This window comes from Amphiura filiformis, chromosome 12 (assembly GCF_039555335.1).
Source record: "Amphiura filiformis chromosome 12, Afil_fr2py, whole genome shotgun sequence".
Lineage (NCBI taxonomy): Eukaryota > Metazoa > Echinodermata > Ophiuroidea > Amphilepidida > Amphiuridae > Amphiura > Amphiura filiformis.
In genome coordinates this window covers 29,346,744-29,788,228 of record NC_092639.1, presented here as the reverse complement: position 1 = coordinate 29,788,228, position 441,485 = coordinate 29,346,744, and the positions used below count along the sequence as shown (strand labels likewise).

General features: G+C 37.2%; 11 protein-coding genes and 1 long non-coding RNA gene across 17 annotated transcripts; 6 read left to right on the top strand and 6 right to left on the bottom strand.

Moving 5' to 3' along the window:
• Positions 1 to 45,051: 45,051 nt before the first annotated feature.
• LOC140166041 (uncharacterized) lies at positions 45,052 to 290,634 on the bottom strand. Of its 2 annotated transcripts, none has more exons than XR_011860803.1 (5): positions 290,617 to 290,634; positions 52,086 to 52,204; positions 48,164 to 48,346; positions 47,420 to 47,710; positions 45,052 to 45,779 (listed from the first exon to the last, which is right to left on the bottom strand). XR_011860803.1 is itself a non-coding variant. In XM_072189415.1 (5 exons), the coding sequence occupies exons 1-4, from the start codon at positions 56,304 to 56,306 to the stop codon at positions 47,426 to 47,428; spliced, it is 729 nt and encodes a 242-aa protein (XP_072045516.1). In that variant the 5' UTR covers positions 56,307 to 56,412; the 3' UTR covers positions 45,052 to 45,779; positions 47,420 to 47,425. The 2 variants fall into 2 exon arrangements, 1 of the variants encoding a protein (XP_072045516.1); XM_072189415.1 differs by lacking the exon at positions 290,617 to 290,634 and adding an exon at positions 56,165 to 56,412.
• On the top strand, positions 97,324 to 157,858 carry LOC140166039 (centrosomal protein of 290 kDa-like). Its single transcript, XM_072189414.1, has 49 exons — positions 97,324 to 97,489; positions 98,465 to 98,618; positions 99,604 to 99,659; positions 102,101 to 102,244; positions 102,794 to 102,847; positions 104,151 to 104,303; positions 105,169 to 105,351; positions 106,003 to 106,215; positions 108,172 to 108,295; positions 108,921 to 109,093; positions 110,103 to 110,440; positions 111,486 to 111,648; positions 112,689 to 112,916; positions 114,271 to 114,435; positions 115,893 to 116,042; positions 116,727 to 116,945; positions 117,825 to 117,974; positions 119,913 to 119,993; positions 121,085 to 121,258; positions 121,894 to 122,008; positions 123,633 to 123,829; positions 124,683 to 124,841; positions 125,355 to 125,487; positions 126,110 to 126,312; positions 128,559 to 128,672; positions 129,768 to 129,962; positions 131,195 to 131,383; positions 132,233 to 132,367; positions 133,510 to 133,731; positions 134,137 to 134,202; positions 136,292 to 136,399; positions 136,892 to 137,091; positions 138,636 to 138,723; positions 139,828 to 139,953; positions 140,635 to 140,772; positions 142,092 to 142,199; positions 143,418 to 143,516; positions 145,067 to 145,207; positions 146,763 to 146,905; positions 147,171 to 147,312; positions 147,703 to 147,840; positions 148,315 to 148,563; positions 149,813 to 149,980; positions 150,690 to 150,896; positions 152,986 to 153,123; positions 154,549 to 154,718; positions 155,949 to 156,051; positions 156,912 to 157,034; positions 157,333 to 157,858. Exons 1-49 carry the CDS (start codon positions 97,397 to 97,399, stop codon positions 157,492 to 157,494), a joined length of 7,494 nt encoding a protein of 2,497 aa, XP_072045515.1. The 5' UTR covers positions 97,324 to 97,396; the 3' UTR covers positions 157,495 to 157,858.
• On the top strand, positions 174,232 to 208,174 carry LOC140166038 (sialidase-3-like). Of its 2 annotated transcripts, none has more exons than XM_072189413.1 (11): positions 174,232 to 174,310; positions 180,586 to 181,421; positions 183,418 to 183,573; positions 185,483 to 185,537; positions 191,160 to 191,330; positions 193,585 to 193,723; positions 195,880 to 195,973; positions 196,788 to 196,865; positions 197,702 to 197,847; positions 199,125 to 199,316; positions 203,520 to 208,174. In XM_072189413.1, the coding sequence occupies exons 2-11, from the start codon at positions 181,229 to 181,231 to the stop codon at positions 203,862 to 203,864; spliced, it is 1,569 nt and encodes a 522-aa protein (XP_072045514.1). In that variant the 5' UTR covers positions 174,232 to 174,310; positions 180,586 to 181,228; the 3' UTR covers positions 203,865 to 208,174. The 2 variants fall into 2 exon arrangements, with proteins under 2 accessions (XP_072045514.1, XP_072045513.1); XM_072189412.1 differs by having other exon boundaries at positions 183,415 to 183,573.
• LOC140166037 (uncharacterized) lies at positions 219,769 to 224,607 on the bottom strand. Its single transcript, XM_072189411.1, has 2 exons — positions 224,541 to 224,607; positions 219,769 to 224,057 (listed from the first exon to the last, which is right to left on the bottom strand). Exon 2 carries the CDS (start codon positions 223,732 to 223,734, stop codon positions 222,424 to 222,426), a length of 1,311 nt encoding a protein of 436 aa, XP_072045512.1. The 5' UTR covers positions 223,735 to 224,057; positions 224,541 to 224,607; the 3' UTR covers positions 219,769 to 222,423.
• LOC140165355 (uncharacterized) lies at positions 264,057 to 285,590 on the top strand. The gene is made up of 5 exons (XM_072188680.1): positions 264,057 to 264,224; positions 270,265 to 270,411; positions 279,878 to 280,013; positions 283,200 to 283,315; positions 284,600 to 285,590. The coding sequence occupies exons 1-5, from the start codon at positions 264,077 to 264,079 to the stop codon at positions 284,653 to 284,655; spliced, it is 603 nt and encodes a 200-aa protein (XP_072044781.1). The 5' UTR covers positions 264,057 to 264,076; the 3' UTR covers positions 284,656 to 285,590.
• A 2,325-nt stretch (positions 290,635 to 292,959) lies between the features above and the next one.
• On the top strand, positions 292,960 to 302,079 carry LOC140166035 (uncharacterized). The gene is given in 5 exon segments (XM_072189410.1): positions 292,960 to 293,124; positions 295,483 to 295,881; positions 300,239 to 301,068; positions 301,071 to 301,240; positions 301,243 to 302,079. Coding segments are annotated over 4 exon segments (1,890 nt in total). The 5' UTR covers positions 292,960 to 293,124; positions 295,483 to 295,579; the 3' UTR covers positions 301,831 to 302,079.
• A 9,074-nt stretch (positions 302,080 to 311,153) lies between these two features.
• On the top strand, positions 311,154 to 313,509 carry LOC140165354 (uncharacterized). The gene has a single exon (XM_072188679.1). The coding sequence runs from the start codon at positions 311,176 to 311,178 to the stop codon at positions 313,039 to 313,041; it is 1,866 nt and encodes a 621-aa protein (XP_072044780.1). The 5' UTR covers positions 311,154 to 311,175; the 3' UTR covers positions 313,042 to 313,509.
• Positions 313,510 to 333,320: 19,811 nt separating this feature from the next.
• Positions 333,321 to 335,132, bottom strand: LOC140166747 (uncharacterized). Its single transcript, XM_072190242.1, has one exon. It carries the CDS (start codon positions 335,130 to 335,132, stop codon positions 333,321 to 333,323), a length of 1,812 nt encoding a protein of 603 aa, XP_072046343.1.
• A 2,450-nt stretch (positions 335,133 to 337,582) lies between these two features.
• Positions 337,583 to 356,134, bottom strand: LOC140166033 (calcium-responsive transcription factor-like). 4 transcript variants are annotated; one of them, XM_072189406.1, is made up of 12 exons: positions 356,058 to 356,134; positions 354,133 to 354,526; positions 353,344 to 353,497; positions 352,807 to 353,021; positions 348,537 to 348,726; positions 347,377 to 347,485; positions 346,443 to 346,589; positions 345,570 to 345,863; positions 344,156 to 344,309; positions 342,767 to 342,950; positions 340,777 to 340,919; positions 337,583 to 339,170 (listed from the first exon to the last, which is right to left on the bottom strand). In XM_072189406.1, exons 2-12 carry the CDS (start codon positions 354,253 to 354,255, stop codon positions 338,583 to 338,585), a joined length of 2,301 nt encoding a protein of 766 aa, XP_072045507.1. In that variant the 5' UTR covers positions 354,256 to 354,526; positions 356,058 to 356,134; the 3' UTR covers positions 337,583 to 338,582. The 4 variants fall into 4 exon arrangements, with proteins under 4 accessions (XP_072045507.1, XP_072045510.1, XP_072045508.1 ...); XM_072189409.1 differs by having other exon boundaries at positions 352,807 to 353,018; XM_072189407.1 differs by lacking the exon at positions 356,058 to 356,134 and adding an exon at positions 356,010 to 356,046.
• A 3,680-nt stretch (positions 356,135 to 359,814) lies between these two features.
• LOC140165353 (uncharacterized) lies at positions 359,815 to 364,182 on the bottom strand. The gene is made up of 4 exons (XR_011860689.1): positions 363,556 to 364,182; positions 361,925 to 362,047; positions 360,987 to 361,114; positions 359,815 to 359,948 (listed from the first exon to the last, which is right to left on the bottom strand). It is a non-coding gene; the product is annotated as an uncharacterized lncRNA (long non-coding RNA).
• Positions 364,183 to 369,262: 5,080 nt separating this feature from the next.
• LOC140166032 (large ribosomal subunit protein uL1-like) lies at positions 369,263 to 374,156 on the bottom strand. The gene is made up of 5 exons (XM_072189405.1): positions 374,030 to 374,156; positions 372,312 to 372,467; positions 371,343 to 371,491; positions 370,732 to 370,904; positions 369,263 to 369,656 (listed from the first exon to the last, which is right to left on the bottom strand). Exons 1-5 carry the CDS (start codon positions 374,032 to 374,034, stop codon positions 369,486 to 369,488), a joined length of 654 nt encoding a protein of 217 aa, XP_072045506.1. The 5' UTR covers positions 374,035 to 374,156; the 3' UTR covers positions 369,263 to 369,485.
• Positions 374,157 to 374,552: 396 nt separating this feature from the next.
• LOC140166031 (ubiquitin carboxyl-terminal hydrolase 47-like) lies at positions 374,553 to 414,180 on the top strand. The gene is given in 27 exon segments (XM_072189404.1): positions 374,553 to 374,708; positions 377,356 to 377,562; positions 380,539 to 380,655; positions 382,249 to 382,420; positions 385,253 to 385,349; positions 386,555 to 386,700; positions 387,400 to 387,629; positions 387,926 to 387,979; positions 388,864 to 389,079; positions 389,827 to 390,077; positions 390,630 to 390,817; positions 392,076 to 392,188; positions 393,448 to 393,552; positions 394,202 to 394,409; positions 397,390 to 397,505; positions 399,978 to 400,097; positions 400,798 to 400,924; positions 401,765 to 402,685; positions 404,161 to 404,252; positions 406,231 to 406,395; positions 407,123 to 407,238; positions 407,917 to 408,035; positions 409,107 to 409,237; positions 411,039 to 411,096; positions 411,099 to 411,216; positions 412,549 to 412,620; positions 413,540 to 414,180. Coding segments are annotated over 27 exon segments (4,404 nt in total). The 5' UTR covers positions 374,553 to 374,669; the 3' UTR covers positions 413,646 to 414,180.
• The last annotated feature ends 27,305 nt before the right edge of the window (positions 414,181 to 441,485 follow it).

Here is a 441,485-nt window from a genome sequence, read left to right as displayed (position 1 = left end):
TTATGTTGCTCATTTTCAAGAATGCTGGTTAACAAAAAGCAGGCATTTGTCTCATTTCGTGAACAAAGGTCTACATACCATTGTTTCCTTCCGTTTCCTTTATAATCGGTTACCCAACTGAAGCTATAATACCAGCTTTATTGCGATATCGCACATGTAAAACAGACACATGTGCACAACCAGAGAAGATCCGATTTAATCAGTTGAGCTGTTTCAATGAGTGTTATCTTGGTTTAATAGCTTTTAATGGGGTTTAAGTCCTGCAAAGGTCGAGATGAATTCTACTGTAGACATGACTGCATCATGTCCATGATTATGAAAACCATTTTGTCTGTCTGTTTGTTTGTTTACCTAGGTTAGTCCGTATTTTCTCTTAAAAGAGACGCACGCTTGAGGTCCTTGGGAAAATCCACGGTCCAAACCTAGACAAATTAGCGTGTTATTATACGGGATTATAATCTTCTGTCCCTCCTATCTCCAGGTGAATTTTGTATGACCTACCCCCCCCATCGCGGGTTGCCATTTTCATTACACCCTTCAGACTTATGTTCGGGTTTGTTTTTAATTTGACATGTAGGCGTATACCTAAATGTATAGCTATGCTATATATTATTATGTAATATCATGTGCATGTAGGCCTATGGGGTGGGGTGGGTGCAGAGGTGTGTGAGGTGTGTATTGGGGGTGTATGTAGGGAAACTTTGGGGTGGTACTCAACACCCTTTAACCATGACTTCCAATGCAAGGCTTATTGTTGCCACAAATGTTTTTTTTTCCCTTAAGGTTATTTAATAGGTCTTTATAAACTTCCATGTTTAACCTGGTATTGTTTTGGCTGCTTCATTAGGGCCTATGACTTTCGGTGGGTTTACAAAAGCAGTTTCAAACAAACACAAACAAAAGGCACCATACCCAGTCACCTTCGTGACAATTGAAACACTACGTCAAGTATTAACATCCAAGTTATTCTGTTTTTAGGTAAGCAATTTTAAATAATTGCTTGAACAGGTTTTTGTTAAAAAACAAAAACCTGTTTAAGTTAACAATGATAATGAATGGTTCTTATAAGGCACAATCTCTGATAAGGAACTCAAAGCGCGTAAAGCACGAAATTTACAAAGATCCTCATCATGCTATAAACATGATCAGTTAGTGGCGTAGCTGCCGGGGGGGGCAGGGGGGAAATTTTCCCTGGCAAAATTTGCCTATTTGGGCCCCGCCCCCCCAGTGCAAGGAAAAAAAAAGAGGAAAAGGAGGAGAAAGAAGAAAAAAGAGGAGAGAGAGAGGAAAGAGAGGGAGAAGAGGGGCAGAGAGATGGAGAATCCATACGATATGCAATACCATACGATTATATTCAATAAGCCTGGCAAAATTGTCTATTTGGGCCCCCGCCCTCTCCCCCCCCAAGTGCAGGGAAATTTGGTGGATTTGGGCCCCCGCCCCATACAGACTTGCCCCCCTTGGAAAAAATCCCAGCTACGCCGCTGTGATCACACTGCAAAAACAAGTGTTTATATTTAAACACCATATTGTGTTTATCAGAGCAACACTTAATAAACACATAATTCATGTTAATGGTCTAACATTAATGTTCATAAATTAACACTTGGTGTTATATTACAAACACTAATGTTTGTAATATAACACCAAGTGTTAATTTATGAACATTAGTGTTAGAACCATTAACATTAGTGTTAGACCATTAACATGAATTATGTGTTTATTAAGTGTTGCTCTGATAAACACAATATGGTGTTTAAATATAAACACTTGTTTTTGCAGTGCAGTTGGAGCGCTATTAGGCCTGGGAATTTCGTTGCTATATTGAAGTTCTGGCAACACTGTACCCATGCCGGTATTCCTATTAAACCCAGGGATATCGATCCACAATGCTAGTATTAGCCTTAGATTTCACGCGTTGATTTTGAAAAATTTTCAACAGGAAATAAAAAATGGTGAAATCAAAACGGAAATTCTGACAAAACTATGATATATCGCTCACGGTGATGTGCGTTAGAAAGTTGGGAAAAATCCTTCATTAGCGAACTATATTACTTTGAAAAGCTAAAAGGTTGATCCAAAAAAGGCTCGCGGGCAGAGTTTAAGCCTATCAAAATCGAAAATCTTACACGAAATGACTGAAATTCACGAATAAGTTTAACACTAGGATTTGAAAAAAATACAGTATCAAGCACTACAATTTGACCTGACATTTTTTCTGAAAAAATGAAAATGATTGCTTTTTATTTGGCCGAGAAAATTAATTTTACATTGAAAAGGTGTAACTCAAAATTTAGCTCATTTCAACACCAAATTCGATCGTTTGTATTGCCTCATTAAATGACTGAGTGAGCCTTGCAGAACAAAAGAATCGGTTGTCCAGGTTGCTAGGCCTAACTGTAAAATGGGACGCCTTAAAGACACCTTAATAAAATAATGAAGCCGGAGGTCGACGGGCACCAATTTACTAGACTCTTAGTGGTGTACATTTTGTTTTGTAGTGGTCACTTGTCGCAAGTTGTCGGGTATTAGTATTATAGCCGAGTAAAATCTGGTGGGGAAAATGGGACATTAGGTGGACCAATTTGCCCCACTTCCCCCTACATTTACTTATTAACTCACTTCTTCTATTTAACAGATCCTTTCCTTTGATACGTTTTTCACACAAAATTGTAAACTTCTCCTCCAAACACAAATTACAAATACCCGACTTTCTCTTGAAAGTATTTGATTTCTTAACAATTTCCCAATTGATTACATAATCTACCTCATTCACTTTCAATTTCCATACATACTTTAGATAATTCAGTTTCTTTTCTGTATTTATCTGACCTGAATGACTTTGAGTGGTTGTTATACCTTTCTTTAAAAGTATTACCTGTAAGGCCTATAGGTCCTACACTCTTTTGTTACATTTTGAGATTTCACAGTAGCCTTGTAAACAACTGATTTGCTCAAGCATTTCCCTTATAAGGGGCAACTGTCCTTTTCCCCGCAGTTACACATTTTTCTGCCTCCGCAGGAGGTAGTTTGCTTTGAAATTGACACCTAAAATGTCGCACATTGCGCGGCATGTAGGCCGATTGTACAAATTTATATTCTGACAAGTACTCTAATTTCCGCCCAATATTGAGACCCCAATATATATCCCCCACCTCTCTGCGCCATACATAAATTCGCCTATTGCCATTTCCGAATGTTCAAAAAGGTAATCACGCTTCCTCAGCATGTGCAATAAATTAGCATTAAAATTAATCTTATTCTATAGGGATTCTAGAAACACCTTTGGCGCCAATGGCGTGGGTCTATCAAGTTAATGAATTATGCATTAGAATATTTTCAAACTCATGTGTTGTATAATTGAAGACCGAATTAAAAAAGACTAGCTTGCGTATGCCGTCCTGTAAACCAGACCAAAAATGCCATACTGCGCAGGTCAGCAACCAATCACGGCGCGCCTTTGTCATGACGTCAGACGCAAACTATAGTCTTTTTTTAAATTCGGTCTTTAATTATAGGTTGTAGCCTCAGCGCTCATCAGCAGCTTTATCGTATCGTAGAAGACAAGTTGGAAAACCGTTATGCTGTGGCAATGGGAATACACATCAAACAAGGTTTAATTTCATGATTACATGAAACCTGATTATCAATGCAAAAACTTTGGCTGGAGAAGTTGAAGCTGACGTTCATGGCGACACTTTGGATGTGATAATTTGACATCATGGATTGTTTTGTGCAAAATTGGAGGTATTTTTGTGCCGCGGCGAGTCAGCAGACCGACTGGCATGCATGACAATCATGATCATGATGCATTTGAACTGCAATGTATGGTATGATACGCCTAGCCGCGCCTATGGCCGGCTTCATTGCTGTTCAAATACATGTAGGCCTACTAAAGTATTGCAATTTTATTGCGTTGATATAATTCGGAATAATTCGTTTTAAAGTATTTGCTTCCCCAATTCCCATGCGTGGTTGGTCATGTATCAGTTTTTTTACTGTTGCAATATTTTTGCATGCATACCCATGACCGTTTCAAGACTTTGACTGAGAAATTTGCTTTTTGTTTGTTAAGATAAAAATAAAAATAAAATGCAAGAATGCAGTTTAATTCGCTTGTCGAATGAAAACACAGTTATCCATGCGGCTGAAATCGCCTTCCGTAGTGAAGTCGTGATAGTTTCACTATTTTCCCGGTGGCTGGAATCGCCTTCCGTAGTGAAGTCACGTGATAGTTTCGCGGGCAGGACCATGAAGCAATTCCTGGAGAGGGCAATCCCTCATTTGCATGTGCCGCATTCTTATTTAAATTAGCCACTATGTTATGGGGAGCACTTTACACCACCAGGTTGGGCAAGTCATGAATAATTTAGCGTTGTGAAGCCAAATGAACTTATTATTTCCCAGGCTTGAAAAAAAAATTGTAGGCAGAGGTGGGAATCGATCTCGGTACCTCCCGGTTAAAAAGCACAGTGCAAGACTACTAAGCCAGCTATTGTGAGCCAGCTGTTGTGAGACGTGTAACATTAAATCAGTAATAAAAGAAGTAGATTCTTATTTTGGGCTCAAATTGTAGAAAAGAGGAAATATTTTTCCCTGCTCTAAAGAAAATAAAATTGAGATCTTTAAACAAAATGTTACGGCTCTATTAAAAAAAATAAAGATTGATATCAAAATAACTTGTCTATTTTATATTTATTTATTTCACGAGGCGGCATTATCACAGACGAACACTGTAAAGGCTAAAAACTAGATCATAACCACTAGCTGCCGTCGTAGGTCAGTGGTAGAGCATCAGACTGATGATGCCAAGATTGTTGGTTCGAGTCCTCCTGTCAGCAATGTTTATTTTTGTGAATGCAATGCTACGATACCATTTGTTCAAATTTTTCTTATTTATTTATTTATTTATTTGTTTGTTTATTTGTTTATTTTTTTAATGTAAATAATTATGTATTTATTTTGTTTAATCACTCACTCACACTCTTTACAAAAAAGGGCTCTTGGTCGATCAGTTCATTTATTCATTGTTTGATGGTTTGATACGTCTGTTGATCGAAATTGAATATCATATAATTTATTCATATTCATTGTTTGTGAATTGATTGATTGATTGATTAATTAACTGATTGATTGATTTGTTGAGCCGGTGCAAGTGAGTGCGTGAAATGTTAGAGGCGAGTTACCTGAACAAGCCTTAATAATTATAATTAATAAATAAATAAATAAATAAATAAATAAATAAATAAATAAATAAATAAATAGCTTCCCCCTCTCAGCCTGCCAAAAATATTGTGACCACCCCCCTGTTGGACATTCAAATTATTGGGATTCCAAATAATGATTAAATACATCAGATTTGTAGATGTAGGCCTACAGTAAGAAAACTTTAAAAAAAAAACTAAACCGATATTTTACTCATTATTGACCATGGTAGGCGAAACCGTCAATAGTGATTAAAGAATTTTTGTTCAAAATAAAATTTCCATATCATAAGCGTTTCCGGACGTTTACTGTTACGTATCCTCCCCCCGGGGTACTCACGTACAAGGTTTCCCACGAAAAATCCTTAGACATGGGTCTACTGAAGAAAAAATCCTTAGACATGGGTATCCCTTTTAGATTTTCCGTGCTATGTGTGAAAAGGAAAAACATGCGGGAAAACATGTTGCTTTTATTATTTTCAAGCTCAAATCCTTAGATATGGGTCCTTACTTTCCTGACAATCCTTAGATATGGGTACATATTTTCGGTAAAATCGTGACCCTTAGAAATGGTTATGGGTACGGAAGCTCGGGCCGCACATCCCCGTCGAAAAATAATCCAAGTACCCCCCGGTTATCCTAAGCCTTTTATGAAATCGCACACCTCCACCACCCCCCATTTTACCCTCCCCAGGACTCAAAACTATTGCACAGCCCCTGATAATCTCCAAAATTATTCAATTGTTTTTTTCGATGGGCCTAAACTCTTATAGGCCCCTAATAGGCCTACACATATTTAATACAGCAAGCTGCATTCAAATTATACATGTACGATACAAGTGGTATTCCAGAAACTCTGCACATCAGTGACATCACTTAATTAATATTACTTCCGGTAGTGAACAGCAAGCTTCAAAGCTTGAAAGTGCGCCCGCTTTACTACCTGAGAGCAATCCGGCGGTGGCGTTTCAATTTATTACGTGTTTAGAAATCCACAAGATCAAATAGAACGGTGAGCAATGATTATTTACTTGTTTTTAAAAATAAACTTCTTAGGCCAGTAATAAACTACGTTTACGGCCGACAACTATAGTTTGAATGATATTTATTATCACACGAGGAAATAAAACAAACGAATATGGCGCTTCACGTGACGGTAGGTCAGGTCAGTGGTCAAAGGTTTTTATCACTAAATCGCTGGCTGGATATCGTATCAAATTCAAGTGATAAACTACCGTCGTATTATTGACACCAATTCCTAATTTCGACATTACTATTGCGAAAGGTTATTCCAATATCAAATTAGTAGACTTTCTGTAAAAACAAATCACTGGTGCCTGATGGGAAATACTAGTACGCCATCACCGGATTGCTCCCTGCTCTGCTAGCTGGCGCTCTTTCAAGCTTGCTACTCGCATTCAACAGGCAGAGTTCGCAAAACTAACGGCGTCGTTATTTGCCAACCCTAATTAACATGATCAAGGGATCGAAATTAATTATTCATAACCGATCGATAACTGGCCTCATTTTCTAAGTAGCAAGCCAGCGGGATATGTCATAGGTTTGCGTTGATAATAGAACAACCGTGAATCTAGTGTCACCCCCTTGGCAGGACTTCAGCACGGGTTGTCGCTATTTGGATTCATTCTTTGTCGGTCAAGCATTCAGAGCGGGCGTAACATTTTTTCTCTCTCTATTTATCATGTTTATTGGACAACGAAGAGGCCGTATTAAATCAGCAAGCGTATACAATACAGCTTTCTTCACATGGAATAAACTGTGACGGCGAAAGATAATCGAGATGTTGTCTGCATAAATTTGTGTAAATTACTCGATTCAAGTAGGCCTATATTGAGGAGGCCAGGCGTTACGAGACCTTTTTATGCTGGAACATAATGGCAACGACCGATGACTAACAACAGGTGATAAATCGGTGAGATATTTGCTTTCATCAATAAATTTGTTAAACTTTGCCGGTAATCAGTTTTATTAGCAGTGAATAATTGGGTTCTAGCCCACCTTTAGAAATTAGCCATGGAGAATAGATCCAGATAACTACTTTAGTATTCTAAAATACAGGTTGCATTTCAATCTAACGTTATAATCTTGCTGTATTTCAGCTCGGAGGCCATGGGTAGAAAACCTGGGTTAATTTTCTTATAACAATACAAATAGGCCTACGTAATCTAATCATGACTTCAGGGACGCGACCTCTATGGTCATCATGTTATGCACCATGTTCATTGAAGCATGATTGAAGTGACATAGAATTGAATAGATGCGTGTATGTCACATCAGAAAGTAATACAATAGAAATTAGAACCTCATGAATGCGTAACCAATCTTTACACGCTACGTAATAAACTCGTAGCCGATGGAGCATGAACAGTGATCACTCTTATAATGTGTTATCAAAATTATTGGTACTCATGAATACTAAAGATTGATGAATCATGCGGGTGGCCATTTCTATAACATATCATGATGGGTTGTCACAGTTATACGTATGGATGTTTATGAATCCCATACTGGTGAGGTTAAAAAATCATGTTCAAAAATTCTGTTCGGAATTGAAAAATTTCTCTGAGGATATAGGCCTAAGGGCTATTTTATTTAGCGAATTTTATTATCAATTTCAAACAGTTTAGCGCAAAAAATTTTATTGTGGAAGCCATGCGTGTTTCCGTCTTGGCGAATAACAAAACTAAATAAAAATGTAATTTGATATTCTTTGGCATCAACTAGAATTTGTTTTCATCACAGATTTGGCAGGTTAAAGGTTGTCTGAAAGTGCAAGTGGTATAAATTAATAAAGGAGTTGGAGTGTAGAATATATATGAGGTTCATAATATACATACATGTATATGACATACAGTATTCAGTGTAGGCTATAAAGTTGCAGACAGGATTTGCTTCCCTTTTCTTCTGTCTTTTAATTGCAGGTCGTATGGATTCTACGAGACGGGGGATAGAAGGAAGGACGATAGAAGAAAGAACGGGAACTTCTATATGGGGAGAATTATAGTATGTAGGCCTACAACAAGCTAACTAAATTTAGTACAGGCAAAGATAACAAAGGATCTACTACATCTTCATTAAAATACAGTGTTTTCCTCAAATTGAGTATTATTGCATCTCGAATATTAACATATTATACAGTGCTTCGGGCTAGTAAAAATAGCATCAGCAATTATGGAACTGAATTCTAACATGGCTATGGATGGGTATTGGCAGTGAGCAATAGACGAAGATCAGCTCATAGCTTGATGGAAAGGTCAACACTTTAATATCAAGTTGGTATCAGTGGAAGGAGCTTATACAATTCTTTGGCAATCTATCCAGGTTAAACAATTCAGGAAGCGTAGTAAGGATATAGTTGGAGGGAATGGAAGAATAATTTTGGTGCCATCAATGGATCATTCAATTAATAAAATTCCATACATTAAGCCCTCGACTAACCAATTATGTTATTGCATGAATTATCTTTGATATATTGGTACAAACAAGGGTCATTCCACATCGAACAACTTGACTTTGGCGAGTTGGACAAATAGCGACAAGCGTTATGTCAGAAAACAATGGGATTGGAATATTACTCATCAAATCAGACGTTATGCGCAAATATTGATGCCTTGCCATTTGTGTATTTTGGATCTGTGTATCCATAAAGGGTGAAGTACTAGTAACCTCTCTCCTTACTTCTTTATCGCATCGTCATTTTTAATAATAGCGTGCAAGTGGCTTCTTGGTGACGGGCCCACGGATGTTTCTTCTGCTTTTATCGAAAAACCCGGTGGTTTTCTTTTTAACTCTATGGCATATGTTCATGTACATTGATTTTATGATGATATTGCTATAATTTTGTTTCAATATTACCTGCTTTATATAGTTTTGGTGTGCTTATCATGCTTTCTGTAGTTTGATGTTATTTTGATATGTAAATTTGAATTTGAATTATCATGTTTGATGTACTTATAATTTGTTGTATAATTTGGTATTTAGGGCATGCCTTGCAAGCGCTTAGCGACTTCTGTTTTAGCGCTTCATAAATGTTTCTTTATTATTACTATATATTATTGACGGGGTTCAGATGAATAACACAAAAAAGATGAATTATGTTTACCTTTTGGGAAATTTAACAAATTGGAGGCAAATATTTTCTTACCTGTATCTACCAAACGAAGACCAGATCTCTTCATGGTCATTAAGTTAAACAATTTTATAGTATTACAGGTCTTTCTTAATGGTATCTATCAAAAAAGGGCTATTATATATAGACTTAGGTATTCACTTAGAGGCAGCATAAAAGTCATAGTAACATATTACATATATATAGTTAATGGCTAAATGTAGTAGAGCGATTTTACACAACAAATGGAAGGTAAATAGTTTGCTTAGTTGGATCTATCAAATTAAGTCCAGAATTCATCCTTATTATCAAGTTATGGTATTTTATGCTCTTATTGTACCTATCAAACAAAGAACAGAAATCTTCACCGCAAGTTGGTAAGACAGAGTTGTGGTTTTAAATTGTGTCTATTAAATGAAGACAAATTAAATTTTTTGCATAATGCATATTGCATGGCTTCTTGCTTTTTTGATCTCGAAATTACTGTTGCATTTATGTTGTGCAATATGTACTATGTGCATTGTTTGCTATTTTGCGTGGTTTATAATGTATATTTCACAGTTAATTGCATCTTGATTAATCATGTCCATTTAGGCTTACGCTGTGCAATATTTTGATTGTCTTTTTAAACTGGCTTTAATATATTTGCTCGAACTCTTTGTATGTTCTAAATATTGTAAACTCAAATATTCTTCTCATTTTTTACAAATGTATGTGGATTTAATACCATGTTTTGTAAAGCGCCTTGAGTTCTTTTGATGTAATTGCGCTATATAAGAAATAAATATTATTTATTAATCAAATTACGGTATGATCTTCTACGGTGTATTTACGTCAGAATGTTAAATAGGGTCACCTAGTTGACCCCAGAGACAAAAGGAAATTCACCTTAGTGGGCAGGAAACATGTATGGGTATTTGTCAAAAGATGGCATATAGGGCCTACATTTGAACATCACATGTAGGCCTTGAGGGATGAAAAAATCAAATAATTCCAATAATGAACTAGGCTAATAATCATGGGGCATATTTTCTTTGTTTGGCATTGGGTTTTCTCATACGTAAATCTACCCAAAAGATAAGACGAATTAGCCAATAACAAATTATTCAGATATTCTTTTGTTGGGTTATTCCAATCTAGACAAATATAACAATGGCTATGAGAAGTCGACAGTGACATATGTAGGGCCTACATGTGAACATCACATGTAGGCTCTGAGGGATGAAAATTCCAATAATTCCAATAATGAAGTAATTATCATGGGGTTTGTTTGCTTTGTTTGGCATTGGGTTTTCGCATACGTAAATCTACCCAAAAGATAGGAAGAATTAGCCAATAAACAAATTATTCAGGCATTCATTTCCAACAGTACGAATGCTCATGTCGGTTGATCCAGTGTCATGTCGTCAACCTAGTTAAAGCCTAAATCTTTTATCACCTAGTAGTATTTATTGCACTTACCTGTCAGACTTTTGGGTATTCCAAATATAACATGGCTAATGCATTGGTTGAATGAACCGTCAATCATTTTCTTCACCGCAAAGCACGGCGGAGGAGTAGATGGCATGAAAAGCATAAACTGCAAACAGAGGGGGGGGGGGAGTCTGGCAAGTTCCTTGACTTGTCCAGGAACTTGGTTGGCAGTTTTTTGGATCATTTTTCTAAAATGATCAATTTAATGTACATAATTATACATATATTACATTAATAAATTCTATTTAGTCTTTCCAATCTTCGGGGTATTTGCCTACTAGAAGATTTGGCGTTGGTTTCTACTGATGCCCACCATGTAATCTAAATATGAATATAATATGAAAATGAGAAAGGGGTCAGCCATTTAATTTCTTTTGATATATGTAAGTCCGCGGCTTTTTATATTGTCATCGTTAGATGCAGTCTTTATATTCTATCCATTGTTAGATGGAGTCTTTATATTTTCTCTATCGTTAGATAGTGCATTCCCGGTTAAGGGAACTTTTGGTTTATAGGCGCAACTGGCTTTCGAAGTAATTGTTTGGGAGGCTCGGTCGGGTAATTACCGAAAGAAAAAAAGTTGACCATAAATCAATAAATATTAGCTGGCTGATTCAATGAATTTTCTCAAAGCATTGCACGAATAAATTATGCGTTCTTTCTGAATGACTGACAAGAGGTCCAAAATTGGTGTGAGGGTTTCTTTATTTCAGTGTCGTGGATAATGCAGTTTAATTCGCTTGTCGAATGAAAACACAGTTATCCATGCGGCTGAAATCGCCTTCCGTAGTGAAGTCGTGATAGTTTCACTATTTTCCCGGTGGCTGGAATCGCCTTCCGTAGTGAAGTCACGTGATAGTTTCGCGGGCAGGACTTCAGCACGGGTTGTCGCTATTTGGATTCATTCTTTGTCGGTCAAGCATTCAGAGCGGGCGTAACATTTTTCCCACCCACCACTCCCTTTATGTCAGGGTTGATCGGATGAAAATTGATCAAAATAGTGGACTGGGCGTCATAAATAAGTATCGCAAGAAAAAAAAAAATCACATAAAGGTTTCATCGTTAAGTCAAAATGTAATTAAGAATGAAATGAAATCAGAATATGTTGGATGTCACGGGTCTTTGTGTTGCATGATAGTGTGACTATATGGATGTACGTGTGTGAGTAGTTCACTTCTGCTTCAGTTTCTATCTCAGCAACATGTTCTATTCTGTTGCGCAGCTGTAATATTATTCTCAGTGAAGTAGTGTGGTGAAGTTTGCTTCTGCCTCAGAAGCACTAGTAAAATTAATTTTAAATTGTACCATTTTGAGTCTGGAAGGAGAAAGGAAAACATAATTGGTTGAGAGCCCTCGGGTTAGAATATACTGATGTTCTTTCCGTGCGTAATAATATGACTAAGGTGTGAGAGTGCGCAAATAGATCATTTCAGGTTCAGTTCTAATTCAGCAACACGTTTTTATGCTGTGGCGCAGTTATAAATGTTCAAATATCGTTGTAAAATAGTGGTTAAGTTGCTTCTTCTTCAGAAGCATTAGTAAAATTGTTAAAATGTATGCCATTTCAGTCTTGGGCGGTATTTTGGTTGAGGAATGTTGTGTATAGCGGGAAGGAAGGAATCAACACCAGGTTGGCATGGGGTAGCTAGACAGGGGCCAAGTACTATGCCCTCAGATTTTTTCTTGTTCAACAAAATATAAAAAGGAAATATTGTAATCAAGTTTTTATGAGGTTGCGCAGCCGGCTAGTTATCGCGTTGAATTCTAGGGTAGGCTGTCCTATTGTATTTAGAGTAGGCATCATAACCGAGTGATGTATACGATATCATAAGCTTTCAAAGCATGACAATGTGTGTCAAGGAATCTGGGACAGTTTTTTGGATCATTTTTCTAAAATGATCAATTTAATGTACATAATTATACATATATTACATTAATAAATTCTATTTAGTCTTTCCAATCTTCGGGGTATTTGCCTACTAGAAGATTTGGCGTTGGTTTCTACTGATGCCCACCATGTAATCTAAATATGAATATAATATGAAAATGAGAAAGGGGTCAGCCATTTAATTTCTTTTGATATATGTAAGTCCGCGGCTTTTTATATTGTCATCGTTAGATGCAGTCTTTATATTCTATCCATTGTTAGATGGAGTCTTTATATTTTCTCTATCGTTAGATAGTGCATTCCCGGTTAAGGGAACTTTTGGTTTATAGGCGCAACTGGCTTTCGAAGTAATTGTTTGGGAGGCTCGGTCGGGTAATTACCGCGAGCGAAAAAGTTGACCATAAATCAATAAATATTAGCTGGCTGATTCCAATGAATTTTCTCAAAGCATTGCACGAATAAATTATGCGTTCTTTCTGAATGACTGACAAGAGGTCCAAAATTGGTGTGAGGGTTTCTTTATTTCAGTGTCGTGGATAATCATCTTTCCCCACACAATACTTATTTCTTACAAACAAGGTGTTGATATTGGCCCTTTCGATGCAAGACAAAGCACAAATGAAGGAAACAAAACAAAACAATAATGCTTTTGATTTTTTATTCAATTACACATACAAAAGAGTAATGGCCTATAAAAAGACCCCCCTAAATATAATAATATTAATATTATTTTAGTCCTGAATACAAAATATAATAAACAAGCATAAAAAAATCCGATACGAAAATTTGTTACTCTGAAACGTTACAATCGTAATTTTCAGTCAAAAAATCCACGAGAAATGACTCTTGATACAACTTGGGCATATAGGCCTATTTAAAAAAACAGAAACGGCTGCCTGCATCTGGAACTCTTCATATCTGAAAGTTTGAAGGTCTATTTCATACATAAGAATTATCTGCAAGATTGCAAGATGGCTTTAGGTGACCGTGGCCCTATTGGCTAATGCACAAATTTAGATTTTATTTCTATTTAAATAATATGTTAAAGCTTATGCCCTGTAGATTACATTCGGTTCTTGAGATATGGCCTGTCAAAATGGCGCGAAACCAAAACAAAAAATTGGCAACAACTTTCTTTTTATTTTCTATATTTTGACAAGTCCAGTTGCCAGATGATTTTCTAATTACATGCATGAATTATGCAAAGTAAAGATTTCAGATACGATTAGGCCCTAAAAGAGCTATAGTACTGAGGCATGGTACATGGGTAGAACACACACTGTACTACAAAATTACGGTTGCGTTTTGGCAAATTTCAATTTGCATAATTAATTAGGGCCACTTATTAGAAAAGTTGATTAGGGCCCTAATTAATTATGCAAATGAAAATTTGCATGGAAAAAGGCATCCATGGGTTTTATATCTTATTTTGTAGCCGATCTGAACATTTTACTTTGTACAATTCTTGCATATATAATTAGAAAATAAGGCCTACCTGACAACATTACATAACAAAAATAAAAGAAATTTGTTGCCAACTTCTTGGTTTCGCGCCATTTTGACAGGCCATATATTTTGGTAACCGAATATCCGATTAAAATAAAATTTTCAGTCTTGTAATCAGGAGAGAATGGACTCACATATTTCAATCAGACAAAAATCTATATCCAATAGCGTTACCTTAAAGCTAGCATTATAAGTGTCTCCTTAACTAATAACAAAAGGTGCACACTGGTATCTTGGAGGCATTGTCTTTTTTAAAGATATTTCTTGTCTAAGGTGTTTTGCTTTCATTGCTTTTGTTAATGCGCGCATTATGGGATGTTATATTAACGCTGCGCATCATGCTGCGCATGTTTGGCATGCAACAGTAGCTGACCTTCATGACCTTAATGTCGGCATGGCAACAGGCCAGCATGCCGTGTTAAAAAGAAGTAGTTTTAAACATGCTTAGCTATAAATCAGTCACCTGAAGATTGCAGGGTATGAAACACAGTGTTGTGTAAACCATATCAATAATTGTATTACAGCTCTACCCATCTGGGTTTCGAGCACCTTCAAACTGTTAGTGATACTTTTTACATATGTTTATAGTTAAAAAGGAATACTTTTTCTGCCTCCGCAGGAAGGTAGTTTGCTTTGAAATTTACACCTAAAATGCCGCACATTGCGCGGCATGTAGGCCGATTGTACAAATTTATATTCTGACAAGTACTCTAATTTCCGCCCAATATCGAGAGCCCAATATATATCCCCCACCTCTTTGCGCCATACATAAATTCGCCTATCGCCATTTCCGAATGTTCAAAAAGGTAATCACGCTTCCTCAGCATGTGCAATAAATTAGCATTAAAATTAATCCTATTCTATAGGGATTCTAGAAACACCTAGCACGTGGCGCCAATGGTGCGGGTCTATCAAGCTCATGAATTATGCATTAGAATTTTTTTAAACTCATATATTCTATAATTGGAGACCGAATTAAAAAGACTAGCTTGCGTATGCCGTCCTGTCAACCAGACCAATAATACCATACTTCGCAGGTCAGCAACCAATCTCGGCGCGCCTTTGTCCTGACGTCAGACGCAAACTAGTATTTTTTTAATTCGGTATTTAATTATGGATTGTTGCCTCATCACATCAGCAATATCGTAAAAATCAAGTCGGACAACCGTTATGCTGTGTGTGGCAATGGGAATACACATTAAACAAGGTTTAATTTCATGATTACATGAAACCTTATTATCAATGGAAAAACTTTGGCTGGAGAAGTTGAAGCTGACGTTCATGGCGACACTTTGGATGTGATAATTTGACATCATGGATTGTTTTGTGCAAAATTGGAGGTATTTTTGCGGCGAGTCAGCAGACCGACTGACATGCAGGCTAGCATGCTAGGCTCGACTAGGCCGCATCATCGTGTCTACATCATAATAATAGTTCATACCTGCTGGACAGCAGGAAGAATGTTTATAACTTACATTTCAATACAATCATGTTACTTTTATCTTGAACTTGGAAGAAACTGATTTCAATAACAATTTCAATATTGCAAACTCATGACCATCAGTGACCATACATTACACTAAACAGTGAGATCCGTGCCAGTTTATGACTAGAAAGTAGAATGGATTATTTATTTCTGTTCATCTTGATATCAACATTTAAATGGTAAGTTCATGAGTTTGACCTCAATTAAAATACAAAACAGAACCCGTGTCAAATCTACATTGTATGTCGCACAATTATGTGTAGTGCATGACTGAGTGCATGATGCTAGCATAGGCCTTCAAAACGTTTTGAAGGCCTATGCTAGCATCATGACTAGTCTAGGGCTAGGCCCGGGGCTAGCAAACTGATTTCAATAACAATTTCAATATTGCAAACTCAGACCATATACCATCAGTGACCATACATGACACTAAACAGTGAGATCCGTGCCGGTTTATGACTAGAAAGTAGAATGGATTATTTATTTCTGTTCATCATAAATTGTTTAATTTTAACCTACAAAATCTTAAATCATCTTGCACCTCCTTATTTGAGTCATATTTTCAGTCATGTAAACAATAGCTATCATTTTCGTCAAAGCCAAAGTAATGTAACTATTCCCCTGCCAAGAACAGAGTACAAAAAGCGCAGTCTGTCATATAGAGGTGCTGTAAGCTGGAATGAACTAGAAAATAATATCCAAAAATCTCCAACATTGTATACTTTCAAAAATAATCTTAAAAAATCATAAAGCCATGCCTGTAAGCATGGTAGGCCTAAGTATGTAACCATAAGTATCATTTTGGCTTTTGACAATTAATAATTTTCAGTTTGTAATACATTTTGTATGTGTATTAAAGGGGCATTTCGTGATCCACAGCCTCATCCCCCCACTTTTCCCAAAATAAGTTGAGTAACCAAACTGGCCGCGTAGGAGACTAACTCTGAGGCCGCACTCGCTGTCCTGATCCAAATAGTGCGAGATGTTTCGAGTGATAGAGGTGAAGTTTATGATGTTGTTTCTTTGCAAATTCCCAATGTTTTTCGCGTCCAAATGTATTGGGAACTTTCATAATGATTGCATATTATCATTTTAGAAGAAAAAAAGAAAAATCTAAAAATTTAAAAAGATCGTACATTAAGGCTTTAATGTTTATGTACCAAATATTTCTTGCAGATTAATTCGTTTAGCAAAAATATCACCAAATTTGAATTTCGTTCTGATGCACCAGAACGAAATTACAACGCATTGTCTATGGAGCAGTGTAATACATAAATCATGCATAGCCTAACTCGCAAACGCAAAATCGGAATCAACTGAAATTTTGGAAATAAGCTTTTTTCGTGGATATCTACTGAAACATGTCATAAAAAGAGGATGCTAGGATCACGAAATCCTCCTTTAAGTCTAGATAATATAAGCTTTTGTAATTGTTTGTTATTTTGTACATGTATGTTTGTTTATGCACGGCCCCAAGGAAGAACAACTTTTGTTGAATACCCAATAGCGGTACCTTAAAGCTAGCATTATAAGTATCTCCTTAACTAATAACAAAAGGTGTCCAATGGTATCTTGGAGGCATTGTCTTTTTTAAAGACATTTCTTGTTACATGATGTATCTAGCTCTAAATTTACCGGTATACGCCAATATGTGAAACGGAAGATTTTGGGGGTTCGGCAGGTTTTTTCAAGCGTAAGTCGCACGTACGCCACTATGTGAAGCGGAGCATATCGGACTTTCACTGGACTTGTGTTTTTGTATCTTACGCCACATCATCCGTCATGTCATGTGAAACGGAAGTTTTGAGGTTTTCGACTCGTTTCTGAAGTATAGGCCTACGCTACATTATTGACTTACGTTGTGCCTAAATGTAATCAAATCCGACTTTTGCCGTTTCACAGAGTGGCGTATGTCGATCGTGCGTCAGTTTGTGAAACGGAAGATATTGGATTCTTACGGGATTTTAGACATAGGTCAATTAATTAATTTAACAAATTAATGTTATTTATTATTAATTAAGTATGGTTGAGCTTTCTTACTTGATGTACGTGACGAACTTGATATTTAAAGCCGTTGGGCCAATTTTCATAAAAATGACCAAAATCACTGTGTTTTGACCGACGTTTTGATAACGCATTTCTGAAGCTCGTGAATAATGACTGAACTTATGTTGTACTAATCACAATTAGTCAGTTAATTCTCGCTATTCGCAATAAGGGCGCCGCCAGCGGTTTGCGATGTAATCGTGATGTAGGCTATCATGGGAAAAGGTCGATATCCAAGTCCGCGCAATACGAATATTACCATGCTATTACATAGGAACACGTGACAATATTTAGTTTGTCAAAATAAAGGTGTTACACGCGAATCGATACTCAATAATACTTAGGCCTAATAATGTGATTTGAAATGTGCACAATTAATTTTTCTCTATCGATTTGCGTGTAATACCGTTATATTGACAAACTAAAAATATTGTCACGTGTTCCTATGTAATAGCATGGTAATATTCGTATTGCGCGGACTTGATGTCGACCTTTTCCCATGATACATCACGATTTTCCCATGATACATCACGATTACATCGCAAACCGCTGGCGGCGCCCTTATTGCGAATAGCGAGAATTGACTGCTAACATAACACAGCAATGAATTTATTGGAAACATTATTGTGGAATATGCAATTTTCAATAAATAATAGGCTTAAACAACGCAAACACGTATGGTATAATCAATTTAAAGACAACGAGACAATGCAAAAATATACCAATTTAAAGTACAAAACTTTAACAATGTGGTAATACAGTGTCTCGAAAAAAAATCCCTTGTGAAATCGAGTTTGAAAAAAAAACACGCTCGTGCACATTTTTAAAGAAAACCTATTATAAAAATTATGCTGTTTGTGTTATAAACATCCATAATGGGCTATTCCAGTTAAAATCCATACATACCCTATGGAAGGCATCACATTAACCTTCCACACAGGGAATGTGTATTTCAAATAGGGTTACATGAATGGGTGACTCCATTTGAAATCTACACCCCCTGTGTGGGAGATTAAGGCCATATCTTCCATAGGTGGTGTGTGGATTTCAACTGGAATATTAGCCAAATGGGCCTGGATGAAACCAAACTGTAACCATCTGTCATTTTCAACATCTCATCCGATTGGTTTGATCAGGAGAATGGATAAACCGATGTGACACGATGTGTAACGGTACGCTGGGGGGGTTCAAATAAGCTTGCGACCCCACGATGAATCCCCCACTTGCCATTGTTATTGTTTGTTTTCAAACTTTTGACCCCTAAATGACAACTCATATCGAAGATGACATTGTCTATAGACGAATCCAACGAGCCAAGTCATGGTCAGGATTTGGTCGGCCATTACTGGGTCCCGGCAGCACCAAACTGGTGCTGCCACTGCCCAATTGGGTGGATTAAACCGGCTTTAAATTCGATGTTAGATTCTTTTGTGTTGTAAACTGTCATCATTCTTTTGTCTACGTGTAACCCACACGGGTGATAGAATGCAGTTTAAAATACCCTCCAAGGCCGCCTCATTTCACATTTTAGGTGAGATGGAGCCGACGGGGACCCAGCTATGGCTGCCATTGAGGTGAAAGAATGCGTGAAATTGGATTCGTCTATACATCGGCTAGTCCTAAGGTCCGCTATAGTCCTTTCAGCAGTAATTAGGGTTCACTACTCTAAAATAAGTTTTTGCTATATAGTCCTACACTGTCACACAGTCTCGCGTGAGGTTCCGGCTCTGGGTTATGGATTGATCAGGCATATATATTGCGTATGAAAAATGCCAAAGTCCTGTAACCCCCCCCCACCCCTCAAGTTTACTCCAAAATTCGCTTCTAAATACTCGGTGCCAAAAAACCCATGCATGATGCAGTCATGTCACCACAACCTTTGCTATTCACCACGACCTTTGCAGGACTTAAACCCCATTAAAAGCTATTAAACCAAGATAACAGTCATTGAAAACAGCTCAACTGATTAAATCATATCTTCTCTGGTTAAATCCACACAACATATGTTTCTGCTTTACCTGTGCAATGGAGCAATGAGCTGGTATTATAGTTTCAGTTGGGTGAACGATTATAAAGCGAACGCTAGAGAACAATTCTATGTGGGCTTTTGTTTACGAAATGAGACAATACTCTGCTTATTGTTAACCAGCGTTCTTGAAAATGAGAAGCATGGTGGTTTGCAGACTTAACACGGTTTGGAAATAATTTCTTCATATTTTTTGGTGTTATCTTTCGTTTACATATCCTTCCTAAAACACAAAAGTGCGACTATTTCCAAACACCTAAATTAGCTAAATATTTAGGACATGTTACAAAACTATATTTTCTAGAATTTCAGAGAATACTTTAAATATTGGCCGGTTATTTTTCACACAGTGACGTTAACTAGGCAATGTCCTATTACCTATAACATACACTAAAACACCAAAGTGCGACTATTTCCAAACACCTAAATTAGCTAAAAATGTAGGACATGTTACAAAACTATATTTTCTAGAAATTCAGAGAATACTTTAAATATTGGCAGGTTATTATTTTCACACAGCGACGTTAACTAGGCAAATGCCTATACTTCTAACATACACTACTTGTGGAGGTCACGCGTCAATTGTGAGAGCTCTGTGTATTGTGTATAAGAAAACGGACAGTAACTGCAGTATGGCAGCAGATAGAGACCTATGCCTATCATACTCGTATTATTGAACGCGAAAATCAAAATCAAGTAACCGCAGGGACGTAGCAAGAGCCTTAGGGTCCATGGACAAGGAGCAGTACTGGGCCCTTTTTAAACATGTCCTTTATCAGCCCTATCCCTATAACCCATACTTTTGTTTGGGCTCGGTTTCGGAAGTTGTGAATTGTTGACCCATTTGTTTTTTTGCCCAAGCGCTCAAGAATCTAAAAAGCAAAACATTTTCAACGCGTGTTTATATATTATTAACTTATGTAGCAGCGTAAACAGACAGATTTGGACCAGGGACAACACCCTGTTCTTCACCATCTACCAGCAGTGCTCACAAAATTATAATTGTCTAAATGTTGACCCTTTTGTAGCTGCGCTGCTCAGGGCCCCTGAACCCTCAGGGCCCCTGTCCACCTGCTTGCTACGCTCTGCTCAAATACATTTTACATAAAACGCAGGACAAATTGCTTGATAACGATTTTGTGTGACACATTATTTTGAAACATACTGTAAATGGATGATTTCATCATCGTACTTTTTTACCATGATTTATGATTATTTTGTCAGCCACCTGCATACAAAACGATTTTATTCATAAAAAAATACAATGGGACTCTAAACTCGTGGTTTATTCGTATGCTATACACCGCGCGTCGGGGTATGTTTTTCCATATTGATGTTTCTACGAAGCACAAAATTATAAGGATTTAACAGAAATAGGCTATACGGATATTTTTTCGCTATAAAGTACACTAACTTTACCCTGCACATATCGGCTGCAGACAACAAGTTTCATTTTTTTAATTCGAAAATTTCAGAATTGTAAATTTTCATGACCATTTTTTGTAATCAGCATGAAAAATGTATTAAATGAAGTGCAAACAAGCCTAGTATTGGTTCAGTTGTTCTTAAGATAGAGACTTGATATTTTGAAAAAAATATCTCAAAACTTGGGACTTTTTAGGAAAAGCCTAGCACGCAGAGAGTTAATGATGCACACAAAAGCTAAATTGCACGTAACGCATTATACCAAAATCCATTACCTGGTCCGCAATACGTGTATAAATATAAAGATATTTTGGTGGGAGAATTTATATGATCATTCGTTACAGAAATTCACAGCCATTCAGCGTCTGTTTAGGCCTACATATCAAAAGTATAGGAAACTCCATACTACATATCGTTGCTGAAGTCTTCTATACAATCACGGTAAGTCTCTTTTAATTAACTGAATGATTTTGAGTATGAACTTGTTGAATTCTAACATTTAATTCTTAAGGGTCAATTAGGCCACACAAAAAAAAAAGGTTTGTCTCAAAGCTCACGAGTAGTTTGAAAACAAATGCGAAATGCGATTATTATTTTATTTATTTTTATATTCCCGATTTTTTTTTTTTTGGTATTTTGAGAAAAAAAAGTCTGATTTTCGCCCAATTTTTCTGGAAAAAACTATAAAAAAATTTAAATTTCTGCATTTCTTTTTTGTCAAATCGTGTGATTTTACAAATGCGCGCGAGAGCTTTGAGACAAACCTTTTTTTTTTTTTTGGCCTTATAATGGTTAGACGTTTCGCACGTGTGAAGTCTTATTATTATTCGATTCTTCTGCTGTGTGCGTGGTTGGTTTCTTAATTCTTAATGCATCTTTATTAATAAGGCTATAATAAATTAATAGTGTATCATATATTAGGCTCCTTTTTCTAATATAGCTTTAAAAACAGCGTGAGCGTAAATGACTATGAATTTGGGACACCGAACTGAGATTTTTACTTTTTCAGAAATTAATGAATTTATCGAAAAACTTTTCGGAGAACTATCCCTTATTGGTCCGACCCCTTAAGATCTACGCATTGTCACATTATAAACTTTATTTAAAGGTTATATAATGGATTTTTCAAGGCTTGATTCCAGAGGGGCGTAAGTTAATAATAGAAACAGCCATGCAGAAAAAAATGAACTCAAGCGTACTTACTGTCGTTTCATCTTTTCTGTTTCGGGAGGTCTATTGTTCAGAAATGAAAATGCAAGGGATTAAGTAGGATGGTGTGTAAGTTGACTTCATTGTTACGTTTGGGGCATCATGCTTCTCATTTGAAGAGGTAATAATAGGTGCTGTCAATCACACTTATGTCTGTCAATAAGGTTGGATAAGTCAATTATATGCAACACTGGTGTCTCAAGTGGGCAATCTTACTCATGTCAGACATTTCATGATTTAACTAGGCAGGATAGGCCTACATCAGGTCCGAACGCAAATTTGGTGTCATTATGGTCCATATTACTATGACATTTAAAAAAAGGACCCCTGCCTCTTCTCCTCTCGCTTTCTTCTCTTTCTAGTCTGTCTGCCTCTCCCCCTCCCCAACTCTCACCTGTGCCATATTTTGAATTATATTGGATGTTGTATTTCCTTTACCCTTCTCCCCCTCTCACTGTTTTAGCAGTAGGCCTATGATCAACGTGGAAAAATCAACTCGCCTCTCTCCTCTCGTCTCCTCGCCTCGCCTCGCCTCGCCTCTCCTCTCCTCTCCTCTCTCTCCTCTCCTCTCCTCTCCTCTCCTCTCCTCTCCTCTCCTCTCCTCCAGATCATCTCCTCGTCTCCAGATCATCTCCTCGTCTCATCATCCCCACTCTCTCAAATAATATACATTTAAAATAGATTTGAGTCTAGCAATTTTGCCTGAAGCAATTATCAGATTACCAATTCCAATGAAAGAAATCCTATTAGTTTCACTTCAATGTACTTCTCTGGTGTTGCATATGTGACCCGGCAGCACAAACGAGCCGTAAACTCCCTAAATTGTATTCTGAGTTATGGTGTAAAATGTGTACGAAGGTCGTATTCATCGGTCACTTAAGCTAGCGCGACATCTGGCTTATTTTGATAGTCACAACACCAATCAATAATCCTATTATTGAAGTGGATAATAAGCTTCTACCTTAGATGGCTATAGAACTTTTAATAGCTCTGGTCTTTGTTTGCTTTTGCTAAATCCTTTTCAAGTGGTGGGCTATTTGTATAGGTATGCATAACCAACAATTAACAATGAGAGAACCTTCTTAAACCTCGTTGACTTGGGGATGATTTGAAATGACCGCCAATTATGACTGTTTGATATTTATTGCCAGCAATGTGGAAAAAGAGACACACATAGAAACGAAAAAAGCTATAATTTTGTTGAAGGAGCAAAGTTTAACTAACCATAACTCCGCTTCTGGATATCGTTTGAAGTCAAATGATATACCATTTTAAGTTTATGATGTTTATTTTTAAACACGAAATAAAACAAAATTGACCGGGGAGGAATTTACGGCTCATTCGCCGTGGACGGTCACATATTACCTCATGATATTACCAAGTTTTAAGGTGTATTTGGGACGAAAATAATTCCCCGTATAATCGCTACATAATCATTAAAATAATTTTCTTTTGCACAAAACCAAAATATTTTACTCACTTGACGGTTTCGCCTATCATGGTCGATAGGCATCATCAGAATGATGTTGGATGATCCTTACTTCCGGTAGGACGTATCCCGACTGTAGAGGGTGTATTTACAGCCAGGAGAGGATCATACACGTGACTAAGGTAGTGGGCCCCTCGTCTCTATTCATGACATTGGGTCCTCGTCTCCTGATCCATATTGATTCTTTGACATATCTGGCATTTGCATCACACTCCTTGCTAAGAATTTTGGCATTGTTCATAATATGACCGATTTTTGCGCGATTGCACGAACAAGTATACGTAATTCTTGGCAACACTGATTACTATTGATTAATTTATATTAATCATGTTAATGGGCTATTTTCACGATCTACTCCCGCCTAGGCTGGAGTACCGGTACCTATACACCCAACGTAAGTCAATTGAAGCCGTACAATTTATCGCGAATTTACGACCGTAAAATTTAGACACTTCTTTTGTCTAGATTAGCATCAACCCTCTCATCTCACTTTTTTCATGTCAGAAATTAACTCCCGAAACCGAAACAGAAGTTATCTTCGTTCAACTTTTCTGTAGTCAACAAAAGACTAGAATAAAAGGATTGTTCACACGTACCATGCTAACACTTCAAAATAACAATGAGATCCGAAACCGAAACCGGAAACCGAAACCGAAACAGAAAAGATAAAACGAGGGTTAGTGTATCAATCTACATGCCCCTGGGCTACATGCACAATGACCACGAACCTATGAAACCGTGGCACGTGAGTCATCCTATGTTGCAGTGATAGGGATGGGGCAACCATGATAGGGGCTGCCGCTAACTATCGTATTTTCTAAATTTTCAATTTTTAAAATATTATCCGTAGATGATATCTGAAATAAATGAATGCTGCTATAGGCTATAATAGGCCTAGTAGGCCTACCCTGATTATGCAATATATACAACAATAACTACAACAACAATAACAAAACCAACAACCAATATCTAATTTATAAAAAATATTCATGACGACATAGGCCTATTATAGGCCGCGCCTATTTAGACTAGTAGGCCTATTCCTGAATTATATAATAATAAAAAAAAAAAACGACAAAAACAATCAATCACTGCAGTCAGAAAGAAAGAAACGAACAAGAAAGAAGAAAGAAGACAGAAAAAGAGAAAAGTAAGAAAAAAATAGAAAATAATAGAACTGGACCATACTGGGACTCGAACCCGTACTAGTCGTCGTCCAGCTCAAAACTATAAAATTACATAGTCGAGAAGAGTATGGGTCACGCGCGCTAATCGACTGCGCCACGGAGGAATTTAGGAAAATCGATGGTCTCAAACTGACTATTAATAAGTATTATATGCAATAGTGCAAACAGGCTGTTATGATAAACAAGCGCATTGCCCCCGCAAAGTCGGACGCATCGATGACGAAAAAACTCGTTTTTTGGAAAAGTAGCTTCAATTTGGAATGAAAATCAAATGGTAGCGTAATCGACAGACAGTTGAGAAATAATGTTGATAGTTAGATGTCAAAATTAATGTTCCCCAATCAAGATATCGATAATGTAACAAAACAGTTTTTTCTCAAGCAAGATTCTCGAAAATGTTCCCCCAAAACGGGCTCTTAACATTTAATCGGTACTGTCTGTATTTGGTTCTTCCCAATGGCAACATTATTTCTTTGATCGATTTGTAGTACAATAAAAAAAGAAGAAAACAATCACTCGGCGTGGTTTTATACGGGGCGCACATTTTAAAAAAAAAACGTCATGGAACGCGTTTTTGATCTTGTGAACATGGTGCGTAAAAAGGCTTTAAACGAAGGATTTTCAAATTTATTCTACTCACTGCGATATTTGATTACTGAGAAAACTCTGTTTTAGAGAACAACTTTATACGCCTTTTATACGTTTTTCATACGTTTCTTTGTGTAACCTTAATATTGTTATTGAATGCAGTATTTAGCCCTATAACATTTTGGATTTGCTACAAGCACGTGCAACCAAGTTATATCAGATCAAGGCATCGAGATGATCAAGGCATATAGGCCTAACCAGTTATTGATTTTTTTCTCCTGGTAATTGGTCAATGCATTGTGATAAGCAAACACCTAATTGATTGGCTTGAGCAAACCTTTTTAACCAGGCTTACGTGGCCCTAAAGACTTTTTATTCGACGTAGAATATTCGATGTAACCTATCTCCGTTTAGAGGCTGTGCATATGACGTATCATACCGTAAATATGGCGGACTACTCAAATGCATTCAACAAAAGCATGATTGTCATCTATTGCGACAGTTCCTCTCACACATATAACAAATGCACTACGATCAAATAGGTTGATAACAATTAACATTTGATTGAATTAAGGTTATTAATTATTTTAAACTGTTGTGATTTGGTAGTTCACAGCATCTTACGAATGGTAGTGAGCTTTGGCAAAAACTGCATTGCTCAATTCATAGCGAGCATGTAGAAGAATTAAAATATCACATATATACTTTTATAGGTGCTGCGGTTCTTGAGTTACGTTATAAAGAGGGTTGAAACAACAACACTTTTGTAAAACGTACATAACTAGTTAACAACAATAAATTAAGCAAGTTTGCGAAGTATACGATTTGTAGAATGAACTTTTACAAAACATAAAGGTGTTAATTTTCAATAATATATTGTTCTACATAATGAAAATCGATTTTTAGGTTGCTTCGACCAACAATACCTCGTCTACCCTTAAGGTGAAGGACATCGGTTCAAATCCTTTGTTTGGAGCCAATCAATAATATCACGCACAAATCTATTCCCATTCTAAATTTTATTTCCAGTAATGTTTAAGTTCTAACGAATGTTTGATGAAGGAAAAAACAGCAAAACGCACGCAAATCTAGAAATTAAATATCGACTCTTAGTAATTTTTTCGATCTTATTTTTTTCTTTCAGATCTAACACTTGAAATATAATATAATATTTTATTTGTGTGTTAAAAACCGTCAATACCGTGGTGATGGCTCGCATTGTGGATGTATTGCTGGTGTGTAACTTGCTGTTCTTCTTTGTTTACAACGCCGAGTCTAAGCCTATTACAGGTAAGGGAGGCTGTCACTTTCCTCGAAAAGAAAAGAAGATTTTTCGAAAGAAGAAAGTCTTAAACTCGCTCTTTAAATTAAATTGTAACACATCTAACTAGGGCGAAGTTTTATTCCCCTTCTGGATTTCCGCTAGACGAATCCAATTTCACGCATTCCTGCTCCTCAATGGCTGTCATTAGCCGCGACGGGTACCCAACTATCCCACCTAAAATGTGGGATAATGCGGCCTTGAAGGGTATTATAAACTGCATTCTATCACCCGCGTTACACGTAGACAAATGAATGATGACAGTTTACAACACAAAACAATCTAACATCGAATTTTAAGCGGGTTTATCCACCCAATTGGGTACTCACAACACCTGTTTGGTGCATGCGGGTACCCTAATAGCAAGGGGGTGACACTAAATTCACGGTTGTTCTATTAGCAACGCAAAACCTATGAAAAATTCCGCTGGTTTACTAGCTAGAAAGTGAGGCCAGTTATCGATCCGTTATGAATAATTCATGTTCGACCCCTTGGATCATGTTAATTGATATTGGCAAATAACAACGTTGTTAGTTTTGCGAACTTTGCCTGTTCAATGAGAGTATAGCGCGCCCCCAATACATCTGGGCACAAACCAGGCGAAAACGATCCAGTTTAATGAAATGGCGGGCGGATATTCCCATCAGGCACCAGTGATATGTTTTTTAAATTAAAGTCTACTAATTTGATATGAAATGACATTTTGCAATAGCAAAGTCAAAATTAGGACTTGAGGTCAATAATATGAAGGAAATACGTGACAGAGGCAATGTGTGAAACACAAGTAGTATTTGAAGTTAAAATAACCTTTGATACCCGACCTGACCTTCCATAGTTTTCCATCATGGCGCCTTATTCGTCTTTATGTATTTCTATATGCTCTCAAGTAAAATAAAATACCAAACTGCACTAAGCAGACAGAATGTTACTTGGCTCCCAGCATGAATTATTGATTTTATACGGAGGTAAAGAAATACACAGTTGCCTGCAAGCCGTGCACCATACTCCAAATACTTCGGTAAATTTGAATAATGGTCACATGTTAACATATCATGTGTTCGGGAAATCACGTGGCAACATTTTAAAATTTCAGACTTGTTTACTAGTGAAATTGTCATTTGTACTATTGATTATTTATCTTTGTTAATTAATATATCTTTTAAATGCTGATAAATCGTGGTTGGCTGCCCATATTATATGTTAAATTCAATGTTTTATGACTATAATTCTACCACGCAGAGGGGGTCACACAGCATAATTTCACACTACACGATTTAGCTAGATTTGGAGCTCTGCACTTCAAATTCACGTCAATTTCACAGTTTTTTAATATAATACTTAGTTTTTTGTTATAACAAACTGGAACACGAAATATACTAGCTATTAGGCCTACCTATACAGAAAGGGGATTTATACACATTCACTCAGCAATTTGACATGCCTGGCGCATCAAGACATTCTCTGTCTGGATAACATGACTGTCGCCCTCAATACGTCTGGGCGCAAATTTAAATAACAATACGCTATTTACATATGAATGCGGCTTCATGCTAATTTCTAGCGCCGCTTCCTGGCCTATTCCGTGCTAATAGTAATATGGCCGACCAAATCCTGACCATGACTTGGCTCATTGGATTCGTCTATAAAACTAACGACATAGATGAACTCCTGGATGGGGCAGCTTTAATTAGCATGAGGCCGCATTGATATGTAAATAGCGTATTGTTATTTAAATTTGTGCCCAGACGTATTGAGGGCGACAGTCATGTTATCCAGACGGAGAATGGCTGCATATGCCAGGCATGTCAATTTGCTGAGTGAAGGCTGATAATCACCTTTCTGTATACTAAGCTAGTATATTTCGTGTACCAGTTGGTTATAACAAAAAATTAGTATCATATTAAATATATTAAATGTATAAACTTTGAAATTTACATGAATTTGAACAGCAGAGCTCCGAAATCTAGCTAAGTCAGGTGATGTGAAATTCTGCTGCGTGACCCCCTCTGCGTGGTAGAATTATATTCATAAAACATTGAATTTAACAGATATCATGGGCAGCCAACCACGATTTATCAGCATTTAAAATATATGTTAATTAACAAAGATAAATAATAAAGAGTACAAATGGCAATTAACTAGTAAACAAGCCTGAAATCTTAAAATGTTGCCACGTGATTTTGACCACATGATATGTCAACATATGACCACTATTCAGATTTACCGTAAATATTTGGAGTATTGTTGCCTTTGTTGTACGGCTTGCACATACACTGTGCATTTCTTTACCTCCGTATAAAATCAATAATTCATGCTGGGAGCCAAGTAACATTCTGTCTGCTCAGTGCATATTGGTATTTTATTTTACTTGAGAGCATAATAGAAATACATAAGACGAATAGGGCGCCATGATGGAAGGTCAGGTCGGGTATCAAAGGTTATTACATGGTTATTATTACTTAAATACTACTTGTATTTCACACCTTGCCTCTGTCACATATTTCCTTCATATTATTGACAGCAAGTCCTAATTTTGACTTTGCTATTGCAAAATGTCATTTCATATTAAATTAGTAGACTTTCTTTGAAAAAACATATCACTGGTGCCTGATGGGAATACCCGTCCGCCATTTCATTAAACTGGATCGTTTTCGCCTGGTTTGTGCCCAGATGTATTGGGGCGCGCTATACTCTCATTGAACAGGCAAAGTTCGCAAAACTAACAACGTTTTTATTTGCCAAACTCAATTAACATGATCCAAGGGGTCGAACATGAATTATTCATAACGAGCTATAACGGATCGATAACTGGCCTCACTTTCTAGCTAGTAAACCAGCTGAATTTTTCATAGATTTTGCGTTGCTAATAGAACAACCGTGAATTTAGTGTCACCCCCTTGCTAACGATATCTATGTATGATCACAGAGAACCTATTCTTGAGAGGGCACTCTATTCACGTGGTTTCTTTTCCAACGCTAAAAGATCACGAATTTTGGTGGTTTGCAAATGAAAAGTGTCCGCAACTCAAGGCAAGTAGTTATTGATGTATTGATCAAATATTGGTTTTCCCTCATTTTTGACTGTAACTCCACAACTGTTGTCTGTGCTGAAATAAAATTTCCAGTACAATAGTTGTAGTCCTTGCCCCTATAATATACATATCTTACTTGTCATCAATGCACTATAATTTTTGAGAAAAATGCAAAAATAGGCACAAAATTGGGCAGGGGTGTAGTACCCCCTTAATAATTTATTTTATTCAAAAAGAAAAACGTCAAGTGTTCAAACTTTAAAGCTCTTTTTCTCGAAACAGCAATTTTAATTTCAAGTTAGATCATTTTACCAAATCAGGGCCGAATTAGGCTGTTTAGCTTAATCATGTGAAGTGACCTCTTGAAATGATATCACACTGATCAGACTGATCTTTATGTTATTACAGTGAGGCCCACATACAATGTTCAACACAAATTGAACGATGTTATAACTTGGAGGGCTAACAAACCAACACCGCCAAATTCGACTGACGTGTGTACAACGTGGGATGCTATGAGGAAATTGAACACTCGTTGTCTGATCATGCATGTGTTTCGGATAGCGGTTACTTATCAGCTCTCGTTCCGCTTGGGTTTATTGAAGACACTCTAGTCATCAATATGTCGTTTCCAGTCCCTGGCTGAACTATTGGGTTCAGCTATTAATTGTTTTAATAAATCTTTTACCATGTTTACCCCATGCAGCTGATTGGGGTGGTTACGGGTCGTTAAAACCACTAACCGCGAAATGAGGATATCGAACTAGTTTGCCCCGCAGGGTTACAAAAAACTGCTAACCGCGAAATATGGATATCCAACTAGTTTGCCCTCGAAGCTTTAAAAACCACTCATCGCGAAATATGGATATCCAACTAGTTTGCCCTGCAGGGCTACAAAAAACCACAAACCGCGAAATATGGATATCCAACTAGTTTGCCCCGCAGGGCTATAAAGAACTGCTAACCGCGAAATATGGATATCCAACTAGTTTTGCCCCGCAGGCTACAAAGAACCATTAACCGCGAAATATGGATATCCAACTAGTTCGCCTCGCATGGCTACAAAGAACCACTTAACGCGCAATATTTTTACCTCAAAAAAAGAATTAATATCTACCAAAAAACGTTTCAAAACGTAAAAGGGGCCAAAGTTAAAAAATTCTTTCCTGTGTGGCTTTTCACCCATTTTTATACTTGGTCCCATTTATGAAAGTTTCTAAAGACCCATACGAAGTTATCTTTAGGCTACTTGTTTGTTTTCTTAGTTGTCAGTGTTCATTAGGTAGAGTAAATTAATTAATGTTCGTGCTTGATTGAAGATGTTAAAACTTGGAGGGCTAACAAACCAACACCGCCAAATTCGACTGACGTGTGTACAACGTGGGATGCTATGAGGAAATTGAACACTCGTTGTCTGATCATGCATGTGTTTCGGATAGCGGTTACTTATCAGCTCTCGTTCCGCTTGGGTTTATTGAAGACACTCTAGTCATCAATATGTCGTTTCCAGTCCCTGGCTGAACTATTGGGTTCAGCTATTAATTGTTTTAATAAATCTTTTACCATGTTTACCCCATGCAGCTGATTGGGGTGGTTACGGGTCGTTAAAACCACTAACCGCGAAATGAGGATATCGAACTAGTTTGCCCCGCAGGGTTACAAAAAACTGCTAACCGCGAAATATGGATATCCAACTAGTTTGCCCTCGAAGCTTTAAAAACCACTCATCGCGAAATATGGATATCCAACTAGTTTGCCCTGCAGGGCTACAAAAAACCACAAACCGCGAAATATGGATATCCAACTAGTTTGCCCCGCAGGGCTATAAAGAACTGCTAACCGCGAAATATGGATATCCAACTAGTTTGCCCCGCAGGGCTACAAAGAACCATTAACCGCGAAATATGGATATCCAACTAGTTCGCCTCGCATGGCTACAAAGAACCACTTAACGCGCAATATTTTTACCTCAAAAAAAGAATTAATATCTACCAAAAAACGTTTCAAAACGTAAAAAGGGGCCAAGTTTAAAAATTCTTTCCTGTGTGGCTTTTCACCCTTTTTTAAACTTGGTCCCATTTATGAAAGTTTCTAAAGACCCATACGAAGTTATCTTTAGGCTACTTGTTTGTTTTCTTAGTTGTCAGTGTTCATTAGGTAGAGTAAATTAATTAATGTTCGTGCTTGATTGAAGTTTTTCCGTAAAGACGTTATAATGTTTTTTGATTTAAGCAAAAGTAGCAAATACTCACTTTGTTAAATTCTTCATCGTCTTGTGCGATTCTGCGCCTTATGTACAGATGTAGGGCCTATATGTAGCAGGTTGACAGACAGTCAATTTGCTATATATAATACTCTACTACTCTTTATGAACACGCAATATAATGAAACATAAACCTTCAAATGTTTTTAATAATACATAGCCTACGTCATATTGCACCGCTTTCGAACAGTCTTAAACCTAATTGTTGCATGTAGAAATTAGGACTCATTCTGCATGTTATTACGGTACTACCTTACTGAATGGGACCAAGTTTAAAAAAAGGGTGAAAAGCCACACAGGAAAGAATTTTTAAACTTGGCCCCTTTTTACGTTTTGAAACGTTTTTTGGTAGATTCCATGTCACGGAAATAATGTTAACCAGAAGCTATACCAGACAGGGTAGGCCACGTGCCGAACGTACATTTTAAAGTATTTTTGCATAAAATTATACAGTATCTTTAAAGCTATACATAGGCCTATATATACCGGCAAATCTTTTGCATCTATCAGGGAATTGTCATGATTTAACTTTGTTGTGTAATAGGCCTATTATATATATGTTGTATGCAATTCTTCATGTCCACCTATATAAGCCTGAAAAAAACATGATTTTAACTTTCGTTATACTGCATTATGTATTAATTTGGCCAAACTTTGTTGACACCCCCCCTTTAGTAACCAAAAATGTTTTGACCATCCCGATCAAAGTATTTTTGAAACTGCATAGGCTACACGGAATCCGAAATTTATTTATTATTATTTATTAATGTTCATTAGCCTAATACGAATCGGATTCGTACACAGTCTAAAATAGCATACAATCAAGGCTGCTAAAATAGAGGTTGTGCATATGACGTATCATACCGTAAATATGCCGGACTTTTCAAATGCATTCAATAAATGATTGCAATCTACCGCGACAGTTCGTCTCATCTTCTCTGGTCTCACACACATAACAAAAATGCACTACTATCAAATAGGTTGATGACAACATTTGTGATGCGATCAAGCAAAATAAGTCGGAACTCGAAAATATTAAATTTTCAGTTTCTTGTAGGATAGTAAAATTCATTTACAAAACTGCATTTTGCAGAAAACCCCATTGAAATTGAACAACCAGTTCCAAAGATATAAGCAATTAAATAGTTTCCAAAACAACAGGAAACAAGAGGAAATACTACCTTTGTTTGGTTATATCTCAAAATCAATATTTCCGATTTTCGACTGATTTTGCTTGATCGCATCACATTTTATTGACTGGACTGCACTGCGCCATGATTACGGCGAAGGACATCGGTTCAAATCCTTTGTTTGGAGCCAATTGATAAAAGCTTATTACTGAGAGCGCATACACGTGCAGTCGCTGATAGGCGGCTTGACGGTCGAGTGGGCCTATTATCATGATCCTTTTCTGGGGTCTATGGTTGAATAGGCTGGTTTCACATCAACGATGTCATGAAATTCCTATTGTTCCTACGTAAGAAAATTAGCCAATGGACGTGATGAATAAAGATCATATTTTTAGATCATTGTGGCTCTATAGAAATGAAATGTCAGTAGTATGGTGCTTGTATATATATACTTTAAAAAACAATAATCATGCTGACAGGCTGTTGCCAATAAGTCTGTATTAGTGTAGATTGATAATCATTTACACTCGAGAACACAAGTACGAACAACCACACAAAATGGCGCCACGATACAACGTCAGGTCAGGTGTCAAGGTTTTTATTCCCAAATACAGCTTGTATTTGTATACCCGGTACATGTCATGACTGTCACTTATTCCTTCGTATTATTGATATGAAATCCTAATTTCGACATTATTATAGGAAAAAGTCATTCCCTTATCAAATTAGAAGACTTTCTTGGAAAAACAAATCACTGCTGCCTGATGGGATCATAGAAGTTGACCCCATTTCCTTTCATCGTGACCGCGAGAGAGGGCGTTTTTACTCTCTTCAACAGGTCCGATTCGCTAAACTTACGACACCTTTATGTGGTGACCTCAATCACATGCGCCGAATAAGAGTTGGTGTGAATTATTCATAACCGATCGATCGATAACTTGCCTCAATTTGTTGACAGGAAGCCAACCAAATTTGCCATAGGTTTGCGTGGCTAAAACAAAAACCGTGAATTTAGTGCCACCCCCTGACATGCAGTATGTTCGCAAAGTACACGTTACATTTTACAATCATAACAAAATAACGAAGCTCCATTATGCGAGAAAACGTAAACGTAGACAAAAATCTGGCAATTGGTACTGTGCAAATATTACAGCAGCTTATATGACAATAATATTTTCGTTTCAACTTCCGCTAATGATCAAAAGTCCAAAAGTAATTCTAGCTTGTATAATGGGTCATGACTTAGAACGGCATCGTAACCATAACTGCATCGTATAATCTTGCGCCGTTTCAGACTATACGTGACGAAAATTTCATCTAATACTAAAGGTCATGACGTGTCAGAAGTGAAACTAAAACAGAGCGGCCCACTGGAGTGGGTAGGCCCTGCGTCCAAAACGTACTGAACAAACATCTTCCGATTGACGACAAAATGGCGTCATAATTGCCCCCGGGAATTGCCCCAAACCTCGGAGTCCCACTTCACGTCTTTAGCGTCCCGTAATAAACTTTTTAGGCTGCTTTTGAGAAACACGCCATCTCGCGATGACCTCATGGCATGTGAACCAATCAAAATCCAGCTACTATCCAACCTGAAAAAGGACGTGCGCTTGATGTAAAAAGGGATAAAGTCAATACGTGATTCTGAGAATGTGTACGCATGGTGGTGATCGTATTAAAGTATATTGTAAAACGCCGTCGCAAATTCGACGTTGCCAACATTATAGGCTATCAGCAGTTTTGCGTCTGCCTGCATTATAACAATGCATAGCAACGATTATGGGACTGGCTCAACAAATCAGATACCGGTACCATAGGATTTAATAAAGTTCAAAGTTCATACAAAGTAAAATCGTTCGACGATTGTCATGGATAAGAATTTACGCACTGGAAACATACATAGGCCTATCATAGCTGAATAGCTCTCAATAAAAATTCCCTTTAAAAGGGAAAGCCAGCCTCAATGTAGAAGAGGTCTTGTAATTAGTTTTGGTCAATGTGAAAGGCATTTTTAGGATCACGCTTACATCTACATGACAGTCCACCAAACCATCAACGATGAGAACATGCACACTGAAACAGCAGAAAACATTAATTCCTAATCTCATGTCAACTCTTTTAATTCATTACATGTACTCCAAATTGTTCTGGTCTGTTTGTTTTGTTGTTGTTGTTGTTGTCGTTGGTTTTTTTTGTCTTTTCAGCTTTTTACCCACGATATCTCAATTTCCAATTTTGTAATACCAGAACTTACGAACTCAATATCTTCGCTTAGGAATGTCCGATTTCACTGCTTTCGATATATACACTGCCGGTTTGAGTTAACTTACATGTACATTTTATTTTAAAATAACTTAATTAATTCGCAATGTATAGTTTAAGCCTACTATATTATAATAGATAGTGGCCAGCACATTTATAAAGGACTGGTTACTCACTACAATCTTCACTCTTAAACTGTGTTTTTCTGAATGTGCTGATCATGTTGATTGCTAGTCGGAAACTCCTGCAGAGCTATGGACATGGCATCTTACATACTCCATTCTATAACAGTCTGCCTAGTGCCTTGTGTGTTTTCTCTTCAATCATTTTGTTGAATGTAATTTTATGAATCAAATAGTTATGTGTCATTTTATTTATAATAAAGAAGTTATTAAATTAATAAAGTAAGACAATTTATTTATCTATAAGTGCATGTCAAATGGGGTACATTGTTCAATACTATATGCATAAATTATGCCCATATTATAGCTAGGCCCTAAAAACTTTATTTTGCATCGGATTTTTCCGTTGAAAAGACAAAACTGATGTTTATGATAGCAACCATTTCATCAATAACATTTTGAGTCATTTTTATCCATAAAACGACACAGGATATGATAGATAACTACTTTCACATCTATATGGTCCATATTATCACATATTGTTGAGAATCTTTGATATTATCCTGGGATATGATGAAGATTTTGATTCTATAGATCTGTTATCAACATGATATCACGCTGTTCAGTGGTCAAGGAGTAAGGACCCCCCGTCAAGGACACTGATATGACATCATAGGTGATGTCAGATTTTCTTCTGCTGACCATATGATGCTATATATATTAACTATTATTGTTACATTTAGGCCTTTAAACTTTTAAAGTCATAATTAATTAGTTCAAACATAACTTTGGTAATACTCACTCGTTTTCGTTCGTTGAAACGGCAAAACATACTTACTTTTCCTAACAAATCGAATTAAAATATTTTTAAAAAATTTAACCACAAAAAGTAAAAAAAAAATCATTCCAATACCACTAAAATATAATCTCTTGAGTAAACTGACCCCAAACCTGAAACAGGTACCAGCCCCGAATGGGCTGGCGAAAATGATGACATGATAATCGATAATTAGCATGATCAAACTCAGAACTGCAAAAGTCAGATATCTGATAGTATGATTCAGCAGCAGGATGTCATGACTTAATTTATTCTTTATGATTACGATTTAAAAATAACAACGAAATAATAATTATAATTAAACGATGATAATATTATATACTATAATGTATAGGATTTTGTTTTAAATTAAAGAAATTATAAACATTTTTTTATCATAGGCCTAATTTAACATGTTAAATATAGGCCTAGGCCTATCATTTCGCAACATCTTATAGGCCACACAAACAGCATGAACATGATGAATTATAAACTTGTCAAATAACTTAAAAACACTCAGTTGAAAACGTTTGTCATTTTGTCTTTAATATTTATACAATATTGCTTCTCGTATCATTTGTTTTTGTGTAATTATTTTAACAAAACAATAGCCTACCAATCCAATTTAGCAGAAAAATGTTATATTAAAATGCGCTTTGCGATATTTGTAGGCCCTAAATTCAATTAAAACGCCATATAGGCCTAACTGCACGCGGTTGGTATAGGCTGAGAGAGAAACTTTTTCAGCCTACAATGAAATTATTATTATTATTATTTTATTTTGTTTTTGGTTAAAAAAGCAGGACAATAAATCTGAAGTGTTTTCCAATTTATACAAATACATTTTTGTAGTAGGCCCTAACCCAGCGAACACAAAACATTAATTTTTAAAACGTTGGAAGCAGGTTGTATTTTGGGTTTTGGTTTTGGTAAAAACCTTTTAATAACATTAAAGGAGTATTTCGTGATCATAGCACTGATGATCCTCTTTTTATGACAATTTTCAGTATAGATATCCACGAAAAAAGCTTATTCCCAAAATTTCAGTTGATTCCAATTTTGCGTTTGCGAGTTATGCATAATTATACTGCTCCATAGACTGTGTTGTAATTTCGTTCTGGTATACCAGAATGAAATTCATATCTTTGCTAAACGAATTAATCTGCAAGAATTTTTTTGTACATAAACATTATGTAAAAGTCTCAACTTTTTTTTGAAAAAAGTGGGGGAGATGATGCTGTGGATCACGAAATGTCGGATTATATCAAAGTCATTAAAACGTTTTAAAATGTTTTGTTATGAAAACACACAACAACAATATTTTTAAAATGTTTTCAAAATGTTATTTTAATAAAAATTTCCAAACATTTCTTTTGTGAAATATTTTGTCAACACTTAAATAACATAATGTTAGAATATTTTTGAATGTTATGAAAAACGTTTTATATATCGTCTGTATACCCTTTATATAACCCGACATTTAAACATTTTCTGACAACCTTTTCTAACCGTTTGCGAATGATCTCGAAAATGTTTTGTGTTTGCTGAGAAGGTTGCTTCATTTTAGTAATACGTTTTATTTATTTTCATATATTTAGTGTAGCAACATTGAATAGTATTGTTATTATTTTATATTGTTTTATTAAATTTTGAACTATATATGTTCAAAATCTCACCTTCTCTGGTTCAACTATGGTCTTTCAGACTTTCACATTAAAATGTAGATTATGTGGTATCTTTATACTATAGGCTATATAAATAAATGGCCACTGATTTAACATAAAAGTGGGAATATTTTAACTTTATAACATTAAGTTTTAAAGTTTTAATATTTATTTAATATTATTATTATTGTTATTATTATTAATTTTAAACTAAAAAGTGCCAATTTTTTGCGCTTCGCGCAAATTATTTCCGGTTTTGTACTATATTTCACCAGTTTAGCTTCAATATAGCAATTTTTTGCGCCCTTCGCGCGCATTTGTACCATAAACTTATTTTGTCGGCAAAAGGTGCTGCATTCACTAGACTTTAAGAAATTTTCTCCAACCCCAAAAAGAAATCTATGCTACTGTTAGTGATGTATATTTTTGGTTTCTTTTTTAGGACATGAAGGGGGGTCAAAAAAATTTTAGACCATAAAAAGGGGGGATAACAAAAATCCACCCTTTTTTAGGGGGATCATTTTTTTTGACGTCCGAGGTTCCAACTTTTCCTCCCCCACCAAAGTATTTATGAACACTCCCTAGACTGGCACAAGTCTCTGGCACAAGACTCTCTTGTTTTAGAAAAGATTAATTTCCGGCTTACGCGACACCACCCGGATTTAGAAAATTCCCGGGAAAAAATGGCCTATTGGCATTTCAACTCAAAACTTGTCATATTATCTTTCCGATTTAAAAGCACCTATCCTAAAGAATATGATCCCGAATCACACATAAATTCGCCCAGTCCCATTTCCCAAATATGAAAGTGAAAAAAAAAGTGAATTTCAGTTTGGCAGAGGTGGGACTCGAACATACGCCGCAGCTGCATACAGTATCGCTAAGTCCAGCGCGCTAATCCATTGGACCACATGAGTTGCTGGTAGCCATATTGAATTTTAAACATATAGCTTATAGGCAACTCCAACATTTCTGGGTATAGAATAGAAATACAACAATACGTGTATTCCCGGCGTGTATTGTGCTAAGCACAATAGATAATATCAACTTTGACTGCATCGTGCATCATGGTATTGATATATCGGTCCGTACAATGTAGGCCTATAGGGAATCTGCCATTTTCTTGTAGGCCTATAGTCCCCGGAGTATAGACGTTGGGTTTTCCCCCAGTTTATTCAAGATTTTTACATAGAACCCCCAAGATGTTTTTTAGAAAATAGAAGATTAGATTACCATAAAAACGACACAGTAATCTTTATCGGGGCTCTAGGCCTATGTAAAAATTACATTAGATTTTTCATCATTTTTTGAGCGTTTATTTTCAGTAAATTCAAAAAATATTTTGACGTATATAAAATTGAAATAAAATTCTCCCCCTGCTAAACAACACCAACTGTAGGCCTACCACAATTCAGTATCACGAATCGTTCTACATGTTGTGCAGTTAATATTCATATATTCCTTTATAAATAGAATGCTGCAGTTTTTACACAAAAAATATTTCAGCGAAAACCCGCCCACTCGGCTATTTTATAATGATAATCACACTTCCTTGGAACATGCAATAATTAGCATTAAAACCAAGTTGTTTTTATGCATTTTAAAAACACTTTGGCTGGACGGCGAAGGCCGCTGTGATCCCGAATCCCGCTCCAGAAGATATGCAAATGCATGGAGTACAAAAGAATTACTTTGATCAATACCAGTTAAACAGGCAATTGGTATTGTACTCCATGCATTTGCATGTCTTCTGGAGCGTGTCTGGAGGATGATTTGAACGAATGACCTTCCGTGCAAGCACCCTATAATTATGATAGGGTCACGCATAAATTCAGCGCACACTTTAAATTTTCGTCTTGGGTAAAGACTATGCTGCAGGGATCGTTTTAAACGTAAATACCTAAATAAATCATGTAAGTGGCCATATTTTTGGGAATTTGTTGTGACGCACCATGATCTTTGCGAAGGTTGCATTCATAGAACACCTCAATGAAATATGATATGTCCCATATATATGTTTACTTTAAAGTCGAAACTAATTTATAGGCAGAAAAAAATTAAAATTTACTGGCCAAAAATGTGATATTTTTGGCATTTTTCTAGTAACATTTTTATGGAAACAAAAATTACAAAAACCTCGGTAAATCTGTCAATTTACAACCAATTCTACCACACGAAAGAAAAAACTGTCCGTGTTATTTTGCTCACACAATAGTTCTTGTTCAAAAAAGCAAAACAGCAGAATGCGTGTTATCTCTAATTTTAAAAGAAATGTTCGGGACTTTTTATCACGATTATTGTAACACGACAAAAGAAGTACAGTACATACATCCGACACGTAGCATACATCCTTTTGGTCTGATAACATACCAACATAGCACCCGGCTATATGGCCACATAAATTTTTTAATCCGTTTCGCATCCCAGTTGGAAAAGTGAGGAGGGAGGGGGCTGTTGATTTTTGTTTTTGTTTTTTTGCTGAATTGACCAAATAAAGCAGTTTTCATGTAAAATTGACATTGCTAGCAGTTTTCGGGCATTTCAGCATATGCCATGAAAACGACGAAACCATCATTAATGAGGGGTAAGATCCCTTAGAGTTCCACAAAAACACTAGCAAGTGATTCATGCTGACTAATAATCTTGTTTATACGCATTAACATTTCACTCATGTATTGAAACCTTTTAATGTAATATGAAAATTGAAAAATGAAAAAAATATAGACTGATCCCAGAAAGTGAGGAAGGAGGTGGGCGTACAACAAATGATTTTTTTTTATTTGGCTTAGCATGGACTAACCGGTGTATGTCTATTATTCTTAACCGTAACTGCGGGGTCAACAGTACATCCGATTTATAGTGATCTACAATCAGTCGCCAAGCTGTGAGTTATTGATTAGCAATCAATCAAGTAAAAGCACTTTCCTACAATAACAAAAGCTTCTAGTCCTGTCTCGCAGTTGAAATCGCAATAATCTTAAGCGACCAGTAAGTATAAACTCAGCGTCATGGGTTGTTCCTGGGATATTATATATAGAGGGAGACATTCCAAACCCAGAAAGATTATCGCTGTAGGACCTATGCTACGAAACACTTGTGACTTGAAGACTTTGATTGCGGCAGCTGCCCTAAACTGAGACTCCTAATTATCATTGTATTTAACATTTAGTCATTTAAACTATATGTTTGTGGGGTATCTGGGGGTGCGGGGTGAAGGCCGGGGGTGAAGATGGCCAAACACCATGACCAAAGCAGTAGCAACGGCCCTGCTAAGGGTGGATGCAGAGGATGTTTAAAGGCATTCCCATAACCCAATGGGGTTTCTGACCTTGGTATGTTTGGCTTTTGTACACATGTGGTACAGTTGCCCATACCTTGCACTGGGGTTGTGTGCAAATATCTGGTGTTTTCATCCTTTTATTTAACATTCAAAACATTGAGACTTATGAATAAAATTAATGCAGTGGGACAATATGAATGTTTCATGTAAGAAATTCAAATATAAGTAATAAGTCTCAACTATTAGCTCGTTGGCTGCAGTTTTAAAATTACCATTTTACTGGGGTGGACGTGAATGGCGGTGAAAGCGTAGGGGGATTCCAGTGTGTGATAGTTCCGTAAGTTCGTGTCATACTGCAGTTACTGTCCGTTTTCCTATACACAATACACAGTGCTCTCACCATTGACGCGTGACCTCTACAAACAGTGTATGTTATAGGTATATGGGCATTGCCTAGTTAACATCACTGTGTGAAAAATAACCGGCCAATATTTAAAGTATTCTCCAAACTTCTAGCAAATATATTTCTCTAACATGACGTAAAATTACAGCTAGGTTAGATGTTCAGAAGGGGTCGCACTTTCGTAGAATATGAGTGAGGGCAAAGCATAGCTAGCTCATAGCTAGCCAACTCCCCGTGTTAATTGAATGGAGATTTGACCGAAAATATTGAGCTATATTGGTAACGGACCGCTCCGTTCTGAAGGATGCCACAAAAAAACGGTACAAGCTACATTTAAAGTATTCTATGAAATTCTAGAAAATATAGTTTTGTAACATGTCCTAAATTTTTAGCTAATTTAGGTGTTTGGAGAGGGTCGCACTTTTGTGGTTTAGGAAGGATATGTAAACGACAGATAACACCAAAAATATGAAGAAATTATTTCCAAACCGTGTTAAGTCAACAATCATTATGTTGCTCATTTTCAAGAATGCTGGTTAACAAAAACCAGGCCATTGTCTCATTTCGTGAACAAAGGTCCACATACCATTGTTTCCTATCGTTTCCTTTATAATCGGTTACCCAACTGAAGCTATAATACCAGCTTTATTGCGATATCGCACATGTAAAACAGACACATGTGCACAACCAGAGAAGATCCGATTTAATCAGTTGAGCTGTTTCAATGAGTGTTATCTTGGTTTAATAGCTTTTAATGGGGTTTAAGTCCTGCAAAGGTCGAGATGAATTTTACTGTAGACATGACTGCATCATGTTTAGGTAATTTGTACGTCATTGATTTGTCTTCATAGTTGTATATATTTTCCTTTTTTTTTCATTTCCTTTCTTTCCTTCTTCATTTATCTTTCTTTTTTTACTTTCTTTCCTTCTCAGACGATGCCGGGCAGGTTGCACAGCAAGAGGAACGCAACTTCCGCAACAATGCCAAACAGCAAAGTGCACAAGAAGTTCCACAGCAGGTGGAACGTAACCTTTGGGGAATGGATCAATTTGTATTTGGGACACTTCCAGCAATGCCAACGCTGAGTAGTGGATAGAGAAAGCGATCACATTCTCAAGAAGATCGTACCTTTGGGCAGAATAATTGATTTTATCAATGCATAAAATTGGTGATGGTTTTTGCGATATATTCAAGTAGGGTGGCCGGATTAACATGACTTTGTGCTGAATATTATACAATTTGTCACACAAATATCGTTGTGATTTGGACGTAATGCACTAAAATGCAGAATAAGCGCTATAGGGGACGAAAAAAAAGCCTGTTCTGGAAGGACCTTTCAAGTATATTAAATAGGGTCGGTCGGTCGGGATGGATTTTTTACTGGATGAGGCAATATGACCCTAAAAATATCACAGAAAGCTTGAAAAATCTGAACAAAATTTGATTTGTGCAAACATAATTATTTTGAAATTGTTTTAAAAATATTTTTGTCAAAATCAATCCACTTCCACCAAAAAAAAACTGCTGTTTTTAGTTTCATTCATCAGGTAAAAAAAAGTCTCCAAAACGCAAAATCTGTGTTGGTCGGGCCCGTGAAACATGGACTCGCTTTTAATTTTTTTAAACAACAATGAAAATATCTTACGTCGATGTCTTAGGAACACTTTAAAACTTCATCAAATCATGATCAAATTGTTTGCTGTTTTAAAATAAACCACGTTAAATTCAGTAAAAAATATGCCAACAGTTTGTGTCTGTCTGTTTGTTTGTTGTATTTCTTTTTTAACCTGGGTTACTCTTTCAGGGGTTATAATTCTCTGTTCTTCCGCGAGGCCCAGAGAATACACCCCCCCCCCCATCGCAATACATGTGGGGAGTCCCGACCCATCACCATCTACTCAACATGTCCTCAAGTAGCCTTCCAGTAAGCCCAGCATCCAGTCATCACTTACTGGCGCATCAGATCCGTACACGTGGGGTGGGTACGGAAAAATTAGGTTTTTTAAATGCTTTTTGAACAAAAATGTCAACACTTTTCCATGTTTTCACAATATCAAACCCTTGGAAAAAAGATTCGCTTTTTCAAAATCCGCACCCCTCCCCCTCTTCACAAATAAAATCATGCGTATCAGCCCGGGCGCACCGTTATCCAGGGACAGCATAGAAGTTAGGGTTGGGCGAAAAAAACTTTTATTGCAACAAAATCTGTATTACCAAATATAAGTATACGTCTATAATATCACTGATTATAATCTGTGGTTGAGCAGAGGGAATTATGCACTGCAAATCCCTAACTGTAACAATTTTTAAACACGTTAGGCGTTTAGCCAAATTATTATTATCCATGCGCGTTTTTTTTTTTGGGAGGGGGGGCTTTGGGGCGAGACCCCGGGATCAAAGTAGGGGTGGCCAAAAGAAGAAGGGCGGCAAAAAGAAGGGCGCGGGAAGAAGAAGGCGCGGCAAAAAGAATTAATAAAGAAAAAAGTGCGGAAAATTTTTGAAAAAGTATAAAAAACTGAAAAATGGTACTCTACATTGATTTTAGGGCGCTAACGCCTAAAATCCTTTTCTTTTTTTTTTTTGCTCTTCACTTTTTCAAACCACCAAAATTGGGTCAACCTTTTCGGGCTGCTGAGGAAGGGGCGGCAAAATTTAATTTTCTTCAGCCCCCCGGGGTAGGAGCGGCCACGGTACGCCACTGTTATCTACATGTACCTTTAAAAAAAAAAAATCATATTTTGAAACATATTCCCTTTTACATCACAAATCCAAAATCAAATCAACATTGTCCCTACCACAAATACACCAAATGCTACCGTTTAGCTATAACAGATTATAACAACATGTTTAGATATCAAACATCATGTATATAATAATTTAAACATCTTGTGTTTAGATTATATACAGGTTGATGTTTGATATTTAAACATAAAATAAATGTAATACAAACACAAGCTATAAACATGGTGTTTAGGATGGGGTTAAGTGTTTAGGATGCGTGTAGTATAACACAGACTGCGTACTAGGTTCCGTTTACAAAGTAATAGGGTGAAGATTCGCTGTTTTAATTTAATTGATGATAAGCACACACTCAAACAAGTGAAATATGCAATTTTAATAATTAACATGATTTATAGATATGATTTCAAACGTCAATCACGTGTTCAATGGGAGCCGGCGCCATATACCATTAGCTTTCGTTTGATATAAAAAAATTCTGATTGGATGAAGGGAACACTTGGGGTTTTGACAAAAACCAATCACAGAATCCTATTTTCCACTAGATCTCACACAGCTCTTATGATGCTATGCACTCAACCGTGTAGTATAACACGGACTGCGTACTAGGATATCTATGTGCTCGGGTGTATCGAGGTGGAAACTGTTGCATTTTTAAGAGAATCGTTTTTGTAGTGAAACCTATTCATATGAAAAGTTTGCCGTTTACAGCAATCAATGGTTATATTACGCAAGCAAATAAAACCCGCCTCGCGCCGACTTCAAATCAATACAAATAGCGGCAACTTTTAAATTTGGGTATTTTCTTCAAAAACACTACTGTGTTGTTAATATTGAACGATATTAGACAAATGGAGAATCAAAACTGCGCGTAAATAAATCCTCCTTCATTCTATAATGTTGAAATATTATGAAAACATTTAGTTCTGAAGCTATTATAGGCGTGTTTATAACAGTTGCGTTACTTTTTGTGCAGTCTTTATGTGAATGTTTAACTGTGTAAATAATAGCGAACAGTTTCTTGATAGCAAATCATTCCAGTCGCCATTTGCGATTGAGCTGGTCCAATTCTTGAGCACTGACTGCATGCTGCAAATAAAGCAAATAAGAGGAAAAAGAGATTTTATGACATTAGAGAATTTTGAACTTCCCAGCAAACACGGAAAACGTTTTAATGTTTGGTTATACGGTAAACACGTTTTATTAACAATCAGAAAACAATTCTGAAAACGTGATGCAAAACATTCTTACAAAATGTTATTTAAGTGTTGACAAAATAATTTGCAAAAATGTTTTTATCTGCACCATGGGCATCTTTTCAGCAATAAAATAGGGATGGCCAAATGTTGGCTAAAGACAAGACAAACTGGAACAAAAAATAAACTAATCATTTATCAAACTCGATACTTGTTTTATACCACAATCAGTGACAATGCGATCGGGTGTTTGGAAAACAGTGCCGAAAAACAAACGGATCCGTGTCCTTGTTTTTGAAAAACGCGGCCCAAATACCCAAGAATACGCGCTATGACGCATGACGTAGGACGCACGAACTTATTTTTGCTGCGGATCGTACTAATTATAGTAGATTCCGCCTGATATGAGGTTGACCAACAACTACCAGCATGCAGCATTATTATCATACTGAGAGATTAGGATCGGAATAGAAGCACAGGCCGGATAACCAGGAAGGAGCCGATGAGGAAGAAAAAAATGGAGACGGCAAAGAGTAAAGTGTCCTTTATATGAGGACGAAAATTTGGTTTTGCCCCATCACACTAAAACATTTTCACGCTTGGTTTATACACACAAAGTCAGTGGGTTGCTAACAGGCTGTTACTGTTATCTCAAGGACAATATTGTTCAAGGTTGCGCCGCAGGCTTACAAAGAGACAATAGCAATCAAGCTTAAACTTTAAATTAGCACCCGATAGAGGGCAGGGCCTGAAGAATGAGGGAAATTATGGGGTAAATATTTAACGGAATAAACTGCATAATCATATTATTTAGATTTATTCTGTTAAAAATCTTATTTTAATTATCTCAAGGACAATATTGTTCAAGGTTGCGCCGCAGGCTTACAAAGAGACAATATTGTTCAAGGTTGCGCCGCAGGCTTACAAAGAAACAATAGCAATCAAGCTTAAACTTTAAATTAGCACCCGATAGCGGGCAGGGCCTGAAGAATGAGGGAAATTATGGGGTAAATATTTAACCGAATAAACTGCATAATCATATTATTTAGATTTATTCTGTTAAAAATCTTATTTTAAGTTATCAAATTACTAGTTTTTATATTCTATGGTGTCAAATATTTATTCACAACGTTGTAAATACGCATTAAATACGATTAATAACAACAGGGGCGCTTTTTTTTATTTACTACCCAGAGTACAAGGGTATACTCTCACATGATACTTAATATGTGATCCTAATACAGTATCTCATATTAGTTTTCATGTTCTCCTACCCACTATGGGTGATTTTACTGACTTGAGGCAGGTATCCGGACTATAACTTGATTAGATAATTCTTAACCTTTTAACAAACACTATGGACCACAATGGCCTCATCCTAATACCATAGTTCAATAGCCTCAATTAAATAATCATAGAGCAAAATTTGACCTCAAGTTGCAGAGTATGAGTTTTTGGGGTTAAAGAACTGTGCACTATAGATGAGAATGTTGTGGATCCTAGTGAAACATTCGATTTGAGCTTGACTCTCACCTCAGTTTAATTGTTAGCATTGATAAAATGCTGCTCTGTCCCAGCACCTGCTGCCGTGTTATAATACCTCTTCCAAAAAGCAGCCTGCCCAGATAAAGTGGAAGGTATGACCGCGGGTTTGTTAGAGATTAGAAGTCTAGCAGCCAGGGCGGAATAGAGCGGCTTTCGAAGATCGCTCCATTGGATCCGTTGCCAATTGATGTTAAACTCACGCTGGATAGCTTCGAATTTACGGGTGAGGCCTGGATGAGAAGATGTGTCCTGTGTGTCTCTAAATCCAATTTCATCAACCTGAAAATTTGTATAAAAAAATTTATATTAAAACAATCTGCATTTCCAAAAACTAAGCCAATCACTGAGGCTAAGTACTCCCCATTTGATTTGTAATGAGTACTGCGGGTTTAATAGTACGTTCAAAACGTCAGATGCTAAGGCCGGGCAGTGTTTCTAAACACGAACACGTATTTCTCTTGTTCAAAATTTATTAACCTGACCAAGATTAAATTGACCTGTCCAAGATTATCTTGACCTGTCCAAATTAATTGATATAAATCGACAGTTGATCAGACTTTGCACAAAAGAGATACAGTGGATAATGGAACAAAACAAGAGGGCTAGACGTATATTCTCTGACAGAAGTCTATCATACGTAATTTTTCAAACATTCCAAAATATCAGTTTTAAGCAAAATTGAGGGGCTGTCTGGTGTGAAACTGCTGATTCTGTAATGTGCAGTAGGCCTACCTGCCATATTCCACCGTGGTACCCATCGCGGTATGTATTGGAATGGCGTCCGTCGTTAGATTCTGCCCGTGCAATACGCCGCAGGAAGTCATGATCATCAGAAAATATGCTACTGAGGCTCTGTGTCACCGCATTCGTGGCAGCATCAGCTACATCAGAACCGGAAGCTCTCGGTTGTACGATCTGGAGAAGAACAATGTATTATAAGATCTGAGATAGAGTTGTAGTATTGAGTAAGACTCTTAATTACAAAATGTGCATCACTAACTAACTTTCTCGTTGGAACATCCTTGTATTAAAGCAGTGGTTGGCTTAATTTTTAGTCATTCTCCGACAGACAAAAGTAACCTGTTTCAACCGTTAAATCGTTGTATTTATATCGTTGTATTAATATCATGCAACATGTGCATTTGGGGGAGAGGTCTGGTCAATTTCTATTTTTACAAGTCATGGGGTGTATGACAAAATGGTATCGGGGCGCGGACGGGGGATGGAATTAAGCGGAGAATGTTCGCGCTATTTTTTCTGACCAGCCTAGCGATGTCAATTTTAAGGTTAGCGCGGACCTGATTAGCTCTTATGAAAGCCCTATTTCTTGGCTATATACGACCACAATCTCAGAACTATAGGTCTTACAATAGCAACACGGTAAAAAAAAAAAAAAAATGTGCAAAGTGGCGAACTTGTCCCAAGCTGGGGTAGGTTTGCCCATATGGTGGGGTAAGTTCACCCTAACAAAAAAGTTAACATGTTGGATAACAATGATATTCGACGCAAATATTTAGTAAGAGTATAATATATGAGTCATTCTCTTCTGGGGAGTTAGGCCTACTAAATTTCCCGGGCTAAATTTATTGGTGGTTTCATTGTCAGGGTATAACGTAGGGGTCCAAAGTCAGAGCTAACAACGCGTACGGCGCAAAGTTCATTCATAAATTTCCACTCGGCAACAGCAGATCGCCTCATCAGCAGCCAATCAGAGACAAGTGCGTTTCAATACAGCAAATACGCGATGTTCGCTTAAAATATACGCTCTCGTCAAAGGTTAAAGGTGGGTAACCCTATTGGTTTTGAATATGGATTGTCTTTAAAATTACATAATAATATCAAATATCGCCCCCTTTATGCTGCTTTGTGAAAAAACGAGAGCATTTTCAGCGCAAATGTAAATAAATAGCCAAATTTGCAATCCAATACCTTGGTATAAGTGAATTGCATTCTGGGCAGGCAAGCAACAACAATTCCCGTTCGTATGACGAATGCTGACATGCTGTACAATGTCCGGCCCGTATTGAACGGAAAATATTTGTTTTTTTCGTACCGTTTCAGACAAAAAGGAAACAAAATATATTTCCCTTTGCAATATGTACATTTCAAATGAATATAAAAAAGTTTGGGTTAAAAATGGAGAGGAAAAAAAACTTCCGACACCAGGTTTTGAAGCGGGTACCTCTCGGGTAAAAGCATCACGCGCTAATCAATTAAGCAATCTGGCCCAATACGATTATCGTTGAATTTGTATAATTAAATACGGCGCACCGTCTCCTCAGCAGTTAGTGTGGTTCGCTTTTTTCACAGAATGTGTATGACGCGAAACCAAAGTAGCTGTTGAGGAGACTGATGATTCGCAATTAATTCCCTGCAAGAACTCCGAAGTAATTTTAGTATTTACAAATTGGTAGCCTGTAAAATCCGCTGTGCTTCATGATTTCTCCGGAAATACATCGACTTGGAGCGTCAAATTTCAGGATAGTAATGAGAAAAATAGTATCTATCATGTGATACCAAAACCTCATCAACAATGAAAAATATCAGGGGGATGATGCTGTCGATCGAGTCACGGACCTTTAACTGCAAAATATTATATCTATGGAATTTTCGGCGCTTTGGTGTGTTGGCGCGAAAGTTAAACTTTGATTTCCTTGCGATTACATTTGATTGATAATAAGTATATTAGATGCCGTGTATAATTGACAACTCAGAGTGACTGATACATTTTAATAAAATGTGTGATGTTGTGGACAAAGTCCATGGGCAAAGTGCCTGCTCAATATCCAATGATCATAGTCGAATTTTTTACTCGGGGTTTCGCGGTCAATAAACTAAAGTCAGAATTGTTCAATAAGTGAGCCCTCATATCTATGGCGAGATATTTTGTTGCATTCGATGATATACGTAAATTGTACTTTTATTGTGACTATTATAAATCTTAGGCACAACATCTTTTTTGGTCCTATAGCGCTATCGGTGCCCGAAGAGGTACCGATGGCACTTTATCGTACCCTGAACATTTGTACAGTGCATTCGTTTTTTATTTAAATGAAAAACAATAACACTATGCAATTGTTAATTATTATGCTTGATACAATTATTTATTACATCTCCAGGGAATGATGATAACAGTCATCGGTACCTAACCGGGCACCGATAGTTCTATAAGACCAAAATGGATGTGGTGCCTTATTTGTGATAAACATCTCTTTATTTCACTGAATGCGCTCATCATAATTATTAAGGTAATACACTATTTTAAAGTGTTGCGATTTGGTAGTTCACAACATCTTGCGAATGGTAGTGAGCTTTGGCAAAAATTGCATTACTCATTTCCTTGCGAGCGTATAGAAGAATTCAAATATCACAGAAATACTTTTGTAGGTCATGTGGTTCTTGAGTTATGTTGTAATGAGGGCTGAAACAACAACAACTCATTAACAACAAAGAATTAAGCAAGTTTTCAAAGTATATGATTTGTAGAATGAACTTTTGCAAAACATCAAAGTGTTATTTTTTCAATAATATATTGATTTAGACAATAAGAATCGATTTTTCGGCTGCTTCGACAAACAATACCGCATCTACCCTTAATAACACATTATTTTATTTTTAATCTTAAAAATCGATTATGGCATAGTATACGAAGAACCTGGTTGCAACCGTTCGGATCGTATATGCATCCCAGCAAACACAAAAACGTTTTTAAAACGTTTTAAATAAGTTATATTTTGGCTTTTGGTTTAGCTATAAACGTTTTAATAACATTAAAATGTCGGGTTATATAAAGGTCATGAAAACGTTTTAAATCGTTTTGTATGAAAACACACTACAACAATATTTCTAAAATGTTTTCAAAAATGTTATTGCTAAACATTTTTTGCCAAATATTTTGTCAACACTTAAATAACATTATGTTAAAATATTTGCCCCCCAGCAAACACAGAAATATTCTTAAAATGTTTTCTTCAAAACGTTTTAATAACATTTAAATGTCGGGTTATATAAAGGTCATAAAAACGTTTTAAGACGTTATGGGCAAACATTTTTCGCAAAATATTTTTTCAACCAACAAAAAAACATTTTGTTTAGATTGGTTTGTATCAGGTTTTCCCAAATGTTTTTGAATGTTATTAAAACGTTTTATACCCTTTATATAACCCTGGGCTGTTTGCTGGGCAGTAGATTATCAAAAAATGTTTTTCAATGTTATAAATAAAATAATAATAAATAAATTTCGGTGTTTTATATAGCGCCTTTTCCGGATCTAAGAGGGATCAAAGCGCTGTAATTTCGCTGCTATGGTGGATCATCACAATCAGATCGCATCAACTAGGCTGGTTGCAGCCGAACTTGGCGCAAACCTATCCGCACTTAGATTGTAACATCCACCAATTATCTATGCAGCTCCCCAAATTCCATTGGGTGAAGGAAGTTTTTGATAGCCAAACAACTAATCACCGATTTTTTGAAAGCAGGAGGAAACCGGAGATCCCGGAGAAAACCTGCGAGAGCGTTTTATACCCTTAATATACCCTTTATATAACCCGACATTTAAACGTTTTCTGACAACATTTTATAACCTTTTGCGAATGATGTCGAAAAAGTGTTGTGTTTGCTGGGGTGTTATGATTAAAAATAAAATGCTTACCGGACATGTGTGATGAGTTTCATCAGAATTATCTCCACAATCGTTATCATTGTCGCACAGCCATGTCCTAGTGATGCACCTACCACTAGGACATCTGAATTCGGAAGAGGTACAGCCACCTGACATGCAATCATAAGAAAGATGTTAAAATTATATTTAGTGATAAGTTAATATTAATATCTGTAGTCATTGTAGTGTACCCGAACACGCCAAAAGAGAGAGAGAGAGAGAGGATGGTCATCTGGGGATGATTCAATGTCCAGGGGCTTCACTTGACCACTAACAAAATGCCCTAAATTTCTTGGGGATAAATAAGACAGTTTCACACCGTGGATATCCCAAAGTTTGTGCTCGAGCACCAGAGTGCTTAAGAAATAGCTCTCCGTGTGGACAGGACGGTGTGTATTCACGCGTGTTAAACCAGGTGGATGTTATCTTTAATGCCAACGCACTGCAGTTTATTGTTCTATTGTGTTCGATTTGAGCGCTGACATATTGGAAAATGTTGCCAATCAATATTCATGAGAGTGTACATTCAACCAGGAGGGTGAAAGTGCATATAGGAACAATGCCAAAAACTACGTCACGCCGGTCACGCTATTGTTCGACTTAAACTACATCATTCGCCATTTTGTAAATATTAACGCATGATCGTTGCTTTGAAGTTTCCACCGGATAGTCTGTGGATAGCGCAAGAGCATGCTTTGACCATGCGCAAAAAAATGAATATCATGAAGATGTTTAAGATTGATTCTTAGATGTTTCAATAATTACCGTCATATTGCATAGATTCATCAAAGAATGGTTTGAAGTACTAACCTTATTTAGTAATTTTAAAAATCAGGAGAATTTTACAAAATCAATGTTTTTACCTGTCGGTATTACAACTCGTGAAACACATTAGTGATGTGCCTGGGTGACCTAATCTACTAACCTTTAACCATTTCTCCATTCAATTAACACGGGGAGTTGGCTAGCTCATAGCTAGCTAACTCCCCGTGTTAATTGAATGGAGATTTGACCGAAAATATTGAGCTATATTGGTAACGGACCGCTCCGTTCTGAAGGATGCCACAAAAAACGGTACAAACTACATTTAAACTATTCTATTTAATTCTAGAAAATATAGTTTTGTAACATGTCCTAAATTTTTAGCTAATTTAGGTGTTTGGAAATAGTCGCACTTTTGTGTTTTAGGAAGGATATGTAAACGACAGATAACACCAAAAATATGAAGAAATTATTTCCAAACCGTGTTAAGTCAACAATCATTATGTTGCTCATTTTCAAGAATGCTGGTTAACAAAAAGCAGGCCATTGTCTCATTTCGTGAACAAAGGTACACATACCATTGTTTCCTTGCGTTTCCTTTATAATCAGTTACCCAACTGAAGCTGTATTATAGCACCTCATTGCGATACCGCACATATACAACAGACACATGTGCACAACCAGAGAAGATCCGATTTAATCAGTTGAGCTGTTTCAATGAGTGTTATCTTGGTTTAATAGCTTTTAATGGGGTTTAAGTCCTGCAAAGGTCGAGATGAATTCTACTGTAGACATGACTGCATCATGTTCTATAATAACGATTATTATATTCTTTATTCATTCCTTTCTTTTCCTTTCTCTGCACTTATTCATTTTATGCCTACATTTTAGGGGCCTATCTCTCCCTCTCTCTCTCTCTCTCTCTCTCTCTCTCTCTCTCTCTCTCTCTCCTCTCCCTCTTCCTTTTTCTTTTTGTCTTCCTCCCCTCCCCTCCAATCACGATTACCCATCCGCTTCTTTTCTTTTCACCCCTCGACACCTCTATCGCTCCCTCACTTTCCCCTGGCTTTTAAATTGGATATTCGTGATATTGGGAAACCCATTTGACGTTATTGAATAGGCCTATATAACCATGATAACAACATAATACTGCGAAATAGTTAATTATAGAAACAGATAGACCTATACACCACTGTACACCTGGCAGCCACACCGCGTTGTTACGGGTAATCGATCAGTAACTCAGTTGAATTTATTCAAATGAGGCGCCTAAATTAAGGTGGGTGGTAAATAATTGTATATCGACGGTAACGTGTGCTTTTGTGTGCTGGCGAAGACTCAGGCACACTTGTGTGCTGTATGAGAGCAAAGGGTACCGCTCACTCAAGTGGGCGCTTTCACATGAAATTCTTTTGATCACTTATTGACAGTAGCCTGCCTGATAAAGCGTTAATACGCTGTCAGGTTAGTTACCGATTTAATGGCGGAACCCTTTTGTCCTGAACAAAAGGTACCTCTCGATGAATGGCTTGTCGGTAAATCAAATTGGCACAAAGCTGCAAAGGAACAATGCGTTACGTAATCTATTGCCCCTCCACGAATATGATAGCTCCATGTTTATTAATATTGCAATCATAATGGCTTTGTAATTTGTTTTTGTCGTTGCTATGCAACCGATCACATTGCGTTTTGTGTGGTGGAAAGGAAAATAAGTGTATTAGAGTCACTTCATGTTACGTTTGGCAATCATCGAGAATTCATGCGTATTTAAAAAACACACCCTCCATACCCAGTGAATGTGTTAAGGCTACACGACCTATTGTTGGTAGCAGCAGCAAAAAAATCGGTTTTCATTATCTAATTCAATGTATTATTGAAAAATAACACTTTGATGTTTTGCAAATTTACATTCTACAAATCATATCCTTTGAAACGTGCTTAATTTATTGTTGTTAATGAGTTATGTACGTTTTACAAAAGTGTTGTTGTTTCAGCCCTCTTTATAACATAACTCAAGAACCACACGACCTACAAAAGTATATCTGTGATATTTAAAATTCTTCTACACACTCGCTATGAAATGATCAATGCAATTTTTGCCAAAGCTCACTACCATTCTCAAGATGCTGTGATGCTGCGCGTATTATGTTCTTGTCTGCGTCAGGTTGGGCATTTTACATTGGAATTAGACTTCTCCGTAGTCCACTTGCCCATTTATATGCATACTCTTAAAACTCTGATTTAATTAATTTGTGCACAATTGATAGATTTTCACATTTGATCTTTTTAGTCACCGTACTCCCTCTGTTGGCTTCCAAAGTGGACTATTCACTTTCGATTGCGGTTAACAAGTTTAACACGGTTGCGATTGGTCGCCGAGATCTCGTTATGGTTTTTAAAAATCCTCCGGACATGTGGCATTATCATTGATAACTACATTGTACATGTTGTAGTGAGAAACTATGCGGCGCTTTGTGTACTAGGTGCATGAGCGCGTCTTGTACGTACAGGCTTTGTGTTTGCGGTTAAATTGGATTGATAAACAAGTATGATTGATAGTGTGTGTTAGGGACTAAGTCCCCGGTCAAAGTCCTGTTAAAAATGCAATGTACATAGTCGATTTTTAACTCGGGCTTTCGCGATTATTAAACTGGTAGATTCTAAAATCAGAACTGTTCAGTATTGAAGTGCCATTATAATATGTTGCATTCAATAGGCCTACGTATAGTTTACTATTACTGTCACTAATATAATTATATAAACCTTTTCATAACCATTTACTAGTATTTTGATGTAATAAAATTAATATCAGTATAATTTCGACTTCAACTGAATGCGTTCATAATGATTAAATAACATATTTTTATTTATCAAAAATCGACTATGGCATAGTCTACTTTGGAATGAGATACATAAGAGAAGAATTCAATTCCATCGAGGATATTCTTTATAAATAAAACTGAATGATCTCTCGGTTGGTATAGAACATGACCACCCACATAAATTAGTTGTCTCCCATGTTTGTTTTTGAGTCCCATTACAATGTTAAAAAACCCATACTTTATGTTTTTGAGTTTCAATCTGGATACTTATTCTTGCAAGTAAAGCAATAACCCAAACTTGCTCAGGTACCAGTCTTTTTCAAGAGGTTGCGATTTCCAAACGTACGTATCGCACGCACGTAGATCTATTCAAAGTGATTTTGAATAGATAAACGTGCGTACGCGTACGTTACGTACGTTTGGAAATCGCAAACTCTCTATAAAAAAAAATGAACACCCTTATTTTACTACGCTCTGAACACTTACCACCACCACTATTACTACTACTACTACTACTGGATCCGGAAGAAGATGAACTGCCACCTCCTGAAACGGCACATGTTTCAACGTTATCTATAAAAGCTGAAAAGTGCAGTACTCCAACAGCAATGGCAAGGAACAGATGCATCTTGTGCTAAAGACAGAAGACAAACGCTATTCAGAATAGCATATGTGTAGCTATGTATGGGTGATCTTCGTTGGTCTTCACTCCAGGCCGGACAGCAAATTATTGAAATCAGACTCAGACTTGCCACAGAATAAGTACGCTTTACAAAGCGGTAGTTGGCATCGTAAAAACCATAGCAATGTTGACAAAACTCTTTACAAAGATGTAGTTGGCATCATTAAAAAATATAATAGCCAACTGCGTGTTTTGGCAAAACTCCTCAGTGGCAGTTGAGATTGGATCAAGAAGTTCCCTTTCTATTGACCCAGAGGCTGACAGTAATAAAATTGTTTACTTGATTGTTGGAGTGCGCTCTTTTCCTTGATCTTTATCATCTAACCTGTTTCTCTCTTTAATTATTTCCATGTAGGCCAACTTGCTTATATCATGTGTATACACTTTTTAGCCTGGTTGATAAACAATTTCATGTAAACTCATCCCAAAAAGAAAGTATCCAGTTTGATTTTGGTTCATAAGTCAAAGATGGGGTCTTAAATCAAGACCTACCAAAGGTATGTTACAGATAAATTTATTCCACACAGTTTGATACCTCATTTGTCCAAATCGATGCAGAATTGATGACACAGTGACCTTTTAAATGCAACGACCTCAATTTTAAAAGTTGCAGTAATTCCTATTGATGTGGTTTTCCTGCTCCTCAAGATTCGTCATAAAGGTACACAATAACAGAGACGAACTAAGACTCTTTGACTTCACTTCATGTGTTTTATTGAATGCAGATACTCTTTTACTCCTTCCTTAATGTTTGCCCTTCACTCTTCACAGGCAATATCTGGTATGTCCTCCTGCTGCATCAATGACTGTCAGACATCTTCGGCGCATGCTCTCAGTGAGACGTGAGTCTGACGCGCCCTTGATCTGCCCATAATTGAGTAGCAGAACCAAATCTATAGGAATTACTGCAACTTTTAAAATTGAAGTAATTGCATTCAAATGGTCACTGTGTCATCAATTCTGCATTGATTTGAACAAATGAGGTATCAAACTGTGCGTAAAAAAATTATCTGTAACATACTTTTAGTAGGTTTTGATTTAAGGCCACATCTGTGACTTATGGAATAAAATCAAACTGGATACTTTCTTTTTGGGATGAGTTTACATACTAAACCCAATTTTACTCACTAGTTTGACCATGGAGGTATATAAATAAATGGAGAATGATCTAGCCAAGCATCTTTTGTACTACGTTGGTTATGACCAATTATTGTTGAATAGCATGTATGTAGTTACTCCATTTCCGGAGGTTCTGCGCCCGAGCGCAAAACCTCCAAAACCGGAGGTTCTGCGTATAACGTGCGCAGAAACTCCGTTTTTGGAGGTTTTGCGCATGGACGACAGTGACTATAATTAAAGACAGAGATAAATGCAATTTATCGCGTCTGATGTCACTGTCAATTACGATCCTTGATTGGTTTACACAGGTTAATCAGCGCGTAAAGGAAGGCCGATCTATCTGGTGCTGATCGGAGAAAAGGAATAGCAGCAAATGGCGAAAAATTTCGTACTTTTACAAGGCAAAAGCAGCTTTTCTAGGCATTGTGGACATGGTGCATTCACCAAAGAAAGTTTCCTACTATAAAGACCTAACTTTTGAGATGGTTTGCATGTCGAAAGGTGCAAAATTAACAATACGGCGCCCGGTTATAAATCCGCGTTCAGCAAGTCATCATCACGACACTTTGTAAACAAACCGTGCTCGAGTTTGATTGACAGGTGACGTCAGACGCGATAAATTGTCTTTATCTTTGTCTTTAATTATATTATTATAGTTAATAAACCACCGCGCGTGCGCAAAACCTCCAAAATCGGAGTTTTTGCGCCCGTCGCAAAACCTCCGATATTGGAGTTTTTGCGTATCAAAACTAACATTATAATAGGCCTAAATGTTTAAACATGCTTAACTTCATTACTTTTAGTATACGCAAAACCTCCAAAATCGGAGTTTTTGCGCCCGTCGCAAAACCTCCGATATTGGAGTTTTTGCGTATCAAAACTAACATTATAATAAATGTTTAAACATGCTTAACTTCATTACTTTTAGTATACGCAAAACCTCCAAAATCGGAGTTTTTGCGCCGGTCGCTAAAACCTCCGATATTGGAGTTTTGCGTATCAAAACTAATATTATAATAAATGTTTAAACATGCTTAACTTCATTACTTTTAGTATACGCAAAACCTCCAGAATCGGAGTTTTTGCGCCCGTCGCAAAACCTCCGATATTGGAGTTTTTGCGTATCAAAACTAATATTATAATAAATGTTTAAACATGCTTAACTTCATTACTTTTAGTATACGCAAAACCTCCAAAGGTCGCAAAACCTCCGATATTGGAGTATTTGCGTATCAAAACTAACATTATAATAAATGTTTAAACATGCTTAACTTCATTACTTTTAGTATACGCAAAACCTCCAAAATCGGAGTTTTTGCGCCCGTCGCAAAACCTCCGATATTGGAGTTTTTGCGTATCAAAACTAATGTTATAAAAATTGTTTAAACATGCTTAATCTTAATATACGCAAAAACTCCAAAATCGGAGTTTTTGCGCCCGTCGCAAAACCTCCGATATTGGAGTTTTTGGGTATCAAAACTAATGTTATAAAAATTGTTTAAACATGCTTAATCTTAATTACTTTTAGTATACGCAAAAACTCCAAAATCGGAGTTTTTGCGCCCGTCGCAAAACCTCCGATATTGGAGTTTTTGCGTATCAAAACTAATGTTATAAAAATTGTTTAAGGGATCTAGAATGAGCGTTTATGGCGTTTCGACAGTATTTTTTGTGGGACATGAGAGCACCTCAGACCTATCGAATTGCATTCTGAATACGCAGAATGTCTTTCTGATATCAAATAATTTTCATTTTTTGAAAATCACAATATAATATAAATTTTATGACAAATTATAAAAATTTGATATTTTTCAAATTTTTGATATATGACAGTCCTCGAAGTAATTATATAAATCTAATGATATATTCTTAAAGTGTATGTAGCAGGAGGAAAAGCCGACGGTCAATTGAAAATTTTGACCTTTCATATTGAAGATATGGATTTTTTCCCAAAAAGACCTAATTTTTTTGGTATTTTGGGAAAAAAATTCCATATCTTCAATACGAAAGGTCAAAATTTTCAATTGATCGTCGGCTTTTCATCCCACCTACATACACTTTAAATATAAATCATCAGATTTATAAAGTTTACTTCAAGTACTGTTAAATATCAAAATATCAATTTTAATGATTTGCCATAAAATGTGTATTAAATTGCGAAATTCAAAAATCAAAATTATTTGATATCAGAATGACATTCTTCGTATTCAGAATGCAATTCGATATGTCTGATGTGCTCTAATGTCCCAAAATAAATACTGTCAGTCCAAACGTTGTGACAGACCTGGTATTGAATATATCGGACCCCTTGAAACGTCGATAATGTATTCAAGTCATTGCAATTGGGAGATCATTTGTCGGTACGTGTGATCCGCCGACAATAAACACCGCTAATAAGTTTCCTATTCACCTTGGCTTATCTTATAGGAGAGTAAGACGCTCTATATGGGATTAGCTTTTAAGACGCTCTTTATGGCAACAATTATTCCTACTTTACCCAAAGTTATTTAGGATAAGCCAAAGTTTATCGATGTTCTTTTGAATTAGTTATTCATGCAACACTTTTAAGTTTCATGAAAGTTTTGGCAAATATAAAAAGAAAGGGGAAATATTGTTAAGATGTCACCAAAAAATAATGATGAAATAAATGGTAATAAAATATATTTCAAATTGAATTGAGTGCAGTTGTTGATATTGGAGGATTTGCGTATCCACATAGCATAGGCCTTAATTATATATTTAAACTTCCGAAATGTAATACGTTTTTTCAGTACAGGTGTCTCCTATAGATGTTTTGATCGAATGGGTTGCATTTGTTACACAAAGACAATGATTAATTTTGACTTCTAAATTAGTCTTGTACTTCTGAATTTTGACTTCTCACATCAGAAATTTTATTCTTTTTAGTATGTGCAAAAACTCTAAAATCGGAGTTTTGGCGTTAAGATTTCACCAAAAATAAAGGGTATAACATATTTCAAGTTGAATTAAGTGCAGTTGTTAATGTTGGAGGATTTGCGTATCCACACGAATAGCATAATTATAACCATAAAACTCCGATAGTTACTACATACATGATTTGCGCATCAAAACTAATGTTATGATAATTGTTTAAACATGCTAAGTCTTCATAACTTTTAGTATACGCAAAAACTCCAAAATCGGAGTTTTTGCGCCCGTCGCAAAACCTCCGATATTGGAGTTTTTGCGTATCAAAACTAATATTATAATAAATGTTTAAACATGCTTAACTTCATTACTTTTAGTATACGCAAAACCTCCAAAATCGGAGTTTTTGCGCCCGTCGCAAAAACCTCCGATATTGGAGTTTTTGCGTATCAAAACTAATATTATAATAAATGTTTAAACATGCTTAACTTCATTACTTTTAGTATACGCAAAACCTCCAAAGGTCGCAAAACCTCCGATATTGGAGTTTTTGCGTATCAAAACTAACATTATAATAAATGTTTAAACATGCTTAACTTCATTACTTTTAGTATACGCAAAACCTCCAAAATCGGATTTTTTGCGCCCGTCGCAAAACCTCCGATATTGGAGTTTTTGCGTATCAAAACTAATGTTATAAAAATTGTTTAAACATGCTTAATCTTAATATACGCAAAAACTCCAAAATCGGAGTTTTTGCGCCCGTCGCAAAACCTCCGATATTGGAGTTTTTGGGTATCAAAACTAATGTTATAAAAATTGTTTAAACATGCTTAATCTTAATTACTTTTAGTATACGCAAAACTCCAAAATCGGAGTTTTTGCGCCCGTCGCAAAACCTCCGATATTGGAGTTTTGCGTATCAAAACTAATGTTATAAAAATTGTTTAAGGGATCTAGAATGAGCGTTTATGGCGTTTCGACAGTATTTTTTGTGGGACATGAGAGCACCTCAGACCTATCGAATTGCATTCTGAATACGCAGAATGTCTTTCTGATATCAAATAATTTTCATTTTTTGAAAATCACAATATAATATAAATTTTATGACAAATTATAAAAATTTGATATTTTTCAAATTTTGATATATGACAGTCCTCGAAGTAAATTATATAAATCTAATGATATATTCTTAAAGTGTATGTAGCAGGGAGGAAAAGCCGACGGTCAATTGAAATTTTGACCTTTCATATTGAAGATATGGATTTTTTTCCCAAAAAGACCTAATTTTTTTGGGTGTTTTGGGAAAAAAATTCCATATCTTCAATACGAAAGGTCAAAATTTTCAATTGATCGTCGGCTTTTCATCCCACCTACATACACTTTAAATATAAATCATCAGATTTATAAAGTTTACTTCAAGTACTGTTAAATATCAAAAATATCAATTTTTAATGATTTGCCATAAAATGTGTATTAAATTGCGAAATTCAAAAAATCAAAATTATTTGATATCAGAATGACATTCTTCGTATTCAGAATGCAATTCGATATGTCTGATGTGCTCTAATGTCCCAAAATAAATACTGTCAGTCCAAACGTTGTGACAGACCTGGTATTGAATATATCGGACCCCTTGAAACGTCGATAATGTATTCAAGTCATTGCAATTGGGAGATCATTTGTCGGTACGTGTGATCCGCCGACAATAAACACCGCTAATAAGTTTCCTATTCACCTTGGCTTATCTTATAGGAGAGTAAGACGCTCTATATGGGATTAGCTTTTAAGACGCTCTTTATGGCAACAATTATTCCTACTTTACCCAAAGTTATTTAGGATAAGCCAAAGTTTATCGATGTTCTTTTGAATTAGTTATTCATGCAACACTTTTAAGTTTCATGAAAGTTTTGGCAAATATAAAAAGAAAGGGGAAATATTGTTAAGATTTCACCAAAAAATAATGATGAAATAAATGGTAATAAAATATATTTCAAATTGAATTGAGTGCAGTTGTTGATATTGGAGGATTTGCGTATCCACATAGCATAGGCCTTAATTATATATTTAAACTTCCGAAATGTGATACGTTTTTTCAGTACAGGTGTCTCCTATAGATGTTTTGATCGAATGGGTTGCATTTGTTACACAAAGACAATGATTAATTTTGACTTCTAAATTAGTCTTGTACTTCTGAATTTTGACTTCTCACATCAGAAATTTTATTCTTTTTAGTATGTGCAAAAACTCTAAAATCGGAGTTTTGGCGTTAAGATTTCACCAAAAAATAAAGGGTATAACATATTTCAAGTTGAATTAAGTGCAGTTGTTAATGTTGGAGGATTTGCGTATCCACACGAATAGCATAATTATAACCATAAAACTCCGATAGTAACTACATACATGATTTGCGCATCAAAACTAATGTTATGATAATTGTTTAAACATGCTAAGTCTTCATAACTTTTAGTATACGCAAAAACTCCAAAATCGGAGTTTTTGTGCCCGTCGCAAATCCTCCAATATTGGAGTTATTGCGCATCAAAACTAATATTATAATAAATGTTTAAACATGCTTAACTTCATTACTTTTAGTATACGCAAAAACTACAAAATCGGAGTTTTTGCGCCGGTCGCAAAACCTCCGATATTGGAGTTTTTGCGCATCAAAACTAATGTTATCAAATCGTTTAAACATGCTTAATCTTAATTACTTTTAGTATACGCAAAACTACAAAATGGGAGTTTTTGCGCCCGTCACAAAACCTCCGATATTGGAGTTTTTGCGTATCAAAACTAATGTTATAAAAATTGTTTAAACATGCTTAACTTCATTACTTTTAGTAATAGTATACGCAAAAACTCCAAAATCGGAAAACCTCCATTTTTTTTAATTGAATATATCGGACCCCTTGAAACGTCGAAAATGTATTCAAGTCATTACAATTGAGAAATCGTTTGTCGGTATATGTGATGCAACCTCATTGAAACCTCAATAATATATTCAAGTCATTGCAATTGGCACATCATTTGTCGGTACGTGTGATCTGCCGACAATAAACACCGCTAATAAGTTTTCTATTCACCTTGGCTTATCTATAGGAGAGTAAGACGCTCTTTATGGGATTAGCTTATAAGACGCTCTTTATGGCAACAATTATTCCTACTTTACCCAAGGTTATTTAGGATAAGCCAAAGTTTATCGACGTTCTTTTGAATTAGTTATTCTTGCAGTACTTTTAAGTTTCATGAAAGTTTTGGCAAATATAAAAAAGGAAGGGGAAATATTGTTAAGATTTCTCCAAAAAAACAAAAAGATGAAATAAAGGGTACTAAAACATATTTCAAGTTGAATTAAGTGCAGTTGTTGATATTGGAGGATTTGCGTATCCACACGAATAGCATAGGCCTTAATTATATATTTAAACTTCCGAAATGTAATACGTTTTTCAGTACAGGTGTCTCCTATAGATGTTTTGATCGAATGGGTTGTTACACAAAGGCAGTGATTAATTTTGACTTCTAAATTTAAAAAAAAATGATATTTAAAATTTGATTGATATTTTATTTTATTGCCAATTCGTGGCCCGTAAGCCAAATTACATACAATAAACATGATAAATTACAATATAAAAATACACGTAAGAACAATTATAATTAAATTAGTCTTGCACTTCTGAATTCTGTCTTTTTTTTTAGTATATGCAAAAACTCCAAAATCGGGGTTTTGGCGTTAAGATTTCACCAAAAAATAAAGGGTAATAAAATATTTCAAGTTGAATTAAGTGCAGTTGTTGATGTTGGAGGATTTGCGTATCCACACGGTACGAATAGCATAATTATATATTTAACTTCCGAAATGTAATACTTTTTCAGTATAGCTGTCTCCTAGATGTTTTGATCGAATGGGTTGTTACACAAAGACAATGATTAATTTTGACTTCTAAATTATTCTTGCGCTTCTGAATTCTGACTTCCAACATCAGAAATGTTATTCTTTTTAGTATACACAAAAACTCCAAAATCGGAGTTTTGGCGTCGGTCGCAAAAACTCCGATATTGGCGTTTTTGCGCATCAAAACTAATGTTATGAAATTGTTTAAACATGCTTAATCTTAATTACTTTTAGTATACGCAAAAACTCCAAAATCGGAGTTTTTGCGCCCGTCGCAAAACCTCCAATATTGGAGTTTTTGCGCCCGTTTTGCGCATCAAAACTAATGTTATAAAATTATTTTTTTGGTGAAATCTTAACAATATTTCCCCTTTCTTTTTATATTTGCCAAAACTTTCATGAAACTTCAAAGTGCTGCATGAATAACTAATTCAAAAGAACGTCGATAAACTTTGGCTTATCCTAAATAACCTTGGGTAAAGTAGGAATAATTGTTGCCATAAAGAGCGTCTTATAAGCTAATCCCATAAAGAGCGTCTTACTCTCCTATAAGATAAGCCAAGGTGAATAGGAAACTTATTAGCGGTGTTTATTGTCGGCAGATCACACGTATATTGACAAATGATGTCCCAATTGCAATGACTTGAATATATTATTGAGGTTTCAATGAGGTTGCATCACATACCGACAAAGGATTTCTCAATTGTAATGACTTGAATACATTATCGACGTTTCAAGGGGTCCGATATATTCAATTAAAAAAAATGGAGGTTTTCCGATTTTGGAGTTTTTGCGTACATACTAAAAGTAATTAAGATTAAGCATGTTTAAAAATTTTTATAACATTAGTTTTGATGCGCAAAAACTCCAATATCGGAGGTTTTGCGACCGGCGCAAAAACTCCGATTTTGGATAGTAAAAGTAATTAAGATTAAGCATGTTTAAACAATTTTATAACATTAGTTTTGATGCGCAAAAACTCCAATATCGGAGGTTATGCGACTGGCGCAAAAACTCCGATTTTGGAGTTTTTGCGTATACTAAAAGTAATGAAGTTAAGCATGTTTAAACAATTTTTATAACATTAGTTTTGATGCGCAAAAACTCCAATATCGGAGGTTTTGCGACGGGCGCAAAAACTCCGATTTTGGAGTTTTTGCGTATACTAAAAGTAATGAAGTTAAGCATGTTTAAACAATTTTTATAACATTAGTTTTGATGCGCAAAAACTCCAATATCGGAGGTTTTGCGACGGGCGCAAAAACTCCGATTTTGGAGTTTTTGCGTATACTAAAAGTAATGAAGTTAAGCATGTTTAAACATTTATTATAATATTAGTTTTGATGCGCAAAAACTCCAATATCGGAGGTTTTGCGACGGGCGCAAAAACTCAGATTTTGGAGTTTTGCGTATACTAAAAGTAATGAAGTTAAGCATGTTTAAACATTTATTATAATATTAGGGTTTGATGCGCAAAAACTCCAATATCGGAGGTTTTGCGACGGGCGCAAAAACTCCGATTTTGGAGGTTTTGCGTATACTAAAAGTAATGAAGTTAAGCATGTTTAAACATTTATTATAATATTAGGGTTTGATGCGCAAAAACTCCAATATCGGAGGTTTTGCGACGGGCGCAAAAACTCCGATTTTGGAGGTTTTGCGTATACTAAAAGTAATGAAGTTAAGCATGTTTAAACATTTATTATAATATTAGTTTTGATACGCAAAAACTCCAATATCGGAGGTTTTGCGACGGGCGCAGAAACTCCGATTTTGGAGGTTTTGCGCACGCTACGGTGGTGGTTTATTAACTATAGTAATAGTCACTGTCGTCCATGCGCAAAACCTCCAAAAACGGAGTTTCTGCGCACGTACGCAGAACCTCCGGTTTTGGAGGTTTTGCGCTCGGGCGCAGAACCTCCGGAAATGGAGTAACTTCATACCTCGTTCAAATTGGCCCAACATAATTTTTTCACAATCGGAAGGTAAAAACGTTTTGCTTTCATTTGCACTATATTTGAACTCCCTCAGACCCCCTTAAAAGCTTAATATATGAACATGAAAACTAAGTATATTTGTCAAGTTGCGGCACAACTAGTGTTGAAAACAGTTTCATAACTTGAGAACAGAACATCCAAATTTCATCGGGTTTTCGCACAATCATACATTGAAACTATAAGCTATCAAAACTGGCGACTTTGAACAGCTAATATTGACTAGCTGACGTCATTATACAGTCTCTTTTACAAGACTTCCGGTACGGGTCAATGTAGGGTCAATTCGTATGAGGAAATTTTGGGAGTGACGATCAATGAACCATGGTAGAGTCTCATAACCATCGTGGAGATCAATAGCTTGGCTGAAGTGGCTAGTCATTCAAGTTTGGTGACTCATTGAATAGAGGTAATCGGATAATCTCCACTTAAGAGATTAGAATTCTGGCGATCATTCTCCATATATTTATATACCTCCATGGTTTGACGGTTTCGCTTTTCATGGACGAAAACCATCATCAGCATATTGATTGATGATCACTTCTTCCGGTTGGACGAATTCCGACCACAGAGGGTGTAGAACTGTCACTCAGTAGAGGATCATATGACTTAGATGGTGGGCCCGTCGTCCCTGTTCAAGACGTTGGGTCTCTTCTCCGAATCCATATGGACTCCTTGATGCGTCTTATGTTTGCGTTACACTCCTTGCCAAGGATTTTTGAATAGTTCCGGTCTATGACATGATTTTTCTGTACTGCGTGGTCTGCTATGGCTGATTTAGATTGTTCTGTTTCTGACTGTTTACGTGTTTGTCGCGTGTAATTTTGCTTAGACTTTTCCACCCTTGTGGTTTCTTTTTTATGTTCATTGAGACGAGTTGCACATTTTCTTCAGGTCTCACCGACATATGTTTGATTACAATTAGTGCATGGTATTTCATACACACAATCCGTGCTGTTAATAGGATTTATTTTGTCCTTTGGGTGGACCAGAAGTTTTCTGAGACTAGTGTTAGGCTTCATATAGCTGTTGCGATACCGTGTTTTCTGAAAATTCTATTGGCCTTCTCCGCAAGTCCTTCTCCCACATATGGGATAACCACAAGACCTTTAGTTTGGATGTCATTGTCCTTGGATGTCATTGTGATCATCAATCAATATTCTGATGATGCTTAATTTCGTCCATGAAAAGCGAAACCGTCAAACTAGTGAGTAAAATTTGGTTTAGTATACATGAAATTGTTTATCTATTTATCTACAAACCTGATGAATCTGTTCAGTGACTTTTTAGCCTGGCTTGAGCATTTTATGAGGAAGGTGCGGGATTGGATATATATAGCATGAATTAATGTATATAGTCTGTAAATTAACGTTTATTGCAACACTATTGCTAAAGACACGTATTTTTTTGACAAATTGGATGATCTAAGTGAGAGGGGCGCAATTAGCGCAATTAGCGCTAATTAGCGCGATGTAGCGTTTGAGCGCTAATAACGCTAATTAGCGGTACCTAGTACTCTGTCGCTAATTTGCTAAATTAAAGATGACCCAATCAGAACGGCGCAATTAGCGCGATGTAGCGTTTTAGCGTTAACGGCGCTAATTAGCGGTACATATAGCACTCTGTCGCTAATTTGCTAAATTGAAGATGACTCAGTGAGAGGGCGCAATTAGCGCGATGTAGCGTTTTAGCGCTAATGACGCTAATTAGTGGTATATACCTAGCATATAGTGAGAGGAGCACAATTAGCGCGATGTAGCATTTTTGCGCTAATAAGCAGTAGCGGGCTAAGCAGTTTTGCACTAGCGTTACTAACATTTTTACATTTATTGTAATTAGGGAGTATAAATGCGCTATAGTATTAGGCCTAACGCTAATTAGAGCTAAATTAATGACTGCAGTTTTAAATTAGCGTTAACATAATTAGCGCGGTTCTTGGGCATCTTCAATTTATCGAATTAGCGACAGAGTGCAGCATTATAAGGGCTATTTAACGGTACATTAGCACTAATAGCGCAAAAGTGTTAAGAGTGCTAGGAACCGGTACTTAGCGTTATAAGCGCTAAAACGCTACATCACGCTATTTATTCACTCTAATAATTAGCGTTATTAGCACTTAACCGCTACATTACATTACAAAAGCCTTAATTAGCGCATATAGCGGGTATATAGGGCGATTGCACGAAAGGTCGGCAGTTCAAATCGTCCTCCAGAAGACATGCAAATGCATGGAGTACAAAAGAATCAATACCACTTTAACAGGTGATTGGTGTTGATTTTCCTGTCTTCTGGAGGACGATTTGAACTAATGACCTTCCGTGCAACCGCCCTATTAGCCAGTATTAGCGCTGGTGCTGAAATCTCGGCGCTAATTTGCTAACGAACCAATCCCGCACCTTCTACAATTTTATTTGAGCCTGGTCCCATGAGTACCCTGCACGGAGTGACCGTAGTTAAACAAATAAAGCGGTAGGCATATAGTTGGCATCGTTAAACAATACCACATAGTGATGTTGAAACTCAGCGGTATATTGTTGGCATCATAAAAAACTTTAGAAGTTAAAGGTCATAATATTGCTCGGACAACATCATATCATTAGCAAGCTAATATTGAAAACAATAAAAATGACTCCTTTTTTGGGAAAGTAAGACGTTTAAAATTGATATTCCGCAAAAACCAAGAACCTTCGAACGAGACAGATTTGACCTAGAAAAAAGTTGACGTCATGAAATGAGATGTGCCTGCTTTGAGAGAAGGGGCTGTAAACGCTTTCAATGCATGCACAGAACGTATACTGTTGTCCTCAGAAAAAAAGTATAATCAAGTGTTACAAATTCAATGGTTTTTAAACATATGGATAAAATCAGCCGCTTCTTTTTTTATATATTAGTAAATTGTTATATTACAATATCAAGTTTTTGAGAAATATTTGGACTAAACAATAAAACATATTTTAGACCAATTTTATCGTGCAGCTTAGAATTTGAGCGTGATGTATATCCATATTGTATTTATTATGCAAGTAAACAATTTCAATTGCCTTTTGTTCGAACCTTCCCGATTTCTCGTGTACAAAGTCGCATATTATACACATGACTGAATGTCAAAAGAGCTCATATCCAGGGCTCATGTGTATGTAACATGACTCTTCATTTACTGTGACGTCACCAGTCTCCTGCCATGGAAATCAATTTTGCTTCGAACGGGGGAAGGACCGTACATTTGTGTACGAGGTAGCATTTTACAAACACAATTTCTCTTCTTTCAGGAGAAATACGAATAAAAAAATTGCAACAAGTGTCAACTTGTAATGTAATAATTATAACTTGTTTTTGCAATAGATATGCCCTTTAACTATGTTTATTGTGTTAACAGGGTAGTTGGTTTCGCTGATGCAAATTTGAAATAATTCCAGTTTTGTTTTTACAAAGCGGTAGTTGGCATCATAAAAACTTTAGAAGTTAACTATGTTAATTGTGTCAACAGGGTGGTTGGTTTCGCTGATGCAAATTTGAAATATTTCCAATTTTGTTTTTACAAAGCAGTATAGTTGGCATCATAAAAAACTTTAGAAGTTAATATGTTTATTGAGTCAACAGGGTGGTTGGTTTCGCTGACATAAATTTGAAATAATTCCAGTTTTGTTGCATTAACGATTATTGTCAACATTACGATATGGTTTAGAGTTGAGGTTAGGGGTTATATAAGGTTTACGATTAGACAAGGTTTAGGGTAGGGTTTAGGATTAAACTAGGTTTAAAGATAGGTCAGGATAACGCGTCGGCAGAATGTAACACTGACGTAAGTGCATTTTGCATAATTTTACAGAAGACGCAATTTTCTGTTTTACCAAAATCATTTATATTCAGGTTTCTATAAATTCATTAGCTGTAATGACTCATTTTACGATCTACGCATGCTCATTACCCTCTTTAACGTTACCAACTCAAGAAAAGTCGATTATTTCTTGTCGGTTTTGTTCTCAATACACAGACTGGAAGTTCAATACACAGAAAGAAGCTTACCATATTCTTTCAAGACATATTTTCAACTGCAAGTCCAACAATATGTTTTTACAAATGCTAAAAATAACGAAATATATTCAGGGAATTGAGATATAGGCCTAATCAGAAATTTAATGTAGGAATATACACAACCGTAAGCTCAACTTTCCTGATTCGTTTCAATACAACCCAGGATCTGTGATGCAACTATGTCCTTAAGAAATAGGCCTGTTGTCACATGAGTTTTCAATTCAATAGATACATTGAGACACTCGACGTCCAACAATAGGATTTTGCCTGATTACATTGAAAGACGACTCTTAGCTGAATCGTTTATCTATTAGCGATTATTTTTAGCCAGTGATTGATCGCCGAGCACTGATAAAGTCAGCTTAAGGGGTATAATCCACGCGTCTAGTACGCACTCGTTTCTAACTGAAATTTCTGTGAAATCTTGTCCGCGCAGTTCTTGGCGCCACGCGCGCGTCAAACTAAAAACTGCGTGGAGTGTGCGCTAGGCGCTGGTAAGAAGTTCAGCTACGCGAGAGTACCATGTTTTATCGCCATTTACCGGTACCAGTGATTTTTGTAAAAGAAAGAAAGATAAACAAAGAAGGAAAGAAATAATTAAAGAAAGAAATCAAGAAAGGAAAAGTTCAGGAGTGAAAGAAACTAATAAAAGGAAGAAAGAAAGAAAAGAGAAAGAATAAAAGGAAGATAAAAAAAAGAAAGACAAAGTGAAATAAAAGAAAATTTAAGAATAAAGGAAACTGAAAAAATTAATGTAATCAATAAAATAAATAACAACGACAGAAAGAAGTGAGAAAGAATAATAAGAAGACAGGAACCGAAAACAAAACAAAGACAGAAGAAGGAAAGGTAAGAAAGAAGGAAGACAGAATTAAATAATGAGGGAAAATAAAGATAAAATAATAACCAAGATAACAAAATATATAGAACTAGGCCTAATTAGACTAGGGCGAGCCCATTTCAGAAATCCAAAAAATGTATTATTTCATGGAAAAGAAAATTATGATGTAATTAAATGGTATTAGCGTTACACATCTCTCATTTGGTTACCTATAAAGTGTAACTTCGTAATGTAATGTAACACAATTTAACTCAATTTTGGTCACGGCTGGGCAAGTGGAAATCAAAAATACGTAAAAATAATATAGGCTATAGGTATATATAATTATTATAAAACTAGGTGTATATGTTTTTTCTTATGCATACTGTCCATTTAAACAGGCACAGTAGGCCTACTCAAAAATATATAACAGGGGTGATATCAAACGGCCTTTTTATTTGTCTTATATTAACTAGTATTATATAACTTATTTATTATAAAGTAGTTTCTTATTTTACTGATTATTAATATAATGAAATTATTTCAATAGTATTTTAAGGTAAAATTCTGTAATTTGAAATATATATCACATGAAGTCAATTTTATTTTTTTAAATAAAATGGCTATTTTCACATCTGACTTACTTCGCGTGCAACTGACTTTATAACTTAATGATAAAACGAGAATGATAAGTAGATCGAACCAAGTTGTCCCAGCAAACAAAAAAAAAAAAAACACGTTAAAACATTTGGGTTTTGATTTAAGTAAATTAAATGTCGGGTTATATAAAGGTTATGAAAACGTTTTAATACGTTTTGTATGAAAACACACTACAATAATATTTCTAAATTATTGTTTTCAAAGTGTTATTGTAAAAAATATGTTTTGCAAATAGTTTTTGCCAAATATTTAGTCAACACTAAAATAACATTATGTTAGAATGTTTGCAGTATAACGTTTTTGAGTGTTTTGAAAACGTTTTATACCCTTTGTTAAATAACCCGACATTTAAATGTTTGCAACCTTTGCGAATGATGTCGAAAATGTTTTGTGTTTGCTGGGTACATACCCAAAATGAGATAAACATGGTAAATTAAAGGCCTATTCAGTGATAGCCTGCAAAAAATTGTCATTGTTTATAAATCGCATAGGAGTGAAGAATAAGTCATTAAAGTTGTCATAGGTAGGCTATGCAAAACAACGAGAAAAAACGGCAGCATTGACAAAGTTCAAATTCAATTCAAATTGAAATTACAGATTTATGTAAAATATCTCATTTTGTTTGTTGGCGCATGGCTTAACCACTTTTGGTTTTCGCTTTATAAAGAACTTTTGAATCAAGAGAGTTAATAAAACCGAAGAAAATCACCCCACTGTCATGTTGCAGGTGTTTGCGATATCACCTGCATACGCGGACAATTTAGCGCGTATGAGCTGCGACAAGTTTTTTGCGAGTGACGCGCTATGATATCGGACTGGTATTTTGAACCAAAAAATATGCCATTTCTGCTCAAATTGCGAAAAAAGTAACTCCGTGACCCCTATTTTTTATTAGCTTTATTGAAATATCCTATCAGTGCGCATATTATATCAAAAAATAAGCAAAATTGTTCGGGTAGATTTTTTGTTATAATCGAAAACATGTCTAAAATTGCCATTTTCCCATAGACGCCTGTACTAATTTTTCCTAAAAACAGCATTTTTAAAATGGTTATTTCTCGAAAACTAACTCCGTGACCCCTCTTTTTTATTTTAGATATTCGAAGTATATCGATGAAATTTAATTGGTACGAAGTTTAAGAAAAATCGTTCGGCGGGATCTTGTATGGATTATACCCCTTAATTTGTAATATTAGCAGCCGGCGGGTCCGACCGTGCCTATTATTATTAGCCTGGTGTGGACGATGTGCGAAGTGGCGTGGCGAGATGGCGTATACGTGGAGGCAAAATGGATTTGTGGGCGAAGTGTCCTTATTCCGTTCTGATACGTCTCGGATTTGAATGCAATATGAAGAATGATATGCATTGTAATAATTCTTGCACATTTTCAAAGGAAAAATTAGTTTAAATACATTTTCAACGGAATTTGCAATATAAAAAAAGGCACAGGCAGCAATCAAGGCTATATAATTATATTTGTGCACACGGGTTAATGAACTAATCAAAGGCGTCAACTCTCAACAGCGTGACATGCCCCCTCCCCCACTTTTCAAAGAGGGGGATGATTATAAAATGCCCCCACACACACGCACACCTTAATGCTGCCGCCCCTGTTCTACATAGAACCCTTTTCATGGCTAAAGATGTTTATTTTTATAAAGAACCCCATTGGTTTACCATGGGGATCTTTGCAGAACCAAAATAAGTTCTTTAGAAAAGAAAATGATTGTTTAGATCTTTTTTTTTTTCACTTTTCTTAACTTTGTGATGAGTCCCTGAATTAATTACTTAGAAAGTCCCTATACGCCTATTTAACCTTTACTTGCTTGTATCATGTCCATCCTGTTTCTACATGTTCTAGGGGAATAGACCCTAAAACAACAATTACATTTTTACAGGAACATCCTCAAACTTTGTGTTTGTGAAAGTTAATATCAGCCAATGATTTCTTATACAGGAACTTCCTCAAACATTAAAGCCTACACGTTGCAAAACATGATGTTCTTTAAACTCAAATATAAACGCAGACTTGGGGACTGTATGATAATAATAGCTAATACACTCTTGTTCCGGCAGTTAACAGTCGCCAAGTATAAGAAGAAAAGTTTAAGATTTTTAAACAAATAATGTTCAAAGGTACGGTGTCCGATATCCGCCAAACTCCCCCTTTTATAATTCATATCCCCAAATTTTTAGTTTTTCCCCCTTTTTGCGAAATGCTTTCCCCCTTTTTCAAATATTTCCCCCTTTTTAACTTTCCCCGTTTTCAAATAGTTTCCCCCTTTTCGACTTTCCCCCCTTTTCGACTTACCCCCTTTTCAAATAGTTTCTTTGCCCCCTTTTCGACTTACCCCCTTTTCAAATAGTTTCCCGGCCCTTTTCGACTTACCCCCTTTTCGACTTGCCCCCTTTTCAAATAGTTTCTCCTTTTCGACTTTCCCCTTTTCAAATAGTTTTCCCTTTTCGACTTTCCCCCTTTTCATATAGTTTCCCCCTTTTCGAATCCCCCCTTTTCAAATAGTTTCCCCTTTTTTAATTTCCCCCTTTTCAAATAGTTTCCCCGTTTTCGAATTACCCCCTTTACAAATAATACCCCTTTTTATTTTCACCCATTTTGTAAAATTAATAGTTCCCCCTTTTTACAAATAATCCCTTTTAACTTTCCTCCCGCTTTTCACAAATAGGTTCCCATTTTAAATAGTTTCTCCCTTTTTAAATAATACTCCTTTTTTGTTTTTAATACTCCCTTTTTGTTTGGGTACTCCCCGTTTTCCGTGCGTAGGCTTTACCAGTAAGCCTGGACCCTGGAGAGTACCGTGCACTCACTAGAGCTCATTTCGCTACATCCATTATTGGAAAGGCGTTCTACATGAATTTGGATACCAACGTAGGTAGATTTATAGCCTGTTGTGCAAGCGCCGCTAAATTCAATGGGTTAGGGATCCGTCAACTTTTATGCACGTTTATAGAGGGCTGTACAAAGAGCAAATCCGATATGATTGATAAACCAAATGATGTTCAGAATGTTAAACGGGTGAAATGGCATGCATAAATATTTATGCTGGTCAAATTCATAGCAATGATGTTTGAAAGTCTGTGAAGAACTTGTCTATAAACAGGGATATGTCAGAGACAGCAAACAACTGGCTGCCATTGTTACAGAAGCCTAGATAATAAGAATTGTTTGTGCTATATAATTATTCAAAAGGTTTTTTTTAAAGTTAGCACCAAAGTTTACAACAAGCGGTCTTAACAGTGAAATGACAATAAAAGCATACATTTATAAAACGGGCCTGGACAAAATGGGCATTGCATATTTATGACAAGTGTGGCTGTGTGATTTTATGCAACTTTATTTCTAAGCCAGTTCCGAGTAATGTTCTCTATTCTTTGTTTGTCACCAATCCCGTTAACAATAAAAATGTGCTTTCTAATCAAAGGCTCTATGGCGTATATTCAATTGACCAGACAAATGAACCAGGGACTTCGGTCAGTGGTGCACCCCTCAAAAATCCAAAAAGAATTAGTAGGCCCTATTATGTTAGATGAAGAATTAAGTAGCAATTAAGGGGGTACTACACCACTGCCCAATTTTGTGCCTATTTTTGCATTTTTCTCAAAAATTATGGCGCATTGGGGACAAGTAAGATATGTATATTATAGGGGCAAGGACTACAACTACTGCACTGGAAATTTTATTTCAGCACAGCCAACAGTTGTGGAGTTACAGTCAAAAATGAGGGAAAACCAATATTTGATCAATAAATCAATAACTACTTGCTTTGTGTTGCTGTATTTTCAGTACAGTAGTTGTAGTCCTTGCCCCTATAATATACATATCTTACTTGTCACCAATGTGCTATAATTTTTGAGAAAATTGCAAAAATAGGCGCAAAATTGGACAGGGTGTAGTACCCCTTAAGCCTAGTCTTTTTAAAAGTCGAGACAAGTCCAAAATAATAACGATTAATAAGCCAATCTAATTGATTCGAATTCCAATCTCCTGGCCTTTTCCTGGGTCTTTATTTAGTTGCATGATATAATTCAGATTATGATTTTTCTTAAATGTAGATCTATATCCTATAGAATTCATAAATTACATAATAAGTATCATTTTATTCATTTTATTTAGCTCAAGAATTTGTATCAGACAATCACGTGCTTTCAACGTGTAGGCCGGACCTATTTCAATATCGAAGTACATGGGACGTGAATGCACGGTACTATAGATGGCCCGTGCCTACTGGTAAAGCCTACGCATCGTGAAAAGGGAATAAAAAAAGGAGTAAAAAAAAGGAATAAAAAATAAGGGAGAAACTATTTTGATGGGGAAAAATCTGTAAAATGGTATTATGTAAAAGGTGAAAAGAAAATTCGAAAAGGGGGAAACTATATGAAAAGGGGAAATTTCTATATGAAAAGGGGAAATTCGAAAAGGGGGAACTATATGAAAAGGGGGAAACTATATGAAAAGGGGGAAATTCGAAAAGGGGGAAACTATATGAAAAGGGGCAATTCGAAAAGGGGGAAACTATATGAAAAGGGGAAATTCGAAAAGGGGTATTATGAAAAGGGGGAAATTCGAAAAGGGGAAACTATATGAAAAGGGGGAAATTCGAAAAGGGGGAAACTATATGAAAAGGGGGAACTATTTGAAAAGGGTGAAAGTCGAAAAGGGGGAACTATTTGAAAAGGGGGCTATTTGAAAAGGGGAAAGTTAAAAGGGGGAAATATTTGAAAAAGGGGGAAAGCATTTCGCAGAAAGGGGGAAAACTGAAAATTTGGGGAGATGAATTATAAAAGGGGGAGTTTGGCGGAGATCAGACACCGTACTAAGGCGTGATTTTGCGCTTAATCTGCAAAGTTTAACGTAGGGCCTATGTTAAAAGACTGTTAAACTCGAGCGTATAAAGGTGGTTATTTTTTGTTACGTTAAAAGGCGTTGAACTGTGTAATGTTTAGTGGAATTGTACTCTACCTGTTTAACGATACATCTCGCGCCACGGAATTTTAACCAATTATTGTTTAAAATGACAAAAGCAAATGGCGGCCACGAGTGAATGCTGGTCGTGCTGCTTATGGTATCCTGAAACTTCGTTCAAATAGGTAGGTTTGAGTCAATCAGGTTGCACCAAACTCGAGATTCGTTTGATAAGTTATGCATAGACATCATTGAGACATAAAGGATGGATATTGATGCGTTCATTTGCTAGATTTAACAACGTCATTGGGATTGACATTCTAGCGATACTGTACTGTACTGTTCTACGTGCACGGTACATGTAGGCCCCTATATCACCAATGTGTGTACCGCGATGTTCAGTTTTGGGCATACGCACAATAGCTTACAATGTAGACGAGATGCATTGAAGTATCGGTATGCTGGATACCGTATCGAGTGTGTGAATTTATTAGCGTTGATGTATTGTATTTTAGCATTGTATCGTAATGCATGCGAGAGAGAAAGGCTTACTAGATTTTAATTTCTTACTCGGATACATTGCCCGGATACATAGCGGGTTGAACTGATTAAAAAAAACAACTTTATACATGAAATTGTATTTTTGAACGAATCTCACAGTTGACCAAGATCTGATGACTTCAAATCTATCATGAATTATGTTTCAGTATAAAATTTTAAAAAAAAGAAAGAAAGAAAGTCCCAATCATAATTAAATCCAATACAACCATTGATTAAGCAGTTGTATTTCTTAAACAATCCTTAGATAAAATAGAACATATAAATCATTATCTGTTTAGAGTTATTAAGCAAATATTGATTAAAAGACCTTAAACAACCTAGTTGGTTAAGCACTTAAACTTGAAGCTGGTTAAAGTGCTATATGCATTTATTGGTTACAAGTTTTAACCAACTATTGATTTGAGCCTTAAACAACAAGAAAATTAAGGGCCCTTAACCAATATTTCGACGAGAGGACCACGTAACTAACACGAGTTTAAGATTGATTAAGATTGTTTAAGACTTTTTTAATTGGCGAAATAAGAGTGTAATTACAGTATGAGCCGGCAAATGGCCGGGGGATTCCCTCCCGGGATTTCCTATTAGGCCTTCAGTATTTCGTGATCATGGCATCCTCTTTTTGTGACATTTTTCAGTAGGCCTATCCCCAAAATTTCAGTTGATTCTAATGTTGCGTTTGCGAGTAGTTATGCATGATTTTGTGTATCATACTGCTGCATAGCCATAGCCACTGTTGTAATTTCGTTCTGGTGTAGGCCTACCAGCCCGAAATACAAATTTGACGATATTTTTGGCTAAACGAATTAATCATCGAGAATTTTCTTTTTTGTACATAAACATTATGTAGCCAGAGGTTTCAGTCCAGTGGTATAAAAATCTCAACTTAGCCCGACAACAGCATGTTTTGGATCAAAATATGGCAAAATATCATACATATCATACTAGCCCATCACATAATAAAATTCACCTTCCTTTAATTTCGCGCGCAAATGTCCTAGTAAGATCAGAACAAAATAATTATGCTTATCTCCATCTAATTTGTACGGTACGGAGCCTCATGGGTGACATGTAACAAATATTTTTTTTGAAAATTATCCCGAGATAATCAGGTTATCTCGGGATAATTATCCCGAGATAATCATGTTATCCGGGATAATCAGGTTATCCGGGATAATTATCCCGAGATAATCAGGTTATCCGGGATAATCAGGTTATCCGGGATAATTATCCCGAGATAATCAGGTTATCTCGGGATAATCATATTATCCAGGATAATTATCCCGAGATAATCAGGTTATCCAGGATAATCATATTATCCCGGATAATTATCCGAGATAATCAGGTTATCCCGGGATAACATGTTTATCTCGGGATAATTGTACATGTGCTATCTCTTTAACATGTACAATTATCCGGGATAACATGTTTATCTCAGGATAATTGTACATGTCACAATCTCTTTAACACAGCAATGTTACGCAAATAGCGTCAATTATGTAATAGACGTCCGTACAGGATGTACGGCGATGGAGTGTACATCTGGGTAAGAGACTGTATAACCCCTTCGTACATATTGTGTACAATTGTATACATGAACTTATATTGCCACTGGCTACGTGGTGCGCAACCATCCAGGAAATGACATTTCGGACGTAAACATTGCCGAAATTGAATGACAATAGTCACAAAATACAGCCTTTTATTTTCATCAGAAGTACAGTCGGATAAAACCAATAACATATTCATGAAAGGTGAAAACAAAATTATATATGTGCCGAATGATTTGGCTTGATTGGGTTAAATAAAGATAAAATCGACAGTTTTCCTCACACGAATCACGCCGAAAAATATTACAATATCGCTCCAAATTTCGCGTGAAATTGCCCACCAAACTGGTCGATTGTGGCCTCCATTTTTAATAAGGGTTTTTATTTCAACCATAACTTGAAACGCAGGACTGGACAATTATAAGTAAAGTTACGAAGCAAAATGGACTGCAGGGTCATTTCAGATCACAGCACCCGAGTTTAACGCGAGAGTAGTCGAGCGAGCATGCACACATGATACATCGTACGGGGACCGGCCCGGTAGTTGCCCTCGCGGGCTGCCGGCTGGAGTGCCGTTACCCGGGCCGTTACACTTCTGACTTATGCTTTTTACACCTTTGCATCACATTTTTTACACCAAGACTTAAAAACCTGTCTAAATTTTGGTTCCGAATTCCCTGCATTGATTCGAACACGATTTTAACAAGTACGCTTAGGCCTATTCACAAGTTTGATCACAGCCATAGTGTATGATCTTAGGCCTATAGGCCTAATATAAAATTGGGTTATTTTTTGGCATATTTGTAATACATAAATGGAATCAGCCACATTTATTGTGTTTGTAGGTCATGTTGTAGGCCAACCAGAGCAATTTAAACAGCCAAAATAGCCAGTGGTTTTTTTTCACTTTACCTCGTTATCAGCTTAAGGAATAAAACCCTTCCCTATTAGGCCTAATAGCAGATTAATATCACTAGGCCCTATCTTCAGTAGAAAGCAGTTTAATATATCTTCAGTAGATAGCAGATCAATATAGCTATCTTCTGTAGATAGCAGATCAATATAGGCCTAGGCCTATAGCTGGGTATTTCTCTGAAAAGGTGTACTATTTGAAGATAGGCAAATATGAATTTGAAAATGATTATAAAAATGTTTCCTTTACATATCTGTAAGGATGTAAGTCTCTAGTGCATGAAAACAATATTTGGCGCAATCTTTAGGGCGCCCTCTATATTATAGAGGGCGTAATCTGCAGGTTGTGCCAGGTGAGCATCATCTCCGTCACATTTAGGCCAAAAAGGAAATAAGGACAAAAAAATTGTTAAAACTCTTAATTATGAGTTTTATGGATAACTTGTAAGTTGCTTGATTCATGTTTGCTTTTTTCATTTACAAAAAATATGATTTTGTACTTTCGTCATTTAGTTGGGACAATGAGATGCAGGCTGTACGGAAAATGTCATGTATGTTAGTATTTTTTTATACAAACTTAAGTATATTCATAATTTTGCTTGAAATAACTAAATAAATTTCTATTGACATAGTAAACACATACAATATCAATTACATTTCCAAATAGTAAATTCCATGTTGTCTGGGTCAAAGGTCAAATAAAGGTCAACAACAATTGTGATGGAGATGACAATGCTGTGATGGAGATGATAGTGATGTGACGGAGATGATATTTCTACACAAATTCCTATAGAGAATCATCTCCGTCACAGACATTTGATTTCAGTAATGTTTTCACACTACTTGAAAATTAAATTCATACAGATGAGAAGGTCTAGAATTGGTAAGCATTTTCTGATAAACTAAACTGGACTTCGCTGTATCTCAAGATCCGGTGATGTGATGGAGATGATGGTGATGTGACGGAGATGATATTTCTACACGAATTCCTATAGAGAATCATCTCCGCCACGGCAAATTGTGACGCCAACTGATGTAGCGGAGATATATCTATCTTCAGTATCAGTAGATAGCAGATTAATATAGCTATCTTTAGTAGAAAGCATATCAATATAGCTATCTTCAGTTGATATCAGATTAATATAGGCCTAGCTATCTTTAGTAGATAGCAGATCAATATATACTTATCTTCAGTAGCCTAGTTAGCATATCAATATAGCTATCTCCAGTAGATAGATGATCAATATAGCTATCTTCAGTAGATAGCGGATCAATATATATTTAGCTATATTCCGTAGATAACATATCTTCAGATTAATATAGCTTTCTTCAGTAGAAAGCAGATATAGCTATTTTCAGTAGATATCAGATTAATAGAGCTATCTTCAGTTGATAGTAGGTTGATATATAGCTATCTTTAATAGATAGCAGATCAATGTAGCTATCTCCAGTAGATTGTAGATGAATATTAGTACCTTGAGTAGATAGCAGATCAATATACCTATCACCAGTAGATAGCCGATGAAAGAATCTATCTTCAGTAGATAGCAGATCAATATAGCTATTTTTAGTAGATAGCAGATTAATATTGCTATCTCCAATAGATTACAGATGAATATAACTACCTTCAGTAGATAGCAGATCAATAGCTGTCTTCAGTAGATAGCATATCAATATAGCTATCTTCAGTAGATAGCAGATTAATATAGCTATCGTCAGTAGATAGCAGATCAATATAGCTATTTTCAGTAGATAGCAGATTACTATCGCTATCTTCAGTAGAAATCAGGTTAATATATAGCTATCTTCAGTAGATAGCAGATCAATATAGCTATCTTATGTAGATAGCAGATCAATATAGCTATCTTCGGTAGATAGCATATCAATATAGCTATTTTCAGTAGAAAGCAGATTAATATAGCTGTTGTCAGTAGATAGCAGTTCAATATAACTGTCGGTAGATAGCAGATCGATAAAGTAATCTTCTGTAGATAGCAGATCAATATATCTATCTTCAGTGGAAAGGAGATATAGCTATTTTCAGTATCTTCAGTAGATATCATTTTAATATATAGCTATCTACAGTATATTGCAGATGAATATAGCTATTTCAGTAGGTAACAGAAAAATATAGCTATCTTCAGTAGATAGCAGATCAATATAGCAATTTTCAGTAGAAAGCAGATCAATATAGATATCTTCAGTAGATAGCAGATCAATATAACTATCGTCGGTAGATAGCAGATCGATATAACTATCGTCGGTAGATAGCAGATCGATATAGTAATCTTCTGTAGATAGCAGATCAATATAGCTATCTTCAGTGGAAAGGAGATATAGCTAATTTCAGTATCTTCAGTAGATAGCATTTTAATATATAGCTATCTTCAGTAGATAGCAGATTAATATAGCTATCTCCAGTAGATAGCAGGTCAATATAACTATCGTCGATAGATAGCAGATCTATATAGTAATCTTCTGACGATAACTATATTGATCTGCTCTCTACCGACGATAGTTATATTGATCTATCTACTGACAACAACTATATTGATCTGCTAGCTACTGAAGATAGCTATATTGGTCTGCTATCTACTGAAGATGCTATATATTACACTACTTTCTACTGAAGATAGAATTATTAATCTGCTATCTACAAAAGATAGCTATATTAATCGGCTATCTACTGAAAATAGCTATATTGATCTGCTATCTACTGAAGATAGCTATATTGATCTGCTATTTACTGAAGACAGATATATTCATATGCAATCTACCGGAGATAGCTACATTGATCTGCTATCTACTGAAGATTGCTATATTAATCTGCTATCTACTGAAAATAGCTATATTGATCTGCTATCTACTGAAGATAACTATGTTAATCTGCTATCTACTGACGATAGTTATATTGATCTGCTATCTACTGAAGATAGTTATATTCATCTGTAATCTACTGGAGATAGCTATATTGATCTGCTATCTACTGAAGATAACTATATTAATCTGCTATCTACTGACGATAGTTATATTGATCTGCTATCTACTGAAGATAGTTATATTCATCTGTAATCTACTGGAGATAGCTATATTGATCTGCTAGGCCTACTAAAGATAGCTAATTATTAAAATGCTATCTACTGAAGATAACTATATTAATCTGCTATCTACTGAAAATAGCTATATCTGCTTTCCACTGAAGATAGCTATATTGATCTGCTATCTACCGACGATAGTTATATTGACCTGCTATCTACTGACAACATCTATATTGATCTGCTATCTACTGAAGATAGTTATATTCATCTGCAATCTACTGGAGATAGCTACATTGATCTGTTATCTACTGAAGATGGCTATATTTTAACCTGCTTTCTACTGAAGATAGCTATATTGATCTGCTATCTACAGAATATAGCTATATTGATCTGTTATCTACTGAAAATAGCTATATTGATCTGCTATCTACTGAAGATAGCTATATTGATCTGCTATTTACTGAAGACAGATATATTCATATTCAATCTACCGGAGATAGCTACATTGATCTGCTATCTACTGAAGATTGCTATATTAATCGGCTATCTACTGAAAATAGCTATATCGATCTGCTATCTACTGAAAATAGCTATATTGATCTGCTATCTACTGAAGATAACTATATTAATCTGCTATCTACTGACAATAGTTATATTGATCTGCTATCTACTGAAGATAGTTATATTCATCTGTAATCTACTGGAGATAGCTATATTGATCTGCTAGGCCTACTAAAGATAGCTATATATTAAAATGCTATCTACTGAAGATAACTATATTAATCTGCTATCTACTGAAAATAGCTATATCTGCTTTCCACCGAATATAGCTATAATTGATCTGCTATCTACAGAAGATTACTATATGGACCTGCTACCTACCAACGATTGTTATATTGATCTGCTATCTACTGAAGATAGCTATATTGATCTGATATCTACTAAAAATAGCTACATTGATCTGCTATCTACTGAATATAGCCAGAAAATGGCCAGAAACGGGTCGAAAATGGTCATGGTGCTGTTTAAAGGCCCATATCTCGAAAATTAATCATAAGACTACCCGTACATTTGCAATCGATTGGTATTACATTTATAGTCAATTTGTTGCCGAAAATGTCTAAAATCGCGCAAAGAAAATGCGTGTTTTCCCGTGTGTTTCAATGGGACGCTGAATTGATGGTGTTCGCCCTGACTGTACGTAGCCAGTAGCACAGTTCGTCGTATAAACAGTCTCCTGCCCAGATGTACACTCCATCGCCGTACATCCTATGATAAGAACATCTATTACAAAATTGACGCTATTTGCGTGAGCAACATTGCTGTGTTAAAGAGATTGTGCATGTACAATTATCCCGAGATAAACATGTTATCCCGCGATAACATGATTATCTCGGGATAATTATCCGGGATAACATGATTATCCGGGATAACATGATTATCTCGGATAATTATCCGGATAATCTGATTATCCCGGGATAACATGATTATCTCGGGATAATTATCATGATTATCTCGGGATAATTATCCCAGGATAATCTGATTATCCCGGGATAACCTGATTATCTCGGGATAATTATCCCGGGATAACCTGATTATCCCGGGATAACCTGATTATCTCGGGATAATTATCCCGGGATAATCGGATTATCCCGGGATAACATGATTATCTCGGGATAATTATCCTGAGATAACCTGATTATCTCAGGATAATTTTCAAAAAAATATTTGTTACATGTCACCCATGAGGCTCCGTAAAATAGTCTAGCAGCATGGAGAATATTCTTAGCTCCATTTTGGTACCAGGTGAGGCCTATACATTCCAAAATGTTCATGCTGTGTTGAATTAAACAAAAAATGACCCCATTTTGGCAACTTTTGTGGATGAATTGCAATGGGACATTTCGTGCTGGACAGTTCTTGTCTAAAGGTTGACAAAGGATTTGATATGACAGCTCAACTATGTTAAATCAGGGATGTGTCTCATATCCCTGGATAAATCCATAAATATATGTTTCTGATTTACCTGTCCGATATCGCAATGTGCTGTGATGAAATAGGTATTATAATTTCAGTTGGATGCACCATTAGGGGGGCCTACAAAGCAAACGCACATAGTAAGCGAGGCCTTTGTTTCCGAAATGAGAACAAAAGTCTGCATATTGTTGGCCATGTTGATCATGTCAAACTTGTCAAATTTATTGTGATCGTAGGCCTATCACACAAGTAAATGAGAGCTAATGAGAAACATGTCGTTTTAGACTTAACACGGTTTGGAAAAAGTTTTTCAATTTTTTAGCTCCCTATCGGGCAGTCAGAACTCCATATTTGCATTTTAATCATTTTAAGATGACCATAGAGGGAAAGAATTGAAGTTTTTTTTACAGCTATGGCGAAAATTGATCAAACCGATCACACGATGGTGCTCGCTCGAAGTTGTAGCTATCTCGAGTCAGCTGTTGAGCACAATTTGCCATTAAAATTACACGTCCGACTGTTATGAAATTTTGGAAGACTCTCTTCGGAAAAACAGCTCGACAACAGCTTTCCCGTGACATTTTTTACTTCAAATTGTAGTATGTTAAGGATGAACATTATAATTCACATGTGAGCCTCTATAGCTCTCTATGGCTATTATTGGGTGAAGGGGTTTCCCTCCAGCCCACTAACTAGTCTATTGCTTATACCTAAAGTAGGCCTACAGTGAGTGAGCTAAAGGTCAATCTTCAATTGGAGCACTGTGTGTGCACTGAATAGGAAAAACGGACAGTAACTGCATATAGGCCTAATGTAGCCTATATTAGGCCTACATTCACAAAAGTCTTTCAATCATTTACCACAAAAACGATCGAGTCAGTCTTGCTCAGTGATCCCGAAGTGAAACAAACGCTTTCGCCTATTTCAAAATTAGGCCTAGGCCTACTACCCAAATCAGCCAATCAAATCAATCAATCAACAACAACCAACCAATCGATCAATCAATCAATCAATCAATCAATCAATCGATCGATCAATCAATCAATCAATCAATCAATCAATCTACCTATCAACCAATCAATCAATCAATCAATCAATCGATCAATCGATCAATCAATCAATCAATCAATATATCTATCTATCTATCTATCAATCAATATATCTATCTATCTATCTATCAATCAATCAATCAATCAGATAAATAAAAAGACAGGAATAAATAATAAATAAAATAAATAAATGAATGAATAAAATAAGTAAATTTTTAAAATAATCTGTCTGACACCGTCTGCAGTAGTAACCTTTGACCCGAGTTGCGACGGACGCAAATATTTTTGTTTTTCCGACAGGTTTGGCGGTTGAATAATGAGCGAAGTCTTTTAAAATTGGGAAAATCAACATGATTGAAGGGTATGTTTGATATTATAGGAATGTAAAAGATTCTGCAGTGTACATTTAAGAAAAGATTACGATATTTGGAGTGTGATTTGAAACTGAAAAAAAAAATGAGGCTTCGAACATGCCGAATTCGGCAGATTGGCATTGACTATGACTAGTATGACCAGACAGGGTCTAATTCTGCATAAAACCGGGCAACGTTATTTCTATAGATCTGCTGCGCATTCTACTTCTACTTCTAAGGTAATACTGGACAGGACCAGGCGGTATAGATATCCAGACTTCCGGTTACATCTCAACTTCTTACACACAAAACAACTGAGGGTGCAGATAACCAATAAAAAGGGGTGCGCAAATATACAGTGACTGGAGTGAAGTTTAGATGCTTGCAGAGGTGGAACGTCCGGCTGGCCTGCCCATGTACAGCTGTGCCTTGTGGTCGTTCATGTACTTCCATGCATTTGTGTTGAAGGATTTGGCTGATGTTGATTGAGTGATGACACTGGCTGGGAGTAGATTCCACTGCCTGATGGTCCGTGGGTAGAAGCTGTTCTTGTAGAGCTCTGTTCTGGCTGGATAGTTGATGAATTGGTCAGGTCTGTGGCTGCGAGTAACTGGCCTGTCTGTGTTCACTGGTTGGAACTTCCCTGGAACTGTGAGTGGTGAATCTCCAGAGTTGATCTTGTGGAGCATTGTGAGGCGTGAGATGGTTCTTCTGTCCTGAAGTGAAGGCCATTTCAACTCCTGAAGCATCTGGGTAACACTGGCTGTACGCTGGTAATTCCTCTTCACAAAGCGAGCTGCCTTCCGCTGTACTGCCTCAAGGGTTGAAATGTGCTTCTGGTAGTGTGGATCCCAGATGGTGCCTGAGTATTCCAGAACTGGTCTAACAATGGAGAAGTAGGCTTGTTGTTTGATCTGCTCAGGACACTTGTACAGGTTACGCTGTAAGAAGTTGAGTGATCGCTGAGCTTTGCCTGCTATGTTCTTTATGTGTAGTCCCCAGTCCAGATTAGATGTAAGCTCGACACCAAGATATGGGTGGTTCTCAACTTGTTGAAGGTCAGCTCCCATCATGTTGTAAATTGACTTGATGCTGGAACGCTTTTGGTGATCCGGAGATTCAAATTGCATTGTATTGCATCGTAATTTCATTTGTGTCTATGCTAATTATGTTTACACAACATGAACTCACGTGTTTTCAAGCAAATTCGCTGATAATAGGTGATCAAAAGCGATCGGAATGTTACAAAAGTACAGATCGCATTCAGCTTACTTCATTATTCATATGAGATGATCTTTGGAAAAATACGGCATAATTTGTCTTGGTGTTTGCGGAATGCCATGCAGTAAAATATTACTACGTTGTGGCAATTCATGATTGACAACTAACAATCGGCGTGTCCTTCGTATCCTCCACTGTCAATTTCTTATCCACTCACTAACCCTCACAAAAGCTTTGTGTTGATTACGTAATGTGTGGAGGCAAATTGCAATAAGTACAATGAAATAATGAGTAGGGCGGGCTCCGCGGCGGGTTTCTTCTTCATCTTACGTAACAGTATTGTTCTCCAAAAAAACCCGGAAGCTTGTCGTTTGGAGCTCTAGCTGAAATACAGCAAGATAATGTAAGATAGTAAATGTAAACCTGTATTTTAGCTAGAGTATCTCGAGCTAGCAGCTACACTGCCATTCTACACTGGACTCAAATACGGCGCTCAAATTCATTCAGGGATTGAATTCAATCATCATCAAGTTCATTATTTTATCTAGACCATTTTTCAATTTTTGGTTTTAGAGGTTTCATTACAAGCGGTTAAAGACAGCATTGCGTCCTATTATTATTGTATTGGATTATAGAGGATTATGCCAATACATCTAAAGTAAATTGATTGCTAAAGTTCAAGCATTCACAGCAGCACCGTTATAATCAATACCAGGATAATTACAACTTTACACATATAGGAGGTATGTGAGATTGCATTTATGGCCAATTGGACGTGGCAAATGGACGCGCGTCCGTTTTGAAACCGACGCCAAAAATGTCCAAATGGACGTGAGAAATGATCAAATGGACGCAATGTCACTACTCGTGTCCATTTCCAAAACGTACGCGAGAAGAGGACAAACAGACGCGGAAAGTCGCGGATTGAGAACTCAATCTAACACTGCTCACTGCTGTCACGGACACTGCACTGCACAGTACTATCGTAACATCAAGTTCACCGTCATATTTTGTTTATTGCATATTGATAGTAGGTTATAATAATAATAAAATAATGATAAAAGATAATAGCTTAAAATAGAAGGTGAGGATTGCGTAGGAAATGATATCATAGCAATATGTTTGCATTGTCCACTTTATAATAAGGTGATTAGCGCAATGCCACGTTATACAATAGGAACAATGGCCGAATAATGGTTAGGATATTGATACTAATCAGTGTGCTTTATAAATAAATAATCAATGGTATTTAGGCCTAGAATACTAGGCCCTACATGAACGTTACACCTCTAAAGACCTCATTTTGTTTTGTTTTCACACAAACGGCTCATTTTTGCTCCCAAGATCTTGTGGAAAAAGTCTATTATAACATCTGAAACCAAAAGCCGCAAGTTTTAGAATAACCAGAAAGAACTAATTTGTTTGGTCTTCCCTTCTCGAAACTCGAAAGGTCCCACTTTTTAGCATCTGCCACCAAAAGACCCTATTTTTCAGCGTGACCCCCCCCCAAAGACCCCATGTTGTATATAAAGTTGCTACCGCACATGCATGTGACTTTATTATTGGAGTGACCCCACCACCACCAGTTTGAACCATTTGATTGCTGACAGAGTTTACACTTGGCATGTGGTTCAGTTCATGGCCCCTAAAGACCGGGTTTTTCGCACGACCGCATATAACTTAGAGTCCCTGCTTAGAGTCCGAAGTTTACCGTTTTCTAAAATCCATTTTTCGTGTTGTAATCTGTGTTGTAAAATTTATAAATCCGTGTCATGAATAAAGCTTAAAATGTATAAACAATGATATTAATGTCACAATAAAGTCAGCTCTAAAGAACTTACAGGTATTCATTACAATATTCATAGCTAGCTATCACACAAGAAACTGTAATAAGTATAATCAAAGTATTCACTGATCATTCAGGACTACAGGCACATGCACTATTATGGAATTCCCTTAAGGGATGGGGTATGAGCGCTTGGACAGTATTTTTGTAGGCCACTAGAGCACATCAGACATATCGAATTGCATTCTGAATACGAAGAATGTCCTTCTGATATCAAATAATTTTTGAAATTCGCGATATAATACAACTTTTATGACAAATTATTAAAATTTTGATTTATAACAGTCCTCGAAGTAAACTTAATAAATCTAATAATATGTACTTTAAGTGTATGTAGCTGGGAGAAAAAGTCGATGATCAATTGAACATTTTGACCTTTTGTATTGACGATATACATTTTTTCCCCAAAAGACCTAATTTTTTGGGTGTTTTTTGGAGGAAAATCCATATCTTCAATACGAAGGTCAAAATTTTCAATTGATCGTCGGCTTTTCCTCCCAGCTACATACACTTTAAGTATAAATCATCAGATTTATAAAGTTTACTTCGATGACTGTTAAATATCAAAAATATCAATTTTTAATAATTTTCCATAAAATGTGTATTATACCGCGAAAAAAACCCAAAATTATTTTATATCAGAAGGACATTCTTCGTATTCAGAGTGCAATTCGATATGTCTGATGTGCTCTCATGTTCCACAAAAATACTGTCCAAGCGCTCATACCCCATAATAATGCATGTGCCTGTAGTCCTGAATGAATACTTTCTTGTTTCTTGTTTGATTATACTTATTACAGTTTCTTGTGTGATATCTAGCTATGAATACTGTTATGAATACTTGGACTAAGAGGTTGAACAAGTTCTTTAGCTAGTTTTTTTACAATGAAGTTTCCTATGTCATAGCTTTTATTCTTATCAAATTTGTTGATTATCTTCAAGATCTCCGAAATTTATTTTTTGGCATTCTGTGTTCAAAATCTTTCAAAGTCTGTCAATGATATGAGGTGCGTGTTTAGTGTTTGTTTATGTAGTGTGTGGTGAGTACAGAAAAGAGGGATCAGCTTAGTGGGTAATAAGGCCCTGTAGTTGATATGGTGAGGCGTTTGTGATGCCATTTATATGGGGAGCTCAAAAGACATTTTTTTCACATTTTGCGCTCAAAATCTATTATGGTCCATAAAATATATCGAGGTGGGTTGTATTAGTCCGCGTGATTTGGGTTTTACTCTTTTTTTGTCTTCCTTGGTGGTTACTTATTTAATTTTTTTTATTTCATAAGAACACTGACATCATGACATGGACAGCAAAGGTAGGGCAAATTTTTAATTGCGCCAATTCACCAATTCAAACAACATATATTTATTTTTTGGTAACTGTAAAGGACCAATTTAATTTATTCATGCATATGAATGTCGTATGCTATGTTTCATTCATGAAAATGCTATTATTCACCAAATAATTTGAATAAGCTTTTTCAGGGATTTCCCTTTTAATAAAGGAGCACCGATGCAGTACAACGCACTGCAGCGTGTCATTGGCATGTTCAAATAATCATTTACAAATTAGAATAGTCAGATTGCACATTTTTTCATAAATAAGTATGATTAATGCTATAATATAAGCTAATATAGGTGTGGTGTGTCCTAGAAATCAGTAAAGATATATGATGTGCAATGTACCGGTATCATGCTTATGCTCAAAGTGAATATAAACTACTTTGAATTGAATTGAATTGAATGTACATGCCGGGATGCATGTATAACAGGCAGAAAGGTATAAGCATTAGCATGATAAATGAAAGAATCATAAAAGATAAATAGATATTTTATTTCCATGCCAAAATAATACATACATAACATTATATACATTTCATAGATATATTTTTAGATTAATAACGAAATACTCCTTTAAATCTAATTTAATTTCGATTTAAGTGAGCTCTAAATCTTTATCATTTGGCATTATTATAAAGTCCCAAATTTATTTGCGACATTCTGCATGCGCTTAAAAATCTTTCAAAGTCCATGAATGATGGGGGGTGCTTATGTGCGTGTGTAATGTTTCTTTGGGGTGTGTGTTGAGTGTACAACAGGGGGTGTGCTGGTTAGTTTATGTGAAAGCGCTTCTGAGATGCTATTTTATATGGTGAGCTCAAAACGCATTTTTCCGCATTCTGCGCTCAACATCTATAATACCGCGTGCATGTTTGTAGGATCATGGGGGGTGGGGGCAGTGGCGTAACCAGTGTGGGGCGGGGAAAAGGGGGAAGAGAGAAAAGAGGGAAGAAAAAAGGGAAGGAGAAGAGAAAAAGGGGAAAAAGAGGGAAGAAGAGAAAGGGAAAGAAGAAAAGAAAAAGAGGGAAGAAAAAGGGAAGGAGAAGAGAAAGGGAAGGGAGAGAGAAAAGGGAAAGAAAGAGGAAGAAGATCTATACTACTTTCATTGTGAAATTTTGTACTCTGAACACTGGATTTTTAGCTTCTAATATGCCAAAAACCATGAGCTTCAGAGGGCTCCGCCCCCTTGACCCCCGCCGGGGCTTTGCCCCGGGACCCCATCAGGGGCCCTATGGCGGGCCTCTGGACCCCACCCGTTTATCACTTCGCGGCAAGCCGTTCGCGATGCGCACATAAATAATACAACTTTTGGTCAAAAATTGGGAAATCAATCTTGCCCCCCCCCCCGGAAGGTCAGGTCTGGTTACGCCCCTGAGGGGGGGGGCGTTTGTAAATGCCGTCTAACGAGGACCTACATATGGATACACACCGTAAAACGAGGACACACCTCCTGAAACTATGCCCAGGATGAAGTAAATGATGCAAATATGCATATAAGATAGGTCCCCCATAGCGGGTATGGGACGGGTCTCAGTTGGATAGTAAGTTGCCTGGTGTGTTTGCGTGAGGTCCACGGTGTGTCGATTAAAAACGGGTGTGTAAGTCCTCGGTTAGATCCTTCTAAAGTCGAGGTCCTCGTTTGAACGTATTTACAAACAGGGTGGGTTGTGTAAGGCGGATGGGTTTGTATTTTGTATTGTAGTTTTGACATGAGTCTTGGAATTTGGCGGTATGGCCTATAATATGCCAGAAAGAACCATTTGTAGACATGAAAAAGGTTTTGTAAAGGTCAGAAAGAACCATTTTCTGATTTAAAAGGATATCGGTGTGTGCATGAATGCCGGTTTGTTTTTTATATAGATACGAGAGTATTATTAAACATGCCCATGGAGGAAGTTTGTAGGTCTACTTAAAGTATTTATAAATGTTTACCTCCCGGGGACACTCATATGAAATTGGTAGCCTATGTATAGGGCCGCATCGGACGCTTTCAAATTGGATGAGGGCATGATCATGGCATTCGGTGAGAGCAAAAAGTACAATTTGGGTCATTGGGTGAAAGACGGGCCGTTTGGACCTAAGGCGGGCGTGGGTGAATACATGATTTTTTTTTTCAAATAGGGCCTATGACAGTGTTCAAGCTTTGACTTACGTTTGGCGGACAAAAGTGTGAAAAAAATTATTTAGGGTTGAAAACAATAAAAATTCTTGGATTGTTTATATGTTTCCAAGGGTAAAATATCATGTAGTTTCAGATTTTGGCACTTAAAACTCCCTATCTTTTATAGATTTCAAGAAAAATTCAATTTTATGTCCGATTTTGGCCGAAAATAGCGGTTTGGGGGGTGACAAAAAAATTGACTTGCAGATTTCCTGTGAGTGTATGAACATGAACACTAGTAAATAGAGCCTAATTTTCTATACTAATTGTGTAACAAGGGTACAATTGTGATATTAAAAGCATTGAATGGGATCAACATCTTTCTTTATTTTCGTAGCAGCAGTAGAAACTTGAGTGTTCGGGTGACAATTGATTTGGAAAAAAGTACGATATTCGCCTCATTTTCTATTTGAAAAGGCTATATCTCCTCATTCGTATGAGCTATAGGGATGCTTTACGTGTCTTTTTGCTCAGTATTTCAATAGCTAAATGGTAATATAATAAATAAGTAAGCTTCATTTACAGACAATAAAATAACTTGCAATATGCTACCCCCACCCCTAAGAATTTTGAGGGCGTGAAGAAATTAATGGATTCTCTAAAAAAAATAAGTCCTTCAAAACTGGGAGGTTTAAGGCTAAACAAACTCAAACTTGCTCTTGCCAATACCTCCCTCTAGAGCAAGTTTATGTTTATTTAGCCCTAAGTATCCCCATTTTGAAGGACTTATTTTTTTAGAGCAAATTTTCATGATATTTGAGGATTTCGGGCAGAAATATGCCTGTACAGTGCTATGGGGAAGTTGATAATTATGCATTTTTTATGTCAGATTCAGTTTCTACACAAAATTTTACCCTAGAAAATGTTCCTTTAAGTAGGATATCTTTCACTTTATGTTTTCACCATTCTGTCCACAAAATGTAAGTCAAAGCTTGAATGCTGTCCTATGGTCTTTGGGTGAGAGCCAAAACAAACCCACAGTAGGCCTAACCTCTAGTTTTCGCTTAATTGCTTTGTTATTTCAAAAGAGGTTCCTAAGATTAAAATTTTGTTCCTATGGTGGTGATAATGAATTTGCTGTTCAAAATAAGGGCCCTTGGGGTGATGAAAGAATAAATGGCAAAATAATGGGTGCATGCAGAACATGAAAAAAAAAAGTGGCGGGAGGGGGGGTGACAGCGATGCTGAAAAGGGGCGTCCTAACAATCTATAGGCTTATAGGCATACGCGTCACCTCCAAAGTTAAACACGTTCTTGCATACTATTCAATTCAATTTAAATTTTACCTATAGGCCTACACAGAAAGGCATACTCAGCCCTTGAGCTAGTCATTTTGAACATAGTCATGTGTCAACTTCCATAAACATATTGACTAAACCATCATCAAAATTCAATGGCTAAACATTTGACATAGTAAATAATGTTTCCACATAGGCCTATTATACAGGACCAAGTATTTATAGAAGCAAGAATGTGTTGGCCTTCATATAGAAAAAGTCTCAAATTGATAAACACAGGTTTTTGCAGTGCAGTGTAGGCCTATTTATACCAGGAAAAGTTTGAAACGTTTTCAATAATAGTAATAATTAAATATTAATAATAATAATAATAATAATAATAATAATAATAATAATAATAATAACAATATTAATAGGGCCTAAATGAGTGATGAATGATGATCAAACTTATCATAAGCGCCGGTTTCCACAGTCGGATGCAGGACCTATAGCCTAATCAGCACTTCGCTCTGGTTTTAATATAAATACAGAAATAAAACAAAATAAACAGTGTTTTAAACATGATAGAATCTAATTTTCTGACACAGTAAGCACAAAAATGTTTTACGACATTAGGCCTATTTAAAAATGTTGTCGAATATCGATCAGGCCTAAATGGTTATTTTTGCAGCAAACTGTACGGGCAAAACACGCAGTATGCGACCCGTCTCTACATAATAAAGCTTAATAAATATGTATAGTACTGAATGACTTTTATTCAATTAATAGGTATAGGCCGTAAACGGCTGGAGATAAAGACTATCATGTCCATTTCCCGCGTCCATTAGGGCATTTTTGCTGCGTCCATTTGCCACGTCCATTTGTCCATTTTCCACGTCCATTTGGCCTTTATTGCAGACTGGACGCGCGTCCGTTTTCCACGTCTGTTTCGTGCTTTTTGCTCTGTTACATACCAGCATATAGGCAGCATTGCGGCCAGTGACATACCTACACACACAGCTATTACTAGAATTTTATTTATTTATTTATTTTTCAAAATTCAAGTAGGCCTAAAACTATTTATTTTAGGCCTATTACTTTGTTATAGGCCCTATGTATGTTTATAGTACTGATTTAGGAGTGATAAATACCGAATTGGGTGCAACTCTACTTATTATTTTAATATTTATTCATCTATTTATTTGTTATTTTAAATTTATTTATCATTCTCATAATAGTAAAAAAATAGATAGATTTTTATATTAAAATTTATTTTTCTGTTTGTTTATTATTTCACTTGCTCATTTTTAATTTGTAATTTAGATCTTTTCATTTCAAGGGTGTTATTTTAATATTGATAAAATATATTAAATTTTAATTGATAATTAAATATAGGCCTATATATATTTAATTTATTTATTTTATTTTAGGTAGGCCTATCATTACTTATTCACTTGTGAGGGGAGGTTACTTATATTTATTTATATATTTATTTGTTTATTTAATTATTTCACTCATTCATTTTTTTCTTTTCTATCTAAATAATTATAGACCTATATAAAAAAAAACTCATGTTAAATTCTTCATGTCATCATACCCAAAGTATGCCTGTATAGTTATTGATTCCTATCACTATCAATATTACACATCAATAAGATTTAAATGAGCTGTTTGGACTTGACAGAAAATGTTGTGGTAGTCATATAATCCTCTATAATCCAATGCAATAACAATAGGACGCAATGCTGTCTTTAACCGCTTGTGTTTCATTATTTGACATGTTTGACCGAATCATCATATCATGCATGACTGCCAGACGTGGTCTAATTCTACATTATAATGATTATAACCGGGCCACGTTATTTCTATAGTCTGCTGCGCATTCAAATTGCATTGTATACTATTGCATCGTAATTTCATTTGTGTCCATTTTACTCCATGCTTAGTCCGAATAATCAGACCCAGAACAAAATATTAATTTCTGACATGATCCTGTTCTGGGTCTGAACTGTTTCCATATGAAATCTTGATGGCAAATTGGACAATAGAAGCACATGGTTCTACGTGACAGCTTTTTAATCCCTATTCATGTGACATGAATCACGCTATTGTGGACCATCCTTCTGATACTTGATTGTTTGGACAAGCGGAACAGTCTTTTGTCTACCTCTCTGTTTGTAAACAAACCAGGAGGTAGAAATCGTCCTCCTCGCCGAATACGAAAGTCAGCGTAATAGTACGGCACTACTCCATGCTATGTTTTAGGTAACCCAGGCAAACCTTAGTTAACACATTTGCCAGCCAAATTTGCCGACAATGTCAATGCATATTTACATAGAAATTTAAAACAACTGGCCAAAGAAGGAAACATACATAAATATGTTTTCTATACTTCACTTGACCCAAATATATAATTTTTTATGGTGATAAGTCACTCGCACATGGAATTTTAGAGGATTTGGATAGCAGTTCCATTAAAAAAGCTGCTATCATAATGAGACTAAGATCTAGAAACACCAACGAAATGCCGTTTTGGGGAATTTTGCTAGCTGAAACTTTTTGATGAAAGTCAATCTTTGACAAGATGTAACTTTGCTACGGAAAGTGCTATGAAAAAATGGTTTTCAGTTTTGGCTTTCTTTACTCAAGGGCTTTGATTTGATATATAAAATGATGCAGTTTGATGGCAAATTTGAATTCACCTAGCATACCTATATGTTTAATACACACCATGAACTCACATGTTTTCAACTTCAAGCAAATTCGCCAATAATATCTAAGCGATCGGAATGTTACAAAAGTACAGGTCGCATTCAGCTTACTTCATATGAGATGATCTTTGGAAAAATATGGCATAATTTGTCATGGTGCATGCGGAATGCCATGCAGAAAAATGCTGAAAGTGAAACGTTGCGGCAATTCATGATTGACAACTAAAAATTGGCGTGTCGTTCGTATCCTCCGCTGTCGATTTCTTATCCTCACAAAAGCTTTGTGTTGATTACGTAATGTGTGGAGGCAAATTGCAATAAGTGCAATGAAATAATGAGTAGGGTGGGCTCCGGGGCGGGTTTCTTCGTCTTACGTAACAGTAGGCCTATTGTTCTCAACAAAAAAAACCTGAAGCGCTACATATGGCGCTCTAGCTGAAATACAGCAAGATAATGTAAGATAGCAAATGTAAACATGTATTTTAGCTAGAGTATCTCGAGCTAATGACTGCCAGATGTTCATAAAATTTTGAAGTTCAATATTTTTAGCTGCAAGTTCTTTCATTTGATAGAGAATCAAATTACCGTACCTAAACAATAAGGGGTCAATCATTTAGAAGAGGAAATCTCTAAAATATAAAGTTAATTTGCTCATAATATATTTTTTTCTATCATTTGTTATTCCAGAACAATTAATGTGTCTTTCATTAGAAATAATCAGATAAGACAAGGAATCAACTCATAGGCTGTAGTGAAGATAAACCACCGTTACCATGGCACCAGTAGATTGGGGTAAAGTGATGGCGGTGGATGCAGCCAACATAGGAGAGGATGAGGCAGATGAACTCACCAATATGCTGGCTGATGTGAGTATAGAATAGAAAAGAGTTACTTTTAATATTGTATTCTTCATAAGACACAAAAAATAATGTCTCAGAAGATTGGGCACATAATTTTTGAATTTGCAATTTAGTGCTTCTTGTTTTAGAATTAGATATCGAAGAAATCGTGAAATCCAGTTGCAAAGTGGCCACTGTGGTATGTTTTACTTGGCTAATAAAAATTGTTGAAGGTATTTGGTTTTAGACCGGAAATGACCCTAATGATGACTTTTGACCCCAAATCTGTGAACAACAAATGGGCTATTCCTATCTTTGCCTATATCTCAATTTCAGTATTGCAGACTTGCATAATAATTGGGCTATTCCATTTAAAGTCCACACTTACCCCTGTGGAAGATTTAGCTATAGTCTTCCACAGAGGGAGTATGAGTTTTGAATAGAATAGAAACCCGTAATTTCTATTTGAAATACTCACTCCAGTTGTGGAAGATAATAGGTTAAAGCCATTTCCAGAGGAAGTATGGGTTTCAAAATGATTAATCCTGACCTAGCACTGGCTTCTATGCTGTATTCTGATACCTGTATGATGATTTTCCAACTGTAGGCCATGCTCGGTGCTCGCTCCGCTCGTTATTCGAGAGGCGTCGCGGTTTGTGGAACGGGGTGCTCGCTCCGCTCGCTATTCGAGAGGTGTCACGGTTTGTGGAACAAGGCTAGTTCTATCCTGACCAATTACATTAAAAAAACATATTCCCCCTTTGGAAGATATTTCCAAAATCTTCAACAGGGGTAGTGTGGATTTCAACTGGAATAGCCCATTATGATGGAATCAGATCATGTCACTCATAATTTGCACCATTTTCATATTAGTGAATTTATCGTGTTGATGTAGATTTTAAAAGACAGTAGGTCGTGTAACGAGAAAAATACCTTTAAAATATTGAATTTCATCTCACCAAGCCTGGGTTTAATATTTTCTGCTTGTTTGTTTGTGAACAGCTTGATCCACCTGGAGGTGCCAGTGAGGAGCAAATGTTGCAGCTCTTTGAGTTAGCGAGAACAGTGATGCAGGTAAAAGCCACTCAAGCTTCTGTAGCGTTTGAGGAAATGGAGAAAATGGCAGAGTCTCAGGGCCAGGAAGGTGTGAAAAATGGTGAGATGACAACTAAGAGGGAAAAACCGTTCTAGAAATAATTCTAGTGTCATTTCCTAATCAATTCTGATAAATCAGTAATCAATTCTGATAAATCAGTAATCAATTCTGATAAATCAGTAATAAGACTCCTATAGAGTAGTGGAGTCGTCAACTTTTAAGACTGGTGGTGCACAAACTTCCAGTACACTGGATACTTGTAAAGAAAAAAGGTTGTAATGCTGTTTTTATGTTTGACTTGAATACATTGTTTGACAGTTGTTAGCATTACGTTACACTACCCGAAGAGAATTGATCAAAAATTGAATTCCCTCCTGAGGTTGGTATCTGTCAATGAGTTGACCACATCACCAGGCTGTCATTATAGCTAGAGGCAGTATATGGCACACACGGGTCAATGAGTTACATAAAAATGACCTTGTGTGGTATTGAGTTCCCAGGAAGTGAGTTTTGCCTGAGGCAATTTGTGGTTAAATGTTATTACCGTCGAATTGGTTGAAAAAGGAGGTGAGACATGATCAAATATCTCCAGGTAACAAAACGTAATGGGCACTTTTCACAAGTTTGGTTTCATGAATTTATTATGTTATGGTCGAATGGTCATATTTTTAGGACGAGGCTAAATGATCCTAAAGCTTGAAAATTTTGCCAAAAATCTGAACATATTGGAACAATATTCTGACTTTTTTCACTTTTTTTTTGGTAAAAATCAATCCACTTCAAATATATATATGCGTAGGTCAGCCCATAAAACAGGGTTTTTTCCCATTGATATCAAAGTATTCTTCTACTTACACAAGATTTACTTAGCGATAACAAACTGTTGATACCAGGGAACATGATTAGGCTATGAGCTAGAACAAGCCCATCAATTTCATCCCTTGTCTGCAGTTTCAATCTTTCTTTTTTAATTTACTTTTTTCATTTTTCTTCAGAATGTAGTTCTCCCTAAATAATGTTAGTATCATGTTTTTATTCATTACAGAGCAAGCTCTACTGGATCAAATCAAAGATTTAAATGAGGACAACAAAAGACTGCAGGTAAGGCAATAGTGTTAGGCAAAAAAAAAGAATTGTTTGCTTGTCCTCCAGCGACCGACCGTAATTTACCACCCGAGTTTAAAAATAAAAAAGTTTTTAAAAACTTTTACCGACCGACCCAAGTTTGTGTGTATGCATATGGGGTTTTTTATTCTACTTTTTTTAACAACCGCTGATAAAATAAAAGCTTAATGAAAACGAACTCAGAAATAAAAAAAGTATAACAAAATAGTCAAATAAAAGCTTTCAGTAGACATACTAGAACCACGATATCAGAATATTTAGTCTCTGCACACACCTGTCTAGTATACGCTTCCGTTGTTTGTCAGATCGAGATTCACCAGCAAATACACATGCGTGTATGCGATGTATTTATCCGATCGAACACTTGACGCAACATGCTATTTTTAACTTTTATGGATTCTGTTTTCTGTTAGTATTATTACGTTTGATGCACAGAAAATTAAACACTATTTTAAACATGATATTTTGAAATATTCTTGCATTTTGTGAGTATATTAAAGATAGTAAGATTATTTTTGAAATGTAATATTTTGAACGCCACGTTCGGTCGTATGTGAAAATGGGGTAAAATGGCGATGTACAGTGTGTACGTGCCCTGTAAACTCGGCGTTACGATTTTATTTGACCGAGTTACTCGCGTTGCTACAAACTCCACAATTTTGGAGGTATTCAACAACAACATGCAGAATAATAGAGGTCGCGACGGAACATTTAATTAGAAGAGCGTTAAAGTGGCGGAGAAGAAGGCAGAAGTTGGAAGTGAGATCTTGGTTTAAGAGGTGGAAAAAGTTGTGGAGGACAAGCAAACTATCTTTTTTTTAGCCTTATTTTACACCTTAGTTATATAAGATGACAATGACATACATGTGTTTACATTTGGTACACCCTCTGTTGGTCAGAGATAAAACCTGCTGGGAGAAAAGACACTATAGTTTACATTGAGGAAGTAGACTTTTTTGCATCAACTTTGGTTTCAAAGCAAATAATATAAAAATTTTACCAAACTTGCTTACAGGTGCTACAAACTACATAATGTCAAACCCCACCCTTTTTATTTTTCTGCCACGCTTTTTAGCCATACACCCTTTTTACTAGAAATTGAACCCCCCACGCTTTTGTGACCAAAGCTTACAACATTATAGTTGTCTAATTCGGAAGCTTTGTCGCTACCGCAATTACATAGTCGCTTCCACAATCTGCACCTAGCCATTGTCCATATCAGAGTGCTCCCACGCTTTTTAGAGATTCAACCCACCCTTTATACAACAAAATTTTAACCTCCACCCTTTTTACTGATTTTTGGAATTCCAAACCCCAACGCTGTAAAAAGCGTGCTGGACAAAAAGTGCACAAAATTAATACGAAGGTTTTGCAAGGTGGGTTTTGAAAAGATTTTAGGTGGTCTGCTATAGATACTGCACTGTACTATTGCCAAATTGGTCAAGCTGGGAGATTCCACGTTTGTTGATAGAAAGACAGCCTAGGCTAATAGAAATTGGCACTCCATTTGTGGTGGAAAGTGTCCGGCACTTAGGCAGGGTGATTCTTTGTTGGATTATTTTATTTGATCCTATTTGTGACCTCTTCTCATAATTTATTACTTTCCTTTTCTCAAGTAAATTCTGAAACATCGAGTCGTAGTACCGTCCATGCGAACTTGGATGCCTGGCTTGGATGTAAGCTTTTAAGCTTTATACATCCAAGCCGGGCATCCAAGTTCGCATCTAAGCGCTTAAAAGCGCTTAGGCCTACATGTTGACGCAACTTCAAGAACGTAGAAAACTTGGAAGTATGACTATATCCCGAGACTATATCTGCCTCTGTATATTGCAAACTAAAATAAGAATAGGGCCTACTCTATTAAATAAATACGAAAATGAGAGTAGGCCTATGACTGAATTAATTTAGATGCCAAGACACTGAAACTGATATCGTAAAAAGTCACACCGGCGCTTGCACAAAGTTATGAATGAATCGTGCCGTATATGCGGCGCGTACAATGGTTTATACTCATCACATGTATATCGCCATGGTCGGAGCACGTATGTAGGGCTATTTGCATGCTTGTCATGGATCGACCTGGCTAAAAATCCTGGCGCTTGCGGGCGAATGTGGCAACCCAGAATTTATTTACGGTCGACCTGGGAGAAACCGATTACGATAACTTAGGTGGTCTATCGTGTGCGATACGCTATTTTTGGTCGACCTGGGATTTTTTTCTCCCAGCTTGACCCAAAACGCTGTACTATTTTGCTGCACAAAAAACATTGATGTTGTGCAGTAAACTGGCACATGGATATTGTGTATTAGAAATACATCAACCAAAGATCCAGTGTAATATTATTTTTGCGTTTACATCTGATTACTGGGATTATTTCTCAATATTCACAAATTAATCAACATTGTTTTGTTGTCAGCGTTTGGGTGCAGCCGGAGGTAATAGAGACATCCGTTCCCTCCAAAATGAAATCAGTGAGCTGAGTCGTCAGAATGATCTTCTAGAAAGGGAATTGAAGGACAAGGAGAGGGAGGTGAACAAGGAGAGAAGGGACAGCGAAAGGGTGAGTTCACACCAGAGGTTTTCACGTCTAAATTTTTTAAAAAATGGGCTCTCTGTGAAGTTAATTATAACCTTAACTTCGCCACTTCATTAGATCTCACAAACTTGCAGTTCAGATTCCAAGATCTAACCATGAACTGTCCCACATTCCGTCTACAGCCCGCATGTGGAATGCACTCCACCTCAGGAATTAGGAAACGGGCCAGCTTCAAAAAGGAGGTTAACAGCTAGACGCCAACCCATCAGCTTTTATTATAATCTTAAAAGCTGTTATTGCTTTGACATGTCTTGACATAAAAAGATTAGTTTGGTAGTAATGTAGGTGCATATTTCGCTGGTCCTGGTATCAAATGGCTCACTTAAAGTTAAACGTTCAGAGCGTACACACATACAGAAAGGTTCGTCAACACACTTGCCGCGCAACCATAAAAAAGCATTGGCGTCAGTTGTACAGAGCTTCATAATGACCTGTCCTCTCATATAAAGTATATTTACAAGAACATTTGTGTGGTAATCACTTTGTGTGTGTTTTGTCTGTTTCTCTTGACAGTTTGCCCAGCGTGCAGAAGATGCTGAAAAAGAGACGAGAGAACTCAAAAGAGAGGTGAGTCTAGATTTATGATATGGATGTGCCATTAAAACGATTACATGTATGTTGATAGTCCAAAGGGTCATTAATCCAAAAACCCAATAACTTAGTTATAAACCCTAATCCTTGCCCTATAAACCCTAAACTTCACCCTAACCTAAGCCCCAACCCTAACATAATTATATGAAACAATCTATAGTGATTTGGGATTTATTGTCACTCTGAAGAAACCAAGTACATGACTGTAACTGTTATCTGGGAAGCCTTAACCAAATAAAATAAAGTTGAAGACTTTTTTGGTTTCTATTTAAACTTGCTCATAATCCACAATTTAAAACATTCTCAGAATCTTCCATCTTATACTTTGTACAGAGTTGAAGAGTCCAATATAATCAACACTTGGACTCAAAACTTGGACTGTGTTGGATAGGCTCACTTTTTCCCCCAAAATTGTTTTCTACAATTTTTTGACCAAAACTCATTTTTGACCAAAATCAGATTTTTGACCCAAAATCAGATTTTTGACCAAAAGTCACATTTTTTACCAAAAGTCATGTTTTTGACCCAAAATCAGATTTTTGACCAAAAATCACATTTTTGACCCAAAATCAGATTTTTGACCAAAAATCACATTTTTGACCAAAAGTCCTATTTTGACCCAAAAAAGATGTAGTAATGAAAACATAATAATGATAAAATTGGATGGGTTTTCCACCCAAAACAAAATCTATTGGTCTCGCTATGAGTTTAAAAATATTTTAAAACTCATAGCTCATAGTGTATTGGGTTCAAACCATCCAATTTTATATCAGTACATAAACTGAACAATGTCTTTGGATTAGGACTTGTCATGATGTTATATTTTGTTGTAAGTTCTTCAGATACCCATATGATACCAAGAAATCGCAAGGAGCATGGCATTGTTTTGTGACGTAACTTCCATCACTTATCGGAAAGGTGATTAGGCTTTTTAAAAATTATATGATTGGCGTAACCCGACCAACCCTAAAAGTAGGCCTGACCCTAGCTAGAAGAAAAAAGAAGATCCAATGACTTTTTTTTATGTTGCTCCAATCAAACAATTTTTTTAGGCGTTACCGATTTCTGATCGATAAGTCGCTAGCATACCGTAGCATTCAATGGACTTGAGCAGTTTTGGATCAAATCACAAAATTTGATTTTACTTTACTGCTGTGAGGAAGGCATATGGACTATAGCATGATATGGCCAAAAATGGTACATGTATTTACTTGACTGGGTCAAGGATAAATTGAAAATTTTACCATGGGGACTAAACTACATACATTTCTTTTTCAAGAACGACACTCTGCGTCAAGACTTGCGTGATTATCAGCATCAGATGGAATCCCAGCGAGAGCATCTGCTACAGAGACGTGGTGATGACATGGACTCGGCCGACAGGATGCGACAAAAGAACAGGGAATTGAACGACCAGCTGGAGGAGCTTCAGGTACCATTTGTGACTTATTTTCGGGGGCGTACTAGGGGTCAGGGTACCATTTGTGACTGGTTTTAGATGGCGTATTAGGGGTCAGTTGTCAAGCGTAGCAATGGTAGAAATGTTCCTGGTGTGCATCATTTGACCCAGTATTGTTCAGTGGCATACATGTATATGTATTGGAAAATGGGGTTTTTTTTTGGGGGGGGGGGATCTGCTCCTAACTGAAGGGGAAGTGCATAAAAATTGACTTATGGTACTTACTGGACAGGCCAGCTTGACTACCAGGCAAAAATCTTCCAAAATTATGGTCTGCACCTTCTTTTGGGACCATTTCATACTAAAACTTTTTATTTTCACTTACCATATTTCATTGAATTGTCACCTGGGGGGCGTTGCATTTTCCAAAAGAGGGGCCTTTATTAGAGGTCATACTGAAACTCGCGCTGAAATGACAAACTATGAACTTAGGAACGATGATTTCCGGTGCACTTCTGGGTTTACAACCAGATTTTCGCCAATTACTGACACCTTGGTAAGCTTACTACACAAGATGTCATGGAAATATCAGCATTTTTGAAATATTTTGGTTGAAAAAAATTGGTGTTTAATTGAAGGGGGCGACTATTCAAGGAAATATGGTATACTCTTAACAGGAACATGAACAGATCTAAAAGATCCAGATTTTCCATTTAATGCCTTGCATAAAAAATTGTTTGAATAATTGCCATGAAAAAGGGGGAAACTAAAAATGATACATAGCACATTGTAGTTTACGTGATGAACTAGCCCCCCCCCCCCAAATAATTTGTTCAAATAATACCATGTCAACTTATTTACAGTTATTTATATCTTGCTTCCGTCTATCTTCCACAAGAATCTTACTGACGCTAACGAGAGACTTCAGCGTCAGTGTGCAGAGTTGACAGGGAGGCTAGAACAGGCTGCCAATGAGATGGAAGAAATGTCCGAAGCGCACAGTAAGGTTAAAGTCGTCCTGCAGCAGTCGGATACGTACACACAGAATATCCAGCAAGAAAATGAGGTCCTGAAAGAGCAGGTAGGTAACAGATATGGCAAGGGAATAATTAAGATTATTTTAAGGGGTGATACGGATTACATCTAATCGTGGAGTCCATATCAGGCTCAGGCTATGGCCTTTGCCTGATACGAACTCCGCAACTAGATATGATACGTATCACCCCAAACTTCACCTAATAACTAATAGTACCTTCATACACCAGAGTTGAGTGCCTTACCAATTCTCGCGTTTCACAATATGATGCGCCCTCAGCGGTTGCTTTTGGCAGTCAAATTTTCGACTCCAGAGTCGACATCGCCGTTCTAGCTGCTATTGAATTTTCACGCGAGTGTGATAATAAATATGTTGAAAACAGCTCCGCGAAGGATTCCCTGTGATCAATAGATAGAAAATGGATCTACTATAGTTGTAAATTGTTGTTTTAGTGTGCATTCGCATGTAACATCATTATAATGACATTTAAACCCACAATGATGCATGTTCCTGTATTGTATTTGTATTACGCAGGCTTTGGATGTCGACTCATTTTCCCATGATGCACTGCGTATATTGGCCTCGACCCAGCGACCGCTGGAGGCGTATCGTATTGTGAAACGTGAGAATTAAGCTGAATGGACTGCCTTAATATTTGGACAAGACATAATAATTTTACTTCCATTTGTTTCACAGATTCGGGACTTAACAGACCAAATCCGTGGCAGATCGGTAGCTGATGATGACATCATGGAAGCTCTGAATAAGAAAGTTGAGGAATGGAAGGAGTTACTAGCGGCCAAAGATATAGATATCGAGGCACTCAATCATGTGATAGAACAACAGAAAGAACAGATTACAGGGTTGCAGATGGACACAGAAAGGACTTCTATAGTGGCTCTTACTCAGGTAAGGCTAAAAATGTGTTTCCTGATCGGGCTCAAACTAGGTGGTGGAATCCTTGATACGAGGGGAATATATGCCCGAAATAAAATCGAGGTCAACCGAGGTCAAAGGTCATTACGGAGGGTCAAATTTCAAACTTTGTCCGATCGGGCTCAAACTTGGTGGGTGGAATTCTTCATGTGAGGGGAATATATGCCCGAAATGAAATTGAGGTCAACCGAGGTCAAAGGTCATTATGGAGGGGTTAAATTTCAAACTTTGTCCTATCGGGCTCAAACTTGGTGGGTGGAATCCTTGCTATGAGGGGAATATATGCGCAAAATACCATTAAGGTCATTACGGAGGGGGTCAAATTTCAAACTTCGTCCGATCGGGCACAGGCTTGGTGGGTGGAATCCTTGATACGAGGCTTAAACATGGTATAACGAATTCTTAATATGACAGGAACAGGAAGATTTCACCACTCCCTGTGAGGACTGCAATGTCTTCCCAGCATTCATAGCTGAAAATGATTTCTAAATTTCAAATGGATGTATCAAATAAAAACCGAGGTCATCAAAGGTCAAAGGGGATCAAGCCAAGGTCATCTAGGGTCAGAGGTCATATGGGGTCATTGGGGTCAAACAGCATCACTATCTCATGCTGGTGGTGCTCTCACGTACAGCTACAGTGCCCTCACAGCTGCAGGTACTCTAGTTTTAGTAAAGAAATTGAACATAGAGGAGTACATTCCTACGTTACTGATGTTATCATCTCAAAACTTTGTTTTTATTTGCATCAGCATCAGTGAATTGACAATAAGTGGGTTAATAGCTATTTACTTGTGAAAGAAGACTATACTATGATCAGCTCGTAATAGGTGTATAATTTTTGTTACTGATAGAGTCAATTAAGTTCCAACTTACTTCTGCGTAAATTCACAATGCACACGTCCGTCATGCAAAGCGCAGTTCACGTAGGTGCTGCACCAAGCTGTGTGTGTATGCCATTCTATATCAATCCACGATATAACGAGTCTCGCCTACTACGAGCTGATCCGAGTATATAATGTTTTCCGTGGTAGGAATCAGGTTTGGGGAAATGGTGAATTGTTTAAAGGTGGGCGTTCCCAATGTAACACCTGGTGTTTTCTAACCTCGCATTGACACCATTACCCAAACATTCTTATATTAAATTTTTGAATTAAATTTTTCCAGCGATTTGGGATTTTAGGAGAAAAAATGTTTACCACAGTGGCCCATTAATATAGAACAATACACAACTCCAAAATTACTAGGGCTGTTGTCGACAAGGCTGTTGTCGACAATATTGTCAACAAAGCCCATTTTCCCAATTGTTGACAAGCATGGAGCAGTTGTCGACAAAATACTAGTCACTAACATTAGAGAATATCACCATCATTTACAATAAAATAACTGCATCAGTCTTCTATTTCATTCGTAAGTGGTGCAGATTTTCTTTCAATTACAATTCCAATTATTCTAATGATGCGTGGTAATATTTTGGTGTAAATAAACGACGCACTATGTGGTCTCTGAACTTAATGTTTTGAATTTACTGATATATTGCTTTGTCGACAACTTGTCGACGTCAGATCATGAGATTTGACGATTGTCAACAATGTAAATTCTATTCGACAACAGCCCTAAAAATCTTTTTGTTCATAACAAAACACATTCTAGGGCTAAAATTTCACTGGAGTTAAGAGGAAAATATAAGCTTTCAAATGGTACCAAATTCTGCATTTTGATGAGGTAAAGTGGCGTGGGGGTGTGGCTGTCAATCAGATCACCCACCTTTGATGGCAGTACTCTCTAAATAAGAGTGGAAGCAGTAACATTTTGAGGGAGAATTTCACTAATGTTTCACCTTTTTGGAGTGAATTTGAGAGAATGATTTTTTTCACGCCGCTGTCAATCAGGTCATGCACCTTTTAATTTGTCTTTCCTTCCCCCTCAGGCCTTACAAGAGAAAGAGCAGCAGTTAGAAGCCTTGAGAAAACAACTTGAGTTATCAGCTGAAGAGATGGAGGCCCAGGCTGCTGAACTGGAAGAAATCAAGAATGCTGCTAAAGGTGGTGCAGGTAAGGTGCTACTACCGGGTACAGGTCTATATTCAGAAATGTTTGTGTTCCAAATGTGTTTTGCTCAATAGGGTTTTTGCTCCGAGCTGTGTTCTTTGATCAGAACGGTAATTTCTTTGAAAAGACTGAGGTCTTTATTCCGACAGGTTTTTACTCCGAAAAGGCTATTATTCTGAAGGGTCATTGCTTAGATATGGCAAGTGTATTTGTGACCAGATTTGGTCCAATCAGGCTAAAGTCGGCAATAACGAAAATGGCATAAAAGCAAAAAGTGAGGAGAAAAAACAATAAAAAACATAAGAAAATTGACACATTAAAGGTAACCAAGTATTCAAGAGACCTGGGGATTCAACATCAGTAAGTGTAGGTACTGAGGAAGTTATAATAATGGTAGAAACTCAATTTTCAAAATTTCCAACTTTGGCCTGAATGGATCAGATTGGGTCACATTTTTGCTCCAAAAGGTTTTTATTCCAAAGATTGTTTCTCCAAAAGCATCGTTCAGAAAGGTTTTTCGAGCGTATATACCAAACAGGGTGAAATTACCTGAATTGATCCGAAGCGTTTTTTCATGGTGGTTATTTATAATTTCTAACATATGTCTTTGTTTTTCCAAACTTAACAGCTGCATCTACGGTGAGACTCCAAAGCACCATCAAGCAGTTGAAAGACACATTGAAGGAGCAAGAGAAAGATCACAAGATGGACGGAGAGCGGACACAGCTAGCAGAGAGAGATGCCAGAGATAAAGACAAACAGCTAAGTGAAGCACTGACAAGAATGAGAGAGTATGAAACGGTAAGTAGTGACAGTGTAATGGTAACATGGCTATGCCATAAAACAAGAGAAAGATCACAAGATGGATGGGGAGCGGACACAGCTAGCAGAGAGAGATGCAAGAGATAAAGACAAACAGCTTAGTGAAGCGCTGACAAGAATGAGAGAGTATGAAACGGTAAGTAGTGACAGTGTAATGGTAACTCAGCTACTCTGCAAATGGGGGTTGGTGACTGTTCTAATGCCGCGCTGGTTATCACCACCCCAACCTTATTTCTAATCTGAATTCTTCATAATCTTTTGATTCTCATCTGACCCCACCCTAACCCTATCCCCAAAATCTAACCCTAACCTTAAAAACATAACCCTAAATATATCTGTTGGGATTGCTGAGTGCCATAGGTACCTCTGATCTAAACCTAACTGTATTTATTGTACTAATTTTAAAAATCTTTATAGTTATTAGATAATTCCATCATCATCAGTTCGCTGTGGAGCAAGTGACTCCAAGTTTCTTCCAACTTCCGCTGTCCTGGGCCAGAGATGTTATTTGATCTGGCTGGACTATGCATTAATTATCCCCAGGCACTGTGCATAATGTTGGAAATGGAAATTGATGTTCATTGCCTGCCTGGTCTCTTTTTTCCCACTATGTTGTGGTGTATAAAGAACATATAATTTAGTAGATCCGTCATCTGGCATGCGGAGTAGGTGCCCAAGAAACTTATGCTGCCAACTTGTACATGCTCCACAAGCAACTAGGTGTTGGTCATGGCCAATACAAGAGCCATTGGAGACATGGTCCATGCGCTTGATGTTTAACATCTGCATGGCAAAAGCATTTGTTTTTCATATTGGCAGAGACAACCTGATTCCTCTTAAACTTATCATTATTTACATGTATGGTTATCCTAACTTTAACCCTAAATCTGATCTAAAAACTGATAATAGTGATAATAAATTCATGGGGTTGGAACCAAATTGCATTGCAACGGAATCAGAGTTCTTTGCTCATGCCTGTTTCTTCCAGGGTGTATATGGACTGACAGAAGCTGTGCACGAAATCAAGGAGTGTAAGAAACAGATCGCAATGCGAGACAGAAACGTAGAGAAGCTAACCCAGAATGTCAACCGACTGGAACTTCAGTTGAACGATATGCTAGAGGAGAATGAGGAGCTTAGATCTCGGTTGGGTCTGGATCCAAAAGAGCCCATAGATCTGGTGGAACTCAGGAATACAAAAACATTCCAAAATCAACAGGATAGAGCCATGAATCAGATTTTAAATCAGGAGGTAGAGCGACTGGAGGCTGAGCGATTGGAACTAAAGAAAATTATCAGATCACTAGCTACTAAAAGAGCTCAAAGGTAACTATCTATTTCTTGGATTATTATGTAATACAAGAAAGAATTGTTCTTTGGGAAGTTTTATCAGTAGATATAATGTACATTTGCAAGTTTGTGTGGAAAACAAGTTTCTCACACTGCTGAGAAAGGGTTAAGAGGGAGGATTATTGCTGTCTGTTCTTAAGAAATTTCATATGAACCACACCAACGTGCATAAGTGTATGAGAGAGATTTGTGGACTTCAAAACAAATAATTTTAACATGAGTTAAATCAGACGTCATTCACAGTCGCTATACATACTACAAAAAAAATATTTGCTTGTCCTCAGACTCTTTATAGAAGACGGGCCAGATTTTTTTTTTAAAGTTCTTAGCCAAAACATGACTATAGGCCTAATTATAATTAGCTCAATATAGGTGTGAATTGGGATATTTATCCACTGTATCCACTCCATTCATGTTTTTAAAACAAAGGTGTGAAGAAACTGTTTAAAAACCCCTCCCAGGATGTTAAAAATTCTGAAATGATAATGTTTTCTGAATCTTTTTTCCATATTTTCAAGATTAGGTCAGTCAGTCAAAGACAAGCAAGCATATAAGTTTTGCCTAAGCTAAAGCAAATGAAAAATGACATGCTTGTATTTGCTAGAACAACTAATGTCAACACCATGATTGTAATATGGATGCTAATCCACCTAATAATCCTGATCTAACACTGATTCTAAACCTCAAACCTAACCCTAAGGTCCGTATGCACAAAAGAGTTAGACCGGGTCTAAAGTTAGACGTGGTCTAAGTGGAATTTAGGTCCATCAGGAATGGTCCTTTACTACTATTTCTTTCCTAGAGTAGGTAGCAAATTCTAAAGATTTAAATGCAATGTTCAAAAAGAATACAAAATAACTTGTAAAATGTAAAGGAAAATGTCCTTTCTCGTGGGACTAAATTCAACTTAGACCAGGTCTAACTTAAGACCCGGTCTAACTCTTTTGTGCATACAGACCTTAGGGTTGAGATTGCATCTTCTTGTTGTGATTACTGTACTTTGATCAATTGTTTGTTACAGAGCTGTAGCATTAGGTCTAGATGCCGATGACATGGTTGCTTTAGATGAGTTTACTGAGGAGCTAAAGGCTAAGAAGAAAGGTGGACCAGGCACGCTTTTAGCAGACACTGTGTCTAAGCTAGGTGGCAAGGATATAGGACCATCAGATTCGTTTAGAGTAAAGGTTTGTATTGATTTATTGTTTGAGTACATAAAAGAAAGTTGTGTCATCTTGTCTTGGTCCTACCAAAAAGTATCTTCAACCAGTAGTGTTAGCCAGGTATTAGTAACACCGTTAACCTATTACTATGTTTTAGTTTAGATCAACAGGTAAAACATTTATAGGTTACTTCTTGGGAGATAAATTAGACAAAATAATGCACGCGTGCTGATGTTGATGCATCTAATGCATGAGCCCTAAAGGGGGGTGTGCATTAGATGCATCAACATCAGCAACAAGTAATACGCGTTCACTAACCTATTTCATACACGAGAAGGAAAAAACATGTGATTTTTGCTGTTTTATAACAAAATTATTACTAAAAATATTGGAAAATAGAAACAAATAAATGCATCAACCTGCCCGAAAAATGAATCAAGCTTACGCGACGCGAACTTGTGCGAAAGCACTGCACTTAGCACACGGAGTGCACATTATACACAATCAATGCATGGTGTGGATTTTTCTTATGCTTGCTCCGATTGGTTCTCGCTATCTAAGAGTGTATGAATTCCCCTTAAGACCACCCATCGTATACCTACATCGTAGAATTCCATTTCAATTTTACTTTTTGTACAACTATATTACTGATACAAGTGGCTGTACAAACATGTACTATTGTAATGTTTTGGTGAAGGTTGTTTGCCTTTCGTCTCTTTTGTGAAAAAACCTCTTTGTTTAGAGGTGTATGCTTGTAGATGGAACTCTACTGTATTTTATCTTTTCAATTGACTTTTTGCTTAAGAATGTTAAGCGCAAAAGTAAAAACATTCAACTGTAATTACAAAACCAAAATTGTAGTGAAAGATACAAGGAACACAGTATAATGAAACAAGTTAATATTGAATAGTTAGATGCCTTAACATAACCTAAAAGTTATGGTCAAAACTTGTATGAAAGCCCCATCTCACTAAGAAGTCTTCTGAAAGGTTGAGCAACTACTAGAAATTCCCTAGCATACTTTTAAATCGTGACTAACACATTTGCTTATGCCTATTTTTTAGGCATCTCAGATGGAGAAAGAACTCAACCGAGCAGAGCAGATCAGTGAGCGGTTCCGAACTCAGGTGGCAGATTTAGATGCTCGTAACAAACAGCTCGTCAAAGAGAATGAGCAGATGGAACAGAGCATGAAACAAATCTTACAAGCACTCAAAGAGAGTACCAGTAAGCCTGGGGGCGATTCAATCGGTGATTCGAACCTGCAACCTACGCTGGAAAGATTATGCCTGGTAAGTTTGTCTAACATAAGTTGATCTACAGTGACAGCATGGTACTGTATAAGTGGTAATTTTTTGCAAGGTTTTATTTCGCAAATTTCGCGATTAGAGCTCCAACCGCGAAAATATCACCTCGCGAATATATGCTTTAATGTATTACAAGTATAGGGAAGGACCGGGCAATCGCGAAAATAACATTCGCGAAAATGTGTCTCTAACTCCAACTCACGAAAATAACTGTACACAAAAATAACCACTTATAAAGTAGTTAGATATTTGCTACCTTGCTGGCCAGAAACCCTAATTCCATTTAAATTGTACTCCACAGCAGGGCCTTGAGATACTATTCCAGTTGGAATCCATAATGGAAGACATGACCTTGATCTTCCACACAGGGTGTGTGATTACATATGGAGTCATCCATTCAAGTAACCCCCATTTGAAATTCATACTGTGGGAGAGATTAAGGTCATGTCTTCCATAGGGAGTATAAAAATTTGGACAATTTTCAACTGGAATTTCACAAAAAACTAGCAAAAATTTCAGCGAGATAGATTATAAAGGTGCAAATGGAATTGAGATATCAGTAAAATTTTCAACGGGGGGGATATTTTAAATGGAAAAGCCCATTTGTGGGATGACAAGTCAAGCATTATAAATCCGAATAGAGAGATTGCGATTTTCCAAACACCAATGTAGACCGTACGTTTTTATGTACGTTAATACGTATGCATCGCATGAGGCCACATACTTAACCAACGCTTGTGTGGTGGCGCTATGTCCTGTAGTCAGTCATCTGGTGATTTGTTTAGCATGCAATCAGTCCGGGGTCACTCTTCCCTACGTCATATATAAATTTGCCCAGTCCCATTTCCCTAATATGAAATTTAAAAAAAATGGAATTTCAGTTCGGTAGAGGTGGGCCTCGAACCCACGCCACGGCTACATACAAAAAACTCAAGTCCAGCGCGCTAATCCATTGGACCACAGGACTTATTGGTAGACAAATTGAATCCTAAACATATAGGCTATAGGCAACTCCAACATTTATCGGATGTGTACTGTGCTGCGCACAATACATATATCGATTTTGACTGCATCATACATGTACATGGTATATCGGTCCGAGCAATGTATAGGCCTATAATCTCCAGGGTGTTCCCCCTTTTATTCAAGATTTTCGCATAGAACCCCCAAGATATCTGTGCCAAAAATTCCTTGCCCCCACCCCACTTTGACACCCCACGTATTCTGTAAATGACCACAACTTGTATATTGATACATGCGTTAAATATACTATTCTTGATTTGTAAATTTGTTAACAATTCATGTTATAAAATCTGCTCTTTGTTGATTTCTGTTATAGATATTAGAAGCCAAATCATCCGGTGGCAGTGTAGAAGCCCAACTCTACTTGAAAGCTCAGGTTGACCAGCTGACTGGAAGAAACGAAGAGTTGAGAAGAGAATTACGACATGCAAGGAATGAATATGAGAAGGCTAAGGTGGAATTGGATCGGGCTGCTTTGAAGGTAAGATGCCATTTCTTATTGGAAGTTACAGGTACATGTAAGTTTTATTTTGATGAAACACAGTTTTCCCACATTAAAGGGCAGTGGTGTAGCGTGGGTCATCACATTGGGGGGCACCGACCATGATTGGGGGGCACCGGATCTGATTGGGGCGGCACAAGCCTTTTTTCGGCAATTTGCCTATGTTCAAGATCATCACCGGAGTCAGACAAGGTGACATCTGGTCTTTATTACTCTTTGGCTTAGCCATTGACTTCATCATGAAGAGGGCTGTTGATGAAAACAACAGAGTATTAATCCTACTGCCAAGGAGGAGTTCAAGATATCCAGTAGAAAAGTTAGCTGATCTGGATTATGCTGTTGATATAGCTCTCTTTGAAGAGACTGATGCCAAGATGGCAGAGACAACCAAAGCCATCTGTGTTACTGCTGATAAACTAGGACTCCAGATGAGCTATAAGAAGACAGAGATCATGTCCATCAGCCGATCCAATGTTACAAACCAGCTGTCCCCCTAGGCAATGAAGGTCTCATCAAAGTAGTTGACCATTTCAAGTACCTTGGTGCCTACTGCAGTGCTGACAGGTCTAATGTCAAAGAACTGAACAACATAATTGGTAGAGCCACAGGAGCCTTCAGAGAGCTGGACAAGGTGTGGAAGGATCGTAACATCAACCTGGAGACCAAGCTGAAGTTCTACAATGCTTGTGTACTCTCCACACTCCTTTATGCTGCTGAGTGCTGGACACTCACAGAGAGGGACGAGGCTAGGCTTGATGCCTTTGACATGCGCTGCCAACGCAAAATTCTTCGAGTGATATGGTCACAACATATATCAAATAGCTGTATTCGATCCAAGACCAAACAGCCCCAACTCACATCAGTTATCAGAAAGCGCCACCTACAGTGGTTTGGCCATCTGCAACAAATGGATGAAGACCGCACCCCCAAGAGGCTCTATCTTTGGAAGCCAACCAAAGGGAAACGCACACCTGATCATCCAACGACATCATGGAGAGATGTCATCCACAGAGACATCTCAAGGATGGACCTAGGGTGGACTGTAAAGGAGGCTGAGGTTGCATCTCTGGACCGTAGGACTTGGAAGCATCTCTTGAGCCAGGCAACATGTGCAGAAATGCATGAAGCTGACTGGTAGGTAGGTAGGTATGTCACTTAATAAAACAATGCCAATGCCATTATAAAGGTTACCACTCACTAGTCTCAGGTTTTTGATCCCTTCAACCCCCTTTCTAGGGGCAAGGAGCTGTTTTGTTGTTGTTGTTTTTTTTCCTCTTTGCTGAAATGAGCCAGAAAGTTGCTAAACCACTGCTAGAAAGCCACCAGTCATTTGTATGACTAATAATTATATTTCAAGTTACATGTAAATCTTTCAGTATTCTAATCAGATTTTTGAGATAATCAGTGGATACCAATTCATGCCTTTTGTTTTTTAGGTTCAGAGACTAGATCAAGATTTGCAAGCATTGAGAGATGCAGGACAAGGTGCGGTCACCCTTCATCAGATGACATTACCAAAAGATATGGCGGCATCTAGCGCAGAAGTTATCAGCTCACTTAACCAGCAACTCATACATGCACTACAGGTAAACAAGATTAGAGTGTCAGTTAACTTGGTTTAAGTATACATTAACTATGATTAGTTACCCTTCATCAGATGTCATTTCTTAAAGGTATGGGGGCATCTAGCGCAGAAGTTATCAGCTCACTTAACCAGCACCTCATACATGCACTACAGGTAAACAAGATTAGAGTGACAGTTAACTTGGTTTAAGTACACATTAACTATGGTTAGTCACTGTTCATCAGATGACATTACTTAAAGATATGGTGGCATCTAGCGCAGATGTTATATCAGCTCACTTAACCAGCAACTCATACATGGGCTACTGGTAAACAGGATTAGATTGTCAGTTAACTTGGTTTAAGTATACATTAACTATGGTTAGTCACCCTTTATCAGATGACATTACCAAGAGATATGGTGGCATCTAGTGCAGAAGTTATCAGCTCACTTAAGTTAGCAAGTTAATATAGAATCTTGTTATGTTCACTGATAAAGTGACAACGGTTATTTCTCTGTAAAATGGCTTACCACAAGAATTTCTGTATATGTCCAGGTAAATGCAATGATCATACATTCATTCATATTATTGATATAAAGTCTCTTTCAGTAAGCCCCAGTAGGAAAACATTGACTTGTTTATGTGAAGGGTGCTGCCATAAATTAGTTGTTATTTGACAAATCACATTTTATACATTTACACCAGGAATTATCCAACAAAGAAGAGCAGCTTGGACGATGCGAGAATTCCCTCATTGTGTACCGCCGGAAGTTTGCTGTCATTCGTCATCAGCAGGGTCTGGTGTACCAAGAATATAAGCAGAAGGAGGAGGAGTGGGAAAAGGCTAGGGAAACACTGGAACAGGACAAGACAAAGCTGTCAGATCAGATTGGCCAACAGGAGGCAAGAGTGCAGGAATTCAATGTAAGTAACAATTTTGCAGTATGCAGTGTTGGCAAAAGTTTTCAGCGCCAAGGTGCGACGCATTGGTTTTGCTAGGCCGCAGTTAAGGATTTTCAAGTAGCCCAATTTTTTAAGCTTCCAAAAAAGCATGCAATACCGGATATATGGGCGGATTTACCCAAATTTAAAATCACCCAATTCCGCCGAAAAGCACTTGACTTAAAAACTTCCAGTACTGATTGTTCAATAAATAGTCACAAACCCCATTGTAATTGCAATTTGGAGCTTGGAGGAAAATAATGTTAAATTATTGCTGCGGCCTGACATTGGCAAAAGTAGCCCAATTTTGGGCAAGTAGTGGCATGCTTTATTGATTAGCTGCAAGTAATCATCAAGTAGCCCAATTGTGCGCCTTACAGCACAACGTTTGCATCACTAGCAGTATGTAGCATTCCAAGATTTGTATAGTATCGTGTAAGGACCAACTTGACAAAAATGGCAAGAGAGCAGTAGACACATGAAGAAGTGCCAACAGACACTTTGCACACACAACTTGAGACAATTCTTATTGTATAATCTAAAGGGTCACAGAGAGGCACCCATTTGATTCATGAATCTAAAATAGCACCAGAGAGAATAGGAAAAGGTCGGGTAGTCATGAAAAAATGCTGCACTTTGTCGTTGGGCAGGAACCTCCTATGTACTTGTGGCCCCTTGAACATGTATAAAACAAAACTGCCAGGAGGTTACACAGGCGGTTTTGCTTTAAACATGTTCAGGGGCCAATGACACACAGGAGGTTTTTCCTGCCCAACGACGAATTGAAAAGTTGAATGTGGGTAGTTGTCATCCTAATGTCCCAAATGTAATTTTCTCATTATTTCAAACTTTTATTTTTAGAGATTATTAGACACATTGCAACAAAGTGGCGATGAGCATCAGCGCCGCATTTCTGACTCAACACGCAAGATAACGGTACTACGGGTGAATGAGAAGGCTCTTACAAGACGCTACACTTCTAGCCAAGAGATGGAGGGAACCTTGCGTAAGGTATGTACATATAGCATTTCTGTACATCAATATCAAAACGATGCACTTGTCGGCTGCTACATGTGTCTCTTTTTACGTAATAGCTGGGAATAAATGCCAGACTCATCTGAAGTGGAGGTCACTTCAAATCATCCTCAAGTCACATGGTTTAGGAATACAGAAAACATTCTTTAACCATGTGACTTTGGAATGATTTTAAGTGACCTCGCACTAGAGATGTGTCTGGTATATATTCCTAGCTATTATGTGAAATGAGACACATGTACAGGGTGTCCCCAAAAAAAGAGGCCCCACATTGCGCCCTCTTTTTCTCCTATTTCAGAAACGTTGATCAAATATATTTTGGTATGTAAAGAAACCTTCAATCGTTAGCTTTAATAAACCAAAACAATTATTTCAATCGGCTCATAACGTTTGAGGATATGTCCTTTTAAAGAATTGTATCCGTTTTTCACTCTGTCCACGGAGGAGGTTTGGCTACTTCAAAGATTGAAAAGTGCATATACCATGCATGAATATAAAACATTCCTCGATGATAACTTTATAAAATAACAACTTTATTTAAGGGAATGGGCTTTACCGGTGGGCTTATGGGTTATGGATTTTGTTAAGTGTCATTAATTTGGGCGAAATTGATGTGGGATGGGACTTCTTTTTGCTGTACTTGCCATTTACTTATGTTTTTCTCGTTTCTTGCTTTCTTTTTATTGACAACATAAGTAATTTCTCTTTTGAATAAAAGGTAGCCCTGAAAAGGGCTGTTTAGTTTGTCTTTGGTTCTTTTGAAGTGAGTTTACTGTGCTGCTCTGCCCTCTACCTGGTTGCCTCCGTGATTTAATACATGTTTCAGCCCTAGTTCTCATTGCATTAATTATGCTATGCATCATCCTTAAGGCCTTGTGCGCCGGATACTTGCGTAATGCAGCAGTAATACGGGTTGCGAAGATGTTTGAAGCTAGCTGGTGATCCTCGCTATAGTGAATGCTTTCCCAAGACTAATGCTATTATCTATCCATGCCATTAACCGTGTGTTTCGCTTAAATCTTTGATGTAGCCAAACCTCATCCGTGGACAGAGTGAAAAACGGATACATTTCTTAAAGAGGGCATATCTTCAAAAATTGTGAGCCGATTGAAAGAATTGTTTTGGTTTATTAAAGCTAACGATTTAGGGTTTCTTTACATACCAAAATATATTTAATCAACGTTTCAGAAATAGGAGAAAAAGAGGGCGCAATGTGGGGCCTCTTTTTTTTGGGACACCCTGTAGCAGCCGACAAGTGCATCATTTTTATATGGATGTACACATTTGATGAACTTTGTTGTAAAGTTTCACTTTTCACATTTAATTCTGTAACTGAAGATCTATTGTGAGTTTTGATTTGGGTAGTGAGACAAATTTTACCTGTTCTTATATTGGAACAAATACACCATGCATAGTATATTCTGAATTCAGGTAGATACTGTATTTCCTCGAATAGTTGCCCCCTTAAATTAAACGCCCCCACCACTTTTTTCAACCAAGATGTTTCAAAAATGCTGATATTTCCATGCTATCTTGTGTAGTAAGCTTACCAAGGTGCACACATTGTCGCTAATGGCATCAGTAGTTTGCGAAAATCTGACGGTAAACCCGGAAGTCATCGTTCCTAAGTTCATAGTTAGTCATTTCAGTGTGAGTTTTAATCTTTTAATGGGAATTGTCATTCTAAAAATGACCTCTTATAAATGCCTCCCCCCCTTTGGAAAATGCAACGCCCCGGGCGACTATTCAAGGAAATATGGTAATAATTAAAGTCTTGACGTATTTAATAATAAATTGTACATGTCTGGGTTGTGAAATGCATCTAACTTGAAATAAAATATTATTATAATGAAAATCAAAATAAATGTGCAATGTACAAACATTTTCAACTCAAACATTTTGTCTTTGTTGCAGGAGGTCAACAAACTCCGTAATGAGATGGTTCAAATGGAGACGGCTATAACAGAAAGACTTGGCTATCTACAAAGACACAAGGTTAGTGATAACTCACATGGAAATGAGACCAGTAATCTGTAAAAAAAAAAAAAAAAAAGGGATAGTGGTAGGCTCCACTTTTTATAGATTGACTTTCGTCTACAGCTTGGTAGATCTTATGACATACTTCTTTGGGAATAATTCTGGTATACCCTGCGCACAAGTATAACCCTAATCCTAACCCCAGCCCTAAACCTAAAAAATAGGGTGCACAGGGTAAGCCAGAATTGTATTGAAATCACATGGTGCGCAGGGTAAACCAAAATTGTACCCTTCTTTGCTGATGGGGTTTTAATTTGTTCTTGTGCATTCTGGGTTTTTTTTCGCTGTTTGAAGCTTGGCAATTGAAATTACTTTTCAGAAATGACAGCTGAGTAAAATGTATGGAATTTGAGTCTGCAAAGTTAATAGATTCTTACCAATACCATTTCATTACAAATTGGGCTATTTCACTTAAAATCCACACTCCCCCTGTGGAAGATTTTGGAAATATCTTGCACAGGGGGAGTATGAATTTCAAGTGGAATGAACACATAGGCAGCTCCATTTGAATTTCGTACATCCTCTGAGAAAGATTCAACCTGAATCTTCCACAGAGGGAGGGTGAGTTTCGAATGGAGCAGCCTAATGCGCTCATTCCATTTGAAATGAATACTCCCCCTGTGGAAGATATTTACAAAGTCTTTCACAGGTGGAGTGTGGATTTTAAATGGAATAGCCCAATCTTTTAACTAAATGCTTCAATTTATTACTTTTTCAATGAGCCTTGGCTGGTATACTTATTGATTGTTGATAATGGGCTCTTCCAGTTGAAATCCACACTACCCATGTGGAAGATTTTAGAAATATCTTCAATAGAGGGAGTATGTTTTTAAAATGTAATAGGTCAGGGTTAATCATTTTGAAACCCATGCTCCCCCTTTATTATGGCTTTACCTATATCTTCCACAACTGGAGTGAGTATTTCAAATGGAAGTTACCCAATTGTCTATTTTATTCAAAACTCATACTCCCTCTGTGGAAGACTTTAGCTAAATCTTCCACAGGGTAGTGTGGATTTTAAATGGAATAGCCCAATGTATGTTTTACAGGAAGCATCGCAGTTTAAGATAGCAGCTCTTCAGAGGGCGCTGGATGAGAGTGTGCCATCAGCGGAACTTGAGGCAGCTAATAGGCAATACAATGAACTAGCTGCAAAGTACCGTGACCTTTTGCAGACTGATAATCAGCTGGTTTCCAGGAACACTCAGATTGACACATTGGAGGTAAAAACACTGGGGATTATGAATGGTATCTGATGAGAAATCCAGGTAGTCTGCAAAAGTGATGATCATTTCAACGAAGTAAAATTTGAAGAAAAAATTTCTACTGAATTGCACACTAAATCAACATTTGTTGCATATTTTTTATTTTGTGCAAATTTAAAAGAGCGTGAAATGCAAACAAACTAATTTTGCACAAAATTTCCATTTTTTATAGGAATGGAATTTCCTATTACAGCAGCCAGGTATATATCAAATTTAAATGCTTCACCGCAAATGAACAGTTAAGTTGAATAAAATTTGGTTTTTGAAGTATTAATATTAATTGGGAGAGAGAAGACAAAGTCAACAAATCTTCCTATACCTTTATACGGCAGCCAACCGTTGTTAATCCATAATGAATCCACACTTTGCCAGTGGCATATACACGAACGCAAGTTAATGGTAGTATGTGTTATGTGTTAGTGCATAAAATTTGCCATGCCGGGAACTTGTGTGACGTATCGTTGTTAAACGGTGATGAACAACAGTGAAACATGATTGAATCCTTAATTGAAATTGGAATTTCAAACCAACTGGTTACAAGAACATATGCATAAATAATTCAATTTCATCTTTTTGTTTTCCGTTTTATTCAGTCTGAAAACAAGAGACTAGAAGAAGAGGCAGTGACTCTTAAAAGGGAGTTTGCTACAGAGAAAGAAAAACTGCACACCTTGGAGCAAGCCGTTGAGGAAATGGGCAAACTAGAAGGTAAGATATGTACTAATTATTTTTGCAAAAAGGATGTGTTATAGCTGCTTTTTCAACCAATTTTGTCTCTTATTCTGTGTTCAAATTTGTATAGCACCTTTCATGTGCTGTCATACATTGCTAAACACTACTGGCACACATGCCAGTACAGCGATAACCAACAATGTTGATAAGGACTCAAGAGATGAACACCGTACTCTTTTTGAAACTGACTGTTGTTAGCTGCCTGTTACAGGTTTGACTCTCTATACACTGGACCAATTGACTTACTGTCATCCCGCAAAATTGGAAGTTTGGAGTACAACTAGGCTGAATTCAAATTTTGTTAATTGAGGAAAGATTGTACAATGAGGATAGTAGAAATCTGAATTAATCTGTATTTTGTTATAAATTATATTAGGGTCCTTCACACCAGGGACAGACTTGGGTTTCAGTTTTCTACTGGCCCTCCGGGCCAGTGAAATGGCAAATCTAGTGGCCCTGCAATAAATTTACTGGCCCAGCTTTTTTAATATGTTCTACTGCATAATGTTTTGGGGAATAAAAATCTGTATCAATTTTTAATCATTTGTCATAAAATGTGTATAATGTCGCGAATTAAAAAAAACCAAGAAGACCATTCCTCATTTTCAAAATGCAATTCGATATGTCTGATGTGCTCTCAGGTTCCACAAAAATTATATGGAAACATCGCTATCTGAGCCCTTTGAGTCAAGCAAACTAAACATTTTAATTTGTTTTGTACTGAATGTACTCAATGTAGAGAGTGTAGTCACTAACACAAGTTCATTCAGTGGTCCTGTCTTTTTTTAGTTCCAAAAGTTCACACAGTTTCAAATATGCGGTATTTGCAGTATCGCTATCATCATCAGATAGAGCACAAAAGTAGTACGTAGGCCTACTATCATCGTAAAAAGCGGCCGTATATTTACAACTTGCTAGCAATGCAAGAATAAGAATATAAATAGACAAACAATCATTAAAAAGATTTAAAAAGAAAAAATTACAGGTGACAGACTGGGAGCAGAAACTGTGTAAATATGTCCATCACTGATTATATCTTGTCTCATATGTGTTATATCAGCCCAGCTCAAAAATCTAGCACACAAACCCCACCACCACCACTACACATACACTCACCCCCACACATCACGTGTGGTCAGGTTGTTTGTTGTCTTGCTGAATTTCCACCTGTCCAGGCAAAAGCAATATCATAAAGCCACTCTACTACCAATAAACTTCAAATGTGGTAAGGTGATAGAGTATGATGATATATGGTGCTGTATCATTGTGTGGCATTTTATCTGTATATTAAGGAATATTATTGAGATTATTTTGCATATTTTGAATGTGTTTTGAAATTCCGAAAGAGTAGAATGACCTCTGATGATGTATTGTACTGAAGCCCATAAACACAATGATGCATTTATTTACATTGAGGAGGGTGATCGTTATTTATTGTGGGAACCATGTTTACTCATCACACTATTCTTGTTTTCCAAAGCAGAATGCCCCACTACTGGAGTTTAATCTGCAAAAGTAATTACACTGATCACTATAATTCTCAATGTTGTCCTGAATCTTTTCTTGATTTGATCATGCATAATCTTCTTGATTTGTCTAGGTGCCCTTGGTAGAGGCAGCAAAGGCGTAGCAACCAGCGATCACTTGTCTCTGGCAAAGCGTCTGACTACAATAGAGATGAAAGAAATGAATGAGAGACAGAGAGCCGAGCATGCCGTACGGATGCAAGAGAAACTCAGAAATACCGTCAGTGAGTTGGAGACGAGAAACCTGGAGCTAGAGCAGAAATTTGCAGAGGTGAGGTCAAATTTTGCATCACAGTTTTGACAAAAGGAAGAATGGCATATATATATTTAATACAAAAGGTCACAATTTTCAATAATTGTCGGCTTTTCATCCTAGCTATATGCACTTTAAGTGAATATCATTGGATTTATAAGGTTTATTAAATGTCAAAAATATCAATTTTTTGCCATAAAATTTGTATTAGGCCAAAAAAAACCAAGTTTGTTTCCTGTAGCGTCAAGATTTTGTTTTTGATGGCTTTTTTTTATGATTTAGATTTTTTATTTTTTTCACTTTTGGAAAAAAAACCTGGAAAAAAAATTTGCAAAAAAAGAATATAAAACACTACTGGAGTAAACATTTACACATCACACAACAAATGAGCTTAGTGGAAAACTACTGGAGAAAACATCACACATTTTTTAAATACTTTTTTAATCTGCGGGTTGAAAGGGGATCATAAATATTCTTGAATATGAAGAAATATGATTTTTTTTTTTTTTTGTCGGAGAGACCCACTGTAAATTTCCATTCCAATTTGCAGCAAAAAAGGTGTTTTTTTTCATTTGAAGACATGGATTATAAAAAAAAAAAAAAAACTGCATTTCGTGATTTGACTTTTTTGACCTGCTACAGGAAACAAACATTCCCCTTGATCGTGTCACATTTTATGACAAATGTTCTTGTGATCTCATTTTGGCTATACCTAAAAATGGCAATAAATATTGAATGAATTATGATGAAATATATTCAACTCCTTAATGGCAATACAAATCTCAACTTTAATTTTTAAAACCTAATTTGGTAGAATATTTTGTGATAAGAAATCATGAATAACACATTAATTTTCATATTTGATAATCAGTTAACAAGGCTGAACCTTGAGATGCAGAAGACTGAGTCTGAGCTACGGGATGAGCTTTCCATCTGCGTAACCAAGGCAGCCAGTGACATGGACAAGAAACGCATTGCAGAACTGGAGAAAAATGAAGCTACCATCAAATTGGAAAACGACAAATTGAAAGTAAGATGTATATAAAACCTTATGTTTCTTGTTGATTCCTTTATTAGATACTTTTTGGGGAGATTAAATATGTTAATTGTTGTTCATTGAGGGGTTTTTTGTGCACCGCATGTACCTGACTTTTGTTGTATGTATAATGGTTTGGGGAAACCGAAAGATCAATGAAGCCATATTATGAAGAAAACTTTTGTTGGGATACTAGGTTAGACCTGTTGATAACCTGTCACGGAAATATGCTCTTTTTGTTGAAATGCAAGTATGTAGCTCCTTCTAGAGCATAATATGCAAACGAGACCACAGTACATGCAACTAAAACGGTGAACAAGTTTCTTTAATTTCAGAAAAAGGGGAGTTTTCATGACAGTAACTTAATGTTTGCTAAAACAAAATAGTGTTTAGTTATTAAAACAATATGTTATGCAAGTGGAGTCATTGTTTTCACTTGCATGGGCAATAATACAAATGTCACTTGACCATTACTTTAAAAAAATCTCTTTATACCTTGTATTGCAGGAAATAGTTGAAGTTGCCTCGTTTCAAACCAGAGCATTGGAGTCACAACAAGTATCCAGAGAGAAGGAGGTGATGTCACTTAGACAACAACTCATGGATATACAAACACAGAGTGATGAGAAAGCCATCATAGGTAAGTTCAAGAAAAATCCACATTTTAGGAAGGAGCAATTCTTGATTGGTTAACAAAGTTCTTTGTATCTGATCCAGAATGTTTACTTACTTGTGTACGTTTCAACAACACCTGTTGTCTTTATCAACAGTAGTGACTGCTACTGACAACTGACGCTAAATAAAGACAACAGGTGTTGCTGGAATGTACACAAGTAATTAAACATTCTGGATTATGTTTTTTACCACAACTGGAGTGAGTAGTTGGAAGTTACCCAATTTTCTATTCTAATCAAAACTCATACTCCCTCTGTGGGAGACTTTGGCCAAATCTTCCACAGGGGTGCTGTGGAATTAAAAAGGAATAGCCCCACGCTGGAAACCTATTTTCTAAATGGAATGCTGCGTTTTATCATAGTCCCACTGTAGACAGTGCATGATCCGAGTTTACTGTTCTGAACCCAGGCTACTTTTTGTACATTACAATGCATACAGCCTGTAGTATGGCCCTCTATAACAATACGCGTACTGTACGGAATAAAGCGTAGTATCAACACGTCTGTCAATAACCTCAGATTGAGCATGTTATGTCCCACTGTTATGAACCATTTTTTTCCTCTATCAAATTTGACAAACTTTTCTAGGTAAATTACATCATCATATAGTAGCCCTGCAGGTTAGCGAAGGCACTGCGGTGCGTAAACTACAAGCAGCTAACACCAAAGTAAAGAAGCTAGAAGCCCATGCATTGAGGTTACAGAAACAGGTGGATGAAAAATCACAGAGTCTGTATCATTGTCAAGTGGCTGCAAGGAATAAAGCCAGGCATCTCAAGGCTACTATCCAGGTAGGTTTGACTATTTGTTCTGGTTCCATACCATGAGGTCAGAGCAGGTTAATCACAGAAATCACAGAGTCTGTATCATTGCCAAGTGGCTGCAAGGAATAAAGCCAGGCATCTCAAGGCTACTATACAGGTAGGTTGTTTGTTTGTTTTGGTTCCATGCATGTCTTGAAGTCAGAGCAGGTTGATGTGTTACCAAGTGGCTGCAAGGAATAAAGCCTTGCTACAAATTTTAAGTTTCTAATAAAGGGTAGAAACAAAGATATCAATAATCATATCAGTCAAGAGCTTAATTAGACAGGATTATAGGAAACCATGTGACCAAAACCAAACCTAAAACTCAATATTTGAAATGAGGGATTGTCAAGTAGCTGCCAGGAATAAAGCCAGACATCTCAAGGCTACTATCCAGGTATGGTAGAGTTGTTGTTTTACTGTTTATTTTGGGTCCATACCTTGAGATCAGAGCAGGTTAATCACAGAGTCTGTATCATTGTCAAGTGGCTGCAAGGAATAAAGCCAGGCATCTCAAGGCTACCATTCAGGTAGGTTTGTTTGTTTGTTTGTTTTGGTTCCATACCTTGACTGAGATCAGAGCAGGTTAATCACAGAAATCACAGAGTCTGTATCATTGTCAAGTGGCTGCAAGGAATAAAGCCAGGCATCTCAAGGCTACCATTCAGGTAGGTTTGTTTGTTTGTTTGTTTTGGTTCCATACCTTGACTGAGATCAGAGCAGGTTAATCACAGAAATCACAGAGTCTGTATCATTGTCAAGTGGCTGCAAGGAATAAAGCCAGGCATCTCAAGGCTACTATCCAGGTAGGTTTGTTTGTTTGTTCTGGTTCCATACCTTGAGGTCAGAGCAGGTACAGAAATCACAGAGTCTGTATCATAGTCAAGTGGCTGCAAGGAATAAAGCCAGGCATCTCAAGGCTACTATACAGGTAGGTTGTTTGTCTGTCTGTTTGTTTGTTTGTTTTGGTTCCATGCATGTCTTGAAGTCAGAGCAGGTTGATGTGTTACCAAGTGGCTGCAAGGAATAAATAAAGCCTTGCTACAAATTTTAAGTTTCTAACAAAGGGTAGAAACAAAGATATCGATAATCATGTCAGTCAAGAGCTTAGACAGGATTATAGGAAACCATGTGACCAAAACCAACCTAAAACTCAATATTTGAAATGAGGGATTGTCAAGTAGCTGCCAGGAATAAAGCCAGGCATCTCAAGGCTACTATCCAGGTACAGTTGAGTTGTTGTTTGACTGTTTGTTTTAGTTCCATACCTTGAGATCAGAGCAGGTTAATCACAGAGTCTGTGTCAAGTGGCTGCAAGGAATAAAGCCAGGCATCTCAAGGCTACTATCCAGGTAGGTTGTTTGTCTGTTTGTTTGTTTGTTTTGGCTCCATACCTTGAGGTCAGAGCAGGTTCATCACAGAATTCACAGAGTCTGTATCATTGTCAAGTGGCTGCAAGGAATAAAGCCAGGCATCTCAAGGCTACCATTCAGGTAGGTTTGTTTGTTTGTTTGTTTTGGTTCCATACCTTGACTGAGATCAGAGCAGGTTAATCACAGAAATCACAGAGTCTGTATCATTGCTAAGTGGCTGCAAGGAATAAAGCCAGGCATCTCAAGGCTACCATCCAGGTAGGTTTGTTTGTTTGATCATTTGTTTGTTTGTTCGTTCATTTGTTTGTTTGTCTATTTGTTTCTTTGTTTGTCTATGTGTTGCTTTGTTTAGGTTCCATGTCTTAAGGTTAAAGCAGTATGATGAGAAATCATGGTCTCTGACATTGTCAAGTGGCTACAAGGAATAATGCCAGGCATCTCAAGACTACCATGCAGGTAGGTAGGATTGTTTGTTAGTTTGTTTGTTTGTTTTTCCATGCCTCGAGGTCAGAGCAGATGAGAGTCTGTATCATTATAACGCCAGGCATCTCAAGGCTACCATTCAGGTAGGTTTGTAGCAGCTTGGAATGTGAAATTTCCACTTTTACACTGTTTTTTAAAGTGATTAAGTGTAGCTTTAGCTTCAATCTATTTCGGGTTTGTTGTTCCATATGTCATTGTCTTCTTGTTTTGTTTTGTATTTTCAGGATTCAGTTGGATGTAAAATTGTCAGGTTTTGGCTAGAAATTGGCATGCAACAAAAATAAATTATTTACCAATTATGTGCCAAATATGTTCAAAAATCTTTTTTATGCTGCATCGTATTAACCAAAATGCTTTCTCTTTTATATTTACATGTAGGAATTACGTCGTCAGTTTAGTGGTGCAGTGCCATTAGGTGACCAGGAGAAGTTTTCTAAAGCCATGTTACAACTGAAGCAAGACAAGGAGAGAATGGAAAGCCAGGTCAAAGTGGTAAGAACATAATCTCCTGTATGGATCTGTGTTAAGAGGTTGTTGTTTACATCTTAAAAGTCAAAATACACACCGCCCAATCGAGCCAATTTATTTAAATGCACTCGGTGTTATTGCCTCCACAGCGTGAAACACTTCTACTTGGTTTAATCTACAAGTCATACCATACAAGGGAAACCTCAGAAATGCCATGACTTTCATCCTTAACAGTTTTCATTGGCAAAACTGACCAAATCTTTTTAGACACAGATTGTACAAAATTTAGTCTTGGGTCACAACAAAATTTATGTATGTATTGAGCTGCTTGTTAAATTCCTTTATATTTGTACAAATCTCTGGGGGCAATGATTAATTTAGAGAATAAAAGTAGTCTAGGGAATTACAACGTTAACACATGGTAAATCTACAACCCACTCCGAGCCGTTACAGCTAACCTGTATGAGATCCATGAGGGTGCATTGCGCTATCTATAACTATTTGTGGTAGTGCAGACTTCTGGGAATTATTTTCGGGACTCAATCTGAGGGTGTGGTCAAAATTGTTGTCTGTTTGGGCATCAAAAATTTGCACTTTGCTTTTCAATGGTTTCAAATTGTGAAGTGGCATACCAGTTGAATGTTTCATGTAATGAACCATCTCAGCAATGGCTTTCAGCAAAAATTATTTTGGATTTGAAGAGCACAACTTCAAGTCTATCAGTGTCAGCCATTGTTTTCTCATGCAAAATGGACATGTACCATGATGAGTACAAGTTCAAGGATCATTTATGCTGAAGTATGAATTTAGTGGGTGATTGAGATCTGAAATTCCGCCATTTCTTTCTTACTGATACCCATTCTTTTCAGCTAAATATGCTATTGGCACAGCATTTCTGCCCGTAATTAATCCTAACCTTGAAAAATGGCTTTTGGGTAAGACACTAAAGGTACGCCCTACTAGGCATTTTGCATTTTATCGTCATTTATCAACATGGACAATTGCACATTTTACACAACCACAATTGCATGTATTTAACTGTTTGCATAAAGATCTCTTTTCCTGCACTTTTATTTGAGAAGTTGATTTTCACATAGTATTGTTTATTCTTGTCTTCAGCTCAAATATGAGAGAGAAAAAGTAGCAGATCAGTTAAGTGAGTTGGAATTAAAGCATCATGGATTACAGGAGTTGATCCAGACCTTACAAGATGGCAAAGGAGCAGCTAAGGTTGCAGAATGGCATAGTAAAATGCAGGACACACGGCTACAACATCTGAAGCTGTCACGCAAAATAAATAGGCTGCAAGAACAGGTATGTGAGGGATTATTTTATGTGATTCAAAGTTGACAAGATAGTATATATAATAAACACAATCAATAGAATACCATATTATCCTCTAATAAATGCACACATGGGCGTAACATTTTCAAAAGGGGGTGTTTATTAGAGGTGAATTTTCCAGGAATTTTCAATGAAAATAATTTGAAGAAAAATCGCAAAATACGACTTCCAGTTTGAAATGCAACATGGCGTAACCTACGCTGTGCCACATATTATAATATTTTGCAGTAAACCTTTGACGAGCACATACTACCGTAATGTTGCAAAGTCAGAGCTAACAACGTGTGTGGCTTATGAAGTTTATTCATAAATTTTCACTCAGCAACAGCAGATCGCCTCAGCAGTCAATCAGCATGATAAGAGACAAATGGATTTTAACGCAGTAAATATTCATTCATTCATCTTTATTTCATTCAAATATAAAATATAACAGCACAACATTTAAACACATACATTGAATGAGGAGGTTCTCGGAAGGCCGGATGGCCTGTATTAAGAACCCCCCGTCCCAACAACAACAAAAATGTTTCAAAAAAACAACAACAACAAAATATACTGCAAAATGTCAAAAAACCCCCCCCCCCCCCCATTTACCCTAACAAAAACCAAAAGAGCCTGTTTTGTGATCAAGAATATGCAAGAAATTACAGAGATAAATTCAATACTACATTAACTATATTACAGATAATACGATACACAATTAAATTACTTTAAGCCGTACAAGGAAATTAGATAAAATACTAAATGTAATTAAGAATAATATTATCTTTCACTTTGGTTTTGAAATGCTTGATTGTCTTTATAGTCTTTTATATGTTTCTCAAGTGAATTCCACTTAATTGGGCCCGCTGTTTTTAAGGTTTTATGAGCGAAATTCGTTTTAGATTTAGGAACCTGGTAATCTTCATTGTTTCTTGTGTGGTACTTGTGCAGAGTACTCTGCCTTACAAAATACTTTTGAAATGCTTCTGGAAGTTGATTGGTGAAATGCGATGTACGCTTTCGTCAAAAGGTTTACTGCAAACTATTACAACAGTAAATACTACGAAATTAGATCTGCAAGTGCATTTTTATGCAAGAAAATTGTTTATTTACTATAATGTGTCCATAAATTGGATGGAAATTTTAGTTACATGTAGAGTAAGGTTTGTCCATGCATTGCAATCTTTGGTGTAATCCACTATTCTTATCCGCCATTTTAGACCAAGTATGCTGAAGGCTTAGTAACGAATCATGAAAGAAGCATCAGCAACTTGGAGCAAGACAACGTCCGCATTGCTAGGGAGTCGGAAGAGAGACAGTTGCTATGGGAACAGAGAGAGGTGGAGCTGGAGAGGATAATTGACAGTTTGGAGAGACAACAAAGAGAGATGGCTGATGCTGCTCTTAGGGTGAGTATTTGCAAACAGTTTGTGATGGTAAAAAAACAGGATTTCAAGAGAATAAAACTGGATTTAAAGTTTAGAATTTGGACAATTTTCTGCTTGTTTTCTTTTTAGCCAGCTGATATGCACCGATTTATGGTCGCACATGTGCTTACATGTTTTGGAGAAAATTGCACCTTTACAAATATATATGAATTTTAAATCGACTATTAATTAGCACATTAAACCAACTCTATTTTAAACTCACCCACCCTCTGTGGAAGATTCAAGTTGAATCTTTCTCAGAGGGTGTATGAAATTCAAATGGAGCTGCTTATATCATATGCAGGCATTGTTTTCAGTGTTTTTGAGCCTATTTCTGAATCAGAAAATGGTAAAAAAAAACATGTTTTATAGACCAGTTTCATGCCTGTATATGTGTTCATTCCATTTGAAGTTCATACTCCTCCTGTGGAAGATATTTCCAAACTCTTCCACAGGGAGAGTATGGATTTTAAATGAATTAGCCCAATTAGCACTTTGATTTTTGATATTACCTTTTGAAAGTAGAGATTACTGTAATATACATGTAGAGTAAAACAATTATTAGAATGTATTTCATTTAATCAAATCCAAACCTCAGTTTGTCATATGCAATGGGCTATTCTAGTTGAAATCCATACACCCCCTATGGTAGACATGACTTTAATCTTCCACACAGGGGGTGTAGATTTCAAATGGAGTCACCCATTCAGGTAACCCCATTTGAAATTGACACTCCCAGTGTGGAAGATTAAGGTCTTCCATGGGGGGTATGGATTTTAACTAGAATAGCCTGATGACTCACACATGTACATTTCTCTATTAAACATTCAGTTTGAAGAAGCCACCGGGTCTCTACCAGATCCAAGTATGCCTGTGGCCAGTCAACTAGAACATGCAATACGAACTATCAAACAACATATCAAAACTATATTGGACAACAGAGCAGAACAGAAGACACTTCAGAAAGTGAGTATATTTCTTTTAATTGTTTCTTTGTGTGTATGAATGTGCCATTCCTAATCCTAACCCTGATTTTGTGTAAAATTACATGAAGGAGTAACCAGCCATTCTGGTAGATCCTCAGGATGGCTTAACACATTCTTGCAGTAACATATAATGTAACCCTCTCCCACCAATGCCTCACCTCCCATTGCCAATTGGCTTAGCAGTTGTGTATGGCAAATGTCCCTGTTTTGCTCCATGTGACGTGTTGTTTTCCTTCTGCCACACCTTGATTGCAAAAGGCTGATTATGCCAGTGCTTTCTTGTATGCATCCACACACATTAAGAGGTTTGAACTAAACTTAGAGTCCAATTGAATGAACACGATGTGCCATTTTAGACATGCACATAATTGTACGCGTCATGCTGTGTCCCGTAACCTCCCTATGGTCGCATTGTCGTGGATGAGTGGCAGGACGTTTGTCAATCACTTTTTCGGTATATCCGCGTAAGCCTTTGCGTGTGGACTTCTGAAGTTGTCGTTTGACCTCACCATGATGTACACATCGTTAGCAAACATCGCTACTGCGTATTTCAATGGCGTGAAGTGCACAGTAACGATGTGCGCATCAGCGTGACGGCATCAGTCATCCAAATGCAAAGGTTTATGGGATTTACTGGAAAGGTAATCATGAGAATGTGTTCATTCGATTGCCAATTTGGGTGTAACATACAAATATTTGTGCTCTCAGATCAAACATTTCCACCAACTTGCAACGCAAGACTGTCAATACCCTTATTTACGACCAGAGATCATTTTCTTATTCAGCACCCGAACTGTGGAATCAACTCCCAATTCATGTCAGGAATTCCATGTCTCTAAATCAGTTCAAGTGTTTACCAGAATCTAATCTCTTCAACATTTGACTGTTTCTTTGCATAGTTTAAGTTGTGGTATAAAATAAATTATTTTGCTCAGTACATTGGGGTCATTTGACGGAATGCACTTTATAAAATGTAAGCTTGCTTTCGTTCATTTATTCTTTGCAAGGTTTTTATATTTCAAACTTAACCTTTTTTCCGTTTTCATACTTTGTTTAAAAATAATGTTGAAAAAAATCTTTTTTTTTTTTTTTTTTTTCTATAATCGTTGATCTGTTTGTTAGAAATTAGACGATACAGAAGCAGCGCTAAAGCAGGTAGAAGACAACCTACTCCAACGAGACAAAGTCATCAACGAGTTGAGACTACGCCTTCCAGCTTCATCAGAGAGAGATGAAATTATCAAGGATACAATGGCTCAAGGCGTGAGATTCAAAGCTATTGAGGAAACATGTGAGCATAGGCAGGCACTCAAAGTGGCACAGACTCAGATAGAAGGATTACAGGTAAAATAAAGCAAAGAAAATATTTTAAATCTGTTGTACTGTATTTTGCATTTTGGAGATTTTTTTTATTTTGCTAAAATCATGTAAGATCAGCCATTTTGGGGCCAAAAGTTATTAATTTTGGCTGAACAATTTTAGAACATGTTTGCAAAATATCTTCAGATTGTTTATTTTTCAGAATTTGGTGATATTTTAGGGTAATTTTAGCCTCCAGAAAAAAAAAAAAAAACCCGACATTACTGGAAAAAACCCGACATTACTGGAAAGGTCCGTCTTCCTGTAGAACAGGGGTTTTTTTTCATCGCCTTATATAAAACTTAACTTCAGAAATGGAGTAATTGCAAAAACATGTTCATAGATGTTATCTAATTTTCTTTTCATGTTTTCTTTTCCGTCTTTCATTAGACCCGTATTCAACAAAAAGAAGATGCCTTGCAGAAGTATGTGGAACTACTAGATAAAGCTAGAGAGGTAATAACATCATTTGCATAGATTAATAACACATATAGATTAGAATATTCCATGCCTGTGCCTTCTATTAAAGCGTACTTTAATTCAGCTGATGCCGATACAGCGCTCAGACCTGGTGACATTGCTCATCTGAGGGTACACGGAGCCCTCAACTTGTCAGCACTTATACACAAACTCTCTTTCGTGTACGCTTGTGCTATCTGTGCAATTTTTGAGTCCCTAAGGCTGCGATCACATAGAAGTATACGGTATTAGGTATTCGTCATACGCTCATTCGATCAGACTGAGTTTACATAGTATACTCCTATATGAACTCAGCCTGAGCGTATTTCGTATAGCGAATACCTAATACCGTATACCGTATACTTCTATGTGATCGCAGCCTAACACACCCCTTACTTATCATCCACCCCCATAGGCAACATGCTTACATTCCACAGTATGATCATTTCTTTGAAAAGATTTCTGTCTTTTATAATGTGATATGTAATGAGCTATCAACAAGATGCAGATGTATGTGCAAAAGATTATAAAATCAGTTTGAAATTTAGACGGTGGTAACAATTGACAGGAGTGTGGAGAGAACCCAAGGTGAAGCACACCTTTATTGGACTATTACATTTGAAATTCATACACCCCCTATGGAAGACATGACCTTAATCTCCCATACAGGGAGTGTTAATTTCAAATGGGGTCACTCATTCAGGTAACCTCATTTGAAATTCACACTCCCTGTGTGGGAGATTAAGGTTGTGTCTGTCATAGGGGGTGTGTGGATATCAAATGGAATAGCATATAATATATGACAAACTGAGGTCTTAAACAACATTCTATAATATTATGCAAAACAAGAGAAAAAAAATGTTTGTCATAAAACAGTATGAAAGTAGGCACGCATTTTTTTGTACCCACCATGCAAAAATTAATAAAATATGCCAGGAGCAGACTAATTTTTTCGGAAGAAGAAGAAACAAATTTTGTACATTGTCAGAAAGGACAAGGTTGATTGGAAGACAAATGTATCTTGTTTCAGATATGTGTTTGGTCAGCACACTTTTCGAACCAGCAGGTTGCAGCCAACACTTTTTTGTGTGTATTAGGTAACTATGATTGATGTGTAATATGCAGAGATGCCAACACTCGTTATTTTAGAGAAGGCTCCCTATTTTTGTAAAACATTTTGGTCCATTTTGACAACCAAATTTGGCAAACTCCCTATTTCTGGCAACTTTTGTGTCTTTGAAGTTGCATGTAATTTTGAAAACCTCCCTATTTTTTAAATAAATGAGTTCTGGTACAGATCCAATAAAAATGCAAGTACTCACTAGATATAGTTCAGTTCCTATCAGGAACCTTGTTCACTCTGCAATGACTGTAGTGTTTCTAGATGTCGGCAGTCCTTGGTGGCTGTGATGGTGTTGCCACATTTGTAGGTTGCCGCTTTGAGATGATCTGGTCATAGATTCTGTCCAATTTGTATGCCCCCTCGACTCGCCCTTGTTCATAGTGTTTTTGCCCTGCTCCTGATCCATATGGCTTCTTTTAGCCAACGTGTGGTTTTGTCTGCCTCTTGATCTATGATTGCTGCCTCGTCCCAGTTGATTATGTGGTTGCTGGCTGCGGCGTGCTCAGTTATTGCCGATTTATGAATTTGGGATGTGGATGACTTTCTTTGTGATCTGGTAAAATTTTTGGAACTTGTTTTTTCGGCTTCAGTTTTGTGTTCAGATAGTCTAGTTTTGAATAGACGGCCTGTCTCTCCAATGTAGGTCTTAGGACAGCTCTTGCAAGGTAGTTCATAAATTGATTCAGCTGTTTGGAGGGGGTCCCGTTTCTGCCTCCTCAGTGACAATAGCATCTTTTCTATCTAAAAGGGTTCTTACAACTCCCAACTTCTGGTGCAAGTTGTGTTGAGACTGGAATTGCAAATTCCCTATTTTTTGTTTGAATCCTCCTTATTTTCTGGATGTTAATGTTGGCATCTCTGAATATGTTGTGAGATGTGGTAGGTGTGGCATAGTATACTAAATTAGATGATTTAAAAAAATCATTACAATATGTTAACTTTGACCTATGATTTGTGAAACAGGAATCTGCTGAAGAGAACAAGAAGCATTTGGAGGAGATGCACAGGTTACAGCTCACATTACACACTCAATCTGATGCTGCCTTCAGTAAATTCAAGAAAGCCGCTATGGTAAGGTGTTTTATCAGTAAAAATAGTGCTGAAGTAAACTGTGGGGGTACTCTCTCTTGTAAGTGTGTAGATGCACAGGTTACAGCTCAAGCTACACACACAATCCAATGCTTCCTTCAGTAAATTCAAGAAAGCCGCTATGGTAAGGGAGTTTATCAGTAAAACTATAGTGCTGAAGTTCAAAAAGAGACTAAACTTAGATTTCAGCACAGGATTTGAAAATTCAACTGACCTTAAATTCTGAAGTGTGACTCAATGTAATAACGTGCGACATCTACTTGTTCTAAACAATGATGGAAACATTATCACATGTTTTTTCTCGCCATGGGAAACTGTTTTGGTCATTGTCATTGTACGCACTTGTCACTTCGCATAAGGTACTTTGCATTGTGCAGGGATGTTTTATCATAATCAGATATCAGCCCTTTGGAAAACAAATCATGATATAATAAAGATTGATGAATTACCACATTTTATTTACTTCGAATTCAGGATCTGACTAACAAGCAGGCACCAGCAGGTCCCACCAACAAGCAACTGCTTCGTCTGCAGGAACTAGAGGACTTGGTGGCACAACAGGACAACTCAATGGCAGCCATGTCTATCAAACTCAAAGCTGCTAACACAGAAACACAGAAATGGAAACAGGTGTTGGAAAGGAAAGCAAGGGAGTTCAAACAGAATAGGGAGAAGTGAGTGTGGATCTATTTTCGAAATTTTTTCACCAGTATTTGAAAGTTTGTGTTGAATGTCATTTTAAAGCATTGATGTTTCATGTCATAACGGGATTCTTTTATAAATATTTTGATGTGACGTCATTCTTTTTACAAAATGTATAGATGAGTTGACCTCAATGATTATCTACAAAGGCAAGGGACTGGTATATCGATATGCTTGAGTGAACCCTGTGCAACCACTACACTGTTTAATAGCCTTATTGTGATGTGGCGGGAAAACAGGCAAGGGACTGGTATATCGATATGCTTGAGTGAACCCCGTGCAACCACTACACTGTTCAATAGCCTAATTGTGATGTGACGGGAGTTTTAAAAACACGAACCCTGAACAAAATGTGATGCGCGCACATACTGACAGGCAATGACGTCAGAAGTCACCTCATATATATGGTGATGATATAAGTGACTGACTGGCACTGTGGCCTAGCGGTACAGGCTCTGATTCATAATGAATTATGGGTTTTGAACCCCAGTGGTGCTATCGTAATATGCCCTTAGACAAGGCCCTTAACCTCTATTGTCTCTCTCCACCTAGGTGTATAAATGGGTACCAGGATAATATAGTGCTGGGAATGAAAAACAGACTTGTTGTGCGGGAGAAGTAGCGAACCCTCCACAACAAGTTAATTCAGGGGAGTCTGGTATAAACGCCAAGGAAAAAGATATGGCACAAACTTTACCTTTATAAGTGACTGAGATGATAGGTATCATCTTCTGCATTCAGTAATACATCAGATGGGTACATTGTTATGTCAGAATGCCAAGACTAAGACCAGTGTAGATACCAGCTAGAGAAAGTGTAATTTGGGGGCTTATAGGAAGTAGAGCTGCTAATCAGGAATAAAGATTTTCATGAAAAACTATTATATATGTGACCAGTACCAACAAAACCCGGAACAAGTCGCCAGACATGTTTTTGAGTTCCAGGCCATTAAAGATGACATTCCCACAAAAAAAAAAATCAAATTTTGGAATTCTTCATTTCATGGTATTTGACTGTGGGACTAAGTGGACTTTCAAATCCTTGGAAATACTTATTAAAAAGAGGTTTATTTAATCAATAAATAACAGTTGAACTATGATAACCCCTATTCAATCCTGTGTAAGGTAGGAAACTAATGAGCCCATTACTCAGAATAGCAATTTGGCAAAAATATCAAGGTATTATTTACAAAATTATCCCAATCTTGAAAAGTATTGAATGCTATTTATATAATTTTGATATAATTTTAAAGCTTATTGTCAATTGCTTAAATTTTTATTTATATCAGGAAATGACAAAAATGGGACATGTTCCTGGCTGTGTCAGAACGGGTCACATATTATGTCCAATTGAACCTCTTTAATATTTTCCTCAACCATCAAAGGCCTTTTTTGGCTTGTTATATACATTTTATTTAATCATTTTGCAATTATAATAATATTTGAGTGACACAAAGGAAATGATCAATCTGCACTTGGTCTCTAGCAGCATGTTTCCGTTTATCTTTGCAATGTAGGTTGGTAGAGAATCACAATGCAGAAGTAGCCAGGTTAAAAGGTGAAATAAGTGAGTGCAAGGCAGTGATAGAAGAGAAGCAGGCACAGGTATGTAATGGGTAAATAAATTTTGTATAAAAATGTCTTTTGTTAAATCCGTCATTCAGTGTGTACACTCCAATGATAACCAGGGCATTGCAAAAAGAAGGTGTTATCACTTTATATTATACAAATATTGACTGCTTTATATTCGGGACATGGTTAAAATTATAGGCCCAAGATGATCTCAAAACCATGCTATGGTTTTGAGATCACCACGGACCTATAATTTTAACCATGTCCCGAATATAAAGCAGTCGATATTTTGTTGAATATTTTGTTGTATATTTCACTCAATATTTGTTTTATATACTGAATGGATGTACATGAATAGTTCATTTCCATGACTGGTCAATAGTTCATTTTGATGAAATTCTCTCAAATACAGGGCATAGTTAAAACAATGCCCCCACTTTTAACCAATCAGATGACAGGAATCTATGAGTTATATAAAAAGTACTGTTATTCTGTTAAAGTAAAATCACAGAGAGACTGGAGGATCTTTTGAATTAATATTTGGCCCAAACTACCAACTGTGAATTTAGCTATGTGCCTCTAATACAGCTAGGAATAATATCCCAAGTTTGGTTTGAGTACAAATGTACCTGTGAGAATCTGACAGTTGACCCATAATTATATCAATTTTTTAAGAAAATATGACTCATTTTTATACCTGAAGCCCAGATTTTTGACCAAATCTAACACAATTTTGAAACCTTAATTCTTGTTGGGATTTCTGAGGAGGGAGCTCTCTATTTGCGCATGAAAATTAACCCCCAAGGCAAAGGAGCCCCTGTGCACCATTAGGCGAGCGTTTACGGTATGTGATGTATGCCAGCGTGTGTGACTCTGCGTCCGTAACGCGGAAGTGAATCCAACCATGCCAACGCACTCGCGATTGGTTAGTATTGTATCCAAGGTTATGAGTTCACATTGTAGTTTGAAATACACAAAATATGATCGCGGTTTGGATTGAATGCTGTGTTCATTTAATTGAAATTCCCAGTATAGTACAAAAGAGTGCCAGTGTTATACATGAAGCCCGAAAATGAGACCCATATTTTCAACACTTCAACACCTAATCCACTAAGTTAAATTTCTTATTTGTTTTAGATTAAAGAGTTGGAAACTGATCTTGCTATCCAAAAAGGTGCCAATGCTAGAGCACCAACATCAACTATGAAGAACTTGGTGGAAAGACTGAAGAATGAGTTGGCACTGAAGGAACAACAACATAAAGTAAGCTGTGACATTCAAAAGAATTCTTCTGTTTTATGTTTCAAATACATTTGCAAACTGTGTAATCATAATAGACTACTTTATATAGAAATTGTTATATAGATTGAAAGAATCAAGTAAAAAGATAATTTCTTATCATAACACTAATGCTATTAACCCTTACCTTATCTCTAACCCTAATCCTAACCTAAAATGCCCTAAGCCCTAATTTTAACCCTTTTTGGACTAATGACCCTTCAGAATACCTTGATTTGCCTCAAGTTCGGCAGTGATGACTTAAGTGTGTACTTTGCTGGTCGCAGTATCAAATTTAAGCTTGTAAAGTTAATCGCGGAGAGCATTATATGCATGTGTACAAGGGCGATTTGTCGGCACGCTTGCAGGGCGAATGTGAAAAAGCATTGACATCACTACTGAACTTGAGGTGAACCAAAGAATATCATCTCATGTACTCCAGGCAATACCGGTATTTTAACAGCATAAAAAATGGTATAAAGTGTTATCGCAGACAAAGACTAGTAATTATTGCATAGAAAGAAGTTATGTGCATTCAGCCAATAAACTGGCCAGACATTAAGCCAGTCAGGAGCTCAATTGAACACACATCATATCAGGGAAAAACTAAAGAATTCTTAAATTATCTTTGTGATAACATTGACATTTTCTTATCATTTTAAACAGTCTCTCAGTCAAGCATTGCTTCAACTTCGAGCAGAAATGGTGGATACAGCACAGCAGAATGTCAAGGCTAACGCAGAGGAGCAAGAGCAACAGATTAATGTACAAAAACTACTGGACAGGGAGACTAAGCATCTCAGGGTAATGTTTTAGTAATTCCCAGAGTATTTTGTTTTGTTCTTTGTGTCTGTTTTCCCCCTTTGTTTTGTTCTGTTTGTTTGTTAGAAGTGTGTTTGTGATGCTTAACCTCTTACATTTGGTTTTATGGGAGGACAGGTTGGTGATGCTGTCGGAGCATTAAGCCTTTCACCTCTGCAGCCCAGGTTTGATTCCCGCAGTGCCGTTAAGTGAGCATGGTTGCCAATCCATGATCATCCTCACATGTTTTCCCCATGTTCTCTGTTTTTTCCTCCCACAATCCAAAATTGGACCTCTTCCCATATTCATGTTCTGTTGCATCCCTTCACCTAACTTCACTTGGTAGATTATAAGTCGCAAATTATGAATCCATGTATTTATTAAGCCAATGTAGAGGAACAGGACCAACAATATCAGTGTGCAAAACAATAAGACTAAGCATTTGAAGGTAGTGGTTGCGCATCCTCACTTTTCAATTTTTGTTTGTGGGAAATATGTGACGTGGTATATATCGAAAGGAGACACTTTTGCCAATTTTACCAAAACTTACGAACTCAATATCTTCGCTTAGGAATATCTGATTTTATCGGGGAAAACGGTGTTGTGGACCAAAATACCTCTATATTTAAGATATGTAAAACACTCAAAATTGATAACCTGCCCAAAAGTGTCTCTTTTGATATACCACGTCACATATGTTCATGGTATAAGCCACTGCATGCACCCTGTGACTATAAAGCTATTGCAGAGGAACAAGATCTCTACTGGTTAAATTGAAAAACAATTAAAAAAAAAAGACTGATCATTGAGAGGGAATGCATTTGAAATTTAACTCTTCTAGCAATGTTGCTGTGGCATTATATGGCTGCAAAGTCGATATATAGGAGCAAAATTAACTTATCTATGCAAGAAACAACTATCAAACAAAGTGACTACACATCTGCAAGTGATGTGATCAAGCAAAATGAGTCTGATGTTGATCAAAATTAAAATTCAGGTTTCAATTTCATTACATGAGCCATTCTCAGAGCTTTATTTTCCTAAAAACCCCATCATAATTAGACTAATGGTTCCAGAGATACGGCTATTTTAGTTTTGCACAGAACAATAAAATACAAAGGAAGTTGAATGCTAGTGTTATTGGCTATATCTCAAAATCAATATTCCCGACATCCCGACTCATTTGCTTGATAACATCACATATTTGCAATTCAACCCTTTTAAATTTGTTTGCCAAAAATATTTATGCTATGAAATAATAGCACAGTATCTATTGTTTGGACATCGTAAATTAATTATTTATTATTTCTTTATGCACCTAGGAACAACTTGACGAGAATCGTGGAAAGTTGGACAGTGCCAGAAAGGAACTCAAGAAACATAAGAATCAAACATCAGCATTAAGCAAAGAATTACAAGAAGTCAAAGATGTAAGAAATAATTTGTACTTTTACTTACTCAATTTATTCATCAATATCTTTTGTTAAAATTTTGAGAGTGTGAGCTTAGATACTCTGTTGCCACCAAAGATATAGACGAATCCAATTTCACGTATTCCTACACCTCAATGGCAGCCATTGGCTGGGTCCCCGTCGGCTCTATCTCACCTAAAATGTGAAATGATGCAGCCTTGGAGCGTATTTTAAACTGCATTCTATCACCCGTGTTACACGTAGACAAAAGAATGATGACAGTTTACAACACAAAAGAATCTAATAACATCGAATTTTAAGCGGGTTTATACACCTTGGTCTGGGGCGGACATTTTAAAAATGAATTTAGAAGAGCAGCAACGACATCACTTGCATTACATTCCAGATGTTAAATCTACATCATATGCAAAATTTGAGGAAATTCGCACGAGTCCGTTTTATTTTAGGGCCATTTGTCTCTAACTGGTCTTTCCATGTAGCCCTATGGAGAGAGGGCCCGTTGAGGGCGCTATAACCCCCATTTTAGGAACAAAAATGTGATTTTAAAAAACCGGACTCGTGCAAATTTTCTAAAATTTTCAGAGTATTTAGTATGAACATGTAGAAATATAATCAAGTAGTTGCCCTACCTGCTCTTCTCCGAAAAAATAAAAAGTCCTATACCTCAATGATAATGAAACCTAGGTATCCACCCAATTGGGCACTCACAACACCAGTTTGGTGCATGCGGGGACCCAATAATGGCCGACCAAATTCTGACCATGACTCGCTCGTTGAATTCGTCTTGAAGACCCACAAAAATGTAATCCACCATGTTGGTTTCTCAAGGATGGAGACCAAAATATTGTAATGTGGGCATTTATCAGCAAAATTCCAATATTGAACAATAATTTGTGTCTTTCTAAAGCTTGGGCATTACAAATGCTCTGTCTCTGCCCAATGCACCACACACACAACAAAAACATGCACACACTTCAAAATCAGAAGTTAGCCGGGCACATGGCAAAATAATTCGGGGGGTACAATATTTCTGTCTCTTTTTTGTTATCTTTATTTTCTTTGTTTGTCTTTCTCATTATGTTTAGTCTATGTACATATTGACTCCTCAGTGCCAGAAGTGGGTAAGTGCAATATTGCACTTACCCACTTCTGGCACTGAGCAGTCAATATCCTTGGTATTATTTGCTTTCTTTTTTATAAAAAATATTTTGACAGGATTTGAGTAAAAAATCTGCAGCTGTAGAGAAACTGAAGCAAGATCGGGAGAAATTACAGGAACAGTTGGAGCGACAGGGTGGTGGAGCATCATCAAAGGTGTGTAAAAAAAAATTTAAAAGATTAATTTGCTATTTGTTTTGTAAATGTGTCAGTATCAAGACAAGAGCCGCATGATGGATCAGCTCAGCATCATTCTTTGTGCAGTTGCATCAATCACAAAAAACAATTATCAATTTTGTATGAAAATGATGACAAAATAATTTGTAAGTACAGGCTACCATAAATTGGAGTTCCCTGAAATACAGAAACTTATTTATTCAAATCCACACCAGTTGTACTCAGATTATGATGTTGGTATACCTTAATATTTTCTATTGTTCTTGGGATAAACAGGTGTAAAGCGCAGCGCATAGGACTACTCGTTAGGATAGCTTTCACATTAGGCAGTCAAGTTAGCACAGTTGATAGGGCATCGGACTTCGGTGCTAGAGGTCCTGAGGTCAAGCCCCGGTGTGGTTGGAAAATGTTCTTGTGAAATAATTGCGCTGACTTGAAATTCCCTGGAACAAGGAGCTAGCTGCCTAATTGTCTCGGTTTATACCTGTATGTTACTAGGGGAGTTGATCCTGGTTGCGATGGTTATATGTGGGTAGACTAGGAAACTGCACCTATATATTAAGGGCAGAGTAATGGGAGAGAACATGGACCTTTTCGAGCTTCATTATTTCTGAATTGTATGACCAAAGTATATAAAACTATACATTTTTGGAAAGGAAATGAGTCAAGGAATCCCATGGTGACGTCAGATTTGTTCAAAAATCTCAAGTTTTTGAAAAAAATCACAAAAATTCACTTTTTTAACCCAATTTTTTTGGTGACAACTTAGAAAAAAATCTGTTCTGAGTAAAAAAAATTCAGTTAGCTTTTCATGAAGAAGAGACATGAACTTAGGGAAGGTTTTTTTAATTTTTTGAAATTCATCTCTTTTTTTCAAAATATTGAAAAAAACATGTGAAAAAAGCCATTTTGTCACTCTATTAAGCTAGTTTAAAACAAATATTTTGAAAAAATGAAAAAACCTTCCCTAGACTTTGATGTACTCTAAAGGATAGTGCAAAAAGTTTACCCTTTGCTTGCATATTTTTCGAGGGATCTTGTCACAAAAATCGCGCAATATTCTCAAAAGTGAACTCTGAGAAATCGATGTTTTAGTAAAAAAATGTCAAAATTATGCACAAAACGTCCTTAAATTTTAAAACGGTAAGACTTTCACACTTGTAAAAGCTGTATCTGCATGTGCATGGTCTAAATATGCATCTTTTTGCACCAATGAGTCTATGCCGATCTAACACTGCCTCTGATTGGTCAATTACATGATATCTTCACTTTAATCACCAATCAGAATGGAGCTTTGCAAATAATTCAGCCCAATTTTATTGCATGGTGAAATTATTCTAACAATGTTGCTGATTGGGCCATTTGATAATGAAAACTTCTTTTTTAGCCAATCGGCAGGTAGTTCTCTTGGGGTTAAGCTATGTCTTGGGCTACTGTGGTCAGTAAAAATCTGTAAGTGTGCAGAGGCCTGTGGTTTGGCACCATACATTTATTTATACTTATGTACACTTTTTTGGTCTTATATATAGAAACAACCTGATGGTGATCAGCCTGAAGAAGTTGAGGAGCTTCAGCATCAGATATCTACTTTGAAAAGACAACTGGAAAGAGCTAAGAAATCAGCTGGGAATGATGGAAAAGGACAGACAGATACTGCCAAGAAAGAACAGGTAAGTCTTGGATAAGGCCTAAAAAACATTTTTGCATTGGCATAATCCCCCCCCCACAAAAAAAAACCTGGTACTGGAACAATGGAATTATGTAAACATGAAGATGACTGTGCCCAGTACCAGTAGCAATTCAACATTTCCAGTGCCAATGTTTGGAAAATGAATATTCCCAGCACAGGTACGTACATGGTGGAAAAGGTACATGTTTGAATGAACTATAAAATATATATATGTGTCCCTTTTTTTGGTTCATCTTGTTACACCAATACAGCAAATTTTTTGGCCCAAGTTGGATCATTTTGTGATGTATGTGACAACTCCCAACAGTTGACCAATTTAGATTTAAGCCTTTTTTTTTTATTTTAGTGTAATAATGGAGCACAAATATATATTGCCCCCTCACCTTGGTCTGGGGGCGGACATTTTAAAAATGAATTTAGAAGAGCATCAACGACATCACTTGCATTACATTCCAGATGTTAAATCTACATCATATATGCAAAATTTGAGGAAAATCGCACAAGTCCGTTTTATTTTAGGGCCATTTGTCTATAACTGGTCTTTACATGTAGCCCTATGGAGAGAGTGCCCGTTGAGGGCGCTATTACCCCCATTTTAGGAACAAAACGGACTCGTGCAAATTTTCTAAAATTTTCAGAGTATGTAGTATGAACATGTAGAAATATAATCAAGTAGTTGCCCTACCTGCTCTTCTCCGAAAAAATAAAAAGTCCTATACCTCAATGATAATGAAACCTAGGTGCCCTCTCCAGCTTGGAATTACTGTTGTTAGATGTTTGACGTTATTCTAAATGCATATAGCATTTGCTATTTTATTCAGCATCACTAGCTCTACTTGCATGGTGACAGGGCCCATTAAAAATCCTTAATTGATTCTGAAGGAAAAACAATGTTGGTACTATTGTGTCATAAATATGAACTGTTCCATTCAACTCTGTAAATCTTTGTTGAATGGAACAGTCCCATATTTCACGTCATTATATCAATTACTCTTTATTCATTAAAAGACACAAATAATGGAAACACGAAATGCAGAATCATATTAAACACATTTCATCAAAAAGCAAGGAAAATAGATAACCTGAAAGCCTGGGAATGGCATGGATGAAGCAGAAGAAAGGGAAATCCTCCAAAGGATGAGCTCACATTTAATGTAGGAACAATTCTCCCAAGCAGCATTATGCCGCGCATTCCAGATGGTATAGCTTGAAAGGAGGGCGAGCTGGCTGAGCTCCTTCTTCAGAGGTTTGACTTTCTTCGTGCTGGCCTGTAAAATTGATTTCAGACGTTGTTCGTTTTTCGTGAGTTATGAGGCCACGACTGCAATGCTTCAATGCAAAACAGCTGACATTTATAACCTTTATCATTGACATCGTGGATAAGATGGGTATACTTGGAAATATTTGTACCATTTTGCTCATAAACATTCAATATTTGTATATTATGTACTTACCTGCACTACCCTTTATTTCTTTATTGCGAAAAAGTTTGTTCACCAAAATAACCAATAACATTTTTTTCCTTTTTACCGTAGTCTGCCATTGAAGTTGCCAGATGGGAGGAAAGTAAAAAATGGGAGAAGAAAGTGGAAAGTCTGAAGAATAAATTGAAGGACAAAGACAAGGAGATAGAACAACTGCAGAAGACCAATAAGATGCTGAAAGATGCACTCAACAGGTTGGTTTGTTTTCTATGGGGGCAAATACACTAAGCCAAAAAAGAAACCAAGCAGTTGTTCAACTGACACAACAGCAAAATGCACTGATATGGAACAGCTTCCTGGATCACATTCACAGCCCAATAATTGGCACCAAGCACAAGAAATTTTAAGATATGATCTTGTGAAAAATTATAACTTTCTTTTTGTTTATTTTGATTTGATCTGTAAATATGTGGATTTTAAATACAATTTAATCAATGCATGATATTTTGTTTTCAACAGGACTGAGAGATTGAAAGGCATGCAGCAGCCCACCAAACCAGACTCATTCAACACAACCAAAAGACCTAGCCCACCAAGTAATCCACAGAATGAACAGCTAATACAGGAATTGAAAAAGAAAAATCATGATCTGCAGGAAGAGGTATGAGCCTTAAAACCTAAGCCGTAAAAAGTTTAAACAAACTACTTTTAAATTATGATATTCTGTTGGATGAATTTTATCACTATATTGTATCATACGTTTGTTAATGAACATTCTTTGTACAGTGTGTGTTGTTCACTGACTATTGCAGAGGTACACTGCTGCACAGCAACTTTGTGGCTACTCTAAAGTACCAGTCCAGTACTACCAGTGTGTGTGCAGTATGTGTGATTCCAGTGTGTGTACTCTAGACACAGGTACTCAAGGGTATTGGGTACCAATGAAGTAGCTATGCTGATGAAGTGTACCTGTGGGGGAGGCAGCAATAATAATATATAAATAGAGAGTGATTGCTCCTACAATGCCCCCGTCTCCATTGTGTTTCTGCAGGTTGTGTCTTTGAGACGTGAGCAAGCTTTGGGACAAGATGGAGACATGTCTGAAGTGAGAAGACGCAATGAACAATTGACAGAGAAGATTGACTTGATGGAAAGGGAAATGGCTAGGAGATTGGCTGCTAAACAACAGGTAAGTACAGGGCTGACAACCCTTTTTGATCCTGCAGAAGACTTCCTCATTTGCTGACAATCTTCTGTCTTCTGCAAAACATATTAAATCTTCTGCATTTACAGCCAAGGTTGAGTAGCTTTGGAAAGGCATTTTTAAGGGTCTCAAAAAGCTAACATCCAGGAGCTTTTGGGGGCGCTGATCCCACACAAGGGCCTGGGCGCCAAAGCGCCACATCCTAAGCTTTTTTTTACACTTCACAGAAATCTTCTGCATTTACATATTCCAATGTTGGCAGCTCTGTAAGTATAATACAAGAATCATATATAAATGGGCTATTCCAGATGAAATCCATACATCTGTTGTTATTGCCCAAATACCGATACAAAAGCTCAGATCCATATTAATGACTGGTATTGAACAAAAAGCACCATTTAAAAAATATCAACAGCTTCATTGAATAATAAAATAAAATCAAAATGTTGATGTTTTTAGTCATCAGGTAGCTCATCTGACTCAGCAGACACTCAAAAACAAGCCGACTTGGAGTGCCAGATTTTCCAACTATCCCAGGAGAACATCGAGCTGAGATTTGACGCTGAACAAGCCAAGAGTGACTTGCCAAGATTACGGCAGAGGATCAGGGATTTAGAAGGTTACAATGAAGCTCTCAAGGCCGATTTGGAAAGGGAACGAGAAAGAGCTAGGAGTAGACCGAATTCTGCTGCTTCCAGTCTTAGACGGGTAATGTCTAAATCTATGTGAATGTATTTGAATGTCTACATTGTCATAACTGTTGGGCAACAGAAACAAATTAGTTTGATCTTTCGATCGACCATCAATGCTTGGGAGATCCTTATTATTTATGAAATGTATGAATTGACTTGCCTTTGCCTGTATTGATATTGACCAATATAAATTTAGCATTAATTCTGATTAATTAGTTTCTGGTGCCTTATAAATGATATACCTAAAACTTGTGTCCATCGTGAACTCCTATAATAAGAGACAGTAGTTTAAAAAAGTTTACGTCTATTCACAGAATCGGTTCCCCAAATCTTTGGGAAGTCCAATATAATAAGTTGCCATGAAGTTTATAAGCCGTAAATCTGAACATTGACCGATTGAAGGTGTCAGCTAATGTAATACAGCCATTACTTGCCCAGATGTCTAGTTGTAAATTTGAGCTAGCTAAGGAAAATATTAAGGCACTCATGAAACAACACTTGAGCAAGCACTTCAGCAACAATCAGCAACAAAAATATCAGGGCAAGTCAGTTCGGGCGCTCGTAATAACCGGACGCCTCTGATTTCAAAGACGGGTCAGTGATGTCACATACGAGGGTCTGTGATATCACATACGCCGAGCTTTGTTGACAGCTGGGCACTCGATGCAGCACATCGGAACGAAGCTGAGTGTATTAGAATAAGCTTTCCTATGTTTAGCAAATATCTACTTGTGCAAAAATTATATCTATCTGTGCAAATTCTGACAAATGGTCCCAGAACACACTTAGATTGCAATGGCCAAAAATAAAATGTTTTGAAGTAAAAAAATCCCAATATTACTATCCAATTCATGAATTGGATAGTAAAATTAGCAGGCACTCAACATGCTTAACTTGGGCTAGCTACAACCCTGATAAGGCCTATACACAAAATTATTCCCACTGCGCTGGCACATTCATCAAAATTACTTATATCGTTTGCGACTGGGTTTTGAAACTAGGGAGTATGTGATTTATGAGACGTCTCTGAAATATGATACTGTTATGTGACATGACGCTTCAAGAGTATTTGATATCAGAGACGTCTTTGAATTAGCAGTGCCCCCGAACTGAAGTTGAAATGCTGGTGGGCACGTTGTGATCTACAAGAACTGGTGCAATGAGAAAGATGATCAAGAAGTTATTTTACATGTGAGCCCTGAATAATTTGAGTAAGGAATTAAAAATTTATAAACTTTCTGTTTTTGTTTTTCTTCAATCTGCAGTCTGGTGGTAGCAGCGGTAAATCAGTACCAGAATTAGAGAGGACTATTGGTCTCATGAAGAAGGTTGTAGAGAGGGTACAGAAAGAAAACGATGAGCTCAAGAAAGCCCCAGGTGTCACCACTCAAACTGAAATACACCAACTCAGAGATGAGAACAAAGATTTGAAGGTAAGATGTCAAGGGGGAAATGGAGCAACTTATTATCACTGCTGTCACCCTAACCATAATCAGGACCTTAACCGCAATCTCATAATTAATCCTAAACCTAACCTATTCCTAACCTTAAACCCTAATCCTAATATCAGCTGTAAGCAAAGTTTTTAAACTTTTGTTTGCATTACATAAATTTTATGTAGGCCTATTGTGAATAAAAAGTCCAATCTTCATATTTAGATTTAGAGAATAAAGGTATTATTTTTAGCCACTGTCATGAATATATCGTCTCATTTAAGGGGGTACTACACCCCTGCCCAATTTTGCGCCTATTTTTGCATTTTTCTCAAAAATTATAGCGCATTGGTGACAAGTATGATATGTATATTATAGGGCAAGGACTACAACTACTGCACTGGAAATTTGATTTCAGCACAGACAACTGTTGTGGAGTTAGTCAAATATGAGGGAAAACCAATATTTGATCAATAAATCAATAACTATTTGCCTTGAGTTGCTGAATTTACAGTGCAGTAGTTGTAGTCTTTGCCCCTATAATATACATATCTTACCTGTCACCAATGCGCTATAATTTTTGAGAAAAATGCAAAAATAAGCACAAAATTGGCCAGGGGTACCCCCTTAACACGGGCAACAGCATTATTTTAAGTTGTTTTAGTTGAATTAAATTAAATAACGTTATGGGATTGTTATTCATTTACAGGCTGAATTGGAGACGTTACAGCACCAGATGGGCGGCCAACTCAGTATGCGATATGAAAGCACACAAAAAGGCATAGCCAAAGTCCGCTCAGAAAACGAGAGGCTACGACAAGATCTTAAGCGGGAAGTGGAATCGGCAGAGAAACTTAGAGTCAGCCATAGTCACAGCTTACATGAAAAAGACAAGCTGCAAAGGCAGTTACAAGAGGTAAAGAGACCCCCTAAACAGGTTTGAACCAAATATGACCCCCCTAAACAGGTTTTAACTAACATATGACCCCCTAAAACAAGTTTGAACCAAAATATGACCCCCTAAAATAAGTTTGAACCAAAATATCACTATCCTAAAACAAGTTTGAACCAAAATATCACCCCCCTAAAACAAGTTTGAACCAAAATATGACCCCTAAAACAAGTTTGAACCCAAATATGACCCCTAAAACAAGTTTGAACCAAAATATGACCCCCCTAAAACAAGTTTGAACCAAAATATCACCCCCCTAAAACAAGTTTGAACCAAAATATGACCCCTAAAACAAGTTTGAACCAAAATATGACCCCTAAAACAAGTTTGAACCAAAATATGACCCCCTAAAACAATTTTGAACCAAAATATCCCCCTAAAACAAGTTTGAACCAAAATATGACCCCTAAAACAAGTTTGAACCAAAATATGACCCCCTAAACAGGTTTTAACCAAAATATGTATACATCCATATCAAAAGGATGCACTTGTCGGCTGCTACATGTGTCTCCTTTCACATAATAACTGGAATAAATACCAGACTCATTTCAAGTGGGGGTCACTTTATATCATCCCAAGTCACATGGCTTATTATTAATACAGAGAACATTACATAACCATGTCACTTGGGGATGATTTGAAGTGACCTCCACTTGAGATGAGTCTGGTATTTACTCCTAGCTATCATGTGAAATGAGGCACATGTAGCAGCCGACAAGTGCATCGTTTTGATATGGATGTACACATATGACCCCCTAAAATAAGTTTACACATTCAACTAACTTGAAAACTTTCAAATCAATGTGTAAAGACCCCTGAATGCAGAACATTGTTCCATATTCTTTCACAAAACACCCCTTTTTACACATTTTTTCGTCACATGTGTGCCCAATATAGATGAGTGCATCCCCCCAGGATTTCAGTGATATTTGTGACTGGACACTACAAATGAGCGTAAACTTGGCAAATTGTATTCTGAGTTACAGTGTAAAATGTGCACGAAGGTTGTATTCATAGGTATCTCAATTCAGTGCGACAAGTATCTCATCAAACACTGTTTAAAACCAATCAATAATCATATTGCTGAATATAATATAGAATCCTTAGTTCTTGTCCTTGTTTGCTTTGGCTAAATCCTGTTCAAGTGATGGATAACAAAGCATTGTATTTTGTCTAGGTATGTATTACAACCAACAATTAACAATGAGAGGACATTCCTGAACCTCGTTGACTTGGGGATGATTTGAAATGACCGCCAATTATGATTGTTTGATATTTATTACCAGAAATGTGGAAAAAAAAGACACATGTAGAATCGAAAAAGGTACAATATTGTTGAAGGAACAGAGTTCAACAAACCATAACCCCTCTTCTGGATATCATTTGAAGTCAAATGATATAACCATTTTAAAGCTTATGATATATATTTTCTAAACACGAAATAAAACAAAATTGACCGGGCCGACTTTACGGCTGATTCGTGGTGTCCAGTCACATTTTATTGTGATTTGGTATATTTGTGTGTGTGACACACAAATAAGAGAATACCTTTCATCAACAGTTTCTATGCAATTCTAATTTTTTATTTTCTTAAAGATTATTTGGAGTTACTAAGGACGTTTCTCCTCATAGTACTTGCATTAACTTTTTATTTCTCTTACTTAAATTTTATATTCATAGATGCAAATCTCAACAGGTGGCTCCTTCTCTTCAGAATTTCCGCAATTTTGTTAAATTCAACATTGAGTACAAAATTGCTGAGAAAAATGGCAATCTTGGCAAGCACTTTAAAAAGTTTTCTTTCGACATTGATAAAATTTGATTTCTTTTTTTTTTTTTTTTTTTTCAAGTAACTTTTATATTATGGACAGATTGCATCATGAGAGACTTGCAATTAAGATTTTTTGTGATCAGGTCAATAATGACATGTCTACTGTTCATTGACTTTTGTGAGAAAGCCAGTTAATTTAATTAATTTATCAAGTCATCATCAAGCTTTGCTTTCACTATGTTCTTTGTCTCTTTCTTTTTTCAACTTGTTGCGCTTCTGCAGTTTCAAGAAAAGTTGGAGATAGACAAAGCGCGAGGTGTGAAGCTTGAGACTGCTGACAGTAAGAGCTGGAAATCCATTGTGGTGACTAGGATGTATGAAGAGAAGATGAGAACACTGGAACAAGATATGGAGAAGAAGGTTAGTGGAAATATGAGGCAAAAAAGAAAGAAAGAGAGTTGTATTGGCCTTTTCCAACCAACCCAAAACTTGGAAAGTATAGGGTAGTGTGGTTTTTTTTTTGGTTTTTTTTTCATATTTGAATTTTGATATTTCTGGTACAAAATTTACAAAATATTTTTCCTTTTTGTAAATCGTACCGCATAAGTTTGACATATTTCATGATATTCTAAAAGTGAGCCTGACAAACCGCATAAATCATTGTTTGCCGTCATTTTACGGAGAACTTGTATTTTGTAATATCGTGTTTGGGGAGAAATATTACACAAGAAATATGGTTGATTGTTTGTACTTCATGGAGTGGAATAACAAGATTACCTTCTTAAGTTTGTTTAATATAATATCATTTCCAAGCCTTAATTAAAGGCAACAGATTTTTTTTTTTGTCATGCGCGATGTCAGACAAACTTTTTACACATATATCGTTATGCAGACGGCCGAATCCGGATTCGTCTTTTGGTAAATTCATTTTATGCATGCATTACTTTTGAATTTGAGAACAAGGGATCAATGCTGTACATAATAGAGGGCAGCATATCAATTATTTAATGGAGATCAGATGATAACAGCATATAATAAGTAATCAAAAGAGGCGGCATACAGGGTTAGCTGACAGTACATCGCAGTACGGTCACCGAGGGTAACCGTTAAGAAATCGATATGCTGCCTTCTGTAGGTATAGCATTGATCCCTCACGTTTGTTCGATGTATATAGAATTGGCTTCATTATTAAGAAAATGCAAACTATAGATGGCGCTATTTATCATAAATCATATTTCTTAATTTGCAAGGGGTAGGTAATCAATACTGCCATTTAAACAGATGGAATAGGTGAAACAAGAAACAAAGAAATTTTATAAACACATTTCATCAAAAAAATAAAAGGAATTAGTTTTATTAAAAGCCTGAAAGAGTAATTTCCAGTATCTAAATAGGGATACCAATCTTGTCATAAATAGATACATTTTATATCCGAAAAAGCTTTAAAAATGCTGTGAAAGTGAATAATGTTGTAAATAAAGGGAAATTAAGGTTGAAAATGACTCAAAAGCATCCGTATACATTAGTATGATACGGCTTTAAGCTGTTTAAGCCTAAAAATTGTGTTGTACATGATGTCTTGTTTGAAAAACTAATAAATGATCACATCAAACAACCGTGCCCTTATTCTCTAATTCAAAAGAAATGCATGCGTAAAATGAATTCACCAAAAGCCGAATCCGGATTCAGCCGTCTGCCGTATTCATAACGATATTTAGCCTATTATTCTGACTCTATATAAGATCCTTTACCATATAATCTAAACAATTTTATCAAACTGTTAACAAGAAAAAGTTTCTGGTCTACTTTGTAAATAACACAACATTGATTATTTTGTCCCTACAGAACTCCACCATCATCGACATGAAGCAGTTACTGAGGGACTCGGCCCAGCGAGAGCAAAGTTTGTTGAGGCAAGTAGGAGAACTCGGCCAGAAGGTAGCCATATTGGAAAGGTTTCCAAGTGATAGCATCACATCGGACTCGGATCTTGTCAGAGAACTACAACAGACAAGGTAGGGGAACAGGAGGGAAGCGTGGCCTAGCGGTTAAGGCGTTGGACTGTGAATCCAAGGGTCAAGGGTTCGAATCCCAGGTCCGCCAAAGCTCGGCTGGCTCTTTGTGTCCTTCCGCGCTTTGGAGGGCACTTCAAGCCGTCGGTCCTGTGTACATGTATTTCTGTCATTAATGCAGTGTGCACGTAAAAGAACGTCACAGGCTATTCGACAAGAGCAGGGGATCATCCCGGTACTGTTGACTGTACTTCAAAAATATACTCATCTACTCTAGGTTCCAGAGTAAAAAATCAGTACAGCTTGTCTGTACGCAGTGCGATAATACTCATACATATGAGGGAGGCACTAATAAGGAAGAAGAAGAGATCCAGGTTCTAATCTAAAAAAAAGTAAAATCATGGCTGTGTTGAAGCAGAAGTGCACTGTGGCGAGTGCAGTACAGGGAGGCCCATCTGCTACTTGCATGGTTCCGCCATTATGCAATATGTGTTGGGAGAGCCTCAAACTGGCAGCATACATGAATGGGAATTGAACCAGTCATATAACATTCTGTGTAAGGTTACGTAATTCTTCCTTTCATGTATGCTGCCATACCAGTTTGAGGCTCTCCCTGCATATAGTGCGGGGAGGCGGAACCTTGCAAGTAGCGAATAGTCTGGAATTTTTGTGGGGGTATAGACTCTTCAAATAGTGAATCATCCCCCCCAAAAAAGATTTGCTTAAATGCAAAAGGTGTACATAACTCCCCTAAAAATAACTATTTTAGACAGTTTAAGGGAGGTGAAGGGCAGCGTAAACTAGCAATGTTTGCACTGAAATATTGAGACAAAGATAACACACAAGACGAATGGTATGGGTTCTATAAAGAGGATCCTAAGGCTTTGATATAAGGGATGTCATTTCCACCCCATGTGCATGATTTTTCTGGGGGGTGGGGAATGCCCTAAACTTTCATTTTGATATATTTTAAGGGCTTAACATAATTGTACCATGGGGGTGGAACCCACAACCTAATACTCAAAGGTCAAGACTGGAACAGCTGACCACATCGTGGTAAAATGTTAAACATTATTAGTCAAATCTTGTGTACATGCATGCCTTTATCAAAGTGTTAAGACATATTGTGTAAAAGGCGACCGTCTCACGTAATATTGAATAACATGCAACTTTTATGATTGATTGATTCATTAAGTTCCCAGTATTTGAAGTATCTGTGTATTTTTTCAACAGGTTAACCTTAAATCGAGTTGAGAATGAGAAAGCAGAGCTGCTGAATGAGTTGAAGTTGTTTAGAATGCAAGGAAATGTGCCTGCATCCGCCACTGATCTGATGGTAAGTCACCAATTAAGAAATGAAGGGAGATGAGCTGTACTGTAAAAGGGCGACAATTGTCGCACTAAATTCGTTTTGCGCTTGTTACATTTCAAGTAGCTAACACAAAAATAACAACATGCGAATATATCCTTTTTGTGCATAGGTCAATGTAAAGAAGCTAAGAAACACAAATTTAACCCCCTGAGCACTACCTGCCGATATAACATTAATTGCCTCTGATTGGTCAATTACATGATATATTCATTTTAATCACCAATCAGAATGGAGCTTTGCAAATAAATCACCTCAATTTTTTTGCGTGGTGAAATTATTCTAACAATGGTGCTGATTGGTCCAGTTGATAATGAAAACTTCTTTTTGGCCAATCGGCAGGTAGTTCTCATGGGGTTAAAAACAATTATAATGAAAGACAGAGATAAAAAGACTACATGTAGTTCGCGTCTCTAAATTGTGACAGGAAATACTGTACTGCGCAGGTTGGCAACCAATCACAGCATGCCTTTGCCCTGACATCAGACGCGAACTAGTCTTTTTATTTCTGTCTTTCATTATAGTGCAACAACAGATTTTTTTTAAATATAAGTTTGGCCCAGAACCTGGGCCTTGGGTATTGAAATGGGTTCCATTTTTGGTGAAAATTTATATATGTATGGATTCCACTTCCAAACTCTCAGAGGCATCCCCCTACCCAAACTGGGATCATAGTTAGTCTTTCAAACCTAAAACTGGTCAGAAATTTAGTTTTTCACCGGATATATCATGACAGAAAATTTGATATGTGAAAAGGCTGAAAATTATATTCAATAAAAATCAATTTACCAAAGAATATGTGTTTTTATGTTCATTTCTTTGTAAAGGATGGTGATTTAGGAGGGAAACTACATGATTACAACCAACTGATGACAGAAAATGTAGAAATCAGGACTGATATGAAAACAATGCAGCTGGATCATGAGAGACTCAAGAGGGAATATGAAAAGGTACGTTTGGCAAACATTGAGTCGCCTAAACTCAGAAATGTCATTCAAGTTGTTTATTACCATTCAGCAAATATTGTCACCATGCACATGTATTAAGTGAACTAAGTCACACTATGCAATTGATCAGTAGTTGTGGTCGACAGATTCACAATTTTCATGTCATGTATAAAAACCGAAATAGGAACGCAATCGAAATCAAACCAATGATCATTGAACAAAATTAAATCAAATTCAAATTGTGATCTCCAACAAATACCTGATCTTACAATCTGTTGTATTTTGTATTTCTACTTTATAGTTACGGAAGGAGCTTGAGCAGTTTGATCCAGCATTTTTTGAAGAGATAGAAGACCTAAAGTTTAACTACCGTGAGGCTGTTCAGAGAAATGTGCAATATGAAGAACAATTGAGACAGCTGTCTCAACAGTTTGGCGTGTCTGTTAATGTACCCCCACTATGACACGAACTGGGGACCTTGCAATATAAATGAGGACCAATAAAACCTACACCTTGATATGAATCGGGGACCTTTTATATCAGTTTAGAATTAGCATTTTGCCCAGATGTATGATTCTTAATGAAAAAGCCATGCCAACATTTTGTGCTTTGTGTGAGGAACTAACTGGCTTATCCGGTATTAACCTTAATTATACCGGCTCCATTTGAAATTGACACCCCCTGTGTGGGAGATTACGGTCATGTCATCCATATTGGGGAGTGTGGATGTCAACTGGAATAGCCCATTAAACTTGTGGTTTAATTGTTGGCTTGTACCCATTCAGGTAACCCCATTTGAAATTCACACTCCCTGTGTGGAAGATAAAGGTCAATGTCTTCCATAAGGGGTTATGAATTTCAACTGGAATAGCCCAATGCATATTGTCCAAGCTATGCACTGATTACTGTTTGCATTTTCACTTTGTTAAGGGATCTGGAATGAGCGTTTCGACAGTATTTTTTGTGGGACATATCAAATTGCATTCTGAATACGAAGAATGTCTTTCTGATATCAAATAATTTTCATTTTTGAAATTCACGATATAATACAAATTTTATGACAAATTATTAAAATTTGATATTTTTCACATTTTTGATATATAACAGTCCTCGAAGTAAATTTTATAAATCTAATGATATATTCTTAAAGTGTATGTAGCTGGGAGGAAAAGCCGACGATCAATTGAAAATTTTGATCTTTCATATTGAAGATATGGATTTTTTTCCCAAAAAGACCTAATTTTTTTGGGTGTTTGGGGAAAAAATCCATATCTTCAATACGAAAGGTCAAAATTTTCAATTGATCGTCGGCTTTTCATCCCACCAACATACACTTTAAGTATAAATCAACAGATTTATAAAGTTTACTTCGAGTACTGTCTAATATCAAAATATCAATTTTTAATTATTTGCCATCAAATGTGTATTACATTGCGAATTTCAAAAAATCAAAATTATTTGATATCAGGACATTCTTCGTATTCAAAATGCAATTCGATATGTCTGATGTGCTCTAATGTCCCACAATAAATACTGTCCAAACGTTCACACCCATCCCTTAACAAAACCTTGGATGATTTCGCACAGGTTTTCCCACCAGCATTGCATCGTAGTCAGAGAATTTATGATGGGTACTGCAGATAGATGGCTTTTTAACTTTATGAAGAGCTACTTAAAGGAGGATTTTGTGATCCTAGCATCCTCTTTTTATGACATTTTTCAGTAGATATCCTCGAAAAAAGCTTATTCCCAAAATTTGAGTTGATTCCGATTTTGCGTTTGCGAGTTATGTATGATTACATGTATGTGTATTACACTGCTCCATAGGCCACTGTAGTAATAATAGTGGTATACCAGAACGAAATTTAAATTTGACGATATTTTTGCTAAACGAATTAACCAGCAAAACATATTTGGTACATAAACATTATGTAGCTAGAGGTTTCCTGATATAAAAATCTCAACTTTTTTGAAAAGCGTGGGGGCATGAGGCTGTGGATCATGAAATGCCCTTTTAAAGGTGGGTGACCCAATTGACAGCTTCATCCCAGTTCACCCCATCAAAATGCAGATTGTGGTATCAGGGGAAGGTTATATTTTTCTCATAACTCCATTGAAATTTTAGGCCTAAAATATATTTCATTTAGGTGGTATGAACAAAAACATTGTAAAGTCTGCACAAAAAGTAACACAGCTGTTATAAATACGCCTATAGTTTCAGAACTAATAATTTTTTTTCCAAATTATTTCTACATAGAAAGAAGGATGATTTATTTACGCGCACTTTGATTAACAACACAGTAGTGCTTTTAAAGAAACAAGCCGAAATTTAAAAGTTGCAGTTTACAGCGATCAATGGGTATTACATAAGCATTGTGGCACGTAAAACCCTCCAGTCATCTTCGCGCAGACTTCAAATCAATACAAATAGCTGCAACTTTTAAATTCTGGTATTTTTCTTTAAAAACACTGCTGTGTTGTTAATATTGAACGAAATTGGACAAATGGGGTATCAAAATGCACGTAAATAAATCCTCCTTTCTATGTACAAATATTGTGGAAACAATTATTAGTTCTGACGCTATATGCGTATTTATAACAGCTGCGTTACTTTCTGTGCAGTCTTTATTTTGATGGTACACCTCCCAGGAAGTAATGTATTGATCTACGGGCAACTGTGGTACACTTAATTACTGCTAGAATCCACTGGAGCTTTGTAACTCCAAACTTGGAATGAAAATATTTGGGTGATGGGCATCAATGTGAGGTAGAAAACATGATGTGTTGCAATGGGACCACCCACCTATAATATTGTATTGCTATTAGGTTAAAACAAAGAAGTATGTTTCCTGTCTGAAAACCTGTATCGTGAAATGCATTTTTTTTTAGAGTTGGTATGCATGGTTACGTAGAATGCCTCAAATTACTAATAAAAATTATTGTCAAATCATATTCAGGGTAGACGTGAAAAGTGATAGTTTAGGAAATTTATATCTTGATTTTCTTAGGATATTTAGTGATTTCATGTTGCTTGTAAAGAAAAGTAATGTAACGAAAAATCTTCAAAATCTTTTGTTGCAATTTTGTGCTTGAAAGTGTTATTTTTTCTGGATTTTGCAAATAAAAATGTGGTAAAATTGCTCCCAAAAAACTAAATGGGTACGGTCTAAGCAGTGTTGCCAGTCTTCAGGAAATTTCCTGATTTCAGGAAATTTGACTTGGATGATCCTGTACTATAATGAAAGACAAAGATAAAGACAATTTATCACGTCTGACGCCACCTGTCAATCAAACTCGAGCACGGTTTGTTTACAAGTGTCGTGATGATGACTTACTGAACGCGGATTTATAACCGGGCGCCTTATTGTTAGTTTTGCACCTTTCGACATGCAAACCATCTCAAAAGTTAGGTCTTTATAGTGGGAAACTTTCTTTGGTGAAGGCACCATGTCCACAATGCCTTTTTCGCCATTTGCTGCTATTCCTTTTCTCCGATCAGCACCAGATAGACCGGTCTTCCTTTTACGCGCTGATTAACCTGTGTAAACCAATCAAGGATCATAATTGACAGTGACATCAGACGCGATAAATTGCTTTTATCTCTGTCTTTAATTATAATAGGCAAGTACATTTTTCAGGAAAGTTTTTGCCATTTCAGGATTTTTTACCAACACTGACTGGCATCTCAGCTACAGGAAACAAACTTTTTTTAACCTAAACCTGGTACTTTATCATAAGCATTAAGCATTCCATAGAAACATTCCTGCATGAGTAAATATGTGACGTGTCATGTCAAAACCAGACACTTTTGGGCAGGTTATCAATTTTGAGGTTTTTACATATCTTAAATATAGAGATATTTTGCTCCACAAGCGCCCGTTTTCCCCAATGAAATCGGACATTCCTAAGCGAAAATATTGAGTTTGTAAGTTATGGTATTATAAATTTGGAAATTGAGATATCGACCTTGAAAATTGTCTCAAAAAATACAAGATGCCAGTTATATTCCGGTCTGAAACTATCAGACAATATTTTAAACATTAATAACATCATAAATTCGCAACAAACCCAAATTGTGAAAAAATCACCCCGGGCAGATGAATGGCTATTTCTCCATTTACGATCCTGCCCAAAAGTGTCTGGTTTTGACATGACACGTCACATATATTGTTTATATTGTCCATAATAATTTATACCGTGAAATATTTGTGGAACTACAGTAGTTGTTGGTATTATCATAGAATTGATGAGTATCAAACCGTTGATTTTGCTATTGCTATGTAAATTTAGACTCCAGATTGCTTTGTTCAAAGAATATAACCTGGCAACGAATAGCTAGCATGGAATAATTTGTAAATAGATAAAATATTTATTTTCTTAATATTTATAGCTTGTAAAAAGCTGAGAAGAAGACGGGAGTGAAAGAGAGAGGTATTCCAAGAGAATACCTCTGAGAGATAGTTTAGTATTTGGAGATGATTTTTAGGTTATGGATTCACTTACCAAAGATACCTGTAGTACACAGTTATACTGATTGAAACTGTTAATCTTGAGTCTGTATATTAGGCCATCATAATTTAATAGTTCGTCTCAAAGCCCCCACCTGCTTTTTGCGCGTTAGACTCACTGGATTGAGTAAATTTCAGTTTTTTTCTGCTGTTTTATTATTATTTTCAAATCCACCACATAAAAATCTCACGTCTGACATCGGCAGACGTCAAAATAGCCTCAATCGTAAATCAACAGTAAATCTCAACAAAATTCTTCATCTTGCCCACAGTGTAAACTCCTTGAGAAATGAAAAGGTGGTCTTTTCTTGTCCAAAAGCTCGTCCCACAGATAAAAAGAATTTTAAGTAAAAAAAAACGCATTCCGCATTAGGTTTTAACATGGGCAGGGCTTTGAGACGATCTATTAAGATGGCCTTAGTATAAGCAGTGGCGGCGCCAGGAATTTTTTGGGGGGCATTGAGGGGGCAAAATGAATTTCAGGGGGATCGCTCTCGCTCGCCTCAAAAGACAAGGCCTGGTAAATTCACTTTAATATGACTCCTTCATTGCAGCACTGGATCTGTGTCATTTGATTCTCTCTCAGGTACCCCAACTAGAGCTGCTTAAGGGACAGTAAGCAATAACCTATTCCCTTAAAGGCAACGAAAAAAGAAAACCCTGTTCTACAGGCCCCACCGACCCAGAGTTTGAACAAATTGGGGGGAAAAAATTTCCTGTACAAATGAATGCCGGAAATTTCAGGAACAAACTTTTTTTTTTGAATTTTCTCAAATTGCAAATTATTTACAAATTTTTTTGGTCATTTAAAAAAAAAAGAAGCTAACTGACTGACCCTACTTGAAAGGTTCATCCGCCCGTAGAACAGGGTATCTTTTTTTCGTCGCCTAAAAGTGAAATTTCAAGACAATGTGTGAATTTCAATTTCGACATCTTACTCTGCATTCTGCAACCTTCAATTTGAGTCTGTTGCAGTCCAGAGGGAATAGAGTCAGTTCTACATGTAGATTGATACAATTTCATTAATCATATAAAGTTTCATAGTTTGCACATTCGTGACCTGAAAAACATGAAAAAGGGGTCCTTTTCAGAGAATTACTATTTTTCACTTTTTCTGAAATAACTTGCTTAGTATATTATTGTGTATTAAAGTAACAATAATTATTTCACCATCTTGCCTGGGAACTAAAACAATGTGAATGTGATGATAATAATAAACATATTGCTAACATTGAAATATGTAAATGTTGAACTTTATTGTGTTTGTCATTATTGGCTATGATGTATGGTATCAATAAATATAGGCCTATAATTATTTTTTGATACCGAAGTACTTTTTGGCACTATTACCGTACGTGTCGTTTACCTTCCTTAAGCCTCAAAGTCCAATTGAACTGAGCCATCATAAAATGTGTCCAAAACAGAAGCGAAAATGGCCACTTATTTAAAGCCTTATTGTAACATTTCCATAAAAATAGATTAGTATTTCTTGTCCATAAAATGTTGCCTTTTACTGTCAGATATGTTCACTTTTAATTTTGAGCCGAACAACTGAGGTAAAGCAAAGCATAACTTAACTGTCCGGCATACTATGTACGTACTGTGTTATCATGGTTATGAACATCACATATGTGTTTGATATTGATGGTTTGAACTCAATACACAAATTTATTGAGTCGAGCTATGAGTTTTAAAATATTGGACGAGACGAAGTCGAGTCCAATATTTTTAAACTCATAGCGAGACCAATCAATTTTGTATTGGGTGAAAAAAACATCAAATTTTATCATTATGTTTTCAGAATCTTTTCTTGGTCAAAACATGACTTTTGGTAAAAATGTGATATTTGTTTAAAAATGTGATCTTTTGGTCAAAAATGTGATTTTTGGTCAAAATGCGATTTTTTGTTTGTTCAAAAACACGATTTTTTGTTAAAAATGTGATTTTGGTCAAAAATTGATTTTTGGTCAAAAATGAGATTTTTTGGTCAAAATGTGATTTTTGTTCAAAAATGAGCAAGTCAAAAATGAGTTTTGGTTAAAAAAAGGGAGCCTATCCAACAGTCCAAGTTTTGAGCCCAAGTGTTGATTATATTGGACTCTTCAACTATGTACAAAGTATAGGAAGGAAGATTCTGAGAACATAATGACTAAATATGTCCATTGTAATAATTTAACGACGGATCGGATCCTGCGCTTTATTCAAAAACTTGGATTTTGACAAAACTACAGCACCTAAGTCTTGATTTTTGCAGGATATGTTAGTTTAATAAAGTACATCATAATCGTGTAAAAAACAGAATTTTGAAAAATATTGAGGGCATCCTCAGCAAATGTTACAATATCGCTTTAAGTTATGCATGGGGGTGTCTGAGGGTGGATACTCCCCTCAGGAAGTTGGAAAATTTTGAAGGTCCATGAGCCATTTTTGGTGCATCATTTTTGGCCCCCACACATGTGGGTCTTATGTTATCATCCAAATGGTTGGTTGGTTGCCTGCTTGTTTTAATATACTGCGCCAAGAAAGTATCCTTACACTTGGAAAAATAATCACAATTTCAAAGCTGAACCATATTGGGCTAAATTTGTTTTTGTAATAGATGCACTATTTAATCCTGCACATTATGACACCACATTGAATCCAATGTGACTTCAAGAAGCAAAGTTACAAGCATTTGATTAGACGAAGGTCCAGTTTTAAAAGTGACAAACTGGCCTATTCAAAACTCCACAGACTATACATCTGGTTTGAGAGTCGTGAATGGCTAATTTATGCGTTTGGCTTTACTTTAAAACAAAAGGAACAAAAGAAAACTGAAACAAAAGAACTGACAAATAAAATGAAAGTTATGAAAATTACAGAGAAGCAAAAACTGAAATAAAACTGCTTTAAATAACGCTCGTTGAAGAAACTGTGTTGTCTCTTTGTTTCGCTTTGTTGGAATCTTTTTTGCGCCTTGTATAGGCCAGTTTGTCACTTTTAAAACTGGACCTTCGCTCTATTCAATCGCTTGTAACTTTACTTCTTGAAGTCACATTGGATTCAATGTGGTGTCATAATGTGCAGGATTAAATAGTGCATCTATTACAAAAACAAATTTAGCCCAATATGGTTCAGCTTTGAAATTGTGATTATTTTTCCAAGTGTAAGGATACTTTCTTGGCGCAGTATAGGTGGTTGCTTGGCTGTCTGTCCAGGTGGGCAGCAGCAAAACCATTAATCCACTATACAGCTTAAGGTAGCTGTGTACTCTCAGATACGCATGTAGTAAAAGTGCCATAACTTTGTAATTATTCACGCAAGACATATAAAAGTATACATTTTTATAAAGGCAAGACATCAGTGAATCTCAATATAAGTACAGTTTTGGTGTAAAAACAACAATTATGAAGAAAATCACAAAAAAATGAATTTTTGGCAATTTTTGTTCGGTACATCATAACAAAAAAAACACTCTTTCCAAAATTTTTTGTTTTGCTTTTTTCATAATCTTGAGGCACCATTCCAAAACGGTTTTTTTAGTTTTTGATATTGGCCTTATTTTTGAGATATTGACCATATAAGGCATCAAAATGAACTTTTAAAATTCACAAACGCCTATTTGCACAAAATGATGCCTAAAATCGGAAATAGACCAAAATATAAAAAAATTAGAAAACCGTTTCTTAAGTCTGTTGCAAGGTTAGGGATTTCTAGTATCCATACTTAGTGATAGATTATCAATATGCTAATGAACCGGCAACACCAATAATAAGGGCTTTTCCAAGATGGCAGCCCGCATGGTTACATGTGTATCACACAGAACATTTAATAAATGTTTATAGTTACAAGATAACACGAACTTGTAAGATGATGTACAGAAGTGGTAAATGCAGTAAGCATTAAAGAAGAAAGTGAAGGGTGAGTGAGCTCAAAAAGAAGAGAATTGGAGCCGTTACAAGAGACTATAAACAGTACTTAGTGAAGTAAGCTTATTAGTTAGCAATGGCAACTAACCTTACCTCCCACCGCCTGAACCATTAGAGAGATATACAAAAACGCCCCTGCAAACTGGAAAAAGTTCAAACAGAAATGGACAAATTTTGCAAGAGCTACTGGGGTAAATGAAGAACAAGATGATAAACAGGTCGCTACATTATTAACAATAATTGGAGGCGATGCACTTACAGAATATAATAAGTTCAACTGGACAAAAGCGGAGATGAAAACAAAATTAAGATTGTCATACAAAAATTTGAAGATTTTTGCAAAGAGAAGACCAATATAATTTACCAAAGATATATGTTCAACACCAGCACCCAAAGTGAAGGGGAAAGTATTGAGCAATATGTCACCAAACTACGCACTCTAGCAGAACATTGTGATTATGGGGATTTGGAAGAGTCGCTAATAAGGGATCGTGTAGTGTTGGGCCTACGTACAGTGAAGCTCAGAGAAAGACTTTTAAAGAAATCAGACCTCACATTGCAAACAGCAATTGAGGAAATCAATGTGTATGAAGCAACAAGAAAACAAATGAAGAAAATTGAAGAAAATAGTGCTGACAAGTCCATACATGCAATGAAGAAATTTGATACTCTACGCAAGTCACAGACACAGTATGCCAGTACTGGCCAAGCAAACCGCAATCCCACGATGCTCGCCGCAAGTTCAAGTCGCAATTCCAGAAAACGGAAGAAGGTTGTTCCAGATGTGGAAGACCGCAACACAAAGAAGGAAACAAATGCCCAGCCATGGGAAAAAGATGTAACAACTGTGGTGTAATGACTCATTTTTACGATCAGTGTAGAACAAAGAAGTCAACTGGAAGAGTTAAACAATTTGAAGAAGTTGATGAGGAAACTGATGAGTATGAAGATGATTATGATGAGATATGTGCTTGTAGAAGTAAGAAAGATGAAAAACAAGTGTATGCTACAATGGAAATTGGAAGTAAAAGAAGAAGAAGAAAGTTTCAAATAGACACTGGAGCAAGTTGCAATGTTATGAGTTTCCAAGATTTGGACAATGAATCAAAAAGCATGATTGAACCAAGTAACAAAGATGAGGAACTAAAATGTATAACCAAAGCAAAATGAGACCATTGGGACACACGAAACTAAAAGTCAGAAATCCAGCCAATGGAAAGAAATACTTGATGACAGTTACAGTCATCAAAGAGCCATACTAAACCAATTATTGGCAAGAAAGCAGCCGAATACATGGGATTGGTAGAAATCAAGTATGAGAACATACAACTGGTAGAAGCAGCAAACCAGATACTCGAGGAGTACACAGATGTCTTTGATGGACTTGGACATCTGCCGGGACAGTACAAGATACAAGTTGACAAAACAGTCCCACCAGTCGGCAAGCAACCACCGCGTCGTGTACCAGCGGCATTAAGAAAACCACTAAAAGACAAGTTGGATGAGTTGGAACAAAAAGGAATAATAAGTCCACTAAAGAAACACACTCAATGGGTGTCAAGTGTGGTTATAGTGCACAAAAAGGACAACAAGGACAAGCTTAGGATATGCCTAGATCCTAAACCACTCAATAAAGCAATCAGCGACCACACTACCAACTGCCAACAATTGAAGATGTTGCCACACGGTTGACAGATGCCAAAGTATTTTCTGTTCTTGATGCCAAGGATGGATTTTGGCAGGTTGAACTTGATCAAGAATCAGCTGAACTGACAACATTTCATACACCATTTGGAAGGTATTATTGGAATCGACTTCCATTTGGACTTTGCTTCGCTCCGAAGAATTCCAGAGAAGAATTCATGAAGCATTAGAAGGATTGGAAGGAGTAGAGGTTATCGCTGATGATATACTAGTAATAGGAAGAGGATCTGACATGGACACAGCCATAAAAGATCATGATCAGAACCTGACTAAATTACTAGAGAGAGCTAGAGAGAGAGACAATTAAAGCTGAACAAAGACAAAGTCAAACTACGATTAACGGAGGTGTCATATATTGGACATCTACTGACAAGCAACGGGTTGAAACCGGACCCAAAGAAGATAGAAGCCATAGTTAATATGCCAACTCCCACAGACCTACCAGCCTTGAAGAGATTCTTGGGAATGGTAAACTATCTCTCCAAATTTCTTCCGAACTTATCGACAACCACTGAGTGTCTAAGAAAGCTGGAGGAGAAGGATGTCGTGTTTGTGTGGGAAGAACAACATGATAAAGCGATATCAAAGATTAAGTCACTAATCACAAGCGAACCAGTGCTACGGTACTACAATGTGGCAGAACAGGTTACGCTACAGTGTGATGCGTCCCAAAGCGGACTAGGAGCAACAATCCTACAGAGTGGTCAACCAATAGCATTCGCCTCAAGAGCGCTGACAGAAACAGAACAAAGATATGCGCAAATTGAAAAGGAAATGCTTGCTATAGTATATGGCTGTGAGCGATTTGACCAGTATTTGTATGGACAAACAGTTAAAGTTGAGTCAGACCACAAGCCTTTGGAAACAATAATGAAAAAGCCGTTATACAAAGCACCAAAAAGGCTACAAGGCATGATGATGCGACTCCAGAAGTATAACCTACAAGTTACATACAAACCAGGACGTCACATGTATATCGCAGACACGTTAAGTAAATGCGATCTGAACACTGATACAGAAGACAGTAACTATGGTGAGGTTAGACAGTTCAAGAAATGAACATACTGAAATACCTACCAATTTCAGAAGAAAGACTGAAAGAAATCAAAGAGAAGACAAGAGAAGACAAGACACTTCAAAAGTTGCAAAATGTCATCAAGACTGGATGGCCAGAGAAGAACACAGTACCCAATGAGATCAAACCATACTACAACTTCAGAGAAGAAATGGTAGTAGTGGATGACATCATATTCAAAGGAAATAGAGTTGTCATACCTCATGATCTAATACCAGACATGAAAAACAGAATACATGCCAGCCACTTAGGACAAGAAACATGCCTAAGAAAAGCAAGAGAAGCTGTGTATTGGGTGAATATGAACAAAGATATGATAGACTACATATCAAAATGCAGTGTGTGCTCAGCAAAACCAACAGCACAGAGCAAAGAAGAGCTTCAGAGTCATGAAGTACCAGATAGACCTTGGTCGAAAGTGGGCACAGACTTATTTGAAATAGATGGCAGAAAGTATGTCATAATTGTAGACTACTATTCCAACTATTGGGAGGTTGATTACCTTTCTGAAGCAACTGCAGACATCGTAATTGGCAAGATGAAATCTCAGTTTGCAAGACACGGCATACCAGATATAGTCATTAGTGACAACGGACCACCATACTCTTCATCGAAATTTGAAGAATTTGCCAAGAAATGGGAATTCAAACACATAACGTCTGCCCCAGCCTACCCTCAGTCAAATGGTAAGGCTGAATCAGCGGTTAAGACAGCAAAGCACCTGCTGATGAAAGCTAAAGCATCCAAGAGTGATCCGTGATTTGGCTATGCTAGACTATCGTAACAGTCCAACACAAGGATCTGAAACAAGCCCAGTACAGAAGTTGATGAGTCGCCGAACAAAGACTCTCTTGCCGACAGCATCAAAGTTGCTTAAACCAAAAGTGACAAAAGCTGTAAACAAAGAAATACAGAACAACCAGCAAAGACAACAAAAGTACTATAATCAAGGAGCAAAGAATTTGAAACCCTTGAATGTTGGTGATAGAGTTAGAGTTCAACCAATTGGACACAACAAAAAGTGGAAACCAGCAACAGTAAAGAAGAAATTGAACTTTAAATCCTATGAAGTACAGACAGATCAAGGACAACTTTTTGCGTCAGAACAGAAGACATCTGAAGAAAACACAAGAAAGTCAACAAGACGACGATGATCCAGATTTAGACAGCAGCAGCAGTTTCAAGCCTGACACAGAAAATAACACCGCTCCGCAAATACCAGCAGCTGCAAGACAAGATCAAGATCTGAATTCACCACAACAGAAGAAATTCTCCAGATTTGGCAGAGAAATCAAGACAAGAAAGCCACTGGATTTGTGAATGTGAATCTGTGCATCATAGGGACTTACAGACTCAGTTATTAGAAAGTGTATAAATACATGTATTTTGAGACTGCAATTTAACATGAATTTTTTATGTTGCATAATAGAAAATATGCTTATAAAAATATATTTTTCAAAGTGAATTTGGTTTGGTAGTGTTTTCATGAGGATCCAAAATTCAAGACAAAATTTTGATCAGCAAAAGTCAGAGTATGACACTGTTTTTTTTTTCAAAAGTTTGTTTGCTATTCAGCTTCAGAAAAAAAAAAAATGAAGCAATCAGAAAAAATGTTTTGAATTGTGCCAGGCAAGCAAAGTTATGCCATGTGCATGTAGTTGTCACACATGCAGTGTATAAAGTTAAGTTGCAGTCCAAGTGTTGAAATTGTTGTTGTTATGTTATTTTTTCTTGAAGAGTCAGAATAATACTCTTCTATCTAGGTGTAGAGCAATCGGATGCACATTGCTCAATCTTCAGAACACAGGATGTGGTTGTCCACCCACATCTCTACATAGCACACATGAAAATGTATTGTAACAGACATAAGAACTTCATAATTTTGTTTTGAATACCAAAATTTTGCGCTAATTAAATGCTGTTGAGGCCTATTGGCTACATTTTATGCGCTACAAAAGGTAACCCATGAAAGTTCATAATATTGTCTGAAATCAACAAAGCAATTACATGCAACCAAAATGGTGTGTGAAGAAAGAAGATGGAATCAAGCAGTTAGTCACACCATGTAGATCACAAACAAGCTGTGACAAGGGCAGAATAATCCCTTAGCTGTTTGTGCAGATTAAGGAAAGTCTACTCCTTAGTCTGAGAGTTGTAGTTTAAGTTTAAACTCTAATCAGTTAAGAGTTAATGTGTTGTGAGTTACCAAAGTTGAAAGTTTCCAAATTCCAAATTAATCTTAAAGATTTTGAATCTGAAAAGGATACTTAATTTTGGAAATTGTTTTTAGTAAAATTTCAAAGATCATATAGCATATCTTGTAAAGAACATTCAGAGACACTAAAGACAGAGACTATAAAGGAACTCTTTGTTATTTCAATGATGAATCGTTTATTAATCATTTCAAACAAAGTTATAAAAAGGAAAGGATGTTGCAAGGTTAGGGATTTCTAGTATCCATACTTAGTGATAGATTATCAATATGCTAATGAACCGGCAACACCAATAATAAGGGCTTTTCCAAGATGGCAGCCCGCATGGTTACATGTGTATCACACAGAACATTTAATAAATGTTTATAGTTACAAGATAACACGAACTTGTAAGAAAGTCGACCATGCTTTTTATGATGAGCATAATTGCTTACCTATAGATGCTGTATTTATTGAGTTATCGTGTACCCCCGTACCTAAATCGTCATTTTACCGAGAAACTGAACATTGAAATAAAGGCCGTTGAAGTTTAAAGTGGTCACATTTTGCACTTTGATCGAAGCTTACAGAAGAATGCGGTCGTTGCTTTTTCTACCTTACACCACGTGAACATCGGGTAAATCCACAGCCCCTAGAGAAATTTGGGCGAAATCTATTCATATCTTGATGTTTAAATCGAGGGAAAGAACTTGAAAAAATTCACATTTTATCAGCTAAAACGGAGCCATTTGACCGCTAGGTTTTTGTGAAATCGGTGCTTATGCGTGGTGTTTCCATAAGATGCGCTTGGCAAGATGCAGATAAGCGTCGCGATTTGTAGCGTTACCAAATTTCGCGACATAACGCGATGCTTTGTTTGCCAGCGTGTACCCTGCTGGTACAAGAAAGATTTTCTTTCCTTTTAAATTTCAAACACGAGTGGAATAGTGAAATAAAATCCTTAAAATATTGCAGTTGGAGTTTACAAATCTGGATTTTCATTCCTTGTATTTATAAAAAACATAACAAAGTACAAACATATCAAAAAAACTCAATTTCGCGAAAGAAACAATGTCTAGAGTACACAGCCGCGTTAAACACAATAACCAATCAACTTCATTATTCATTCTTCAGAATCTTGCATCCTATGCCTTTGTGCATAACCTGGTTGTCCGATAAATTTGTGTAGGCCTATTGGTCTCCTGGAGCTACAGAGTTTTTCATATCTGTAACCTCTTCATAGAGTGCATAGTTGATATATGTGCACAAGTCACCATGTATGACCAACAGTCACATATTTGACCAAAAATCACATTATGACCAAAAATCACATTATGACCAAAAATCACATTTTTGACCAAAAAATCTAATTTTTGACCAAAATCACATTTTTAACCCCAAGTCCCCGGTGGTGGGGGGGCACTTCCATGACAGATATGCATCATGTGCCTGCCTCGGGATAGGACCCCCTTTTTCAAACCGGCTTGTACCCAATGACCCCCTTTTAGTGTTATGGTCCTACCCACACCACTCCCCGCCATACATAAATTCTGCCAGTCACATATCCCCAATATGAAATTTTTTTAAAGTAAAATTTTAATTTTAATTTTACTTCATTAAAGTTTGGCGGAGTCGGGGTTCGAACTCACGGCGACGAACTGCTTTGGACACACTATGAATCCAGCGCCTTAGACCACTCGTCCACTCGTCTTGTTGGAATTCATTTGAAACTTATTTGAAGATATAATCGCAACTTCAACATAGGCCTACCACGTGACAAGCACAGGCAGAAAACGTACCATATTTTGGAATTTTATTTCAAATAAAAACATTTATGTGTATTATTAGCGCTCAATTGTTGTTAAGTGGGAAAAAAAAAAAAAAAAATCCAACGATAAGCATGATAACTGGGCGCCTATATGGACAATACATTATATCGATTTTGACACGTGCTTGTGTCTCAGTACATTTCCATGGTCAGTAAAATACTATAGAGAAAAACCTACCATTTTCTTGTATACACGTTCGATGTTTTGATCAAGCACGGTGAATATTCGACATTAGACCCACAATTTTTTTCAGGAAATAAAAGATTAGATTACCATAAAACGAAACAGTAATCTTTTGCCGGGTCTAATGTTATTTATACATAGATTTTTCAACGCTTTTTTTCTATCCTTATTCTTGCTCAATTAAAAAATATTTTGGCGTATATAAAATTGAAATAAAATTCTCTTGCCTCATAAACGACATCAAATATGCCACAATTGGGTATCACGAATCGTTATATATGATGTGCAGTTAATATTCATATTTTCTTTCATACAGAGGATGCTTCAGTTTTGACAGGAAAAATATTTTTTGAAAACCCTCTCACTCGGTTATTTTAAAAAGGTAACCACGCTTCCCTAGAATGTGCAATAAATTAGCATTAAAATTTTTCTAATTCTAACAGCAAGCGTTTCTAGAATGTATTATGGCGAAATGTGGTGTAGGTCCTACCTATTACCCAATGACCCCCTTTAAAAAAATTCATGTACTCAATGACCCCCTTTTTCTATATCCTGCTATACCCAATGACCCCCCTTTTAATTCCCATTATGTGGTATTTGTGTTCTCCTCCAGAAATAATGAGATTTTTCACATTTCCAAGGTGGCCAAGTTGTTTTTACGCAGTTTGGCACTTATTTATGTGTACTTAATGATACTCTTTTGGCAATCCTGTACTCAATGACTCCCATTTTACTTTTTGTTACCCCAATGACCATCCTTTTTTCAAATTTTCATACCGAATGACCCCATTTTTATTCAGGTTGTGTACTGAATGACCCCATATTTTTGTAATTATACATTTGACCTGAATGCCCCTACTTTTAACCCCGCTTTTAACATGGCCGAGGCACATCCCTGCCATTTCAGATAGGGAGTGCCTCCCCCGGGCCCAAATCACATTTTTGACCAAAAAGTCACATTGACATTTTTGACCCATTAGTGACCCAAAATCACACATTTGACCAAACACATTTTTGAACAGAAATCACATTTTTAAAAGCAAAATCATGTTTGACCAAAAATCATGTTTTTACCAAAAATTATGTTTTTTATTTAAAATCATGTTTTTGACCTAATAAAGATTCCGCCGAACTTGTCGTGAAAGTTTCGGTTCAAAACCCCCCGTAGTTTACCCTTTCTTAAATCAATTTTCATGGAATTGAGGAAATAAAACCGAAATGGCTATAAAATGCACCCCGAATTTGCCGCACATTGCCCGTACCCTCATTTCCACTAAGACCCCCCTCCCCAATTGCATCCTCAAATAAGGGACCGTTCACAAACACTTGTGGGGGCCTGATGCAAAAAAAATTTTATCGCAATTTTTTCAGGAAAATTTGTGGTCATTTTTTCAGGGCCCCCCTTAGGAGGGTCAAAATTTGTCAGGGCCCCCCCTTTTGCATCAGGCCCCCCCCTTACAAGTGTTTGTGAACGGTCCCTAACTCTTGGATACATGTACGTATTTCCCTTTTGAAGGTTTTTTTAGCTACGAATCATACACCACGCGACGCGACTGGTAAAGTAGGCTAATTACAGCCTAAGTATATTTTGTACTTTTTAATAGCCATATTGAAGTACATTCTAATATTTATGCGTAAACAGTATTAAATTTTATACTTATCCTACAAATATAGAAGCTAGCCTTTTCTACAGTCTTTAAAGTATGAACTTCTCGTATTTAAAAGTCTATGTACTGCAATTTCATAATATAAAGTATGCGATGAAGTCTATTGTTGACACGAATTTTAATGCCCACTCACGATCACGTCGGGAAGACCGAAAATCCGGCTATTTTTATTCCGTTTTCTACGCTGATGGAAGCGAAAAGTCTAAAAGCAAGGTAAGCACATAGGTAAATTACATTATACATTGCATTTTTAACATGATAATTTTGTAATTTATTCATGAAATAAAGCATTAGAAGTATTTTATATCGAGCCACCAACAGGTCAATGAAGTCGAAAAGCCGGTATCGATCATATCAAGAAGAATAGAGCATCATCATCATCATGATCATGCATGCCGGTCGCTCTGTGAGCTCTGACTGTCAGTGTCAGACCTGCAGACTCATGATCATGTACGTAGCCTAGCCACGAATTTGCTCAACGATAGCTTCACATTCGAGGCTAGAGACCTTTGCATTTGCATTCAAAATCTAGTCGGATTCGCTGAAGCATGACACCATGTAAATTAGCCCGAGGTACTCACACCTCCGTCACTACGATTTCCACTGTCCTTCTAGCTTCTCCGTACGAAGGTCTGAGACTCCTGAGCATAGCTGGTCCAGGGTATACATAAAATACCACTTTTTCTCATAAATACCACTTCCTACCATTCCTCACATGAAGATGAGACTTAAACAAAACATATTTGGTGCATGTTCGTCAATTTTGAGCACATTTGAGGATGTAAAAGTCCAGACTTGTGACTGTTATCGTCGCCGTGTTTTGAATTCTTCCTATAAATAGATACCGCCAGTGTGACGTCATCACCATGACGTGAATTCACAGTGCCCTGCTTTTTACGCACGTATGGCTCCATGGCACTCATGGCCCTAGTGAGGAAGGAACAGGGCCATGATGTTTTGGGCTACATGTAAATGGTGTCATGCTTCACATCATAACATGCAACGGTTCTTGGTTCTTGGTTGTGTAATCCTTAAAAGCTGATCTCATCTATACTAGGATGAAAAGTACATCAGACTTCTACAGCCCGTGGACGTTCAAAAAATAACATAGGGTGCGAAGCAAATCCAAATAAGCCAACGAAAAACAAAATGGTGCGCTATATACAAGGTGCGAATTCATTTAAAGGATATGTAGTCCATGAAGAGGCTGCATCTCCCTTATTACTGGCGCTGCAACACTTGAAAACAGGCACAGATGGTGCGATGTGTAGAACTGCTGCTGGTGGTAGCCTGTTCCAAACTGCAATGGTTCTTGGGTAGAATGCATATTTGTATGCATTTATGGTAGGAATGAGCAAGTTGACAAATTTCAATGGGTGATCAGTTCTTGCTGATATGTGAGTTGCCCTTTGAATACAAGATGGGGGAGTTATGTGCACTAGTCCATACTGGATCCTGTAGAACATGCAAGACTGTTGTATTAGTCGTCTAACATGTAGTGAGTCCCAGTTGAGTTTGTTTACAAGAGGTGACGTATGTGTTTCTCTGCGGTAATCAGAGAAAACAAATCTGGCTGCATTTCTTTGAACCTGTTCCAGTCTATTGATTTTGGTGGTTGTACACGGGTTCCAAACTTCACTTAGTGCACTCGATTTGTGGTCTCACAAGTGTTTGATACGATTTGTCTTTGACATCAGTTGAACAGGGGACAAAGTTCTCCGCAGGAGACCTAGTGTACGGCTGGCTTTATTGATGACTTTAGTACAGTGGTCGCTCCATTTCAGGTTATGCGTAAATAGTAACACCTAGATAGTCATGTTGTTGGACTATATTCAAGTTGTCCCCAAGGAGATTGTATTGACATAATACAGGGTTTCCTTTGCGTGTGATGTTTAGCACTGCACACTTCTTGACAATGAATTGCATTAACCACTTGCCAGACCATTCAGCTAGGAAGTCAAGATCTTTCTGTAAGATTTCTTGGTCATCTGAGTTCTTTATCTCTCTGTACAATATGCTGTCATCAGCAAAAAGCTTGATTTTTGACTGTATTTGTTTGTTAGGGAACGCTCATAAATACCTTGGTGGGGGGGCTGGAAAATTTGTAGGGGGTCAAAAAGTTTTGACCTTCCAAAAAAGGGGGGTCAAAAAGTTTTTAACATGGCAAAAGGGGGGTCAAGAAAGTTTTGACACCCATAAAGGGGGGTCTAAAAGTTAATATAAATTTAAAAAGCGCTTACGCCGCATTACATTGTCACAATAAAGCCCTTTTCATCCCCATCATAGGTGTAAATAGAGTAAAATACAAAATTTTTGCGCGCTATGCGCGCACATCCAGTAAAGCATTTTTTTAAAGCTCCGGTATATATGTAGGCCTATGTAAAGCAACTGCAATTGTTTTTCGTCTGTGCCCCAACATTTTATTTGCCCCCACACCAAGAAAGCTGGATACACCCATGATACATCCGTGCAATAACTTTTGAGACCTTATTTGAAAGCAATTTATTTATATTTTATGATGTCCTGACAATTTAGGCCTATTATAGACATAAGGCCTGTAAGAGTGACACTGATAAATGATAAATTTATTATGGATCTATTTGCTTGAATTTGTAACAAGGTTCAAACTGTATAAGTTTAATCCACTATACTAGTAAAATAAAGCATTACTTATAGTGGAAACAAGTGCGGATTATATTAAGTAGTATACCTTCATTATGTGTGTGTGTGTGGGGGGGTAAAAAGTTTGGGTGTATACAAAAGGGGGGTCAAAAAGTTTTCAGTCCATAAAGAGGGGGGTTCTAAAAGTTTAACATACAGACAGAGGGGGGTCAAAAAGTTTTGACATACCAAATCAAAATTTTCCAGCCCCCTACCAAAGTATTTATGAACGTTCCCTTAATATCATTGATGTATAATAGAAATAAGACCGGTCCAAGGACCGACCCTCGTGGGACACCTGAGGTAACATCAACCCAGTTGGAATGAGTTCCATTAACTGAGACAGCTTGTTTCCTGTTTGAAAGGAAACTATTTATCCATGCAAGGGTGCTGTTTCTGATGCCATAGTACTCTAATTTTGAAGACAGATGTTGGTGCGAAACTTTATCAAAAGCTTTACTAAAATCGAGTAGGATGACATCAGTTTGGCCTTTCCGATTGATTGTTTCTGTCCAGTCATTAACGGAGGTAATGAGCTGTGTCACAGTTGATAAATGATCACGTAAATCCATGTTGTTCATCAATTAATATTTTATGCGAGCTGAGATGTTTAGCAACATGACTTAGTACCACATGTTCCATAATCTTGCAACACACGCAGGTCAAGGATATAGGATGGTAATTCGAAGGTTCTGATTTTGTACCACCTTTGTGAATCCCCCGTAACTAATGCCTGACGCCACTGTGTAGGTGTAATTCCTTTGTCATACGATTGTTGAAACATAAAAGCTAATGCTGGAGCCAGTTCATTGGCAACAATTTTGAGAAATCTAGGTGACATCTCGTCAGGGACACATGCCTTGGATGGATTTAGGTTCAGCAGTTGTTTAGCTATCCCTTCTGTACCGATGGTCAAGTGAGGAACAGAGGGAAAGGGCGAAGGGCCTTTGCCATCGATCTGGGTGCTTAATTTGGGGTTAAACACACTTTGAAACTGAGCATTAAGAGCTTCTGCCTTGTCATAGTTAGTGCTGCACATTTTTTGGCTAGTTTTTAGTGTAGGAACCCCCAGGTTCTTAGTTTTTGTGAGTTTTATATAGGACCAGAACGATTTTGGGTTCTCGCTCATATTTTTACCAATAACATCATTCACATAGTCATGATGAGCTTTGCGAACACTCTTAGTAACATTGTTCCGGTAGGATCTATAATCCTTCCAGTCACTTGAGTTTTTGGATTTACGAGCTTTGGAGAACTTTCTGTCACGTTTCCTCATTTTACGCTTCACTTCAGGAGTTATCCAAGGCAGATTGTGTTTACCTTTTGTCAGTTTAGATGGAACATTCTCGTCAACAATTTTTGACAAGCTATCACGTAATGTCTCCCAGTTCGTATCAACTGAGCTTGTATCAGGATTTGATAATAGGAAATCGTGCACAAAATTGCTCACTTCAGATTGTAAGATGTGAGGTTCTACTTTATCAAAGCAGTAAATCTTTCTCTGAGGTTTCTTTAGTAACTTTGGCTTCATATTATGCAGACTGGGTTAGAATATATGAGACCATGGCATGGAAGTATGAGACTAGTATCAAAATAATACCATTTTGTATACTAGTGTCAGGTTAGAACTACCCCTATGCTGGACAAAAATTATCAAGGTCATATCAGGGTCATACAGGCTCAAATTGCCACAGATTGTTGCAGGTTCATAAAAATTGGTGTGAAGGACCCTATGTGAGACAAAAAATGTCTGATGTAAAATCGATAATATGTTACATATAATATCTGGTAGAAATATATTGTCGATTTTACGTCATCAAACATTCGTTAGAACTTAAGGGGCTGTGCAATAATTATGAGCCCGGGAGGGTAAAATTTGGTGGGGGGCAAAATATTTTGGCGAGCCGAAGGGGGAGGGTAAGCAATTTTGGCAAGCCAAGAGTGGGGAGCAAGCGATTTTTGGCACACATTCATGGGGCGCCTTTTAAATAAAACGCGCTAAAAAGCCTTAGGAAAACGGTACTGAAACGCTGTAATATGCAAATTTTCCTGCTCACTGCGCTCGCAACATTTATCAAGACCATTTAAGGTTTGTAAATTGGGCTCCCTAAAATTTGGCATGTGCAGGGGGAGCAAAGAATTTTTGGTGGGCCGAGATGGGGCAAGCAATTTTAGCGAGCCGTTTTGAAATTTTAGGGGGGGGGGGCTCATAATTATTGCACAGCCCTTAAACATTACTGGAAATAGAATGGGAATAGATTAAATACCGTAGATGTTACATCAAATATTTTACATCGAATAAAAAGTCTGTAGGGTCACTAACACTAAGATTTGACTACCACTTTCCATCCTATTTTTCATAAATCTAGGCCACCACACACTATGGACCACAAGTCACTATGGCATAGTCCAATAACCTGAATTAAACAATCATAATGCAAAATTTGACCTGAAGTTGCAGAGTATGAGTTTTTATCCCCATATTTTGAAAGGTCATTCAATGAATACTGTACAAATGTATTGGGGTTAAAGAACTGTGCCCCTGAAAGATGAGCATCTTGTGGACCCTAGTGACACTATATATTATCTTTCAAACAAAACTTACCCCCATGCCCAAATACACCACTATTATAATATTAGGATCATTCCTAGCATGAGGGTCAACCCATTATATTGCTCAATACATACACCACTATAATATTAGGATCACAAGAGGATGAATTCCTAGCATGAGGGTCAACCAATGTATTGCTCAATACAATAGGGGTATTTTGTTAAAATTGAATTGAATACATACAATTATTAAGTATGACATTGGGATGTAGGCCTACCTGTTTACACAGCAACTGTTGTAAAAAAATAACAGTTTCATAATGATGGAAAGTATTTCATGAACATGCAACAATCCAGTCTGCCAGTCTGCAGTCTGCCAGTCTGCATAATGTAAGAACCGCACATGCAATCATCATAGCCGACCAATTGAAATTTCATATAAAGATATACGATACATTTTTTCCCAAAAAGACCTACATTTTGTGGTGTTTTGGGGAAAAAAATCTATATCTTAAATTACGAAAGGTCAAAATATTCATATGATGGATGACTTTTCAGCTACACACACTTTATAAATCATTAGATTTATACAATTTAGTTTGAGGCCTCGACTGTTGAATTTCAAAAATATCAATTTTTAATCATTAAAATGTGTCAATGGTCAGGGTTGTAGCTACAGTTGGCAGTGGTGAGCAGCAGAGCCTACCACTCCGTTTTGGTGCCCACCACTCCCGGGGGTACTCAAGTTTGGTTTTGGTAGGGACGTGCGTGCACGCTGAGAATTTGAAAGTGGACCCATAAATATACCAATTTTTCAAGAAATTGGACCCATTGATATACCAAAAGTCAAAATTTTCGGCCAACTGTAACCCAAATTGCAACAAATTTTTCCAAAATTTTGGGGAAATTTTGAAAATGTTGGCTAAATTAACGAAAAATTGGGGTATTTTCCGAAAAAATTGAGAAAATTTTGAAAAAAGGACCCATTCATATACCAAAATAGGCATTGAAAAAGGGGTCATTGATATACCAAGAGGCTGAAAATGCTACCCATATTTGCGGCACGTCCCCGTATGGTCATTTGTACTTTGCCATAAATTTTGTATTATATCGCAAATTTCAAAATTATTTGATATCAGAAGAACATACCTCGTATTCTGAATGCAATTTGGTGTGTCTGATGTGCTCTCAGGTCCCCAAAAAACACTGCAAAGATTGGTGACCGATTCACTAAAAAATTAATTTTAAAGTCTTCCATTTATGTTTATTTTCAGGACGCTGATTACATGACTTAGCTGTTTTATTGCATCAAATGATGTCTGCAGTTCCGGATTGATCCAGGTTCAACGTATTGTGCATTTTTGTACTCCAAACAATGTGAAATAGCAGCAATTAACAGTGGTTATAAAATGGTCTGTGACTATATTTGAAGTTGATGCAGCTGCATATTTTGTGGTAGGAGACGTGAAACAAGTACAACACAAAAGAGGGCGGCATTGTATGGCATACAGCAGCATTGAATGCCATAGCGCAGCTTTGTATGGTATCGGGCAGCATTGTATGGGATAGAGCAGCATTGAATGCCATAGCGCAGCTTTGTATGGTATCGGGCAGCATTGTGTGGCATAGAGCAGCATTGAATGCCATAGCGCAGCTTTGTATGGTATCGGGCAGCATTGTATGGCATAGAGCAGCATTGAATGCCATAGCGCAGCTTTGTATGGTATCGGGCAGCATTGTATGGCATAGAGCAGCATTGAATGCCATAGCGCAGCTTTGTATGGCATATTAGGGCAGCATTGCATGGCATCCTCATCTGGTTATGACAACAGAGGGAAACTACTATTAAAGCAGTTCATATAAATAATAAGCGCATCAAGACATCACAGGACGTTATCAGCCAAAAAAAAAAGAATCATGGGAATGGCAAAAATAAAGCGAATGTTCCTCTTGGGGATGATGATTACAACAGTGGGTCTTGTGTACTTTTTCGTCAACTCCACTTTGGATCTGAATCTGACATTTCCGTTATTGAGGACGGCTTCACTCGATAGCATGCACAGACTCAAGTCAAGGCTGACTGGGGAAGGAGTAGAAGGGAGATTAAAGGGTAAGTTTCAGGAGGGGCAGGCAGGTGGTAAATCCGAAGGGAGACCCAGGGACAGAATTTCTAAAGTGCTCAAGGATTGAAATTCAACAGAGAATCAACAGCAGTTCTCCTGAACTTGGTTTGCAGAATCAGAATGGGCTCTACTGGTTCATTATAGGTCGTATTAATTATTAAATTGTTTGTCTCAAAGCTCATCAGACATTGCAGTGTTAACGCAGAATGCGGTTTTTATTTTGCTTTTGTTTTATTTATTTTTTAATAAATTTAGGGTGCAACTTTACAAATCTTATTACAAGACTGCCCTACCCCTACCCTAAACCCTAACCCTAAACTCCGTAAACGAGGACTGGACTCAAGTCTAGCAAGTTGCGCCCTATTCAGTAATTGTACTAAATTTAGCTATAAAGTTTTAGGCAATTTGTGGCTTAACCGGTTTGAACAAACGCATGTTGTATTGGAGACTTAAAAGGAGACAAGCTGCTTTTACTGAAGTACTGGGGCTTTGCAATCAGGCATTCATAGTTTTCCCATTTTGGTGGGCATGAATAGGAAATTTAAAAACTGGAAATAATTTGGAATTTCTAGTTTTCCAGTTGTATAGCGTGCATCACTGCATGGTTTTATAAACGCATGTGTGAGATGAACAATTAATATGGCTTTATCCAGGTGGTTAAAACTATGACCATATGGCCTGACAATGCATCCAGCTTGGATATAAAAAAAATCCACTTTGTACATGTATGGTAGATCAAATTATAATTTAGTCTACAAATCCTATTACATTAGTGATTATGGCTGTTTTATCAAAGTGGCAATATTATTTAAAACCAAATTTATGATCAGTTTTTGGAGAATACATGCATTGAGATAAATTAATGGAGAAAATTATAAAATTTTAGTCATGATATTTTACAACTTTGCAAAATACAATTAATATTTATTTTTACAGAAATAGTTTTTCTTTTCACTAGGAAAAAAATCTTGTGTCATCCTCTACATGTACAAATTTCACTTTTGAAAAGCTATGTAAGGCTCTCCGTAGTCTCCACACAGTCGACTGGGGAGTGAGGATGGAGGGTATATAGTAGCAGTACATCTTGTCAAGCCTAAATACTCCATTATTAACCTCCAATCGTAATTCTAAAGTCAAGATCAAACTTTTCCTCCACCATCCCTGCTTCTTGAGCCAGCCCAAAACATAGCAATTTGCTTACCATATTGGCACATTATAAATTGAACACAACATTTTCAAGGCACATTACATCAGAAAGATCTTGTGACCTACTTTTGCTGAGTAATCCTGGACATCTGTGTCTTCAATCAGGCTTGCAGTGTATGCAATGTAAATGGGCAGATATAGATCATGTTTATAATGTCAATTTGTACAAAAAATGTAGAGTATAAATTTTCAGGCTTTTGCCTGAATTCAGGTACATGTAGTTTTGTTGTCCAAATTTACACATTTTTTTTCAGCCTGTTATTGGGCCTTTAAGGTCGAATTCACACACTTTTTCAGGCAGTTTTCAAAAAAGTCATTCTCATGCCTGAGTGTACATGTTCTTACACACACACCACATGAATGTTGTTACACACAACACATCCCTGCAATCGGACTTTTTGAGCAGAACCCCCGATTGAGTCATAACCGGTCACATACGTGTACATGTTGGGAAGTAAAAATATAATTCCGATCGACAGGGGGATCGAGAACAACCAAAGTTTGTTTCATCCTAACCCCTACCCTAACCAAACAAACATATCTTTCAGTGCAGGGGTGGTCTGGCTTTTCTGTAAAAAAATGAAAATCTAATTCACCTGTTTGAAGAAGTCAAGAAATTTAGTACATTTGTATCATAATCTTATCTAACACCTACAAAAAACCTACATTTGTAAACTCAACAGATCAACTTTCTATTAAATGTAAATTTCTTTTTACTAACACAATTTACATGATTCTTTTTGTGTGGATTTTCCCCCCTTTCCTTTCATCCAGTAGACCACTGTGCATCTGAAATGTTACAAAATAAAACTCAAGGGCAGAAGGTGAGCTGGATTTCCAGTAGATATGAGTTGGATCGTGAGTCTTTGACTGCACTAAAGAAAGCTGCCAAGTTGGACGTGGAGAAAAACTACTTTCACACTGGAGAGCAATGTAAGTATGATAAAAGTTGGAGAGAAAGAAACTAGTTTGCATCTGATGATTCTGTCAATCAAACTTCCCACTGATTGGATAATTCTTTATTGTGCCTGCATCGAATAAAAGGAATCGCAGAAAATGGTGAACAATATCGGTACTTTTTCAAGGCAAAAAGCAACTTTTGTAGGCATTGATTACATGGTGCTTTCAGGAAAGAAAGTTTTCCTGTTACTAAGACTTGACTTTTGAGATGGTTTGTATGTTTGAAGGTGAAAAACTAAACATAGGGCATGCTATTTTATTGCTGCGTTCAAAAATTTCAATTCATGACAAATCATAAACAAACTTGCTGAGTTTGGGTTACTCCTTCATGTAATTATACACGAAATTAGGGTTAGGGTTAGTTTAGGGTTAGGATTAGCTTACACGAAATAATTACATGAAGGATCAACCAGTTTGATTGACAGGTGACATCAGCTGCAATCTAGTATTTTATCTCTGACTATATATGAATTGGAGAATAGAACGATGGGTAGGTCCAATATTTTGAGTGGTGGATGCACTGCAGGTGCAAGCTGAGATGGCCTACAGTCAGTCTTACCCCCTCCCCTGTCTGCATATATCTATCCCATAGCTAGGAGGCCGTTGGGGCGACATAGTGATGGCTTTAGAGATGCATAATTTCCAAAGTTCTCTGTCCTCAGCTGTTGGTATGAGCTGGTCAACAGGGGCGGATCCAAGAATTATCAATAGAGGGGGCGCCGTTCTGCAAAAATACACAGAGTCAGGCGCCAATCTGCAAAAAATAGAGGGGGCGTGCGCCCCCCCCCTCTAAATCCGCCCCTGGTCAAAGTTCAATCCAGTCCAGTCTTTGATGTTATCAATCCACGTCTTCTTTTCACTATCACGATGTAATATTTCACCATGTCTTCAACAACATCAATTACTGATAAAGCTCAGATCTTAACTTGGACGGTATGAAAAATGCATCCGCTACAAGTCCACGATAATACCAGTTTATAGTAGTGGTTACATAATTTAATATTAAGGAAATTTAATTAATTTTAATTTTAATTAAATTGAGTTATTTTTAGTAATCTTTTTAATTAAATATTAATTTTAAGTAATTTTAATATTAATTTTCATTAATTCTAGTATTAAATTTTTTAACAATTAGATGCACCTAAATGCATATTAAAACACAGTTTCATTGGATATCGATCATTAGCTGCCATATTGTGATTTAGCCCAATCAAGCACATTATATCACATTGCAGTTTGATGGTCAGGCGGTTATAGACGGATTTGGGATGTTGGCAGTTATCAGGATAAATTTTCAGGGCAATGGATGATGCCCATGGCTACCCCCTCCCACTTAACCCAGTCAAAATTTTGGTATCCATGGAAAGCAAATTTTTTCATCTCAAAAAAAGAAAAAAACTTTATGAAAGGCTTGCCCTGGGATATATTGATTTTAGTAGATCAGATGAAATTCCTACAACATCTGCATGTATATGTGCCAATAGTTCTAGGCAACAGCCCTAGTTATTTTAATTTGCTTTTCCTGCTAGAACATGTTGAACTACCTTATACACTAAATTCTTTATGCGGCCGCCTGCACAGGTATATTGTCGCCAAGGTACCTGACTGGTGCACACAAAATACATTGTACCTATATAGTACCAACCAACACTGCTACTGCACATCAGGACCCACTAGTAGTGGTACTGCACTGGTACTACACAGTATCAGTGTACCTGTGCTGGCAGCCCTAATAGGAATCTTACATATACACTGCAGACCAAAAATACATAGAAATATATGTTTATAATATTGATTTGAATTAGTTGCAAAATACAAAAGTAACAGAAAAAGTTTCTTAGTATTTTACAAAAATAACAAACAAATTGGCTTTTTTTCACAGCTTTATTTGAAGATGAGGACTTCAAAGGATTGCCATATCCACCCTTTAGACCAAGGTAGGTTTAATTTGTAAAAGTTATATAAAAGCTTATACACCAGGCACAAAAAGAAACTTGTCTCTTATAATAGTCATCTTTGTTGTTCAACAACCTGATAATTTTGGATTATTCTGAAATGTAAATTTTGTTAATTAGACTTTGCTTTCTCATTTGACACACTGTTCGTGAAAATCAAACAAGAATTGACCAAGATATCAAAAGTTGCAATTTCAACAATTTTCAATGGGAACGCGTCATTGTATTGCAAACAAGCACCACCTGCCAATCAATAAAGCACACATTGAAACAGGCACAATTGAATTGTTAAAATTGCAACTTTTAATTTTGGGGTTCGAGGGTTTGGAGGCGCATATCTTGGTCAATTCTTACTCGATTTTGAAGAACAGGGTGTCAAATGAGAACGCAAAGTCCACTAAACAAAATGTATATTTCAGAATAATCCAAAATTATCAGGTTGTAGAACAGCAAGGATGACTATAACTGATGAGTTTCTTTTTGTGCCTGGTGTATAACATGCTGTGTGTGTGTGCATGTGTGGGGAGACCTTGCAATACATGTCATTATTCACTACAATGTAGACAGTGGAGTACTATAATCACTAAAAGATAGCATGAGTAAGCCCAAAATAGAAAAAAGAGACAGTTGAAAATGAAGCCAGACAACTGTAGGTCTAAAGATCGCTATAGAACTACATGTAATGATGACATGATTAGCCCCAAGCGATGTTCAAAGTACATGCAGGGGGCAAGGGTTCCAAATAAGGATGTAGGCATGCCGCACACTATATGCCACATGTCATGTCATATATGGTGATTTCAACATACATTGTACATGAACACATACTATTTTTAGAAAATCTTTGAAAGTGAAATTGATTGGTTTGGAACAAAAATAGTCCAAATAATTGTCTCAGTGAAGAGCTTAGATCTGAAAGGAAACTGTTATAAATTAGCAGATGTTAGCAAAATTACATGTAAATAATGTGACTTTTTGGTTCAATCTATTTAAGGGGTACTACACCCCTCGATAAATTTGTGTCTATTTTTGCATTTTTCTCAAGAACTAATAACATGCATTGGTAACAAAAGTTATGTATATATTATTGGAAGGAATCCAATTACTACACTGGAATTTCAGTGACCTAAGACAAGCGGTTCGCTTTTTTATGATAAGAAATAAGGTACCGCAAGGATGTCCCTCATTTTCTATCATATATACTGAACCGCTTGTCTTGAGTCGCTGAAATTTCAGTGTAGTAATTGGATTCCTTGCCCCAATAATATATATAACTTTTGTTACCAGTGTGTTATTAGTTTTTGAGACAAATGCAAAAATAGTCACAAATTTACCACAGGGGTGTAGTACCCCCTTAACATATTTTCAGTTATGCTTCTGTACTATCAACTGAAAGAAGTAGCTTTTATCAAATCATGTTCCTACCCAGGTGATATCAAATTTTAATACATGTGGTACTAGAATAACATTTATAGGGCTGGGTTGATCATTTCTACAGGTAATGTAGAATTCATGTAATTGCAGGAAATCCTGCTTCTTGCACTCCCAAATTACCGTACTTTTATTTTCAGCCTGTTTTGAGGCTTTAAATAGCCCAAATTCACACGCTTTTCCCTGCAAAGTCGATTTTTAAAATTCTCTGTTTCTAGAGTTATAAAGAACACATTATTTTATCACTTTATATAGGCACAGTAAAAGTGATCGTATGTTTTTCTTTTAAAAGGAGAAAATGTTTTCACTTTCTCACTTTCCCGGGATTCTCCTCAATGTCTATTGTGTTAAAGGTGGGTGATCTTCATTCAAAGTTTATTCATTCAAGGTTTATTAGAAAAATTCATTTTGCAGCCAAAGGCTGAATTACATGTTGCACAGATAAAAATACATAAGCTAAATAATAAATGGCATATATTTTTAGCTGCGGTTAGCTGCGGGTAGCAGCTCTATAAGTCACCATGTCTCTCCGTTAGTCCGTCCGTCCGTCCGTCCGTTAGTAACAAACGCTAAAAGATGCTGTTACGTCAACATCGCTTGTCGATGGCTATGGTACTTGGTGAGGGGGAGGGCCTATACCGCCCCATACTGGAAAAGAGTTTTGTCCCTAAATATGCTAATTAGGTCATTAAAGGGGCATTACACGATTTTCAACAATTTCTAAAAATGCTGTTACGTCAACATCGCTTGTCGCATGGCTATGGTACTTGGTGAGGGGGAAGGGGCAATTAAGGGGAATCAAGGGAAATTTTTGGGAAAATAGAGGGCAGTTAAGGGAAATTTGGGAAATTGAGGGGAAATTGGGAACATTGAGGGAAGTTAAGGGAAATTGAAGAGAATTAAGGGAAATTCTGGTGAATTAAGGAAATTGACAAGAATTAAGGGAAATTAGGGATTTAACACTTGATGTCAAGGCGCTTTTTCCCGAAAATCGTGGACATCAAAAGTGTCCGAAATCGGTTTCGAACACTTTCGATGTCAAGACGCTTTTTCCGAAAATCGTTTGACATCAAAAGTGTCCGAAATTGGTTTCCGAACACTTTTGATGTCAAGATGCTTTTTTCCCGAAAATCGTTTGGACATCAAAAGTGTCCGAAATCGGTTTCCGAACACTTTTGATGTCAAGACGCTTTTTCCCCGAAAATCGTTTGGACATCAAAAGTGTCCGAAATCGGTTTCCGAACACTTTCGATGTCAAGACGCTTTTTTCCGAAAATCGTTTGGACATCAAAAGTGTCCGAAATCGGTTTCCGAACACTTTCGATGTCAAGACGCTTTTTTCCGAAAATCGTTTGGACATCAAAAGTGTCCGAAATCGGTTTCCGAACACTTTCGATGTCAAGACGCTTTTTTCCGAAAATCGTTTGACATCAAAAGTGTCCGAAATCGGTTTCGAACACTTTCGATGTCAAGACGCTTTTTCCCGAAAATCGTTTGGACATCAAAAGTGTCCGAAATCGGTTTCCGAACACTTTCGATGTCAAGACGCTTTTTTCCCGAAAATCGTTTGGACATCAAAAGTGTCCGAAATCGGTTTCGAACACTTTCGATGTCAAGACGCTTTTTCCCGAAAATCGGTTTCGAACACTTTCGATGTCAAGACGCTTTTTCCCGAAAATCGTTTGACATCAAAAGTGTCCGAAATCGGTTTCCGAACACTTTTGATGTCAAGACGCTTTTTCCCGAAAATCGTTTGACATCAAAAGTGTCCGAAATCGGTTTCCGAACACTTTTGATGTCAAGATGCTTTTCCCCCGAAAATCGTTTGGATATCAAAAGTGTCCGAAATCGGTTTCCGAACACTTTTGATGTCAAGACGCTTTTTTCCCGAAAATCGTTTGGACATCAAAAGTGTCCGAAATCGGTTTCCGAACACTTTTGATGTCAAGACGCTTTTTCCCGAAAATCGTTTGGACATCAAAAGTGACCGAAATCGGTTTTCGAACACTTTTGATGTCAAGATGCTTTTTCCCCGAAAATCGTTTGGACATCAAAAGTGTCCGAAATCGGTTTCCGAACACTTTTGATGTCAAGATGCTTTTTTCCCGAAAATGGTTTGGACATCAAAAGTGTCTGAAATCGGTTTCCGACACTTTTGATGTCAAGATGCTTTTTCCCCGAAAATCGTTTGGACATCAAAAGTGTCCAAAATCGGTTTCCGGACACTTTTGATGTCAAGACGCTTTTTCCCCGAAAATTGTTTGGACATCAAAAGTGTCTGAAATCGGTTTCGAACACTTTTGATGTCAAGACGCTTTTTCCCGAAAATCGTTTGGACATCAAAAGTGTCCGAAATCGGTTTCCGAACACTTTTGATGTCAAGCCGCTTTTTTCCCGAAAATCGTTTGACATCAAAAGTGTCCGAATCGTGTCCGAACACTTTCGATGTCAAGACGCTTTTTCCCGAAAATTGTTTGGAAATCAAAAGTGTCCGAAATCGAGTTTCAACACTTTTGATGTCAGGACGCTTTTTTCTCTTAATTCGTTTGGACATCAAAAGTGTCCAATATTGGTTTCCGAACACAATTTTTCAAATTTTGATTTTTTTTTTTTTGGTGTGGATGGAAATACCCTTTCTGGCATTATTTTAAGATGAGCGCCCTTCAAAGGTTAAGCTCACAGAGGGGTTACAGGTCAAAATAGGGGTCAAACTTGAACCTGCTTCAAAGACACCAACACTGCAAAATTGAATTCCTTGTCCCGCAGCGACCGCTACGGATCCGACGGTACTTGTTTATATTTTAAATTGACAATATTTTTAAACAAAGACACTTCAAATGCAAATAACCTTCCTTGCTCGCTCATACAAGCTGCCACTCACATTAACCATGGAAGAAAGAGATGAGAAGGAACCACAACGACTTCGATCGGCCAAGTTTTAATCCGCTTATCTATTGACGCATGAAAAGAAAAGCTATCAATGGTACTTACTTTCATGTATGATCCATTTACCGCGATCGATGCTTGGCAAAATCATTACTGGAAAAATTTATAACAAACCCATCCACGAACAAACAAACGCTACCCAGAAGTAAGATTATGGAATTTCACTGATGCTCTGAACATGTATAGTAGCTTTGTTTTGGGATCTACAGTCAAACTGTTTTCTTGATCGTGTTGTGTAGAAAATGTCCTATAAAACATCGAAAAGGTAATCAAAATCGGCCGTTTTTTTGCTGAGTTTCATCTTTAGCAAATAAGGTAAGATTTTGGTGACTTTTTCGATGAAAAATAGATGTAAATTGTTCTTAAATAATGCACAATGTTCGGTTGAGTCCGTACATAAAACCTGTTTAATTTAATAGTTTATATGTGTATAATCGTAACTAGCTAACTCGTTTCAGTGCCAAAGACTGCCAACTCTGAGAAAAAAGTCATCAAAGTTCGGAAAAACTGGGCAAAATGGAAGAAAAAGATGTAGGCCATCAATGACCGATGATCACGTCACCAAAGAAAATCCTATAGGGTGCTTGCACGGAAGGTCATTAGTTCAAATCATCCTTCACACACGCTCCAGAAGACATGCAAATACATGGAATACAATACCAATCACCTATTTAACGCGGGTATTGATCAAAGTAAATCCTCATGAATAACAATGTCAATTAAATGTCGGTAAAGGGAGTGGACAAAGTGAATGCGTTCGTTGTGGTTCCTTCTTATCTCTTTCTTCCATGCATTAACACAACTGCAACACACATTCACACCCATCACCCTCAGCAAATACCACCAATAAATAATTGACCTACAAAATTAGTACTACAACAAACAATATCTAAATGCAAAAAAATATCAAATATTAATCAATGATCAAAAACACACTAAAAACTATATCTACTAGCATTTCATGACAATGTGACTCTTGATCTGAATCTGATTGACAGCTTGCATCATCCCCCACTTTACTCCATCAAAGTTATTTTGTCATAACCTCAGTAGCATTTTAGGTCCTGAGAAAAAGTGGTTACTTCAGCTCAAATGGTGGTATACCACTTGCACTGTTCTATGGACCATTGTGGTACACATAGCAATCTCAATAATATCTTGTGTTTACTTCCTATTTTTAATTCATATAAACTGCCATGTCATTGATGACTTTTCCTCTTTCCACAGAATTCCTGCAATAGTCTACTATAAAGACACATTCTTAGTATTTTGTGAAGCCAGGTTTGATGGCGTGAAGGACTATGGAACGATGATGATCACCTTACGGAGAGGCATACGAAAAGGAATCAAAATAGAATGGGAGAAAATCAGACTCATAGCTAGTGTTAATGGATTCAGGTAAAACAATAATTATATATCGGGCCTTCTCAACTAGTTTATTTGAAGTGCCAACTGAAAAACTTTAGTGATCTTGAAGTGCCAACATGTCAAGGGAGGACTCTGCGAGGTAGTGTGTATGCATAGCGGTTAAGGTGCAGTGGTGCTTTATCGGGGATCCAGGGGGCGCTGGAAGCTCATGGAATTTTAAGGTTTTTAAAGGCCCAATTTGGGTATTTTCACCCATTGTTTGTTCAAGATTTATGTGAAAAAATGGTTAAAATTACCGTGCGTCACTTTGACTGACTCCATGTGCCACAAGTGGCGCGCGCGCCGCCAGTTGAGAAGGCCTGTTATATATATATTCCTAGGCGTGTAACTAAGCAGTGGGCAGGGAGCTTGAATCCAGTTTCTGAAATACAGCTTGGATCTTGCTACTTGAATTATTTTTTGATGGAACATTTGCCAAAAACAGGGATCCATATCATTTAAGATCATCCATATTTCTAGGACTATATATTTAGTATTTATTTGATGTATTTGAATACCCAATTTCTGCACACAGTGCCCGCAAAAATGTAGACTACCCCGTAGTCCACTTGCCCATTGTGCATACTCTGGATATTGTATTTAAGCTTAAAACTCTGATTTAATTAATGTGTGCACAATTGATAGATTTTCACATCTGATCTTTTCAGTCACCCTACTCTCTCTCTTTGTTAGCTTCCCAATTAGACTACTGACTTTGCCTTGCGGTTAAGATTTTTAATACGGGACTCTATGGAGAGTTAGGCCAATTTCTGGCCTAACTAAAATTGGCCATGATGTAATGCATCTTTAAATGGATCTGCCTTTTGATTGGTCGCCCATATCTCGCTATGGTTTAAATCTTCTGGGCCCGCGCCATTGCTATTAACTACACCGTACACAACTGTCTGTGGTATTTGCGGCGCTTTTGTGTTGACACGAAAGTTAATCTCTCATCAAACATCTAGCGCGTACTTGTGGGTAATTACAATTCAAAGTCCATAGTCGAATTTTCGGGTTCGCTATCAATAAACTGGTAGATTCCAAAATCAGAATTGTTCAGTATTAAAGTGAGCCATTATAATTATGCAAGATAATGTTGCATTCAATTACTTTTATTGTCACTAATCATCTGATATTTTTAACTCTTTATGACCATTTTACTATTGAATACTTTAATTTTAATAAACATAAGTATAATTTTGAGTTCAACGAAATGGGTTCATCATGACTAATAATAACATATTTTTAATAAAATTCGACTATGGCATAGTCTAGGAAAAATGGGACTTTGAGCAAATGAGCTTTAAAATGTTTCAAAAGATAACCATATTTAGTTATTTTTCAACACAAATTTGGACCTCCTGTGTTGAGTAACGTATGCATCAGGCATTCATTCTGAAGGGCAGTAATAATCGGTTACAATTCTGTATTAATGTCTTCTTAACTTAGTCTTTTTAACTGAAATTCCATACACAGGATGGAAGCACAAATCCTGTGTATAAACAATGCATTGCATAATACCCAGGATTGAATGCCATGAGCAGAGCAATTCTTTTCACAGAAGAGGGCATTCCTGACACGTTCCTGCATATTGGCATTTTAATAAGCACCTTAAATGTAGCCCTACTATAGGGCCTTTTAAACACACTATATATCCGAGAACCACTAAAACCCAGTGACCGCTCCACCCGAAAAAAAGTTCTGGGGAAGCCGTCACTGGGTTTAGCAGTTCTCTGGATATAGTCAGGTTTTATGATATAGCAGGGTTTTGGATCATGACAGTCAAACGGCCCTATACTAGTAGGGCTACTTAAGGGGGTACTACACCCCTGCCTATTTTTGCATTTTTCTCAAAAATTATATCACATTGGTGACAAGTAAGATATGTATATTATAGGGGTAAGGACTACAACTACTGTACTGAAAATTCAGCAACTCAAAGCAAGTAGTTATTGATTTATTGATCAAATATTGGTTTTCCCTCATTTTTGACTGTAACACCACAACTGTTGTATGTGCTGAAATAAAATTTACAGTGCAGTACTTGTAGTCCTTGCCCCTATAATATACATATCTTACTTGTCCCCAATGCACTATAATTTTTAAGAAAAATGCAAAAATAGGCACAAATTTGGGCAGGGTGTAGTACCCCCTTAAATGAGTATCAAGATTTGTGTAATGACTGTTCCACCTATACATTATATCTACTTTTCTGGTTTTGGTTTTTTTTTTACTCTATGCACAGGACCATGAATCCAAGTCCAATAGTAGATAGACAAAAAGATGCAATAGTACTGGTTTTTGCAGCATTTCCAACAGACATGAGTTTCCATGATCTGATGTACTTCCAGGGACACCAGACATCAAAACTTTTAGTTATGAAGGTGAGTGCATATATATCAATTAGGACAGTAGACACGGACGAAAAAAGATATATTGTTGGAAAAAATAGCGTTACGTGAAAGCAAGTTTTAAAATTATCGTCAGTTTGGTTAACATAAATTATCACTGCTGCTGCCTAAAGAGATTAGAATAAGAGTTAGAATTAGGGTTCGAATAAAAAAATTAGGGGTATGGGAAGGATTAAGGGTTAGGGTTGGGATTATGGTTCGGTGGCAGCAGTGATGATAAAGTTGCTCCATATATGCTAGTCCTTTGAAGTAGGAGGCAATATTGCAATATTGGGTGAATGAAAGTTGATTCTCATAAATATCAAAGGCTACACAGACAGTCTTGAACTGCTGTCATTATCTTCATGGTTTTATTGAAAAGAATAAAACTATACTCCATTCAGTCTATGAAAAATCACATAAAATGTAACTAGCTGGGACCGGTAATTGGCTCAATTAGTTTTCACACCAGGAAACTGTGATTGTCGTAGTGGGGGGAAAGGATACCTTTATCGTTACTAAAATACTTCCTGTCATCAGTTACTTACGAGGGGTATCAAAAGTTTTAGAAATCGCCCAGAAGTGAAAGAGCTATATCAATGAAATTTTGTCAGTGCAATTGGTGCAAAAATGGTCTCATAAGTATGTTTACTTTTTTTACAGGAGCTAGATGTCACTAACTGCCTATGTAACCGCATAACCAGCAAAATGGAGAAAATTGAGGCATGCAGCATGATTAAGTTCCTTTTCCAAAAAGCGACAGTGACATATCACAATCACCACCGAAGATAACTTTCACATCATCAATTTTCTAGGCACTGCAACGCTTCAAAAGCAGGATCTTAATAATGCTGCTTGCCTCAATTTTCTCAATCTTGCAGTTTGTGCGGGTTTACTGGGGCAGCGGGTTATTGGCATCTAGTGCCACCTGTAAAAAAGTAAACATACCTAGGAGACCATTTTTGGACCATAATGTACAAAAGGACCAGTGATTGCACTGACAAAATTTCATTGATATAGCTCTTTCACTTCTAGATTTCTAAAACTTTTTGATACCCCCTCGTATTCCTGACATACTAATTGGGGGTTTGTAGTCAAAACATTTCATGCTTTGTTGACAGCCTTACCTGGAGGAGATAACTCAATGTCATTTTCTATGGAGAATACAGAATAGTAATAATAAAATGGTTGATTGAATCTGTTTTAGCCATAAAATATTACCGTATAAACAGGCTTTATCTAGAGTGTTTGACACTTCCTACGCTCACTTCCTAATGCACCAACAGAAAAATCACACTCCTTGCTCAATGCGCCAATGGGACAAGCCCAGGCAAGCTATCTTGGATATTGAGGGAAAACATACTACAACTTTTACTGCACATCCAAGATGGCTGCTCATGCCACGGTGGCCATCTTCGGATTCGCAGGGAAGGAAATAGTCCCATTTGTGTGTTGTGCATAGTAGGAAGTGTTAAATAAGTAAATTTCGGATTTATATAGTGCCTTTTTATACAAAGTGCTATAATTTCGCTGCCATGATGAATCATCACAATCAGATCGCATCAACTAGGCAAATTGCAGTCGAACCTGGGGCAAACCTATCCGCACTTAGATTGTAACATCCACCAATTATCTGTACAGCTCCCCAAATTCCATTGGGTGATGGAAGTTTTTGATAATCAAGCAACTAATCACCAATTTTTTGAAAGCAGGAGGAAACATGAGATCCGGGAGAATACCTGTAAGAGCGAGCATGGAATCGGATAAACCAAGTGCTCAGGCTGGCATTTTCGGACGGGTACCCGCCTGAGATTACATTACCCGGGCAGAAAATACCCTTTTTAAAAGTTTTTTTCGGTTTTGTAGTGTCCCTGGACCTAGACCTAAATGCTAGGATCATTCATGGTTGACCTAAAAAATTTTGTTAAAAATTGCACAATGTTTTGTGTTTTTAATATGAAAATTGATACTTTGTTTTCATGTCATGCTCTTATAATGATATCAAAATGCATTCAAATTCAAATTTTTTTTTTTTTTTTGCAATTTGGTACCCGTTAACCGCCGAAAAATGCGCTGGTACCGGACTGATCATCATTTTACCAATAGTACCTGTTCATCATTACAATTTCACATTGGTGTCTCTGTTGCAGAGTTACGACATCGGTGTGACATGGACAGAACCACAAGATATCACAGGGACTAGTATTGGCAAAATAAAACCATTCCCGGTTCTCTTTGTTCCAGGTAAGATCTAGAGACTAAATGGACTATTCTAGTTAATAGTCGTACATCCCCTGTGGAAGACATGATATTAATTTTCCACTCAGGGAGTGTGAATTTCAAATGGAGTTGGGTGACTCCATTTGAAATTTACACCCCTTGTGTGGGAAATAAAGGTCATGTCTTCCATAGGGGGTGTGTGGATTTCAACTGGAATCCATATTGACAACTGCTATGACAATGTCACATTTGACCAATGAAATGGTTCATCCGAAAGCAAGAGTTTCTAGTGTATCAATGCACCTATTTACTGCTCAAGTAAATGAGCCCTAACTTATACAGAGAACGAAGCAGGTATAGTCTTCTATTGGAATTCTTCCCCATATGGTCAATTTAACCATCGCATTTGAGGTCAGTTTGGAGCCAAACACCCAACTCTTTAGCAGAAGACACAAAAGAGAAAGGTGTGGGACCAATTTCTAGGTCTGGATGATGAGGAGAATCTGTCTAATTTTTCACTTTCAAACATACCTTCTCAAAAGTTAGGTCTTGCTAATAAGGAAACTTTCTATCCTGAAGGCAGCACGTCAACAAAGCCTAGATTTCAACTAGCTTTTTACCCTGTTAAAGTACCAACATCGTTCACCATTTTCTTCGAATCCTTTTCTCTGATGAAAGCACCAGATGAATCAACCTTCCTTTTGACAAGGTACTAACCAATAACGGGTTGTAGGGAGTTGATCGTCAGACGTGAACAAGATTCTTTATCTCTGACTTCAATTTTGTTTTATAGCACATTTTGTTTTATTTATATATATATTTGTCTCTTCCTTTTTAGGTCCTGGTCATTCAATACAAATGGATTGTGGTAGAATTATTGTACCAGGAAACTTCTTCACCAGAGACATAAATGGAAGTAAGTTAAACATGTAAAAATATTGGCCGTGCGACATTTACAAGAGAATAAAATCATTACATGTTCTATTCGCCGGCTGATCCGCCATGAGCTGTTATGGCGCAGTGGTGGTGAGCCAACGACATGTAATCGTTAGTGCACGCTGGTTCGAATCCGAACGGTTCTGATTTTTTCTCTCCTTTATTATAATGCCAGTTTGTCTGAGCTCCATTTCTTTAATTATTATATATTTTCTCAGGCATGTATCCTCTGGATCCTCGCATTTAATATTTAATGTCTCATATTGACTGATGTCATGCTATGACACAGCAGATAGGCCGCCCTCTCTAATTATTATTATGTAAAAATAAGGATAAAAACATAAATAATACATGTATGTATGCACTTACCACAGAGTCGTTATGTGGGTAAAAACAAGTAGTATGGAACGTTGTGGGGTTTTTTTACGTTAGGTTGGTACCATCTTATTGGCCTTAAGGTAAATGACCCTATACAGCCTCTAGAGGGGGTAGGTATACCTATATGCATGGTTATAAATATCACAAACATCACATAACGTTTACATACATAATGTGATGCGATCAAGCAATATCAGTCGGAACTATAATAAATTAAATTTTCAGTTCCTAATAGTATAGTAAAAAGCATTTTCAAAGCTGCATTTTACTGAAAATCCCATTGACATTGAGCAGCCAATTCTAAAGATTTCCAGTGTCAAAGTTCAATAATACTCATAGCTCAACAGGTGGCCTCAAGTTGCGGAGTATGAGTTTCTGCAGTGCAGGAATGTGAGTACACAGTTTGACACCTGCATTATTTTTTGTTTTATTTTGTAGTGGACATTCCAGGAATGTGCGGCAATTGCACCAATTATTCCCAAGTTTTGTACAGCGATGATGGCGGCACCACTTGGCACGTAGGAGGGCGCACACCGTTCAATCGCGACGACAACGGACAACCTATTCATCCCAATGAGATACAGGTACTATTTTCCACATGTACAAGTGAATAGTGATTTTAAATGCCTTTTGGCCTCTCACCAATATGAATACACTGGTAATTACAGTGGATCAATGAATTTGGACATAAGTCGAAATATAAGCATCAGAATCAAAAATTTGATATACCTCTCGATTTTTTTTTACATTTTTTTTTTTTTTTTTTTTTTTTTTTGCACTAATAACACGTTTCATGATGATCATTCTTGTATTTCAGATTTCACCATTTCATATAGGTATTTATTTGCACATGGTTATATAGATTGTCTTCCACTTTATTAGCGGTGTTGGGTTATACCTCGAATTCTTTTGTTGAATGTTCCAATGTCAAATATTCCAATTGGTTGTTTAGTCAATTAGGCATAGGTAATACTATCATCTGCTTTCCTGGTGTAAGGGTTCCTTAATTACTTTCAACCTGAAATAGTGTCAGTATAAACTGTGGTTCACCTTAAGTTTGGTAGGGATTTATGTGCGCATTTTGCTGGTCACAGTATCGTATCGTGCATTTAAAGTTAATCAAGCAGCACACACATACAAGGTCGGTTTGTCAGCACGCTTGCAGCAAGAAAAAGCATTAACGTCACAACCAAACTTGAGGTGAATGAAAGTGTAGAAACAATTTTTTATGGTTGTGTTTTAAGAATTTTGGTGGGTGCATTTTCTGTGGAATATTAGCTAAAGGAAGCTTCTTAATTTTATTTCTGAATAGAATCAGTCAACATTTTTTTCGAGAATTTTTTACACAATTTTGCATGAACAAATTTCTTCAGCATGCTGGAACACAACAAGCTACCAAACTGCATGTTTATTGCCGCATGCTGATGGATAAATATTACTAAATTAGGATTTAGAATCTTGGGCCTATTTGTACTATTACGCTTCAAAGCTACTTGCTTCGTTTTGTTAGCTCAGTTGGTTTCACTGCTGGTTAGATACCCATGTGTCCCAGGTTCAAATCATGATGAAAAATAAAAATATGTCTCCCTCGGTCAGGCATGAGAATTTCCCTGCTTTTGCAGGATTTCCTGCATTTTTGTGGTCTAAATTTCCGCACTTTCTTTTAATTTCAGCCCGTTTTTGGCCTTTTTAGCCTCATTTCACATGCTTTTTCAAACTTAATAGGTTTTTTCATGGATGATCATTCTCATGCCTGCTTGGTTGTCTTGAGGGAAAAGAATCAAATGTTCATGTTATCAAATCCTATACTTTTCATATTTAGTGTTGCTAAATTGATGATATATTCTTTCGTTGTTCACAGGCTGCCGAGTTATCAGGAGGTGTTGTCTACTTAAATGCACGCACATTATTTGCAGCTCATCCTCGTTCACACACATTCAGTTTTGACGGCGGTATCACCCTCACTGATATGGAATTAGTGAGAAGGTTGCCTGAGCCAGGCTTCAAACGTGAAGGCTTGGTGTGGGTACCAAGAGCTGCAGGTGGATGTGCGGTAAGTTATTTCATGTTTTAATCCCCTGAGAACTACCTGCCGATCTAACATTGCCTCTGATTGGTCAATTACATGATATCTTCATATTAATCACCAATTAGAATGGAGCTTTGAAAATAATTCACCCCAATTTTTTTGTGTGGTGAAATTATTCTAACAATGTTGCTGATTGGTCCAATTGATAATGAAAACTTCTTTTTGGCCAATCGGCAGGTAGTTCTCATGGGGTAAATAGTTATCTTTCAAACTTGCCAGTACATGCATCTTGATAATAAAATAAAGTAGGGGATCACACTATGCAACTGCACTTAATCAGGGCTTGCGTTATCAAAGTAGGATTTGGTGGCATCCTTCACACTTTAAAAAACATTCAACAACTCCTCCTATACCTTTGCACAGGAGCCAACCGTTGTTAATCTGTGATAAATACTCACTGTTACGAGTCGTACTTGACTCAAGGCCAAAATCACCTTTTACCCGAACTCACACGAATGCACAACACAAATACACTGTTTGATTAAGCTAACAAAATCTAAGTCTTTAATTGAAAGCACGTTATTATTGGTACAATATATGACAACAAATGCACATACACAATAATCAAATATAATCACTCTTTAACTATTTAGAACTTTTAGAAACGGTCGTGGGTTCGATTCCCATGCCGGCACATTCCCTTGCTTTTTTTTTCAAGTTGGGTTGTGTGCCGGTCGGGATTTGTGTTTATTTGTTGTCATGTTTAATTGTAACACTTTGGGTTGGTTAAACTGTTCATTCTTTCTTATTAAATATATTCAGTTTCCTCTTGTAGCGAGCAATCGTTCCCCATTGTGTTTATTTGTTCTTGTGCAGGATGCATATCCCCATTACCTACTTTACTTATAATTATACTGGGGAAACGATTAAGCATCAATAATGATCTCCTGCACATGCGTACTTGCGTAATACTTGTGTGTGTGTATTGTATACCATGACTGCTATAACATTAGACCCAGCTTTAACCACCGTTTATCAGTGGGAGCTGGTAGCCTAATGGATAAGGCGTCCGTCTAGAGATCGGAAGGTCGTGGGTTTGATTCCCATGCCGGCACATTCCCTTGCTTTTTTTTCAAGTTGGGTTGTGTGCCGGTCAGGATTTGTGTTTATTTGTTGTCATGTTTAATTGTAACACTTTGGGTTGGTTAAACTGTTCATTCTTTCTTATTAAATATATTCAGTTTCCTCTTGTAGCGAGCAATCGTTCCCCATTGTGTTTATTTGTTCTTGTGCAGGATGTGTATCCCCATTACCTACTTTACTTATAATTATACTGGGGAAACGATTAAGCATTCTTCTTCTTGGTGATCATAAAGTTCTTGCAATGTTCTGGACGACTGATGTAATATATCCCTATTTACTTGTCCTGCGAAAATCAGCGAAGTCCTTTGTACACTTGCATTGATAAATATCCTTTCGAATAAAATCCTCACACAAAACTCTTATCTCCTTGCGCCGTTCTCCAAACGCCTTAATCCTTGCGCTGCTTTCTTCAAACTTGGTGCTATTTCCACCTTTCACACAATATCTTCAGGAAGCAGGACTGCGATGCAGTTGTCCCCACTTATATTGACAGTTGCGTTGAATCAAAACACCAGACTTCAGCAAGTCGACAGAAGAATATATATTCCTTTCTTGGAAGAATAACGTTCTTTGACGTATTCTAGATCTTCTCCGACAACACTGGTAAATAGTGGTACTTTGACTACATAAAACATTTCTGGTTTGCAATTTCCTTTCTTTGAAGGAATTGGACTGTAAGCATATTAGCTAGCTAGCCCAGATCAACACCATCAACTGTGACAGTAATTGTGTTTACATTTTCTTATATATCAAGCAGGGGGAAATCCCAAATATTAATAGCCAAATGTGATCTTGGGAATTCCAAAGCCTTAATTATAACATTAACCTTTCTCATTACATCACTTCCTGAGGGGAAATCCCAGTATGATGTCATCTTCACTTTACAATCTCAGGGGGGTTTCCAAATATTCCAATTTCAATTTGTTTTGCTCAATTTGAGAGGGGAATTCCCCCAAAATGTCATCACTCAAAGATAAATCATCAAATTAAATTACTCAGGGCACATCACAACACTTTTACTGAAGTATATGTGAACGCGAGCGAGACTACTCGTTACGTGAGAGCGCGTAAAATTTGTCATGCCTGGAACCTGTGTTGCGTATGCAAGCTTTAGATGTTGAATGAATTCAGCATTTTCAGGCAGTGGCTAAACATGCAGTTTAATTCTGTAGTTTTATTGCTGATATCAACAGAGAAATTATCAAAGTTTTTGTAAGACTGAGTGGCAATGATTAACTGATTAACTCATGAAATAATCATGTGAATTATACGATATTTAGCTTCTTTTCGTTGTTAAACGGTGATTAACAACGGTGAAACATGATTGAATATCTAAATGAACATTATGTAATTTCAATGTTATAACAATAGCAGAGGTCCCATCACCCCATCTAATCGTGCTAACCGTTACCTAAGACAGACCCTTGACTCCAGTTATTTATTCCTAAACATGTGGTCTACATTAGCACAACAATTGCCATGTACTATAAAAACTACTAAAAGCCACACTTTGGAAAAAAAACCAGATGTGGAAATGAAAGTATAAACTGACTAGTAGATACCAGTTGTAGTCCTATTTATGCATGGCATAATTGGATGGTGTGCGGGGAAGTTAGCCCATATTTGTAAGAGTATCCATGCCTTAAAGGTGAAATAAAGCTACTCATGTTACTATCGGCAGTGGCGTACCGTGGCCGCTCCTACCCCGGGGAGCTGAAGAAAATTCAATTGTGCGCCCCTTCCTCAACAGCCCGAAAAGGTTGACCCAATTTTTTTTTTCGGTGGTTTGAAAAAGTGAAGAGCAAAAAAAAAGATTATTTATAGGCGCCAGCGCCCTAAAAGCAACACATTTTGATGTATAGTACCATTTTTTCACAATTTTTTATACTTTTTCACATTTTTCCGCCCTTTTTTCTTTAATAATTCTTTTTGCCGTCCCTTCTTCTTCCGCCATCCCTCTTTTTGCCGCCCGCCTTCTTCCGCCGCCCTTCGTTTTGGCCGCCCCTGCTTTTACCCTGGGGTGGCGCCCCAAAGCCCCCCCAAAAAAAAAAAAACATGCATGATCGGGCCATTGTCTGGCCTGCTGTCTGCTGTTTTCCTGGGAAACAAATGAGATTTGTTTACCATCAGAAACCTGGGATTACATCATGATAGTGTACATGAGCTGGCGTGTAGATTAGGTCATTCGACAAAGATATCTTCCAATTTGTATTATCATTGTGTCGACAGCCCAAGATTACAACACAGTATAGCCTAGGGACTCCAGAAGATGTTAAATATTGTGGGGAGCCCAATGGTACCTGGCTCAATGGGGGGGCGGTTCGGAGCCACTGTATGGGCAACTCATAAATTCAGTGTCCGAATAAACTTTGGAAATAAGCTTACTTCATAGATGTCAGTTGAACCATACCCTAAGATTATGATGCTAAAATCACAAATTAGCATTTAACTGGAACATTGAAAATTCAGTCTTATAATCACAATTTCTCCTTTCAAAAAAGAAACACATAATTTTTAACAAGGTCATATCTTAAAATCCAGTGCATCAAAATGAACCAAAATTACACACAGGATTACTTCAATACTCTACTCTAAACACATGTCAGTAACCAAACAGTTGTCCAACTGATACAATAGCAAAATGCAATGACATGGAACAGCTACCTGGACCACATTCACAGCCTAATAAATGGCACCCAGCACAAGAAATCTGTGAGTAAGTGGAAAAGTGTAGAACAAGACCTGTTTCTTGAAGAAAATGTGTGAAAAGCAGAAATCAGCCCCGTTCCACACTATTCCACTTACTCTTTGGAAATTGTCATCTGTGTAAGGATCTTATACGCATTCTCACAGATTTCTTGTGCTGGGTGCCAATTATTGGGCTGTGAATGTTGTCCAGGAAACTGTTCAATGCCAGTGCATTTTGCTGTTGTGTCAGTTGCACAACTGCTTGATTACTAACATGTGTTTAGAGTAGAGTATTGAAGTTTCCTTTCTGGCTTAGTGTATTGCAATGGCCACTCTGTTGAAACCTTGTGATAATTCTAACCACAATCTTATCACTATCTTTAATTTCTTTCTCAGGCTAGTGTGATTTCTTTCCCAGCCCTGCCAGGAGTCAACACACCACACAACAGGTGGCTGTTATTCTCAAACCCAGCCGACAACGTGGATCGAAAGAACCTCGCCGTCCGGCTCAGCGTGGACGGAGGCCAGTCATGGAGCGAGGCGTGGGACGTAGCTACTGGTAAAGCGGGTTACTCGGATTTAACTTATTTTGAAGCGAAACAAGGTGAATTGACCACTAGATACTTTGCTTTGCTCTATGAAGCGGGCAAAAAACAATATAATGAACAAGTTAGAGTTCAACTTTTTAACATGGAGGCGCTTTTCCGCGGGCTGTTAACGGCAGAACAAGGCGGTAGGTGACGTCGATGAAGTTTGATCGTCAGGATCCAAAATGTACTAGTTATTTAATTATCTTTATGATGATATAATAGGTAAGTGTCAATTAAAGGAGTGATCAGCACACACAAAATAAAATGATGCACAAAGATGTTTTCATTCTTGTTATAGTTTGTACTGGGTAGAAAAATGACAAAATGTGCCATATTTTTATTCCTAGTTCTTTACTCGGATCAGAAAAATATTCTGACCTTTATTAATTTATGCATCATATAAATCCCACCTTGGCGACATAAAAAAAACCCTGTTTTATGGGCGGACAGACTTTACAAGTAGGATCGGTGGTCAGGATTTTATTAAAATGACCCTAAAGTATCACCAAAAACTTGACAAATCTGGCAAAAATTTGATGATTTTGTGCAACATATTTTTCAAAAAATTTCAGTCAAAATTAATCAATTTTGACCAAAAAACGGCTGATTTTATATGATTTTAGCAAAACTAAAAACGAATTCTCCCAAAACCTAAAATTTGGGTCGGTCGGGTCCGTAAAATAGGGTTTGTTTTTTTGTCCCCTTACAGACATATGTAAAACAAGGAATGCCTGACACTGCATCCAAATTGAGCACTCTGTTGTCTACTCTATTTGGTATAAATTTGCAATGTTGTTAACCCAGGGTTGTGAACCACAGCCAGTGGGCTGTGCCAGTTGAAATCCATACACTCTCTATGGAAGACCTGGCCTAAATCTCCCACACAGGGAGTGTGAATTAAAATAGGATTACCTGAATGGGTGACTCCATCTGAAAGCTACACCCCTGTGTGAGAGATTAAGGTAATTGGATTGCAACTGGAATAACCCAAAACCTACATACAGGCAGTAGCTGCTCATTGAGATGTGGCATTTTCAGGTAGTGCTTTTGTGAATTCATCTATAAGCATATCTAAATGAGTGTTTTTTGACAAAAGAGACGAAAGACAGACACCCTCCACAGAAAATACATGTGTGCACAGCTGCCTGTGTCAGTAATATAGTTGCTCAAACTCCAAGTAATGTTTTTGTGGAGGATGTTTGCCTTTCTGGGATGTCTGACTCTTCCATAAAAACAGTGACTCATTTAGAGGCACATATGCTCATACATGGAATTCTACAGTATATACTCAGTTAACATACAGAATGTATGTTACATTTGTATGACTTGATCAGATAGTCCAACATCAGACATTTGTAATTTGAAAAATAGGTATGAAGAATTAAGAATAATAGAAAACGTAATAGAATCAATCCAAAATATCACAACTTTGTGATCGTATAGGGTTCTCATCTTTGCAACAACAAAAATAAATGATAATAATAATAATAATTTAGCGAATGCTAGAATTGTTAAAATGTCATATTTATGCTGAGGTCGTAAATTTAGAATCCACAGCAGCTGAAATGTTCAGTACGTGTATTTGATGATGATAGGTGTAGAGCAGGGTTGGCACTTGTCCCCCACAAATTCTTCTTGTATAGCTAAGACTTTAGTCTGTGGATGGTCACAGTGGACCCCTGCTTAAACCCCTTAATGGCAGAGCCTAGTGCAGATCATCTTTTGCAACATAGCTGCCAAAAGCATCCATATTGTAATTAGGAGGTCATCGGTTCCTTGTACAGTTTTTTAAGTTGCGTAGTTGTATTTCTCATGCAAGAAAACATATAATTAGACACCGAAATCGGATGTTGTTAACTATGGTCAGAATTCAAAAAGGTCGTTGACCTATGAACATTTTTCGTCATAGCACCTTCTTGAAAGGTCTGACACATAACAAACTATACATTTTTGGAGTCCTCATGACCATACGAGAAATTTGATATATTACTTGACATAATTGGAGCATTCTGAACATTTGACCCCCATGTAACCTTGATTGACCCCTCCCTGGAATGCCCGGAAGTTTCAGGAGGTGAGCCCAAGCTAAATTGATTCAGAATCAATCAAAGATCCCAAAATAACTTTCAAATCTTTGTTCTATGAGTTAGTCACGAACTCTACAGGCTGGTCTTCTACTAGAGGTGAGATTGTGATATTCTTTGTGAAATGATTTTATGTCCTAGACATGTGTCCGTCGTGGAATCGGAATGCAGGGTACTTGGATTCAGCCTATACTAAACTGAAACAGGGTACAACTGGCACTGTACTTCATTATCGCCTCAAGTTTGGTAGTGACTTTCTGCACATATTTCGCTGGTTACGGCATTGAAACGTGTGAACCAAGCTAATCATGCAGAGCGTATGCACACTCGTACCAGAGTGGTTTGTCATAACGTTTGCAGAGCAGCCGCTTAAAAAGGCACCGACGTCACTACCAAACTCCAACGTGGAACAAAGTGTCGGTTTATTGGGCTATTCCAGTTGCAATCCATATACACCTATGGAAGACATGACCTTGATCTCCCACAGAAGGGGGTGTAGATTTCAAATGGAATCACCCATTCAGGTAGCCCCGTTAGAAATTCACACTCTCTGTGTGGAAGATTAAGGTCATGTATTCCATGGGGGGTGGATTTCAACTGGAATAGCCCAACTTGATTATTTCATATAACAGCTCTATTTTGTGGTTATGTTTTAAGCACAGAATAAGGTTATTATCTAGTCCACATGTGAAGAGCTTATTTCCAAACCGTGTTAAGTCCACAAACCCATGTATCTGATTTCCCTGTGCGATATTGCAATGCTATAGGTATTATAGTTTCAGTTGAATGCACCATTACAAAGCAAACGCATAGTAACAATACTGTGTGGGCCTTTGTTTCCCAAATGAGAACAATAGTCTGCATATGCATATTGTTATGCAGCATTGTCATGGTAAATAATAGCTTGTAGAGGGTACAACTCACTGTTGCTAATGTCAAACTTGTCAAGGTAATTGTGATTGTATCAAACAAGTAAATGAGACACATGGGGTTGTGGACTTCACACAGTTTGGAAATAAGCTCTTCATGTGATGACATATAGATGAAATTTATTTTATCATCAGGATCAAGTTGTACTTGTTATTGATTATCTATTTATTGAAATTTATATATATATTGAAATCAATAATAGAGTATGATTTTTGATTTTATGTAATAAACAGAGGCCTGTTAAATGTTAATGATGACTATAGTACTTGGCAAGGTCCTTCGGCAGTCTGCTGATTAGGCGCTGTTTAAAACACAAAAGTGGGGTTGTGATTGGCTAATTAAATCACGTCTCCATCACATCAGCACCTTATTCGCCGAACAATCTGCATGGTCCAGGCGTGACCTAGTTCTTTTTTACGCGATAATGGAAGAGCAAGGCACTACTGAAGGTGCTTGCCAAATACTATAAGTTTTGTTGAATGGTTGTTACAGTGGTTATGTTAGGCACCAGAACCAAATGATCTTTGGATCGATGCTTGTAATTAATGAACTATCAACTAATTAATTACTGGTAAATTTGTAGTGGTCAATATCATTAAATGCACAGATTCATTGTGTAATTACAATTAAGTATAGTCATTTGATTGATTTTGTGAATAATAAGGATCGACCAAGCATCGATGAAAGATCAAATTAATTTGGTTCTATTGCATTGGTAATATGTGCCTGCAGGATCTCATTATTCCAACATGTCGACATCCAAAAATTATCTCGACAACGCCACAGCAAATTCTTCTTATCAATATGTCTGGTTAGGAAGCGTAGAAATCACATGTTTATGAATGAATTCAAACAGTTGTGCATTAATGAAATTGGCAATATAAAGAGTATAAAGTATAGATCATTTACAAGATGATGAAGCTTAGGCCTAAAACAAGAATTGTTTGATTGGGGTAACGTAAAAAAAATACACGCAGATATCTTGAGACAATTGAAAAGCATATTTTCTTTATTTTTAACTTCAAATGATCACAAATTACCATTTTTAGAGCATGGATTTATTATCCATAATATATCAAATTCAAATTAAATTAAATAAAAAATATTCAGGATCAGAATTCTATTTAGGGTAGGTCGGGTTAAGCCAATCAAACAATTTTTGGGATGGCCTTGATAGAGAGAATATATTGTAAGTGCAGAGGGAAAAGTAAGATTATATTATAGGCAACAAAATGTCAAAAAGCACATGTATGAATAGGAATGAATTAGTTTTTAAAATGATATATAATAAGTATTGTTGAGTGGAATGTTATCTTCCAACACGGAAGTCCTTATCACAGGGCTAATAGCATTACAGGGTTAATAGCCATCTGATAAGGACTTCTCTAGGGAAAGGTTTTTAATCTTGGTGCTCGAAGTCACTGACCTTGAGTACAAATCAACTGCTAAGTGCAATGGCTGCCCTGTGAACATTTGGTAATTTACACATAGTATATTGTACTCATCTACACATGGCAGTTACACATGGCAGCTATTACACTTACCACTTGTGGCACTGATCAGTCAAAATCAAACATTATGCAGTTATACACCAATCTGGTATGGCTGATCTATTTGAAATCCATACACCCCCTTATGGAAGACATAACCTTAATCTCACACACAGCGGGTGTAGATTTCAAACGGACTCACCCATTCAGGTAGCCCCATTTGAAATTTTACACTTCCTGTATGGAAGATTAAGGCAATGTCTTCCATCAGGGGGTGTATGGATTTCAACTGGACTAGCACCATTCTGGTAGTAACTGTAAACTATTGTATTATTACTGTAATATTAATGTCAATCTTGACTTCAATTTCTGAAATTATCTGTGTGTGTTTCATATTAGAAATAATGTTCTTGTTGGGCCAGACTACTGTAAGGACTGTCGATGTCAGGATTTATTTAAAAATCGATATATTGGCCACTCAATATTGATCAAAATCGATAAATCAATTATCCTCCCAATTTTACTTGTATCGTCTATGATAACCATTAGTTCATCCCTCAGTTTTTTCATTCATTGCTGGCATTGAAAGCCTTTCTGCTTGGAACCCCAGTAGTACGATATCATCACCTGACCTAGGACAATTGCTCAATTGATTATTATCGATATATCGACAGTCCTTACAGACTAGCATATTCACCACCATGCTACTGCGGCCAATGTCACCTTGTATCGTTATGATTCTCTATACCGGTACCTTTATTCCCACTGTCATACCTCAGCCTGTTTATAGCAATTTGTACTTTGCACCAATAAAAGTTGGCTCAAGATGTGTGCCATCAATTTCAGAAGACTGCACACTTGTTAAAGAGCAGACATTGGTCTATACCAGTTGAAATCTATAGCTGACCTTAATCTTCCAGACAGGGAGTGTGATTTTCAAATGAAGGTTACCTTAATGAGTGAATCCTGTGTAGAAGATTAAGGTTATGTCTTCCAAAGGGGTGTATGGATTTCAGAGGCGTAGCCAGCACTTAGGGCGGGGCAAGGCACCTTTCAAGGGGCCAAACTTTGATGAAAATGGGCTAAAAAGTACAAAAAATGCCTAACATCTTAAATATTAGGGTGGCCAGTATCCCACAGGGGGGAACGGAGGGCAAGACTTCTCACAGAGGGGGCAGCTGCCACTGGATTGGCTACACCACTGATGAATTTTAACTGGAATAGCCCATGTTTTAAATGTCAAAGAATGGGCACTGATTAGTGCATTATTGAATGGTGTTTGAAAAACATTGTGTGCAAATTTCATGAAAGAATTTGGGTGCATTTTTTAGTTGTGGCTTTTTGATGTTGTAAAAATGTGTATTATGTGCAAGTCTGTGGCGATAGTATCCGTTGAGGACATTATAACCCCATTTTTTTTTATCAGTTTAACTTATATTGATAAAACTTTAAGGCTTCTAGCCACTTCTAGCCGAAAAATGCAATGCAAATTTGTGCACAGTATGTCAGTAGTGTGTTCAGGTATTCAGTTTGTATCAAGTCAGCTCTTATCCTCAAATATTAAAGCCGTAATATAAGATTTTGGTCAAATTTGGTTATTTATTGCCAAATATTACAAAATATTATTAGTAACAAATTAGTGTCAAGAAAGTTTTCTGGTCATTCTCAGACAAACTATTGAGGTAAAATGAAAGCAAACTCACTTACTATCTAAGCCTATCTAAGCTTAACTGTGGTGTTCTATGTGGGATCATGATATAAATGACTTTAATACAAACATGCTCTGTTGTCTTAGAAACAGAATGAATTTGACTGAATTCAATTAGGTGTACTGTAAAGTTGGGACATGTGTAAACATTACAAATATGCCCAAAAAAAATCAGGATTTTAAAAAATGTACCAAACTTATTTTAAAAGATCGTACATTATGGCTTTATCCTGTACCCAAGTGGTTAGAAACAAGGTTTGCTACCTGTTGGCACTTTTGAGACACTGTTGTCCACTATACATATTATTGTATGTAATTTACAATACACTTGTTCCACATATCTGATTGCATTAAGTTGAAGCATAACATTTTAGTCTTGAATATTTTTGTCATGGAACCAAAATTGTGCATCAACTTACTGCAGATTCAACCCATCGTGAGACGTTTTTCCAACAAATCCAGGCTGCCGGTCAATCATCTGCCAGTCATGCATGGCGTGATGTGCATGATCGCCCGGTAGTCTGAATTTCTTTGAAAATCGTTCCATGATGGGTTGCATCTGCTATAGTTTTTCCAACAAATCCAGGCTGCCGGTCAATCATCTGCCAGTCATGTATGGCGTGATGTGCATGATCGCCCGGTAGTCTGAATTTCTTTGAAAAACGTTCCATGATGGGTTGAATCTGCTATAGTTGTAGTGGTAGTCACTGTAGTTATATTAAGGCATGCTGAGACTGGGTCTGCCGGTAGAGGGTTTAAGAAGTTTGAAGTCTAGCAAAAACAAAAGTTCAATGATGTCCAATAAACAAGTCCTTTCGTTGGGGGAGGGGGTAAAAAATTCAAGAGTACACCTACAAAAAAGACTAGTTAAGATATTGGTCAAAGTTGAGCTTTTGGGTCAGAATTTTCAACATTTCACACTTGCGTTTCCTTGAGTGGGAGGGGTTAGCTTCGTAACGAAAGCACTTTGATTTATAGGACGTCATGGAAATTTTAGTTTGTTCTCTAACCCAGAATACACATTCCATGACTATCAGGATGTTGTAATATTTGTTGCAATTTTTACCCATATTTGTGTGATGTTGACTTTTTATGGTGCTATACAAGAGAAGACAAAAACATTGGACATTGGTGTTGATACAATCAGAAGAGTGCTTAATGAATACCAGCCACCGCTTGTAATAAAAACAGGTGCCATGACCTATACAATTTATCAGAGCGATCTTTGTAGTGATACATCGTATGCAGGAAACTTATAAAGCCAAGGACGTCCTGGTTGGAAGCTACCACATGTCGTCGTTGGGCAGGAAAAACCACCTATGTGCTTGTGGCCCCTGAATATGTTTAAAACAAAACTGCCAACAGGTTACATAGGAGGTTTTGTTTAAAACATGTTCAGGGGCCAATGACACATACGAGATTTTTCCTGCTTAACGATGATGTGCTGGTAGGGCATTCCAAATGATGGTTGAAGTGGGCTATTCCAGTTGAAATCCATACACCCCTTATGGAAGACATGACCTTAATCTCCTGCACAGGGAGTGTGAATTTCAAATGGAGGTACCTGAATGGGTGACTCCATTTGTAATATACACCCCCTGTGTGGGAGATTAAAGTAATTTTTTCCATAAGGGGTGTATGGATTTCAACTGGAATAGCCTGATCAGACCTTGCCTGTTTTCTCTGACTAGGAAAAACAATAGGTCATTATTTTTTACAACTGGACCCCAAAGTTGGTAATATCTGGGACTTGCATACTCTCTATGCAAAATCATGCTAGAGTTTCTTGCCAGAAAACATGCGGAAACGGGTGCTTACAGTCATTAAAAATTACTTGATCTATCACATCTTGGAGGATTGTACACTACTAATCATGGTCAATCCAAATTTACGCCAAAAGCATGCAAATTTCTGCTCATTTTGATCTTTAATTGTATAATCTTTTCTAAAAAGCAAAATGGGCACTAAAAAAATATAGATCACGCTCGGCCAAGTTTCTATTTGGAGTTTTTTATGGCTGGTTGTTAGAAATGCTTTTGAAAAATTGACTTGTGTTGTTTAATTTTTACTTTTGGATATATTGGATCTTCTTCTTCTTCTTGATACAGTTCAACACCCCTAGTGGGGAAGGCGAACCGGATAAAGGTAATGGGTATAATTTGTAATTTGTATATTTATTATGTGTGTGTTTTTGTTATTATGTAAATTACTGTTGTAATAAGAAATGATTATTTTCAGGCAATCATAAATCTTCTTATGTTTTTTTGATGCAATTTTTTTTACCTAAATTTTTAATTTGTTGGTCTTGGGCCAAAAATGAAAAAAGTCTTGTTATCTGTGACAGGTATGAAAAGTCTAATGAAGAAAGCAGCTGTTGTTGTGTTTTCTTCCCCCAACACGAAAACAAATATTAATATTTACTTATTTAGTATTGTTTGCTTTTTAATTACAAGAAAACAAGCTGTTTGTAAACATATATCATTATTATCTATATAACAACAAGATTTGTTTTCATCCCGTTTCCCCATTCCCTGCTATGATATTCTTACAAAATTGTAATGTACAACAAACTGCCACCAGTATACAATGTGCCCATGCCACAGGAAACAGACTTGGGATTTTTTTCACTTATTTGTCCCAGGTATTTTCAAAACAACTTCACAGAACATGACCTGCTTGTTTTGCACAGAAGTATTCATTGATAAATGTTTACCATATAAGGGAACAAACCAAAAGATTGATGACGTCCTATAAACATAACTAGTTTCATTTCTCAGCCGACCTCCTCCCTTCCTGCCAGAAACGTAATAATGAAATGTTGAAAATGTTGACATAATAATAATAATGACACATTCTTCAGACCGATGTTTTTTTACAAACGTAATCCCAAGTATTTTTACCCCCTCCCCCCTAAATCGATCTTTTGGTTTGTTCCCTAATATGGAGCTATACTGACATACTATCAGTAAAACTAAGGGGCGCACCATTTGATTTCCATGAGAGCATGGGAAGTTATTAAAAAAATCACCCACTAGTGAGACAAAAAAAACTTTACCCACTAGTGAGACAAAAAAACTTTGCCCACTAGTGTGACGGAAAAAACCTTGCCCACTAGTGAGACAAAAAAAACTTTGCCCACTAGTGAGACAAAAAAAAACTTTGCCCACTAGTGAGACAAAAAAAACTTTGCCCACTAGTGAGACAAAAAAAACTTTGCCCACTAGTGAGACACAAAAAAACTTTGCCCACTAGTGAGACAAAAAAAATTGCCTCACTAATGAGTACAAAAAAATCTTCACACAACTCTGTATATGGGGTATACATTTGTCGCCAAAAAAAAACCCCATTTTGTCCCCTTAGGCGGCGATAAAAATAATTCCGACTGACCCAAACTTCCATGCCCCCCTCACCCCGTGAAAATGGTGCGTCCCTAGTATAGTACCCAAGACATCCTTAATTCTTCCATTTTTGCTGCCAACACAGTCATAAATATGACCACAAAACGACAGATTATGACCTGTTTGGCACTAACAGTAAAACTACAGTACCCAAGTTACCCATAATTCTTCCAGTTTTGCTCCATCCCAACACAGTGATAATTAGAAGACAAAGACCCTTCAAATTATGGGAGGGTATGGTGAAGACTGAACCCTTCATTGTCTACCATCTGCGCAATGGGCAATTTATATAAATCTATGGAGAGGATTCATATTTTGCCCCCTAAAAACTGTGTTTTGGTACTCCCATGTTGCCCTGTCATTTATCAAAGAAACATCTGGAATTCTGGAAATTACGCCATAAAAAAATACAAAACGTTGTTTACGTTTCTGGAATTGGATGATAATATTTCAGCAAAAAAAGTTAATATTTGTTATTGTTTTTTGGTGTTGCTTTGTTTGTTTGTTGTTTTTTAGGGGGGTCCCATAACCTATTCCGTGGATAAGCATCCATAATTGTTATGGTACTGCAACTAAAACTATAGAAACCCATCCCAATTTATCCTTGTTGCAAAGAGTGTAATATTTATGCACTGGTCTTGGCTTTTCTAAGTGTATTAAGCTGAAAACATTGAGGCCTAAACAGTTGTTTGATTGGCATAACATAAACAAATTTGGGTAGGTAGGTCAACATTTTTTTTGGTCAAAAGCCTCTTTTTGAATACTGAAATATATTGATACATGCATATTGTGAGATAATTAAAATGCATATTTTCTTTGTTTTTTACTTCTTTTTAACTTCAAATATATTTACTTTATTTTTTACTTTTTTTTAACTTCAAATGGTCACAAACTACTTTGTTCCATTTTTAGACCACAAATTATCCATAATATCAAATTAAATTACTTTTTTTCTTGTCCTCCCTCAAAATAATTAAAATTATTCAGTGTCGGCAACTCAGCATTATATTTAGAGTAGGTTGGGTTACGCCAATCAAACATTTTTTAGGCCTAATCTGCTCATTTGTGTGTTGTTATTGTTAGTTTCAATGGTATGAGTATCTCTCTAATCAATTTCATGTGAAATCATTTTGTATATCACACATGTATATCAAATTTGTGTGACGTTATCATTTTGCATGTCACACATGTATACTGCGCCCAGAAAGTATCCAAACACTTGGGGGATTTTCTTCTCTGTACTTTTCCCAACTTTTATTTTATTTTGTTTCAGATCTTAACAGTGGCATAGATTTCTTGTTAACATTGGGGGATGAGGTTGGGAAAATATAGTGAAATGCAGCAACTTTTGGCAACATAATAATAAGTTCATGGTAAAAAGCACGCAGACAATTTTGGCATGTTGAAGCAGAACTGGTGAAAGATGGTGCAGAAGTGTAACAAAATTAGCAATTTTTAGGCTAAAATGGCCAAAATATGGGGTTAATTTGGTCAGATTTTTTTCAAGTGTTCGGATACTTTCTGGGTGCAGTGTATTAGTATATTAATTCTATAATATAAGATGTAAAGAATAATGTCAGAGCTATGTACAAAATTTGGCGTAATTGCAGGATCTAATCCAGATGCAAATTAGGGGTTAAGGTTAGGGTTGGGCGGATTGCAGGATCTAATCCAGACGCAAATTAGGGTTAAGATTAGGGTTGGGGCGGAATATATTCTGCAATTACATCATAGATTTTTTTTATAATAAAATGACAATAAAAATGCTAAATGTATGGACTGAGATTGGCAAGATATTGATTTCATTTGGGGGACTATACTTCTTGAATATGAATTTAGAAATAGAGATGTGTTGTCTCATATCCTTGGTTAGGCCAACTATATCTTCTATGCCAACACAAGTTGACAAAAACAGAACCCTCATTGCGCTTGATGGATTTCAATGGGACTATGACATAATTACCTTATGGTACCATGACATGTCTAATGTCAGCATATGTGAGGTTAAAGGTCATCCAAGGGTCATTTGAGATCATTTTACAAATGCATTCAAAATGATCCCAGTGGCGTAGCGCGGGTCATCATATTGGTGGGGGCACCGACCATGATTGGGGGGCACAAGCTGTTTTTTGGCAATTTTCCGATGGGATTTTTTAATTTTCCAATCGATGGGGGGGGGGGGGCACATGCCACGATGATGCTACACCACTGAATGATCCTAGTGATGAGGGACAATGTAAGGTGTTATGAAATCTGAGGTCAAAGGACATTAAGGTGGTACTGCACCCCTGATAAATTTTGTGACTAATTTTGCATTTTTCTAGTTGAAATCCATACACCCCCTACAGAAGACATGACCTTAATCTAATAATCTTCCACACAATGGAGTCTGTATTTCAAATGGGGTTATTTGAATGGGAGAATCCATTTGTGTGGGAGATTAAAGTCATGTCTTCTGTAGGTGGTGAATGGATTTCAACTAAAATAGCCCAATTTTCAAAAGTAGGGTCTCAGATCTTAGGCCTAAAAAAAGTTTGATTAGCGTATCCCGACCGACCCTAAAAGTAGGCTAGATTTTTTTTTTTTTTTTCCATTTTTTTTTTTTTGCAAAAAAAAATGAATAAATATTCAAAAAAAAAGAAGAAGAAAAAGTTCCAAGGCCTTTATCAAACGCAATCTACAGCTTTAAATGTAAAAAAAAATCCCGACCTACCTACCCTATTTTTTTTACCCTAATGTTACGCCAATCAAACAATTTTTTATAGGCCTTATTAGTGGGGAATTTACAAATGACAAGGGTCATGAATATTTAAAGGGGGTCATAAAGAACCGTTTTGACATACATGCATAGGAACTGATTTCAAATTTGAATAAATTCTTAAAAAGCAGTACTCCCAGAATTGACTACCTGACAAAAAGTATCTTATAGTGGATTTGATTGCAATTTTGAAAAATAGTATAGGTGTAAAAATAATTGTCAAAACTGACGGCAACACAGTCATAAATATCATGTCAATAGTAAATTTAGTACGTTGTAGTGAATTATACCAAGGGTCTTGTGGTTTGCATGTTTAGCCCAATAGTGTTCACATTTAATTTACCCATAAGGCGAAGAAAAAAGAAAACCCTGTTCTACGGGACCGACCGACCCAGATCTGGAACAAATTGGTGAAAATAATTTCCTGTACAAATGAATGCCGACCCAAATTTTGGACATTTCAGGAACAATTTTTTTTTTTTTTCTCAAATTGCAAATTATTAACAGATTTTGGTGATTTTTTGGGTCATTTCAAAAACAAACAAAACTAATGGCAAATGGTGGTCATAGACCACAAACCTACCTGGGGCGTGTTGGTGTTGTGGAGGTATCTGACCCCTGCAAAATGTTCCCCTGGTCATGAGGTTTGTTGTCACCGAGTTTGAGTCCCGTACTTCTTACAGATGTTCAGAAAATGCTATTTTAAGATTTGACCCCAGATGACCTTTAACATGACCCCTACAAAATGTTCCAAAAATGTTCCCCTGTTCATCTAGTTTGTTGTCACCGAGTTTGAGCCCTGTACGCCTTATAGATGTCCAGGAAAATTCATTTCTAAGATTTGACCTCTGTATGACCTTTGCCCTGACCTCTGCAAAATATTCCCCTGTTCATGAGATTTGTTGTCACTGAGTTTGAGCCCCAAACCCCTTACAGATATCCAGAAAATGAAATTATAAGATTTGACCCCATATAACCTTTGACCTGACCCCTGCAAAGTGTTCCCCTGATCATTAAGTTTGTTGTCACCAAGTTTGAGCCCCATACCCCTTACAGATGTCCAGGAAATGCATTTCTAAAATTTGACCTCTGCATGACCTTTGACCTGACCCCTGCAAAATGGTCCCCTGGTCATGAGATTTGTTGTTACCGAGTTTGAGCCCCATACCTCTTACAGATGTCCAGATATGCAATTGTAAGATTTTACCCCTTTAATGACCTTTGACCCCAATTCTGTATGCAAGTTATAGGCGTGTAGTATAGCCGATGCATATATGTGACGTGTCATGTCAAAAGGAGACACTTTTGGGCAGGTTATGAATTTTGAGGTTTTTACATATCTTAAATATAGAGATATTTTGCTCCACAACGCCGTTTTCCAAAATGAATTAGGACATTCCTAAGCAAAGATATTGAGTTCGGAAGTTATGGTATTACAAAATTGGAAATTGAGATATCGGCCTTTAAAAATATTATTGACAATGTTGAGAGTGGGAATTAACTTGAAAAATGTCTCAAAAAATACAAGATGCCAGTTACATTCCGGTCTGAAACTATCAGACAATATTTTTAACATTAATAACATCACAAATTAGCAACAAACCCCAATTGTGAAAAAATCACCCACCAGCAGATTTTTGGCTATTTCTCCATTTACGATCCTGCCCAAAAGTGTCTCCTTTTGACATGACACGTCACATATATGCAAATGACATCATTGTACTATATAATATGTGGTAGAAGAAGCATTTTGAAGGTATTTGGTTAAATACCAGAAATATGCCCCCTTAATGACCTTTGACCCCAATTCTGTTTAGACACTATGGGCACTGGACATAGCCAATACATATGTGCAAGTTACGTAATTGTAGGGTGTAACATGTAGGGGAAGAAGCATTTTGAAGTTTGTTGGCAGAAGAATAAGAATCGGAGAGCATTACAGGTAAAAAGCCGACCGACCGACCCTACTTGAAAGGTCCGTCCGCCCGTAAAACAGGGTTTCTTTTTTTCGTCGCCTAAGAGCTGTAAATATAGAAAGTTACAAACATATTTTAACACAATAAATTGGTGACATTTATTTAACATATTCAATGCCATGATGTACGATTTCCATCAAATTTAAATTTTGTTATTCTTGACCCAATATGCTGAAGTAAGTATTAGTCATCTGTCAGGAAGAGCCCATTTTAAGCAGAAATAATGGAGTTCTATATAATTATGCCTTTATGTCAAAATTGCCCTGTTGTTCCACAAACAACAAATTTGGCTGATTCCATTTAGGTTTAAGTCGGGACATCATGAAAAAAAAAATCAGGTTTCAATTTTTGTTTTGCCCTGTTGTCTTATCGGGCAACAGTTAGTTGTATTGGGACATGTGTAAACATTACAAAAAATTTAAAATTTTATTTTTGATTTTTGATTTTTTTTTTTTTTGCCATGTTGTCCTGTCCTACAAACACAACAAATTTGGCCGATTCCATTTAGGTGTAAGTTGGAACATTTTAAGGAGTAAGGGAGTGTTCATTAATACTTTGGTAGGGGGGCTGGTCTAACTCAAATTTCTCCCTCGAAAACTTTTTGACCCCCCCTCGATGGACCGCTAAACTTTTTGACCCCCTCTTTTGACAGACAAAACTTTTTGACCCCCCCCATTATCATATAACAAACATACTTAATAGTGTTGTTTCCAGTGGTGTGGTATCTGGGTCACATGTCATTGAGGGAGGCAAATGTTTGAAACATTCCCGGTGGAAATTTTCATTTTATACTTACTTTAGATTTGTCCCAAATCAGGGTGTTTAGCTGATTTGACAGGGATAAATGAAATAAGGATTTATTTGGAGGTTCATAGGTACATCAGCATAATTTGGATCCGTGGCTATTATGATAGGCCTACTGGCCTAGTACAAATGCGCGCGAGCCGCACAAAAAATTTGGCCATATTGAAGCTTGAATGGTCAAATATTGTTAAAATTGGAACTAATTTATGCAAAATGCTAAATGGTCAAGTGTGAGATTAATTTTGTCACGCAAATGTAGGCCTACACAGGTATCAGTTTTGGCCCCCAAAGACCGTGGTACCTGGGCCTGTGCCCACTCTGCCCTATGGTAAATCTAACCATGGGCCTATGTATAAAGTTTGTTTGCAAGGAGATATAGTAAGCTGAAGTGTGCAGTTTACGTGGAAAGAAATCCAATTTATTTGCAATATTTTCTTGATTTAGTTGTATTTTGATCAGATTGGTACATATTCATATTTGTAGCCTACTTTGAAGAGATATAAAATTTTATGATAAAAGTGCCAGTATTTTCTTAGACCAACTCAGATGTTGCATGTTGCGGATCATCTTTAACGTTATATAATTAATAGATATGTGTACACTAAGTGCCATCATTTTTTCAAACAAAAGCACTGAAAACCCAAACTTGTCCATGTTAAAAGTGACATAGAGGCTCTCAATGCGCGCAAAGCGCGCGAAAATTTTGGGTTTTGAAGAGGAAAACTTTTTGTCCCCCCCTTTCCTACCACCTAAAACTTTTTGGTCCCCCCTCTTTTAAGGTCCAAAACTTTTCAAAAAACCTTCAAAAAAGTACTAGAATCTGCAAGTCATGATATTTATGTCCAGTACTATGTATACATGTATAATCTCGGAGTTATACGCATGATACGTGAGAAATAAGATGGGTATAATGGTGATTTTATTTATATATTGGAACAGGTTCAAACTATCATAGTATAGTTTTATTTGTTAATGTGGCACATTTAAATAATTGGTTATTTCTTTTTGTAGGTTAACATCAAGGTATAACTTTAAATTTGATGTTATAACAATGTAAACTAAGTAAACTCATAAACACAAGTCATAAACACCCCAAAAAGTAATAACCCCCTTCAGGTCAAAAAACAAAAAGTGTATGTTTGGCCTCAATCAACCGACCCTAATGTTGACAAATGGGGGAAAAGTTTTTACTGTACAAAATACCGATCCTAATTTCTGAAAATCCAGAAACACTTTTCTTTTCCAGTCTATACTAATGACCAAAAATATAAGTTATAACAAAATTTATCACTTAAAACCTGCTTTAACATGTAAATTAAGCACCAAAATAGCATCGCATTGTTACACATTATTTAAGCAACTACAGGTATAACCTATTTAACCAGATTTTACATTTAAAATACCATGTGAGGCCAAACATACACTTTTTTGGCCTTTTTACGAGGCAATAACTATCTATGCATCCAATTTTAAAACTGAAATAGCAAAAAGAAACACATTTTAGTACACGCAAATTTTGATTCCTCATTTATCTGCATAGCTCAAAATGTGTAGCCATGAAAGAGTTGATCATTTTGATAGCTGAATCAACATTTTGTCCTCGTACAACTATTAATACTTTGTAGTTAGGAAACTAGAACACTACCTGCCGATCTAACATTGCCTCTGATTGGTCAATTACATGATATCTTCACTTTAATCACCATTTAGAATGGAGCTTTGCAAATAATTCACCCCAATTTTTTTGTGTGTGGTGAAATTATTCTAACAATGTTGCTGATTGGGCCAATTGATAATAAAAACTTCTTTTTGGCCAATCGGCAAGTAGTTATGGGGTTTATAGCCCACGCAACAGAGATAACGAGTTTATTTTGTTGGCTTGACTTGAACTCAATTTAAAAAAGTCGTACATTATTGCTTTAAGTGTGTGTCAAGAATATATCTTGTGGTCAGCTTTAAAAGCCTTAAAAGCAAGTGGTCTTCTCAGTAAACCACAACGTGGGTAGAACATAACTGTTCTTGGTAAATTAGGTGATTGAAGCGTCATAGGCGCTGCATTGCATGTTTAGTCCTATTTTGGATTTGTAAAAAGCATGTGGCGTTGTTAGACGTGGATGGACGTATAAAATATCAGTCAATTGCTTCATCATCTGCACGTATTGCAAATCGAAGGTGGTGGCCTTGGCAATATTAAAGATGCTCTCAGCGTATCAAGAGTGTTTTAGTATTATATAGTACGTAGGCTACAAGTACAAGTAGCGAACGATACTCTCAGTAAACATGGTAATAGTACAACGCGTGGGATGCTTAGATGATGATAATCTAAACTTAACTTCAAAGATGTTTCTGTGCTATTCCAGTTGAAATCCATACTCCTCCCTATGGAAAACATGGCCACAATCTTCCACACAAGCTCACACAGGGAGTGTGAATTTCAAATAGGATTGCCTGAATGTGTAACTTGGTTTGAAATCTTTACCCCTGTGTACAATGGTGTAGGAGATTTGAATTTCAACTGCAATAACCCATTTATTGAATGAGCCGCTTGCACTGTCGGAGTAGCTGAAATAATTAAGCAATTTTTTATTGAGTGATACTTGTATTTCATTTGGTATCTACAACTTCTATTTTCTTAAAACCAATTATAAAGCTGTATTAAAGCTGCATCTACCAATACCATAATTGCATTTATTTATTTATAATTTTTAAAACTTTCTTCAGGCAAGGTAGCCTCTTCAATGTCAAAGCGCTGATTGTCAAGAAAGCCCTGCAAATACATAACTATACATCATTTATCATTCAGATTTGCAGTTATTTGCCATATTACAATGTGAACAGTAAAACTAGGTTCATACACTATGTGCAACGATACCAAAACAGTTTTTTGAGATGAACACTAGTCGGGATAACAAAAGTGACGTTCTACAGTCAAATTGTTACGAATATGTGACGTGGTATATCAAAAAGACACTTTTGGGCAGGTTATCAATTTTGAGTGTTTTACATCTTAAATATAGAGATATTTTAACGCCGTTTCCCCCAATGAAATCGGATATTCCTAAGCGAAGTTATGGTATTATAAAACTGGAAATTGAGCTGAGATATCGGCCTTTAAAAATATTATTGTCGATGTTGATAGTAAGAATGATCTTGAAAAATGTCTCAAAATATACAAGATGTCAGTTATATTCCGGTCTGAGACTATCCGACAATATTTTAAACATTATTAAACATCACAAATTTTGAACAAACCCAAATTGTGAAAAATCACCCCCTTTCGATATACCAATGTCACATAATGAGCAGAAAGATTATTCCAAACATGTTCCAAAGTGGATCCATTCTCATTTTGAAAGTGCATCTAACATGTAGGGTTAAGATATTAAGGAATATGAAAGGAATGAACATGGATGGAGGAATGTGGACTTTGAACCTCTGTAATCTGAAGAAGGTGAACTTGGGTTTTGTAGCAATATCTCAAAGTATACAGTCGTATGTTGGTACGGGTTTTTTTTTCTTTATTAAACGTTTAAGTAGCTTTGTACTGCCTTCCTTCAAACAATCAAGATTCATTTATAATTTCAACAGCAACGATTGCTGCGTGGAATCGAAAAAGAATCATGATTGGTAACAGCAATAAGATGATAGCAATGGTTGCACTAGGACCGTAAAATGCATCCATCATAGGATTAAAGTTGGATCTGTGTTTTCTTCCTAGTCCAAGCAAGATCCCACTTTTGAGCCATTCACTTAGGTTGATCGCTACAAAGAATGCCAGACAATTCTTGACGTACTGAGGCACATGCTTTCGACGGGCAACAATGAGTAACCTGGTCTGCAACCAAGCTTCGCAAAATTTGACGATTGAATAGATCAGAAACAGAACGGCTAGATAGGTGCTGTTGTACACATGGTCTGGATTAGGTTCTGAAGAATATACCACTGCAGGATAGGGTGTGGTTGAATTCGAAGCACCTGATGGCGATAGAGCGGCCTGCTTCACCATTGTCAGGTATCCAATGGCAGCAACTGCTCGGAGAATGTAGTATATGGACTCGCTACAAGCGGTGAAGAGAAGAACATATTCATTACCGTTGATGAACGAAGCAGCAACGCTCGGCAAGGAACCAAGTTTGTAGAGCAGAGCAGCAGATAGGATCATCAGTGGAGTGAAGAAGATCACCGTAACGCCGCGATAGATGTATACCCGTGTTGTCAGATCTAGAATGACTTCATCTATGGTGGCTAGAGCGGAAACTACTGTAAATGTGATACCAGTCAGAGTAGCTGCCGTTATTATAGCTTTCTTGTTGTACATAGGACGAGATTGATGCCTCAACAATACTAAAGAATCTGCATCATCATCAGATTCAGAGTCTGTATCGGGTATGTAATTGTCCAAGTCAACGCCTACAGGCTTGCGGTAAGATTGTGGCTTGTGTTCTTTTTCATCACCCCGCTTCATAGAGTGCCAAATACTGAACAATACCCCAACCGCTATTGTTGAAAATTCTACATAAAATGGTTCAAAGAATTCTTCAGAAAACTCAAAAAAATCTTCAGTTCCTTCCGTGATGTTACCGTCCTCAAAATCATCCATATCCCACAGTGGTTCCAAGATCGCTCCTATCCAAGACCACATCTTTATCCCAATCATTGTAGAGATAGAATAATGAAGGATCCTTAAATTGGGCAATTTTTCATGGATGAAGTCATAAAAGAAAACTAGTTGAACGCACAGAGATATGATATTCAGGACATTATCAATATAGACGTAGTAAACATTGTCAATATGGTCAAAAGAATTTAGTATGATTTTTAGAATGCACCATATGATGCTTCCAATACCAAATACAAACAATGTGAACATCATGTACTTTGTTTGCTCATAATGAGGGCTAACAGATCCAGAACGAAGCAACCATCTATGGATACGTGGATTATCGTGAGACCAGGATCCTTGTGTGATTTTTCTGCGCTTGTACCACAGCAAAAAGCAGCATAAGACAATCAATGCGATGAAACAAAGGATTCTTAGAAATCCGTAAGCATCTTCAGAATTATTTTCACTCTCATTGTATAATAGAAGCGGAATAACGGCTAAACCGACGCCAGAGCTTCATCCGAGGACAAACATCCAAATTGTCGCCGAGTAGTAACTACTGAATTCCATCAAGCTTTCTTGGTGTTGCAGGTCTATCTGAAAAGGCGATCAAAATAGTTTCATTTAACATTTAAATGCGTATAATCGTGTTACGGGGAGGAGAATTGGTAACAAGCAAAATGTGTCAACGAAGTTAATGTAGAGATTGAATAGACAAGGTGCCATAACACAACCTTGGCGGAACTAATCTGGACATGTACCATAATCACGAACAACGGTTTCTGTGTAATATGATTGAAGAGTTAAAGTTATTTGTCAAGACCAAAAAAGTACGTGATACTAGTGACAGTTTCGTCATAGAAAGCAATATGGATCCGCAGGACACCATGAACAGAGACGAGGGGACATTATTTTTAAGTCACATTTAATCCTCTTCTCAAATCAAATGACTTTAATCGAGACGGGGAATTGCGGAGATTTGATTTTGCCCCAACTGGTGCCATTTAAATTCATTTTTAGGGCTATACAATGATAATAGCTGGTCATAATATCGAGCGCTATAAAAGTTCGCTTACCTGATTCATTCCGCGATATAAGTCAGTGTTGGATGCCATGGTGAATGAATGTATTGTTAATAATAATGCAATGTATAATAATGTCAGGTCAAGTCAACTCGTCAATAAGGTATTGTTCCTCATTCCATGCATGTGTACAACCGAATGTAATACATACAGGATGTAGTCCACTATTCACAAAATCCAGAAGAGTTCAAAACGACAAACAAATAGCTCTATGATTTCCAGGTCATACTATAGACTAAATGTAATACGGCTTAGCATAGACCCCTAAGTAATATTATTATTCGTACTTTGATAGGTTCTATAGAATAGAATAATTATTGGCATTGCAACACCCCGAAAATTCCCCGCCATGCTGAAATTATATACACTCCGGTGCCGGGGATTCCCGTGATTGCACAATAACTTTCGACCCATATCCTTACCTTTACAAAATGCAAGATGGGACAACACAAAAAGCTACAAAAAACTTTTCAGGACCATTGAAACTTCATAAGTTGCTGCACTGGTTTTATTAACTTCGGGGACTGGACTTGAAAGTAGCTTCTTCGACCTAGTCCGTCCTACGGAGCCCACCATAAATATGTTAGAGTGTAATACTTTTTGACAAAGCAAGTGCAGAAAAAGAGCTGAAAATCAAAATACAAAAGTCTGAATTCCGATTTAAATCTAACCTCTCACACCCCTGAATGCAATTCACCTGCTATACCTGTGCTAGCTACGGCATTCCTATCTATGACGTTGCTCCGTGCGGAGAACACTTGGTCCTGATGGGACCAGATTGATGTATTGTTCTTTGCACTGATCTGGAGGCAGTTAACCTTGTGACCTCTCGTGCAAGCGCCCTAAAATAGTATATCATATATGCAACGTGGTCTCCCAACTAAACTGCCGTATATAGTCAGTTTACAAATGATCTTAAACTGATCATATGCGGCAGTTTATGAGAAAAAGTGATAGCGCCCTCTGTTGTTATTAATCGTATTTAATACGTATTTACAACGTTGTGAATAAATATTTGACACCATAGAATATAAAAACTAGTAATTTGATAAGTTAAAATAAGATTTTTAACGGAATAAATCTAAATAATATGATTATGCAGTTTATTCCGTTAAATATTTACCCCATAATTTCCCTCATTCTTCAGGCCCTGCCCTCTATCGGGTGTTAATTTAAAGTTTAACCTTGATTGCTATTGTTTCTTTGTAAGCCTGCGGCGCAACCTTGAACAATATTGTCCTTGAGATAACAACCCGTAGCCACCCCCAGCCAGTTGACCGGAGCATTCATTTATATATTGCGTTATTCACAATAAATCTATTGAGTATGGCATTCAACACTGACCTATATCGCGGAAGGAACGATAGTGAGGTAAGCGCAACTCTACAGCGCTCGATCTTTTAATATCAGCTATAGACGTATAGGCATATTACTTTTACCCAACATGGCACCGGTTGAGCCAACATTCCCGCGAACATCAAGTTCATGTATTAGCCCTATCCCTAACCCATTTCATTTTCAATTTTGCTCGGGACCCTGAACCATCGGGACCCTGGACTTCGTCAACCTTGTCCACCCGCTTTCTGCCCCTGATTGGAACTCCATTAGTTGTAAGTCCTCAATATGTGAGTTTGCGGCCTATGCCCTACCGGGCTGCGGCCTTGGCGGTGTTATTTTAGCTTATTTTAATACTGGCCGGCTCATTACGGCTTAAAACATCAAGGTCGCAAGCCCGATAGAGCTGGGGCCGGAAACGCCCATAATGAGGACTTCCAACTAATGAATTTCCAATATATAATGACCCCGCAGGGCAAGAAAGCAAAAGTAACCTTAATGTAACGTTGACCAACAGAGGGCGACAATATATTGATCTTAAACTGCTCTATTATAAGCCATATGTAAACTGACTGTGTACGTTAGATTAGTTATGAGACCAGGTTGATCATAAAGGCCCTGGCATAAAGGCAGTTCCAAGACAAGATATAGTGACGTCATCGAAGAGTATCAATCGGGAAGTATGAGTATAGCGGATTTTGGGATTAACAAATTGCTAGTACAACATCAATAAGAGATATCCGCATTTTCCTTTGTGTTTTCAATGGTCCTTTTTCTTTTCTTTCTTGGTGGGGGTGTGGGTGGGTGTGTGTGTGTGTGCTCCTACGACCCTAGGCCCCGGGGTAACGTGCCCTTTCCCTCTCCCTTGTCGACGGGACAGTTAAAATATACTCATTTGTAATTACAGGAATGTTTTAAAAATGAAAATATTAATTGATCGCTTTTTTTTTCAGACAAACCCGCATCGCCAAGAAAGCGTGATGGAATTCAGCAGTTACTACTCGGCTACAATTTGGATGTTTGTTCTAGGAAGCTTTGGTGTCGGTTAAGCCAGCATTCCTCTTCTATTGTACAGTGACCATGATTCTAAAACTTCTGAAATTGCTTACGGATATCTAAGAATACTTTGTTTAATCATGCTGCTATTTGCCATGGTACAAGCGCAGAAGAGTCGCACAAGGATCTTGGTCTCACGATAATCCACGTTCCCACAGATGGCTACTTCGATCTGACTCTGTAAGCCAAACAAAGTACATGATGTTCACATTATTTGTATTTGGTATTGGAAGCATCATATGGTGCATTCTAAACATTATATTGACTCCTTTGAGCCATGCTTACTACATCTATATTGATAACGTTCTGAACATCACATCTCTGTGTGCCAACTGGTTTTCTTTTACGACTTCATCAGCGAAAAATTGCCCAATTTAAGTACCCTTCATTATTCTATCTCTACGATGATCGGTATAAAGATGTGGTCTTGGATAGGAACAATCTTGGAACCATTGTGGGATATGGATGACTTTGATGGTGATTACATCGCGGAAGGAAATGAAGGTGTTTTTGAGTTTTCTGAAGAATTCTTTGAACCGTTTTATGCCGAATTTTCAACAATAGCGGTTGGTGTATTGTTCAGTATTTGGCACTCTATGAAGCGGAGTGAAGAAGATCACAAGCCACAACATTACCACATGCCTGTAGGTGACATGGACAATTACATACCCGATACAGACTCTGATGATGATACAGATCCTTTAGTAATGTCGAGGCAATCTCGTTACATGTACAAAAAGAAAGCTATTGTAGTAAAATGGTGTTCTGCTCATTTAATCTAGTGATGTGCGCCCGTAAGCTGTTATTTTTGTTAGTGACCTTTAACCTTGGTTGCACGCGAATTGGAGATGGCTGCCTTCACGAGTGTGTTTACAATGTGAAACTTCAGTGAAAACCGTTTTATACAAGGGAAAATCATATCAAATCAATAATAATGAGGGGACATCGTAATTGCAGAGGAATATTGTGATTGCAGAGCATGATTTGGGACGATTGACTGAGTGATTTTATGACATTTTATGCAGTAAGCTTACTAATGAAACTACTTGAAATGTGCATCAGCATGAACATGGAACAACATTGAACAGTCAAGTGTGACTCTCAGACCTTCTATAAGTTACTGAAATGTCAAACTGGAAGTTGTGGTAGCATTATAGACTGCCGTTTAACAGGTGACAGTTAATTGAAGTACTTATATGCAGTGTTGTTGTGATTTTATGAAAAGAAAACGAAAGAATAACTTCTGTTATATTTTAATATGTGTGCAGTCTGAATCACTTTTCATTTGGAACAATTAGATCTCTCGGGGTCTTCCACTGGCCCCAAACGTCCACCCGCCATCGCCGCTCGGCCCCGAACCCCATTTCTTCACACATGGTGGCAGCGGTGGGATCTTGAGATGAAAAAAAATAGCGGTAGGATTTTGAGATGAAAAATAGAGGTGGGATGTTGGAGATTTAAAAAAATAGCGATGGGATAGCACAGATCAGCGATTAATATTGGACATGACATGTATGATGGAACCAGATGGCAAAGAACACAGGTGCTACGGAGGACCATTGTAACACTTGCACAATGTTGCCAAGAACTTCTTTCAAATGAAGAGACATTTTATTAAAACATCATTAAGTACAGCAAAGGAACAGTTTCAAAGATGGTCAAGATTGCAGATTTCATGTTCGCTGTGGGAAGTCAACTGTCGACAGTTGCATCTAATTCTGAGACTGAGTATGTTTTGACGGCTGGATTTTTTCGTGTGATTTTCAAGGATCTGGGAATTCGGCAGTGAGAGGACGTTTGTGCTATTAAATCATGTGATGTGGTGGAGGAAGTATTTGATACCGAGATCAAGTACCGGTGACTCTACGTGTAATTAATGTTAACTAATCAAGCGAACATGATCTGTCTTCTATGGTGTGTTGTAGTAGATATTTGAGATCTAACTACAAACTGACATTGTGTACTGTACTAAATAATGGCAACAGATCTTAACTTTTTATATAAACATGTGAAAATATTTTTTTACTGAACTGAATCCTGGCCAGGTTTTCAAAATAAATATTTTATGTTCAGCGTTGTCACAAAATCATTCAAATTATTTCTGGTGCCCAGTCTTGCCTTAACTGGTTGGGCTGGGGACTGGGAACTCTTTGGTAATGACTGTCTTGCTTTCATTAGTTGGGTAGTTATTTATCACAGAGATGGTTAATTTCTTTGTTACAAAATCATTCAAATTATTTCCAGCTCCCGGTCTTGCCTTAACTGGTTGGGCTGGGGACTGGAGAACTTTTTGGTACCGTTATGGCTGTCTTGCTTTCATTAGTTGGGTAGTTATTCATCACAGAGTTGGTCAATTTCTTTTTCACAAATGTGTTCTGAAAATATTTGTTTGCTAATTAAAGCAAATTCATGCTGTGTGGTGTAGGCTTCAAAGGATTTGTTTAAATTCATAGTGCAGCGCGACACATTCCAAATTGGGTTTTGTTTTGGACGCGCTGGGACAGCGCTTGTGCGAAGAAGGGGGTTGTGTAGTAAAATGGTGTTCTGCTCATTTAATCTAGTGATGTGCGCCCGTAAGCTGTTATTTTTGTTAGTGACCTTTAACCTTGGTTGCACGCGAATTGGAGATGGCTGCCTGCACGAGTGTGTTTACAATGTGAAACTTCAGTGAAAACCGTTTTATACAAGGGAAAATCATATCAAATCAATAATAATGAGGGGACATCGTAATTGCAGAGGAATATTGTGATTGCAGAGCATGATTTGGGACGATTGACTGAGTGATTTTATGACATTTTATGCAGTAAGCTTACTAATGAAACTACTTGAAATGTGCATCAGCATGAACATGGAACAACATTGAACAGTCAAGTGTGACTCTCAGACCTTCTATAAGTTACTGAAATGTCAAACTGGAAGTTGTGGTAGCATTATAGACTGCCGTTTAACAGGTGACAGTTAATTGAAGTACTTATATGCAGTGTTGTTGTGATTTTATGAAAAGAAAACGAAAGAATAACTTCTGTTATATTTTAATATGTGTGCAGTCTGAATCACTTTTCATTTGGAACAATTAGATCTCTCGGGGTCTTCCACTGGCCCCAAACGTCCACCCGCCATCGCCGCTCGGCCCCGAACCCCATTTCTTCACACTATAATAACTGCAGCTACTCTGACTGGTATCACATTTACAGTAGTTTCCGCTCTAGCCACAATAGATGAAGTCATTCCAGATCTGACAACAAGAGTATACATCTATCGTGGCGTTACGGTGATCTTCTTCACTCCACTGATGATCCTATCTGCTGCTCTGCTTTACAAACTTGGTTCCTTGCCGAGCGTTGCTGCTTCGTTCATCAACGGCAATGAATATGTTCTTCTCTTCACCGCTTGTAGTGAATCCATATACTACTTTCTCCGAGCAGTTGCGGCCATTGGATACCTGACAATGGTGAAGCAGGCACCTCTATCACCATCAGATGCGTCGAATTCAACCACACCCTATCCTGCAGTGGTATATTCTTCAGGACCTAATCCAGACCATGTGTACAACAGCACCTATCTAGCCGTTCTATTTCTGATCTATTCAATCGTCAAATTGTGTGAACTTTGGTTACAATCTAGGTTACTCATTGTTGCCCGTCGAAAGCAGGTGCCCGAGTACGTCAAAAATTGCCTAATTTTCTTTGTAGCGATGGATCTAAGTGAATGGCTGAAAAGTGGGATCTTAATTGGACTGGGAAGAAAACACAGATCCAACTTTAATCCTATGATGAATGCCTTCTTTGGTCCTGTTGCAACAATTGCTATCATCTTATTGCTGTTACCAATCATGATTTTGTTTCGATTCCACGCAGCAATCGTTGCTGTTGAAATTATTAATGAATCTTAAGGTGTTTAATATTGTAGAAATAATGACCAAAATAATATTCTTCTTTTAACATGATAAACTCCTCAACAAAAATTTGTAACGTTTTTTAAGCATCTATATCTCGGATTCTTTGTCACATGTGCATATCGTGTTGCATATCAATGAAAAGCTACTTCATACTCCTTTACCATGTTTACAATGACACCACATTTAAAACAATCACCCTTTTCACGGCTGAGTACACGTGTTATGAATGCAGTGGAGGTATCAAACAGAATGTTCCAAATTGACCATTATTCTGTGCTTAAACAACACTAGTCAATAACCTCAATATCGGGTGGAAAAACCATATGCAGCCATAACAGCCAGGCACTTCTTCATCATGCTGCTCACCAGCCTGATCACGCGTTGCTGGACAGTGCGATGGCATTCCATTCTTCAACCAGGATTCGTCGCAGCGCAAGCCATTCAATGTGGTTGCATTGGCTAATCTGGCACGCACAGCACGATCAAGCTGGTCCCACAAGTGTTCAATCGGGTTGAGGTCTGTGCTGATGGCAAGCCATTCCATTTAATATCTCTATTTCCATATCCTGTAGGTATTCGTTGACTACCCTGGCTCTGTGGGGGCGAGCGTTGTCATGTTGGAGGATTGCATTAGGTCCAAGATTGTGAATATATTAGATTGCAGCTTGCTTCCAATATTTGGTGTGTCCACCCCTTGCCAGCTCAAGGACACGTACGCGACGTGGCATTCCCTCGACTAGGTTTGCCAAGGATCCTTGTGGAATGGTCAATTTGGCACATTACGTTTGCACCCCACTACATTCACAAGACGTGAACTCAGGCGTAAAAAAGCTTAGTGATTGTTTCAAATGTGATGTTATTGTAAAGGAGAATAAAGTAGCTATCCATTGATATGCAACACGATATGAACATGTCACAAATAATCTGAGATATACATTAGATGCTTGAAAAAACTTTTGAAACTTTTGTTGAGGAGTTTATATTGTTGTCGTTGACTCCTGTCGTACAATTCTTTCACAACTTCAGCTGTGTAACTTTTCCCGCTAAAAAGTTGTTCCTTTTAATTTTAGTTAATTTTAGAAAATGCCTGGAGTTTTCGTACTGATCAGACTTCATATGTTCTGATCGCACTACAGAAGAGTTGACATGTGAATTCTTTGTCAGGCAATTTGTTCTTTGCCCGGCAATATTCGCGCCCATCATGTTTTTTTCCAAGACCCGTGCTTTTCAAATTCCCGCCACATCACAATAAGGTCATTGATCTTGTAATTGTTATTTTAAGATGTGTTGCAGTAGATTTAATATTATATTTGTCATTACACGAGGAAACAAAAACAATCTAATGTGGCGCTACATGTGGAAGGTCAGGTCTGCAAAGGTTTTTAACCAAGTGGAATACTATTTGCTGGATATCATGAAATATATACATGTATAAACGTGATGCATCCCTTCTTGCTATGGACAACAGGTATTAATTTTGATATTAATAAAAGTCATTCCCTTCTCCAATGATTATACTTTTCTTGGCAAAGCGAATCATAGAGGCCATGATATGATGGAACCCATTTCTGCTCTGTGGGGACGCCTTGTTCGTGGGCGCTTGAACTCGCATTAAACAGGTGAAGTTCGCTAAAACTAACGCCGACGTTATTTGCCAGTCTTTGTCAAGGGGTGAGTATGAAATGTCATAGCCAATCGACACGATCGATGTCTCGCCTCACCACAGAGCATACCTTGAGAGGACACTTGGCTCATTTGCATGGCAGTCGGACTCTCCATTGTATTTGTTCATGTGTGTATGGAGAGCAATGGCGACCCTTCATTGTATTTGTTCATTTGTGTATGGAGAGCCATTCTTGGAGCCCATGGGACTCAGGCTAGGTCCTCAGATAGAGTCAGACGCTGTATATACTAGAAACGCATATTCTTAATTCCGCGTTTATTCAATGTTAGCATTAAATTTGTATTGCCTGGCGGCCTCGCGCAATGGAAAACCCTGAATTTGTTACATAAAAAGAAATGAAAATTAAAAAAAAGTCGGGTTCCACCTGAGTACATATTAAATGGGTGTAGAAATTGTTTTGAAAATATTAATTAATTTAGACAAACATACGGGATATAATGAACCTTTGACATGACGCCATGATGACATGATTTTATTAGTCGTTTTATATCACCTATACCGTGTGTCATAATACCAATATTTTGTAATTTTATATCAGAACTAATATTTTGCATCATAAATGCGCAGTCCATATGTACAAACGAAAACTAATCTTCAAGATATTAAGCTTTAGAAGACTTCAAAATAACATGTCACTAAGCAGGTCATAGGTGCTGGCCTTGTCCTATTGTACTTGTTCATTTGTGTATGGAGAGCTCACTGACCTGTAGAGAGGTTAATGGGAGAGTTTCTTTACGGGGCACTTCTCCATCGGTTTCAGGGCGTAGTTCATTAAACTCAACGGGCTGTTATTTGAAGTGCTTTTATGTTATTGCAAAACGGATCGTGGCGAAAGCTAATAAATAATTCATACCAGGGTTTAATTGATCTGGGATGCGGACATTTCATTATTCGCAAACCACCGGGATTCGATATAGGTTTGCGTTGTAAAATGAAAATGTGAATAAGAGTGTCATCCCCTTGGCCTCACTTTCGAGCTCGCAAATCAGCCAAATTGCCATAGGTTTGCATTGCTAGGAGACAAACCGAGAATTTAGTGTCATCCCTACGAATGGTGTCGATACGCGATATTTACGTGAATTGGTAGCCATGTTGAGTTCTGGAATAAATTCACGAGTCAAATAGTAGCCAATGGGAGTATATTGTTGACATGATAAGAAGTTTGGGGTAAGTAATCAATTTCTTTCTTGTCAAAAATAGCGAAAACGTTGGCCAAAATTAAACTTCTTATAAAACACGATATATTGCAATAGTCGATATTTAGAAGCATTAGCGCCAATCCGGCATACATCTTTGCCTCGCTTTCAGTTTTCCGCTTCGCTAACTCCGGCCTAATTGGAGTTAGCAGAGCCAAATGCCGCCAATGGCAACGAAGTGGCTAATTACGAAAAAGGTGGATTAAACATTGAGCGGAGCTTCACGCAGCTGGGATGTATAAATAAGACGTAAGACGAATAGCAATATGCACACAGTTATTCAATGATACACATGAGCTCACATGCACAAAACGTACGTGTTAGCCATCACTCGATCGGCGAACCCTAAATAAAACTGGAGATCTCCGGATTTAATATACAAACTTATATTTTACTGTAATTAAAACACTTCAGGCTTAGTCTTTCACATGGTATTTAGTACACCATTGGGCATTACAATCATGCAAAAGGTAGAATGTCAAGGAAAATTGAGGGCGTAGCTGTTGAGCACATTGTGGTGGATATTAAGGTCATGTAATATAGGGTGTATGGATTTCAACTGGAATATCAATACATGCTATCTTCTGATGACGAGGGTTTGGATGATATACTTGTCCAGCTCTAAATATTTGTTATTAATTTAATGATGTTGTTTTTTCTTTTTAATTCGTTAATTTGTTCATGTTCATGACCATGATGGATGTCTTTTGGTTAATTGAAGTCAGTTGTTGTTTAAACAATGACAATCATTAGTTGAACTTTCAACAATACTGAACTTTGCTATGAATACATGTAGTGATAATCGGGGAGAACCAAGGACATCGGAAACTTGTTTTAACCACACAACTCACGTTACGTTGGCGTACACTACATCACAATTATACAAGGTATATTGGTAGCCCGGGATTGGTAGTAAAATGTCATTTATATATTGTGATGTTTTTCACAATTTTTATATTGTTTTACTCGATTGATATTATTTTGATTAAATTTCATAATACTTCACCTTGGATTTCATTTCATGAGCGTACTTTTTTTTCTGAGGAAGGGCAAGGGGGTGAATTTGGTGGGATTGACAATTTTTTTCCTTAAAAGTGGTCAAAATTGACAATTTTGGCCCACAATAAGGCGATTCTTGCCCCTAATAGTGTGATTTTTGCCCAAAATACGACAATTTTTGCCCCAAATGTGGTAAATTTCGTCCAAAATAGTGGATTTTCGGTGATCTTTTTTCCTGAGTGGGGGTGGCCAAACTGGGAAAGGGGCGGTCCCTAGATAATGTGGAGAATAACGTCGGCCCGCCCAATAATACCAGGTAAATTAACTTACTAGCCTCACCCTACCCGCAATGAATGTGAATCTGCGCGAAAGTGATTCGCAGCTACTGTATGGCTGTAGCAGTGTTCACAAATTCTGAATATATGACACATGTATATAGAACAATAAATTCATATTCGTGTAAATATAGTTTCGCGGAGCATCTGTTTTGTCTTCTTTATCAGTCATTAATTTTTTTTTAACTTGCTGGTCATGGCTACCACGTGACTTTAATCAAATACGGCTTCATACACCAACTTTCAAAATACACGCGTTGTCTTTTTAAAGACATTTCTTACTACGGAAGTAGGTGTTGTTTTATCAGTTGATTTTAGTATTTGACACCTGTTTATTATATCATAAAACTTCATATCCAAAAAATGATTTCTAAAACTTTTGATATCTACAACAACAAGAATGATCAGTGAGCAGAGCTAGTCATACCCGTTTTTGAGATATTGATACGGCGCTAAAGGCTACAGCTTTTCCAGACACAGCGACGAACCCTATATACAGAGGTAAGTTATCATCTTGTTACAAGGAATTCAAAGTAATTTTATTATCAATAGACCCACATAGAGGAATAGGCTACGACATCTATCGTGAGCCAATCTGCATTCTGATGCCATGCAAAAGCCGACGATCAGATCAAAATTTTAAAAGGGGCATGACCAGAAATCCGTGTTAAAGACAGAGTAAGCTTAAAACGCATTGAAAACACAAAATTACAGTCACAAAATATATAATATTAGTAAATCACCAAAGCGAATGGTAACGTAGGTATGTGGAAAAGAACAGCATTAACAATTAATTACAAAGTTTTGGGAAAAACGTCCCAAAATTTAAAACAAACACGAACCTTCCAAACTATTTACATATTCGCACTCGGCGGCCCAGTCACTACCTGCCGCTGTGATTTGGGGTAACTCGACGCTTCCCCTCTCCAGATACCTGTACTTCAAGTTCGCCCATACCCCATGCCTTAAGTAAATGACCATCTTCAATATTCTGGATAGGCCTAATTAGATTTAAATGTGCGTGGGTTAAAAACACCATTGAATGAATTTTGCTCGCCAAGAAGGCGGAAAGCTTAGAACCATCATGGGATGGAACCATTAATAGTAAATTGTTTTTATAAATCGAATTTTTAATGATTATGCGGCTGAATGCTCTTATCACAAACATTACAAGGCTTCTTAGTGATCGGGACAAATTGAATGTGATAAACTGTGAAACTATATAGCCTAAACAAAGACAAATATTAGAAAATATCATAATAACAGGAAAAATCGTAATAGGCCTACTGAGGTAATTTTCAGAAACGTTAAAACATGTAAACCTATTTTAATTGCCTTTACCATTTACTTGCCCTTGCGTGTTTTTACTTTAAAAAGTAAGAACACGCAAGGGCAAGGTAAGGGTAGTAGGGCTTATTTTGGAATTATTGTATGTGGTTATGGCTGTTCGATCCTGCTACTGAGGCAGAAGCGGCAAAATACCGGGACAAAATTGACTAAAAATTGCGATTTGCGTAATTATTTCCTTTTAAGACCAAAATAAACCCGATTTGGTCTACTTTAGCATTAAAGTTGCATATTTTATAACACACTTCGCGCGGTTGTCCCGGTTAAAGCCATCCCAGCAAACACAAAACGTTTTCGACATCATTCGCAAAAGGTTATAAAAGGTTGTCAGAAAACGTTTAAATGTCGGGTTATATAAAGGGTACAGTAAAAAGCTGCGTCGGCAGTGTGATGATGAATACAAAAGTAAAAAGTAGGAAACTACCGTGAAGTATATACCGTGAAGTATATAAAGGGTATATTATTAAGAGTATAAAACGTTTTCATAACCTTAAAACACATTTTTTGATAATCTACTGCTCAGCAAACAAAAATGTTTTACAGAAAACGTTTAAATGTTGGGTTATATAAAGGGTATAAAAACGTTTTAATAACATTCCAAAAACATTCTTCAAACTTGATACAAAACATTCTAAACAAAATGTTATTTTGGGGTTGAAAAAATATTTTGCGAAAAATGTTTGCCCAAAATATTTTCAATAACGTCATATAACCCGACATTTAAATGTTATTAAAAGGTTTTGAAAAAAACATTTTAAGAACATTTCTGTGTTTGCTGGGTTCAAATATTTTAACATAATGTTATTTAAGTATTGACACAATATTTGGCAAAAATGTTTGCAAAAATAGTTTTAATAATATTTTTTGAAAACATTTAAAAATATTGTTGTAGTGTGTTTTCATACAAAACGTTTTAAAATGTTATCATGACCTTTATATAACCCGACATTTTAATGTTATTAAAACGTTTTTACCTAAACCAAAAGCCAAAATATAACTTATTTAAAACGTTTTTAAAACGTTTTTGTGTTTGCTAGGATATTATAACATTTTCAAACAAAATAGATTAGCGTTTCTTTGCCATAAAATGTTAGCTTTTACTGTCAGATATAGGCCTATCCCCTTTTATTTTTGAGACGAACAACTACGGCAAAGCAAAGAAAATTGGAATTTACTACCAGCGCACATGTCGCCAATACGTACCACTCCTTCGGTCATGTTATAGTACGACCTTTTGTTGTGTATATCACCGTCCCGAACGCCGTGTACGTACTGTGTGTCAAGTTATGAACATCGTGTATGCGTTCGACTAATAATCCCATCGTAATAATAAAGCGCCGAATCGGGCGTTTTATTCAAAATCTCGGATTTTGACAAAACTACAGCACCTAGAGTCTTGATTTTTGCAGGCTATATTGGTTTAATAAAGTACAATGTAATCGTGTAAAAAAATGAATTACAAAAATTCAGTGAGGGCGTCCTCCTCAGCAAATGTTATAATATGGCTCAAATAAGTCATTCCGGGAACAGTAGGACGATTTTGTAATTTTGCCCCCCTCCCCACCCCACCATGGACAGTCCGCCACTGATTCGAACTATGTGTACTTTTCCATGGTGAATTGAAAGAAATGAATAATGTTAAACTGTAGTTTCAACCACACCATGACTACGGATAATTTGTGTAAGTTTCGGTGGAAATGAAGTGAGGAGTAGTTTTCCTCTTTAAGAGTTCAATATGACCTTAAACGTTCTATATTATACATGCATGCCTGCAAATAAAGTGTAATCATGTTAATATATTGTATAGGCTACTCAGACTGTGCAGAATTAATATTGTATGAAAATCAATTTTCAAAATTACTAGGAGTATTGTTTTTTCCCCAAACAAAAGTAGGACTTTTTGTTCTGACTGGGGAGAAACCGGGGAGGGAGATTGAAGCTCAAGCTGTTGCTGTTTTGTTTTGTTTGGTTGTTGTTGTTGTGTTTTTTTTTGGGGGGGTACCACAAGCCCCCTCATGGCGCCACCACTGTAGTCAAGGCACCGTCTTCGTGGTTTTGTTGAAAGTGCACAACTGAATCCGGGAGCCCTGGATCTGAAAACATAAATATTCACTTTATATACTCACGGTCTACTCTACAGGATTGTTTGTCCTGGTGCTCCCAAAAGTTGACTTTGTCCTTTAATTCGTTCATGCAACGGTGGCTTCAACATCCTTAACGTTTTCCCCAGTGTGGGGGGGGTCCGATGCCTACATAACGGCACAGTTTAGTGGATACATTCTCATAAACTGATAAGAAATAGTGCGAACATGATCACACAACTAACTACTAAACCAAAGAACTGTTATAATTATTTTCTATAAAAGTGTGAGCTTTAAAAAATCCCATCGCTCGAATGAAGAATGCTTAAGTCTTCAGGTGTATAGCTGGTGTTTGAGATGGCAGGAGCCATTTGTTGCAGTTTTAGCCACTTAACTATAACACCTAATATACAGTAAGCCAAAAAATTAAGGTACCAGTTGTGTTCACCCCTGTATATCCAAAATACAGACAAGTATGTCAAAATTAAAACAAGCAGCCAATACCTGTATTGTTTAGCTCTGATTTAAGACCTTATTTTTTTAAATTGGTTGAGAGTTCAAGAAACGGTGATCTAAAACCTAACGAAGAAACGAAATCAAAAGTTGCACTTTTGTGTTCTAATCATTGAAAGCACGACCCTAGTTTTCACGTGATAATCAATGAAAGTACGGTGCTAGTTCTTTTGTTCGCGAACGCTTTGTGTACAAATCAATAGGGCATGCAATGGCGCAAACTGCAACTTTTAAATTGGCATCTTTCTTGGGTATCTGGATTGTCGTGTTTTTATTTCTAAAACAATTTCAACAAATGAGGTCTTAAATTCGAGCTAAAAGATGCAGCTATTGGCTGCTGGTTCCAATTATGACATATCTGTCTTTGCGTAGGATATACAGGGAGTGAACATAACTGGTACCTTAATTTTTTGGCTTACTGTATATTGACCTTATAGGAAATGAGTCAAGGAAGCCAATAATATCACATTATATTCCCATATATCTTGCGGTTCGTTTTTGAGTTAATTTGAATCAATAATCATATCAAAACCAAAGATTTGTTTTCTCCTCAAGAAAATTCGTGCACATATATATGAGCTTATATGGGGCGGAAATGACACCCCTTAAGGCAGCTGTGTACTCTCAGACATGCATGTAGTAAAAGTGCCATAACTTTGTAATTATTAGCGCAAGACATATAAAAGTATACATTTTTATAAAGGCAAGACATAAATGAATGTTAATATTAATACAGATTTGGTGTAAAAACAACAATTATGAAGAAAATCACAAAAAAGTGAGTTTTTGGCAATTTTTGTTCGGTACATCATAACAAAAAACACTCTTTCCAAAAATTGTTGTTTTGTTTTTTTCTTAATCTTGAGACACCATTCCAAAAACGGTTTTTTAGTTTTTGATATTGGCCTTATTTTTTGAGATATTGACCATATAAGGCATCAAAATGAACTTTTTAAAATTCACAAACGCCTATTTGCACAAAATGATGCCTAAAATCGGAAATAGACCAAAATATAAAAAAATGAGAAAACCGTTTCTTAAGTCGATCATGCTTTTTATGATGAGCATAATTGCTTACCTATAGATGCTATATTTATTGAGTTATCGTGTACCTAAATCGTCATTTTACCGAGAAAATGAACATTGAAATAAAGGCCGTTGAAGTTTAAAGTGGTCATATTTTGCACTTTGATCGAAGCTCACAGGAGAATGCGGCAGTTCTCGTTTTTCTACCTTACATTACGTAAACATCGGGTAAATCCACAGCCCTTTGAGAAGTTTGGGCGAAATCTATTCATATCTTGATGTTTAAATCGGGGAAAAAAACTTGAAAAAAATTCACATTTTATCAGCTAAAACGGAGCCATTTGACCGCTAGGTTTTTATGAAATCAGTGCTTCCGCGGTGCTTCCATAAGATGCGCGGCGCATGCAGCTAAGCGTTGCGTATGCGTAGCGTATCTGTGCGTTAACAAATTGCGCGTCTACAAAACGCGATGCGTTGTTGCGCGCGTATACCCCGATGGCACAACAAAGATTTTCTTTCCTTTTAAATTGCGGAAACGAGTGAAATAGTGAAATAAAATCCATAAAATAGAGCAGTTGGAGTTAACAAATCTGGATTTTCTTTCCTTGTATTTATACAAGACATAACAAAGAAAATACATTTCAAAAAAGCTCAATTTCGCGAAAGAAACAATGTCTTGAGTACACAGCCGCGTTAATATATCAAGCCTTCAGATTATAGAAGCCCTACCATTCCTTAAGGGATCTAAAATGAGCGTTTATTGGGTTTCGACAGTATTTTTTGTGGGACCTGAGAGCACCCCAGACCTATCGAATTGCATTCTGAATACGAAGCATGTCTTTCTGATATCAAATAATTTTCATTTTTTGAAAATCACAATATAATACAAATTTTATGACAAATTATAAAAAGTTGATATTTTTCGAATTTTTTTGATATATAACAGTCCTCGAAGTAAATTATATAAATCTAATTATATATTCTTAAAGTGTATGTAGCAGGGAGGAAAAGCCGACGGTCAATTGAAAATTTTGACCTTTCATATTGAAGATATGGATTTTTTTCCCAAAAAGACATAATTTTTTTTGGTGTTTTGGGAAAAAAAATCCATATCTTTAATACGAAAGGTCAAAATTTTCAATTGATCGTCGGCCTTTCAACCCATCTACATACACTTTAAGTATAAATCATCAGATTTATAAAGTTTACTTCAAGTACTGTTAAATATCAAAAATATCAATTTTAATGATTTGCCATAAAATGTGTATTAAATTGCGAATTTCAAAAATCTAAATTATTTGATATCAGAATGACATTCTTCGTATTCAGAATGCAATCGATATGTCTGATGTGCTCTAATGTCCCAAAATAAATACTGTCCAAACGTTCATACCCCAGCCCTTAAGTGTGCTAGCTTATTTGTCTTAATATTTGAGTGCAATGCACCTCTAGGTCATTATGGCCATACTCCCCTTCGACAGAGATTGTTTTTATTCATACTGATATAAATATCAATATTAAAGGAACACTCCGGCAATCACAACAGTATGCCTTATATGTTAGAAAAACATTTAATTATCAAGCACGAATCACGTGGTTTTATTTAAAACAAACTCATATTGACCATAAAACGAATAAAAACAGTCGGCTCTCAACACGCGATATTCAAAATTTCCGCGCCGAAATTTTCTATGTCAATGACGTCATGGTTATTTGTGACGTGATCAACCAAAATCAGTCGGAAGTCGGAAATTCTGATTTTCAGTTATAGCCAAACAAAGGGAATAATTTCTTTTGTTGCCTATTGTTTTGGAAACACTTCAACTGTTCATATCTTTGGAACTTATATTAATGTTCTATTTCAATGTGTTGTTTTTTCGTGTGTTTTTTTCAAAGTGTAACTTTATAAAATAATGATTGATGCAATCATATAGAAAACTGAAAATTAACTATGCCCGACTTCAGACTGATTTTACTTTATCACACCACACTTATTAGCATTTTTAAAAAACAGCGTTAACATTGTAAACCAGATGAGTGAAGTACATGTATAATGTGCAGGCAGCAAAACACTTGCATCTAAGTGCTGAAATCCCATGATACGAAAAAACACTTTAGTCCGCGAGAAAAAATACAAAGCAGGATTGCTAGATTTTGATCCTGTATTTTTCCAGTGGTATGTTAAAGATTCAACATGATATAAACAAATCCCAAAATCTGGTTACCACTATCTCACCCAGCTGTCTCAATTCAAATTCAGAGTTCAAAAGCAGGGGAGCCACGAATTATTTCTCCAACTGAACAAAATTCTCCGAGTCATTGAAAACACTCGACACAAAAAGGGGACTCTTCTGTTTTAACTACAAAAAAAATCCCGGGTTGATGACAAAATCACTGCAAATAAAACATAGGAATAATCCTTCCAATCTTCCAATAGTATTTTGATCTTGTTAGTATCTTAATATCTAAAATTAGGCAACGACGCAGTATGGTCCGTTTCAAATCGGTGTTGCTTATTTCCATATTTAGCTGTATTCTCATAGATTTTTACATCGTCATCTAAATCCTCTTTGGAACCACCCGGTGAACAATTTGGTACAAGATATATATTTTTCGATAATACTGGGAGAGTAGAGGATCCCATTGCTGTGTTTTGATACGGGTTTTCCGCTCCTGGTGTGTTGGAGTAAAAACTTTCCTTTTCTACTAAAGATCTAAGAACAGGTGGTGGTCCGCCATTCTTTACGGATGATACTGATGTCATTGTGTGCAATTGAGACCCTGGCAATGGAGCCGCAGGACGCCCATCTACAGCTGTCTCTGGATCAAAGTCATCAAAACTATCCGATCTTGGTCTTTGTACATTAGTGAGATCATAAGAGTTATGGTCTCCCTTGGTCTTCCTGGCGATCCATACGATACACGCGACGAAGGCTATAAGTATCGGCAAACCTCCTGCAACCACTATTGCGATGAAGAGGATTGTTATGGTACCTTGTCGCGGGTCATCGCTAACGATTTTTGTCAACATTGCATGTGTTGACGTTGGAGTATCTGAAGAACTTGCGCCTTCAGAGGCAAGAGGAGTTCCTGGTGTTGGAGTTGCACGCATCAGCGGCATTATGGCGCAACTGTTCGCTTCATTATCTGTCGCCAATGCTTCTCGACAAGTGAATGTAACCCCGTAATCAGCTGCCGATAATTTTGTTCTGACAACGCCACTTTGTTGTTCGGTAGAGATGTTCTGTCCGTCATGGAACCATGTCAAAGTGATGTTTTCTGCTACTAAAGAGTCCCCCTCAGCTGGTTTGCAGGTCAATGTGATGACATCATTGACACCAGGATTCAACGGGGAAATGTCACACACTGGTTGGAATAATCCACTGACTTCAAAAATTGTTAATAGAGCAATGCATGAAAGCGTCCTGACAAGTAATGGCAATCTGAGTGATATTGCCATTTTGTTGAAAGTTGATGATGTAGTCTTTAGTACTGCATTAAAATGATCCAAAGACGTAGAATCTAAAAACTCGTTACTGCATCACATTCCAAAAGTCAAGTTACATACGAAGCACACTGATGGCAATCAAATCGCATTGCGTAAATATATTTCACTAGAAGACTATCTCCAATTGAATCTCCTCGCAATTTTTTTCTCAATGAAGTTATTATAGCTCTTCCATAAACATCAACCATCCGCTCGACAAGTTTTACTCAACCCCATGCAGTCACTACCAATGCGAGAAACACTGTACTACTCTACCACTCCGACTGACAAGGAGATTTCCTTAACCAGAACCGACAGGCGAAGTTCAACAGAACGTGTCTTTCAATGATTACATCATCTGCATCCTATACTTCGTGAGAATCAAACAAACATTCCAAATTCACCAGACTCATTGCGTAAATCTAATACTAGCCAAAGGTTTTATGAACGGAACCAGGGAGCATGAGGTGGTAATGATACGGTTTTACTTTTTGAACCGATCTCCCGGATGTTATGAACAATACAGAGTGTGTTGCGTGTTGGTGTTGCATGGATAACATTTCCTGGATCACAACTATTACATCCTTTCACCTTCAGGGTGACATAGATAATAGAAAGGCTATAAACACATGATGGTATAAAGTTGAATCACAAACCTGGATATGGTTAAATTGATTTTCGAGTCACAAACTGGTCACCCAATCTCAAGAACCGCAAAACCGAGCGTTGATGTGAAAGTGCATTATAGGAGGCAGACTACATTTCAGTTTTAAAACCACTATTTTAAGAACAATGCGTTTATACTTTATACACACTACCAATATAGGCCAAATTTGAAAAAAGATCATCAAATTTTTCAAAAATTATGTTACCGTTTGACAGCGTCACCTTAAGTTCCAATTCTGTTACAATTGTTGGCGATGAGCGATGTCTTGTTAGCTAATAACTGGATGGTAGGCCTCCTATTCAGACAGGTACTAACGTTTCATCCTATTGGTCATTGAGCATTAACTTATTCCATCGATTGCACATGTTAGATATGAATTGAGATTAGCAACATATGTGACATTGATTGGTTAAGCACTTGTTTTCAACAGTAATGAAAATCTGGCATAATTATGATATAAAATACACATTTCCATACAAATTTTTAAATATTTTTCTGCAAAAATAAATGGGGTCTATATAAGAATAAACAGGCATATGCAGTATTTTGGCATTTATTTTTACTGAGAAGTAATCGATGGAATGCTGTTGTTAGAGTGCACATCAGTAAATAGGAATCTTCTATACCCTTTGGAGGAAAATCGGTGTTTCGAAAAGTGATAAAGTGGCATGTCATTTAAAGTAGGCCTAATACATTAAAAAAGGCTTAAAGCCCAACTATTAGGCTCTGATTCATATTTTATACTCATTAAAGCCTGGGTAATAGATTGTCTATGACAATGAGCAGGATCTGACTTTTATATGAAAATTTGGCTAAGCTTTCAAAATGTGTTACATTTCAGAAACACCATGCTATTTTCAAGCTGATGGGTGATCTAGTCGGCAATTTCCTGCGAAAAATCACTGGATTCCGTATGTTTTCTCTGCACTGGCTGTCTTTATCTGACCTTCAACTTGCAGAAAGTGTAAAGCAAAATACACGAATGGTTGAAAAATTCTAAAAAATAATCATTAAAAAGCCTAATATTTTGTTATTTTGTTGATGAAGTTGATCAAAATTCAAAAAAAATAAAACAAAGCTGTCCTAGATAGGCCTATTTATATAATTATAGTTTTTAAAATTGATATAAAAAAATTACTCAAGTATTTTTTTTTGTTACTTTACGAAAAATTTGGGTCAAACCCCCGTTTTGGGGAGGATTTTCTCCCAAACTGCATCAGCATTTTGCCCAATTTTGACCTCACAGGTGGATTCAGCAAGTCTTTGCCATTACTGTCATATACTTTAGACCAACAATTTATGCGTCTGTCACACTACACCGAATAGGTCTTCCGTACAAGAAACGGATGGTATTTTAGTAAATCCGTTGTTGTTCGTCAATGATCGTTTTATGTTCTTTTTATGTCCTGCTATCATCCGCCAAATGCGTTTCGTGTTAGGTGATGTTCGTTAAGTCCGTCGGCAAGTTTTGTGCATGCACAAAATTGAAACGGAGGGTACCCAATACACAGGTTCGGTATTTATCCGACGTGTCATCGTATGGTGCTGCATATTGCCGGAGCTTGTTCGCTCTCCTTTCGTTCATGTTCGTTCTTTGTTCGTTGCACTCGGCCCGTGTTCGTTGCAAATACGTTCCTGTGAGGCCTTCACCACCGGATAGCATATTTTTGCATTCGGTGATGTACGTTGACCCATACCGTGTTAGTGTCACACTACACCGGATCGGTCTTCCGTATAAGAAACGGATGGTATTTTAGCAAATCCGTTAGTGTTCGTCAATGTTCGTTTTATGTTCTTCATATGTCCTGCTATTATCCGCCAAATGCGTTTCGTGTTAGGTGATGTTTGCTTAGTCCGTCGACAATACGTTTTAAGTTTTGTGCATGCACAAAACTTGAAACGGAGTGTGCCGAATACACATGTTCGGAAGTTGTCCGATGTGTGTTCGTACTGTTCTGTATATATACCCTGGGTTTGTTCGTTATTCTTTCGTATACCATTGTATACCGCAGGTGTTTGCAAGGTTTCACAGGTGCTTGTGCCGGATGTAGGCCTATGGCGAACATGTGCATCGATCATGGGGGGGGGGGGACTTTCTGAAGGGTGTGTGACGCAATATCATATTTCCCCCAGTACTTTAGTGACTGACAAGTAGAAAAAAGGGGAAAGAGAGAAAAAGAAAAGAAAGTGAGAAAAATTGAAGAGAGAAGAGAAGAGAAAAAAGTTAAATTGCACGTAATTTAGTAGGCCTATGCATGTAAGTAGTATTGAGGGAGGGGCACTTTCTGAAGGGTAGAGGACGCAATATCAAATTACTACCAGTTTTAGTGATTGACAAGAAAGAAAAAAGAAGAGAAAACATGGAAAAGCTTAAATTGTACGTAATTGAGTAGGCCAAGGATATAGTAAGCTTAAGTATAGGCCTGTGATTATTATAGGCAGTGCTTAAATGTGGTTCGTTGGCCCAAAAGCATGTGCAAATTACTGCCGGCCCGTCGATATGTAGGGCCCATGACATTTTGTCACCAAAGTCAGTATTTAAGACGGATTTAGGTCTATTACTGACTTTAACATATCAATCCATGCATGCTTTACCTGCAATTACGAGTCTGAAGTCTTATATCTTAGTGTCAGTGGATCAGTGTAACATTTTAAATTTTGCAAATTCAGTTCGGGCCTTCTTTGTTTTTTTTTTTTGCAATAATAGTGTAAAAATGATGCACCAAAAACAATTTTCCAAATTTTCCATTTTAAAACTAAATTTTTACACAATAGGCCTAGGCCGGGCCTAGGCCTAATAATGTAAATAGGCCCTACAGTCCCCATGCAAATGGCTTCAATTGGACCTTCATTTTGAAAATGGACAAGTCTTCCTTTTTGCTTCTGCTATGAACATCCACGTGTTATTTTAAAAAAAATTGTTTATATTATACAATAATGGTGAAAACTTTTCAATGGCTTCAATTAGGCTTTCGTTTCACCAATTTGCGGCTGTTTCAAACTAAAATAGTACCCAATAATAGTGCTAAAATTGATCCAAAAAATGACAAATGGCTTCAATTGGGTCTTCATTGTCCAAAGGTTTCTCACCTCTATTGCCCCCGGACGCTGGTTGCCCTGATATATCAGATTTGTAGCCCTTTTGTACTTATTAGCCAATATTTGACCATTTTCGTCAAAGTTTTCCCCCTTAAAAGTTGTCTTTCCCCACTTTTTTCACCTTCTGAAAAAGGGTCACTGCCTCTAAGGGGTCAAAAACCCTCTCAAACACCCTCTCCTCCCCCACTTTTCTGATAGGGTGGACGTCCCTGTTGGTGCCACATACCACGGATTCGTCGGACGTTGAACGATTGAATATAAAAACGCCTGCAGGATTATTAGCGGCCACAACGCATAGAGAGACGAACGGGAATCGGACCCCAAATCCGGACATTTGTCGGACGTTGACCCCCAACGCCGGTCATTTGTCGGACGTTGAACGATCGAATATAAGACGCCTGCAGGATTATTAGCGGCCACAACGCATAGAGAAACGAACGGGAATCGGACCCCCAAATCCGATCATTTGTCGGACGTTGAACGATCGGATATAAGACGCCTGCAGGATTATTAGCGGTCACAACGCATAGAGAGACGAACGGGAATCGGACCCAAAATCCCACCGAATCTTCTGCCGGACTGGTGATTTTTCCACCGAATAAAATATTTTTGTATTCGGTGATGTACGTTGATCCAGTCCGTCGTAGTGTGACAGACCTATTAGCAGTAATGAGGCCCAAAAGTTTCCATTATTATAGTTGATGTATCTACCATATTAACCAACTTGAGAACCAAGGATCTTATAATGAAGATGGCAGACACGGGCCTTTATAAACATGATAAAGGAATTTGATCAATAACTGATATTTTAAAATTGACGTATAAGTGACGTATATTTATTGCTTAAGCTTTCCGGGAAGCTTTCCCTTTAAAGGGAATTTTATCAAACGCCCCCAAACGAAAGAATTTCTGGTCAATTTATCACCACGCATGCTCAATACAATTAGTAAATCAAGCTCTATCCAGAAAACAAATTATCGTTTTGTCTATCAACGCTTGAATATTTGTTTTGATGAAAGTATCATAAATATTTAAATCAAAGTAAATATAATTCCCGATATAATTTAATGGCATATTTCAATACGTTTTCCCAAAAAATAATTTGCGAAAATGTAAATGAATAGATCACTGCTTGGGTCATATATCTAAATTAGAATATGAAACAATTATCAAAATGTCAATATTTATTTATAATAATATCATAATAATCACAGAAATGACAATTAAAACACGCTTTATACAGATTAAAGCCATAATACTCAGAATAATTATCTATAAAATTCTATCGTGGTGGTTTCACTTGCATTCTTAGTCAATACAACCACATTCAGGTGACGCTAAACTGATATACTTAAACTCAGTTTTTGATTATTTGTTTTATTTATATTGAATATCACAAATCGCAGTGGCAGTTGAGTTTGGAGTAAGACTTTCCTTTCTCTTGAGAAGCTGCAATAAAATTGTTTACTTGATTTGTAATTAGGAGTAACTTCCTTTCCTTAATCTATATCTTCAAATCTGTTTCTCTTTTCTAATTGGCTTTTTAGCCTTGCTTGAACGTTTTGTTTAATTTTTTATCCTAATGGCAAAACTTAAAAGGATTATAAGTCCGTATATATGAGTAAAATGTACGTCTTTTAGATTTAAAATTATACCCTTTTAATGTTTTATGTTGAATTTTAAATTCAAAATGTGTTTAAAATCCTGAAGTTTTGTGCACTATAATAACAGTCCGTGAAAGGCTTATTTTTTTTACTGCAAGTTCGAAAGCAGGCCCGGGAAGCAGGCTGTATCAAAAACTCAATAATCTTGATGTCAATATTGAACTGAACATGCTGTTAAAGTCCTGTTTCGTTTAAATGTAATTTAATTGGATCCCGACTGGACTAGAATTTAGTGTTTTGACTTTTGGTAGGGCCTAACACTTGACTTATCTACAAATAAGGTGCCTCTTTAATTTTGATATTTATGAATCCAGTGGAGACCGATTACGACGGACAATCGTAAGAAATGTTTACTTTTTATTTCGAAGATGACAAGATGTCACTCAAGAACTGTACATAAACAAAAACAACTATTCCGATAAAGAGTCACCTTAAGAGCCCTTAAGGTCGGTTATAGTACAGTTTGTTTGTGGTTCAATATAAATATGAATTATTACTTAAATGTCACTTAATGAATTCAAGTTTTCCCCCACACAAAACGGCTATTTTTACACGATCTCTCTTATAGTAACGCACCATATTATGTCTCATTAGTGAAGATTAAAAAGTCAAAGGTGACTGGAATATTCACTATTGTTCTTAACTGATTCACTTGATTCGAATTAAAAATGATGATTATTGTTCATCTACAGAGTGATACGATATTTCAGGGAAATTGACGATGTCATAATTATGACATTTAGAATGCGAATGTTCATACTATGCTAATGCGGGGAAATGGATTTTTAATTCAACTTCGGAGAAGTGCTAGCTGCAAGTGTATAGATCGGGTAAGTGACTACATATAATAATTTGTATTTAATGCATTAAAAGTAATGATTTAAAGCAATAACGTACGATCTTGAAATATGGAATAGGTTAATTTTTTTCAAACCTGATTTTTTTTCTATTATTTGTCAGCCAAATTAGTTATGTTTATAGGTCAGCAGATCGAGTAACAAGTTGTAATTCATAAAGTCGGGTGTCCCAACATAGAACTCCGCGTTATAATAGCCAGTGGGGTTTCTTTCACTTTACCTCGTTATTTCAGCTTAAAATGGACAGAACCCCTTCCTGATTATTACCAATAATTATTTCATCATTTTGGGTAAAGAATAACAAAATTAAAATTTGACGAAAGTTGGTACATTATGGGTTTAATGTGAAATAATGATGGAAGCTTATGGACCATAGTGCAGTTATGTCCACGGCAAATTCACCGTGACCTTTCCAGCCATAAACCCGCTTAGTGAAGATTAAACCGATATATATAGTACTAAACCATTATAGTAATCTATTGTCCAATGCAAATTTATTACCACGTGATAATATTAATCCAATGAGCGATCGAATTGTCCGCTACGGTCGACTAATCCAATCGATATTGACGCTATTGCCATGTACGAGCGGAGCTCCACCGACCGAGTTTTGGGGTATTTTTTACTGGTTTGCTGTCATCATGGAAGTAGGCGGTCCCCCGTTATTATAAGGACTATGCTAATTATGTAAAGATTGACATGTAGAGAATAAACCATACTTGATTGACAGAAAGTACTAAATTTGTACCTATTACGGTTTCGTGACACCAATCTTCCAAATACGACCAAGCCAGGGCTGCCCGGTGAAGCAAAATATGCATTGGAATAACATAGACCAAGTACTAAAATCATAGCTTTTATACTTTTTGATATATGACGCTAACTAGTTCATCTCCTATATCTACAACACAGCGCTACCAGTATGGTTCAATTGCCTATTGTGAGTGCCCCTGTGTTGTGTGCATACATGTAGTTAACAATAACTGCATGATGCCTTATGGGTAAATCAACATCATCTGAAGATTTTACTTTAAAAGTATCCGATTAAAGGTATACACACTATACATGACCAGATCGACAGCCCGGGATCGACAGCCTCGTCCTCCTATTTTGTTCTCATCAAAACTGAGATTTTAGTATCAGAAGAAAACTCATATTTTTCTCATTACCCTAGTAAAATTTATCGCCCGAGATATGTTTCGTTTATGTACAATGTAAAAAAAAAGTGGTTAAAAAGTGGTAATTATATGCTATGAAGCATTGTTATACACGTTTTTGCTTCTCAAATTAACCCGACCATGCGGCGGGCCGATGAAGCAACAGTTGCGACGCCACTGGGGGGGGGGCGGAAATGCCCCAGTCAGAACTCTTGCCCTCTGTTTCCCCCAGTAAAAACCCAAAATTGCGAAAATCATAAATGTCTACTTTTTGCAGCAATTCTGCGCAAAATTTGTTGATTTTGTCCCCCCTAAAATTCTCTTTGCCCCCCCCCCCCCCGAAACAAAATTCCTGTCGCCGCCACTGGGAGCAATCATAACTAAAGCGTATTGTGGTTAAGGTTATTAATTATTTTAAACTGTTGTGATTTGGTAGTTCACAGCATCTTACAAATGGTAGTGAGCTTTGGCAAAAAGTGCATTGCTCAATTCATAGCTAGTGTGTAGAAGAATGAAAATATCACAGATATACTTTTATAGGTGCTGCGGTTCTTTAGTTACGTTGTAAAGAGGGCTGAAACAACAACACTTTTGTAAAACGTACATAACTTATTAACAACAATAAATTAAGCAAGTTTGCAAAGTATACGATTTGTAGAATGAACTTTTGCAAAACATCAAGGTGTTGTTTTTCAATAATAATACCATTCTAGAAAAACTGGGGGTCATTGGGTAGCCGCACCTAAAAAAATGGGGTCATTGGGTAGTAGCTGTACCTTAAAAAGGGGGTCATCAGGTATGACTTTGAAAAAAAAAAAGGGGGGGTCATCGGGTATATTCGACTTCAAAAAGGGGGCCTATTGACAGGCACACACCGTCACTTCTAAAGTTGAGTCCCCCCTCCCCCGGATCTCAATAATTTTCACATACTAGTAACTGATATTTTCAATATAAACATGTTGTTGCAATTTCCTGTATAATGTAACACATCATGAATTTAAAACAAAATAACACAAATAAGAACATAGTAACATAATAACATAATAACGTCACCCCACATATTATGTGAATATCCCTTTAATACAGACTACTATGAACATGATGAAGTTCAAGTGCTTGCCCGGAGTGCTTGTGATCGTCTATAATTTTCTGATGTTTTAAAAGATAATTCATGAAGCTATTTGTGAGACGTCGCCAATTTCGCACACTGATGAATGTTCATTTTGTCGGGGAAGAAATAAAATAAATCAAGAAATATTTCAATACCAAACTAAAACTAAAATTGAATTATATTCCATTCTAAGATAATGAATGATTACAATTGCATTATCCAAAATACACATTCCTTCCTTTCTTTGGTCATTTAAAAGGGCATTTCGTGATCAACAGCATCATCCCCCCCACTTTTCTCAAAAAAAGTTGAGATTTTTTAGTCATTGGAAACCTGTGGCTATACATAATGTGTATGTACAAACAAAATTTTTGCAGATTAATTCGTTTAGCAAAGATATCATCAAATTTGAATTTCGTTCTGGTATACCAGAACGAAATTACCACACATTGTCTATGGAGCAGTGTAGTACACATAATCATGCATAACTCGCAAACACAAAATCAGAATCAACTGACATTTTGGGAATAAGCTTTTTTCGTGGATACCTACTGAAAAAAGTCATAAAAAGAGGATGCTAGGATCACGAAATACTCCTTTAAAGTTCTTATTTTTATATCGTAGTCGTCGACAAGATAGACTTGAAGAGATTTTCTGTACATAAATCGACCCCGTTCTGCATATCAGCATAAATATGCAATATTATACAGAGAAGAAGATAACGAAATTTACCACACCCCGTTCCCACATTTCGCCAAATTTTCTGACTTAAGGAATCGGATAGCAACGTTTGCACCGTATTTTTGTGGGTAATGAGAGCACATCAGACATATCGAATTGCATTCTGAATACGGGAAATGTCCTTCTGATATCAAATAATTTTGATTTTTTGAAATTGGTGGCATAGTGCTAATTTTATGGCAAATTATTAAAAAAAAATTTATTTTTCATATTTATAAATCTAATGATTATGTACTTTTAAGTGTATGAAGCTGTATGAAGGAAAAGCCGACGATCATTTGAAAATTTTGACGATCATTTGACAATTTTGACCCTTCGTATTGAAGATACATATTTTTCCCCCAAAAAGACCTAAATTTGCCATAAAATTTGTATATCGCGAATTCCCGGATCCCCCCCAAAAAAGTTATTTGATACCCCGGTATCAGAAGGACATTCTTCGTATTCAGAATGCAGAAACCAGAATTCAGAATATGTCTGATGTGCTCTCATGTCCCACAAAAATACTGTGCAAACATTGCGATCCGATTCCTTAAGGCATGTCGGAGTAGTCATGGTCGTTCAATTCCAAAAAATCAATTTTATTTTCTAGATTACTATATAAGATATGAAACGTTACACCTTGAAGATTTGAATTGGTACAAGAATGCAAAACGTACGCTTTCAAAATTGTATATTGTAGTTCTTGAGATATGTCGTTTTATGAAGATGTTTCGTTTTGACACTCACTCACGTCACGTCATAACTCAAGACCCACACGACCTACAAAAATGCAACTGTGATATTTGAATTTTCCGTCTAGCCCGCATCAAAATAGCCACAATAATGGGACCACTTCACAACAGCAAACTACTCTAAGAAATGGTTCATTCCGGCGTTGGATTTTTAAAAAAATCAAGCATCTCTTAATTCTACCCACGGATTGCTCTTTAACTCTTACTTCCGTCACATCTTTACTTAACCCATGAAGACAAATCAGTCAATAAAATACTGTTTTCTCTTCATGGGTTAAAGCCACAAATATTATGGCAAGCCGTTAGGGTCATAACGTGCAGATAGCTACGAGCAGCTTATTTAAAGCTACGTTCAGCCGCTTGACCGTCAAAATCGTAAATTTAATCACATGGTTGGGTCTTTACCTGCGCGTGCTATAGTGCTAGCTATCCTCTTTCACAATAATTATCTTGTAATTAATTTGCGAAATTAGCTAATTAGCGGGTAAGGAATCACAGCATGTCCCAAAAGAACATATGCTGCTAATGCCTGACTAAAATGATACACAAATCATATCTATTATCATGAGTGTTTGCAAGTTTACTCCGTGTCTTATGGTACACTGCATAAAGCAGTGCAGGGGGTCTGAAGGTCAAACAACAACTGTTGCAAAGCGCTGTGTAAAGATAGTGCAGGGAAAGCGAAGGTCACATGCCGCTGTAGCTTGTGTAAATATGGACAGAGTAAATATGTAATAGTTATTCCACGAGTGGCCTTCGGGCCACGAGTGGAATAAGTTACTTGTACCAGGGCAGAGTGATACATGGCAAAAAGGAGCACTCAAACATACTGAGGTCATGTTTATGTCCTAAAAGTATACGCTCACATGGAACCCTTGTTGTGAAGTTACATAATGCCGTAATTGAAAAAAGGACCACTCTCTGGGCACACCTGTTATGAGGATGGTACAAGTAGCCTCTCATGTCAAATGTTATGTCTGGAGTAGGCCCGTTCTCTGGGTGGGTCTGTTTATTTTTAAAGTTAAATACTAAAGGGTGTTACAAGTGATCTCCCATGTGACTTGTTATGTCTGGAGTGGAACATGGGAGTGGTACATGGGTTTTGACTCCACTCTAGACAGAGTGGTACTAGGCAGTAAAATCACCAGGTATGGTACAAAGAAGTCACCATTCTGCTCATATATTACTTTCACCCTTCACCTTTACCATTTTCACTTACAAAAATTAACAACATAATATTTGTGACAGAGGATAAATTACACTATGCCACGTGCAGTAAACTACTCAATCATGTGATTTAAATGAAGATTCTGATTTTAAATAAGCTGTGCGTAGCTGGCTGCGCGTTATGACACTGAAAGCTTGCCATACACATTGCATAATATTAATTCACCTTGTCCCAGGAAAATGGTCAGACGGTTACAACATGAGTAGGTGTAAATATCACCCTGAACATACATGGATAGTCTTACAATTAGGGTCTTATTTTTCCCTAGACATTAAAGCCTTAATGTACGATTTCCGTCAAATTTTAATTTTGTTATTCTTTATTCAAAATGTTGAAATAATATTAGTAATAACTGCTGGGAAGGGCTGCTGTCCATTTTAAGTTGAAATAACAAGCTAAAGTGAAAGAAACCCCACTGGTTATTTTAGCCATTTAACATGCAGTTCTATGGGAGGACATATTATCATAATTTTTAAATTATGATAATATGTCGAACTTTGCTCTATTGACCTACAAAGACAACAAATTTGGCCGGCTCCATTTAGGTGCAAGTTGGGACATGTGTAAACATTACAAATATGCAAAAAAAAAACAGGTTTGAAAAAAAATTAACCAGTTTCATATTATAAGATCGTACATTATGGCTTTAATAGGACTACAACAGACTCTCATTTCCACATAATGTATTTTCAAGTGATACCTTTAAGTACCCTAGCAAACACAAAAACGTTTTTAAAACGTTTTAAATAAGTTATATTTTGGCTTTTGGTTTAGGTAAAAACGTTTTAATAACATTAAAATGTCGGGTTATATAAAGGTCATGATAACGTTTTAAAACGTTTTGTATGTAAACACACAACCACAATATATGTTATTGTAAACTATTTTTGCAAACATTTTTGCCAAATATTGTGTCAATACTTAAATAACATTATGTTAAAATATTTGAAACCAGGAAACACAGAAATGTTCTTAAAATGTTTTTTTTTCAAAACCTTCTAATAACATTTAAATGTCGGGTTATATAAAGGTTATGAAAACGTTTTTAGAACGTTATTGAAAATATTTTGGGCAAACATTTTTCGCAAAATATTTTTTCAACCCCAAAATAACATTCTGTTTTGAATGTTTTGTATCAAGTTTTCAAGAATGTTTTTGGAATGTTATTAAAACGTTTTTATACCCTTTATAATAACCCGACATTTAAACGTTTTCTGTAAAACATTTTTGTTGGCAGAGCAGTAGATTATCAAAAAATGTTTTTTAAAGTTATGAAAATGTTTTATACTCTTAATATACCCTTTATATAACCCGACATTTAAACGTTTTCTGACAACCTTTTATAACTTTTTGCGAATGATGTCGAAAACGTTTTGTGTTTACTGCCCAGCAAACACAAAAACGTTTTAAAAACGTTTTATATAAGTTATATTTTGGCTTTTGGTTTAGGTAAAAACGTTTTAATAACATTAAAATGTCGGGTTATATAAAGGTCATGATAACGTTTTAAAACGTTTTGTATGAAAACACACTACAACAATATTTTTAAATGTTTTCAAAAATGTTATTGTAAACTATTTTTGCAAACATTTTTGCCAAATATTGTGTCAATACTTAAATAACATTATGTTAAAATGTTTGAACCCAGCTAACACAGAAATGTTCTTACAATGTGTTTTTCAAAACCTTTTAATAACATTTAAATGTCGGGTTATATAAAGGTCATGAAAACGTTTTTAAAACGTTATTGAAAATATTTTGGGCAAACATTTTTCGCAAAATATTTTTCAACCCCAAAATAACATTCTGTTTAGAATGTTTTGTATCAAGTTTTCAAGAATGTTTTTGGAATGTTATTAAAACGGTTTTTTTATACCCTTTATATAACCCGACATTTAAACGTTTTCTGTAAAACATTTTTGTTTGCTGAGCAGTAGATTATCAAAAATGTTTTTTAAGGTTATGAAAACGTTTTATACTCTTAATATACCCTTTATATAACCCGACATTTAAACGTTTTCTGACAACCTTTTATAACCTTTTGCGAATGATGTCGAAAACGTTTTGTGTTTGCTGGGTAATCAATACCTTCTGACAAATATGTGCGCGTCAACACACTTTCCTGAAGCTATACCCTTGAGAAATATTAAAGCTGTGACTATAGTGAAAGCTTTAAGGGTAGATGAGGTATTGTTGGTCGAAGCAACTTAAAAATCAATTTTCATTATCTATATCAATATATTATTGAAAATTAACGCCTTGATGTTTTGCAAAAGTTCATTCTACAAATCATATACTTTGCAAACTTGCTTAATTTATTGTTGTTAATGAGTTATGTACGTTTTACAAAAGTGTTGTTGTTTCAGCCCTCTTTACAACGTAACTCAAGAACCGCAGCACCTATAAAAGTATATCTGTGATATTTTAATTGTTCTACACGCTCGCTATGAATTGAGCAATGCAGTTTTTGCCAAAGCTCACTACCATTCGTAAGATGCTGTGAACTACCAAATCACAACAGTTTAAAATAATTAATAACCTTAACCAAGTACTTCACATTTGTGGGGCTCCCCAAGTCCATAGAGTCTGATCAAGGATCAAACTTTACTTCTGGAGTATTTCAGCAGGTCATGTATCAATTAGGTATATAACAGTATACCTCAAGTGCTTACCATCCAGAATCACACGGTGCACTAGAAAGGTTCCACCAAACATTGAAAAACATGATCAGGACATACTGTTTGGAATTTCAGAGGACTGTGATGAGGGAGTACACTTGTTGTTGTTTGCTGCTAGGGAAGCTGTTCAGGAAACTTTAGGATTTAGTCCTTTTGAGTTAGTGTTTGGACACACAGTACGCGGGCCCTTAAAGTTGTTGAAAGAAAAGTGGCTCAATGAGAAATCAGATATCAATTTGTTGGATTATGTCTCCAATTTTAAGCATAGGTTTAACAGAGTAACCGATATCGCCAGAGAAAACTTAAAACAGGGTCAGGCCAAAATGAAACAATGGTGTGATAAACATGCCAAAGAAAGAGTGTTCAAACCAGGTGACAAAGTTCTAGTACTGTTTCTATGTTTCTAATTCCAGGACACCTATTGCAAGCCATATGTCATGGCCCATGTGAGGTAGAGTCAATAGTGGGTGAAGAGCTGTGAAGTAGATTATATTATCAAGACTCCTGGTAGACACAAGAGCAGGGAGTTATGCCACATAAATATGCTCTCAGAGTATGTTGAAAGAAGTGACAGTGGCATTCCAAAACCTGTGTGTACAGTAAAACATGCTGATAATATAGACAAACATGCCGATGTAGACAAAATCGCCAATATCGGCAAGAGTACAGATGACAGTTCTGATGTCACATTTGACCAGGATAAAGAGCTGGAGCACAAAGAGTATAATGTAAAATTGAACAATTCTGATGTGCTGCCCTAATTTGGACTCAAAGTTAGGTCATCTTTCTCAAGGACAACAAAGTCAAATTGCAAATTTGATTCACAAATTTGACAATATATTTCCTGATACGCCAAGTAGAACAAATGCTGCATTTCATGATGTAGATGTTGGCGATACAAAACCAATCAAGCAGCATCCTTACAGAGTCAGTCCATTGAAAATGGAACATCTCAAAAATGCGGAGATTAATTATGCTAGACAATGATATCATAGAACTAAGTAGTAGTGAATGGAGTTCACCGTGTATTCTTGTTCCCAGGCCTGATGGTTCATACCGATTGGTCGCAGACATGAGAGCTGCAAATTTTCATTCAACGACAGACTCGTACCCAATTCCAAGAATTGATGATTGCATAGACAAAGTTGGGAATGCAAAATTTGTTAGCAAATTTGATCTTTTGAAAGGGTACTGGCAGGTTCCACTCACAGACCGTGCCAAAGAGATTTCTGCTTTTTGTACACCATTTGGTCTTTACCAATACAAAGTTATGCCATTCGGTTTGAAAAACGCGCCAGCCACTTTTCAGAGAATGGTGAACATAGAGGGATATGAAGCGTATGTAGATGATTTGATTGTTTACAGTCAAACTTGGGAACAACACATGGAATAACTCCATCAATTGTTTAAGAAGATGTCTGAGGTACAATTGACAGTCAATCTGGTAAAAAGTGAGTTTTGCCATGCCATAGTCACATACTTGGAATATGTTGTAGGTCAAGGTCAGGTGAAACCTATCAAAGCCAAAGTTGAAGCAATTGAGCAATACCCCACACCTGTAAACAAGAAGGCACTCGTGAGATTTCTAGGAATGGTTGGCTATTATAGAAAGTTCTGTCCAAACTTTTCAGAGATAGTAAGTCCTTTGATTGATTTGTTGAAGAAAGATGCAAAATTCATTTGGTCAGAACAGTATGAAAATGCTTTTCACAAAGTCAAATCAATACTCATGAGTTCACCAGTACTTACTGCACCTGATTTTTAGAAGCAGTTCAAGTTGACTGTCGATGCCAGTGACATAGGCTGTGGAGGTATTGTGATGCAAGAGGGTGAAGATCAAATTGACCACCCTACTTGATACTTTTCAAGGAAATTCAACAAGCACCTGAATCAGTTGTAAAGGAGTGTCTCAGTAGCATTGCTATTAGCATTGCTTCATTTCGATGTGTATTTGGGTACCATAGTATACCCTGTGCTTGTATTCACAGATCACAATCCCCTCACCTTCATCAACAGGATGAAGAACAAAAACCAAAGGCTGGTGAGGTGGAGTTTGACCTTGCAAGAGTAGGCCTACAATCTGGACATCAAACATATTAAGGGAAACGACAATGTAATGGCTGATGCCCTGTCCAGAATTGCATTAAAAAAAACCTGACAAACAAAAAATCCTTTAAAAAGGGAACCTGTGTGACAAGTAGTCATTGTGTATGATAAGTTAAATACTCAAGTTAATAATATGTTGAAGCTGATGCAAAAGAAGAAAACATTTAAGAAAGTTTTCATTACATTCGAACTTTCTTCTTTTAAGGGGGAGGGTGTGATGTGATTTAATTATTTAACTATTTAACTTTGTTTACCAGCTGAAAGTATTTCATGAGATGGGAAACCCCTTGCACTTACAAGAGTTTGTGTGGAAAATTGTTGTAAACAAAGTCAGATCTATGTTTGGAGCTTGGAAATCCCCAGTTCAGTGTATTGCACCATAGGAAAAAAAAAACAGGAAGTGATGTAATGTGAAAGGTTAATGTGTAAAATTAATCTTGGGAAATCCCAAGCTTGCATCATCTGATGTGAATGAAGTAATGGTTTATTAATAGATGATGGGTTTTTGCATGAATACTGGTATAAAATGTGAGAGCTTGAATTGGCACCTTACAGAATGTCATGGGAGATTGTAAAACTCCACATGTGTGTGTTGGTCTTTGTGCTTCAAAAAAGAAGTGCATTTTAACCAGTTTACATAGCCAATAATTGAGCTATTTTAATAAAGCAACGAAGGGGACTTCTGAGTACGCGAATGTGCTCCTCCTCATCAAAGGATTAAAGTTCTTCTGCCGACTTGCTGGAGTCTGGTAATTTAAAACAACACATCTGTCAAATACAGTGGAACAGTGTCAAAAGAAGCCTGTTTCATGGAGAAAGAGTGATTGGTGAAAGAAGCACCATTTTTGGAGAAAGCATCACAAGGAGATAAGCGTTTGGAGAAAGCAGCGCAAGGAGATAAGTGTTTGGAGAAAGCAACACGTAAGGATTTTATTCGCAAGGATATTTATAAACGCAAGTGTACAATGGACTTCGCTGATTGTCGCAGGACAATTGAATAAGGATATATACATCAGCCGTCCAGAACATTGCAAGAACTCTATCAAGAAGAAGAATGCTGGCTAAGTACTGAATAGTTTAAAGAATGACTTGATTATTTTGTATGTGCATTTGTTGTCATATAATTGTACCAATCATATCTTACTTTCAATTAAAGACTTAGATTTTGTTAGCTTAATCAAACAGTATATTTCAGTGTGTTTTCCATTCGTGTAAATTTGGGTAAAAGGTGATTTTGGCTTGAGTCAGTACGACTCGTAACACTATTATTAGGCAATGGTAGCCTATATCATGTTGGGGTGGGTCATTTGGGGGTGCGCGGTGGAGCAGAATTACTAGTATTCTATTCAGAATTTAGCTTTGCATACCGTAATAGATTCTTCAGGATTGCTTTTCCCAACAGGGTTGTTCATTCCTTATGATTGACTGCATTGGTAAAGAAGACAAGAATAAAGAATATATAAAAGTGCTATTTATTGTTAGTTCAATACTGAAAAGATATGATTGATAAACATAAAACATTTAGATAACAATGTTTTACACATTTAAAAATTACCAGTACGGCGAGACCACTTAACATGATCATTAAGAACTATAAGTTTTCCAGGCATTATTGTATACACTAAAATAGCTCCAATTATGGGTATTTAATATAAAAAGCACCCTCTTCCTCCTTTTTTCCAAAACCCGGACATGAAACATGTTTTTTCAATTTATTTGGCCTTATACCGCGGATACCGCGGTATACCGCAAAGAATATTAAACATCAATATGAACAAAATGGGTAAAATAAGTGTATTGCTTTAGTCAAATTGATCAATACGTGGAAAACGCACTTGTCAAACCGCAAAGAGTAGCCTAACATCTTATAAATAAAACTTATGGAGCAAAAGTTGTTGTGCATGTGAAATCTATCGGAATATATAGCGATCACCTTTTTTTTCTGGGCTAGCTACATCTCAATCATGTCAACCCAATGAAATTTTCGTTGGACAAATGTTTCAAATAAACAAATCATATATCAAAATGTTCAGAAGAGTCTGAAAAAAATTTTCTGCAATGTTGTCAAATGTGTAACCCGCTACTTCTATTCCATTTCCATGGCAACAGTGGCAACTATGTACGCTGGCGAAGTGACGTAATAATTCGGATTAACTACCATAGCAATAGGTGAAAACAATTTTGAATATATCGCGCTGCACTACAAGCAGGTTGTACTCGTCACCTGTGTATGTCTGCAATCACTGTAGTCTGCAATCATAGATTGAATACAATACCGGTCTTTTCAAAGATACTAATCTTACAGGTGCGAGTAATCAGCATGATATGCTTCAATGCAGAGGTACCGCGTGAACGTATCAGTGCAGCAGTGCAGTGCGGTATATTAAAAAAACAGTGGCGGCGCCAGGAATTTTTGGGGGGACATTGAGCAAAGTGAATTTCGGGGGGCAAAATCAACACATTTTGCGCAAAATTGCAGCAAAAAGTGGATGTTTTCGTAATTTTGGGTTTTTACTGGGGGCAACAGGGGCAGACATTGCCTATAGATTAAAACGATTGGAAAGAGAAGCTCATATCAAATTATTTTAAAACAAACTTTTCGGTTCATTCTCGACAAGGTCATTATTATGTAGAACATTATTATAACATTTGACATTTTAGAAAGCTTAAAGTTGAAAACCATGACAGCGACAAAACGAGCTGGCAGTATCATAATGAATTGAGCAATTCCAGTTGAAATCCATACCCCCTATGGAAGACAAGGTCTTAATCTTCACACATGGAGGGTGTATTTTAAAATGGGGCTCCCTGAATGGGTAACTCCATTTCCCGGGGGGGTGCTCAAATTTGGTTTTGGTAGGGGTGTGCTGCTGAGTATTTGAAAATGGACACATCAATCATGTCAATATACCAATTTTTTCAAGAAATTTGGTCTCATCGATATACTAAAAGTCACAATTTTCGGCCGAATTTAACCCAAAATTGCCTTAGTTTTTTGCCTTATACATTTTCAGGAAATTTCTAAAATTTTGGCTAGATTAAGGCACAATTGGCCTATTTTCCGAAAATAATTGACAAAATTTGGAAAAAAAAGGACCCATCCATCCATATATCAAAATTGGCTTCAAAACGGGTCATTGATATACCAAATGATGAAAATGCTACCCATGTGTGCGACACGTCCATATGGTCATTGTACTGAATACCCCCCGCTCCATTTCAATTTTGATCTTGCGATTTTGGTAGTTCACAGCATCTTGCGAATGGTAGTGAGCTTTGGCAAAAATTGCATTGATCATTTCATAGCGAGTGTATAGAAGAATTCAAATATCACAGATATAGTTTTGTAGGTCCTGTGGTTCTTGAATTAAGTTGTAAAGAGGGCTGAAACAACAGCACTTTTGTAAAACGTACATAACTCATTAACAACAATAAATCAAGCAAGTTTTCAAAGTATATGATTTATAGAATGAGCTATTGCGAAACATCAAAGTGTTATAATGAAAATCGATTTTTTTTTTTTTTTTTCGACCAACAATACATCGTGCACCCTTAAGGACACATCTTTCATAGGGGGTGTATTTATTTCGCTGGAATAGCCCAAACTTGGACGTGTTAAGAACACAGCAGATCATATTTTAAATCACGTGATTTTATGTGACAACCGAATTTGCATTTGTGCTTACGTATGTTTCTGCATAGTGCAAAACTGAGTTATCGTCAACAAATTGTGCGCCTCAAGCACTAATCTGAAGCCTTTATAGTGGTGTTAAAGAGGCTGACAGTCCTTTTCTTGTTACCTAAAAGGCTCATAGCAAATATTGTACCACATTGTATCTTCCAAGGATTGTCTGCAAGACGCAATTCTTACAACTCTGCATTGTCCGAAAGACGTTGGATAGGCCTAAAAAGTTTGTAAAAAATGGCCTATAAGTTGGGTCAGCTTGACTAGACTGGGGAAGGTAATGCGAGTCATAACCCTCTCTTTTTATGCCAATATAGATCATTTAAAACAAACAACCATAACCATACCCTATAAAATTCTTTATAGGGTCTATGCAGTAACCAGTTATAATGCTCCTTGAGCAATGAGTCTTGACGACAACTCAATTATGCAATTACATAATGTAAATGTTGCTTTTTTCGTAGGCATATATATAGCAACAACTTTTTTTAATTATTGATACAGTAATCTTCATTTTGATTCCATACGAGTATTCTGCGTTAAACGAGCCTTACACATTTGGGGTGAGGAACTTTAAAACGTCTCTGATTCAGTGTTGCAATTTTTCTTATTTTTCTAGAGTGTCTTTGTCCACGTCGTTCTCAATGTATATGCATAAAGGATTCATCTGCGTGATTACCTTTGGTGTTTTTGAATATTGATACAGTAATCTTCATTTTGATTCCATACGAGTATTCTGCGTTAAATGAGCCTTACACATTTGGGGTGAGGAACTTTAAAACGTCTCTGATTCAGTGTTGCAATTTTTCTTATTTTTCTAGAGTGTCTTTGTCCACGTCGTTCTCAATGTATATGCATAAAGGATTCATCTGCGTGATTACCTTATTTGGTGTTTTTGTTCTGGAAATACGATCACAATGGCATGATATTAAGACAAAGGATCAAACATTAAGGAGCGTGAATGCTACCACTAAAGAAGACAACGAAAATAGAGGTATGAACTTTTTTGTGGTGTTTGTTTTGTTTGTTTTTGTTTATATTTTTGTCTGTTCGTTGGTTTGCTAATTTTAAAGGATGGCCTAGGTATTATATGATGTCTATGGTTTTATGTTTCAAAATGTATACACCTTTAAAACTATGCGGGACATTTTGCACCAACTAAAAAAGTGTCAGAATTTTGATACGTGACACCTTTTTGATTAAAGCCAAATCTTTGCGCTTTTTAACACCAGACGTTTCACAAGTTCAGTAATTATTCAGATATTCAAAACAGATATACCCGCGTGTACAAAGCAGCTCTATTACTAAACACGCAACGGAATAAACGGCACACGTTTTATGGGCTAAAAGGTACAAAAAGGGCATAAAATCCAAAAAGTGTGACCAATAACCCACTTGACCAAACAAAAGGGAGCAGTCGCTTACACGTGCCCTGATCGTCCATTGATACATATGTCCCGAGTTTAAGTAACAAGACGCTATCGGTGCAGTAACCAATCAGATATTCACGTTGCAGTAAAACTGAGCAAGAAATCCAATCGATATATTTACAGGGTCCATTTTCGTCGCGTTCTTTTTCTACCGCCGCCAAATTGCCGCTGAGTATGTTGCAACGGCAAAACGCACCTGGACCCAAAATGTAGAACTTGATTAGTTCCCTCGGATTGTGATGAATACGAGAAGGGGCGCATAGCGCCGAAACCGAGCGCGCAGCGCCGAGGTGAAAGATTCGCGTAGCGCCGACATCAAGGCCGAAGGCCGAGTTAATTTGCTTAATTTTATGTTTGGGTTTCTATTCTTAAGGGAAGGGGTATGAACGTTTGGACAGTATTTATTGTGGGACATTAGAGCACATCAGACATATCGAATTCTGAATACGAAGAATGTCCTTCTGATATCAAATAAATTTCATTTTATGAAATACGCAATGTAGGCCTAATACACATTTTATGGCAAATCATTAAAAATTGATATTTTTGATATTTAACAGTACTCGAAGTAAATTTTATAAATCTGCTGATTTATATTTAAAGTGTATGTAGGTGGGATGAAAAGCCGACGATCAATTGAAAATTTTGACCTTTCGTATTGAAGATATGGATTTTTTTCCCAAAACACCAAAATAAAAAGGTCTTTTGGGAAAAAATCCATATCTTCAATATGAAAGGTCAAAATTTTCAATTGATCGTCGGCTTTTCCTCCCAGCTACATACACTTTAAGACTATATCATTAAATTTATAAAATTTACTTCGAGGACTGTTATATCTCAAAATGTGAAAAATATCAAATTTTAATAATTTGCCATAAGATTTGTATTAGATCGTGAATTCATAAAATGAAAATTATTTGATATCAGAAAGACATTCTTCGTATTCAGAATGCAATTCGATAGGTCTGAGGTGCTCTCATGTCCCACAAAAATACTGTCGAAACGCTCAAAACGCTCATTCCCTTAATGTCACAAGATTGCATCAAAGTGCGTCATTAAAAAGGAAGACATGTTATGCTAAGTAAACTGAATTCAGTTACTTTGATTGATTATTTTGATGACTTTTCCTTGCATGGTCTCAAATTACATTTCTTAAAATATAGCCTACACGCTAACTGCAATACCCCAAACGTTGAAGTGGGGGACTATGAGGCCGGGGGGCACTCGACTTTGGAAGTGACAGGGATGTGCGAACAATTAGTTCGAAACTAGGGGTCGGTGAGTGAGAGCCTAGACACCAAAAAGGGGTCTTTCGGTGAGAAGGCCCTGGGGTCTTTCCGTGAGACTCAAATCTTACCAAAAAGGGGTCTTTCCGTAAGACTGGGAAAAATTTGGTTCAAAATATAAAAGTTGACACAAAAGTTAATAAAAATAAAAGTTGACACAAAATGAATAAAAATAATGAAAAAATGGGGTCATTCGGTGAGAGATCATCAGAAATTTGTCCAAAATTCTTGATAAAAATGGGGTCTTTTGGTTACAGGAAAACAAAAAAGGGGGTCATTTGTGTGAGAGGGATTTTTAGTAAAAAAAGGGAGTCATGGGGTGAGAGGGAGTTAAAAAATGGGGGTTAATGTGGCCGAACATCCCCGTCACTCATTTTTAGTGAGTGCCCCCAGACTATGAGGGTCCAACATTGAACCCTAAAGAGACGTTGCTATTGGACTATTCCAGAAATTGTCCACGCACCCCTCAAAGATGACTTTTAGGATTTCCCACACCTTTTCACCTCAACCACCTTTTTATACTGAAGATATCAACTATATCCAAGTCAGGAAAGTTTGCGCGTGCATATTAAATCGTCACAAATTACACATTATGGCTTTAATGAAGATAGAGACCACGAAACTAAATCAAACGTAATTTGAGCTAATGTATGAATGGCGGAAACCTTCAAAATACGCCTAAGAATACGCCTAAGAATACGCCTAACCTTAGACGTCTAAGATGCAATCTTAGACGTCTAAGATGCATTCTTAGGCGTCTAAGATGTAATCTTAGGCGTCTAAGAAATTCGCGGTAGACTTAAATCGACGAATCACAGGACTAGAAATCCCAAACAACCAATCATCTTAGGCGTATCCAATTATTGACCAATGAAATCTTAGACGCCTAAGATTTTACACGCCTAAGAATTCTTACACGTCTAAGATTGACCATTTGACCGTGACTAGTGATGGACGGTATCAAAACGTACAACGGACGCTGTGCGTTAGAGAATATTTCGAACAATGGCTGGGTGGTGTGTTTTTAATAAACTCATTTTCTCTCCATAGCCACCCGCGTCAATCCCAAAGAGAAAGGGGTGATGGGGTGGGAGGGGGATAGGGTACATGTTCTCCCACCTTTCGGCACAATGGCCCATTGTTTTGTTCTTTTCAGCCACTTTTTGACAACTCAGGCGGAACAATGTATTTTTACATAATGGGCTTTTTTTCATTTGAACATAATCTAGCAGTTGATGTTGTTGTTGCAAACTGATAAAACTTTAATTTGTTTTAAATATTTTGTTTTTCTGATGACTTGCAATGCAGTTAATGTAAGATTTCTATTTGTGTGGCTATAGTGTAAATGATGATGATAATGATGATGATGATGATGGTGTTGTTGTTGCTGTTGTTGTTGTTGATGATGATGATGATGATGATGATGATGATGATGAATAATACAAATGATGTCAGATGATTATTAGAGTCGTGGTGGTGATGATGATGGCAGTGATGAGGGATTAAATTTAGTATGAAATTTTCACCCCCCCCCCGCCCCCACCCAGTCAATGTTGTTTTGATACTGAGATAGGAACGGACTAGTATTGGCTCCAACATTGATTGGGGAGGGAGTTGCAACAATATGAAACATTAATGTTTGCCACTCATGTTACTTGTAATGTTTAAACAAAGAGCACGTGTCTATGGTGTCACCCTGCTCACTTTTCATGTATGTTTTTTTCTTAACACGTATGCTATGACTGAGCCAAAATACACAGTTCAGAGACCTCGATACCTCCATTCAACAAGAAAGTTAATCTGACGGTGTAGGGTATGATGCGTTTATATCCAATACGTTCAGAGGTCAAGTTATTACTGCACACACATTATAAGGTCAACCAACTATGTCTTTATATTTCGAACAGCGTGTGACATATTTTTCCCCGGGCCAAGGCCAAATCGTCTTTTATAATTGAAGAGATCAGATATGCATAATTTCAGTCTACAAAGTGCAAGAAGACAAGAGGTCAAATTTTCTATGTTAAAAATAGAATCATGGAGGTATATAAATATATGCTAGGCATGTTTGTTCCTCTTTGTTGTTTGTGTATTAATTTTCATCATCATCATCATCATAATCATCGTCATCATCATCATCATATCATCATCGTCGTCATCGTCGTCGCCGTCATCATGCTCATCAACATTAATACCTGACTACTACTAGCCACACCAAAACAGCACACCAAACCAACGAAAATAAAATCAAACCAATTAATCAATTTTGCTGCAAGTCCTCAGAGAAAATCACATTGGTGATACCGTCCATCACTAAAATATCAATCTTAGACGTGTAAGAATTCTTAGGCGTGTAAAATCTTAGGCGTCTAAGATTTCATTGGTCAATAATTGAATACGCCTAAGATGATTGGTTGTTTGGGATTTCTGGTCCTGTGATTCGTTGATTTAAGTCTACCGCAATATTCTTAGACGCCTAAGATTGCATCTTAGACGCCTAAGAATGCATCTTAGACGTCTAAGGTTAGGCGTATTCTTAGGCGTATTCTTAGGCGTATTTTGAAGGTTTCCGCCATCCATACTAATGGGACTAGTAAGAAACCGATTATGCTACATGCACTATGGAACACAATGGCCTCATCCCAATGGCATCGGTCAGTAACCTCAATTAAACAATCATAGTGCAAAATTTGACCTCAAGTTTCAGAGTATGAGTTTTTGTACCCAAATTGTCATCAAAAAATCAAAGGTCATTCAATGAATGTGCAAATGCATTGGATTAAAGAACTGTGCCTTGATAGATATAGATGAGCATGTTGTGGATCCTTGTAAAATTGTGTGATTCCAGTGTGTAGGCCTATAGCCTATTTTTGGAATTATAAGAAAACAAATATCCGGTAAGTATTATTGGGATACACTGTGATTTAGCAAGCGTATTTATGTCAAAGTATATTTACCAAGTGCGGAAACAAGTGGCAGACTATATTTTGTTAATTCAACATCATTTTCCCCGGGTGTTCCCAGCGAGGTTACTAGTAGGCCTATATCACATTAACTTTAAACTCCCGAAAGTATGAACCAGTTAAGTGGACGTGTTCTTGTTTACAAATGTACGATCTGTTTTAAACGAATTTCTTGTACATACATGGCGGTTAATTTCTGTCTGTGACAAGTATTAAGGTAATACGATGCTGTTGGTCGAAGCAGCAACAAAAAAATGTAGTTCACAGCATCTTGCGAATGGTAGTGAGCTTTAGCAAAAATTGCATTTCTCAATTCATAGCGAGCGTGTAGAAGAATTCAAATATCACAGATTTACTTTTGTAGGTCCTGTGGTTCTTGAGTTATGTTGTAAAGAGGGCTGAAACAACAACACTTTTGTAAAACGTACATAACTCATTAACAACAATAAATTAAGCAGGTTTTCAAAGTATATGATTTGTAGAATGAACTTTTGCAAAACACCAAAGTGTTATTTTTCAATAATACATTGATTCAGATAACGAAATTGTTTTTTTTGTGGCTGCTTCGACCAACAATATCTCGTATAACCTTAATAGCACAGACAGAAAATATTAGGTGAATTTGAAATGGAGCAACAGATATAGACAGCCTTTTTTAAAAATACATTTTCAAATATTAGCCTTATTAAATATTGAAGTGTCATTCAGAGTATTTCTGCATGTAATTGCGCATAATGTAGACGGGAATTTCCCTAAGAGTGCAGTAAAAGCACAAACTTGTCAGTCTGTGTTATACTTACAATAAATGCATCTTTCTTACACCTTTCAGAACATGGGACGTTGATGAACTACATGTAGTGTTAATTAGGCGAACTGACCGAGGTGTTTAACGCGGTTTCGAATAGTGTTTGAATAAATATTTATTTAGTTCTTATAGGGTTCGGATATAGCACCAGATGAATCAACCTTCCTTTTACGCGCTACTATTTATAAGCAAAACTATTAAGGGTCTTGGGGAGTTTGATTGACAGTGACGTCAGACGCAAGGTAGTCTTTTTAATACTGTCTCAGATTATAAGATGCTAGTTTTTTGTTTTTTTTTTGTTTTTTAATTCCACGGTATGAGACATTTTGTGCTCTAGCATGTTTTTCTAACATTTTGTTAATCAAATTGTTTTAATTGTGTTTTTACCATAGCTATATTCATCTGTCTCAGATAGATACTAGTTTGGGGTGTTTTTTTTTTGGGGGGGGGGGAGGTTGAAATTTCGCGCACCACGGTATGAATATCAGTGAGACATTTTGTGCTCTAGTGTGTTTTCTAATCAAATGTTTTAATTGTGTTTTAACCATAGCTATATTCATACTGTACGACTTGGACAACGATGGGTTCTTATCCCCGCTAGAAATGACTTTAGTTGTACAACGTATTGATCATGGTCCTGAAGTCGACGAATTCGTCACCAGGATTAGAACATTCTACGACAAATACGAAAAGAATGGTAGGAAATACTAGTAGGCTATAAGACATAATTAAAAAGACTAGTTTGCGTATTACGTCCTGTCAACCAGACCAAAAATGCCGTACTGCGCAGGTTAGCAACCAATCACACCGCCCCTAGTGCCCTGACGTCAGACGTAAACTAGATTTTACTAAACTGGCCTTCAATTATAGGACATGCGGGTATTTGTTTTGGGGGGCTTTGGGGGCGCGAGGCCCCCGGGGTAAAAGCAAGGGGCGGCCAAAACGAAGGGGCGGCGGAAGAAGAAGGGGCGGCAAAAAGAGGGGCGGTGGAAGAAGAAGGGATGGCAAAAAGAATTAGTAAAAAAAAAAGGGCGAAAAATTTGAAAAAGTATAATTTTTTTTTGAAAAAATGGTACTATACATCAAAATGTGTTGCTTTTATGGCGCTTGCGCCTATAATCCTTGTTGAATGCATTGCATTTGAGAAGTCCGCCATATGATACGTCATATGCACAACCTCTATAGTACCGGTACTCCCTAAAAATACAGAACTAATTTGTTGGATTAAAAAAATATTATCCTGTTTTGCCAAATGAAACATAACTAAATCCTAATCCTTAAGTTATTTCTTACTGGCAATGAAAGTCAAATTTTAATATTAATGTTTGGAAATAAGGGCCTGAAACATGCGTTTTTAGGGTGTTTTTCTTATGCTGTGACAATCGAGTCCAAAGACTTAATAGACTAATTCCAAGTTATGCATTTTAAGTTTTGGAAAACACATTTTCTAATCTTCATGATAACCAATTATCAAAACTAACATAGAATATTAACATTATGAGTTAACTAGGGCCTATAGCACAGATCCTGGAAGATTTTGAATGTTGAGACTTGTGATAAGCCTTAGAATTTTGTGACTATCATTGTAATAAAACATGCAAAATTCCATGTTTTGAGCCCATTTTCCTCAAATTGCAAAATTTGACTTTTATTGCCAGTTAGATCTAACTAAATAATTAAGATTTAGCTCCGATTCATTTGGCAAATGAGGATAACATTTTTTTATCTGAAAAAAATAGTGCTGTATTTGTCTGGAATGGGGAGCAATTCCTTGTGGTTTCCTTTATTGTTTCATCATGTCCATCATCATGCATTTTCATTACTATCTTTGTGGTAGATCGTGACCACTTTCTATTGTTCTAGACAATGGAAACCGGACGTAACCGGGGGGAACCGGTGTTCAACCGCCGGCCGAGTTTTGATATCATCCCTTATAATCTTTAATGTACGACGAGTGTTGGAATTGCTTTCCGATATGAGTCGTGGTTTAGTTCTTGCGTTGGCTTAATTTATTGTATAAAAGAGACACCCGTCAAAGAATGTTTTCTTTAAAAATCAGGACAAATCTCTTGTTTTTGTGTATGAACAAGTAGCCCATGCCTACCCACATGCATTTATAACTTAGTATTATCAAACACCATCAACTATAACATCCCACCTTCAGGCTAGGAGTACAGGCTGTATCAAAATGATTGGTATACACTGTAAATCCAAGTGTTTAGGGTTTGTGTAACACTCTTTAAACACTGCAAGGTGTTTAATGTTCATTTACACAGTAATGGTATATGACACCTAAACACCAAAGTAAACACGAAGTAAACACATAAACACAAAGAGTATACACATGAGAGTATTTAGATTCTAAACATTCAACATGTTTACTTTCATATTGTAAATGCACATGTGTTTACTTTGTAAACATTTGGTGTGTTTACTTTCTAAACAAGTTTGAAAGTAAACATGTTGAATGTTTAGAATCTATATACTCTCATATGTTTACTCTTTGTGTTTACTTTGTGTTTGCTTTGGTGTTTAGGTGTTTAGGCGTCCTATACCTTTACTGTGTAAATGAAAATTAAACACCTGAGTGTTTAAAAAGTGTTACACAAACCCTAAACACTTGGATTTACAGTGTACCCATCATTAAATTGATGTTTTTGAAAAGCATGTCACTTCACGTTATACCCTCGAAATGTCCAGAATGGACAGTTTGTGACTTGTTATACAATATTAGTCTACAAATAATTTGGATCTTGAGTATTGAGTGAAATTTGAGTAGTGTAGATTTGCTTTCAATTTGGATCTGATGTTGAATTTTAATATGTCAGGCTCATCCTTTATGAAAACTGATCATTTAGATACAGCATTTACATACAGCTTTATTTTATTATGTAATCTTTTTTAAAGATATTTTGTGATTTTATTTCTAGGTTATTTATTATTTTCCCTTAATCATGTTCGTGTTTAATGCTATAATGGTGGGTGTAAATGGCGTGATAACAGTATGCTCAATGTAATATGAGAATGACATACTCGAACTTTATCTTCGAAGTATTGCGAGGGTTGGTAAAATTACGTTGCTGTCGTAGTTGTCGTTGTCTAGAAAGAAAGAAAGAAAGAAAGAAAGAAAGAAAGAAAGAAAGAAAGAAAAAAACAGAAAGAAAGAAAGAAAGAAAGAAAGAAAGAAAGAAAGAAAGGAAGGAAGAAACAGAAAAAAGAAAAAAACAGAAAGAAAGAAAGAAAGAAAAAGAAAGAAAGAAAAAGAGAAAAGAAAGAAAGAAAGAAAGAAAGAAAGGAAGAAAAAAGAAAAAAACAGAAAGAAAGAAAGAAAGAAAGGAAAGAGGGAAGGAAAGAGGGAAAGAAAGAGGGAAAGAACGAAAGAAAGAAAGAAAGAAAGAAAGAAAGAAAGAAAGAAAGAAAGAAAGAAAGAAAGAAAGAAAGAAAGAAAGAAAGAAAGAAAGAAAGAAAGAAAATGCAAGAAAGAAGGAGCGAAAAGAAAGAAAGAAAGAAAGAAAGAAAGGAAGGAAGGAAAAAGAAAAAAACAGAAAGAAAAAAAGAAAGAAAGAAAGAAAGAAAGAAAGAAAGAAAGAAAGAAAGAAAGAAAGAAAGAAAGAAAGAAAGAAAGAAAGAAAGAAAGAACGAACTAGTGGCAAATGGTGGTCATAGACCACAAACCTAGCTGGGGCATGTTGGTGTTTTGGAGGTATCTGACCCCTGCAAAATGTTCCAAAAATGTTCCCCTGGTCATGAGGTTTGTTGTCACAGAGTTTGAGTCCCATACGACTTACAGATGCCCAGAAAATGCATTTCGAAAATTTGACCTCTGCATGACCTTTGACCTGACCCCTGCAAACTGTTCCCCTGTTCATGAGATTTGTTGTCACTGAGTTTGAGGCCCATACAGATATCCAGAAAATGAAACTATATGATTTGACCCCAGTTAACCTTTGACATGACCCCTGCAAAGTGTTCCAAAATATTCTCCTAGCCATTAAGTTTGTTGTCACGGAGTTTGAACCCTGTGCCCTTACAGATGTCCAGAAAATGCACTTCTAAAATTTGACCTCTGCGTGACCTTTGACTTGACCCCTGTAAAATGTTCCCCTGGTCATGAGATTTGTTGTCACTGAGTTTGAGCCCCACACCCTTAAGATAAGGCAAAATAGATTTTACCCCCTTAATGACCTTTGACCCCAATTCTGTGTGCAAGGTATGGGCACTGGGTAAAGCCAATGCACATGTGTAAGTGACATCATTGTGCTATGTAGTATGTGGCAGAAGAAGCATTTTGAAGGTATTTGGTTACATACCGGTAATGCCCCTTAATGACCTTTGACCCCAATTCTGTTTGCACCCTATGGGCAATGGATATAGCCGATACATATGTGCAAGTATATGAGCGGTATCAACTTCATCTGGATACCCGAACTGTTATGAGTCCCAGGATGCTTTCAGTTCAGGCCATGCTAGCGTACATCCTTGCCGCACTGCTTAGGTGCGATTCTGGGGTGACGGGGCCAGCAACCCCTAACCCTGTAAACAACTTGCTACGAAAAAGACAAACAAGCCTCGAAAGGACAGATTTAAACGGAGACGACCAACGCACGTCCATCGACTACGTGAAACGGATATGAGTATACTGGAGGTGAACATCAGAGGCCTCAGATCAAACTTAGGAGAGCTTTCCAATTTGTGCAATGAGCTTAAGCCTGCTATTGTCGTTGTTGTGGAAACATTCTTGGACTCCTCAATAAAGGATGGAGCTGACTGCATTACCATCCCTGGCTACTCAATATGCTGCCGCAGGGATAGACCCAATACAACAGGAGGAGGAGGGATTGCTGTCTACTGCCTGGAAGGTATCGCAATTTTCCACGACAAGGACCTGGACCCTACAGACCTGGAACTGATGTGGTTCTCAGTGGCTCTTAGATCTCGGAAGCTACTGGTTGCTGCAGTGTACAGACCACCGGATAGCAACAGTGATATGATCAGCTACTTGGATACCAACACCTTGTCTAAACTTACCGAGTTCAGCGCCCAATCTATGGTCTTACTTGGAGACTTCAACGTCCACCACATAGAATGGCTTGGTAGTCGCAAGACAGATGCAGCTGGCCGACGCACATTGGAGATGTCCAACTCTCTTGGGCTAAAACAAATTGTTACTGAGCTAACTAGGGAGGACCAAATCCTAGATCTGGTTCTGACTGACCTGTCTTCAACCGCTACAACTTTTGCAAGACTAGGCACATCAGACCACAATCCTGTCTTAGTTAAGTTGAAGGTGCCCATCTACAGAGATAAACCTTACAAACGGAAGGTTTGGCGCTATGACAAAGCTGACTACTGGGGCATGAGAGGTTTTCTTTCTTCTGCAAACTGGACTCAAGTCTTCCAAACCGACGACCCTGAACAAGCTTGCAGTAACGTTACTGACATCATAAGCGATGCAATGGATATATATACATTCCAAGTAAGTCTGTCACCAAAAAAACTGGCGACAAAGTTTGGTTTGATGACAGCTGCAAGAAGCTGCAAATAGGAAGCGTTGCCTGTTCAAGAAGTTGAAGAAAAACAACACTAAGGAAAACAAGGATAAGTTTGCAGAAGCCAGAAGGGAATACAATCAGGTTGAGAAACAAGCCAGAAGGAAGTACAGCAACAAGCTGAGGGAAGAACTTTCAGATGGAAGCCTGAGCAGCAAAAAGTGGTGGAACACGGTCAACACTCTGTCTGGAAGAAAAGCTAGGGCAGACATACCTGTAATAAAAGATCAAAACCAGGTCTACACTACCGCAAAGGAGAAGGCTGAAATACTAGGACAGACTTTTGCTAAGATATGCCAACTTGAGAATGCAGAAGAACCTGCTCCAGAAGTAAAGGGGATACCACCAAATTCTAAGGACTCCATAGTTTTCAAGGCCAAGGACATCAGGAGGCTCTTGCAAAAATTAGAACCTGATAATGGACCTGATAAGATCCCCAATAGAATCCTGAAAGAGTGCAGTGCTGAATTAGCAAGACCTCTCAGCCGCCTATTTGAGCTGTGCTTTGCAAATGGAGTGTTTCCCAGCCAGTGGAAGTGTGCTTCAGTCATCCCGGTCCATAAGAGGGACTCAAAGTCTAATCCATCCATGTACCGCCCCATCTCTCTTCTTAGCAACATCAGCAAGGTTATGGAGGCAGTGGTACAGAAGCAGCTTCAGAAGTACCTGTTGCAGCACCATCTCATCTCAGACAGGCAGTTTGGCTTTAGACCCCATCATCACAGCACAGCTGACATCTTAACCATCCTCTCTCAGCAATGGTCCAACTCTCTAGACAGAGGTCATGAAGTGCGTCTAATTGCCCTGGACATCAAAGGAGCATTTGACAAGGTATGGCACAAAGGACTTTGCTCTAAGCTGAAAGGCAAAGGAGTTTCTGGCAAGCTTCTGACCTGGATTGAGAGCTACCTATCCAACCGGTCCATCAAAGTGGTTCTATCTGGCCAATCCTCGAACAGTACGTCCATCAATACCTCTGTACCACAAGGCTCAATCCTGGGCCCGCTGCTATTCACTGTCTTTATTGATGATCTGGGAGATGAATGCGAGAACACCCTGTATCTGTATGCAGATGATTCCACCCTATTCTGCGATATCAGATCAAGTGATGACAGCATAGCTGCAACAGCGAGCCTCAACCGGGACCTGGAGAGAATGAGGATCTGGGCAGACAAGTGGAAAGTCACCTTCGAGCCCTCCAAGTGTAAAGCCCTGACTATCTCAAGAAAGAGGAATCCAACTAGACTAGCCCTTTATTTTGGAAACACCAAACTGGCAGAGATGGATGAGCTGGAAATCCTGGGTGTTATTATTGATAAGAAACTCACCTGGGCTAAGCACATTTCCAACACTGCTGCCAGAGCTGGACAGAAGCTTGGAGCACTAAGGAGGGTAGCAAACAAGCTTGATGTTAAAGGGAGAGCCACAGTTTACAAGGCCCAGGTTCGTAGTGTTATGGAGTATGCCTCACTATGCTGGATGAGTGCCTCAACCACCACCCTGAAGCTCCTTGACTCCATACAGAGCAAAGCATTGAGGATTATTGGCGTAGACGAGCAGCAGGCAAGAATGGATCTTAACATCCCCTCTTTACATCACAGACGACAGGTGGCTGCTGCATCTGTGCTCTACAAGATGCACACCAGCTTGTGCCCGCGCCAGACTTGAAAGCATTGCTGCCCAAGCCTTACGTGATCAGACGAGCCACTCGCACCAGTCTCTCAATGCCAAGTCATGCACTGACTGAGCCAGTCTCAAGAACCTTGTCAACAGGCAGAACTTTTGTCCATGTTGCAGTACATGTTTGGAATGGAATCCCGGATTGTGTAGTTGGAGAGATCACTGATTATGGGGCTCAATCCTTCAAGAGCCGTGTACATCAACATCTTTTGGGATTATGATTTAGCAGAGGGTTCTTGTCACTCTCCTAAGCTGCTGTGAACCACTGATTAGCCCATACGGATTACTAATATAGTGCCCTGTTGCCTATATAAGTGCTTGACATGGTCATTCCTATTGGGCTATTGTTCACCTTGCATTTTATATAAAAAAATAAAAAAAAGTTGGGAGCTGTACAAAGTTTGGTGGTATAGAGGTGAACATTGACTTGATTTTATTTTAAGCCTACTTAAGGCATGGGGTATGAGCGACCTTGAAGTACAGGTATCTGGAGAAGGGAAGCAACTAGTTACCCCAAATCACAGCGACAGGTAGTGACTGGGCCGCCGAGTGCTAATATATATTTATTTTGGAAGGTTCGTGTTTGTTTTGAATTTTGGGGCGTTTTTCCAAAATTTCATATTTTGGCGATATTTCAAAAAAGCGACATGCCAAAGACAAATCTTTTTGCACATACTTTGTTATTGCTAATACAACTCTTTTCTGCATACCTACGTTACAATTCGTTGTGGTGATTTAGTAATATTATAAATTTTGTGACTGCATTTTGGCGTTTTCGATGCGATTTTAGGCTTACCGTGATTTAACGTTGATATCTGGTCTTGCTCCTTTTATAATTTTACTTTGATCGTCGGCTTTTGTAAATAACAGAATGTAGATTGGCTCTGAATAAGTATCGTAGTCCTCTTGGTGGGTTTTTTCATGATATAATTAGTTTGAATTTGCATGTAACAACCCAAACTCGACCTCTGAATTCGGGGTTGAAGACTGTTTTCGGAATTCCTGTGGACTCAAACAAGTGCACGAGTGGCGACTATGGTTTTATACTTCCCGCATTCATGATTGCGTCAACGCCTACTAATATACTTCTTTGTATAGGTTGACTGTAGCTGGTATACGGCTGGTATACAAAGAATTGGTTACATGTCAATGACCATTAACTTCAGGGATAGACCCTTTGCACGCCTTTCTATCATGCAGTATCTTTACCCGCAGACATGTGCCCGTGTCATGCGCCAATATTGCGTAACGTTAAAGGTTAATATATTTTTTTCTATGGCCGAGCGGTCTAAGGCGTTGTAGCCCGTTTCTTCGTTGCTGTTCTGATCGTCGCTTGTTCGAAACCGTGTGTCTGTTACTTTTCTTATGCTGCTTTATTTTTCCAGCGTAGGATACTAATTTATAATTTCTTTTTGTATTATTTATTTATTTATTTATTTATTTATTTATTTATTTATTTATTTATTTATTTATTTATTTATTTATTTATTTATTTATTTATTCATTTATTTATATTTATTTATTTATTCATTTATTCATTTATTCATTTATTCATTTATTTATTTATTCATTCATTCATTCATTCATTCATTCATTCATTCATTCATTCATTCATTCATTTATTCATTTATTTATTTTTCGATTGATTATTTGATGATTGAGTGAGCAGATTTATCGATTGCTACTTTAGTTGTGGGACTTCTATTTGATTTTGAATGACATCGTACATTAGTATTGATTTTTCCGTTAAACATTATCAAGAATTAATATCACAGGTTTTAGTGCGGATAGGAAGTTGGCTTAGTGATACTATCTGTTGATTCAGAAACGGAAGGTGCCGGGTTCGATTCCCACCTATGTCTATTTTTTTTAAAGACTTGGAAAATTACTGCAGTAAGTTTATTTGGCGCGCGATCTCAGTTATTCATTTTCTGATGGCTGTGCCTCTTACAGACACCCTCCCTCTGGAATCCAAACCACGGTTCGCTCATTACACCTCCCTTAATTGGGAAAGTTTGCCTGGTCAACTGGATCCCCACAACCTTGAATGTTCTAACCTCGATTTTTGCAACAGTAGCTTCAATTTAGAGTGAAATTTAAGTGGTATAGCGAGTGACAGCAAGTTTAATAATAATGTAGGTATACAAATGAACAAAATAGCGTCCCACAATCAAGATATTGATAATATATAACAAAACGGGTTTTTATCATTCAAGATTCTCACCAAAACAAAATGTTCCACCCAAACGGGCTTCTAACGTTTATCGGTATTGCATTTGGTTCTAATAAATGGCGACATTATTTCTTTGCCGTTTGTAGCACAATACAATAAAAAAAGGAGAAAACAATCACTCGGCATTTTTTTTTTAGGGGCGAGGGCACACATTTGAAAATAAGACCATGGAACACATTTTTAAACCGTTGATCTACTTAGGCTAAATTTACAATTAATATAAAATGTTTGTTTCTTGATGGATCACAAAAATGTTTCTTTATTTCTCTTTTTTTTTATTGCGTCAGTCATTCATTACACTAAGGAACCGTTAACAAACACTTGTTAGGGGGCCTGATGCAAAAAGGGGCCCCTGAAAAATGTTGACCCTCCTAGGGGGGGTGAACAAAATGACCACAAATTTTCCTGGGAAAATTGAGTTTATATGCTTTTCTATGGGGTTGACCCATAAATTTGATGTCAAAAAGGGGGGCCCTTACAATTTTGAGATCTGTAAAGGGCGGCCCAAAAATTTTTGCGATGAAATTTTTTTTGCATCAGGCCCTAACAAGTGTTTGTGAACGGTCCTTAAAATCTATTACTCCAAAACGTCTTTGATTTTTGTAAATACTTTTTTATTGTGATGAAGTGAAACCCCCGCCCCTACATTGTAAGCAAAAACAGTAAACATATTAATTTAAGCAACAATATACTTTTTTCAGGAGATGGTAAACTCAGCTTAAGTGAGTTTCAACGTGCATTCAGATCTACAAAACCGCCTTCGCATGTCCGACAAGCAGATAAATTCATCCTTGAAGCTTTCAAAATGTTTGACGAAGACGGTGACGGCTTATTAAGGTACGCAGTGATTATAGGCTGAAACATTTGTTTCAAATAATTACGGTCAAATTCGTTACCAGAAAAACAAAACAAAAACAAAAACAAAAAATACATCTCAGATAGTTTAAAAGGGCATTTCGTGATCCACAGCCTCATCCCCCACTTTTCTCAAAAAAAGTTGAGATTTTTATATCACTGGAAACCTCTGGCTACATAATGTTTATGTATACATAATATTTCTTGCCGATTAATTCGATTAGCAAAGATATCGTGAAATTTGAATTTCGTTCTACTGCACCAGAACGAAATTACAACGCATTGTCTATGGAGCAGTGTAATACACATAATCATGCATAACTCGCGAACGCAAAATCGGGAATATTGGGAATAGGTTTTTTTCGTGGATATCTAATGAAAAATGACATAAATAGAGGATGATAGGATCAAGAAATACTCCTTTAAGTAACCCCTTTCAATAAGTCTTTGATTCCCCTTTGCTTTTTATGCATTTTTGCATGAATTTTTTTTTCTGAATTGTGCGCCGTAAGGTTGTCCTATGACTTTGAACTGATTTTGATCTAATCTTAATAGGCAGGTACATCCCAGGATAAAAACTACTGTAATTTCTTACCAGAACCAAATTTAGCACATATGTTACTTGGGATAATACAAACAAAATAAACTCAGGGGCCCCAAATCACCAAATGTACAAGAAATCATGGTGTTATAGATGGTAAATTTCAAAGGACCGAGTACCGATCCTTGAGGAACTCTAAATTCAACAACAACGGGATCAGATAGATGGCCACCTATGCTGACTTGCCTTGTCCATCCTTGCAAATAGGAACGACACCACTCTAATGCCACACCACAAACTCCAAAACGCTTATTAAGATGGTCTATCAAGATTTTGTTATCGACAGTATCAAATGCCGCGCTCATATCTAACAGAACCAGTAAAAACTGGTAAAAACTGTAATGTACATGTTAAAAATCTTTATAAAAAACATATGTGATGGAAATGGCACTACTGTCAACCTTAAATGTATATATAAGCAAAATATACAAACAGATTAATTTCAGCGAATGTATCATCACTTGACTTTGAAATATTCAAAATGGCTGCCATTTGCTCTGTACATGTTAAAATTGTTTTTAAAAAACATGTTTTGACATCTTTACATGATGCAAATGGCACCATTTTTGCCTAAAATGAATAAGCAAAATGTACAGATAAATTTCAGTCAATGTCTCATCACTTGACTTTGAAATGGCTGTCATTTGCACTGTACAGGTTAAAATTCAGTAAAAAACATGTTTTGACATCTCCATACATGTGACGCAAATGGCACAACATGTTCACCTAAAATATACAAGTAAAAATACATTCTGAATAATATCAGTCAATGTGTCACCATTTGACCTTTGAATATTCAGCAAAAAAGAAAAAATTGCATCATAATAACACGTTTTAATACATTTATGTGACGTAAATGGCACCATTTTTGACTAAAATGTAAAGCAATATATACAAACTGATTAATTTCATTCAATGTCTCATTACTTGACCTTAAAATATACAGAGATGAGATATTAACTTAAGTTAATCAGTTTGTATATTTTAAAGACAAGGAGCAGTCTTCAGCGCAACCAAACATTTTACATTAGCAGATAGGTGATGTCTGCTTGTTCTCTGTTGACAAGGGACAGTCTTCAGTGAACGGCTCTTTTCAGAGCCATCAAAAGTTTTACATTAGCAGATAGGGGAGATCTGCATGTTCTATGTTGACAGGAGACCGTCGTCAGTGAACGGCCCTTTTAAGAGCCACCAGTAGGTAAGGGGCGGCCTACATGTCTCATTGGGCTATTTCAGAAAAAAAAAATGCACACCTCCTACAGAGGAGTAACTTTTTAATCAAAGAAATGTTTTGATTTCTGCTTTATGAAAACGACTGGAATTTCAGTTGCCAATGTCGCTTGAAAAAGCTTGGAAATCCAATCAAATGAAGGGAAAATCACAAAATGTCTAAAATGAGCTATCAAATTCAGGATTTCTGACTTAGTACTATTTTTCTGCTGAATGTTTTCGCCTTTGGACTCTTTAAAAGTATGGATTTCCAACATTCACCACTAGCTGGACAAAAGTCTGGAAATCCGAACTCCTCTATAGGGTGTGCATCTATTTTCAGGAATAGCCCATTCTTAAGTAGGTCTACTTTGTCGTGAAGAAGTCAGAGCTACTCCTGACGAAAGCTTGACAGTTCTAAACTTGTCCGACGGCGAACCCGCTAAAAACTTACCAATTGTTATTAACTTCCTCAAAAACCTACACACAATGCGTTTAATAACATTTAAAACGTCGAGTTAAATAATGGTCATGAAAATATTAATTTTTGTTAAAACACTACAACATAATTTTTAAAATGTTGTTTAAAATATTTTGTGGCGAACATTTTTGCAAAATAGTTCGTCAACCCTTAACATTATGTTAGAATGTTTGGCAGCAGGTTTTCAAAAATGTTTTTGAATGTTATTAAAACGTTTTATACCCTTTAGGGACGCACCATTTTACTTCCAGAGGGGCTTGAAGTTGAGGTGGAGGTGTTTTTTTACTGCCGTTGGACTAGGTATTGGCCAGGTGTTTTTGTTTTTGTTTTGTTTTCAGTAAAAAAAAAGGGGAAAAAGCGCAGTGATTTATAGTACGCTACGCACAGGCACAACGCCTAGACGTTGATCCACAAGCCTTAGCACACTTTACAGGTTGTCGCTGACCACTACGGCCCACATCATTCCACAAACCATTAAACAACAATTCAGGGACTTTGCTGCAATAGCGCACACCCTACACATTCCACAAATAACCTACGCAACCAGGATCAGCTCCCCGAGTTTCGTACGGGTTGCAACGAGACAAATTGGCAGTAAGTTCCTTGTCCAAGGGAATTTCAAGCTAACTCAATTTTTCCACGAGAGCGTACTAGGTCCGGTCAGGGTTCGAACCCGTACCCGCAACCTCTCGCACCATAGTCGAACGCCTTATCGATTGAGCTAACTAGTAATAGTGGGGAAAGTTTGTTTTTTCAATATCTTCCAGCCCCCCTGGAAGTCAAATTGTGCGAACTATATAACTTGACATTCAAACATTGACATGTTGTTTTTGATTACACATCCCAATTGTAATTTTATGACTGACATTTATTCCAGATTTGAGGAGGTTTCATGGAAACTACAACAACTTACCTCTGAAGTTACATTGAAGGAAATAAACAAAGCCGTAACTCTAGCGGATCGTAACTCCAATGGCATCATAGATTACGCAGGTGGGAAAATTACATTTCTTTATTAAAGTGATTACATGCTTTATGAATATGGTTATTATAATATAATTATGATAAGTAGCGTAGCCAGGACTTTGGTGTGAGGGGGCAAAGCCAATTTTGTCCCCGTTTATAGACACAATTTTCGTCTCATTAAAGGGCAGGTTTATTGCAAAAACAAGTTTATCTCTATTCGAAGAGAATAATTATTACATTACAAGTTTACACTCGTTGCAATTTTTTATGCGCATTTCTCCTGAAAAAGGAGAAATTGTGTGGGTAAATTTCGGGCTCGTACGTGTTCTTCCCCCGTTTGGCTGATGACGCAAGTAAATGAAGCGGACACTATATCATGCTCTCATCATACAATCACAATCATTTTGACAAGTTTGACATTAGCAACAATGAGCTGTACTATTATTTACCATAACAAAGCTGCATAACAATATGCACACTATTGTTCTCATTTGGTATTTGGTATTGTTACTATGCGTTTGCTTTGTAATATTTCATCCAACTGAAACTATAATAACTATAGCATTGCAATATCGCACAAGGAAATCAGATACATGAGTTTGTGGACTTAACACGGTTTATATGCTAGTCTCAGATTGATCACGCTGAAATTCTAAGCTCAAATTATTTTTTTATTTTTTAGCCCAAATATTTCTCATGATATTGATATACATATGAATTGTAGGCCCTAATATCACAATTTACTAATATGTAAAAAATAAAGAAGCGGCTGATTTTATCCATATGTTTAAAAACCATTAAATTTGTAATACTTAATTCAGAGTTTTTTTCTGTGAACAACAACCGTATATGTTCTGTGCATTGAGAATGTTTATAGTCCCTTCTCGCAGAGCAGGCACAGTCATTTCATGACGTAAATTTTTTTCTAGGTCAAATCTGTCTCGTTCGAAGGAACTCATCGCTTAAGTTGGTTTTTGCGGAATATCAATTTTAAACGTCTTATTTCTCAAAAAAAGAGTCATTTTCATTGTCCTCATAATATTACCTTGCCAATGATATGATGTTGTCCGAGCAATATACCTGACCTTTAATCGTCTGGGACAAATCTTATTGTATAATTCGACAAGTACGAATAATGAATAATGAATAATGAATAATGTATGAACGTTTCGCATGACGTTTCACAATGTGGCACCACTGAAACAGTGAAGAACATTAAATGTTTCTCGACTGCATGGTTATTGTTATTTTGTTTGTGTGTTTGTTTCATGGTCTATTTTAATTTTTAAATATTCTTTATTTTGTTTTCAGAATTTGCTCGAGCTCTTCGTAAACATTCCTTCGATCTACCAAGTGCTGAAGATTAGTATTGTCATAAATAGAGACATTATCTTCATCTGAATGACCGTCGTAAACATTTTGATTTCTGTGAACAAGTGACGCCGAAATTGACATCACGCGGGTCGTGATATGACTTTTTGGTGCAATGCGCCTGTAAGGGGAGTCTATAAAATATGGGGGTCACTGATTTCATCACAGCTCATCACCCTGAAATAGGGGACAATTCTTAATGATGGGAGGGTTCATAGTTCTTGTTTTAACAGGATAATGAGATAATTATGAGTTGTAAGATGCCGCGACCTAAGTGACGAAAAGGTGACATTTAAATGACAACTGAAATGTGTGCGTGCGTATTTCAACTTGAATTGTTGAAAACTGTTGAACAAGAAAATAAGACAAATTTGGATGTTGTAAATCAATTTAATGGAGTCGAAACGTTTCTAGGTGAAGTTACCTAGTTCATGCACAGTGAAAATGGGACAAAATAAAAATGTCGTTGTTTTGATCTTTTATCTCAATATGACATACGAGGGCGGTCAATAAGTTCGTAGAACAAGATACTTGAAAGATTACCAGCCAAATTCTTTCTGTCTCACTTCAGAACATGGTAACTCATGAACTGCACATACCTTAATAACATATCTTAATGTTTCTTGAAACCTTCTATGCATGTCAACAAAATCAACAAGATTCAGCTTTGAGTTGTTTAAAAGAAATCAACCAACTCAAAATTTTTGGATCCCCACTTATATTTTTCCAATTCTCTCAATTTAAAATTTAACCCCCTGGTTAAAATTTTTTAAATCAGACTCCCCCTTAAGACCTCAAAAAAGTTTGATTCTACCTCAAAACAAATATTGAACGGTCCCAAAGCCAAAATGTTCAAGGGTCATTGTATTTGGACACGTAGGCCTGAATTATACACATGATTAATAAAAAAAATCCCTTAAAGGGAATGGCTCCCATTCTCCGAAAAAGCGTTCAAGTTTGGTCTCGGAATTGCAAAATTCCAACCACGAAGAATTCATGAAAATCATTCTGAATCGTAAACTGTAATAGTTTCAGAGCACAAAACAATGCATGGGTGATTTTTCAACAATACTTCATTTTTGAGCAATATTACTTGTACGCATTGGGGGTAACGTATCTGTGGGAACGTATCTGTGAAGCCCTTTCACACTTTTGTCTTAATCGTGCAAGGGAGTGTAAAAATTTACCGACTTAATACCCATACTTGATCAGTCATCACCCAAGGTACTTAAGTCTGGTATGGTATTTGGCTTCATTTATCACAGCGTTTTTTCCGAGGGCAGTAGAATTTAGGTAACGTATCTTTGACGACATGAACGTAACGTGAGGATTTTTTGCCATTAATAGACCTGATTTTTTTTACTTTGAAACCATGTACCACATATATAATATAACTATGGAGCCTGCTTGATCCATCACATATGAGAACATACATATAGCCAGTTATTTTGACAGATTGCTATCCATTACAAATATGGTAACGTATCTGTGAACAATATTGGCGACATAGTCTCAAAATGTAATAACCTGCGTTGTGATGTTTTATACTTTATAATTAGGGGTGGTGCAATAATTATGTGTACCCCCGGGGTGGTGAATTCTCAAAATGGTCTGCCAAAAATCGCTTGCCCCCTCCCCTTTGGCCGTGCCAAAAATCTTTGCCCCCCCCTATAATTCACCACCGGGGTACACATAATTATTGCACCACCCCTTAAGGGCGTACTACACCCATATATTGGTTTGATTGGTCTAAAAAATATTTTTTCATTTATAGCTAGGCGATATATGCACGGATCATGTGAAATAAAAAAAAAGGAAAAAAGGTGCTTTTAAACCATTGTATAGTAAGTCATTTTAGCCCTATATATTTTTTTGTTTACATGTATCCTAGTAACTCAGATGCGTGTTTCATAACAAACCATAATTTATTCTTTTCAACATGTTCAAGTAGGGTACATGAATAGAATACATTAAATCCTTTTTATACCATCTATAGAAATGTACTCACTGATTATAACACTGAATAAATTAAATAGGCCTAATCTCTTCTACATAGACAATTTAATACTAACCATGTATTTATCTTCTATAATGTGGTGTTAGGAAAAGAGATTAAAAAAGGCTGTAAGGTCATCAAAGGTCAGGTTATAGGTCAATTGGTTCAGGTCAAATTCAGGCATCAATTTTGAATACATGTGATAGTCTGTGATATCATACATGTCATAATGAGGCATCAATTTTGATATTTTGTCTGTTACTGGATATATAATGGAAATGTGTGAGGTGGATATACTAAAATACCTTGGGATGTAAATGGTGAGTACAATTTAGATTGCCTAGTTGAGATGGATTGGGCAAATAAATATAAAATAGTTACCAAAATCACAAAAATGAAGCTTACGGAAAACTACCTAATATGGTGGTATAGGTGACAAAAAATAAAATCTTTTTCAACATTGCTGTAGTGTGGTTGTGGTAACCACTATACTGTTCAATAATCTTATTGTGATGTGGCGGGAGTTTTAAAAACACGAGCCTTGAACAAAATATGATGCGCGCGCATACTTCCAGGCAAAAAAACAAAACAATGGAAATTGTGATGATGCGTTCGCATACTGCCAGGCATTGACGTCATAAGTCAACTCATCTATAAGTTGTACCATCATAAAACTGGTTTCATATAAAGTGACCTCAAAAAGAAACTTATAATTTTTCACAAGGTCATATCTTAAAATCCTGCCCATAAAAAAATACACACAGGATTACTTCAATACTCTACTCTAAACACATGTCAGTAATTAACCAAGCAGTTGTCCAACTGACACAACAGTAAAATGCACTGACACAAACTCCAGCTTCTGGGACCACATTCACAGGCGAATAATTAGAACCCAGCAAAAGAAATCTGTGAGAATGCGTTTAAGATCCTTACACATGTGATTATTTCCAAAGAATAAGTGGAATAGTGTGGAACGGGCTGCTTCTGCTTTTCACACACTTTCTTCAAGAAACAGGTCTTGTTCCACACTATTCCATTTACTCACAGATTTCTTGTGCTGGGTGCCAATTATTGGCCTGTGAATGTAGTCCAGGAAGCTGTTCCATGTCAATGCATTTTGCTGTTGTATCAGTAGGACAACTGTTCAGTTACTGAACAGTGTTTAGAATCTTGGATTTCTGGGTGAAAATGATGCCGTAATGTCAAACTAATGTCAGAATCGGAATCCTTGTACTCGCCATATCCGAAAAAGTGTCTTTGTGCATGATTATAGGTGCTATGGTTCAAAACTTAAATTTTCAAAATGGTGGCGGCGGCCATTTTGAATTTTGGCCTTCAGCGAAAAATGCCGGGATTTTCGGGAGGGACACGGGGGCTATTTTTTTCTAAATGGTCCAAAGAAGTCGAATCAATCGTCAAACCAGGGATGGTCAAACCTTACTAGCCAGAGAGTGGTCACCAAATTGAGGTTTTTGACCTAACTATTATCGCACTGAAACAATACCACCCTAATATGTTTTGATAGAGGTTACTGGCCCAGTCAAGTTCAAATATAATCAGTGTTGACTGATCTACCAAATCTACCATTTGTATATTGTAAACTTCATTGGTACAGCTACTAATATCGTCCACCAGCATTATTCCAATCATTGCTCAAATTTGACCCCAAGTTTTGGAATACAAGTTTTTTACCTAACACATTCAAAGGTCATTCAATTATTATACAGACATATTGGGCTAAGGAACTGGTGCGATGGGGGAATTATGTTATACTTTTACATGTTTACTACAGTTGGAAATGTGTAGCGTAAGTTAAATAACCCTCATTAGTCATTAATCACCTAGCTTTAAATATGACCTCAAGTTGTACGAGTAGGCCTATGAGGCGTTTGTTGGTGACGTCACCATGGTGTATCAGAATTTTCATCATGGATATATTATGCGGGGCTTATATGTTATCATCCAAATGATTGCCTGATTGTTTGCCAGGTTATTTGTCTGGTCGTTTGTTGTTTGTTTACTTGGCTGTCCGGGCGGAAGCAAATTCATGAATCCACTGTGCAGCTCCAACGCAATAACCGATCAACTGCAAACTTGGTATGGTGATAGGACATGGTGGTCTGATGTGCTGTACTAGTATAGTTTTGTGTCATGTTATTTGCATATTTATGAATATTGATGAGCTGATTTGTATATTAATGCCTACATTTTCATTAATCCACTCAGCAACATAAACGCAATAACCCAAACTAAACGCAATAACTGATTAACTTCAAACTTGGTTTGGTGATTGGCTATTGTGGCCTGATGTGCTGTAAAGTTTTGTGTCATGTTATTTGCATATTTATGCATATGAATGATCTGATTTGCATATTTTGCCTACATTTTCATTAATCCACTCTGCAACTTAATCGCAAAGTCGATCAACTTCAAACTTGGGATGGGGATTGGATATGGTGGGCTGATGTGCTGTGTAGTTTTGCGTTATGTTATTTGCATATTTATGAATATTAATGAGCTTATGCGCATATTACATATTATTTGTATTTACAAACCTTTGTTATTTACACACCTTTGTGTAGGGCCACCTTAATTACGAACCGTGTAATTCTAGCTCAAAAGGATGTCGAAAAATGGAAAACAATTTCGCCTTGCTTTGGTATCAAATTTAACAAATGGGCGTTTATCAATGTAATAGCTTCTCTCCATTCCAGAAAAATATAGCACTAACTTTTTTGTAATATAAAAAAAATATTATCATGTTCTGAACTAAATCTTTAGTTGGTTCTAACTGGCAATAAAAGTCAAATTTGAATAGTTTTGTAATTTCAGGGGAAGTGGGCCAAAAACATACAATTTTGCATGATTTCTGACCATTTTAGTCACAAAATTCAAAGACTTGGCACACGTCTAAACATTAAAAATTTGTATATAGACTATGAGTTTGCTCATAAATTTAATCTTTTACATTAATTTTGATAATTGATTATAGAAGATTTAAAAAAATATGTTTTCCAAAAATTAAATGCATTACCTGAAATTATCTTCGTTGTCACAGCATGCGAAAAACAAATTATTGTTTGTCACTTATTTCCGAAAAATTGCCAAATATTAAAACTTGACTTTTATTGCCAGTTAGAACTAACTAAAAGATAAGTATTTGGCTATGTTTCATTTGGTAAAACAAGATTTTTTTTTTGATAACCAAAAAAGTGCTGTATTTTTCTGGAATAGAGAGTAGCGTAGAACGAGAGTGATTTTGACGAGCGTAAGGCGTAAATAAATGAACGTTTGTGTATGATGTAAAATCATAGTAGCTATAATGTTCTTTGTTATAATTATTTTCAAATTCATTCCTGAAAACTATAAATAACAATAATTAATCTAATATGATTCTTGTGTTATTATGCCAAAAAATATATGAAAAAATAAAACTGCATTCTATTTCGAGTTTCATGCATTTGAATATTTCTTGTTTTTGTACTCATTTGGGTCATGTGTCTAGTAAAGTTTCTCTCCCATCCCTGCAAAAACAAGTGTTTATATTTAAACACCATATTGTGTTTATTAGAGCAACACTTAATAAACACATAATTCATGTTAATGTCTAACACTAATGTTCATAAATTAACACTTGGTGTTATATTACAAACACTAATGTTTGTAATATAACACAAAGTGTTAATTTATGAACATTAGTGTTAGACCATTAACATGAATTATGTGTTTATTAAGTGTTGCTCTAATAAACACAATATGGTGTTTAAATATAAACACTTGTTTTTGCAGCAATGAATCTCGACGACTGAATGAAATGAATAGATAAAAATATGAATGAACGCACTTTCCCGGTTCTTTCATTCATTCTTTCGTTTGTTCATTTATTTTATGTAAGTTTAGAAATGAAAACTTATTCAATTTTATCATCATCATCATCATCATCATCATCACCACCCACCACCACCACCACCACCACCACCACCACCACCACCACCACCACCACCACCACCACCATCACCACCACCACCATCATCATCATCACCACCACCACCATCATCACCACACCACCACCATCATCATCATCACCATCATCATCATCACCATCCCCAGTGGGCACAGGTTAGGATTTCGACGTTGTATCAACGTCGATACAACGTTGTATCAAAGTTGATGCCCATTTGCAAATACAACGTGATTTCAACCTTATTTCAACGTCGAAATCGGACGTTGATACAACGTCGATACAACGTCAGAAACTGACCCGTGTGCCCACTGGGTCATCATCATCATCATGATCATGATCATCATCATCATCATTATGTTTAGTTGTGTTTCGTTTCTATTATAATATATAATCACATTTATACTTCTTCACCATTTCGTAGGGCCTATACGACGTATTGTTGGTCGAAGCAGCAAATAAAAAGTAGTTCAAAACATCTTGCGAATGGTAGTGAGCTTTAGCAAAAAAATGCATTGCTCAATTCATAGCGAGCGTGTAGAAGAATTCAAATATCACAGATATACTTTTGTAGGTTTTGTGGTTCTTGAGTTATGTTGTAAAGAGGGTTGAAACAACAACACTTTTGTAAAACGTACATAACTCATTAACAACAATAAATTAAGCAAGTTTTCAAAGTATATGATTTGTAGAATGAACTTTTGCAAAACACCAAAGTGTTATTTTCAATAATATATTCAGATAATGAAAATCGATTTTTTTTTGTCTGCTTCGACCAACAATACCTCGTATACCCTTAATATTCATGGAAAATCATTTGATTATTTTACTATGTTTAAGTAAATACTTGACCACTTTACCATGATTCCTGACAAGTCCTTGATGCTGCCACTGCTCTTAGGTTTCTGTAAACAGTTTCTGGTATTTGCTCACCAAGTAACTAACAACCAGCTCCTTAAGGTGAAGCTGGTCACGAATCAGCAAAGACTCGGCATCGGCATTTTGTTGTTCGTGAAATTCAAAACTGTGTTGTAAAAGCAACGTGTCATTGTAACTATAGGTTTAAAACGTACTCAAAACATTATACTTTTGCATTTCAGGTCCTCATTAAAAATTTAACACGTTTATATTGCGAGTTCTATAACGTTTCATTTTAGTCCATTCTCCCATATGCCTATTTTCAGGTCAAATGCACCCCCTCCAAAAAAAAACAAAAACGGCAAAAACAAGCAAAACCCGTAAACAATAAATTTCCAGTCGCGTCTATATTTTGATGAGCATTATTATCAGACCAGGAGAGTGGTAAATCAATGAAACATGATAATTGCTTTATACTCTCCAAAAATTGAAGTCAGTGGTTGTTCTGGGCACAGACCCTTTGTAATCAGTTGGACCAGCGCAGCGGAAGGTCCACAGTGCAGCTAAGGTCTGCACATATATACCCAGATACATTAGATATTCCCCTATCCTTTGCTGAGGGAGGTAATTTTCTGGTTATCGTTTAATTAATGGAAACAGTCAAAATTCGTAGGCTTCAAATCTGAGAGGAGAACCAACTGCAGTTATTTATTTTGGATTATTCTTCTTGGGAGACTGCATGATCTGACAACTTGCCTATCAAATATATGTGGCCTAAAAAATTTATTTTTGACTGGCGGAAAGTCACGTTGTCAAGATCATTTCTATGTCAGGAGATGGGTTACGGGGGAACTGTGGCACACATCGTGTCAGTCGTAGGTTACCTGTGAAGATCCCAGCAAAAACAAAGCGGGTTTTTTTATATACAAAACGTTTAAATATCAAGTTTTATAAAGGGCATAAAACGTTTTGAATAACATTCTGAAAACGTTTGAAAACTTGAAACAAAACATTCTAACATAATGTTATTCAGGAAACTTTCTTGATGTTATTAATTTAAGTGTTGATAAAAATGTTGCCAAAACTGTGTCCCAAAAAATACTTGCAATAACATTATGAGAGTATTTCTTAAATATTGTCAATATTTCCTATAAAACTTTAAAAAATGTTTTCATGACCTTTATAATAACCCGAGATCCGACAGTTAAATGTTATTAAAACATTTTGACCAATATCAAAATGCGTTAATAACATTGTTAACGCTTTAAAAAACGTTTTGTGTTTGCTGGGACTGTGAAATCTTACCTGCTCATCATATCATGGGACAAAATCCTAAATTGTCTTGAGTAGAGAGTCACCTTAAATAAAATGACTCTTGTAAGTCCACTCAGGTGTATATGAATACAAAAGAGTGGAGACTAATACAAATAATTATTTCACTAATAGCGGTCAGCAAAAATTATGCAGTGTAGCAGTAGCAGTGCAGTGTTTGGGTCAGCTTCGTCATGTTCGTTGTATCATCTCTGGTTGTACGAAGAAGCATTCAGAAATGATGCCACCATATATCGTGATATGCGACGATATTAACGTTCAGTCATCACAGATAGTTTTTCCGTTCTGCTTGGTTTTGCATGACTGCAATGTACGGTAAGTAATTACCGGTAATGAATTTATGGCAGATATCTGAAAATAATTTGAAGTCCACCTTTTTGCTTTGGTGTGCAGGCGCTAGGCGTACTATACTATATTTGTTTCGGCATCATCAACGTTTGCGAACGAACCCGGGTCTGTAAAAAATATGAAATTTGCCGAATTGATTGCATAATGATATAACTTTCCAGTCCATATGCTAAGTAATATCGTATAGGCCTGTAAAGTTATTGGCAAGCGAGTCTAGTCAGGGTCGTAAAATTCACAAAAGTACACTGTTAAAATTAAATTAAACAAGTTGTTTAAAATTTTAAACAACCACAAGTTACCAGGTGAATCGCTCAATAGTTGTTTAAAAATTAAACAACTCAAAATTGTTTAATTATTAAACAGTTTGTTGTTTAAAATGTTGACCAAGATTTAAACAACTGTTGTTTAGTGGTATAATTAAACAACTTAGTTGTGTAAGCCTAGATTAAACAACAGTGTTTAAATTGTAAACGGTTGTTTAAAGAAGGTTGTTTAAAAATATGTTTTTATTCACTGAATGTTGTTTACGTTTTATCAAACATTTTACTTGTATGTGTACACGTTTTACATTGAAATCGTTCGCTATTCTATGTATACATGCTGCTGCTAAAACTGAATGTGATTTTGTGATCTGTGTGGTAAAAAACTGAGCATAATATTGCTGATGTTAACTATAAGCTTACCTGTACAAGCATACTGTATCTTACAACACAGTAAGCTTACAGGCATAGTATCAATTTTTTTAACCACATGTGGATCACAAAATTGCTTCCAGTTTGTGCACAGCAAACATTTACATAAATAGAGAGCGATACAGGCCTAAAACTTGTACACTTGCTGTATAAAGTTCAATAAAATTCCTTCGCTTCTCTCCACACATGCATGCTTGTCAAAACGGCCATCTTGGATTATGCAAATAATATTAAACAACTCGATGTTTAAAATGCCGATTTGGCGGTAAATTAGCATTTTTTAAACAACTCTGTTTAAATTGATTATTTTGCCTTTTCATTTGTTGTTGTTTAAAACAATCGAGCTCCAATTTTTTGATTTTGAACAACTCTGTTTACTTTTCTGAACAACATTCTTTTAAACAGCAAAATTTTAAACAGTGTTCTAACGGTGTATAACGTTGCTAGGCAACGGTTACCTTTATATTTACGTTCGAAACCAATGAACTGAATCGTGACCCAGACCTCTCAAGCAAAAAAGAGAAACATATTAAGGGCTCGGTCACCTACCTTTGCACAGTATCTTTTGTGGGACCTGAGAGCACAAAATGGTTTTGGAAACTTCATGTATAGGCCTATCTTCAATTTCTACGAAATGTCACATTTTTCATATGATGGTCGGCTTTTCATGCCAACTGCATATTATATACTTTAAGTACATATCATTAGATTTATAGTTAGTACTTCGAGGACTGTTAAGTATCAAAAATGTAATTTTTTAAATAATTTGTCATAAACATTTACAAGTATTATATCGCAATTTTTTTATAATTATTATTTGACATCAGAAGGACATTCCTCGTATTTAGAATGTCAGAATTCAGTATGTCCCACAAAAATACTGTGCAAAGGTGGGTGACCGAGCCCTTAAATCATAACAACGATCTTCAATCTTCTTAGCCATAGGCGTAGATCCGGGGTTGGGGGATAAATACCCCCCACCCCCCAATTTTTTGACAAACATCCCCCAACGTTGACGCCTGTATGTGGGGTTCTGACGCAATTAGCCTAATATTTGGGCATTTTAGCCTAAAAAGTATCAATTTTGCGCGCTTCGGGCGCATTTATTCCACTTTTCAAGGGCGCGAGACTTGCAAAATGAAGTTGATAATAACATAGTAGAAGAACCGGAAGTCATTATTGCTGCGCTTGATGAATTATCATTGATTTTGATTGATTTTGGAACAAGGACTGATTAAAGTGAATATTATGTAATGATCATTATAAAACCTATTGTCAAAAAGTCCTAGCACATTTATTGGAAATTTGATTCATTGTATGTAGACCTATACACTATGGACCACAATGGCCTCATCCCAATGCCATAGTTCAATAACCTCAATTAAACAATCATAGTGCCAAATTTAACCTCAAGTTTCAGAGTATGAGTTTCTGTACCCACATTTTCAAAGTTCATTCAATGAATGTACAAATGTATTGGGGTTAAAGAAATGTGCCTTGATAGATGAGCATATTGTGGATCCTAGTGATAAGTATTGACGTACTTTCAGTCTCCATTGGCTGCAACATTTTAGCACTAGTCTAATCATGGTAGGTAATATGGTCTAATATATTATTGTTTCGTTTTCTTCAGAATTCACTGTCATGACGAAGCAAACAAAACCGTTTGATTTCAAGAGAAACGTCGTAATTTTTATCCTGACAATCGTGCATTAATTTCATCTTTTCTGATGTCACCATTCCAACCAAATGTGACGACGCCATATCGCAGCTCCTCTTCCATCAGTAGCCATGGAAACAAAGGAAGCAGTCCCAGGCCTTTAGGAAAACCTGCATCCGATCTATCTATGTATTATGACAAGAATTTCTTTTTCCCGCCGACCGCGTCTCCGAGGTCCCGTAACTATGGCAACAGGATGATGAGAGGAGAAACTGGAGGCAAGAGGGGACAACAAAGATGTAGACCTGCAACTACAATTCCTAGGATAACTGAACTCAACAAGTACGATAACAACAGTCCTGTGGACAGAAGGTAGGCAGGCCTATGTATATAGGTAATGATGCGAGCACACCCCAAACACACCCCACACGTCCACCCCCACATCCACCCCTCCACCCCACTCACATCTCCCGCACACCACACCTACCCCACATGATGTGCACCACAACGGCTGACCTACCTATACCCACCCAAACCACCCCTCACACAGCCCGCATCCGGTCTTCCACACCCTATCCCCACATATGACATACCCTGGGGCAATATGACCCACACCGTACCACCACATGACACTATCAGTTCACATCACATCACATATAAACATCTCAAAAAAAAGAAACTAAACCCCCTTAAATAATGACCATTATTCCAAAACGGGTAATTGAATTACAAATCTGTAAAATGCGTTGGAAGCAGAATTTATTTCTGCACATTTTGACACCTCATTTGCAACAATTGACTAAATATTGACGTCACAGCGTACATTTAAATCGATGTAACCCAAGCTTTGAAAGTTGCAGTAAATTCTATTGATTTTGCATTCAGTGTAATGGAAAGAAATCTGTGCATATCTGAGTGTTTTTGTATTGTAAAAATTTGTATGTAAGTGCAACTTTCAAATCTGGACCTCACTTCATTATATTGACTGGTGTTTTATTGTTTTCTGGGCTCACATCGTATCAAATGAGGTTTCGAAATGCGCAGAAATAAATTCTGCTTCCAACGCATTTTACAGATTTGTAATACAATATCCCCTTTTTGAATAATGACCATTATTTAAGGGGGGTTAGTTACTTTTTTTTGAGATGTTTACTTCCACAAAGTATAGATCTCCATAATATGTACGCGTCCACTTGACACAGCAACCCGTAATACTATAGCAATGTAGTTTTTCCACTTGCCGAAATACCACCGTAGACGCATTTGATTAGCCCTATAACACCATTGTACACTGACGAGTTGAAGTGAAACAGCACGGGGGGCACTAGGGATCTATCGGTGGCGATTTTTGTCGAAAAAAAGGGGGTCTATTAGTGGTGGCTCCAAGAAAATGGGGGTCATTCTGTGTCGAAACGGTTACAATATTGGGTGTCATTGACAGTGAAAATCATAGTAAGTTTTTGGACAAAACTTTACAACCAATATGCAGATTTGGTATAAACGTCTAAAAAAAGGTGGGGGGGTGTCATTGGGTGTAAGGGCTGGTCATTGGTGGCAAATTTGCTGGAAAAGTGGGTCTATTGACACGCACTTGACTCGCACCAAAAAAAACTACCAATTATATGCGAGCACCCTCACGCTAAAATTATCACGGGAGCTGACGAAGACGACAATAATAACAACCATTGACATGACAAACATGCATGCTGTTGCTGCTGCTGCTGATGATAATGACGACGCCGCCGCCGCCGCCGATGATGATGATGATGATGATGATGACAACGACGACGACAACAATGATGACGACTACGACGACGACGATGATGATGATGATGATGATGACGACAACGATGATGACGACTACGACGACGACGATGATGATGATGATGATGATGACGACAACGATGATGACGACTACGACGACGACGATGATGATGATGATGATGATGACGACAACGATGATGACGACTACGACGACGACGATGATGATGATGATGATGATGACGACAACGATGATGACGACTACGACTACGACGATGATGATGATGATGATGATGACGACAACGATGATGACGACTACGACGACGACGATGATGATGATGATGATGACGACGACAACGATGATGACGACTACGACGACTACGATGATGATGATGATGATGATGACGACAACGATGATGACGACTACGACGACGATGATGATGATGATGATGATGATGACAACGATGATGACGACTACGACGACGACGTTGATGATGATGATGATGACGACAACAATGATGACAACAACGACGACGACGATGATAATGATGATGATGACGATAATGACGACGACGATGATGATGATAATGATGATAACGATGATCGATGATGATTAAGATGATGACGACGGTGATGACGGCGACGACGATGACGACACCGGTGGTAGTGATGGTGATGGTATTGAGAGATGGTTGTCCTATGTATTGTTTATTCTCACCAGCCTTACAAAAATCAATGACACAAATCATTTTTCAACTCGGACATAATCAATATTTATTTACTTGTCAGAAAATTGGTAAGAATAACGAAGATTGAATAACATCAATAGGTCATAAGTTTTTGGTCAATAGTCATTGATGGAGGAAAACACACATCAAGGACACCGCAGATGAAATATCAATGGAAATGTTAATATTTGATATCGGTGTACCAAAGGCCGACACAAGTGAAGAAGGTTAATAGTCATAGGCATAGATCGGGGGAGGGGGGGGGTTACAAAAACGGCGAACTCGATATTGTTAAATTTCTGTTTTTGCGCTGCAACTATCTATATTTTCATAGAATTAATGTAATCATGATCGCATCGTAGGTCCTTATGTTGTGTGATATTCGCGTATGCAATAATTATTTACAAAAAGAAATTTCAAAATTAAAATGACAGTCACAAACTACACTCTTGACATAATAGACTCTGAAGACATAGATAAGTGACTAAGTGTTCACTTTCTAGGAGAAACACTTAAAAGTGTCAAAATCTCTCCTACAAATTTACAACATGATGTAAGGCTCTCCATTCTTATCTGTACTGAAAACAAATATTATATCACATTATACACTACATGTAGTAAATGGTAATGCTTATCATGATAATGCTACAGAAGTAACACCAATGCAACATGTCATCGATAATAAACCGGGCTAGACCTGTATAGATTGAGGCATGACTTTTTGTTTGTAATTGATTAATATGTTTTAATATATCGACAAACAATTTGTTTAAGATCTATAGTTGCTATCTTACAGTTAACTTAAGAGGTATTGATGTGAGTTCTTCATCGCAACATCACTTTATCTGGTAGTTTAGTGAGATGTATACCTAAACTCCCGCCTGAATTTGACACTACGCGATTAGTGCTGCATGCAGCCTTTTGGTGTAGAAGGATGTATCGTTTGTAATGTTCAGAAATTTTTGAGAACCCGTCAATAATGGGGCAAGTTATTGACGAGGTATGTCCTACTATAACTGCGATCTGAATTCGACGCCGAACACTGCCTTATCATAACTGACGTACAACATGTACAACCAGCTTTGATTGGATCTTGCTGGGTTCTTATAACATAAGATGGTAGCCGCAAACGTTATTCTGTTATGGATATGAGATTGGTGAAGATACCGAATGGATGTCATCCTAATAACACGAGGAGCCGAAATGGGAGCAAGAAGAGACGCGATTCAAAAGAGAAATCGCTTCCAACGATATCGATACTTTACAGGTATGAGAGTACGAGTGTTGAACAGCGATAGATTCTCTGAGTCTGTACGTTGACAAGACATGACCGCACCAAAACCTTTACCATGAATAAGTTACAGCCTCGGGACTTAGGAGCCATTGGAAAAGGCCCAAACGGGAAAAGGAGGCATTCCTGGAGTCATTTCACGCCACTGCCACACAGTAGCACTGTTCACAGCGGCGAAATGTGAGTAGGTGACCGTTTTGAGATGAACAGCACAAGAAAGTCATGATCGGCCATGTAGGTCTACCCTAGATAAGCCTCCTGCATGCTCCTTCTGATCTACGTTTTCGAAATAAATGCCGAAAAGTCGGCGATTTTAGGCTATTTCATAATATGAGCCGAAATTACCCTATTAAAAAATCCCCTCTCCTCTTTCAAAAGGTTCTATGTTCAAATCAAACATGTGGAAATTTGGCACATTTTGACTTGGCCACAATCTGTGAACTCGAAGACCAGCTCACTCAGTCTTTAGGCTCCATGATCTTGGCATGGACATCACGGTGCGCGCCTGGAATACATAAGGTATAACTATTGACGAAACCCGAAAATTGTTACTTAATTTGAGCTAATAATGTAAGAAAAAACGTCTCTCGTCAAATCGGTATACACATCATCAAATATTAACGAATTGGGCCTAAAGATTTTGCAGTGCAGACATTGTGGATTAAAAACTAATTCACTTGCAGATCGCACTATGTTAAGCGAAACCGTTAAAGGAACAAGAAAATTACATCGGCATTATATAGGGGTTCTTGATTCAGGGATGAAAAAACGTTTGACGGTTAACTCAAAACCTAATAAAATACTAAATACTCGTATAGGCCCCTAATGCAATTTTTTTTGACGTCCCAAGAAAAATTGCCTCAGATTTCCATGGAGGTTCGAAAAACCCCACTATATTATCATCTAGTTCAGATACTATGCTTATCATGTACCACTTATATTTTTGCAGAAGCTGGCCGCAAATTGGCGGTATAAAAGATGGCTGGCAACATGGCGCATCTCAATCCAACTCGACGAGCTACCGTGAACGTGTATCATCTCAACTCTCCACGCACACTGTCAGCGATCAGAGACAGAAAGTGGGCATCTGTAAGCACGACAGCGGCAGACCACAAACCCACAACATTGCTAGCTTGCCATCATTTAAGACGCAGCAGAAAAAAAGTCAGCCCAGAAGAGAACAACCACCATGTCGTTCTCATAGCGAGCAGGCAATGTATAAGTTGCCAACTGTGTCAAAAATAACAAAATCGGCTCATCAGCCAGCTGGAGTATTGCAGTTTGCTAGTAATGGGTTGTCTGTACGTCATTCAACATACCGAAGTTTAGCGAATAATCCTAATCTCAAAGTGGAAGCTAAACACGGTAAAGTCAAGATTTCGCGTCGAAGACCCAAATCACTGCCGTCAAAATTTCAAGATATGCAACAGCTCAAGTCACCGCGTGAAGTGACAGTAACTCTAACAGGTTGGCAAGGTCGAAGCAGATCGCCCACTTTTACAACTCTGGCACAAGCAAAAGAACATTTAGACGCCGCTTTATCAAGAAAACTGTGGGAAATACGCAGACATGTTGATGGACAGAGAGCGCGGGAAAATTCGGCAGTTTTCAGCGAAGTTTCGGCGTCATCGTCATATCCCGATATTGCTCATCCGGAGCACTGGTATGAACGCATGCTTCGAGAGCATTCTGATGAAGATTTAGCAGCAATCGAGACGTTGTGCATCGCGAATCACGATGATGAGCAGCCCGATTCGCTAGAGCCTATGAACGTAGAAAAGGCAAACCACCGGTTGATTTTCGTTTTGATAAGAACTATCTTAAGGCTCATATTAACGATTGGAATGTTCTGGCCCTCATGCAAGAAGAAGAACGGAAAAGAACTGAAAAGGAAGTACGTGAATCTAAACGAAACGCTGGACGGCCTCCAGTTATCGATAAAATAAGGACTGCAAAACTATGAAACCTATCAAAACAGTAGAAACGCCGAAAGCTCTGCGCAAAACACGTAGCGTAGCATTGCCGAAACCAGAGCCTGTGAAGGGGGAACCTGTTGTTGAACATGAGCTTCCAGTAGACGAATTGCCAAACTTAGATCAAACTCAAGACTTACAACTTAACACCACCAACGACGATTCTAACGTAACAATACCCACGGACCACTTGGTCGCCAAGTACCTGGCCTATCGAGAACCAGCAAAAACAGAAGAGAAGCCAAAAGAAGATGAACCAAACAATGACAAGGAACCAGTAGATGAAACAAAAGAGGAGCCCGTGGAAGAAAAGAAACTGACGGAAAAGGAGAAATTTTTGCTGATGAGGCAGAGAATGGAAGAGCGAAAAGCCGAGAAACACAAGAAAAAAGAACAGTTTGGTGACTATGTCCGATTGGGAATGAATGTCAAGAAAGGTGCTAAAAACTTTCTAGGAAATTTGATGTCATCTCGCTTAGAAAAAATGACGACGTATAAGTCTCGTGATGATGGTGGAGAGAGTGAGGAGGACAATGATGATACAAGTGATGAGGATGATGAGAACTGAAGTATAATACAAAATAATGAGAAGCATTGTGCAGTCAGCCGGAGATTGGATTTTGGACATTCGTTATGCATCGATCTCGTCTCAAAGAGTAATTTTGAGACCATTTTTGGACATTTGAAAAACTTGATCAAAACATTTTTGGACCTTTTTAAAATGTCCAAAAATGGTGACAAATTACTCCAGGAGACATGATCGGTGTAGAAAAATGGTTTTTTTTAAAGCAAAATTCGACCTAATAACGAAGGTAAAGTTATCCATTAACATTTGGGGTTTCACACGTGCACTTTCGCAACTTTAAAAATGTTGAGATATTTAGTACTACTTTTCAAGAGCAATAATGGGACTTTACATATAAACATCTCAAAAAAGTAACTAACCCACCTTGAATAATGAGCATTATTCAAAAACGGGTGATTGTATTACAAATCTGTAAAATGTGTTGGAAGCAGAAGGTATTTCTGCACATTTTGACACCTCATTTGTAGCAATTGACTAAATATTGACGACACAGTTTACATTTGAATCAATGTAGCCCAAGATTTGAAAGTTGCAGTAAATTCTATTGATTTTGCATTCAGTGTAATAGAAGGAAATCTGTGTAATGATATCTGAGTGTTTTTGTATTGTAAAAATTTGTATGTAAGTGCAACTTTCAAATCTGGACCTCATACATTAAATTGACCGGTGTTTTATTGTTTTCCGGGCTATCGTATCAAATGAGGTGTCAAAATGCGCAAAAATAAGTTCTGCTTCCAACGCATTTTACAGAATTGTAATACAATAGCCCCTTTTTGAATAATGGCCAGTATTTAAGGGGGGTTAGTTACTTTTTTTGAGATGTTTATTTTCGCGCTTGGTGAATACGTTCCGTAACTTTCCGCACGCGTTTTTGTGCAACATTACTAGCTATTACTCAAAATTGCGCAATTTTCCAAATTTGTCGCAACTTTCCTCATTTATGTGCAACGTGAAAATGGGTCCAAAATTAAGTGGAATTATGTTAATAATAGGTAATTTATTTTTCAAAACAAAAGTTACTCATCAGGTCTGCCATCAGAAATAAGTTTACGATACCATGTACATGATGCACTCTAAGCAAGAAAGCTACCCTGTACCTAATGGTTTTTGGTGGACCGCATAGCGGTATCACCCTAGTGTATGTTACCATGGTTACTAGCTTACTTACTAGCAATACATGTGTAGCTTACTAACTGACTAACCTTTTGGTCTTAAATGGGCATATCTCAAAATATTTCACGAAGCTATAACCCCCGAATGGTGTAAAATGATTGAAAAAAAGTAAGAAATACAATGAAAATAATAATGATGTCAAGGTCTTTTAACCAGGCCGAAATCAGCATGATTGTGATGAAATCGGAACACACTCCTTTAAAACAAACTTCAAAACCAAAAAGGCAGTTTGTTCAAAGGTATTTCGTTTTTCGTTTTCGTTTGACCGCATTTCATCATTTTTGTTTTTGTGGGACCTGAGAGCATATCACACCAAATTGCATTCTGAATACGAGGAATGTCCTTCTGATATCAAATAATTTTGTTTATTTTTCTTCTTAATTTCGCGATATAATACAAATTTTATGGCAAATTATTACCAATTGAAATTTTTGTCATTTACAGTCCTCGAAGTAAACTTTATAAATCCGAAATGACATGTAATTAAAGTGTATGTATCTGGATGGAAAAACTGACCATCATATGAAAATGTTGACCTTTCGTATTGAAGATATGCATGAAGTTTTCAAAAAGACAAAGTTTATTTCGAGGACTGTTTAAAAAATGTCAATTTTTAATAATTTGTCACAAAAATCAATCTAATGTGCTCTCAAGTCCCACAAAAATAAAGTGCAAAGTGTGGGTGCCGAACCCTTAATTGTCGTAAAGTTTGATTATAAGCGAGGTGCAATCAATAACATTTATAAAAATCAATCTAAAGCTTACCGAAAAAGTATATTTTCCGCATCTATCCTAACTACAACTGATTTGACAATACATAAGCATAAGCATATTTTTTCATCAATTCTGTCAAAAATTTAGCCTTGTTTTTAGCCTTTTAAGGTGGTTCTACACCCCTGGCCAATTTTGTGCCTATTTTTGCATTTTTCTCAAAAATTATAGCGCATTGGTGACAAGTAAGATATGTGTATTATAGGGGCAATGACTACAACTATACTGCACTGGAAATTTTATTTGAGCACAGACAACAGACAAGTGGAATTAATCAAAAATGAGGGAAACCCAATATTTGATCAATAAATCAATAACTACTTGTCTTGAGTTACTGAAATTCCAGTGTAGTAACTGGATTCCTTGCCCCTATAATATGTACAACTTTTGTTACCAGTGTTTTATTAGTTTTTGAGACAAATGCAAAAATAGTCATACATTTATCAAGGGGTGTAGTACCACCTTAAAGGACTTCGGTACGGTGTTCTCATTTTTGCTCTCTTCGTCCTCTTCATCTCATTTATTCTTCCTCTCATTTTCCGTCTACATGAATTTCTTCTTCTGCGCTGCAAAAACAGCAGACCAACACTTAATAAACACTAACAATTGAACACTTGTTTGTACAGTGAATTTAGGGTGTTAATTTATAAACACCAAAATAACACTAACACGTTTGAAAATATGAAGATGTTTATGTTTTTAACACAATATATTAAAATCACACCTTTGTGTGGAGTATATGAAGCTATGCATTTGTTTATTTGGGTGAAGTTGGAAAATTAATTGGATAATAAATAGGGCCTACGCTATTGAACGGTAAAACGGAAATAAATATGAAAAAACAACAGTGAATTATTACAGTTTGTGTCTGTGTTTGTTTGTTTACTTGTTTAACAAGTCGTTAGGGACACGTGGGATCAGGTTAAAGCAAATTGCTCAATCCAAGCTTCATGCTCGTATAAAAACGATGGCCTGTACGAAGAGAAAAGAAAGAAACGCGTTAAAAAAAAACCCGAAAAGAAATGCTACTCTCAACAAATCAAGAGCATAATTTTGCTCTTAGCCCTTGAGTCATAAAAAATAAGAAATTGGGAGATTCTTATTCCATGTCCAGATATAAAAGCTTATAAAGGCTAAGCTGTTGTTGTTGATTGATGACATAAATATAAACCCCCACAAACATCACTCAAGAAAGACGTATACAAAAATGTACATTTACCGCAGTTCGTACAAAGGCGTCACAACAATGTAGTTTTTCCACTTGCCGAACTACCATTTGTGCAAGGATTTGACGAGTTAGCACGATCAATGACATGTTGATTACTGACGAGCATGATAGGCGGTAGCAGTGGGGGTCAGGACCCCCCTAAAATTGTAGGTGAGGGTCCGACCCCCCCTCCCCTAAAATCATAATAGAAGAAAAAAATCAAGCAATAATTGCCCTGGTATCTTCCTTTTTAGCACGAAAAACACCTTTTTGTTTGCCCAAATAGGGTAACATTGCACATTTTTGCGCATTGGTCCATTAAGGGGGTATAAAACCCTGATTTTCATCAGTACCCTTTTTTATGAAGTATATAAATATGTTCATCACCTCTTGTCCTGAACATACATCTCTACATACAAAGTGCTTTTAAACCATTTTAGAAAATCATTCTAGCCCTATATATTTTTTTGTTTACTGTATCCTAGTAACTCAGATGTGTGTTTCATAACAAACCATAATTTATTCTATTCAACATGTCCAAGTAGAATACATGAATAGAATACATTAAATCCTTTGTTATACTATCTATAGAAATGTACTCACTGATTATAACACTGAATAAATTAAATAGGCCTTATCTCTTCCACATATACAATTTAATACTACACCATGTATGTATCTTCTATAATGTGTTGTTAGGAAAAGAGATTAAAAAAAGGCTATAAGGTCATCAAAGGTCAGGTTATATGTCAATTGGTTCAGGTCAAATTCAGGCATCAATTTTGAATACATGTGATAGTCTGTGATATCATACATGTCATAATGAGGCATCAATTTTGATATTTTGTCTGTTACTGGATATATAATGGAAATGTGTGAGGTGGATATACTAAAATACCTTGGGATGTAAATGGTGAGTACAATTTATTATAGATTGCCTAGTTGAGATGGATTGGGCAAATAAATATAAAATAGTTACCAAAATCACAAAAAATGAAGCTTACGGAAAACTACCTAATATGGTGGTATAGGTGACAAAAAAATACACTCTTTTTCAACATTGCTGTAGTGTGGTTGTGGTAACCTGTCACCTATGGCTTAATTAAGTTTCAGTGAAATAATGTCGCAAGTTCAAAATACAAAATATAGCTCAACATTCGTTTTTTGATAGTTGTGGAGCACCAAGTTCATGAAGTCATAAAAGAAACCGGGGACCACTTATTCCCATTTTACATATCAACATTATTTCCCTAATATCCAAAATTTTAACGAAATCCGTTGATAGTAAGCTTTCCAAAATGAAGTGAATTTAAAACATCAGTAATGTACCACCTTTTGGCTTATACCATTAGAAGCATGTACGCTTCATTGATACCGATGCCACCAATTGAACGAGAAGATTTGCCCTTTCATTTTGCATACCACTTTGTCCAATTTCTTTTTCTCATTTCTTCACAAAATGCAAAAAAATGCAAAAAAAATGCAATGGGTGTAGTACCCCCTTAAAATAGGCAAAACACCTTCATTTGGGGTGGTCTTAACCATGGAATTATGGAAAACGTTTTGAGTATTATTTAGAATTGAATTAATCTGACAAATCCAACGGTGACGTCGGATTTATGTAAAAATGCTCAATCGTAAAATCGTCAAAAGCGTGATTTGGACCAAATATATTTCGGTCACCGTAACTAATCATTATAGTCTGAAAATTCGAAAAAGTAATTAAAATGGATGTCAACTTCCCTAAATCCCAACTGAAATAGAATTTTACAAAACATAAATTATGTAAGGACAAGTAAGATAAAAATACATGTTTCACATCCGGGTTTTCGAGAAAACAAAGGAGGAATGAGAGGGGCTTTATTATGTTGCAAAATTGGTGTAAATAGAGCTGTTTTGGCGTATACAATAATGCCTGGACAAAGGAGGATTACTTTTTGTTTGTTGTTCTGAGAGGTACTAGGTGGGCCCCTCTAAATGATCACAGAAACCTTCCGAAAGTGTTCGCAACTTCCTAGATATATTGTTTGAAAATTTATAACTGAATTTCAAAAAATAAAAATATAATTTAAGAAACCTCAAAAAAGGAAGCGGGGTGGGGGGCGTAAAACATGTTTATATTTTTATTTGGCCTAATAATAATGCTAATATTAATAATAGTGCTAATATTAATAATAATGCTAATAATAATGCTAATAATAATGCTAATGCTAATAATAATGCTAATGCTAATAATAATGCTAATGCTAATAATAATGGTAATGCTAATAATAATGCTAATAATAATAATAATAATAATAATAATAATAATAATGATGCTAATAATAATAATAATAATAATAATAACACTAACAACAACAATAATAATAATAATAATAATAATAATAATAATAATAATAATAATAATAATAATAATAATAATAATAATAATAATAAATAATAATGATAATGAATGATGATGATAATAATAATAATTGATACTGATATTAATATTAATAATAACAATTGCAATGAACATAAGGATAACAATAATATGAATTATATTGGTAAAATTTATATTATATTATTATATTATTCGTATTATTTTGTATATTAACATTACATTATTTTATACCAAACCAGACTTTACCTACGCATGAGGGCGTAGGTCATAATTTGTCCTATATCAGGGCCAATATGTAGGCCAATATATCGATCAATCAAGATCTATCGCCTAGGGTAACGCCTATTGTGGAACCATTATCAGATAATCTATTTCCAATACAAAGGCTTTATGTTGAAATGCAAAGAGTCGAGTCCTGTTTGCATATGCATTTGGGATGTAGTATCGATTGTCGGTAGCCAAGCACTTGAGTCCAATAAAATTTGCAAATGACATTGGATATTACATGCAGGGCCAGACAATGATATTGTTTTACACAACTAATTAACATCGTTTAAAGTTGATACTAAAATTGTGAAAGAGCGATGGCTACATATATTTTTACAACGAAATCCACCGAATAGGGATGCTAACATCATGTATAAAGGTATGTACAAACTGACTTGTAAGTGTATTGTGTATGCAATTCGTGGTACAAGTATTATTAAATAAATAACTTACGTAGTAGGCCTATAGTACTAGGCCAAGTAGCTTGGAAATCAAGTGCTTTTGGTAAACTGTTCACATGGAACTGAATAATTATACAGGGCAACACACATGTATATCGAGGGTTGACAAACAGAAGGCCTTAACTCACTTTTGGCCACTTTGAGATTTTGGTACCAAAATAATATCCAGATTCTTAAAATCATAAGCCTTAACTCAATTCAACTTCCTATTGCATCTATAACACAATAATACTTGGTCACATCTCAATGCAAAATATTATTTTTACTCATTTTTCTCAAAAAGGCACTTTTTGAGTTAATGCCTTCTGTTTGTCAAGCCTCGATATATTAAAGGCCTACTAGTGTTATATATGTTATATAAATAGTTGCATGTATTCATTCTGAAAGCAAACCATACGTCATATATTATACATGTATTCATGATCTGTGATAGACTCCTGACATATCATGTTATTTACTCGAGAGCTGAAATCAGACCACAATCTCACGCACCAACGAACTTGAGAAACCGTAAAAATTTTTTAAAAACCCGGACATTTAAAAAAATATATAGTACTCTTCGCTCCAGAAGAATGATATATCGTCACCCTGTTACCTTAATTGCCTAAATCACTCTTTGTAATTTTGAGAACAAAGTACAAAATATGACTCAAGTATGCATTAGTTACGTAATCCCCCTATTCATTTCTGATTATTCCCTTTAATTTGTCTCATTATCATTTTGTTCTTGTGCAACGATAGCTAACGATTGGTGAAAAGATATGTTTAAACAGGCTTCTACAATAACTGCCTTGGTTTTTTTTTTTCTTCTTTTTTTTGTAATTTTGATAACAAACATGCATTTCTCACATTAAGATACAGGGTTCAATATGTTTTCAATATTATACTACAATAATTTCAAAACACCAATATAAAATGTTTCGGAAAAAAGTTCCAAAAGGTTCTAATGTGTGCAGTTGGCTTCAGTGAGAATGCACTTGAACCCTTCAAAAAGATCACTAAGAAACCATCAGGTTTCATAGAACCACAAAAGGTTCCTCAGGTTGCTCAATGATCATTAAGGTTCTTTTTAAGGACTAGATGTTTTGCTATAAATTTAAAGAATCATCGAGGTTTCACCTGGTACAAGTATGAAGAACCCTTTTGGAACCTTTATACAATTTATACAGATTTCAGTGGAAGCATGATTGTCATTTACGGTATTCCGGTAAATCGCCCTTCGCATCATTTCATAATGTTGGCCATTATTTTGTTCATTAAATAGAACGGTTTTATTTGATCAAGAATTAACCATTAAGTACTCTCATTTTGAACGGAAGTACGAGGGGGTATCAAAAAGTTTTAGAAATCGCCAAGAAGTGAAAGAGCTATATCAATGAAATTTTGTCAGTGCAATCACATAAGGACTAGTGCAATCACTAGTCCTTATGTACACTATGGTACAAAAATGGTCTCATAAGTATGTTTACTTTTTTTACAGGCGACGCTAGATGCTAATAACCTGCTGCCCCAGTTACTGCGCATAAACAGCAAGATTGAGAAAATTGAGGCAAGCAGCGTTATTAAGATCCTGCATTTGAAGGGTTGCAGTGCCTAGAAAATCGATGATGAAATGAAAGTTATCTTCGGTGGTGATTGTGATATTGTCACTGTTGCTTTTTGGAAAATGAATTGTTATTTCATCACAGATTTTTTGGGCACTGTAACCCTTAATATGGAACTTAATCATGCTACATGCCTCAATTTTCTCCATTTTGCTGATTATGCGGTTACATAGGCAGGTACTGACATCTAGCGCCTGTAAAAAAAGTAAACATACTTATGAGACCATTTTTGCACCATAATGTACATAAGGACCAGTGATTGCACTGACAAAATTTCATTGTTATAGCTCTTTCACTTCTGGGCGATTTCTAAAACTTTTTGATACCCCCTCGTAAATTATATACCATTACAATTGATACTTGTATATCAAGTGTTGATTTTGCTGAAAGTTTTTTAGCCGGACTTAGAAATTCAAATTAGCATAATTATACTGAAGTCGACGGACGCTTACGTAAATGTTTATTTTTCATGAATATGGAAGGAACTCTTTTACAAAACCAACATATTTTTTGATAGGTTTTAGGTATAAATGAGTTTTTTATAATTGTAAGCAAATAACGTTAATTGTCTGAAGTTGGATGTTGAATTAATATTATTTCCATAAGCTGGAATTTTTGACCTCAATCATTTCCTTGAAGTCCAGAATTTTGACTTGCAATAATTACGGTATCGGTACACTGTAAAAATGGAAATCATATCGTCACCCTCATAACCAAAGTGCCTAAGTCATTATTACATGTTTCTTATTTGCAATTTTTAGTTATTTTCTGAGTAATAAACCCATCATTAACTTGTGGAATACAACAAAAGAGATGATTCCACAAGTTAAAGTAGAATGCAGCTGGAAATTTGATTAATTATGGGTTTATTACTCAGAAAATCAAAATTGCAAATGAGAAACATGTAATAATGACTTAGGTACTTTGGTTTTGAGGGTGACGATATGTAAGTCATGTCTTGGCAATAGACGTGTCTTTAACAATAGAAATAAAAGAAAATAGAACCAATAAAAACATAATCTACGACACAAAGTCACGTCTACCAGCCAGACATGTCTCCCAATTGATGACAAAAGACACGTCTTATTAAAACCCGAAGTGTCTTGCATAAAAACATGACTTGTGTTTTATTTCCATGCTTGTACAGAGACATGACTTTGTGTCTAAAATAGATACATGTCTCCCAATTGATGACACATAAAGTGTCTAAATTGCCAAGACACCATTTTTACAGTGTATTTGTATACTTAAGTGATTATCGGGTTGTATCTGCAAACTTCTCGCGTTTTATCAGTCACAAATTTTGACAAATAAAATGACTTTAGACATTTGCAGAACCGAAAATAGATCATAAGGTAATTTGTCATATATGTTAAGAGATCGAGCGACAAATATAACTTATTCTATCCATTTCTATTTCAGGTGACTGATTGATAAGTCAACGTCTCTCTGCAATCAACTATGAGTGCGCTAAGCAGCAACCGACGAAGTGTGATGATCTCATCTCCCATCATACCAACAGGTATGGAAGAAGATGGAGAGGACTTTGATCCCACAGATGTTGTCCATAATGCTAACCTAGTGACTTCTACCACAACAAGTATCAAAGATTGGAGACCAATGAGTTCTATAAGTCAACCAGAAATACTCAAAAATGAGCAAGACCAAGATCTCGATGATGACGACAGTGAAGAGCTGACAAGTGATGAAGATGATGGTGAAGCTCATAGAGGAAGAAAACAATCCTCACATCAACCAAGCACCACAAGTAGGCCTGAAGATGTGAAAAGTCGTCATTTAGATAACTACGTGTTGCAAAGAAACACTTTAAGACAACCATGTAAATACAAGCCGCATGGAGGTCCGGCAAAAGGACAGCACAAATCTTTCATTACTATGACTCAGCGTTCACGAACAACATTTGACGGAATCAAAGGCACTGAAAGAAATTTGGTAAATGCATACGGAGATCGTGTTTGTAGACCTTACAGTACGTACAGTGTGTCGAAATCGTGTGAGAGACTTGCCATCAGCCCTTATGGTGGCCCAATGCTTCCTAGTGCCGTTGGTAGATACCGAGAACATCACCAATCGAGAAATCCACCAAAACTAAGTAAAGCAGTTCGCGATGCACTCAACTCAAAGTTTCAAAAATTCTATATCAATCAGGACTTGATTGCAATAACAGAAAACAAGAAACCAGCCGGTGTCCTGAAGAAACCACCTGCACCTAAGGTTTCTAGGCAAGGAGAGCGTAAACACAATTCGTTGCACCACGGAGCTGCCGAAAGAATGAACGCCGTACAAAGCACCCTTGGATGGAAAACCCCGCCTATTGTGTCCGATGGAAAGCGGTTTGGCGTTGGGTATCAAGTAGCCATGGAACTAGCGCATAATTTAGACAAACATCGCCGCGCTAGATCGGCTAATGTTGTACCCGATGTGCCTCCAGCTTATAAATCTCCGCAATCAGATAGAGCTAGGTTGAACAACCAAGCTCCTGAGTATCTTACAAATGGGGAAATGTCAATCAGAAAGTCTGTCAAAGCAAACCAGTTTGATCCGGATAAACCCAAAAAGGAACCGACCAAATTTGTCAAGAAGAGACCACCGTCTCCGCCACTTTCAAAACTATCACGAGATCAGTTCCTGCCCGAAGCGTTGCGTAGAAGAGAAGAAATAGAGGGGGTTCGATTATTTTCGGGGCAATCAGGGCTAAGACTCGGTAAAACAACGAGAAATGCACATCATGTGGAAGATACCGCACCAAGTATGCACATTGGAAGATCTTTATCAAGATTAAGTGTCCAGAGTGAAGATGATGGTGGTGAAGGAAGTGAATGTAGTGAGCTTTTTGGAGATCAAGAGGAGAAAGAACTTATGATCAGAGGTCAATCGGCGAAGCACACACCTCGATCTCAAGTTGGTGATCTGATCGATGTAGATAATTCGTACCGTGTAACAACAACTCCGATGTGTAGCCCGGAGCCTTTGTTAACACGTGGATCTACGGATAAGGGTAATGTGGAAATTGATGGTGATGAAGATGACGATGATGAAACGAAACGTTCAGTGGAAGATAATCAGACGGAGAAGTCACAAGATTTAGATACACTAACAGATGCTCAGGTGACAAAAGAGGAGCAAAGCTCAAATCATGATGATCAGCAAGATGCAAGTGTCCAAGAAAACCCAACGACATCGGGCACTGAAGAGGAGCCTTCTACTCCCCCAGTGGAGATCAGCAATGAATCTTCAAGCGGTGGCTTGCAAGATCAGAAAGAAAATGGACATGACGAAGATAAAGAAACACATGACAATCTGTAACAGGTTGCCATGGTATTTGTGTATAACAATAATGGAAAATACACGACCCTAAATCATCATCATCAGATGAGCCTGATATCTTAAGGATAGGATATGTCCTATAGGTGTTTGGAATGTGTTATTGAGGCACGTAACCATGGTAACTGTACTATGACGATACCGTAAAACCTCGTCTACAAGTATAATAGTGTGTTTTTGATGAAAGTTTAATTAAAACGAGAGGCTGTAAATATGCCAATTGATACAATAGATTGTTTTTACAATAGTACTTGTTTGTATCGGTAATTAATTTGCTCAATCTCCATAATATTATAAATTTGTCGATGGATGGTGTCTGGATTAAAAGTACTCTACATGTATATGCTTACAGACGAGGTTTTACGGTATCTTTAAATAATAACTTTTTTTCTTGGTATTTTTAGGCATAAACCAAACATAACTAAATAAGTGATGTGGTTGAGGAATAGCTATCACTTTTGAATTTGACAATTAACCGCTCCGTCTTCTAAATAAAAGAAGTTTACGAAACTATACCTCATTATTTTCAATCCGTTCCACGGAGTCAATTAAATATAGATCAAGGACATAGACGCCTCATGCGCTAATTATGAGCAGGGATTAGCACACCGAATACAGATCATCTATTGATATTTGAATCCGTGGAAAGGTTTGAAAGTATTGTAAAATTCTTATATTTCAGGAACGGTGTGGTCAATTGTCAAAATTCAAAAAGTATATGATAGCTCATTTTTCCACAGCCATGTCAGTTATTTAGTTATGTTTATAGTTGTGGTGTTAAGGGATCTAAAATGAGCGTTTATTGCTTTTCGACAGTATTTTTGTGGGACATGAGAGCACCTCAGACCTATCGAATTGCATTCTGAATACGAAGCATGTCTTTCTGATATCAAATAATTTTCATTTTTGAAAATCATAATATAATACAAATTTTATGACAAATTATAAAATATTGATATTTTTCAAATTTTTGATATTAACAGTCCTCGAAGTAAATTATATAAATCTAATGATATATTCTTAAAGTGTATGTAGCAGGGAGGAAAAGCCGACGGTCAATTGAAAAATTTTACCTTTCATATTGAAGATATGGATTTTTTTCCCAAAAAGACATAATTTTTTTTGGTGTTTTTTTGAAAAAAATCCATATCTTCCATACGAAAGGTCAAAATTTTCAATTGATCGTCGGCTTTTCATCCCACCTACATACACTTTAAGTATAAATCATCAGATTTATAAAGTTTACTTCAAGTACTGATAAATATCAAAAATATCAATTTTTAATGATTTGCCATAAAATGTGTATTAAATTGCGAATTTCAAAAAATCAAAATTATTTGATATCAGAATGACATTCTTCGTATTCAGAATGCAATTCGATATGTTCTGATGTGCTCTAATGTCCCAAAATAAATACTGTCCAAACGTTCATACCCCAGCCCTTAAAATAGCCAAACAATTAAATTTTCGACGATAGGGTCCTACAGTTCTTTCAGGGACACCCTGTATATTGGTACATTAAAATATATGAGACGGAAACCATATAATTATTAATAAATTATCAAGTCATTTTTTATTTGTCAAAATTGTGACTGATAAAACGTGAGAAGTTACAGTAACTATGCAAGTCATGAAGTCAAAATTCTTGACTCCGAGGAAATTGTAGAGGTCAAAAATTTCAGCTTACGGAAATAATATTAATTCAACATCCAACTTTAGACTATTAACGTTATTTGCTTACAATTATAAATAAACTCATTTATACCTAAAACCTATCAAAAATATGTTGGTTTTGTAAAAGAGTTCCTTCCATATTCATGAAAAATAAACATTTACTTACACGCTTCCGTCTACTTGAATAATTTCCAAGTCAGGCTAAAATCAACACTTGATATATAAATACCGGTAATCATGAATGTATATAATGGTATTATAATTTACTTCCGTTCAAAATCAGAGTACGGTTCTTAATCAAATAAAACGATCTATTTAAAGGAGGATTTCGTGATCCTAGCATCCTCTTTTTATGACATTTTTCAGTTGATATCAACGAAAAAAGCTTCCCAAAATTTCAGTTGATTCCGATTTTGCGTTTGCGAGTTATGCATGATTATGTGTATTACACAGCTCCATAATAGGTCACTGTTGTAATTTCGTTCTGGTATACCATTTTGACGATATTTTTGCTAAACAAATTAATCTGCAAGAAATTTTTGGTAGATAAACATTATGTAGCCAGAGGTTTCCAGTGGTATAAAGATCTCAATTTTTTTGAGAAAAGTGGGATGATAAGGCTGTGGATCACGAAATGCCCTTTTAATGAACAAAATAATGGCTATCATTATGAAATGAAGCGAAGGGCGATTTATCGAATTCCGGAATACCGTAAGTGACAATAATGCTTCCATTGAAATCTGTATAAATTTGATAAAGATTCCAAAAGGGTTCTTCATATTTGTCCTCTTAGGTGGACACTTGGTGATTCTTTAAATTTAAAGCAAATCCTCTCTAGTCCTTAAAAAGAACCTTAATGAACTTTGGGCAACCTGTGGAACTTTTTAGGGTTCTATAAATTCTGCAGAACTTGTGGCGGTTGTCTAATTGTTTCTTGGTGATCTTTTTAAGGGATCAAGTGCATTCTCACTAGAATATAGCCAACAGGGCACTTTAGAACCTTTTGGAACTTTTTTCTGAAACATTTTATATTGATGTTTTAAAATTATTGTAGCATAATGTTGAAAAGAAAACATTTCATGATTATTTGTGACATAAAGAATGCAGCACAGCATTTGGAACAATTTAAAAGAAAACTATTTTGTCAACATTCATATTTTGTGGCAAGATTTGTAAGATGAAAATGTAATGAAAACGATTTGGGTTCATCGTATAAAAAGCGGACACGAATACGTCAATACGCCAGAACCTTGATGATCTTTGGGTAACCTGTGGAACCTTTTGGGGTTCTATAAATTCTGCAGAACTCGTAGTGGTTTCTTTCTAAGAGTTCAAGTGCTTTCTCACTGGATTATAGTGAACACCACACTTTAGAGCTATTTTGGAACTTTTTCGTAAACATTTTATTGATGTTTTTAAAAAAAATTAAAAATTGTACAATTTAAAAAAAATTACACTTTAAAAAAAATAATGTTGAAAACAAAACATTTCAATATAATGTTATCAAAGTGACATAAAGAATGCAGCACAACAGTTGAAACGAAAACTATTTTGTCACCATTCATGTAACATATTTTGTGGCAAGATTTGTAAGATGAAAATGCAATGAAACGATTTGATGTTCGCCGTATAAAAAGCGGACACAAAGGCAACGAAAAAAGCAAACCCTTTTCTACGGGCCCGACCTATATACCCAGATTTTTTCAAGAATTGTGAAATAAATTTTTCATGTAGCTGGGAGGAAAAGTTGACGATCAATTGAAAATTTTGATCTTTCATATTGAAGATATGGATTTTTCCCCAAAAGACCTATTTTTTTGTGTGTTTTGGGGAAAAAATCCATATCTTCAATACAAAATGTCAAAATTTTCAATTGATCGTCGGCTTTTCATCCCACCGACATACACTTTAAGTATAAATCATCAGATTTATAAAATTTACTTCGAGTACTGTTAAATATCAAAAATATGAATTTTAATCATTTGCCATAAAATGTGTATTACATTGCGAATTTCAAAAAATCAAAATTATTTGATATCAGAAGGACATTCTTCGTATTCAGAATGCAATTCGATATGTCTGAATGTGCTCTAATGTCCCACAATAAATACTGTCCAGACGTTCATATCCCATCCCTTAAGGATTATGAAAACGTTTAACGCTCCTTTTTTTAAAATTAAAAACAAAATTAAATTCCTTTATTATTGTTATCTATAACATATTAGAAAAACAAGATTTTAATGCATTTTGTGAATCGAAATAAATCATTTTGATTACGTGTCAATCGTAGGTCATACAAAATGTATGTCGTCCCATCTTGCCGATCCTCAATACTACAAACAATTGTATATATTTTTGTACTATTGTACCATTTTCTTCATTTTAAATCTGTATACATGTATGTTAATGCTAAGTCAATAAAGTGGAAAGCGTACACAGCGATACCAATGTTCTCTTTTTTAAACTTAGTGCGTGGATGTTATGCCAAGAAGCGGAAAGCGTCCACTGATACCAATATTGTATACATTTTCTTCACTTTTAATAAATCTTCCCGAATGCTAAGCTAAGAAACGGAAAGCGTCCACTGATACCAATATTGTATACATTTTCTTCACTTTTAATAAATCTTCCCGAATGCTAAGCTAAGAAACGGAAAGCGTCCACTGATACCAATATTGTATACATTTTCTTCACTTTTAATAAATCTTCCCGAATGCTAAGCTAAGAAACGGAAAGCGTCCACTGATACCAATATTGTACACATTTTCTTCACTTTCCATAAATCTTAACGCATGCTAAACCAAGAAGCGGAAAGCGTCCACTGATACCAATATTGTACACAATTTCTTCACTTTCCATAAATCTTAACGCATGCTAAGCCAAGAAGCGGAAAGCGTCCACTGATACCAATATTGTACACATTTTCTTCACTTTCCATAAATCTTAACGCACGCTAAGCCAAGAAGCGGAAAGCGTCCACTGATACCAATATTGTATACATTTTCTTCACTTTCCATAAATCTTAACGCATGCTAAGCCAAGAAGCGGAAAGCGTCCACTGATACCAATATTGTATACATTTTCTTCACTTTCCATAAATCTTAACGCATGCTAAGCCAAGAAGCGGAAAGCGTCCACTGATACCAATATTGTACACATTTTCTTCACTTTCCATGAATCTTAACGCATGCTAAGCCAAGAAGCGGAAAGCGTCCACTGATACCAATATTGTATACATTTTCTTCACTTTCCATAAATCTTAACGCATGCTAAGCCAAGAAGCGTAAAGCGTCCACTGATACCAATATTGTATACATTTTCTTCACTTTCCATAAAATCTTAACGCATGCTAAGCCAAGAAGCGGAAAGCGTCCACTGATACCAATATTGTACACATTTTCTTCACTTTCCATAAATCTTAACGCATGCTAAGCCAAGAAGCGGAAAGCGTCCACTGATACCAATATTGTACACATTTTCTTCACTTTCCATAAAATCTTAACGCATGCTAAGCCAAGAAGCGGAAAGCGTCCACTGCTACCAATATTGTATACATTTTCTTCACTTTCCATAAATCTTAACGCATGCTAAGCCAAGAAGCGGAAAGCGTCCACTGATACCAATATTGTACACATTTTCTTCACTTTCCATAAAATCTTAACGCATGCTAAGCCAAGAAGCGGAAAGCGTACACTGATACCAATATTGTATACATTTTCTTCACTTTCCATAAATCTTAACGCATGCTACTGTCTGTTCAATTAGCTTAAATTCTTGTATTTTTAAGATATTTGGAAAAATAAAATATTGTGGTCAAAGTCATCAAAGAAAAGTGTTAGCACAGCCTTAGACCCAACGCCAACGTGATTTATACTTTTCAAATTCCAAAGCTCAATTTGAAACCCCATTTCTTTTCAATGTTGGTCTTTTCCCGCGAAATTTTGATAACAAGCCGTAGAACGTCGGGTACCATAAACTTTTTTGAATCAATCCATTTAGTGTAATGGGGACGATTGTCATAATAATTAGATGCGCTGAGATAGTATTTATTCGACCATCCGCATCAGGAAGTATTGTCCAACATGTTCTTCACTTTCCATAAAGCTTAACGCATGCTAAGCCAAGAAGCGGAAAGCGTCCACTGATACCAATATTGTATACATTTTCTACACTTAAACTTCAGAAAAAAGGGGGTAATTAGATATAAAACGATTAAAGCCATGTGTGATTTACTCCACAGTGACGCCTTTAAGTTTTCTCGACTTTGACAGACTACGCTCGAAGTGCTTTAATTACAGTAAAATTTATAGTTTTTATAATTTAAAAAAAGTGCATTCCGGTTTTATTCGCTAATCCCCCCATAGAGCTTCACAGTTAAGCGGCTAAGTGTTTTTTATTTATTATTTATTTTACCTCATTATTTTGGCTTAAAATGATCAGAAAACCTCCGTGACAGTTGTTACTAATATTGTGTAAAAATATTTGGCAAAGAATATCAAAATGAATCAACATGAATGAAAATTGATCAAAATCATACATTATGGCTTCAATGAATGTGCGTACATAAGGGACCGTACACAAACACTTGTAGGGGGGACCTGATGCAAAAAAATTTCATCGCGAAATTTTTTCGGCCCCCCCCCCCCCTTTACAGACCTCAAAATTTCAGGCCCGCCTTTTTTGACATGAAAATTATGGGTCAACCCCATAGAAAAGCATATAATTTTTTCCATGCAAGTTTGTGGTCATTTTTTTCAGGCCCCCCCCCCTTAGGGGGGTCAACATTTTCAGGGCCCCCTTTTTGCATCAGTCCCCCCTAACAAGTGTTTGTGAGCGGTCCCTAACCTTCATGTTCATTAACCATATGTTAACTGTGATCGCAAGTTTCGAAATCCCTCCAACATAGAGTTGAAAATCTTTCAATTATCATGATTAGGGACCGTTCACAAACACTTGTTAGGGGGGGCCTGATGCAAAAAGGGGGGGGTGGCCCTGAAAATTTTGATTCTCCTAAGGGGGGGGGCCCTGAAAAAATGACCACAAATTTTCCTGGAAATATTGAGCTTTTCTATGGGGTTGACCCATAATTTTCAGGTTAAAGGGGCCCTGAAATTTTCGAGGTCTGTAAAGGGGGGGGGGGCCGAACAATTTTCGCGATAAAATATTTTTGCATCAGGTCCCCTTACAAGTGTTTGTGAACGGTCCCTTATACACACTTTCTATTTATTTTTCAATCTGTTTCCAGTTTTTAAAACTTTGCAATAAACTTTTACAAACTAAAGTCAGTATATGCTTGCATGTTACCTCAATTTCAATTCCGATAATGGATCCTGATTCTTCCATAGTGTTTTAACTTTCAAGTGCATGTTAATTTATTTACATTTTTATACAATTTTAATTTTTGAAACGTTTAAAATTAGCATAAAAATCTCGAGTTCTAATAATAAAATCAACAATAATCGGTATTATAAAGTCAATGATCACTCAATACTTTATTAACAGTGGTTTTGATATCCTGATTAATAATAATTCGGCGACTTCAGATCTGACTTCTAAGTCAGATGGTCTGTCATTTATACTGCTAATATTCAAAGTGTTCTGAATAAATTACTAAACCACAGCAGTTCGCGTAACACTTTCTTTTCATGATTTTAACTGTTTAAAGTGTAATGATTATTTTCCAAAAAATATTTATGAGCATCTTAGAAAGAATCTTGACAATTATATAAGGCTTTTAAAACGCTGATCTGTGTGGGTGTTGCGGTTCCGAAACCAGGGCGAAATGGTTTTTTCTGCATATTTTAACACATATCCGAAAGTGGGTTAAGTGAGCTTTTAAGATGATTACATAAAGAACATTTTTAGACATTTAAAATGTCTATACGAAAATCATGGAATAAACCTGGAAGTTCTTGCTTGCTTTATTATATAAAGAACATTTTAGCAATTTTTGCCCACTGAAACAAATCACTATTACTACACTGCAAAAATTGTGTCTAGCATGGAGACATGTCTTCAGAAGACATGTCTTAATTTAGCGTCTTTGTGCAAGTCACATACCATATAACCACATATCTTGTGGTTAGTCATGACGTTATGCATATGAGTCATGTCTAGTTTAGAGACATATATAGGAAAAAGACACGACTCGAAGCATTAGTGACTTGTTAGAAGTCACTTATTCAACAACGTGTCTTTAATTAGGACATGAAGTAAGACATGTCCCATTCTGATCCTATGATTAAGCCATGACTTAAGACTATAGCTACATACTTTGTTGATGTCTTGTAGCTAGAGTCGTGTCTTGGATAAGGACATAGCTCAAAGTCCTGTCTTTCCACAAGCCATGCCTCCATGCAAGACATGACTTGCATAAGGACATGGCTAAAAAGTGGCTTCAAAGCCGCGTCTTAAAATAGCAAAATACGGCACAATTTTTGCAGTGTAAGTATATAATTAGAAATTAAGCAATGACAATTCGAATTTCAAATGGACCACTTTTATATACATACATACATACATTAAATTCTTATAAGGCGCAATATCCAGTATGATCAAGGCGCCATACAAAATACAACAAATAATACCACATGAAATATAATACAAAGCAAAAATACAAATTCAGATTAAAACAAATGAGTTTTCAAGAGTTTTTTGAAAACTGCAATTGAGCCGGCATTTCTTACATGCTGCGGAAGTGAGTTCCAAAGTGATGGGCCTGCTTTTGATGGATCCAAGTGTGTGAAAATATTGGATCCAAAAATATTGGATCCAAAACATAATAATGATAAAATTGGATGCTTTATACATGTACGCCCAATACGGTATTTATTTCGTCTCGCTATGACTTTTAAAATATTGGACGAGACGTATATTTTTGCTCGACCAATAACATGAATAATATGGGCTCAATCGATCCAATTTTATATCAATGCCAGGTCCGCGCGTATAGGAAACCAATGTATTTTTTTTCAATGTGGGTTCATTTAGTCCACTTAGAGCCATAATAATACGATTTTATAATATACTGCGCCAATAAAGTATCCTTACACTTGGAAAAATAATCACAATTTCAAAACTGAACAAGATTGGGGTAAATTTGTTTTTTAATAGATGCACTATCTAAGCCTGCACATTATGATACCACATTGAACATGTTGAATCCAATGTGACCTCAAGAAGTAAAGTTACAAGCAATTGAATAGACGAAGGTCCAGTTTTAAAAGTGACAAACTGGTCTATACAAGGCGCAAAAAGATTCCAACAAGCGCAACAAAGAGACACAGGAAGTTTCTTCAATGAAGCGTTATTTAGAGCAGTTTTTATTTTAGTTTTTACTTCTCTGTACTTTTCATAACTTTCATTTTATTTGTCAGTTCTTTTGTTTCAGTTTTCTTTTGTTCCTTTTGTTTTAAATTAAGCCAAACGCATAAATTAGCCATTCACCACTCTCAAACCAGATTTGTGGTCTGTGGAGTTTTGAATAGGCCAGTTTGTCACTTTTAAAACTGGACCTTCGTCTAATCAAATGCTTGTAACTTTACTTCTTGAAGTCACATTGGATTCAATGTGGTGTCATAATGTGCAGGATTAGATAGTGCATCTATTAAAAAAAATTTACCCCAATATTGTTCAGTTTGGAAATTGTGATTATTTTTCCAAGTGTAAGGATACTTTATTGGCGCAGTATATATAGGCCTATGAAATTGTTTTTTTCAAACCTGATTTTGTGGCATAGGCCTATTTGTAGTGTTTACACATGTCCCAACTTAGGCCGAAATGGAATCAGTCAAATTTGTTGTGTCAACAGAGCAATTTTGACATAAAGTCATCCTGTGACTTTTAAAATATATGGAGTTCTTGCAGCTGCAGTTGGTTCAAGACTTTTATAACATTGGAGTGATTCCCAGCTTTTGAATCGAGATAGCAGCTAGCTCAATTCAACATTGCACGCCAATGTAGTATCTCTTGTCAATTCACATGTTGTGTTTTTCTTTACCTTTTGAACGGTCCATTCCAAAATAATGTGAGGATTCCAATTATAATGATCAGATCATACAATTTTAGAAGAAAAACGGTTCCAAACGGGCTCTTTATTTGCATTGCCCTTTTAGGAGAACCCTTGATTGTCCTTAAAAGGAACGAACAGACCTTTGGGCACTCTGATGAACTTTTGCAGTAAATGCAGTTTTTTAAAATACCTGTACCATTTAGTCAGGAGGAATATGCAAAGGCAAAGACTGCACTGGTAGAAGGGAAGAGTTGCGGAGAGGATGGTATTCCACCAGAGGTACTTAAAAGATGTGATCTGGATGGCATAGTGTTGGAGTTTTGCAACAATGCACTGATTAAAGGAAGCAAGCCTGACCAGTGGTCTATCCTCAACATAGTACCAATTCCTAAGTCAGGAGATCTTAGTCAAGCAGGGAACTATCGAGGGATAAGCTTAAGCTCAGTTGTTGCCAATATATTCAACAAAATGATTCTCAACAGGATCAGGCCTGAAGTAGAAGTAGAAGTTCTTATGATCAACCAGAATGGTTTCAGGGTTGGCCGAACAACAGTAAGCCACATACTTGCCCTAAGGAGGATCATTGAAGGAGTTAAGGCTAAAAACCTGCCTGCAATAATAACCTTTATAGACTTCAGGAAAGCCTTTGATACCATTCATAGAGGAAATATGCTGCAAATTCTCAAAGCCTATGGAATCCCTAATCAACTTGTGGAAGGTATAGCAAGAATGTATGAAAATACCAAGCAAAAGTAGTTTTACCAGATGGAGAAACTGAACTGTTTGATATACTTGCTGGTGTACCCTTACCCCATACCTCTTTGTGGTGGTATTGGACCATGGATTGAGGGAGGCAGTTGAAGGCAAAGAAGAGCAGCTTGGATTACAGCTGGAGAAGAGAAGAAGCAGACGAATCGGGCCTGAAGTGCTAACAGATTTAGACTTTGCAGACGACATACGGTAGCCCTACTGTCAGAGGAAATCTAAGGGTTGAATCATCTGTTGGAAAAGTTGGCCTCAAAATGAACGCTTCAAAAACAAAGTTCATGTCTTTCAACCAAAATCAACAGATATCTATCCAGACAAACAATGGCACCAAACTAGGTGAGCGACTTCAAGTATCTGGGTGCATATGCACTGCAAATTTTCCCGAACACATGACGCTTCTCAGACGCGTCCGGGGTGTTCATAATTGTCTCTTTAGAACACTAGTGTTTTTGAAAATATGATAAGCCTAGCACATTAGTGTTCTTTTAGTATAATGTAGAACACACAGTATTGGTCAGACGTGTCACAAGTGTTCTGAATGATTATATTGAATACTGGTGTTCAAAAATGGAACGCATGAGGCAATGATACCGATGTGGATGAGCAGAAAGAGGGGTTGGAGAGCTGCGACGTGTCAGCGAGAAATACACAGTGCTCCTTTGAAGGAGGGATATAAGTGACTACAACAACAATGGCGATGCAGCGTGGAAACGCTATTCCAAACTGTCTTTTTCAAGAAGGATTTAGGGAAGAATGAAATTCAGGGCAACTTTGGGAGTCCGTATATCTGTTGACAGCGATGAACAAGCATCGGAGAGACACAAGAGGGCGAGATGGTCGAGCGGTTATAGGCGTTACGCTGTCAGCCGGGAGATACGATCGGCGAGGGTTCGAGCATTGGGCTTGCCTTATGTGAAATCTCTCGGATTTCATCGGAATTCTTCTGAACACCGCCATTATATTGTTTATACTACCATGCATTTGTTACTGTCGAGTAATGAGATTTTGAAAATGTATGAACAAAGGTTGAACACCAGCATTCTGAAAAGCAATGTTTGAACACGTGTCATGTGTTAAAAAACCGTTACATTTCTTTAATGTGTCCGAGGTGTTCATAGGTAGTAATTTTGAACACCAGTGTTTAAAGGATTAGAACACGTTACACTAGTGTTCTGAGGTAATAACACATGTGTTCTCTACATTAACACTAGTGTTCTCTAAATAAGTTGAACACGTGTCATGTGTTAAAAAAAACCGTTACACTAATGAACGCGTTCCATGTGTTCTGGCCAATTTGCAGTGTGGATGGCGGAAAAAGATGTAAAAACACGCAAAGCAGCTGCATGGAGAGCATGTAACAGCCTCAACAATATCTGGAGGTCAACTCTCGCAAGGAAATTCAAGATCCGTTTATTTGCTGCTACCGTCGAATCCGTTCTAACCTATGGATGCGAAGCATGGACCATGTCTCCCAGACTATGTAAATAACTAGATGGTTGCTACACAAAAATGCTTAGAACAGTATACAACATCAATTGGAAGCAGTACATCACGAACAAGGAACTGTATGGTGACCTTCCGAAACTTTCACGGAAGATCAGAGAGAGGAGGACACGTTTCGCTGGGCACGCGTACAGAAGCAAAAATGAGCCTGTAGCTAAGCTGATCCACTGGATACCAAAACATGGAAACAGAAAACCTGGTAGACCATATCGTGAATAAATCTGTGGATTAAATTCCCAGAAAATAAAAACGGTTTGTTCCAGAACTCTAATTTTATGGATCTACTAAATACACTTTTCAAACCGACGCAGCCACAACTAACTTCCCTCTATAACATATGTGGATGTATTGAAACAGGACACTGGACTGGATGTTATGGATTTGGGAACGGCCATGCAGGACAGAAGGACTTGGCGTGCTGTTGTAGTTCGAGGACACCACTCATCTCAAGCAAGCAAGCAAGCAAGCAAGCAAGCAAGCAAGCAAGCAGAACCTGTAATGGTCTTCAAACATGTCAAATGGTTCTTCTACTTTCAGAGACATTTTTTGAGAAGTAAGTGCGAGGATTCTCATATGCAGAAGGACATTTGGGAACCTTTCTTAAAAAAGAGTATAAGCCATTTGCACATTTGTATAGGTGTTTTGGTTTGTTTTGTGAAGGTTTTTTAAAACTGTGTGGTCCGTATGCACAAAAGGTTAGGCCGGGTCTAAAGTTAGACCCGTAAGTGGAATTAAGTTCCATCAGGAATGGTCCTTATTGTTTCTTTCCTAGATTAGCTAGCAAATTCTAAAGATTTAAATACAAAGTTCAAAAATAATACGAAATAAATTAAGCAAATGTGAAGGAAAATATCCTTTCTCCTAGGACTAAATTCCACTCAGACGTCTAACTCTTTTGTGCATACGGACCTGTGTGTAGCCAATTACTACTTCTCAGATTTAATTTGATCTTGTTGCATCTGATTCGAAGACTATAAAGATTACCATGTAAAAGGTGCAAAATGTTTGTGAAAACTTATCAGAAAATGTCTGCATACCCAGGTCTTCGTGTATTGTGTCTAGGCCTATATATCATCGCGAGACAGTGTCTTTAAAATCTTGGCCTATGAAAATGATCATCTATTGGAATTTTTGATCATCAATATGATGTATTATCATCTAATCGATAAACTGACGATTCTTCCTTCTGAGCAATCCTGCTAAAGCAACATCGGCAAAAGTTTGGGCATAAGTCTTCTTTAGCTCGTACACCTTGAGGTCGCCTGTTTAACATTGATCTCCATGGCGGAGACGATCTGATGATCTTGGTCCGATTAGTTGTGCTGAACCATCCACATCGTCCGCTTGCTTTGCTTGATGTCGCAGCTGAACGATTAGCTCGGGATTGTGTCCAGGTGGATGGCGTTGTGTTTGGTCTAGAACTGAATTGGGATATATTTGCTGTGCGGTATATATTGGGTGTTGTGCGTGGACGGAACGTGTTTGAGTAACTGTTAGTAGTAAGTTTAATATCATGAATATTCAGACTTATTTGGCAGCCAGACGTTGCTTTTGTATAAGCTTTTTCCATCTGTCTTTTTGATTGAAAACCACGTCCAACAAAATCGTTATTCGGATCTTCACGATTATTCTGCCCTGAGGGCGAATTCGCAGTAATGCGAAACGGGCTTCCCGGATAGGAGACCCAATAGTACCGAGATTCGTAACAATTCAACGTCCACATCTGTTCATTTCTCGATGTGACATCATCAGACCGGGATCCTGTGTAATCCGGGATTGTGCCTGAAGCCGATGAAATATGGTTACGCTTTGTAGACGATTTTGCAAAATATCCACTTGTTAAAGTACGGGAAGTAAACCCGCTGTTTGTTCTCTTATATGCCATGTTGTTCCTCACTGTGAACACTTCACGGGATCGAAGGTCATATTAGTTATCAGATTCAATCATGCAGAACCAGCTTTAGACAGATCTAGTTGATCTTCACATTGGCATATTAGTTCATTTCCATTCTAACCATGTATTTATTTTATCCATCACATGCCACAGTCTGAAAAAGAAGCACCGGACTGTTCGAATTCTGTTTTATATTGCGCACTCACTTCCTCCACCAGGAGCCTATAATGATCAGCAGTTGGCATGTGACTTCCTTAGCCTGAATCCTTCTGGCCTATGATGACGGCGCCTTTTATTTACCCACAATCCTTCACGTTGCCAACAGCCGGCACAACCCGATGACCGTGCGTAGTTGTTGAAAGACTGAAGGATCCAATTTATGACTTCCTTGTGACTGACCACATCAAGATCAAGTTCATTCCAGCATGGAAATAGTAGATACTATTTCCATGATTCCAGTATCAAGATGATAAATCTTAGTTCATGGCCAATGCTTTTATGCTTTAGACAAAGTGTGAAGTTGACCTGAGTTGGTGACGAATGTTACGTATAGATATAAACGCTTCACACAATTCGCGTATTAAAACTGCAGTGATGGGCATGTCGTGGGATGAAGTTCTTGAATGCAGTCAGGGTCATGCACATGTGGTCAAAGCTCAATTTGAAGGCACCGGTGAGCTTTTGCTATACTATAATACTATCCCGGACGATATATCATACAAAGAAAAATGTTCAAGCCATTCACTGACAGTTTAGGATGATCTCGAGAATGAAACCCCTTCAGTTCAACAAAAACATCAGAAAAAATTTGTATCATTTGGGCTTGGAAAACCCCTGAAGATGGTCTCAATTAGCCCGCAATTAGCACCAATTAATGTTGAGTAGTGGTGTCCTCCAACATCGTAGTGTGTTCGGTTGAGCCTCCTTGAGTAGGTTATTGTGATTCTGTATGTACAGGCTACCACGTCGTCATCAGTCATCGCCAAGCAACTGTTCCGGGGTTCTATTGACAAAATGATATAGCAATTAAAATCAATCAATTAATTAAACTCACTACTTCTTTGTCTTCATTTCCCATGTTTCCGATCAACATGATCAACATTAATTTATCATTGATAAAAAGACTCTTACACATTTCTGTCATAAATAGTGGGATAGCCGGGAGAGGAATGGAGGATGCCCAACGAGGGGATGCACTCAACACAAATGACCATACGGGTATGCTCCCCCGGAAAGACCCCTATTTTTTGGGACCGCGCAGCTCCGAAAGACCAGTGAATTGTACCAAAACAGAGCGCTAAAAGACCCCCTGACAATTTCAGCTCTAAAAGACATTGGCTCATTCCTCACATTTCTAGGGTTTTTTTCAGGCAATTTTCAACCAGAAAGCCGAGAAAGACCTTGATTTTGATTGTTCGCAGCTCCAAAAGACCCCCTCACCTGTCGCAGCTCCAATAGACCCCGAACGCGTCAGTTCCCAAAGACCCACCACCTCAAAATTCTGGGGGAGCATACCCTGCACCAAAATTGTAGCTTATGGTGTGCCTAGGGCGGGGTCCAGGGGTTGACTGAAAAACGGAATAAATATTGCCAAGATTGTTTCATGTGGGGCTAATGTGCCGTCCGCGTGGCGCACGTCTGTCCCAGTATTAAAAAGTTTAATATTGTGGACGCGATTCGCGCGACCAATTTGCCCGGCGAATTTGTATTATTGTTCTGAAAATTTTATGTTATAAATTTGAGCAATCATTTTATTAGTTGGTCAAATTCAATAGTATATATGTGATATATCGTCACCACGATATACATATTAATGTTGAAGCGTGAAAGGTAGCTAAAGGTTAATTATCAATTTATCACAACATAATAAAATTATTGCCAAATTAAATTCATAACGTAAAATGCCCGGCATAAACGATATTCACAATTATACATGTAGGCTAAAAGTATATGATTTGATTAACTAAAACAACGAATATTTTGGAAATTAGATATTCCATACGCCAAACCACTATAAAACTACACCGTCATTTAATAAGGTGTATGCCTTAATTGAAGAGTGAAATGAATTTCTTAATAACATTATCAAATTAACATTTTATGATAAAGACTAAGTTTAATTAATTTCATTTCATTTTAAACATGTTACGGTAACTGTTACCATGGTTACAGTGTGGGAGTTTCTTTAATAATATTAGCCAAATATTGTCCTACCTTCCTGGAATTCGTCCTACTTCAAATCCCGACTGCACGATACGGGGTTCTCCCGTGCCATAACTAGACGCATTGTGGTCGCCTCTGAGCTCCTCTGCCTCTGTTATAATTTTTCATGCTATTATAAACTAATCAAATATTGAAATAAAACAATTAAGATTTCATTAGGGACAATGTGTGATATGAATTGACTAGCCATTAGTTTGTAAGGGACACTCTTTAATTGACGATTGTTTTTGCACAGTGGCACACTAGAGCCTTAGGTGACGAAAAAAGAAAAACCCGCCGTACAGGCCCGACTGCGGACCCCCGGTGCGGACCCAGATTTTACAAGAATTGCGACAATTTTTCCTGTACAAATGAATGGGACCGCCACGGTAGGCCTACACCACTGCATTTAATACGTAAAAAAAACCGACTGACCGACCCTTTTAAAAAAAAGGTCCACGTCCGTTAGACAGGGCCGGATTTACCATTGAGTCAGATGGGTCCAGGTCCAGGGTCCGGGCCCCAAATTACCCTGTGCATCCCGAAAATACCATATTTTGGGCCAAAATATCATGGTACAAAATAGCAAAATTCACATTCATTTTGGGCTAATAACAGTCCAAAATTGATTTTTATTTAGAGCTTCCCGCGCACATGTATGTCCAAGTAAAATCGAAACTAGATCCCGTCTCCCCAGTGGCGTAACTAGGGGGAGGAAGGTGGCAACCAAATTGACCAATTCAGCATCGATTCTGCGCCCCTCTATTCAACTAGTAACCAAAGTTAATTAGTGGTAGGCCTTATTTGTCCAAAAATTTCGCGCGCTCTGCGCGCAAGTTGTTTCAAGAAGGGGGGTGCATTATGTATCCTTGGCGGGGGGCGCTACCAACCCTAGTTACGCCATTGCGTCTCCCATAACCAAAATTTGGCCTGTGAATTGCACACCGCGCCGAGCCTCAATTTTTTGGCATGGTCCAGAGCCACGAAAAAGGTAAATCAGGCATGCGTAGACCTCAGACTAGAAAACCAACTGGTTTACTGGTCTCTGGTTACATATGGGAGATCAATCAGATTATGTACCTCAAATGCCTATTTTTATTAAATTTACTATTTTTCATTATGACCCACATATGTACAAATGAAAGACATGTAAAAAAAGTAGACAATTAACATGATTACGTCTTGCTCTGATAATTATTACGACTAAATTTGATGGGGTGACGGTTGTGCGGTCTTTTTGTTTCAAATGAGCGGTACGATAAATATCCTTCCATAGCTTTCAAACGAAATTTCTTTCATTTTGAGTAATTTTGTTACTGAATATTCATTCATGGTCGGGGGAGGCACTTAACAAAACTGACCATACGGGTATGTTCCCCCTGAAAGACCCCCTTTTTGGATTTCGCAGCTCCGAAAGACCCCCTATAAAAATAGAGCTCCGAAAGACCCTTGATTTTGATCATTTCAGCTCTATAAGACCCCAAAATTGCTCATTCCTCATATTTCTGTTTTTCATGTGATTTTCAACAAGAAAGCCAAGAAAGACACTTGATTTTGACTGTTCGCAGCTCCAAAAGACCCCCTATTACCAGTGCGCCGTCAGCTCCCATTAAGACCCACCACCTCAAAATTCCGGGGGAACATACCCACCAATATTTTTTGATGTGCCCCCCGGATTCATGGTTTCCAAAATCTGCAGGTAATTATACAGGTCTAGACTTACTAATAATTTGAACTGTTTTAGTAGATAAAACTTTTAAATTCTCACATGATCCCTAAATGAAATGAGAAATGTAACACATTACGAGCAAGCAGTAAGACATTTAATATTTGCACTTTTGAAAACCAATATTGAATTAACATCCCGCGGAGGAGTATAGAAATAACTATTTCGACTTTTAGCATCATCCCATCAAATCCCTGGCAAATTAGCTTAATGTGTTTGGATACCTGGGCGACGTACCTGATGGCTTGATGTTTAATCGGATAGCCACTTCTAGACCACAATACGCTTGTAGAAACCAGCAGTCTAAGGCCGAGTAAAAAAATAAAAAAGTTTAGCGTCCGCCCTCCTCGTTTTTGGAGATTTTTCACATTTCTTTTTATTTTGTAAATTTGTATTTATAACTTCTTCTCAAAGATGTTTCAGAAGTTGAAATTTTGTATACAGCCTTGCAAATGTATAAGACGCATTTCAGAAGAGTTTTGTGATAGGAGGGGCCTACCTATCATTCGCCATAACCCGGGCCATAAGAATCTCAATTTCACCACGCCAAAATAAATTTTGGCTCGCCGAAATAAATGTCACCTCTCCGAAATTCTTTACCAATCAAAATAGTTCCTTGTCGCCTGGACCCAATCAAAAGCAAGCTGAAAATTCAGGGGCGTAGCAAGAGCATCGGGGGCACATGGACAAGAGACAGTGCGGGCCGTTTATTCAGGGCCGGATTTACCATTGGGCCAGAGGGGCCCCCAAAATTGCCCTGTGCATGTTCCTTTTAGCCCGACAACACCATGTTTTGGACCAAAATATGGTAAAATTGCACAATTTGGCGCGCTTCGCACATATTATATAGCCCTTCACATAGCAAAATTCACCTTCATTTTGGGCTAAAATTGTCTGAAATTAAAATTTTATTTCGCGCGCAAATGTCTCAGTAAAATCTGGACAAAAAATGCTTATCTCCTCTAATTTGTAATGCTTCTGCCACCACACCAAAATTAATTTTGGCGAGAAAATAATTTTGGCTAATGGCTAGGAGAAATTCAATCCAATCAGAGCTCGTCTTATAGACACTGTGGCCATCTGTTGGTAAAACATATCTGGTAAGATGAATTCTCATTGGTCCGAATTTCTCCACGCCAAAATTAATTTTGGCGAGGTGAAATTAATTTTGGTGAGGAGAAATTAATTTGGCGAGGAGAAATTCAATCCAATCAGAACTCGTCTTATAGACACTGTTGGCAAAACTTTTAAGATGAATTCTCATTGGTCAGAATTTCTCCACGCCAAAATTAATTTTGGCGAGGTGAAACTAATTTTGGCCAGAAATTAATTTGGCGAGGTGAAATTAATTTTGGCGAGGAGAAATTCAATCCAATCAGAACTCGTCTTATAGACACTGTTGGCCAACTTAACTTGTAAGATTAATTCTCAATGGTCAGAATTTCTCCACGCCAAAATTAATTCAATCCAATCAGAACTCGTCTTTAAACAAAAAGAAAAAAGCCCCTTTAGTTCCCTTTTTCAACACACCAGGACGCTAAACATGTTTTTTTAATTTTTACTTTGGCCTAAAAAAGAAGTGACAAGGACGGATTTATTTAGGGCAATGACTTGCATTGTGAGATTTTGTTTATAAAATGTTGAATAATTAGAGAATCAAGGTATTGCTTTTAACCGCTGTAGATCATCCATCGTCTCATATAACACGGGATGAGGGATGGGAGACAATCATTATTCAAGTAAAACGAGGCGAACGACAGCGGCTAAAAATAATAGGCCTACCTTTATTCTCAAACACTTCAAATGCAATAACATAAACATAAACAATGCGATTTATAAAGCGCCTTTTACAAAAGTAGGTAAAGCGCTAAAAGAGAGAAAGACAAGAAAGGAAAAAGAGCTAATCAGTGGGAAAGAGGTGGGTTTTAAGGAGATTCTTGAACATGTTGAACGTGGTAATATTTTCTTGACCTCGGACAGTGGTGGGCAACTCGTTCCAAAGGCGCGGCCCCACGTTGAAAAGGCGCGATCGCCAGCTTGTTTCTTGGAACGAGGCACTTCAAATGTGACAGCAGCGTCAGATCGAAGCGCATAAGATGTTTTGTGGGTCCGAGGTTGAAAATAAGAAGAGATGTAATCAGGAGATTGAGTGTGAAATGCTTTGAATGTCTGGAGAAGACTCTTGAACTGTATTCTTTGGGCAACATGCAACCAGTGGAGAGATTGGAGAAGAGGAGAGGCATGACTGCGACTCGGTTGCCTGAAGATAAGACGGGCAGACTTATTTTGGAGGACTTGAAGACGGTTTAGGTGTTTTTTATCTATACCATTGAAGAGTAAGTTACAATAGTCCAGTTTGGATAAAATGAGAGTGCGGACAATGTTATGACAAGTGTCGGTATCTAAGTATTTACGGATACGATTGAGATTACGCAGCTGCCAGTTAATGGTACGAGACAAATTGGTAGTGTGATCAGCCATTGTCAAAAAATAACACCCAGGTTACGGATGCTAGGGGAAGATGGAATTTCCTGATTACCAAGATGAAGGGTGAGATATTGCAGGGTCTTATAGTGGTGAGCAGATGAAGCAATAAAAAACTCAGTCTTAGATTGATTGAGTTTCAATCTATTTCTCAGCATCCAAGCCTGCAGATCATTAACGCACTGGCTCAACTTAAATAATGCGCAAGCAGCATCACCGTGACAATTCGGATCAAAGATCGTATAAATCTGAACGTCATCAGCATAAATGTGGTAGAGTAGGTGATGGCTCTCAATGATTTGACCAACTCTCCGGGTGTAGTACGTAAAAGCCTGGGGGCCGATGACTGAGCCCTGGGGGACTCCATAAATGAGGCTTTTATCGTCAGAAAAAACACCATCAATATGAACTCTCCCAGTCCTACCCTCAAGGTAGGTCTTGAACCAGTTTTGCACCTTACCCTTGATACCGAAATCACCAGCGAGCCGTTCCAGAAGGATACCGTGATCCACGGTATCAAAAGCTGCTGAAAGATCAAGCATCAGAAGTAGAACGGCCTGCTGGTTGTCGATAGCCCTAAGAATGTCATTCTGGACACAGGTAAGCGCAGTCTCGGTACTGTGAGAAACTTTGTAGGCTGACTGGTGCGGATCCGACAACTCATAGACATTGATGTAATTAGAGACCTGAGTAGAAACCACTTTCTCAATAAGTTTGCCCACAAATGGCAAATTTGAGACGGGGCGATAATTGCTTAACAGGTTCCTATCAAGAGAAGGATTCTTCAGGACTGGTGTTATTACTGCTTTACTAAGCTCTGCAGGAAAAACACCTGAAGAGAGGGAAACATTGACAATGGCAGTCAGAATGGTAGCAAGGGTCTCAAGATCTTGTTTGACCAACCATGTGGGCATGGGATCCAGAGGACAACTCTTGGTTGGACACTTCTCAATGATTTTACACAGATCGTCTTCAGTGATAAGTTGGAAATCAAAAAGGTTACATGAAACAACAGATTGATTTTCATTACATGATACAACAGATTGATTCTCATGAGATGTGGTAGAGTTACTGCTACATGGATCATACATATCAAGTTCACACCTTATCTTATTTACCTTACCAACAAAATAATCACAAAAATTATTAGCAAGTTCAGCAGATGTGTCACTATCAGGCAGAACATTTCCACTGACATTAAGCAGCTCATTTACTGTTTTGTAAATGTCCTTAGACTTAGAGCTAGATGTACAGTCTGCAAATTTATTTTTGTAGAAATTTGATTTTTCCCTAACAATAACATCGGCAGCAGTACTCTTTGCAACGATGTAGATTTGATAGTCGGCATCCAAGCCGGTCTTTCTCCAACGTCTTTCGTAACGTCTCCTCTCGATCTCACGACGGGCTTTTATCACATCGTCGTTATACCATTTTGGTTTGAACCGAACAGATCGAGGCTTAGACTTTACAGGAGCATGAGTATCCAAAACATTAAGACACGTATTATTATAACCCTTCACAAGATCATTAACGTTCGTGTGACCTTGCTCAAGAACAGAGTTTATCTTCTCTGCAAGATCAGTAGCAAAAATCTGGTGGTCAATAGCTTTAAAATTACGTGAGACTCTAAATGTTTTGGAAATCATAACTCTAGTTACATCAAGAACACAATTTATCATGAGATGGTCAGAGTAGTAAGTAGGGTTTACATCCCATTCGCTAACCAATGTCTCATCGTCCTTAACTATAAGCAGATCTAAGGTGCGGAGAAGTCTATGCGTTGGAACATCAACGAGCTGACGATACCCCATGGAAGAGAGAATGGTGCAGAACTGTTTCACTTCAGGCTTTGCAAGCATGCAAAGTTTAATCAAATTAAATCCTACTTAATACAATTACAAGGAAGTTACGTGGGGCTTAGAATACCATTATTTCGTTTTCCTATGTTTTTATTTTGAGTAAAAACTAAAAATACTAAATTTGTATTATTCTTTTATGATATGATTAGACATTTGGCCTGTTTTGTTAACCTAAATTTGGATTTCAAGATAGGAATGAATTCATTGTCAGCTTTGAAGCCACAGTAAACGATCTTTTGAATAAAATTCGCACAAGACCTGGAATATGATAACATTTTGCTTTTTTGAGATCTTGATATTATTGGAAATAAAAAACTGACACTAATTTGTTTTTGTAAAAAAATATACCTCTTTGAATAAATTGGACTAATGCTGACTTGTCATTTACAGATATTATTTCTGTACCAGATTTTGCTCTTGACATTTAGAAAATCTTTCAACTTGGTGAGTGGCAGGCCTACACACACAGTTATTTTGTCATGCCGATGAGTCCACTCCAGATGATATGTCCCCGGGATATGTCCCCTTTTAAATTTTTACAATAGTGCATTTTATAATCTTATATGGAGGGTTCAGAACCAGAAAGCCGTAACTCACTATGAACAGCTCTCACAAACTTTCAGTTTCTTTGATAATTGAAAATCATTATGATCTTCACTTTATTATCTACTCTTGCTCATATACAATATGGATATTCAATAACTCAAATTGACATTTAAGGTAAGAAACAAAAGTTTTTTACTTGAAGTTGATGTTATCATCTGCAGATGAAGTAATGGGCAACTGGGGGAGAGATGGGGGGGGGGGGGGTGCATAAACAGAGAGTGGGGAAGAGAGACAGAGAGAAAAAACTAATACTAATTATAAAAAAATAATAAATTCTAATGCAATATTTAAATTTCATAGATAAAAATAATTATAACAAAATACAATCCAAAAATATATTTACATACATAGACTAAATTATTTCAGTCTGATGGAAAAATTGAGTTTAGTGCAAATTCATAATCATTTCATTAATGTAAAAGCCTCATAACTGGTATGGCTCGTAAATAATCCTGAAACAAAGATTAGAGCCCATAAAAAAGTAAAAATATTTCTAATAAAATGTAGTGATGTATTTTTGGACATCAGGAGTAGCTATCACTAACATTTACAAATGCACACCTACGTCTTGGTACTCTCCACATGGGTGCCGACTAGAGACGGAAAGTTCCAATTTCTTCTCTAAAAATTCAAAAATGTCATAATTGTACATTATCATGGCCATATTTGGAATCAGCATGACAAATGCATCAAAACGAGTACAAGCAAGCCCACGTGCCCGTACACAGGACTTTTTTGGGGGGGTGGGTGCTGATTTTGAAAAAGAGGACCTTTTTTTTTTCAAGGGGGGGCAATTTTGTGAAAAGTGGAGTTTCTTACAAAATTTGGACCTTTTTTGACCAAAACAGCATAAAAAACTCAATTGTAATTTTTTGGGACTTTTTGCATTTTTGCACCCCCTGCGTACGGGCCTGCAAGCCCAGTATTGTTTCAATGGTTTTTGAAATAGCTCTTGATATTTTGAGAAAATATCTCAAAACTTTGGCTTTTCATGTGAAGCGTATGGCCAACAAGCAAGAGCTAAAACATTGAAAGCCTATTCCCATCTGTTTCATAGAATTTTACTATTCGCACTACGATGGGTTTGGATTTGTGATATTTTATTTGATATCAAATTATGGTTTCCTTTTAAGGGATCTAAAATGAGCCTTTATTGCGTTTCGACAGAATTTTTTGTGGAACTTGAGAGCACCTCAGACCTATCGATTGCATTCTGAATACGAAGCATGTCTTTCTGATATCAAATAATTTTCATTTTTTGAAAATCACAATATAATACAAATTTTATGACAAATTATAAAAATTTGATATTTTTCAAATTTTTGATATATAACAGTCCTCGAAGTAAATTATGTAAATCTAATGACATATTCTTAAAGTGTATGTAGTAGGGAGGAAAAGCCGACGGTCAATTGAAAATTTTGACCTTTCATATTGAAGATATGGATTTTTTCCCCAAAAGACCTAATTTTTTTGGTGTTTTGGGAAAAAAATCCATATCTTCAATACTGAAAGGGCAAAATTTTCAATTGATCGTCGGCTTTTCATCCCACCTACATACACTTTAAGTATAAATCATCAGATTTATAAAGTTTACTTCAAGTACTGTTAAATATCAAAAATATCAATTTTAATGATTTGCCATAAAATGTGTATTAAATTGCGAATTTCAAAAATCAAAATTATTTGATATCAGAATGACATTCTACGTATTCAGAATGCAATTCGATATGTCTGATGTGCTATAATGTCCCACAATAAATACTGTCCAAACGTTCATACCCCAGCCCTTAAGGATCCCTTACAATATATATTAATATTAGTGAAATCCAGAATTCCCTGATGTCTGGAAAATACATCAATTAATAGGCCCTCAATGTTTTGAATTAAAGAAAATGTAAATGTTTTGATGGATGAGTCTTGGCTCAATCCTAATCCTTGGGTTTGACCTAACTGTGAATCAAAGTTAACATTCCTTCAATCATAAATATTGACACAAAAAGGGCCAAACACCTAAATCTGGTTGTTGTTGTTCTTTGGTGGGGGTCATACTCTACAAAAATATAGCTTAATGATGCTAGCTGCAGCAGTATATTATGCTCCTTCCGAGATTGCCAGCACAATCTTTTGGGCAGATTTTACCAAATTTACGGTATGCATTTTCTTTTTGACCTGTTCAACACCTAAAATTATCTTGATTATGGGCCAAAAAAATTGAAATTATTTTAAATTTGCTTAACATTGTGCACTTTGCATGCATTTCCTCGGTAAATTCATTTCTGGCACTGGTCACTAAAACACTGCAGCCCCTCTATAAATATGTTAGGCTCAATATTCAAATACAGTTTGTCCCAAAAATTACTTTTCCAATATCATGATGTGCTTAAAAGAAGTTAAGAACACACTAGTAGAATTATAAGAGTGTTAAACTTGCATATTTTCCAAGTCTCCTGCAACTTTACCCTGTATCACAGTTGTAGTGTAGTAATTGTTTAAAAAAAGCTAAACCATTTTTCAGGAAGTGCGCTACGAGTAAGTTATATAATCAAACTATTTAATTCTCGATCATCAGAACACATACCTACTGCGAACACTGCGTCAAGCTCACTTTTTGTGGAATAATACGACCGCGACCTACCTATGCAAAAGCTGCAATCGAACATCGTGATTGGTCAGTTCTCAAACAGTCACACTAATTCAAGCGAATACTCATTGAGTTGTACGATCAACACAAATATATGCACCGTTGCCTCAGATGATCGAGAATTAGATATTTTTAGCATAGTGTTCTGCACGCTATTGTGGTAATGTGTTACAATCTGAAATATCATCCACATCTAGCCTTGGTCTCTTGGACATGCTTTCCCCAGTGTCATGCTCATGTGCATTGGGATCACTGTCATCTTGCATTTCTGATGCACTGTGAGAAAGACTAATGTTCTCATGCATACTTAGTAGTAGACTAGCTTGGTCCTCAGCTTGACTCAGTTCTGACATTACCCCTTTATGAGACATGACCTCTGATTGGTCTATTGCACTATGTTCGTGTTGTAATAGAGGATCTGATTGGTGGAGCTCATCTGCAGACTCTGTTGCTTGTAATAAAACATCTGTTGGACTAACATGTGCATCAGATGCATCCGATTCTAACAGACTTCCTGATTGGCCTAAGTGATCAGTACCTGGTGCTTCTAACAAGTCTCCTGATTGGTCCAAGCTACTGGTTGATGGATCATCTGGATGTAACAAACCTTCTGGTTGGTTAATTGTGGAATTATATGTTTGTAACAAGGTTTGTGATTGGTTGAGTTCTGATGTAGCTGCTTGTGATTCTGTCAGTCTTTGCATTTGAATAGTTACTGTACCTTCTGATGTTTCTTGAACCTGTAAACAACAAATGCATTAAACAGTATGGTTATAAAATAATAAATCAAATGAATGAACAAATGTACAAATGATTGAAGTAAATGAATGGAAAATAATCCAAGGCGGAATGTGTCTGTCCTCCCTTTTTTTGGAGTTTTCCCGCCAATTCAACCTCCGTAAAAATAAGATTGGTAAGGGAACAACCCAAAAGTTCGTTCGATGAAGTCCTATAAATGAAAGTCCTCTCGTTAGGGAGGGAGGGGGTCAAAAAGTGTGATTACGTTTGTAAAAAAGTAGTTAAACATCGGTCAAACTTGATCTTTTTTAAGGATTAATATATAATTTTAAAATTTTGGTGTTTTCTGAAGTACGATATTAGCATTTTACAGTAGTTGCTTCGAAATGATTCCAAATCAATATAGAGTGCAGTACTTACAACCTACAAGTTCATTATAAATCAGCTGTACTGCACTTTGATTCTTTTTTATTAGAAAATCCAGCAAGTCCTAGTTTTTTTGTGCCTAAAAAGGTATGAAGAAAAGTATTTTATAATAAAATAAGAATATCTGTTTCTTCCATAAACATGATTGTCACACCTCCTCCACAACCCCATCCACTTTTCATTTATAGGACTTCATCAAACTTTTGGGTTGTTCCCTAAAAATGGTGCTCGAAGTTCTATGATTAGGCTGGTTGAAATTTGAACCTATAAGCGTCACCTAATCCTAACACCCAACCCTGCTTTTTGATATCGGAAGTTTAAGAAGATACGAAAAAGGAAAGAAGATGAATGAAGAAATCACTTGGCACCCCAGGATTCGAACCTTAGATCCCCCCGCATGCCAAGCACACGATCACGGACCGGTAGCTACACAGGTAACGCTGCCCCAGGCAGCAATTCCGTGAGCATTTAACACTTAGGGTGATTGCGTCATTGCAGACCCTGGGATTCACGGGATTTTTTCATCGTGGTATTTATGGGTGTTAGGATTAATCTTATCTTCTTCCCTCAAATAGCCCATAGTAGCTAAGACCGTAAATGCAAGAAATAAACTGTTTTATTTATAATTCCTGTCGATCATGCCAGCAATCGACCACCGGTACCCTTGGCAGAACTGGCAGTTAAACCGCATTCCATTGTTCCTAACAATTGAAACCAGCTCAATTGATGGTACAGCCAGGGCTCCCACAGTCACCTGGCGGTTGGGTTTTGTAGTCATCCCTAAGTAATATATACCCGAGTTATATTTTGATGAGTGAACATCTTTGGAGTGAGTTGAGATGATAATTGCGCTGTTTCTGGTGAGATGGAATCAAAACCCAACTGCCAGTTGACTGTTTAAACCCTTTCAGGCCCAATTGATGGTACTGCGAGGGCTTTAGCAGTCAACTGGCAGTTGGGTTTTGTAGTCATCCTTAAAGTATTATATACCTGAGTTATTTTGATGAGTGAACATCTTTGGAGTGAATTGTGATAGTAATTGCGTTGTTTCTGGTGAGATGGAATCAAAACCCAACTGCCAGTTGACTGCTGAAACCCTTTCAGGCCAAATTGATGGTACTGCCAGGGCTTTCGCAGTCAACTGGAAGTTGGGTTTTGTAGTCATCCCTAAGTATTATGTACCTGAGTTATATTTTGATGAGTGAACATCTTTGGAGTGAGTTGTGATAGTAATTGCGCGGTTTCTGGTGAGATGGAATCGCATACTCTGGTGGTCCCATCTGTCATCTGAGTCTCCACTCTTGAGATGATAGCACTGCCATCAACTGAAATAAAACAATGATGCAGTCATATTAGCTGGATCTGTTTGAAGGCCTGGACCTGGTGTAACATAATGGGAACAAGAGAGGTTTGGTATGCCCTTACATCAGTGAGGACCCAAGCTTCCCTTGTGCCCCCGATGAGATGACAGTTTATAATAGTGAGTATGGAAAGGGTTCAGATTTCATAGTTGTCCTTTTGACACCACAAGTTGCTGCTTCCCCCCGGTGGGTTCAGTTTGTATTTAAAGGTAGGACCTATAACCGTTCAAGGATTTGAAAATGACCCCCTATTTCACCACGGGGAATCAAGGACATTTGCAGCAATTTTACCCCCTATTTTGCATAAAATCAGGGAAATTTTGCCCAAAATACCTCCCCTATTTTGATCATTTTGAGGACGCATTTCCATTTCACCCCCTTATCACGAGGAATTGAGGACATTTTTCCAAAATAAATACCCCTATTTCAAGGACGCTTTTGAATTCCCCCCCTATGTCACAGGGAAATGAGGACAATTTTTTTCGGAAAAATACCCGATCAATTTTTGTGTGGAACTACTAAAAAAACGGACAGAAAAAATAGAAAAAACAAAAACTGTAGCGGTAAAATGCGGACGAAAGTCCAAGAAATACACCCTATTTTTCATTTCAAGGACAATTTTGCTCCAAAACACCCCTAATTTGGACAATCATGAACAATTTTGTCCTCGAAAATTCGCATGGACATTTCTTGAAAAGTATCCCTAATTGGAACCATCATGCCGTACACATTGTTAGTGAAGACTGAACCCACCAGGCTTTCCCCTCATTTACTAAAACCTACATGTATTTACGCATTGGCTTTGGTGATCCTATATGTGTGGTGATCCACCTTTGATTCCCACCAGTTTCAGTTTCCCCTCTTTCCTATACCATTTTCCACCCTCATGTGGCAATGACATCAATGCAATGAGGTAAAGTTTGTTCGGTTTATAAAAGGCGGAAATTATTCGGCTTTTGTTACTGCGCACGTCAATAAAGTCCCAACTTACGCTCGCGTAAATTCACTTAAGCGTGCGCCATTACGCAATGCACAACTAGTGTAAGCATTGTGCCCAACTGCTTGCATGCCATTCTATATCAATACACGGTGTTGAATCTTTATTTTTTATATATACCGAACAAACTTTAGCTCTAGCTGTTTTGTGCACAAATCTATGCAGTGTCTTTACGCATGTGCATGTCAGCACTCTGAACAAACGCTACCGACTTGAAGTTGCGCCTCATGAAATGTGCACTGACATCACTGCAACATCAGGGTAAAAAATGGTCTGAAAACCTATTTAAGCCAGTGCCTGGATTGGTGATTGTTATGTGATGTGATGCATGTTTGATTCAAGTGTTTTCAACAACAAAATGCTAGGAAGACAAACAAACCCAGACTAACAATTCCAATGGGATGAGTGGAAATTGCAGTGGAGAACCAATGGGCCTCATATTAAAATGGTTTACAGTTCACCAAAAGTGTTATGATCTATATACCAATTATACCGTAGCAGTGAATGTATTGTATCTTACCCACAGACTACTACAGACCATGTATCAAAAGTCAAAGTCCCTGTGCATTGTATGCTGTGAATTCTCGCATATTCATGAGGGCCAATTTTCAATTGTGCTGTGTCTAACAACAATGTCAGTGTAGCGTGCCTGCGGGATTACGTGATAGAACGTAAAAATATGCGGTAAGTGTGTAGAAGATTTGTCTGTCGCATTTTATTCATGGAACATTCGGCCCTCATTATCGGGTGATGCTGAGACTTTGACTGCTTATACATGTACACGGTCTGTTATCTTTTTCGTCCATGATCTTACCGTCATCAGGATTCTGTGTGAGTGTGACAGTGACAGTCTGAGCCTGTAAACTACCCCCTGCTGATGTGCTTACTGCCGGTAGCATCATCACCTGTTCACGATGAAATAAATCATCTTCTTCTTGTTCCTGGGTTGATGAGCTTCTACGGAGGGGAGGAGCCGTCATACCAGCCAAATCTGCCAACTGATAGAGGAAGAAAAAAATGTAATCATATGAACATTTGTAAAGAACAAACAAAAGCTGAAATTGGACATAATCCAAAAAGTGTCATAATCAGCAATCACAGGGTCAGAAATTCCCAAAGATTCTCGTCAACAAAATTGCAAGAATCTATAAGAATTTTGTAAATATTTCAATTTATCATACAACGCTATATATATGGCGAGAATCCATGGATTCTTGCACAATTCCACTGGGAGAATCTAAAAGGATTCTTGCCCTTGGTTGCGAATTTCTGACCCTGAATCAGACTGAATTTTATGGTACTTGTGACCAAATTGCAATGGGTATTTCGTGATTTTAGCATCCTCATTTTAGGGTTATGGTTCAATAGATATCCACACAAATTATTTCCAAATTTCAGTTGATTTGCACAGTGAATTTTCACTAAAAAGTTGTATCACAATCGCAAAGTTTGGACTGCAAATAGCAATCCAATATGGTATGAATGTAATTTTTTCCCAGCACTTGGCGCATTTCCTAAATACAGAACATATTGATGTTTCTAAACTGGGCTCAAAAAGAAACTTATAATTTTTCACAACGTCATATCTTAAGATCCTGTCCATAAAAATGAACCAAAATTACACACAGGATTACTCTACTCTAAAGACATGTCAGTAACCAACTGACACAACAGCAAAATACAATGACATGGAACAGCTTCCTGGACCACATACACAGGCAAATAGTTGGCAACCAGCAAAAGAAATCTGTGAGAATGTGTACAAGATCCTTACACATGTGATTCTTTTCAAAGAGTAAGTGGAATAGTGTGGAACGGGGCTGCTTCTGCTTTTCACACACTTTCTTCAACAAACAGGTCTTGTTCCACACTATTCCACTTACTCACAGATTTCTTGTGTTGGGTGCCAAATATTGGGCTGTGAATGTGGTCCAGGAAGCTGTTCCATGTCAGTGCATTTTGCTGTTGTGTCAGTTGGACAACTGTTTGGTTACTGACCAGTGTTTCGAGTAGAGTATTGAAGTAATCCTGTATGCAATTTTGTTCATTTTTATGGAAAGGATTTTAAGATATGACCTTTTTGAGCCCAGTTTATATATTATTGAACCTAAACTTTCATCTATCCCTCCCTGTGGGCCCTGAGTCAGTTCTTGGTGGCCTGGTAATCATTTCATAAAACTAGGTGGGTCATATTGCTACTTACAGACACCGGAACGACTGGTACTAGTTCCCCTTGCTCGATGGCTTTCAACGCTTCATACACATGATTCTGAATATTATTGATGGTTGGAAAATAGGTTAGATTGTGTCTCTCTGGCATACTCCCTGGGCTAAAGAGCTTGTGCATCACATAGTTTCTGAAAAGAAGGATATAAGATTACAGAGAAGTAAATCCAGGGCTGTTAACTCTCATGCATTCAGCGTGATACTCATGATGTTCGGGCTCTCATGCCAAAGTAGTTAACTCTCACACCAAGGTAGTGACTGGAATGATATAGGGCCGTAGTTGTCAGCGACAACCTGTAAAGTGTGACGAGGGTTTGTGGATCAACGTCTAGGCATTGTGCCTGTGCGTAGCACACTATAAATCGCTGCATTTTTGTTTTGTTTTTAAATCTCACACCAAGGTAATAAATCTCACCACATATCATCAAAATAAATTGTTGTCCCTATCATCCCCCACTTGTTTAAATCTTGAGCAACCCTGGCTCAAATAATCATTATGTCAAAATGAAAAATTCTAATCGGCAAACAATTATTCTGTCCTGGTACGGCACTGTTCGACAAGTAATTCCAAAAAGTTGACAGCCCTGGGCAATTTGTACTCTGAAAGAACTATATACCATCAGAAAATTTTTTTGGGTATTTTATTGCTCTAACCTAACATGATCACATAATTATAATTCATATACTTTTTGAGTTTTTGACCGTTTCATTCTTAACCCCGAAAATAACCAATAGTGTAGGGAAATTGACGGTAAACTTTGTGGAGCATTGCCCAGAAAATGGCTAATTTTGCTGGGATTTGGTAGCTTTGGTGACATCACAGGTTTGAAGAACGACGCTTGTGTAAGGTTTATATCAAGTTTATCAGCTAATTTCTCATGAGCAAAATGGCAGAAAGCAATTAAATAAACCTTTATTTTGCTGACACTTGTCATGAAATTAATGGATAATTTGTGTGGACAAAGTCAAATTGCACAGAACAACTGGTACAAGTTGATCATGATTTTAATTTTAAGCCCTAGCGCAGTGCAGTGGCCAGGGCTACGAAATCCACGGTATCGTGGTACCGGCATTCCCAGAAAAAAATTCAATGTTTTTCCTAATCTTACACGAACCCATCTCCAAAATCTTATTGTAACTATACAAACCCACCCAAGCGGCTTGAGTGGGTTTGTATAGTTACAATAAGGTTTGAAGCCCATTTAACCTAACACCTTTTCCCCCAACCAAAAGGGAATTTTTGCCCATAAAAGCATCAAACCTACGGTCTGAGCACCTCCCGTTCATGCGCTCACAGAAAATATTCCAAATAGCAGTCCACGTTCCCAGAAAGGAAATTATTTTTCGCTGTCCTGGCAGTGGCATACATGTACACATAGCATTCCACTTACCGTAGATTCTGCCTGATAATATAAGCATTGACTATGCCATGCGATACCAGTTCCCGTATTTTCTCCGCAACTTTTGAATCGATATGCTGAGTGGGTCCCATCGTCATCACAGGCATGGAGCCTTCTCTGATATTGACTGTATCTGCCGACTGGACTTCTTTCACTACAACAGCAGGTTCTGATTTACAGTGCAAGATATCTTCCGCTTTGTTGTAGTAAGATGCAGGCAGCCCTGTGGTTGGAAACTGGTCGTGGTACTCGTGAGCTTTAGCGGTGGGTAGTTGAACGTAATATCTGCCAAAGATGTATAAAAGTTGATGAAAATTATTAACAACAAAATGGTAGTATGATATGGGGGACACTTTGCAGGAAGAGCAAGTATCCCCTTTTCAGGTGGTAAGAACAAGTACATCAAACCTGATAATAATGGAAGAGGATCATAAGCTTGATCTTACTATAGAGATTGCATGGACCAAATGGCCCTGGAGGTTGGGGTTGCAGCAATCATTAAATCTTCCCCCATTGCCCCCAAAACATTTACTTGGTCCTTCTGAGATATGATACATCTAAAGATCACCACACAAAACAAAATAAATCTTGTCACAATATCATATACATTATTTTGCAGCAAACCTTTGACGAGCATGACTAGTTTGACTACCGTGATGTTGCAAATTCGGAGCTAACAACGCGTACGGCGCACAGTTCATTCATAAATTTCCACTCGGCAACAGCAGATCGACTCTCGGCAGCCAATCATAGACAAGTGCGTCCAACGCAGTAAATATGTGATGTATGCTTAAAATACGCGCTCGTCAAAGGTTTACTGCAATTGTTTATAGTGTACGATTCTGAAGCTCTTAACATGTTCACCTTTCAACTCCTTTTATGGTGTCCACTCCCATTTCTTTGATGGTTAGGAATGCATTATCCTGTGCTTGACGTACTAACTTCTTGTCCCCATCCTTATCCGCTAGCACCCGAAACTGAGGGAACTTCTTCACCTTTTTGATGTAGATTCTGTGTAGGCAACAAACGATTACGATATTAATAGTCTCTCTAAATTGTCTATCTCTCTCTGCCCATTATACCCCCTTTCTCCTTCATCTCCTCCCTCAATCTTTCTTTCCTTCCATGGTCCATCCCATTCCCATTCTTTCCAGTAACTATTTTCTTCAGCTGTTTTCTCTTTCTTTTTTCTCATCTGTTACATCATTAAATTACCTCTCAATCTAAACTATATAAAGAATCACTTTCTGGTTCCCTTCTTATTTATCAACCCTTGCACTTATCTCCATTTCTCCTTCAGTCTCCCACTTCTTTCTTAAGCTCATGCTAACCCCTAATATTTCATGGTAATATGCAGTTTGAGTGCCAATCATATCAATTAACCACAACCCTTTCAAAAAGTTATTCCTTACAATATGTCTCCAATTTGCTGTTCCAGTTGAAATCCACACACCCCCAATGGAAGACATGACCTTAATCTTCCACACAGGGAGTGTGAATTTCAAATGGGGTTACCTGAATGGGCGACTCCCACTGGAAATCTACACGTCATGTGTGGGAGATTAATCTCATGTCTTCCATAGAGGGTGTATATGGGTATCACATACAATAGCACAATTTACAGCTGTAACATTCATCACCATTTTCTCCTTCTCATATTCCCATTCACCCCCTCCCTAGCATATATACCACAGGAAGCTTACCTAGCAGGACACGTCACCTGGCTGGAACCCTTTCTTGCCGCTCTCCTCCTTATATTCTCATTCACCCCCTCCCTAGCATACCACAGCAAGCTTACCTAGCAGGACACGTCACCTGGAACCCTTTCTTGCCGCTCTCAAGCTTCTTAGCTGCAGCTCCTTTCCGTCTTGGTCCATACTGACATTCCATTACCACAGCTCTACTCCCTAAAACAATATAATCATGTAAATTATTGTCCATAAATCTGAATCATTTGCTGAGTGATGAGTGACTGAATTTTGACCAATCAGTTTCCAAAGAGCGTTCAACCTCGATGGTCACAATCATTGCTAGTGGCTCAGCCACTGAGTGTAAATGCTAAACTAAAAACAAATATACATGTATGGATATTGTGTCATTATTCTGAAAATAGTACCTTCTCTGTATGTAATCATAAAACAAACACCCTGACCATGCTAAGAAATATGTGGGATACATGTCTCTCGTAGGCCACTATGGAGCCTGTTGGCAAGAAATATGTGCCTCACGCAGGCCACTTTGGAGCCGGTCAGCAGGAAATATATGGGTTATGTGCCTCACACAGGCCACTTTGGAGCCTCTTAGCCGATGATTCATTGACATGGAGCACCTGCACACTTGTGACAGACACTTTGCTGTCACACCCATTTTGAATTTTCATAAGAGTAGACCCTGCTCATGGGACAAATAATAGCAACATTTACTGATCATGATCTGACCATCATTACACAAAAAGCTAATTATTATTAATTTGAAATTTGTACTCAATTTTTTAATCTAAGAAACAAGAAAGGGCTAATGTTTAAATTGACATCTTTGAAAATTTCTCCTAGTTCTTGTAAAATATTCCATTTTAGGGATATATATATTTTCTTCATTCATTTCACTGGTCTCATTTTCCTAAATTGAATACCAGAATTTGATTTAAAATACCAGGACAGCTCTCGACACCTGCTGTGTGTTTCCCATGTCAACACATTAACTTTTCAGTGTCAATGAATTGCTAGAGGGCATATAGCATGGTGTGACTTTACAGCGGCCCAAGTCCAGCTGTGAATAGTGGCCAATGATGACAGGTTGACCAGTGCGAGTTAATACACCCTTTCATATATACCTATGGCAATTACTAACTGTCAAAGCTGAAAAAAGTTTGGCTTCACAAGTTAAAGTACCTGTCGACGATGTGTAGAAAAATACTGCAAAAAGTTGTAACACAATGTAATATGCCCGGTTCTTTACCTGAATTGATGAATGGTATCCCATCATATGGTACATACTGAGATTTCCACATCAATCTCTTGGAGGGTCTCTCATTACTTGGTGACTGTCGTGTACCCCAGTAACTTCCTGTCTGTTGTTTATGGTAGGTGAGTAATAGATCTAGCTCTACATCACTTTCCACGTAACCACGATAGGAGTCGCCTATCTCCTGCACACATGTAATAAGATAGACACACGACAGTTCAGAATTCTTGCTAATAAAGCCAAAATGTTAGGGTTAAGGATTTAATTTATGACTATTTTTGCATTTTTCTCAAAAAATAATAACACACTGGTAACAAAAGTTATCCAATTACTACACTGAAATGTCAGTGACTCAAGACAAGCGGTTCAGTATATATGATCGGAAATGAGGTACATCCTTGCGGTACCTGATTTCTTATTATAAATAACGAACCACTTGTCTTGGATCACTGAAATTCCAGTGTAGTAATTGGATTCCTTGCCCCTATAATATACATTATACATATACTTTTGTTACCACTGTGTTATTAGTTTTTGAGAAAAATACAAAAATAGACACAAATTTATCAAGGGGTGTAGTACCCCCTTAAGATTAGGTTTATGGTTCACTTTGGGCACCATAATAAAATCTCGAAAACCTAGCATTGCCACTTTTACATACATACATACTGACACTTTGATACAGGACTGAAATGTGCTGCTGTCGCACACATCAGGAACTGAAGATTTCACATCACCAAATAATGTCTCTAAACGCTTTCCGTCCCGATGCAGTGTTTTTGCATTTCGGTAAAAGTTGACCAACATTAAATCAATATGAAAAATCAAAAAGAAATTGGCCGGCAGATTTTGTGAAAAAATTGTGCCAGGTATTAAGGCAGCTGTGTACTCTTAGACATGCATGTAGTAAAAGTGCCATAACTTTTAAATTATTAACGCAAGACATATAAAAGCATACATTTTTATAAAGGCAAGACATCAATGAATCTTAATATGAATACAGATTTGGTGTAAAAACAACAATTATGAAGAAAATCACAAAAAAGTGAGTTTTTGGCAATTTTTGTTCGGTACATCATAACAAAAAAACACTCTTTCCAAAAATTGTTGTTTTGTTTTTTTCTTAATCTTGAGACACCATTCCAAAAACGGTTTTTTTAGTTTTTTGATATTGGCCTTATTTTTGAGATATTGACCATATAAGGCATCAAAATGAACTTTTTAAAATTCACAAACGCCCATTTGCACAAAATGATGCCTAAAATCGGAAATAGACCAAAATATAAAAAAATGAGAAAACCGTTTCTTAAGTCGATCATGCTTTTTATGATGAGCATAATTGCTTACCTATAGATGCTGTATTTATTGAGTTATCGTGTACCTAAATCGTCATTTTACCGAGAAAATGAACATTGAAATAAAGGCCGTTGAAGTTTAAAGTGGTCATATTTTGCACTTTGATCGAAGCTCACAGGAGAATGCGGCAGTTCTCGCTTTTCTACCTTACATTACGTGAACATCGGGTAAATCCACAGCCCTTTGAGAAGTTTTGGCGAAATCTATTCATATCTTGATGTTTAAATCGGGGGAAAGAACTTGAAAAAATTCACATTTTATCAGCTAAAACGGAGCCATTTGACCGCTAGGTTTTATGAAATCAGTGCTTCCATAAGATGCGCTGGCGCATGCAGCTAAGCGTTGCATGATCTGTGCGTTAACAAATTGCGCGTCTACAAACGCGATGCGTTGTTCTTGTAGCAGTATACCCGATGGTACAACAAAGATTTTCTTTCCTTTTAAATTGCGGAAACGAGTGAAATAGTGAAATAAAATCCATAAAATAGAGCAGTTGGAGTTAACAAATCTGGATTTTCTTTCCTTGTATTTATAAGTAAATACATTTCTAAAAAGCTCAATTTCGCGAAAGAAACAATGTCTTTAGTACACAGCCGCGTTAAATGTAGGCTTGAATCCAAGCATCTGCCAAGATTTAAAAAGACTTGGTGCTTTTATTCAGATTTTAAATGCATTTCTCAAGACGCCAGTTTCTAGGTAATATTACAAGTGGCGCTATTCTGAAAATTAGGTGAACAAACTTGATAATCTTCAGCGGTCCAGTAGTTCGAAAATTCAATGGTCAACTATATATTTCTTTTTGTTTGTTTACTTGCTTATTTGTTTATCTTTCATGAAAATATTACTTCTAAAAATTGAGTCGCTTCGTAAGGTAGGTAGAGCCATTTGAATAGAGCCTATTTTGTACACAAAGTATAGGGAAATTTATTAGTATTGTGATACCTGAAGGAGTTGAAGACTACACGTTAATGAGCCCGGTGGAATTTCACTGATAGCCCTGTACTGATCCCGGGGTACTGATGCCGAGTGCGTGAGATTTAAATGTAATTTGTAAACACAGATTTAGATTACACAGTTTGCATAGGCAGTACGTGCTACATGCAGATTTACGAGAAATATCAGGAATTCTATATGTTTTACACAGTGACAAAGGTAGTATATAGTGTGTTAACATGGTAGCTTACTGAAATGGTCAAACTTGCACGATTTTGGCTGATCAAATGAAGTATTTCGCCAAGTAGGCATGTTGTGATCATCATCATGCTGAGCTTACATGCTGTGCATATGTGTGTATGCACGCTTCATTACTTGGGGTGCACGTGTGTGTGTTCTTTAGTCTACATTTGCCGGGGGGGGGTCTACCTGGTTGAATGAATGTGTACAGCAGGGATAATTAGAAACTCTAAACAGCCCAGCCAAAGTAGACATGTTGTCACAGAACTTGTGATCATCACCATCATCATCATGTTCAGCATACAGCTTACATGACTTTGTGTGGGGGTGTGTTGTTTACTACATTTGCCAGGCGGGGTGGTCTGCCTGGTTGAATGAATGTGTACAGGGATAATTAAAAACTGCAAACATTGGCAACAGCCTAGTCAAAGTTAATATTATCTTATTAATGTGCCTATTTCATAATTTCATTGTTTTCTTTCAAGCATGGACAAGACCCAGGTAGGAAAACAGCCGATCCAGCACCGTTCTACTACCGCCTTCGAGAACGAATCGAGAAAAACATGAAAGAAGATAAAGACGGTAAGCCACTAGCTGGTAAACTCTGGCTCATTATATTCTCATTTTAATGTGTTTTATTTCTTCAAAATTCATATTTTAAAAAGAAAACATAGCAAAATCGGTGCTTTACCATGCCCCCCCCCCCCCCACCCCTTAACCCATAATCATACAGTTAAAAACACGCAAAAACCACACAAGTGATCACTTATGTACAATTTATATATTTAATATCATGCCTAAAACATTATATTCAGATGGGGAGACATCATTTTCAAAACAAACTGATTTTAATTTGATCCATTTCAGTACCTGCATGACCTTCTACATGTGCTATCTACAGTAGATAGCAAATTATTTGAATTTGGCGCAAAAATATTTCAACTTGAGGTCAGTCACTCTTAGTGAAGTTATATAATGTTAATTAGTATTAAAGCTATTAGAAAATAATAAAATCAAACATCTTGAGGTCCATGAACAAATAAAGTTACCCTTAAACACCTGTCAAAAGGCACCTTAGTCGCTGTCACCTTAGTATGTTTGGTACCCAATACCCATCGGTTTCCAGTAATATGGATATGACTGCAACATCAGGATCCGCATAATTTACTGATTAAAATGTCATAACCAGTAATATGAATATAAATTATGGTCACTTCAAGGAGACATTATTTTGCATCTTGAAGAAGCAGGCTTTTCAATAACCATCCAAACGGACGGGTACCAATCATTTTGATACAGCCTGTACATCATTGAGGAAAGATTCTGTGTATTCTATAATTTGTCCCTCGTTTTTGGTTTCTTTTTCTCCTCATTTACAAGTCTCATAGTACACTTTACAGGACTTTGCTGATCAACCACTGAAGCCCAAGACACACCATACAACAATCAGGGACTTGCAGTTGAAAAGAGCAAACCCTATACAAACCATATGTCATCACACCAAGGATCAGCCCCTGAGTTCTTGTATCAAGACAATAAGCAGTTACTTTCTTGCCCAGGGGAATTGCAAGATAAGTGAATTATTATCGTAGATATACCACAGGCAGTTGCGCAGGGAGGGAGGCTGTTAGGGTATGGTTGTACATTTTTATTTCTCAATCCTCTAAGCCATCTTTTACATGGTAAGTCCATATTCTTTGACTCCCCACCAAAGTATTTATGGACATTCCCTTACCTCAACATCATTAAGTCTTGATGCCCATGGAGGACAGCCTGGAGGCAGTGGTTTACTTGGTTGTGTGTCTGCAGCTAGCTGAGGCGGCTTGGATGGGTTACTTATCCCCAATGCGCTGCTATTTAGTCCTACAGGTGCAGTCCCTTGGGTCTTTGGTACACTGGATTCTTGGTCTTGTGCCACTTGCATGACCTGACCTAGCATGAATCGGTCTGCTGGGAGAAGAATGAATTAAATTTAAAGGTATCATTTGTGATATAAAATAACCGCAAATGCAATTGTACCCTCATCGCATAGGTATGGAGCCAGCTGACCTCAAATAACCTCTTACCACAGCATGTATGTGACCCAGGACACCACCATTACATGAAAATAATGCAGCTATTACTCAAGTTTGGTCACAATTACATTTGAACCGTTCATGAATATGTCAGGCCACGTTTTTCATTTTCAGCATTTTAACATGATGACCTTTCACCTTTTAACTTCAGTCTGATTTCGGTCAGATCAAGCAAAATGATAGACTTTTTCACATACCTTGCTCCCCTTCTGTTACTTGTCCTTGTGAGTTGCTGCTGCTAAGTGGTTCCACAATGATTTGATAGATGGTATGGCCAGCTTGAACCGCACCTTGAACCTCAACTATTTTGGTTACTGATTTGCCATCCCTTGGTAAGTTGATCGGTATCATCTGTAAACAAAATGTAGAAGATATTTCATAGTTGAAGTCTGAGGAAAATCATCTTGGTATTTCAGTCATATGGATTATATTGCCACTTAGTTATATGTGGCGTAAGTGGGGGCACACCCCCAATTTTTGCAAGGACCACCCCCCTAAAAATCACGCACTGGTCAACAAAATAGCAAAACACACCTCATTTGGGGCTAAAATGGTCTGAAATTGACATTTGACTAAAACCGGATCAAAATATGCTTGTCCCCAGTTGTTGTAGTAACTACAAATTTCGAACGTTTAGCCGGGAGTTTCGATTATTGGAACTGGCTTGTCCCTGACCTGTAAATTGGAATGTTTCCGCCACTGTGGCCTACAAAAACCATGTTAAAACGAAATAATCGGTAAAAAAATGTCTTGTACATTATATAGCCAAAGGTTTTCAGTCCCAGTGGTATATAAATCTCAATTTTTTTGAGAAAAGTGGGGGATAAGGCTGTGTATCACAAAATGCCCATGCAGTATTATACCCAATGTAATTTTTTCTGAATTTCTCAATTAAAAAAATAAAAATAAACGAAATGTGAAATGTGTGAAGCCTACAAGGCACAAACTTTATTTTCTTTTGTAGTTGTAACATTCTACTTATTTACCTTTGCCACCTGAGCTGCTACAACAGTGCCTTCCCCTTGACCATCAGGATTCTGTAATGTTATCGTTACCGGTGTGACACAATCAGAACTGGAAGCTTTAGCGCCATCGCCACCGATCATCATACTACCGCCCGACACCAATGCATCTGATGTTGTTGACGACACAACAGGGACGCTCCTAAGCAACACCTCTGATTGATGATTCCCTCACCATGGCTACCAGAATGTGTCGTTAACGTGACTGGTATGGGATAGCTGGGAGGTGGCGCTTTCATGGTATTTTCCGAGATAGAGACGGAGGGGAGCATTTGAATGTCATCAAAAGAGAGTGACACAGCTTGGGAATGACCTGAGCTTGATGACGCCATGGCGATCTGTCACATTGCAAATGAACCTGAAATGTCAAATTTATATAAAAACATAAGCAGCCTTATTGTGTGATCTGCTCTTATTGTATCTTTTCTTTGTCACATCCTCCAGTAGGCGACGAAAAAAAAACCCCAGTTCTACAGGCCCGCCCGACCCAGAATTTGCGTTTTGGAGATTTTTTTTTGCTAAAATCATGTAAATTTTTCTTTCAGATTTTTGTGAAATTCAGGGACTGTCTTTTAGAATTTGCAGGAGAGCATTAAATAGCTCTTCTGGAGCCTTCAAGGAGAGCTGTTTAGAGTATTTACCATAGAATGTAATTAATGGTCAACTAAGGAGAGCTAAAAATCACTCTCCTATATCAGATTTAAGGAGAACAGTAGAGAGCGATTGCTCTCGCTCTCCTCAAAAGGCAGTCCCTGGAAATTTAGGGTCACTTTAGCTTCCAGAAAAAATAAAACCAAAAAAAACCCGCCAGACCGACCAAACCTACTTGAAAGGTCTGTCCGCCCGTAGAACAGGTTTTTTTTTTTTTCGTTGTCAATAACAATCCATTGGAGAAAAAAAGATAAATTAATCAGAGAATTCAGAAACGACTATGGTTAAAAAGTAAAGTAATCATTCCATCCATGCATCAATACCTTAACCAGACCAGCTTGTATAAAATATGTTGAGCAGAACAAAACACAGACAGCTGACTACATCATTTGCTATAAAATGAATTAATGGCCTCTAGACTTTACTTCAATAAAATCCCCATTGTGGCCTGTACACCATCCGCGATAATCAACTTTTGAAAAGCACCCTAAACAAAGATTTAACCCATGGCTAAAACAATACCCTGGGTGTTTTCACACCCTAAACAGGGATTTTATTCCTTGCATCAAATTTCCTACCCTAAATTTTGCTACCCTTTTTTCCAATATTTCATGTTTTTGACACCCTAAACGTGTTACGCACGTATTGTGCCCACCCACGAAAAAATACCCTTTTCACGCATTTTTATTATCGCGGATGGTGTACAGGCCACAATGGGAGTGCCCCCCCCCCCGGAATAAAATGAATTTATTGTTATTATAAAACACTTCTACCTTCTGGCAAAATTATATCTTGGAAAAAATGGCCAACAAGTTCAAGATAAAAAGCCATGGTTTAACGCATTGTTGAACCTTGCAACAGATTATAATAGCACATTTCTTAATATGATTTTAACACAACATGACAAACATGAAACAATGACAATCATAACATCAGGACTGCACATGACATGAATATGTCTTTCTGTATTTCTGATCAGACTGATGATAAAAAAAAATGTACATGCATGGCATGATTGTGTCAAAAGGTTCCAGGAAATCGACCGCCATTTTACTTTTCTAGTGTCAAAAGACATTGGCTAATCTTTCACATGGTACACCAAATATTGCAAGCAATAATGTGTTTAAAATACGCAGACAGGATGCCTAGACTTCCCACCAACAACTGCAACATCAATTATCAATACAAACGGGAAATTCCCGGCAAACTTTCGAAGAAATTGAGACCGAGACACAGACCTCGTTTCAAGAGAAAAACCTCGTCTTCATTTTCCTAGTTATCGTTTTGTCCATCACCGTTAATTTTCGTGTCACGAGGCCACTAGCCTGAATCCTTCCAGGCCCAGAATTGCGGCGTCTTTATATTACCCACAATCCTTCACGTTGCCTTATTCAGGGCCTGAATTCGTAACATGAAAAATTTTGGTGCACTTTTTTCGTCTGGAGCCAGAATTCTGGCTCCACGAGCGTGCGCAGTAGGAAACTTTTTCTCATAGTCTCCAACACCGCCAGTTTTGTTCCGCTCAAACCATTGCAGCTGAGGCCCGGGTTGAGGAGACTATGTCATGAATAAGTAATGAGCTTGCGTCATAGCTTGCATATTGTCGAAATCTGGACAATCATAACTACAGCCAGCGGTGTATAGACAGCATTAATTGATTTTTGCGGGGATTTTTGGAAAAGCAACAGTTTAAGTTTTTAAGTTTAATATTTTTGTTTTTAATTTACTTTCATTGCCACAAATCATTATCATTCTTATTCTTTAATATTCTTCTTATTACCATTATTAGTAGACCTTTTTCCAAGGGGGGGGGGTTGTGAAAAGTGGACTTTCTTCCTAAAATTTGGACCCCGGATTTGGACCTTCTTATTTAGACCAAAAGTTAAAAACTTGAATTTTGGCTTGTTACGCTCACAAATTGTGATATTTGGGGACTTTCTTTTTTTTGCAAAATTATTTTTTTACTTTTTGGTTAAAAGAAAACCAATCACAAAATGCCGTTCTCTCGACTTCCAATTTAACTGACTCCCCAAAAACCCAGAAAAAAAAAATCACGCTGTAGTCCTAGTACTTTCAACCAGGGTCCAGGGATGTTGTTTCATATCAGTCTCTAAATATTTCAACAAAACTGATTGCAGAATTTTGCCCTATGCCTTCATTAAGATTTCTCAAAAGCAACCGCAAAAAGTCGGGTTTATATAAAGGGCATTCAACGTTTTAATAAATAAATTCAACTTTGAACTTTAAAAAAAAATACAAATATTTTGACAACATTTAAAAATGTTTTTTTTTTTGGCAGAGTTTTTCATGTAAACACGTCTTCATGACCTTATGTTTTTAGGGAGTGTTCATGACTTCTTTGGTGGGGGTGTAAAATGTGGGGGATCAAAAATATTGGGTTCTAAAGGGAATAAAACCAGTCCTTAATAGCGGAGGCCGGGTAACAAAATTGAGGGTAAAAGTCCGGGGTAAGATGTACCAGAAGGCATGCACATTTTAATTCTTTTAATGAAAAATTGTGTTTCATTTTATAAATTCTAACATTTACAAGTTTGTGTTTTTTACTGGAAAACGATCACGAATACATCAAATATTGATTAGTCCTGAAAACACAGATACCGGCACATGTTATATTTCTTTTCATTTTATTTTTCTAACACATGACTGATACAAAAAGGATAACAACTTGATATGGTCAATATGATTTAAACAAACATCAATTTATTTTAATTGAAAAATACACTAAGAAAAGTTGCATTAATAAAAAATCAATAAAAAATTGGAGGAAATAAAACTGCTTTTAATATGAAGTACCTGATATCCAGATTACTCAGTTTACTTATTTTTGAAAGTTGCCACGTCCCCAACTTTTGTCCAATCTGCAACCCTAATAAACTATGACCAAAGAGGCCTAGCCAATTCTGAACACCTTTTCATGAAATTGTACATCACTCATCACTGTCAGGGCCTAGATTTCAACGAGCATCACAGAATCGATTCTCGTAATGATTCTTGTAAGATTGGGTGCGAGAATCAAAATCTCTCATTGTATCATACAGTAAGTGCAGTGACTAGGATGGATTTTGATTCTTGCAAACCAAGGCGAAATCTAGGTTTCGACTGTGCTGATTTATACAGAGCCCTCAAGTGACATGGAAGAAAAAACGGGTCTGAGATAGCCTTGAGATAGTAACTCGGGGTCCAAGATAGTAATTCGAGGCCCGACTTAGTAACTCGGGGTCTAAGATAGTAACTTGGGGCCCAACTTAGTAACTCGTGCCCAAGATAGTAACTCGTGCCCGAAATAGTAGCTTGGGGTCCCCAAACTACTAGTCAGGGCCCCAATTTACTATCTTGGACCCGAGTTACTCTTGGACCCGAGTTACTATCTTGGACCCAAGTTACTAAGCCGTACCTCGATTTTTTTCTTCCATGTCACTTTGGGGGCTCCGTAGTCAGTGCAGTTGAAATTGCTGCTTTTGGAAGTAAGGCATTTTGTGATTGTGATCCACAGCATCATACCCCCCCCCCCACTTTTCTCAAAAAAAGATTTTTATACCACTGGAAACCTCTGGCAACATTATGTTTATGTACAAAGAATTTCCTGCAGATTAATTTGTTCAGCAGAAATATCATGAAATTTGAATTATGTTCTGGTACACCAGAACAAAATTACAACAAATAATCATGCATACCTCGCAAATGCAAAATCGGAATCACCTGCAATTTTAGGAATAACCTTTTTGGGAGATATCTACCTAAAAATGATATAAAAAGAGGATGCTAGGATCACTAAAATTGAAAATTAACATTATCTAATTATTGTCCACTGTTTAGTACATACAGGTACATGTATAACCTACACCACATCCCTCTCTTCTAGGTTATTTATTATTTATTTATTACTATAATTCATAGTCTGTAAAATGGGTACATACATGTACAAAAGTCATACCTAGCTTAACAGGGTAAGGGGACAGTTATTGGCAAGTTAAAATGGGCGAGTAAGAGCGAGAGAAAATGGCGAGTCAGATAAGTTTAGTAGCCCCGGGTCCCTGCAGAGGTTAAAGATTGATCCCTGCTGAGAATACGGGAAGTCTCGCCATTGAGTTAAGATTTTTTGGCAGACGAGTTACGACAAGTCCCATCGATGAGTTAAAATTTACGGCAAGTCCCATCAGCAAGTTATGGCAAGTCTTATCAGCAAGTTATGGCAAGTCTTATCAGCAAGTTAAGATTACAATTTGATTTAGGGTAAAATGGATTTTTTTCTCATCATCATGAACCTCAACTATAGAAAAAATATTAAATTTGTGTACATCGTGGAACATTCAACACGCTTGTTACTCCGCAACTAATCATGCTAACTACACGCGCATACAATGCTACTCTCACTGGCGTCCATATTAGCGAGGCTATCTGCGTATAACTGCTTACTACGCACAGCCACGCAAAGAGTATGTTCCACGATGTACACAAATTTGATAATTTTTCTATAGTGAAAGCCATTTTCCATTCATCATTACGGCATTCCTGTAACTCTCTTACAGGACTTGATAGCATTGCTGTAGCTCGCCGATTTGATCGTGTTGTCGTAAATCGCCATTTGGACTTGATGGCTTTGCCGTAACTCGCTGGTGGGACTTTGATGGCTTTGTCGTAACTCATCTTTAGCTTACTTTGTGGGGGTAATTGAAAAAAAACACACCCTAATCTCTGGGGGGTAACTTGCCTTTTCTTTAACTCGCTTTTTTTTTAACTCGCCTTTTTTAACTCGCCTAGTTACCACTGTGTCCAGTATTTGTTGACTTAATTGTAGTCCACATTATCATAATTATATATTATGAGTTCCACTGTGTGGTAAAACATGTTCCAAATTAACAGTGATGGCTAGTGGCTACCAGCTAGCTAGTCCACTAAACCTAATTGATAGGTAGGCGAGGCCGTAACAGCCATATGTTGACAATGTCTTTTTCTGTCGATAGTTTTCCCTCGAAGTTAAATTCGCTTGATTTTTAGTTGAAGTGCCGACATTCTATATGGCACAGGTGATTGCTATGGAGCATTTACCTGTCTCTTGCTTAAGCTTGTTGCTGCAGGTGGTTCCTTCCAAGAAGTTCATATTTCATCTGTAAAGAAAAATAACCAAAATATCAATTAAAATATTTAGATTTTAATATTGAACAACCTACAGATCCCCAAAAGTGACATAGAAAGAAAAAATATCTTTGGGCCTGAATTAGTAGCACGGGCCTGACCAGGGTTGTCACCATGACCCAAATAGTACTGGTTAAAATATTGAAGGCAAAGCGTAGCGAGCGAAGCTCTCGCGCCTCGCACTATCTTTTTAGGCCCCCCCTAAAAAAAATGTTCTTCCTCTTTTATGATGAAATATCATCATCCACTTCGGAAATATAAAAAAAAAAAAATGAAAAAAAAAACTTAAAAAAACCCCAATTTAGTGAGTGCCAGACAGCCCAGTCCAGCGTGGTGATAACCCTGGGCCTGACTATAAATAAGGGGCCCATGCTACTAAGTCAGATACTATCTTGGGGCTTGAAGTTACTATCTTGGGGCCTGAGTTACTAAGCCAGGCCTTATGGCCTAATCCTTTCATCAACCAATATAGCAGTTACTCATGGATTGTCTTTTGGAACTTGAAGGAGAGCAATAAATAGCTCTTCATGAGCCTTCAAGGAGAGCTGTTTCACATGTCAAACATCACTCTCCTATATCAGATTTATAGGTACTACACCCTGGCCAATTTGGTGCCTAATTTTGCATTTTTCTCAAAAATTATAGCACATTTGATACAAGTAAGATATGTATATTATAGGGGCAAGGAGTACAACTACTGCACTGAAAATTCAGCAACTCAAGGCAAGTAGTTATTGATTTATTGATCAAATACTGGTTTTCCCTCATTTTTGACTGTAACTCCACAACTGTTGTTTGTGCTGAAATAAAATTTCCAGTGCAGTAGTTGTAGTCCTTGCCCCTATAATATACATATCTTACTTGTCACAAATGCACTATAATTTTGAGAAAAATGCAAAAATATGCACAGAATTGGGCAGGGGTGTAACTCTTAAAGGAGAGCAGTAGAGAGCAATGCTCTCACTCTCCTCAAAAGGCAGTCCCTGGTTAATCATAGTACATGTACATACCAGCTTTTTGTTGTACCAGTACTGTTGAGTTCATCACTATACATTCTGATTAAAAGCCACCACCTCCTGAAAACAGTTGCTGCAACGTAACTGTACAGTTCACATCAAGTTGACATCACTGGTATCACCTAGTTGGGAAAATTCAAGAAACAAAATATTAAAATGGAGAAACGTTTTACAAGAACAAACATGTTTCACTGTGCCTCCAGGTTTCTGAAATTGGGCTGCTCCATGCTGCAAGCCCCAGAGTTACATATATGGGAGGCCTAAGTACGGTACCAATTCAAAATATATTTATGGAAATTGTTTTACCATTTATTTGCACACAAAAGTAAACTCATGGATTTACTCGCACCTTTTAGATAAAAATTTGATCATTGCATCTGTGTGTGACTTGTATGGCATGCGAGTTGTGTTGGAGATCAATGGTGGTGCATCCGTAGTGTACGTAGCACACGTATTGCAATTTGGCATTTTGCCCATTCATGCCTAAAGGCTAAACTATGATCAGCTCATCATCATGTGTGAGATGGGAGTCAGGACTAACTATAAAAAAAAAGCCCAAAATTTTCCGCTTTACAAATGTCAAATTCGCTTTTTCCGCCTTTGTAAATTTTGCGATAAAAAATTTTCACAAAAAAAGCCTTACGCCTAACATTGGAGATTGTCAATTTCGCACAAATAGCATTTGATTTAAGCATTGCTTGCGACCACCTGCATGGCAGTGCGTGCATGCCATTCTACATACACAATTACACATATATCAATACCATGTTGTTTCTTGTTACAAGTCTTACTTGTTCAACATTAAAAAAAACCGAACAAACTTAAGGTGCCCTCAAAGATCATGTTGTCCGCCTGGGTTGTCTGCATCCCAATTTAAATGCATGAATGTCACTCTCCTCAAAAGGCAGTCCCTGGTTACTCATTGTACATACCAGCTTTTTGTTGCACCAGTAGTACTGTTGAGTTCATCACTATACATTCTCATTAAAAGCCACCATCTCCTGAAAGCAGTTGCTGCAACTGTACAGTTCACATCATGTTGACATCAGTATCACCTAGTTGGGGAAATTAAAGAAATAATATCTTAATGGAGAAAAGTTTTACAAGAGGGGCCTCTAGACTTCTCACAGAATTCACATAATCATGCGCCAGTCCTGGATTACACAACGCACAACTAGCGTAACGCCTTCATACACTCCTATCAAAGCAGCCAATCAGAAAAGTATGAAACATGCATTGATTGTGTATATTGTGCATTCTCGTAGTCTACGGCAGTGTTTCATGCGTGTTCGTGTCACATAGGATTGATTCATTTTTCGAGGCGGGTTTATATTTGGTTCTAATTTCCAACATTTTGAGTGATAATTTGTTACATAAAAAAGTTAAAATTATGTGTTTTTTTCTTGTCGTGTATGACATGCGCTTATTTTGGGGGCTTTGGGGCGCCAGCCCCCAGGGTAAAATCAGGGGCAGCGAAATTGAAGGGCTGCAAAAACAGGGGTGGCAAAAACAAAAACAAAGGGGGTGGCAAAAAGAATTAATAAATAAAAAGGCAGAAAAATTTGATAAAGCATACACATTTTTGAAAAAATGTTGCTATACATCAAAATGTGTTGCTTTTAGGGTGCTAGCACCTGAAATCTTTTTTTTTTTTTTTGCTCTTCACTTTTTCAAACAACCGGAAAAAATGGGTCAACCTTTTCGGGCTGTTGAGGAAGGGGCAGCAAAATTTAATTTTCTTCAGCCCCCGGGTTAGCGCCACGGTAGGCCCTACGCCACTGTATGAAATAGATTAATAAACACATATTACTTAGGCCCTATTGCTCGAGAAATTAGGCAAAATAATGCACTTGCGCTGATGTCGATTCGTCTAATTTTGTCTTCCCCCTTTGGGGCTCATGCATTAGACGCACCAGCATCAGCGCATATGCATTATTTTTCGAGCAGTAAGTAATACGCATTCATAATTACCTATAATTATTGAACCCCAGGCCTTGCCGTTTGACTTTTTTTTTGGTGAGCGTTGCTCGCCACCGCTAAAAAAAAAAAAAAAAATTTCTAGTGAGCGATTTTCCACTCGCCATGGACACTAAATATTACTCACTGCGAATCTCACAAAATCAGCCAGCGAATTAAGTGTTAAAACGATTAATAGAAAGGTACAAATATTAGTGCCTTTCGCGTGCATTTGAACGTGAATTTTAAAACCGAAACTCTTATTTGAATATACCCCAATAAGTGTATTATGAAAATTCAACCATTCGCTGTACCATCATTCGCGTGAGGCCTACCATCAACCACTCGGCTTTAAAATCTAGACAGCAATGCCTGGCGCTCAACTGCGTGCATGCCATATCAAATCAATTGTCATTGACATTGATACAGGTTGTTTATGACTGATGTTTTTTCGTTTTCTTATTCCGGGCCTGGCCTAGCCTACAATATAAGAGTGAATCAGTCATGAGTCACGACACTGCTCTTGTTTACGGTGTAAAAGATGGCCTTATAAACCATGCACACTACACGTGAAAATAATTGAAATAACTTCAGCTTTTATACTTACATTGTTTACCACCAGTGCCACTGCACCGCACCGTGAACGCCGAGGCTGTGCATAGTCAGTGCATCCATGTCACTGTGGTCTGAGCGGGGTCTGTTGCGACGATCTTTCCTTCTCAAAATCAAGTTAAATATTGCGATCTGACGGTGTGCAGTGGACTCAATATGTTACAAAACCACAACAGTTTCACCATGATGACTAAAAATCGTGCAAAGTTGATTATTTTGGTTTAAAAATGGGAAAATTGTAAAAACTACTAATGGCGGACGCAACAGAAATTTTTTTTTAAACATCAGCTACCAAATTTGCTGGCAAAGAGGTTTATTCCCTGCATCGGTACTCAGCTGTTTGTTTTCAAGCTCGCTTTATGTGTAGCGAACAAAAGCTACCCAAATCAGCCAAATGTCGGGCTTTAATCAGGGCTCCGTTTGTCTTTATATTCCCATGGTAGCATCATGAACGAAGAATGGGGCACAATAGTAGCTGAAAGCAATGACGTAATCAAAATCTACTAAATATTCATATTTTAGCATTTTTCACTGCACCAATATTGGATTGCTGAACGATTCAGTCCTCACCATCAGCACAACCCGATGACCGTGCGTAGATGTTGATAGGACTGGAGGATTCAGTCTACGAGGCCACGTGAAAGATAAATGAGCTCTTTACACGATGGGCACCAGTTGGTCAGATTGAGGGCGCTAGTACTCTTGTAGCAGTGGGGGGCCGAGAGGTTTTCTCCTTTCTTTTTCGTTTTATTGATAAGTGTAGCAAACAGACAGAAAAATCATATAAAGTGTTCAAAATAACTTTTCTCAGCAAACATAGATGTGTTCAGAACAAATTGTATTTCTTTTGAAATTTTCTCGCTATTCGCCAACTTGTTATTTTAAAATTAAATTTAATATTATCAAAAAAAGATCTGTTCGCACCAAGCAGCGACAAGTGCTGTCGCATAAACTATGACAAAGTTCAGGGGGGGAGGGAGAGGACGGTCACCCCCCATCACCAAAGGCCAAAAAGGTTAGGGGTGGTGCAATAATTATGTGTACCCCGGGTGCAGGTGAATTATAGGGGGGAAAGATTTTGGCAGGTCAAAAGGGGGGAAGCATTTTTCACGGGTTGAAAGGAGCTAGGGTCAAGCGATTTTGGCAGGTCGAAAGAGGGGGGGCAAGTGATTTTTGGCACAGATATTTTGGGCACCGTTGCTATATTACACCCTAAAAAGGTGTAGGGAAAACATTAGGAACACGTTCAAATATGCAAAAATTTCCTGCTCGCTGTTCTCGCATTATAATATAAGACAAGACAATTTAAGGTTTTAAATTCGGGTTCCCCAAAATCTTAGTGTGTAAACTAAGGGGGGGGGGGCAAAGATTTTTGGAATGTCAAAAGGGGGGGGGGCGAGGGGGAGGCTTATTGGCACGTCAAAAGGGGGGGCAAAGATTTTTGGCATGGCCAAAGGGGAGGGCAAGCGATATTTGGCAGACCACTTTGAGAATTCACCACCCCGGGGGTACACATAATTATTGCACAACCCCTTAGTTTGCAAGAGTAGCGACTAAAAAGCCAGTTTTATTTTAAATGCTTTTTCAAAACAGGACAACTTGAAAATTTGCGAGCGTGTGGCGCTACCGGGGCAGGGGGTTGTTTGCCCCCCCAGTTTTGAGGCAAAAGCCCCAAAATTACGTAAATTTCCATTTTTTTGCAGCAATTTTGCTCAAAATTTGTCGATTTCCCCCCCCACCCTCCCCGAAAAAATGTCCTGGTCCTGTCACTGGGTATAGAACGAGCAAGAATATGGTCCAAAAATTTTGGGAAAGGTCTAAAGGTTGACTTTGTCAAAATCAGCCACCCCAAAAAAAAATACTGCCACACCCCTGACAAAGTTGCCTCACAGGCACGGTGAGGCATCTTGCCCAAACTCGACATATAAACTATGCTGCGTAGCAATATCCCCCCACCAGTTCCCAAAGAGTGAAAATCACTAAATGACAACCAATCCTTTACATCATACTATCGGCGTACATAAATACTTTGGTGGGAGGGCTGGAAAATATGTAGGGGTGGGGGTCATAAAATATTTGGAGTTCTGAATAGGGGGGGCAGGTTTTGGGTGTATAAACGGGAGGGGGCAAAAGTCTAATCCTGAAGCAAATAAATACAAAATAGCCTGAAAATGGAATTTCTTTGTGCGGAAATGTCCAAAGCACATGCCAGATAAGGGTATGTATTTGGATAAAATAATTTATGAACCACTGGGCGATTTATGTAGTCTATGTGTCAAATCCTTCTGATCTGCTCTATAGTCTATAAAATCGTTGTTCTTTAAGCGCTCCACAGACTCCGAGTATTGTACGTACAATATTGTATGTAACATATATATGTTATTTAATCTATTGCCATTCTATTTCCAGTAATGTTTAAGTTCTAACGAATGTTTGATGACGAAAAATTGATAATATGTTACATACAATATCTAGCAGAAATATATTATCGATTTTTCGTCATCAAACATTCGTTAGAACTTAAACATTACTGGAAATAGAATGGCAATAGATTAAATAACGTATATATGTTACATACAATATTGTACGTACAATAAAAAGTCTGAATACTGCTTTAGTGTAGCCTTGTTCAATTTATGTAGTGTCTTTAATATCTATGTGTCAATTCCTTCTGGTCTGCTCTATAAAATCGCTCTTTAGTATAGCCTTGTTCAAGGTCGCATAAGATTTCCTCCCATCCCTCATGATCAGCACTTGAATCATATCTATACATGTATAGCGCGGAATTATTTTCGGGCTCGCCAAGTCAGTGAGGGCCACAGATTACGGCTACTGTCTAATGACCGTTGAAAAATCGAGCTCGGACTGAGTTTACGAACCGGCAACCTCGTCACGCCCTACGGGCTCCCAGGCCAAACCGAGTTCGATCGTTCAACTTGCGCATGATTAGGCCACCAACAGTAAATTTTGAGTTTCCCATCACAGAATTTCTGAAAACAAGTGAGGTAACTTTTTCATTATTCTGCTGTTGCCGCTCACTCACTTGAAGATGGATGTTTAGCCCAAATGAGATTCAAAACTACGGTATATTAAAAAGAGTCTGCATGGTTGACAGCAAAATGTATGTTTTGATTTTTCCACAAAAAATAAAGGGATATTCATAATTTATTTTGCAAATATAACCAGTTTTTATCGGTATTTTTTGAAAATCACAGTATTGAATTCAAGTGAGGGTCAGAAAATGAAGCGAGGGCGGGTGACGGGAAACTCAAAATCGACTTTCCTTGGCCTTATAAGCAGCCGCAGTCTGTGGCCCTCATTCTTGGTGAGCCAAAAAGTAGTGATAGGATTCAAGTGCTGGTCATGAGGGGGGAAACTTGAGGGCCTTGAACAAGGCTATCTATGTGTTGGGCACAAATAGGGTAAAATTTCTTGCACAATTAACCATTGTTAGTTTGTAAGTTGTAACTGAACGCAATGATGTTAATTGGTCCACGGTTGTTAAAACAAATGTCTATACAAAAGTATACATATCTTTTTACATTTCGTAAAATATTTTCCTACTTTTTCCTGGTTGCACTATTTTGAACAGGGCTATATTTGGTGGGATATACTAGTCCTATAACCAGTGTTCGATTTAGAGGGGTTTTACATGCACAAATGCATGTAACTTTAGCTCTGTGCATGTAGAATTTTGCCTGTGCATGCAAAATTTTGTATTATTCAGCCCATTTTGAGGAAAAAGCAGAGTTATGCATGTAAATTTTATTTTCTAAATCGAACCCTGCAGGCTATAACATTTGTAAAGCTCAATTGTGGCGATCACAAATAAAACCCTTGAGTTTGGATACCCAAATTAGTTTTTATTTTTAGTCTTGGAGTACAGTGGCATAGATTTCTTCTTGACACTGGAGATGGGGTACGTTAAAATGGCCAAATATGAGGTTAATTTGGTCAGAAACCCACATGCAGGGTAACATGGGGGGGGGGGGGTGAGTGTATGGACCAACCCCTATCAAAATATTGGTGGGATCCCCATCCACAGGATCTACGCCTATGGTCCGATTCAGATATAGTTTAAAACATTTGTAATACAATTTAACAGTATTATTATCAGGCACCAAAGAAATGTCATTAAACAACATTTTTATATTTTACTTCTATTTCCCATTTATTTCCTCCAAGCTGGTGATAATCAGAGCTGTTGTTTTTATTTCAATATTAACAGTAGGGGGGTCACACATTAGCTCATTAGGTGTCTGCATACGACCCATAAATGAACAATGGCATGTTTTGAGCATAAAAAATATCAAATTGTTTTCTTCATAGAGACCTAAACATTTTCAAATATTTATTTTAGTATATGTGTAGTTACAAAAAAATATTTTTAGGTCTATTGACCTTTTGAATTTTACACGGCGGCTCTGTGAAAGCACCAGATTATTTATCAGCAAAGACCAGTGTCTGGATCCGCAGAAGAAATTAAGAAATTGCCTTTAGAAAGTGAGTTTTTCGACCGTTGCCAACGATGTAGTGAATTTTAAAGTTACTTTTTCTGAACCATGAGAAATGTATCTTTATTTTGGCACAACTTGTTTTTTTCTACGATAAATTTGAAAATTTGATGTTTTTTTTTGCCCGAAACGTGTGTATTTTCCCATAGGAAACGCTGTCCAAGGGTGAAATTTTGATATGATGACTGTAGATGATGAGTTACCCTACTGTGTGCCACATGTGCAATCAAATTGAGACTCCTTTTTCCTGAATCTCCAAAAAATATCTTTCTTTTGACGTAAACAAGAAATTTCTAGGATGTTGGGTTAAAAAATGGCAATATATTGAAACATTTGTTTTTTGTCCATTTTCCTGTGTATTTTCCCATAGAAATTGTTGACCTTACTTGTGAAGTTTTCATATTTTTCCATTTCTGGAGTGTAGTTATCAACATATTATGACCAACTTGTTGTTTTTATCTACTGCAGTGGTCCAACTTGAAGTCCTAGAGTTGTTTTACCTTGAATATGGATGTACAAAGTTGATATTTTTATTCCGAGGGTGTCCGTAACTTGCTGTTTCATTCTGTAGCACTTTTTTACATTGAGCGGCAATTTCCTTGATTTTCTAGATTTTTCCCACTTTGGAGGCAATTTCTCACAATATTTTGATGCACATGAAGCTTTTGTTGTTGTTTTTGTGTTTCAACCCAAGGGTTAGAGTTGGCTTAGTGTAAATGCAGCCATTCACAATTCATATTTTTAATCTGAGATTGTCGTAAATCTGCAATTTTATTCTGCAAGGGGTTAAAATGAGAGTGCGACGATCCTTGATTTTGGTGTTTTAGTCCATATTTGGAGTAATCTTTTTCAAAAACTGAAGCAAATGATGTACCTCTTGACATATCTATGTTGAAAGACTCAGTTATACAGCAACTTTAAGTGAAAATCGGACATAGGAAGCATATAATTTTGATTTTTTTAGTCTTCAAACATGCCAAATTGTCGAAAACATGCGTTTTTATCAAAATCATGCTGAAAAACAGCCATTTTTCGAACTTTTAAATTGGCGTAACTCGCAAACGCTTTATCCAATTTGAACCATTTAAATTGCTATCTTCATCATTTTGCAAGATGCTTCTGAAAAACTTAATGCCAAACATTTATATTGTAGATAAAATAATGATGTGACCCCCCTATTAACAGCCCAATTTGGCTCCATTCATCATGGGTGAAGACATCAAAAACTCTATCTCTTGTACCAAATCTTGTACATGATCATTCAGTTCATAGTCTTACTTCAAAAACATCAACTTTTTCAAACGAGGTGAAAAAATTAATGCTGAATTGCACAGAAATAGAGCCGACACCCAAAATGAATAGGAATCAAATGTGGAGAGCAGAGTTCATGGCTTTTATGTTGTTAGCATATTTAATAGATGCGCTGTGGTCTTCCCATGGTGCTCTTGATGTAGAGGGATCGTACGTTTTGCCAGTTCTTCTTCAACAACGAAACAAGAAAGTTGATGCCCAGAGCGATGTTGTTCACAAGTTCGTCATCGTTCATCCCTACGTGACCAATGGCAACGGCAAGACACAGGGTCTGCGGGGAGACAATATAGAAAATACATTTTTAATGATCACATTTTTAGAATATTAGCATTGTATTATTTCGCCCCATTTTCAACAGCAAGATGATCAAATGTGTTCAATCCTGATACAATTTAATAACATTTAATCTAAATAATTTAATCTAATTTATACAACAAGGCAACTTAAAAAGAGCAAACTTAATATCAGCTAGAATGGACAAAAACGCACATTCCTGTCATAAAATTTGTTATCTAGGTTTGCATCCAATTTCTGGGGTGGATCATGGAACAAATACGTTTTGTCCTCAAATAATATCAATATTTATGGTCAATAGGCAGAGGCTTACAAAGTTTACATTTTGTCTCACACAGTGACCACAACTTTAAGGGGGTACTACACCCCTCGATAAATTTGTGTCTATTTTTGCATTTTTCTCAAAAACTAATAACACAGTGGTAACAAAAGTTATGTTATTATAGGGGCAAGGAATCCAATTACTACACTGGAATTTCAGTGACCCAAGACAAGTGGTTTGTTATTTATGATAAAAAATAAGGTACCGCTAGCATGTACCTCATTTCCTATCATATATACTGAACCGCTTGATTTGAGTCACTGAAATTTCAGTGTAGTAATTGGATTCCTGCCCCAATAATATACATACTTTTTTATTACCAGTGTATTATTATTTTTTGAGAAAAATGCAAAAATAGTCACAAATTTACCACAGGGGTGTAGTACCCCCTTAAGCAGATGTTTTAGCAATCTTTCATAAGGACATCTTAAAAACAAAGCAGTTTGCTTCCCTATTTTATTATCCTTCAAAAATACAATGTACAACAAAGCTTCTCAGAGTTAGAGCTAATTATTGTGATTTGATTCATCATAGTCAATTCTGATAATACATGCCAACACGTAATCATCACTGAAGCTTAATGTAAACTAGTTTTAATTCTGTCTTTAATTGTAAGTTGGTGGACACAAACTTGCCATAATAATGCTATGTACAAAAACAAAAAACCTCTTAGCTTAAAAACTTGCAGGTCTATCTTTAATTGTATACAATTTCTGCATCACACTCTCACCTTCTTCATCTGGAACTTGATGGTTGACTTGACCTCATCCACTTTATTCACCATTGGCTCATTGTGAGTGAGGAGAGATGGAAATTTACCAGCCTTGTTCAGACCGGGACCAAGGATACGAGGAATCTGACGAATGAGGGACTCGGATGCAATGAAGGCGTCATACTTCTTGGCTAGAAGAAACAAAACAGACAAACCATGATTCACAATGTTTTCACTATTGGATATTAAGAATTTCTCAACATTCTCAAAACAAGCATGGTACATAAATGCATTCTCAGAGTACTTCTAGAGCTAATGAAGTAATTGTGGATCTACACACACTAAATTTCTGATAATACATGCCAATCGTAGCTCATCACTGTAACACATTTTGCACCTCAAGCTTAACAAAGTTTTTGGTGTTGTTTAGTTGATATCAGCACTTGAAATCAATAGCACAGGGCCTAGATTTCGACGAGAATCACAGAATCAATTCTCGTAAGATTGTTTTGCGAGAATCAACATCTCTCATTGTATGTACAGTAAGTGTAGTGACTATGATGGATTTTGATTCTCGCAACCAAGACAAAATCTAGGCCCTGATAGCATATTTTTGTGAAGTAGCTTACCCAATTTCTTGACGAGCTTCTTGTTCTTGTTCAACTTCTTCAGGGCTTCGGCATCCATGCATGGAATGCCATTGGCCTTGGCTTCGTCACAATGCTGCTGGTCACCGAGGATGCACACCTTGTACTTCTGCCTGGGCACATGCTTCAACCTGAGGGTAACCAAACACGTTTTCATAAAGTTAAACATGGTACACATACTTCAGTTCATTTGGCTTCAAGGAGAGACCGATGTCAGTGTGCGCTCAGTGTACAGAAATTGGTGTTTACACGAGCGATCATAGGCGGCACATCTGTACACACAACAAAGTACTAATGATGTCACTCTCTCAAAGAAACCAAATGGACTCAACAATACAGTTCACACCAATTTTACAAGACACGACCCCCTGCAATGATGCATGCAATATTGGCCAATTCAAGTTTACCCTAGGCTCTCCTCACCTGATAATTTCAAATAATTTACTCTTGGAATTAATTTTGATTTCTAAAGGCATCAATAATATTGAAGATGGTCATTAGCCAGAGGCTTACGAAGTTCACATTTTGTTTCTCGCACAATGACCACAACTTATGTTTCAGCAAGCTTAATAAAGCAAGAGGGGAATTTCATAAGGACATCTTAAAAACAGAGCAGTTTGCTCCCCTATTTTATTATCCTTCAATAATATTGATGTACAACAAAGCTTCTCAGAGTTAGAGCTAATATTGTGATTTGATTCATCAGAGTCAATTCTGATAATACATGCCAACACGTAATCATCACTGAAGCTTGCAAACTACATCCCGAAATGGCATTGCCTTTTTTACCAATTCAGAATACACACAGTTAGTCTACCTGCTACTTATTTACACGGCATAAAAGCCTCCCCAATTTATTTAAGACCCTGGGTAAAGGTCCGCTAAGCATAACAGCTTAACTACCCGGCAGCAACGCTACTGGGTCAATTAATAAGATGGATCAGGTCGTACTTGACAGTGCCAGAGAAACGCTTGTCCTTATGGGTATCGTAATTCTTCAGGTTGACTTGGAGCTCAACGGTTTCAAGAAATTTCCTCTTCTTCTCCACACTCCCCTTGAGCATCTCCCCCACAGACTCGTACAGAGTTTCACGCGTTACTTTGCTACTGCAATATCAAACATGAAAATCAAAACATTAATTTAGTTAGTACACATGTGATATTTAGTAAGATTGCTAGAATATGTTGATATTTCTGTCTTTCTGAAAGATTAAACTTTTACTCAACAAGTCATCTCCTCCATTGACAATGCGGCATGTGATGAATCCCGTCCTGTCTGAACATACTGAAAGCAATTCCCCAAATGATTTTACTTCCGTTTTCACACTACCTGTTTCTAGCTAGCTCAGTCATCAATACCTTCTTGTCTTATCATTACACTTTAGGCCTACAGTTGTTCAGAAGACATCAAGACCAACAATATATAGGCCTAGCTATGCAAAACACATGTTTTTGTAGGAAGCATTTCTTACAAAGTGATCTAAGGTGACTTCCACCCAGTGAAGCAGAATCTGGCCTAACAGTGCATCTCATCTACTAACACTGACAAATGGGTCTCCAAAAACCATGGTTTGTCAAAATTTAATTTGCTAAATTTTCAGACTCCCCTCCTACCCAGCTTCATTAGAAAATGTTCAAACTTCAGGGAATCATATATAATTTACGATAAATAACAAACCAAAAAAAATTAATGTCAAAAACTCGTAGCTAGCAACAAAACATGTCAAAAACTTAATTTTTAATACTCTTATTGTGACAGTCTTATATTGATATTTTGCTTATCATGCAACCTGCAGTGAAGACTGGGTTTTTTGAGGTTGACAATCTACGGCCACAAAAAAAACCAGGAAAAAAACCAGGAAAAAAACCCAACATTTTTACAAGCCTGATACCGACCCAAATTGTACATTTTTAGAGCTTTTTACCTGGGCCTTTTTAAAAATATTTTGCTTTAAATAATGTAAAATAAACTGAAATAAACAAAATTTATTGATTTTTACTGAAAACTTTTTAAAATAATGCAGAACATTTTCAAAATACCAAATTTTCAAGCTTTTGGTGATGTTTTCAGTGGTGTGAGGCCGCAGTCTCAGACCAAAAAAAAAAGAGGAACATCATACTAAAATGGCTGAAAAACAGTGAAAATCAGTCATGCAGTGATTGGAGTTTGCGTATTATTAAAAAAGCAAGGGGGCCTCCTCTTCCACTTGTTAAATTTGGGTCATTCATTTTTAGCCTCTGTCTCTTGAGAAAAAAAAAATCCTGAACGACCAACTCTATTAAATTAAAATCCACCCAAATTACAAAATACAAGGCTGTTTTTTTATTTGTGTCGCTTAAAGGTTGATTTTACACAGTAAGGTATGAGATGAGGTCATTCAGTCTTATCCCGGGAGTCTTATCAGTAAATGTCAGATTGTCAGTGCATGAGTGTTGTATAAAATGCATGCATGTGATTGCACAATAAATTACATTGGCCAAAAGAGCATGACCCATATCTCCATAATGAGTATGTTTTTCTTATTTTCTTTGAGTTGCCAAGGGAAAAGACTTAACAAAAATAACAGGATTTAAAGAGATGACAGTTAACTTTCGTACTGCTACAAAATTGTAACATATTATCATTTGAAATTCAAGATTACACTAGATTTCTGGCACACGTTTCTCACCTCATCTTGCTATTTGCTCACGTCCTCTGCCAGAAAAGGCCGACCTCTGACCTGTAAAATGTAGCTGCAAAATGTGGAAAAAGTTAATTAAACTTTACTTGAAAAAAAAAATGCCATACTTGAAGTCAATATAATTATTTCTTTAAATTTAAGATAAAATAACTAATTTTGAAATGTAGCATATAATTTTGCTAGGGTAAATAAAAATCAACCAGTCAAATTTTGTGACTGAGGCAAAAATAAAGCGCTTAAACAAAATGTACAATCGTCGCTTTCTTTTCGTGGTGGAACTCTGTATAGCGAAAAATATATATTGCTTAAGCGAGTAATAAGAAAAACGTAAAAAGTACTGCTTCAGAAATCCACTAATTTCAATCAAAAGCTTATTTTATTTTCAGTTTGTATCCTTTAAACACATAAAATATAAATATATTTTATCATACTTGTTTACTTCTCTAATTTAATTTTGATTTGATTTATATATTATATTATTTCTACACGGCTACAAATTGACTAAAAATGTCATTATTTTCATTCGCCATTTTTGTGTGATTCGCAACATTAGAGGTTGATTTCCGGGGTTTTCTACAGTGATTGTTCCACCCTTTTCATTGACCCGGTTGGGTCTAATGATTCCTTGATGGTTCCAGTAGATAATAGCCAGTTGGTGCCAATGCAGGTATATTATAATTATGTTGGTCTCAGACAGAACTGTGCTTGGGACTATGCTTGTAAAATCAGCTGCATTCATGCACTGTCAATTAATAGCCACTGACTGGCACTGCAATATCATGAATGCAGTGAATGTAGTCATCAGGCAGCAGCAGTAAATAGTAAATACTTGTCATGCTAGTACTTTGACATTCATGCATTGCATGTGATTGTCATGATGATTGATGATGATGATGACATGTCACTTCTTCTATAGCCAAAATATTAAATTCTCGATCATGAGAGCCAACATGGCAAAACACCTTTCCCTCCGCCGAGCGTACTACCGACGTACCGGCGCAAACACAGCTTTTGAGAATTGACCAATCACACGGTTGTTGCAAGGCAAGGTCAAGGTTCGGTCATGCAGGTCGCGCGATCGTGTTATTCTATGAAAAGTACGCTGACGCAGAAGGTACATCCTCTCATGATCGAGAAATTGTTATTTTGGCTATAGTTATACTAATTTTGCAGTAAACCTTTGACGAGCGCGACTACTGTGATGTTGCAAATTCAGAGTTACTCGATCGCCTCGGCAGCCAATCAGAGGCAAATGCGGCCAACGCAGTAAATACTCGATGTATCAATAAAATATGCGCTCGTCAACAAAGGTTTACTGGAATTGATTTGAGACTAAGTTGTAGTTAGCTTAGCCTAGGAAATCATGTCATGATTCCTCCCTCCCCGGGGATTGCATTTATTTTTTCCATGTATATTGTTATGTATAGATGTTGTCCTCATTTTATAATTTGCTATTTGGCTATATAGACGAATCCAATTTCACGCATTCCTACACCTCACAGACAATGGCAGCCATAGCTGGGTCCCCGTCGGCTCCATCTCACCCAAAATGTGAAATGATGGCTTGATGCGATATGCGGCCTTGAAGGGTATTTTAAACTGCATTCTATCACCCGTGTTACACGTTGACAAAAGAATGATGACAGTTTACAACACAAAAGAATCTAACATCGAAGTTTAAGCGGCTTTAAACCACCCAATTGGGCTGTCACAACACCAGTTTGGTGCAGAGGGAACACCCTACAATAAAATAAACCATAATTGCAATATAATAATTCAATCCCCTGTGCCAATATGTGATATTGGGCTGTGACCACTTGTAAAAAAAAAAAGGGAGAAAATAATAATGAGTTAATAATTTAAAGTTACCGTACATTGTGCCTTAAAAAAAATCTTAAACAGTAAACTAAGAATAAATTGTGAAGGGCCTTATGGTTGGGGTCTTGCAATGGTAGGGTTGTAACTGATTCAGTAATTGATCCAAATTTTTTTCATCATTTAATATGCATAACTTGTCTTCAGTCTCCTATAATCAAATTAAGTAATTCTTGGCCAAACTGGAACATGCACGTTGCGTCCATGTACAATTTTTTTTTTTTAAACTTCCGTGGTCCGGGTACGCGCTGGTGAATTGCGATCACGTAGAAGTGACAAGGTCGCCTACTACGCGCCGCGCCGAAGACCAATGGGTCAGCCGCCTTGTTGTCAAGTGCGTTGATCAGCCAATCAGCGTGATTGTTATTGCTTTTGCATTTACGCCGTGGTACGCCGATACGCACAGGCACGCGACCGCGGAAGTTTTAAAAAACAACTTAAGTGTACTAAAGCGTTTACGCAAGCGTGTACGCAGTGTAAGGCGCGTGTATACTTTCTTCTGTACCGCGCTATATTCGTGTGTGTTTATCGCGGAGCCACTAGCGTTCACAGTGTTCCAGTTTGGCCAAGAATTACTTAATTTGATTAGGCCACATAAAATTAATTATTCGTTTCGCGTCCACCGCCCGCCCAGGTTTTGGGGCCCCGCATGGATTTATTTTTATTTTTTATTTTTTTCCACGGCACGGCACTTCGATATCGTATTTTCATAATTATCTAAAGTCCCGCGATAACACTAAACAGGCATTGATCTCGGCTGTAATTTATAGTGTTCTACCAAGGATTATTAGGTTCTACTTTATGGCGTTACGGATTTAGTAAGAAAAAGATCGTCTCAAGCTTCTTCAGAGGTGGCTAGACATGTTTTCTGTCTGTTTTCGTATTTTTCAGCATTTTATCGTACTTTTGGAAAAAAATAAAAATAAATCCATGCGGGGCCAAAAACCTAGGCGGGCGGTGGACGCGAAACGAATAATTAATTTTATGTGGCCTAATTATGAAAATATGATATCGAAGTGCCGTGCAGTCCGCATGCATAGAATTAAACATTTTACTGAGTTAATTCTTCCTTCTTGTTATGTTTTATAGAATTTAAAATGTATTTAGATGTATCAATGATTTGCCGTATTCGTGGTATACCGATAAATGTATTGAGCAAAAGAAGCGGAAAGTAAGGCCGCCGGCCGTATTCTTTTGGTGACCGAATTCGCCAGCTATGTCTATGGTTACTATTGCTGTGTTGTGTTCTTCGTAGTTCGTTCATATAATATTGAATGAAAAAAAACAAAACAAAAACCCTCTCTCCCGCCTCAATTTTCAAAACCAGGTGGACGCGAAACGAATTTTATTTTTTATGTGGCCTTATAGAAAGCAATACCTGTCAACACTAATGCTTCATGAATGACAATTATTTTCTGTTTTATTACTGATACCAACAGCCCATGTGTGCTGCAGATGACCTCAAAATCCTGTGCATCATCAAGGACCTTACCAACCCCCAATGGCAGCAGTGTAAGATAACAGTAAACCTACCAGCCAACACAACATGTAGAGAATTATGTGAGGAAGTGGCAAGGCAAGCCAACTATGAAGCAGGGACATTCTCATTGCTATGGCAGAGAGGGGGAAAAGATGGCGGAGATGATGTAAGTATAGATTGATGACTATTGACACCCTCTCTTTTGTTTTCAGGGATGGATTAAGGCTATAATTCAGTGTTCGAACTAAGCACTTATCCTCTTGTCCTCTTGTCCAAAAATCACTGGGGACAACCAATATGTACTTATCGTCCTCTGGACAACCACTATATTTTACCTCTTAAATATGACACATTTTGGGGACAACCAAAATGTTTTGAGGACAAGCAGAATTTATGCTTTAGTTGTCCTCGGGACAACCTCCATATTTTCCTTATTTCGGACACTGCTATAATTTATTACATTAAATCGTATGAATACATTGAAAGTGCTAAAACTTGAATGAAAATTGGATTCAATTTTGGGTGATCGACTGATCGTGGTGGTTCACAGCAAGCAATATTTAGTGTCTATGGTGTCAAATTGCAAGGCCTGGTCCCTGGACCTAAAGCCATGTGCTGAAATCAGGGGCTCAACCAATATCGCATTTGTCTACCAATCCGATATCGATGTTGTAATATCGGCCGATATCCGATATCGATGTTGTAATATCAGCCAATATCTGAGGGTTGTTTTTTTTCAAATTTTTAAATGCAATTGTTTTTCCATGCATTTATAATATGTGCTACATGAAGAGGTAAATATTGGTTAATGGTTTGCATATTGTAATGAAGCTACTTTTGGCCCTTTATGTTAAATGTATTTAAATTATCGTAGGCGTATTATATTTCTATATAATGTGTGGTATAAATGTGCTGGTTAACTAAATAATTCTTTAATATAAAGTAGGCCTTAAATTTCAGCATCATAAACTACAATGATGTCCGCGCTGCCCTGGCATGATCATACGCCTCTATATTATTGTGGGGAGTCAACCTGGCTGGAAGTTGCCGCTAAACCAATCAGCTAATTCTGAGGAGTTGCGCATGAGCATTGAGACGGACTTTTGGCGTCGTTTTTTAAGACAAGAAATGCCATTCCGACAGCAGACTTGATTCGTGATAGACATAGTTTTTATTTAGCTCAATTATTTAGATTTACAGTTGATTTCTATTTCAACAGACAGAAGATCTGCAGGTGAGATGTAAAAAGGGTAGAAAAGCCACTGCCATGCCGGCAGTGGCCCATAAATCCGTATTTGGTACTAAATTTTAGGCCTAATTAATGACTAAATCAAATCTGGACATGTAACTTTTTATGTATTGTATAAAGCCGGCTCGCTGATGATATGGAGGCTGATAGGCCTCCTGCAGGTTCCTGATGGAGATGTGGTTACTACAATGGCTGTGCAAAAGGTTGAGTCTTTGCTGTATAATATCTGGTATCTTCAGCCGTATGACCCATTTATGAGAGCTTCTTTGCTCCAAGGTGTCAATGCACATTTAAGATGACTGATACTGCCGGATGAAGCAAAGGTTAACCAGGGTTTTTAATATTTGGTTTAAGCTTAGCATAGACTGTTTGGCCTATGCAGTGTGCGTGCATCGGTTAAGCTTTAACCTCAGCCATTGTAGTGAACCATATCTCTGTCATAGAACCGAGCCATGTACTTTTAAGCTAAATAACATCCCCCTCATTATTATAAATCAAAATCTTCCTGTGTCAACATTTGAACATCTAAAATAATAAACAACCCGCCTGAACGCAAATGGAGTCTTGCCAAATTTATCATTAATTCAATATTGTATGCACGCATGTCTAAGGCATGAAGAAGCCTAGGCATAAGCCGCGTGATATTTAATGCATGTTATCGAATAGGTATTTAATGCTTGAGGTCGGCTGGCCTGGTGCTCGTAATTTGGTGTTGAAAATAACACCCTCTATTTTTAAAGACTCCCTTTCTGTATCTTGCTAGGTTGCGTTAAACTTTAGGCCTAAATAACAGGTAGGCATTTGCTCTTTGTAAGCTTATGTAAAAATGCCTTGTCATTTCTATCCCTCATTACAGCACGTAAGTCCACACAAAAACATTGTATTAACTTACGGCTTTGACTACGACTTTATGTAGACAGCTATTGCTGTTGATGGAATACAGTGATGAAAAGAAATAATAATATGAGAACTGTGAACATTCTACATCTTGTGTTTCGTCTGCTTACTATTTAGGCCGTTCATTTTCATGTTGTCGACCCCAGCACGGGTCCGCCCGTCCGTCAAACATGGTCTAACGCCTCATAATATTCTCATAATCCCTCCCGGTTTTCCTGTTACAATATTAAGGATAACAAACTGTAATTTTTTCGTAATTTAATTAAGTTTAATAATTTAAAAAACATTTAATTTATTAATTTAGGTCCAGTGGTTGCCGAAAACTTTAAATAAATTTTTTTTTTTAATTTTGGAATTATTTTTTACCGATTTCCGATCCGATACCAATATCAGGCCGATACGATCTGAATCTGATACCGTTATCCGATCTTATAATCGGTCGAGCACTACTGAAATCAGGCATGGTTGTTTTTTAATTTTTTAAACCTTGCATTTGTTCCAGCCCTGTCTCTCCTGTTATATTCAGTTGGCATCCCTTTCATTTAAAGACCCATTCAGTGATCCCATCGCAAGTGTAAAAAAATTAAAATTGTTTATAAAATGCTTAAAAGTCATTTCAATTTGTCATTTGGTATTTTTGAAATGATAAATTTGGCAAAAAATGAAGAAAACAGCAGTACTGACCAAGTTGAAGCCCCATTCAAATACATGTAGCTAATTTAGATACCGTCAGTTTCTAAATTACAGATTCATGTAAAATGTCTTATTCTGTCATAAATACACTGCTTTCGGCTGAACCGCTCATAGGCTATGTTAGCACATCTATGACAATGACAAATGTACCAAAATCACTGAATGGGCCTTTAATAGTCTGAGCACTATTGGGCTTTGCCAGGCTTTGGCCAAATGTTATACATGTACAATGTAAATGGATAAAAAGATGAAATCAATGTATCAGATTTAATCAGTCGCTTGAAATAATTATCTTTGATGCAGGTACTAATCAATGAGTTTGGAGAAGAGAACCTTCTTGATCTTGGCATGATGACCCACAACAAGAAAAATATGTTTGAGCTTGGAGACAAAGATGGGGAACAACCTGTACCTATCGAGGTAAGTGTACATTGGCTAGTGACTTGTGAATTAAATTCAGCATTATATTTGTTACCATCTTCAAACGAAACACCATTTTCCTATCTTGCTTAACCGATCAGGTTGTGGTGGAGTAGTGGATGGGTAGAGTGGTAGGGGTGGTGGGGTAGGGTGTGGTTGGGTAGGGTGGTTGGTATAATGGTAGTAGGGATGGTGGTGGTGGTGTAGGGTGGTGGGAGTATTAGGGGTAGGTTAGGGTCAAGGGTGAAAATAAGCGGGCTATGGGCCTTGTTTCAGGGTGGTGGGGTAGGGTGCTGTGGTAGGGGTTGTGGGGTCAGAGTATGGTGGGGAAGAGTGGTGGGTATAAGGGTGGTGTAGTAGTGGTATCGTGGGTGGTTGGGGTAGTGAGGTCAGGGTGTGGTGGGTATGTTGGTGGTGTATAAGAGTGGGGTAGGTAGTTGCGGTAGGGTTGTGGGGATAGTGAGGTTGGGTAGGATGGTAGGGATGGTAGAATGCTTGGGTAGGTTGGTGGCGTCAGTCAGTGTTTGGTGTGGTAGGATGTGGAGTAAGGTGTGGTGGGATAGGGTGGGTTAGTGAGTTCAGAGCGTGTTGGGGTCTGTTGGTGCATAAGGATGGAAGGGTTGTTGGGGTGGGGTGGTGCAGTTATACTGCTTCAATCTAGAAGTCCAAACCAAATCTGTGGCATCAGAGACTGATACTTTGTGTCACATGCACTGCTTGTTAAAAACGTGACTAAAGACAGTGGCGTGCATCGTGGCCGCCCTAACCCCGGGGCTGAAGAAGAAACAATTTTGCCGCCCCTTCCTTAACAGCCCGAAAAGGTTGACCCAATTTTTTTCACGGTCGATTGAAAAAGTGAAGAGCAAAAAAACAAAAAAAAAAAAAACGGTTTTAGGCGCTAGCGCCCTAAAAGCAACCTATTTTCAAAATTTTTTATGCTTTTTCAATTTTTTGCGCCCTTTTTATTTGCTAATTGTTTTGCCGCCCCTTCGCTTTTTGCCGCCCCTGTTTTTGCCGCCCCTTCGTTTTTGCCGCCCCCTACTTTTACCCCGGGGGGCTGGCGCCCCCAAAGCCCCCCCCAAAATACGCGCATGAAAGAGTGTGGTGGGCTCGGCAAGTACAAATTTTGCAGTAGTTGGTGCACCAAAGAAGCATTTACACACACATTGCACTGAAATAATTATTCTCGTACCTCCAGTTTCTGTGGTCTATTTACTTTGTACAAGTTGACAGACTATAGTGAGGTAGGGTTGAGGAATGTGCTAGGTGCTAGGGTAGGGTGTTGTCACAGTTGTGTCAGTCTATATTTTAGCAAAACATCTAGAATTGGTTTGGCAGTAACAATGAGGGATTAACTACTAAATGTAGACACAAATTGCATCTGTTTTATCCCATTAGAATAAGACTGATGGTATAGGGCCGGTTATCAAATACATAAGCAGGTGATCACAAACACAGGCAAGACTAGTGGTTCGACTTCGAGAACCGCAGTTAAATCCAACATTCCAAATGATCTTGTTCAACGATATGATTGCGTAGCGTTTTTAATGCCCTCTATAAAATATAAAATGTTATATGTAAATTACTGTACAGGTTGGTGCTACTGGTGTGACAGTGAGCCAAGATGATAATACTTCTACCGATGCTGTCAATGATGATGACACTAGTCCTATCATAGCATCGCCTACTATTGACAACTCTACATCATCTGACTATGGGTACGGTGGACTCTATGCATCGGCTGTCATCTCCAAATCAGACACTGGTAAGTTTAATGAGAACTACCTGCCGATTGGCCAAAAAGAAGTTTCTATTATCAATTGGACCAATCGGCAACATTGTTAGAATAATTTCACCACACAAAAAAATTGGGGTGAATTATTTGCAAAGCTCCATTCTGATTGCTGGTTAAAGTGAAGATGTCATGTAATTGACCAATCAGAGGCAATGTTAGATTAGCACGTAGTGCTCAGGGGGTTAAGAGGTTTGCTTGAAGGGACAAGCAGTGATTGATCAATGCCAGTGGCGACACCATGATTTTTTTCTGGTGGTGCTGGAGGGATGCTGAAAAGAAGCTGGAAACAAAATGTGTGTGTGCTCATACTAGGGAATTTGCTGCAAAGTGTAAACAGGGGCAAACTTGACATAACAACCGGGAAGTCCTCAGTCTGTGATTAGATGCAATTGGCTGCAAATAAACCCAAAATGAATTTAAAATAATTATGGCCTTATCTGTGATTAGATAAAGTCATTAAAATGTGTTTAGATCTCAAAACATCAGAAAAGAAGTCCTTCTTTGTATAGTTCAAGATGAGAGGTGTCTGTGTGTAGGGATGGGGAGGGGGTGTGGTGGGTGTGTACATGTATGTTGTTACGAGCCGTACTGTCTCGAGGCCAAAATCACCTTTTACCCAAATTCAAATGAATGCACAACAACAATACACTGTTTGATTAAGTTAACAAAGCCAAGTCTTTAATTGAAAGTAAAATATGATTGGTACATGACAACAATTGCACATACAATATAATCACACTATCACAGGTTTAACTAATCAGTACTTAACCAGCAGTCTTCTTCTTGGTGATCATAGAGTTCTTGCAATGTTCTCGACGGCCGATGTATATTATATATCCTTATTCACTTGTCCTGCGAAAATCAGCGAAGTCAATTGTACACTTGAATTTATATATCCTTGTGTATAAAAATTTGTCCCACAGAAATTGCTTTCTCCAAATACTTAAACTCATTGCGCAGTTGAGTTCTCCAAACACTCATCTCCTTGCACCGTTCTCTAAATACTTAACTCCTTGCACAGTTCTCCAACTCCTTGCGCAGAAGGCAATCCAAATGGTATTTCTTTCACCAATCACTCTTGTTCTCCAGGAAACAGGCTTCTTCCTACGCTGCTCCACTTTATTGACAGATGTGTTGTTTTATAAACCAGACTCCAGCAAGTCTTTCATACACTCAAAATCTCCTTTGTTGCTGTACCCGCTCTGACTTGCTACAATTTCCACTGGCCCCCTTGTAACTTTCCAGTCTTTTCTTCTTCCACGTCGTAAGATAATATCCATTTCCCCATATCGTAAAAGGTTTCTTTATAGCCTTCAGCAAAGGCAAAGAACATGTCATGATGGTAGACTAGAACAGGTATTCTCTTGTTGAAGTACAATGACGACCAATACACATATATAGAGTCTTCAAGCTCACATGATATTCTGCAAAGAGCAAACTAAAGCTTTCCACTTTTATACAATCTATTAATAGACCATTCCATCATTCATTTTGTGGGGAATTTCCAAAATGATGTCATCATATCCATTTCACAATCTAAGGGATTTTCCCAATGATGCAATACAGAGAATCTTCTTGAAAAGGGGATTTCCCAAATATCCAAAATTAGAAATGATTCAGTTTGTTTTTGATGCATGAGAAGGGACTCCCAGAAATGTCATCACTCATGAAATAATCTAAATTGTAAACAAAGATGAATAATCAAATTAAATTACACAGGGCACATCACAATGTGTTTGCCGACAAACAAGGACACACATGACATTTTACATAAACCGTGGACATCTCTGCAATGGGGGGACTGTCTTTGGTTCAAGGAGGTTGGTAAATGACCACAATTGCATATACATTGTATACATTTGCATTCAAGCCTCGAAATAAGCAGGCACCCAGGAGCCATTTACCCAATGGTCATAACATTTTGGCTCCTGGTCCATGCCAAAATCATGTGAACCAGGCTCTACATTTTTTAAAGAATAGAGCCTGGTAGTTAAAGCGAGTTTTGTATTTAATGTGTACAATTAACATTTAAATGACTCTTAGCTCTTTGAAAATGGCTCCTGGTTCACTAGATAATCACAGGACCAGGAGCCACTTTTTCCAAATGTGTGGCTCCTGGTCCAGATCTGCTTATTTCGAGGCTTGTTTGCATTGTATACATCCTATTGTTGTTTATTTATTATTTGAACTTTTTAACCCAGGGTAGCTCTTTCAATGTCAAACACTTCGTAGGTAAAATTTCATCCTATGCACATACACACACAAAATGGCGGAAAATGTCCTTGGTATGTCTTTTGAATGCTCATTCAGATGTCCATGTTCGCATAGTACTAAACTTTGTCCATGCCATTAGAAGGTGTGTGTGTGCGTTTGTTTTTGCCAGCAAACGAGGACACACAGTCACTCACTCGCACTTTACATTCAAACCCTGCAATGGGGGACCGTCCTCGGTTTCCGGAGGTCTGCAAACGACCGCAAATGCATGTATAATGTATTTGCGAAATACGACCTCTATCGGTATATAAGAAATAATGACAAAAATACACAAACAAAATGGCGGAAAACGACCTCGGTATGTCGTTTGAGTACGGATTCAGACGACCACGTTTGCATCCACGTATTCCATCGTCCACGTTTTGGAGGCGATTACACGTGTGTGTGTGTGGGGGGGGGGTGTTTCCAGACAAACTTAATTTGCAATGTAAAATGGTTCTTTTTTTTCTGCTCACACCTACCTTCTGGAGCAAGAACCATCTTCTCAACTTGGAACTAATTTTTATTAAATATGTTTTCCTTTTGAAGGTTTTGTTGGTCTGGTGAATCAAGCCATGACATGCTACCTGAATAGTTTGCTGCAGACACTCTACATGACCCCAGAGTTCAGAAATGCACTCTACAAGTAAGTTGATTTTACATACATACCAGAGGATGTCCAGTGGCCAGCCTGTTATCTGTAGGTCATGTGTGGCCTTCAAGGGTGGAGAATGGTATTTGATAGTAAAGACCTATTTTTATGGTGATGGAAATGAAAACAAGAAACAAAGCAATGCATGTATAATGAATCTTGGAACCTCTACTTGGAACCTCTACTGACAAGCATGATGGTCAAATCAGTGCCACCATAAGATTACAGAGGAAGCAAAGCATTTTTGTTGTTCCAAACAAACCCAGAACGGTTGTTTGATGTGATCATTTATTAAATTTTCTAACAAAAATATTATATAATGTTCAATTCTAGACATGGACAATACCAACAACTATCACACTAATATGTACACAAATATTTTTTAGCTATTTTTAACATAGATTTTCATTTCTTTATCAACTTATTGATCTTTTTCTGCTTGTTTGTGGTAATATTCTATAAACTGTATATTTGTGTGCATATTGAGAGTGCAATTTACATATATTTTTAATTTAATTTAGCCAAAGTCATTAGCCTACTTACATTTCATGATTAAAATTTCCTTGCTTTTTGTTACTCCTTTCCTGATGTTTTAATGCCACAATACCAGTATCTACCCCTTGTAAAGATGAAACCAAGATTTAAGATAAATAAGCACCATCAGTGTTCACCTTTACTTAAAAATTACTCTAATTTTACATGCCATCAAACAACTGTGATAGAGAGTGTATGTAGTGACCTTATTGTACTCTCAGTTTAGGATGAGGGAATTTGTTTCTGCAGGGAAAAGGGATGAGTGAATCAGATGCAAAGTGAACACATGTCCACTGTAACCTGTGTGTCATGCATAATAGGCTATAAGCAGTATACTATCTGCAGCCATATAGTACTGTAGTATTGACCCTGTGCTCTGTGCATTCCTTGACACATGTTGACTGCTTAGTGACAGCCATGTGTAGCTGAGTTCAATATACTGTGTGTAAATTGCCAAATGTTCACAGGGCAGCTATTGCACTTACCCATTTCTTGCACTGAGCAGTCAATGTTCTAGTTACCAATGTGGAACTTCACTAAAAACCATTGGTACCAGTTTTTATGAATATATTGTACCCTGTCACAATATCAGTGTGCTGCAAAAGTACAATGGACATTTTTTCACCTTTGACCTTTTCACCTTTGACCTTCATCCTAATTTACAGGTGGGAATATGATGAGATGTCAGAAGACCCAAACAAGAGTATACCATACCAGTTGCAGAGGCTTTTTGTCCAGCTACAGACCAGTAAAAAACGTGCTGTGGAAACCACTGACGTCACCAAGAGTTTTGGATGGGACAGTAGTGAAGGTGAATATTTATAGGAAGGCTAAGACTAAGGCCTGTATGCATAAAACAAAGTTAGACCTGGTCTAACTTGTTTTGTGCATGCAGACCTAAGAGATTATTCAACTTTCATTTAGTGTTTGAATACAAGTGCTAACCAAAGAAAAGCCTGAACATATTTATTGTTTTCTTCAATTTATCTCAGCCAATAAACGATATTGAAAATTCAGATCAAAGTGCATTGTGGGTAATGTCAGGTCATGGGGGATAAATCGTATGGAATTAGCACAGAATTTCAATGGAGGTGAACTTTGCACTTTGTGAAAAATCCTTTGAATTTGTGTTTTAGACATAGTTTAGTCTTGATCTTAATCGCAGCATTTGGATAATAACAAGCAAAGTTTTGGTTGAGCCTAGTTATAACTGCCAATGCTGGAGATGAAAGGAAAAGTCAATGAAATTCCTGACGAGTGGCAGTTCATTCTCATGGCCATGGGATTGTATATCCCATCAGTATATTACCCTAAGTGTACCTTGTTTCTGAATTGCCAATATCGCTTATTTATCAATAGGCTGGGTCAATTTTAAGCAGCATAACTGTAATAAGGGTAATTCCCCGGGTAATTCCAATTTGTTTTTTTATTATTAATGAAATTAATTTGAGCCATGTAACCAATATGTGATACTAATGTTATTAATTTTCATTCCCACTTTTGTTTACAGCATGGCAACAGCATGATGTCCAAGAGCTCTGTCGGGTCATGTTTGACGCCCTGGAGAAGAAATGGATGAACACAGACCAGGCCAATTTGATCAACCACCTGTACCAAGGTCAAATGAAGGACTATGTGAAGTGTTTGGAGTGTGGCTATGAGAGTGCTCGCAGCGATGCTTTTCTTGATATTCCGCTAGTCATTCGGCCATTTGGAGCCACACAAGCATATGGTAGTGTGGTAAGTTGTCCTGACTGTAGTAAGGGTTTTTAGTCAGTAATGCTTCTTTAAGTGGAATGACTGGAGTGTAGTTATGACTAGCCTATGAGAATGCTTGCAATGATGCTATTTTTGATATACTGCTAGTCATTTGGTGTCCACATGGTTATGGTAGTGGGGTATGGGTGGTCAACATGTATTAGAGTTTTGAAGCCTTCCCTAAATAAATTGGAAGAAAATAAAAAAAATAGTGATGTACCTTTTGTTCATTTGTGATATCAGTAATTTCTTTACAATTGTTATGATTGCTTTTTCAGGAGAAAGCAATGAGAGCCTTTGTAACTCCAGAAACATTAGATGAGAGCAACCAGGTAGGTTAATAGAAAACATAATTATTGTTACAATTAATTAACCCTGAGGGGGTTTGGTCAAAGGTGCCTTATGTGTTGCATGCACCTGCCCGGCTGAAGGGGAGGCGCCCAGCCTGCAGTGTTTTTTGTGGTATTCAGTGAGGTTTTGGTTGTTTTTTGACCACATGGGGCACTATACTGTGTCTCGTTAAGTTGAGAGTAACGCCATGTTGAATTTTGTAGTGGCAGACTTAAAGCAGTGCGTTTACGTGGTTGCGTTGCCAGCATATGGACAAATAACCCTTCTACGTGTGTGTATACACCCTGTGGGATAACGTTAGCGCACGCAATTTGAATCTGCCACTACAAAATCCAACATGGCGATACTCTCCACTTGAGATGAGACACAGTATATTAACCATAATACCCTGAGTGCCCTATGTGTTGCCCACTCCAACCTGCTGAAGGGGAGACACGCAACCTGTAGCATATTGGCGGGCCTGCAGTGATTTTTACGGGCTTTTGGCCCGACGACCGGCCCACCTCATTTCAAGAACTGGAAAAAACAATTTTCTGTCGGCAGCCAAGATCGTAGCTGAATGTCAATTGCTTACTGTCCTTAGCAGAGACGTTTTACAAATGAAGCCTGGTGTGAAAAAAAAAAACTGAGTCACGCCAGGGTCATGCCATATGACTTTATTTGCTTATTCAGCAAATGATATGACATATTAATTTATAATTATCCCATCTTGAACGACCCCATTTTCGTTTGTACAGAGGTTACATTGAGAAGAAATTGCAAAATAATACAGATAAATGGTGTAATTAATCCTTGATGTTTCCAACAAAGGATTATAAACTTCATAAATATGTAAGCCCCATGTGTACTTCTTTCTTCATTTCAGTATTTTTGTGAAAAGTGTAACAAGAAATGCAATGCCCATAAAGGTCTAAAGTTTCTGAAGTTTCCGTACCTGCTAACGCTGCAACTCAAAAGATTTGATTTTGACTACAACACAATGCACAGAATTAAGCTGAATGATAAAATGACTTTCCCAGAGATTCTTGATCTGAATGACTTCATAGAGGAAGTTGGAGGAGAGAAAATTGAAGAGGGGGTGGTAAGTAGTATTCATATGTGTCATTAAGTATTTTTTTGTGTGATCTATTAAAAGGTCATTTCGTGATCCACAGCATCATCCCCCACTTTTCTCAAAAAAAGTTGTGATTTTTATACCACTGGAAACCTCTGGCTACATAATGCTTATGTACAAAAAAATTTGCAGATTAATTTGTTAAGCAAAAATATCGTAAAATTTGAAGTACGTTCTGATGCACCAGAACGAATTACAACACATTGTCTATGGAGCAGTGAAATACACATAATCATGCATACCTCGCAAATGCAAAATCAGATTCAACTGAAATTTTGGGAATAAGCTTTTGTGGATATCTACTGAAAAATGTCATAAAAACTCATTTAATTTTCAACTCTAAAATAGTGGGCCATATAATTAAAGACATATGAGATTTCATCAACCAACAGCACCCCAACTATTCATTATAATCCAATTTAAAATTGAGATTTTAATTGCAATTCTGTTCTATAACCTAAGTCTATATCGACTGCTCAGTGCCAGAAGTGGGTAAGTGCAATAGCTGCCCTGTGAACATTTGAAACACAGTATACTGTACTCATCTACACATGCAGCTACACATGGCAGCTATTGCACTTACCCACTTCTGATACTGAGCAGTTGATATATCCGATTATTTGATTCTGAGAAGAAATCAAAGTTATCTAGGGAATGCAAGATGAATCAATTATTAAGAAATAAACTAAACATGATTGATACAATTTTGCGCAGGCAAAGGTAGAAACTGAATCCCAGACAGACAGCGGTGCAGAGAATGAAGACAGCTGCCCCAGTAATCAAAGCAGCGAGTGCACAGATGATTGTATCGATGAAGGTATCGATGTAGAACAAGCTGCCACCGCTGCAGCCAATGACAGGAACGAGAAGAAACGGCAGCAGACGGGACCGTTTACTTATGAGTTATTTTCAATAATGGTGCACTCTGGGACGGCTGCAGGTGGACATTACTATGCATATATCAAGTAAGGACACCACCACATTAATTAATATTCTGAAGGAAAAAAAAGTAGTTTTCAACTAACTTTAGACTTTTCCAAGAACTTTCAAAAGGAGTTTTCATAATTACCTCCATAAAATTGTCCCCCCCCCCTGCCAAAAAAAACCAGTTGAATTCTGTGGTAGAATGTCAAGATTGGTCCTAAATATTAAATTTATGCTGTATGTACACAATCTTATATCATTATGAGAAAGATTTATTGGCTCGCACCTCCCCAATCGGACAGCTTTATCAAATGTATGCCCAAAAGTGGCTCTAGTATTTAGGATTGGGAAAGCACTCAAATGTTCAGTCTATTTTTAAAAATAATAAGGGAAAATGTACTCAAAATCACAAAATTTGGGTGTTGTTTGGGAAAAAAATATGAGAATAAAAAATGTTCAGATGTATCTATCCTGCTTTTTCCTTCCCATCATGCCAATATAACAATTTGTTGTTAGGCCTTCAATATTGAAGAGGCAACATTTAGTAACTTTGAACTTAGCCTGCAATCATATCTTGTGTATTTGTCACTAAGGTCTTTCAGCGATGGACAGTGGTACTGCTTTAATGACCAGCACGTCTCCTGCGTCACATACGACGACATTCGCAAGACTTACGGAGGGTCCAGCGGGAGTTACCGGGGGTACTACTCCTCAAGCTATGCAAGCTCTACTAATGCGTACATGTTAATGTACAGACAGATTGATCATAAGAGAAATAAAGGTGAGCACAAGATTAGTTAGTAGTACCTACAAATTGACCCACAAGTTGAGGTGTACTCCTCCCATGTCAATGTTTTGCTGTGTTATATGTATCAAGGCCAGCAGTGTCTATTATGCTTGATTGAAATTTTACAGTGGTGTGAGGGAGTTCAGAAGTGTCTGCAAGTGTTCATTAAATAAGCAAAGATTTGGAAGGATCCTTGAATAATTGCTGCCATTTGGGCTATTCCATTTGAAATCCATACTCTCTCTGTAACAGATTTAGTTAAAGTCTCCGCAGGGGAGTATGGGTTTCAAATATAATAGAAAATTGGGTGAATTCCATATGAAATGTTCATTCTATTACAGTCCTAAAAATATAGGTAAAGCCATATACAGAGGAAGCATGGGATTCAAAATAGTTAACCCTAGTCAATTCCAGTGGAAAAACATACTCCCTCTGTGGGACACTTCTCTAAAGTGTTCTACAGGGGTATGACAGATTTTAAATGGAATAGCCTCTTTTAGGTAAGGTTATATGGTTGGGATTAACCCCCTGAGCACTACGTGCTAATCTAACATTGCCTCTGATTGGTCAATTACATGATATTTTCACTTTAATCACCAATCAGAATGGAGCGTTGCAAATAATTCACCCCAATTTTTTTGCGTGGTGAAATTATTCTAAAAATGTTGCTGATTGGGCCAATTGATAATGAAAACTTCTTTTTGGCCAATTGGCAGGTAGTTCTCATGGGGTTACGGATATGGATAAATTTTAGCATTAGGTTTGGGACAGAGTAAGGATTAGGATATTGGAGGTAGGGTAGGATACGGTTGGGGTGGGGGTGGGGACACGTTTCCAAAGTTGTTATAAAGGTTCATCATTTCCACCCCAATTAAGCAGGCATGAGAATTGTCCTGCTTTTGCAGGATTTCCTGCTTTTCACACTTTCTTTTAATTTCAGCCCTTTTTTGGCCTTTTAAGCCTCATTTCACACGCTTTTTCAGGCTTTTTCAAACTTTTCAGGTTTTTTCATGGATGATCATTCTCATTCCTGATTAAGGGTTCAATAATAATAGAATTGAGGGCACGATCACTTGTTTGTTAACGCTATTCAAGAGGCAGCTTTCAAGCAATCATGTGTGCTGTTATATCACAAGTATGTATGAACAAAAGTTTTAATTCACACCATACACAAATGAAAACAAAGTGTTGGCTAATGTTTTGTTTCGAATATGTGAAACTAATCGAAACATTCTTTGTTCTGTTTTGTTAGGTTTTGTAACAACAACAGAGTTTTTTGAACATATACAGCAACTATCACATAGCATTGTAACAGATGAAGAGAATGAGAAGAAACAACGAGAGATTGAAAGGAACACATGCAAGGTAAGAACATTGACTGCTCAGTGCCAGAAGTGGGTAAGTGCAAAAGCTGCCCTGTGAACATTTGGCACTTTATACACAGCATATTGTACTCATCTACACATGGCAGCTATTGCACTTACCCACATCTAGCACTGAGCAGTCGACATGTTTGGTGAATCGATTCATCAGGTTTGTACTTCAAATCAAATGGCAATTTTTGCTTGACAAAACCAGGAAGTTTTTACTTACTAATATTTTGTCCATCTCATCGGAGGACTTAATCAGATCTGAGCATCTGATCCACTTTACCGAAACTGACCTGTGTAGTCTCTTTTCCAGTCTTCAAAAGTGGGTCATGTATGTGACTTAGGAAATAAGTGACCAGCTGCCCAATCGCATGTTCGAGATTAGGCTTGCGGAACATCAAGCGGAAGTTAAGAAAGCAAGCAAGAAAAGTTTACTTGATAAGAAAGTAGGCAAACTAAGCTCTGCGAGATTAACATCACATGCAGGAGTTTATACTGCGACCAGCTTAAATATGTGGCTATGTCACTCACGGAACTTGAGGTGAAGCAATAAATAGTGGGGTGTTTTTACCCATACCAAAATCAAAGCAAATCTTTCCATATGATTATGAACCATCATTTTTTGCTATGCGAGCCGGAGCAGGTCGCTGTGTGCTCTGATAAGCATACTTATAATCTACAGCAACTGGATGCTCTGAGTCTGATGAACATGTTCTGTATAATATTTGACCAGCTCCAACAAACCCGAACAAGTCACCAGACATGTTTTGAGATATAGGCCTTTAAAGATGACATTACAATAAAAATAATCAAATTTTGGAATTCTTAAGTTCATGGTATTTGACTGTGGGACTAAAGTACTTATTAAAAAGAGGATTTTTTAATCAATAATTAACAGTTGAACTATGATAATCCCTATTTAATCCTGTGTAAGGCTGGAAACGAATTGGCCCATTACTCAAATAGCAATTTAGCATAAATATCATGGTATCATTTACAAAATTATCCATATCTGGAAAAGTATTGATGCTATTTATATAATTTTGGTATCATTTTAAAGCTTACTGTCTGGTGCTTACATTTGTATTCAAATCATGAAATGTCAAAGATGCCACTTGTTCCTGGTTTTGTCAGAACGGGTCACATATTTGGATGACAAATCCATAATACACATATCAAGCCATGATTGTAGATATACAAGTCCTATTTATTAAGACAGACTAACTCAACTTATTTGTTTGTGATCTTATGTAGATTAAACTATTTTCTGTCCATCCACTGAGTGGGAAACCGATGGAGACCAGGTTAGAGGTCCATAAGGATAGGACACTAGCTGAGGCAACAGAAATTGCATATGAGGTAAGTTTTGTTATATAGGCACTTTGTTGGTTTTCATTTAAGGATGGCGAAATCAAGGGAGAGCATGGCCTAATGGTTAGGGTACTTGCCTTTAGTGCATGAGGTCTCAGGTTCAATTCCCGGCAGTATATCTGAAATTTATTGGCAACCTCTGTAGATTAATTTCTGACTTCTGCTGTCCCCATGGTTCATTTAGAATTGGTAATTGAATCATGAAAGTGCTCTGTTCTTAGGAGGGGATGTTAAGCTATTGGTCCCTTGTACAGAGAGCCATACCTGTACATGTATCTTGCAGCCAGTTTCGAAAAGAGTAGGCTGTTAACCTGTTTCAAATTAGGCTGTTAACCCCTGACTGTTCCCAACTGTCCTGGTGTTCAAATGGACCCCAGTGGAAATAAGCTTCAATAGAGGCTTTCTTGGGTTATCCAGGGTTGTCAAAACCCGAACAAATCAAAAAAAAAATTGAATCTTATTTTGCTAGCAAAATGACTGCATGTCCGTTTCAAGAATAATGCACTTGCCCAAAGAAACAGATACTACATGCAAAGTCAAGCCATACCAAATTAACTATTTTGAAAGATAATTCTTCAATAATAATGTATGATAAAACTAATCCTTTGAGTTATATTAATCTCACCCTCCCTCACAGTTGCTGGGATTTGATAAGATTCTACCGCTAACTCAGTGTCGTTTGGTGAAATACGACGAATTCCACGAGTCTCTGGAGATGTCATATGATGATGAGGAAGAGACGCCGATGGGTCAGTTGTTAGGCGGGGTCAAATCATCATACATGTTTGACCTCATGATGGAAACAAGGCTGCCCGATCAACAGTTCCAGACTTACAAAGTTGGAGGTAAGAGGGGCGTTTGTCCATATGCTTGTTAATGAGTTTAGGATGAAAGCTTTTTATCAGTGTTATGTTTCAAGAAGAAACAATAGGGATTTTTGTTTTAACTATAGTTTTCAGCAAAGTTCTTCAGCAGTCTGAGGTTTTGCGCTGTTTATAGTATAAACACAGAAGTGGGGGTCTGATTGGCTAAATGAATCGCGTCATCATCACATCGGCATTTGCGTAGCAATGTGTGACCAAGTTCTTTAATAAGTGATAATCAGGAAGAGCAGTCGGACACCGCTGAAGGACCTTCCTGAATAGTATATAGCCTCTGTCATGTGATAGAGGGTAATCAGGTTCAATACGTGATTGTAGTGGATACCAGCGCTCATTCTTAGGCACCAGAACCAAATTTGTTTGATTTTTGGATCGACCGTTGATGCTGCTTCGATGCTTGTCATTGATGAACTAACAACTAATTAACCCTAACACGGCTAGGTACCACGAAATGTATTAAGGTTAATGAGAATTAATGCTATATTTTGATTAATTTATATTGGTCTATATCAATACATACTAAGATTCATATGTTATCACAATTAACAATAGCCAATTAATTGATTTCATAAATAATAAGGATCGACCAAGCATCAATGGTCTACTGAAAGATCGAATTAATTTGTTTCTAAACTTGTTTGCAATTTAGTTGCACATACTGCCATCACGTTTGTGTTTTACGCTGTACAACTCAGTACATGCGTGCCTTTGTTATTATCATTATTATTTTAAAATAATTGTTGACTTGACTTACTTAGGGAACCAACCAAAAGTTCGATGACATCCTTTAAACGAAAGTGCTTTTGTTAAAGGAGAACTGCAGTGAAGAAACAAATTTATATCAAATGATTCTAAAATATTTATCAAGCATAGCCTGATTATTCAAAAAAGTTTTTTCATCGTATTAGGGCAAAATATGAATAAAAACAACATTCCCTCGCCCAGTAATATTTCAAATTTGCCACTACTGCCGAAGGTGCTGATGGGATAGGGGCAAATATTATGGGATGGAATTATGACGTCACTGTGCTAAAAGTGCCTCGAGCTCATCATGCTCATGTTGAGTTTGTATACTAGTTTCACTGAGAGCTCGAGAGACTGAAAGGTGAACTGCCATATGGCAGTCATAAATAAATGTAGGAGCAGTCTCAATGCAAAAAGTGATAAATTGACTTTAAATCAAGATTGAAATCCCATTTTTCAGTAATTTGCAGCTATTTTGTGCAAAAAGTAGCAATATATTTGATCAAAAGTGGACTGACCTTACTTAAAAACAGATTCATTTATCGGAGACTTGAATCAAGACTAGCATTTCATCCAACCACTCTACAAGATTAATTTAAATTTATTTGCTCCAAAATGACAAAAAATAATTCAAAATAATTAGTATCATATCATTTAAGAGGTCAAAATAAGTATTTTTAGGATAAAATTAATGGAATTTTGAATATATTGTTCAGGGTATCGGAAGACTTAAAACAAGACTACGCCAGTGTTTCTACTTAATAGTGTCGGACTGCGTGAGTGCTGCGAAGTTGTGAATGTAAACAACTTGCAGATATGAACTTTTCAACTTCATTTAAACTGATAAAGTTGTTGAAATGAGCAATTAGTAAGAAGGACAACTTGATCTTCCAATACCACATCTTTCTTTCAATCCACACAATGCCAACCAATTTTGAAGAAAATTCAGTCCATGCACAGGCATGATTTTCCCGGATGAATTTATACTCACGCCACGGAAGTCATCGACCCGATACCAGAGGTGTGAGTTAGCCGCCATTTATGCATAGCATAAATGTATAGCAGGCCCTATGCATATCATGGAGTATCCCGAGTGGTATACATTTTGTCTACACTTCTGCAGACTTACATGGATTATTATATTCTCCTTTTACTGCTGAAATGGTGAGGGAAATAAATCAAGTGTTTAAATTCACTGGATAGGCCATTCACTTCTTGATTCAATTCACTCAGCATGTATAGCATTGAGTTGTCGAATTCTGGATTGTTTATAGCCATTTATGATCCCAAACAACGAAACGAAACCAGCGGACAGTCACAAGACTCACAACAACCTGTTATATCACACTGACGATCCAAAAATGTTTGAAACAAATCAACAAACTTGTTCATCATCAGGAAACAAATTAACAAACTTGTTCATAGGGATTGTAGCTGATTGTCATGACCCCTGTTATGCTGGCCGACTGACCTGAATTAGAGATGTTTATATTGCACATGGGACAATGCGTGCTTTCGATAGTGCAATAACTCCCCATGCTACATCCCTGAAATTGTTTCAAAACCAATTGTAAGCATGGTTTTTATCAAAATAGTTACAGAAATCAGGTTTGGATTTAATTTATAAAAGTTTCTTATACAATTTATTGTAAATACTGTTACAACATTAATGAAGTTTGAAACAGCAAGATCCAATTTATTATTTTCTTAAAATAGCAACAGCCGTTCAGCCATAGACTCTGGTCTAGCACAGCAACGTCATAGGCTATGAATATTCATGAGCAAAATAGAGGCTTCCGTTAACCAAAAAAATGTCTCAAAATTGCTTATTTCTATCTTATAAGACATTATATGTCAGTTTTATTGGTAATTATGAATGAAAAACTATATAAGGTTTCATATGAAGCTTTGTTGTAGTTCCACTAAAGTTCTCCTTTAAGAGACTGACCCTTTCCCTCGCTCCATACCTCCCTTTCTGTAACATAAGTGTCTGTCCCTCCCTCCTTCACTTTCTGTAACATAAGTGTCTGAAATGTCTGAAACTCCAACCCGAAAGATTAACTGTGACCGATATTGTACTAGTTTTTTTACTAACGTAATCAGACTTTTTGATCCCCCCTAAGAAAAGGATTTAATTTCTTTTGATTTGTTTCCGTTCACATCAGTAATTATAATCATTATTAATTATTTTTCTTTCAAGGTGTGACAATCAAGCTTTACGAGGTTGATATGGAGAATGAGAACATCCGTAACCCAATCAGTATGAGAGCATATCTCACTATGACTATCAACGATTTCAAAACACAAGTTTCACAGGTAATGAAGATGTATATAACAGTGGAGAATGTTGATTGGGATCAGACCCTTTTTCAAGATATTCTTGTTGATAAAATAGTGAATGCAAATTTCCATCAAGCTCCATTGTGAGATGATTTCAGATTCCGGATCACAATATATTCCGATCGTTTCCGATCCGGAATCTGAAATCATCTCACAATGGGGCTTGATGGGAATTGGAATTGATCGTGAACTGGAATCTGAAATCATCTCACAATGGGGCTTGATGGGAATTGGAATTGATCGTGAACTGGAATCTGAAATCATCTCACAATGGGGCTTGATGGGAAGTGGAATTGATCGTGAACTGGAATCTGAAATCATCTCACAATGGGGCTTGATGGGAAGTGGAATTGATCGTGAACTGGAATCTGAAATCATCTCACAATGGGGCTTGATGGGAATTGGAATTGATCGTGAACTGGAATCTGAAATCATCTCACAATGGGGCTTGATGGGAATTGGAATTGATCGTGAACTGGAATCTGAAATCATCTCACAATGAGGCTTGATGGGAATTGGAATTGATCGTGAACTGGAATCTGAAATCATCTCACAATGGGGCTTGATGAGAATTGGAATTGATCGTGAACTGGAATCTAAAATCATCTCACAATGGGGCTTGATGGGAATTGGAATTGATCGTGAACTGGAATCTGAAATCATCTCACAATGGGGCTTGATGGGAATTGGAATTGATCGTGAACTGGAATCTGAAATCATCTCACAATGGGGCTTGATGGGAATTGGAATTGATCGTGAACTGGAATCTGAAATCATCTCACAATGGGGCTTGATGGGAATTGGAATTGATCGTGAACTGGAATCTAAAATCATCTCACAATGGGGCTTGATGGGAATTGGAATTGATCGTGAACTGGAATCTGAAATCATCTCACAATGGGGCTTGATGGGAATTGGAATTGATCGTGAACTGGAATCTGAAATCATCTCACAATGGGGCTTGATGGGAATTGGAATTGATCGTGAACTGGAATCTGAAATCATCTCACAATGGGGCTTGATGGGAATTGGAATTGATCGTGAACTAGAATCTGAAATCATCTCACAATGGGGCTTGATGGGAATTGGAATTGATCGTGAACTGGAATCTGAAATCATCTCACAATGGGGCTTGATGGGAATTGGAATTGATCGTGAACTGGAATCTGAAATCATCTCACAATGGGGCTTGATGGGAATTGGAATTGATCGTGAACTGGAATCTGAAATCATCTGACAATGGGGCTTGATGGGAATTGGAATTGATCGTGAACTGGAATCTGAAATCATCTCACAATGGGGCTTGATGGGAATTGGAATTGATCGTGAACTGGAATCTGAAATCATCTGACAATGGGGCTTGATGGGAATTGGAATTGATCATGAACTAGAATCTGAAATCATCTGACAATGGGGCTTGATGGGAATTGGAATTGATTGTGAACTGGAATCTGAAATCATCTGACAATGGGGCTTGATGGGAATTGGAATTGATCGTGAACTGGAATCTGAAATCATCTCACAATGGGGCTTGATGGGAATTGGAATTGATCGTGAACTGGAATCTGAAATCATCTCACAATGGGGCTTGATGGGAATTGGAATTGATCGTGAACTGGAATCTGAAATCATCTCACAATGGGGCTTGATGGGAATTGGAATTGATCGTGAACTGGAATCTGAAATCATCTCACAATGGGGCTTGATGGGAATTGGAATTGATCGTGAACTGGAATCTGAAATCATCTCACAATGGGGCTTGATGGGAATTGGAATTGATCGTGAACTAGAATCTGAAATCATCTCACAATGGGGCTTGATGGGAATTGGAATTGATCGTGAACTGGAATCTGAAATCATCTCACAATGGGGCTTGATGGGAATTTCCATTCATTAGTTTATGAATAAGAATAATCTGAAAAAGGGTCTGCTCCCATTCAACATTCTGCTCTGTTACATCTATTTATATCTCATGGTTGCTTTCTAAACATTTACATTGTGTTAGATATGGTATACTTAAAGTCATACTTTGAACTGGCTAATAATTGATTGTGCTCTCTGTGCAGAAACTAGATAGATAAAATTTAGCTATGTGAGCATGTAAGTTGGCAGTCAATGCATGATGAAAGTTTGTATATATCAACTAGTGGCACACATGCCATTTGTGATGGTGCACCGACAGATGCAGAGTTAAAAATAAAATAAAATATGAATAAAATAAAATTTTATTTCAAAATTTTTATTTTATTTTAAAAATATGCCATTGGCAAAACATAATGAGCCAAAAATGGGTGAGTTTTCAAGGGGGTAACACCCCCACCCCCGAACACCTGATTTATTGAAGAAAAAAATGCATACCTCATTGCATTTGTAATTGCTTGGGGGACATAACACAAAACTTTTTTTTGCCTAATACTTATTGAGATTGATATTTCTGTATATCTATAGATCACTGGTTTGCCTTTAGAGAGCATGCGAGTTGTATTAGAGAAATACTACAATGATCTGAGACTACTAACAGTGCCAAATAAGTCCCTCAAAGCAGAAGGCTTTCTCAAAAGTAATAAGGTGAGTTGTAAATATTATATTATCTATTCATATATAGACAAAATAATGTTGTCAAAAACATTTGGGAACTCCCATGTGGTGGAATCAACAACAAAATTAGGAATTCCTAAATTACATCTATGCGAGCAAAAACTTTTATAATTCATAAATGGGAATTCATATTCATTTGATTTGCTCATCCGAACGATTGTAAAAATCATCAAAATTCAGCTTTTGGTACCTTTGTCATTGTCATAGATGTGCTAACATAGCCTGCCAGTGGTTCATCCGAAAGCCGTGTATTTAAGACAAAATAAGGCATTTCACATGAATCTGTAATTTATATACTGACAATATATAAATTAGCTACATGTATTTGAATGGGGCTTCAACTTTGTCAAAACTGCTGATTGCTTTGTTTTTTTCAAAATGTTTCATTTCAAAAATACCAAATGACAATTTGAATGACCTAGATCCGTCACTTTTAAGCAATTTATAAACAATTTTTATTTTTTTTACACTTGCGCTGGGATCACTGAATGGGTCTTTAAGATAGAAATGAAAAGTTTTAAAAAAAATCTTTTAATTTAATTAATTTAAATCATGCCAACCCTGATAAATAGCAAATTTGCTAGAATTGAGTATGAGATACCTGTACCTGTATCTCTTTGTATTACATCACTTCTGTATGAATAACTTGGGTGTAATTTGATCTTAACAGGTATTTGTGGAAGGCCGCGATTTGAATGATCAACAGTTATTGTTTCCTGATTCAAGATTACATCTATTACTTGATAGATATGCAAATACTATTAGATTATTTGTGTCCTTACCACCAGCACTTACTGGTAAGTATATCGGTTGTATTCTAATTTAAGGTTGGCCCACGCAAGCACGCATGTTATTTGCATATTTATGACTATTAATGAGCTTATTTGAATATTTTGCTTACATTTTCATTAATCCACTCTGTAGCTTAAACGCAATAACCGATCAACTTCATTATTATGTTTTCAGGGTTATTAGGAGTTAAGAACACCTAATAATGATATTATTGGATGGCTTATTTCGGATGATACACTAACATATCGGATTCTTCATACAAATATCGAACTCGCCGTTGGCTCGTCCGATATTTTTATGACTCATCCGATATGTTATGGTATCATGCTCAGCCATCCAATATTATATCAAACTTGGTATTGTGATAGTATATGGTGGGCTGTTGTGCTGTATAGTTTTGTGTCAAGTTATTTGCATATTTATGAATATTAATGAGCTCATTTACATATTGGGTATTTTGTATTTATAAACCTTTGTTATTTACATACATTTGTGTGGGGGCCACCTTAAATACAAACCGCGTAATTCTAGTTAACATTGAGTGAAGCTCATTGCTGTAAAAAATAAATATTATTTTAGGTTTTGTTTGAATTCATTATTCAGCACTTTATGTATACGGGATTTTTCAGTCGAAATATATATGCCCTGTATGGAACACATGACCTTTATCTCCCATACAAGGGTGTAGATTTCAAATGGAATCACCCATTCAGGTAACCCAATTTAAAATTCACACTCCCTGTGTGGAAGATTAAGGTCATGTCCTCCATAGGGGGCATATGGATTTCAACTGGAACAGCCCAAATGGACCTGTTATTGATGACTTTGCATTGTGTTGCCCTCAGATGGAAGATCATCAGGTAGTGATGTTGGGTCCGGTTGTGCTAGCATCTCGTCATCGCCTTCAGACAAGTACTCTGATCTCAATGTAGACACATCATTGCTATCACCCAACAAAGCACCTACACCAAGCCCTACCGGCAGCTCGTCAACGCTAAGTGACGACCAACCACTCGACAAGAACCACATGAACTTACTGGGAAGCGAGACGGACAGTGGCGTTGTGTCACTAAGTGAAACCAGGATCGCAGACGACCATATTGCTCTTCTTGGTGACGATGATGGTGCTGTCACCCCTCCTTTGGAGGACGAACGAGGTGAACCAGATGGAGCACCGAGTCACGATAGAACAGATCAAGAGAATGCTGCTGCAACCGAACCTCTTGTAGAAGGTTTTAGTGATAACTTCACTGTAGATAATGTGACTAGTTCAGAGCCTGTGCAAAGTGATACAACGACACTATCGTCCACACAAACGGATACGTCGTCAAACAATGTCAGTTCAGTGTCATCCTCACAGCTTGTGATGATGACCTTACCCTCATCTTCCCAGAGTGCAACGACGACGAGATCGTCGACAACTAGCGATATTTCCTGCCATTCGTGTCAGCTGTCCTCCAACGGGAGCTCAAGTTCTTGCGAGGAGTGCAACCGGTTAAAGAGTCCCATGCAGGACACCTCTGCACCTGCTTCGTCCTTGTCGCTGTCCTCTATTGATTCACACTTCACTGCCAGCTCTGTGGGCACCACACCCAGTGAGACGGGCGTGGAACATAAACTCGACAGCGGGCAAGGCGAGGCGGCCGGAGTTGCGTATGATGATTACAATGGCGACTCGGAAGAAGAGATTTACGAAAACACACGGCATAAACAGAGGGTCTGGTACTTCAGAGCCGATCCAGAACTGGAGTTGGAAGGTGGTCGTGGTAAGTATTATTATTCTCTTTTCTAGTGTTTTAAGAGACATTATGTATAAGATGTACTTTTTTTAATGTAAAAAACATTCAGCTGTTATGTGATTGGTTTGACTATTTTAAATTGGCCCAGTTGGCAGAACTTTTGACTTTGATGCAGTAATGTATTTAAGCTTTCAGCGGTTACAGGTACCTTGCAATGGTTTGACCTTGGTTTCATCAGATTTCATTTCATATGCCTATATGTAATATTTAAACCAAAAGCTGCACTTCCCCATAGTGAAAGCATTACTCTAACTCTAACTGTAGTGAGAAAAAAAACTTTTTAGGGATGAAATCAAAACCGCCGGTAACCATGTTCCATTGTTTAGAACAATAGAAACTGGCTCCTACCAGACGGAACTGCCATGGAACCGGTGGTTGACCACCGGTCGAGTTTTGATTTCATCCCTTGAATAAGTGGAGTATAACAGTGATACAAGTGTAATGATTGAAATCTACAACTGGAGTTAAGTTTAGACATTAATCAGAATCTTCTCCTCGGATTTGTGCCCTTGAATAAAAGTAAGACCAATAATAGAGAGAAAAACCGCCATATGATCAGAACGTGCCAAAAAACCGCCATATGATCAGAACGTGCCAACTTTGCTGAGGCTTTGTTATTATCAACCATTCTTAAACATTTGAGAAAAGTTCCTGCCACAGAATTAAAACCAGAGAACCGGGACTCGACCGCCATCTTGATACAGGCATGGAGCAAAAATTGGGGGTATTCGGTTTCCCTCGGAATGCGCTCGAGGCATTCGTTGTCATGCAAACGCGACATGGATGATGGGCGCATTTGAGAGTCGCACTTGATGCGACCTGCACGCGAGGACCAAGACGCTTCAGATGAAACGCAGAATTGTTTTCGTTCGTCTCCACGCACCGTCGGCAAGGACCCGAATACCCCCAATTTTCTCCCCATAGCTGACGGCGCGATTGTACATGCCGGTATAGGGAGTCCCGGTTCTCCTTCTCTAATTCTGTGGTTCCTGCAATCTTATTGGTTCATAGCCATGTGATATGACAGGATATAACACGGTTTAGCAGGTCCGAGTCGACGCGATACGCATACGCGAAATTTGAACCAATCGGAGGCGCATAGCAACAACGGGTCTGATCGATTCGAAGTCCCAGGTAATTCCTAATGTATAATGTAGGAGTTGAATAATAATTTGATTAAAATTTGGTATACTTATGATTAAATATTTATTTGAATTGAAGTGTTTAAGAATGAGAATAAAGGTATTGTTTTTAGCCGCTGTCGTGCATCTGTCGTCTCATATAACACTGGCGACATCGTTATTTTTGGCGTAAAACAACTCTGCTTCACCTCGTTGTTTTACTTAAAATTAATGATGTCGCATGTGTTATATGAGATGATAGATGCACAACAGTGGCTAAAAAAATACCTTTAACCACTGACACATGTGTTTTTCTTGCAGTCTTACCTGTGTACTTAGACAAGAGAATGACTCTTAGGGCTTTCAAGAGGGCTATGGAGCCACATGTAGGAGCTACAATGCACAACTTTAAGGTAAGGAAACACTGCGCAAGTTATTAGAAAAGTTTTTGACCACTTATGCACATACATAGCGTAAACACAGAAGCGGGGGTTCTGGTTGGTTAATTGAATCACATCATAAAAACTATGAAACATCAACACCCTCATTTGTTAAAGCCATAATGATTTGCTCCACAGCGACACCCTCAATTTTTGTTGAATTTCTACTTTTTACATGATTTTAATGCCCAATGGTGTACTAAAATACATGTACCATGTAAAAGACGTAAGTCTGAAGTGTTTTAATTCAGTAAAATTTAAGTTTTTATATTAAAACCAGAGAACTCCAGTTTTATTCAGAGTTCACCGATTGAGTGGTGGTTAAACATGTCGTGTGCACATGTATTATTGAATCATTGACGTATAAACTGCGTGCATATATCTATTTGTCTTGCGCCTTGACGTATAAACTGTGTGTATAACGCTTTTCGTCTTATGTCTTGTTTGCTCGTCCTAGCTGTGTGAAGCTACGCCAATAATCATGATAATAATACGATCGGTGAACTAATACACACATAGTAGGCCCTGGAATGAAATAGCAATTTTCTTTGTTTTACCTCATTTGTTTGACTCAAAATTAAAAGGGACAGTGTGATCTGTGAAGACTAACATTTAAATAGGTATCTATTCTGTGCAAATCACACATTATGGCTTTAACCAAAACGTCTAGCATCCTGGCATGACCCCGTTCTTTTAGCTATAAACAGGGCATACGCATCATCCAGTGTAAAAATTTCCTGGTATCAATTGAATACCTGAGTGGAAGAAGGGCCCAACTCCATCAACACTTTTTGTGAGATATTAACAAAAAACACAATATTTGGACAAGTTTTAAGAACAGATTGTTTTCATCTTGAGGGCACCTTTAGTACTGGTACATGAACATACATTATAACATACTTGTGAAATGATATATGTTGCAATGGCAACGGTACAGATCTTTTAAAAATATGACAAACTCGTTTTTGTAAAATGGACTTGGGCCCTTCTTCCACTCAGGTATTCAATTGTAGGTGCGACATGCAAGCCACGAGTAGCAATTTCCCTAAATGTATATCGCAGACCACTTTTGGTGTCCTGTTTTCTCTCTTGTTACGTAATTCAATTCTATTCAAGTGTTTTTAAAAAATACAATAATAAAATAAACGGAACTTGTTAGTTTCGAAAATTTTCATTATGGCAAGGTTTTAGAATGAATCACCTCACCCCCCTTAATCCAATGATTAAATGGTCCCACATGTGGCTTTGATTGTACTGTAGGTTTACGTCATTGTAGCGCTCAAAAAATGACATAATTAATTTGATAGCCAAGACATACATTGTTATCCTTTAGTTGATAAGAATTCTTTATTAGTCAAACTCCACTTGGATAAAGTTAAAAATAAAAGTCATAATGTACGATCTTAAAATATGAAATTGTTTTTGTTTTTTTCAAACCTGATTTTTTGGCATATTTGTAATGTTAACACACATCCTAACATACACCTAAATGGAATCAGCCAAATGTGTTATGTTTGTAGGGCAACAGAGCAAAGTACCCCCATAGAACTCCATGTTAAATGGCAAAATAGCCAGTGGGGTTTCGATCACTTTGTTATTTCAGCTTAAAATTGACAAAACCCTTACCGGCAGTTAATTATTACTAATATGTGACACGATCAAGGGAAATGAGTCGGATGTCGCTAATATTGATTTTGAGATATTAACAAAGAAAGTGTTTAAATTCTTTTGTTTTATATTGTTTTCAGCGATTGATAAATTAATGTAACTTTGCAAAGAAAAGTTGTATCAACATGGGGTTTTCAGTCTCTGAAAGCTCTAAATGTCCTCTTTAGAAACACGTTCGACCAGGGTCGACATGTGACTCATTCCCCTTGATCATGTCACATATTATTGTCACATATTATTTCAGCATTTTCTTACTTATTAACTTCTTCCTTGTTTTCTGTAGGTTTATAGAGTATATGCCAATAATCAGGAATTTGAGAGCTTCCGTCTGAACGAGACGCTACAGACGTACAGTGATGACGGCAAAGTGATCATCAAACATGGCCGAGCCCTAAAGAAGGGCGAATACAGAGTTAAAGTCTTCCAACTACTAGTTAATGAACCAGAGGTATGCGATCAGCTATTATAGTTTTCAGCAAGGTTCTTCAGTGGTCTGCCAAGTTGGCGCAGTTTATGGTGTAAACTTAAGTGGGGTTATGATTGGCTAATTGAACCACATCATCATTGCATCAGCATCTCATTCGCTGGTCAAGCTGCATAGGATTGTGTGATCTAGTTGTTTTTACATGATAATCTGAAAGTGCAGACGGACACCGCTGAAGGAATTTGCTGAATATTATAGTAGAGTGAAGATTTCTTAAAAAACTAGTAACTTCAGAACTTATAAATTGTAAAATTCTTCTCAGATCACGCCAAATGGACTATGGACACTCAGCTTGTTTTCTATAATATTGGCACGTCACAAAGAGCAAATTCCAGACTTTGTTGGACTGGTTCTAGTTTTTTCTATGTTTGTTCCATCAATAAAACTAAATTTATTCTTAGGTCTTCATCATAATGTTGGACTATTCCATTCCATTGTAAAATCCACACTACCCCTGTGGAAGATTTTGGAAATATCTTGAAATTCATACTCCCTCTGTGGAAGTTATATCCAAAATATTCCACAGGGGTAGTGACAGTGTGGAATTTAAATGGAATAGCCCAATGTGTGTATATCCTGATTGATGATATATGCACTTATAGCAAAGTCTTAGGCCAGTAGTGTAACACTTACCAGATATTCAGATACATCATAATATTTTGAATGTGTATATATCCACTTGCCGTTCCAGCCTTGCAAGCATTTACTAGACTGGGTATTTGCGAAAGGAATGTCGGTGCTGCAATCCAAGAAGGAATTACTACCAGAACTTAAGTCAAAGTGCGGTATTGATATACCAATTGAAAGGTAAGTCAATTTTATTTCATATCTTTTCAAAAATCATTTTTGAAAAAGCTTTCTTCTCATGTTCTGTAAGCAGCAGAGCATGTGAAACAGATTAAGGAAAAACCCCATTTTTCTCCATCAAAAACAGAGATTTTGGTATCAGAAAAAAGTTTATTTTTTTCTCATTACTCCGTGTCAAATTTAACGCCAGAGATATGTTTCGTTTAAACGGCGGGATCAAAAACATGGGGAATTGGAAGTAGCCACACCGGAAGTGTGTAATATACACGTTTTTGCTTTTCATATCAAAACCGCTGGTGCAATATATAATTCAAACTTTGGAAACATATTGTTTTAATTGTAGATCTCTATGTAAGTTTGAAAACAGAACACGAAATGATTGGACCACTTTCCTTTAAAATGATACAGTTTTCAACAACTCTTCCTATACCTTTGTACAGGAGCCAAGCGTTGTTAATCCGTGATGAATCCACACTTTTCCAGTAGCGTAAACACGATACGGGTTGGTGGAGGAAAAACAAACAATCTTTATTTTTTTGGCCTTATTGCTGTATAGCCAAAAATATACAGTTCCATCATTTTGTAATAGAAAAGGAAGGGATTGCTTGCAGGTTAAAATGACAGACTTCTTGTTTCAATCAGTATAATACAAATCCTGGTTCTTGTGTCCCCTTGTAGGCTACGGCTACGTAAGAAGGCGTGGAAGAACCCTGGTGCAATTTATATGGATAGGCAGCTGTATGAGGATGATATTCCCATCTTCACAAATTGGGAAGTTTTTGTAGAAGTCTTAGATGGTGAGTTATATATCCCCTGTGTTATGTACTGTAAGCCCTGTGTTATGTAATGTAAGAAATCGCTAACTAAAAAGTTCCGTCTCGCTTCTTCCAATGTATTGATGGTGCAGGTTTTATGTGCACAGTTAACTGGGTACTATTCACGATCCTGGAACCTAGGATTGAGTGGAGATACCGGAACTGGGAATAGTCCCCATTTCTTTTTCGACCATCTCTGATAGTTAACGTGAAAACGTTCACTCTTCTTTACACCGGGCCAGTAGCTTTACTTGACTTCTAAACAAGATGTCACATATCAGGCCCAGCGCAAGGAATTTAAGAGTGAAGTGGCGCTCCCAATAATGATCCAATTCAAGCGGGGCGAGCGTAGCAAGTGGATCATAAAATGGTGTGGGGCCAGAGACCTGCATAAGGGCCCCTTGAAATTTTTTGTTTCTGGATGTGCTTAGAGGCCGTTTCCAAAAACCCACTAAAGGCAATTTCCTATTGCTTTATAAACAAAATTGCGTATATTCAAGGCTTAAATTAAGACCAAAATAAGGTCCCGGTTGCGTGAGAATGGCGAAAAAATCCACTCTATAATTATTGTAATTCCCCCTCAATTTGCAATGGTAAAAACCACAATATACGATCCAACTCAAGCGCAGCGAGCTCAGCGTGTAACAGTGTGGGGTAGAGGAGCCCGGTTTAGGGCCCCTGGAAATTTTTTGTTTCTGGATGTGCTCAGAGGCTTCTAGGTTTAAAAAAGGTCATGAAAACATTTTAAAAATGTTGTATAGGCATATCACTACAACAACATTTTTGTCTCGCCTGATAAGGCAGGAGACTATATAATCGGAAGTAAAAAAATGAAATTACTGTTGAAACCAAAATGAAACCAATGAAACCCAGAACGTTGATATTTTTTGTCAATCCAAACTAGAGCTTCTGAAGAGGATTAATTATTTTGGTATAATATTCATCATTTCCCCCCAAAAAGTACCATGTGTTGTACCATAATACATACCTTTTGAAATACTGATACATGCTTATTTTATTAATGTATAAATGTTTCCATTCTGTTGTTTACAGATGTCGAAATTATGCAATCTCCCTGTGAACTGGTGCTTCTAACCAGGCGATGGAGGCCAGCACAGTTCAAATTAGATCCTTTCCGTGAGGTGGTCATCAATGATGGAACTGCTGAGGAACTGAAAAAACAGGTAGGCTGGATGGAGGGGGGACACCTGTCAGTCCGAAACACCGTCAGTCCGAACCCCCGTCAGTCAGAAAACCTGTTGGGCTAACACTAATCCTTACCCTAACCCATATCCTAACCCTAACCCTTATCCTAACCTAAAGTCTGAAGTTTACCGTTTTCTAAAATCCATTTTCCGTGTTGTAATCCGCGTTGTAAAATTTGTAAATCCGTGTAATGAATAAAGCTTAAAATGTAAACTGGCCTCAAAAAGAAACTTATAATTTTTCACAAGGCTCATATCTTAAAATCCTGTCTATCAAAATGAACAAAAACCACACCCAGCATCACTTCAATACTCTACTCTAAACACATGTCAGTAACCAAGCAGTTGTCCAACTGACACAACAGCAAAATGCACTGACATGGAACACCTTCCTGGACCACATTCACAGCCCAACAGATTTCTTTTGCTGGGTTCCAATTATTCGCCTGTGAATGTGGTCCCGGAAGCTGTTCTGTGTCAGTGCATTTTACTGTTGGTTACTACTTGGTTACTGACATGTGTTTAGAGTAGAGTATTGAAGTAATCTTGTGTGTAATTTTTGTTCATGTACAGGCGAATAATTGGAACCCAGCAAAGGAAATCTGTTGGGCTGTGAATGTGGTCCAGGAAGCTGTTCTGTGTCAGTGTATTTTGCTGTTGTGTCAAATGGACAACTGTTTAGTTACTGACATGTGTTTAGAGTAGAGTATTGAAGTAATCCTGTGTGCAATTTTGTTTTCATTTTTATGGAGAGGATTTTAAGATATGACCTTGTGAAAAATTATAAGTTTCTTTTTGAGGCCAGTTTATAAACAATGATATTAATGTCGCAATAAAGTGTTCAATATCGCGATCAATATGCTCTGATTGGAATATTCTCACGATAATAGGCCAACTATTACGATGTTTGGAGGGATATAGGGGGTTCATGCCTTGGTAATATACCTTTATTTTGGTATGATTAAAAAGTATTTTTATCATAAAAATTGACATACACAACTCATGATTGTTTTTAACATTTATTTCTCTTATCTTTTAACAATTTTTGTCACATCATACAAAAATGTAATTTTCCGTGTTGTACCGATTCCATGATTTTCTTCCGTTTTCCTTAAAACGGAAAACTTCGGACTCTATCCTAACCCTAACCCTAAGGGTTTTTTGGACCGACTGGGTACGGATTGACAGCGTTTCGGACTGACGGGGAGACCACCGATATCTTTTCGACTGGAGGGTACCTAGAGATATTTTGCACAATTTGAGCATTTCACATACAAATTTCTAGCAATATTTTCATCCTCATTGCCCAAGTATACAGTAGCAGATCTGGGGTGGGCATTTTAGGGGGACTGGCCTCCATATTTTTATGCAAAATCGGCCCACTTTTGACAAGTTTTAGATTCTAACAGCTAGTCCACCCCACCCCCCTCCCTCATATATCCTGGATCCGCGGCTGGTATATCTTAATTTTTTTTAAATACAACTCTAGTCTGCGATTTCATGCTGATGTCCACACAATTAACCTAATTTCAACTACTCAGTGCCAGAAGTGGCTAAAGTGCAATAGCTGCCATGTATAGCTGCCATGTGTAGATGAGTACACTATACTGTGTGTAAATTGCTAAATGTCCACAGAGCAGCTATTGCATTTACCCACATCTGGCACTGAGCAGTTGATTTGTCAATAAACAAAATTACTTCAACAATGAAAGGATAAACTAACATTAGTGAAACCAAAAACTTTACTTTTCCATTCATGTCAATATTATTATTTTCATAGATCTCAATACTGAGTGAAATCCCGGAGGAGAGAGTAGAGTTTGCCAAAGGTAAAGGTACCTTCCCTGTGAAGTATCCCTGCTAGAGATGCAAACAGACTTGGAATGGGATCCACAAGTGGCGTCACTCAACTCCTATCCACTCTACATCAGCGATGATGGCGCTGTTATTTACTACAGGTATGTATTGGTGTTGATGAAATTTATGACCAATTCTCACTGCGAAATGTTCACTTTACGAAAGGGATGACACAACCTGGCACCGGTCTATTGTGAAGTCTTGTCACATGACATAGTTGACAACAACTCGTCATGTGACACTCATGAAGTTCAATAACAGTTCAATGAAGTTCAAAAACCTTGTCTTTGTTAAGGTTGCTTGGGCATCTATGTTCCAGTTGGTGTTCACAAAGGTGATATGATCAAGAGAAATGAGAATGTTTGTTGAGCGAAATCAAAATAAAGTTTTCAGATGAGCAGGGTATCCTAGAATATGGCTTTTCCTGGACCAAATAAGACTGAAAATGAGGATGCAGTCATGGGATTTGGTTAGTGTCCAAATGTCGACATTTTTTGACCCCACTTTTTCCTTTATTGTATCCAAGTTCACACACTTCTTCACAGTTTTTAAAACATTTTCAGGTGGTTTTTTTCATTAGGGTTTATTCTCTTGCCTTTTTAGTGGTGCACTTTATTTAAAGGTGAAACTGGAAAAAAGCAGATGTGCATGCGAAGGTCAACTTGATCATGTTTAGTCTTACAAGGTAGGGGGCATGACCCTAAATGTCAGTATATCCATGTGTTCAAGGTGAAATTATCTGTCTTTCCATTTCCATGGGAAAAGAGAATTTCCCCTCATCCTCCAGGGCCCATTTTATAAATACACTGATTGATCTTAGGCCAAAAAAAATATTGTTGTGTTGCCCTCAAGTGGGAAATTTGGGTCGGACGGTCGGATTTTTTTTTTTTTCCAAACCTTCAGTTTTTTAAAATCCCCTCAAATATTAAATAATGCTTCTTCAATTAGGGGACATTTGTCAAATTTGACTTCTGGATACCTGTTAGACATCAATTAAAGACTAGTCTATCAATAAAATATTAATTTTAAGTGAAAAACATTGATTTTTTGAACAAATCTGTAAAAATCATCATTCAAAAATTTCAATTATTTTTGGCCTTACGGTTGATTTAATGGGATATTCCAGTTGAAATAAATACACCCCTGTAATAATGGAAAACGTGATTTTAATCTCCCACACAGGGAGAGTGAATTTCAGATGGGGTTGCCTGATTGGGTGACTCCAAATCTTGGGAGATTTAGGTCATGTCTTCCATACGGGGTGTATGGATTTCAACTTAAATAGCTCAATACCATGTGATAAATCAAACATAAAAATTGAATGCCAGTCCTTGTAAAATAATGCCCCAGGGGCCAGAACATTGAAATTAGATCATGTAAATGTTAATGAATTGCTACACTTGATAATCATTAATGATATTTTTAATTTACAGAGACACAGAGGAAGAATTGATGGAACTATCAGAGGACCAAAAGAGAGAACTACAGAAAAAAGAGAGTGCAAGGTAAGGGTGCAAAATGGGTCATTCTATTTGAAATCCATACACCCCCTATGGAATACATGATCTTGCTCTCCCACACAGGGAGTGTGATTTTCAAATGAGGTTACCTGAATGGGTGACTCCGTTTCTTGAAATGTACCCCACATGTGTGGAAGATTACGGGAATGTCATAGGGGGCATATGGATTTCAAGTAGAATGTGATATATGGCTTTGTTTTTATAATGAATGTTATTATGACGGTTACCGGTTGATTGGCCAAAGGGAAATTAGTCCAAAAACCCAATAAATTAGTTATAAATCCTAACCCTAAACTCCACCCTAACCTTAACCTAAGCCTAAATCCTAATCCTAAACATAACCCTAACCACATTTTGAATCCTAACATTTACCCTAACCCTATCACTAACACTAGCCCTAATGCTAACTCTTAATCCTTACGCTTTCTGGCCTTCAGTGATGAAACTCGTGAGGCTAGATGACATAACAAGTTTCACTACTCAAAAATGACCAACTCTGTACATTTGTAATAGTAATTGTAACTTCTTTTTATCTTCTCAATTTTTTTTTTATCTTTTCAAGTAATTGTAACTTCTAAAATCTTCCTGTACACAATGTTGAACAAATTTTAACCAGCCAGTGCACATAAACGTTGGGTAAATAATTAAACCAAAAAAACAAACACAAAACAGTCATCTGACTGGATCTGAACCAGACACCTTTGTAAGACCAGCTTGAAGCTCTAACCAACTGAGCAACTGACCTTAATCTTCCACACTGGTAGTGACCGTAGTGTGAATTTTAAATGTGGTTGCCTGAATGAGTGACTCCATTTGAATTCTAGCCCAATGAATAGCCCTGCTATACACTGCATATGTAAACCTGTCATGTTAAATTTGTCACTATTTTTCATTCCACTTTCAGACTTGCCAAAACAGGCCAACGGATCAACTATTCACCTCGTAAGGAGCGAGCTCTCAAGATCTACACAGATAACCCACCTGCCTACTCAGCAGTGACAGACTCCTAAAGGAGAAGGAGAAGAAGGTCACTTACCCCAAAAAAAGTGCTACCCCAAAAGATGTTAGAATTACAGGAGAACTTGCTTAAACTTTAATTCTGTTTGCATACTTGTTTTCAATTAGTGTTTTTAAACACTAGTTGAAAACAAGTATGCAAACAGAAGTATAGAATAGAAGTATACAAGTAGGCAAAACTTATTAAAATAAGTTTTGCCGATCATGCAAGCAAGATGCTATGTATCATTTGAATTGGACTATATTGGTCCCCATGTGTCACAATCCAATATGGTGGATTTCACATATTGGACTGTGGAGTTGGTGCTCTCCTTTTCTAATGTCTTTGGCTGCTGGAGACAAGATAACTTCGCTTCACCATAATGCCTTGCATAAGGGATGGAATCAAAACTCGACCGGCGGTTCTGTCTGGTTCCATCTGGTTTCTATTCTAAACAATGGAAACCGGACAGAACCGGTGGCCAGCCGCCGGTCGAGTTTTGATTTCATTCCTCAGTAATTGCAAAGTTAAGGTAAAATTCCAGAATATCATGATCGAGTCACAAAAAAGCAATATAATTCGGGTACCAATAATTAGACACGACATGGCACATAGTATAGCTAACTTCCATTAATGCTTAAGGCTTTTATGTATAACAATATGTATAACACGGAGGTATAAATGAAAAAAATGAATCCTTTTTAGCCTGAAAGCACCATGTTTTGGACCAAAATATGGTAATATTGCACAAAATTTTCGCACGCACTAGCCCATTGCATGCCCAATTTAACCGTCATCTTGGGCTAAAATGGAAAATTTTCGTGCGCTTCGCTCGCAAACATCCTAAAATGGGAACAAAATAAGTTTGGCATCCTCTTGAGTGCACATGCCTTCCTCACGGTGAGTTAGGGGGCCTCCAAATTCTAACCTGGCCCAGGGCTCCCAAAAAGGTAAATCCTGCCCTGACCAGGCCTAGATAGCACTAATGCACAATGCTATGGGATATACTGTCGTATTTATGCTGTGGATGGAGGGAGAAGGCAACATATTATCTCTATTGCTACCTGTGCTTAATTTTAAAATTTTAGGCGGGAACAAACATATTTTGTTCTGGTTTTACTGGGTCATTTGCACGCAAAGCGCACAGAAAATTGTCAATTTTAGACCATTTTAGCCCAAAATTAAGTACAATTTTGGACCCAAAACACAGTGGTTTTTTTTGGGGGGGGGCTAAAAAGGAAGATGCACAGGGCAATTATCGCTTTATTTTTCTTCTATTTGGATTTTGTAGGTAGGGAACGTCCTCCATGGAAAAATTTGTGGCGAACGTATGCCCTCCGTTTCTGCCGCATATGCTGAGATGTTCTCTCGGACGGCATGATATCACTTGCTTCATCACATTGGCTGTTTGTGGCTGTTCCATCTTGTGCCCTCTGACATGCAGGGGACACTTACTGTTGCACCAAATGTTGAATTTAAGTATAGACATTACTTTAAGAGTAAAGATTTGCAGCATGTAACTCTCATTTGAAAGTTTCATATGTGACATGATTGAGCAAAATGAGGAGCTTCACACTAAAATTGATTTTGTAACATGACTGATGGGATGCTACATGTACAGCCAAACAAAATTGTTTTGCTAGCCCAAGATGTAGCAGTTGGTGAAAGCTTGTAGTCGCTCCGCAGCCATGTAATGATGACGATGATGATCAAAAGAAGAATGCTCTGTATATTCAGTATATTGTATAGCTTGGCCAATTAAAAAGAATCCAAGAAATTAAAAAAAAAAACATTCCCAGAATGGAATCTCAAGATAAAAGAAATAATATATAATTTCCAAGGCCAAAATTAGGGCATCAAATTATTTTTTTGTGTGATTTTCTCCAAAATGGTTGTGTTTATCCCAAATCTATGTTTATATGGAGATTCTTTACTTTTCTCCTTTTGAAAAATGTATAATTTTGTATGTCACTGCGAATAAGAAGTGTCGGCACTTTTGATTATAGGTCAAGAACACAGCAGCTGAAGGAAGTATCCCATTATGCTTTGCGGTACCATTATAGAACTGATCGATGATTGTGCTATAGAAAATGTACACAAAATCCCACGCTTCAACTTTCAATTACTCTCTTAAATCAGGGAAGCTTAGACTTTTGTTTGAAAAAATATCACCCATAGAGTATTGTGAATCTATCAATAGCTCTCAATATCTAAGCGGCTCTTGTTTATATTTTGTATACATTTGCTATAGAGCAAGCAGATATACTGCAATGCATGATGGGATACTCCTTTTAGCTGCTGTGGGTCAAGAACAATAATATGAAAAAAAAGATGATATGCTTGATGAATAGTTCATGGGTTATTTCAGTTGAAATCCATACGCTCCTTATGGAAAACATGACCTTAAGTCCTTAATCTTCCACACAGGGAGTGTAAATCTCCACTCCATTGGCGACTCCATGTGATATTCACTCCCCCTGGGAGATTAAGATCATCTCTTCCATGGGGTGTATGGATTTAAACTGGAATAGCCCATCTCGTTTTTAACCATGTCACATTGTATTAGAATCTCCCTATTATAAGTTTTGCAATATTAAGGGCAGCTAAAAATTGTGTAAACAATATTCAGATGCAAGGCAGGGTATATAAGTTGCACTTGCCGTTATAAGTGGCAGTGACCTTGAGCAGCTCAATTGTATATTTCGGAAATTTAGATACTTATTTACACACATTTAGATACTTTATTTATCTGCTTTGAACCATTGGATCCCCATTTTTGGTCCATGTGGATTAAGGTTTTAACTTTTTGACTACATATGAAGGATATAGAACTTGTTCTGACAACTGCATTGAATGTGACCATGCATGGCACAATATACTAGTACTATAATTGTCCGATCAAATGTAGATAAGAGCCAATCAAATTCTGTTACATACCGTATTTCGTCAAATAAACGCCCCTGGGGGCGTTACATTTTCCCAAGGGGGGGGCGTTTATTCAAGGTCAATTTTAGAACGATAAAAAACGCTAAAATGACGAAATATGAACTAGAAACACTGACTTCTGGTTCATTTCCGGGTTTCCAATCCAGATTTTCGCCAATTATTGATGCTATTATCTACCATGTGGGCAACTTGGTAAGCTTACTACATAAGATATCATGGAAATATCAGCATTTTTGAAACATATTGGTTGAAAAAAAAAGTGGTGGGGGGCGTTTATTTGAGGGGGGGCGACTATTTGACGAAATACGGTATTCAATTCTTGGCAGCGATCAGTTCTCTACTCTTATTTGTGGCTCTCAGCTGTTGTTTTTTAAATTGATCAAATGATAAGCTGTGCTGGGTGTATCCTTTGTGTAAGATATTCATGAGTTACACTAATGTAAAGACTCCATGGAGGAATTTTAAGCAACATACGGAATAAAGCTGTATAATCCTTCAATAGAAGATATCTGTGCTATGCTTATTCTGTGTAATTTTACACACAGGATAAATTATTTGGTCAAGGCTTTGTTCTGTTACACGTGTGGCACTTCAGAAAATGCGGGCAAAATCTGCTGCAAACATTTTGCCACTGTCTGTTTGCAAAGGGAATGTCTATAAGATGGTAAAGTGCATCTTGGTCTTCACTTAGTAATAATGTATCAGTAATAACAAGTTCGTATCAGTAATAAAACGTCATAAACATAAAAAAGTTGTCAATGATAATAAACCAAGGGCGTAGCAAGCAGGGGGGGGCAGGGTGGGACGAAATCCATGGGCCCCGAGGGTTCAGGGGCCCCGAGCACAGAAGCGAAAATTAATAAGGGCTGATAATGGAGAGCAGGGCCGGGTTAACCATTGGGCCAAATGGTCCCGGGTCCAGGGCCCTTTGGGGGCCCCAAAATTGCCCTATGCATCTTTCTTTTAACCCCAATATCAGCATGTTTTTTGGCCAAAATAGGGCAATTGTAAAAATTTTCAAATAGCAAAATTCATGTTGATCTGGGGCTAAAATAGTTTGAAATTGGATTTTTCGCGTGCTTTGTGCGCAAAGGTCCGAGTAACATCGGAACAAAATATGTTAGCCCCCCTAAATACATAAACCAAAACTTGGCCACGGACTTGAGTGCACATGCCTTGGCCAGGGCCCCCATAAGGTAAATCCCGCCCTGCTTAAAAGGGCCCGTGCTGCTCCTTGTCCATGGGCCCCTGATGCTCTTGCTACGCCCCTGTAATAAACGATTATAAAATTTATTGGTAGCCTATATTGTTTTACACACCTGGTCCAATTTTCAATGTTGCACATTGTTGCGTTCGGTCACAACGGTTCATTGCGTACAAGAAGATGCAGCTTTGAAAGTTTGTTCAAATCTTGTAAAGCATGTAGAAAGTAACCTTCAGGCCTACTGCAAAGAGCTAAATGGGCCAAAGTGCAACTTTCAAAACTGCAGTTTTCTTGCTAATGAGCCATTGTGACTGAAAGCAACAATTGCATATTGGACTAGTTGTGTCAAACAAAATTAGATCATTTTTTTTAAATGTCTCGGGGGACTCGGAACTTGTTAACCCTTTAGTATGCTATATTGAGCTAGTCCAGTTGAAATCCATACACCCCCTATAGAAGACATGGCGTTAATCTCTCACAGGGAGTGTGAATTTCAAATGGAGTCGCCCATTCCTTTGGTCCCATTTGAAATTCACACTCCCTGTGTGGGTGATTAGGTCATGTCTTCCATAGGGGTGTATGGATTTCAACTGGAATAGCCCATTTTGGGGAGACAATTACAGATTATGTCTTTGTGTGTCATGAATAGCCTAGTTACTGGTAAAAGCACTGTCCGAGCAAAGCGGGTTTCTGTCTTCGCTACCAAAAGAAAATATTTGACTTGATATTGAGATCAGTGAAGTATGATTGGTGTCTAACTTGAGAAACGTTGATGAAGTAAGATGTTATACAGTATTACGTCATTTACGTACATGATTTATGTGCAGTAATCTTTCAGTTTTATATCCGACCTTGTTGCTTTGCTACTTCTGCATCTTTTGCTAAAATGATTAGTTTCTCCTTGTTCTCTCTCCCTCTCTCTCTCTCTCTCTCTCCCCCTCTCTCAATCTTTCCAAATTGCAATAAGCGCTGTGATGCTAAGCACAAGCAAATAATTTGTTGTTAAGATGACAACTAAAAAAAATTGTTTCACAGGCCTACCTGACCCAGATTTTTCGCATTTTGGTGACTTTTGTTGTTGTATGCAATACAGACTGCTGTTTTCGGCCAAACGGATTGATTTGGACTGAAATTTTCAAAATATGTTTCTAAACATATTTCAGAATTTTTTTCAGATTTTTCAATCGTCTTACAAAAAAGTTAAATGTGACTGACTGACCCTACTTGGCAAGTTAAGAAAATGTTGATTTTTTGCTCAATGCCTCAATATGGTTACAGTCATTATTACAGACATGCCCTCATTTTGAGAGACTGTCCCTCATTTGGGGTTTACCAAAGTGAAAATGAGGGACAGTCCTGCTTTCTGAACATTTCAGTGATGGCAAATTTAAAAGGTAGAACAACAGAAAATGATGCAAATTTCACTTAAAAATTTTGCTATAGCATTCTCTTTTGTCTATTGTGATAAATTCAGACCTGCAAAACCTTCTGAATTCTGAAAGTATTACACACCTTAAGTCTTTGAATTTGCTGGTTTGTGTACATGTACAAGGTTTTGGTCTCAATGTCCCTCATTCTGACTTTGGTAGGTTGGCAGGTCTGTTATTAGGGGTGTTGGAACAAGTTTGGACTGATGAAGGCTAGATTCTCTTCATAAAGTTTCAGCATATTAATGGCATTCAATTTTCCCAATTGGTAGCATGTACATTTTTTGAATTTGCAAAATTTGTTATCATTATTCCAATGCATGGGAATTAATCAGGACCTAAATTCAATTCTAGGCAAATTTAGTCACAAAATTTGTTAAAGTTTGATGCGCACATATATTTCATGCTTTCTATCTTCTCTCCGAGTCCAAGATGAGCTTATCAAAATTGGAACACATACTGTTCTCAAAATAGAAGTTCATACTTCCTTGTATTTACTATATGAAATGGTTATTTCTCTGTTGTATAGCACTATGGACCACAATGGCCTCATCCCAATGGAATAGTTCAGTAACCTCAATTAAACAATCATAGTGCAAAATTTGACCTCAAGGTGCAGAGTGTGAGTTTTTATACTCAAATGTCATTCAATGAATGTACAAATGTATTGGTGTTATAGAACTGTGTCCTGATAGATGAGCATGTTGTGGAACCTAGTGTAACTAGGCTATTCTAACTCCATATGGAAGATATGACATTAATCTTCCACACAGGGGGCGTAGATTTCAAATGGAGTTACCCATTCAGGTAACCCCATTTGATATTTCCACTCCCTCTGTGGAGGATTAAGGTCATGTCTTCAGGAGGATTATGGAGTTTAACTGGAACAGCCCATAATTTGCAGAGAATAAATAGTATACAGTATACTCTTTACAATTGTGTGTGACTGTAAATGTATGACTATAAAAATCTATGAAGAAAGAAAGAAAGAAAACTACAAAATATATACATGAGTGTAGACTCATTCAGGTAGGGAAACTAAAGAAAGTAGAATGTCAACATTTTGTTTGTACTTATCAATTTATATTTCCAAAATAGCCAACTAGTTGCATCTTCATTTGATAGTGGTGTTTCCAGACCCAATGCCAGGGGTTTAGGGGTGCATTGCACTCACCCCTGACGAAAGGTCCACTTTTCAGGGGGGATATGTCAAGATGTACCCAAGAAGGTCCAAAAATTAACTTGGGAACCACTTTTTCATGTTAAACTGTTCAAAATAGCTTGCAAAAATTTAGATGGTGTTAAGTCCACACTTCTTGCATGTGAGCAAATTTATTTTGGAAAAAGGTTCGCATTTTCATGGAAATTCTGCACACCCCCTTAAAAAATCCTGGCTATGGGCCTTGGGTGTTTGAGACATAATAGAAGTTGCAGGTTGGTGTTTCAAACAGTTGTATTTTGGAGGCAGTCTCTAAAAACTCTAGAAATACCTATTTTGGGGTCTCACACACCACTACGTCACTGGAAAAAATGATTTCAAAATTATTATAATAACATAAACCTGTGAGTACAGATAAAAGATATTCACCCTTCTTTACTGATATATACTACTTGATTTTATTGTAGTAGATAATCTCGGGCTCAAATTAGAGCCACCTCGCTCCCAATTCCAGAAAAATACAGCACTCATTTTTTTTGGATTGAAAAAAATATAATCATGTTTTCTCAAATGAAAAATAGCCCAATCCTAATCCTTTAGTTGGAACTAATTGGCAATAAAAGTGAAATTGTAATATTTGACCAGTTTTTGAAAATAAACGCCAAAAACAATTGCAGTCTCAAAATTTAAAAAAATGACACAAGTCTATGCATTCGGAACTTTGGTATAGGCTAAGATATTACTGGATTATTTTATGTAAATTATTAATAATTAGTCCTATCATGGACAATTAGAGTGTAGATTTTGTAGTCTTTAGGCTTGATTGTCACAGCATACAAAAAAAAAACACACCCTAAAATGCATGTTTTTGGCCCTTCAAAAAGTTAGGCAAATATTAAAATTTGAGGATTGAGCTTTGCTTTATTTGGTGAATATTTTGATGATATTTTTTGATCCCAAAAAAACTTTTGCTGTATTTTTGTGGAATGGGGAGTAGTTTATTGATATAATCATGTTCTGAAAGAGATTGTAATATTTTTGATTCAGTAGGCTATTCTGTTTCAAATCTACCATCACCCTGTGAAATATTTAAGAGAAGTATTCTACAGAGGGAGTATGTTTTGCAAATGGAATTGGCTAGGGTTAATTATTTTGAAACCTGTACCTGCTGCCTTTACCTATATCTTCCACAACTGGAGTATTTCAAATGGAAGTTACCCAATTGTTTATTCTATTTAAAACACAGCCTCCCTCTGTGGGATACTTCAACTAATTTTTTCATAGCTGGAGAATGATTGGAATAGCCTAATCGATGACACTATTATGTAGAATTTTGAGATATGTGTAACTTCTACAAAGCAATGCACAGCGTCATCATCCCTATATCTTCATGTCAAAAATTGCCATGATAGTACGGCGAATCCTCTCGTTTTTCAATAGCTACGCATGGCGATTTTGTTAGAGATAGGCCGAGCGACTCAGGCTAAGCATAGTACGACTATCATATGAGATACCACCAAGTTCTATTCTACACGTTATTACGATTTGCGCATGCTCTAGTATCCCATATGGTGTTGCTATTACAAGGAAATTGATTTGTTTTCAGGTAAAACCCAGGTTTTGTTTTTAATACACTAACTTGAAATTAAATACACTAATTAGCGGCCATTGCTGTTTGCTCTGGATACATTTACTGCATTTTTGGCGTAACGATTTTTAAATCGTAAGTTAAAATTGTGATATATTTAATTTTGAGAATTACAATTATATAAAGGAACACATTTAGCCCATTCACCTAAGATCCAGGTGCTTGTATTATAATATTCGATCACACGTGTATATCACAATGCATATGTAAACTTTCTTTATCTATGTCAATAATAGAATAGTGATTTCACCAACGGAGTATGGAGCTGTATGAAAAAATATTTATAATATAGGGTGTTGACACTGTGCAATGTATAATATCGTTATGAATTCGGCAGACGGCCAACCGAATCCGGATTCGGCTTTTGGTAAATTCATGTTACGCATGCATTATTTTTGAATTAGAGAACAAGGGATCAATGCTTTACATAATAGAGGGCAGCATATCAGGTTTTTAACGGAGATCAGATGATAACAGCGTAAATAAGTAATCAAAAGAGGGCGACATACAGTGTTAGTTAACGGTGCGTTGCAGTACGGTCGACGATGATACCGTTAAAAAAATGATATGCTGCCCTCTATAGGTAAAGCATTGATCCCTTGTTCTCTAATTCAAAAATAATGCATGCGTAAAATGAATTTACCAAAAGCCTAATCCGGATTCGGCCGTCTGCCGAATTCATGACGATATGATCCAATACATGGTATCTGAGTCTTAGATGGTATGCAATCAAGGTGAAGGTTCTACCTTTCAATTGCCTCTCCCCACCTAGATGTATAATTATATATAGGTATCCGCATATGCTTTGAAAATAAAACAATTTTTTTGGAGCCTGTAGTTCATGCCATTGAATATGCATGTAGCTCCAGTATAATACTCCAAAATGACTATTTTGCATGACCAATAAAAGCAATATGGTGTAAACATGTTGGGTCTATACTATCGCAGTGCAATTTACACCCCAAAATTCACCTATTGCGATACAACTTTAAAAGTGTGGTGCAAAATTGCGACTCCGCATTGTACTGACTTTATGTGTTGATTGATTGAGAATGCACTTCAAATTGCTTTGGCTCAGATGAACTTGCATCACAACTTTCTAAATGGGGTGCAAAAGTGCACCCCAAAGTAAAAAAAATAATAATTTGAGGACTGATGTAAGCATACACCAAATTAGCCTGTTGTCAAGACTTTCATTGAGTAATTAGATGGCTATATTCCGTAAGCTGTGTATAATCCCTGTCTTGATACTAGGCTAAACCTGTGTATACTTGCATGGCCGTAATACTACATTTTGTGCCATGAAAGTAATTGTGGTTCTTAAAATTGATTTTTGTCAAAACTATAAATCAAGAATTTACAGAAAAAAGTTAAAATTTTTGTTTGTTTTTTGTTCAAGAAAGATTTTTTCTTGATAGTTTTTGCTGTAAAGCACAATATGGTTGTTAGTTACGGTATAGAGTTGCAGCGGAGATGTCGGGGAGTGGCAATTTCCCCTCAAACTATAATTAAAGACAGAGATAAAAAGAATTTATCGCGTCTGATGTCACTGTCAATTACGATCTTTGATTGGTTTACACAGGTAAATAGCGCCAGAAAGGAAGACCGATCTATCTGGTGCTGATCGGAGAAAAGGAATAGCAGCAAATGGCGAAAAATTACGCATTACTTTTACAAGGCAAAAAGCAGCTTTTCTAGGCATTGTTGACATGGTGCCTTCGCCAAAGAAAGTTTCCCACTATCAAGACCTAACTTTTGAGATTGTTTGCTTGTTTGAAGGTGCAAAATTAACAATAAGGCGCCCGGTTGTACCGCCGCGTTCAGCAAGTCATCATCACGACATAAATTCTGTTTATCTCTGTCTTTAATTATATTAGCTTTGCACAGTGAGAACAAAGAAGTCACAGAAAAGCCCACTATTTTGTTGATTGTTGCCCTTTGTTGACTATGCGCACACATTCAGTTTCAGTTCAGTTCAGTTTGTTTCATCAAATTACAAACACTATAAATAAAAAAGATGATATAAAATATGATGCATATTGCCTCTCCCTGGAAAAATCCTGGGGCTGCTATTGTACAGGTGTCTGTGGGCTATTGCAGTTGGAATTCAGGTAACCCCATTTGAAATTCACAATCCCTGTATGGTAGATAAGGTCATATCTTTCATAGGGGGTGTATGGATTTCAATTGGAATAGCCCAGTAACTCCAATAGCCTAAATCATGATTGATTCTTTCATTAAAAAAACACCACACTGTATTTTTTTAAATAAAAACTTGCATTCTGTTTGCAAAAAAGCTTAATCAATAATTCAATAATCAACAGGGGGGGGGGGGGGACATGCAGCTTGTGTGCATTTTGTATACTACGCTATCAATACCAAGCCCAAAGGCTTGTACACAGACTAAATTGCAGTCTATGAATTTTAATTTTTGACAAACATGTTTTTTTTTAATTTTCCAAATATAAATAATGAAAAAAAGATAAAAACAGATTTTGAAGATTTTGAATGCTTAGGCATTAGCAGCAAAAGCTTTGAAAACGTGGTGGAAAATGTCACCATAGTGAGCACATGTATAGCAGCTGTAGATGTGACCAAGGGTGCAGTATTCTACCTGAAACTGACATCTATTTAAATCCTGTCATAAGTGATATGGGCTATTCCAGTTGAAATCCATACACCCCCTATGGAAGACATGACCTTAATCTTCCGAACAGGGAGTTTAAATATCAAATGTGGTTACCTGAATGGATGACTCCATTTGAATTCTACACCCCCTGTGTGAGAGATTTAGGTTATGTCTTCTGTAAGGGGGTGTATGGATTTAAACTGGAGTAGCCCTAATGTCCTAACAAATTTTTAGTTAGACATTGTTAACCATATGAGTACTACCTGCTGATTGGTTACAAGAAGACTATTATGATTTATTGATCCAATCAGCAACAAGAATAATGGTAGGGCTGAAGAGGATTGAGCTAAATATTTAGAAGCTGTATTTTAATTGGTCACTCGGATGAATTTATCCAAAGATTGACCAATCAGACACACTGTAAGAAAGGGAGTAGTTCTCAGGGGCTTATGTTTCAATAATCCGATTGAACTTGATTGATATCAGAAAAAGTATGGGCAGTTGGTACTCTGTGCCCTGAAAGAAGGGCAAAGTATGTATGTATGCCCTGTACATAAAATAATAGTATACAAATACTGAATGATTTTATGATATGTATGGAATACAAAAAATGAACTTACGTACAAACTTTGAAAATAAAAACAAAAATGGATAACTGTTACAGGTGTATATATTTATGACTTGGTGCATTTACATGTGTAGTAGCAAACTACCCAGTTTTTAAGGCCCGTGGCCTTTTGATGAAGACAATGTGCCACCTATCCTAGCATGTTGTTTGGGTCCCAAGTAACATATTTATACATGTTTACAAAAATCCAGATGCAGCAGAAGGCGGCCATCTTGTTTTTCAAAATGGCGCCCATTTTGGCAAAATATTTCAATATTTGTCAAACTGCCCTTCCCAATGTGATTTTATTGGCACAGTAGTGATTGTTTTAGGCTTGTAATAGTAGTTTTGTCATGTTGGCATACAGTAGCACCAATATTAATGATTTACAAATTCAAAATGGCATAAAAATTCAAAATGGCCACGAAATCAATTTATTTCCTTCAAACATACAATAAGCCTACATCAATCTGGTAACATGGCAGATTGGACATGTGGCATTAATAATAATAACACACACAAATCCCATACTTAATGCACACACGCCCCTCCGACCCCCATGACCTATATATGTTTATCACATTGAGATGATGATTTCATTTCGTATATTATAACATTTTAAAGTGCCATAGAAATGTATAAAAAAACATTTTCTTGGCTCATACGGGTATCCTTTATACAAGAACAAGAACAATTGGTGGTGCTAGTTTGGGCTACAGGTTGTATTACTACGTACATTCATAAGCACATGTCAGCGGGGCGGGTGGTTCTTCAAAAATCAAAAAATTTGAACACATTTAAGGATTTTAAGGGCACTTTTGCCCAAATGTGCCCAGGTGGTTGGTTTCACTGGTGGTCTCCATTGAAAACCCACCCATCAATATACCAAAATCGCTGAAAAGGGTACCCCAAAACCATGGCACCTTCCTGTACACCATCACAGAGAAAGCCCCCGGACATGGCATTGGCCAGACATTAGGTATTGAGGGGTATTGGGAACATGGTAAAAGGTACCGAGTGGCCCCAGAAATGGGTTATGGGTCCCGGAGGAATGGTCCAGGAATGGGGAGAGTCCCATGGTCGGTGTTAGGACACCTAAAACAATGGGAAGGTCAGTTTGAAAAATATTGGATATGGTGAGGGGTACTGGGGATGTAGTTAAGGGTCCCAGGGTTTGGATAATGGGTACCGATACCGGGGACATAGTTATAGGTGCACCGAGGAAGGGCTAAGTGTACTGAGGACAGGGTAAAGGGTACAACGGGTTATGGGTCCCCGGTGAAGGGGCTATGGGTTTCACTCCAGGGATGATTGGTCATGGGTTCCAGGAATGGGGTTAGAGGTCACATGATCATATTTGGAAGTCCCAGGGATAGGATATGGGTTACTGGGATTGAAGTTGGGGCAATGGGTTACTGGGATTGAAGTTGGGGCAATGGGTACCAGGAATTGGGTAAGGGGTACTGGACATTGGGTAAATAAAGTGAACTGGATGTGGGCTAACAGGTTCCGAAGATGGGATTAGGGTCCCAGGGATGCTTCATGGGTCTCAGGGACGGAGTTTGGCGTTCCATGAATTCAGTTAAAGGTGACATAGTTGGTGTTAGAGGTCCCAGGGAATAGGGTAATGGGTATGAAGGCCAGGGTTAGGGATATGAGTACCAGGAACATGGTAAGGGGTACCAGGCATTGGATCTGGGGAACCAGATGTGGGGTTACAGGTACCAAAGATGGGATTAGGGTCCCGGGGATGGGTCATGGGTCTCGGGGACGGAGTTCCAGGTTCCAGGAATAGAGTTTAAAGTCCCAGAGTTAGTGTTAGAGGTCCCAGGGAATAGGGTAAGGGATAATGGGGATAGAGTTAGGGATCCCAGGTTGGGGGTAACGGGTACCAGGAACAGAGTAAAGGGTACTGGGCATTGGTTAAGGGTAAACAGGTTGTGGGGTTGCATGTACCAAAGGTGGGATTAGAGTCCAAGTGACGTGTTATGGGTCTTGCGCGAGTTCCAGGTTCCAGGAACGAAGTTTAAAAGTCCCATCGTTGGTGTTAGAGGTCCCAGGGAATAAGGTAAGGGATAATGGGATGGAGTTAGGGGTCCCAGTGTTGCGGTAATGGGTACCAGGAAAGGGGTTAAGGGTACCAGCATTGGGTAAGGGGTACAGGATGTGGGGTTACAGGTACCAAATATGGGATTAGGGTCCCAGGGACGGTTCATGGGTCTCGGGGAAGGAGTCAGAGGTTCTAGGAATGGAGTTAAAGGTTGGTATTAGGTGTCCCGGGGATATGGTTAGGGTACTGGGGATGGAGTTCCGGGTTTCCAGGGATGGTGTTAGGGGTACCGAGGACTGTGTAAGGACTAAGGATACTGGAGTAAGAGACTTAGCATGCTTAGGGTACTAAGGATATGGTTAGGGTGCCAAGGATGTGGTTATGGGCTGGTCCGAGTAAATCAAACTTAGCCGGAACATTTTAGGTTATGGGCCACTGGGCAGTGGATTATGGGTCCCGGTGTTGTGTTAAGGGGTCCCAGGGATGGGTAGGGCTACTGGCCAGGGATGGGGTTAGGGGTACCAAGAATACAGGGTTATGCGAACCGAGGAGGGTATAAGGGTAGGACATACGGGTACTAGTGCAGAATACATGTTATGGGTTATAGATATCAGAGTACTATGTACGTTTAGCAGGGTAGGCCTACAGGGTTATGAGTTAGGTACCGAGTTATGGGTGATCGGGGTAAAGATCAGGATTACGGGTTAGGGTATGGGTATGGGCTGGCCCCGGTACATCAAACTTAGCAGGTACATAATTATTATTATCATATCTAGATCATGACATTTAAGGTGGAAGTTACAGATCTTAAATTCAGGAACTATTTTATAATAAAATGTTGTCATAAAGAGCGAATTCATAATTATAGGTGAGCATTTGAATGTGGGGGTGGGTGTATGGGGGTGGTGTGGAGTGTATTTGCAGTGCAGTATGGAGTTTGTGTATGTGTTGGTATATTAATTAACATGTTATATGTTACTTGCTTAAACTTATATTTTACAATGCTCATTGTATGTTTAGAGGAAATAAGTTGAATTTGGCGGCCATTTTGTATTTTTGGTGGCCATTTTGAATATCAAAATCATCAATATTAGTGCATACATGTCATAGATAATATCCTAGACCTAAAACAATAGCTATTGTACCAATAAATTTACAATGGGAAGGGTCACTTTGAAAAATATTGGAAAATTATTGCCAAAATGGTCGCCATTTTGAAAAACAAGATGGCCGCCATCTGCTGCATCTGGATTTTTGTAAACATGTATAAATATGTTACTTAGGACCCAAACAACATGTTAGGATAGGTGGCACATTGTCTTCAAAAAAAGGCCACGGAATTTAGTTTGCTGCTTGACTATAGGCCTTTATCGACTGCTTAGTGCCAGAAATGGGTAAGTGCAAATAGCTGCCCTGTGAACATTTGGCAATTTACACAGTATATTGTGCTCATCTAACACATAGCAGATACACATGGCAGCTATTTCACCTAACCACTTCTGGCACTAAGCAGAGATACGTTTGTGATTTGATGTATTTTTTAAGGCTTAGCTATCACTGTTATGTCGAATGCGTTAGTTTCAAATGCAAGGTTTGTGAGTTTGAGCCCTCGGGAGGAATATTTTGTTTAAGGAAGCACTACCCAGCAAACGCAAAATCTTTTATAAACATAAAAAGGTATTAAACGTTTAAATAACATTTAGAAAACATTTTTGAAAACTGGATGCAAAACATTCTTATATGTGATGTGTCATGTCAAAATCAGACACTTTTGGGCAGGTTATAAATTTTGAGGTTTTTACATATCTTAAATATAGAGATATTTTGCTCCATAACACCATTTTCCCCATGAAATTAGACATTCCTAAGCGAAGATAATGAGTTCGTAAGTTATGGTATTATAAAATTGGAAATCGATATATATATGTTGAGAGTAGGAATTACCTTGAAAAATGTCTCAAAAAATACAAGATGCCAGTTATATTCCGGTCTGAAACTTTCAGACAATATTTTTAACATTAATAACATCACAAATTCGCAACAAACCCAAATTGTGAAAAAATCACCCGGGCAGATTTTTGGCTATTTCTCCATTTACGATACTGCCCAAAAGTGTCTGCTTTTGACATGACACGTCACATATAATGTTATTTGCAAAAATGTTTGCCAACAATATTTGTATGTTCGCATGCCATAGCATGGCCGAGCATAAGAGATTGGATTTCCAATATTGTGGGCACTTTTTAGCCTTTTTGCAGGCACTTTGTGTATTGAAAGTTGCAGGGTATATTTTTAGCCTGAGTCCCTCGGCCTCTCACTCGTAAAATGGCGGACAAACATGGCGAGCACAGTATACTGCACATTGCAACGGCCGTGCGTAGTATTCAAGACTGAAGGAGTTAATCTAGGTATGCACGCTAAAGAAGGACCATTTTCATGATAACATTCATTCAGATTCAGAAAAGGAGAAATTCGATGATAAAGAAAAACACCCAAAGTGCACCAAATGCACAAACACAGCATACGTATGTGCGTGCATCACTTCTTCATTGCTACCCCTGATTAAATTTCTTCCTTTCAAACAGTAGATTTTCGTTCATACTACCTTTGGCAATGAAGACAATAATTGAATACATGAATCCAAAACCCACCCAAGTCCATGGGAAGTGATTTTGAGAAAAAAAAAACCTGTGTATCATTTTAATTCCTTCAGTTAGATTTACCTGGTCAATATGGTAAGTTATGCGTGCAAATGGGTGGGTTAATCTGTATTAGGTATGACGATTAGCATTTCAGGGACTATGTGGGGTTCATTTTAAATTCTGGACTTGGGTGGTTTTTTTAATCATATACTAAGATAATAATGTTAGAATGAGATTACCACTAAGATAATACAAAATAAAGCACACAGTTATGTATAATGTTGATAAGCATTCTGCCATGTAATATAAGCCACACACTTTCCTTGATTAAACCCATTTTTTTTTCAAAAGTCACTCTCCAGCAATAAATGTGTTACAAGTGGACTTTTATACATACTGGATTTCAATCAATGTGTTACAAGACTCAAATCATGGACTTGGGTTGATTCTTTCATACATGCTATTTTTCACATGTTCAATAAACACAGAGGATGAATTTTGAGTTGTTCTTTCATACATATGACAGGCCTATGTATAGCAACACTTTCCCATGCTTAACTCAATTTGGCCAAAGTATGGACTTATGTGGCTTTTGTATTCATGTATTCAATTGTATTTTGACGAATCAGAATTAGTAGTGATGAAAAGTAAGAAATGACTTTTTCTATTGGATCGCTTTATTGCGTTTTTCAATCGTTGGGAGCACAGCAGGCAAACGTTTCTTCCAACATGCTCTGCGACTCTACTGATAATATTAATAATTACAAGTTGCATTCAGGATAAAGATCAAGGATATGCATGAGGGTATTATAATTTCTTTGTGTGGTAGCTGAAGATCAAGGATGTGAGTGAGGATCAAAGATGTGAATGGGTGTATTATTACTCTATAGTGTGGTAGCTGAAGATCAAAGATGTGAATGAGGATATTACAATCTCTTAGTGTGGTAGCTGAAGATCAAAGATGTGAATGAGGGTATTATAATCTCTTAGTGTGGTAGCTAAAAGATCAAGGATGTGAACTAGAGCAACTGTGCCCTTTGCAAGGGCACGAGGTAAGTTAGGCGGATGACTGTGACGATCTGATGAAGCAGCAATACTGTGCTGGATGGATAGTATTAATTTTAATAAGACTGTTTCATTAATTGCCGTTTTAATATACCTTGATCGTGGAAAGCTGGCATTTTGAAAACTTTACCTTTGACCTCTGTATGACATCCTTAAAGCCATATTATAATATTTGCTGAGGAGGACGCCCTCACTGAATTTTTTTAATTCATTTTTTACACGATTAAATTGTACTTTATTAAACCAATATAGCCTGCAAAAATCAAGACTCTAGGTGCCGTACTTTTGTCACAACCAGAGATTTTGAATAAAAGGCTGATTCAGCCCTTTATTATTACGATGGAATTGTTAGTCGAACGCATACACGATGTTCATAACACACAGTATGTACGCGGCGTGAGCGACGGTGATATACACAACAAAGGGTCGTACCACAACATGACCGAAGGAGTGGTACATATTGGCGACATGTGCGCTGGTAGTAAATTCCAATTTTCTTTGCTTTGCCGTAGTTGTTCGGCTCAAAAATAAAAGGGGATATATCTGACAGTAAAAGCTAACATTTTATGGCAAAGAAATGCTAATCTATTTTATTTGAAAATGTTATAATATTGCTTTAATGACCTCAAATGAATTTTAAAATATTTAAAACATGTTAAGAATGTCATAAGGACCATTGCATTTGAATTTCAGCTCAATTGAAACATTTTGAAAACTTGACCTTTGACCCCCTTATTGCCCCTTAATGACCTTAAATGAATTTAGAAATATTTTCAACATGTAGTAGAATGTCATAAGGATCATTGCATTTAAATGTCAGCTCAATTGGAACATTTTGGAACACTTGACCTTTGACCCCTTTATGACCCCTTAATGACCTTAAATGAATTTGAAAATGTTTTTTGAATGTTTAGAATGTCATAAGGATCATTGCATTTAAATTTTAGCTCAATTGGAGCATTTTGAAAAACTTGACCTTTGACCCCTTTATGGCCCCTTAATGACCTTAAATAAATTTTAAAATATTTTAAACATGTTTAGAATGTCATAAGGATCATTGCATTGAAATTTCAGCTCAATCGGAGCATTTTCGGTTAAAATGACCTTTTTTGACCCCTGTGACCTCTTGGATGACCTCTGACGTTAAACAACCCATAACTTTTGTAGCCAGCTACCCAATACTGCTTGTGACTGAGTTTGGTCAAAATCCGATCAAGGATGTGGAAGTAGTAGCAAATTGTGAGAAAGAAAGAAAGAAAGAAAGAAATGGCAAGAAAGAAATAAGTTAGGCTGCACGCCTAACTTAATGAGGGTATTATAATATGTTAGTGTGGTAGCCGAAGATCATGGACGTGAATCAGTGTATTATAATCTCTTTGTGAGGTAGCTGAAGATCAAGGATGTGAATGAGGATATTACAATCTCTTAGTGAGGTAGCCGTCATGGGCCAAAGAGCAGAAGAGGAAGATTTACTTCCCAACGGGCAATAGGCTGGTGTTGAACATGTCATCATTGGTCAACCTTCCAACACTGGCCAACATGTTCCAGATCAGAGGCGAACTACTGCATATTGGTAGATCTCGGCTGCTATGTGTCCAGAAACGGGGCTGATCACCCGTAAAGCTGCTGGGATTGGACTAAAATAATTCTCTGCAACTCAATGATTACGAAAACTATAAGCAAATCTCCAAAAATTCCGAGGGTAGATGAGCGGCAGTCTACTGATGACTCCATGAGTGCTCAACATCATCTGACAAGGAGGATTTCTATTCATCTTTATCTGACCACTTGGATGGTATGAAAAGGCATGACATCCATCTCATCCTCAGCGATTTTAATGCCAGAATAGGAACAGATCTAGTCATCTTTCCCATCCATGGGTGATTGGTCCATACTGCTACCATGATTCAACCAATGACAATGGTGAGCGTCTGGTCAACATTTGCCAGGAGTACAACCTCAGACCGGCCCAAATGAGATTCCCCCAACCCAGAACTGGACCCATCCAGCTGGATCAACCCATGCACAGACCACATTCTAATAAACAGCAAGTGGGTAAATTCTCTCCGCAACTGTCGAGCATACAATTCTGTAGAAGTGGACTCCGATCATCGTATTGTGAGCGTCCGTCTAGCTGCCAGTTTTCGAACAAGCAAAGGAAAACCTTGCAAGAGACCAAAATTCAATTGGAGGAAGTTGCAAGACCCTGATACAAAAGAGGAATTTCAGCTGGAACTAACAAACAGATTCCAGGTCTTGAGCATGAATGATGCCAGACCCATCTCTGATAGGAATGAGACCTTTGAGACAGCAGTTTGTGAAGTTGCTGAGAAAGTTATTGGAAAGCAAAAGCCATGCGGACTGCCAAGTTGGGTATCAGATGCAACCATCAGACTTAAACTTGAAAGGGATGAGGCCAAAAAGCGGTACTCTATTTCAAAGTCTCGTCAATCTAGAGAAAGATGGAGGAACTTGAACACCAGCCTTAACAACTCCTGTAAATCTGATGAGCTTGCTACACTCAATAAGCAGATGGAAGACCTGAAGCTGGCCGATGCAATGGGGAATTACACCACCACCTGGATAATCATATACACTCGCTTTCTGGAAAGAACTCAAGGAAAGGGGTAAAAGTCAAAAAGAGAGATGGATCAGCCCCAACCAGTGACCATGAATTGCTTGAGGAATGGAAAGAATATTTCAGCTCACTCCTTAACAATGACAGTGGCACAGCAGCTTAAGAACTTCCTGCACCAGCTGTTGAAGATCTTCCTATTATCACTGAGCCCCCAACTCGTGAAGAAGTAGTCGAAGCAATAGCAGCCATGAAGACCAACAAGGCAGCAGCATTGAACTGTGCTAATGCTGAAGCACTTCAGGGAGGAGGGGATAGCATGATTGATATGATTCTCAAATTCTGTATGGAAGTATTCTCAACGCTGACCACGCCGCGTCAATGGGTCACAAATGTCATCATTCCTCTACCAAAGAAAGGCGACCTCTCTCTCATGACAAACTACCGTGGTATCTCGCTTATGTCCATTGCTGCAAAAGTGTACAACAAGATCCTTCTGAACAGGATTCAACCTCACATTGATCCCTTACTGAGAAGCAACCAGGCTGGCTTTAGATCAGGTCGAAGCTGTGCTCAGCAAATACACATTTTGAGGAGGATCATGGAAGGCTTCAAGGAGTACCAACTTCCCTTGGCAGTCACTTTTGTGGACTTCAAAAAAGCCTTCAACTCCATCAACAGGTCCGTCGTGTTTTCAGTGCTGCGGCATTATGGAATACCAAAGGTTGTGGTCAATGCCATCCAGCTGCACTACAAGGACTCTAATAGTGCCGTTATGGTAGATGGAAGTATCTCAGAGCCTTTCCAAGTAACAACTGGAGTGCTTCAGGGTGATGTGTTGGCACCATTCCTGTTCATTATCCTGGTCGACTACCTCCTGAAGAAATCAACTTCTGGAATTGATGCTGGAATTGTTACCTACCCACGTCGGTCAAGCAGGTATCCTGCTAGGATGCTGAATGACCTGGATTTTGCTGATGATATTGCCCTGTTGGAATCTTCTATAGCCCGGGCCCAGTCACAACTTACTAGGACTGCAACAGCAGCAGCAGATCTAGGCCATGTCATCAGCGCACCTAAGACAGAATATATGACTGCAAACTGTAACACAGTACTTCAGCACTTGAAGTCTATGGTAATACCATTAACCATGTCACAGACTTCAAGTACTTGGGTTCCAAGATGGGCTCTAGTGTTGGAGACCTAAAAAGAAGAAAAGCACTAGCCTGGGCGCTTTCTTGAAACTGGAGCACGCCTTTGGAGAAGCCCATCCCTGCCAATCGAAACAAAAATCAAGCTGTTTGAGACAACTTGTGTCACTATCCTCCTGTACGGGTGCGAGTCATGGGTAATCACCAAGGACCTGGAAAACAAGATCAATGCCTTTGCTACATCTTGCTACAGAGTCATGTTAAACATCAAGCGTGTGGATCGGATCCCAAATGAATCCATCTACAATCTGACCAACACCACTTAACTGGTTGCCAGAGTCAAGATTCATCAACTCAAATTTCTCGGTCATATACTGCGTCTTGAAGATGACAAGCCTGTGAAAGAATATGCCCTTTATATTCCACCACATGGGAAGAGGAAACCGGGACGGCCGCGGACACTGCACTTACAGTATGTACAGCACCTCCTGGGAGATACTGAAGGGATGCTGCAGCCAAACAAAATTGTTTCGCTTGCCCAAGATCGCAACAGTTGGAGAAAGCTTGTAGTCGGCTGCTGATGATTCAGGATGAAGATCAAGGATGTGAATGAGGCCGGGGAATGAGGGTATTATAATCTCTTATAATGAGGGTATTATAATCTCTTATAAGGATGTGAATGAGGGTATTATAATCTCTTATTGTGGTAGGTGAAGATCAAGGATGTGGATGAGGGCATTATAATATCTTAGTGAGGTAGCTGAAGATCAAGGATGTGGATGAAGGCATTATAATATCTTAGTGAGGTAGCTGAAGATCAAGGATGTTAATCAGGGTATTATAATCTCTAAAGTGTGGTAGTTGAAGATCAAGGATGTGAATAAGGGTATTATAATCAATTAGTGTGGAAGCTGAAGATCAAGGATGTGAATAAGGGTATTATAATCTCTATCGTGCGGTAGCCGAGGATCAAGGATGTGAATGAAAGTATTACAAATTCTACAGTACGTTAGCTGAAGATCAAGGATGTGAATGTTGGTATTTTAATCTTTTAGTATTTTAGCCGACGATCAAGGTTGTGAATGAGGGCATTATAATCTCTATTGTGTGGTAGTTAAAGATCAAGGATGTGAATAATTATAATATTATATCTTTGGGTAGTAGCTGAAGATCAAGGATGTGAATAAAGGTACTATAAATTGTATAGTGTGGTACCTGAAGATCAAGGATGTGAATGTTGGTATTTTAATCTTTTAGTGTTTTAGCTATTATAATCTCTATAGTGTGGTAGCTGAAGATCAAGGATGTGAATAAGGGTATTATAATCTCTTAGTGTGGTTGCTGAGGATCAAGGATGTGAATAAGGGTATTATAATCTCTTAGTGTGGTAGCTGAGGATCAAGGATGTGGGTATTATAATCTCTATAGTGTGGTAGCTGAAGTCAAGGATGTGAATGAGTGTATTATAATCTCTATTGTGTGGTAGTTGAAGATCAAGGATGTGAATAAGGGTATTATAATATCTATAGTGTGGTAGTTGAAGATCAAGGATGCGAATGAGGGTATTATAATCTATTAGTGTGGTAGCTGAAGATCAAGGATGTGAATAAGGGTATTATAATCTCTGTAGTATGGTAGCTGAAGATCAAGGATGCGAATGAGGGTATTATAATCTTTATAGTGTGGTAGCTGAAGATCAAGAATGTGAATAAGGGTATTATAATCTTTATAGTGTGGTAGCTGAAGATCAAGGATGTGAATGAGTGTACTATAATATCTTAGTGTTGTAGCTGAGGATCAAGGATGTGAATGAGGGTATTATAATATCTATAGTGTGTTAGTTGAAGTTCAAGGATGTGAATAAGGATATTAAAACCTATTAGTGTGGTAGCTGAAGATCAAGGATGTGAATAAGGGTATTATAATCTTTATAGTGTGGTAGCTGAAGATCAAGGATGTGAATGAGTGTATTATAGTATCTTAGTGTTGTAGCTGAGGATCAAGGATGTGAATGAGCGTATTATAATCTCAATCGTGTGGTAGCTGTTTTAGCTGTAGATCAAGGATGTGAATGCGTGTATTATAATCTCTTAGTGAGGTAGCTGAAGATCAAGGATGTGAATGAGGGTATTATAATATCTATAGTGTGTTAGTTGAAGATCAAGGATGTGAATAAGGGTATTATAATCTATTAGTGCGAAATAGTGCGGTAGCTGAAGATCAAGGATGTGAATAAGGGTATTATAATCTCTATAGTATGGTAGCTGAAGATCAAGGATGTGAATAAGGGTATTATAATATCTATAGTCTGGTAGTTGAAGATCAAGGATGCGAATGAGGGTATTATTATACAAATATTGACTGCTATGAGGGGCATGGTTAAAATTATAGGCCCAAGGTGATCTCAAAACCATGACTATGCCCCGAGGCCTAGCCGAGGGGCATAGTCGTGGTTTTGAGATCACCACAGGCCTATAATTTTAACCATGCCCCGAATAAAAAGCAGTCAATATTTGTTTTATATACCAAATCTTAAGATTCTTGTCATCTGTTTGGTTAAAAGCATCGATTTTGGGAAGAGAAATTAATAATTTCAATGCGAACGGCACACAGATTACAATCTGCGCTTTCTGCGTAATTATAGCGCATGAAAACATATGTGAATAAGGGTATTATAATCTCTGTAGTATGGTAGCTGAAGATCAAGGATGCGAATGAGGGTATTATAATCTATTAGTGTGGTAGCTGAAGTTCAAGGATGTGAATAAGGGTATTTTAATCTTTATAGTGTGGTAGCTGAAGATCAAGGATGTGAATGAGGGTATTATAATCTATTAGTGTGGTAGCTGAAGATCAAGGACGTGAATGAGGGTATTATAATCTTTTAGTGTGGTTGCTGAAGATCAAGGACGTGAATGCTTGTATTATAATCTATTAGTGTGGTACCTGAAAATCAAGGATGTGAATAAGGGTATTATAATCTTTATAGTGTGGAAGCTGAAGATCAAGGATGTGAATGCGTGTATTATAATCTATTAGTGTGGTAGCTGAAGATCAAGGATGTGAATAAGGGTATTATAATCTATTAGTGCGGTAGCTGAAGATCAAGGATGTGAATGAGTGTATTATAATCTATTAGTGTGGTAGCTGAAGATCAAGGATGTGAATGAGTGTATTATAATCTATTAGTGTGGCAGCTGAAGATCAAGGATGTGAATAAGGGTATTATAATCTATATAGTGTTGTAGCCGAGGATCAAGGATGTGAATGAGCGTATTATATTCTCTATCGTGTGGTAGCTGTTTTAGCGGTAGATCAAGGATGTGAATGAGGGTATTATAATATATTACTAGTGAGGTAGCTGAAGATCAAGGATGTGAATAAGGGTATTATCATCTCTAAAGTGTGGTTGCTGAAGATCAAGGATGTGAATAAGGGTATTATAATCTCTAAAGTGTGGTTGCTGAAGATCAAGGATGTGAATAAGGGTATTATAATCTCTAAAGTGTGGTTGCTGAAGATCAAGGATGCGAATAAGGGTATTATAATCTCTTAGTGAGATAGCTGAAGATCAAGGATGTGAATAAGGGTATCATAATCTCTAGTGTGGTAGCTGAAGATCAAGGATGTTAATCAGGGTATTATAATCTCTATAGTGTGGTAGCTGAAGATCAAGGATGTGAATAATGGTATAATAATCTCTAAAGTGTGGTAGTTGAAGATCAAGGATGTGAATAAGGGTATTATAATCTATTAGCGTGATAGCTGAAGATCAAGGATGTGAATAAGGGTATTATAACATCTATAGTGTGGTAGTTGAAGATCAAGGATGCGAATGAGGGTATTATAATCTTTATAGCGTGGTAGCTGAAGATCAAGGGTGTGAATAAGGGTATTATAATCTCTATTGTGTGGTAGCTGAAGATCAAGGATGTGAATAAGGGTATTATAATCTCTATCGTGCGGTAGCCGAGGATCAAGGATGTGAATGAAAGTATTACAAATTCTACAGTACGTTAGCTGAAGATCAAGGATGTGAATGAGCGTATAATAATCTCTATCGTGAGGTATTATAAATTCTATAGTGTGGTACCTGAAGATCAAGGATGTGAATGTTGGTATTTTAATCTTTTAGTATTTTAGCCGACGATCAAGGTTGTGAATGAGTGTGTTATAATCTCTTAGTGAGGTAGCTGAAGATCAAAGATGTGAATGAGGGCATTATAATCTCTATTGTGTGGTAGTTAAAGATCAAGGATGTGAATAATTGTAATATTATATCTTTGGGTAGTAGCTGAAGATCAAGGATGTGAATAAAGGTACTATAAATTCTATAGTGTGGTACCTGAAGATCAAGGATGTGAATGTTGGTATTTTAATCTTTTAGTGTTTTAGCTATTATAATCTCTATAATGTGGTAGCTGAAGATCAAGGGTGTGAATAAGGGTATTATAATCTCTTAGTGTGGTAGCTGAGGATCAAGGATGTGAATGAGGGTATTATAATCTCTATAGTGTGGCAGCTGAAGATCAAAGATGTGAATGAGGGTATTATAATCTCTATAGTGTGGTAGCTGAAGATCAAGGATGTGAATAAGGGTATTATAATCTCTTAGTGTGGTAGCTGAGGATCAAGGATGTGAATGAGGGTATTATAATCTCTATAGTGTGGTAGCTGAAGTCAAGGATGTGAATGAGTGTATTATAATCTCTATTGTGTGGTAGTTGAAGATCAAGGATGTGAATAATGGTATAATAATCTCTAGAGTGTGGTAGTTGAAGATCAAGGATGTGAATAAGGGTATTATAATCTATTAGTGTGGTAGCTGAAGATCAAGGGTGTGAATAAGGGTATTATAATCTCTATAGTATGGTAGCTGAAGATCAAGGATGTGAATAAGGGTATTATAATATCTATAGTGTGGTAGGATCAAGGATGTGAATGAGGGTATTATAATATCTATAGTGTATCAAGGTGATCTCAAAACCATGACTATGCTCGACGGGGCATATAGTCCTGGTTTTGAGATCACTGCAGGCCTATAATTTTAACCATGCCCCGAATAAAAAGCAGTCAATATTTGTTTTATATACCAAATCTTAAGATTCTTGTCATCTGTTTGGTTAAAAGCATCGATTTTGGGAAGAGAAATTAATAGTTTCAAAGCGAACGGCACACAGATTACAATCTGCGCTTTCTGCGTAATTATAGCGCGTGAAAACATTAACGCGTGCGTAATATCATTTACGCTGGGGGAAACGCGCAGTTTGATCGTGACCGGTCCATAGTTCATTTCCATGGACCGGTCCATAGCTCATTTTGCGGGCATAGTTAATTCAATGACTGCACTTTCAACCAATCATATGACAGGAATATTTGTATGAGGTATATAAAATCTAATAGTGTGGTAGCTGAAGATCAAGGATGTGAATAAGGGTATTATAATCTTTATAGTGTGGTAGCTGAAGATCAAGGATGTGAATGAGTGTATTATAATCTATTAGTGTGGTAGCTGAAGTTCAAGGATGTGAATAAGGGTATTTTAATCTTTATAGTGTGGTAGCTGAGGATCAAAGATGTGAATGAGGGTATTATAATCTCTATAGTATGGTAGCTGAAGATCAAGGATGTGAATAAGGGTATTATAACATCTATAGTGTGGTAGTTGAAGATCAAGGATGCGAATGAGGGTATTATAATCTTTATAGTGTGGTAGCTGAAGATCAAGGGTGTGAATGAGTGTATTATAATCTATTAGTGTGGTAGCTGAAGATCAAGGATGTTAATAAGGGTATTAAAATCTCTATTGTGTGGTAGCTGAAGATCAAGGATGTGAATAAGGGTATTATAATATCTATTGTGTGGTAGCTGAAGATCAAGTATGTGAATGAAGGTATTACAATCTCTTAGTGTGTTAGATGAAGATCAAGTATGTGAATGAGCGTATTATAATCTCTATCGTATAAATGGTAGCTGAAGATCAAGGATGTGAATGAGGGTATTATAATCTCTTAGTGTGTTAGATGAAGATGAAGTGTGTGAATGAGCGTATTATAATCTCTATCGTAATGGTAGCTGAAGATCAAGGATGTGAATGAGGGTATTATAATCTCTTAGCGAGGTAGCTGAAGATCAATGATGTAAATGAGTGTATTATAAACTCTTAGCGAGGTAGCTGAAGATCAAGGATGTGAATGAGGGTATTATAATCTCTATAGTGTGTTAGATTTAGATCAAGGATGTGAATATTATAATCTCTTAGTGCGGTAGCTGAGTATATCAAGGATGTCAATAGTATTACGGTAGCTGAAGATCAAGGATGTGAATGAGCGTATTATAATCGCTATCGTGTGGTAGCTGAAGACCAAGGATGTGAATGAGCGTATAATAATCTCTATCGTGAGGTATTATAAATTCTATAGTGTGGTACCTGAAGATCAAGGATGTGAATGTTGGTATTTTAATCTTTTATTATTTTAGCCGACGATCAAGGTTGTGAATGAGTGTTATAATCTCTTAGTGAGGTAGCTGAAGATCAAAGATGTGAATGAGAGTATTATAATATCTATAGTGTGGTAGCTGAAGATCAAGGATGTGAATGAGGGTATTATAATCTCTATTGTGTGGTAGTTAAAGATCAAGGATGTGAATAATTGTAATATTATATCTTTTGGTAGTAGCTGAAGATCAAGGATGTGAATGAAGGTACTATAAATTCTATAGTATGGTACCTGAAGATCAAGGATGTTA

Coding starts and splice junctions, on each gene's coding strand:
- LOC140166041 (XM_072189415.1), bottom strand. CDS start 56,306: ATGCATCTGTTCCTTGCCATTGCTGTTGGAGTACTGCACTTTTCAGCT. Junction 48,347..52,085: donor AAACTCATCACACATGTCCG/GTAAGCATTTTA, acceptor GTTCTTCTCCAG/ATCGTACAACCGAGAGCTTC. Junction 47,711..48,163: donor ACCACGGTGGAATATGGCAG/GTAGGCCTACTG, acceptor ACAAATTTTCAG/GTTGATGAAATTGGATTTAG.
- LOC140166039 (XM_072189414.1), top strand. CDS start 97,397: ATGGCACCAGTAGATTGGGGTAAAGTGATGGCGGTGGATGCAGCCAAC. Junction 126,313..128,558: donor ATCTCAAGGCTACTATCCAG/GTAGGTTTGACT, acceptor ATTTACATGTAG/GAATTACGTCGTCAGTTTAG. Junction 148,564..149,812: donor CTGCTTCCAGTCTTAGACGG/GTAATGTCTAAA, acceptor TTCAATCTGCAG/TCTGGTGGTAGCAGCGGTAA.
- LOC140166038 (XM_072189412.1), top strand. CDS start 181,229: ATGGGAATGGCAAAAATAAAGCGAATGTTCCTCTTGGGGATGATGATT. Junction 191,331..193,584: donor GCTAGTGTTAATGGATTCAG/GTAAAACAATAA, acceptor CTCTATGCACAG/GACCATGAATCCAAGTCCAA. Junction 199,317..203,519: donor GAGCTGCAGGTGGATGTGCG/GTAAGTTATTTC, acceptor TTTCTTTCTCAG/GCTAGTGTGATTTCTTTCCC.
- LOC140166037 (XM_072189411.1), bottom strand. CDS start 223,734: ATGATGTTCACATTGTTTGTATTTGGTATTGGAAGCATCATATGGTGC.
- LOC140165355 (XM_072188680.1), top strand. CDS start 264,077: ATGTATATGCATAAAGGATTCATCTGCGTGATTACCTTATTTGGTGTT. Junction 264,225..270,264: donor AGAAGACAACGAAAATAGAG/GTATGAACTTTT, acceptor TTTTAACCATAG/CTATATTCATACTGTACGAC. Junction 283,316..284,599: donor TGGCATCATAGATTACGCAG/GTGGGAAAATTA, acceptor TTTTGTTTTCAG/AATTTGCTCGAGCTCTTCGT.
- LOC140165354 (XM_072188679.1), top strand. CDS start 311,176: ATGAGTGCGCTAAGCAGCAACCGACGAAGTGTGATGATCTCATCTCCC.
- LOC140166747 (XM_072190242.1), bottom strand. CDS start 335,132: ATGGGGTATCGTCAGCTCGTTGATGTTCCAACGCATAGACTTCTCCGC.
- LOC140166033 (XM_072189406.1), bottom strand. CDS start 354,255: ATGATGATCGGTGGCGATGGCGCTAAAGCTTCCAGTTCTGATTGTGTC. Junction 353,498..354,132: donor TAGCAGCTCAGGTGGCAAAG/GTAAATAAGTAG, acceptor TTTTGTTTACAG/ATGATACCGATCAACTTACC. Junction 344,310..345,569: donor ATTATCAGGCAGAATCTACG/GTAAGTGGAATG, acceptor CCTTCTTTTCAG/AAACTATGTGATGCACAAGC.
- LOC140166032 (XM_072189405.1), bottom strand. Junction 371,492..372,311: donor CGTTTCTCTGGCACTGTCAA/GTACGACCTGAT, acceptor GGTTACCCTCAG/GTTGAAGCATGTGCCCAGGC. Junction 370,905..371,342: donor GAAGCTCGTCAAGAAATTGG/GTAAGCTACTTC, acceptor TGTTTCTTCTAG/CCAAGAAGTATGACGCCTTC.